General features: G+C 43.4%; 10 protein-coding genes across 13 annotated transcripts; 5 read left to right on the top strand and 5 right to left on the bottom strand.

Moving 5' to 3' along the window:
* Positions 1–2,214: 2,214 nt before the first annotated feature.
* AMACR (alpha-methylacyl-CoA racemase) lies at positions 2,215–14,281 on the bottom strand. The gene is made up of 5 exons (XM_063128169.1): positions 13,983–14,281; positions 10,928–11,071; positions 9,181–9,341; positions 7,540–7,726; positions 2,215–4,044 (listed from the first exon to the last, which is right to left on the bottom strand). The coding sequence occupies exons 1-5, from the start codon at positions 14,230–14,232 to the stop codon at positions 3,635–3,637; spliced, it is 1,152 nt and encodes a 383-aa protein (XP_062984239.1). The 5' UTR covers positions 14,233–14,281; the 3' UTR covers positions 2,215–3,634.
* A 10,412-nt stretch (positions 14,282–24,693) lies between these two features.
* On the bottom strand, positions 24,694–38,485 carry C1QTNF3 (C1q and TNF related 3). 2 transcript variants are annotated; one of them, XM_063128678.1, is made up of 6 exons: positions 38,318–38,485; positions 34,173–34,281; positions 30,039–30,193; positions 27,401–27,530; positions 26,929–27,028; positions 24,694–25,651 (listed from the first exon to the last, which is right to left on the bottom strand). In XM_063128678.1, exons 1-6 carry the CDS (start codon positions 38,402–38,404, stop codon positions 25,492–25,494), a joined length of 741 nt encoding a protein of 246 aa, XP_062984748.1. In that variant the 5' UTR covers positions 38,405–38,485; the 3' UTR covers positions 24,694–25,491. The 2 variants fall into 2 exon arrangements, with proteins under 2 accessions (XP_062984748.1, XP_062984749.1); XM_063128679.1 differs by lacking the exon at positions 38,318–38,485 and adding an exon at positions 38,179–38,265 and having other exon boundaries at positions 24,695–25,651.
* Positions 38,486–97,749: 59,264 nt separating this feature from the next.
* Positions 97,750–367,590, top strand: RAI14 (retinoic acid induced 14). Of its 2 annotated transcripts, XR_010025560.1 has the most exons (19): positions 108,957–108,975; positions 110,978–111,056; positions 175,761–175,891; positions 197,660–197,748; positions 199,191–199,255; positions 200,287–200,344; positions 202,008–202,078; positions 203,739–203,845; positions 206,763–206,941; positions 207,222–207,250; positions 209,856–209,945; positions 210,511–210,597; positions 211,505–211,565; positions 214,264–214,382; positions 215,191–216,729; positions 217,387–217,536; positions 221,229–221,294; positions 221,611–222,703; positions 367,580–367,590. XR_010025560.1 is itself a non-coding variant. In XM_063128159.1 (18 exons), the coding sequence occupies exons 2-18, from the start codon at positions 111,021–111,023 to the stop codon at positions 221,710–221,712; spliced, it is 2,979 nt and encodes a 992-aa protein (XP_062984229.1). In that variant the 5' UTR covers positions 97,750–97,768; positions 110,978–111,020; the 3' UTR covers positions 221,713–223,934. The 2 variants fall into 2 exon arrangements, 1 of the variants encoding a protein (XP_062984229.1); XM_063128159.1 differs by lacking the exons at positions 108,957–108,975; positions 367,580–367,590 and adding an exon at positions 97,750–97,768 and having other exon boundaries at positions 221,611–223,934.
* On the top strand, positions 230,799–245,055 carry TTC23L (tetratricopeptide repeat domain 23 like). The gene is made up of 9 exons (XM_063128795.1): positions 230,799–230,918; positions 233,762–233,885; positions 235,257–235,416; positions 237,849–237,974; positions 239,585–239,762; positions 241,094–241,202; positions 242,225–242,352; positions 243,807–243,956; positions 244,969–245,055. Exons 1-9 carry the CDS (start codon positions 230,799–230,801, stop codon positions 245,053–245,055), a joined length of 1,182 nt encoding a protein of 393 aa, XP_062984865.1.
* On the bottom strand, positions 245,595–252,644 carry RAD1 (RAD1 checkpoint DNA exonuclease). The gene is made up of 6 exons (XM_063128158.1): positions 252,507–252,644; positions 251,577–251,874; positions 250,613–250,721; positions 249,915–250,173; positions 247,941–248,039; positions 245,595–247,292 (listed from the first exon to the last, which is right to left on the bottom strand). The coding sequence occupies exons 2-6, from the start codon at positions 251,769–251,771 to the stop codon at positions 247,109–247,111; spliced, it is 846 nt and encodes a 281-aa protein (XP_062984228.1). The 5' UTR covers positions 251,772–251,874; positions 252,507–252,644; the 3' UTR covers positions 245,595–247,108.
* Positions 254,046–263,024, top strand: BRIX1 (biogenesis of ribosomes BRX1). Its single transcript, XM_063128677.1, has 10 exons — positions 254,046–254,226; positions 255,156–255,267; positions 256,143–256,186; positions 256,435–256,505; positions 258,229–258,278; positions 258,509–258,582; positions 258,681–258,731; positions 259,814–259,915; positions 261,462–261,590; positions 262,566–263,024. Exons 1-10 carry the CDS (start codon positions 254,062–254,064, stop codon positions 262,827–262,829), a joined length of 1,062 nt encoding a protein of 353 aa, XP_062984747.1. The 5' UTR covers positions 254,046–254,061; the 3' UTR covers positions 262,830–263,024.
* Positions 265,505–284,967, top strand: DNAJC21 (DnaJ heat shock protein family (Hsp40) member C21). The gene is made up of 12 exons (XM_063128155.1): positions 265,505–265,701; positions 269,257–269,350; positions 272,245–272,368; positions 273,862–273,984; positions 274,608–274,912; positions 277,049–277,203; positions 277,415–277,502; positions 277,730–277,888; positions 279,020–279,059; positions 281,058–281,245; positions 283,407–283,485; positions 284,594–284,967. Exons 1-12 carry the CDS (start codon positions 265,605–265,607, stop codon positions 284,762–284,764), a joined length of 1,623 nt encoding a protein of 540 aa, XP_062984225.1. The 5' UTR covers positions 265,505–265,604; the 3' UTR covers positions 284,765–284,967.
* Positions 285,147–311,082, bottom strand: AGXT2 (alanine--glyoxylate aminotransferase 2). The gene is made up of 14 exons (XM_063128157.1): positions 310,947–311,082; positions 307,358–307,443; positions 305,580–305,764; positions 301,662–301,785; positions 301,319–301,413; positions 298,865–298,958; positions 296,742–296,835; positions 295,442–295,542; positions 294,652–294,744; positions 291,904–292,036; positions 291,005–291,093; positions 289,435–289,584; positions 287,805–287,903; positions 285,147–286,334 (listed from the first exon to the last, which is right to left on the bottom strand). Exons 1-14 carry the CDS (start codon positions 311,038–311,040, stop codon positions 286,221–286,223), a joined length of 1,551 nt encoding a protein of 516 aa, XP_062984227.1. The 5' UTR covers positions 311,041–311,082; the 3' UTR covers positions 285,147–286,220.
* On the bottom strand, positions 321,247–418,100 carry PRLR (prolactin receptor). Of its 2 annotated transcripts, XM_063128161.1 has the most exons (14): positions 417,876–417,897; positions 417,043–417,140; positions 345,171–345,287; positions 341,984–342,116; positions 340,350–340,519; positions 339,690–339,856; positions 337,251–337,392; positions 336,021–336,150; positions 335,724–335,893; positions 334,057–334,223; positions 331,553–331,694; positions 326,690–326,789; positions 325,063–325,132; positions 321,247–323,037 (listed from the first exon to the last, which is right to left on the bottom strand). In XM_063128161.1, the coding sequence occupies exons 3-14, from the start codon at positions 345,238–345,240 to the stop codon at positions 322,042–322,044; spliced, it is 2,457 nt and encodes an 818-aa protein (XP_062984231.1). In that variant the 5' UTR covers positions 345,241–345,287; positions 417,043–417,140; positions 417,876–417,897; the 3' UTR covers positions 321,247–322,041. The 2 variants fall into 2 exon arrangements, with proteins under 2 accessions (XP_062984231.1, XP_062984230.1); XM_063128160.1 differs by lacking the exon at positions 417,043–417,140 and having other exon boundaries at positions 345,171–345,291; positions 417,876–418,100.
* A 62,817-nt stretch (positions 418,101–480,917) lies between these two features.
* LOC134400006 (sperm flagellar protein 2-like) lies at positions 480,918–510,179 on the top strand. Its single transcript, XM_063128163.1, has 10 exons — positions 480,918–481,033; positions 484,235–484,337; positions 487,675–487,927; positions 490,877–491,047; positions 493,766–493,906; positions 498,090–498,166; positions 500,144–500,330; positions 501,254–501,442; positions 505,177–505,364; positions 509,709–510,179. Exons 1-10 carry the CDS (start codon positions 480,976–480,978, stop codon positions 509,899–509,901), a joined length of 1,560 nt encoding a protein of 519 aa, XP_062984233.1. The 5' UTR covers positions 480,918–480,975; the 3' UTR covers positions 509,902–510,179.
* Positions 510,180–554,080: the final 43,901 nt, after the last annotated feature.

The following is a 554,080-nucleotide window of genomic DNA, read 5'->3' as shown; positions in this document are numbered from 1 at the left end:
ATAGTTTCATAGGCTTTTTTTACCCATTCAGCAAGCAGGCAGGACATTGGCAAATCTGTCATATTTCCGTGGATGCAGGAAATAATATCCTTTCTACTCCTGTTTCAGACAATAGTTTGCAGAAGAAAAATGGTGGGCAGATTTTTTGATGTCTGTGGAAGAAACAACAAAACATCTGCAATACTCCAGCATTTAATCCTGCTTTGTCAGTTTTCCTGTTGCCTGGGGCAGGCCTATCCAGGGGAATTTTAGGATGTTTTAAAAATCTATATTAAGTTCTTAATTTAGTTTTATGTATTTTATATTTACTGTTGTTCCCCACCTTGATCAAAATGGAGAAGTGGGTAAGAAATAAATTTTATCATATTATTTATTCCCCAGAAATATTCCAGTCTTTCCCTGGATTTTCAGCATTCATTTAAAGTCAGATGTCTCTGTCCCTTTTGCTTATGGAAACAAATAAATCTGTTTTCTTTTTCCAGTATTTTGGCCAATGAGTGCAAAAGAATTACACTTCTCTATGAATGATCCCATTTAGTTTTGTAGTTACTGCAATCACCTTTGAGCTAATACTCTCTGGCTATTATAAATTACTAGCCCAAAAAGTGTTAACAACCCTAGCTGGAGGCTTTACTTACCATTTAAGTATGATGGAAAGGCCAAAAAGAGAGACAAGAGTAGCCACAGAACTGGACTTGGATCTGGGAGACTTAGGGTCTGATTCCCATCTCAAGCAAGCAGTTATGGTGGGCTTTAGCCAAATCACCATCACACAATGCAGCTTCAATTTCTCAACTGTGAAGTGGAATAGCAACTTACTTTATAGTAGAGATGCAAAACCTAAGGCCCACTGGCCAAATCTGGCCCACCTGGGGTCCCAATCCCACCAGCTGATCATTTGGTGGTTTTCTGCTTTTGCATATTTTTTTCTTGTTCCAAAAGGTTGCAATACCCCTCCTAAGGCTTTGTTACTAGCAGTAAGAGTTGTATGCTTAAATCTGTTTCTATTTTGATCCAACCTCCTTTGTCTTTGGTTCCATCCCATTTTGCCTTCAGCTCCACTCATCACTGGAATACAGTCCCCGAAAGTTTCACTACAATTTATGCATAGATTTCTCTTTAATACTAGAACCCAGGGTCATCCCATGAAGTTCATTGTTGGGAGATTCAGGACAGATAAAAGGAAGGACGTCTTCACACAGCGCATAGTTAAACTATGGCATTCACTACAAGATGTGGTGATGGCCACTAATTTGGATGGCTTTAAAAGAGGGTTGGATAAATTTCTAGAGAAGGCTACCAATGGCTATTATTATTATTATTATTATTATTATTATTATTATTATTATTTATATAGCACCATCAATGTACATGGTGCTGTACAGAGTAAAACAGTAAATAGCAAGACCCTGCCGCATAGGCTTACATTCTAATAAAATCATAGTAAAGCAATAAGGAGGGGAAGAGGTCCTGATGGTTATATGCTACCTCCAGCATCTGAGGCAATGTATCTATGTACACCAGTTGCTGGGGAACATGGGTGGGAGGGCACTGTTGCACTCATGTCCTGCTTGTGGGTTTCCCCTTGACAACTCCTTGGCCACTGTGTGGACAGAATTCTGGACTAGGTGGACCCTTGGTCTGATCCAGCATGGCTCTTATGTTCTTATGAAATTTATTTTGGCTCTGAGGTTGAGAGAGATTTAACACTCTGCATTACAGAGCTGTTGTGAGGAGCCCCACAACAAAGACTGCAAGGCACACCTTGAAGATTAAGACTGCAATTCCATGCAGGTTTGCTTCAAAGTATGACTCGCTGAACTCAAGACTTAGCGTGCTTCCAAGATGCTATATAACTGATAACGAGTACTAGTTATTGAAGGGGACGAGATAGGAAGTGACACTCCTAGGGAAAGGCAACATGAGAAGCAGTTTGGCAAGTGAATGTTCAAATTTAGGGTCCTCTGAACTCGTGCTTCACACTGCCTATGCTTGCTGCTTTCTATTGAAATCCACAGATTTATATATATAAACTATTATATAAAAGGGATCATAAGCCTCCTCCAAAATGAGCCTGCACATAGCAGCTAAGGGAAGCAGCAGCAACTCCACTATATAAAGATGAATTCATCTGCAGTGATAGTCAAGGTTTAAATACAAGTGTTCATTATACCATAATAATCATCATCATATAATCCAGTTCCCAAAACACAGTGAAAATTAATGTTACACTTTTATTTGTAAGATTTAAAAAATGTATTAACACGTTTTATAAAAGCCACGTCTTCCGGTAATTACAATAAGAATTATAAACTCAAGAAATCCCGAAAATTAATTTGTGGAATATTCAATCCTATCAATTTAAAAAGGGCTTGCTTGTTTAGGCTGTAAGTCACAACAAATTTACACAAACTGCAAACACAAAATCAAAAGACCAAATTAACGAGAACACAAAATCTTCACTGGGATCATTAATTAAAACAATACAGAATAAAGTCATTTATTCAAATCTCAATCTAGCATGTGAACATCAATAATATTCTGTCATATGGCCAATGGTAATACAAAGGAAGTTACATTTTGCTTGGGGTAGGGAGAGGTGGGAGTGGCGGTGAGAAAATGGGTCAGCGCCCACATCCATTAACATCCAAGACTTGTTCTTGTACGCTCTGTTATAGGGAAATCAAACAAATGATATGAAATGCCCTGTTTCCTCTACTCCACACACACAATGTGTTAAAGATGTTAGGGATATTATAGTACCTTCCCTCTAGAATAAGTGGAAGTAAACAATGAAGGGTTGTATTTCATGTACACTCTGTTATAGGGCAATAAAACGAATACCGTATTTCTTCGATTGTAAGACGCCATCAATTGTAAGACGCACAGTAATTTCAGTACCATCAACCCGGAAAAAAAACCCTAAGATACACCCGCGATTCTAAGACGTACCCCATATTTAGAGATGTTTATATGGGGGAAAAAGTGTGTCTTAGAATCGAAGAAATAGGGTAATATGAAATGGACCTGTTTTCTCTATTCCACACAAACTATGTTTTAAAGATGATAGGGGATATTATAATACCTTCCCTCTAGAATAAGTATATTCTTCGCATTGTTTCTGAAAATACTTCCCGGGCGTGAGCTTTAAAGGGAGAATAGATCTGTTAAGAAATACGTCTTTCAACCATTTATTCACCGTGTTGTATTTTACATAGCAGGAGAATCTACTTCAATTTGCCATTAACAATTTATTTCATGTGTTGTAATACACAGACCAACCAATCCTCCACATGGGAGATCAGCAGCACAAGCTGCCTCTATATTAGCACTCGTGTTGTTCTCTGCACCAGCACAGCATAATGACCCACATGGATCAGTGCAGGTCTTGTCAGGCGAGTGCATTATTTCTTATGCCCTAAGTGCACGGCTCTCAAGATGCACTTGCAGAGAAGCCAACTTCTTCCAAGCGAAAATCGCTGAAGGATACTGGGGAATGTTCAACTCCAAGCCGTAGTTATGTCATTTTGACCATCCTCTGGAAAAGATACAAAATTTCCCCTTGCTAAGAATTCAACACCGATGGGGTAAAAATATGATTTGCCAGTGTCAGACTCTTGATTTGTAGAGTTTTCTACAAGTTAGCTTTTGGTGTATTGAATTCAATGACTTTAAGAGAGCAGAGCTCTGAAATCTCTTCCTTGGAAAAACCATACTCCAGGAGGATCTCTTTGGTATGCTCTCCTATGAATGGATCCCTTTTGGAAGAAGGGGTAGCTGGGGTCCTGGAAAAAAGAGGGGACGGCCTAGGGCTTATCTCCTCCTGATCATTCTTAAGAAAAGAACCACGTTCTTTGTTGTGTGGATAGGAGGCAACATCGTCAAAAGTCAAAACTGGTGTCACGCAGGCATCAGAGTCATCAAAGATTTCACACCATTCTTTTTGGCTTTTCTTTGAGAATACTTCTGCAAATAACTTCTTCATTTCAGGCCAGTCAGAGAAACTCATCTGATTGGGAAGTTTATCAGAATGCAGACCAAGACCTGAAGAAATTTAAAAAACAAATTGACCAATTTAATTCACCGACCTTTGCTAGAAAGTTGTATTTATTACTAGCAGCCTTTATATTACTAGCATAAAAGATAGTAGATTAAAAATTGACAACAGGAATGTCAAAAGAAGGTTGCATCCGTACATTGCTTGTTTACCTATAAACACACACAATGTGGTAATGCACAAACTTGCTTACACAGTCATGATTCAGAAGTCAGCATTGTGATACGACAGAAACGCTCTAATCGAAGAAGGAACTCCAGGTTGTTTCAGTCACATATCCTAGCTGGCCTCCTACAATGCATGTAGAGGATCTACCCTAATATGAATCCTCAGGATATATTTCCATATCTATTAATTTTAACCTTCCATCGAGCAAATAACAGGAAATTAAAGTAACAATATGTTTGCTGCGGATATATTTTATAGCGCATGAAATACTTTTATGAGAACTTAAATATAATAAATCTATTTTTAACTTTATATAAACCAACGTGTCTCATATGAAGCTATATAAATAGCATGATCCAACTATGCAACTATATGCAAAGATTACAGTGGAAGGAAACATGGCAGAATCTATTTCCGGGTTTGCTGTAAAGTGACATACTAAAAAGACACATGAAAAGAATTTAATATGACAAATTTATTGGCCAGTAACCACTGCACTGTTCCACAGTTATAATAAACATGAACAATTAAGGGGCACTAAACCTCTTACATTAATTTTTATTTCTTTTTATAGTGGCTTCACAGAGCTGAGGGAGGGAGGTGGGAAGATAATACCTGTGGCCAAAGAACATTTGAGGCGCAATACTATGCAAACTTAGACACGTGCTCAACCCTGTCCGCCTGTGTAATGGAGCCCATAATAATCATGCAAAGGAGCAGCATTATAACGCAGCATGACTTTCCCCTAATGTAGAGACTCTCTTTGAAAAGGATTTCTGCCCTGTCAAAGAATGGCTCCACTTCTACTGTTACTTTCTACTGTTAGTTTTACCAGACCCTGTGCTTGCTTACCCTACCCTGTACCTGTTGGCATTCTCTTCCCCTCCTTATTGTTTTACTATGATTTTATTAGATTGTAAGCCTATGCGGCAGGGTCTTGCTATTTACTGTTTTACTCTGTTCAGCACCATGTACACTGATGGTGCTATATAAATAAATAAATAATAAATAATAATAATAATAATAATAATAATAATAATAATAATAATAACAACTTGAATGGAATGGTAGAAGGTTTCCTGAAATCCCCCTAACCTCATTGTATTCTTCTCTACATTCTGGAAAACAACATAAATTACTTTGTAGAACCTAGCTTTCTTATGTCAAAACTAATTAACTCAAAGCTTTCTTTTGAAGGCAAAAAAGGCAAAAAGTACTCCGTATGTAATGGTAATTAGACCACTGTTTAGGCTTTTTGAATATTCTAAAGAAAAACAAAAAAAGGTAGACATAACCACAAGGTGGCCTGGAGCTTGACTGCTTAAATTACAGAACTATTAACTTTTTAAAGAGCAATCATTCTTTGGAAATACGTTTACCTAATAATTGCTTTATGCTTTAGCAGAGTAATTACTAGAGCAAATGACGTAATTAAATGCAAATATCCCTCCCCCATTCCAAGCATTGAATGCAAAAACTACCCCCCCAAAAAAAGGAAATAGAGCACAGATTATAAATTTCTGAGCACAGAGTTTTGTTAACTATGCCTTTGGACACTGCTAGCCCGTTTGTACACCCAAATCTTCCTCCTTTAAAGTTCTAATAGTTTTCCAAAAAAGGTTTTCATTTATAAGCAAACAATACTTTCCCACAGCATTTCATGCTGTACTATGCTTACAGCAGGGTCTCTGTTTAACTGCTGCGGCAATTTATTTATATATTTATAACATTTCTACAATGCCCAATAGCCAAAGCTCTCTGGGTGGTTCACAACAACTAAAACCATAAAATACAATACAAAAAGTTTAAAAGGTTAAAACTACAATATAAAATATAAATAATAACCAAAGAAAACATAGTTGCAGTGCAAAGATTTGAAATACAAGCTGAGTTCAGACAACATGATAGTCAACGGTGGGGTGGGGTAATAATCAACTCCACAGTTGTTTATCTAGGGGGTACTCCCCACACAACATGATAACAATCAACCGTGGCGTGGATTAGGATCAATGTTGAGCTGACAATTAGTCCACACCTAGTTGACTCACTCATCCCCTGCCCTTTCTCCCCACTCAGTCCTCCCACTAGTATCCCAACAGCCATTGTTTCCGAACATCTATCCCGCCAACTGGACTGGAGCGGCAGCCATCACTTTAGCCATTCTTCCCTTGCGACTCCATATCTGATGAAGTAACCAACGGTGGCCATGGAAATAAACAATGGTGCCCTCCACACAACACAATAACCAATGGTGGTTCAAATAATCAACTCTACACAGCATTGGTTATTTGCATTGGTTATTTCGGCCAAATAACCAACCATTGGTTAAAAAAACTCATTCCACACAACATGATAACCCATGGTGGGTTAAATAACCAACTATTTAAACCACCATTGGTTGTCGTGTTGTCTGAACCCAGTCACAGTTCCAAATTTTAAATAACAGAAATTTAAAGATTACAAAACCTAGGAAAATAAGAAGGTCTTCATCCAGCCACAACATAGGTACCAGGCAAACCTCTCATTCCATAATCAGGGTGCCACAACAGAAAAGTCCCTCTTCTCATTAGCTACCTACTTCACTCCCTTTGGTGGAGGCTCACAGAGAAGGACTGCTGAAAACTATCTTAGGGTCCAGGCAAATATATATGGAAGGAGACAGTCTTTCAGGTAACCTGGCCCCAAGCCATTTAGGGCTTTGAATGTTAATACTTACACTTTGAATTGGTCCTGGAAATAGATTGGCAACCAGTGCAGCTGGAAAAGTATTGCCATAATATGATCAAGTTGGCCAGTCCCTGTTAACACTCTTGCTGCCCTATTTTCGACTAGCTGAGGTTTCGGGTCTGTTTTCAAAGGCAACCCCATGTATAAAACTTTTCAGTAATTCAGACAATATGGTACACAGAGCAGTTCTGTTTTCTCTACACTCATAAGGTCTACAAATTGATTTTTTAAAAAGATTACCAGAGAAAGCTCCCATTTCTCTAGAGAATCTGGAAACTCAGCCAGAGCAGTCAAGCAGATAAGAAATATATCCAGGATTTGAATTTGAACTTATATCGCTGCAATAAATTAACTGGGTGGCGTTGGAAAAATCCCAGTCTCTCAAGCCTTAGTTTCTCCATCCGTAAAATGGGAGCAATATTTGCTTTTCAGCTAATGAAGAAAAAGATAAGCCAACTAATTTGTAGGTTAATGTAGCACACACATGTTACCAATAATATTTACATATCTATTTAAAATTGATGGTACCCAATGCTTTCTTTTTTTCTTTCTTTAAATCATTTCTGATGTTCTGTAGATTAATTTACCTTGAATGAACTGTGCATAGAACTGCGGCTCAAGGGCACCAACAGCCATGAATTTTCCATCCGAAGTCTTGTATGTTTCATAGAAAGGGGCCCCACTGTCCAGCAGGTTCTCCCCACGAGGTCTGTTCCAAAGGCCCAGGTTTTGAGATTTCCACAAAAAGGAGCTTAGGTATGCTACCCCTTCTACCTAAAATGCAAGATCATAGAATCATAGAATAGCAGAGTTGGAAGGGGTCTACAAGGCCATCGAGTCCAACCCCTTTCTCAATGCAGGAATCCACCCTAAAACATCCCTGACAGATGGTATATATCCCTGACAGATATAAACACACATGTAACATTATCTGCAAAAATGTTAATAGGAACATATTGACAAGGGAGAGGAGGAGGCTCATGTATGCCACCTTGGACTCCTTGGAGGAAAGGCAGGATATAAACGTAACAAAAAAATAAGGCATTTCTCTGAAAGATAATTCCTTCTAGTTACCGAGGTAATACCCTAAACTGACAACAACCTCTTTTTCCTTCCATCTTTTTTCTCCAATATCTTCCTGAAATTAAAATAGCTCGAACTTGTTTTTAACTCTGGCACATGAGTTTTTACATTGCTTGGTGGCATTAATTATGGTTGCTCTGGATAGTCCTGATATACAAAAAGATGTTTACTTCTTTGAATGTCACTAAGTTCTTGGCCTTACTGATAGCTTCAGCCACAATCCAATAACACATTGGGCCAGTTAACACGATAAAAGTAAGCTTATTTAAATTACGGCATTTGTGGAGCGCCATTTCCAAAATCACCGCCTGGTGATGTTGTCCGAACCTGTCATGTTGTCCGAACTGGGTTGGCATGGCTTGATGGAGGGGAAAACAACCTTCCAACATCTCATGGGCTGCTGCAGGTTCATTGCAGGATTGTTTCCCCCTCCAACATTTAACATGCCAATACTGGTACAAGTAAACATTTTTTTAACAATGACATTTTGGAAAGCCGATTATATCTAATGACAAGACAGTCTCCTTATAAATAAGTAGCACGATTTGTGCCTGCCCAGTTATATCCAATATAGTTCTGCATTAAGCTAATACGAGCATCAGCATATAGAATTATGATCAATATTTCTAGAATTATGGAAACTTTCATACCCTTTGCTGGGCTGAGAAATTAGTCAACTAAAACTAATGTGTAGCAAGTCCATGAAAAGTCAGTTTAGATGGAACTAGAATATTTTTAATCCAGAGTAAACTATAGCTAGAATGCAGAAGGCAACAATTTGGAGCATATATATATATATATATATATATATATATATGAACTTGACTTCAAAAGAACTTGATGTCAAGAGGCATCAAGAGATTTCCAAGTACCGACCCTGATCCAACCAAGGAAATCCAAATTAGCAGCTGACCTGACTGTTTGGCTCATCGGGTCCCAAAGAATCCGATGAATGCATCTGAAGGTGACTGCACACCCCCACCTGGGGCTGCAATTCACACAAAAAAGAGCACAAGTGGAAAAGGATCAAGACATCGCTTTTTAAGACTGATGGCATTAGGCTCAAAACTCCAAGTGCCCAGAGTTACAACTATCCTTTCATAGTGTGTCATTTTGCTTTTTTAAAACAAACAAACATATCTTACCATACTCGTATCAATGACTTGTCCTTTTCCAGATTTTGTACATTCATAGAGTGCCATAACGATGCCGATTGCACACATAACACCGCCACCAGCGAAGTCGGCCAGAAGATTGACAGGAGCATAAGGATTTTCATCTTTTCTGCCAAGTTTCGACAGCACCCCTGTATAGGTTAAGTACACATTTAAAGAAGACCCATGCAGTGTAATACTTATATTAATTTCCCTCATGCTGTTGCAAAATAAAAAATGTTGTATTCAGTAATGCAATCCATACCAATGTCTTCTGAACATAGGTATATATGTTCATCAAGGCTCTACCTGTTTCTCTTTAGTTATAAGACTGTTCAATCTATTCTACAGGGACAGAGGACTTGCAAATGAACAGTACGGTGGGATGGGAAAACAGATGAACAACACAGCTTCTACCCAAAAGAACTTATTTATTTATTTATTTATTACACTTATATACCGCCCCCATAGCCAGAGCTCTCTGGGCGGTTTACAGAAATTCTAAAATTGAGATAAAAACAAGTATACAAAATTTTAAAATTTTAAAACACAGAACATACACACATAAAGCGTTAAAAACCATTAAAAAACTAAACATGTGGGTGATTAAGATGTGCTGCCATATGCCTTGGCAAAGAGGAAAGTCTTAACCTGGCGCCGGAAAGATAGCAGCGTTGGCGCCAGGCGAGCCTCATCAGGGAGATCGTTCCATAGTCTGGGGGCCACCACCGAAAAAGCCCTGTTCCTCATTGCCACACTCTGAGCCTCTCTTGGAGTAGGCACCTGGAGGAGGACCTTAGATGTTGAACGTAGTGACCGGGTATATTCACGTCGGGAGAGGTGTTCCATCAGGTATTGTGGTCCCAAGCCATGTAAGACTTTATAGGTTAAAACCAGCACCTTGAATTGGGCTCGGAAACATATAGGCAGCCAGTGCAAGCGGACTAGAGCAGGTGTTATATGATCGAACCTTCTGGTTCCCGAAATCAATCTGGCCACTGCATTTTGCACGAGCTGCAGTTTCCGAACCATCTTCAAAGGCATCCCTACGTAGAGTGCATTGCAGTAATCTAACTTGGAGGTTACCAGAGCATGGACAACTTCTGAAGGATTCCTCTCACTGAAGCTTTTTTTGCTGATAAACAACTATAGTTTGCTTTCTAATTAACAGGCTTCAATCTCTTTTTCAATTAAAAGAATGTTACTGATCAGAAGTGCAATCCTATGCATGTTTACTTGGAAGTAAGTCCCAATGTGTTCAAAAAGGCTCACTCCCAGGAAACTGTGCATAGGATTACAGCCAAAACCAGACTTAGGAAGAATACTGATTATGTCAGTCATTACTGTGAACCACTGGATTTTGGAGCAAAGTCCAAAAGTCAGCCCTAACCAACAAAACTAAAGCAACACACTGAAATGCTATTATCAGGAGCTTTCAGCCTGGTTTATTTTCCAAACTGGCCAACTGCAGAAAATTTAGCAGAGATTAATTTTAATCAAGAACATTGGCATTTTCATACATAAATATTCATGTCTATACACACACCCCTGACAATTTTAAACTACATTAACCACAAATGTATTTCATGTTAGTTCATATTTATTATTATTTATTGCATTTTTATACCGCCCAATAGCCGAAGCTCCCTGGGCGGTTCACAAAAGCTAAAACACTATTATTATTATTATTATTATTATTACTATTATTATGAAAAAATGAGGTTATACAACAACATACCTGAGACTGACAAATAGTTAATATCATGACCTGCCAACTTGGCACATTTTCCAGAATGACCAAATCCAGTTAGTCTAGCATAGATGAGTTTGGGATTATCCTGAAGGAGTATATCTGGACCAAGGCCAAGTTTTTCCATGACTCCTGAATAGAGAGATAAAATAGTCAACCAAACTTACAAAAATAAGACTTAGACCCACAAATGAGAATTACTGGGCACTATCCAATACCACCACTGTGCTCTCACTCATCCCATTGCACCAGGGGAATCCACTGCTGTTGCAACAGGGAGTCGGCACTTTGTAAAGGAACCCCAGAAACCAGCAGAAATGCTCATTTCCAGATCAGAGCAAGACAGTGGAACTCCCTTCTGCAAGTTCCACTGACTTGCCATTTCAGAAATGAACGGAACTGTTTCTGCTCACTTTGGGTTGCTTTAAGAACCACTAGCTCCCTGTTGCAGTGAATCCCACTGGTATGCCAGTAACATATGATACTGCCCTATAAATTGTATTTAATACATAGTATGAATTTGCACATAGCTTGAATATGATGGAAGAACTGCCATCTGGCCAGGGTTTTTTGTTGTTGTTCTTTAATGCTGAAGTCCTAGCTTTGTTTAATGACTCATTCCATATAGCTATTTTTTGTTATTTTGTTCTGAAGTTTTGGGAAAGACAAACCAGAGCGACTTCAGATGCAGCACTGATGTAGAAACAGCAGGACGCACAAATGCTTGGTCCATCCTGTTTCTCTGCATATCCAAGTTGGAACATCCACATCTCTGCTTCCGTTGCTGAGAGACACACAAGCTCTTGATGTGAAGGAAGTTTGCGCATCTCCACAGGGGAAGAGATGCAAAGCTTCAACTTCAAACATAGCAAAGGAAGGTAGAGACAAGAAGCTAAAGGCATTTCTACTTCCTGTTACTTGGTCTCTATGTGGCTTTGGGCATCTCAAAGATGTGGCAGCACAGGTAGTGCAAGCCACGTTTCTCCATTCCATAGCCTTTCTATAAGTGAAATTCAATTCTAACGATGAAAAGTCAATTTACTTGCATGAAAAACTGCTTAAGACAACGGTCTACTCATACGAGCAATGTACAAGTCAGTGCAAATATTACTTTAAACATTGTAAATGAATGAAAATATAAATGTTGGAGTAAATAGTTCATGTAAGATTGTCCCTTTCCTATGAAAAACTTTAAAATCGTACATTGCTCCCCATGCATTTAAACCCTATACATATTGAGGGGCGGGGAGGCAGTGGTACAAGAATTCCTACTTTGCAGATTGTGACACAAAAAGCAGGTTTTTCCAGTTCTTCTAATTCATGTCAAATGTCCACTCTCAGACAACTCCTGTATGCACTAGGACGTGTGCAAAGGGCATATGTAGTTTCAGTGGGAGAAATGTCAGAGAAGCCTCCCCACACAAGCAGAGAAAAAACAATAGGCAGTTATCCTATCTGTAAATAGGTCAGAAGAACCCCCTCCTCTGCCTTTCCCCCAAATATATTACTCTACAGAGGGCAGCCCTCTATTTGAAGGTGTCCTCTATTTAAAGAGGTGTCCACTGGAAGTGAAAGAACCAGAAGGAGGGAGACTAGGAAGGGCCTTGAAATTGCCCCGCAGGTGGACACAAGAGCAGACTGGTCACAGTCATCCCATTATGGCCAGATGTATTTTCTATTTAAATTTCTAAATTTGCAGCTATACATATAACTCCGCATATACCAATGTTATGCAAATCTAGAGTGACCATGCAGAATGGAGGACAGGGCTCCTGTATCTTCAACAGTTGTATAGAGAAGGAAATTTCAGCAGGGGTCATTTGATGGCTGAAAGTGAGGAGGAGCTGAGGAGCCTGATGATGAAAGTGAAAGAAGAAAGTGCAAAAGCTGGGTTGCAGTTAAATCTCAAAAAAACCAAAATTATGGCAACCAGCTTGATTGATAACTGGCAAATAGAGGAAGAAAACGTGGAGGCAGTGACAGACTTCGTATTTCTGGGCGCAAAGATTACTGCAGACGCTGACTGCAGCCAGGAAATCAGAAGACGTTTACTTCTTGGGAGGAGAGCAATGACAAATCTTGATAAAATAGTTAAGAGCAGAGACATCACACGGACAACAAAGGTCCGCATAGTTAAAGCAATGGTATTCCCCATGGTAACCTATGGCTGCGAGAGCTGGACCATAAGGAAGGCTGAGCGAAGGAAGATAGATGCTTTTCAACTGTGGTGTTGGAGGAAAATTCTGAGAGTGCCATGGACTGCAAGAAGATCAAACCAGTCCATACTCCAGGAAATAAAGCCAGACTGCTCACTTGAGGGAATGATATTAAAGACAAAACTGAAGTACTTTGGCCACCTAATGAGAAGACAGGATACCCTGGAGAAGAGGCTGATGCTAGGGAAAGTGGAAGGCAAAAGGAAGAGGGGCCGACCAAGGGCAAGATGGATGGATGATATTCTGGAGGTGACAGACTCGACCTTGGGGGAGCTAGGGGTGGCGACGGCCGACAGAAAGCTCTGGCGTGGGCTGGTCCATGAAGTCACGAAGAGTCAGAAGCGACTGAACTAATAAACAACAACAACATTTGTATGCATGCAGCACCTGGTGAAATTCTCTATTCATCACAACAGTTAAATTTGCAGGAGCCCTGCCTTCTTTTATAACTGGTCACCCTAGGCAAATCCGTGTCCTCTTTTGTGATGCCTCCAATCTTCCATTACCTCCTTCCCACTCCCATTTAGGGTTGTCCTGCTAAACCCACCCCATTAAATGTCATCTCAAAACCAGATAGGTAACAACCCACCCCCCATCCCACGTCCTCAACAGCCTACCCCAACCTGGTGCCCTCCAGATGTTTTGGACTACAACTCCCTGAATTCCTGTCCATTAACCATGTTGGCTAGGGTTGATGGGAGTTGAAGTCCCCAAAACACCTGAAGGGCACCAGGTTCGGGGAGGGTCTCCCCCACCTCCGCAGTCGTCTTATCCCAATTCAGAGCAACGCCTCCTCCTTCTCTCCTCAGGCAGACACAAACAGGCACCTGGTCGGAAAGGCTCGATAAGTACGTCCGCCTTCTGGCAGAGTCTCCTCAGCGTCGCGGCGCCCCGAGGCTGTTTCAAATCCAGCGCCAGCGAGCGCTTCCCCCGGCCCTGCACGTCCGTGGTCATGGCCGTGCGGGGCGAGCGGTCGACCCGCACCACCTGCGCCCCGAAGTCGGCCAGAATCAGGCCGCAGAGCGGGGCCGGCGCCAGGCCCGCCATTTCCAGAACTCGCAGCCCGTGCAGCGCCATGGCTGCGGAGAAGGAAGCCGGAGCGGCCTAAGCGCGGAAGGAAAGGAAGGCCCCGGCGGCAGGCGGGCGCCGCCGCACCAACCAGCCGGGACAAACTTGGCGCCTCCTCCTAGGAGAGGGTGGGGTGAGCCGAGCTCGAGGCGGCGGTTCTAAAGGTCTGGCGGCCGAGCAGAGGCAGCTATGAGGGCCGGGCGCCTCGTACAGTGGTCACCCGAAAGAAAATCGAAAGGCGTCCTTGAGAAGGCCGGTGCCCGTAGTAATCAAGGCTACGGTCCTCATATGCACCAGTGGTTACCTGGGAGTAAGGCCCATTGTGCTCAGCGGGCCTTAACTTCCGAGGAAAAGAGCGCTGGGACACACTGTAAGGCCAGAGTAAGCCCCATTGAGCAAAGTGGAAATTGCTTCTGAGTAAATGTCCCGTGCAACAGTTCTTGTTTACTCAGAAATAAGGCCCAGCGTGTGCAATCACGTGTGCAAAAACAGCAAATTTGGGAGGGGGCACCTTAAAGACTAATACAACAACATTATTATTATTATTATTATTATTATTATTATTATTATTATTAATTTATTTATATAGCACCATCAATGTACATGGTGCTGTACAGAGTAAAACAGTAAATAGCAAGACCCTGCCGCATAGGCTTACATTCTAATAAAATCATAGTAAAGCAATAAGGAGGGGAAGAGAATGCAAACAGGCACTGGGTAGGGTAAACAGGCACAGGGTAGGGTAAAACTAACAGTATAACAGTATAACTAACAGCCTAAAGTCCGAGCAACATCAAGTTTTAAAAGCTTTAGGAAAAAGAAAAGTTTTTAGCTGAGCTTTAAAAGCTGCGATTGAACTTGTAGATCTCAAATGTTCTAGGAGAGCGTTCTTTCATGGACCAGAGTCCATTTTATGTATTTTGTCATTTATTATTGTTCCTGGCCTAGATCAGAATGGAGAGGTGGGTAAGAAATATTTATTATTGTTGTTGTTATTGTTGTTATTATTAATCTGATGACAAGGGGGCCTCTAGTAAGCTTCCAGTGGGGGATGGGCAGAAAGTAGATCTCCAGAGAGCTTCGGCAATGGGGTGGTATATAAATGCAATAAATAAATAAATCTTCAAAGGTTTCAGACTGCAGCTCACGACCTTTGGCCATGGTGGCAGGGACTTACAGGTTGAAGTCCAAAGCATCTGGTGATCTACAGACCCTGAACTAGAGTCTACTGAAAGCTTATGGCTTAATACATTTTAGTGCCACAAGACCCTACAGACCAATAAGACCATCCCCATCCTAGAAAAATATGTTCGTTGGGATTCATCTCATTCCCTAGTAAGGGTCCTTAGGATTGCATCTTCCTAGCACAATCCTATGCTGCTTTTCCTCTGTGTGGAGTGGAATGATATTGGAAGAAAAGTACCTAAGAGAGAATTTTATTTAAGCAGAGTGATAAAGTCTCTGGAAATAACATAGTTTAAATGTCTTCTTTTCCTGTGTAAATAAGTCATTCTGTTATATATGATCTGGGTTGTTCCAGGTGTGCTTAATTATTAACATAGTGAGGGTTTTGATTTTGCTCTGGCCCTTTTTTTGTGCTTATTTTGTTCACAACATTTGCTCTGATAATCTTAACAAACAGCTGGAGGTAAAAAAAAAATCTGTTCCCAAAAGAAAAATTCTTATGCAAGAGGAGAGAAATTTGATGAAGAAATTGCAGAGGGGTAGTAGCAGTTAGTTTACACAAGTGTTTGTCACTTTAAAGAGTGAGGCTGCAATCCTGCGAGTAAGTTACATTGAACTCAATGGGGCTTACTTAGCAGATGTGTACGATTACACTGTACCACACTTTTTGTGGCATAAGTTTTTAGGTGTCCCAGCTGTGATTGACAGCATCTGCCTCTTGAATTATACTCAGTGGCAAACCACGTGTGAAATGGCCCATTTTAGTTTAGTTAAGGATCTGTTGTCCCTATGTCTCTTTTATATAATTCTTCAGTATATTGTTTCAACGCCCTGTAAGATACTAATTTTAGGTTATATTTTCACTAACGTTTGCCAGAATAGCTTCGCTAACATTTGCGAGCCCAAAACAAATAGAAGTGGGTTCTTATAGTGAATGTGAAATAATGGTGTGAAGATTTGTTTAGCTAAGCCCTCAAGTAACTGGTGGAAAATAGAATTCTGATTTCTTTTATGGGTTTGGGCAAAAAGAAACAAAGATAGTGAACATGAAAATAAGGAGTGTGGGGTATTTTTGTCTTTCACATACTGTGTTTTGCTTCAACAAACTAGAACACTTGTATCTGATGGCCCAGTGGGCCCAATCAGTTGCTCCATGATATTTTGAAGTATTGGCATTAAAACCAATTTGCCTTTATAGTTTTAGACTCAAAGGCAGAGACTAGAGCATTTGCATATCTGGTGCTTCATTAGCTTTGAATTATTTTATTTACAGGTGCTCTCCTGCAGATGGCAGATTAGCATACGATTTCTTTGAAATATGTTTTTTTTCCCCTCCTCTCTTTTTAAAAAAAATTATTATTATTCATCTATTTACAATATTTATGTACCGCTCCCCATTCAAAATTTCGGAGCGGTGTACAAGATAAAATAAAATAAAAACAGATTAAAACACTTTAAAATAGATTTTAAAAGTAGCAAAATGTACAGTGAACCGTGGCTGGTCATTAAGGAAAGGCTTCCTGATAATGACGTTGTCAGGAGGCACCGAAAGGAATACAAAGTTGGCACCTGCCTGACCTCCAGAGGCAGGAAATTCCATGGGGGGGGGGCTATACTTTTTTACACTTTATAATCCATAGCACAAGGATAGTTGAGGAGCCATAGCTCAGTTGACCACATACTTTGCATGCGAAAGGTCCCAAGTGCAACTCCCGGCATCTCCAGGTAGGGCTAAGGGGGGGAAAAAAATCCTGCCTGAAACCCTGGAGAATGCTGCAAGTCAGTGTCAACAATATTGGGCTATAGGTTATTGATCTGACTCAGTACAAGGCAGCTTCCTAGGTTCCTATCACAATCGAAATGTAGCAGGAAATTAAATCATTTTTAAAGAAAACTTTAATAAGAAATTTGGTAAGCAGCTTAAGCAAATTATCAGTGTTTACACTTCTTTCTAAACTGGTTACTGGTCCTGTTATTAGGTGGAGTGAGGCAAACTACCTGAGATGGCAAATGTTTGAGTACCACTGAAGGGCAGCAAATTGTCCATTGTTACATATTTACCACTATGAGGGATGCTCTTGATTTTCTGCCTATGTTTACTAGCTATGACTCCATCAAGTTCGTTTGCCAAGGGGATACAAATGCTTTTGAAGAACATAACTCAGGTTCAAAGCTTTGACTAGGGATAATTCACAGGTAGTGGGAAACCATGGCCAATCCTGACTCCCAGGCTTGTTTTAACTTGTATGACATCAGTTTGCAAACATGTGTTTTTCAATTGTATACATTACATTTGCATGTGTACTTGTTAAATATTTTATATCTTAGGGTGACCATATGGATAGGAGGACAGGGCTCCTGTAACTTTAACAGTTGTATAGAAAAGGGAATTTTACCAGGGGCTGCATGCATATAAATGACACTTGCTGAAATTCCCTTTTCAATTCCCTCTGGAGAAAGGAATCCCTTTGTGCATGGGATGATCACACTATGCCAATCTGTTTATGGAGAAAAGGATTGCTCAGTGCTAGAGAAATATGGCAGAGGGACAGAGAGCTCCCTAAAAGCATGATAATTCAGGAACATGTGGACGGGAGGGGATTTTTTTTGAAACCTGAGGCCTTTAAAAGGGGGAACTGACAGCAGTTGACCAGTGTGGCATATATTATAACTGTTTAATCCTCTGCATACACAGTAATTCCATTAATTGCCTACAATACTATGTGGGCAACAGCAGAGAGACAAGCATCATGTGCCTATTAAAGTTCAAAGAGAATCTGAAGTTTATTATATCATTATTCTCTCAGATACACTGAATTTTGCCATAGTTACCTATTACCTTGCTTTTATACAGCTAATGGGTAATTTCCGTTATTTTCCTTCATCTATTTTCTTCATTCTTACATCTTACCTATCTGCTTTTTCTCAATATTCAGAAGAATAAGAATGCATGTTTTAGTGCATTTCACTTTTAACTTCTTATGCATTTCTGATTTAAAGCGGAATTCTGTGATTACGGGTTCACGTGGGATGGGATTTGGGGGGTTATTACAGGCATGGCAAGGAACTGCCATGCCTGTAATAACTCCCTGCTAAACTCTAGCCCCAGTTAATTAATTTTCAAAGGGAGTATTGGCCACACTGCCAGTTAGACACCAACTGCTCACTCAGCCCCTCAATGTTGCATCAGTGCAAAGGGCAGGATACTTAGTTTGCCCAGGTGTTCATATGCAACAAAACCTGTTCATCTCTAGGGCTTTGACAGTGCCGTTTGCATCTGGGAGCTTCCCTCCCAATGCAAATAGCAGGCACAAGGCGGGGGAGATTCTGCTTAGGGACTGAGGTGGAGGCCAAAGACCCTTCTCCTACATCACAGTCCGGATCTGAATTGAGACCCGATCTCCCCTTGCAGCTGCAATTTGCTTTTTTAAAAACAAAAACATCCACGTAATTACTAACTATATGAAACTTCTGTTTGTAATCCCATGTATCCCGGGATCTCAACACTAAAGGCAGGTAGCACCCAGTAGGTTTAATGGCTTGATTTTGAGATCCAGAAAGACCCTTGCTTAAAGCTCAGTTCACTGTCATTAACTAACTTAAGCAAGCTACTCTCTTCCAAATTTAGCCCTCCATGGCATAATAATTTTGGAAGAAAAATCTCAGCTCACTTTCTGTAAGATTGGTTATATTTATATCCCTTGCAAAATGGCCTCCATATGGCTCCCATGGAGCTCAGGCTTCCAGGTGGCCTACCATTTCGGCACTGCCAGACCCCCTAGCAATGGTTCATTGTAGCCTGTGAGCCATAAGTACATGTGGTGGCTCTGGAACTGTAGAACTGAAAGAAGCACAATTTGGTCTCTGCCACCAGCCAGAGGCCCAAGGGCCACCGAGAAGTTGCACCCGCCCTCTGAGGAAGAACATTATGGCAAGGGGGAGACCTCCATTGGCCAAAGAAGGAGGCGCTGCAGGGAGCTTGCTTCCCCTGTTCTTGCCAAAAAGAAAATTTGGCTACAACTGCCAGTTTCCCTGGAACGATGGAGCTGAAGGGAAGCACATTCTGGCCACATCCGTTGGCTGTGGTCAAAAAAGTGATGGGTCATGTGGGTTTGTGTATGTATTATTGCAATCCATTGTAAGCCAACTTGGGGATTGTTGGATTAAAAGGTAGGATATACAGCTCATAGATGAATAAATGATATGGAGCTGCCTCATACAAGGCTAGACCATTGTCTGTTCTGACTGGCAGCATCTTTGGGATGCTACCCTGTGCCTGCTTACCCTTCCCTGTACCTGTTGGCATTCTCTTCCCCTCCTTATTGTTTTACTATGATTTTATTAGATTGTAAGCCTATGCGGCAGAGTCTTGCTATTTACTGTTTTACTCTGTACAGCACCATGTACATTGATGGTGCTATATAAATAAATAATAATAATAATAATAATAATGGGAGAGAGCTTTCCAAGCTCAGTTACCCGAGGTGATGATGAAGAAGGTGACTTGGATTGAATCTGGGGCCTTCTGCATGCAAAATATGCAGTCAGGCACAAAACAATACCCAATAAACAAAATTTTGTAGGTTACAAAGACTCCACCAAAAGGTTTCCAGACACAGATCAGATACACATGTGTGCATGAATGATAATTCAAAGGAAACAACACACAACCATACAAGGCAAGAGGATGACCACCATGAGTGAGGACCCTGAATATTCTGTTTTCTACAGGACTTGGGGAACATTGTGTGGAATATAAGTATAGCTATTATGGATAGAATTGAGGAGAAATGTTTTTGGCTTTTGTTGAACAGTGAACCACCATGCTCCTGTGTCTGGGATGCACAGGAAATAAGATCCAGGATCTCACAGTGTTTTCCTGTTACTTGTCACACACATGGTTGTAAAAGAAATGGGATGTATGTATATTTCAACATATATTCATGCAACTTTTTAAAATGTGGTGAAAGCACATGTGGTGGAACCCTGACAAAAACTCAGAGAACAGACTTTTGAAAATGATGCCTGTGAAAAAGGGAAAGAACAGGAAGAGGTAGAGGTCAGGATTTCACTTGGAGGTATCCCATAGATAAGTAGAGCACATCCATCCTTAGTGAAACTGCAGCTGTCTCACTTTCATGTAAAAGAAACTGAAAAGCTGAGAGGTCTCACTGTTTTAAAGGAAGACTAGCTGATATACCTGCTGCTGCTGGGGAGCCCTAAGATATATGTCTGCGAGGGAATCATCCTAAAGTAGTAGGCCTGTTGCCCCTCAACCAGGGGATTGAAGGCTCACTACCCCAGCGTGTTAGTAGCCAATCAAACACACGAGGCTGGAGAATACACTTAATCCATTTACTTTCGATACTGCAGTATGGAGGTGCTCTCCTGTTCTACAAGATGGAGGCACCAAGAACAAGGGAATCTCACAGTATATATAGGCCCTGACTACAAGACGGTGTTAGTCTCTTTCTAACCCTTCTATTTGTCAGTTCTGGATTAGCAAGTTAAGTTACATTCAATTCTCAAGTTAAGGTGCACACTCTCAATGAGTCATAGGTTACATTCGATGCTCCATTGGTTGAAAGTTTTTCCCTTTGTCTGCTAGCACATGATGTCCACTATTAAGAAATGCGAATCATAGAATAGCAGAGTTGGAAGGGGCCTACAAGGCCATCGAGTCCAACCCCCTGCTCAATGCAGGAATCCACCCTAAAGCATCCCTGACAGATGGTTGTCCAGCTGCCTCTTGAATGCCTCTAGTGCGGGAGAGCCCACAACCTCCCTAGGTAACTGATTCCATTGTCGTACTGCTCTAACAGTCAGGAAGTTTTTCCTGATGTCCAGCTGGAATCTGGCTTCCTTTAACTTGAGTCCATTATTCCGTGTCCTGCACTCTGGGAGGATCGAGAAGAGATCCTGGCCCTCCTCTGTGTGACAACCTTTTAAGTATTTGAAGTGTGCTATCATGTCTCCCCTCCATCTTCTCTTCTCCATGCTAAACATGCCCAGTTCTTTCAGTCTCTCTTCATAGGGCTTTGAAGAGAGAGGGATGTAGCCACCCTTTGGCAGAGAAGCCATCTTTAAGCCTTGGCACAATACATTCATCAGAGAGATGAAATCTCTCCCTGGGTCTATCAGGCTGGTGCTAGTCCTGTGAGGTAACTTAAACAAATTAAATTGCCCAAGACATGCTGGGAGTTGTAGGTGTAAGCCTAGGTCCCTGAATAACGCTAATCTTTGAACACCATCTGAGGCGTGGTGGGAGACAACTGGAGAGCAGGCCTTCTTAGTTGTGGCACACTGCTTGTGGATTTCTTTTTCCCAAGCAGGCTTGCCCAGTGACTGTATTAATGGCTTCCCAGTGCCAAGTAATCCCACCTACCCCCAAGGCCTTTTAACTTGATGAGATTTTTTTATACTGCTTTTTTCCTGTTATAACTAAACCACAACATTCTGAGACAGATGCAGGAATTACTGGATAAAGTTTATGATTTTTATGTAAAATCCTGACTATACCATTGAAACTAGGGATGTGCTCCGCTTCTTCTCGAACCGGAGAAGCAGGAGCAGAGCGGGGGGGCTTCGCCTACCCTTAAGGCTGAAGCGAAGAGGATTGGGGGGCCGGCGGATCGAGGCGAAGAGGATCGCCTCAATCCGGAGCTTCGCCTGAAGGTAAGTGGGGGGGAGGGGGACTAATCTGGCGCTGCTGGCGCCACCATCCATGCGGCGGTGGCGGCAGCAGCACCAGGTAAGGGAGCAGGGAGGAGGGACGCTTACCTTCCTCCATCACCGGCTTCAATTGAGGCCCAGGTTGAAGCTGGAAGTGAAGGCCGAGGCCTCTTCCGGCTTCAACCAGGGCCTCAATTGAATCCCGCGACGGAGGAAAGTAAGGGGGCAGGGTGGGTGGGTGGTTTCTCTGGCGGCGGCGCTGGCGCCGCCGTCGATATAGTAATGGTGGCGAAGTCGGATCTCGCTCTGCAGAGCGGAGCGGAAGACGGGCGGAGCGGCGCGAAGAGGATCGGGCCCGATCCGGATTTTCCGGATCGGGCCACGAAGCGGATTGGGGGGTCCATGCACACCCCTAATTGAAACAGAAGAGTGAATAGAGGAATGACTGATAGCTGAGGCTAGAATGGAATGGTGGGTGTGGTTAGTGGCAGTTGGAGAAAGTCAGGTAGAAGGAGAACTAAGACAGTTAGTGAGAGTTCAGGAAAATGGAAGTTGGGTTAGGATTCAGAGATAGTGACCTGGTTTGCACATAGTGACCTGGTTTGCTAACATGCTTTATTTTAAATCAGCCACTGTACATGCCAGTACTACACCTCCCAGTATGCCTTTGACAGCTCTCAAGTACCCATGTCCTCTGAGAGGTGCTTCCCTCCTCTTGTAGCCGATGCTGCTCCTTGGTAAGAGTATTGAGTAGTAGCATCACAGAGCAGGGGAGGCAAGCGGCTGTCAGCGGACATGCCCACCTCTTTCCAAGTCCTGCTGGGGCTGCCTCAGCCCACGCTCCTCGCCCACCAAGCCTGTACTGAAGGGCCAGGCTGGGCTGGGCAGGGCATTTGTCCTCCTTTGCCAGGCCTGTTTCTGGGCATGCACAGAGTGCCTCCCCTCCCTCTAAGGGTGGCTGCACACTTGATTCCCCCAATTCTAAGAAAACAGTGATATCAAGATGCCTTTGAGCATGTTCAGACTTCAGCCTCTCAAAGTCACACTGTTGTATCTAGTTATAAATTTAAAACCACAACTGGTGGTCAGGAGGCATTGAAAATGGACACAGCCCATTTATATGGGTTGTTTCCTTTTATGTGGAATTGGGTTGACTGCTTGAGACCAACCTTAGGAGTCTGAGTTGTGAAAGGCAAGCAGCGACCACATGCCTACACACTCACAATGGCCGCCAGAGGCCAGTAAGTCTGGCGTCCCGCTCAAGGCATTCTGGGAGTAGGTTTTTTATTACATTCTTTTAAAATATTTTAAACCCAAAATTTTGTGTTTTTAGATTTTTCTGGTACATTGTAGAGCCAGATCTATAGTATGGCACGTCTAAATACACCTCGGATTCCTGCCTTTATTAGAGAAAGTCATGTAAGTGACATAGAACAAGCTGTATGATTATTGGACTTAACTTTTTTGTGTGTGTTACATTGCTTTCCAAATTTTTTTTTTTTTTTTTTGTACTTCAGTTCTCCAGAACTCTGTCGGAGAGTATGTGTTTCTCTGAATCAAATCTTGGCTTTTTCTAATCTTACAGGCTCTCCTTGAAAAATCCAGCTACTCATTCAGCTTTCTCAGTTGATTTTTTAAAATGCTACTAATAGTGCCCACAAGAGATTTATCCAAAGGGGCCTTTAATTTGTAAGTGTTCTATTTACAAAATAATCAAATACTTAAAACACATTCGTGACAACAAATACAAAAGAGTTCCATAATGTTAAGAGCTAGGGTCAGAATGCTACTAAGAATTAAGGACAGATGGATTCTATGACTTTCTAGAGCATGTCAACATTTTGCTAATATACTTTAAAAGTTTAATTCGTAAGTGTTCTATTTACAAAATAATCAAATATTTAAAACACATTCGTGACAACAAATACAAAAGAGTTCCATAATGTTAAGAGCTAGGGTCAGAATGCTACTAAGAATTAAGGACAGATGGATTCTATGACTTTCTAGAGCATGTCAACATTTTGCTAATATACTTTAAAAGTTTAAGCTCTTGATTGGTTAAACCTAAACAAGCCGACATTAAAAAAAATCCTCTCCATTCCACACCTCTGTTAAATCAAAGTTCTTGAATCTTCCAGGTTATACCTCATTTCACACAGGGCTAAGGCTGCAATCCTCTAACTCATCAGCAGGCCTCCAACAGGCTATAGGATTTCTGTAAATGGAGAGGAACTCCATTTGGAGAGCAGCTGCATTTGGAGAGGATTGCTATTATGCCCCTGGGAGTCCCGTCTCTGCTGGCTGTCTCTACTGCTCTACCAACACTGTTTCCGCAGCAGTAGGGGGTTGAGAGGGATTCTCTGAGGAAGATCACAGGAGACCTTGGATCTGCTGGATCCAAGCCCCCTTGTTCCTCCAAAGCTCCCCAGAAAGTATGGTAGCCCTTGAACTGGCTTAGTTATATTTCCTTCCATTAGTGGCAATTGGAGGAAAAACATTTTTTTAAGGGCTCAATGAGGAAAATGTGAAATGGAAAATCTCTACACGCCCTTCTACTCTGGGTGGTCTTGAGATCCAGCAGGGCTCAGGAAATGGCAGTTCTTCCACTGCATAATCACCCACCCACCCACCTACCCAATCCTTAAACTTACTCTGCCCAGTTCAACTTAACCTAGTTCTAGATTATTCTGAGAGTTAAAATCAAAACTTGATCAACTATTAATATAGAAAGGAAAAATCTAACGTTATTTTTCCTAAATGGAAGCTTTACGTACAGGCTAGCAATGAATTTAACCATTCAGAGCTTATGTTCTAAATTGTCTAGCCTATTCAAACGGTCATTATAAATCCATAATGAACACATGCATGAGGAAAAAACCTAATTAACATTTTAAAAAATGGTTGCTTTAACCCCGACCCTGGTTACACTCAGTTCAGTTCAGCAAAGCATATTTTCATCTGCATATTCCCATGCTGAATGTGGTGCTGTGGATGTACATCTGGATTTTTTTATGGATACAGGAGCTCCAAAGCACACATGAAGCTCCTAACACAATGATTTTCTCATAAATTTCAAAATAAGTCCATATGCCTGTCGATGCAACAAACACTTAAGAGGATGAAGCCACATAGAGATCTCTGGATTGGGGCAAGAGGCTGATCATACCATTGAATTCTCAAATAGGACTTCAATAACTCTACTCAAGAACTAGTGGTACGAGGGCTAGAGAAAAGTAATGTGATCCAAAAGAACATAAAAAGGCATATATAAATCCAGGCCTAACTTTTCTCACCACACTCCATAGATCACAATATACTGATGTCAATAAATGCCCTCCAGTCTTAGGATGTTAACACATTGTGCCAAAGAACAGAGAAAACAAATAGCAATATCTCCCTTAAAACATTGGTCTACTTGGTTTCAAAAAGAAGAAACCCTGCAAAAGTGGAGAAGCGTTGATGGTCTCCATGCAGTGCCCCATTGCCCATCCGCAGCCAAACTTCATCTCCTTTGGCAAGTTTAAGCACCGCACTGTTGCTTGATGAGTCCGTTTTTCCTTTTGATTCATAGCTAAGAATAAAGAGAGTACAAGAGATGAACAGCTTTCTACTCTTAATATGCTATCACCCTGTTATATTGAAGAAATGTTCCCTAATGGAAATAGAGGTCTGGCACTGCTGCTTGGGGATATACGATTCAAGGGGGGAAGTGGTGGGCTGGGGAAGCGTAAAGCACCACTTCTTTCCCTGCTGCTTCTCACTTGCAATTCACCCCCTCCAAAAGTGAAGCAGCAGGTTGGGTATTTGGCAGTGTGAGTATTGTTCCAGCCCCCAACCCCATTTAAGGTGCAATTCTATGAATGTCTAAACAGAAATGGGTCCTATAATTCCCTGCATGGTTGGGGAATGGTGTAGGTCTTTCTTCTGTTTAAACATGCAGAGATTGCTCTATGAAACACTTAAGTGCAAACTAGGGTTGTGTAATCCCTCCCCGAACCGCTTTGGATCCCGACCCGGACCTTCTGGATCGGGCCCGAACCGGTTCAGGTTGATCCGGACCTCCCCCGATCCACTCCAGATTGATATTCAGCCCCCATTTTGCCCCCCTTCCCCACTTACTTGCCTCCGCAGCCCTCTTCCCCCCTTACCTAGCTCCACCGTCCACTGCCGCATGTACTGCGGCAGCGGACAGCGGAGTCAGGTAAGCCCCCCCCCTTCTCCATGTACCTGGCTCCGTCGTAGTCTGGGCGGCGGCTTCAACTGCAGCCCAGGCCTCAACTGCGGCCCTGGGCTGCAGTTGAAGCCACCGCCCGGACCGCGACAGACCCAGGTAAGCCCCCCTCCCCCCTTACCTGGCTTTTCCGCCGTTGCTGCACGGACCGCAGCAGCGGATGGGGGAGCCATGTCAGCTCCCCTCCCCACTTACCTGGCTCTGAAGCTTTGGAACGGTCTGAATCGCTTCGGAACGGTCCGAACCGCTTTAGGCCAATCCAGACCTTCCCCGATCCGCTCCAGAACCGGGCTTCGGAAGTCCAGATCAGACCGCTCCACTTCGGATCCGGAGTGGAGCATACCCCTAGTTTTAGAGTGCTAGCAGTCTTATACCAGCTTTAGGCCATTCATCCATTGAATCCTATATTTTGTCAGTTGTGACTGACAGCAGCTCTCCATAGAGGCCTTTCTTATCACCTGCAACCTGATACTTTTTTCACCTAGAGATGCTAGGAACTGAACCTGGAACCATTTGCATCCTGAGCCCATGCTCTGCCCCTGTGCTGTGGTCCCTCTCCAAATCTTTAGAAAAGTGTGTAAATGTCCAAAAAAATCCACAAATACAAGTCAACGCACCTGTATAAGCTGAACACTGTATTGCCGTTGTGCATTAAGTAAACATACACTTCCTCCACATCCTCATGTTTCATCATATTGAAGGTGAAGAAATACACCCCTGGAAAATGATCATAGAATTAATTAAAATGTGCATACAAGACAGGTATATCTGTACGCCACCCTGAGATCCTAGTGATATAGGGCAGGATAAAAATGTTTTAAATAAATAATAAATAGGTAAGATGTGACCATTTTTGCTGAAGTTTCTGTAGGCCCTCTCTGCCCCCTTCCCTCCAATTTCCATCTTGAATCACAACAAAATTACACTGAAGGATTTCTCAAGAAACATGTAAAATGCAATTTACATGCTACTAAAATGCTGGTTTTTCCATTCTAGACAACGGAGAAAAGGCTTTAGAAAAGAAATCAAGGTGACCCTCCACCTTTGATCCAAAGTGAAGCACAATGCCAGCCCAACGCTTATACTTACCATTCACTGGAGCTCCAAATCGGCCAGTCATTACATCAAAAAAATTACCAATGTTGGTTTCAACACTACTGAAGATTATTCCACTGTTCTGATTGCTGAAGTGGGTTGCCATTGAAGCCATGAATGCAACCTATATAAAGACAGTTTGTGTTTAAACAGCAACTACCAAGCAGAACAAAGACAAATTGGAAGATATAGTTGAAGCTGATCCATTCCATATGAGCTTCTCCACTAGTTTGGTTTGGGATATATTTGCTTTCATTTCCTAGATGTACCTTTAGGACCTGGGCCAGCAATTGACAAACTCCAGTGACAAGAACCTCATTGATTTACATATGAACAGAGAACTATTCATGTGCAGAAAGTAAACTATATAGATGCATGCCTGAAAGGTAAACAGCTCAGTTTGAGATTATACTTGAGAGCCACTATAGAGACTGGGTCCTAGAATGGATAATGGGGAATGCAGTCCGGCCCCATGCAAGTTTATGTGGAAGAAAATCCTATCCTTCTAGCATGAATTACGGGAGCACTGGGGCACAGCAAATTGTAAAGCTCTGTTGAAAAAGCTGTTTCAAAGACATATCATTTAATCATCATCTGATACTAGAAATCTAATTTAGCCTGTAAGTTCAAAGCCGCCTCAGTATCTGATTCTAGCAATTCTGGCATGGCACCAGATCCTCCAGCTGTTTCTTTCTCCTAAGACCAGTGCAAAGGGTTTGCAGAGAGCATTGGGTACAACAAAACTTTTAAACCCTTTGACAGCCAGCTTGCTTTGTTCTTAGGGCTTCTCTACACAAGGCTTTTATCACGAGCTCATGATTGGTTACTTATGGAAGTTTGTGGGTCCTATATACATCATTGTCAACCTCCAGGGCCTCTCCCGTGTTTTATAAACTTTATCCTGGCTTTTTTAAGATCAAGGAAAATGCAGTAATAAATTTAAATCACACTCCAATGGCTGGTGAATTTCTGGAATCTGGAAATATCACAGCACTAGTGGGATAGAGTGGCTGTATAATGAAACATAGAATTTGCAGACAAAGAAAAACCCCAGAAAATAGGATACACGTGTAATGGAGCTGATCTTAATTCTGCAAAGAATCCAGAAGCAGAAGCTCCAGTAAAGGTGCAGGATAAAATCCTGGTATTGAGAAGCCCCAGACTTCAATATTGTACTTTCTTGTTCAATTCTATCTGCATCCAGAGCTTTAATCCCCCCTTCACCCCACCTCCAGCTGAGTGTTACTGCACTTCAGTGCTGGTATGTACATCTCCTCCAAGCTGTTATTTTAAAAAAAAACCTGAAACCGCAGCAATGCCTCATATACAAAGCCACCACCATTTTGGGGGTGGGAAATCAAGAACGCCTTTTTGCGTGTGAGAGGGTTGTGAGCTCAGTTCTGGTACTGAAAACAGATTTCTGGGCTGAACATAAAAGAAGAGCCTTGCTAACTCAAACCAAAGCATGATCTAGTCCAGCATTCTGTTCACACAGTTGCCAACCAGCTGGCTGTGGGAAGCCCAGAAGTAGGATATGCTCTTCTTTAATTTCAAGTATAGGAAAACCTGTCTGAGCCACTCTTACACTCAGGAGGACTGTGTTCGCAGTTTGGGGGTGCTCCTGGATCCGTCGCTCCAAATGACAGCCCAGATAGATGCGACGGCCAGGAGTGCCTACTATCAGCTTCGGCTGATATGCCAGCTGCGCCCCTTCTTAGAGTCAGAAGACCTAAAGACAGTAGTGCACGCGCTGTTAACCTCAAGGCTTGACTTCTGCAATGCGCTCTACATAGGGCTACCATTGTACCTAGTTCGGAAACTTCAACTAGTTCAAAGTATGGCAGCCAGGTTGGTCACCGGTACACCTAGGGGTGACCACATTACACCAACATTAAAATCACTCCACTGGCTGCCAGTTAGTTTCCGGGCAAAGTACAAAGTGTTGGTCATTACCTTTAAAGCCCTAAATGGTTTGGGTCCAGGTTACCTGCGGGATCGCCTTCTCCCATATAGTCCGCCCCGCACACTCAGGTCCTCTGGGGTGAACTTACTTCAGTCAGCTAAAACTAGGCTGACATCAGTTTCCCAGAGGACCTTTTCTTCTGTCACCCCCAGATTGTGGAACGGCCTGCCGGAGGAGATTCGTAAAATTAACTCTGTGTGTGATTTTAAGGCAGCTTTAAAGACTAGCCTTTTCCGGCAGGCCTATCCATCAATGTTAAATCATGATTTTTTAAGACGTAAAATCATGTTTTATGATTTATGATAAAATCATTCCTGTTCTAATGTTGTTCCCCGCCTCGATCCAAAGGGAGAGGCGGGTAAGAAATAAATTTTATTATTATTATTATTATTATTATTATTATTATTATTATTATTATTATTATCTGGCTCTAGTTGGTGAATTTGGGGACTCTACGAGAAAACAAGACAGATCTCTGGTCTGTTCATTCCTGGCCTAGTGAATAGGGTGTCCCTTGAGAATATGAAATTACCCTGTATTTTTAACTATGGATTTTCGTAATCATTTTCTATTCAAGCATATTATGGTATCTCAATTTATCAGTGATTTAGGTTAGGGGAACCCTTTCCCCCCCCATGATGAAAACAATGGGATTCTAAGGATTTTTACCTGAAGTTCTGGTGGGATGCCAGGGTAACCCTTCTCTCCTTTGGGTCCGTGGTGGCCCCGCTCTCCTCTCGGTCCCAAGTCCCCCTTGTCTCCTTTGTCACCTTTCAGTCCTTCAGTACCAGGTGCTCCATTATTTCCATTATTTCCATGGTTTCCTTAACATGATCAAGGGATGTTTTGCTCAATATAAAGATGCATTTAAAAGGCCTACCCCATCCAACTTCATTTACCAGCCTTCTGGCAAGAAGCTATTGTTTGAATGTAATCCTCCTCAGACCACATATTCATTTACACAACAGGGCCCACATCTAATTTATAAGAAGTGGGAAATTGGGCAGGGCACACACAAAAGCAACCATGGATGGAATGGCATCTTTTGTGGTCCAAGGGAAAGGGAATGTACAGCAGCAAGTGAAACAAATTTAATAGAAGTAACTCCAATACTATATAGCCCACCTTCTGTGCAGTAACTCCCATACCATATAACCCACCTTCTGTGAAGTAACATATAGCCTACCCATACCATATGTTCACCCTCTTTCAGCTTGAGGGCTCTCAGGGGCTGCATTCCAGTAGTAGTTGGGGCTCAAGGTACAAGGCAGTGAAACAAAAGGCAATCGAGGTGGGCTGAAGATACAAGCATATTTTATCTTAAAGCTCTTATTACCAATAACTAAGCCAGAGGAGGCTGGTGGCTCTGATTTTGGTGGGGTTGTGTTTCCATTCTGGGTTTGATTCAGAACCAGCCAGAATTCTAAAAGAGCTATCCGAGGTGCCTAGATGGGGGAGGGGGGTAAGGTCCAGCACCTCAGATAGCTCCTTTAGAGTTCTGGCTGGTTCTGACTAAGACCCAGAATGAAATTTATTTATTTATTTATTTATTTATTTATTGCATTTGTATACCGCCCCATAGCCAAAGCTTTCTGGGCGGTTCCCATAAGAAAAAAACACTTAAAAACAATATACAAGGATTAAAAACCACAAAAACAAGCACAATACACATACATTTAAAACCACAATAACAACTTTGAAAACGATGAGCCAAAAAAACAGACCCACGGGCATTACATATTGCTAAATGCCTGGGAGAAGAGAAAAGTCTTGACCTGGCGCCAAAAAGAGGACAATGTCGGCGCCAGGCGGGTCTCATCAGGGAGATTGTTCCACAGTTGGAGGGCCACCACAGAGAAGGCCCTCTCTTTTGTCGCCACCCTCCGAACTTCCCTTGGAGTAGGCACCTGGAGGAGGACCTTAGATGTTGAACATAGTGTTCAGGTAGGTTCATGTTGGGAAAGGAGTCCCGTCAGGTATTGTGGTCCCAAGCCATCTAAGGCTTTGTAGGTTAAAACCAGCACCTTGAATTGGGCTCGGAAACATACAGGCAGCCAATTACAGCCCCACTGAAATTGGAGCCACCAGCCTTCTCTGAGCTCAGTCTTAAGAGAGGCATTTCAACCTTTAAGAAAGGGGAAACATTTGAGCAATAGACAGGAAAACACCAGTGTTTGGAGGAATGGGATGTGGCCATCTGGGGAATCCTAAAGGGCCAGATTGGGACTAAAGGCACGCCAAATTTGGCCTGCAGTTCAATACCCCTGTTCTGTTTACAAGAAGTAAAATAATTTTCATGACCAAATATTAAACAATGGTGATGGGAGCAACTCTTATTTGGGAATGGGTGAATTACTTTGGTTCCAGTCTCAAAATATTCCAGATCTGCAGGATTATATGATATATCACATCACTAGGCCTTAGCCAAAGCCTAGCACACGGATGTAGGTTGATAATATCATTGACCTGCATTGGCACAGTAGACCTCAACCTGGGTGTAGTGAGATATTATCATGTGTGGGGAGGGGGTTGTCTTTCTGGATTTGTCCAAGAGACTTGGTAGCCCTGACAAAAGTCTGTGAGGGATAGACAAACACTTGCTGAAATTCAGTTTTCAACAGCATCCTTACACTCAGGAAATAAGTGTGCTATTACCAATGCAAGGATAAAAATATACTTATCCATGGCTGCTGAACAGATTATAATAGTGACTACAGTAAATTATTAGTTACAAACCTGAACCAAGTTATTAACCTTTAAATTAAATAACAGATGGGACATGTTTAGATTTGTTCTTCTCTTCAGCTGCGTGTTCTGTGATTCTTTTCATTGGCTTTTAAATTAATGCATTGCATAATCTAAGAACACTGCAACATTCTTTGTTAGATTGCCAAATCCCTCATGGCTTCTTTCAAAATAAAGAATTAGCATCATTATCATCATCATTATAATGAGTATTGCTATAACAGATCTTAATGAACATTTCTATGCATAAGACAACTCTTGTATCGCACTTTTATGAAATGGACGTTAGTTGGCTCATTCACATAATAAACACTATTCATCACTGTGGGCTTATGTCAAACGAACCATGCTATTTGTACATTTTTGCCATCCAAAGGTGCTTATATATGCGTTTTACACAGCTATGTCATATTTTTATTACTGGAAATTCTTAGTATTAGACTATTATATTAACAAAGAGCTAAAGAAAATCTGTGCTATATTGGTCAGGACATTGAAACCACTGCTACTGTCAATGGCTTGAAGGGCAAAGTGACACAAGAACAGCTTGACACACTGGAAGGAATTAGTTATCACCAGTGCTGGTTTTGGAGGGCCCTCGGGCAAGACACTCTCAAGGGGACGCCTCGCTCCGTGGAGTCTGCCTTCCACCACCATTCTCACCAGCTGCACTTCTTCCTCATCCTCTTCCTCATCATTGCTTCCACTTGTTTGCATGTCAGACAGCCAGAGAGAAAAGAGACCCTGGCATCTACTGCTCATCCTTCTCACCGCCACCTTTGTCTGGGACAGAGTGAGAGGTGGGTGAACAAGGACGTTGCAGTGGTGATGAGGAGGAGCTCTTGTGAACGTGACAGGTGCCCTAGTAGGCCCATCCTTGAAGCCAGCCCTGTTGCTTGCATGTTGTGCAAACACACCCTGTTACATAAGCAGAGCTCACAGGGCCAGATCTGCATACCTGTTCACGTGAAGGCACCGCATGCTACAGCTCTGTAATCCTCTTTCCCAGTATGCATCTGGTGCAGGGGAGTGAGGGAACGAACCAAGTGAATGGAGAAGGGAACCAACAGGATCAAGCCTACCTCCACACTGGACCATGAAGCTGCTATGGCCATTTAGGGCAGCAGCCCAAGTGTCTGGGAAGAGGTTGGGCAGGAGGAGCTGACTACAGCAGCCAAACACATCTTTCCCCTTAAGAAAAATGGCCTCAGAGGCCACCCTGTCCTACTAAGGGCCTTGCTAGACCTACCTGTTAATCCGGTGGGGAGTAGGGGCGAGGCCGCGCTGCAGCTAGCGCAGGCTGTCACCCCAGTCTATACGTGAGATGCGATGGGGTAAGGGAAAGCCCCGTCGCATCGGCCATTTTTTTTACAACTTAAAGGGGCCATGTGCACAGGAGCGCACCAACGATAAGGTAAGTCTTTTTTTTTTTAAGGGTTTCCAGCTACCCCCTGCCCCCGATTTCCCACACACACAATGTCTGATGCCCCCCTGTCTGCTCGCTCGCCCATCCGCCCCCCCCACTCACCATGTCCGCCCCACCCCCGCTCGCCATGTCCGCCCCGCCCCCGCTCGCCATGTCCGCCCCCGCTCGCTTGCTTGCCCATCTGTCCCCCCACTCGCCATGTTCACTCGCCCGCCCGCTCGCTCATCCACCCCCCACTCACCATGTCCAATGCTCCCTCCACCCTCCCTGGCCGCAGTCTCCCCACCCTGGCTCCGCTCTTCCCCCCATCTCTCCTGCCGGGTCTGCTCTTCCCCCCCCCGGCCCCCATCTCTCCCCCCCCAGCCCGATGGGCACAACACTCCTTTTCCCGGCTACTCGTGAGTAAGCTGCGTAGCCGGGAAAAGCCACGGAACCAGCTAGACTTTCCGCCCGGTGCTGTGGAAAAACCAGGCCACAAAGTTGATCCAGTTATCCTGAGTCAAGGGAGGGTTTAGCCTGGGCTGACCCCGGGATCCCCTGTGCGTTATCTGTACACACAGGGGTGAGCCCGGGTATCAGCCCAGGCTAAACCCTTGTCTAGCAATGGCCTAACTGGATTCTCACACTTTTACCTGGCATTCCAGCAGGGCCTGGAGGGCCTGGGAGGCCTTGACAACTTCGAAATCCAAAATCCCCCCGGCAGCCACATTCTGGTGGGCTTTGAGGTCCGCTCTGTGTCGTCTGTGAACACAATTCAAGAACAAAAACTGTTCATAACATATATCAACTGCTACACATAGTGAGTAATAAACTAATCTCTAGTTCAAGATCCTGCATTTACATAGTGACATCCATGCTATTCTGTTGTGTCAAATTAAAAGGTACCATAGACCTATCTTTCGAGGACCTAATAGCACTTCTTGTAGTCAGTCAACTGGAGATGAACATCTGTGGTTTCCTGAATGGCTTTCAATGGCCTGTCAGGATCTTGATCAGAAAGAAAGAAAGAAGCTTTAATTGTGCCAGAGAGACTGGCACTAGCCAGGCAAGTTTGCAAGTTAGCAAAACCTGCTTTATGGATGCTGGACTAGTTAGTGTTGCTTTGGGAGTGGAGATGCCTTTGTCCATGCTTGCATCGGCCACCTGTACATCTGTAAATAAACAATTACAAATTCTTTACAATTAAATAAAATGTACAAGTTGTATGCCTGTAAATAAACAATGACCCAATTAAAGTAATATTAACCAATTAGTCATATGAGTTTGGGTTGATTAATCAAGGGACCAATCAGTTACATTTCCACAAATTTGAGTATGAGTATTACTTCTGAAGAAAGAAGCATATTTCCTTTGTTTCTACATGATGCTCACATATAGCAGGCATCATCTTGGAAGAGACATTCCTTCTCTGTGTGTGCAAGAAGGGAGAATGCCTCTTTTAAGGCAATACTCATCATCATCAGTTTTTACTTGTGTTAAGAATTATATTACATATAAAATTTGCTACTCAAATTTAATCAGGTCACCCAATTAAAGATTTTGAAAATAGATTAGTCCGATTAATTGACAATTGACCATCTCTAGCATCATCTCATACACAAGGAAACTGACATTGTAAAACAGCCTTCCCCAACCTAATGCTCTCCAGATGTGTTGGACTAGAACTCCCAGCATCCACAGCCAGCCATGCTGGGAGTTATAGTCCAGTACATCTGGAGGGCACCAGGTATGGGAAGGAAATTTTTACTATTCAAAGAAGTGGGAAATACAAAATAATACGTTTGTTTTTACTGTTCCTCCCTTTAGATACCAATCTTCAATATCTAATGGTATCTTTAAAAAATAAATACAAATACACTCTTAGACAAATATCTGACACAAAATTAGATCCTCAGGGGAATGCTGTGTGACGTATATCTGGGATTGGGAATGTCAGGGTTCCGTCATAAATCAAAATAAATCTCATGAGACTGCAGAGAAGGATCCCATTGAGAAATCTTTGGCATTCACAGCAGATGGGGCAGCCATGAAATGTGAGTCATAAAACTGGATCTTAATGGGCATTTTCTATTTGGACATGGATAGGCAAGCAAAATACATGCTAATCATTCCACTACTGAGTGGTGCAACTGCATTTAAATTGCCACTTTTCTCAGCAAAATACTTTAGAATGGCAATTGGGAAAGAATGGAAGCCTTGCTTCTATTAAGAAAAGCACTGATTTAAACTAGTATTGCTGGACACAACTGATGCAAGGCACATGCATTTTGTCACCTAAATGCCTGCTTGCCCTTATCTACATTCATATCCATGGGTTGAGCAGCAGCCTCCGTTGTTAATGACTTGTCTATATTTGCTATCTGAAAATTCTTGTCATCCATTTATAATTAATATTTGTGCAGGCATTTCCCCTAATCAATATTGATAGTAAAAAAAAAAGTGTGGGGGAGAATGGGGGTGACCAATCACATATAATCTTAGCTTCTTGCTCTGTAAATTCTCTTGACAAGGGAGGGAAATAGTCTGAAAGAATGGAACACATGTAATTCATTTCTAATTAGTTATCTAATCTAGTTCTCTATTAGGGCCAAGCTACACAATACCTGTCAGTGTAGCCCTATACCCCCCCTTTAAAAAGAAAAAGAGGAACAGCTGCATCCTGAGGGGGCAAGTGGGAACAGAGAAGTGGTGGGTGAAGTGGTTAACTCTTTCCCTACCCTTCATTTCCCTGCTCTAAATAACACCCCCCATCAGCAACTTTTCCCCTGAAAAGGAGCAATCCTACTCCCTGGGAAGGTGGCTGAGGACCCAGATCATAGAATCATAGAATAGCAGAGTTGGAAGGGGCCTACAAGGCCATCGAGTCCTTTGGACCGACCAGCATACCACTTCCCTTTGCTGACCCACCCAGCATGTTCTGTGGTCAGTGAGTCCAAAACAGAGCTTCACACTTTGGATAGATCCTTTAGAGTTCTGACTGGTTCTGAATGAAACCCGGAGTGGATTCACCACCCCACTGACATCAGACCACCAGCCTCTGCTGCTGGAACTTGATGGTAACTGAGATCCACTAAATCCAGTAGGCTAGTCCATTCATGTGTACTGTTAAGTCTTTCATTTTTAGGCTGGCTTTTAATTTTAAGAGTTAAAAATAACATTACTAGGTAATCTGTGATGATATATATTAATCTCTACTATGTATTTATTTATTTATTTAAAATATTTATATCCCACCCTATATCACTAAGATCTCAGGGCAGCATACAGATAAAAACATGCAGTATAAAACAATAAATATACACAGTTAAAAGCAAATTAAACCATAATCAAGTTAACTAATATCATCGACTAGTTGGATGATATTTTTATTGCATCACTGCTGTTGCTTGATAGTTTTATTCTTATTGTTCTCTAATTGTTTTTCAAATTGAAAATTACATTATAACTTCTCCATATAAATAAACAATACTTTAAAGAAATACTCAATATCTGACTATCTAAAACAATATAATTTTATTCATACTTTTTCACATGGATCAGCTGCCCACTTGAAGTGGAGTCCATAGATTTAAATCCATATTTGTCACACAAATTATCTCACAATGCATTCCTATATGTGTCTACTCAGAATTAAGCTTACTCCCAGATAAGCATGTATAGGATTGCAACCTCAAAAGAATATCAGTTTAATAATAACATACCACAACTCTAGGCTGAGTTAAAGATGGAGTCAAGAGCCTATTAAATCATTATACACTAATTCAACAATATTCTTTGCTTTAAAAATCACTGGTCCAGAGGTAAAATCTTATAATATCTAATCAGAAGTAAGCTTCACTGAATTCAATAGGACTTATTCTCTAGTAAGTATGAATATAGGATTGCAGACTTGTTGGTATAAAACATGTATTATAAAATCCTGAAGCAGAGAGACCCATCTATCCCACTGAATTATACAATCTTTAATCCATCTCTGGCATTTTGCTTGATGAAGAGTTCTTTGTAACTCAACTATTTGCATACCACTTCCAGAACAGAATTTAGTCCAGTACAAGATAATACCTTTTCCACTTTGCATTTCTTAGAAGATTATGGCACAATCTACCTAAAGATAAGCAGGTGGGGTTTAGAAGTGCTTAACTTTGGCTGGATAGCACCTTTAGGCTGCTATCCTAATCACACTTAGTAGGCAGGGTCTTACTTCTAAGTAAACAGCTACAGGATTGGGCTTTTAGTGTACTAAAGATACCCTGTATGCAATAAAAGAGAATGCAATAAAAGAGAAAGGAAACTTCGAAACCTCTAATTACATGCAACCCCCACCCCACCTCCACCCCAACTTCTAAAAAATGACAAGTACCATTTCTTGTCTCTACCCATCCAGTCTTATGCTTTCTTAGTTCATGAAAGGAATCTGCAGATGTAACATAGTCACAGTACAAATATGCATCCTCAATAAACTACTTTTCTTCAAAGGAGCACTGCTGATTGTCTTATGCATGAAAACAATATCTAATGAACTTTCTAAATGTTGTCTTAGAAGATGAATTCAGAGTACCTGGACTCTGCCTGAGGTAGTCTGTGCTACATCATCTACCTCTGGTTTCAAGGCATTTGGGTCAGTAGAAGGTTTATTACCATCCTCATCCTCCTCAACCGTCCACTCAACAAGGCGACTCCGCTGTCTCAACAATTCCCTGCTGCTGGAACCTTTGTGGCCAGTCTGGTGACGACTTTGCAAGACTTTGGCCACTGGATTATTAGCTCTTCTGCTCACCTCCATGTATTCTTCTTGGCACAGGCAAAAGCGAAGAAACAGAAGCAACGCCAGGAGGCTCCAATTGAGGAAATCCTTGGGTGCCATATTACTCAACGCAGCAAGGTCTCGGGAGTTCAAGTGCCTTTTTACAAGGGAAAGATCAGCAGTTGCTGCGAAGTGGGCTTCCCAGGCAATTCCCCACTATTAAACCTGGCAACAAGACCAGGGTGACCGCAGCTTTATATGCTCTGCGCCATAAATTATCCTACGAAAATGTCAGGGTGGCAGGAACCTTCATCCCAAATCCGTCATGCTTTCTTAAACAACCCAGTCATTATTCACCACAACCCCCACTGCAGGGAAAATTGATTTCTATGCTGGAAATGGCCAGCGTAGTTCACTGACAGCTGTGGGGTTCCTGTTTGGGGGACACTGACAAATGTTACTCCCTTGTCTTTCTCTCTCTTTGGCATGTTTTTGTTTTAGTGTGAAGAAATGAGATGGAAATGAGGAACATGTGGCAAATGTTTTATGATTCTTCATTAGGCATGGGAAGGCTGGGAATTCAGCTCTTAAAAGGTGTTCTGGAGATTGGACACAGCCTTCTATTTGTTTGCCAAAACCACACACACACACACTTCCTTCTCACTCAGTTAACACACATGCATGGACTCTTTCCTTCTCTCTCTCTCTCTCTCTCTCTCTCTCACACACACACACACACACACACACACTTCCCTCTCACTCAGTTAACAAACATGCATGGACTCTTTCCTTCTCTCTCTCTCTCTCTCTCTCTCACACACACACACACGCACGCACACGCACACAATATGTGCACAGTCTGAAAAAATCAATGTACTGGCAATTAAAAACAAAAGCACAAGGGGGGATTTTTGCTCCCCATTTTGACTTGAAGGCTGTTTCTACACTTACGCACTTTAAAAAAGACAAATATTTGCTTGTGTGCCAGCCGGAGAAGAAGAAGACTGGGAAAACAGTCCGAAAACAGTCTGTTGAATTCAAGCTCATACTGAGACCCAGTTCTCAGTGCAAATGTTGAGCTTCCTGGTTAAATACCTCCTCCCCCTCCAAACACACTTCTAATTTCCCATGTTTTCTTAAATGCGGATGCCAAACCAAACTGGATTTTCCGGCCAAGTAAAGATAAGTGATCATGAATTCAAGAAGCATATTTCAGTCTTACAAAACGATCATGCCCCTATAAAATTATCCTGACATTGTAATCTGTAATTCTTTGAACCTACCCACAGATGAACATCTTGGATACTAAAAATACAAAAAACAGCCCTGTAGATATTTCCATCCTAATTCATTTTACTAAATAGAGCAGTTTCATGGGAAATCGACATACTTATATTAGGGATGTCATCTGCTTTGATTTTCTTTGGAGCTGAGCAACTGAGAAAATAACTACCATCATGTCCCAAATCAAATGCCCACATTTAAAAATAGATACAGAAAAGGAATTGCCTGGCAATGATAGTACACTGCCTACTCATAACTTTCTTGAATAATCTTCTACACATGAGCAACTGGACACAAGCATACACACAATCAAAAGTCCTCTGGGTGCTCTAGTGTGAAAGCGAGCTCACACACGTGTAGTTTGATGTGAGCAGGAAAGGTTTTGGTGAGCAGAGAAGCTGGGAAAGCCCATAGCTGTCAGAATCAGGCCTGGGCTCCCCGGTGTGGATCCTGAATCAGACTCGAAGGCTGAAGAAGACCAACCAAAACAGGAAGCAGGAGAGGAAATTCTCCAAGAATCTCCAGGAGTCCAGAAGGAATCTTCCCAGGAGCTTATCGAACAGGAGGCCCAGGCTCACAGATCATCTCCCCCTTTCTCCCCTCCCTGGGAAGTCAGTCTTTGTTGGAGGGAGGAGGAAGCATTGGAACTGACAGATCCTAGAGTCCGCCACAGGGTCTAGCAGGCAGAGTGGAGGGAGGTGGTCTGCTAGATTGACAAGTGGGCAGAAGTTACAGTTTGAAGACCCTCCCGGAAGGAGTGGTACAGTCGGGCATGGCGGGAAACTGTCCATTTAGTTGATAGGACTCCGAAACTCTCGCAGGCCTAATCTACAAGTAGGACATAGCACTATGAAAGCGGTATATGGCATGTGTCAATGGACCTCAACAGTTCTCAGTGCACTTCAATACCGCTATAAGGCAGTAGTGTGGCTCCTGCCTTTTATATATTGCCTTCATACTGCTTTCACAGTGCAAAATCCTGCTTGGTGTAGATTAGGCCGCAGTCTGCATTCCAGTAGTGGGCAGCACTGGGTGCAAAGGGAGTGTGGCCATAGGTGAAAATGGTGGGACCAACATACCAAAAATGTCAGCATATTTTATTTTAAAATGCTTACTGCAAGTAACAAAGCCAAAGCAGTGATGTTTCAACGTTTTAGCGTGGGGAAAAGCATGTAAAAGCCAGGAACCCACCCAACAATTGGCAGTGGTGAGAAAGGGGATACGGCCGGGGGAAGTGAGTGCAGCCAGGGGCAAGGGGTGTGGCCATCTGTGGAGCTCCATAGGGCTGGATTGGGACCCCATTTGGGCGAGGTTTGGTCAGTGGGCCTCTGATTTAGATGGGCTAAAAATCTGACTTATTCATTATTTCTGGGCGCGAACCTATGCATGTTTAGACATATAAAAAGTCCTACAACTTCTAGCATTCCCCAGGCAGCCATGCAAGGAAAGATTATGACATTTGGGGATGGGGTGAGGTTAGTTGAGAAAAAAAAGTGAGCAATGAATACAGAGGTTTAACAAATTATGCACGGTGTAGAGAAAGAGAATAGAGGGCTGTTTTTCTTCCTCTCTCAAAATACTGGAACACGGGGTCATCAAATGAAGCTGAATGGAGGGAGATTCAGGACAGACAAAAGGAATGACTACTTCATACAGTGCATAGCTAAACTCCGGACTTTGCTACCACATGATGGCCAGCAACTTACATGGGTTTAAAAGGGAATTAGACAAATTAATTGAGGATAAAGTCTATCCAGTGCTGGATTTAGGAACAAGCCAAGTAAGCCATGGCTTAGAGGCTCATATTATGAGGGACCTCTAAATACATTGGAGATAACTAAGATGTAAGATAACTGAGATGAAATCACTTTGGCTTAAATATATTGGATAGTTTGATGTGACTTACAGCAGAATTGCCTTATACAGAGAAAGCGCAGCAACACACCATTTAGTATTGGAGACAATAAGTGCCAACTAGAGCCAGTTTAAAAGAAATTCAAATCAACTTACTTTATTGGTGCTTTTCCACACATCTTCAGATAAGGTTATCTAACGTTAACTACAAGTACCCTTTCATTACCCATCCTATTATAATGTAATACTGTGTTTCTCTTTATTTTGATCGTATGGGGCCTCTGAATCTCAACATGGCTTAGGGCCTCAGCATGTCTTACCTGGCTCTTAGTCTCTCAGTGGGTACTAGTCAAGGTGGTTGTCTGCTACCTCCAGAATCAGAGGCACCTGACCATCAGTGAAAGAGGGCTCTGACCCTCATTTTGTGAGCTTCCCAGAAGCATCTGGTAGGCCTCTATAGGTAACAGGATGCTGCACCAGTTAGTTTTGGGGATTGATCCATTAGGCTCCTTTTATGTTTGTATGTTCTCATGGTATAATCATAGGTTTCATTTCTGCTTAAATAGTGAAAAGTAGTATTTACACAGTGCCAAAACAGACATTATCCTAAATCCTTCTCCAGCAGCTATGTCCTTTTTTATTTTTACTCTGAAGCAGGTGGAGAAAAAGCCTCGTACTCTCATGCCAGGGTCCCGATCTCGACTGCGAGCCCTGTCAGTAGAGGTTGGTGGCTCCTGTTTTCAGTGGGGCAATGAATCCGCTCTGAGTTTCAGACAGAACTCAATAGGAGCTCCGCACTTTGGATAGCTCCTTTTGAGTTCTGACTGAAACCTGGAGTGAATTCACCTCCCCACTGACGTCGGAGCCACCAGCCTCCACTGGGCCCTGTACCTCCTCTAGAGTAAAAAGAAAAGAAAAACAGACATAGCTACTCAATATGGATTTAAAGTAATGTCTGATTAGGACCACAGAAGTCTAGGGCTAGGGAGCTGTTGCCATCCCATTCCCCCCACCTTTCTTTAAACTAGAGACTGAATGTTCTTGGTAGCCAAAAGAGTTAAAATCTGGGACTCCTTAGAGACATGAATGATTCAGAGAAAACATGAATCCCCCCCTGGTACTTAATAAATTGATTCAGCAAATGCTGGGACAGCACTGCTGTTTTCAGCTGGTGGTAGAGATTTCAGAGCTTGCCAAATGCTGTTCTGGAGTTTCCTGTGGCATTAAAGCGCAAAATATTTCCAGATGAGTAATGTCCATTTATAGGACCCATATACTGGAAAGGGCAGGCATCAATGGTTTCGTGGTTTTGTTGCCTGAGCAAAAACTGAAATAAGCATAATTTTGACCTAAGGACTTTGATCTTCCCTGCCCTCTACTTATATTCACCGCTTCCAAACCTTCCCTAGGTACTTCCCTAAGCACAATCATTCCAATTATTTAAGCTTCTTTGACATTTTGATTCTATATTCATAAACAATCAGGAACTTTAAAGTTGATGCAGAGTCTTCCTTTGGCAGAGCTGATATGAGGACAGTTAAAATGGCCAAACATCATGTATTTATCTGCCCATTTATTTAGTGATTTTTCCTCAGATTCAAGTGTTGAGTATTTCATTGAATGAACAGGATATCTTGAACCAGGGGGGAATCTCTTTCTATTAAGCTGTCCTCCTGATCCTCAGGTTCTTTCTCCAGGGCTGGTACCAGCACCGGGCATCCTTGGGAAGACTGGGGGGGGCGGCTCAAGGATGCCTGTCCTCAAGGTCCCTTTACAAATTAATAATAATAATAATAATAATAATAATAATAATAATAATAATACCACCTACACATACCCATCCTCACATACTCATTCTGATCCATACACCGGTCCCACACTGAACTCGAAGAAAGAAACAGATTGAATATAAACCGAACTCACAAAACACTGCATGCTCCATCCCAACTCACGCATTGAAAGAATAACAATCAGCAGGAAAGAAAGAGGAAGTGATCTGCTGGACATTGACCCAATTCAAACAGATAAAATTTATTATTATTATTATTATTTATTTATATAGCACCATCAATGTACATGGTGCTGTACAGATTACACAGTAAATAGCAAGACCCTGCCACATAGGCTTACAATCTAATAAAGTTGTAGTAAACAGTAAGGAGGGAAAGAGAATGCAAACAGGCACAGGGAAGTGTAAACAGGCACCGGGTAAGGTGAGGCTACCAGTATAGAGTCAGAACAAACTCAATATTTAAAAGCTATAGGGAAAAGGAAAGTTTTTAGCTGAGTTTTAAAAGCTGTGATTGAGTTTGTAGTTCTCAAGTGTTCTGGAAGAGCATTCCAGGCGTAAGGGGCAGCAGAAGAAAAAGGACGAAGCCGAGTAAGGGAAGTGGAGGTCCTTGGGCAGGCGAGAAGCATGGCATCAGAGGAGCGGAGAGCACGAGCGGGGCAATAGTGTGAGATGAGAGAGGAGAGATAGGCAGGAGCTAGACCGTGAAAAGCTTTGAAGGTCAGCAGGAGAAGTTTATATTGGATTCTGGAGTGAATTGGAAGCCAATGAAGAGATTTCAGAAGTGATTTCAAAATCACTCAGAGAATTCTTTCACACTAAAAACCCCATTCGTAAAGCCGTAGTGAAAGCAGATAAAAATTACATCCCACTCAACCTAGCACTACAAAATGAAGACCAAACATGACCACTCACATTCACAGAGAAAAAAGAAAAATGGGCACAAAAAACACTATATGGGAAGCACTACAACATAATACACAACCCACAAATGAACAAAGAACAATCATACAAATGGCTTAGGAAGGGCGAGCTATTTTCAGAAACAGAAGGATACCTAATAGCCATACAGGATCAAGTCATAGCAACCATGAACTACCAAAAATACATCATAAAAGATAATAGTGTAACAAATTTATTTAGGAAATGTCATTAATCACAAGAAACACTAGACCATGTAACAGGAGGATGTAAAATTCTGGCAGGAATGGACTATATGGGCAGACACAATACAGCAGCAAAAATAATCCACCAACAACTGACCATCAAATTCAACCTCAACAAACAACCCACACCATGCTATACATACTCACCCGAAACCATCTTGGAAAATGCAGATCATAAAATATACTGGGACAGAACAATTCATATGGACAAGACAATACCTTGCAACAGACCAGACATAACAGTTATAGAAAAAAAGAAAAGAAAAACACACTTACCTCTTTGGCACAGCAATACCTAATAACAAAAATGTAGAAAAGGAAGAGGAAAATATACACCACTGGCCATGGAAGTTAAAGAACTATGGCAACAGGAAAAGGTTACAATTATTGCATTAATCACATCAGTCACCAGCATCACATGGATTTTTTTTTACAGAAAACCTTCAGAAACTGGGCCCACCAAAATACATCCACACCAATATCCAGAAAGTGGTCATACTAAAAACATGTTTAATAGTCAGGAAATCCCTGAATCAGTAAAAGACAGCATTACTAGGCAAAGCCTGTCATGTCCATCTAGAAAAACTGCCATGAGCAGGAAAAGAGAGATAATAACAATTGTGCCCCATGCGGTCTACGTTACAGAGGAGAACCTTCTATATGAAGGACTGCCAAAGGACTTCCCTCTATTTTGAAAGCATCCTTACTGGGACTTTGCTTCCTGTTTCCCTTGTACTATTGTAATAGGCTGCATTACTCCTCTCCTTGCTGCTACTATTTGTTTTAGGGACAGACACACTGTGGCCAAATCACAGCTACTGGATTTCTCCATTGATTTCTATGGGTTTTCACTTCCAGCCTGGGGGAGATTTAAAAATGGCTTCCAATGAAAACTCGGAAATTCTCTGTCAAGACAAGGAGATGCGTTACTCTAGACTTCCTGCCTCCCAAAAGGCATTTGCAGTGCTATAAAATATGCTCTTGATTCATATATGTTAGTTATTCTATAATTCATAACAGGGTATCAGAACAGAATTAATAAATCTGGGAAGGGGACTATAAAACCACTATGCAAACCTATGGGTACCATACCATAAGAACATAAGAAGAGCCATGCTGGATCAGACCAAGGGTCCATCTAGTCCAGCATTCCGTTCACACAGTGGCCAACCAGCCATCGGCCAGGGATGAACAAGCAGGACATGGTGCAACAGCACCCTCCTGCCCATGTTCCCCAGCAACTGGTGCACACAGGCTTACTGCCTCGAATACTGGAGATAGCACACAGCCATCAGGGCTAGTAGCCATTGATAGCCTTTGCCTCCAGGAATTTATCCAACCCCCTTTTGAAGCCACCCAGATTGGTGGCCATCACTACATCTTGTGGTAGTGAGTTCCATAATTTAACTATGTGCTGTGTGAAGAAGTCCTTCCTTTTATTTGTCTGGTATCTCCCACCAATCAGTTTCATGGGATGACCCCAGGTTCTAGTATTTTGAGAGCTGGAGAAAAATGTTTCCCTATTCTCCATACCATGCTATCATACCATCATACCAATGTTGCAAAAGTACAACTTTCTATCATTGCCTAGGCTCAGTCTTTTGCATCACTCAGCAATATTCTTATTCTTAACTTGATCATGTTCCCTGAATATTTCTCTGCATCATCAGTAAAATGCAGTTAGTCTTTCCATAAACATATGTTGGGATAACAGTCTCTTATTTGTGTCCTTTGGTGATGGGATTGTGGGAGAAGGAACTATAAAATTTGAAACCTCCTGATCAAATTGCACCAGATGTGTACAGCAATCTGAGACCAGATGATTTATTAGCTTCAGCCCAGCTAGTAGAGAAACAATAGCTTCATAGCTTTAGTTTAGCTTATTATAAAAATCAAATATAGTTTGATCAAGAGCTTTTGATTTTTAGTTTCCTCTTCCATCATCCCTGTCACTAGCGGTCAACCAATTCTCAAGTCTGGGTTTGCCAAATTTTTCTTTTTAACCATACCTGGCTCTGGTGTGCAGCAAATAAAACTCCAGTTAAAGGTATGGAAGGAGGGGAGAGAGAGAGAGAGAGAGAGAGAGAGAGAGAGAGAGAGAGAGAGAGAGTAAGAGAAGACAAGCCTATTCAAACCTAGCATTTCTGAAATCTTTAATCATGACATTCCTAAAATACAAAATCCCAAAGATTCCTGGTAAATAAAATATTCCTGTTAGTGACACTTTAAAAATGTTATGCTAAGATCTCTGATTTTGGAATTTAAAATATTTGTACAGAAAAACTCTTGCAGTATTTATTTTTTACTGACAGAATTTCAGCAAATAATTTAAAAACTCCAATTTCAATCTGAGCCACCTTTCCCCTGACACAGAGGTTGTCTAAATGCTCAGAAAGCCCTGGGGTGGGTGCATTGTGGCATGGCATCAATTATACAACGCAGCTGCAATCGCGTACCCACCCTGGGGCTTTCCACTGAAGCTGCGGAGAAAAAAAGTCAGGGACTAACCCTGACCTTTTTCTCTGGAGTGAGGTGAGGATGCACAAGACAGCCCCTCGCCTCACTCCAGAATCACAGCGGAGGCTTGGCCTGGTGGAAGGCGACCTGCAATTGGTTGCCTTCTACCAGGAAGAGGGTAGGGATGGCTCCAGTCCCTGAATGGCCGCCCAGAAACCCTGCACAGACAACAGCGGTGGTGGGAAGGAGGAGCAGTAAATGCCATTGCCTGCTTGCTTGCTTACTGACTCTCTTGCCTGTGAAGCAAGGAAGTGATTGCATTGATGAGAAAGAGGTTGAAGTGGAAGCAGGGCTGGCCCTACCATGAAGCGTTAGGAAGTGGCCACAGCCGGTGGTGGAGTATGGGAAGAGCAGCACTCTCTCCCTCCAATCTGTCTACCGCTTCTTGGTCCTGCTGGCTGCCTGCATGCAGGCAGCCTGGCAGGACCAAGAAGCAGCTGTTCGCTCGCCTGCAGACCTCCTGCCTTGCTTCCCACACATGTGCACATCCTGCTCATGCGCTTCCCAACCCAGCTGGCCTTGCCTGTCTGGCTGCCGTGCCAATTTTCTTGGCACGGATACATGTGACCACCGCGCCAGCAAACTTCTGGTAAGGTGCTTCCGCCTTCAGAAGCTGCACGATGCCTGAGCAAAGTTGGGCAAAGTATCGCGAGAAGTCCTGGAAGTTCCGGATCTCTCACAATACTTTGCCAGACACACAGGCACCGCGCGGCTCCTGTCGGCGGAAACACCTTAAGGGCAGCACGCTGACGATGTGGGCACACGTATCTGGGCCAGGAAAAGTAAGATAGCTAGCAGGCAGGCACACTGATTGGGAGGGAGAGAGGCAGTGGCGGTGACCTGCCTTGGGCCAGGCCAGCAGCTAATGATAATGATGATGAGAAGACAGACCCCACTGAGTGAAGGGGACCATCAGGGCCGGTGCCAGACTATTTTGCGCCCTAGGCAAGGTGAGCTACTTTCACCCCCCGCCCCCAAAAATGCCAACTTTGATTTTTAACAACAGATGTTTCCTGGAAAAAAATAAGAAGCACAAAACTTGAAACTGCTAAATTTATTTTAAAGTGCAAGAAATACGTCATGCCAATTATAGCAAACAAATTGGAAAGGAATGTCTATGGGTCTAAAAATGCATTATTTAATAGGAATATCACCTTCAAATCATCCCCCCTAACTCACACGCGCGTGCGCACACACGCACTCAGCATCACTCACTCCAAACTTACACACGCATGAACACATGCATTCACTCAAAGACCCCATGCACCCCATTCACCCATACTCTCTCTCTCTCTCTCTCCCTCTTCCGGGCGCCTTCCGGAAGTCCGAACGTGGAGCCGCCCCACCCCCACCCCAGCATCCCTGGCTTCACTTCGGCTGGGCGGGCGCGGAGCGCCATCTCGCCTGCCCAGGCCCAGCTGAAACCTTGGGCCGGGCCAGCTCACAGCCAACACGTGTGAGTGCTGAGCTGTGCCCGGCGCCCCTCTTAGCTTGGCGCTCTAGGCGGCTGCCTGAGTGGCCTCTATGGTAGCACCGGCCCTGGGGACCATTGAGAGTGTCTTCCCCCAGGGCCCTCAAAAACCTGGAGGCGGCACGGTGAGTACACACACACACAAGATCAGAAGAACAAACACACCTGCTTGAGAATCAGGCTGAAAGAGGGAGTCGGAGAGAGAGAAAGCTGAAGAGATCTGTGACTATTCAAAGTTTAGCCAAAGCCCAAAGCTCAATGAAAGAAAACTGCTCAGATTCAGAAAGCTATATTGAAACCATTCACTTAGAAAAGGGCTGCTTAATCCAAAGTTTAATCATATGATGCAACTGGAAACTTATTTCCTGTATTCAACAGTCGCTCGGCTATGTCGGACGGATACCTGGCCTTCCAAAAAGTAAATTTCCTCAGTTCCTATCCAAACCACAGATTATGGGACAAAGTCCAATGAGCAACACGAGAGCTCATTCTCAAAAGAAGCCTGAAATTCTTAAAAGAGCCAAAGTAAACTAGGCTGTAATGCTAGTAAATTAACTCTTTCTGTTGCATGAGTGTCAGGTTTCCCGGTCCTTCAAGCAAGCACACATTCTGGCCAACGGACACTGGGCACCCAAATCTTTATTGCAGGAAAGCTCATGGCAAATGCTTAATGGCTGCATGCTTCAGAAATCATATAGCTGATGTAGGGTGACCATATGGAAAGGAGGACAGGGCTCCTGTATCTTTAACAGTTGTATAGAAAAGAGAATCTCAGCAGGTGTCCTTTGTATGCATGCAGCATCTGGTGAAAGTCCCTCTTCATCACAACAGTTAAAGCTGCAAGAGCCCTGTCTTCTTTTGTATCTGGTCACTCTAGCTAAAGAGGGAAGGGCTCCTGCAGTTTTAACTGTTGTGATAAAGAGGAAATTTCACCAGGTGTTGCATGCACACAAAGGACACCTGCTGAAATTCCCCGTTTAAACATATGAAAAGGAGCCCTGTCCTCCTTTTCATATGGTCACCCTAGCTGATGGTCAGTAGCTGTGGGCTCTAAGAAATTCCAGAACAGCCTAAAGCGAATCACTATACCGTGACTGAGAGCCTGATCAACGTGGTTTCCCCGTTGCCATCTCCATGCCAGAATCACCCCAAAGGCACTGCAGAGCAATAAAACACATAAAATCAATATGTTAGTAAGAGTGATAAAAGACACAAAACCAGCAATAAAACAGCGATAACACCAATCATATCAGGAGAAGGCCAAGGTAAAATATTATGTTTTCAAGGCCTTCTTAAAATAGGGTGACCATATGAAAAGGAGGACAGGGATCCTGTATCTTTGTTGTATAGAAAAGGGAATTTCACCAGGTGTCATTTGTATGCATGCAGCACCTGGAGAAATTCCCTCTGCATCACAACATTTAAAGCTGCAGTAGTCCTGCCCTCTTTTCTATCTGGTCACTCTAAGTATAGCTCCTGCAGCTTTAACTGTATCATAACTCAACAGATCGAGGACTTCATGAGAAACATCCATACAGCAGCGCCAAAGAGTTGGGGAAGGTCTTGGCATTGGCTAGGGTGACCATATGAAAAGGAGGACAGGGCTCCTGTATCTTTAACAGTTGCATAGAAAAGGGAATTTCAGCAGGTGTCATTTGTAGATATGGGGAACCTGGTGAAATTCCCTCTTCATCACCACAGTTAAAGCTGCAGGAGCTATACTAGAGTGACCAGATTTAAAAGAGGGCAGGGCGCCTGCAGGCTTAACTGTTGTGATGAAGAGGAAATTTCACCAGGTTCTCCATATATACAAATGACACCTGCTGAAATTCCCTTTTCAATACAACTGTTAAAGATACAGGAGCCCTGTCCTCCTTTTCATATGGTCACCCTAGCATTGGTACAAGGGGATAAAACTGTCCCTTCATATATAGAGAGCCTCGTGTGGCGTAGAGCGGTAAAGCAGCAGTTTCTGCAGCTGAAACTCTCCCCACGGCCTGAGTTCGATCCCAGCAGAAGCTGGTTTCAGGCAGCCGGCTCGGGTCGACTCAGCCTTCCATCCTCCCGAGGTTGGTAAAATGAGTACCCAGCTAGGGTGACCATATGGAAAGGAGGACAGGGCTCCTGTATCTTTAACAGTTGCATAGAAAAGGGAATTTCAGCAGGTGTCATTTGTATATGGTGAAATTCCCTCTTCATCACAACAGTTAAAGCTGCAGGAGCTATACTAGAGTGACCAGATTTAAAAGAGGGCAGGGCACCTGCAGCTTTAACTGTTGCAATGAAGAGGAAATTTCGCCAGGTGAAATGACACCTGCTGAAATTCTCTTTTCAATACAACTGTTAAAGATACAGGAGACCTGTCCTCCTTTTCATATGGTCACCCTATACCCAGCTAGCTGGGGGAAAGGTAATAACGGCTGGGGAAGGCAATGGCAAACCACCCCGCTATAAAGCCTGCCAAGAAAACATCAGCGAAAGCTGGTGTCCCTCCAAGAGCCAGAAATGACTCAGTGCTTGCATGAGAGGTTCCTTTCCTTTTCTCACATATAGAACTAGGACTTTGCATTGGATGGACCAACACATCCATGCGGCAACTCATAGGGTCAGACTGTAGGCCTGGAGACTGTTTTCCTCTCCTCCAGCCCCATGAAAATATCCCTTCTCTAGGAAAATTACTTGCCACAAATTTGAACTAGGCTGGCTGCAGCAGCAGCAGCTGAGGAATGTGCATTGGGTGTCCGCTTTCTCGGTTGCCATCTGTTCGCAGACTGGTTGTGTTTAAAAGTTTGCTGGGAAAACATTAGTTTCAAACAGTATTCTTGCCATAGCATGGTCATTTTGCACATTAGATTAAAGTTATACTAATTTGTGTACTATTCCTTTCTGATCATAAGAATCCTATGGCCCCTACACAGAGACTGGGGGGGGGGGGGGGGGAGGACCATAGAATAGTTTATATTCCTGGATTTAAGTTCAGAGACAGAGCTCCAATCTCGGACCCAGGAGTCCAAGTTTTCCACTCCCTCCCACTTGCAGCTGGCCTGGAGAGCACCACGCCTGCTGCCTCTCTTGGGTCACAAAAGCCACCTTGGACGAAGGTAAAGGGGGTGTTCTTATCATGTAGCTCAGGTGAGCCTCTGGAAAGGAATTGCTATAAGGAGGTGCCACAACTGAGAAAGCCCTCTGACTTGTAGCCACTGGCCTAACTTCCTTCAGTAGGGCACCCAGAGGAGGGCCGCAAAAGATGACAGAAGGGTCGGAGGAGGAGGAGATGTTTCTTTGGAATGGGGTAGGGAACCCCAGCCCTGCCCTCTTGACCAGATACAGAAGAGGGCAGGGCTCCTGCAGCTTTAACCATTGTGATGAAGAGGGAATTTCACCTGGTGCTGCATGCCTACCAATGGCACCTCCTGAAATTCCCTTTTCTATGCAACTGTTAAAGATACAGGAGCCCTGTCCTTCCCATATGGTCACCCTATAGTGGACTGAAAGCGGTTCGACACCCTTGCTTTAGGTATTCCAGTCCCAAGCAATTTAGAGCTTTACAAGTCTATACCAGCACTTCGATTTGGGCTCTGAGAACAGATTAGAAGCTGGTGCTGCTCACGAAGCACTGATAATGACCAACCTCGTGTCAACAACCTCGGTGATGAAATAATTATGTTTACTGTGATTGAAAGCTTATGAACAAGCGCTTAGGAATCATTAAAGAGATTATATCACTAACTGAAATACACGTGTTCTCTTGCTTATGTTCAAATCTTAATGCAATGATATGTATTTGAATACAGAGCACAAATATAGTCAAACCAATCAAACTTTGAAAATTGACAGAGGTTACAGTTGTAAGTGGTCAGTTTTAACAAGCAGTTGCTAATGTTTGAAACATAGTTCAGTTTTAACATGCAATTGCTAATATTTCAGTCATATAGACAGTTGCTTATATTCAAATCTTGATATCAGTTGCTTGTATGCAAATCTTAATATATTTCAGTCATGTATACAGTTGCTTATATACAAATCTTTATGTCAGTTGCTTATATTCAAATCTTAATAAATGGTAACTCTAGATTGTGTACTCTGTTTCTGGTTAATCTTCATCAGTAGTGTGATATATGCAACAAAAACGTATTTCTAACTGTCCTCTCTTCGTTATCAGAATCACGGTGAGGGTCCCTCTCTTTCTTTCTGTTACTCATGAAGCACTGGCATCACATGATCGTTGCAACCAGTCCCGGATAGTGGTGTGCAAATGGAAACGTATCTCCTGAGGCTTATAGCAGTTGGGAGGGGGGGGGGATTTTCATCAGGCCGTAGCAGGAGAGGAAAAGGTTAAACACCCCTTTGCAGTCTTGCAGTCCTGATTGGGCACACTCAACTCCCACTCCTGCTATTTAGATATATCTATATAGAGATATAGATATGTCACCAAATTTGGATTGATGCATAATGTTTACCGTTTGGCCCGGTGATATCTCACTTTACCAATGACAGTGCAAGCAGTGTGTCCTGCAGTTAGCCATTAACTGGATCAGGCAGAATCTGAGGTCTTGATGATGTTCTAATCTGAATTGCCTTCATTGAGGTGTTTCCCTGGAGTAGGATGACCATATGGAAAGGAGGACACGGATCCTGTATCTTTAACAGTTGTATTGAAAAGGGAATTTCAGCAAGTGTCATTTATATGCTTGCAGTACCTGGTGAAATTCCCTCTTCATCACAACAGTTAAAGCTGCAGGAGCCCTGCCCTCTTTTGTATCTGGTCATGCTAGACAGGGCTCCTGCAGCTTTAACTGTTGTGATGAAGAAGGAATTTCACCAGGTGCTGCATGCATACCAATGACACCTGCTGAAATTCCCTTTTCTATACAACTCTTAAAGAATCAGGAGCCCTGTCCTCCTTTCCATGTGGTCACCCTAGGAAGGAGACATCAGACTTTTTGTTCCAAGCTAAATGTACGTCCTCTTAACAATACTTCCTGGAAACTGCTAATGTGCCTCTGTTAGCAGAACCACCTCCATTTTAACAGGAAACTGTAAAATCTCCATTGCACACCAAGCAAAATGTCATAATGCCCTGTATGAGAATGTCTCCTTGTGTGCGTCCTTGCATCCTTGATTACTAATATCATTACTCTTAGATACAGTTCATCGGGCCCTGGAGATTTAAACTCATTCAGGGAAATTAGGTGTTCTTTGACCATTTCTTTATCAATCTCAAACTGCAATCCTGCCTCCTCAACTTCACTTTTTCCAGAAAGGAGTCATAGACCCGCTTTTAGGAGAAGACCGAGGCAAAATAGGAATTTAGCACTTCAGCCTTTTCTTTGTTGTCTGTTATCAATTTGCCTTCCTCATTAAGCAGTTGAACCACCCACTGATGATCTATTTAGATGGCTCACTAGTTATCCAATATGGAGTAGTTAAAAGAGGGATTTCTTGCATTGTATTTTGTTCCATTGTAATGATTTTTGTTTATCCTTGCTTTTTGCCTTCCCTGTATTTTGTCTTTTGTGAAAAGCCTTGCAAAATCTGTACTCCACCAGCAAATGTATTTGTATTGTGAAGCCTTAGCCACAGATGATCTAAAAGAAGCTAGCAAGCTTAAGTTTTGAATTGCTTTAAAGGGGGGAAATGTTAGCAGAACCACCTCCATTTTTAACAGGAAACTGTAAAATCTCCATTGCACACCAAGCAAAATGTCATAATGCCCTGTATGAGAATGTCTCCTTGTGTGCGTCCTTGCATCCTTGATTACAAATATAAACAAGAGTCCTGGCTCCAGCTGTCTGTGTCGAAGTTAACTCTCTGTAACTTACTGTCAGGCCAAAGGTATTGTTTACAGGACTGTTTAGCATAATTAGCTATGCCTCAGTGTTATGTTCTGATTGGTTAATGCTGCTACTGGGCCCTGCCCCTTGAAAGCTTTAATACTGTACCATATTCCCTATGTCTTTTGTCTGATTGCTCCCTTTGAAGAGACCAGGCCTTGATTACTAATCAATAAAGCGCTTTTGAACCCTCTGTCGCTGGAATGGTGGAGTCGTGCTTAAGGGCTGTTTGGATCTCGTCCTTGGGTGAAAAGAACATTGATCTAACACCTCCATGAACGGAGACCATGGTTTCTAAAACAGAAGCAACTTTCAAGTGAATTGAAAATAAGGCAGGTGCTTTATTGTCTATAAGTTAACCGTTGAGGTAGCTGAAGATACTTCCACCTAGCGGTCAAAGGGAGAAATAAACCTTTTGTTGTAACTCAGGGAAATTGAGTAGAATATTCTGCAAGTCTATGAGGTTATTTTAATTTAAGCTCATACTGGAATTTGAAGTACCATATTTCTTTGATTGTAAAACACCATCGATTGTAAGACACACACTAATTTCAGTACCACCAACAGAAAAAAAAACCTAAAACACACCCACGATTCTAAGATGCACCCCGTTTTTAAAGATGTTTATATGGGGGGAAAGTGTGTCTTAGAATTGAAGAAATACGGTACTTGGGTTCAGTGGGCTCCAAAATGTTAGTATCATTGCACATTCATTATTTTGTGTCTTCTCCCCCTGTTCTAGCTTTGCCAATTGTATTTATTATTATTATTATTATTATTAATAATAATAATAATAATAATAATAATAACAACAAATTTATTTCTTACCCACCTCTCCTTTTAGATCGAGGTAGGGAACAACATTAGAACAGGAATCAATACATCTTAAAAAATCATGATTTAACATTGATCTGGATAGGCCTGCCGGAAAAGGCTAGTCTTTAAAGCTGCCCTAAAATCACACAAAGAGTTAATTTTACGAATCTCCTCCGGCAGGCTGTTCCACAATCTGGGGGCGACAGAAGAAAAGGTCCTCTGGGAAACTGATGTCAGCCTAGTTTTAGCTGACTGAAGTAAGTTCACCCCAGAGGACCTGAGTGTGCGGGGCGGACTATATGGGAGAAGGCGATCCCGCAGGTAACCTGGACCCAAACCATTTAGGGCTTTAAAGGTAATGACCAGCACTTTGTACTTTGCCCGGAAACTAATTGGCAGCCAGTGGAGTGATTTTAATGTTGGTGTAATGTGGTCACCCCTAGGTGTACCGGTGACCAACCTGGCTGCCATATTTTGAACTAGTTGAAGTTTCCGAGCTAGGTACAATGGTAGCCCTATGTAGAGCGCATTGCAGAAGTCAAGCCTTGAGGTTAACAGCGCGTGCACTACTGTCTTTAGGTCTTCTGACTCTAAGAAGGGGTGCAGCTGGCGTATCAGCCGAAGCTGATAGTAGGCACTCCTGGCCTACTATTAGAGCTGTATAAATTATGTGAGGAGCTCAGATTAAAAAGTATCTGAGTATGGGTTCCGGATTAATTGCATTTTTTCAGTTTTTTTTAAGTCATTGATTATTATTCACCCTGTTCATAACAAGATATAGAATAACAATTCTGCAACATAAAACAGTGTGGTAAAAGCAAGGAAAAAAAGAGAAAAAGTAACAACGTGACACAGGTCAGGACTCAATTGCTGTATTCTCAGCATTTGTATCTTCTTCATAACCATATCTTTAGCCAAATGTACAAACACCCTCTTGGATTTTAAATCCCTGTGGAACATGTTGTTGCAGGACAAACAACCATACCAGGTAGAGTAGAGCCTTCAGAAAGCTTGGAATGTGAGGTTCTTGGTATTGCAACAAGGGTGTTACAACTCCAAGTGTATCTCTTATCTTCATCTGTGATCATCAGATGAATCTCTTTAATAATGCCGACAACTGCAATAGCAATACACCACTAATTTGCAAGTGGTGTAACTGGCTGTAACCGTAACATTTTGAAAAACTACTTTAAATGGTCTTGGCTCGCCGCTCTGACCATGTTACTCCACTTCTGAAATCTCTTCATTGGCTTCCAATTCACTTCAGAATCCAATATAAACTTCTCCTGTTGACCTACAAAGCTTTTCACTGTCTAGCTCCTTCCTATCTTTCCTCTCTCATCTCACACTATTGCCCCGCTCGTGCTCTTCGCTCCTCTGATGCCATGTTTCTCACCTGCCCAAGGGTCTCCACTTCCCTTGCTCGGCTTCGTCCATTTTCTTCGACTGCCCCTTACGCCTGGAACGCTCTTCCAGAACATTTGAGAACTACAAGTTCAATCGCAGCTTTTAAAGCTCAGCTAAAAACTTTTCTTTTTCCTAAAGCTTTTAAAACTTGAATTGTTCTGACTTTTATACTGCCTGTTTGGTGCATTCTCTTACCCTCCTTATTGCTTTATTATGATTTTATTAGAATGTAAGCCTATGCGGCAGGGTCCTGCTATTTATTGTTTTACTCTGTACAGCACCATGTACATTAATGGTGCTATATAAATAAATAAATAAATAAATAAATAATAAGAAGAAGAATTTCACTTCTCATTCTGAACAAAGAAAACTGCTTAAGACATTTTCTCCAACCCCCCACCCCCGCCAGGCCCAAATCCCCCCGAACAAAATTAGGGAAACAATGTTTAAACCTCCCCACCCCTGGTTTACAATCTAAAGAGACCGAAGGAAAAAGGAATAGGAAGGGAAGGGGGGATTAGTTTTTTCAAGAGGGCTGGTGGAATGCCTGCTGGTGGTAATAGCTGAAGGGGGAGGAGTCTTCATGAGGAAGGCATTTGTGTTATAAAAATAGAATTAGGGTCGGCTGCATCCCTTTATTGACAATACTCCAGATCGCTTTTGTGCAGTACAAAATTACCAGAAAGCTACAGGTGCAGATCTTTTGGGGAGGGGGCATAGCAGAGCCCATGGTTTACATGCAGAAGGTGGTAGAGCCCATGGTTTACATGCACAAGGTCCCAGTTTCAATCCTGAACATCTCCAGGTAGGGCTAGGAAAGACAAGCATTTTACAGCATGCTCAACCCTGGCCTCTCATGGTTCTTTGGGGACATTTTGATGACGCAGCATTTCTCCCACACATCTCCTTCTCCTTCTCCTCTTTTTTTCCATCACAAAATAAGACTTCAATAATCCGTTGTTGTTGTGTGTGTTTGTCTATAACATTACTTGCCATTTCCTGCAGTGTGCAGGAGAAGCTCTGCGATAAAAACGCCCACTGAATGGGCCACACGGTCGTTGCTTTCTTCCACTTTCTTCCCCGTGTGAAGAAAGGGGAAGCTGCTCATCCCTATTGTAGGACAGAAGTAGGAGGCAAAGCGACAGAAGGGAAACACGATCCCCCCCCATCTGATGAGGCTTTAAGGATCCTGCCTGAAACTGCAAAGAACTGCTGTGATTCAGTGTCAACCGATGATCTGACTCAATATAAAGCAGTTTCCTATGTTCCTCTGGGTCCCCTCGCTCTCCATTTTGTATGAGGTGTCAGAACACCCTGCAAAGAAGGTGTCTCACAATGGATATTAAAAAAACAACAACATATTAGTAATTTGTGGAGCACATACTCATTGCACTGAGATCACTTTGTCTTGAGTCTGGCTTCACACATTCCATCACACTATGGAATCAGAAACCTGAGACATTCACTCTTCTGCAAACCTCACATTTAATGTAGCACCCGAGTCTGCTGAAAGTCTAGTGCTGTTTGGAGAAGGCCTACAACAGGTGTTCTTTAGAATAAAAGTGTTGGGAGATGCATAAGCAGAGAATAATAGAGCCCTCCTACCCTCCGGGTGCACTGCATGGAAGAGTGACTTGGGGATAGCATTGCTCTAACACCCCATACACTAGTGGAGCACAATGTTTCACCAGAAGAAACAAAAATGTTGTAGGTTTGGGGGCTTACAGAAGTTGCTACCACTGCAATGCTTGCAAACCACAGTACAAACAAGACCATAAAGGTGGCATGTACATAGAATAGTAGAGTTGGAAGGGCCCTATAAGGCCATCGAGTCCAACCCCCTGCTCATTGTAGGAATCCACCCTAAAGCATCCCTGACAGGTGGTTGTCCAGCTGCCTCTTGAAGGCCTCTAGTGTGGGAGAGCCCACAACCTCCCTAGGTAATTGGTTCCATTGTCATACTGCTCTAACAGTCAGGAAGTTTTTTCTGATGTCCAGCCGGAATCTGGCTTCCTGTAACTTGAGCCCATTATTCCGTGTCCTGCACTCTGGGAGGATCGAGAAGAGATCCTGGCCCTCCTCTGTGTGACAACCTTTTAAGTATTTGAAGAGTGCTATCATGTCTCCCCTCAATCTTCTCTTCTCCAGGCTAAACATGCCCAGTTCTTTCAGTCTCTCTTCATGGGGCTTTGTTTCCACATCATTAACTGCAAGTTTCGTTGGCTGTAATTTGGCTTGGGGTGTTGACGGAATCCTCCATGGGGTGGGGTGGGGTGGGGTGGGGTGGGGTGGAGCTCTCTGAGCTTTTACCACCTCCACCTCCCAGTCTTTGGCTCATTTCCCACAAGCTGGCCTGACTGGATCTGCGTCGAGTTGGGCCAATTTGCAGATTTTCCATACTTTTAAAAATATGCATAAATAGAAATCTGCATCAATTGAACCTACATATTGCATAATTTGTGCACATTTTGGCCATAATTTGCACAAATCATGAGAATTGTAGCCAAAATTTGTGCAAATTTCTATTTACACTTTAAAAAAAAAATAATGAAAGAAATCCCCAATTTCAGGAAAAACCCGCACCTCAGCTCACAGATGAAAGCCAAGTCAGAGACACTGCGGAAATCCAGCAATCCAAAAAAGGGCCAGATTTCCCAGTGGACATCCCTAAATTTGACGAGTTCAGCAAACTTCCTTTAGTAATTTTTCTGGTGCTTGTTCTTGTGTGTGACTATTGGATGAAGATATCCATGTAAATGTTGTCATTCCCACTGTTTCGGAAATGCATTGTGAGCTCCAAGTGTTTTCCATACCAAACACTGCATGTGAACCCTGTACTGGTTGTACATTGAAGCATCCACAGTTAGAGGGAGGCGTGCAATATTATGCTCTCTGTAGGTAGTTTCTTACTGTCCTTCGCTGCATGCTGAGTGGGTCGCAATCCACAGGGCTCCCTGGCTTTCCATCATTCGCCCTCCACCCATAATTCAACCCTTCTTAGTTTTCTGATGACAGAGCATTTGCCATATGAAAATATCTGTCCATACTCCAACCCAAATTCTGATGCCTTGATGTGAAATCACTTTCCTGGAATGCTCTGTCTCCTCCTAGTTACTTGTCCTCGCAATCTATCATTTGCTGAATGTACAGTCTGGCAAAATTTAGCATAATTATTGTGTCCAGCACATGAAAAAATGTAAGACTTGGTTCAATACTCTGCAAATGTAATTTCTGGTTTCCAGGCATTTCTGCCCCTATAAATCCTTTTGCTATATCAACTGTGGAAAGGTACATAATCTAAAAGTATACTGTTCTTCTACCCTTTCTCACAGTTTCTTTAGTTTCATCAAGCCTTTCGGATAATAGATGTATATCACCTCTCCCATGAGGTAGGGCTCCACCACACCAGCATTTTAACACACTCTCGACATGCCTGGTGTCCGGTTTCGCAGCGCAGCACATACATGATGTCATACCCATCCTGCTGTGATCGTGCCGTTTTCCCCTCCTCTTCCGTTTTACTTTTGTATGGGGAAAGTCTGATTCTTTTTGCCATGCGCAATAACATTGCTGTTCTGTTCCCGCGTAATTTCCTTTTCAGTGCTATTTCAGATCATCCCGATTTTTCTGCTGGGGTGTGTCTGTTGAAGGGCGTGTGTGTAGGGCGGTGTCGCTGAAGAAAACAGAGGGTGGAGTGGTTCTCCTCCAGTGCACCATTTCAATTTCCTTTCCTCATCATTTTCCTTGGGAATGCCTGCTGGATCATTGATACCGAGTTCGCTGAATTGGTCCATCATACTTTCGGTCCTCCAACTCGGTTTATAAGGATCCAGGGTGTGTTCTTTTTCTTCCCACCCCATTCTCCTAAATTTTACAGTGCAACAATGCTTCGTTGAAACGAAGATAGGTAGACCAGTCCATGGACATACGAAGGGGTGACTTTTCCTAATTCCATAATAATAATAATAATAATAATAATAATAATAATAATAATAATAATAATTTTATTTCTTACCCGCCTCTCCCTTTGGATCGAGGTGGGGAACAACATTAGAACAGGAATCAATACATCTTAAAAAATCATGATTTAACATTGATCTGGATAGGCCTGCCGGAAAAGGCTAGTCTTTAAAGCTGCCTTAAAATCACACATAGAGTTAATTTTACGAATCTCCTCCGGCAGGCCATTCCACAATCTGGGGGCGACAGAAGAAAAGGTCCTCTGGGAAACTGATGTCAGCCTAGTTTTAGCTGACTGAAGTAAGTTCACCCCAGAGGACCTGAGTGTGCGGGGTGGACTATATGGGAGAAGGCAATCCCGCAGGTAACCTGGACCCAAACCATTTAGGGCTTTAAAGGTAATGACCAACACTTTGTACTTTGCCCGGAAACTAATTGGCAGCCAGTGGAGTGGTTTTAATGTTGGTGTAATGTGGTCACCCCTAGGTGTACCGGTGACCAACCTGGCTGCCATATTTTGAACTAGTTAAAGTTTCCGAACTAGGTACAATGGTAGCCCTATGTAGAGCGCATTGCAGAAGTCAAGCCTTGAGGTTACCAGCGCGTGCACTACTGTCTGATATGCCAGGGGCGCAGCTGGCATATCAGCCGAAGCTGATAGTAGGCACTCCTGGCCGTTGCATCCATCTGGGCTGTCATTTGGAGTGACTGATCCAGGAGCACCCCCAAACTGCAAACACAGTCTTTTAGGGGGAGTGTAGCCCCATCCAGAACTGTCTGACACACATCCAAACCTAGGCCAGAGCCCTTGACAGCAAGCACCTCAGTTTTGTCTGGATTCAGCTTCAGTTTGTTTTTCCTCATCCAGCCCATTACCGCCTCCAAGCATTCATTCAGAGGAGACACACTATCCTTAGCTGACGCTATTATTGAAGGCATAGAGAAAATATCCTTAATCCTTTAGGTACACCATGTTGGATACTGAAACAGAGATTCCAGCAACAGAAGTCCAGCTCACAACCTCCCGCTCTGCACAGAGAGCCTTCCAGGAAAGAAAAATACTCACAGACACAAGATTTCTTCAGCAAAGAGTTTTACTGAGGTTTTCAGCATAAATCATACGTTCCAGTACAAGAATCTTCCAGCAATAAATAGTAACAACAACCACATCCATCACCTCATCAAACATCTTATACAATTGTACAGCTTTATATACATTTCATACAGAGTATGGTGACACAGTTCCATCACTCAATTATTCAATTACCCTTGACATTTACAGTCCAGCACTGATATGTAGCACCTGTGTGAAAACTCTGTGCCAAAGTCCAGTTTTTCTTCCAGGGCTTAAACCTCTGTGGGTAAATTTTCCAGCCCTGACACACCATTGCATCATTACACCGTTTCAGCCTACCAGAATTGCATTCAATTGCATTTGTGCAGAAATAAGAAAAATGAAACAAGGGAAAATAAGAATTAGGGCGGGGAAAGGAAGCCACATCCCACCTCCATCTCAAAGTCCCTCCCAGCCACAACAGCCAATGAACTGCAAGGGGAAAGGGAAGAGAGGAGACTGGACAATGTGTTAGTGATGTGAGCCCACACAGGTGAAAGGATGCACACCCACTGAAATGGCGCAACAACGCACACACGTGAAAGTGATCAGCGCTTGACGCGCTGTCAAAATGGAGGCGGATAGTGCGGGGACAACCCGGCGGGGGGGGGGGGGGAACCGTGGTGTGATAGAGCTCTACAAAGAGAAACTCCACATGCCCAGGATATTTCTTCTTTTTAAAAATACTAATTATAAAAAAACAGGGTTGGGGGAAAAGTTGTTTGCTTTGTTTTTTTTGTTCAAACCGATTAGGAATACAAAAACAATTGTAAAACGTGGCATGTTGGTGCAAGGAGGGGAGAAAATAGATGTTAGTTGTATGTTTCACAACTGAATTAATACAACATGACAGCTTAAAAGGGACACCAACGTAAGGCCATTAAGTCCAGGATCTAAAATGATCAAGGTGCACCACTGCGTGAATTGTTGCAGCATCTGTCGTTGTGGTCTTCTTACTCTGTCAATTGGTACCAAACAATTATCAACCTATCTGCCCACTCTTTAAGATCAGAAAAAGAGGCCCTTCTCATCTGTCCACCCGTGAGAGCGCTTAGGTGGGAGATCACATGTGAGAGGGCCTTCTTTGCAGTGGCCCCACACCTTTGGAACAAGTTGATATAGGAGGTCCTCCATGCCCCATCATTGCCAGCTTTTAAAAAGGCCTTGAAAAGATGTAATTTCACCTTGGGATTCTCTTATGGCTGTTGTTGTTGCTACTGGTTTTATTGTTGACTTTTATTCTTGTTTTTCTTGCAATTTTACTGTGTTTTATGTTTTTATCGCTTTTAATATTTTAACTGTTTTTAGGTATTTTACTGTTGTAAGCCGCCTTCAGAGGGCTTCTGCCCTAAAAGACAGCCAAGAAATATTTTAAATAAATATCTACCTACACATATCCTCAAAGAAAGGGGTACTTAAGCAGTGTTTGTGGCTACCTGTACGCAGAAAAGCAACTTTACACTTATTTCACATTTTTAAACTTTTCTACAGCCAAAGCAACATACACATTAAAATACAAACCTATAACATTAATATATTAAAACAAAACAAAAAACGCAACAGTCAAATCAGCAGCATTAAAACCAGGAAGGAAAATAATGAAGATAGCAGTAACACCTTACTCCATTTCTCCTGTTGAAATGAAAAGATCATTTTTATATTTTCCTTCCTGTAAAGATTGTTGCGTATGATACTGCTCAATCCAGGCCCCAAATCTGGCATTTTAAATTCAGCCAAAAGCTATATGCGTGGTATATAGGATGTACACTATTGTGCAAGTTGGAAGAATGAGAATGAAGGACAATTTTTTTTATGGCTTGAGAAATCTAGTAAACTACACTAGAGGGCAGTCGTATCTAAAATATCATTAGCAGGAGAAAGACATGTGAATCCGCTTCTGTGGAAAGGCAAATAAGTGGTGACTGCTGATACTAAGTACTTCTCTAACCAAGCTCTGTGCTGGGACATGTTAATAGTCTCTTGAAATATAATTATGGATAATTGCTCGGTAAATATGCAGTATAAATTGCAGTGTGAGATAGCAGTAATTGGTGCTAGAGCTTTCTTTCTCTATTATTTGTGGTCGCTGTAATCACTGCAGCGGTATAATCTTCCAAAATTAAGCCTAGCCTCTAAAAAAAAAAAAGCCCAGCCTGTAAATCTACTGCACTGAAATCTGCTGAGCCTGTTGCCTGACCCTGCGTATGTTTACTTGGATGTAAGTCCATGGCCTTAGCTAGACCTACCTGCTATCCTGAGATGGAGGAGGGAAGATCTCACGTTGTGTTTAACGCGAGATCCCTCCTCTGTTTACACGTGACACGTGACAACCTCAGCAGGAAAGGCATCACGTTCAGCATTTAAATTTTTTTTTAAAGGACCAGCAGGGCACAAACGCTCGTGCGCAAAAGGTAAGTGTTTTTTTTAATTTTTTTAACTTACTTTCCCCACTCCCCCCACCCTATCCCCCATGGATAGGGTGACCAACTGTCAGGATTTGCCCGGATTTGTCCTGGTTTTTGTTCTTTCCATGGTGTCAGGGGGGATTTTCTATAATTTTCAATAATGTCCTGGAATGACACACCTTCCTCTTTAAGGCTGCCATTAGCATGGCAGGAGGGAATGACATGCTTTCTTGAGGCACATCATTCCCCCACCCCGAGCTCCAATTGAGGTCTTAAAGGGGAAAGTGGGTCATTCGTGGACATTATAGAAAAGGCCCCAATTGGAGTGGATGGTGGCGGTGCAGAATGAAATCCTTTCCCCTCCTCCACTCCAATCGGGTTCTTTAAGGTGTCGGGGGAATAACGTACTTTCTGCAGGACTCAGAAAGCTGCTTCCCTACACACACACTAGGTGTTCTCTTTTTTGGTTTCCCAAATATGGTCACCCTACCCATGGAGATCCTGAGGAGCACTGCGCCCTGTGCGCGGCTCTCGGCGAGGAATCACGTGGAGCCAGGTCAACCCACAGCAACCGGCCACACGTTCCGCGGTCTTGGGCTCAGCCCAGGATCGCGGAAAAACCAGGGCAAAAGGGGAGGGCTATATCCCAGGGCAAGGGAAGGATCATCTCTCCCTGATCCCGGGATCCCCTGTGCATCATGTGGATGCACAGGGACGATCCTGGGGTTTGCCCAGCAATAAAGCCCTGACTAGCTATGGCCCATGTGAATTCAAGGGAATTTACTCCCAAGTAAGTGTGCTTGAGATTGCATTCTTAAAAAAAAATACTTTGAGCTGGTTACTGTTCTTATCTTACCAAGTAGAAATATGAGCAAACTATAAAATGTTTCTGCTTGATCTGGGTTTTTTTTTAATCGGCAATAAAGCAGAGAACTTTGGTAGTAGTAGTAGTAGTCATGGTGGTGGTAGAAGTAGGATTGGTTAGCAGTGTTATTATATTGCCAATTAACAAGAAGTTGTCTGGGTGGTATACAGAAAAATAATTTAAATTCTCAAATACTGTATAAAAACAGGCATAAAATTCAAATAAATCAAACAGTGTCAGTATAAAATCAACAACAGCTGTGCCCAATATCTAAAAAGCACTAAAACACATTTTTTGAACCTGAAAAACCTGGGGAAGTAAAAAGGTGTTCACTTGGCACTGAAAAAAACACAATGTAGGTGCCAGGTGTGCCTCTATGGGGATGAATTCCTCAACCGCTGAAAAGGCTCATCTCCACTCATCTCATTTGGTGGAGCGCCCTGGACAAAGATCTTTGAAGATGATCTTAGGTACAGGCAGGCATATATGGGAGGAGATAATCCTTCAGGTAACCTGGCCTCAAGCCATTGAAGGCTTTAAAGGTGCTTTGAAGGGGGCCTGAGATGAAGTGAGCTATGGTTTCTTTGGAGTAAGCTTCACTGAAATGAACGTGCTGTATGTTCAGAAAGCATGCACTTAAGACTGGGACCGAAGTTGCAGCCTGCTCCCGGAGAGGGAGGAAGCTCAAACAACCTCCATTATTCAAAGTGATCTTGAAACTTTAAAGTGATCTTGATAGGCTGGAGAGCTGGGCTGAAAACAACAGGATGAAATTTAATAGGGATAAATGCCAAGTTCTACATTTAGGGAATAGAAACCAAATGCACAGTTACAAGATGGGGGATACTTGGCTCAGCAATACTACAAACGAGAAGGATCTTGGCATTGTTGTAGATCGCAAGCTGAATATGAGCCAACAGTGCGATATGGCTGCAAGAAAGGCAAATGCTATTTTGGGCTGCATTAATAGAAGTATAGCTTCCAAATCATGTGAGGTATTGGTTCCTCTCTATTCGGCCCTGGTTAGGCCTCATCTAGAGTATTGCGTCCAGTTCTGGGCTCCACAATTCAAGAAGGACGCAGACAAGCTGGAGCGTGTTCAGAGGAGGGCAACCAGGATGATCAGAGGTCTAGAAACAAAGCCCTATGAAGAGAGACTGAAAGAACTGGGCATGTTTAGCCTGGAGAAGAGAAGATTGAGGGGAGACATGATAGCACTCTTCAAATACTTAAAAGGTTGTCACACAGAGGAGGGCCAGGATCTCTTCTCGATCCTCCCAGAGTGCAGGACAAAGAATAATGGGCTCAAGTTAAAGGAAGCCAGATTCCAGCTGGACATCAGGAAAAACTTCCTGACTGCTAGAGCAGTACGACAATGGAATCAGTTACCTAGGGAGGTTGTGGGCTCTCCCACACTAGAGGCCTTCAAGAGGCAGCTGGACAAGCATCTGTCAGGGATGCTTTAGGGTGGATTCCTGCATTGAGCAGGGGGTTGGACTCGATGGCCTTGTAGGCCCTTTCCAACTCTGCTATTCTATGATTCTATGATTCGATGATTGTTAGACGGGGCAGGGAGACAGTGAGTTACGGCACCCTGCTCAACCACAATGGCTGCCAGAAACAGAATGAGAAGCCAGAAGAAGGTATTTCACTTTCTGGATAGCAGGAGAAGCTTGCTGTGCAAAAATGAAATGTTGGGGCAGGCAAAACAGAGCTTAGCCACAAATTCTTGGCTGTGATATTGACAACAGTGTCAGTTCAGCCCAAGAGAGAAGGAGGAGTGAAGCAATGGGCCATGGGCACCGTAGCTCAGAGGAATATGTTGGCAGAGCTGGACAGAGAACTTGGGGTTTTGTTGTTGTTTGCTCGGACGGCCCTGGGTAGAGTTTCTTTTTAACTGAGCAGGTTCCTGGGCTTTAAACACCAACCTTAGACAGGTATTTAGCACATGGAATACATTACATCTCCATGCCAAGAAAGGTTTTACCTGCTGAACATCTGTGAGCTTCTCTACACACATGAAAAATCTCACAGCCTTACTGTGACGTTCATCCTCACGGTCTTCCCGCTATCACATTGCGTTTCTTTTACAAACAAACACATGAAGCACATTGAAAACTTCAAAGTCTACATTGTGTTTAATGAGACAGCTCCAGCTAGTGATGGAGAGATCCCGTGATATCCCAGATAATAGCGCATTATCTCCATTTTTTAAAAAAAACGAGATTCCCCAGGGATAGTGTGGGAAACATCCTGGATATTGGCAATATCGTATAATGGACCCACAAACTTCTGTGAGTGGCCAATTATGAGCATGCAATAAATTGCTTGTTTAGAGAAGCTCTGAGTGTCAGGCTGCTCTAAAAGTCACCGGAGTACAGTGAGTGAAAAAAGTGGCAATCCTAGCTTAGGGTTTTGAAAAGCCTGTATAGAGGGGCTTACTAGGAAAATAAAGGAGCTAGAAATGACAGCAAATTGTTTGCTAAAGAGAAACATGCTAATTCTTGTTATCTTTTTATTCCTGGCCTTTGTTGTTGTTTTTCCTGCAGTAAGAGGAATGAGTAGAAGAGAAAAGTGAAAGAAGATCTGATAGTGGGATCTATTTAAAGCATTTGTTCATTCTCGTTTAGCAGTGCCACTTCTAACACTAAAATAATCCATGGAGGATGACAAAAACAGTGCACCAGATGGTTTCGGGAATCACCATGGAGATAATCCAGTTAAATGGTATCCAAGAAGCATGCAAACGAGATCAAGAAGAATCCTGGAATGGCAAAACTGCATCCTAGAAGTAGCTCAGGGGAAATGTTTGGCCTGTCCCAAAATATGTCATGCGTTGACCCAGATGGCACAAAGAGCAAATAAGTGACCGTTTGTGAACATAGAACAAAGGGGCTGATGAGGCTATGTGGTATGTATGTATGTATTGCTTCTTCAGGCCTCTCTTTATGGGGTTTGGGTTATTTCCTTGAGCCCTCCAGAGCGCTATATCTACTCTGCAAAGAACATAAGAACATCAGAAGTGCCATGCTGGATCAGACCAAGGGTCCATCTAGTCCAGCATTCCGTTCACACAGTGGCCAACCAGCCACTGGCCAAGGATGAACAAGCAGGTCATGGTGCAACAGCACCCTCCCACCCCTGTTCCCCAGCAAATCGTGCACACAGGCTTACTGCCTTGAATACCGGAGATAGCACACAACCATCAGGGCTAGTAGCCATTGATAGCCTTTGCCTCCAGGAACTTATCCAACCCCCTTTTGAAGCCATCCAGATTGTTGGCCACCACTACATCTTGTGGTAGTGAGTTCCATAATTTAACTATGTGCCATGTGAAGAAGTACTTCCTTTTATTTGTCCTGTATCTCCCACCCTGCTCAACTGATGTACATTCTCAGGTGGAAAGTACCGCTTGCCATCTGCAGATTGGGACAGCATTGCAAAGGATGCAAGGGCGTTGCTAGGACCCATCCCCAATCTATTTCAAAGGACTGTGGATCTATTCCACAAAACCCTGCTTGTCATTGCTAATAGAAGGGTTTTTTCCCCAGCTAATTGCCATACTGTGGGCAATTTTCAATGGGGATTGCAACTGGGGAAGGACAAGTTAACTCTCTCCCCTCCACATGCTGCAACACACACACCAAATATTCCCCTGCCTGGCAATTAACCTTGTAGGGGGGATTCCACTGGTTTGAAATGCATAGTACAAATTAACTGAACAATTGATTTTATTTGGGACAATTTGGATGAGGATTTAATTGGTTGGCTTTGCCTCCTATGAAATTTCAATAAATCCTCATAATTATTCCTAAATTTGCAGGACCCCAAATCTTTTTTACGGGGAGGCAAGAACTTCCCTTCCTACTTGTAACAGCAGCAGCCTTGCAGTTAATGGGAAGCCTCTGCATGGAACAGGAATGGCTTGGATGGAAGGGAAGGAATCTGGATGTGCTTCTTCAGGCTTCTTTAGATTAAAAGGAAATTATGTTTGCTTACCAGCACTGTGTTTCCTACTTCTCTTCCACAATTGTAATGAGCTGAATTACACGGAAGGAGAGGACCGACCACGTGGTCTGTAAAACTTCATTGCTCATAAGTAATGAATGGGACAGCACCCTCAAATGGGTGTCTTGTAGCAGAACTCCCCTGCACACAGTTGGAAATCCTGAGAATTAGGATATCCAAGAGCATTTTTTTAAAAAATGAAATAACCTGAGGATGGAGTGGAAGACATGCTGGAGGTTCACGGTGTCATCTAAAAGACCTGTGAAAATTCACTCCTTATTTTGCTTGTGTGAAGAACCCTTCTCCTTTGCTCAAGACAGCCCCGGCCAGGACAAGACTCCGTTCTTTTTCCTAGGTGTAGAACTTGGCATTTATCCCTATTAAATTTCATTCTGTTGTTCTATCAAGATCACTTTGATCTTGCCTCCAGGGACACTCTCTGAGGAGCAGTTGACATCAGGAAGGTGGTCCTCTCCTTCCCAAAGCCCCACCTCTGATGAGCAGACAATGGAACGAAATAGAGATGGAATCTGTGAAACAGACAACATGCAAAACAGAGACAGAACAGATTTAGCAAAATCCAAACATCCTCATCCCTCTATGTTAAGGAAAAAACACTGCACCCTTACTGGGGTTTCTTGTTCTGGAGTCCTTCAGTGTTTACGACTGGCTCCTTTAGACAGCAGCCACGTGATTTTGAATTGAAAACTTCCCCTCTTGGTAATGCTGTTTTTTCAACGGAACTGCACCATCTAGTGGTGGAATTCTAGCGCTATGCTGGCTTTACACACTGGGGGAAATAAACTGCATTATCTCCAATTCTTTTAAAGCGAGATCATTAGGGAAAGCATGGCAGAGATCCTGAAGGTTGACAAGAACATTGTAGGGCTTCTTCCAAATAGCACTACACTTAGGGCTGACTCGGGTGTTACATTAGATGTGAGGATGACAGAAAAGTGAGTGCTTCAGATTTCTGATTCCGTAGTGTAACAGAACGTTTGAAGCAAGCCTCATGCTGAAGTGATCTCAGTGCAAGGAGCATGTGCTCCACTAATTACTAACATGTTGTTTTTTCATATCCATTGTGAGACATCTTCTTTGCGAGGTGTTCTGACACCTCATGCAAAATGGACAGAGAGGGGACACATAGGAAGCAGGTTTATACTGAGTTAGACTATTGGTCCATCTAGACCAGTATTGTTGACACTGACTGACAGCAGCTCTGCAGGGTTTCAGGCAGGATTCTTTCCTTGCTCGACTTGGAGAAGCTGAAGATTGAAAGTGGGACCTTCTGCATGCAAACCATGTGCTCTACCACTTAGCTATGGCCCCTCCCCAAAAGACCCACACATGTAGCCTTTGGTGATTTTATACTGCACAACACTGATCTGGAGTATTGCCAATGTAGAGATGCAGCTGATCCTAATTCTAGGTTGTTGTTTTTCCGGATTAATGCAGCCCAAATCTCAAATATATTTTCTTTGATCTTCAGGTTTATTTATTTATTTATTTATTTATTTATTTATTTATTTATTATATTTCTATACCACCCAATAGCCGGAGCTCTCTGGGCGGTTCACAAAAATTAAATTAGGTTGCATAGCAGAGAAGGAAACAGTCAAGAGAAACATTATGTAAATAAAAGCCCGCCTCTCAGTCCTATGTAAGAAATAAGAACCTTGCAATGCCTGAAATCAAGAAAATCCTTAATCAAGCTAATCAAGCTAATCAAGTAATTGTTGCAGTGAAGGAAATTGGTGGAAGAGTTTGCATAGTTGTTTAACACAGTAGTGGTAAATCAGAGCATTGTGAAAAGGGTTACATAGCAAACTGCTGTACAGGAAACAGAGGTTATAGTAATTAATGCATACTATTGCAGCTCTTGATTAAAGAGGTTGTTTTAAAACAACCCATGTCTGGATAACTTGCCTGGCTCGTACCAAGGACTGTAGAATAGCAAAAACACCCACCCACCAATATTTTCTGTTAACACTAACATGCAGAAATGTGTTTCCAAAATGGTTTCCTTTGCCAAGTGTGCGAGGTGGCGGGTATGTGTGTGCTGAGATGTATTTCACCTAACAGAAATTACTCTCTCCCAGCCAACAAGGTCTTGGATCACTTCCAGATGGACTCTGGGCTTTGAAGCAAAAATATCCCCATCGGGAGCACATTGTATATCATAAGGTATATAGCCAAAAGCGAATGGAAATGTAATTCAGAGCCCTGAGTGCACTCAAGTTCAAAGAAGGCGGTTTTGTGGGTTCTGTCCCTCGCTTCCCCTCCCCCCCACCCCGCTTGTTTATTTTCCATGAATGGAACCAATACAGTTTCGAGAACGGAAGGAAGCAATAACATGAAGATAGGTATTGATTTAGGAGACGGAGCATGGAAGCACTTTTGGAGAGAGACGCATTCATCAGCATTGGACGAGGATCTCAGCACACATGGAGGTTGCCTGCTCTGTAGGCAATGGGGCTGTGGTACATTTTGAAGTGCAGGCTCTCATCATGGAAGTCCCCATAGTCACACCCAGTGGAGGCTGGTGACTCTGATGTCAATGGGGCTTTCAATCCATTCCAGGTGTCAGTCAGAACTCCAAAGAAGCTATCCGAGGTGAGAAGCTCCTTTAGAGATTTCACTCGTTCTGACTGAAACCTGGAGTAGATTCCTCACCCCACTGACATTGGAGCCACCATCCTCCACTTGGCCACACCTCTACGCAGACTCCAAACAATTAGACAGCTCTGTTGACCCATATCAACGGACTAGTTCTAGAAGTTTTCATCTCCACCATAAGAAGGTCTTTTGTAAAGCTATTGGGCCTGTTCACGTGACATGCTAACCCATGGTTAGGCTGCTAACCCTTTTGCAGCAAATAGTGTGTTTAAACTGTGGTTATGTAGCCACCATAGTTAGGAGTGGTTGACATGACATACTAAGCTATAACGTTTAGCTCAAAACGGCATGTGCAGTTTCTCATTGTAGAGCAACATCACATCACGGTTTCCCCCCTAGATTGTCCCTGCACTATCCGCCTCCGTTTTGACAGTGCATCAAGTGCTGATCACTTTCATGTGTGTGCATTGTTGCGCAGTTTCAGCACTATTTCATCACATGCATCCTTTCACCTGTGCGGTCTCATCCTTTCTCCTTCCCCTTGCAGTTCATTGGTTGTTGTGGCTGGGAGGGACTTTGAGATGGACATGGGACATGGGTTCCTTCCCCCACCCTAATTCTTATTTTCCCATGTTTTTTTTTTAATTATTATTATTATTCCTGCACAAATACAATTGAATGCAATTCTAGTAGGCTGAAATGTTGTAATGATGCAATAGTGTACTTAAGGGATTAAGGGATTAGGGAAACAATTCTTTCCCTAGGATCTTTATAAACTGAGTTGGAGGACCAAAACTACAATGGACCGACTCAGCGAACTCCATACTAACGATCCAGCAGACATTCCCAAGGAGAATGATGAGGAAAGGAAATTGAAATGGTGCGCTGGAGGAGAACCACTCCGCCCTCTGCTTTCATCAGCGACACCGCCCTAACAGACACACCCCCAGCAAAAAAATCGGGACGATCTGAAATAGCATTGAAAAGGAAATTACATGGGAACAGAACAGCGATGTTACTGTGCATGGCAAAAACAACCAGACTTTTCCCATACAAAAATAAAACGGAAGAAGAGGGGGAAACGGAGCAATCACAGTGAGATCACAGCAAGATGGGTTTGACGTCATGTGAGTGCTGCGCTGCAAAACCGGACACCAGGCATGTCGAGAGTGCGTTGATGGAGTTCTAAGCCACCCTCTAATAATTTACATTGGAACAGGGATCGCTCAAAACAATATATCATTGCTGGGAAAATCGATTTCCCCAAAGCTACTGTGACAATTGTAGCTAAGCTCAGAGGGAACAGGGTATTCTGAGCGGGATGGCAGGTGAAGATATCATCCCTGCTAATCAAAAAGTCCCGGTGCTTCAACTCCTCTACAGCAACTGCCTGTGGCCCTGTTCATGCACTGGACAAAGTGGGCAAAATCAGCATGCAGTTTGGCAACAGGATCATGCCTGCCCAATCTGATTTTATTATTTGTTTGGTTGTTAAATGTATATATACCACTCAGCTGACAGATGCCCTCAGTTTATAATCAGAAAATCATAACAAATCATTAAAAAAACCCATTAAAACCCCCAAACAATACAATGACTACCAAAACAATATCCAAATATAAAAATAACCCAAACATCCAAAACAATGTTTTAAAATGTTAAAACTGTAAAAATATTTAAAAAGGGAACAGTGAAGTTAATAAGCAGAGCAACAAATTAGAAATTAAATGCCTGCTGAAAGTCTTAACCTAGAATATACGCCAGACAGAGCTCCCTGGAAAGGGCATTCCACAATTGTGTGTGTGTGGGGGGGGGGGACATTACAGAGAAGGCTCTTTCCCTGGGTACATGCCCCTGAATCCCACTTCACCTTGGCCATAATATGTAACTAACACATTCATATATTTGGAAATGAGGATGTGTCACCGTACTATGAGGAAATGAGGTTTGGTTCTTCCTATGGACAAAGGTACATTTTTTATTAAGCGTCCAACCAGCGGAAGATGCACAATAATTAGGCAGTTTACAACCTTGTCTCGTTTGTTTGTAAAGGAGCAGGTGCTGGATGTAATTGAAAATTGCAGGCTCTGTAAGCCGGCCAGCTTTTTCAGGAGAGTGTTCTGTCTTTGATAGGAAGGCAAATTTCCAGTGGAATTGCACTTTTAGTTCAATACCTGCCATGTAGTTTGGTGGAAGCACCTGGTTGTGCGTGAATCCACACTTAACAAAATGCAGAGGGGCCCACGGCTTCTTACAGCCCTCTGGAATGCCTTTGCTGTTTAAGTTTTTCAAATCAAATGGATTTGACAGAGTCTCCGGCCGCCGCATACCAAGCTAAAACTCCACAGTCTGTTTTCTTTGCCTTCGTTGCAAGTTTCTTGCAGACACGCTTCCAGTTTCCAATGTCACAGCGGAGCCAGCTGGCAACCTTAAAGTCAATGCCAGCAATGCCTGGGTCTTGTAGCAATGGAACCTCTTCTCGTCTTGTTTTAAACTGGATGGTTCTTTCCTCTGTATTACGAAGTTTCTAGGTCGCTACATACTCAACTATGGGCTACGCTAGATGTCATCTGGCAAATGTGTGATCCCAACCAGACATTTGCCAAGATAATGGAGGCGTAAATGGCACCAGGGGGCAGGTTTAAGCTCTCTCTGCTGCCATCACTGAATGGAAAATGTAGGGTGCAGGAGGGAATCTACACGTCGTTGTGAGGGCGCTTGCATGCGCCCCCAGTACGCCCCCAAAACGATGGTGTAGATTCCCTAGCCTACCTGCCCAGAAGAGACGGAGGAGGAGGCGGCTGGGGAATCCGGCCGCGTCCTTGCCGCCACCCGCCTCCCCGCCAGCCTCCTGCTGCCGGGGTAAGAGCGACCCAGGTCGGAGCGCTCGGCGGAAGCGGAAGCAGAGCTCTCCGACCCGGGTCGCTCTTACCCTGGCAGCAGGAGGGCAGCGGGGAGGCAGCGGCGGCAAGGACGCGGCCGGATTCCCCAGCCGCCTCCTCCGTCTCTTCTGGGCAGGTAGGCTAGGGAATCTACACCATCGTTTTGGGGGCGTACTGGGGGCGCATGCAAGCGCCCTCACAACGACGTGTAGATTCCCTCACTTACAGAGGAAGATTGGCAGGTTGAAGGAGGCGGTGCTCGGTTCCTGCCCCACCCACTGATTATTGCCTGCAATTGCCACCCCACCCCCTTGATGGGGCTTTTCCCCCAAGCCTGGCTCGCTTCTAGTTTTGAAGCAGAGTTGCTGGAGGGAATGCTTTATATATTTATTTATCTATGTTTTTGCCATCGATATTACAAAAGAGCAATAATATAAGAACAAAACATTAACAGCACGAAATGCACGCAGTCTATAGAAAGCAATATGTCAACTACATTGAATTCTGCTGAGAATCCCTGACAGTATGTGATTACATAAAATAATTTTTTTTAAAAAAAAAAACACCTTTAGGACAGGATTCCTTTCAAAAAGTGAGAATGATTAGTTTGTTTTCAGTGGATCCTGCATTTATATGTAAGTATGTAAAGAAGGGAAATCATATTTCCATAAATAAATCGTATTTAATTACCCCTCGAACTGGTTGGTTGCAATTTTTCCACTACAGCTATTTCTCAGATTTTTAAAAACCATCCATCTATTACCTACCATCTATTTGTTTTCCAGTATCCTGCTATTCCCATCTAGCTTTGAAGGTGTTCTCATGGGTAAAATGCACCCTGGTGGCCCCCTCCTCAACTAGTGGGCCCTAGTGGGTTTACTTGGAAGAGATGACAGCTAGTGGCACCACCAGGTGGCTGGAGGCCAACATTTCAATTTCCCATGATGCCTCTGAGCAATGTTACATCAGGGACATTGTGGGAAATTAAATGGCAGCTAGACTCAGCTGCCTGGTACTCCAAACATGTTTTAAAAGGCCCCCTAGGCCAGGAACCAGCATTGAGGACTTCCAGGGTGTTGGAGCCATGGCAGTTGCCCAGTGATAGCAGGAGATGATGCCGGCCTTGGAAAAAATATCTCCCATTAACTAGTGTTCTTGCCAGTAATGGCTGATGGAGAAATTCATCCACCAACCCTATTCCCTCTAAAAGCCCCTATTAGTACTGTTGCTGCTCTGTGGAAGGAGAGAGGAGTTTGCTTTGCCCCTTCACACTCTGAAGCAGTGTGTAGGCAACAACCTTCTAACGTGGCAGTGCAAATAGATCAGCTTTCCCCAATCTGGGGGCTGTCTATATGACTTCTCTGCCCTGCGGTGGCTGTGCAGTGGCACTGCGTCGGCTATACAATGCAGCTGGCAACTCGCAGCCATGGCGGGGCTTTTCCCCCAGAGCTGTGTGTTTAAAAAGTCGGGGACTTCCCCTGACTTTTTCCTTTAAAGTGAGGTGACCACGGTCCTTCCACCATGTGACCTTACTTCCGAGTCGAGGTGGGGCGTTCCAGGGCAGATGGCGACTGCTGATAGATCGTTGGAAGAGGGGCAGAGGGCAGGGGCCAGGCCTGACAAGCTGAAGGGTTGCTGGAAAGCCCTCACTCCCTGCTGCCAGGGGGATTTCCCACCCCCACCCCACAGCACTGATACTGCAGGGTTTTACTCTGAAGGAGTGGCAAAATGGCACCATGAAGACCACCCCCCGGTGCCTTCCAGGTGTTTTGGACCACAACTTCCATTAGCCATAGCCGGGAAGGAGGGCAATCAAGTAAAACATAGAGGAAGAATTTCACACACTGCCACCAGCCAGGTAATGGAGAGAGGTGGGGTTACACCTACCACACACTCCAAGCAATAAGACAAAAGCACGAAGCCAGTTCATACCTGCCAGGACTGCACTAGCAGCTCCAAAAACATGTTTATTTATTTGTCTCATCTTTCCTCCAAGGAGCTCAAAGCAGTACACCTGGCCTGCACCCCTTTTATCCTTATGTAACTCCATTCTTCCTACCAGCAGCCCTGTGGGTGGTAGAAACGATGGGACCTAAGTTCATACATGCTGACCCCAAACTAGCATGTGGTGCCTCCAGCCTTCCAGGACCCTTGTTCCATGAAACAGGGTGGGGGTGAAACCAGTGAGCAGCTTACTGGGATATAAAAAACAAGAACGTTGATTTCTTTAACAGGGAATGGGAAAAGTGAGGAGGAAGCAAAACAAACATTCAAATGAATCAACAATTTAAAGTAAGTCTCTAAACCAGCTTTCCCCAACCTGGTACCCTCCAGTTGGTTTTGGACTTCAGTTTCCATCAGCCCAAGCCAGCATAGGTTATGTTCTTAAATTCTGGGGGTTGTAGTTCAAAACATCTGGAGGGCACCATGTTGAAGGCCGACAGCCATCCCATGAGGGGTTTTAGAGTTGAGTTGACTAGCCCTCCACTTCCAATGTTCTTGTAGGGGTCCCTAACCTTTTTGGTGTCAGTAGGCGCATTTGGAATTTTCAGAGTGTTGTGGGTACTCTCACAAAATGGCTGCCATGGGGGCACCTTGCCTATCTATAAAATGGCTACCTTGGTGGGCTTAGCTGGTCACAGAACATTAATTTCCCAGAAGCCAAAACTGGTGAGATTAAAAGAAAAGTAACTTGCCTAAGAACAGAAAAGAAACATAAAAGAAAACCAACTCCACTACTAAGTACAAGGCAGAGGTGGGGATCTGAGCTCCAAAACACAACTCACCTTTAAACCTAAATGAAGAGGGTTTTCGGCAGCCAGCCTCCAAGTTAAAAATGTTTTTAAAAAATCTTAAGAAATAAAATAAAAAATCAGGAGGGGCAGGGACCCTGGCAGGCACCAAGACAGATGCCACATTGGAAAGCCCAGATCAAATAAATATTTAGGGTATTTGGGGGCATATTTGTGATTATCTTTCATCACCCGCTCTGGTAATCAGGCCAGCATTAAGATAACGTCAGAGTAGCATAACACACAAACCTCTTGGTTGACCTTATGAATCTCATGTTTCCTGTTTCACAGGTAGAATGCGCATTTGCAGAGTAGTCAGAGATTCATCTGAACATAATTATACTGACACCACCGCTGGCTGCTGAAATCTCTCTCCGCCCCCTCCCCGCCCCCAGAGGGGCCTTTAGTAGTGGAGTTGGTTTTCTTCACTGTTTCATTTGGGATAGATTCAATCTGATAGCACTGCCCGCATGCCTGTTGCCTTAGGAAACTTGGAAACATAGCAGAGAGCTCTGTGGGTCAGTTAACAGGATGTGCACAAGGCCAGCTTGACCGCACAAGCGTATCAAGCAATTGCTAGAGGTGTGATTGTTTTTGTAGGGGCAGAGCTCGCCCTTGGGTTCAAGGTGGCCCAGGGAAATGGAGGCAGAGTGTAATCTGTGAGATGCATCCCAGGCTTTGTGTGTGTGTGTGTGTGTGTGTGTGTGTGTGTGTGTGTGTGTATTCAGAGGCCGGGGGAGGTGGGGGACATAACTTCTGGTTGATGTGAAACAATGTGCAATTTAAAAGGTACACCCAGAATCCTTTGCAACAAGACCATGAGACTACAAGTTGGAGATTGCATGCTAGCAAACAATGCAGGGGAAACTGAGGTACAACTCTTGGCTGTCACCATTTTATTAGTATAGATGTGCTGGTACAGGCTTTCAAAGACCTTAGCTAGACCTATCTCATAGTCCACAACGGAGAAGGGAAGATCTCGCGTTGTGATTAATGCGACATCCCTCCTCCATTTACACGTGAGGCACAACAACCTCAGGACGAGAGGTGTTGCGCCCGCCACTTTTTTTTAAAAAAGAGAGGAAGGAGTGCACGAACGCTCGTGCGCTCAAGGTAAGGTTTTTAAAAAACATTTAATTACTTTTCCTGCTCCCCCCCACCCTATCCCCGATGGGCGCAGCTCCCAGCTCTGTGGCAACGGGCCACACGTTCCGCAGTCTCGGGGTCAGCCTGGGACCGCAGAAAAAGCAGGCCCAAAAGGTAGTGCGAGATCCTGGGGCAAAGGAGGGATCATCCCTCCCTGATCCCGGGATCCCCTGTGCGTCATGTGGATGCACAGGGACGATCCTGGGGTTCGCCCCGGGGTTTCGCCCAGTCTAGCTAAGGCCAAAGTTAAGCAGAGTTCCCCCACCAACCCCGGTTTTCAGTCTGCTCCCATTCCAGCTGTCTGACTACGGTGCTGCGATTTTTCCTCTCCAGATAGTCAGGATCTACACTACTGCTTTCAAACAATTTATAACAGTAGTGACAGCTGGTGAGGCCCAGGACACACTCCATGTACAGTTTTCAAACCGTTTTCAAAGTGCCATACCCTGCTTGGTGTAGATCTGGCATATAGTCTGCGTTCAGTCCTCCCAGGTAAATAAATTAATGCTGCTTCACAGCGTTGATGCTGCAGGGTTTGGGGGTGGGGAATCAGGATGCAAAGCAGCGTCATATAGACACAGCCTAGGAATTCGGGATGTGCTCCGCTTCTAATCGGACCGGCGAATTAGAAGCGGAGCGGGGGGCTTCGCCTGCCACTAAGGCGGAGGCGAAGAGGATTGGGGGGCCGGCGGAGCGTGGCGAAGAGAATCGAGGTGAAGGCGGATCCTTCGCCTCGATCCGGAGCTCCGCCGGAAAGGTAAGTGGGGTTTACCGGGCCCTGCCGCTGTCGCCCATGCGGCAACAGCGGCAGGGCCCGGTAAACACCCCCCCTCTCCCTTACCTGCATCCATCCGCGGTCCGTTGGCTTCTTCAATTGAGCCCGCGGTTCAACCAGGAAGTCTAGGCCACACTTGCGGCCCAGACTTCCTGGTTGAACCGCGGGCTCAATTGAAGAAGCCGACGGACCGTGGACGGAGGCAGGTAAGGCCTCCCTCCCCCTTGGTCCCTTACCGGGCTCTGCTGCCATCGCTGCACGGGTGGCGATGGCGGCAGGGCCCGGTAGACCTCCCGCCCTCCTCTCCTGGCCTTACCTGGTGCCACTCCCCTCCACTGCGGAGCTCCGATTCGGAGCCGGAGCTCCGCAGCAAAGAGGAGCGGAGTATGGGCGGAGCGGCGCGGAGCAGAGCGGGCCGATCCAAAATTTTCGGATCGGCCCGCGGCGCGGAGCGGGGGGTCCGTGCACACCCCTACTAGGAATTCATCTGAAGTGAAGTGAGTGATGTGATAAAAAACATCCAATAGCAACACTTAAACTGTTTATCTATTCTATGCAGCAAAGTGCTTGCAGCCTCATTTCCCCTGTAAGTAAAACAGGTATAATAGAGACCTGTCTCTCAACATTATTATGTAAAAGAGGTATTGTTCCATTCTACAAAGAGAAGAACCAACATTTGTAGTGACATATCCAGGAGCACATAATAAGCCCAGGACAAAGGGGCAGTTTGCATGCAGGTCTCCCAAATCCAAATCCAGATCTGTCCATTGGATAAAACAGAAAATAAGTTTGTGACAAGTGGGACCTGTGCCGGAAAGCCAACAACGAATGGCATTATAGCCAAGAAAGAGTAAGGGAGCCAGTTCAAGAAAGAGAGGGAAGAGAAAAGGCAGGCCCGGCCCTACCATTAGGCAGAGTGAAGCCGTTGCTTCGTCTGCAAGTTTCAAGAAGGGGACAGTTTGGCAGTTAGTTAATATATGAAATTTTAGGAACTGCAAGCCTTAGATCTCTAAAGCCTATCATGTGACTCTCTGCTCCTCCCCTTCTCCCCCTCCCCGTCTTCCTCCTTTGCTGGAAGCACATGGTTGTTTGTCCTCTCTCCTGCCTGTGTAATGGAACACAAAGAAATGGACTGAACAAACTCTGTTTTGAAGTCCTATGCTGTGCCTGCAGCTTATGTGCAAGTATACTTGTGCACCAAGCTGCTTTCTTTCTTCACTAAAAGAAAGGTGTGGGCTCTTTAACTATGTGTGCATGTGGGGCTGGTAAATACTCATTCTATTTTGCCCTTTTGATTTCACTCTGCTAACTGCCTTTCTAGCAAGAGGCAGCAATACCATATAAACTCATCAAATCCCACCTGCTGAGGTCCCCAATCCAGTCTGTGGAGCCTCCTGGGCTTCATCTAGAGGGTGACACTTTACTTCCAAGCCCTGTGCTCTTGGAGGAATCCCCTCCTAGAGGGAATCCTAAACCTACATACACTGGCAAAAAAATTACTCATGAATGACAACTTTTATCGACATCAACAAGGTAAACGTAATGTGAAATGTAGACTTTAAATATGTTGGAACTGTGAGAGGCAGAAGCTTTCTTGGGATTACTGAAGGATAAGTAATGTTCTTAGCCTTTAGGATAGAGCCAAATGTAATAGAATCTGTGCAAGGCTTCTAATATTTTACCTACAGATGATGACTGAGGTAAATGGAACAGGATTTTCCTGATTGATTGTTTATTAACTCCTCAGGGAAACTGTGTTTGCACCAAATAGGGAGAGACTTTTTCAAATTGCTTTTCCAGAATCCCAAAGAAGAATTTCTAAAGGCTTAGCGGCACTATTTTTATTTTATTTTTTTAAAAAAATACCCTTTAACAAACTGCAGTCAGGCAGTATACAAGAAAGCTTTCAAACCATCAATACAAAAAGAGCTTTTAAGGTAACTTCTAGGGATGTGTTAGCAATCTCTTGTAAATCTAGGAAAAATCCATCTTGCATTTTCCGCATTACCCAGCGATTTCAGTTTGAGTGATAATGGCATAATTCATCAGCGATGCAATGTTGGTCTGTATCTTATTGCTTATTTGAAGATCCGTCCAATCTAACCTCCACCACGCTCTACGAGCCGCTACATATGGCTTGCCTTAAATCTTGTTACATATAATAAATCATGTGCAGCCCACAAAGCTAATCACCATTCAGGATTCTGCATGACTGCCTGGATAAGTTGTTTTTTTAATTAGTATCTGGAATATTAATGAATCCCCAGGGCCTGACAAAAAGGTCAGGTTTTGCCTAGGTCAATGGTTACAACAAACTGTCTTATTCTAAATATACGATGGCTCATGATGTATGGAAAAATGTAAAATGCTGACTTTTAGGCCTGGTGTCATTATTTCCCCCCTCTGATCTGAAATTAAACCGTTTTGTGAAACACAATCTTCTGTGTATTGCTCAGAAGAATGTCCCGTAGTGATTGATGGGGTAGTCCCAGGAAAGTGTACGTAGGATTGCCGCCTAAATGGCTTGATTTGAAACCTAGTGCTCTAAAAGTCCACAAGCTTTTCCAGCTATAAAGCTCCATCACACAGGGGTTAACATGCTCCCTACCTTCACTTCTCAGCTGGTGTTTTTGTTCCTCAGTTACTTCCTCTTTTCAAAAGAGGAAGTACAAAACGAGCACGGGGGCCATTGAGTCCGCTGTTCTAATGGCGTTGCTTCTCGTGCACACAGCAGGAGAGAGCAGCAATTCCGAGTTTAAAAAAAAATTGGACTTAATGAGGGTTTTTTTTGTCACGCAAGGAAGGCCAGAAGGGATGAAAGGCACGCAGGAAGCAGATGACGTCATGTGAGGGACCTGAGCAAACTCTGTGAGTTCCCAGTAACGAGCGTGCTATTTATTTATTACATTTTTATACTGCCCAATAGCCGATGTTCTCTGGGCGGTTCACAAAAATTAAAACCATAATAAATTTACTCAGAGGTAAATTCCAATAAATTACTTCTTGAAGGAGGGGCTGAAGGTCAGTGGTAGTGTGCATGCAGAAGATCCTGAGTTCAAACCTCAGTATCTTCAGATTGGGGAAGACCCATTTCTGAAACCCTGGGGAGCCACTACTAGCCAAAGCAGAAAATGAATCAATGGTCTCTAACTCAGTATAAGGGAACTTTTTAAAGTTCATAGTAACTATATGTAGGGTTGTAGTCTTAAAGTGTTTCTACATTAAAGGGGAAAAAACCCACATTCTTCCCAGGCTTTCTTCTTCCAGAGTCTTTCTGGGCTTACAATGGGCTCTTTTAAACAGCGACCACATGATTTGGAATTGAAAACTTTCCCTCTCAGCTATGCTCTATTATGTTCAATGTAATATCGCCATCTAGTGGCTGTATTATAGCACAATTACGTCTTTACACACTGCGGATATCCTGAGATAATTTAAATTACTGCATTATCTCATCTTTTTTAAAGCAAGATTACAGGGGGAAGCATGGGAGACTTCCTGGAGGTTGACATCATTGTGTAAAGGATACGCAAACTTCCATAAGTGGCCAATCCCGCGGGTGTAATAAATCGCTCAGGTAGAGAAGCTCTTAAACTATTCGGCTTCATCCTTTTCAGATCCAAATCACACCTTTAATTTCAAACTGAAGCATGGGGCCTATTTAAAAAAGCTTTTTGGCCATATAAGTCCATTTTTCTCTCTTTTTTTAAATTTACCATACATGCCCATTTGACCAGATGCTAAAGTGGACAGAGCTTCTACATTCATAATATGTGCATAGAAAATATAATTTTGGGAGATTTGATTTGACATGCAGGAATTAAGAAGCTGCACTCACTACTTCTACATAACTATTACTGATAAAGGAACTCTATCCTCCATTGTATCTGGTCAGCATTGTTCTCTCTCAGTTTTTCCTCTATCTCACTATACACTTTTAAAAAAGAATCCAGAGAAAACAAACAACTCCCAGCATTCCTGACCAATGGCCATGCTGGCTGGGGCTGGTAGGAATTGAAGTCCAAAACATCTGGAGGGCACCACATTGGGGAAGGTTGAATACTGTAGATTTCTTCCAAGTTATAATTCAAGACACAAAGAAAGAGCAAAAGAAACAGCTGAGGTTGGTCCCAGAGGAATTGCCAGAGGAAGACAAAGGGAGGCAGTTTTAATCTACCATATTAACTAATTAATCACACCAATTAATTGATTAATGCTTTCTGCCTAACAAAGGAGATAGGCAATGTTGAATGGCTGCAAGATAGCTTACAGGGGAAGTGTAGGCAATGAAGTGAAGAGAGAGGCAGCCCAAAAACCTGAGGGTAGAGACTCACAGAAAGATGAAAGACAAAGAAAAGTGGAAGAGAAAGGTTGGAGCTACAAATACTGAGATGGGAAAAAGCATCATCTTTATTTTCAAGTGCTATGAAAACTCAGCACATTCCCCACCATCCAAAAATGAATCCACACATTACCACGGAAATATTACATTTGGATTAAGATAAATTTTAGTACAGGGCTTTTCTCTAGCATTATACTCCTCAGTTTGGCCTGGAAGTGACGTGAATTTTTGGAATAATTGAATTTAATTCATCTACTTGACATTAAAATGGATTCCTAAACTATTCAATTTATTATAGCCTCAGCGGCATGGGGGGCTGCCTTCAGAAGAGGGATTTTATGCATCAAATTTCCCTTTTAGTAGGGATTGTCCAGTATGATCCAGTTGCAATGTTGTGAATTCCTGGTCTAATCCCCTTTTTATGGGAGCCATCCTAGACTAGTAAAGGATGTTATTGATTGGAGCTGATCTGTGGAATGCAAGAGATAACAGCTTGTGCAGGAGAAGGGCTCTTTTCTGTCAACAGAGAAATGTAGCCTGTGCTTGTATGGTAAATAAATTAAATACAAACCTTGTACAACTCGTCAGCCACCAAGCAGAATGCAGCCCCACGAACCATGTACGGTGGCTCACCAGGAATCAACCAACCTACTGGTTTTGCTGACTGCCTGTGCCAGGGACTGCAAAAAATGGGATGGGTTGTGGGTGAAGCAGACCATTTTTAATGGCTGGTGTGTTACCAATTCTTCAAGTCGGTGTTAGGGCAACTGCCTTCAAAAAGCAATAATGCATTAAATCAAGGGGTGCCATTGTTGCTTTTGAACAGGGTGGGCCACGCATGAGCTGTGTGTAACTCATGGCCTTTTTATTTTATTTTTTGCAGCCTCCAATGCCCTGCAAGTCACCCTCACAGAATTGCCACTGGTTTTGGTGACTCAGTGGTGGCAGTTGCAAAAAAGAAAAAAGAAAAAGGTCACATTTCCACTTTAAAAGAAAGTGTGTGTGGAGACTGTGCGCCTTGTTTTAATGCAAATCCGTGCTCTCCCAGAGCATTGGAGAGTGCAATTTAGCATTAAAATGAGGCGCATTCTCCCCACACAGCTTGTTTTAAAGTGAAAATGAGGCCTCTTTTTTGCCACCACCACCGAATTGCTGCTGAATTTCAGAGGCAATTTGATGGCAGCTGTGATTTTGGAAGTGGGGGGTGCATTTATTTTAAACAATTTTTAAGCTGCCCTTTAAGGGTAGAACCCTCTCAAGCTATTGTACAGGATAAAACAAATATACAAAACTATGCAAAACCAATACAACAGAATATCAATCAATCAATATTCAATTAAAATGCTATAAAAGCCAAGTGACACTAATAAAACCTGCAGTCCACACACTATGGAAAGGCCAGCAAAAAGAAGTGTGTCTTCAGAGCCTTCCAGAAGCTCTTCAAACAGGAGCTTGACGGATCCCCAGTGGAAGCTGATGGCAGAGAGGCGAGGCGACCACTGAAAAGGCCCTTCCCCTTGTATTCACTAATCTAACCAGTGTGGTTAGAGCCAATATGGTGTAGAGGTTAGAGTGGTGGATTGGGAGTTGGGAGATCTGGGTTCCAGTCTCCATTTGGCCACGGAAGCTCACTGGGGGACTTTGTGCCAGTTACAGACTCTCAGCCCAACCTACCTCACAGGGTTGTTGTTGTGAGGATAAAATGGAAGGGAGGAGGATTATGTTCACTGCCTTGGGTTCCTTGGACGAAAAACATTGAGATATAAATGCAATCAATCAATCAATACCACCGATGTTGGTGGGCAAGTGAGAAGGGCGTTTGCTGATGATCTCAGAGACAAACTAACTCCGTAAAACTGGCCATCTGAGTTCCTTCACCTTAAATCAATATTAAGGCCAAACTAGATGTGATGTTATCATGTAAAGGCAACTAATCTGCGTATTTTTGTTATGTAAATAGTATCCACAGGGAAACCTGAGCAGCCTTTGGAATGTCTCAAGGAGAAGTATAACTATTTGGATGAATTTGCATGATCACGGAGGGAAAAGAGTCTTGGTGGCTTATTTTCCCTTCCCATGGTGCATGTCACGAGTCACCTAATTAGCATCTGAACTTGGGGAGGGTGGCCGGCTGGGGAGGTTTACAAACCACCTTGAAACCCTAGAACAAGCCACTGATCTCTTCCAGTCAATCTCTCCTTCCCACGGTTCTGATGAAAACCATCTCTCTGAAGCTGCTATTTGCATTTAAATGGAAGCTCCCCCAGGCACCAATTGAGGATTCCCTTGAAATGTAAATAGCAGCTTTGGAGGGCCAACCGAGGCAGAGCGAGAAAGCATTAAACTTCACGCAATTAACCTCACTAATTTTGCTCTCAAGGAGGGCTTAGGAACGGGCGAGACAATGTTGTTTGTGTCTCGGAATCGACTGTGATGGTGAATGTGAGCCAATTACACGTGCAGCCAAAGGATGTGTGTTCTAATACAGAGCTATTTATAATTTGCTATTTCCTGCCCACTATCAAATACTTTAAAAATCCAAGATGACATTTAAGTGTTTTTTGGGTTGCCAAGCTCAAAACATTGGAGGAAAATAATAATAACGAAGTATAACATGTCCTTAAGATCATTTTGACTTTCCATTGATTTTTGACTTTCCATTGATTGCAGAGCATCAGTGTCAACAGTGTTTAATAAATAAAAACAATGTCTTCTATTATTGAGTATTCAATAAATGTTCACCTTTAAAAAAATTCCCTGGATGTACACCCGAATGAAATGTGCTGCGCCCGCCTATGCGCAAGCCACTGCCCCCATTGCTAGGCATTGAGGAACTGCTTCTGATTGTTCCCTGTCATCTATGATAGCTCACCGATTGGCAATGACTTTCAAAACTATTTGTTATGTGATATTGTGCAGTCAATCAAGCTCTGTGTTGGAAACATAGTGGTGGCATCTATTCGTGTAGTTTGTTCGTCCCAAGGAGAACCTGGAGTTTTGCACATCACCACTCAATTCACATTGAAGCAATTCCGGTGATATTTAATTCTTAAGGTATAGCACAGATTTAGGTTTATTGTGTTTCTAGAATAGAGCATAATACTGTATTATACTTCCATGTGGGTCATTATGCTTTGAAACTAATTTAAGAATGAAATATCCATTGAAATAAGTATCACTATGAGATCAGCTATGAAAAAGGGGGTATTGGATTACTAAACCCACCCCCTTACAAGAGCTAGATGTAGAGCCTAGAGACTGATGCTATTTGGATGCTGGCCAATCATAAATCAATATTTCCCCCTTTCTGGCTGAACCATTTTAAAGTGATTGTCAATCATAACAGCAGTACAAATACCATAACATCAGTACAAACACATCCACTTCTGTTTCTATGACGGAATCTTATGGGAGGGAAAAGGGGGATTTGGTTATTATTCATCAGTCTCCTGAGTTCCATATCCATTCAAGGATACATTCCTAGCTTAAGTAGAAATTAGAAATTAAAAATAAAGTAGTGAAACTAAGTCCTCTTCCTCTTAATTAAAAATATATATAAAAGAGAAACACCTAAGTGTATCTCAGGTACGGATGTGTGAATCAACAAAATCTGAGCTTGTCGAGGTTCCTCAAATTCTACCATGAAGCTTGTTTTGACTTATGTCCATATCAGATTGAGAGCTCTATGGTTTTTTCCCCCCTTTTGCACGAATATAAGTATTTTTGTGCTTATTTTCCAAAATGTATGGATCAATTGTCAGAACCTATCCCTGCAGACAAACCATGGCTTGTTAACCAGCTACAAACTACAAATAGAACTCATAGTTTGTTGATTTATGAAATCTGGCTTGTTTAAATCATGGCTTGTTGTGATGTCTGAATTCAGAAACGTGCTTTTCCCTGGCTTGTTTGTTCAACTGTCCTCCTTGAAACAGAGGTGCCCAGCAAGAGCAGCCTGAAAATGAAGTAGTAAAATGGGCAGGAGAGGAAACAAAACAGAAATAGGGAAAACAAGCTGCAGTTTGCTCATCATGGTTAAAGCAACAAACCATGATTAGCACAAACAATTCATGGTTAAAGGCATGGTTAAAATAAAGTATGGCTTAGTGTTATGTGCAAACACAGCCCTTTGTGCTTGTAAAGGATATGTGTCTGATATAACAGGACTGTGTATATGAAGGGGGAGGTCTTTGTGAGTTAAACCCCTTGAGGGTGACTAGATGGCTTGTCAAGAGGAAAAACCTGCACTTCTTTTTTCCAATTAACTGAAAAGTCTTGGGTAGCTTGACGGGACCAGTTTCCTTTAAGTAGTGTACTATGTACTTAATTTCCAATCCTATGCATTTCCATCTCACTGCATTCAGTGGGGCCTACTCCTAAGTAAAAGTGCATAAGGTGCAGCCATAGGATATTTTTGTAATAACTATTTCTTTATAAATACAGAGGTTGAACAGGTAGCAAATAAGCAGGCACCAAGGCCGGTGATTCACACAGTCATCAGTCCCAGCGCTCTAGCAACATCCTTCTATCCTTTGAGACAGCATCTCAAAGGATACTAGAACCCACTGGGGTCAATGGCTACTAGCCCTGATGGTTGTGTGCTACCTCCAGTATTTGAGGCAGTAAGCCTGTGTGCACCAGTTGCTGGGGAACATGGGTGGGAGGGTGCTGTTGCACCATGTCCTGTTTTGTTGGTCCCTGGTTGACAGCTGGATCAGACCATCTAGTCCAGAGTGCTGGACTAGATGGTCTGATCCAGCATGACACTTGTTATGTTCTTATCTGCCAAACAGCTCCAAATATATCAAACTGCTTTCTCACTTTCTCAGGCCAAATGCAAAACTGCTATTTTTGCAATCTTGGAACACACATCTTTTTCGTTCAGATCAAAGTCCAAAACTGGCCTTTCAATCTCCTCTCAGGCAACTGGGTGTATTACATTCCAGGAGTTTATGATCACCGACTCCCTATCAGGACCCAGTGATCAGAATCTTATTGTTCACCATCAAGGGGCTGGAGATAGAGGGGGCTGGAGGGGACCAGTTTGCGTACAGAGTGCGATGGCTATACAAGCAGTCTCCTTTGGAAAAGGCTATTAAAAAGAACAGAACTGGAGCATATTCAGAGAACATGTATATATTAAAACAGGATCTGCAGGTGGATTTTGCTCCCATGGAGTGAGCCGGGCTTAATCCTGGTTCACAATGTAAATGACTGTTGTGCATACCAAAGAAATGAACATTGGTTCTGTTCTGAGTTTTGCCTCTCATGCTTCAGGTATTTCTCAGTTTTCTGTTCTTTAAAATCTGGCTTTTCCTGAGTTTGACCTGGAAAGCAAGTGAACAGAGCATAGTGAGTCTGCTTCCAGTGCGAGACCACCACTCAAATAATCTACATTTGTTTGGACTTTCATGTGATCATGTCCAACCATGGTGTTCCACAGAAAGTGGGTCCTTACCCTAAATTCTAGTTGAATCATATGTGAATGCCACTCTCCTGAATAGTTCCACAGGTAGTCAAGCTCACGGGCAGTCTTTATTAAGAAATCTTCAGGTATTAAGGGTGCAATTCTGTGCATGTTTAGTCAGAAAAGGTCCTACAACTCTCAACATTCCCCAGCCAGCCATGGGTGACTTTTTTCTGCTTAAACATGCAAAGGATTGCACCCTTACAGTGCAATCTTAATATGCCTGTCTATTCACAAGGAAATCCTGTTTGAGTTCCATGGGCTTACTCCCAGAACACTGGGTATAGGGTTGCAGTTTTGGGGTTCAAAATATGGATTGTCTCACAAGAGGAACACGTGCTGGACCAGTTGCAAAATGGAACATACATAAATACCCATCGCATGCTGAATGGAACATACCACCTCAGAGTAGAGAAAATACACGTCTGAGAATCTACGTGTAACATTATGCCTGTTTTACTTTGGGAGGTAAAACATGCATGGTATTTTTACCTTCCAAAGTGACGTGATTCACATGACATGACAACCCCCCGTGACATGGTTCACATGACATGACAACTCAGCATGGCTGAGCACCCATGGTGAGTTTTTGTGATGTCCGAACCTGACACTGTTTCTGCAGGGTGGCTTATTTTTCACGAACACACAGTTTTGGGAATGGCTAGAGAGCTGCCCGCTGAGTGTGGTGAACACCCCTTGCAATGTTGCTAGTGCCACCACTATCCTCCCTCATCCCTTGTTATCTGCGCTCCTAAAATCAAGAAGAAAGTGTCCTGAGCATATGCAAAAGTCTATGAAATTTGTGTCATTTCCCCCTCATCTTTATGGCTCCACCATGAAATTTGCATAGTTTTAGCCATCTGCCTCACCGCTCTGCCACGCAATTTGCACAATTCTCCTCTCAGCTTTACTGCTGTGCCATGAAATGCGACAGGAGAGACCGCCGGCTTCTCCACGCCATTGCCTGCTCCTCGGTGTGATCACCAGCTTCTCTGCGCCATCGGGGACGGAGCAGGCAGCTGCAGGGCACCTGCGGAACACACAGGCACCCCTCCAGGCTCAATGGAGTATCCTGGATTGTGGCGGCAGTGGATAATCATGCCCGGAGAAGGCCATCGTGCCGAGGAGCGGGTGATTGGTGCGAAGCTGGCGAACGTGCTGAGGTGCGTGCAGTGGTGGTGAGTACATGTATGCCCTCTGTCCTGGGCCCTAGCAAGCTCAGCCCTCCCAGGCACTGCATGCTGGGAGTTGTAGGCTGTATGGGGGGCTGGGGCTGTGTAAGGAAATGGCGGATCTGTCATAAAATGGTGGATCCGTTATAAAATGGCCTCTGTGATTCAGATTTCCAAATCTGAGGCTTGCACAGCCCTACTAATCATGGCTTAGCATGTCATCTGAACAGGGTCATAGTTGGCTGACAGCGGAGTGCAGCAGAGACAAAAAGAGTTTGGGTCTGTGAAATAGGATTCTATTGGTGCTGAAAACTGTCCGTTCAAAGGTGTTGTTTTTATGAGTTGGGGCTCAGGCTTCACCTCCGCCTTGTACTCATTCTTTGGAGCAGATTACTTCTGTTACGACTAGGCATGCCTCCCAAAGCAGCCGTTTTGAGGTGACGCCTACAACAGTTTCTCAAATTGCCAAACACACCAATGCCACCCCCCCCCAAAACACTTGCCTACCCCATCTGTACCCCAAGACACTGAGTGTGTAGGCAGTTGCTTCACTTCCCAACTCCCATCATTCCCCTGTCAACACAGCTATTGGCCATCGCTTTCTGTGTCAAGCTTCTCATGATCTCGTTGATCTCTGTTAGGAGACGTCAGCAGAATTTAAACCTGCAGCACCTCCTACTCAAACAGATTCCACCGAGGGTAATAATTTTGCAGCCAGAAATGGCATGGCAGTTTCTAAGGGAGCTTGGTTGCTATGGAGAAGGAGGAGGATTTGCTGCAACTGGAAGAGAGTCATGCAAGTTCGTTCTTGGGAAATTAACATTGGTCTGTCATGGCTCACGCAAAGGGTAATTTGGTATGTTGGCTTTACCCAGTCTTCCTCAACAGATTTGTGATGTGAGATCAGTGTTGTCCTTTCATCAATGTGGGGTAAGTAGGATAGTGGGTGGGAGTGATCATTCTTGTTTTTGTTCCCTTCCAGAGCAATCACCACCTTTGGTTGATTCTGATCTTGCCCCACCAGCTTTCTCAAGAAGTACTTTCCCATGCTGGCCCTGTTCAGAAGCCACCTTAAACCACGGCTTTAATCATGATGAATAAGCCTAATTCACCATGGTTAAAGCCATGGTTTAAGGTTGCTTCTGAACAGGGCCCATGTATTATAAAATGGGTTCAGAGCCACCTCTGTTTGTTATATCCCACCTTTCCTCCACGGCCAAAGCAGTATATGCATAAACCTCCTCTTTTCCATTTTATCCTCACAACAACCCTGTGAAGTAGATTAGGCTGAGAGTTAGGCCAGAACTGCACCAAGCAGAATATAACACTTTGAAAATGGTATATGGAATGTCTCATGGGACCCAACAGTTATCAATACCGTTATAAACCATTATAAAGCGGTAGCGTAGATCCAGCCTTAGTGACTGGCCCAAAGTCACTCAGTGGGCTTCTTGGCCGAGTGGGGACTAGAACCCGGGTCTCCTGAGTCCCAGACGGACACTATAATCATTACACCACACTAGATCCTCTACACACTGGATAGGCTAGCAGCTATCCATTAAAAAAAAGTGTAGACTTTCAGAATGTGTTCACCCACCATCTAGTTCTTTTTAGATACCTTAAATGTTAAAATATTTTTCCCCCGTCTTGAAAGAGATGGGTTATTATTAATGCTGTGCCGAAAATTTCTCCCACATTATTTTTGACAATTCACATTCAGTTTGATAGAAAGGAAATTGCTTTCAAAAAGAAAATTAAAGGAGAAGAAAATTCTCATTGGTACTTTTGCTTCCTTTACATAGGAGGTGACTGAAGAGTGTGTACGAGTGTCCTGTCTTTCATTGTAGAATCATTTGTCTGCACCTGTTTTAGAGACAAGATGTAAACACAGTCACCCCTCAGAAATTTAACATTTGGAAAGTCCTAGAGAAAGTGCTGAACCCTAAAGAATGACAACTAGAGCTGAGCCAAAATTTTTCAGAGGAATTTTTTTTTCTCATATAATTCCGGAGATCCCCCCCCCTTTCCCCCTACCCCCCACATAGAAGCCTTCCCTCTCACACTCTCAATGCCCTGGAACAATGCTAGGTAAAGGGTATTGTGGAAAATGCAAAATGGGGCAGGGGGCAGGCTGCCAATACACTTAAGAACATAAGAAGAGCCATGCTGGATCAGACCAAGGGCCCATCTAGTCCAGCACTGTGGCCCACCACCAGCTAGGGACCCACAAGCAACAGCAGCCTCCCACCCATGTTCCCCAGCACTTGCTGCTGTTGCCGCTATGCTATGACCCTTGCCAGTAGTGAGCTCTACCTGTGAGAAATTGTTGGAGAATTTCTCCTCCTGCTGGAGAAATTCAGTGAAATTCTCCTCCCAATTTCTCTGCCCGCAATTAGGGTGGAGAATTTCAAGAGGTCGTTTGTGCATTATTTTGAAAGGTCGTTTGTGCATCTAGTTATTATTTTTAATGCAGGACATGGTGATTCCCACCCCCACCCCAAAGTGTTTTCCATTTGCCTGCTTGCCAAAAGCTTGAAGTAGAGCTTCCTCATGGAGATCAAGGCTATCAATGGCTACTAGTCATGATGGTTACAAGCCAGGGGTGTAGAACCTCAATGCTGCAGGTCACCTGAGGAACCAATCCAGATAGCCACACCCCCTTCCTCTGAACCCACTCCCTTTCCTCCAACTATGGAAGGTTTGGTGGTTCCCCCTGACATTTCTGTGTGTGCCCTGTTTCCATTCTAAAAGCTTGGAATACCTCTCCCAAGGCTTAGTTAAAGGCAGGAAGACCTTGAAGCTAAAATATACAGGTATTTCTGGTACTTTGGCCCTGCCCTATTTTGATTTTGGCTCTGCTCATCAATGGAATGTGGCCCACAACACCTTCTCTGGAATTGGATTAGGTTCCTGGGCTGAAAGAGGTTCAAACACCCCTGTTTTATGCTAACTCCAGGATATGCCTCATCAACAGAAGGCGTTCCAGTGTCAATTCTCCCAAGGTCTCCATGATACGAGGAAAAGACTCCAAAAACTGCCAGTAGAGACAAACTGTTTCCATTTTGATGGAATTGGCACTCATATAACATGATAACCTCATTATCAATCATAACATCCTAAACAGTTCCAATACAAATTAGGGAAAAGGTTATAAAACCTAAGTTCCAAATATTTATTTTATTTATTATTTATTTATTACATTTTTATACCGCCCAATAGCCGAAGCTCTCTGGACAGTTCACAAAAAAGCATAACATCTTTGTGCATCCTCCCAGAGTGTCTGTTGCTTTTTAATTATCCAGGTTCCTATTATACTGTGTGAGACCATAGGTCCATCCAGCCCAATATTGTCAACACTGAGAGGGAATCTACACGTCGTACTGAAGGCGCTTGCGTGCGCCTCCAGTGCGCCCTCAAAACGATGGTGTAGACGGAGAAAGAAGAGGCGGAGGAAGAGGCGGAGGAGGAGGAGGCTGGGGAACCGGCCGCGTCCTTGCCGACGCCGACGCCTCCCCGCCAGCCTCCTGCTGCCGGGGTAAGAGCCACCCGGGTCAGAGAGCTCGGCTCTCCGACCTGGGTGGCTCTTACCCCGGCAGCAGGAGGCCGGCGGGGAGGCGGCGGCGGTGGCAAGGACGCGGCCGGTTCCCCAGCCGCCGCCTCCTCCGCCTCTTCCTCCGCCTCTTCTTTCTCCGTCTACACCATCATTTTGAGGGCGCACTGGAGGCGCACGCAGGCGCCTTCAGTACGACGTGTAGATTCCCTCTCAGTGTTGACAATATTGGGCTGGATGGACCTATGGTCTCACACAGTATAAGGCAGCTTCCAATCTGCCTAACTTTTGGCAAGTTCTCTGTTTCAGAATATCAACCGTGACTGCCAAACCTCATTTTCTTGAACTTCCAACTCTCTTGCTGGACTGGTTCAGGTGTCTTTATTTTAAACCAAAGAACGGCTTGTCTTGCTAATCCTTAGCTATTGTTCTTCTTCAGGGAACCTGCAAAGAAAGTTTACTTACAGGCCTGATGATTTCCCCCCATAGGTTCCATTGTTGCTGCGTAGTTCCAGTAAATGATTATTACAATTTTTTGTTTGTTGGCATTGTTTCATTAAAAACGCTACTCGTTAACATTTTGGGCATGAAAACTTCCCTCAAGTTCTTTGCAGCAAAGGAGCTGCAGAGGGTTTTGTTAATTTATATAGAGAACAGCTACCCGAAGGGTTTGCCCTGGGGTTGCTTCGCAGTAGTGGCACATAAACTACATGACGTAGCCGCCATTGTGAAGCCCTCCAGAGGCAAACCCTGGAAACTTCACTCCAAAAAAGTCAGGCATTTACCCTGACTTTTTTGGCAGCAGAACCCATGACACCCCCTGATTGGTCGCCATGGGCTGCCCTGCACCTCTAGAAAAGTAAAAAAATAAAATAAAACGAAGAGGGGGAGGAGAGGAACGGGGCCGTTCCTCCCCCACTTTTTAAATTTTCTAATCTCTATCTGCAAAGCTCCGCAGATATGTATAATACAAATAAAAATGCAGGGGGGGAGGAAAGGAACGAGGCAGCAGAGGAGGGCACGAGAGGGACTGGGAGAACCACTTCTCCTCCCTCTGGTTGCCTGTTCCTCCCCCATTTTTAAAATTTTCTAATCTTTATCTGTGGAGCTCCACAGATACATATAATAAAAATAAAAACCGAGGGGGGGGGTAGAAACGAGACAGCCAGAGGGAGAAGAAGTGGTTCTCCCAGTCCCTCTCACTAGATGGGCGATTTTGGCCATTTAATGGAGGGTTCAGGGAGGGGAAGGGAAGGAAGCTCAGTAATGCAGCTTTCTCAGGGTCTTCTCCCCTCTCTACCCCCTTTCCCCGTCTTCACGCTCTATTTCCAAGCATGGAGACATAGCCCCCGTGGAGAGAACTGCACCAGGTATGAGGGGGGTGGCAGCAGGGAGTGCAGTTTCTGGGCTCCGAGGTCAGAGTCTTGGTTCTGACTTCGGATCCCTGAAACTGAAACATCCTATGTCCCCCAGACACTGTCTAGGGGCATAGGATTGCTCCCTTAGTTTTATTTATTTATTTATTTATTTATTACATATTTATACTGCCCAACATCCTAGGCTCTCTGGGCAGTTTACAGCTAAAACCATAGTATAAAAACAATCTAGATTAAAACTTTAAAAGTCATATAAAGTTACAGTCCAGGGAAACCTTGTCTAAAAAGATATGTTTTTAGGAGGCATTTAAAAGATATTGCATTTTCCATCTCTCGAACCACATGAGGGAGGGTTTTCCAGAGGGTGGTTGCTGCTACAGAGAAGGTCCACTGTCGATGTTCTTCATGATGATAGTCTCTTCATCTTGGAATGATGAGCAAGGCCTCCTCTGATGATCATAAATGTTGCCTGGGTGTATACAGTATAAGGGAAGGCCTTCTGCCAGGTATCTGGGTCCCAAGTTATTTAGGGCTTTATAGGATAATAGCATGACCTTGGACATGGCTTGGTAGCTAACATTATTATTGTCTTGAATAATGGTTGTTGTGCAATATAGAGATTCCATATATAGATAAATGTGCTTCCCTTGATACCGCAATGTGGTTGTTGTAGTACAGTAATTGTGGTTACTCTAAACGCCACATGGGTGTCTGGAGGAAGTTCTCACTTCCTCTGATTAGTCTGTTGAATGATTTTCACAGCAGGCACACAATCTGAATGGCAGATTGGGGAGATATCTGGGCAAGTCCCAGGGGAGAAACTTCAGGACCTGTGGAATAAAACGTCATTGAGTCTAGGGTTTCCATGAAAAAACGTTAAGAATAAGGGATTGTCAGATCTGTGGAGTCTGAAATCAGGAGGAACATGCAATGTGTCTATACATATCTATCATGGTACATCAATATTAGCTGTAATTCCATAGAATAATCCTTGACATTTCTAATTCCTGCAAACAAACATTTAGGCTGTTATAGCCAGCACTGATTGCTTCTAGAGACCTTTGCAAGCAGGGAATGGGTTGGGGTGTCGAGGTTTACCACTGAATTACACCAAAAATGGAATTGAGAGACAGTTTTCCTGATCCTGGGTTCCTTGACAGATACCTGGTATGGGCATAATGTACACTAGTGTCAGAGAAGAAGTCTAGCATTTCTGGTAGATCTGGTGACTGAATGGTGGCAAAGCCTGGACATGAAGTCTTCTGAGCTAGGTGTACCTAGCATCTGAAAAACTTACATTATACCCCATTGAGCTTCTGAGTAAGCACGCTTACTTCTGAGCAAACCTGCATAAAAGTCTGGCCACAGGGCTATGCAACCTTAAGTAAGCCACATGGAACTTAATTGGAATATTTACTGTTTAAGATTGTTTAGCATAGTTGAAACATACTTGGCAATAATTCCCATTTAAATCTATAGGGCTTACTAATGAATAAACATGTTTAGGATTGGACTACAAAAATCCAGAAGACAATCTGGTGCCATTGAGGTTACTAAAATTACAATCCTTTGAATTGTATGGAATGACAACCACTGTTTTTTCTGGGTACCAGGTCTTCCTGCCCTGCCCCAGGGTGTGGATTTGTAATTTTAATGTAACCCTATGTAAACATACCTGGGAATAAGTTTTGGATTCATTGATCTTACTTCCAATTAGACATGCATAGGATAAGGTGATAATCTTATGCACACATATGGAACAAAGTAGCAGGATGAGGACCACCAAACAAAGTGGGACTTATCTCCAAGTATGTAGGAGGTGAAGGGTGTCTCTCCATTTCACAAACCAGGAGCACATCACTGTAATCTTTTCTTAATTACATTAGATGTCCATATACTTTCAGGTAAGTTTGTTGGCTCCCAACTGATCAGGTCCTACACAGTTATACTCTCATTTCTCAAAGCAGCAAGACAATGTAAGGGACACATCACATACATCCTTCTAAAGAAAATCAAACCATGACCTCTTGGAGGTTTAATATGCATTTGCATTTATTGCAACCTATTCCAATTACAAGACATCAGTCTGGAGTAAATAGTTCCAGATGACCTCGCAAGCCCTCTTCTGTGTGATGAATCAGTTTCGAGTTCACCGAAGGTAAAACCTGCTGGCCCTGGTGCTGTCAGGACAGGACTTGGGGGCAGAGGATCAGGGCTGGCTTACCACATTTTGAAGTTCAGTGAAGTTTTATGGGCGCGTTATCATCTTACGGGGCAGGGGCTGCGGTTTAAGACTTATGGCTTGGTGAGGCATGCTGGGAGTTGTAGTGCTTCCCCCCCCCCCCACCGGTTTCCTGGACAGGATTGCACCCTTAGGGCCTCCCCCCAGCGGCTTGCAGCCCCCAACTCGTTTCCGTCTACACTACAGAGACTTTCCGAAACTTGAGCCTCCGCCAACGCCGCCGGCAGGGGCGCTAGAGAGCAACGCCGAGGGAGCCCGCCAGCCCGCCGTGAAGCCCTGGCGCGCGCGGCAATTGGATCGGGCAGCGCCGCCACGTGACCGGCGGCCAGGACGCTGCGCTCCAGCCCCAGAGCCGGGCGCCGAGCCGTCCTCCTCGAGGCGGGGCAGCGGCCGGCGGCGCCTCTCGCCGTGCTCACGTGGGCTCGTGGTGATGTCACTCCCCCCTCCCTCCCTCCGAGTCTCCTCCCCCTTCCCCAAGCCGGAGCGCTTAGAAGGCTGAGGCGCTGCTCCTGCTGCGGAGCGTGAATGAAGCGGAGCAGCAACTTTTGCCCGCGCGCGTGTGGGGGAGCGCCGTGGTGGCTGCCCGGCCCGAGCCTCAGGCAGCAACAGGGCAAAGAGGCGACTCTGTGGGGTGAGTGGGTCCCGCTCGAACTTCTGCCTGTCCTCCTCGCCCCCCTGTTCCTTGGAAATGGCTCCCCCTCTATCCGCCCTCGCTCCGTCTGCGCTTCGCTCCTTTTGTTGCGCGGAGCCAGTGCAGGGTAACCCCGTGTGTGTGTGTGCGCGCGCGGGGAGTGGACAGTTGGACCCTTGACTGCCTGCCTGCGAAGGAGGGAGAGAGAAAGAAAGAGGCGGGCGATGAATGGGACCATTGTCTTGGCTGGCTTCGGAAAAGGTTTGGGGTGGTGGATGCAGTGGAAGGCGAGCGGGCTACATGTATTCAGTGGTAGTCCTACTTGGAGTAGACCCATTGAAGCGAATGAGGCATAGGTTAGTCATGAGTAACTTAGTATTAATGGAAGTTGAGTTAGTCATGACCAGCCGATGTGTCATTCATCTCAGGGGGACTACTCTAAGTAGGACCATCATTGGATGTTGTCCCATGTGTGTATTTGAAGAGGAAATAGGGGGCTTACGCTCATACTTTGAATGGTTTAAATTTTTGTGAACCGCCCAGAGAGCTTCGGCTATTGCACGGTATAGAAATGCAATAAAATAAATAAATAACAGGACAACCTTTCTCAACCCAGCACCCTCGAAATGTCTCGGACTCTAAACCCCATTATCGACAGGCAGTGTATGGTATCCAGCGCGTTTGGAGGACTCCGGGTTAGGAAGGATGGTGTTTGGGAGGAAGGATGTGGAGATTGGGGGGATGCAGGAAAAGGGGTTCGCTCCTCTCTGCTTTTTCCTTGTCCATTTGGTTCATAGAATAGTAGAGTTTGAAGGGGCCTTTAAGGCTATCGAGTCCAACCTCCTGATCAATGCAGGAATTCATGAAGTTTAAACAAATTGTAAGGCTATCGGTAATTCACTCTTTTTCTCTCTCTGCACACACATATCCACACACAGCTGGAAGGGGTTTTAAAGCTACTGTTTCCCCCTATCCTTCTTTACTACCTATTTAATAGTATTGTACCATCTGTGGGAGGTCTGCTTGTCTTTGCCAGCTTGAGAAAAAAAAGGGAAAGTTCCTCCAGGAAAGTAGCAGGGGACGCTGCAGGTTCTGACCCAAGGAAGAGAAAGAGAGTGCCTTTATATCTTTGGGTCCCGTGCCCCACTAAACAACCCGTAACCTTTCCTGCCGATGCAGTTTCCTTTGGGCTGCCTCCCCCAGTGAGTCAATGCAATACTTAGGGAAGACCTAACACCCCCACACCCCCACACACACATTGGCTGCCAAATCCCTTGTACTCTTTGCTGTGATCAAGACCCACCAGGGCTTTGGAAAGTTGACAGTTCTGCAGCTTATGTGTGACTCATAATCACTGGGCAAACCTGAAGAGCTGAAGAAACCAAAATCTTTGGGTTTATCTCCTCTGCCGAGGTAGCTCCAAAGCAGGATTTTGTTTTTTATGGAAGGAAAGATCCCATTGAAGGGATCTATTCAGCATAAGCTGGTGTATTTTTTCACTCCTCCCAAGGTGGGTTATCCTTCCAAGGTGCTTATGCCTAATTTCTTAATGTGGGTGAGTGATTAAACCCTTTTTTAAAAAAATGATATTTTACCCACGTGTACCATTTCTACACTGGGGAATTGGGAGCATAGTAGAAAGGTTCTACTAACTGTAGCAGAGAGAACAGCTATAATTGATGAAAAGCTATCCTTATACTCTAGCTTGCAAAATGCTATACTCTGGACTGTGCCAGTAAAGTGTAAGAATCTTTCTTCATTTTTTCTTACTCTGCTTACTCAGTGAGAAACATAAAACCACACATGTATAAGAAATGCAGGAAATGTACAGATATTGGAGGGAGGTGCTTTCCTCTCTGATATATATTTATAACACAAGTAGTAATTTCTGATTGTATGGTGACTTTACACCTCACTCTACATTGGACTTGGCTGATGGGAAGGGGTTTATTACTTGATTAAGACTAGTTCCACCAGTATTTCAGTGAACAATTCCACTCAAACATTGCACTGTGGACTGTTATGCTTGAACCTCAAGGGAGTCTCATTTCACAAACTACACAGCAACAACCCTGGGTTTGCTTCAGAGGGATTCACAGCAAATCTCTTTTCAAGCCTGAATGGTGCACATCTTATCAGACAGTGTTGTCACATTCCCACACTTACTGTACACTTAAACATGTGATGAGGAAGGAGGCCCATGAAACAGTTTATTGATTTATTATTACATTTATATCTTGTCTTTTTTCCTCTTGTGACGAATCCAAGACAACTTACATTTTCCTGTTCTTCCTCCCTATTTTATTCTCACAGAAGCCCTGTGAAGTAGGTTAGGTTGGGAGTCAGTGACTGGCCCAGAGTCATCCAGTGAGCTTTCTGGGTGAGTGGGGACTAGAACCCGGTTCTCCTCAGTCCCAGTCCAACACTGTAGCTACTACATGATACTGGCTCTGTGTGGAAGTCTTAGTATGTTGAATCCAACTGTTAACTGGGGTGTGAAAGTGCACCTTTCTCCCCCCACCTAGCTTTTTAGTAGAAATGCAGACAAGTTTCTGCAAAGACAGCCAGATTCTTGATGATTGCTGGGATACAAAGGAACAAGGATGCTTGATTCAGTGGTTTTCAACCATCCTTTCACCTTGCATTTTGGTGTTGAGCCAAAATGTGCATTTCATGGTTGGCAAATGTAGCAGTGAGGCTAAATGGGAATGTGCTTTGAAAAATGTTGTTAATAGCACAAAGCTTCTAATGGTAACTGTTGATCTTGGAACATGTGCACACGCACGACCCAACAACAGGGCTGAGTTCAGACAACACAATAGTCAACAGTGGGGTAACAATCAACTCAACAGTTGTTTATCTAGGGGTCACTCCCCACACAACATGATAATAATCAACCAAGGTGTGGATTAGGATCAGCATTGATTTGACTATTAGTCCATGTTGAGTTGACTCACTCATCCCCTGCCCTCTCTATCCCATTGCTGCCAAAAAATCTAACCTGCCAACTGGACTAGGGTGGCAACCACCGTTTTGACCACTCTTGCCATGCGAATCTATGGCTGACGAAATAACCAACGGTGGCCAAGGAAATAACCAATGTTACTCTGCACACAACACGATAACCAGTGGTGGTTTAAATAGCGAGCTCTGCACTGCGTTGGTTTTTCGGTGGTTATTTCAGCCACACTCGCTGCATGCAACATAATAACCCATGTTAGGTTAAATAATCAACGGCCACCATTGGTTATTGTGTCTGTAAACCAGTCTAGGTGTCTGTAAACTTTATCATTAAAAAGAAATATATTTCATTTTTGGGAGAAAGGGACACAATTACCTTTCCCCTGTATTTCATTTCCAGTTGCCATATTGGATTGCTTCTCAAGTCACTAGAATGTCTTAGTATGAAAACACCTTTGTAGATGGAGATGTTTTTAAAAGACAGACTTTTACAGAATATTAATACAAAATGACTGGGGATTGTAGTCCAGCCCATTAGAGGGCACTGTGTTGGGGAAGATCTCTTTTGAATCAAGCAAAAAGATGGATGGAAAGGCTGTGATCCACAGAATACAGAAACAGGCGCTTGGGGATTGCTCCCAAATGATTTATTTATTATTGTATTTATATCCTGCCTTTTTCCTCCAAGGAACCCAAAGTGGCGTACATAATCCGCCTCCTCTCCATTTTATCCTTGATTTTAATGATAATTGAGAAGACTGTTTTAAAACATGTTGTAAAAAAATTCAGGAGTATCCTCCATTAGAGATGGTTAAAACAGCTGTGATTATATATACCTTGTGCAGCTCTTTATATGTAGTGTAACTCTGGCACTTATTTCCATATAAATATGGAAGTTTATGCAGTATAATAATCACTTCTACTGTGAAGTATTGTTTACATTTTTGTTTAACAAAAAATAAAATGTATTAAAATAGCTGCAGTTATTTCTAGAGATACTTATTTGTCTCTCTTGGCACATTATTCATCAGACACTGTAGAAGATTAATCTTCTAGCTCATTATGATGATGGCTAATTAGCTTAAGGGAAGTCATGGGGGCTGTGGCATTTGGGCAGTATAGATTCCTTTTCTTTGTGCAGCCTGGCCCTGTATATGTTTACTTGGTGGTAAATCTCACTAAGTTTAGTCTTGGAATCCCACCAACCCAAAGATCTTCACCCGGCTGACATGGGTAGGCAACGCAATGACTCTTGCTCTGTTTGCTCACTTTGGGCTGTCATTTTTTTTCTTTCATTCTTCAATCTTTGAGGTTTTCTTTTCTTATCATCTGCTTTGTGGGTTATAATAAGGAATGAGTGGCCTTAAATGACTGCCCAAACTATGTACTTGGATGAACCTTGCAAGAATTAATCCCAGACTGAAACCAGGGTGAGCAACACGTGACCCACTGGGCTGAGTGTGGCCCCCACTGCCCCCTGTTGCAACCCAAAAGTCAGAAAAGAAAAGAACCAAGTGGTTTTCCACTTAAATTCAGCAGCAAACTGCTGTGCAGCCTTTCTGAGGACAAATTTAGCTTGAAAACAAGGCAAATTTGTCCTCAGTAAACCCAGCTATACCGTCCGCTATATTTATTTTGCTCTTGCAGGAGTTGGGAGAAATTGGTCACTTAGGTGCGTGAAGTTGCCCACCCCTGATTTAAACTAAGAGGATAGTTTTTTTCTTTTTTTAAGTTTTCTGAGAACTACTTTTTACAGCTTTGTAGATGGACTTAAAATTGAGCTCATTTTGGGGTTGCCACTGCCTCATATTCCAAGGAACCTTTTTGCTGGCATGGAGGCTATTCCCATTCTGATTAAACCATATTCCCTTTCTGGTTAAACCTATTCAGGCATTCATTACTCACGGTTCCAGCTGTGTGAGGAAGAGAGCATGGTCACATTCCTCCCACTCCAAAGAACCTCATAGCAATCTCTTAACTGCCTGAGATGCTTGAACACAGGAGAGTTTCTCTCTAGCACTGCAGCCTTCCTGAACATGGTGTCCTCCAGATGTGTTGGGCTGCAACTAATGGCCTTGTTGGCTGGGTGTTTTGGGAGTTGTAGTCCAGTCCATCTGAATAGAACCAGCTTGGGGAAGGCTGGCCTCTAGCATAGTGCAGGGCAGGAGGGAAGATCTTGTTGTTATAAGCTGATCTTGAATGAAGAAAAATATGCAGATACAGGGAATATTTGCTGTGTTGTGGGGTCCTTGATATGGCCATGTTTGGGACACAGACTTCTAGCTTTCTGTTCCTCTTTTTGTTACGCAGCAGTAGAATGGCCCAGAAATTAATATTTAGGGAGCAATCCTATGGCTCCTAAACCATGTCTGAGGGGCCATAGGATATTTTGGATTCCCAAATCCAAGATTGGAGCAAAGCTCCCCTCTCTTCCTTGCAGCTGGTGCGGAAAGATCTGTGCCAGCTGCTGCTCCAAGGTTGGGAATGCAACTTCTGAGAGGGGGGAAGGGGGTGTTTTGGTGGGTGGGAAAGGGAGGAGACTGGAGAAGTGGTGGTATCCTGGGGCCTCTCCAGCCTCCTTCCCCCGCCCTCTGAAGCACTTTTGCTAGACAGGCAAAAAAAGCCCATTTAACAAAAATATAAAGTGGGAGGAGAGGGAGGTGAATATTGTCTTCGCTGCTCCTCCCATTCTGCATAGCATGCTCGGAGGCCTCCAAGTTTGGGACTCAAAATCATCTAGGGTGCAGCTCACAGGATTCTGCCCTCAGTCTACTAACAAAGATATCCTCTTAAGATGAGATAATGAGAATATTCTAAAGTCACGCTTCATTAGCTTGGGCCAGAATAATAGAAACCCAAATAAAGTAGCAATCGATAATCCTAAACAAGTAAAAGGGAAAAGGCTTAAGAGGTCGTCCATGTCCCGCCCTTAGCTATGGCACAATCATTTATGTAAGTGAAAATGAGCAAGGGCTGGCTGACCCGTCACGTGTAGGCTTCAAGTATTCCAGCTGAGCTGTAGAGTTGGTAGAGGGTACTGCTTCTTTTGTTTGACTGGAGGTGGTTTGCGTGATAGATTTGACAAGGCTGGGTATTCAGGTTGGCAGTAGAGCCGTGCAAGAGATGAGCCTGTGGCTAATTGATGGAGCAACCCAGACTGTCAGCAGAACTTACATGTGAAGGTAAAAAAAAAACTGGGTTAGTGGCTCAGAAGGAACATTATCGTTTAATGAACTGAAAGGAGAGGCCATGTTGGAGGGATGGGGAAACGTTTTGAAGAATTCTTATGGTGACCTTTTACAAGAGGGGATTGTTGGCTTTTGCTTGTACAAGTGGAGTGAAATGACTCTCTTTGAAAGGTTTCTTTATCAGTGGTACATAGGAGAGATGCAGATGGTGTGTTCCTAGTTTCATAACAACCAAAGCAAATCTTGATACCAGATTATATTTACTATTGTGGGAGTAGCTGATATGTTCCAAAAAGGTAGTCTTGATCAATGGATATGCCAGGAAAGCCTGGCCTATTTCAGGGATAGGGAAGGGGCTAGAAGAAATGCTGCCATTCTCTAGTTCTGACAAGGGAAACCTGCTCTTATCTCCAATTACTGACATCAGGGGGCAGGGCTTTGGGGGAGGGGATTTCAGGTGGGAGGAGCCATCCCCTGGCATCATTCAGTCCCCAGGTTGTGGCAGCACAATGCCCTCTTCAAGAAGGGACTGCTGGATGACCCATACCCTGCCAGCAATTTTGAGATGTGTGGGGCAGAGGTTGTGACGGGCTTGCATTGTGTGTTTGACCTGCTTTCATAGAATCATAGAGTAGTAGAGATGGAAGGGAGCCTATAGGGCCGTCGAGTCCAACCCAGTGCTGATTGCAGGATCCACCTTAAAGCATTCCTGACAGATGGCTGTCCAGCAGCCTTTGAATGCCTTTAGGGTGGGAGAACCCACAACCTCCCTAGGTCGTTGGTTCCATTGTTGTACTGCTCTAACAGTCAGGAAGTTTTTCCTGATGTCCAGCCGGAATCTGGCTTCCTGTAACTTGAGCCCATTATTCTGTGTCCTCCACTTTGGGATGATCGAGAAGAGATCCATAGCCAATTTGGCTATGACAGACTTCTCCAAGCTGGCTGGGGATGATGGAAGCTTAGTGGGGAGGCTTTCCCATGGGAACCAGTTGTGACGATCTTCCTTTTTATGCTACCTTAAATTAATGGGATGGGTGATCCAAAGGAATGTGTGAACATCTCTCCGCCTCACTCCATCCTCTGGGTCCATGTGGCTCAATGAGTCTGTGCTGTATTCTTTTTAGACTTTCAAAACCTTAACAAGCCACTTACATGTGGAAATTCCCATTACAACCATTTCTCTGCTTCAAACCAGTCTACAAAACCCATGTGTATGTGCATGTCAGCTGTTTTATGCACACATCTGTTTCGCTGCAGACGGCATTGATGCTTTTTCCTACATGGGACTGTTTTCCATGGAAAGCAAATTGTAATGTTTGGAGTTGCCTTTGATAATCTGAGTTTAACCTTGTTAATGGACATTGGTGTATTTTGTGCATTTTAAAGGGAAATCACTTCCAAAATGCTTTTTAACAGAAGCAAATGACCAAACTGTTCACTTGAATTTGAATTGAACATATCAGTAGACTTGTATACATATTCTATTTACTCTTTTCTTTACCTTTGAAGCTGGAAAATAGCATGTACTTTATTAAATCATCCAATGGTCTAGTTATATTGGTATTGATTTTTTTTAAGTATCTAAGTCCACAGAAATACCTACTGATGAATTGCTGTGGATATCCCCATGTTTCATCATTCTTGAAATGTTCAGGATTATTTCATTTTCTTTGGCAAATGTGCATTTGCCCTGGTTCAGCACAGCTTAATACACTGATCTTTTCTCTATTAATACTGCCAGAATTGAATTCTTTAAGAATGTAATTCTCTAATGCATGTAGAGAGATCCATCCCTTATTGTTTTACAGGGGCTTCCTGCATTGTCTATAGCTGGAAGTTCATAGGAATTATGAGGCCCTAATTCTGGTCTTATGTTCTTGTTGTCTCTGCAGTGGGAAGATAACAGACAATGAGGTGTGTGTGTGTGCTTGGAAATCTGGTATTTCTTTAGTTCACTAGAAAAATGCCCACTATTTTGGCAGGCAAGTTCAGCTTCCTTGTTTTGGAAGTCCGGTAATTGGCTATGTTGGCTGACATGAGTTGCAATCCACATGTTTTGGAGGGCACTAGATTTGCTACTCCAGGCTTAAGCTAATAACTAGAGTTTCCCCTGTTCAGACATAATGAGGAACTCTGGTTAGTTTAAAACAGGAAGCTGATGCCTCTGATTTTCTGCAGGCCTCTGTGCCGGAGGATGAGGGGCATGTAAAACACGTGGTTTTAATGTTATATTTGAACTTTTTTAAAACTTGGAATAGCAAAACATAGCCACAGATTATTTCCTTAATAATGAAATCCACTGTTCGCTGTGTTTCTTGGTCTGTGTAGGGATGCTGGCTTATGTTGTCTATTTGTAGCCTCCAGGAAAAATGTTTCAGGGGGCTTCCAGATGGAGCACTATAACAGTTGCAAGGAATCGGGTTATTCCTTGCAACTGATATTCAAGATATTCCATGTTTTCTTTCTAAATGGTTTTTCCGTGGTAAGAAAATGGATGGAAGGAGCAGTGGGAGAATGTGGGAGGGTTCTGAGTAGAAGATGTCGTCATCTGGACCCCCTGTAAAATTCCATTAATGCGGTGGGAAATGGCTTGATGAAAGCCTTGCCTAGAAGCGCCCTCTGCTTTAATACTGTTTTGATCTTCCTGCTTCCCCAAGCTGCAAGACATTTCAGAGACGGCTGAGAAAGGCTCACTTGTCCTTGCAAGAAGGGAAAGCAAAAGAATCTTATGGTGACTCTTGCAATATCTGTTGATTTATAGATGAGTTGCCCAGGCAGTGCTAGTCGTTAAAGCAGCGTCTGTTCCCCGGAGCGTCAGCCTAGGAACTTCCCAAGGTTGGCTTATTTTTAATTTTTCTTTTCGTCCGAGGAGCTCAAGATGGTGTACATAATGGAATGAACGCGCGCACACATGCAGAGCTTGGTTCCTGAATCATTCTTCCCCCAATGGAACGAACGAGACTTCTGCACCCCCTCCCCCCCCCTCCCCGGCAGTCTCCCGTGTACCCTTCAGAGAAAATTTGGAGGGTTCATGGGGTGGGGGCAGCAGGGGAAGGAGAGGCTGGCTTCCTGCCAGCTAGCTCCAAAACTCAAGCTTCCACCTTTGCCCAGTTACAAAGCAGTCTTTCTTCCCTACTTGCCAGCCTCTGCTGAAGCTGGGTATAGTCTTGTGAACGATGGTTACGTAAAATATTGTCTGCTACTTTAACTCCTCCATCAGAAAAGTGTTCCCTCTCTGCTGTAGAAAGGGGAGCAGTTGAATCCCAACCGGAGCTGGGCACCACCTCCCACCAATTTCCAGAAGTGGCTGCTGTGGTCTTCAGTCCCACACTTGACCTGGACTAAGCTGCACTCCATCCGTTTACTCTGTGCTGTGGGCATGGACCATAAGGGAAGACACTGCTACCTCCGCGGAGACAAATTTTTGGTATCTGTCAAAATGCACTGCTCTCTTGCTGCTTTCTTTGCTGTGGTTTTGAGCAGAGTGTTTCCCCCTTCACCATCGGAGAGTAGCTCATGTGAGTCACTGCTGTTTTTGTCAGAACTGTCAGTGTAGAATACAGGTTTCTCCCCATGTGAATCATGACAAAATTGATTCTCCAGGAGAGCTGGAAAGATTCCTATTCAGGTTTGTTTTTTCTGCCTGGAGGTCACGCTGGGACATGATACTTCAAAAGATGTTCGTATCTCAAGTAAAAGGCTAGTTTTAATGTGGCCCTTCTCATCTGCCCACCTGTGAGAGAAGTTAGGTGGGTGACCATACATGAGAGGACCTTCTCTGCAGTGGCCCCACACCTCTGGAATAAGTTGCCATCAGCGGTCTGCCATATTCCAACATTGTAGGCTTTTAAGAAGGCCTTGAAAATATTTTCTCCTGATAAGATTGCTTTTGTTTCTGTTTTTATTGCTGGTTTTGTTGTTGGTTTAGTTTCTGTTTTTATTGCTGGTTTTATTGCATTCTTCCTGTTTTTATTGTGTTTTTATTGTTCTTAATATCATACTGGTTTTATGTGTTTTATTGCCGTACGCCGCCTTGGGAAGGCTTCTGCCCTGAAAGGAGGCCAAGAAATATTGTAAATAATAAATAATACATCATCTTTGTAAACACAGATATTGCTGGCCTGCTTTTCAACCCATCAGAGGGGGCTTGCAGGGGAGGGGCAGAACACTCCAGCCCTCCTCTGGCACCCTGCTGCGTTTTAGTGGTCAAGCACACGCTTTCCATGTGGAAGCTGCCAGGTTCAATCCTTGGTATATTTCCTTAGAAAGGATCTCAAATAGCAGGCTTGGGGAAAATCCCTGGCTGAATCACTATGGAGCCTCTGTCAGTCCCAGTAGACCAGTCTTCTCCAATCTGATGTCCTCCAAAGAGACTGGGCTACAACTCCGTTCTTCCACAGCTGGTGTAAGGCATCCTCCCTCCGTAGCATCCACCATGGAAACCAGGTGGGTTGCTGGAGGAGAAACAGAGCGCTCCATCCCTCCTCTGCTTCGTGCCTGCTCACTCACCTGCTTGCAATTCCTTGTCGCCTATGGCAACCAGGGAAGAGTTTAAATACAAAGCTGGGAGACATATGTGTTCATCCCTCCCCTAGCATCTAGAAGTGATGATTTCTGCAGAGTGAATGGGCCATCCACCACAGAGCCGCTTGCATTTCTACTCCTGTCATCTTGTATAGTCAGCTGCCAATCATTAAATGTAGGTGATGCAGCTATGTACCTGCAATGGTAAACTGGCCCTGAAAATTCAGACTACACTTGGATCTCTAGTCTTAAAACAGCCGAATCTGCTTGTAAATACTCATTTCTTGATGGATCAAACCCCAGAAAAGCACAAGACCAGTGTCTATATTTTTATGTTCTCTCCCTTAGAGGTCATTTCAAAGAAGAAAAAAAAGCTTACTGGGTATTTAGTTTCACTGAATTATCCTTGTTAGTTTTGCTATTCATGAATAAGGGTTTTCCTTGCCAAGTAGCACTTGACTGGTTTTGGTGTGTTTAACAATGCAGGATTTCATTTTCTTTTCATGGAAGAACAGGAATAACATCTCAGTAAAGGTATGCAAGGTTGTGCAACTGTTTGATTCTTTTGGCATACAGCTTTAGTCATATTACGTTTACATGCAGCTTGTGTGTGCATAACCCCTACTTCTGACTCTGCAAGTTGCTGTCTTTGCTTCAGGCTTACTGTTGTATATCCCTTAATGCCATGAAAGCTGGCAATATATTTAATATGCTACATTTTTTTTTTAAACTTAATGTAAAAGTGTGGACGTGAACACATGCATCATACAAGTAAGCTCATCAAAGACCTCGGATTGACTAGCTACCCATTCAGTTAATAGTTAGCGGCAAACCTGCACTATGTTATTCCCGGACATGTCTGCAAATTGAAATATGCTCTTGTGGCACAGTTCTTGCATTGCATTCCACATGCAGCCTTCCCCAACTTGTCATTGTTCAGGTGCATTGGACTAGAACACTCATCATGTTGTCTGGAGGTGATGGGATTTGTAGGCCATCACATCTGGAGAGCAGTTGTGGAATACCCACCCCAGACAGGCTCACCTCATGCCTATATTGTGATCTTTTTGGCTTCATTGTGAAGACTTTTATTTTCCCCAGACTTTTTAGTCCTTCATTATTATTATTATTATTATTATTTTAAAAAATGCAGTAGGATGCAATCCTATTGATTGTGCCCTTGCTGCTTGGAAGCCTCTGAACTCAGCGGTTTCTGAGATTTCTGTGCCCTGGCCAGGTTGAAGCCAACAAGGCAGGAGGAGCAACAGAGGTGGTCTTTGCCTCCCCTATTCTCTGCATTTGGTGATTATTGCTTGATGGGCTTTTTATTGTGTCCTTGTTTCACTCATCTCCACCCTTCCCCACCCACCAGAACATCCCCTTTCCTCCTCAGTTACCTAGGGAGGAATCAGTTACCTAGGGAGGTTGTGGGCTCTCCCACACTAGAGACATTCAAGAGGCAGCTGGACAACCATCTGTCAGGGATGCTTTAGGGTGGATTCCTGCATTGAGCAGGGGGTTGGACTCGATGGCCTTGTAGGCCCCTTCCAACTCTGCTATTCTATGATTCTATGATCCTCCTCAGAGGCTGCTTTTCCGATCTTGGAGAGGCAGCTGGCATGTCCCCCCCCCCCCCCCCCGCTGGCTGCAAGGAAGCAGGGTCTGGGGGTGAATCTCTGACCCCTACTTCCGAGGTCATAGAATCATAGAATAGTAGAGTTGGAAGGGGCCTATAAGGCCATCGAGTCCAACCCCATGCTCAATGCAGGAATCCACCCTAAAGCATCCCTGACAGATAGCTGTCCAGCTGCCTCTTGAATGCCTCTAGTGTGGGAGAGCCCACAACCTCCCTAGGTAACTGGTTCCATTGTTGTACTGTTCTAACAGTCAGGAAGTTTTTCCTGATGTCCAGCCAGAATCTGGCTTCCTATAACTTGAGCCCATTATTCCATGTCCTGCACTCTGGGATGATCGAGAAGAGATCCTGGCCCTCCTCTGTGTGACAACCTTTTAAGTATTTGAAGAGTGCTATCATGTCTCCCCTCAATCTTCTCTTCTCCATGCTGAACATGCCCAGTTCTTTCAGTCTCTCTTCATAGGGCTTTGTTTCCAGACCCCAAGTCGGGACACTGTCTTGGAACAATCCTATGGCCTCAGGGACTCTCTCCCAGAGACCACAGGATTGCTCTCTTAGTGCATTTTTAGATCTTTGCAGTGCTGCTGGGTTTTATCATGTTTTTACTTTGATTTTATTCTGTTTTAAACTTACTCAGTTTTACTATGTTATAATATTTTATGGTTCTAAGTTTTGTTTTGTGAACCGTCCAGAGAGCTTTGGCTTATTGGCAGTATAGATATGTAATAAATAAGTAAACCATAAATCAATCAATCAAATGTTTCAGGAATATTGGTGAAACAATAGCTTTTGTCCAAACTAACTATGTGCTCTAATTTAAGAGGGTGGGATAACTGCCTACTGAATTTAAGTGGAATGTAGATGGAAGCTTATATATTTCCTCCTTTCCTTTTTGTCTAGGTGTTGAAAACGTCTTAGGTTTGGAAGTTTGAATGGAATAAACATGAAGAGCTTGAAAGCAAAGTTCAGGAAAAGTGATGTAAGTATGCACAAGCTCAGTGTATTTGACTCATATCTGTTAGTCTTCATTGTGGAAACATTCCTTTACTCCCACCTTGATAATGCTGCAAGTTAATGAACTACGAGGGCGGCAATGGTAGCATTTGTAAAATGTGACTGGAGGGAATAAGAGGACTCGAAACTGTTTCTGTTCTAGAGCAGTATTATGATTATTATTTTTAACTGTACCAAATCATACGCTTTTGCTCAGACTGAATTTTGGTTCCTATTATGTTGACCTGGTCATTGCATGGATGAGACCCCATTGGGAGTCTCACGTAAGTTGCTCTGAGCTTTCTTAATGTAAGAGCAAGATAGAAGTGCTTTTAGAGCTACCCAGAAATTGCAAAATTGCCAGAACTCTCAAAGTTCGTTTGTTGCTCGGGGCTTTTTCAGTGCCCTTCCCATTGGAGGCCACTCCTGATGACCAGCTATCCCTGTTGCAGGGAGGTGGAAACAGCAACAATTAGTGCTCTCTCATAATGGGAGGTCTCACTTGATGGTCTTTTGGGAATTTCAGCCTCTGCTTATCTCTAACTCTTGCAGCAGATGGCTGGGCCCAGAGGAGTTAGGGAGTGTGTTAAAAGCCATAAAGACAGCCCAGTGCATTGTGGCCTTGCAGATGTTTCTGAGTATATCTGCCGGAGATCTGAAGTCATTCGCTGAGTCATGTGTGGGATGTAGATAGTGTCCAAATCCAGGCCTATCATCCAAGCCATTTAGGTGATTGCAAGTGATTCAATAGCATGTCTCAGCAATGTATTGGTTCCCCATTTTTATAATAGAAAGGATGACCTATGCTCACGGGATTCTTGCAAGGGTTGTGAAGAAATGTGCATTCCAAAAGACATGAGTACCAAAACACTTAAGTAAGTTTGACCTTCAGTCTGAGCATCTGCTTTGTGCCAACTCATTCAGATGAAACGTCACTGGGTGATGTTTCACAGCTGAGAAGAAGAGAAAGAGATGTGTCTGAAGGCCGATTTAGTGGCTGCACCCCCTTCCTCATTGCCCCCAAAACAAAGGGACATGTAGAAACTTCTGTACAGATGCTTGCCTCTTCCTTTATTTGGCATCCTTCCTTATCTAAACAACCTCTAGATCTGTGCATGGCTTTACACTATTACAAAAGGGAAGGAAAAACACCAATACCACAAATTGCACAAACAATCTTTATAGCTAGTAGCTTGATGGTGCTCCCCTTGGTTGGAGGGAAAGCCACAAACTACTAGCCATTGTTGGCTTCCTGGCTGATGGCTGGGCCATAGTGTCTTTTCTCTCACCCCTGTCTGAACTAGCATAGAAATGGGATGTTTAGTTGATTTGCAGTGTTTTGGTAAAGAAGCTTTAAAACAACAACAGATTACTTCTTCTCTGTCCCTGTGCCTGTAAAAATGGATTATCCCTAAATCAAAGGGATATTAGCTTAGAGGACATGGGGGCTGTAAAAAGAAAATAAATTAAGCATAGTTATGTCTTATAAAAAGCATATATGCCCTCCAGGATGCCTGTGTGATGCCACCTCCCTTACTGCTCCCCAATCCCTCCTCAAAACCCTTTTAGCCTGGAGAAGAGAAGATTGGAGAAGAGAAAGAGTTTGAGGGGAGACATGATAGCACTCTTCAAATACTTGAAAGGTTGTCACACAGAGGTGGGCCAAGATCTCTTCTCGATCATCCCAGAGTGGAGGACACAGAATAATGGGCGCAAGTTAAAGGAAGCCAGATTCCAGCTGGACATCAGGAAAAACTTCCTGACTGTTAGAGCAGTACGACAATGGAATCAGTTACCTAGGGAGGTTGTGGGCTCTCCCACACTAGAGGCATTCAAGAGGCAGCTGGACTACCATCTGTCAGGGATGCTTTAGGGTGGATTCCTGCATTGAGCAGGGGGTTGGACTCAATTCCAACTCTGCTATTCTATGATAATTCTGCTACGCCTTCGGCACACCTCCGTATAGTCCTCTTCTGCAGCTCAGCCTGTATCTTGACCTAAGTGCAGCTGAAACACCTGCTTATCGTTTCCCAATTACCCCTGCTGCCACATCCTTCCCTCCCCTTCCTCGATTGTAATTTTTCTCACCCTGGTATACTTTAGATGTGCAAGGCTGCAACCTCCAACATTCCAGGCCAGCATGCCTAGCACATCTGGATAGTACCGGGTTAGAGGAAGTCTGGGTGTTTTTGGTTTTTGCACTTGTCAGATTTTAGATTGTAAGCTCCTCAGGGAATCTGTCCTCTTGTACTTCATAAAGCACCATGTACGTCCTTCTGCCTTCAATCCTTGACCTTCTCAGTTAAAGAGGTTCTCTTAGATAGCGAGGCTAGGAAAGGAACATTTAACGCACAGTAGGACAGCCAACCCAAGTTCATTTCCAAATGAATCCTTGGCAGGGAGCTGCTGCAGCAATTGTGGCTCATTGAGAAGTAGAACTGCATGATGCCTCTCTTTTGTCTCATTCATCATGGCTATGTGTTACCTCAAGTATTAGAGGCAGTATCTCCCTGAATACCAGTTGCTGGGGAAGACAAGTGAGAGGGGCTGTTGCATTTAAGACCTGCTTGTTGGCTTCCTATGGACGGTTGGTTGGCCATTATCTATCGTGACTAGGCCTGTTCCCCTTAGGCTGAGGGAAGAAGTTTCAGGTGGTCAATCAGAATCAGATTCTGAAGCAGAAGAGACAGAACCAGAAACTTACCAGCCTAAAGGGGAAGTGGGGGAGGTGATTCTCATGGGCTCTTCACCAGCTGGGGATAAACCTTCACCAGACCTTATCACTGAAACATTAATAACACACAGTCTGTGGGAAATCAGTATTCTTCTGAGGGGGAGGGCACTTCAGGGCAAGCTGATCCTAGAGTCAGCTGCAGACTGAAACGGATGTAGCTAAAAGAAGGCTTCTTCAGAACCAGCCTCCTTGAATTTAAAATGTTCTGGGGAAAAGCTTTGCCTTTTTCTTGAAAGGACAATTGTCTCGCTTAGTTCACATAGTTTTGCCTAGAGGAAAGTTCCTAGAGGTTAGACTCTCTTCAGGTGGGCAGAGATGTTTATTGCCTGAATAAAGCTTTGTAGATTACGTGGCAGACCTCTTTATGGTCTCCCAGTAAGGCGGGAGGTTTTGGGAAACATGACAGCCATTGTGTGACTAGTATGGTGGACTACATAGGCCTTTGGTCTGATCCAGCATGACAGTTCTTAGTTTTTATAGATGAAGGTAAAAGCTGTCTGTCTAAATAACTTAAGGGAATAATGCATATACGTTGGGTGTGTGTGTGAATTAAATGCATCCTGCTAGGATCCAGAGCAGGGGTCCTGCTTGTGGGGACCTCCAGTGGTTCATATGACACGCTAAACCATAATGTTTAGCTCAAATTCTTAACCACCATGGCTTAGCATGTCATCTGAACAGGATCATTGTCCCCCTTTCCAGCTTCTAGCCTCGCTATTTCTCTCCTCCCCCAAACTGAACTCTTTAGCCAGGCCCCCACACCAGCCATTATTTGACTAGCCACATCCTCCTTGGGAACCATTTTGTGGTGTGCTCACAGCAGTTTCTCAAGTTCCCAAATGGGCCCATAGGTCCAAAAAGGTTCCCCCCTCTCCCCCGATCCAGAAACTAATTGAATGCAGTGCTGTCTAGCTGGTGTATTCTGTGGGTGCGGTGCGGTGGGGAGGGATTAATTTCAGGGAAGAAAACCTGGATTACAAATGAGGAAAGGCGGGAATGGGTATCATGTATAAATGATGGGATGGAAGTGGAATTCCAGATGGGTTCAGGCAGAGGTTTTTCCAGCTGATCAGAATAATACTCAAACTGCTTTTTCCTTGCATTCTTCCATTCACTGTAGTATCCCTCAGTGATATTACCTGAACGGTGACATTTTAAGACCAGGCCTATTCTTTGCACAACTATTTTTGACGTCATTCCAGAGAGCTGAGAATTAACATGATGTATGTTTCCTTCAAAGGGCTTTTGGATTATTAACCATAGTGGTATCTAATTAAGCAGGTTTCCCAGCAAGTCTAAACCATTCTCTCCATCTCTCTCTCTCTTTTAATACTTTGGGCATATTTCACTTTGCTTCTTTCGAAACATACTTCAGAGTTTGGTTAATGATGGGCAATTAGCTATCTTCGATTTCTTTAAAAAATGCTTTAAAATTACTCTGTAGCCTTGGAATGATGCCTGCAGAACATATTTGAGCCTGCTTTTGGCTACCTTCTGTCAGCCCCGCTGCTTTGGAGCCGCTGTGGAATGATTAACGTGATTCAGTTGCTATAATGCCTCATGTAGGCTTTGACAATAAGCTTGTTAATTCAAACCCTGCTAAACCTATTCTTGCCAGAAGCTCAGCTGGGGTGCTGTTGTGTGTTTGGGGTGATGGCCAGGGTCATTTCTATACTGCCCAATAGCCAAACCCATAACCTCCAACTGTTCCACTGTTGTACAGATCTTACGGTCAGGAAGATTTTCCTTATATTTAATCGGAATCTAGGTTGATGTAACTTATGCCCCATTATTTCAGGTCCTAATTTCTGTTGCCATGGAAAATAGTTTTTTTTAACACCATCTTCCCTGTGGCATCCTTTTATATGTACGTGATGTCTCCCCTCAGTCTTCTTTTCTCCAGACTGAGCATCCAAAGTTCTTTCAGCCTGTGCTCATAGGGTATGTCCTCAAGTCCCTGTATGATCTTTGTTGCCCTCCTCTGAACCTGTTCTTTTTTTTTTTTTTTTTTTAATTTTTATTCATTTTCAACACTATATAAACATAGATAAACATTTCCAAAATATAACTGAAACTAACACAATAAGAAAAAAAATACATCAAATATCTGCTGCATACATATTGAATAATTGTTGAGTACAAATATCAAAAACTATTACATATGCCTTATCACTCTACAACATCTTCATTCTTAACATAAATGTGCACCCCCCACCTCGGGATCATTCTTGAGTCCAAAATCTAATCATTTCTTCTGCTGGTGGTTTCCCACTTCCCTTAGTAAACACGAACACTAGGAACTGTTTCCAGATTCCTTCGAACTCATTTATTTTAGTTACGCCTTTTCTCCACTTAATATTACATGTCAGTTTATCATTAATGGCTATGTCCCATACTACTTTATACCATTCCTCAATAGAATATTCCCCTTGGATCTTCCAGTTCCTAGCTATCATCAATCGTGCTGCAACCAACAAACTCGATATCAGCTCTATAGTTCCTTTTCCACACTTTATATCTTCAAATAGTGACAGCAATGCTATTTTTGGTGTTTGTTCTATTTTCATTCCCACTATTTCTTCAATTTCTGAAAACACCATCTTCCATAATCTTTGTACATATTTGCATTGCCACCACATATGTAAATACGTTCCTTTTTCCCCACATCCTCTCCAACAATTTGCTGAATGTTGATCACTTATCTTATTCAATCTAACCGGGGTTAGGTACCACCTCCATAAAATTTTAAAATAATTCTCCTTTATTCTTACTGATAAACTTCTCAACACTCTTTGTTTCCATAGTCCCTCCCAGCTCTGTCGCCCTATTTGTATCTTCAAATCTGATTCCCAAATCATTTTCTCTGTATTCTCTCTAAACTCCTTCTCTAACAATATTTTATATATTTCACTCATTAATCCTTTTGAAACTATACTACTTCCTTTTCCTTTCTCCTTACTTACTACTAATTCTTCAAACCTCGTCATCTTTCTGCACATTCTATTATCTTTAATCCACTTTTTATTCCATTGCTCTAATTGACCATATTCTAGCCAAGATAGCTTCTTCTCCTTTAACAAATTTTCCATATCTTCTCTTGTTTTAATATCTCTTACCCAATCCTTTAATTTTATTTTATTTTTCTCTTTTAATATTTTACATAATCTACCCTTTAGATCCTCTGGGAAATTCTTTAACATTATTATCGGTGCTAAGGGAGAGTTGCTCGGAAGCAGCTTCCCTTTAAATTTACTCCAAATTTCCCATTGAGTCCTCAGGAGTGGATTATCTATACTTCCAACCCACTTTCTTCCTCCATCTTTAAAAAAAACATTCTCCAGATTCATCTCTACCTTACTTATAATTTTTTCTTCCATCCAATATAAATCTCCTACTCCCATAATTGCTTCTACAACATGTCTTAATCTATTTGCTACGTAGTATAATTTTATGTTTGGGAGACCCATTCCCCCCTTTTTTTGGCTTAGGTACCAATTATTTTTATTCACTCTTGCTCTCTTTTCTCCATTACAATATTTATTAATAATATTTTGCCAACTTTTTATCTCGGTTTCTGATATTTTTATAGGTAACATCCTAAATACAAAATTAATTTTAGCTAATATCTTCATTTTTATCAAAGCTATTCTCCCAAACCAAGATAAATTTAATCTTTTATATTTTTCCAATTTCTCTAGTACCTCCTTCTTTAACCTCGTTAAATTTTCCCTTTCTAAATTCTCTAGATTTTTTGTAATTTTAATTCCCAAATATTTAATCTCGTTCTTAACTTTCAATTCCATTCCCTTAACTTCCCAATCCTTTTCTTCCCTCTTAGTATAGTTAAACAACATCATCTCTGATTTAGACCAATTTATTTTTAACCCTGTAATTTCCTCAAATTCCCTCAACTGATATTTAATTCTTTCTAATTTTCTTAATGGATTCTTAATGGTCAATAAAGTATCATCCGCAAACATGTTTAGCTTTATTTCCCTTACCTCTCCAATTCCTTCTAATTCTTTATCCTCCCTTAGTGCCTTCGCCAAAACTTCCATAACCATTACAAAAAGGACCGGCGAGAGCGGACATCCTTGTCTTGTTCCTCTGGCTAGTCGTATCTTTTCAGTAAGTCCGTCATTTACCACCACTACCGCCGTATTTTGGGAATATAGCTGTTCTATTACATTTTTAAATTTATTTCCAAATCCCAATTTATCTATAATACTCTTTAGTGCCTGCCAGCTCACACAATCAAAAGCTTTAAAAATATCTAATGCCATAATACCTGCCTTAATATTTGCTTTTTTTATTACATTTATTATATTTAAAACTCTACCCACTAAATTATGCATATGTCTTCCTACCACAAACCCACATTGATCTGCTCCTATATATTCTGCCAAGAATTTATTTAATCGTTTGGCCATAATAGATGTAAAAATTTTAGCATCCTGATTTATTAAAGAAATAGGTCTATAAGAATCGGGATTAGTCAAATCTTTATCTGGTTTTGGGATCAGAATTATCACTGAATGTTCCCATGATTCAGGTATCTTCTCTCCTGATAATATCCTATTATAAAGTTCCATTAATTTTGGAACTAGACAATCTTTGAAGACCTTATAATATTCTGGACCCAAACCATCTGCTCCTGGTGATTTACCCACTTTTAACTTATCAATAACCTCTTCAACTTCTCTTTGAGTTATTACTGACTCCATTAACTCCTTATATTCTGATTTTATTTCCTTCTTTATAAACCTTCCAATATACTCCTCCACCTTTTCTTGTTGAATTTCTTTACCCTTGTACAATTCCTGATAAAATTCCTGAAAAATTTTTATTTTAGCTTTCATTGCATGACAATAATTCCCTCGGCTATCTTTCAACGTTTCTATCCCATTCCTCCCTTTTTCTTTTTGTGTGAGCTTGGCAAGCAACCTCGAGTTCTTATCACTATTTTCAAAATATTCCCTTTTCATATACATTAAATTCTTTTGAATCTCTTCTATATTTAAATTTTCTAATTGTTTCTTCTTAGCTTGTATTTCCACTAATTTATATTTATCTTTACTTCGCCAATATCTTTCCTCCAAGTTTTTAATTTCTATCTCTAACTTTTCCTGTTCTGCACGTTGTTGTCTTTTTAAACTACATGTTTCTCTAATACAGATTCCTCTTGCTACAGCCTTCATGGTGTCCCAAATGACTGACCCAGCTGTTCCTCCTTTTTCATTAATTTCCCATGACTCCGACAGTTCCTTCCGAATTTTATCTACTATTTTATTGTATTTCAATATCTTTGTGTTCAACTTCCATCTATATGCCTCTTTATAATCTTTCTTAACTGTAAATTCTAAACTTAACAAGGCATGATCAGTTACTTTTATTACCCCCATTTCCATTTTACAAATCCTCGTTGCAAAGTCTTTTGAAACAAATATATGATCTATCCTGGAGTATGTATGATGAACTGGGGAAAAATATGAGAATCCAGGCCTATTCCCGTTAAGTAAGCGCCACGAATCTAAATAATCATTTTCTTTTATTAATTTATTCAATATAGTCATATTGTTTCTCTTTTCAACATTAGTGGGATTTGACCTGTCTCTTTTATTATCCATAACCATATTAAAATCCCCCGCTAATATAACATACCCCTCCTTAAATTCTTCTATTTCTTTAAACAACTTTATAAAAAACTCTCTATGCCTCTCATTTGGGGCATAAACATTAATCAAAGTATAGACCTTTCCCTCAATTTTACCTTTTAACATAAGATATCTACCCTTATCATCCTTTTTTACCTCTTCTAATGTAAACCCACTTTTTTTTGAAATCAAAGTGGCCACTCCATTTTTTTTTGATGTCCCTAATGACTTTTCATAATAGGCTAGCCACTTTAATTTTATCATATTCGAATTCTCGGAGCCTTGGTGTGTCTCTTGGATCATTATAATATCTGATCCCTCTTTATTAAGCATTTGTTCTATTCTCTTCCTTTTCACGACTGCCCCTAAACCTTTAACATTGAGTGTTGATACCTTTATCTTTTTATCCATAATCACCCTTTTGAAATCTCTTCCGATCCCTTGTGCTCAGCAGTTCAAACTTGCTTACATAAAAACACAAACTCCATACATAAAACCCCCACCCTCCTACCCCAATCCCTCCTCCCCTACCTTCCCCCCCTCCCCACCCCCCCACTCTAATCCCCCCCCCATATCCCCGTGAGTCTAGTACTCCAGCCATCTACTTTAAAGGGGGAGGGGGGAGGCAGTGCTGTGCCTGGCCGGCAGATTTCTATATTAGCATTTTTATTTGCAATTATCTCCAAACCTAATTAACAATTCTCTTACTCTCCAGATGTCCCAGCCTCATTCCCTCCCCCACCCACTCCAGCCCCATCTGCTTCCCCATCCAGACCCAGCCTCTTCAGCAAATCTTTACCTTGATCCAATGAGGTTACTCTGTGTTCCCTCCTCCCATATGTAAATCTTAAAAAAAACCGGGTAACCCCATGCATAAGGAATTTCATTCTTCATTAATGTTTCCATTATTAGTTTAAGACTACTTCTCCAATTTAATGTACGTTGAGAAAGATCATTGTAAATTTACACTGGTTTGCCTTTATATTATATCTGATTCTTAAATCTCAATTCTTTCATAATTTGCTCTTTTTTATAATAATTACCAAATTTCACCAAAATGTCTCTTGCCCCTTTGTGGTTATGCCCCCCCACACGATGGACTCGATCCGGATCCAATCCGTCTATTGATATATCGGCATCAGCTCCTTGAACCAGTTCACGATGATTTCTCTAAGATCTTCTCCCTGCGACTCCTTTAGCTGCTTTATTCAAAAAGTAGATCTACTAGATTAATCTTCCGAGGCAATCGATCACAGTACCCATTCTTTAAATTGTATATTAGTTGATTTCTCAAAAGCCTCTTATTCCTTCTGGTCCAAGTCCGCTTTAGCCTCTATCTTTTTGATCTTATCCGAATTTTCCACCTTTTTTATCCGCTAAATACACAATTAATGTCTAAATTCACTCATATGCTGATCCATTTTTTTAAAAATATAACAATGTTATTTTCAGCTATAATGGGCCTGATCTCCATCAGCGAGGGAGGGTTACTACCACTTTCTCCTCCTTCAGTCATATTTTTTTCTTTATTTGGTATTGTATCCAAAGGGACTGGGTCTTTATCTTCCTCCTCTTGCTCAACTCCAGGGGCTGTCCTTTCCAGGAGGGAGAGGCATGCCGAATTATGATTTGAAAGTTCCTTTTTTATATATAATTTGAAGGTTTCTTATTTTTTTTTTCTTCTTTTTTTCTTTTTTCTTTTTTTTTTTCTTTTTCTTTTTTTGTATATTAAGCTTTGCCCAACTTTTGATCTTTCTTTTAATGTTAGGCATGGGACTCTTCTGGGTAGGGCATAAATCTTAGAGTGTAACTCGCTTCCTTAGCAACTTATGCTGGCTTCTCTGTTATATATCAAACACTTTTTCTTTCTTCATGAGGGGGGGGAATATCCAGTTCACAACAGCATTCACTAGAGGGGATCAGTTTAATCATTCGCAGCCTCTCAGCTTCCCACATCTCCCTCACCGAATGCCGAATGCAGCTTCTTCCACCTTCTCTCCCCCCCTTCTCACCACGCCAATAAATCCAATCAACAACTTCCACCTTACAAAGCCAGCATTTCAATCTTTCCCATGTGAGATAAGAATGAAAGGTTATAACACAAATCAATGTCCAGCAAGCATAAATTCCTTCTTTTTAAACTGCGTCAGTGTTACTTTCGGTTTCGATCGTGTTGCCGTTTATACAGACATTGTATTAAATATCAATCATCTCACCTCCCTTCTTCAAATCTCTCAGCTTTTCCAGCTCCTGTGACTTTTATAATCATTTTCTGTCGTTTGCTCAAAGATTTATGCCCATTAGAAGAGAGATAATTGCTTTTTCCGGCAAACGCCGCTTAGAGCCTCAGAAGAAACCCGCCATTGCTCAGGCGGCCAGCTCCGCCCCCCTGAACCTGTTCTAACTTGTTGATGTCCTTCTGGAAATGTGGTACCCAGAATCGTACATATCATACAGAATCGTAATATCTGAATCATATGAAATAGTATTATTTGTATTACACTTTTGTCCTGCCCTTCCTCCCAAGGGGCTCAGTGTAGCATACGAAATCGGCCCCAGTTCTTCACTTTATTCTTTCAATAGCCCTGTGAAGTAGGTTAGGCGAAGAGAGAGTGGCTTACTGAAGTCACTCCATAAGCTTTGCAACTGAGCAGGGAATTGAACCTGCCTGTCTCTGCTCCTAGTCCAAATCTGTAACCCAGTCTTTCCCTTCCTGGTGCCCTCCAGATATGTTGGACTGCAAGTCTAATGGCCTTGGTGGCTGGGATGATGGAAATTGCATCCCAACACATTTGGAGGGCACCACGTTGGGGAAGACTGCTCTAGCCACTACACCGTATTGAGTCTTGGCAAGTTTAGGTTATTGAGTAGCTACCTATCTACACTATTTATTTTTCTCCACTGCCTCTCTTTACCTTTGCCTACTGTTTCCCTTGAATCAGGAGGCTATGAAGCTAGGAGCAGCAATAGATCCCTGTGTTTGGCTTCCACTACCAAGGACTAATTCCTTCCCCAACCTGGTGCATCCAGATGTTTTAGAGTTGGACTTCCATCAGTCCCAACCAGCATGGCTCAGGCTGCCTTAGATCATGCTACTATGTCAGGCTGAGGTTGTGCCTTTGTTCTGCCTCTTTATAGGTCCAGTGGCTGTTCTGGAGAGGGTGGACAGACCCATGAACATGGCCTTGCATGGCAATAGCCAGTCCCTCTCCTGCCTTTTAACCAAGCTATGCATGCCTCTGGCTCAGTCCAGAATTGAGTCAGTTCTGCTTGTGGTTTGTCTTCTCTCATAGCTTAATGACATTTTGAGAGCTTTTATTGCTTACTTATTTACAATATTTATACCCCTCAATTATCGAACACAGATTCCAGAGCGGTGAACATAGGTATAAATGGTAAAAGAAAGAAGATTAAAAAAGCAAATTAAATTTGTTAAATTTAAAAACAAAGGCACCAGAAAAACAGTGTCCAGTTAGTTGAGGAATGCTTCTTGAAACAGAGTTGTTTTCAGGAGGCACCAGAAGCAGCTAGCGTTGGCACCTGCCTGGCCTCCAGGGGCAGGGAGTTCCACCGAGAAGGGACCACTACACTAAAGGCTCTTCTCCTGGTGAATTCAAATGGGCCATAGGTCCATGTGGAACCACCAGGAGCATGCCCTCCAATGACCTCAGTGAACGGGCAGGTTGGTAAGGGAGAAGGCCTTCTCTCAGGTATCCTGGTTCCAAGTTGTTTAGGGCTTTGTACACTAGCACCAAAGCCTTAAACCTGGCCTGGTAGCCAATAGGTAGCCAGTGCAATTCCCTCAGAAAAGGAACTATATGCTGAAAAGAGGCAGCTCCTGACAACAGCCGAGTTTTGAATGTGGACCTGCTATATTGCTATGTAGCTTGGGTGTGGGAACAGCCACTGCACTTCAAGACAAAGTAGCAACATACAAAGCCGTGTTAATGTAATTGAGGTACTAAGTGGTGTATTACTGCTGACCGGGCAAGATGTAGGTGTATTTTCTGCCTCTCATCTATAGCTTCATACTTACGCTGCCTTTTTAATACAGTAGCAGACTGCTTGTTCAGCACAGAGTGTTTCATCAGGTAAATGCATCTTGCAGCTTATTTTTATATGCCTTTGAAATTTATTTATTTATTTATTTAGAATATTTATATACCGCTCCCCATTGAAAAATTTTGGAGCGGTGTACAAGGTAAAATGAAAATAAAAACAGAATAAAAACGGTTAAAACAAAATTTAAAAGAAGCAATAACAGTAATCCAAGGCTGCATGTTAGAGAAAGTCTTCTTGGAATAAAGATGTAGCAAATGCCCAAGAAAAGTCACAGTACATTCTCTGCAATATTTTGTTGCAGGTCCCACTGGCTCTGTTCATAAAACCTAGACTTTAAAAGAGCCAATTCATACTTGAGCAAGCGACTGGACTATACATTTTCTGCCTGTGTTGGCACAGTCTGAATCCAAACGGTCGTGTTATTGGTACACTCCATTCCAAGCAGGAATTCGATATCCTGTTGCTTAGTCCATTTGACTAGAGTTGGAGAGCGGGGTAGAAGTTGCTAGCCATGCATCTGACGGTTGTACAGATTGGTCCGTTGAAATCTTGAGCTGAAAAACAGCTGCATTTGGCCCCCATCATTCTGATCTTTCTTGCAACTTAGGTTCTTTCCTTTGCAACGATGAGTTCTTGATGAAAATGTCCACCCAGTGTGTGCCCGCTGTAAAGAAGGCAAACTCCAGGTTAGGCATTATAAGAAAAGGAATTGAGAATAAAATGGCCAGTATCATACTGCCTTTATACAAATCTATGGTGCGACCACACTTAGAATACTGTGTACAGTTCTGGTCACCACACTTAAAAAAGGATATTATAGAGCTGGAAAAAGTACAGGAAAGCGCTGGAGCATCTCCCCTATGAGGGAAGGTTACATCAACTGGGATTGTTTAGCTTGGAAAAAAGGAGACTAAGGGGAGACATGATAGAGCTGTACACAATTATGCATGGTATGGAGAATGTGGATAGGGAGACATTTTTCTCCCTCTTTCAAAATACTAGAACCCGGGGTCATCCCATGAAGCTGATTGGTGGGAGATCGAGGATAAATAAAAGGAAGTACTTCTTCACACAGTGCATAGTTAAATTATGGAACTCACTACCGCAAGATGTAGTGATGGTCAGCAATTTGGATGGCTTTAAAAGGGGGGTGGATAAATTCCTGGAGGCAAAGGCTTTCAATAGCTACTAGCCCTGATGGTTGGGTGCTATCTCCAGTATTCGAGGCAGTAAGCCTGTGTGCACCAGTTGCTGGAGAACATGGGTGGGAGGGTGCTGTTGCACCATGTCCTGCTTGTTCATCCCTGGCCGATGGCTGGTTGGCCACTGTGTGAACAGAGTGCTGGACTAGATGGACCCTTGGTCTGATCCAGCAAGGCTCTTCTTATGTTCTTGGCATTTCTCCAATTAACCCTTGGATTCTTGTGTAGGAAAGAACATTTGAGTAAGAATCTGAAGGTATCATACCTGCCTTGTTGCTCATCACTGCCATGTTAAGAGATGGTGAGCAACCTCAGCATCATTCTAAGTTTCCTTGGAAAATGGAGGTAGTGGCTGGCTCTATCATACTACAGTTCAACTTTCCCTACCCTGTCGCCCTCCAGATGTGTTGGACTACAACTCCCAGCATTCTGGCTGGGGATGCTGGGAGTTGTAGTCCAACACATCTGGAAGGCGACTGGGTAGGGAAGGTTGAACTGTAGTTGAACCAGAGGACAATAAATCACCAATTTGGTTTGTGCCATGTACTGCTTCCTAATAATGGTGCATTAAGGAACCATACTGTGCTTGGGAGGGAAACAGTGCCAGGACAGTCTATATTTTTTTAAAAATATATTGCTAGTTGCATACCATATGCAGAAAAGAAAAAGTTGATTGTCTAACAAATGGAAAATCTGTTTCTGGAATGTAAATTTTAAATGGTTAGTTTTAATGGACAGGTGGAAAAAGGAGGAAAAACATTCTTTGTTGCGTAGGAGAAACAAATGCTTATTTTCTCCCCAGGCTGAACTTGTAAGTAGGAATCTGAAGGACAGCTTGCTCTGATCTTATCGACACCTCTTATAAAAGACTTCCTTTTAATCCAGCCAGAATAAATTCCTTTGTTTTTGTTTACAGAAGACCGGTCTTGATTTATTAAAATAGTTCCTGGGCCTTAAGGATTTCTGATTCCATGGAATCAAAATAGATTTGTAGTCCCAGAATAGCAGAGAAGAAACAGAGGAGGCCGATTGTGTTAAGAAACAAAGGCTATAAAATCCTGTTGGTGGAGGCAAAATGGGAACGAAAGAAGCCAAACACTAATCAGTTGGTTCATATTAGGTTAAAGCAAACTTAAACCTTGTTCATGCAGGCTAGTTGAAAAGAACAGCAGATGCTACTCAAGTTGACCATGCTGAGCGCTGACTATCTTAAGCCACACAAATTCTAAAAAGGCCTCTTTCTATAAAATTAATTTCTAATTTTAAAACTGCATAGTTGTCTCCCCTGATATATCTGATTGCTGTGAAAACTATAAATTTCTTAAAGCTCTCCTGCACTTTCTAAAATCCCTAGAAAATATGCACACACACACACACCTCGGCTGAATCAGACCATAAGTGTGTCTACTCCAGCAGCCTGCTTCCAAAAGTGGTCAGACAGCTGCCTCTGGGAAATACATAAACAAGGGTTGAAGATAGTAGCCATTAAATGGCATGATGCATTTGAACTTTGAGGTTCTAATCAAACTGGTACTCTCCAGATGTTTTGGACTGCAACTTCCGTAAGCCCCAACCAGCATGGCTAATGATCAGGTTTAATAGGAGTTGTAGTCCAAAACATCTGGAGGCCATCTGGTTGCCCACCACTGCTTCTACTCATGGCCATTGATAAACCTGTTCTTCTCCATGAATTTGTCTATTCCTCATCTAAAGCTGTCTGAGATAGTGGCCATCACCACATATTGATGTTGTATGTTGTGAAGAAGGCATTTCTCTGGTCTGCTGAATCTCCCCTTTTACTACTTGATAAGGCTGTTGCTGCCAGAAGCTAAGAGAAAACTTCAGTAGCAGGCTGTGTCCATCTTGCCCTGCTTGGCAATTTCTTGGTAGGGCATTGGGTTGGCTGTTGTGGCTGACAAAGGCCATATTCGTATGTAATGCTAAGTCCTCAGCTATTTGGTCAGCGACATATTTTGGTGCTGGAAAGACTGCACAGGGAAGATTCTCCTCAAGTGCCCTATGTAGCAGATGCAGCACCATGCGCAGGATGGGGTGGGGCAGGGAACTCACAGCAGGCTATGCTGACAGCCTCTGGGGACCACATGCCATTGGCTGGCTGCGAGTTGCCCACCCCTGTGCTAAGCCAAGACTTTTCTTTTAATCATGGTATGTTAAACAAGCCAGAGTCAGTGAGCAAAGGAGCCACAGCTTGTTTTGCCAGTTCCCAGTTGGTTTTCTCTCCAGCTGCTCTGCCTGAGATGGTGTCCTGAATACCCTCATGGTAGTAAAAGACTGATATGGCTTTACCAGTTCAATTGCAAATGGCCAATTCCAGAAACATGGTGGAGGAATCTCTTAGAGATCATCAGCCACTACTGGTACACTTCCTAGATCCAACCCAGGGAGGCTTGATTCCTGTGTCGGTTAACCCTTTTCTCCCATCACAAAAGGTAACTGAAAAGTGCCATCAGTGGCCACTGCACCCTGCTCCCCAATTTTAAGGCAATGGGGAGGAGGAGGATAAAGACTAGGGACGTGCTCCGCTTCTCTTCGGTTCAGAGAAGCAGGAGCGAGGCGGCCTAATTCGCCTCCGGAAAAGGCGGAGGCGAAGAGAGTCAGGGGGGCTGAGGTTCGAGGTGAAGAGGATTGCCTCAATCCGGCGCTTCGCCTGCAGGTAAGTGGGGGGGAGGGGGACTCATCTGGCGCTGCTGGCGCCGCCATCCATGCGGCGGTGGTGGCGCGGTGCCAGGTAACGGAGCAGGGAGGAGGGACGCTTACCTGCGTCCGTTGCGGGCTTCAGTTGAGGCCCCGGTTGAAGGCGGAAGTGAAGGCCGAGGCCTCTTCCGGCTTCAACCGGGGCCTCAATTGAAGCTCGTGATGGATGCAGGTAAGGGGGCAGGGTGTGTGTGTCTTATCTTGCGCCACCGCCGCTGTCCATGTAGTGACGGCGGTGAAGCCAGATCTCGCTCCACGGAGTGGAGCGGGAGATGGTCGGAGCGGCGCGAAGAGGATCGGGCCCGATCCGGATTTTCCGGATCGGGCCACGAAGCGGATTGGGGGGTCCGTGCACACCCCTAATAAAGACAGTGGATAGTAAACTGGTCACAATCATAATGCCTTGCCACCTTTAAAGCTCAAGTAAAGGAACCTGGGAGGAACGACTAAGAAGTTATTACAAAAGGAGCAAGTCCCTTGAATCCAAAGATGGATCCGTTTCAAAGCTCACCATTCAGCCATGAAACAAACACCATTGCCTTTGTTTGCACACAGCTGCAATGGGGGAAAGCCCTTTTAAGTGAAGTTAAGGCATGGAGCCGTTTACACACACCATACAGAAACAACATGATCCAAACTACTCGAGTCCTTAAATGTCAGTATAAAACTTGATTTGAGGGAAAGTATGAGCTCCACTCTTGAAGCAATCTATCTCTTCACACCAGAGCCCAACCAGATGATAAACATGCTTTTTAAAATTTCTAAAACTTTCCCCCAAAATTTTCTAAAACTACTTTTCTGTAGAATTATGTAGTATAGCAGGAGATTGCAATTAGTTTGTTGGACATGGGGCGCAATCCTATGCATGTTTATACAGAAAAACAGCCTACAATCAGCAGCATGTCCCAGCCAGGATTGCAGCCTAAATGTGATGATTTTAAGGCAGGGGTGGGCATCATGTGACCCTTGCCACCCCTCCACTGATGAGTGGAAAGTATAAGTACTGTTAGCACTATGGAGCACTAAAAGTGTCCAATTTACCTTGTTCTCAAGGTAAATTTGACCCTTTTAGTGCTCCACAGTGGTTTACCACCAAATTAGTTGAACAAAATCATCCCTCTCCTCATCTTGTGAAGCAGCATCAGCATCTGCATCCGATAATGGCAGTCCAGGGTGTTCTTGAGGAGAATATTCCATTGCATGTTGCCGAGGTTGTGCTTTGTACAACAAGCAATAGTGATGTTGGTAACAAGTTCTTCCCACATGTAAAGCAGCCTCCGCAGGGTATTAAGACTCCCGAAAGCTCTCTCTGCTGGCAGTCTTGCCCTACTACGTTAGTAATTAATGGTCCTTTCTCAGGCCATCCTTGGGATCTGATATGAAGACGTAAGCCAGGGTTGCAGATTGAATGCTTGGTCTCTCAGGATGTGAGAATGCATTGGAACACTGCTTCTGAAAACCAGCAGCCCGGTGGAAAAAGCTACCTGCCAATAGCTTATCTCCTAAGGGAAAAGTTGTGAAGATCGTGATGTCGTGGCTCCTCCTGGACACTCGGATGTAGATGTCCATGAACCCTCCCTGTGCATTTTCCACGGCTTGGGATACCATGCTGAAGAAACATTTTCAATTGTATCTTGGGCTGGACCCATCCATGCATTTGGCATTATGGTGGTAGCAACAGTCACATAGCCCCCTTTTTACAGGTGCTGCCGCACAGTGCCTTTGGAGGGCATGAATATTTGAATCGTAGGCCACAAGAATTCCACTCCCCTTGCCAAAGATGGTGTCGGAAACTCTGGTGTGGGCAAGGCAGTGCTGCTGCTGCATAAACTCCATGACAGTTCTCCTCCTCCAAACTGTCGATGCTCTCCATTGCGCTTTGCAAAATTGACCCCAAGGCAGCTCTTTATGATATATAAATGACAAGGCAGTCATTTATATATCATCACTCATCCTTAATCTTCCTCCAGGAATGCTCGATTGACATTTGTGTAGGAATGGCAGCTCTGCAAATCTGTAGGTGTGGGGTGAAGGATGGGGAGGTTTAGGCAATTATGAGATGTTTACTTGTGAGGAAGGAAAGGAGGCAGTCACTTGAAACTTGATCTAATTTGCCTGCCCGTTTTTGAAGCCCCCCCCACTTTCTCATTCACAAAATGGGAAGTATGGATTTACTGTGCAAGAACTTTCCAAAATCTTTTAAGTTTTTTAAAATGCAGGTTTAGTGTAACTTTAGTGTGCTTTTTATAGTTCTACTCCATAATCGCTGTTAAACAGCCTTCACTGGCCAGAGTAGATGAGAATTCTGGGAGTTACAGTTCAGCACACCTGGAGGCCACCAGTAAAGATGTAATCTTTACTTTGGTGATTATTATTATTATTAATTATTAGTTGGGACCATGAAATGGTGATTTTTCATGTCTTACTGCCATGATAATGCTCTCAAATGTTTGCAAAGGTCAACTGCTCCAATTGAAGCAGGGGAAAATCAGTTCCTCCCCTCAATCCTGCACAATTTCTAGATTGGGTTCCTCAAGTAACACACCCTGCCTTCCTTTTGGATTTGTCCGTTGTCCCCTAGATGACTTCCTCTTCAATTTATGTACCCAATTACCATTAACAAGTTGTTGTGATACATTAATTGGCAAAGCTTTGAAAGATTCATTTTGAGAAAGTAACAGCATCTACGCTTTACTATCACTTTTTTTTCAAGGTTTAGGGATGATTGAAATGAAGGCGGGAAAGAGACAGAAATAAAGTTTCAGAGACGCGTTAAAGTACTCTGCCACCTGTTAATGATAAAATCAGTAGTAGCCATTGTAAAACATGGTAAAATAAACCTAGTACTTTAGTGGATTTAATTCCCCCTCATGTACCATGTCTTTGTTAGTTACACAACTGTAAAATGCAACCATGCATTACAAAGATATCCCTCCCTTTGTGTGCATCCATTGCTGACTTACTTTGACATCCAAAAGAAAAGTAATAGATCTGCAAACCCTTTCTTTTGATCCTTATAATTTTTCAGGCCATTGGGCACATACTCCTTATAGGCCTTGTTCAGACAGCGCACTAAACCAGGATGGTTAAGTGTTTTGAGTTAAACACACTACGAATGCTCATTGTCTGGATGACCATTTTGTGGGAATCCATTATGTTATTATATTACATTGTTTGTTTCAGTGAGGCCTTTTAGCAAAAAAGTCCCCCAAGGCAGCTTACAAAATGGAATTCTAATACGAAATTGTTTCCAGGCTGTATTCAAGGTGCTGGTGCTGAACCTCCCTCCTATATTAGTCTCTTAGATGTGTGGAGGAGGCCTAAAATGGGAAAGTCTGGTAAGTGTTGACAAGAGATAGGGCCTTCTTCTTGGTAGCGCCCTGACTTTGGAATGCTCTCTTCCAATAGGATCACTCTACAAAAGAGGGCAGGGCTCCTGCAGCTTTAATTGTTGTGATGAAGAGGGAATTTCACCAGGTCCTGCATGTATACAAATGACACCTGATGAAATTCCCCTTTCTGTATAACTGTTAAAGATACAGGAGCCCTGTCTTCCTTTTCATATGGTCACCCTAACTTCCACCTATCTGTGACCACACAAATATACACTAATACAGATGCCCCAGGTTAACCAACGAGTCAGCCAGGCACATATCAAATCCACAAGTAAAGCAAAGTAATGAAGGTTGCCAACCAGCAAGCAAAAAACATACAGAATTAAAACACTGGACAGCAGTAAAATAAACACTTTAATCCAAACACATTAAAATAGACCAAGGATCTTTCTATCAGTTTTGTTTTTCCAAGGGCCGTCAGGCCTCCCAAAAAGGTCTCCTGCAGGTTAGATGGTGTTGTAGGCTCTCTGCAGTACTGTTGGCACGGCAACTAAGGCGGAGCAGCCCTGGCTGCTGCTCTTCCTGTGTGCTAAATTAATAATCTTGGAATTGCCCATTTCTGGTGCGATCTGCCACTTCCCTTTTGTAGACCTAGTAAGAGAAAAAAAAAAGTCTGGTTTTCGTTCTAAGTCGTATTTAGTCTTTGCTGTGTTTGAGGCCACTTGGTATGTGAACAATGTACTGAATCTATGATGGCCTGCAACCTTTGATTTGCTTAAAAGAATAGCGCTGCTGTTGAGTTTTGGGGGTTCTTAAAATGAAACGAGTAGGCAGCTGTTTCTGTAGGTGTTTTAAAATTAATTAAAATTCAACATTTTTGTAACCCCTTGTAAGGTTCCCCCCCCCCCAAAATTGCGAGTGAATCCATGTAAATAGGTGGTGGTGGTGATTAGACTTGGAATATGGAACCAGGTGAAGTATGGCGTCGGGACTCCAGGGCTTGAACCTGGAACTTAAGGGCCTGAAGCTTGGGTGTGACTTAGTAGTTGATCTGAGTTCATGTCTATCCAGGCCTTAAAGTCCTGTTCACAAAATAAGACCATGGTGTGCAGCAACAGCCCCTGCAATTGACAGGCTGAATAACACCTCTGGGTTGGTTGGTCAGGACCAGAATAAATTCATTGAACTGGCCTTCTGCCCTTGTTTGTTGACAGAGCCATACTTTCTCCTTGCATTTCAGGTAGTAAGCCGGGTTTAAGCTCCCACATCTGGCTGATTTGAGAGGCAACAGGTGTGGGGAGGCTGACTTAGGTGGTGCAAACTGCATGTGACATTCAGTCTTCTGTGTGTGTATATAGGGTCCTGCACTGCAGGTTATTTTATGTGTATGATGGAGAGGGAGAGACGCACTCACTCCTCCAGCACAAGATTGGATCTTTAACTGCCACTGATGGTTTTCCCTTCTCCCCATCCATATAAACTAGAGTTGTAAAATTGCCAGAAATTTTGAAGCCATGGAAAAAAAGTCCCCCCCCCTGTTTTTTTCCCGGTGAAAAACAGAAATTTTGGGATTTTTTTTAAAAAATTCAATATTACCACTTTTTACAGATTGAAAGTCTCTTTGTTACTTTAGGAACATAAAATGTAATTATGTACAAGTTGGTTTGGCATAAAATTATTACATTTGGTATATTAAAAGTCCAGTGTATTCAAACAAGTATTACAAATTGAATTTACTTTTTTAATTTTTTAATTTTGGGGGTAACAAATGGAGCTACAAGCTCCTGAACTGTAAGGAACCTCTTTGGTTTTGCCAGTTTATGAGAAGCAGGCAAAAAGCAATTAAAACAAACAAACAGAAGAAACCATCAACATTAGTAACAAAGAAAATTATTTATGTCTCCGCTAGTCCTCCACAGTGCCAAGCAGACATAAAGCACTCATTCCCATAAAAAGAAATGAGAAAAAGGCAGGGACCAAGATTCAATGAATATGCAAGAAATTCAATCAGACTCATTTTCTGAGCTATTGCTATCAATATAAGTTTCAGTCTCTGCTTCAATGGCAGTGGTGCCCCCTAGAGGCAAAAATGCATCTCTCTTGCATTTGAGAGTTGTAGTCTCAGTTTTCAACCTAGGACTTGCTTGTCCTCGGTGCACAGAAATTGTAATAATCTGATACCGTACATAGTTTTTAGAAATAATTTGGAGAAGTAAATATCTGAACATTTTATTCATCATGATAAAATAAAACATTCCATAATACATTTTTCTTCATTATTTTCAATTTTTTCAAATTTTCGAAAACAAAAACAAAAAAAGGCTTCGGGGGAAAACCCAGGAAAAAACCGTTCCCCCCCCCCCAAATTGTTCTGTTTTTTTCCCAGGCCTTCACATCTCTAATATATAAACCCGTTCCTACCTATTCAGACAGAATTCCTAGAGAGGTAGGGATGCATGGCAAGTAATCCCACTCTACCTACCCATCTTATGATGGTGGGCAGAAATGAGAGTACCATGAAATGCCAGAGGACACTTTATGCGCTAAAAATTATTCTTGCGCAACTGCCAGGGATATACAAATCTGCAAAACTCAAGTTCTCCAAAGTTCTCCAAATTATTTTGAACCTCATTCCAAATCGAGACTGTATCAGATTGCGAGAGGTTTTTACTTTTCGTTTTTTCGTGCATATTTTTTTTGAAATGTAACACATCAGTTATGCACATCGTTGAAATGTACACATCCTTCTCCCATTGTTTCAAGGGTATTTGTGTGCATTCCCCTTCCCAAAGTATGCATTTTTTTCATGTGCATTTTTCAAATGTATGCATGCAGTTGAATGCCTTGCTTTGGGTCTATGATCGCATTGCAAGCTGCAAAATGTATAGACTTTAACTGCAGAGTGCGTCTGAGTCCTTGTTCTGTCAGGAAGGTGCAAAGTCAGTAAACCCTGATGGAAAAAACAAATTTCTCATACCCCTAGCAACTGCATTTCACAAAGTGCCTCAATGTTTCTATAGCAGGGTTGGTGAGATTAGGACCCTTGTTGCCTTCTGACATAGAATTCTCTACATCAGGGCTGAAGAACAAGTGACCCTCTGGATGATGATGGGCTACAACTCCCATCAGCCCTAGCCAGCATGGCCAGTCATCAGGGCCAGGTGATGGGAGATGAGTCTCAACAATACCTGGAGGGCATCTCTGTGTTACATCTTGGTCAGCAACATAAGGCCCTGTGGTGTTAACCTGGCCTTTAGAGTTCTGCGTTAGAGCCTTGTGACATCTCATCCACAAATCCATCATTTAGGCAGAAATTCACAGGTTGAAAACAGCCCACAAATCTCAAATGTTGCCTGTCTTAGCTTGTAAAATATGTTCTGGATCTGAGCCTATGTCCACCAATTGCTTATCACTGTTAGCTTGAACGCCTGGAGATAGTGGAGCACCCACCGTGTGAATGTGGACTGCTTAGAGCAGTAGTTTTCAAACTGTGTTTTGTGGAAGTGCAGGGCTCCTCGGGAGCTTAACCTCAATAAGATGGTCTTCACATGGTTTCCGGGAAAAGACTATGCCCACCTCTGCCGATCTTCTCCTGCATGTGCCATGTTCTCCTTCTCCCCTTGTGCCATCTTCTTCGCATCCATCTCTGCCGATCTTCTCCTGCATGTGCCATGTTCTCCTTCTCCCCTTGTGCCATCTTCTTCGCATCCATCTGTGAATGCACCCTCTCCATTGGAATAATAGGCATTTTACAAGCAACAATAATATAATGTGTCACCCTTTAGAATAGTTCATTCTGGTTCTCATGATAAGTGGGCATTTCCTGCTGTCTTTCTACCCACCCCCACTCAAAAATGTATCACCTCCATGTTGTTGACATTTTGCTAACCAGCGGGTTTTCCTGTCCTACTTTTAGTACTTGTACAAACTACTTATCACTGTGTTTCTGCTAGGCCTGTCTCTTGCCTTTCTCCCTGCTAAACCAAGGGTGACATGCAGAATAAAAGGATGGCATTGCACCCTGCTGCTAGGCTACAATAGGTGTTGGGGGACAGGATTCAAGAGTCACATTCCTGCAAGAGTGGATGCTTGCTCCATCCTAGGAGAAAACACATTCATTACAACAGCCTTCCCCCACCTGGTGCCCTCCATATGTTTTGGACTGCAGCTCCCATCACCCCTGATCAGTTAGGACTGTTGGGAGCTGTAGTCCAAAACGTCTGGAGGGTACAGTGTTGGGGAAAGCTGCATTACAGTAATATATCCAGCAACTGCCAAGAAATAAAGTAAATTGGTGTATATCAGACTTTGTGAACCTGGTGCCCTGGGGATGCTTTGGGTTGCAACTCGCAGGATTCCTGACTGTTGGTCATGCTGGCTGGGGCAGCTGCAAGTTGAAGTCCAAAATATTGGTAGGGCACCAAGAGGGAATATATAGAACAGAGGTGACCAAGCCATGCAGCTCCCTGGCCTTTTCTGCAGCCTTTACCATCCAGAGTCATTACCGCCACATTTTGGTTAATTATTATAGAAATTTGTGCTCCCCCTGGAGTACATTTATGAAAACAAGATGCATGTTCCCCACGTGCCTTGTTTTAAAATAGAAATATGCCTTTTTGCCACTACTGAATTTTGGCAGCAATTCAGCGGTGTGGTTTTTACAGTGACCTTGTTTGGATGACACAACAGCCCTTCGTGGGTTAATTAACCCTCAGGGCTCCAGGGTGCTTGCCAGCTGTCATGATTCCAAGCCCTCCCACTGGAAAGTGAAACAAAGAGATTCGCTGTGCAAGCGACAAACCCTTTACTCAGTTAAAAAAACACCACCTCTTCACACCTGAAGGGACTGTGAATACTAGGAGCTATCCTCTAAGCTTAATTAGTCAAACAAAGCAAGGCAGTTGCCTATCAACTAAATGGATGGTTACCTGCCATGTGGGATAGGCTTTTAGCAGACTCCTCTTTCAGGGAGGGTTCTCATGATGCAGCTTCTGACATGCAGCTGGTCTGATGGACAGCCTCCCACCCCCTCTCAACTCCTCCCACTTGCCCCTGCAGCGTCCTCTGGGATCTGTCAGTTCCTGTCCTCCCTTCCCCTCTGACAGGGTGGAAGAGGAGCTCTGAAACTGGACCTCCTGTTTGATAAGCTCCTGGGAAGATTCCTCCTCTGCTTCCTGTCTTGGCTGGGCTTCTTGTACTTCAAGCTCCGAGTCTGACTTAGAATCTGAAAGCAAACTAGGGAGCCCGAGCCTCATCCTGACACCATCCGCCATTTGCTTGTCATGTTGTGCAGACATGGCTTGGGGAGGGTTGTTCAAGGGTTAAATAGCCTTCACATAACTCACGGTCTGTTTTAGGGTTATGTGAGGATTTTTAACTCTCAAATAACACCCAGCTGTGTGTGCATGACACAACAAGCCATAGCTTGTGGGGGTCACATATTCGTAATAGCAGACAGCATGTGCTGAAGGGCCCCAAGGGTTAATTAACCCATGATGGGCTATCGTGTTGTCCAAACTAACCCATTGGGTGAAGGTGTGGGTGTGGAGTCTGGAGTGGGTCATTGCCCCCTGAACCAATTGCTCACCCTAATATAAAACATCAAAAGTCTATAAAATATCTGATGCCTATAACTAATAAGGAATGGCTGCATCCAAATGCGAGATTAGAATAAAAACAGTTCTGGGTGAACTTTTGTTTAAATTTGTCTCTTCAGTTTTAATTTTAACTGGAATGACTCTTTAGCTTGTGTTGCTGAGTGTGTAGTTAGCATGCTTTGATTGTCAAGAGGTCATTACAGTTTTGTTTCCAGTGATGTTTAGCTTGGCTAACCACAATTAAAGCTTTCTGGCAGTTTTTAGCTGTTGAGCACTGAGTTTCAGCATGATTCTTCTTAATAAGAACATATTCAGAAAAAAGCCAGCTGATAGTTTGGTGCCATTTTCTGTTGTTGCCATAGTGATAATGCAGGACTTGTATACACACATGACCTCTTGAGTGTATTTATACTTGTACTTTTAATGGACAGTCTACATCGCATAAGAGCCAGTATGGTGTAGTGGTTAGAGTCTTGGGCCGGATCTACACTACTGCTTTAAAGCACTTTATAACAGTTATAAAGCGCTTTAACTGCTTTAAAGTGCTATAAAACTGTTATAAAGTGCTTTAAAGCAATAGTGTAGATCCGGCCCAGGTCTGCGATTCGAGAGACCCGGGTTCTAATCCCCACTCAGCCATGAAGCTCCCTGGGTAACTTTGGGCCAGTCACTGACTTTCAGCCTGACCTACTTCACAGGGTTGTTGTGAAGTTAAAATGAGGGGGATTATGTAAGCTACCTTGGGTTCCTTGCAAGAGGAAAAAAGGCAGGATATAAATTTGGTGGTGATAATGTTGATGATGATGAAAAGGAGTTGGTAGAGTAGAGACACAAACAGGGTGACTTGCCCACATTTGGCTCCAACCCTGCTAACTGTCTTGCTGGCTGGGAGTGATGGGAGTTGTAGAAGGCAACAGGTGTGGGGAGGCTGACTTAGGTGGTGCAAACTGTTTTTCAGTTTTGGTTAGCCCCATTGTCTCCTGTGGCATCTGTTTCTGTTTCAGCACCATTCTCTTCCTGATGGAGTCTTCTTCCTTCCTCCTGAATTAGTACTGGTATGAATGATTCCCAACTGAACAAGGATCATGTATTGCAGGGGTGGGCAAGTTGTGATCCTCCCGATGCATGACATTAGTCCTAGCCAGCATGATCAATGGTGACGGATCATGGGAGTTGTGACCCTCCAAATGTTTTGGCCTACAAGGTGCCCACCTCCGCTGTACCGAACGGAATGACATTGCTGAAAAGGCTTGCAAAAAACAATAACAAACCCACCACTGGCATGTCCAACCACTGTGTATCATAACCCTTCTCCCTGGGAGTCTGTGTCTCTTCTTTCTGGTCTGCTCACATCCAGCTTATTCTTGGCATTAAAGCGTTGTACTATAAGCAAAATAATATTTCTCAAGCTGCCATGTTGGTCGCCAGGGTTAAGCAGGAAGCCCCTACTCACGTCTCTGTGGGTGAATTTATACTAGCCAGGATCCCAGAAGGTACTTGGATCGCTCATGAGACTTGTGCTAGCCCAATCAAATGTTTGAGTCTGAGCTGCTGACTTCTATGCCATATTGCAGATTGCTTTTGAACCTCTACCCATCCCTTCCTATCGAAAGTAGTTTGCTGCGAGGCATGGGAATGCTGTTGGAGGAAAAAACAAGTCTAAAGCCCTCTTCAGCTTGCTGAACTAGTTTAATATTTCATTGAGCATTAGCCCGGTACGTTGCTCTATTCCCTTCCAGATAATGTGTAAGTTGTCTATTGCTGTCTTCTTGTTGGTGGGGCAGCAGGTCTCCAACCTAGATCTAGGTGTCAAGTCGCTATTGGCTACAGATCATATCTCAGTGGCAGAATATGTGCTTTGAGTGCAGAAGGTCCTAGGTTCAAACCCCAGCATCTCCTGTTAAAAGGACCAGATAGCAGCAGATGGGAAAGTCCTTTGCCCGGGACCCTGAAGAGTCATTGCTCAGCAGAGTAGACCAGACTTTCCCAGCCTAGCATCCTTCCCCACCCCACCCTACCCCGCAGCAAATGTATATAGGGTTATCCTCGCCGCATAATGCTTTCATGTATAAAATCCAATGCTGGTACACATTTAAAGTGCTTGGAAGCCAGTATGTTAATTGACACTTACCTGGGGGTGAGGTGGACGTTCTTTAAAGTTGTTGGATAGAAACTTTAGCAGAAGCTTAGAGTCCTAAAATTAATCCTCATTTTAGATGATCTAGAAGTCTCTAAGCACCATGTGGAAAGCCTAGAACCTGAATTATCCCAAGATGGTTAAGGATTTCTAGCCATTTGGAAGGATAATTTGAGAGTTAACTTGTCAATGAAATTTTGGCATTTCTCAATCCCGCCCCTCCCCCCCTTTCGGGTAACAGAAGAATGCAGTTGTTCCGCCATTATGTATTTTTCCTCTGCATACCAGGGAATTTCCATGCACGGAAACTTAGAATGGTTTCATATTGTGTCTCTGTGTGTGTTTCACCCTTACAATGAATCATGCTACTTGACCTTGCCATAACTTGCAGTTATCCTTGAAATATTAAATTGCTTTTTTCCTTTGACACTGTCTCAAAATTATTCCTTTTAGAACTGTAAATTCAAGGAGAGCTTCCTTAAAATAGAACAGCTGAATGTTCCTATCTCTCAAATGTTACTTAATGACAGCTTCAGTTTTGTAATAAGTTCCCAGATTTAACACCAGCTAAGCTGTTGGGATTTCCCTGCCCTGACTCCAAAGCAGAAGTTGAAACCAGTTCTTAACAGTTCCCATGTTTTATAAGAGATCGTCCAGAATGCTTTTCTCAGTTGTAATGCAATAGTATAACTGGGTTTAGTCGAAAAAGAAAGTCAGACTTAACAGTTCATGTGTGCTATTTGCCCTATTCTTAATTGCCTTGAGCTGGCTGTATGTGTGATTTATTTATTTAAAACATTTGTATCACGCTCTATATCACTAGGATCTCAGGGCGGCATACAGTTCTAAGAGTATTCCATGCAAAATTAAAAGCCTATCTGCTACCTGTCAGTTCTAAGAGTATTCCATGCAAAATTAAAACCTAAAAATTTTTTTAACTCTGGAGTGGACTGTTAAAAATGGCATGAATGTGTATTTGCATAATTCATATTGTAGTTTTTTTTTATTTTTGTGTTGCTGGAAAGGGCTTAGTTAATTGAGGTGTAAGGCAAAAAGCGTCAGATCTTGAGATTCTTTTTCTTAATTACAACTCCAGAACTGTCCATAGCTCACTACATATACTCCCGATTCAGCAGGTCTTTCCTATGCATTTTTATAATACTACCATTTGGAGGACTGGGAACTTGAACATTTCAGCCAAATCCTGTGAGAGCTTCCAGACATATGTGAGCACATGCAGTGTGTGTACGTTTTTATTCTTTGATTGAGCTTTTGTGCTGATGCTTCCACAAATCCTTAATATCGCAGATGGTTTTGTTCTGAGGGTAAGATTCTCAGTGCAGGGGATATCCCAGATGTACAGGGCATCTGCCTTGCCTTGTTTGTAAGCTTCCAGAAGCATCTTGCTTGGCATCTGTTAGAAACTGAATTTTGGTCTCGATGGACCTTGCAGAGCAATTTTTACGTTGTTAAGTTTTTAACTTCTTATGTTGACCTTTCCTTAAATGACCATTTTGGCTGTTCCCAGATTTTTCTGAGAGGGTACTTTCAGACAGTGAAATTGGTGCATATTTAGAGCAGAAATATCCATGGCCTCGTATCCTTCAAATGCAGGGGATTGGCTGATTTCCACCTTATGTAACTTCATGAAACACACAGGTTCACAAGATACAGGGATATAGGTACTTAAAAGATCTGGGGCCATGGCTAATAGACACACAATTGCATAAAACATGTATACTAATTTAAATTTGAAATTACTACTATTTAGATGTCACAGAATCCAAGCTAATAATTTTTTCCAGGTAACTTTTCCAATAATTTTTCATCCCACCCGCAGAACACACAAATCAGTTAATTTTCAGATTACTTCCAATTAATTTCCCACTGAAATGATCCAGATCCTGCTCAGAAACCAGTTTCTCTTCAGTTAACACCCATTCACTAATGGTCACATCATTACAATTGAGAGTTACTTCTCACCTTGCAAAATTCTGTGTGTGCCCAAAACAATTCAGTGGAAATGAAATTGCTTTTTTAATCCCCCCGCCCCCCATGATCAGAGCTGGGACGAACTTGCCAAATTAGTCTTTCCAGCCTGTGAAGGGGTAACCCCTAGACAACCCAAACCTATCTTTCTTTCTCAGATATACTTTCTGAATAATCTATAATCAAGCAGAAAGGAAGAGGGAAGGAATGTGGTTTGGCTGTATGCTGGGATTGCGGTGACCCTATCTCTGAAATGAATCGGGTCTCATATCACAAAACACATGTCTGCAGAAGCGCACGGCCTTGCTGCAGACAGGAAATGGCCTAGTCTGTGACCTCTTCTCTCGGGGAAAACCAAAGCTCCCATTAATTCCCCTCCCCACCCGAAGTAAATCTGCTCTCTTGGTTGAGAACAAAGTCTGTGAGATGCTGTAGACAGCGGAGCCCTTTCAAATGTTAGCATAAAGAACGGGGCAAGAAGACTTTAATAAAGAGGAGCAATATTCAGGAAGGCCCAAATTCCTGCTGTCACATATATTCAAGGTTGGATTGCAAATAGCAGTAGATCAAGAGCATCTCATTAGGATTTTTTTGAATACATCCTAATAACTATAGTAATGTTATCCACATAAGGCTGTCCCCTTTTTAATAAAAACAAGGATCTAGCATGCAGGGTCATTTAATTGATTAACAATAGCCATTCAGTGACCTGGTTTGTACGTAACACTAACCTATAGTTTATTTAATCCTTAGTTTGTTCCCCTACCTAGAGCTTGTTTTCTCAGTTCCTGGGTTGTTCTTTCCTTCCTCCTTTTCCCACTCCCTACCTGTATCCCAAATGCCTTTGCAGCACTATAGTACTGGTGTGAAGAACGGCTGGTTGTTGTTTTCACTGCTCTTCCCCTCCGCAGGACACAACCATGGGTGCATATCCAACCTGGATCCCACGGACACTGTGGCTTGTCCAGACCTGGTCTATGCATTCTCTTTCTGGGTTTGCAATAAACAAAGCATGGTTCTTTACACGACAGTGTTCACAAATCACAACATCCCAGAATTCAACAACCCATACTATGGGTTAGCATTATGTGTGAATAAGACCATTTGTGTAAAATCAGCATTAACTGCATTTAATGCAGTTTGGGAGAGAAGGGAACTCTTTGAGGAATGGATTCAAGGAAGAATGTTAATTGGCTTTTCGAAGTAACTGTGTGAGCAGACCAGTCCTCTAAAGGAGGAAGGAATGCTTTGGGCATATGTCCCTGATTAATTAGTAGAACATAGCATTAGCTAAACAAAGTATTAATCAGGATTTAGGATTAATCTCTATTTATAAAAAAGAGAAAAGCATTGCAGTTTCCTGAAGTAACGTTTATGCTGTGAGACCCCATGCTTAACATTTGCGTTTCATTTTTCTTTGCCCCACCTTTTTTTAAAGAACACAACTGGAACTCTTCTTAGAATAATCTCCTTGTGTGCACAGATTCTTCCAACACAAAGGGATTCTAAACCCTAAACCCTGGGAATTTGAAAAGCTGCTTAAGGACTTCCATGCCAAATCTGAGAAGGCTGCAAATTACGGGAATTGTGTGGCAGATTCTGATTTACAGGGTGTGCTTTAAATTAAAATATTTTGGTGCAGAGTGTCGGGATCCATTAATATATGGTCTGCGGTCAGATATCGTGAGTCTTGCTCAGGGTTTCCAAATATCACAAAAATAAACATAACCCTGGGGGAAAGAGATGCTTGAACACGGCGTTGAACTCTCCTTAAGCTGAAATGGAAATAGCTTCAAAGGGGCAACTGGAAAGTGAGTTTGTAGAACAAAAGTTTGAAAACCTGACTGTCTCTTTCAGAGCTCAAAGAAGGATTAAGGGTGGATCTGGCATTAGGGGAAAAAATAAACTTTTCCTGTTTAAGTGTTTTGTCTGTCTAGGGCTCCAGCGTCTGGATTCTGTTGTGTTAACTTGAGGCTTGTCTCCATAGATGCTGTGGACAGTTGTAGGACTAGCATGTGGGATGTATAACCAGTAAAGCCAGTTTATGCTGGCTGGGGATTATGGTAGTTCTAGTCCAACACGTCTGGGAGGCAGCTGTAAAGTCTCCTTTCCATCTTCAGTGCTGGGATATTACAGGTGAAAAGACACTTGAGGCACAATCCTAAGCATGTTTAGACAGAAGAAAGGCCTACAACTCCCAGCATGCTCCACCCATGCTGGGAATTTTAGGTATTTTTTCTGTCTAAACATGCATAGGATTAGCAATGGGGCAAAAAACTGCCTGGGCTTATGAGGAGACCAGATGTCCCCCCATCCAGCCCTCTTGTACCCCGACAGATGCGTCTGGCGGATTTTCGGCCCATGGCTGTGGCAGGACAAAGGGGGCACAGGTCTGGGTGGAACTCACTTCCATCCTTACCTGCGTGCCCCCTTTGTCGTTTCTCCTGTTGCATTAATGGCGTCTGGCCGCCATTTACACAGCAGGGAAAAATACACAATTTCCCCAGCCTTGGCTGGGGGAATCTGCGCACTTTCCCACGCCCCTCCCTTTCAGGCCGCGATTGGTGCAGGGGTTAGGGAGGGAAAATGCACTTTTGGGGGGCTCTGGGAAGTGTGCAATTCCCCCGGCATGCTAATAGCATACTGGGGGAATTGTTCACTTCTGGAGGCCTCAGATTTGCACATTGCTGAGCACTGGGCCGGGCTGGCCACCCGGAACATGGCCAGATGGGCAGTGCTTGGAGAACTCGCGGGGTGGGCACCTGTGAGTTCTTCATTGCCCACATAGGATTGCTTCCTTAGAGTCCCTCATAGGACTCTAATTTCGTGCTCAATATAGAAATGGGAATAGATGCACTGGGCCATTCTGTTGGCTTTTCCTTCAGATTATCTGAACTGCTGGCCATTAATTTTTATGTTAATAATAGTTCCCATTTATATAGTGTTCTGAAGCAGGGGTCCGCAATGTTTTTGGGACATTGGACACATTTGGAATTTAGAGAGTGTCATGGGTGCTCTCACAAAATGGCTTCCACGGGGGAGGACTTGCCCATTCATGAAACGTCTGTCGTGGTGGGTGTAGCCAATCATGAAGGAAGGAAGAAAAACTCTTGAGACTTAAAGAAAAATTACTTGATCAAGGAACAAAGCACAAGGCAGAAGTGGGATCTGAGCTTCAAAACACGAAACACTTTTTTGAACCCAAGTAAAGATGGCGCCGGAAGGCAACATTGGACTTTGCAGCATGCCAGCAGTAATTTTGCCAGAGTGTTCATGTTTCATCCCAATTTCAGGTACCAAAGTTGTAGAGCCTTATTCTCTGTTCTGCGACCAGAGCATCATCGATTACAGTGGCTCACACAGCTAAACTACATGAGGTTCTTTGTCCAGACCATACCTGACTATTTTCAGTCTGAGCTATCAAAACGGACAGGCAACACACATCCCATACGATCACCATACTTTTAACCAGGGGTGTGCAACTTGTGGCCTTCCAGATGTTTTTACCTACAACTCCCATCATTCCTCACCATTGGCTGTACTGGCCTGGTTTGATAAGATTTGTAGGACAGAATATTTGGAGGGTGAAAGGTGGGTAAACATCCAAGATGAACCAGAAAAAGGGGAGAAACGTCTTAGCAGCCTGAGACGTTTCTCCCCTTTCCCCAAAACATTTGGAGGGGTGGAAGTTTTCCACTCCTATTTTCAAGCACTGTCCTAGATGCAAGTTGTGTTGTGAGAATTGAAATAGTTAATATTTTGTCTTGGGACAAACTTAGGAGCATTTTTTGTCTAGTAACTGAAAGGAAAGGCGAAAAGGGAGCACCCACCATATGGAGATGTGGTCTCCAGAGTTCACTGGCCATGTCTAGATAATGCCGAGCAGCAGTGTTTACAAAAGTAAGTTCCATTTGTACAACCGTAATTATTAGCAAGAGCAAAGGGGCTCAAGTCTTGTAACCGAACACCTACAACAATAATTAACGTTGTCTGGCTGAGTTTCAATAGCATGTAATACTCTTGGGAGTCTGCAGTCAGGGTCAAATGCCTCCTTGATGACATCAGATCCTAAAATGTTTGAATATTGTTAACTGAAAAAGGCTGGGAGGAATAATGAGATGCTGAAAGAGTTAAAAGGAAAGCTTTGCAGAGATAGATCTTGGAGAAAAGACTTGAGGGAGGCAGCGAAAGTCTAGGCGATCTAAGGACAGTCCAATAATTGCTACATTTACTTTCAAATTTGTGGAAGGCTTTGGCAGAGAAATGCTGGACAGGATCCAGAGAATTGTGGAACTTGTTCCATGAGTCTGAAAGGCTTTAGATTAGGTTTTGTGTGTGGGTTTTTTTTTGTGTTTTTTGCTCTCAAATAGCCCCCCTATGCTGCATGGCAAACTGCTTTTTAAACTAGCTTTTGTGTGCATGTGTATCAGAAGCAGCAGGCTAAGACCCTGTTGCTCATAGGAAGAAAGATTTTTTTATATAAGAAACAAAGTCATAGAGTTGAATTTGTATGCAAAATGATTTTTTTGTTTTCACAGAAAACCATGCTTCTGAAGCAAAGACACCAATGAACAATTGCAATATTAACTCTGAGTTAAGCAGCTCACTGGACAAACAGGTTCAGTTTATTATAGCAGTATTGCATGCTGTTCCTTTTTTTATTAAAAATAAAGGTTACATGCAATCATAGGCATGTTTAGACAGAAAAAAATGTCCTACAACTCCCAGCATGCCCCAGACAGCATGGATCACACCCTTAAATTAATATTTGCAAAGTTAGATGTTTGCTTATTCAGATAGGCATCTTTGCAAGACAGAGGAGGGCAAGGAAGAGCTGTCATTAACTTTGCCTTTAAGCAACAAAAGGAAAGGAGATTTGTGCTGCACGAGGCTTCAGCCTTCATGCTTCTGCACATTGTTGGAGACTTCAGGCAAGCGTGATCTTTCAGCTCATGCCGGGGGACCGGGGATGTTGCAAGCGGCGTGCATCAGTCTGACTGTCTCCAGTCATCCCAGCTATCTGGTGCGACTTGGAACAGTCTCTTGTACAGCTAAAGGAAGACTTGGGGGATCCAGAGGGGGGCGAGGGCGGGGTTGTGCTGGGTACTGCAACAGAGCTCTGAATATATATTGTGGTCAGCTCTGTTCTTGAATTCCTGCTATGCAGGAATTTGCTCCTGGCAGGAAGTGAAAACCGATGGCATGGATTCCATTACACATATCCTAAAAACATTTGGTATGGTTCTAATAAGGAGCCCTTAGCTGTCCACATAACAGTGAAGGAACGCTGTTTTAGCCTTATCCTTCTCTGATATCCAGCGCAAACGTTTGGCCATAGAAATGAATTCCTTTCGTTAAAAGGCGTAAGTGTCTTGGCTGTAATCCAGAGATACGTGTGGCCAGCCGGGCTCCCTTGTCGCCTGTGTAAGGCAACGATTTGCAAGTGAAGGTTGTTCTGTAGCCAACAATCAGTACCCGGATGCTGGACTATGTCCCCTTATCTTTGCAAGTTAGTTGTTTGTGCATATGGAATTAAGTACATATGTGACCTCTTATGTAGAGCAACATTTGGCTCCTCGTGACCCAGTGACTTCTGGCTTATTGATTCTCGACTAGGGAATGAGAGGATTTATGCACACTGATGGGGATTTATGCTGCTTGTCCCCAAGAGCTTTTTAAATAGCATCTAGCAAATGTTTCTGAGTCTGGCTATATTCCCCAGTGTGCATAAATTCTCCCGTCCTCACTTCTACAAATACAACAGCTCTGGGGGATGAATAAATTAAGTTTTCCTCTTTTCTTTTTCACCCCCCCTCAGCTTGTTAGAATATAGAACAAGCCCTTCTCCTGCAATATGCTTTTAGCTATTGGGCAACATTCCTGTTTTAAATTGCAACCTTGCTTTGGGCTCCCCCCCGGCCCTACTCTCAAGGACACTCGGAGCTCATTCGTATGATCCTTTGGGCAATTGAGTGGTGTTTGCTTGAAAACATTAGTACATGTTGGCTCTAGGAGTGAGCCAGCTATGTATGTACATTGCCAGAAACAGGGCTTGACTTTTGGCAAGCTCCCTCAAAGATCCCTTTCAATCATTTGCAGTGTTGGGCCAACTCCCCCCCCCCTTTGTTATTATCGTGTTATATTTGCAGTTCTTACTGGTGAGCCACCCTGAGAACATTGTATTCTGAAAGGCGCCATGGATTATTTTTTAAATTTTATTTTACAAATGAATACAATTTGCATTAGTTGTAGTAATTCCAAACTACTCAAAACCATCACAGCAGGGTCATTGGCCTGCACATTTTCAAAAACAGCACCGGCCTCCTTGATCCTGACGAAGCAAGCAGTTCAAGGGGCAAAAGAAAGTTTGACTTTTGCTAGGCAGGTAAGCATAGGGCCATATAAAATACAGAGAAATAGTTTTCAAAACTGCCAGAGATTAGAAGTGGTGAATGTAGCCCACACATCTTAAAGTCCCAGACTTGAAGATAATGAAAGCCGATCTCGTATGATGGCACTCCATGTGGGTTAGTAGACTGTGATGTTTGTAAGCTTCTTCCATATACTCTAGCTTGGTCCCTTTTCTACACCACTAAGTGAATCTAGAGGGTCCATAGTTCAGTGGTAGAGCAACCGCCTTGCATACAGAAGGTCCTAAGTTCAATTCCCAGCATTTCCAGGTGGAGCTGGGAAAACTCCAGCCTGAAACCCTGGAAAGTCGCTGTCATACAGTGGCGACAGTTTTGAGCTAGATGGACTGACTCAATATAAAGCAGCTTCTGATGTTCCTAGAGTGGATTACAACATAGAGGAGCTGCAATGGTAATCAAATGATGTACATGAAACCGTGTCCTTGCTTGTGGATTTCACAGCAGTGTGTGGCTGCTGTGAAAATGCAAATTCTATGTTGGGAGTAATGATGATGATGATGATGATGATGATGATGATGATGTTTGTTTATTTCTTACCTGCCTCTCCCTCCGGCTAGAGGTAACATTGAATACAAAATTACTATAAAATACATAAAACTGATTAAAAACATACATAACCAATACATTATTAAAATCTTTTAAGGCATCTTAAAATTCCACTGGGTAGGCCTGCCAGAAGAGACCAGTCTTTATAGCTTTTTTAAATTTGGAAAGGCTGTTAAATTGGTGAATCTCTCCCGGCAGGCCATTCCACAGTCTGGGAGCGGCAGAAGAGAAGGTCCTCTGGGTAATGGTTGTCAGCCTAGTTTTGGCTGACTGGAATAAATTCTTCCCAGAGAACCTGAGTGTGCAGGGCAGACTGTATGGGAGAAGGCGATCCTGCAGGTAACCTGGACCCCAAATAACTAACACTTTATACTTTGCCCGGAAACTAATTGGCAGCCAGTGAAGTGATTTTAAAGAACATAAGAATAATGCTGCATCAGACTAAGGTTCCATCTGTGAAGGACAGGGGTGCAGACCTGTGCCTCTGAGCTGTTGCTATGTGCTTGTGAAATCTGCCCTCTATGTATGCTCTATTGTGTTTCAAATCTGCTGTGCCAGGCTCAGCCGGCCGGCCAAGGTCATCCCTGCCTTGAGCCAATGTAACTCCCACTCTAGCACCTGGAGGCTATCAGGGTGGTGGAGAAGCTAACTGAATTCAGCTGTGGGAAAAGAAGGTGGGCCTTGCCCCTGTGGGAAGGGGTAAGCAGAAGCCCGGGAAGGATGCTGGTTGGTTAACAAGGGTCATGAGGCTGGTGGTCCAACGTAGAGATAAAAAGCCCCATGAAGAAGATCCTCCATCTTCCTTGGTGGTGTGTGCGTATGTCAAGTGGGAAGATCAGGTCCGAGGCAACCAGGAGGGGGTTGCTCAGGGTTAGAGAGGTTTTTTGTGTTTTAAAGTGTGTGGGTATCCTGGAGAAGGCCAGCTGTTGTCTTGGCTGGGTGTGGGGATGTATGACTGTTTATTGGGGTAATGGCTAAGTGTTAGAGCTTTTCCTCACTTTCCTTCCTCACTCCCTTTTCCTCATCTCCCCTCCCCTTTCCCCTTTTAAGAGGCTTTTTACCGACCAAGACCTTACGTGTTAGTTTTAGTGATTGCAATAAATTTGCTTTGGTCCCTAAATGTGTATTTGTGTGTTATTCCCTGAACATCTGGCTCATCCCAGTTGTGGACAAGGCTAGGGAGGTGGGTTGCCTGGGAGTTCAGGATGTTTGGTCCAGGAGCCTACCTTGCAGGCTTGTCAGGCGGACCCTGACTTCCGTCACACCATCTAGTTCAGCACTCTGTACGCACTCTGAACCCACAAGCAGAACACAGGTGCATCATTAGAAAAGGAATTGAAAATAAAATTGCTAATATTATAATGCCTTTGTACAAATCAATAGTATGACCACACTTGGGATTATAGCCAATGTTATTCTAACTTGTCCCATTAATTTCAGTGGGTCTGCTCTAAGTGGGACTAAGATTGGATATAATCCTTGGAATATTGTGTACAGTTCTGGTTACTGCTCCTTCCCATTCTAAAGCTGGAAACGGTACAGCAAAGGGAAGCCCAAATGCAGCTCTCCTATGTGGAAAGGTTACAATGTTTGGAGTTCTTTACCTTAGAAAAAGGGTGAGTAAGAGGAGGTGGGAGGGACTTGATAGAGGTGTATACCATTATGCATGCGTGGAAGAAGTGGATAGGAAGGAGTTTTTCTCCCTCTCTCCTCATACTAGAACCTGGAGTCATGCCATGAAGCTGATTGGTGGAAGACTCGGGTCAGATTACACAGCACGTAGAGAAACTATGGAATTCACTTACACAAGGTGCAGTGATGATCATCAACCTGGACAGCTTTAAAGGGGGATTAGAAAAATTCATGGAGGATACGGCTGTTAATGTCTACTAGTCATGATGGCTATATATTCCCTCCAGTATCGGAGGCACTATGCCTCTGAGTACCAGTTTCTTGAAAACTCAAGCTATTAGGCCATGTCTTGCTTGTGAGCTTCCCTTGGGGCATCTGATTGGCCACTGTGGGAGCAGAATGATGGACTAGATACGCCTTTTTATCTGATCCTGGAGAACTCTTCTTGTGTTCTTCTGCAGTAGAAGGGACCTTTCAGGAATGGAATGATCGTGGCTTTGCTGACACCATTTTGTGTATATTTTATAGCCCCAGCTATGTGCAACTCTGCTGAGCAAGGAACAATTATTATAGAACAGAATTGAAATGGAACTAATAACTCCTTGTGCCTACTCTTGTTTGTTTCAACAACAACAACAACAAAAACCCTAAAGGAAATTCAGTATGACAGTTTATAGCAGCTGATTTAGGAGGGGAAATAGACTTGAGCAGAAATTTCTACAGCCTGGTGGAAGGAAGAGTGACTCCTAAGTCTGTAAGGATTTATAGGGCGGGATTGTCACTGCCATTCGTGAAAGTCTTCTTGGCAGAGCTGCTGCTTAAAAGCGTATTATTTAAACTCTATAATATATTTGGTCTGAAACACAATTCCCGGTTGCGTTCTGTGCACTTAGCCATCGGCTGTGATGCCTACCATTGGCTCCGTTTGCAAGTGCTTCCAGTGGTGTCATTTTGTATAATGTCAGGATGTATGCCGAGAGTTGATAAAGCTCCGTTAGGCTGGCTGTCATCCATCTTCCACTCAGATCTTCCTGTTTTGACATTAACTGCTTGGGAAAAACCTTCTTCAAAGGCACGCTTGTATGGCTCTAGAATCTCAAAGGAAAGTCAACGAAGCTGTTAATGAACTATCTGTTTCCCATAAAATGCTTGCAGTTATATCTGTAATTTCAGTTGTGTGCTGTTTGCAAAATGACTTGCTTCAAATGCTTTTGCCAGTTTATTGGTTCTGCTGGCAGACACCAGAATTGTGCAGAATACCAAGCTGTTTCTTGGATTTCCTTTTTTTATTAGCAAGCCTGAATAGGCAAAATCTTTAAAATAAAGACCAAAGGTTAGTGTTCTAGTATAGGAGTATCCACATCTAAAGCTCACTTAAACCTGTCTCCTACTTTACCCTCCCAAATTAATTGAATTCTGCATTTGTGCTGTAACCTAAGGGCTAATTAGTGAATTAGACCAAATTCGTGAGTGCAAGTGGCAATCACTTGTTTTGAAAACATTATATCAAAAGTTAGGCTTCCCTTTTTTATTTATTCCCTTTAAACTAGTGTTCAACCATAGCTTCTTTCTGAATGTATACTTGGTGACAAAATTGGGTGTATCGCTGAACAACATGTGAAATAGCCATATCTGTGACTAGTTCCTGATATCTGGCACATGATTTAAGCTAAAATGAACTTGAATCTTTACATTTGCTGTTAAAGCTGGTTAACTTCACATTACTTTTCAATATTTTGTCAAACAAAAAAGGCTCAACTGTTGAGTTTCAGGTGAAAAACTCAAGTTTTGCCATTGAAAATTGGACTTAATGAAATCGGTTTCATCTCTTAACTTTGCATCCAAACTCAGTAATTTTGAACTGATTCGGGATGTGAATATTTTTTCTAAAGCGATAATCCACACCCTTGTTCGCTTCAAGCCTCTACCAAATAGTCATTATCCTCCATTTATTTGGAATTCCCGTCTTCCATTCTTCGCCACCACCACAACAAAGGTTCAGCTGTATGTTACTTCTGGTAGCGGTAAATTTTACATGTATGTCAGTGTGAAACATTTCCTTCTGTTTAAGGCTGCAATTCTGTGCATGTTTAGACAGGGAAAAAGTCCTGTAGCTCCCAGCATTCCCCAGCCAGTATACATTCAGCAAGAGGCTGGAGAATGCTGGGAGTAGTAGGATTTTTTTCTGTCTAAACATGAATAGGATTGCGCCCTAAACCTTTTTCATATTTTACTTGAGACTAGTGGTCACAGGTGTGAGTAAATGGGCAAATGAGAACCCCTATGTATTATTTTCCTGATATACTTGATATACTTCGTTCATTGAGCAGAAGCAAGCAGCTAGGGAGGCATGTAGTGCCTTGCAGCTGTCTTCTCACCAGGGTGGATAAAAACCAATGATTTTTTTAAAAAAGTAAGGATTTTTTTTATTTAAATCGGATTTTTTTAATAAAATGCTTTTTGAGGAAAAATCTGTCTATAAATAGTCCAAGGGTTATTCATCATGAAATAAGGATTAGTTTTTAATTATGTAGCATGAGACTGTATATTGTTTTAACTTGTTCATGGTGTAATTTGTTTTTAACTGTGCATATTTATTGTTTGATACTGTATGCTTTTATCTGTATGCCGCTCTGAGATCTTAATGATATAGGGAGGGATATAAATATTTTAAATAAATAATAAATAAATTCATAATATTCATGCAATGTTTAAATATTTTGGTAAATGAATTCCATTAATCCATTCAGGTAATGATTATTTTTCTCCTTCCAATAAAGTACAACAGAAAAGTTGTCCAAATGTGATTAACCTATTAAACTGGAGATAGTTCACCTCACAATAATTTCATAATTATCTATCTATGATGTGTTTCCAATAGTATAACCAAATCAGTATTTTTTTGATATAACGGTAAAACTAAACTGAAAGTTGTTATTCTAAAAATGAAACCTTCGTCTGGTTGTAAATATTAAGATTATACCAGCAAGAACGAGTCTTTGGTAACTCTGAGTTGTGTAAAATATGTATTAAGCTTATAGTGAAGAAGAGTGCACTTTTGGGAGGGGAAGTCATATGATTAAATCGAGTCTTTCTGAGTAATTATTTAAATTGCGATTTAAATCATGATTTAAATCAAATTGATTTAAATCAAATCCACCCTGCTTCTCACCCGCTTCTGTACACACCACCACCTTCACAAGCCACTTCAACATGGAGTCTGTTTCGGGCAAGATCTCATAGAATCATAGAATAGCAGAGTTGGAAGGGGCCTACAAGGCCATCGAGTCCAACCCCCTGCTCAGTGCAGGAATTTACTTTGCTTCAGACCCAAAGCAGAGCCTGACTTCAGGTTTCCAAAGCATTGGCCCGTTTTTTGGGGTGCAAAAAGAGGCGCCCAGGATCCACCCCTCCTTTGACAACTGCCCTGATACCTTACAAAGTGGGTTCAAAGCTTCAGAACCATCACACTTTGCTTCAGATCCTCTCAGGGAAGACCTGCTCTGCTTTTGAGGAGGTCCGAATACCTCTGAAGCACCCTGTTTTGGTTCAGTATTGAAGTTTCATACAAAAGGGATGCTGCCTCCTGAGCCACTCTGTACACTGCTTTTCTTCCATTTCTTCTGAACCAGAGACGGGATGATTTTAGACTTGCCTGGGGTACTTAAAACTAGGAATGTTCACTGAGCTTTCAGCAGCTCCCCGCAACCCCGACTCCAGTTTGCCTACCTACGAGCTGACTTGATTTGATCTGTATAGAGTTGGGCCAGCTCCCCCTTTAAATTGCCATTTATGCAGATTTGGGGCATAATTTGTGCAAATTGCATCCGTAACATGCTCAGTATATTCCAATTTGGGACCAGGATACCTAGCAGACCGGCTTCCTTTATATGCACCAAAACGACAACTACGATCCTGCTGGCCATTCCGAGACAAAGGGAATGCCGCCATGAAGAACCTCAGTGGCGGGCCTTCTCTGTGGCGGCCTCCACCCTCCGGAGGACCCTCCCTCGTGCGGCTCAGGAGGCGGAAAACATGACACCTTTTAAACACCTCAAGACATATCTTTCAACACATTTCCCTGGTCTTTAATGTAGCTGGTTTTAAATTGCCTTTTTAACTTTTTATTGTTTTAAATTTATTCTTGTTATATTTTACGTTTTTTCATTGTGCACTGCCCAGAGATTCAGTGGATGGGCAGTATAAAAATGTAATTAATAAATAAAATAAATTAAACACATTATGACGGCAGTTTGTGCAAATTACAGCTGCAGTTTTCATAAATGTGATTTAAGGAGGTGGGGAAACCCCGAGAAAGTTCCTGGGTTTCAGAAAAAAGCTTGTGGCTCAAATCACAAATGCAAGCTGAGCCAGGACCTCCGGGAAAATCCAGCAAGCCTAAAAAGGGCCGGATTTCCTCGTGACAGACATCCCTACTTAAAACTACGATCCCCATTGTCCACTGATGTGTGCTAAATTGGTAAAGCATGAAGACGTTGCTCTCCTAACAGTTAAGGCATGACTCATCCATATATTCTGTGAATCTTAACATGCATGCTTAGAGGCATATGCAGAAAGGTAGGGATGTTCTAGTGAAGATATGACCAGGAACTTGGGACATTCTCCCAGTCATGCTAACTGTAAATACTTAATAGTTCCCTAATAAGTCATTCCGAACTCTTTTAAAATCTGTTTAGCCAGTATTTCAGAACAGCCAGCTTTACAGATGGCTTCAAAGAGTTCTGCTAATGTAGGAAAGAGTCCCTCTGAGCATGAGCAGAGGTGCATGGGGCTTTATAGAACGAGGCCACTCTCTTTCATTAGCCTCAAAAGCTTTAGGAAGCCCTGATGATGGTAGTACGGATTAGGCTAGGAGATGGTGGTTTGCCGAAGACAGTCTAATAAGTTGGGTCTGAGGTGTGATTTGAACTTGAAGCAGTGCAGATCTTGGTGTAATTCTGGGCTCTTTGGGGTGTTTACCACAAATACTCTTTTTTCATTACTGAAATGTTGCAGTTAACCTAGGTGGGGGTGCATTGTTGCTGTAGAATGTGAGGTGTCCCTTCTGCCATATTAATCTTGCAGGCATCTTTATTTCAGTGTGCAGCACACTGAGTTTTCTAAAGGAAGAGCCACAACAACCTTTGCGAGCCCAGCACCTTCTGTATGATGGACTCCAAGTCCCATAGTCCCCAGCCATGAGGATGATGGGTGTTATAGTCCAACACATCTGGGGTGGACAGCATGTTGGAGAAGGCTGAGCAAGAATCTAATGGAAAGCTTTTCCAGGCTAGAGATGTGTAATCAAAAGGAGAACATTAAATCCATCTGTTGCATATTGGTAGTGAGAGCTCAACATGTAACAGAGCCCATAATTGCAGCTTTTACACGCAAAATGAATACGTCAAACATTCCAAGTACAGAACTGAGATCCCTTGGATTCCTTGATGTTGTTGCTCTGCGTTCTTTATGGCACAGAATTAAGTTTGTTTGCATTTTGCTTTCTTGGAGCGGCTTTACTGGTAGGTGAGTGTGTATTCTGCACACCAGTTTGATACCACTCCCATAGTTTGTGCACATAACACTTTAACTTTATATCCCAGTGGCAGAAGCTTTGGACTTGATTTTTTTTACTGAGTTTTTGAGGACCAGAATCCCAACCATAAAATATTGAGTGTTAGGCTGCACAGAGTGTGTGCATTGCTCCCCTGACTCTCTTTTCAGATGTGCAACTTTGTTTGCTCTACGTCTGTTTTCTTTATAGTCCTGCACTACTGAAGTGTAGCCTTCCCAACCAAGCACAGCTGGGGGCCTGGGATGTTGACAGTAGCCCAAGGCAGCCCTCTCCTTGCTTTTGGATGTCTCCCCCCCCCCCCGCGCCTACCAGTGAACCTGCTCTTTATTGCTTCCTGCTGTCTTCCTTATTGTTTTTACTGAAAGGCTCCATCTACACTCTGTTTCCTCCACACACACAAAATTAGGACTTTGTTGCACCTTCTGCAGCATGGCCTAACCTGGTGCCTTCCTGATATCTTGGTCTTCAAATCCCATCAGCCCCAGCCAGCATGGCCAATGGTCGGGAATGCTGGGAGTTGCATTCCAAATATCTAGATGGTGCCAGTTTGAGGAACAGTGCTGCGAAGAAGACAGAGTTATCTGGGTCTGCCAACGTCTGCATTCCTGAAATCTACCATGATGAGCCAATGCAGTACAGTGGGCAGAATGCAGAATTTGGATGTGTGGAAACCCAGCTTCAGTTCTTCCACTCAACCATAATATGTGTCTGGCAACTGTAGGCAAGTTGTAATAAGACTATCCTACTTCAAAAGACAGTGCTTAGATGAAAACAAGAACACTCATGTTCAGCAACCTGAGTGGATGGAGACAGGGCAGAATAAGGAATACAATGGTGAAATCAACTGTGACCCTATTCAGACGACACGCTAAGCTGTGGTGGGTAAGCATTTTGAGCTAAACATGGTGGCTACTTAACCATGATTTAAACATGCTCACTAACCATTTGCTGCAAAAGGATTAGCAGCCTAACCATGGCCCAGTACTAGCACTATCCTTTCCTATCCCCTGGTGGTAATTGTGACTAGCACCCACAACATTGACATGACCTCCAAAGTCTGACATGCCAAGTGTGCCCATTTAGATAGGCCAAACAGAACAGTCCCTACTCAGGAGTATGAAGTGGTGCAAATTGAATTCTGACAATGGGAATGTAGAGAAACCAGCTGGGGAATATCTTGATCTCCTTGGACATTCCATCTCTGACCTCGAGGTCACTATGCTTTAAACAAAAAAAGATTCAAGAGATGGTTAGGGACGGAAGCTGCGTTACTGGAATTCATTAACAAATTTGAATGCTATAGACTCAGCCACATGTTCTTCTCTTCCCTTCCCCTCCTCCTCCCCCCCACCTCTTATATTTTAGTTTTGGATGGAGTATCAAGCTGGACTGAACTAGGGAGAGACGGTTGAGATGGGCAGGGATTGTAGATTTAGTATTGTCTTGTTGGTTTTAAAAAGCAATAAAGACTTGAATAGAATTGTACACTGAATTGTACACTGTGGTTGCATTTGAACATAATGCTAAGACATGGTTTATGTTAACCATGGATTGTTGCTTTACACATAATTGTCTTGCAGATGAGCAAATTGCAGCTTGTTTTCTCTATTTCTGGCAGTGTCATCCAAACCCAGGTGGCAGGGGTTGTCGGATGAGGAAACAGGGCTCAAATAACCCTACAACAGACCTATTTGTGGTTTATAGCTGGTTTGTTTATGGGAATGGGTTCAGAACCAACAAACCACATTTCAACATAGCTTAGCGTGATGTGTGAACCAGGCCACTGTCTTCAGGCTGTATTCTCACTCCAGGTAACTATCTCCACTTGGTGCTTAGAACAATAGGCTGAATCCAGGCTTGTCATTCTTAAAGTGGACCCACTGGAATCAGTGGGGCTTAAGCTGGTCATGCTCTAAGCAAAAGGATCTTGTATTGCTTAGATGTCTGCACATTGGCCTCGGGAGCATGTGTCGCTGCCAGGCCTTTACGTGGATGGAACTCGAACTTGATCAAGTTGGGCAATTCATCACCAAAGTAAGTCACTAAGCCAGTGATGTGGACTCTCCACCTGTGGGCTGGGTTTGGCCTGCTAAATTTGTGTGTGAAGGCTTCCAGTGATATCCTTCCCCCTTGGAGAGGGAGACATGAGAGCAGCTCCCAGCTGAGCCACTGGCTCAGTCTGAAGGCAAGGGGGCAGTGAAGGCAGCTCTGTGTACGTGTTGGTGACTAAGCTTTCCCCTCTGCACTGCCTGCCTTCCACTGCTGCCTCCAGGTACTTGCTGCCTCTCCAGCTATGGAGGGCCAGGCCTTCCAATACTAGGGCCTGGGCACCTGACAAGCATGAAGTGGTCCTAAGTATTTTAAGGCGGCCTCTTTGCTGCATCACACTAACAAGGCTGTGTTGCTTCACTCTCTGCTGAGGGGCAGCACAGCTTCTGCCACCTTGACGGGGCTGAAAAGTGCATAAAATGCTTGATGTGGGAGCATTACGCCACCTGCCTTCTAGGCACACCCTTTCGCCCTGTAATAAGGTCTAGCTCCCCAGGATTCCAAGGGGCAGTTTCCACACCCCTGTCCACCATTGTTGAATTTGCTGCTGAAATTTGGTTGCAAAAAGAGGCCTGGTTTTTCTTTAAAACAAAGACAAATGAGACTTTTTTGGTTGCCACTGCCATGCTGCCAAATTTTGGTGGCAAGCTCTTACTTATTTTCCTTACAACAAGGGGCGGGGGGAAATTGGCCCTTTTTTCATTGAATTTCAGCAACAAATTTGGTGACCGCACAGACCCACAAACAGGACAGGGAGGTGCATGCGGGCCATGTATTGACCAACCCATTTTAGATATTCGAGTAGTAGTTCACCAGTTCATAGGGATAGTCCGTTGCTGTGGAATCTCGGTCTCAATAGGTTCCTAGTGAGCACCTGGTTAAGGTCATATTTACGGGCTGAGCCACAGGGCTTTTCCTAGGGTGACTATATGAAAAGGAGGACAGGGCTCCTGTATCTTTAACAGTTGCATAGAAAAGGGAATTTCAGCAGGTATCATTTGTATATATGGGGAACCTGGTGAAATTCTGTCTTAATCACAACAGCTAAAGCTGCAGGAGCTATACTAGAGTGACCAGATTTAAAAGAGGGCAGGGCACCTGCAGCTTTAACTGTTGTGATGAAGAGGAAATTTCACCAGGTTCGCCATATATACAAATGACACCTGCTGAAATTTCTTTTTCAATACAACTGTTAAGGATACAGGAGCCCTGTCCTCCTTTTTATATGGTCACCCTACTTTTCCTGAAATCTGGGAACTTTGTTAATTTTTTTTAAAATTATATAAATGCATATGTGTGCAAATAACAATTTGCAATTTGCGCACATTTCTGTTTACGTAAATAAAAAAACCCAGAAAAATCTGCAAGGTGGTCCAACTTGATTGAGTCGAGTCTGCTCATGGAGAAATGAGCTGAAGTCCAGAGGGCCAAGCTGATGAAAACTGGCTAAGGTCCACCCCCTGGACAGATTCCTCCGACATCCCTCCCAGTTCATAAGAAATCTGTATGATGGGATTAGCAGAGAATACTTGTGTATTTGCACTTTGAAAGGCGTTTGGTTGTGACTAGAGTACATCTGTGTACATATTGAGCCAGGGAGGACCTCGGAGCATGTGAATTGGCTCATGCTTACATTCCTCATCGTTTCAACATTTTAATTACTACCTTGGTCCAACGGAATAAGAAAATGAAGAGGTGAGATGAGCTTCAATTTGAAGAAATTAAATTTCTGGAAGCAGTCTTCAGACCCTTGCTGTGAATCCTCCCACATCATCTTTTTTTGGAACATTACCAGGGGGAGGGGGCGAAAAATTTCTACCTATCGAAGAGTTGTTCTGTGCGAGTAGAAGGCTTGCTTTGCGTAATCTTTACACAAATTGAGATCTCGTCTCCTTTGCTGTGTGATATTTTGGAGAGAGTTGCTCTCCCTAATATGGGCAGTCTGCTGCATAAAGGCAACAGAATTGGCCAATGTTGCATAAGACACCGAGTAATTCATTTGTGGTACTTGCGTTTCATGCAGAATTCTTTTATTTTTAAGTTCAATTTTTTCAAAAGCAAATTTATATTCCAAGAACAGTTTGCAAAATGTTTATTTTGGATTTAGGATGTCTTTAAAGTGCGGTATGCCTATTTCTGCAATACCTTTTTAAAAATAGCTAGGCATCTGACTTCCAGGAATACTTGTCCGTGTCACATATATTTGACGCCTTTCTTGTCTCTTGAGGCCATACTACATTGCATATTTTATGATTACAAGGCAGCATTTTAATGGATCTCCGCCATGTGATTGAGTCATCTGCTCCATCTCCTGGTTTTGGGAGGATTACGCGTGGATCTTCCAAAGGTTATGAAACTTTAAAAAAAAGATTCTAACCATTTGTATTGGTGAGAACATGTAATTGATTTTAAGCTAAGTACTACAGAAAATAGTGACATTATTTCAGGTGAAATACGGGGAAATTCTAAACTGACATGGGGTTCATGACTCTTTGTAAGAATGGCGTGGGGCGGGGGCCCTTCCGATATGAGGCAATGACAGACAGCTGAAAGCTATTTCAGGGTCTTACCTTTTTCCTTAAAACAAAGCAAAAAATTTCTCCCCCCCCCCCCAATAGAAGTGTACTTTAATAAGTAATTTTGAGTGGGAAGCACTAAATTAGTCACTGCCTTCCCATCTGCTTCTGGAAACAATTCAAATTAGTTACTCACTCGCTGGCTGGCTTGCTGCAGAATCAAAGCCCCAAACAAAAGGCCTGGCTTGGAAGATACATTGTGTACAAGCAACCTAGACATAGGTTTTCTGTAAATCATAGCTGTTGAATCCCAATCCTGCGGGCCAAACGTGGCCCAATCTGGATCCCAATCTGGCCTTGCAGGGTTCCCCAGATGGCCTTGCCCATTTCCCCAGTGGCCGGTTGCTTAGTGGTTTCCTGGCTTTTATGCATTCCCTCCCCACACACACACACTCTTAAGAGGTTATTATTATTTATTATTATTATTATTATTATTATTATTATTATTATTATTATTATATTTATTTGTATTCCACCTTTTGCCCAATACTGGGCCTCAAGGCGGTATTACAAAGTTTAAAACATACATTTTAAAACATAGGAAAAGAAAAGTAAAAATAAATAAAAAATAAAATACACAACACCCCCAAAGGAGCCTGCCTCTTAAGCTCCCAGTCCCCAAAAGATGTTGCAGCTGGGGGTGAGATGGTTCTGTGCTGGGAGCCTGAGTCTGCTAGGAGGCAGGTTGAAAGGGGGTTGTACTCGATGGCCTTATAGGCCCCTTCCAACTCTACTATTCTATGATTCCCCAAGGCTTAGTTACCAGCCCTAAGAACTTTAAGCTAGTATTTTTGGCCCCACTCCTTTTTGTCTTTAACCCCACACACTGTTGGAACGTGGCCCCTTGAGAGCTTCCCTGAAATTGAATTCAGCCCCAGGGCAGAAAAAGGTTCAATGCCCCTATTGTAAATTATGACAGGAGCATGATATTGGTGTCTATGTTAAGGGTCGGCATAATCATAAGATTTCATTCCCCCAGGTGCAAAGTAGCCTGCATACCTCTGCGTTCCTGAAATCTTCTTCTTGTCACTTTCCCTGCTTCCATTCCAACTCTTTTCCCATTCCTTTTGCTTTCTTCCAATGTCAAAGTCAAGATTGCAAAAGTTCCCAGGGGTGGGACCTCTTCCCAAGCCTGTATCTTTGAGGGGAGGGCCTACAGCTCAGTGATAGAACATGTGCTTTTTTTTTTCATCCACAATGTCATAGAACCATAGAATAGGAGAGTTGGAAGGGGCCCATACAGCCATCGAGTCCAACCCCCTGCTCAATGCAGGAATCCACCCTAAAGCACACCTGAGAGATGGCTGTCCAGTTGCCTCGTGAATGCCACTATAGTGTGGGAGAGCCCACAACCTCCTGAGGTCATTGGTTTCACTGTCGTACTGCTCTAACAGTTGGGAAGTTTTTCCTGGTGTCCAGCTGGAATCTGGCTTCTTGTAACTTGAGCCCATTGTTCCGTGTCCTGCACTCTGGGATGATCGAGAAGAGATCTTGGCCTTCCTTTGTGTGACAACCTTTCAAGTACTTCAGTAGTGCTATCAGGTCCTCCCTTAGTCTAAAGACTGAAAGAACTGGGCCAAACATGCCCAGTTCTTTCAGTCTCTCCTCATAGGGCTTTGTTTCCAGACCCCTGATCATCCTCATTGCCCTCCTCTAAACCACCTCCAGCTTGTCTGCATCCTTCTTGAAGTGAGGTGCCCAGAACTGGACACAGTGCTCAAGATGATGCCTAACCAGTGCCAAATAGAGGAGAACCAGAACTTCACGTGATGTCAAACATTTCAACCCCCGGTGACTCAAATTGGTCCTTGGTAGGTCGCAGGGCTGGGGAACATTCAAAACCTTGGGCAGCTAGTGTCACTCAAGGTAGACCAGCCTTTCCCAACTCTGTACCTTCCATATGTGTTGGGACTGCAACTCCCATCATTCTTAGCCAGAATGGCCAGGAATGGTGGAGATTGCAATCCAACACATTTGGAGGGCACCAGGTTGGAGAAGGCTAGAGGAGACGACGCTAAGCTGATACAGTGGTTCAGACAGTTTCCTATGTTTATATACTGTTGCTTATGTTATATAAAAGCCTCCATGTTAACAGATGGTGCTATATAAGCAGTTAAATTTATTGCCATTGGTGCTGGGGCGGGGGCTGACTAATGGAGAAAAGTCAATAGGTGCAACAGGATTTATTTACAAATTGATCCTCAGATTTCCTAGTGCATTTTGAACATCTGTGGTCTTCAGGGGAAGCAACCCAACATCTACTCTGTAATAAAACAGAAGGAACCAGGATTTTTGGTCTCAACAATTAATCAAACATGGAGAGAACAGGGGGCTTCCCCCTTCCCTTTCGCTAGTTTACTTTATTTGGTTCCAGCTTTGCTGGAGGCTGAAATATTCCAGAGTGCTGGTTTTCAGTGAGTAGGTGGTGAGTGGTTACCCTGAAGAAGAACAGAGATGTTCAGACCTGTGTTGAGGGAAATGGCCATGCTGGCTGGAGAGGATGGGAAGGTGTAGTCTTCGCATCTGGTTGGGAAAGGCTGTTGTAAGAAAAATCTGTTGCACCCGTTGGCATTTCAGTTTACCCACCTCCCATTTTTTCAGGCCAGTGGCGTTAAACCTCTTTCAGCCCTGAATTCAATTTCAGAGAAGATTTTGGGGGGCCGCATTCCAGTGGTTGGTGTAGCTGAAGGCAAGGGGAGCAGGACCAAAATACCAAAAATACCAGCACATTGTAGCTTAAAGCTCTTACTGCCAACAACCATGGTCTACTCTACACCAACTAGGATATTACACTATGAAAGCAGTATATAAAAGGCAGGAGCCACACTACTGCTTTGAAGTACACTGACAACTGTTGGGGCCCATTGATATACATACCATATACCGCTTTTATACTGCTATACCCTGCTTGGTGTGGCTCCTTTTATATACCGCTTTCATACTGCTTTTATAGGGCAATATTCTGCTTGGTGTAGATTAGGCCCATGCCTTACGAGAGGCATTTCAAACAAAGGAGGCATTTCAAAGGGGAAAGGGGGTGGGGCCAGGGAAGTGGGAGTGGCCATTTGGGGAACACAGGTAGGCCTAATAAGCCCCCCCACACACACACATTGGGCCTGAGATTCTGCATCATTGCTTCAGGATGTGTGGTGTGACCCTCTTTCCCTTTGCCCAGACAGTTTCTACATCCCCAAACTATTAGTGGTGTGTTGCCATTGTGCTAATCTAGGCAGGGTAGGAAAGCAGCCCTGCTTGTGGAAGGGATATTTGAGATGTTTGGTTAGAAGAAGGCAGGTAATCAGAGCTGAACCTCATGAACTTGGAAACTTGAATATGTACAAAGTGGTTTTTCACAAATAAGTCTTTCACCCCTACCTAGGGTACAGGCCCACCATCTCTCTCTCTCTCTCTCTCTCTCTCTCTCTCTCTCTCTCTCTCTCTGTGTCTATTTTGGAGGAGAGGGAAAGAAGGACACAGACTGATATTAGGAAGGGAAGGAAAACGCATACAAGGAGGAGAAGAGCAAGATGGACAAATGTTGGGGAAATTTAAGTGCCTCCAGATCAGAGGTTGGAGTAAATGGGGGCAGCTGAAAAGTTTGAAGGCTATGGCTGCCAAACGTTGTTTGAGAGAAGGGCTGCTTTTCATTTCAAGGAGTACCTGAAGTGTCTCATCTGGTGGTGTTAGTGCTGGTGCTCTCCTGGAAGAACTGCAGTTTACTTAGCACAATCCCAAACTCATGTTTGTCTCATAATGCAAGAGTGGGGGGAAGATTTACAGGGGAGACTTGACAGGTAGACAGTAGATGGCCAGCTCATTCGCCTCTGCACACTTCCTGCACCCCATTTTCAGCGTGTTGTTTTTCCCAACAAAGTTTCAAAACCAGAAATAAACCCAGCTGGGGCAGGTATAGGGATAAGTCGAGGGTGGGGGGTGCACTTATAGGCGAGAGAGAGACTGTAGGGTTAAGGAGCTGTCTCCCACCTCATTTGATTTGCAAATGTATGATTGATGAAGTAGCATGGAGTTCTGCCCTACAGGAGTCTATAGCATTTCAATCCTGGTTGCATCTTTGGGTGTGGTGTGGGGAAATCTCCTTTCTTTTAACATGAGAGACAGGAAGATTGTTCTGCCCTTTCCATTCCTTTCATTTTATTGACAGGGTTCACATGTAACGACAACACAGAGTGTGGGTTGAGTATGGGCTGTTGTTGAATTGTGGGTTGTCATTATGTGTGAACCCTGCACTATGGTTTAATTATGGGTTGTTAACCACAGACAACTCAAAAAGAGGAGACATGGTTTGTTGTTGGGTTGTAAACTCTGGGTTGTTTGTGATTAACAACCAATAGATAAACTCTAGTGCAGGGTTTACATGGAATGACAACCCATACTTAACCTATTTTTTGAGTTGGTGTTATGTGCAAACTAGGCCATTGTTTCAAACAGTTGCTCAGTGTAGAAAGAGACAAAGAACTGTGAAATTGTTAATCCAAAATAGTATTTTGTGTGTCTTGTTGTTCTTATTCTGCTTGAACAAATTATGGGTGGAGAACTTATTGCCTCCTTATGAGGAAACGGCTTTGATTTTGTAGCAGTGTGTGTCCCCCACCCACCCTTTGGCTCTTAAATCTCTTCTTTGTCAACCTATAATACTCTTGAACTAGTAGCATTGCTTCTGCATCTTAGATGCAGATAATATTATCGTGGCTTGTATGTGTGCTTTAAGGAAATGTCTTGTGGACTCCTTATTAAATTGCTCTAGAAACTTGGATGGGAGTTTGTCAACTAATAGGTAATTCAACAATAATTTCCAGTAGCTTCTGGGAATGGCTTTTTCTTGCTGCTGAATGATGAGGCGGAGTAAATACGCCCAAATTCCAGAGAATTGCTCATACTTGGCTGAGCCGTACACAGAGGCCTTTTGTTTTTGGTATCAAAAAGCCAAATTATACTTTTTAGGATAACTTTTGAAATCCCACAAATTAGGATTACTTTTAAGGGCTTCTTCAGATGCCTGAAGATGCACAATGCCATCCACTGATGCAAAGCCATACGGGGAAAAGAGCATCCTGGCGATCTGCCTTGGAGATGAAAGGGACAGTGCTAGAAAATGATGTCAACAATATTGTTAGAGGTGTGAAAAGAGTAATGTTTGAACATGCATAATGTGCCTTGTTGCAATTACATTGCACAAATGTGGAAGATGTCCAAACTGATCTAATGATTCCTTGGGAAATGGCCTAGGTTGATAATCCTTTTTATATTGTGTGAGAAAAAGAGAGGCAATATTTTAAACCTGAGCAAGGACATACATTGTTTTTGTCCACTGCCTTTGTGTTCAGGAGCTGAGATATAGGCAAAGAACACTTGAATCCCTTCTGTCTTCCCTTCACAACTGGGGAGCAGCAAAGGTGTTTCTTCTTGTATGCATTTCAGTTGCTGATTCCTATGCACATGAGTCAAAATTAGAGATGTAAAATTTCCAGAAATTTTGAAGCCAAGGAAAAACAATGGGGGTTTTCCTGGGGGGGGGGGGGTCGGGGGGGGAAACAGAAATTTTTGGGAAAAGTGAAATAATGTAACTTTAGGAACATAAAATGTTATTACGTCCCAAGTTGGTTTGGCATAAAATTATTACATTTTGTATATTAAAAGTATAGTGTATTCAAACAATTATTACAACTTGAATTTACTTTTTTAATTATTATTATTTACGTTTTTGGTAATAAATGGAGCTACCAGCTCCTGAACTGTTAGGAACACCTGAACTGTAAGGAACCTCTTTGGTTTTGCCAGTTTAAGAGGAGCAGGCAAAAAAAAACACCCAATCAACATTAGTAACAAAGAAACTCCACAGTCCTCCACAATGTCAAACGGACATAAAGCACCCATTCCCATAAAAAGAACTGAGAAAAAGGGGGGACCAAGATTCAATAAATATGCATGAAATTTAATCAGACTCATTTTCTGAGTTATAGCTATTTATTTATTTATTTATTACATTTATATACCACCCCATAGCCGAAGCTCTCTGGGCGGTTTACAAAAGTTATCACTATCAGTTTCAGTCTCTGCTTCAATGGCAGTGCCCCCTAGAGGCAGAAATGCATGTTGCTCTTGCATTTGAGAGTTGTAGTATCAGTTTGCAACCTAGGACTTGCTTGTCCCTGGTGCACAGAAATTGTAATAATCTGATACTGTACATAGTTTTTTTTAGAAATTATTTAGAGAAGTAAATATACGAACACCTTGTCTTACACATTTTATTCATCATGCTAAAATAAAACATACCATAACCCATTTTCTTCATATATATTTTTCATTTTTTCTAATTTTTCAGAAAACAACAACAAAAAGGTTTCGGAAAACCCCGGAAAAAAACGTTTTATTCCAAATTTTTCTGGTTTTTTTCCCCCAGGCCTTCACATCTCTACTCAAAATACAGGCGAATGTGGTATATAAGAGGAAAAATCTGCCACAGCCTCTGTTGCGGTCAATCTATGTTAGAGGTGGCTAAAGTGTCGTGGGAGGCTGCCTTATGCAAGTTCAGGTGATTTGTCTGTCTTACTGGCATTAGCTCTTCAAGGTCTCAGACTGAGTTCTTCCCCATGGTGCTAACCTAATCATTGAAGTTGAGATCTTCAGCAGCCAAAGTGTATAATAAGTGGGAGCGTGGGATCAAGAACTATGCTGGGCCCCAATTGGGAAGCCCATAAAAGTGCTGGCAGAGCCCTCAGATCATCATCAGCTGCCTATTCCTAACACAGTCCATCAGTCTATCTCTGTGCTGTGTTTCTGCAATTGTTGTTTATTCGTTCAGTCGCTTCCAACTCTTCGTGACTTCATGGACCAGCCCACGCCAGAGCTTTCTGTCGGCTGTCGCCAGCCCCAGCTCCCCCAAGGTCAAGTCTGTCACCTCCAGAATAACATCCATCCATCTTGCCCTTGGTCGGCCCCTCTTCCTTTTGCCTTCCACTTTCCCTAGCAATAGGATGGACTTAAGGTGTTTGGAAGTAGAGTATAAATTGGGTGAACCACATGAACAAATATATTGTCCTATGTCTTGAATGTTGTTTGCTAAAAAAATAGATTGTTAAATGACATCACACATAAAGGGATGGTTGGTTCAGATATAACATCAAGCCATTGTTTGTACTAACGTAATTTACACTCAAAATCATGATATAATACAGTGGCCTGCAAGGGCAGTGTAACACTTTGAATCAGGGGTTGGACTAGATGATCTCCAAGACCCCTTACAATTAAATAATTCTGTGGTTTGTCAATTCAGATGTAGCATCAACCCACAGTTTGCCCAAACTATGGTTTGCAAATGAGCTTCGAACTACGGCTTCACATTCTGATTTGGCAGCCACTCACAACCCATGTCTGGGCATCATGACAAACTGTGCTCTAAGTTTAAATCTGAACAATCTCAATGTGAAGGATACTTGTTTTAGATTCCATTTGGACATAAATTCTCCCATGTAGGATAGTGTGGTCATAACTAGTAGCAACTAAGCCTTGCTTCAACATTTGTGTAGGGTTTGCTTTTGGACTTAGAGTAGGTCATGTGAGGGTTTGTTTGATTTTAAAGAGGTTGAAATGTTTAAATTGATGCTTCTCCCAGATGTTTTGTATCTCTTGTTCACATATCTTTAGTCCATTGACATTATGGTACAGCAGTGGTCCTTTTGCAATGGAAGAATATTGTATTTTGTATTTGGTTGTTTTTATGCTCTTCATGATTTTAATTTTTGTGAACCGCCCAGAGAGCTTTGGCTATTGGGTGGTATAAAAATGTAATAATAAATAAATAAAATAAGATATTCAGTCAAATTCGTAATATAATCTGAATGTTGGCTACTTCTGCCAAGCCTAGTTGTGCAGTCAGCAAACCACTTAAGCTAAGCATTCCCATTCTGAAGTCCGGAAAGGGATGGAGAAGCAGGCATGCTAAAGAGCAAATATTTGTGGTTTTGAAGATCTTTCCCAGTGGATTTGGATGGCTTAAACCTCAACTTTTATTGAGCCAAGTACCAACGCTTTGCTACAGCAATTGCCTGGCATCATTTGTTTTTAATGCTACTTTGGAAACTGAGCGCCTTGCTTTAGGTCCTATTAAGAGACTGAGGGCGTTGCTAGACCTACCGGGTGTTCCGTCGTTGAGGAGCGGTGAAAGCGGCTTTTCCCGTTCAGCCGTGACGCCTCATGATCCACACCTGCCTTCGATTTATGGCGGAAGTTTGCGCCGGTTGTGCTGCTGCCGCCGCGAGCACGGTTGCGCAGCCACACCGGCCTGATTGCCGCGGCTTTTTTTTTCGCTCGCTGCACGGTTTGCGCACGTCCGAAAGACCGCAAACTTGCGCAGCCGTCAGCGATGCCGCCGCCGGCCCTGGCGGCGGCAGCGGCGGCAGTGCCAGTGCCAGCTGAAGTGCTGCTGGTGCTGTTGAGGGTCAACATTGATGCGCTCACTTCCTGATGGGGGTCGTGGCGGGTGTCATATGACCCGAGGTCAATCGTCTGCATGGCCACTCTGTGCCTACATCTCCCATCATGCCTCTGAGGTGTCGGCGGCGATGACCGCCTCTGTGCCCTGTGCCCCATCCCAAGGAGCCAACCCACATCTGGCCGTAGCCATGGCAGCAGCCCACAAACAGCTCTGCCCTCTGCCAGCCTGGTACCCACACTAACAGGCAGCGTACAGCACCGCCATTATGCGGCCACGGTAGCTGCCCACCGCAAGGAGTCACCAGCCACTTTTGCGGTCCTCCGTTCCTGCGCAAACTGTCACTGGGGAAATAAAAAAAAAAAGCCGCTCCGCCGCGCTGCCCCAGCTGGCGGACTGCGCGCAAATGGCGGAGGCGGCTTGACCGAAGCCGCTGACCACTCCCCCTTAGCACGCCTTTTCCTGACCAGTGCCGACCGCAGTGACCTCACATCCTCCCACACGTACTCCGAATTACCGCGGGACAGCAGGAAAAGGCGCACTACAACTCACTTTTTTAAAGTCGGGAGAAAGAGGCTTCACCGCGGGATAACGGCGGATCCTCGTGAACGTCATCTGGAAGCCTCGACGTGGCTGCGGAAGGTAACGCGCGCTAGAGCCTCGTCTAGTAACGCCCTGAGTTGTGTGAGAATCAAAACATGTTATCATTGAGAGGGTTGAGATTTTGCTTTGGGCACTGCAAATACATGGTCATTATTTGAGGAGGTGGGGAAATGGAGCACGTACAGAGTAACATTTAGCAATGACAAATGACGAATTTTAAGTTCTCAAAACAACAACTTGAGAACCTCTTTTCGTGGTCGTGGCACGCTTCCAGTTTTGCAACGTTTCCTGTACAGCCGCACAAATTGTACTTGCGCCAGCTTTAAGCAGCGTTTACTGCATTAAGCAGATTGTGGCATAATCAGTGTGTTCTGTATTCCAAGGCTTTGGAGAGAGAGAAACATATCAGGGGGAGCACAGATTATAGAAAAGAGAGTTCTAAGAGAAGAGTAGCCAATACAAAACCTATACTATAAATAGTGTGTGTGTGTGTTTTAGAGAGAGAGAGAGAGAGAAGGTGTTAAGACAAACAAAAGAACTTCTGACTAACTGAGATAGATGGGTTGCATGTGGTAACTGTAATTGCTCTTGTCCTCTCTTGAGAAGTACAAGAGATAAATCACTGGTCATTTTATTGCTGACTTGCAGGTTTGCTGAACAATGAGAGGCAGCCTGACGTGCTGCCAACCCGCTAGCCTCACGCTGCCAGTGATTTAGACTCCAGTTTCCGTTCCTACGTTAGTGCTGCCCTTCCTGCTTTCGTTCATAAATGTGTATGTGTGAGAGTGTGGAGGGCGGGAGTTGACAGATTTAAGGGGAGAAAAGTGTTTCTCGTAGTTTTCAATTGCAAATCCCTGGGGAAGTCTGTTTTCCTTTTAAGGGGGAGTGGCTCTGAATTTTAAAACTACAATTGTTCTACGAGTGCAGTCTTAATGGGTAAAAAATTAAAAATTTGTGACTTTTGAGCTTGGCTGCAAGCCCCAGCCAACATGGCCAATTACAGCGATTCTGGGAGCTGTAGACCAAAACATCTGGAGGGCACCAGGTTGCCTATTCCTGGTATAATTATTAATCTGGCTGTTTTGTTTTATTTCTTCAGATGAGTATAACAACTGAGGCTTAAAATGGGGGGGGGATAGGATTTTCAGAGCAACCACTAAATGCTGAGATAGGAGTAAAGATCTGTTTTCATATATATAAATACATGTAAATAATTTTTTTGGCTTTTTCTACAACTGGAACAGTTTGGTTTTTTTCTAGTCTCCCCACACTCAATTTTGTTGACGACAGTCAATTATTTATAGAAAGTCTTGACCTTTTCCAGGCAGTAAAGTTGATGTCTGTGGCACCTTTTAAATATGCAGTTTAAGCTTTTAAAATTGTTTGAACTAACAAACAAATAAAAACCCCAGCAACAGTTTGAGTAGAACTTGGAGTGCATGCTGCTTTTTTAAAGGAAGTGTTTGTTTTGGGACAATCCCGCTTCCATAATTCATCTTTTGAGGAGATTTTCCTTTATAAACACATTCCTTTCACTCTCCCCTTTAGGATAGAACAGAGTATGACATCTCCAGTGTCCAGTTTAAGGCAAATCTTGCAGCAGGTGTTGATTGACACGAGTCTTGTATGGTCAACTTTTATTTATTTTTATTTATTGTATTTATTAACCACTTCATAAAACTAGTCGTCTAGGCCAGTGGGGTCTTCAACTGGTGGGTCATGACCCCAAAAGTGGGTTGCAGGATCAGTGAAGCTGGGTCATGGCAAAGCTCTTGCTGCCATGTTGGGGAATTGTGAAAGTGGATACCATGTTGCAGGTTGGTGGTCCAAGGTGGGTCTTGGTCTGGACCAATTGAAGACACTGGTCTAGGTGTTGCACCAACAGTTAAAAAATAAATCAATGGGAAATCACACTAAATAATTGAAAACCAGCACAGCATAAAACCCCAGTACAAAATACAAAGCTAAAGTGAACTATCAGGAACTAAAACAACACACGGGATTAAAGTAATAGATAAAAAGTATTTTAACTTTGTAATGACTAGGAGAATAAACAAGCAAAAAGTCTTGGCTTGGTGCTGAAAAGAAAACATTGACCCTGCTTAGACAACACACTAAGCCATGGTTAGGCTGCTACTCCTTTCGCAGTAAATGGTTAGTGTGCATGTTTAAATCGTGGTTATGTAGCCAACCATGCTTAGGAACGGTTCACACAACATGCTAAGCCATAATGGTTAGCTCAGAAATGCTTAACCACTGTGGATTAGCATGTCGTCCGAACGGGGTCACTGTAGGCACCAGGTGAGCTTCCCTTCAGAGAGTATTCCAGTGGCAGAAGCGGTGAGGGCACTACTGAAAAAGCCGTCTCTCTTGTCCCCTCTCTCCAAACCTCGGAATGTGGGGGCACTCTTATTCTGTATATATAGAAGGAGGGATGTAATTTGAATCAACCAATGGGACATATTTCTGGGGGACTTTAAAATGTGCTTAACTGTGGCTGTATCATGCCCTTTATTTGCAAGGCTTAATTCCACTTGCGGAATTGTCTAATATTGGGGCGGCCTGTCTACTCTTGGGTAGGGGTGTTTCTTGCAGAGACTTGACTGACAGGTTGCTGGTGGGTAATAAATTAGCATTGCCACTAGCTTAATTAAATGTTAATGCACTTTTGCTATCAGCAATCTACAATGCCGTGTAAGTGCTAATTGGTGTGACGGTGCTACCTGCACTGTTTACTCTCATCCAGGTCAGTGGGGATTGATTTGAATCAAGACTATTCAAATCACTGGGAGGCAAGGCTTTATTTTCAAAGCAATGATTTTTAATCATGCCACCATCATTTGTTTTCTAGAGAAGTGTGCTTTTTTGGTCTCTTAAAACCACCATCAAGTCATTTTCAGATTACAGTTTAGCAGAACCTGTCTCAAGAAGATACTTTTTGCCAGTCTCTGTAATGTCCCTGGCTTTCAACAAGTTCTGGAATCTGCTTTGTTCTGCCTTGTTTGCAATGGATTGGGTAGAATTCAGATTTGAATTAAGAAATATGCCTGTGTAAGATTATTTAAACTTTTCTATAATCCTGATAGAAACATAGGAAGCTGCCTAATACTGAGTCAGTCCATCTAGACCGGTATTGTTGACACTGACTGGCAGAAGCTCTCCAGTGTTCAGGCAGGGTTTTTTTTCAGCCCTACCTGCAACTCTGTGGCTGAGTCACAGTCTCTTCCTTTTCTCGAAAGGAGCTCAAGGAAGCATACATAGTTCCTCTCCCCCCTCCTGCATTTATCCTTACAACTACTTGTAAGATAGGTCACATGACCTCAATCTAATTCAACCTTCCCCAATCTGGTGCCTTCCAGATGTATTGGAATACCACTCCCATCACCCCCAACTATAATGGCCATTGGAAGGTTGATCTAACCTAAGGCCACTCAGTCAGCATTGTGGCTGAGCAGGGATTTTCACTTGGGGTCTCCCTGCTCAAAGTCCAAAAGATTAGCTGTGACAACGCCTTTAAAAAAATACAATGAGATGGTTTGGTGGTCCTCTAGTAACTTCCTCTTTAACTACTTCTGTGTGAGAAGGATTGCAGAATTTGTCTCCTCCAAGCCTCAGCTGTGCCTTTTAAGAAGGGGATGAAAACTCAACAGGCAAGTTGTGCTTCATGGCATATGTGCTTTAAGCCACCTTTTCAGTGGGGTATGCAGCCATAATTCAATGATAGAGCAAATGGCTGGCCTGCAGAAGTTTCCAGGTTCAGTCCCTGGCATCTCTGGGAGAGGTTGGCAAAGACACTTTCCTGCAACCCTGGAGAGCAGCTTAGATAGTACCAAGCTAAATGGACCCGTGGCCTGACTCAGTGTAAAAGAGCTTCCTATGTAACAACAACAACAAAAAAGCCCCCAGAAACATACAATTTTAATGTGGGGGTTACTTCTACAAAGGATGTTACAATTTGCATAATTCATTTTGAAAGGAATAAAATGCTGGTGTTAAAGAATTTCTGTATTGTGTTTCACTGCTGTTTTGGGGTAGCATTGCAACATTGTAAAGACAGATGCTACTACCATAGGAAAAGATAAACAGTTGACTTGTAACGTTAACTGTAGAATGCCAGAATGAGAGCATGTAAATGTAAGCACCTGCAAATTTGATTTGAGTACTTTCAGAAGGCCACTTGCCTTGTGCCAGGCATTGGAGGAATTCAAAATCAGAGTGAAAGAGACTCTTTCTGCTTCTGACTACTTCTGAAGACGGGCACTGAGTAAGATGGGATGGGCAGTTGTAGATCTGGATCTACTGGTAGATCCCTGGGTGATTTGCAGTAGATCAACAAGGGCGTTTGTGATGCCCTGCCGACCTGTGTCATCTTGGCTTCACCTGAGATGCCCACAAGCTACCTGACAGGACTATCCACGCCACTAGCACTCAGGACCACTTCAATCCCCCCTGTGCTGATGACGTGTGTGAGGTTTTTGGCCTATTGCTGTTGCTCCTTTCTCGCCTTTATTCTTTAGACCCCACAGCCCAGCAACCTAGCCCTCAGTTTCCCATTCCGCTGCCACCATTAATTGATCTCTCCTCATTCACTCCTCCACTGACCACACCAGTTGTTTTAATTTATTTGAATTTATTAACGTAAGTAAGTGCGTGTACATAAACTTATTGGTTTCCTCAGTTCAAATGTGTATGGTTACAAGGTTCCTAAGTGTATTGGTTTCTGTCAGTTCTTTCTTACAAGGTTCCACTATCTTTATTCTCATATAATCATCCACTTCTCTCTACCCCACTTCTACCCTTCACTTCACAGAATCATCAACCACTCCCTCTGTCTTTCTCTTTCATATTATACCATACCCCTTACTTAACTGTCTGTATCTAAAGCTACATTTCTCCAGCTCCTCCCACTCTCACACAGCCAATCCAAGCACTCCCCCACCACTATCCAGTCAGCACTTAGGCAATGAACCCCCCCTTCTAGTTTCATACTCAACCTGTGCATAGAAATTGTAAGTACCTTGAGGCCTACTTACTTCCTGGAACTTTATACATAATATAAACCATTAACTTTGCATATATTTACATTTACGGCATATAAGGCAGCAGAACATCATAGCGTTGTTTATCAATAAAAGCAGCCACCCCCACCCTTCCAACTATGGTGCTGAAATGAAGACATCTTGGGTTAAGTAAGACTAGAACTGTGAACCTTGCTCATTTCTCAAAACATATTCCTGGGCTCTGAATTTTGTAATTCTAAATGTGTGTTTTTTACATCAGGTTCCGGTTGGTGGATCTTGGGCTTCTATTTAAAAAACAAACACCAAAGCAGGTCCCACAAGCCTGAAATCTGTCCACCCCAATGCACCAGGCATGGAACCGCTCAGATGGTGGAAAAATACTTCTCATCATCTATAAAGCTCATCATGAACTAAGAGGTTGTCTCCTCTTTCCCTTAAATCCTCTGCATGTGTCACACTTGACACAGGACAGTGGAAACATGGACTGCTGGTGATAAAGGAAGAGACAGGATGCCAGATGACCTTTCTGTTCTCTCTTTTGCACCTATTCTATGGAATGGAGCAAAGGCTGAAAGGCCAGCATAATTGATTCTGCCCACTGCCTTAAGAACATAGGGGACACAGGAAGCTGCCTATACTGAGTCAGACCATTAGTCCATCTAGCCCAGTGTTGTCAACACTGACTGGCAGCAACTCTCCAGAGTTTCAGGCAGGATTCTGTGATTGCCCTACCTGGAGAAGTCGGGGATTGAACTGGAGACCTTCTGCACATAAAGCATGTGTGAACCATGCGAGAGCAAAGGTCTGTCTCATTGCCCCTTCTTCTGTGTGAATGCTGACAGACGGCTCTCTGCTTACAGGGGACGAGCAATTGGAGCAAAGAGTCAGATCAGACTTCAGCAGCTGGGCCACGGGAGTGTGTTCCAAGTTCTATTTTTCATATTCAGTTTTTGGCTTGGATTTTTAAGCCAAGATGCGAGCTTGGCTTACAGCTGCAATGCAAGCGTGCAGCTCATTAGTACTGAAGATAACTCCCTTCTGGGCTAAGGCTAGTCCAGACTGTCAAAAAGCATTGTCTCACTTGGTGCCATGATGGTTGGAAATATCAGTGTAAATATTTATGGATTCTATGCGCATGAGAAATTTACTTTACCTTCTGTTTACAGCAAACCATACTGGAATGAAGGCACCAAAGCACTTGCTATTTATTTATTTATTTATTTTAAAAGGTTGAGTTTCGATGGGCTTTCTGTTTGTTTTTGGTGAAGTGAAGACACTTTCAAGTTAACATCCCCACCATTAATTTTTCCATTCAGACCAGCTTCTTATAGGCCAGAGTGCATGTGCATTCTCTTTCGTAACTGTATTTTGCAGCCCATTGATTATGGACTGTGCTGTGTGAGGCAAAACAGCAACAAGACTGATAGGATTTGGTCCGTAACTTGGTTTCTTGAGTTGTGGCATTACACTACTCCAACACCCAATGCAAATTCTAGAGGGAATTGTTTCATCAGTGTGTTATAGACCTGTAGCACCTTAATGGTCTAAAAATATACTCTGGTAGAGCCTTTTATGGGCCAGTTCCCATTTTCAGATTCATGAAGCAATTTCCCTCATTAGTTACGTCACAAGGTGTCACGCCTCCCTCTGGAAGATGCCTCTTCAGAGGATGAACTGGTGCCGAACATTTTGGAGGAGCCTGCCTGTGTTGGAGGACCTTGAGGCAGATCAAGAGGATCCTGGGCTCTTGGAGGGGATGGCCATCAGCACTTCCCCTCAAGACCTAGTTCCCTCCTCTCAGACTCAGAGGAAAATGCCGAGTGTCCACCAAGCACCAGGGAGCACAGGCATCTAATGACTCAAGCTCAGCCAGCTGCCAGACGCAAAAGTGCCTGTCTAAAGAATTAGGACTCCTCATGAGTAAAGCAGGCCCATTCCTCAAGTGGCACTGATGGCCTACAGCTGAGCCCTGGGTGGGGCTCAGGATTAAAAGGCTTTGGCTCTAAACACAGAGTGCTGGAACAATGTCTGTGCACCAACTTGCTGCCTTGTATACTATATCCCCCCAAATCTACCCCTTCTCTGGAACGTTCTGTGTTTGAATGGCTTATTGATCTTGCCTTTGTTACTGAACTTGAATAATTCCCTGGACCTCTGTCCCTACATCACCACAAACAGGACACTTAAGAACATAGGAAGCTGCCTTATACTGAGTCAGACCATTGGTCTATGTAGCTAGCCCAGTATTGTTGACTCTGACTGGCAGCAGCTCAGGCTGGAGTCCTTTCCTACCTGGAGAAGCCAGGGATCAAACCTGGGACCTTCTGCAGAAGCTACTGGGCCATTTTCCCCCTAACGTTCTGCTTTTCTTCTCCTGCAGGCCAATGAGTGGAATAAGAACGACGATCGCCTGCTGCAGGCTGTGGAGAATGGAGATGTGGAGAAAGTAGCATCCCTGCTGGGTAAAAAGGGAGCCAGCGCCACCAAACATGACAGCGAGGGCAAGACTGCGTAAGTAGTTAATCTAAAATGGCAAAAATCCTATGTGCAGTAAACATCTCATGTTGTGAGTTCGCACTTCACGCCCTTAGGAGATCTGCAGCTCATTGCAACGCCTGATTCATTTCCAGACACGTCTTCTTTTTTATCATGTTGCTTTAAATTGTTGCTGGGATAGGCCCCCTATCTTGTATCAGGCACAAATACTTTAAATCAAGCCTTGAAAGCACATTTTCTGCAGGCTGTTTGACCGTGTCGGTTTGGAAGTAGTCACCTCCGATTTGCGTCGGGTGGTCCGCATTGCCCCCTCTGCCAGACCACCCCTCAGGGGCCGCATCCTTCCTGTGCTGAAATTGCTTCACCAACATTCCCACCACAGTTGCAGCAACACCCCCTGCAATTTGGGGGTACCCTGCACAACTTATTTCTTACAAAAAGTGGGTGGGTGGGTGTTGCTGCTGCAGCAAATTCCATGGTAGGGGCCACGAAAGTGGCTGCATGCAGCCCACCCTGACTTATTTACATGTCCTGAACAGAGAATGCTAGTATAGGGTGACCATATAAAAAGGAGGACAGGGCTCCTGTATCTAACAGTAATGTAGAAAAGGGAATTGCAGCAGGTGTCAATTGAAGTGGGTGAAATTCCCTCTTCATCACAACAGTTAAAGCTACACTAGCTATAGTAGAGTGGCCAGATACAAAAGAGGGTAGTGCTTCTGCAGCTTTAACTGTGTTGATGAAGAGAGAGTTTCACCCACTTCAATTGACACCTGCTGAAATTCCCTTTTCTACATTACAGTTAAAGGTACAGGAGCCCTGTCCTCCTTTTCATATGGTCACCCTATGCTAGTATCAGTGCAGCAAACACCCCAGCCACGCTAAAATGTGATTATTATGTGGTGCATGTATGAGAAATCACGTGCAACACCCGTGCATTGTGAATCATTGGATTAATTGCCTGCACCGATGTAATTGGAAGGCTATCAACTGTGCTATAGGACAATGCATCGGCACAGTTTGTTCAGAATAAGCAGCTGTGTATGGCAGGTGTGTAATGCAATAGAGTGTGTTGAAACTATTATGAGACAGAACACTTCTTTTCAAAGGGTTTTTGTAGAAAGAAAAGACATAGCATCTGTCAGCAATGTAGAACTTTGGGATAGGAGGTCGTGGTTTCTCCTGCTAACCCAGTGTAGATAAGAGAACCTTGATCTCCTAATCTTTTTAGGAGTTTGCAAGTGTTCATGCTCTGCCTCCCTCATTCCACACAATTTCCCCCCTTCCCTTCTGTGGTTTGATTTGTCACGGTATAAATTTAGGTCTGCATTGGAGCTAACCATGGTTAATCTTCAACCAGAATGTTTTAAGAAAAGGGTTACAAAGCCCACTTCAAGCCCTGGTTAGGGCAATCTCTGTTGGCATTAGTCGTGGCTAGTGACAATGCCGATGTAACACTCTGGTTAAAGCCAACTAGGGAAAGGAAGGGGAATTCACACCAGGAGTGTCAGTGAGTCTGCTTCATGTCCCCGGCGTAATAACTTGTGAGGAAATCAGTACAGACGTAACCCTGTTGGTCTTCTATGGGCCAAATGACACTTAACGTTTGCAGGCTAGTGTCTTTAAATGTAGGTCTTCTCCAGTAGCTTATAAAGTGATGGGGTGTAATTGAAAGTGCAAAATGAGGTACTCAAGCAATGTTGGGGGTCTGCATCTTTCCCCCAAAGTGCATCCTACCAAGATTACTTTTCCTCCCTAGGGCTGGGAAGACCTAGGGCTCCCTAGGTCTTCCCAGCTGGGCAGAGAGCTGTCAGGGTGGGGTGGGGTGGGGAGAATGGTGGGACAAGAGACGAGTCAGTGTCCTTTGGCAGCCCTCCCCTTTGTGCATAAATTCCCACCCACCCCTTTAACGATCGGGGCAGATCCACCATTAGACACACTTCTCTCGCCATACGTAGTGTGACCCTATCGTACTGTCTGTGTTGAATAATGCAGTAAAGGATCATTCTGCCTTTTACGAAATGTCCTACGTGAATGTAGATCTCAAAACATCATCAATATTGGTGTACGCTTCTTTTTCCAGTTTGACAGCTGATGCCTCGTGAAGAGTTTATGTCTTGCTTTTTTAAAAAAAAGAAAGAAAGAAAAAGCAGTGCAAGATTTTTGGCATTTAATCTTATAGCTGTAGAATGAATCGATTTACTGGACAGTTGAAAAATGGCTTACTGCTTCGCATCCCCTGAGAAAACAAAAAGGCTTTTAAATTGCAGGCAGATGGGGAGAGGGAGGAAGCAGACGCAGTGAGGGTGAAAGGCTGCTGGGCAGTTTTTGGCTAACTATGAAACTGAAAAGCAACACACAGCCTTGCGGCTTTGTTTACTCTTGGCTTTTTGCTTGGTCTGGCTGTTTGGCAGCGTTGCTTCAGTTTCTGTTTGGATGAAGCAAAGGCTCATCTGTAGCACTAGAATGGCTCCAATAGGATATTCTCCACATCTCAAGAACATAAGAGCCATGCTGGATCTGACCAAGGGTCCATCTAGTCCAGCACTCTGTTCACACAGTGGCTAACCTGCTGTCAACCAGGAACCCACAAGCAGGACACGGTGCAACAGCACCCTCCCACCCATGTTCCCCAGCAACTGGTGCACACAGGCTTACTGCCTTGAATACTGGAGATAGTACAGAACCATCAGGGCTAGTAGCCACTGATAGTCTTCGCCTCTAGGAATTTATCCAATCCCCTTTTAAAGCCATCCAAATTGGTGGCCATTGCTACATCTTATGGTAGTGGGTTCCATTGTTTAACTATGCACTATGTGAAGAAGTCCTTCCTTTTATTTCTCCTGGATCTCCCACCAATCAGCTTCATGCGATGACCCCCGGGTTCCAGTATTTTGAGAGAGGGAGAAAAATGTCTCCCTATCCACATTCTCCAAACCATGCATCTTAATATGGCATTAAAGGAACTGCATGCTTTTTCACAGGTTTTCCCAAAAAAACTGAAGGGGGGGGAGGAGGAAAGAATTGGAGTGAGTTCCTAAGATAGCCTTCCCCAACTTGGTTTCCTTCCAGGTGCTTTGGACTACAACTTCCATCATTCCCATCCAGCATGCCAAACAGTTTGAGGAAGACTATTCAAAGACAGTTAAGAGTCCAATCCTATGCCTGTTCAGGCAGAAAGAAGTTGTGCAACTCCCAGCATTCCCCAGCCTGCATGGACTGTTTCCTGTCTAAAGAAGCATAGGATTGCACACTAAAGCACATAAAAGTTAAGCTTTCCTGGGTATTTAGTGCACATTTCTTGCCTTAGAGCAGAGGTGCATGTCCCACAGCTGCTCCCGTTGTGGGCCGTGAAGCCAGCAGTACCCTCGCCCATTTTTCCCTGCTGCCCAGCTTTTCCCCAACTCCCCAGTTTCTTCTGCAGGCTCCGCCCTCTCTTCTGGCAGATCACAAGCTGAATATGAGCCAACAGTGCGATATGGCTGCAAGAAAGGCCAATGCTATTTTGGGCTGCATTAATAGAAGTATAGCTTCCAAATCGCGTGAGGTACTGGTTCCTCTCTATTCGGCCCTGGTTAGGCCTCATCTAGAGTATTGCGTCCGGTTCTGGGCTCCACAATTCAAGAAGGACGCAGACAAGCTGGAACGTGTTCAGAGGAGGGCAACCAGGATGATCAGGGGTCTGGAAACGAAGCCCTATGAAGAGAGACTGAAAGAACTGGGCATGTTTAGCCTGGAGAAGAGAAGATTGAGGGGAGACATGAGAGCACTCTTTAAATACTTAAAAGGTTGTCACACAGAGGAGGGCCAGGATCTCTTCTCGATCCTCCCAGAGTGCAGGACACGGAATAACGGGCTCAAGTTACAAGAAGCCAGATTCCAGCTGGACATCAGGAAAAACTTCCTGACTTTTAGAGCAGTACACCAATGGAATCAGTTACCTAGGGAGGTTGTGGGCTCTCCCACACTAGAAGGCATTCAAGAGGCAGCTGGACAACCATCTGTCAGGGACGCTTTAGGGTGGATTCCTGCCTTGAGCAGGGGGTTGGACTCGATGGCCTTGTAGGCCTCTTCCAACTCTGCGATTCTATGAAAGCTCTTTTCTCCGATCAGCTGCTGATCAGGACTGATCAGGCTACACCTCTCCCTCCCCCATGCCACGTTCTTGGTCCTGCTCAACTCCTGCCCCCGGCAGCAGTGATTAAAACACTTAAAATGTGCATGTTCGTTATTACATGTAATTATATCACATCTAATTTAGCCCTGGGCCATGCCTAATTTCCAGTTAATAACAGGGAAGGCAACACAGCAGAGGGGGAGTGGACTTAGGATCTCAAGGCTTGAAAACAGTACGCGGCAAATGATGCAAGAGAGTTGGCAGACTTCCGAGAAACCATTGTCAGAGCAGTCGGGTGGGTTAGATAGAGCTCATTCATTCATTATCTGGAGCGGTGTATAAGCTGCCGTCTCTGTGGCTGCTCCCAATAGCAGCGGAGGTGTTAGCATGGTAGGTGATCCTAACTAATGATAGGCCTGTACGGACATTTGCACACTCACCTGCGCAATTACCATCGTAAGAGGGGTAGAGTGGAGCCACACCCATTGGGCCCAAGCCACACTCCTCACAGGCCTCTCCATCCACACGTTGGAAGCAAAGTTCTGAAGTGGGGAGGCTTCTCTATGGGCCCGTTCAGAAGACACCTTAATTCATGGCTTTAACCACAGTGAATAAGGCCTTTTGATTTATTCACCATGGTTAAAGCCGTAGTTTAAAGTATCTTCTGAACACAGCACAGCTTTCTGGCTTAATCACTGTGGTTAAAACCATGGTTTAAGGTGTCTTCTGAACAGGGCCAGTGTGGGTGTGATCCCCTCGCGAGTTAGAACCGTATGCAACAGGATTCTAGATCATGTGAGGAATCTATATATGAAGAGCAGGCTGCCTCCTTATTTATTTATTGCATTTATATCCTGCCTTTTTTCCTCCAAGGAACCTGGCGGCATACATAATCCTCCTTCTCTCCATTTTATCCTCACAACAACCACCCTGTGAGGTAGGTTAGGCTGAGAGTCTGTGAGCTTCCATGGCTGAGTGGAGACTAGAACCCGGATCTCCTGACTCCCAGTCCAACACTAGCCACTACACCACACTGCTTCAGGCCTTTCCCCTCCCACATGTGGAGGGAGGGAGAGCCAGGTGCCGATGTAACAGAGGGCCCAGGGGGCTCTCCTATGGCTTAGTTACTGGCAGTAAGAGCTTTAAGCTAAAAGTTGCTTGTATTTTTGGAGTTTGGGTTTCTGCCCCTTTTGCCCTCCCCCCTTTGCCTTCAGCCCCATCCACCAATGGAATACGGCCACCTGAGAGCTTCTCTGAAATTAAGTTCGACTGTTGGGCTGAAAGAGGTTCAACATCCTTGCCATATAGGTCTCATGTGATCAGAAGTTGTAAATGTTGAGCCATTCTGGGTAACACACACACACACACACACACACACACACACACACACACAACACACACACAGCTTGGTGGCTCTTCTACATATTATGCAGAATGGGATGGTAGAATTATGGTCCGTAGCACTTCAGACCTTAGGAGTTTGGGGTTCTTTGTTTCTTAATATTCACCCACATTTAAAACTCTATGCATGTAATAAAGTTGCATATTGGAGAGAACAATTTAGCATAGTCCTGAAGTAGGATAATCCCTGATTATCCTGCTTTTCGACATGCAGGGTGCTTTTTATAAGGAAAGGATATAACATAAAATCGTGATTCCCCTGCAAGCTGTTTGAAATAGTAAGGTCCAGAATTTTACTGCCTGCCTTCTGCATAAGGTATATATCAGCTCTTAGGCCAAAGTGACACATGCAGCAGAATGAGGTGGCACATTGGACTGTACCACTACAGAGTGTATTGAAGGATGACATTTTTTTAATGGTACCATTATTTTAAAAATACATGTTCTCCCTACAAGGAGAAAATTAGAACATTGGGGGTGAGGGTCTGAAACTTGGCCTTCTCCTAGTTTTCTGCTTGCAAGGTTGTTTAAAAAACAACATAGAATTTTTTTAAAAAAAGATTCCCCACTTGCAATCTGATGTAGTGCAGTCCATTCTACCTATATGTGTAGTTCTAGTCTTAGCCACTGGCAGTTGTGGCTTTAGACCTTGTGGATTGGAAAATTGTGATTTTAGAATATAGTTCTGCATAGTTCTATTGACCTACGATCTCTGGCTCCTGAATCCTGTATGGTACTAGGGTACGTGGGTGTTATACTTTGGAAGTCTAAGAGTAAAGATGAATTCTGCTGCACAGTGCAAGGTCTTTGATATACAGCCTTAGTATTGTACAGTCTCCTTTTAGGATGTAGCGGTGGATGAAGGATTTATTGATCCCATAATTGACTGTCTTCCTGATGTGCATGTGTTTACATAATTAGTCTGGAGGTAACAAATAGGCCAAAAGAGATCAACAGGGTATGTTATGTAACTGACTTGTCCCTTAGAAACAAACATTTTTATAGGGATGTGACGGGCGATTGAAAAGTGTAACCATGCCTCTTTTCCTGAGAACATTTCCTGATGATAAAAATGGACTTCATCCTTTATTTATTTATTTATTTATTTATTTATTTATTTATTTAATACATTTCTATACCGCCCAATAGCCAGAGCTCTCTGGGCGGTTCACAAAAATTAAAACTATTCAAAGTATAAAACAACAGTATAAAACCATAATATAAAATACAATATAAAAGCTCAACCACTAACTGCCTCTTACTATCATGGTCCCTATATATGACATGGAATGAGCTGAAAATAGGAGCAGGAAGCCATTTCCTCTGTTATTTATTTCCTTTTCATGTAAGGATATTTTCTGTGCAGTCCTTCTCATCATACATTCATTCATTCATTCAGAGCATTTTTATTTATTCTGCTCTTCAGTCAGAGAGATCCCAGAGTGGCTTAGACGAACCAATAATCAGACTAAAATTATTTAGACCCGTCTAAAAAGACACAAGACTAAAGGAAAGGGATTAGGAGGGAGGAGGAAAAAAGCATGTTGGTGATGCGAATTGAACTCAGTTTTGTATTTAATTTATTGTCTTTCTGGGCTGACCTGCTACTCCTCTTTACTTTCTTCTCTTCTGCGGTTTCTCTTCTTTTGAATTCAAGCTTAATCTGTTTCTTCTGCCATCCCCTCAGGATAAAATGTTTCCTCAGAAGCCCTTGTGGTGGCAGTTGGGGTGGGTGCGGGAGCTAGGTGGTGGCAGTTCACCAAGATGCATTTGCTTCTCCTGAACATCTGTCTCAGAGTCATCAGTTCCTGGGCTACTTGGAACAATTAGGATGAGAACTGTTAATACCCTGTGCAAGCTGGCAGTGTTCCTGGCCCAACTCAGATGTTCCTGGTGTGGCTGGGTTGCTGCTTTCCCCTGGCTGGATTCCACACAAACGTTGCCATTCCCTGTGGCTGAATCCTGTCATCCTGTGTTGGTAACATCTGGATGATGGAATCAGGCAGAACATGATTCAGAGGCAGTAAGCCTATATACACCGGTTGCTGGGGAACATGGGTGGGAGGGTGCTGTGGCACCATGCCCTGCTTGTGGGTCCCTGGTTGGCCACTGTGTGAACAGAGTGCTGGACTAGAAGGATCCTTGGTCAGATCTAGGATCTCTCTTCTTACATTCTTACACCCTTTCCCTGTGATTCTGTGACCCAAAGTTTACCAATGCAGCCACTGGAAAGCAGTCGCCATTCTTCACTGGCGATGTAGAAACTGGAGTCCTAATTGCTTGTTCTGGGTTTTTAAGCAGGCCTAATAACCACCCAGAACGAAGCTTCTCCCTCATCTTCCAAGCAAGCAGCAGCTAAATAGTTTAACGAACCTTTGTGGATACGTTAGAAAGGCCTCCCTGGCTTGTTACAAAAGCATTTGTAGATCATTGCAGCCAACTTCCACGGCTTTCTAAACAAATGCGGTAGGTTGCCTGGAGGGGTTTGACTTTATAGGAATTGGATCCTTTTTGTGTCACTGGAAAGGGAGGTGCGGGTGGTTCGTGTGAGGTTAGAACAAGATACACCTTGGAAAGGCATGATAATTACTATTAAAATGTATGAGGCGTGCAGAAGTTGGTCTCTTTGATATATGACATGGTTAACTACCTGGAAAAAGCAGGTAAGATAAATTGGCAGGAGACAGAGGGGGTGGAGTAGGACTTCACTTTTCAGGCTACAAAATAAAGTGTCTGTAGCTCAATGGTAGAGGTCCCAGATTCAGTCTCTGGTATCTCCAGGTAGCACTGAAAAAACGTTTGCTTGCCTTGGAGAACCACTGCTGCCAGTCAGAGTTGATAATACTGGGCTAGATGGAACAATCAATGCTCTGGCTCGGTATAAATCCATTTCCCATGTTTCTATGTGCTTAGTACTAGGCAGGTGTAGTTGGACACCAGTTTAATACAGAGGGAGGAAGGCAGACTTTTCCAAAGTATTGGATAGTTTGGGGAAGGGCCACAGGTCCTTGGCAGAACTCATACTTTGCATGCATAGAAGTGCAGCAGCAAGTGATACTGCTGGTGTCATGTCCCTTTGGTAGACCAGCTTTTCCCAATCGGGTCCCCTCTGGATGTTTTGGGTGACGATTGCCCCAGCCAGCATGCCTGATGTTCAGGGAAGGTGGGACTTGTAGTCCAACACATCTGGAGGGCACCAGGTTTGGAAGGCTGGTGTTGACAATACTCAGCTTGATGGACCAGAGCCCTTACTCAGTATGGGCAGTTCTATATAGCTTAGCAGTAGGAGGCAAACAAGGGGGAAAGTTTAGCGGGTTGAAGGGCTGCCACTATGGATAAGTTTCCTGCAGCCTTTCCCAAATTGGGGACCTCCAGATGTTTTGGACTTCAACTCCCATGAACTCTAAAATATTTGGAGGGCTCCAGTTTGGAGCCCGCTCTCTTACATTGAGGCCTTTTAAAGAGTGAAATAAGTTGCTTTGGAAATGGGAAGGGGACAGATTGTGCAACTGATCCAGTTGAATGAACATGCTCTTGGCATTTGGACCTCGCCCTAATGTGATTTTCCCTTTTCTATTTCAATTCACAAGAAGTAGAATTAGGCTAACTTTCCCACTGGCATCTTGCTTGTGTTAGCTGCTACTCCTTTCCCACATGTTTATACCAGGATAGGTAAAGAGAGCCATTCTCTGTGGTCCGGTTGAGCTAAACATATGTTTTGCTAATGCCTGATAGTTGCCTCCTTTTAGGAGGAGGTCATACTATGGATAAACTTTGTATTGGAACAGTCTTTAATATTGAATGATGTACAGGTCCTCTTAAACTATTTACTGGTTTCTTGGAAGTTAATGTATGATCCGCACAAGTGGATTTTTCGAGCCCTTATGACAGTCAAAAGACTGATATTACAACAATAGAAAGATAAATGTTCACCTCCCGTAATGCAAAGGACTGAGGACTTAACGCTATCAACTTTTGAATGGGTGGTATATAGGCGCCACTCGCAAGTGGATAAATATATGGATATTTGATATGCCTTTCTAGAAATTTACACATAATCTCCTTTCCCCCCTTTTTAGAATGTTGCACTTGATTGAATATTGGTATTTGTATGCATTTAATGCCTTCTTTTTGTTTTTGTTTTTCATGACTTGTTTTCTGTTTAGTTTTGTTAAATTCACAATAAAAAAAGATTAATAATAAAGAGCTACCCACTGTGGTTGCTGTGCAGACTTTTCCCCAGGGTGCAACCCATCAATGATGAGTACGACCCAGCCCAACCTTCGACTGTAAGGGATTCCCACCCTTCCAATTATTCTGGGCTAACCAAGTTCAGTTTTGAAAATGGTGGCTTCCATTCTGACCACATGTAGTAACTCCTTTTTTGGGTTGTGCGTGTAAATAATTATTCTGTAGCTGTCACATGTGGTGCTTCCAGACAAAACTTTTCTTGTGCAATCCCCCGGCTTCATTCATAGATTTTTTACGGGGGAAAGCAGGGGTCCAGACTTCTCCTTCTTCCATTTGTAACCTTCCCGTGTTTCCCCACCATTTCTTCCATCTTTTTCTTTCTTTCTTACCGGAAAAAAATCATTAAGGAAGAAAAGACGGAATAACTGCACAAAGCCTTTTCAGGCTTCTGTTTGGTAGAACCCTCGGATTAGCTATAAAAAGCTTCATTTGATTGAGATTCCTGTCAATAACATTTGTGGTTGCTATTCTATTGAAGCATGTTCTGCTTTGAGTGCAGCAGAGCTAGTAGCTAGAGGGAAGACACTGAACCAAATATATGAAGAAACAAGAAATAGTTTTCCCCTACAAAAGAATTGTTTGCAATCAACATTGCAGAAGAGAAGTAAAATTGAAACGGGCTGCTGCTCTTTGTTGACCAAGACCGCAGGTTCTGGAATGCCAGATTTTATGCATATGAAATTTCCTGCGGGTAAATTGCCTGAGCTGAACTTAAAGTAAAACCTTAATTTTTTGCAAGAGCCTTTGTCCCTTCTGTGCCTGTGTGGTATACAGTTTAGAATGGGCCTGTTCAGACAACACGCTAAGCCATGGTTAGGCCGCTAACCCTTTTGCATCAAATGGTTAGTGACTGTGTTTAAACCATGGTTATGTAGCCACCATGGTTAGGAATGGTTCACACGATATACTAAGTCATGGTTCACATGACACACTAAGCCATAATGTTTAGGTCAAAATGGTTAACCACCATTGTCTGAACAGGATTATTGTCAGGCAAGGATTGGAAAGCTCTGGGTTCAAATCCCCACTTGGAAAAGTTTTTTGGGCTAATCAGTATCTCTCAGCCTGACCTATCTTAAAATAAAATGGTGGTGGGGAAGAACAGTGTATTGTGCCTTCAATTCCTTGGAGGAAAGGTGGCATCGAAAAGTACATGATGTTTGATCATGATGATCATGATCCAATCCCAGTCAGTGGTGTACTTAGTCAGTCTCAGGCCTAATACAGCCATTACTCTCAATTTGTGTCTAGTGCCTGGCTCTTAAAAGCCCCCTAGCCCCAAACCACAGTCCTGATTCAGATCAGCCACCCTTTTCCTACTTTAGAGTAAAAACCGGAGGGAGGGACATAAATTATGTTTGTTTTAGTCGTTATACCTAGTTACCTGCCAGAAGTAAGAATTTCCTTCAGATTACTGTGCAAGTAAGCTTTGTAAAAGCTAGCTCTTAATTATTAGGTTTTGTAATATTAGGTCACAACTGACTAAAATAGGTATGTGTGGGCAGATGAGCTATTAACCTTTGCCAAATTAATCATCTCTCATATGGAGGAGAAGGCTATCAATGACCACTAGTCGTGATGACTATATGCCCCCTCTAGTACTAATGGCAGTAAGCCTATGTACACTGGTTGCTGGGGGACATGGGTGGGAGGGTGCTGTTGGACTCCTCTCCTGCTTGTAGGTTTCCTGTGGGCAGCTGGTTGACCACTGTGTGAACAGAATGCTGGCCTAGATGGACCCTTGGTCTGATCCACCATGGCTCTGTCATGAGGGGTCCACCAACCAACATTGGCTGCTTTCATTAGTCCATATTATCTGTGGTTGCTCCTTCCCCAAGACTGATATGCCCAAAGGATGTGGGGTGGGGAAGGCCCAGTTCATCAATTTATCTTGAACTTTGATGGCACCAGGAAGCTGTGAGAATCTCTCAAACCACTTCCGAGTCTCACCAAAGCCTGAGAGATTGGCCCCAGACTACCTCCCAGCCCCCCAGTCCCAGAGGAAAGATTCTGATTGCTTCTGGATGTCTCCCAAACCTAATACCAAGTAAGTTTGATCCTTCCAAGTTCTCTAAAATAAATAAAGAGCTGGTGGAGCAGTGGTGGTGGTGGGTCTGATATGCTAGGTATCCAGAGGGCAGGCTGTCTCCAGAAACCTATTTCGTGACTTGCATTTGTAGAGCTCTGCCTAAGATTTCAAACTTAACCTTTGTAACAGTTGCTCTGGTGACTGATCCTTGCAATTAGAGCTAAACCCTGAAACACCCTAGAAGGTGTTTTTCTTGCATCATTCTACTCTTTGTTCCATCAAATGTTTCATTACAAGTTCAAACCACTTGATGAGCAAATCTAAAGCTGCAAAGACAATGGCATCAGAGCTGTCCTTTTTGAGCTACAAGTTCTTGGTCAAATGAAGAGTCGGTAGATTTGATCTCTCAATAGTAAAAAAAAAAACTTGTTGGAAGAGAAAGCCAAGTTTCTTCCTCACCTAAGGCAAGTTAAGACTAGAAGTTCATGCCCTAATCTTGTCAGAATGGTTTTCTTTTAAAAACCTCACACCCAACAGCAGTTGAATCTATAATGAAGTTGTGTTACGCATGAAGCTGATTAATTTGTTATGCTCCCTTCTTTATACTGAACTTTACAGCTGATGTATGAGTTGGCAACACAGTTAAAAGCTCATTCAAAGGACAGAAAATTAAATGACATTCCATCTCTTTAAGTCCCTTTTTCTCCATCTTGAAGGATCTCTAGAAGAATGAGAAAATAGTTAAATCATACTTTTTTAAAAGCACAAACCAAAAGTTTGTTTGAAAGATGTGGTTGCTAAATACTCACATTTGGCCTCTATAGAGCTGCCTTCCCCGAACTGCCACGCTCCAGACAGGTTGGACTACAATTTCTATCATTCCCAGCAAACATAGCAATTAGTCATGCTGGCTGGAGAAGATTTGTCGGGCACCAGTTTGGGGAAGACAAACTGGGCATTTATCTTTGAAAGAATTGTGGTTAAAGCAGCACCTGAAGTCTTAATCCAGCCTCACAGATCTTTTTATCTGGTTTATAGTCCCCAGTCTCAATGATGCCCTGATTCATGCAGCTCATACATGTTCTCCCATATGAGCCAAGGGAAATTCAAACGCTCATCTACCCTCCCTCCATGAAGAGCAGCATAGGATCTCCCCATTCACCATTGTGCCTCACTCCTTTTTGCCTGTCCCTTGGTTCACACAGGTCACAATCAGTAGAGGCCCGTAATGAGGGTAAGGGTTTGACTAACTTTCAGTTGCTGTTTGCCTTTGGGTGGAGAGGGTCAAAGAGCTCTTTCCCCATGTCTTGGCTCCTGTGAGAAGGATGGAGTGAGAAGAGCCAACGTCTCCAGCCCTTCAAAACATGACCCTTCTTTTTAGGGTCTCAAAGTTATTGCCTTGGGATGGGAGAATCGGCGAGGCTCAAACTCATTGAGGTCCAAATTCGCTCCCACTTTCAATTGCTCTCTGATTTTCATTTCATTTGAATGGGGAAAGTGTGCATTTTGGAACACATTTTTTGAAAGTGTGTGTCCAAATGCACACTTCCCTCCATAGACTAAAGCGTGAAAATGGGTAATTTTAGAAAGTGTGCACAACTTTGCAGGGGGCGGGACGGGGGGAATCTCCAAAAATTGTGTTCGTGTTCACGTTCAGTTGTGCGAATGGGGCAAATATGGATAAAAATCAAAGCAAAATGAAATTCTTATGCATCCCTATTATTGTCCTATCCAAAAGGACTAATCATACACCAGCACCATCAACTGGGCATCATGGAAAATGCAGCTCCAGATGCAAGTTGGAAACTAGTACAGATGAATTGCTTAGGTTCCAATTCGATTGGCATGGCAGGGGGAACTTGTGTTCCTAAACCACCTGAAGAAGCAACAGAATATGAAGAAGGATTTTTCTTTCTTTCTTCTAGTTTTTTAACTGGGACTGCAAGTGACGACGCTGAAAGCCACCACACCCATCCGGGATAAGGTCCAGCATTCGAAGCCAAATGCAACAATCTGCTTTAAATCCTGTGCTTGCTGTAAAAGAGTTAATTTCTGGGATGGGGAAATCGCTGAGCCCTAGGAAGGTGATGCTGATTTCTAGGAATTTTAATCTAGAGCAGCCTTTCTGAACCAATGGATCCTCCAGATGTGTTGGACACGATCATGCTCTGTCTGGTGGATGATAGGAGTTGTAATTCAATGCATCTGGAGAGTGCCGGGTTGAGGAAAGCTGTTCTAGAGCCTCTCAAAATACTGGAGGAGGGATTGGTTCTCTTTTCGTTAATGGTGTCTGCTTCTGTTTGATGTTGGCACGTGAGTGTCTGCCATGCCGTCCAGTTCTCATGAAGGTAGTCGAGAGTAATATGAAGCTTCCAATTTCACACTCTTGCCGCTCTCTTTGTAGATCAAAGTAACAAAACCACTGCGGTGTCGGTGCTGATGTTGTATTCCAACTTCTTGAGACAGGCTTTGTGTTTAATATTTTTCTGCTCCTTGACAAACCAGCTCGCAATAAGCTGAGCTCAAATAAATTGTGAAACAGAGGCTACTTGACATGCAAGATATGCAAGACCTTTGGAGTGCTCCCCCCAGTCCTTAGGCTTACCAGTCTCCTTTTGCAAAGATGGGATGCCCTACCTGCGCTGGTTAACAATTCCCAAATACGGGAGAGCATTCTGGTTAGCTAGATTTAATGTTCTTTCTTCATGGCTGATATAATAGAATCCCCACTGCTCAACAGATGCTGTCCTTGTAATAATACCGAGGTGGAAACCATATCACACGTGTTACTGTTCTGTATATTTTATCAAAGGGCTAGGAATGATCTTCTGAACCCCATTTTACAATCTTTTCCTCTTCACCCTACTGAATGCCTAATGACCTTATTACTTCAGAACTCAGACAAGACAATCACTGAGCAAGTGGCCAAATTTTTGAACTTGGCCATTTCTATAAGTTCCTCCATGACTACTTGTCTTTTTAATAGCTAAATGTATGCTCACTCCTTTTGTACGTAACTTTTGGTGTGCTGGAATGGTCTATTGACTGCAGTAAAATTTGTGTAAGAATAAGCTGACCTTAAGGCTACTTCAGTTCCTCCGATTTCTTAAAATATTTTGAAATTCTGAAGGGTGTTTCCACTTCAGTTCTGCACTGAGATTCAAGAGGGTAAAATGTTGGATGCAAAGGGAAAGAGCATCTCTTAAATGGTTTAAAAACCTGATCAATTGTATGTACATCATAGCTGCTAGGGTGGATGTGGCCTGTCACAAAACATTCATTTCCCAGAAGGAAAACTGGTGAGACTAAAAGAAAAGGAACTTATCCAAGAACCTTAAGTACAAGGCAGAGGTCTGAGTTCCAAAATACAATACCACTTTTTTGAACCGAAGGTGGTGCTGGAGGGAAGCGCTTTTCTTTGCAGGATGGTGTGGCATTACACCCCACAAGTCAGTTCCCAAATGTATGTCTGAAGTTTGTAAGTCTGTGGTTTTTAGAATGTTGGCCTGAGTGGATGGAGTTAGAATGTCTGGGGAGTGGGAGGAGTGGTATATAAGGGAATGACTGAGGGGATTGAGAGACTTTTTAGGTACCCTTAGAGTCTCTAGCACTCTCTGTGTGCTAGCTCTCTGTGTTTAGAGTACTTGGGTCTGGAGAATTTGAGGTTCAATGTAGAGAGTGGTGTCTTTGGAGTGTGGTGTGCACATAGTTGATGTATATTAAACAATACGGATAATAAAGAAATCGCTTGTTGACCCTCATGTGAACGTGTGAACCGTCGCCAGTGAAAGCATTGAATTGAATGAAGTTCTTTCTATAGTGGTTAAGCTGTGATGACTCATCCACATCTGCGAGGCAACACACGTTGCTGTGGTCAACGGATGACGAACCTGCATGTGCAAAGTGGTCCGACGAGACATTTTTTAAATTCAGCCCATCTGCTGAAATGGCTGGGGCAGTGTAGTTTTCATCATGGCCTGGACTGCAACTAGAATGTGTTTGGCTGAGTTGGAAGCTGTCAGATCAGACAAGTTCTGGAGCTTGGGAAAAAGTGGAAGGGTTGCGTTATTCTCTCCTTTCCCCCAAACTCCGGTGAAAGCCCACAGGCATATAAAACAGGGCCAGGTCCACACGCAGCTGAAGAAGGGAGGAGGCCTTGATAGATGTGGTTGAAGGAGCGATAAGGAACTTGAAGAAATGCCTGTGAGTTTTCTCTAGGCTTATCACCATTGTTGGAGAGGCCTTAACTGCATGTGCCACATCCTTATTTCCACAATCTTGTCTGCTTGTTTAAAGGTATTTGTCTATTGGGAAGCTATAAATCATTGAGCTGTTGGCAAGTGAATCATGCTTCTTTGAAGGAGACTGAACATATACACCATGAAAGGGGGAGCAAGGAAGGGGGCAGCTTCAGAGAGGGATGTTTTCACTCTGAACAAGCCTCTGGACGATGTGCAAGAGTTCAGAATGTACTCCAAACAATGCTGTTGCAAAGATATACATCTGAAGCGGTACCCAGACTAAAACAGTGCTGTACTTCTGGCTCTGAATGGCCGTCTTTGGCCTGGGGGTCAGTAGAGATTATTGCACCCAAATGATCCTTGTAGCCGTGGGACCGTAGGCTTTGCCCCCATGTCAGAGCTGGGCTATAATACTTGCTCCGTTCCAGGATTTCAAAGAGAAGCTTAGCTGTTGCCTTTCAGCCACTGCTGTTGATAGAGACCAGCCTCCACTCCACAATTCAAGCAAAATGCAGAACAGCTGCCACAAATAGAGCTGGTATGAGGGCAGTGGAAATGATCCAATGGCGCACCCCCACTAGCACTATCGACGTTGCGCTAGCGCAGTAGTCTTCAACTGGTCCAGACCCGAGACCTACCTCGGACCCCCAACCTACAACGTGGGACCCACTTTCACAGTTGCCCAGCATGGTGGCAACAGCTTTGCCATGACCCATCTGGACCGATCTTGCAACCCACTTTTGGGTCGTGACCCACTGGTTGAAGACCACTGCACTAGTGTAAGCTAATTCTTGCTCAGCATTTCTGGCACTACTGGAAAAGGTGGCAATCTGCTCCCAAATTTCTAGTTATATTGCACAAGTATTGGTTTATGCTAGTGCAACATCAAGAGCACTGGCACTGGGATGTCGTTGGATCTTACCCAGTGCTTCCAGTCCTCCATAGTTAAAACATCTCATCTCTTTTGGTAAAAGATGGTGCCGGTTTATTTGGTTTCACTTATTCGGTTTGTAGATGGTTCCATAGTATGGCTGTATATACCTCTGATACCACTCTTAGAATTTGTTACGGGGTCTAAAAACCTATATACTCCTCCTTAGTTGTTCAATGTAATCTTTAATATATATCCATGTTCAGGCCTTTGTATCATGCTATGACTCCCCCTCTCTTCCCAAGCATCTCTGAAAGGCACAGGCAAGGAGAGAAGGAATTGTGTGACTTGGGAGTTTTTTTGTAGCAGGTCAGACTGTTTCTCCATCTCCCCTAGTATTGCTTACTCTGACCAGCAGCAGTTCTCTAATAACTTGAGCGGAAGTCTTTCTTTTTACTAGATACCTACACATTTTACGAGAGATGCCAAGGATTGAACCAGAGGCCTTCTACATACAAACGACTAAGCTATGCTGGAACCAGCCTGTCTTACCAACTTGCCCGGTCACCGAGATCACGAGAGGGCATGCTCCTGGTGGTTCTACAGAGACATATAGCTCTGCTAGAGTCCACCAGGTGAAGAGCCTTTAATGTGGTAGCCCCTTTTCTTTGGAATTCCCTGCCTCTGGAGGTCAGGTGGGCGCAATCACTGTCCTGCTTCCAGCTCCTCCTGAAAACAACTCTTTTCCAGGAAGCATTCCTCAACTGGCCAACCACCATTTTTATTGGTGTTCTGTTTAAATTGAAGAATTTTAATATGCTGCTGTTATCTTTTTACTGTTTTATTCCTATGTTCACGGCTCCGGAATCTATTTCAGATATGGAGCCGCATATTGGTATTGTAAATAAGTAAATAAAACCAGTGATCTTGTTAAGCCGCCCTCCAGATTACTCTCCAGAAAGTGTGTGTGACACTTGGGCAACTGTATCCTGTAACACAAAGCAGTGGTTGCAGCGTCCACACATAAACCGGGGTTGCAATCAGGCCCGTGGGCCACATCTAGCCTGATTGCAGTCCCAATCGGGCCCTCCGGGATTCAGTCGCAATAAGTTTTGGTTTTTTAGTTTTGGTTTTTCACTTCAGCACCAGCCACCACTGAAATGAGGCCCACAATAGCTTCTCTGAAATTGGATTCGGTCCTCAAACTGAAAGAGGTTTGACGCCCCTGAACAGTATCTTCTGGAAAGATTGCAGATTGAAATAAGTCCTCTGACAATAGATTTCTCTGTTTTTTATCTCCCTCTCCTTCTGGCAATCTTGCATTGTGGACAAATCTCATTCTCCGCCTCCCCCCCCCCCGATCTCCAAATTATTGGTGGGGGTGGGGAACTGATGTTTTTACATAGCTTTCATTTTAAGAATGTTTCTGTTTGTCTCTAAATGAAAATCAAACCATTACAGTGAAGTGTGTTACACTTGGCATGGTTTCTTATCCAAACAAAGAAATTGGCCATACAATATAATGTCCTTTGCTTTAGCCAAGTTGTTATTATACAAGTGTTTTAATTATGGCAAATACTGTTGAACTATAAACTCCCCCAGAAATGTGGTTCACACGTTTCTACCCCCCAAAATATATCTTTTATTTTTAGTTTAATAAAATAAACTAAAATTTGATTTGATTGTGTGTGAATGTTTGCATCATGCAATCTCCTAGCAAAGTTAGGAACTGGACTTTTGGCTCGAATACGGTCTCTCTCCTGCCTATCTACATTTTAAGGGTTTAGGGAACAAACTGTTTCTGAAGTTTAATTCATCAGTGCCATGGTAAGCAAGTTTTAGGTCTTAGTTATGCATAAATAAGTTTCCCGTCCAAAACTGCATTCTTTCAGTGGGCTCTGATGCATTTTCATAAATTTGGTTTGCCTTAGGCACAGATAACAAAGCCCTATGAAGAGAGGTTGAAAGAACTGGGCATGTTTAGCCTGGAGAAGAGAAGATTGAAGGGAGACATGATAGCACTCTTCAAATACTTGAAAGGTTGTCACACAGAGGAGGGCCAGGATCTCTTCTCGATCCTCCCAGAGTGCAGGACACGGAATAATGGGCTCAAGTTACAGGAAGCCAGATTCTGGCTGGACATCAGGAAAAACTTCCTGGCTGTTAGAGCAGTATGACAATGGAACCAGTTACCTAGGGAGGTCGTGGGCTCTCCCACACTAGAGGCATTCAAGAGGCAGCTGGACAACCATCTGTCAGGGATGCTTTAGGGTGGATTCCTGCCTTGAGCAGGGGGTTGGACTCGATGGCCTTGTAGGCCCCTTCCAACTCTACTATTCTATGATTCTATGATCTATTTAAAACACTTAGTTTGCTCATTATCTATGGCATTGGCAGCTGTCTGGGACCCAGCCAGTGCTGCTTTGAAGGCTCTTTCTCAGAAATCCCGCTTTGCTACACTGTGTGCACCTGGGATTGAACTGAATGTTGCACACATAGAGCTGTCACCGAAAATCCTATCTCCATGATGAACCTGTCCCCTGTAATGTGTAGGATCACTTACACCAGACTTCGCAAGTTGATGCCCACCAAATGTTTTGGACTTCAATTCCCATCAGTCTCAGCCTGTCTGATGGTCTGGAGTCCTGGGACTTGTAGTCCAAAACATCTGGAGGGCACGGTTAGGGAAAGGTGACTTACACCATATTTGTTGTCATCACATGTTTCTTTGCACCTGACACAGGCGGGGAAATGTATGTCATGGCGATAGGGACACAAATAACCCTACACTGTAGCTCATGGATTAGGGTTTATTGCAATGAGAAGTTTTAGTTTGTATCTCTTAATTCCCTTGGGAAGTCTTTGACCCAAAAAGTGGCAGAGAAATAGTAATATTACTTGTATCCTGTTGTCACGGCATGTAGTTCCTCACTCCTGTTGGGGACAAAGAAACATATGTGTGATATATTAACAACAGCACATTATGAGGAATGGGGAGACTTGACAGTGGGGTACCATTTTGAACAGCAGTCCTATTATGAGTGCAATGTATGTTACCATCCACAACAGGAAGATGCAGCCAAATGCAACACCCTAGTGAGTGTCTCTCTATATTTTCATACCAGAAGGTGCTGCAGAAAATTGCATGTTCCTCTCTCTCTCTGTGTGTTTGTGTGTGTGTGTATCATGTGTACATTTATTTATTTATTTATAATACTCATATACCACTTAATATAAGAAAATCTTTCAGTGGTTTAAAAATATATATAATTTAATATAAAAACAATATTAAAATGACAAATAATTTAAAAACTTTACAGTAAGACGGAGCAGTATCATGGTCCATTATGGACTGCAGAAGGTGTTTGAATCTTGCCACAGTTTCTGCGTCTTGAGCCACACGTGGGAGAGTGTTCTAGAGGATGGGGGCCACTACGGAGAAAGCCCACTTTCATGATATTACCAGGCGACTTTCTGTTGGTCGCAGAATGACCAATAAGGCCTACTCTGAACCTCAGGGCTCGACTGGGTGTGTATAGTTTGCCAGGTTTATAAATATCTAGTGTGTGTGTGTGTCTCACAGCAGTCTCTCATCCAGTTGGCCTTAGCAATGCTAAAGGAGCAAGAGATGCAAAACCATTCACTGCCCTTGCTTTTTTTTTTAAGTGTTATGTTATTTTGGGGAGGAGCCGTAGCATCTGCTTTGCATTCAGAAGGTCCTGGGTTCAATCCCCGGGATCTCCAGGTAGGGAAGGAAAAAACTTCCTGAAACCCTGGAGAGCCATTGCTGCCAGTCAGTGTTGACAATACTGGGCTAAATGGACCAATGGTCTGACTCAGTATAAGGCAGCTTCCTATGTTCCTAAGACACAGGCTTTCTACTCGGCCATAAACTCAGTAGGTGGCCTTATTTGAGCCTCTACCTCTGTCCGGCTTTAGCTCTCCAACTTCAGTGTGGAGGTAATGACTGACCCTACTGTGCAGGTTCTATTATTTGTATTTATTTATAAAACTTCTAGCCCACCTTTACACTCCCCCAAGGAGCACTCAAAGCAACTTAGCATATTTAAAAACAATACATGTGTTGTCGTGAGGGTTACTATACTAAGACTGTGTATGTGAAGCACTTTAAACACTCAAAAGTGCTATAGAAATGCTGCTTGTTGTGATTGGGAACCAGCAGGGCTGGAATCAAGAGCACCTGCTGGGGGCCCACTGAGAAGCCCCCCCCCCCCGAGTTCCTCCTCTTCTTTGCCATTCCAACCAGCTGCCTCTCGCTCTGGCCCAGACAACAGTGGTGGCAAGTAGGAGGAGCAGGAGATGCCACCGCCTGCTTGCTCACTGGTTCTCTTCCTATCAAGCAAGCATATGGTGGCTATGTTGAGCAAGCACATGGTGGCTATGATGAGAAAGAATGAGAAGGAAGAGCAGCTGGTGAGAAGGTCGACTCGCTAAGGGAGGGGAGCCATTGAGGATGCCTTGCCCAAGTGCCCCGGAAAACCTGGAGCTAGCACTGGGGGCGAGTGTTCCCACTCAGTCCCAAAGCTCATTGGGTGACTTCAGCCATCCATACTATGTCTCAAACCAAAGTAGAGGTGAAGGATCTGTGCCCTTCCAGATGTTGTTGGATTCTAACTTCGAGCTGCTACAGGTTCCCCACCCACGCCCTAACCTACCTCACAGGGCACTTGTGAGCACACCGCCTTGAGTTCCTAGTAATTAAATAACAACAACAACCTCTCCAAGGCATACTTAATTGACTGTGACCTACCAGTAACCACCTTGTTGCTTACAGTGGACGAATATCAGCTGAACTGAAGATGTGCCATTTCTGGTACCACCAGATGAGTTGTAATCGTTTCCTCTCTTTCAGTTTCCACCTGGCCGCCTCCAAAGGGCATGGAGAATGCCTCCGGATTATGATGACGCATGGTGTGGATGTAACAGCACAGGATGGGACAGGTACTCAAAACTGTGTGTGTGTGTTTGTTCTCCTTTGGCCTTTTTTTTTTTTGTGCTAAATAGCTGAGCTGACTTTTTCATACTTGGCTTAAATGTGAAAAGGCAGCCTTGCCCAATCCAGCACTGGTCAGGTGTGTTGAACTACAAGTCCCGTTATCCCCTGCCAGCAGCACCATTTCCCCTGCTGTCTGGGCTGATTGTACTGTACAATCAGCTGATTGTACAGTACTGTTGTACTGTAACACAGCTGGAGAGTGCTGGATTGGGGAAGGCTGCCTAATACCGACTCATTTTTAAAATGTTTTTAGGATTTATTTTTTTTAGGATGTTTTTAATATACATTGTTTTTAACAATGTATATTATATTTTAATTGAGTATTATTTATTTGATCGTTTATTGTTGTTCCCCGCCTCAATCAAAATGGAGAGGCGGGTAAGAAATTATTATTACTATTTATTATTCTGTCTTGACCGGGGCTTTGTATTTATACAAAGAATGAGCTCCCCAGAGAGGTCCGCCTGGCGCCTACACTGTACTCCTTTCGTCGCCAGCTGAAGACCTTTTTATTCTCTCAGTATTTTAACACTTAATTTTAACTTAAATTTAAATTTTACTGTTTTAACTCTGTATTTTAATCTTATATCAATTTTGCTGCGTGGTTTTATCCTGGTTGTGCTTTTTATACTGTATTTTGTATTTGTGCTTTTAACCTGTTGGTTGTTTTATTATGGTTTTAATTTTTGTGAACCGCCCAGAGAGCTTCGGCTGTTGGGCGGTATAAAAATGTAATAAATAAATAAATATTAGCAGCTGCCACTCAGTGCCTCAGGTTGTGGTGTCTCTCCAACCCAGTTAACCCACTGTACATGGGAGCTTAGGCATGCAAACTATGTGTACTACCACTAAGCTATGGTGCCCCCCTTTTCGTGGCAGGTATTTTGTGTGTGTTGGATTCGCAGCTAGCCAAAACGCACTTACTGATCTCAGGGACTGAGATCAGAATATTAAATCGTTAACCAGTCAGCACTCCTTCAATTTTGAAAACTGAGTGCAAAGTTTCGCTGACAAATTCTAGCCTGCTGATTGGTCCGGGCAAAACAAAAGCACTGAATCCTATCTCACTGCAGATGTGTGGGGTTTTGAAGAGGCAAGGACTTAAGCCAAGTGCACGATGACTTTTCCAGATATCTTTTGCTCAGCATTAACTGGATTTGTGTTTAACTATGGCGGGTGGAGGGAGGGAAAAGGTAAATAACAACGTACCCATTGTTGAATTGCATCAGTCCTCTTAATGGAGAAGAGCCACGACCTCCTTCAAGCCTGGAGAGCCACAACCTCCCTTAGGAAATCTCCTTGCTCAGTGCTTCAGATTCTAGTTTCATTTTTAATAGTGCATCTCATCATACTCAAGAGTATCTGAAATCATTTCCTGTTTACATAGGGCACAGTGCTTTACACCTTGCAGCCAAGAACAGCCACCCTGATTGCGTCAAGAGGCTCCTTCAGGTGAAGTATATAGATTTTTCTCTTCACTAGCACTTTTGATTTCCTAATAAACGCTAGCATACTTTGAAGTCCTCCTTTTTAAGGCTGCCACTTAAGGGGAGTTAACAGTCTGCAACAGAATTCTTAATATTTAGCAACTTCTTTGGATCGTTAAACCATGTTTTGCTACATTGCTTTCTGCTTAGTGTCATATTATTGCACTGCTTGTTCCACAACTTGCTTCTTTGTCTTAGGATCCAGTGGATAATGGTCAAATATGGCAGTATATATTATATGTGCAGAGAATGTAAAGCAGGGGTTGAGACCGTACAACCATCCTGATGTTGTTGGAGTACAACTCCCATCACCTCTGACCTTTGCCCATGCTGGCTGGAGCCAATGGGACATCTGGGAGGCCGTACATTCCCCTCCCCTGGTGTAAACTCTTGATCTGCAAGATCTGAGGGATTGCTTTGGTGTGAGTCTAACAAGTTACAAGAGCTGCAGTTGCCAAAATAAACTCTTACGTTTGTTGTGGATGGTGCTTAAATCTGCCAGCTAAAAATAGGTCTTGCCCGATCTTTGTCTGCAGCTGCATTTGGTAGCCTGTATTAAATGACAAATTGAGCCATACGTTTCTGTGTGCACTCAAATACCTCTTGCAATTTAGCTGTGGGAATAGTTTCATCGATTCCTCCCTTCTCTTTTTTGGAAATCAGTATGTATTAATTTTACAGAAAGACCTTTTGATTTCCTTACAAACTTTTCATTACCTTTTCATGCAGTTACTTACAACTCTGTTATGTACCGCATGTGCTTCAACTTTAACAATCAAGGACAAACTGTCCCAGCCAGCCCTTGCATATCAAGGGGCTCTGAACACCCAAGGTTGCAAAATGGAGTAGGGCTGGGTCGAAGAACCTTTGTTTTTGTTTTGCTCCAGGTTTCTAGACAGCTCTAGTACTCCTACAAAAGCAGTTCTCCAAAAATGGTAACTAACTTCAAAATGCTTTGTGTTCCATATCTTGCTTGTTTTCTCTCCCATTCTACAGTCTAAATGTCCACCAGAGAGCACAGATAACTCTGGGAAAACAGCTTTACACTATGCAGGTAATGTATCTGTCTCCCTCTTTCCACACTCTTGAAGGCTCACACATGACCCATGTCTTCTATCTTCACGCTTACTAGATGCTGGTGACAAATAAGAGGATGGGTGTCTCTCTTGTCATGCCCTGTTTCCCAAGAGCATCTGGTTGGTCACTGATGAAGACAGAAGAACTAGCTCTGCCTTCCAGGCCTAATCTGCACCAAGCAGGATATTGCACTATGAAAGCGGTATATAAAAGGCAAGAGCCACACTGCTGCTTTATAGCAGTATTGAAGTGCACTGACAACTGTTGGGGCCCATTGACACATATCCTATACCATTTCATACCTCTTTCATAGTGCTATATTGTGCTTGGTGTGGCTCCTGCCTTTTATATACCGCTTTCACAGTGCAATATCCTGCTTGGTATAGATTAGGCCTCGGATAGACCTTTGGCTTAGTCTAGCAAGGCAATTCTTGTGTAGGGCAGAGCTGAATGCTACAATGCAGCCACCAGGCAGGCTTGCATATAATGAGAAGCCACTGTGGGGTTTCTGGTTGCAGCAGCCACCGCCATTTTGAATATTTGAGCGGCTCTGGGAAGTGCGTCGTAGCTTCTCATTGCATGCAAACTTGGCAAGGGTGAGTTGTTGCAATGGCTGGCAAGCTACCTGCAATAGGTTCTGGGTGGCTTGTTAACCACCCAACCACCCCACCCTCACCAGGTTTGCACATAATGAGAAGCTGTGAAAGTATCAAGGATTGCCAACCTAGTGCCTGTGAGCACCACTGCAGTGATCATGTGAACCAGGTGATTTTTTTTTCATATTTACATAGTAAAGGAGCCTGTATGAAAAAAATGCAGTTCAGTGGTGTGTGCTTCGTTAGTGTCCCATGGGAAGGTGATATTCTCATTCTTTACAAAATGTCTCATTAAGCTCCATTGGACTTCATTGAATGATTTACATGTGGCTGTTCAGTAATCATATAGCAAAGTAACAGTGATGTAAACAGCAGCAAAGTTCCATCTGCAATTTCCCCATTTGCTGCCCAGTTGCCATCTTGCCCTAAGTTTATTATATAGGCAGGGCAGAAATACAGTCCTGTTTTAATAGTACAGCAAGGTTGGGAAATCTCTCTGGTTGTACAGATTCTACAGGTATTTTTAACAACCTTGCAGTACTTTTAAAGCATGAACAAATGTGTTATCCTTACAATGGTCTCTGCTTGGCCTGCATAGGAGGGCCAAGCCGCTGTAAAGTTCCTGAAACTGTGGAACTTTGCTGAGGTTTTTGTGCAAAATGGCTGCGGCAGAAGTTTCCACTGCCGCCCACCACCATTTTGCACACACAAAAAATCCTGACTCCCTTCCCTTTCCTCCCATCCAGCTCCCCTCTCCTCCTCCTTTCTTGCTGCCATGTGGCAGCAAGGACAAGAGGATGGGCCAAGTCAAGCCAGCTGGCGGATCGTCAGGTCTCGGGGAGCTGAGCCAGCGAAAGTTCACCGAGCTCCACCCCCCAAATAGATTCCTCGCGACATCCCTAGTTATAGCATAGTCCACAAAAGCGTAAGCCTTAACAAATCCCTTTGTCTTTGAGGTGCTGCAATAGACGGATAAAGCTTGCCCCTCTGGAAGGTGCTTTTAAAAGAGCGTTCTAATTCTGCATTTCTTTCTTTCTTTTTAAGCTGCATGTGGCTGCCTTCAAGCGGCTCAACTCCTGTGCGAACACAAGTGTCCCATTAATGTCAAAGACGTGGTATGTAATTATCATCTCATGGTTAACTTTTGTGTCCTGTAAAGCTGTTGACAACTTTTCAGTCCATGAAGCCTCATTTTAAAATCACCAAGCAATTCTGTTCAGGACTGAGTTCCTTCCCCCTTGCCCTCACTTTTTAGGGAGAGCAACGAATGAGTTTTCTAGCTTGACCACCACGTGTCTCCCATTTAGTGCAAAGAGAGGCCTGGGTCTATAAACGTGTAGTTAACATGAGCCAAAGAATCACATGGCCCCATGCATATATTTATAAATTCTTGTTTCCCTTTTCGACATGAATGTGTCAACCAGAAAATATGCAACAGATAAAATGGCAGATTCACTTCTCATATAAAGTACCCACCAGCCTTTGTATTAATCTCTGGTTCTGCACCAGCACTTGAAATGCAGAAGGCAGGAGTGCCAAATTGTTAAGCTTATTATCACGTTTGCACTGCAGAAGCAGCTGCACAAGGAGAAGGCGTGATGCTGGGCTGCCAGCTACTGTTCAGAAGGATCCGTGTCTGATGCCACTAGCTATCTCATCTCTTCTAGGGTATGGGCATGATTGTCCCTCATTTCAAAGCATCTCCATTTCTTCGACATTCGCCCCCTGGTTCAGGTCTAACTGTTTTATCTGTTTGTTGAAAGCATTTTTATCCTGCTTTTCAGCTGAAAAAGGTGTTGAGCAGCTAACGTAAGATCAATAAAAGCAAGACAGTCTCTTCCCGTCGGCTTACAATCTAAAAGACCCAACACAAAAGGAAAAATGATGGGGAGGGAAGAGGAAAACAAGAAAACAGGCACGTTGTAAAAGTTACAAAATTCTTAGAACGACCGGCCAGAAAGGAAACAGTTTAGGGAGAAGAAGAACACATCCATTAAGAATTGTAGGTCTTTGTGCATAAAGGCTCAAATCAGTTCTCCTTTAGGAGAGACTGAAAGAACTGGGCATGTTTAGCCTTGAGAAGAGAAGACTGAGGGGAGACATGATAGCACTTTGTCACACAGAGGAGGGCCAGGATCTCTTTTCGATCATCCCAGAGTGCAAGACACGGAATAACAGGCTCAAGTTACAGGAAGCCAGATTCCGGCTGGACATCAGAAAAAACTTCCTGACTGTTGAAGTGGTACAACAATGGAACCAATAACCAAGGGAGGCCATGGGCTCTCCCACACTAGAGGCCTTCAAGATGCAGCTGGACAGCCTCCTGTCTGGTATGCTTCAAGGTGGATTCCTGCATTGAGCAGGGGGTTGGACTTGATGGCCTTATAGGCCCCTTCCACCTCTACTATTCTATGATTTTGGGCCCTGATTATCCCTTAATCAGTAACTGAGAGCTTTGTTTGGTTGACCTTTTTAAATCATGCACTTCAGGCAGACCAGAGGAGCTGAGTGCAGTAGAAAGTTGCTTAGGTGTGATGCTGAGCCTGTGAGTAAATAGAGCCTAATATGAAACAGGGCTAATACATAGGTTTTTACATGCATTACTCCACGGCTAGATATGGTCTCTTGTTCCTTCCACAGCAGGATTTTGTGCACCCATTATAGGACATTGCACTTTACCTTCCCTGGTTTGCTGAGAGCACCTCTGAAATTAATCCTTTTCAGCATCCTAAGTTTAGCTGAATAACTGATGATGTTGAATCTTTCCTCCCCCAGGATGGGAACATACCTTTGTTACTTGCAGTACAAAATGGCCACACTGAATTGTGCAAATACCTTCTGGAGCACGGCGCAGACATCAATTCTAGAGACAAAAACAGAAGGTACGACTAAGCTAACTCTGTAGCCTCAGAGTTCTTCTTCAGCATTAACCTGAAGGCTCCAGATCTTATTTAGAATCTTCCTTTGCTAGTGAAGTGTTGAAGTCAAAGCTCAAGACAAATTGTATAGATCGGGAGTGGGGAATCTCAGGCCTGTGGCCATAGACCCTTTCCTCTGGTTTGCTAATCGATTCGTGGCTTTCCAATCTTTGCATATGTTTTCCCCGTTCTGAAAGGTTGAAATGCCTCTCCTAAGCCTTAGGCCTTAGCTAGACCTAAGGATTATCCTGGGATAATCCCAGGGTTGTCCCTGCCTGCTCCTGTGATATCCTGTGTGTCATTTACATGAACAGGATGACCCTGGGACAATGCCGGGATAAACCTTAGGTCTAGCTAAGGCCTCAGTTAGCGGCAGTAAGAGCTGCAAACTAAAATAGGCTGGTATTTTGGCCCTGTCATTTTTGCCTTTGGCTCTGGATACTTCTGGATTGCAGCCCTTGAGAAGCTTCTTCAAGCTGGAATTGCACCCTTGGGCTGAAAGGTGTGTCCCATATCTGGTATAGCTGAACATAAGAAGAGCCATGCTGGATCAGACAAAGGGTCCATCTACTCCAGCATTCTTGTTCACATGGTGGCTAGGAACCCACAAGCAGGACACCAATGCAACAGCACCCTCCCACCCATGTTCCCCAGCAACTGGTATATATAGGCTTACTCCCTCTGGCTTACTGCCTTTGATACTGGAAGTAGCACATAGCCAACAGAAATTCATGGGAACTTCATTAACTTGCAAAGGCACACATTCTAATTGCTTCCAGAACTTTGTAGAAGTTAAGTTTCCATAATTAAGTTTCCATAATTAAACTAAGTGAGCAAGAAGAGCTTTTCCCCCTTTGATGTTTACTTCATGCTGTGACTATATTTTATTCCCACTCCTCAAACTACTTTACACCAGCCTTCTCCAGCCTGATGACATCCAGATGGTTTGGACTACAACTTCCAGCACTCCCCATCCAGCTGTTGGGAGATGCTGGGAGTTGTAGTACCAGGTCAGGGAAGGCTGTCTTACACTGTGATTTAAATATGATTGCACTGGCATTAAGTTTTTGGGTTATATTTATTAGCTTGAAACTACACAAAAAGCTACACATGAGATGACACATCTTGTTGTTTTAGTCACTGTTTTCTCAAAGAATTTCAAAGAAGCAGTTTTATAGTGTTTGACATCCAAGGCAGAATTTAATAAGCTGTGCATTTTTGGTGTCTTCAGTCTTGTCAATCACTCATGACACTTCTTCCCATTAGAGTCGGGGTACACCTGAGTTTCATAATGCCAAATCATATTGGCACAAGCCTTTGCCAAGAAGCTGTTGTGTCAAAGAATAACTGGGTTCAAGTAGACTTCTGTGCAGGTAGAGGTTACATGTGGTTGGCCTGGGATCTTGTCCACCAGGCAGATCTATCCACCCGTGAGCCTGCTGTGTGCTAACTTGTGGATTGTACAGAGGGCTATGCATGGGGACCTGAACTGCACATTTTTAAGCTACACAAAAAACAGGAAACAGCCACACAACTTGGGCCTACATGCTTTGGTCTTTATGCACATGGGGCCTATTCCAACATCTCGTCCACCATATTGCAGGCTGGATATGGAAGACGTGTTCCCAGGATCATGTTCCCCCACAACTTAAAGCCTTTGCCCTCATAGGAGTGCATCTGAACTGTGCCAGTGAGAGGCAGAAGAATACAAATACTTCTAAGGATAAAACGGTTTCATGTGACATCGATTTTTTACAAGGGAGTGGTGGTTAAACTGGAATCCCTTTATCCTCACAGCTCTACTGCTTGAGCTACAGCCCTTTACAGGCTGAGGTTGCTCCAGTCCAGGAGTGAGCAACATGCAGGCTGCATGCAGCCCCTGTTGACACCGCCGTGTCTACTTTATAAAAAGGTGGAGGAGAAGAAGGTCATGTGTTCTTGCCGAAATATGGCGGCAAACAGCTATGGAGGCTTAGAATCGACAAATTTAGCTTGTTTAGCCATGGGAGTGTGGTCCACAGGAGGAAATTGCCCCCCCCCCCAACTCCCTAGGGTTGCCCACCCCTGCTCTCGTCAGTGTTGTGGCATAGAAATAAGCCTGTCCATTTCTTCTGATCATTATCTCTGGGGCATTAGAAAACCTTTACACGAGGCATAAATAGTTCCACCTAGGGTATGCTTATTGAGTGGCTCTGTTGCTGTGATGTCCCTCTGCAGATCACATTCTAGTGGAATTAGAAATTGTCATCAAAAACATTGTTATTGCTGGCATCATGACGACCGTTGCTTTCAGCAGGGACAGAAGCATGTCATTTAGGCCAGATCTGTACCTTGTGTCAAATCGTTACGATCTCATCAAGGTAACGCAATATCCCTCTTGTGCATTTGGACCTCCAAGCACACACAATGACATCTGTTGTGTTATTTTGGATAATGTGGAATAAAAAGCAGAAAATACCACTACGAAAGCGGTATATGGCATGTGTAATGTGCCCCAACAGTTATCAGTGCACTTCAACACTGCTATAAAGCAGTCATGTAGATCTAGCCTTAGTCACAGCAATGTGTGACTGTTGTCCTGAATGCATTGGGCTATCTAGTCTTCTGCAGTTGGTTGAACCTGGAGGTATGTGTCCTGTAGGACAGGGGGTACTTACTTAAGGCCCGTTGTGGGGTGGGAGTGGGAACAAAAATGGCCTTCCTGGGGTTCCAATCCAGCCCTCCAGAGTTCCCCTGATGGCCATACCCCTTCAGTCCTGGGGACAAAACAGCCCTACTGTAGGAGAACAAATGAGTCTTGAACCCAGAACCTTCAGGGGTGTTGCTGCCTTGCTACTCACATGCTCGTTGTTCTTCCTGCCTGTCTGCCTACTCTCTCTAGAACGGCTCTGATGCTGGCATGCGAAGCTGGGAATCTCGGAGCTGTGGAAATACTGGTCCGAAAAGGTGCAGACATAAACTTGGCAGATGCGCTTGGACACAATGCCCTGCATTACTCCACGCTCTCTGAAAATACAGGAATTCAGAATCTCCTTCAGTCAAAAATTGTTCAAGATGCTGGTATGCCTATGCTTCTTAAATGCTTCTTAATATGCAAGCGGAACTGTAGCAGATCGTGGAGTGTAGACATGCATAGGATTGGGTTGTATGGCTGAGACCCTGATATTTACTGAAGCTGTGATCCGAAGTATGCTTATTTGCATCTAAATTATGTTGAAATCCATGGGACTGAGTTGGAAACAGGATCGTGGGTTTAAGATCGCAGAGTAAATCTGTTAAGTAGAGAGATGACACCTCACTTTGTCAATATAAAATGCAGTGTTTTCTTTCTCTTCTGCAGATGCCAAGTCACCAACCAAGCCAAAGCAGGTAAAAAAAGAAGAAGCAAACCATATTTTATTAACTTAATAAAAATTAGCATTATGCTTTTGGAAAAAGAAACATGCTGAGGTGTTATTATCATGGTGGAGAAACACTTTTGAGTTTGCCAGAGTTTTCATTAGCATATGCAGGTTTATTCAACTCTCGCCTGGCTCCCCAAAACCTGGTAACAGCTTATTGTGGCAGCAGTGGGATGGCTGGGGATGCCTCCCACTCCTCCCATTTCCAGCCCAAATGTTACCATTCCCACACCTGTTGTAGAGACTGAGGGCACAATTAGATCTGATATAGAACATCCATAAATGGGATTTCCTTCCAGTTTTTTTTAAATTAGTAGCTTGTCAAGAGCACCAAATAAGATTGGGGCTGCACCATTTTCCTGATTAAAATCTCCGATCCAAAAGTGCTTTGCCCGCAGGGGTAAACATGGTACCTGTGTGTTTTCTCCCAATGGACAAATAGCTTCAAATGGCACATTTTTTAAAAAAATTGGAAAGCACTCAGCAGAAGCCTTCTGCCTTCTTCTCCCAGCGCTGTAGTCCTGAGCCATTTTGTCCCCTAACCAATCTGTGCAGCTGCTATTAATTAACCTTGTTTTTAAAACCTGGGAAATCCTGATTATGAATCTCGTGCGCAACAGATACGTCACATTGCATTGAAAGTGTATTTGACTATAGCCGGCAAGATAGGTAGCGTCTATGACCAGATCAGAGTTGAAGAACAAAACTTTTTGATTGAGATGAGACTACACCAATCGCATGGCTTTTAAGGGGATATTTTCTAATGGTAGAAAACCTACAGAGGAGCTGAGTTGCTATCAGCCCAATTAATAATGTACTGTTTGAGGATCCAAGGATTTCTTAAGTTATAGTCACAATCCTGCAAATATGGGGCAGTTGCTCATTTGCTTTCCTACACAGGAATATTGTGCAATTTCATGATGTGCATCCCTTCTGCGTTCAGATATTGGAGTAAGGCTGCCTTACATCCAATTAGAGAACTCTGTCCTTTTTTGATTAAACTCTCAAGAACCACTTAACCAAACTCTGCCAACAATTTAGTATTCAACACGTTTTGGTACAAAGATGTAACTTTTTGCTGTTCTGCAGAATAAACACAGCACATGGACTTTGGGATGTAGAATCAAAGGTTTTTTCCCCTCCTGTTACCCAGAAGTAGAACCAATGGCAGATAAGGGTGTTAAACATGGCTGGCTGACTTGAGAAGAAAAGTTCTGTCCTGGCTGCATTTGGATGCAATGCTAAGTTATAAGTTTAGTGAGCATCAGGCTCTTGAGCTTCTCCCCTCCCCTCTCTTCTTCTGGCATGGCTGCAACTGAAGTTCAGAAGCTTTTGCTTCTATTTTTAATGAACAGCAGTTACTTCTGCGCAGACAAACCGCGGTTAGTCTTAACTAAGTTTTAGGAAAACAAACCCACTTCAGACCATGATTTCTGATCCTTGCTTATTTTCCAAGCCTAAATCATAGTTAAGATTAACCACAGTTTCTGGCTTGGGCATAACAAGTAACTGTAATTGATTGAAAATGGAAGCAAAACTTCTGATTCTGTGGCTGTACTGGAGTAGACTAAGCACATGAGCCTGAAGTTCATTTACGACACTCTAAACCAAGATGAGGAACATGTGATGCTCTGGATGATGTTGGACTCAAATTGCTATGCTGGCTAGGACTGATGGGAGTTGCAGTCCAACAACATTTGGAGAGTCTCATGTTCCCATCCCTGCTCTAAGTCATGTTTTATCATTAGTGTAGAATTGTGTCCTCCGAACCAGTCAGTGTGACATCAGAAGACCTGAAATAGCGGATCAGGGTTTATAGGGTTTCGAGACTTGCTTGGCCAAGCATTAGAGCTTGCCAAAAGTGATGCAGCTCCTTCTGAGGTCATGTACAGCTTCCAAACTTGGAGGATGAGGAGGACTTGCGGTGATGTTAATATGAGCAGCCAATTGCTCATATTACTTCTTTGTTATGATGGCTTCCTTTGCCCCTATTCTGTGGATTTCAACAGTTATAGAAATCTGTGGATGATCCAGACACCAAGCAGGCAGAACAGAGGTAGAAGAGGAGGAAGGTGGGTGGGTGGGTGGGTGCACAGGTAACTTCACGTTTGTGGAGGGTCTAGATGTTGATTATTTTGCAAAAATAAGTTGGTGGGCAGGCTCTGAAAAATCAAGAAAATAACCCTGGAAAAGAAGTGAAGAAAATAGTGTCTCTTTCTGACTGTCGTGAGAAAATTTGGCACTGAACAGGATGAATAACAGACTGCTTTTGAGGCTGTGAATATCAGTGCATTTGAGATCACGGTTCAATAGGAAAACGCGTGCTTTTGTTCACTGCCTCCCATATTCTGAAGCATGACTTGCAAAAGGAGGCAGGATGAGCTCATGGTTAAGCATGTGTAATATCACCGCACAGCAGTGCTTTGAATGAGACGAGGCATGAATGGTTGTTGAAACTTCTCTTGTACCTTTAAAGAAAGAACGAACGAAAGAAAGAAAAAAAGGATAACTTGTAACGCAGACCTTACTAACAAACTAACAGACCTCCCTTTTCTGGCCTGTGAAACTTCCAGCATGAACAAGTCTCTAGATTAAGTTCAGAAAGAAGTGGAACTCCAAAAAAACGCAAAGCCCCGCCACCACCTCCAATCAGTCCTATCCAGGTAAAGAGCCAAGTCCAACTTGAACACGTTGCTATGTATAGATGGGGAGGGGCGGTGGAGGAATGTCCCGTCGGGAATAGATCTAGTTAAATTTGCTTTGTGCAGATCCTTTTCTTAACGCGTGTGTCTCATGTATCATGAGTGAATTCTCATAAGGATAGAAATAGGGCGGCCGGTTGTTTTTTTAAAAAAGCAACCCGACAACAACCCATCTTGGTTGGCACTTCGCAGGAGGGCTGTTGGGAACACGACCAGCTCCTAAGTTTAGAGCAGTGCAGCTTATAACGGCCCCGCTTTCATCTGATGCTGACAGTGCTGCCTTTCAACCATCGGCTTAAGATTCCTGGGCATGCGTAACACAGCTTTGCACATGGGAACACGCAACATCTTAACAAGAAGTTTAATATTTAAACTGAGCCGTGACTTGGGGGATAGTTTGACTGCATGCCTGCTGCCTGCTAAAGACGACGGCTGTGTGGTCTTGCTTGCATCGAACTAGCGGGAAACGATGGCTTCTGCTGGCAAGGGGCATTTTGTGTCCCTAAAATGCATTCGTCTTTTCCAGCTTAGTGACTTTTCCTCCCCGCGCTCTGCCACTTCCACCCCGGTGTCTGGGAAAGGCCGGCCGTTTTTTGCCGAACAGGGATCCAAGGTAACAACACAATTTTCGGTCTTGCTTCGAATTAAATATGGACGCTGTCTGTTTGAAGGGGGTTGCGTGGTGTGGTGAGAAAAAAGTTTCATCACCCTAGGTAGTGGGGTGAAGGTTTACAATTGGGGTCCACAAGCTCTCTAAAGAGATGCTCGGGCTAAAATAGGCAAAACTGGGCAATTCCAAGCTGTAGCAGCTTCTGCAATGTTGCCTACATGTAACGTTAAATGCATCGTCAACAGGTGCGGAGGGTGATAGGTTTGGGGGTCCCAGCATGTCGGGGGGGAGGGCTTAACCCTTTCCTCCTGAGCTGGTCTTGACAAGAAAAAAATCCTATCCCTGAAATTGCTATCATTTTAAAAGACAGTCACAAAACTCCCGGTGACATGTTTAATGTTAGATTTAGTTAGGCCCTTAGTTTTGCTAAAATCAAAATACATCTCAGTTGTTTTAATTGGTTGCTTTTGAGGCTATTTTAGTTCTGGAGTAGCATATTATTGTAATAGGGAATGAAAATAAGACGGCTTTTTCTCTGTATTTTTTGTGTCTTGTAACTTACCTTACACTTCCTTCAGTATTTTAAAAGGGAGCCTTTTCGTGGTGATTTTACCATTTATTTATTAAAAGTATTTTCATCCTGACTTTCTATATAGGATACCCAAGGAGGTTTTAAAAAACTGAGGACTAAATAATAATTTAAAAGTTTACATTTGATATACATTAAGTAATCAATTAATCAAACAGATGCCTGTTAACTATTTAATAAGCTGAAAAATCTTCAGTTGGAAGACAGCCTAGCTAAAGTATATCTGCTATTCTTCAAAGGAATATTTTGATTTGAAAGTATTTGTGCTTAATTGGCATGCCGGATGGGATTTAAACAAACATTTGTGTATTTGTGTTTCAGCATGAAGAGATCAGTGCCATTCAGTCTGATTGCAAGGATGGTCTGAGTGATAGTACTGCAGGTAAGGTTTAGGAAAGCTGTTTATAGGATGGTACTTCAATGTCCTCTCTTGTTTCCCTGGGAGAGGATATCCTGCATTTTCAAAGTTTAACGCAGAAAGAGCTGTGCATAGTGAATTCTCGTGTATGAGCGTAGTAGCTAAAAGCATTTGACATCACACTGGGGAGACTTCTGTTCAAATCCTCACTTAGCCTTATTCCCAAGTTTTCCTAAATCAGCTATAGATGTATTATTATCTTTTAGAAATGGATAAATACTTGATGTATTTATTTATTTATTTATTACATTTATATCCTGCCTTTTCCTCTGAGGAGCCCAAGGTGTTGTACATGATCCTCCTCGGCCTCCTCCCCATTTTATCCTCACAATAACCCTGTGAGGTAGGTTAGGCTGAAAGTCATGAGTCAGTGAGCTTTATGGCTGAATGGGGAATAGAACCCAGTCCAACACTCACCACTATACTACAGTGGCTCCCATATGTAGTCTTATCCTTGACCAAAGTAGTAGTAGTGATATTATAAAAATTGTTGCTGTTGTTGTTGTTGTTATTGTTATTATTATTATTACACCACTGGCTATGAAAGTTAAAGAACTATGGCAACAGGAAAAAGTTACAATTATTCCGTTAGTCACATCAGTCACTGTCATCACATCCAAAAAATTTTACAGAAAACTTTTAGAAACTAGGCCTCCAGAAACATCCGCACTATACTTAAAACATGCTCAATAGCCAGGAAGTGTCTGAATCAGTAAAAGACGGCATGACTTGGCAAAGCCCGTCACGTTCATCTAGAAAAAACGCCACAAGCGAGAAAAGAGAGATAACAGCGATAACAACAACAACAAGAAGTTACCTGAAAACAACAGAATGAAATTTAATAGGGATAAATGCCAAGTTCTACATTTAGGGAATAGAAACCAAATGCACAGTTACAAGATGGGGGACACTTGGCTCAGCAATACTACAAACGAGAAAGATCTTGGAATTGTTGTAGATCACAAGCTGAATATGAGCCAACAGTGTGATATGGCTGCAAGAAAGGCAAATGCTATTTTGGGCTGCATTAATAGAAGTATAGCTTCCAAATGATGTGAGGTACTGGTTCCTCTCTATTTGGCCCTGGTTAGGCCTCATCTAGAGTATTGTGTCCAGTTCTGGGCTCCACAATTCAAGAAGGACGCAGACAAGCTGGAGCGTGTTCAGAAGAGGGCAACCAGGATGATCAGAGGTCTAGAAACGAAGCCCTATGAAGAGAGACTGAAAGAACTGGGCATGTTTAGCCTGGAGAAGAGAAGATTGAGGGGAGACATGAGAGCACTCTTCAAATACTTAAAAGGTTGTCACACAGAGGAGGGCCAGGATCTCTTCTCGATCCTCCCAGAGTGCAGGACACGGAATAACGGGCTCAAGTTAAAGGAAGCCAGATTCCGGCTGGACATCAGGAAAAACTTCCTAACTGTTAGAGCAGTGCGACGGTGGAATCAGTTACCTAGGGAGGTTGTGGGCTCTCCCACACTAGAGGCCTTCAAGAGGCAGCTGGACAAGCATCTGTCGGGGATGCTTTAGGGTGGGTTCCTACATTGAGCAGGGGGTTGGACTCGATGGCCTTGTAGGCCCCTTCCAACTCTGCTATTCTATGATTCTATGATTCTAAGTGCCTTGTGGCACAACAGAGTCTTGCTGAGCTTTCATAGATAGGAGCATCCACCAGGTGTATGAGGTGTCAGGGAGGGCAGTGGGTGAGAAGTAAAATGAAGAGAAAACCACCTTTCCAAGGTTAAGATGGAACTCCATGTGAATCTTTTCCCTAGAGATAGAAAAAGAATCAATACACACTCCATTGACATCCTTATTGGCACTTCTGGTCTAAAACTGAACAGCTGTGAGCCCACAGAGCAGGAGTAGTCAACTTTGGGGACTCTAGGGCCAATTTCAGTGCCCTGGGGGCTGCACTCTCCCCCCACCACTGCAGCATTTTGGTGCTGGGAAGAACAAAACAATTGCCATTTTGCTGATGGATTACAGTGGCAGACTTCAATGGTGGCCTAAAAAGGACAAATTTAGCTTTAAACGGAGGCTCCAAAGCTAAATTTGGCTCTTTTAGGCCACCGTCATTGTTTGCTGCTGTAATTTGGTGGCAAGCTACTGATGGTTTTGCTGCTGCTAGCACGGCGGAAAATTCGTCAGCAGGGGAGCCGTGCTTAAGGCAGGGTCGGTGGGTGCCTGCAGGCAGAAGGGCCACCTGTTGCCCACCCCTGCCATACAGAAATATGATCAATTATGGCTTTCAATTTTACCACACGTGGGGATGGTCTATCGCGCTGTATTTTTCTGAGTGTGGTCTCTTAATGAGATGCGTGGATTTTGATTTCATACAGCTAAATGCAGTACCTTCCAAAATCAAAGAGATGTTAGTCTAACACAGCCTTAACTGACCTGGTGTTATCCATCTGCACAGCATGCTGGGTAGGGATGATGGGACTTGTAGTCCAGCCCATCTGTAGGGGCATCATGTTGGTCTAATGTATAAGGTAAAGATGCATGCTATTTTGCCGGAAGAGGCTAGCCAGTGAAGGGCTTGCCTTTTCTTTTTCTTTTCTTGATTTGCTTAACATGAGTTGGCTGGAAGCAATAAATACATTGAAGGCTAGAAGCAATAAATAATCTCATTCTTTCTCTTTCCCTTCCGTTTTAAAAGGTGCTGATAGCCTGTTGGATGTAAGTTCAGAAACAGACCAGCAAGATCTGCTTTTACTGTTGCAAACAAAAATTGCTTCTCTGACCTTGCATAATAAGAAACTGCAAGAAAAATTACAGGTATGTAGGTTTTATTTATTTATTTGTTACATTTATATCCCGCCTTTTTTCCTCTTGCAGGTAACCCAAGGTGGTTTATGTGATCCTCCTCCTTTATCCCCACAAAAAAACCCTGTGAGGTAGGTTAGGTTGAGAGACACTGAATGGCCCAAAGTCCCCCTGTGAACTTCATCGCCGAGTGGGGACTCGAACCCAGATCTCCCGAGTCCCAGCCCAAAATCTCTTCAGCACAGTGGGTGTACTAGAACTGTCCACAGCACAAAAGCATGGTGGTATTTCTTCACACTGTGCATAGTTAAAACTTCTTGCAGCACATAGTTAAACTATGGAATTTGCTACCACAAGATCTAGTGATGGCCACCAATTTACATGGCTTTAAAAAGCGGTTGGCTAAATTCCTGGAGGAGAAGGCAATCAATGGTTATTAGTCCAGATGGCTATGTGCTACCTCCTGTAGCAGAGGCAGTAAGCCTATGTATACCAGTTGCTGGGGAACATGGATAGGAGGGTGCTGTTGCACTTGTGTCCTGTTTGTGGATTTTCCTGGTCTACAGCTAGTTGGCCCCTGTTCTATAAAAATAGAACACTGGACTTGGTCTGGACCCAGCGATGCAATTTTGATTACTTTTATGTTCTAATATTGTGGAGTAATGTCTTTTCGTGTGTGTTTTGATGACTAAATCCTCAGGGTGGGGGAATAACTAGCTTCTAGTCCTTGTCACTTGCTTGAGAGAAGGGGGAGGAAATTCATTTTATCCCATTAGAATCAGATGTGCTTGTTTAATACTGCCATCTGCTGTCTCTGCAGGCGAGAGCACTCAAAATTGAAGACATGGACACCACGCTGGACTCTTCTCGTTCCACCCACCTGGAGTTTGATCACTCGACAGACAGGCTCAGCGAGAGCTCAACAGCAGCACCTCAGGGGGTCAGCTCGTCTTCCCTGAGTTTAGCCCAGGCTCAGGAAGAGGCAAGCAACAATGAAGTGAAAATTAAACAGCTGCAAGACAACCTAAAGGAAGTGCAAAAGAGACTGGACAGTTCGGAAGCGAAGAGGCGGCACTTGGAGACCCAGCTCCAGTCTGGAGCGGTAGAAACGGGTCCCTTGTTAAACAGCTCGGAGATTTCGGAGAATGGCTCTGACCTCAGCCAGAAACTGAAAGAAACCCAGAGCAAGTACGAAGAAGCGATGAAGGAGGTTCTGCACGTCCAGAGGCAAATGAAGCTGGGCCTGGTCGATTCAGAAGGCAAAGAAGCTGACCTGCAGGAGCTCAGAGCAACGTGTCAGGAGGTGGAACTGCTGAAAGAAGAGCTGAGGCGAGCCCAAGAAGACAGCGAGAAGCTGAGAGCCAGAGTGAGGGAATTAGAGGAAAAGCTAGGGGAGAGAGAGAGAAACGCGGCCAGCACGATGTCGGCGGAAGAATGTGAGGAGATGAAGAGTTCTTACTGCTTGGTTATTGAGAATATCAACCAAGAGAAGGCTCTGCTGATTGAGAGGTACAAGGAGGGACAGGAGGAGATTAAAAAACTCCAAGACAAGCTGAAGGGTCAGATGGAGTCAGGGCAAAGTGAGGAGACAGCAGAGGTGAGAGATGCAAAGAACAGGATGATAGATGAGCTAAACAGGCAGGTCAGTGAGCTTTCTCGGCTGTACAAAGAAGCCCAGGCAGAGCTGGAAGACTGCAGGAGGAATATCGTTCCAGAGAATGCCAATTCAGGGTGCATACCTCTGGAGGAACATGAGAGGCTGATGGAGGTCACTGCCTTACAGAGAGAGCAAGCGGAGGGTGCGTTGTCGGAAATGAAGGCTCAGTACACAAAGGTGTTCAGTGAAGCCACACGACTCCAAAGCCTGGTTGATGCCCAGAAGAAGAACTCCGTCTCCATCTCTGAGCATCTCCAGGTGGTCACTGCTCTCAGGGCCTCGGTGAAGGAAATGGAAGAAGAAATAGCCGAGCTCAAAGAGCAGCTTCTTCACAAGGAAAGTGAGGTGCGGCGTCTGCAGAAGGAACTGTTAGAAGAAGAAGCGGCCGTGTGTGAAGCCATGGTGCCCAGAGCGTTGTACGAAGAGCTCCGTTCCACGTCGGAAGGTGAAGTCAACTCCTTGTCGTCCCGGCTGAAAGACTTGGAGAAAGAGAGGGGGAATTTGTCTGCAGATCTTGCACAGTTGAGGAAGGAAATCTCGCAAATGAAGGGGGAGAAAGAGAGCCTCCGGGTGCTCCTCGAGGCCAAGGAGCAAGAAATCAAAGGACTGCTTCGTCAGTACCATCAAGCCCAAGAAGAACTGCTTGAAATGAAAAAAGCTTCTGAGAGTTCCTCAAAAATGGAAGAGGACAAAGATAAAAAGGTTGGTAGATCTAATGCCTCAAAACAGGGATGGCTGAGGAGTGTCCTGTGGTCTAGAACTGGTCCCCGAAGCAAATTCATGCAAGGGCTGATTAAGCAGTTCACTTTGGTGTGCCAGAAACCGAGTTAACTGTGCTACTTTGCTAGCTGCCATTGGAGCAACCTGCCGCAGGCGAAGATGTTGAGCCAGACTCGATTCCCAGAGCTGTTTTTGTCACAGAAACACACAGCTGCCAGCATAAGTGTAGAAGCCGTTTCCCACATCCCGACACGCAGCACCCTTGAATGAACTTGTAGTTGCTGTTTCAAGGAGTTTGAAGAACTAGGCCAGCCCTCCCCAAACCTGGTGAAAAATTGGCTTGCAAACCATTGAGTTTGAAGCTTGTGAAACCATGGGTTGCACTAGCTGGGACTAAGCATTGTGAATGCATCAAGAAAACCATGGTTGAGGATGCTTTTGCACCCTTACAGCCTCTCTGCTTGCCAGCAGGTCTCATTGGTGTCTCCCTATAGTCACTTGTTGGTGGCTTCACTCTGTGTTTGGGATCGTTACCAGGGTTAAGGCAGCAAACCGCACTTAAGGGTAACATCTGCAATGGTCCTTCTACCTTGTAATGAAATGTCTCCCACCCACCCACCCTTCTTTTTCCCTATCCAGATCACAGACATGTCTAAGGAAGTTATCAAATTAAAGGAAGCACTGAACAGTCTCTCCCAGCTTTCTTACTCAACTGGTACACCCAAAAGGCAAAGCCAGCAGCTGGAGCTGCTGCAACAACAAGTCAAACAGCTACAAAACCAGCTGGCTGTAAGTTTATAGGTTGCTTAACTGTGTGAATTAACAGCTGAAGGTAGCTTCTAGTTTAGGGCTGAGGTCTTCTGTATGGTGAAAATGGGTACAGAAATACTCTCTTGAGTGCTCCACAGGCAAGTGTCTGTGAGAATGCCTCAGGGAATTGGGGGGATGATCCCACTAAGGGGGTATCTTCCCCAACCTGGCACCTTCCAGAAGTTTTTGACTACAATTCCCATCATCCCTAATCATTGGTCATGCTTCTTGGTGCTGATGGGTACTGCATTCCAAAACATCTGGAGGCCGCCATGTTGGAGAAAGCTGATACAGCTCTAATCGTCCATGAATTTGTGGGGCCTTGGTGTAGTGGAGCAATGGCGTTTCCTTTCCCTTCCACCGTGCTGGTCTTGTCATGTGCTTCCGTGATGGTCAGTGCTGGTTCTAGGCTTTTGAGAGCCCTTGGAGAAGACACCCTCAATGTTCCCGCTACTCCGCCTCTTTCCCGTCATTCCTTCTGCTTGCTTGAGAAGCAGAGAAGTAGGCAGTGCCATCTGCTGCTCCTCATCGCCCCCTTTATCTGGGCCAGAGCGAGAGGTGGGTGAACGAAGACGTTGCAATGGGGAAGAGGAAGAGCAAGTCCAAAGGGCCCTTGTCAGTAGGCCTCTGCCAGGGTGGGGGCCCATTGGCAGCGGCCCGACCAGGCCTACTTTTGATGATGGCCCTGATGCTGGGTTGGATGGCTGCCCAACTCAAGTGAACTCCCCACCCACCAACTTCTTGAGGGGAAAGAATGGCATAAGCCAGACATTAACATGGTCACAGCTAGGACTTGACAGGCTTACGTATGATTTATTTATTTATTTATTTATTATTGCATTTATATCCCGCCTTTTTTTCCTCCATAATTCTCCTCTTCTCCATTTTATCCTCACAACAGCAACCCTGTGAGGTAGGCTGGGCTGAGAGTCTGTGACTGGCCCAAAGTGCCCCAGTGGGTTTCTATGGCTGAGTGGGGACTAGAACCCGAATCTCCCGACTCCCAGTCCAACACTTTAGCCACTACACCATATGACGACATGTACGTTGTAGAAGGAGAGGGTTTGCTGCTCCTCTGCCACGCAAAGGCCCTGGTAACTTATGAACTGGGACAGAGTAATCCAGGAGGAGTATTGTCCCTGCTGCCTTGACAGTTGTCACGATAGCATCTGCCATCTCTACGGCACAGCAGAGAGTTGCACCATGTTTGTCTCCAGTAGAATGGAAACCCTACTTTGCGCATGCAAAATAGCAAGTGACCTTGGTTACTGTGCCATTCATGGGGCGCCCCCAAGCATCTTGCAGCTGGCTATGGCATCTGCTGTTACTTGATAGGCTTTCAGAGTTGGGTTCCCTCCTTGGGGTCTTAATGCTTGCCATTTTCCACCCTTACTTTGCCCTGGTTCTACATGCTGTAAAGATAAAGCTTAAATGGGAATTAAATGAGCCAGCTGGAGTGATGAAGGGACCAGAAGGCCAGCTAGTCAAACCTCTTTTTGGAGAGCTGCGCTGTGTGTAAAATTACTGAATGCACAACATAAGGAACGCCTGGAATGCATCTGCTTATCTTCCCCATGGAGGTCGGTCTATAGACCAGCCTTCCCCAACCTAATGCCCTCCAGGTGTGTTAGACTGTAGCTCCCAGCCAGGCTGGACTATAGAGTCCAGGCCTGCAGTGTGCCCCATGTTGGAAAGCCAGATATGCTACAGGTAATTGCTGGCCAAACAGTTCATTCCAGTGGACTCGCAAATGGGTAGTCCGTTGCTCTGCTAATAGCACCTCTGTTATGCTTTGTTTTCTAAAGTTGGTATACGTTTGAAGATGCTTGTTCCACATTATGCTTGTAACGATAATTTTAAAAAGAATACTATGATTTGTTGAATGTGAGATTGCCAGTAGTGCTAATCAGTATTGGGGAGTGGAATATAGTCCATATACCCACTAATGCTGCACTGACCAGAGTTGAGTGAGTGGATAAAACGTTCTGCCAATTGCACTAATGAATGCAGAAGCTGTTGGTGATAATGTGGTCTGGCTGAGCGCCCTTGAGGGCAGGGAGGCTGTCTTGCACTATATTCTGAAAAACTGGCTGCATATCAATAGTAGCTCATACCCACATTGCAAAGGGAACTTTTTGTCTTTTGCTTTATATTTGAAATCAGTTTGGGAGCTTGCATGTAGAATTTTTGCACTTCTAGATACCTGAAATGATAGAGAGGTTACAGCAATCCTGGTTGGATGCTGCAGTGTTTCGTATGTGAGGCTAACTTTGAAAATGGTTTAGAAACTCCAGGTAGTCCGAATAGTGCTTCTAGGCTACTAACTGGGACCTGTTGATACAATCATGTAACGCCAGGGCTTCGTCAGCTGCACTAGCTTCCAGGCTGTTTCCAGACGCAACTCAAAGTATTGGTGTTCGGGCTCTCTGTTTAGGGCCAGAGTACCTAAAGAAATGTCTCCTCCCATATGTATTTTCCAGATGCTTTAGCCACCTTTGGAGGTCCTCCTCTGGGTGCCCCCACCAAATTAATTTAGGCAGTCGCTACAAGAGAGGGCCTTCTTGGTTATAGCACCCTGCTTATAGATTTCCCTTTCCAAGGAGGCTTGCCTAGTGCCATCCCTATTATCTTTTTGGCACCACACAAAGATACTCCCTTTAGATAGTTTAGTTTTGCCCATAGTGTGTTGAAATGACTGGTTTAAAATATTTTATATTGCATTTTTTTATCCTGATGGTTGTTTCTATTGTGCAGTGTTGTGTTCTTTTACCAAGTAACCCACCCAGAAAACTTTTGTTATTGGGCAGATTAAAAATATAATAAATAGCAATGTAAGTTGAGTGCTAGTCCACAGTAGGTCCAGTGTGGATAACTGCAGTGGAGTGCAACATCCTTGCACAGCAGTCAAGCCAAGTTCCTTGAGGTTCCCATACGCTCCACTTGCATAGCAGCAAGTAGTGAATTCTGGAGTATTCTGAGGCTGTGTGGCCACTGGCTGCTTTAGGACTGAGGTCCTATCCCAGGTTTATCTAATGCAACACAGTAGGAGTCTTTCACTGCTGATGTCATTCATCTTTCTCCACTGCACTGCTCTCCAATTCCGTAGATTAGAGACAAAAATCACAGCAAGAGGAGGGTTTCACTGTACTAGAGAGACAATGTGGTGTAGTGGTTAGAGTGTTGGACTAAGATTTGGAAGACCGAGATTCAAATCCCCACTCAGCTATGACGTTAACAGGCTCATGTTGGGCCAGTCACTCCTTCTGTCAACCTAACCTACCTCACAAGTTTGTTGGGAAGGTAAAATAGGATGGGTGAGCAGGGACCTTGTATACGACCTTGAACATCTGGGAGGAAAAATAGAATATAACATAACAGAGTGGAACAGACCAAATTCCACATTACAATACCATTTTGCATGAAGGGGTGGCTTTATAGGTGCAATATAATGTTTCTTTGGTCCATAATATTTGTGACTTTGAGCATACTTGACACAAGTGGTGCCATGTAGATTCTTAAACTATGTAGATTCTGAACTGTGGATCGAAGCTGCGTTCTGGATTACAGCAGCCAGTATCTCCTTGCTGTAAAACTAAACACACATCCCTTTAAAATGCTATGATGGATTATGTATATGTCCACTCCTTCACTAGCCATCTCTTTTTTAATAGGAAACAAAGAAGCAACACCAGGATATTGTATCTGTTTACAGGACACATCTGCTCTATGCTGTGCAGGTAACTTCTCTGACTTGGATAAAAAGTCGCCATTGGAGTCAATGTTGCCTAACTATTCGGGAAAGCCTCTTGAATTGATTGAAAATGCATTTAATCGGTTAAGCAACCAATTAAAGGTTTCAGCCCTAAACATTTTATGGGCTAATGAAAGCGTTTTGTCAAAAAATTTTTTAATGAGAATAGTATTTAAAATACAGTTTGCGAAAAGGGGTACATTTTTTAATATAAATTTGCCTTTCAAAAGAATAGGAATTTTAGCTTACTGGTTCTTGTTCAGGTGTTACTAATATTTGGTATTTCTTCCATTTCTTTCTAGGGCCAAATGGATGAAGATGTCCAGAAAGTGCTTAAACAGATTCTAACAATGTGCAAAAGTCAGTCGCAGAAAAAAAATGAAACCCTTTTCGTTGATCCTTGATGTTGCTGCTATGGAGTTTGAGACTCGCCTTAAAAATGAGATTTGATTGGCAACCCCGCATATAGGGAACTGTCGCAGATCTCACCCACGTTTCTTCATTTCTATGTCTTATGAGCTAATGCATCGTCATGTCTTCCCTTGCCCAGTCAAAGTCCTTGAGTGCTATTTTTGTGTCGTAGACACAAATGCACAATTCTGCAGAAATTAAAGTTTAAATCAGGGGTGTCCTAAGTCTGACATACAGTATTAGAAAGTGGCTCAGTGCTTCCTTTGGTTATAAAGAGATGGTGTAACCCATGGAAGTCCTAGCATCCATTGCTGCATTTTTTATTTGAATAGCTGCACCACTCGGAAGTGGGAGCAGAGATGAATTATCCAGTCCCCAGTTATTAAGGGGGGAAAAGCAACCTTCTCTTATGTTTTAAGTCTCTCAGAGGTCAGGTATAATGGTAGATGCAATGTCTGATTCTAAAACTTTTTGGCCTTGTTAACTGAAAGGAGAAAAAAGCCAACTTCACTAGGCACGGCCACTACTTGGCTAAAGCCAGCTGCAGTATGTGTGTGTGTTTTTTAAAACTATATATATTTACCAAGTCATGTACGGACTACAAGAACATCAGACCAGTGATATGTACTAACTAGATAATGTAAAGTGTAGCCATGTACTAATGCAGGTCAATGAATTTTGAACACAGCTAACTCTGCTACAACCTCAGTTTCTTTATCAAGCAGTAGGTCAAGCTTTCTATGCAAATCCTTGCAGTGCTCTTGGCCACGGAGCTCAGGAGGAAGAAACCCAGTGTTCTGAATGACAAACAAGGGATCCGAATGAACTCAAGATGTTTACAGTGAGCACTGTTGTCTCACGGTTCCGAACCTCACTTTTGTAAAAGATCTTCTCTACAATATATTTTTTACTGGCCCTCAAATTTACAAATGTTTTTGTAACTAAAGCCATTTACTATGTAGTATTTCTTCTTTTATTTCATTTGTTTAATTTTTTTTGCAGTAGACTTCAATAACAAACAGTTTTGACAGTTGCTTTTTTCTGTCTTTCTTGATTAGCCCAGATCTCTGGTTGCAAAATGCAATGGAAGTCTCTCGTTCCCATTTTAAAAAGGCTGTGTTGAAACACAACTGCCCTTACGTCGTTGAATAAGAGAGGATGACTTACATGTTCATCCTACTTTTTCTTTTTTGCCAAACATTGTAACAACTAAAGCATAGATAAACCTTGTGTTTTGTTTCTAAGGGCTGTTTGCTACATTAAATTTATGTGATATAGGAATGATCCTACAAACCGCTTCTGTGCCTAAAAGTCATTTAGCAGGAACAGCTAATACTTGTAACTCCAAATGTGAGCTATGCCCATTTCACCTGCTGGTTTTATAGCAGATTTACACTCTTAACTCCTTTTGAAAGTACTATTTCGAACTAGTGTAATCACTACAGTGTCTCCCAAAGTCATGGGAATTGTAGCATTCAGAAGGTGGTGTGAATTCTTTTGTTTGAGAACTTCACACAATGAAACTAGAATTCCCAAGATTCTATTGCTGAGCACCATGGTAGTTTTCAAGATCAGTTTAAACTTCTAGCATAGACATGGCGTTTGCAGGAGCACTCCTGTATTTCAAAAAACTAATGGGGGAAACTACCTTTGAGAACCAGGGAGCCTCTCTTAAAGCCTTTAAATCAAATTGGAAATACCATAGATGCACGACACCAGCTGTCTGGATGTCAGAAAACCACAGAAGCCTAAACATCTTAACATTGTACCTAAAGGGAATAACTATTTGAGTGGTGTGTGTGGGTATGTGTGTGTGTGTGTTCAATGTATGGCATAGTTCTGCTGCAGAGATTCTCAGAGCTCTAAAATAAGTGAAGTCTATAGACAGTTAGTTTCTCAATGCCTCAGGGCTACCAAATTCACCATGCGCCAAATAGCAACCCATCCTCTTACAATGGCCAAACTTAAATTGATTTATGAGCATACAGTCTCCTGGGCCATGGGGTTTTGTTTAGTTTTGTTTACTAATGCCTATTCGTTTTGGACAATGTTTCATAATTCCAACACTTTTTTTAAAAAAAATGCTCCAAAGAAATGTGAAAATTTTGCTGTGGCACTTACAAAAACAAACAAAAATAACAAATCTAAAGTATGCCAATAAATGCTGCCAAGTATAAAACTTGAGGAACCATTTTGTAGGTTGCCTGACAAAAACCTTAGCTTTTTACCTTGTTTTGTTATGTGTATTTATTACAATTATCATTGTGAAACATTGGAAATTGTACACTATAGCATAGTGATTGTCCTTGTATGTAATTTTACAAAAAGTTTCCTTATTCAGCAAATAAACATTTTCTTTTCTTTCTTTTTTAAAAATCTGCCTTTTTATTTTTGAGGGTTTTTTGTTTAATATTTTTGCATTGGGAATCCAAAGGGAAAACTCCTCTAGGAAGATGAATCTGCTGAGTTATTAAGATGATTCCTAGAGGAACTTCTTCGTGTCCTTCCTCAAACCCCTTTAGAAGTAGGCTGGATACCAGCACATGGCATACTTGGCCAAATGCCGGGGTCCCAGAAGTGCTGATAGCCAAGCTTGTGGAAACTGGGGAGTGTTGATCTCCCACAAATGCTCCAGGCACGTGTGGCATGCCTTAACTAGCCAGCACCTCCATCTTAATTACACATGCTATGCTTCCAATGTACACTCACTAGGGGCAGCATAATTAAGATGGTTGCAAGGTAAATTCAGCCACACAACTCGGGATTCAGTGCTACTAAGAACATAAGAAGTACCATGCTGGATCAGAATGATGATGATGATGATGATGATGATGATGATGATATTTATTTGTATCCCGCCTTTTGCCCAATGCTGGGCCTCAAGGCGGCCTTACAAAGTTTAAAATATACATGGGGGGGGGGGAGGGAAACAAAACCATAAACAATTAAAAAATACACAACAAAATTATAAGACATTAACATAGATGGAGGGCTAGATTATTCTCCAAAGGCCTGCTTGAACAAAAAAGTTTTAGCCTGCTTCCGAACGCCCATCAAGAAGGGAGCCAGCCTAGCTTCCCCAGGAAGAGAGTTCCAGAGCACCGGAGCAACCACCGAGAAGGCCCTCTCCCATGTTCCCACCAAGCGTGCCTGTGAAGTAGGTGGGACTGAAAGAAGGGCCTCTCCAGAAGATCTCAAAGCACGGGCAGGCTCATAAGGGAGAATACGTTCTTTCAAATAACCTGGACCCGAACCATATAGAGCTTTATAGGTCATAACCAGCACTTTGAATGAGGGTCCATCAACTAGCTGTCAGCCGGGGGAAACAAAGCAGGACACAGTGCAACAGCACCCTCCCACCCATGCTCCCCAGCAGCTGGTGCATATAGGCTTACTGCCTCGGATACTGGAGGTAGCACATTGCCATCACGACTAGTAGCCATTGATAGCCTTCTCCAGGAATTTATCCACACACACCCTTTTAAAGCCATCCAAATTGATGGCCATCACCACACCTTGTGGTAGTGAATTCCATGCGCTGTGTGAAGAAGTACTTCCTTTTATTTGTCCTGAATCTCCCAGCTTCATCATGCATAATTTTGTATACCTCCATCATGTCTCCCCTTAGCCTCTTTTTCCCCCAAGCTAAACAATCCCAGCTGTTGTAACCTTCCCTCATACGGGAGATGCTCTAGCCCCTTCACCATTTTAGTTGCCCTTTTCTGCACTTTTCCCAGCAATATAATATCTTTTTTTAGGTGTGGTAACCAGAACTGTACACAGAGTATTAAGTGTGGTTGCACCATAGATTTGTATAAAGGCAATATGATACTGGCAGTTTTATTCTCACTTTTCTAATAATGCTTAACATGGAGTTTGACGCCTTTACAGCTGCTGCACGTTGGGTTTACATCAGTGGTGAGCAGTGCTCTGGGTCCACATGCCTGCACTCTTAATTACACCAGCACAAACCTCCGTTAGCAGCAGCTGCCCAGGGCCCCCCAAAATCTGGAGCTGGGCCTGTTCAGAGGTGGCAACCTGAGATAGGGCCTCCCCAGTTTTTGGTACCTGACTCTAGAATGCTGCCCCCTAGGGAGGGTTATTGGACACTGACTTGTAGACCGAGATGCTGTTAACATAGCTTTACACACTTTGACTACTCTGTTTTATTGTATTGCTGTGCTTTTAACTATTGCTAGCTGCTGATGCTCTGAGGGTCTTTGGAAAGAAGGAGAGGAGAGGAAATGTCCAAAAAAGATAAATGAGAGCCCAGGGTTGGGGGTGGGGCACAGCTTGATTCACCTGAATCTAAAAAACATTAGAGGGTTTGGTCACCCAAGTAGGCTGAATAATAACTCAGGTGCAAGGAAAGAAGAATGAATGGGAGAGGGCTATATGTTTTTAAAGCACATTTGTTTTGCAGAGCAAATGTAAATAACCTAGCACTGGAAACTGCAGTATCTTTCCCTGATCTTAAAACCAACAACACACACATAGAAAAAAGGGACACTCGTTATCCTTTATTTTGTCATCTTAAACAACTGCCTTCTGCTGTTAGTTATTTTTACTGGTCTGGAGGCTGTGCATTCACTCACCGTACCACTCAAGTGTAGGAGTGCTGTCAGCCCTTTTGTGTGAGGGAAGAGGCTAAGCTACCCCACTTTCCACCCCCATCCCTGGGATTGTGTTGTCATCTTGTGGACATCTCCCTCTCCCCTTTAATTGTTGTTGAAAGAGGTATCTTCCCTTTCCAGAAGGAGTGGTCCTCCTGATTTAAAGCACATGCACGCAAACCACTTGCTTTGTTTTCTCCCACACCCCATATATTGTGTGATGGGAATGGGAGTGTCAGGCATTGGTTCTGTGCAAAACCTGAATCCCAGTAAGACCCAGCCAGTGTGCTAGAGTAGTGAATAGAACAATGGTGTCCAATCTTGTTGGGTCAGTGGACACATTCGGAATTTTGAAAGTGTCAGGGGCACACTCACAAAATGGCTGCCCCTGGTGAGTGTGGCCCATCACAAAACACCCATTTCCCAGAAGGCAAACGGGTGAGACTAAAAAGAAAAGTAACTTGTCCAAAGTAACTAACTACAAGGCAGGGGTGGGGGTATGAGCTCCAAAATACAAAACCATGCATTTGAACTCCAATAAAGATGGCACTGGAGGGCAGTACTATGCTTTGCAATATGGCAACTTCCCAGTTAAAAGTCCTTTTTAAAAAAAAGGTTCATAAATTAAAATCATGAGGGGCAGGGAACCTGATCGATGCTCGGCAATGTGGTACCGAGAGGCACCACATTGAAGACGCCAGGGTTGGACCGTCAGATAAAGACCGTATGCCTCACTAGGGCTAGATGTACACTACCACTTTACAGTATAGTAGTATTGAAGTGCACTGATAACTGTTGGGGCACATTCCATATACCGCTTTCAGAATGTTGTTTTTTTATTCCACATTACCCAAAATATTGATTGATTACATTTATACCCCGCCTTCCCCCCCTCAAGACAGTGTACATAACCCTCTCCATATTATCCTCACAACAACAACCCTGTGAGGTAGGTTGGCTAAGTGTCTGTGATTGGCCCAAAGTGACCCAGTGAGCTTCCATGGCCGAGTGGGGACTAGAACCCAGATCTCCTGACACATCCCAACACTCTAACCACTACATCACACTGGCTCTCAGTGTGTCCCACAAAGTATAAATGCACAAAAGTGATATAGCATTACCATGATGGGATTGTAAAGATTTAACACAAGGTGTAGATCTGGTGTTATGTCACTCACAAATCTCACTGGGTCAATTTGGAGCCTTGCTCTCTCTGCCTGACTTGCTTCACAAGGTCCTTGTGAGGATAACGTGGAGCTGGGTTTTGGGAGCAGGGCCCCACATGCCAATCAGAGCTCGGTGGATTTATTTATTTTTGTATTTTTGTTGTAATGATCTCTCCAATTATTTTTGTTCTGCTTATCCATCGCTAGGCCTCAGAGCCAGCTCCATTCGTGGGACTTCCTGTTCTGGTTAGAAAGAAAAATAGCTTTAAAGTTTGAAGAGCGTCTCTGTCACCCGGGGCAACTAGGGCAACGCACTGTCACCATGGCTGTAGCGTGGGGGTGAGCCCTTGATTTAAAACAAAACAAACAAACAAATACCACAAAACAATCATTATGGGAAAGGAGCTGAGGTCTCCGAACAAGAGAGGAGCGAAGTGCCTTTTGCAATCTGCAGTAGGATGGCGTATGTTTCCAGAGAGCAAAACCAAATGGGGGGGAAAGGCCTTTTTCATTGAGTTTCCTGGCCTGAGGCCTTGTGCTGAGGTAAAACGTGGTTCCGATTTCTTTTCTGTCATGAACCAGAAATATTTTTAGGTTTATATATATTTTTCTTTTTCCCAACTTAAATTCTCAAGGCCAGTGTTTTGTATTTAGTTAGGTATGTTTTGAGGAAGGGGGGGGGGGAAATAAGCGAACAGAGTCCATGCTGAGCTACTAAAGGGGAAAAAAAACTATTGGTTTGAGGGTGGGCAGGGGTGAGAAATAATTGTTCTTAATATCACAACAGGCTGCCAGGTTGTTGTTGTTGTTGTGTTGTTGTTTTTTAACTTTACCCCAGCTATTATTATTTTTTTTAACTTTACCACAACGAATTCCGTTGTTTAAAATTCAATTGTGCGGAGTCTATTTCACATTGCAGGTCCTTAATGCAGGAATGAGGAGGGTATTGGGTTTGCTAGCTAGGGCTGATGGGAATTGTAGTCCAACAACATCTGGGGTGAAGGTCACATGTTCCCCATCCCTGTTTTTATGTGAAAAGCTCCAGCAATTTTCACTATGCCACTGCAGGCTGCAAAGGAAGGGGATGGTTACGATAGACCTCGTAAACTTCATAGCGTGGGGGGGGGGGAGATTATGCAACTTTTATTGCTGATAGGAGAGAGGCTGTGTTGACAAGATGAAAAGGCTCATATTGGCAGGAAAAGCAGTGTTAGGTTTAATGCTGTGCCTCTATGAGTAGGAGCAAACTGAGCAAAAGAAAAAAAATGTGCTTGAGGATGTACAGACTTAAATTGATTTAACAGTCATCCCCTCCCTGCAAATATCCTGGAAACTGGAGATTTCTAACAGAACTGTCAGACCCATTACCGAAGGACAATAGCCAGAATTCTTCGGGGGGCTGTGGCAATCCAAGTGGTTCATATTTGTAGTGTAGAAAAGGCATATCTACATGGCAGCTTTGCATGCAGGTCCCTTAGCTGATTCCAGATCCATGCATACAATAGAGTGCTGTTCACATGAACTCCCCTGCTAGATATTCTGCACCTAATTAAAGTTGGGAGTGCATGAAAAGTAACCAGGGGGGTACCATAGGTTTCTGTCTTGGGGCCAGTATTATTCAACATTTTTAATTAATGATGGGATTGATGAGTTTCTTATCAAATTTGCAGATGACACAAAACTAGGAGGTCTGGCCAACCCCCCTGATGACAGAATGAGACTGCAGTCTGATTTGGATAGGTTGGAAGATGGGCTGAGAGGAACGCAATGTTCTTTAACAGGGAAAAATGTAAGATATATTTAGGGAGGAAAAATGTAGAGTACACGTACAAGATGGGGGATTCATGGCTTGGAAGCACTAAATCGGAGAAGGATTTTGTTATGGTCGTTCACAGCAATCTGAACATGAGTCAGCAGTGTGAGATAGCCGCTAGACGGGCTAATGCAGTTCTGGGCTGCATTAGAAATTGTATCGAAGACGTGTGAAGTCCTTATTCCTCTCTGCTCAGCACTTGTGAGATCCCATCAGGAGTATTGTGTATGATTCTGGGCACCACATTTCCAGAAGGACATCGACAGGTTAGAACACGTTCAGAGGAGAGCAATAAAGATGATACAGGGACTTGCGGACATACCTTATGAAGATAAGCTGAAGGAACTTGGGATGTTCAGTCTGGAGAAAAGAAGACTGAGGGGAGACATGTTAGTAGTGTTCAGGTACATAAAAGGGGGCCACAGGGAAGATGGTCAAGAACTATTTTCCACGGCCACAGAAGTAACAGTTACCTAAATTCCGGTTAAATATAAGGAAACGCTTCCTGACGGTAAGATCTGTACAACAGTGGAACGGTCTACCTCTGGAGATTGTGGGTTCTCTATCTCTGGAGGATTTTAACAAGAGGCTGGACACAGCCACCTCTCATGGATGGTTTAATTGATTTTCTTGCACATTGCAGAGGGTTGGACTAGATGATCCTTGTGGTCCCTTCCAACTCAACAATTCTATGATTCTATACCCATTAGTAAGACAGAGCAGCTTACAGAATGATCACTCTAGATGACCCAAGCAAGCAAGCCAAGCCATCTCTTGCAGGAATGGCATAAACTGCCAGTTTCAGTGGCCAAATTAGCTTTGAATAGGAATTCTCTCATGAACCCAAAAATATAGTATCAGTGTAAGCTCTTGAAGAGCAACCACACCAGTGCTCCACACACAGGAAAATGCTATTGGGTGTAACTCCCAGGTGGAAACAGTAATGCATACTACCATTAATTGAGGTTTGACTGTAGCTTTCAGGCTAATTTCAAAAGCCCTCTACAAAGGATCATTTCAGACCCCAAGATATCTGGGACGGTGGTAGAAATAAAAAGAAAAGGGATGGCCCCACACACTTGTGGTTCAGGTTCTGCCCAGTTTGGGCTCTGGCCCCACCCACCACTGGTACATGACTCCCAACAGATTACTCTCAAGGCAATACAAGCTTCAACATAAAAAAATACGTCCCCACTCCTGCCTTAATATTGTCCAACGAAGCTGTCTTTACAACCTGGCTCAGCAGCTAGTTTTGACAGAGACCCCTTCGGAAAGGTGATGATGCATATGGCAGGATAAGGACCACCCCTCTGACTCTGACCTACTAGTAAGCCCCATTATCTCAGCCATTCCCAGCTTTTGCCTCTAAAGTGATAACCACAGGTCCAGGCAGCACCCCCTTGGGGTAGATACGGCCTATGGGCTGCCAGTCACTGACTCCCATTTTATGATGTTTAAGACTCAAAGAAAAAGCTCTATCTGAGTCCATGGATGAAACGAACAGTGATGATGAAGAAAAAGAAATGACAGCCCTGCTGTTTACCACACCAGCAGCTAAGTTAACGCAAGCACAGAAAAGGGCAGACAGTTTTGCTAAAGAAAAAGAGGTAATGTTACCTGTTAGTTTCTTTTCATGCTTTTACAGTTGTGGATGTTGATGGATTCATATAGCTTTAATAGTGATGCACGAGTGCTTTTTCTAATGTGGATGCTATGCATAATTTCTGATATGGATGCTATGCGTAATCCTGAAGGATCAGACCGGGACCCCTGGAAGGCTGGATTTGGCCCACGAACCTGAGGTTCTGCACCCGTGACCATTTAGGGATTTAAAGGTGAAATCCAACACTTTGAATTGAGCTCAGGAAATAACTGGCAACCAGTGCAGGTCCATCAGTATTCGTATCAAAGACATCTGAAGTCCTTATTCCTCTCTACTTCACACTAGTGAGGCCACACCAGGAATATTGTATATGATTCTTGGCACCACATTTCCAGAAGGACATCGACAGGTTAGAACAGATTCAGAGGAGGGCAACAGAGATGATACAGGGACTTGAGGACATACTCTATGAAGACAGGCTGAAGGAACTTCAGTTTGGAGAAAAGAAGACTGAGGGGAGCCATGTTAGCAGTGTTCAGGTACATAAAAAGATGCCACAGGGAAGATGGTCAAGAACTATTTTCCATGGCTACAGAAAGCAGGACCCAAAATAATGGGTATAAGTTACATCAACCTAGATTCCAATTAAATATAAGGAAAAACTTCCTGACAGTAAGATCTGTACAACAGTGGAACAGTCTACCTCCGGAGATTGTGGGTTCTCCATCTTTGGAGGTTTTTAAGAAGAGGCTGAACAGCCAACTCTCATGGGTGGTTTAATTTGTTTTCCTGCACATTGCAGAGGGTTGGACGATGATCCTTGTGGTCCCTTCCAACGCTATGATTCTGTGGGGGGAGTGGATTTATTCAAACTCTTTTTGTCCGTCTTTTTGACCAAAAAAGTCTTCTAGAGCAGCTTACCATCAATCAGCAAAAAAGGCAGCCCTTGCTCGCAGGTTTACAATCTAGAAAGACATGACACACAAGGAAAAAGGGATGGGGAGAGAAGAAGAAAAATTAAGTGGGCTGTCAGTAGGGCTGGTGGAATGGCCCTGCTTCCCTACTCGTCTCCCAGGCGAGTGGCAGTCCAACTGGAGCAGGCACCAACATCTCCTTTGCCTGTTCCTGTCTCCCTTGCTCCTCATGCAGTCTCTAGGATAGTTAGTGCAAATCTGCACATGTCCCCTGCTCCTCCCTTTTCCCTCGAGTGCGTGGAACATGCTTCACCACATGGGTGGCAGGCAGCATTCCTGAAGCACTGTGCAGATTGCATGCATCAGCCGTGCCTCCATGCGCTATCAACTGACCCAAAGTTGATAGTTAAACTGACCCAAAGATTTGCCCGGGTGCAGTTCTGACCTTGGTTTTAGTACACAGGCAGAAAGGAATGCCATTGTCTTATAATCAGTGCCTGGAAAGTCTTTTGATAAAGGCTCTCACCAAAGACTCCCGAACAAACTTAGTAGACATGGAATAAGAGGAGAGGTCCTCTTATGGATCTGTAACTGGCTAAATAACAGAAAACAGAAAGCAGCAAGTAGGAATAAATGGTCAGTTCTCCTGATGGAGGGAAGTAAATAGTGGGGTCCCAAAGGGATCAGTATTGGGACCAATTCTTTTCAACTTGTTCATAAATGATCTGGAATTAGGAGCGAGTAGTGAAGTGGCCAAGTTTGCTGATGATACGAAATTATTTAAGGTTGTTAAAACACAAAGGGATTTTGACGAGCTCCAAAGTGATCTCTCCAAGCTGGTAGAGTGGGCGTCCAAATGTCAGATGCGGTTCAATGTAAGCAAGTGTAACGTGATGCACATTGGAGGGGGGAAAAAAACCCAACTTCAAGTATAACCTAATGGGATCTGAGCTGGCGGTGACCGAACAAGAAAGAGATCTTGGGACTGTGGTGGACAGCTCAATGAAAATGTCCACCCAGTGTGCTGCCGTTATAAAGAAAGCAAACTCCATGTTAGGCATTATTGGACAGGGAATTGAGAATAAAACTGCCAGTATCATACTACCTTTTTCCAATCTATGGTGTGACCACACTTAGAATACTGGTCACCACACCTAAAAAAAGATATTATAGAGCTGGAAAAAGTGCAGGAAAGGGCAACTAAAATGTTTAAGGGCCTGGAGCATCTCCCCTATGAGGGAAGGTTACAACAACTGGGATTGTTTAGCTTGGAAAAAAGGAGGCTAAGGGGAGACATGATAGAAGTGTACAAAATTATGTGTACAAAAGAATGTGGATATGGAGACATTTTTCTCCCTCTCCCAAAATACTGAAACCCTGGGTCATCCCCTGAAGTTGATTGGTGGGAGATTCAGGACAAATAAAAGAAAGTATTTCTTCACACAACACATAGTTAAATTGTGGAATTCACTACCAGAAGATGTAGTGATGACCACCAATTTGGATGGCTTTAAAAGGGGGTTGGATAAATTCCTGGGGGAGAAGGCTATCAATGGCTACTAGCTCTGATAGTTATGTGGTACCTCCAGTATTCAAGGCAGTACACCTGTGCGCACCAGTTGCTGGGGAACATGGGTGGGAGGGTGCTGTTGCACCATGTCCTGCTTTGTTGGTCCCTGGTTGACAGCTGGTTGGCCACTGTGGGAACAGAGTGCTGGACTAGATGGACCCTTGGTCTGATCCAGCATGGCATTTCTTATGTTCTTATGAAAAATGCCAGCCACAGCCTCTGTTCCAACTTAAGAGTTCCCCTGTCTTAAAATGTAGCTGATGGTGCTGGTGAGGGAGGCAGAAAGCAGCTCAGTTGCATATTTCCTTTTTCACAACAAATCTACCATGTGCATCTTCATTTTTATTTATTCTTTTCTTCCAGGGACGTAACACCTGCAGGGAACTGATTCAATGTATAGCTCTCACTAGAATTATCTATGGAAATGGGCACTGGCGATTGGCAAAAGCACTCGCCAATCTTGCTCACAGCTACATTACACTTCAAGGTAAAGTTATCTCTGTTGGTCCCCTCAGGACAAAGGAAACAGAAATATACTTCAATGCTACCTTCAGCTACACCTGCCAAAGAGAGTAGTCCCTGCTAGGTATTTTACCCACTCTGCCGCTGCTGACATGGCAGCCAGGTAACCTCTTTTACAGAGGACAGTCCTCTGTTTTGAGGAGCTGTCAGAGGGCTGGCATCTATTTTTGGGTGATGATTGTCCTCTTTTTTAGCACTCCATAAATGGCCACCCTATATCACCATGGTTCCCTGCATTTTTGTTGATGTGTCTTAACTAGTGTTGCCACTTTTCTTCTTCTTCCTGGGAGCTCTTCTGCACCTTTAACAGAAAGGAATTCACCAGGTAATGCTTGTAGCAGCAGAACACTGACATGGTGATAATGGAATTTTACCTGTTGAATCTGTCACATTGTGGCTACTGACAGAGGTGTCTTTTTAGTAGTGGCAAACCTAATCATCAAAGGAGCATGGAATACCTCCAAAGGCTGCTACCTGTCTAGGGTTAGTATTGAGTGAGACGTGTCAGGGAAATGGGAAAATTACTATTAGTGTATGTGTCACATGGGGTTTGCCTCTTCAAAGGTTTGCGCTTTCCCTGTGGCATATATAATCCATTTTAGCTTTTCGCTGGGCAAGAATAATGTAGGAGAGATCCAATCACACATTAAGAATGAAGTGTGTGTGTGTGTGTGTGTGTGTGTGTGTCACATCATTTGGGAAAGGAGAAAAAAACTGGGGACATGCTGCCATCTAGTGACCATTTAATGCTTTCATAATGGACTGCAAAAAGGAATAGCTGTGTTGATTTGTCCCAGCAAAAGCAACAAAGATACTTAAATAGATTCATTAGATTAAGGTAAATCATGTTTGCTTACTGGTGCTTTGCTTCCTGCTGCTCTTCTGCAATTGTAATGAGCTGAATTACATGGGAGGAGAGGGGTGACCACGTAGTCTGTAATTGAAAATTTCCCTGCTTCTATATCTGGTCAAGAAGGCAGGGTTCCTGCAGCTTTAAGTGTTGTGATGAAGATGGAATTTCACCAGGTGCTGTATGCAATCAAATGACACCTGCTGAAATTACTTTTTCTATGCAACTGTTACAGGTACAGGAGCCCTGTCCTCCTTTCCATATGGTCATCCAAATTTTAGCCCCACCTTTTTTGCTTTTAGCCCTGCCCACCACTGGAATTCACCTCCCTAAAAGGTTCTCTGAAAGGGATTTCAGCCCTGGGCTGAAAGAAGTTCTGTACCCCTGCTTTACAAGAACATATGGTTGAAAGGTTTGTATAGAGCTAGTGCGGGCTGGCACACAGTCTTTTTAAAGTTTCTAAAGTCATCTTATTCATTTTCTCAGGTCTTCCTGTTCAGGCTATACACCATGCCAACTCAGCAAAGCATATCATCTTCACAGGAGAAGGTATCCCTCCAGCCTACTCAGAAGGAAGAGGAGAGATTCTCAGCACTCTTCTGACCATCTTCTATACCTTGGGCATAGCAAATGTGATGCAGAAGAAATATCCTTGCAGCGCAGTGACCACAGCGGTAGATTTGGATATAAGAAACCCAAACAAGTCTTGAGCTCAGTTATGAAGATCAGCGGGTGGCTTTTGGAACCAGTCAGTGAACCTCACAAGGTTGCTGTGAGGCTAAAATGCTTCTAAAAGTTCCAGGGATATAAATATGACTTGCAATGTCAGAAAATAAACTCAAATCTCTTAAAAATTTGAACATTACACAGTGTAGTTTGTTTTCTTCAAGTTGTAGAGCAGCCTTCCCCAGCCTGGTGCCCTCTAGATGTATTGGATTACAACTCTCATGATCCCCAGGCAATATGCTATTGGTGAGATAGTCAACACATCTGAAGGGCACCAGATGGGGGAAGGTTCTTATATGTCATCACCCAATCCAGCAAGGGAGATCTGTGCGTGGATACAGACTTCCATACATGGATGCTTTCGTGGTATCATGATCCATACATAGGGCCAGTCTTATCATCAGGGAGCAAATTTTTTATGTCATGAAAGTGCAACAAATCATTAGTTATTTATTTGGCTATTATTATATTTTTACTGCCAGGTATGTTGGTGGGATTTTCTGCCTCATGTGCCAAAATAACTTTGAATACTATACTGCTATGCATCCTGATTTGGGTACATGAGGGCTGGGCGTCATTTGATACTCTGCTTCAGGCAGCAAAATGTCATGGACCAGCCCTGACCATGCATGCAGTAAATGTGGATCACCAGGTGGGTTGTATACATCTGGCCTCTGGGCTATAGGTAGGGGCGCCTGATGTTGATTCAGGAACTAAGTGTGTATGTGACCAACAGGGGAATGTTCGGCTAGACCAGGGAGGTTGAGACTCTTTCAGCCTGAGGGAAAAATCCAATTTTGGGAAGCTCTCTGCCTGGGGTTCTATTCCATTGGTGGGCACAGCCAAAGGCAAAGGCAGCAAGGCCAAAATTACCAGCATATTTTAACTTAAAGCTCTTACTGCCAGGAAAGGGGTGGGGGCCAGGGGAAGTGAGGCCCTGCCAAAGGAAGTGAGGCAGGGGGCTACCGGGAGGAGGGCCTTTGCTGCTGTGGCACTACAGTTGTGGAATGAGCTCCGTAGAGAGGTTTGCCTGGCACTTACATTGTACTCCTTTCGGTGCCAGGTGAAGACCTTTTTATTGTGAACCGCCCAGAGAGCTTCGGCTATTGGGCGGTATAAAAATGTAATAAATAAATAAAAATAAATAAATAAATAAATTTTCTCAGTATTTTAGCATTTTACCATCCTAGTCTTTTAGCTCTGCTGTTTTAAATCTGTATTTTTAAATCTCTGTATTGCTGCTCGGCTTTATTCTGGTTATACTTTTATATTGTGGTTTTATATTATTGTTTAAGCTTCCATATTTTAGAGTTTATGCTGTATCTCATGGTTTTAATTTTTGTGAACCAACCAGAGAGCATAGGCTATTAGGCGGTATAGAAATGAAATAAATAAATAAAGTGGGTGGGGCCATCTGGGGAACCCAAGGTAGGCTGGATATGGTCCCAGGTGGAGCAGATTTGGACCATGGAGCTGAGGTTCAACATCCCCGGGGTAGGGGATGTACAGATTTTGTTAAATCCATTCCATTTGCATTGATGTAATTGGAATTTTTTTAGGACTGTACAAGAACTTCACTCCACTTGCACTAATGCGCACTAGTGCAAATCTCCCCCTCAAAGTAAAAAAAAAAAAAGGTCTGCATGACTCAGAAAAAGCTGGTCAGCTGTATAATCCACAGGTTGGATTCATAGAAATCCGAACTCATTTGAATCAGTTGCAGATTTTTCTGCCTTGGCTAGAAGTTCCGAACAAGCACATTTTGTGTAGCTCCCATTATTTCAATGGTACTTGTGCAGACTTTCACCATGGACTGCATGCCCCATGTTAAATATTAGGAGTGGGTGCCATTTGGATGTTCCACATCAGGTATCAACGTGCCTGGGACCTGCCCTGTAGAAATCTAAAGAGAAAATTCTTAGTAACTTCACAGAACTAAATTACTCTCAAGGGGTTCTTTGCTCAAATCCATGACAGTGAAACCAGTCCGCATCTCTAATGTCCATGCAGCCACACAAGTACTGCTTCTGGATTTATTGAATTGTGCTGCCGTTGACCCCAGAGTCTAGTAATTGCCTAATCCAATGGACAGGCAGAAAAGTGCTTAAGGGTTGAATTAAGACAGACCGGGGGGGGGGGGGGTAGGAGCCCATAATTCTCATTATGTTCCAGCCAGCCATGCTGGCTGGGGTGTGCTGGGAGTAGTAGGTCTTTTTTTCTATCTAACCATGCATAGGATTGCGCCTTAAGGCTGGGCAAAGTAACTGATGCTCCAGATGAATACTGCAAGGTAGGTTGTTATTTAAAATATATAATCTATTAGCTTTACTAGTTTTTCCTTGATTTTTCAACTGGCAAAGAATCCTACTGCAATCTGCAGAAGGCTGAAAAGATTATGGAAGAACTGCGGAGGCCAGATTGGAGAGGGACTCCTGAACTTAAAGTATCTGAGAGAGACCTTACTGCAGCATTGGGCAGGTAAACTGAAAACCAGTCGCCTGATCCTGAGTTAACTAAGGCCCTGAGTTACATATGTAAAGGATTAGGATGTATATTTAGGATGCAATCCTATACTTGCCTGAGAGTAAGGAGCATTGAACACAGTGGGAATTACTTCTGAGTAGATTAGTATGGGATTGCACTCCTGCACCCTGCAGTGCAGAGATCTCAAGTCCTGGGACTCTTCTATATTCCTTGACAGTGCATTGTATGGATGAGTAATTACAGTGCATATGACTTTCTGTAATCAAAACAGGCAGCACCATGTAAAATTGGTGGAGTTGCACCATGTAAAATTGGTGGAGGTTGTCACATAGAGGAGGGCCAGGATCTCTTCTTGGTCATCCCAGAGCACAGGACGCAGAATAATGGGCTCTAGTTACAGGAAGCCAGATTCTGACTGAACATCAGAAAAAACGTTACGACAATGCAACCAATGACCTAGGCAGAATGTGGGCTCTCCCACAAGGCATTTAAGAGGCAGCTAGACAGCCATCTGTTAGGTATGCTTAATTCCTGCATTGAGCAGGGGGTTGGACTTGATGGTCTTACAGGCCCCTTCCAACTCTACTATTCTATGATTCTATGATTCTATGGATTCTGAGCTAACTAGGGAAGCGCCCTAGAGAGCTTCGGCTATTGGGCGGTATAAAAGTGTAATAAATAAATAAATAAGCCCAGGTGTCTGTGGTGTCCAGGAGTGCATTCTACCAGCTTAGGCTGGTATGCCAGGTGTGACCCTGTTTGAAGTGGATGGACCTTGACTCAGTTATCCACGCACTAGTAACATCCAGGCTGGACTACTGTAATGCACTGTATGCGGGGCTGCCTTTGAAGATAGTTCGGAAAGTTCAGCTGGTACAGAATGTGGCCGCCTGAGTAGGGGCGAAGTGATTTGATCACATAACACCTATACTGCGCCAGCTGCACTGGTTACTGGTGTGTTTCCGAGAAGTGCTGGTTTTGACCTTTAAAGCTCTAAATGGTTTGGGACCAAGTTACTTCAAGGATTGCCTTCACTCCTATCAGTCTGACCGCACTTTAAGATCAGACAAGCCCTTCTTATTTTCCCACCCATGAGAACAATTGGGTGGGTGATCACATGGGAGACGGCCTTCACTGCAGTGGCCCCACAGCAGTAGAATAAACTCCCATCGTAGGTCCACCAGGCATCATCCTTGCAGGCTTAAGAAGGCCTTGAAAATATTTTATTTTACTTTGGCCTTCTTATGATATGAATACTATTGTTGTTCTGATTAGTTTTATTGTTGGTTTTATTGGTTTTAATCACTATTTTATTGTGATTTTATTTTTATTGCTTTTAATATTTTAAGTTTTTATGTATTTTATTGTTGTAAGCTGCCTTAAGGGTGGACAAGAAATTTTTTAAATAAATAAAATTGTTACATCAGTTTTACATTTTTATCAGCAGCTTCTTTGAATTTTTTCTGCTTTCATTGTAATTTTGTGGGGGGGTATTTTAATTTGTTGTACAAACTCCAGTGTCTTTTGATGTGGGGTGGTTAATAAATTCTATTATAAATAAATATGAACTGAAAATCTGATTGCAAATGGTTCTTTCCTTCTAGGGCCGGTCTGCAGAAAAACAAGCTAGATTTGGCAGCCAAGCATTTTGAGAAGGCAATTGATATTATAATTTCATCTGAAGGAGAGAAGGCTCCAGAACTGATAAATCTTTATCTGGACCTAGCTCAAGCTGAACAAATGAAGAAAAATCATGAGAAATCCATAGGATATTTATTACAGGTAAAGAACCTCATAAAAATACCAGCACAGCATGAGAACTGACTTTGTCTTAATATAGCTGGTAATTGTCCTGTGTGTTAATCCAACTAGTTGCCTGGGAGGAAGATGCATTAAACTCAATGGGACTTAATTTTGAGACTGGACATGTGTAGGATTGCACAGTAAGAATTACAATGGCATCCTCGTTGTCATATATTTATAATAAGAAAGCAAGCTTCCTGACCTTAAAGCTGCAAAAATAGGCAAGGAAGAATCCAGTCATTGCTGGTGATATTTCAAAAGCTGTGAAGGGGTGGTGGGGTGAGTCCATGTGCTACCTCCAGTATCCGAGGCAGTAAGCCTATGTATATGCACCAGTTGCTGGGGAACATGGGCGGGAGGGTACTGTTGCACTCATGTCCTGCTTGTGAGTTTCCCGTGGGCAGCTGGTTGACTACTGTGTGAACGGAAATCTGGACAAGATGGACCCTTGGTCTCATCCAGCAGGCCTCTTCTTATGTTCTCAAGGTGCAGATGATTCATTTGATAATTTTTACTTCCCTCTATATGGAATAGTTCTCCCACTGTGATATGATGATTGTTCTATTTTTCTTCTTTATCATCCAGTTTGAACAGCAACTGAGTATTTGCCATGTCTGAATGTTGCATGAATGAATGTTGTCCTCCAAAATGCTACTACGGGTCCTTCTCACCTTTCATTTTAACACATGCTTTGGTATCCTTGGTCCTTACATTACCATAGACTAACAAAGCTTTGTTCTGGGAGAGAGTGGTCAAGTGCCAACAATCCTTATCTGGGTTAATCAATCATCAGGCCAAAATCGATCAAGTACTTGAATCATAACTAGACATTTTACATTCTGGGCCATCCAAGAAGTTGATTTCCAGGTTGGGTTTTCAAAATGTATTTTGTTGTTTTGTTTGGTTTGCAATAGATAACAGGCCACTTCCATCTAACCTGCACTTTCTCTATGCATTTGCAAACTGGGTAAGGGCTTACTGTGGGCTCCTGCCCTAGCTTTGCTGTTGGGAGAGATACTTAAGAACATAGGAAGCTGCCTTATACTGAGTCAGTCCATTGGTCCATCTAGCCCAGTATTGGCGACACTGACTGGTAATGGATCTCCAGGGTCTCAGGCAAGATTCTTTTCCTTGCCCTGCCTGGAGATGCCAGAGACTCGCATGCAAAGCAGGTGTTCTATCACACCAACAAGACTATATGTTCTTGGGGAATGGACTGACAGATATTTCAGAGAGCAACTGAAAATGTTCATGCAGACAGTAGATCTGCAAAGCACTGTGAACTGTCAATATCCATCTCTTCCTAATAGGCCCATTCCATTTCACTCTCTCTGCATACGAAATTCAGTGCTGAAGCCGCATCAACAGCCTTGTTACTGGGTAAGGCCTATGCTGCAACTGGAGAAGAAAAGCATGCTGGTAAGTAGGTAGAAAGGCACTGGAGCAAATAGTTTATTGCGTTCCCTTGCAAAGTATCATTGGATTGGATAAGTTTATCTGATCATGTAGGGCCCACCCACCTCAATATTTCTGCCATTGAACTGAGTAGTCTGACATTCCACTGTGTGGTAGAGTCCTTGTGACAGAGGTAGAGTCCAGGACTCAGTTGCTTTCCAATACATGCATGGATGCAAATAACTGAAGCCAGACTTCCCCACCATAAATGTAAAGGAGAGGGGCTTAGCCCAGCCTTTCCCAAGCTGATATCCTCCAAATGTTCTGGACTACATTATCCCATGCCTGTGGATGGAGATGATGAGAGTTGCAGTCCAACACTTCTAGAGAGCACCAGGTTGGGGAAGGCTGCTGTAACCCCTCTTTTTTACATTTACGGAGGGATGGCACTCTGTTAAACAAGGACTGGTGGTCCAGCTCTGAACCAAAATCTGTCATTGGCCCTCATCATGGTGCCATCAGAGTAGGACTTTGGGGCTGATATCCAGGGCCCCCACTCAGGAGAATAAACAGGTGGGCCTCCAAACACAGCAGGGCTGACTTGCCACTTTTTAAAGCAATACACACTGCTATCTAAAGCAGGGAAGGGCATACGGCCATTAAATCCAGAATCTAAAATGACCTACCTGCCCCACTGTTTCTATCTAGCCTACCTCTTCTTTGACTGGCAGTGACTCCCTAAGTCAATCTTAGGCAGAGGTCTTTCCCAGGTCTGCCACTTGAACTGAATTAACAGGAGGTGCCAGGAATTTAGCCTGGCTCCATCTACATGCAAAAGTGTACTCTGCCATGGAGCTTTGTCTCCTCTTGTATTTGTGAGCTGTTTTACATATGTTAAATGGGAGGACGCGGAGCTAGAATCCGCTGTTTCGGAAAAGCGAAATAACTCATCTGGATCTTAAATGGGCTTATTCTTCCGGATGTATGATTCAGCATGATGCAAATTACACATTTAATGCACAACATGCATTGCACTCATTTTCTAGAGGCTGCTGAAATGTATCTCAGTGAAAGTGTCTCGGCCTACAGAATGGCACTGGGGATGGACCATTCCAAGACAATTAATGCTCTGGAAGACTTCACTAAATGGCTTGGACGAGTGGGGAAAAGGAAGGTAACAGCAGCTCCAATGGGATGTAGACTGAGGACTTTTAGCCGTGCAAAAGAGTGTTAGGGAGCTGAACCCACAGCCAGCATTGTTGATCAGCTTGCAGGAGTGGGGTGCCAATGGGAGATGTTTGCAGAGTCCAATTGTAGCATGGGGCTCAATTGGAGGGGGGGCTGCAGCTGGAGAGAGGAGGGTTAAGCCCCCCCTCCCCCAATGCTATGACCCCCCTTCTAAAATCAACTTCCCATTGGAGGTCACTTTTGGGTTTAGCCCCAGGATGATGACTCTTAATGAAATGTTGCCCTTATGAGAAGGGTTCTCAACTCGTTATCTTGTGCCTCCTGCATTCTCACTTCCAAACTGCCTTTTGCTCCCTTAAGGCTGCAATCAGGGATTGCACCAGGGATGTTGAAGCTCTTTCAGCTCGAGGGTTGAATTCAATTCAACCAAAATACCAAGATATTACATCTTAAAACTCTGATTGCCTTAACTAAGCTTTAGGAGAAGTATTTCAACCTTTTAAATTATGCGCTGGGGGAGACTGTGCAAAAGCTTGGAAACTAAGAAATGATTGGTTTCAGGGGAAAGGGGAACAGTCCTCTGGGGAACCCCAGGCTGGCTGGATTTGCCCCACACAAACCTGATGTTCAACACCCTTGCTATATACACTCACTTAGGACTACATTCCATTACTTCCAAATAGATATGAATAGGATTGTGCTGTCAGTAAGTTAACAATTTGTCCTTCTGCCCTTTTGGACGATAATGAACAAACTTATTCTAGGATATTTATGCGGTGGCAAGGTTCAGTCTGCTATAGTTGTTATTGGACAGATTAAAAATATAATAAATAGTATTATTTTGGATAGAAACAAACAAGAGGAGAATATAAGGCAGGTAGTGTTAGCTACTGTGTAATGTTTAATGGTTTACTATTGTCATGGCAACTTGATTTCACAAATCTAATATTTAATTCAACACTACACAGTATGAGGTCCTTATGTCTTTACAGATCAGAGATGATCTATAATAAAACCCAAGGCATACCTCATAAGAAAATATAACTAAAGGTGTGATTCTATGTTTAGACAGAAAAAAAGCCCTACAACTCCCAGCATTTCCCAGCCAGCATAGCGTTTGTAGGACTTTTTTCTGTCTAAATGTGCATAGGATGCACCCTTACTACATTTCTGACTCTGAGATCCAGCAGTATCTACATCAACAGTGCTAATCCCTTTAAATTTCTGCAGAAACAGCTGCCTGTCATTTGAGAGAACAAAGACAGTTTCTCCTTTTAAAAAAGTAATTTAATAAATATAAGAACAAAACATTGGCATATATTTTGAGGGGATACCAAATTTCAGGGTTGTAGTGAACAGAGCTTCACCCACGGATAAGCAAGACATTATTTTTGAACTAGGTAAGTTAATACATTTAAAATGTTTTTTCTTCTTTTGTAGCAAGCCTATGCTTTACTCAAAGAGTCATTTACATCTCAGCAAGATCCCTGCAGTGATTTTAGCGAACAGGCAGTTGAAAGGTTGTATATTATGGGTTGCATCTGCCTAGCAGAGGAGAAGACAAAGGAGGCTTATCAGTTGCTCAGTAAGGTAATTATCATGTCATTGTGCCATCACCCTGAAAATTTAAAAGAAGGCAGCTTTTTTTAGAGGTGGAAACAGGATTCATCCGTTTTTTAGGTATAGGACTTGTTTGAGCGTAGCAATTTAAATTACATACTAAGCCCTTATGTGGGAATCGGCTCTGTGAACTGAGCGATTTTGGCTAGTGACCTGTGCAGGGGACAAATGTCCTCCACCCCCAGCACCATAGATTTGGGATCAGACAGTGTTGGAACTGGTAAACTGGCCTCCAGTTGAACAGCTGGTTTAGAGCTGTGTTCATTTCCCTCTTTAAGCATCTACGTTTGCCACATATTGCCAGATTTTGTTGTGGAGAATAGGAGGAACTGGAACTGATGGCTGGAAGCTGTAGAGAAGCAGCTTTTGACTGCTTATTAGGAGAAACTTCCTAACAGTGAGGGCAGTTTGGCAGTGGAATACACAGTCCCAGGAGGCGATGGGTTCTCCTTTACTGGAGGTACTTAAGCCAGAGACTGGATGGGCCATCTGTCAGAAGTTCTGCAGCAGAACCCTGTAGTGCAGATCCTGAATTTAGCAGGGTGTTTGGATGATATCCAAGATCCCTTCGAACTCTATGAATTCTGTAAAGCAGTGGTGGGAGACCTTCCAGATATTCATGAACTATTACTTCCATCAACCTTCACCATTGATCAGGTTGGCTATGGATAATGGGAATTGGAATCTAACAAACTGGAAGGCCACAGGTTCTCCAACTCTGCTGTAAGGTGCCAGGACTCAGACTTGGGTTCTAAGGATAGACTCACCCCATGATCTGCTGTCTCACCAGGGTCCGAAGAAGAAACTACCAAAAACCCAGTGAGCATAGGAAGAGAGCCTCTTAACTACAATAGGTCAGAGGAGGTTAATGCTGAAGACAGATTCCCCCCACCCTGCATCCACTTACGTTGATAGGATACAAACTTGACCTTTACATTGGGATGTGCATAATTACCATCTCTTCTGTTTTACATCTATGCAGTGTGTGGAGATCCAGGTTGCTATTTATGGGTCTCGTCATAGGAAATGTAAAAAGATACAAGAGCTCCTGGACATGCTGAAGACGTAAGCTTTATCGTTTTAAAAGAGTTGGGATGTGTTATCTGCGAGGAGGAAAATCGCAGGCAATGGGGGCTGGCCAGGTTTGGTTTATCAAAGAGCCCACCACCAATCAGGAAGCTATGCTGGGTACCTGGCTAGGTCTGGAAGATTCATTATCAGTCAAGTTAATCCCTTCTCAGACCTTCCAGGGTGGTTGGCTGGAGAGGCAGCATCTTCAGCCAATTCACACTTAAGCCAGTTCAGCCAAGAATCATATGTGTATATGTCCTTCTGTTCACATTGCCAATGCTGATGCAAATTCCCCTCTGCAGGCCCTGTATGATAGCAAAGCATATGGCAAACCACAACACCTTGTGCAGGAGACAAGTGTTTTGGAATATAGGAGATTAAGGACCAACTCAGCTCCTGGTGCAAAACTGATATAGAAAGCATGATGGCCCAATTCATGCTCACTTATACGAACAAAATCCCAGATGATATGCTTTTGGTGATCAGCTCTGTTCCTAATTCAGATCAGGCTAAACTGTTCTGATCTGTGAAGTATCCAGCCAAGGGATGATCTTAGAAAATCTAAATTCAAACAGTTCTGCATTCACATGAGAGAACTAGCTCTCCATTTTATTAGCATGGGTTGTTTTGTTTCCCCCCACAATGAGATTTCTGTGGAAGTGGTTGATAAATATCTTGCCTTGTGAACTTAGATTTCTGAGCCCCACCCACCGAACTATGTTGGACTGATCCAGCACCAGTCTAATCACACTCATAATAACATCCAATTGGAGCTCAACAATACGTGCAAAGCAGAAGCATGGTTCTTTGTAAAAAATAATTCATTTTCCCCAGCTTAGCTGGCATGACTCACAATTTGAGAAGTTCTGTATTGCCAAACGAAGACATAAATCTGAAAATTAGACTATTTTTTGCTTGGTACCACTTCCTTAATAACAATCAAAGTAGAATAATATAAATAAGTAACTTACCACTATTTATTTAGAATGCTGTTGATGTTTAGCTTTATATAAGTGCTCAGATCATTTTTAGCCTAACTATGAAAACTGTTGGGTAAAACCTTTTGCTTTCTTTTCTGCAGGATTCCTACTCTATGTGAAAGTACCAGATGTGTAAAACAAGAGAGAGAGGCAATTCTAAATTCCTCAATCCCAGATCTCTGGGCAAATGCTCATCTAGTGACTGGTACAAGAAAAGGCCAATAACATCTTGTTCAGATTCCTACTCAGCAAAGTATTTATAGCATTAATTTCTATTGCAATTTGTTTTTACAGCTAGAAAGATGCCTATTAAATAGTAGGAATGTTTGAAATCTTCAGCACAGCCCAATGGCACGGGGAACATCAAAGATGCAAATAGGGGTAAAGCAGAGAAAGAGCATTTGGGCTACTGGCAGCAGCAGCTGCTGTCACAGGGAACCTTAATTGTGCGAAGAGAGATGCTTTTCCCAATTGCTTCCTTATATGGAATGGACATTCAGGGACCCTGTCCCAGGAAAATGGTCACAAGTCCCCCACAGACAGTTTATTACCTCCCTGTAGCTGAAACTCTCTCAACTGCCCACAGCAATGAAGCAGTTCAGAAGGAGGTGAAGGGCAGACTTGCAGATGCCTGGGACATGTAGAGATATCATTTCACAGATAATCAAATGAGAGATTGTGACATGCTAAAAGCTACCAGTCATGGATTATATGTGGATGAGAGAATCAATGGGGGACTATGAATGTATAGTCATATACTGAATACTGAGATAGAATTATTTTAAAAAGTGGAAAAATAATATCAAATAAATTTTCTCCAATTCACAAAACTGTAAACCATCCAGTCATGATGCTTGCTAGTCTCAGCAAAACGTCAAGATTGAGTTCTCCGTCTCAATAGGCTTTGTCTCTATTAGATTTTCTTCCTCTGGGTGAGGAAGTCAGGAAACTTCTTCTGTTTCTCCCCAACTGGTCTTCTGGGCTCTTATTCCAGAAAACTTTCATCTATAATTGACAATCCCAGGTTGCTTTTCGTAAAAGGGGGAAATGACAACAGTCTGCATTTCATAGCTATATTTCTGCTTCGGTAATGTCCTCATCGGGGCAACAGTAATACTCCACGAAGCAGATCTGTCCATCTTCGTTTCTGATCATGTATTGCAATGAGAGAAAGCCTCGGTTATCTGTTCGAATAGAGACTTTGCAAGATAAAGCTAGTGCTTTCGTAGATGGCTTGAGTAATGATATCTTGTATCTGTAGAAAAGGAAATATGAACACTTGTAATAAGTCATATATAACGATGGCTAAAACAGCTTATTGCCAATTATTAGATTCAAACATATCAACAAAAAGTGAAGCTACAGAAACCGTATTAGACATAATATTTGGAATATCATGTTTTCCCCTTGCACTGCATCATCAACTCAATGACTCTCACCCGATCCAAGGAACATAAGAGCCATGCTGGATCAGACCAAGGGTCCATCTAGTCCAGCACTCTGTTCACACAGTGGCCCACAAGCAGGACATGAGTGCAACAGCACCCTCCCGTCTATGCTCCCCAGCAACTGGGAGAAAAAAAGCCTTGAGGGCCCAATTTTAACAGCAAGCTCAAGTGACAATGACAATCATGTATTAGAGAAGATATCTATATTGATTCCAGAAACTCCCCCATAAGTGATCGAACACAGCCTCCAGTAAACAGTACACCTTTCCAGCAAAGTACATGCAGCTAAGTTAATGCAAATAAGCCACCATCATGCAAGAGAGCTTCGGCTATTGGGCGGTATAAAAATGCAATAAACAAATAAGAGCAGTTTGAACCCAAATGTTAAAAACAGGTCCAGTCAGATCGAATGGCTGTTGGGTTACTAAGGAAATACACAAACTGGTCCAGCTCACCTGTTTGTCTGGGTTTCGTTACAGTGAAAAGCTTCAATTAGGTCCGAATCTTTGGGGTAGTCTAGATGTGTACTTCCAGCATTCCCAAAAGTAGATAATCTAAAAAAGAGAAATGCACTAGATTTGCACAAGGAGCTTTGTATAGCGGTGGCAAACCAAAAAATTGAAACAGTAGATGCTGTGACAGAAGTTACCAAATCTTAACTACTTTCTATTTCATATAAACCAATTCCTCTTAAGGTTTATCACTTCATGTATCTGCTGCAAGTACCCTTGTTATTGGAATACGTTGCTTAGCATCAAAAGGTCTGAAGCTTTGTGGGCATCTGTTGTTGTGCCTGCATGACAAGGGCAATGAAGAAGTAGAATTACTTGAAAAACTTAGAGATTGCAAGGGAGTGTGCAACCCAGTCCTACCCAGTTATTTCAGAAATAAGTCCCACTGTGGACAGTGGAGCTTACCAAATGTTTGAGTATTTCAGAATTGGCTTGAGAAAATACACATAGATGGGGTGTTGTAAGACTGCAATCCTAAGCACAGTCGCCAGGGAACGAAACCCACTGAATTCACTAGGCTTACTTCTACGTACACTTGTTCAAGGTTATGTTGAACAAGTGATTTTGGCCATTACATTATTCTGTCATTCTCAATGGATTTCAGAGAGCTGCTTGCCCTGGAAAGAAAAGCACACACGTAATTATTTTTAGTGGATAAAAGATGCAAGGACAAGAATATGAACATTTAGTTGTAACTTTATCTCGTATAATTATAATAATGTTGAAGTCTTATCTGCTCAACAGAGGAGTTCTGTTGCAAGAGATGCTATTTGATGGCATTTCACCCATAACTTTTTCTTGATGACATCTGCTGGGCAAGGTATTAAATATGTAGCAAACCACTGTCTCCTCAGCAGAATTGTTCGCAGTTCACACACACTCCTCTTGTTATAGCCACATAGATGAACACGCAAATTATAGTATACACGAGATGAAGTGGCACACATATTCATGCCTGTAATGTCTGCAGCTGCGATACAATCGCAGTAACACTGCTCCAACGTAAGAGGCTAGCCTCACAGTTAAGTTCATGGTGGACGCCAAACCTGAACACAAGCCTCCTTGATCAAAGTCCAATTCTCTATTCATAGGACCATCCATGGATCTCAAAAGAAGAGTCAAGCTGGATCAAACCAAATGCGTATCTAGTCCAGCGTTGTGTTTGCACAGTATTTATTTATTTAGAGTATTTTTAACCCGCACCTCAGCCAAAAAGACTCCCAGAGCGGCTTACAATTGATCAGTAAAGAAGACAGTCCCTGCTCTCAGGCTTACATTCTAAAAAAAGACATGACACACAAGGAAAAGGGGATGGGGAGGGAAGAGGGAGAAAATAAAAAGAAATTAAGGAGACCGTTCAGGCTGGTGGGAAGGACCTGCTCCACCCTCTCATCTCCCAATGGAGGGGCAGACCAGCAACTCCTTCTTCCTTCCCCACAGGGTCAAGATGACAGTTAACCCGGTGGTGGTGGGTCCAACTGAAGCAGGCTCTGATGGTCTCTGCCTGCTCCTGTCTGCCTCGCTTCTTCTTCCCCCAGGATAAGATGCCCAGTATATGCTCTATACTGTCAGACCTTTGGTCTATTTAGCTCAGTATTGTCCAGTTTGACTGGCAGTGGCTCTCCAAAGCCCCAGGCAACAGCTCTGTTCCCTTCTTTTTAGGCTGCAATCCTATACACACTTACCTGTAAGTAAGTCCCACTGAACTCTATGGGACTTATATCTGAGTAGATATGCAGAAAAGAGCTCTGTTGGATGCCAGGAATTGAACCAAAGGGATTGCATATATAAAGCATATGCTTTGCCACTGAGCGATGACCCAGCCCCAAAATGGATATATTTATGCCTGAGCTTTCTCTGTTCCAAATCATGGTTACAATATTTCAAGTCATGAAATAGGAAAATTATTTCTAGTACCTGAAATAAGGCTTATCTGGAGACATTATGATCTGCAGCACCTCGCTGGTCATGTCCAGTTCGGAAAATGCCTCCCGAAGCCCCTCCGATTGAAGGATAATTTTGTTCACAACGTTTGTGCTGCAGAAATCAAAATCAAAGATTTCTTCGGGTTCCTGCGTCTTGATTTTACAAACAGTTACCACACCCCCTTCCTCCAGGAAAAGTGTCAAAGGATGCCCATAACCCTTATAGCACATCCGAAGGGCTGTCTGAGTTCCTGAGGGAACAAAAGAAAGGAGAGGTCATCTACACTAATACTGCAATTCTAACCATGTATACTCACACTGACCATAATGGGACTTCTAAGAAAATAAGCGTAGGAGTGTGCTGCAAAACTGCCCAGAGCTCACTCCTGATCAGCCCATTTAATATATGCTGGGAAGGAAGTATCAAGCATCTTATTTTAAAATGTGCATGTCAAAGAGGCATTCCTGATTGAACCACCTATTTTTGAAATATTCACACAAATCCTTCTTTCTTTGTAGCACACAACACACAAGGTTGAATAACACAAAACTGCGTGATTTTGTATTTTATCTGCATGTCGCCCTGAGATCCCAGTGATATAGGGCGGATACAAATGTTTTAATAAATAATAAATAAATAATAAACTGCATCTGGCCTATAACCCATCAAAACATGCATGCAGGTAATACCTGGCAAAGAACTTGTACTGAAGATGGTCAAGCAGTCTAAAAAGACAGACAGATTGATTCTGAACATCACAGATTCTTCCTGTACCACAAACTCTTGGAAAATCCCTGCCTGTAAGTAGAAAGAAGAAACTGGAAGGCAAAAAGTTGAAACAATGGCTCCCTCACAAGACTACAATCCCCACCTTGAAACTGGAGGAAGCCATAGCAATGAAAATAACAATAGATATGTCCTTGGAATGCAACTCTGTTTGACCAGGCAAAAATCAAGGGAGAGAATAGAGCTTTACGAAACAAGTAGCAAGGAGCAGGTGGGGAATGTTAACTTGAAGCAGAAGATGCTGTGACAGTTATGAAGTGCTGAAGAAGTAAACTTCATTTCTTCACATTGTGATATTTATTACATTTGGGGCATTGGGTGGGATCAAGATTTAGTCATACATGGAACAGCCCCATTGAAATCAATGGGACAAGTAAGTCCTGACTAACTTAAGCCCTGCTGATTTCAATCTAACCTACTTCATAGGGTTGTTGTGTGGAAAAAACATGGATGAGACAGAAGAGAACCACATATGTTGGCTTGAGCTCTTTGTAGGAAAAGTGGAATATAAATGTACATTGCAGGACCAGGGCAACTGCCTGTATATGTCCAAAACATTTTCTCTTTTGCATTCCCACAAATATATTTCTTAGTTGTACCAAGTATCAACTTTCCCACAGCTGGAATTGCATTAGGAAACAAAGCTTAGGAAACAAAGATCATCCAGCTGCAGTGCTGGTTTAAAGGTTCACTGCACTGTGGAAAACCCAAGATGGATACCACAGCAGGATGCTTTTGGTTTGCCAGTATGCTGCCATCTCCTACAGGAACTTCATGGGTTTTCTCACAGGTTTATTTGATTCCTTCAGCTGACCCGAACCCAAGTCTCTCAGTATGACAAAAGGAAATAAAATGTTGCCAGCTAACCTGAATAAAAGCATTCGCCTGCATACACTTTGCATTTTCCACGGTAACCTTGAGTCCATTTGTAGTAACAAAGCAGGTAGCGTGGTCTTTGAAATGAATGGCTTTCAGGATATTGGAGAGGTTTCGGACATTGTCAAGTGTTGCTACCAAAATATTCTGCTCCTCGCCTGCTTCAGCTTGGGTTGAGAGGGGCATGGCTTTGATCCGTCACCCCACAGTCCCTTCTCCAAAGGCAGAAACAAGGGGTCCAGCAATTCCCAAAGGAAACCTTTATATGTCCAATTACATTTAACTGGAACTGAAATAAATTAATGCAACATCAATATCATTAAGTAGCAATTATATGGGTGGGTGAGTAGGTATTATACTGATTTTTTAAAATGTAGAATCACAATACATTTGAAGAACACTACCCCCACACAACCCCCACAAGACATTTTTATTCATAGAGATACAGCTTTAATTAAGGTAGCAAACTTAAATTAGGTAACAGTACAGTCCTTTATTATTCTTGGCTGAAGCCCAGGCTGAGGAACACAACTGACATTTTCTTGGTAGAAGAACCATGCTATTCTACCTGACACATCTTTTCTCCACCCTGCTAAATTTCTTTGCCAATACTAAGTTGCACTGTTGCTCCAGACAAAAGTGATTGATGGCCCTTAGGATGCGATTATTAATATAACGCAAGGCAACACTGGTAATCTCATTTTCCTCTTTATCTTCCCCACCCATTTCACAATCACAAAGCTCGCGAGCACGCGCTTTTAAGAGAACTGTGACAGACTGAAATTCAACAGGAGCAGCTTCCCCCACAACGCATTAACAGACCGAGTACAGCAACACCTGTTGAATTACCACCCTGTTATTTAACAGTTAAAGGCACACGAACTTCGCCAGGAGAAACCAAAGCGGCAGCTCTGCGCATACCTCAGCCTGGGAAACGGTCTCACCCCGCCAGAAAACAGCCTGTCGTCTATAAGTACATAACACCGATTGCTTTACGACACGTCGTAACAGATATTTCTCTCCTCCATCAACCAGGTTATCTCCAGTATCCACTGCGGGAAAAGCTAGTAACAGACAAACCCAACTTTCGGTAAAAAATAAAATAAAAAATGGAACCCGCAATTGACCATGACTTCCTCTATAGCTGCAGAGTGGCGTCACTCTATATCTTAACATCTCTATGGCAACCTTCAATTTTTCCAGGGGTAGAACATGGAGATAGGAAATACTTCAGAATTCCTCCTTTTATTATAGAGGTATGAAAGTTCTCAGCTCTTTAGACCCTCTATTCTTTTCTCCGTCCTACCCGCGCTTGGAACTGAAAGCTACCCATAAAAATGAACGGAGAAACCCAGGATTTTAGCATAGCAGTGTGTCCAGCCAGAAACAAAAGGCAACATAAAAGTCAGGAAAGTTCGTGTTCTTTCTAAGTCCGATCTTATTTCGTATGAAAAATAATGTAATTAATTTTTAAGGCTTTTTTTTTTAAAAAAAATATATATATCTGCTTGCCAATCCATATTAGTCTCATACTGCAAGTTGGGGAAGGAAGAACCACGGCTGAATATATTAATACTGCAGGTTAGAGGTGGGGCCGAAGTTGGTTTGGATTTTCAGCCACGAATCGCCCCCCTCAAAAGACCCCTCGGGTCGAATTAAATTGCTCTTTCAGGATCCCTCCAGCCCAAATCCAGAGCTTAATTGCGTGCAGAAGCCTTGCGCTCCACTGATTGGTATTCGGCCCCTTACGCTTTTAAAGGCACAATCCTATCCATGCTTAGACCGGAAAAAAAGTTTGACAACTCTCAGCACGGCTGACTGGCAAATCCTGGGAGTTGTAGGACTCCCCCACCCCCGGGCTAAACGTACATAGGATTGAGCCCTAAATATTTAAAAACTAAAGCAAACAAAAACAAAACCACACGCAGTTTTTTCACACCGAATAGGACCTGATTTAGAGAGAACACGAGATCCTTGCTTGACTGCTACTTTTTGTTTCTGATTGGATACGCTGCTGTCACTCCTTTGCTAAAATTCTCAATTTCTACTTTCCCCCCTATTATTATTTATTATTATTTATTACATATTTATAGTGCCCAACAGCCTAAGCACTCTGAACAGTTTACAACTATGGGCAGCCTTCCATAGGAATAATAACAATAATAGCATCAACAGTCTTAGTTGGTTTTGCTGCGAAAGGTTAACGATGCTATTCCTCTGAAATCATCGTAGGAATAACTCTTTGCAACAAAAATAACAGAGTATTGTGAGAAAGACGAAAACATTTATTTAGAGAGGAAGCGCCAGAAGCTCACCCCTAACCCGGAAGTGAATACTCTTCCGCTAGTAACCAACCAGGAAATGTGTGTCTAGAAACCCGAAGGGAGACTCTTTGGCGGCTCTGCAAGTCCTAGAGGGGCCAAATTGGTAACGTGACTTCCGTTTGCCGGGAGCGGCGGGGCTTTGACGGAGTAACATGGCGGCGGCTAAGAGGCAACGTGGAGCCGGCAAAGGAGCCCTTGCGGGACCGAAGAGAAAACGTGTTAAGAAAGGTCCGGAGAGAAAGGAGGAGAAGGAAGATCCGTCCTCTGTAGCCAATGCGGGCCAGGACGAGCATTATATACCTCCCCCGGTGTCGCAGGTGGGCTCGCTGGGAAAGGGGCTTCTGAGCATGTGCAAAGTGTTCCTTGGACTACAGAGTTCTTATAACGGGCGCCCCTCTTGCAGACCATACCTAAGCATGTTGAGTCGCGAAGGAGTTCTGTGGGGCATACTCTTGGGATGTGGTGTAGTGGCTAGAGTGTTGGACTGGGAAGTCCCGGATTCAAATCCCCATTTAGCAGTGAAGCCCACTGGGTGATTTGGGGCCAGTCACTGATTCTCAGCCTAACCTACCTCACAGGGTTGTTATGGGGATAAAATGGATAAGAGGAGGATCATGTAAACAGCCTTGGGCTCTTTGGAGGAAAGGCAGGATATGAATATAACAAATAGTCAGTAGTTAGTTCTGTAATCTCTAGTCAGGGCTGATTCAAGACGTTTTGTGGTCTGAGGGCACCCAGGATGGGCACACAAACACACCATACAGAAGCAAACTGGACTGGTACCGTATTTCTTTGATTGTAAGATGCCATCGATTGTAAGATGCACACTAATTTCAGTACCACCAACAGAAAAAAAAACCCCTAAGATGCACCCGCGATTCTAAGACGCACCCCATTTTTAGAGATGTTTATATGGGGGGGGGAAGTGTGTCTTAGAATCGAAGAAATAGGGTAATTGACTATTACTTCAACACTGGTGATAGGACAGAGTTTTTATCTATAGAAACTGGGGAGGGGTCATACTCCATACTGATGATTTGAGGCCTCGTGTATCCTTCAATAATTGTGCTTTTGTCTTTGTAATTGGTGGTTTTCTGGAGAACAGTCTGTTTTAAGCTGGCTTCTTGTTAGGGTATCTGTGCCATTGTTCCCATTGTACAGATGAAAATCTGAAAGTGAGAAATGCCCTTGCTATGAAAAGTCTGATTCTTTTTACACCCTTCACAATAACTGTTCTGTCTTTCAGGGCAAATGGCAAAACAAAGAGAGAGTGCTCATTTTCTCTTCCAGAGGAATAAATTTTAGGACAAGACATTTGATGAAAGACTTGCGAATGCTAATGCCCCATTCTAAAGCAGGTATTTGCTGACAGTATTTGTTTAATTCCAGTCTTTTAGTTAGCTCATTATTATTTCTATTCACAGGGGCCTATGCAAAAATGGCTAGTTTTGTAAAAAGGTTTTGAAATATAGATCAAAGCTGACTGAATTAACTGATGGTTATGGAAATAGAAATATTACTGTCTTCTAGTTGTGAAAACTGGCTTATTTTTTCTACTTTGTCTTAAAAGATACAATAAACACATATTGGAACAGGCCCTTTTCCACCTGTGCAGGTGTGCAGTTCTTCTGTCCGACCTCGTTATTGGGGCCTCATGTGAAATTGCCTTTAAAAAGCAGTATTTGCATTAGACTGGCAGTGGGCAACATTCAGCCCCTGCCACAACATCAAGTTAAGGGTGGGTGGGGGGAATTTAACAGAAAAAAATGGCATTTGTAGCTGATACAGTGACAAACGGGTAGCAGCTTGTGCATTTGCTTTAGTTTAGCTCTATAGATGCCTTTTTTTCCCCAACGCCCTGCGAATTGTAGCCCATGAAGAAGTCCAGGGGGCGAAAATGCCCCCTGGGCTTCCCACAGTTATCTGCCTCTTCATTATACACCTGCTGATACGCAAGATTAGTGCTTTGTGAAGAATGCTCTGTACATATAATCCCAGCAGCTGGATTGGGAAGAGGGGACCATGTGTGCAGTTAGTATTCATTTATGCATCACCATTTGTTTGCACATAGAGTATCCCAGCTATGGATACATGCAAAGAATCGTTGCATCAGAGCAATTCACTTGAATATGTATAGTATTTAATAGAATCTTCAATAAGATTTGAAAAATCCATAACAGTAAGTATAGTTATTAAATAGTTCAATGTTGGTATGTTTTTATTTGTGTTCCAGACACCAAAATGGACAGGAAGGATAAGCTGTTCATCATTAACGAGGTACGTTATGACAATTCAGCTCTTTTAAAGCCTAACCCAAAGCTTTCTACTGCAACCTGAAATAACCACTTCCTCAAAATGTAGCAAAAAGAAATGTTTGTGTTGCCTCAAACAGTGTTTGTGAACTACATCGCTTCTCATAGACTCCCATTATACTCTGGAGATGAAGAAAAACCAGCTTTGTATTTCTTCTGAGAAAAAATAAAGTATTTCAGAGTCAGTAACTTTGTCTTCTTTGCTTCATTCAGGTCTGTGAAATGAAAAACAGCAATAAGTGCATATTTTTTGAAGCAAAAAAGAAGCAGGATCTTTATATGTGGTGAGAAAAAGTGCTTAAATTGGAGGAATTCTTCCAGTGTGTTCGAATTTCTGACATCTCTTTGGATAAGTACAAAGTGGGGAGAAATGCCCTAGTCATTTGTTGGGTATCTGTTCTTGAGTGGTAGTAATAACATTACTTAAGCCTATCAGAAAAGACGGGGGGAGATTATTAGGGAAAGAATTAAAAAATGTCATCATTCACTTACATCATGAGCTGTCAACTTCTGGGCCTGCTGTTACTTTTCTGGCTCCCTTTGCCTGAGTCATGTTAGATCAGCTTTCTTCAATCTGGTGCCTCCCACCCCACCCCACCCCCCCCGGGGCCGATTTTTGAACTCCAACTCCCATCAGCTCCAACTAGCATGGGCAGTAGCCAGGAAAACTGGGAGTTGTAGTCCAAAATATCTGGAGGGAACCAAGTTGGGGAAGGCTGAGTGAGATGTTCGAAGTGCTGTTTCTTACTTGGCAACTGACTGTCATTTTCCACTTGGAGAAAGTTGTCTTCTGTGTTCTGGCCATAAGTATCCTTTGCTGTAATAAGCTTTTTGCAGAGGCAAAAGTTCAGACATGAGCAGAAATCTGTTTACTCTTGTGCCAGCCTTGCAAAACATTTTAGGGGTAATCGGTCATCCTCTACCTCACACACTGCATTCCATGCTCCATTGCCAGTCCTGCCTTCATATTCTCAGCCACTGTGTCCTCTAGCGCTATGTTGTTTTGCACAGTACAATGCTAATAGTGGCAGGTTTTTACATTTACCTGATGACACTGTGTCTCTGTGAAATAGGGCTGCATTTTGGAGGCTTTGGCTGTGCTTTTTCTTCCTTCCTTCAGGGCAAGGGCAGAAAGCACGCTGTCTTGGAAGCCCTGACAGAACAGCAGCAGCATTATAAAAGCTGCAGGTTGTGTTTTTCCATGCCAGCTTTAGACCTCCAAGATATAACTCTGGAAATATGAGAACTGTTGTAACAGCTGTTTTAAGGCAGTATACAGGGCTGTTGCTGCTCGCTTATTAAGAGAAACTCCGTAAGAGCCATTAGCACCTTTCAGAATGCAGCCCTGTTTAAAACACATCTGGGATCTGAAAAGATAAGGTGGGTCTGTCAACTTCTCCTGCAGGAAGCTCCACCCACCCAGGAAGGAATCAGGAACTGCTCCAAGAGTAACCTTCAAGACCCGTTTCCCTTCTTTACGCAGAAATTAGGTTCCCAGGCAGCTTTTAAGAGGGGAACAGGTTTCTGAAAACTGCTCACTGGACTGATCTTTTCTTGGAGGAGTGGGGGTGGGTGGGTGGGAGGAAACGGTATGTTTTCCCAGCACAGCCACCCCGAGGTTAAAAGGTCTGGATCCTGAAGGCAATGGGTTTGGAGCTGTTTCTCTCCCCCACCCCTTTCTGGAAGAAGATCTGGGAATCTGGCCAGTGTGAAGCCTTCAGAATATGGCATTGTGGAGCCTGTTTGTTGGTCTGGGACTGCCTCCGGCTATATAATCTAATAAACTTGCAAAGGCTAGCTAGGTTGGGGCTTGAGCAGTTCCTACTCAGCCAGGCAGGCGCTCGCTTGCAACACTTTCAGGCCATTCTTGGTGGATAGGAAACCTTTTGTTTGTGACTCTCCATTATTTTTTATTAGACCCAACCAGCTCAATGTATGGGCCAGTTAGTAACTTCAAGAAAATGATGGATTTATTTTTTTTCTAATGATCTCTCTCATCTGTTTCAGGCTTTCAAATGTACCCCATGGGCCATCAGCCAAGTTTTTAGTACAAAATAGTAAGTCCAGTTATTTGACCAAGTGCTTTCTATTGCTGTCAACTTTTTAAACTAACTTTTCAAAGACCTGTTATAATTGTACTTAATAGTGGCGAGATGTTGCTATTACCAAGTGTAATTAGATGCTGCACTGCTCTGTGTATATTGCAATATTTTAAAAGTTCTTTTGATTACCCATTTGGCTGAACAATAAAATTTTAATGTCACACGATCGTTTAATATCATTGCAGTTCATACACTGGCTGAGCTGAAGATGACTGGAAACTGTTTGAGAGGCTCCCGACCACTTCTGTCTTTTGATGCAGTGAGTATAGATTTGCAAGTTACTGGACTACCTTCCATTAACTTATTGTCAGTAATGTTGATGCTTTCCCCCAATTTCTAAAAGATTTTCTCTCGCAGGCTTTTGACCAGGACCCCCATTATGCTTTGCTGAAAGAGCTGTTTATTCAGGTCAGTATGTGGCTGGCGGTTCTTATAATTTACCTTTTTTGTTACAAAATGTTGTGGTGATAGCAGCTTTTGGGGTCTTCAAATTACTGTTGCACAAACATACTTTAAAAAAATGTACAGTCTCAACTCTTGAATCAGCATAAGTTTCCATGCTAGTGCTGAGGTCAAAGAGGTTGAGATGGTGTGTGCGAAGACTTTTTTGTTCCAAGGATAGTTTGATGCTGGCAGCGGGGTTATGCAGCAGACTTTTTTCAGTGCGCATGTGCTGCTTTGTAAGCCTCAGTGCTGCTTTTTCAGCAGAAAACAGCAGGATTTGGTGTGTTTCTTCCTCTGCAGAGGAATGCCACTGCTACCAAGTTGGTAGCACTGAGCTGGTCATGTTTACTATAAACCTCAGTTCCTAGTCCCACCAAGATGTCCTGATCGTGCATCAACATTTCTTTTTCCTTTCTTTCTTTTGTCTTGGTCTCCCCCCCCCCCCCGCGCTAAAATTGTATTAACCAAGTTTTCCGTAACAGCTGTTTAAACCCCAATTGTTAGGGACCTGTTCTGTTTTTCTGTTATATATTTTTTAAAAATGAAAAAATCATGAATCAAGCTGAACTACAGGGTAAACAGTGATACCTGTCTTTTCAAGATTGGCTCCTTAGCTGATTATAGTGACAGAAAGATGGAGGTTTAGGACTTGAGAAGAGTCCAGTTGACCTTGCTGGGTCCAGGCTTTACCTTCACTTCTACCATCAAAACAAAAAGTTTCCAATTCAAGTCTGGGCTACAATTGATACCAACACTTGCCTTTTCAATGCTGTTGCACTATGATGTAAGCATTGGTGGTGCCAAGGATAAAGCCATGCTCTTGCAGAAACCAAGAACGGCCAAGCCATAGATTACATTGAGCTTGCAGAGGTGTACCCTGCTTTTGAAAGCAGAGAATGTGGCAGCCCGAGTTTGTAAACTACTTAGCAGCTATAAAGAGAATTAAAAAAAAAGAAATGTGGGCTAAGTACTGCCCATCCATGGATTGTGCTAAATCGTTTGGACCCCTTGATTGCTCAAAAGTTTTCATTTCTCTTTCCTATCAGATCTTTAGTACTCCACAATATCATCCCAAAAGCCAGCCTTTTGTAGACCACGTCTTCACATTCTCCATAGCAGACCACAGGATTTGGTTTCGAAATTACCAGGTCAGTTGCTTTCCCTCTAAGATGTAGTTGACAACCATGACTTGCGCCTCCTGGGATCCATATGCAGCATTCTAAACTCGAGGTTATGAATATTGGCTTGAACTGATTTTGTCTGGCTCAGATTTACTTGCTGGGCTTTGGGGTTGGTTTTTTTTTTTAAAAAAAATCCTCCTCCCCACGTAAAGCTGATGTGGTGATAGAACAAAAAGGCCAGGTTTGCTTGTGTGACAGTGTTGTTAGAACATGTTGTGTGGGGAGTACCTCCTAAAAACTCAACCATTGAATGGAGTTTTCACACTGTGTTGACTAACATGTTGTCTGAACTGAGCCTGTGTCTGCATTTAGCTATAATGATAAACTATGGTTTATTGTTACGGGAACAATCGTAGATGACCCTTGGGCTCTCCTGCTCCTCACCTCTTCTGTGTGGCTGCAAGGAAGAGGTTGGAAGCCTTTATTTCTTTAGACTAACCCACAGTTTTGTTGTTTTGTCCGAACCCAGACAAACTGTTGTTAGTCTTAACTATGGTTTACCGAAACAAGCCATCAAACCTTGGTTTGTGAAGCTGGCTTGCTTTAATAAACCGTAATTAAACTTAAATGCAGTTTAGGGTTCTGACATAATGGTTAATTGTGGCTGATCAAAAACAAAAGGGGAAGATTACCATCTCTCCCTCATGGTTGTGCTGGAGTACAAGAAGGGAAGATGAGGAACGTGTGAGTTGGAGGCGGAGGCTCAGAAAGGCATGTTTCCGTAACAGCACACCGTAGTTTATCATTGTATCTGAACATAGTCACTGAGTTGCGACAAAGGCAACATAAAGATATTCAAGTTGAGTTCAGTGAGTTAGTAGAGATTTACACAAAAAGGCACTGCAATAAAAATTGAATGTAAAAATCTCCTGGAAGCAGATAATCTGGCCCTGAACTATAGAAGCCATGCAGAACTTGTGCCTATTGATGACCAGCACACCATGTTTAGGTCATTCAGTACTAAGTCATATCTGAACACTTTGAGTGTACTACACAAAGTGTCTTAAGGCATCATAAGTGATGATCCAGAGGGAGAGGTGGGTAAGAAATAAATACATTATCATCATCATCATCATTATCATCATCCCTGGTCCCCCCTCCCCCACAACAGAATTCTGAGGACCGATTTGGCATTGAAGAATTATTGCTAGTCCATGTAATGGAGCAGGGGAAAGAAAAGAAAAGAAAGACATGAGTCATATCTGGTAAATAGACCAGAGAGTATTTGGGGTGTGTGTGTGAGGACTTCCAATGTTACGTAGCCCTTAAACTGTTATATTGTCGAGCGAAACGGAATCCTGAATGAGTGTAAAGTATGTTAAGTCAGCTTGTAGGTGCTTCAGCAGTGGTGCACATGTATGGTAGAAAAGGGGCATAAAGTATGCAAATTAAATGTTTGAAAATGTCCAAGACCCTATCTGGGATATTTAATATAGAATTCTACATACCCCACCAGTATGTTAGGTATCTTGCACTGAAATATCAAATAATAAATGTTCCCACTGTCTTGCAGATCATAGAAGAAGATGCAGCCCTTGTAGAAATTGGGCCTCGCTTTGTTTTAAACCTCATCAAGATCTTCCAGGGCAGCTTTGGAGGACCAACCCTGTATGAAAATCCTCATTACCAATCTCCAAATATGGTAATCCTATCTCTTTGGTTTTAGCCTACATATTAGATTGGCTGATGTCTGTGCCTACTGCGATTGTGCCACCTTCAAATGGATAGTTATTTGGATGTTTGTCCACTTTTGCTGAAGCCCATGTATAACTGCTAGAAAGCTGTATGTATTTCACACAAATCAATATTATTATTATTATTACTATTTTTTATTTTTTTAAAAAAAAAATTAATTGTTTAACAATACACTAATACAATACTACAATATTCACAACACAAGACAACAACAAAACAAAAAAATACATCATACAATCTTAATTATCCTTATAACATTTCTAATTAATATTTTACAACATTACATAACATAAAGTCCCACCCACCCCGGGATCTATTTCTGTTTCCAAAATCTCATTGATTCTTCTGGAGGTTGTCTTCCACTTCCCCTAGATAATACATATTCTAGGAACTGATTCCAATTTCCCTCAAAATCATGTTTTTGTTATCCCTTTTATTATTTTTATATTACATGTCAATTTATCATTTATAGCAATATCCCAAATCTCTTTATACGAGTCCTCAACATGATAATCTCCTTGCACCTTCCAGTTCCTAGATATAATCAACCTTGCTGCTGTCAGCAAATTCGTTATCAGTTCTTTTGTTTATTATTATTTCTTACACACCTCTCCATTTTGATAGAGGCGGGGATCATCAGTAAATCTAAAATACATAAAACTGAATTAAGAACATAATATACATGGTTAAAACATCCTAAAAACATTTTAAAAACATCCTAAAATTCCCCTGGATAGGCCTGCCGGAATACATGTATGTATATTAAGAAAGTGTGTGGGGGGGAAATAATGTATTTTGGGTGCCCATGGGCTCCATGTTGAGGACCTGTTCACTGGAACCATTGGACGTGCCCGCAGGTGTAATATTGGGGATCCCTGACGCAAAAACTAAGTTACAAATTATTTTATCCTTCTGGTTTCAGCACCGGCGGGCAGTAAGATTGGCCACAGCTGCTAAATTCAGAGAAAAGCAACAAATGAAAGAGCTACAGAAGCTGAGGAAAAAGGAAGAGAAGCCACTTATTCCTGACGATCCCACAGAAAGCGTATTTGAAACGCCGGCTGAAGAAAAGCCAATGGAGATAGAACTGGTGAAACCAGAGCCAAAAATTAACTTGAAAAAGAAAACAAAAATGCACCAGCGTGAGAGGAAGTTGAAGAAAAAACTTGGTGGAATTGCGGCATAGAATATTGAAGTGGGGATGGGTGGGTTTGAAAAACTAACCAGGACTTGAGAATGTGGGCGTTTAATCAGTTTTTTCCTACACTTTTTTGGTAAACGAATTTGCGTATAGTAATCTTTTAAACTGTTATGGGCTGGTCTTGTAATATTTTCCAAATAACATTTTTAGTGGTGCCCCTCATTAAATGTGTTAACATGGCTTCTAAAATGCTTATTAACTTTAAAAAGAAAACTCAGGGATATACATAGCATGACTTTAGAGAAGGCCAACGATTGTAGTAGCAGTATTTCTGTGCTAGTTCAACAAGAACAGCCCACAGGAACAAACCAATCATTCACTGGCCCAGCCATAACAGCACGTCAGCAAAACACTGAATAGCACAAAGAGAAAGCGAATGCCTAACAGTTTAGAAAAACCTAATTAATGTTTAAGAAAGCCTATGACAAAGGACTTAAAACTTCCATTTTTGTTTACATGATTTTTAATGTTGCTGTAAGAAAATCCAGCAGCTAGCAGAGCAGGTAGAAATTCTCCCTGCACTTTCCCTATTCTAGTTGTCAGTCCATTATAAGTTCTGCTCATTGTCCTGGAGGACAGGGTGTGTCCCTTTTCTCATGCTGTGAGGCAGCCCTTCATTTTTCCACACTTGTGCTAAGGTGTGCACATGTATTCAAAATGAAATTCTGCTGCAAAAAAAGCTGAATTCTGCATCCTGTCTAAATTAAGCATGTGCATTTTCCTATTTTGGAATAATTCTGCTGCATTTAGTCTTGACGTCCCACCCACGGACCACCAGAAACCATCTAGCACCTTTTTCTGCCTTGTTGGATTTGATCAGGCATTATTTATACACTTCCAAGCACATGTAGCGCTTACAGCTGCATAAACAGACTTTTTTTAAAAAAAGGAAGGTGACATTCTCAATATGCTAAATTCAACATAGTAATTTGTGTACTTATATGGAATTTTAAAACAGGTGTATTACTGGTTGCTCCGTCTGAGGAGGATGTTAAAGTTTCCTGTAGCTCCATGATTGAGCAGCGTAATCCTAACCATGTTTATTCAGAAGCATGCCCTACCTTTCAGTGGGAATTGCTAGTTAAGTATTTTAGGCCTGCAACCCTAAAACCAAATTCTACGTGTTTTTTTAGAAGTCCCTGTAGCTTTAAAGAAACTTCTTTCCCAAGTCAATGGGCCTGGATTGCAAGATTATCTTATAAAATGCTTTACCCACTTGATGCATGTCACTAATCGCAAAACTAGTAATCTGTTTAAGCAGATACATAACCATTTAGGCCAGGTCCAGCCCTTATGTGCAGACTTCTGCTCACTGCGCCACTTCACACATTTTGTGCTTTGGGTAAATCCTTCAAATGGGAGCCTGGCATCTCAGTTTGAAATACATTAAGAACTGATGGTTGCATAGTGTGTTGTTTGCTATACTATGACATATTCTGACAGAGCGGAATATATGATCAGCTTCCACTTAAAGGTATTGTCCATGGGGTGGGGGCATTATGTCAGAAGATATGAACACAAACTATTGTATTTTGTTCTGCAGTGGCTGCTTCACATGTGCAAGTTAAATCCAACAGTCTGAAGGGGAAAACTGAATTTGCCCCCAAAGTCACTGCTTTTGAGTGGTGCTTCTGTTTCATTCATTGTTGAACATTGGACTCTAAAGGCTGGTATGACATTTGCACTGATCTGCATTTTCTGAAGCTGCATGAACTTTAAAATGTGGAATGGCAGCATTAGCATCTTGGCTTAATATGTATCAGGACAGAGACGAATTCAGCCATTTCCAGGTTGCACATAACAGGAATTCAAAGAGTGGACTTCAACTAAAGTATAAGTGTGTACAATATATATTTATTAAAATATATGTAGCTTTTCTATTAAAATATATTACTGCCAGTCAGTTTAACAATCTGAACAAAAAAACATAGCAACTCTCAACAGTCTGTTCTATTATTTCATGCCAAAGAAAAAGACCCTGATAACATGGAACGAAAATCGTTGTTTCTACTTCAGGGATAAGCAACCTGGTGCCCTCCAGATGTTTCCCACTACAGCTCCCATAACTCCTAGCCAGTATGGCCAATGGGCATGGATTCTGAGAGTTGCTCACCCTGCTCTATTTATATACGCCGCCCACATAACGAGCAAATAAACTTACACCCTTCTGCGCGGTTGTCACTATCTTTCCATATAGATATAGCCAGTTTATATTTTATTGCCAGAAGGTTTATCTCGCCAAACGAAGCCCACCGACCATTTCGTTTCCCCCCGTTATTATTAACACTCAATATTAACAGACTGTCGAAGCTGCGTTCTCGTATCACTGCACATTTCTAGGCCGTAGCAGCTACAGGGTCGCCGACTCGGCTGCCTTAGAACTTTCAACTCCGCCCGCGGTCCATCGTGTTAATGGACCCCCGCTGCTTCGGAACGTTCGCGCCCCGAAGTTCTGAGCCATCAAAGGGCCCCCCGCTGCTCATCGTTCCGCGCTTCCTTCCATCCCAGCGCCGCCTCGTAACACTCGGATTCCCGCCCCTGCTCGCCCCGCCAGCTCCACCTCCCAAGCCGGCAGTGGGAAGTGGCTCGGCCTCTCGTATGGCTCCTCGTCTTCTTCCGGTCCCTCCCCTCCTCTCGCCGGCTGCTGTTGCGGGTGTCCCGGACACGCGGGTGGTGGTGCCGCCGGCCGGGGAGGAAAAGCAAGGCTGCGACTCGCGTCCTTATACTCAGTGGCGCTGAGTGCCGCGGGCCCCGAGGAAGATGAGGTGCCACTACGAAGTGCTGGCGGTGAAACGCGACGCCTCCGACGACGAGCTGAAGCGAGCCTACCGGCGGTTGGCGCTACGGTGGCATCCAGGTACGTCCGGCCAGCCGGGCCTGACTCTTCCGTGGGGCTGAGGGTCCTTCTCCCGCACCTTCCCGTGAGACTCGCCTATATTCTCTACCAGGCTTCTCCGACCTGATGTCCCCCAGGTGTGTCGGACTACAGCTCCCAGCACCACCCAGCCGGCTGGCTGAGGGATACTGGGAATTGTAGTCCAACACACTTGGGGGGGGGCATCAGGTTGGAAAAAGCTGCTCTGGCCGCAATCCGTAGAGAAAGAGTGTGGCTGGCTTGCCTTCCTCTTACCCGAAGCTCCTTTTCTTTCTTCTTTCCTTTCCTTAGCTCAGTTTGAGTTGCAGTCCTATAGACAGTTCTTTGGGTATAAGCCCAGTTAGAAGCAAGGATACTTACGTTTGGGTAGATGTGCTGCCGGTTTAATTGGTAACTTTATCTGGCTTTTCTATTAAAATAATCAAAACAGCTTACAATTAAAAACAAGACATACACTACGAAGCACAACAGCGACATTATATACTTGGTTTCACATTAATGGTAACAGTAAACACACAATAAAACAGCAGCACAGTTGTTATAAAACAACAGATCACTTCTCCAAAGCCAGCTTAAATAGAAATGTTTTACAGTCCTGCAAAAAACAGAAAGGGAAGGAACCAGGTGGATCAACACTGGGAGGTAGTTCCACGCTTGTGGCACCCCCACCGAGAAGGCCATGCCAGCTGTATCTACCCCTCCACCCTCTCCTTCCTATAGTCATAACCTTTTGGTATCTTCCTCCACCCAGTAATGTTTTGGTAGTTATTATTCTGTTTTATTGCTTTGTTTTATTATTGCGTAGTGGTTTCTATTATTATCCTTATTGTTACTACTTTACTGCAAGGCTTTGAATATTCTGAAAGACAGTGGGGTATCCATGTTGATAGTCGACAAATAATACAAATTAAAGTCTGTCTTTCCTACTTCAGCTCTCATGTTTCAGGAAATGGCAGGTTAAAGTTCTTTGCCCACTCGGCAGGAGAATAAGGAAGAAAAGGCAGGAACAAATTTAATCACTTGATAGGTTGAGCCTCAAGGCAGGTCATAGTGCTTTGACTCTATACAAATGTATACTTCAATCCTATGCATATCTACTCGAAAGTAATCCTTACTGAGTTCAATAGGATTTACTTCCAGGTAAATGTGTATATAGGATTGCAGCTTAAGTCAAAGCAAAGTATGGTAATTTACCTGGCTTGTGGATCAGAACCGATACCCAGGTGTTGCGGACACTGTGCGTATAATGTTCAACTAGATTTCACAAACCTCGTGGCATCCATCTAAAGCAGCCTCTTTGTGTGGTTCAACCTCTTTAAGTTGACGTCCACCACATCTGGCGGGCACTAGGTTGGGGAAAGCTGGCTTAAAACAAAATAAAAACAGTAATATATTTCCAGAGGTGTAACTGTGTTACTCCATTGCAGTAAAAAGTACAGAGAATCCTGTGGCATCTTCAAACTAATGAATTTTATTATGGCATTGGTTTTTAGTCCAACTATAAGAGAGAGGATGTGTGCTTGTATTCAGTAGTCTTACGTCATTCATCCAAACTTCAGAAGGGTGTCTACATACTTTGGAAATGAATTGTTTTAATGAGGTCATAATAATTGGCTGGCAGCAAAATGTACATTGCGATGTCAGATGCTCAGTAACCATATTTTTTTTATGAGCAACCTTGATCACCTTCTGTCAATTGTTTTTAACCTTTGTAAACCGCCCAGAGAGCTTCGGCTATGGGGCGGTATATTTATTTATTTGTTTTATTTATTACATTTTTATACTGCCCCATAGCTGAAGCTCTCTGGGTGGTTCACAAAAATATGATATAAATGTAATAAACAAACAAATAATGCAATCCTATACATGCCTACTCAGATGTAAGCCCTGTTGAGTTCAGTAGAGCTTACTCCAAGGTAAGTTGGTACAGGATTGCAACCTAAAAGTATTAATAGTAATGTTTGGAAGACTGATCAGCTACGTTACTTAAATGTCAAAATTACTCTGTGGCTGTTAATCATTCTTCTGTCACACTGTTTTGTGATAAAATGTTTGTATTGTGACTATCACTATACTTGGTGGCATGCAAAAATCACTTACGTGGGCCCTGCCTGCTGTCTTAAAAATGAATCAGGTTGACCGTTCTCCTACCAGTTTCTGTATGTGCCCCTTTTTGTGAAATTATCGAGTAAGCCACACAAGGTAGATAATAAGCACACAGAAGTTTCTATAATTTTGTGGGGTGAGTGTCCGCCTGTTAGGATCTGCCATCAGCCAGAACACATTCTTAATCTGAATTTGAGTGAGTGGTTTTTTTTCCCTTTTCCTTTTATTTGAATATAGATTGTTATGTTCTATATACTAAGCATGGGTACTTTGGGAGCCCTGGGGGGCATTCCCCTGCCACCCCCTTGTGGATTGTCCCCTCCCCCTCCCCCCCCCCATCAGCAGCAGCAGCACCCAAAAGCATCTGGACCAGCTACAGAGTGGCAAAAGAATCTTGTTTGCAAGCTAATTTTGACCCTTTTGATGCCCCATAGGCAGTCTGGATGTCTTTTGGGGGGCAGGGCAGTTATAACACATGTATGGGGTGGACAGAGGCAACAGGGGGAGCATTTTGCCCGGCCTTGCTATATATTAATAGTGAACTCATTCTCAAACTATGGATGCCTGTGTAGCCAAAATAGCACCGTCCTTACACAGGTATCAGTAGGCTCAGGAGGGCCACACCCTGAACAACAGTACAATTAGGGACTGAGCATGCTCAGATGGAATGCCTTGTAGCTGTTGGAAGAGGGAAAATAAAACTGCGGGAGGGTGGAATAGAGGGGATGGAATGAGTGGGGAGGTATCCTGGAAAAGTACGTGCCTGAACGTGAGCAGTGTAAGCTGCAACATTTTGTCATCTTTATGTCTTGGGCATAATCTACACCAAGCAGGATATTGCGCTATGAAAGCGATATATAAAAGGCGGGAGCCACACCAAGCAGGATATAGCACTATGAAAGTGGTGTATGGTCTGTGTCAATGGGCCCCAACAGTTGTCAGTGCCCTACAAAGCAGCAGTGTGGCTCCTGCCTTTTATATATCATTTTCATACCACTTACATAGTGCAATATCCTGCTTGGTGTAGATTAGGCCTTGGGCTTTAGCATCCTTCCTTGGAAGTCCATTCTGTTGAAGTCCATTCAGTTGGTTTATTTCCAAATCTACACAATTGTTATTGAAGCCCAATTTCCTTCAGTGGGATAAACATGAATAGAGTTGTTTGTAAATTTGAGCCTTAAGGTGTAATCCTATGCATGTTTAGACAAAAATAAGTCCTGCAACTCCCAGCATCTCTTCAGACAGCTGTGCTGTTTGGGGCATGCTGGGAATTGTAGGGCTTTTTTTCCTGTTAAAGATGCGTGGGGTTGTGTCCTTAGCCAAATTTTCGTTGTCTTTGGTGACCTGCAACTCCTTCTAGAAGCCGTGGCGGTGATGCTGTCGTCTTTGACCTGAATGTGATGCTTAAATTCTGCTGCTGTGCCTTTTCAGACAAGAACCTAGAGAACGCCGACGAAGCAGCAGAGCAGTTCAAGCTGATCCAAGCTGCGTATGATGTGCTGAGCGATCCTCAAGAGAGAGCATGGTGAGCGTTTGGAGAGGCAGGACAAGATCTCTTGTCCTGCACCTTTGAAAAAAGCCGGACTCCCATTGAACAATCATGCTTAGCATTTCTGCAGTGCTTTAGAGCGTTCATAGAATCATCGAATAGCAGAGTTGGAAGGGGCCTACAAGGCCATTGAGTCCAACCCCCTGCTCAATGCAGGAATCCGCCCTAAAGCATCCCCGACAGATGCTTGTCCAGCTGCCTCTTGAATGCCTCTAGTGTGGGAGAGCCCACAACCTCCCACAGCAGATAGATTATCTCAGTGATCTTTACACAACACTCCTGTGAGGTAGGCCAGAGATGTTGCAGGAATGGGTTGTGGCTACTGCTTCCAGACAGACCACCAGGAAGTTCATGGCCTTGCTAAAGACCAAGGCCTAATCTACACCAAGCAGGATATTGCACTATGCAAGTGGTATGAAAGCGGTATATAAAAGGCAGGAGCCACATTGCTGCTTTGTAGCGGTATTGAAGGGCACTGACAACTGTTTGGGCCCATTGACACAGACCATGTACCACTTTCATAGTGCTATATTCTTCACATTTATATACCGCTGTCTACAGAGATGTCAAACCCTCAATATAATAACAATACAATAATACGAACATCGATCAGCAGTAAAGCTGTGATCTTCTGCTGTGTGCTGTACTTTGGGGAAAGCCTGTGTGAAGAGATTAGGTATGTGATCAAGCACAGACATTTCACAGCCACCCCCTCCCCTTGATCCGTGGGGGAAGGGCAAAGAAGAAGAGGTAATCACCTGGGGCTGCTAGGCCAGCCACTGACTGGGTCCGGATTAGGGGTGTGAACGGACCCCCCGCTCCGCCCATACTCCGCTCCTCTTCGCCGCGGAGCTCCGGCTCCGAATCGGAGCTCCGCAGTGGAGGGGAGTGGCGCCAGGTAAGGCCAGGAGAGGAGGGCGGGAGGTTTACCGGGCCCTGCCACCATCGCCGCCCGTGCGACGATGACGGCAGAGCCCGGTAAGGGACCAAGGGGGAGGGGGGCCTTACCTGCCTCCGTCCGCGGTCTGTCGGCGTCTTCAATTGAGCCCGCGGTTCAACCAGGAAGTCTGGGCAGCAAGCGGCCCAGACTTCCTGGCTGAACCGCGGGCTCAATTGAAGAAGCCGACGGACCGCAGACGGAGGCAGGTAAGGGAGAGGAGGGCGGGGGGGGGTACCGGGCCCTGCCGCTGTCGCCGCATGGGCGACAGCGACAGCGGCAGGGCCCGGTAAACCCCACTTACCTTTCCGGCGGAGCTCCGGATCGAGGCGAAGGATCCGCCTTCACCTCGATCCTCTTCGCCTCCGCCTTAAGGGCAGGCGAAGCCCCCCGCTCCGCTTCTAATTCGCCGGTCCGATTAGAAGCGGAGCACATCCCTAGTCTGGATGATCGCGGTGCGGGAAGAAGCCATCATGGCTTCTCCTCCAGCCCTTTTACATGCTGTGGGCATGACCGACCGCCATTTTCATTACTCCCCACGCTGCAGCGTGGGTTGCCGTGTTGTTTGAACCCAGCGTGCTGCAAAGTGCGGATAGCTTCGTAGCCACTTGACAATCCACAAGATGCAGCAGAAGTTGCAGGTGGGTACGATGCTGCCACCACCCATGCCCTGTTCGGACAACACGCCGGCCTGCACTGCAAGTGGCAGATGAGCAGGAGCGGGAGGAAAAGCCGCCGTGTCCCGTCTGTCCCCTGCCACGATTGTCTGAACGCGCTCAATATCTGCCTCACAGGGCTGTTGTGTAAATAACAGAGAATAGAATAGTCTATATGTGGGTCGTGGGAGGAGCAAAGATGAGATAAAGCACTGCAGAGCTCACGCCATACCAGAAAAGTTGCACCCGCTCCTGTTTGCAGGTGCAGTCTGAGTCAGCCGTGCCACGCTAGTGCTCTGGCGGCCGAGAAACGTGTATTTCCCTTCCCCCTTTGATCTGAAATGAGCAGTCAACTGGTGGCAGTCCAAGAGGAGGACGGTATGATCCAAGATCTGGGACAAGCGCACCAACAAATTCCGATGTTTCGTTTTTCTTCACGCTCTCTGGCCCAAGGACATGAATGTATCTGAATGCGATATTGGAGCAGGGGGGCATTTTCCCAGAGGCCGTCCCACTGAGGAGGTAGGGCTATGCCATGAAAAGTAGCCTAGATACACCTCCTCAGCCACCCCAGAAACCACTTTACCTGGCTTAACTAGTACCCAGGGAGAGCAAAACAGCGGTGACACAGTGCCCTATGAAGAGAGACTGAAAGAACTGGGCATGTTTAGCCTGGAGAAGAGAAGATTGAGGGGGAGACATGATAGCACTCTTCAAATGCTTAAAAGGTTGTCACATAGAGGAGGGCCAAGATCTCTTCTTGATCCTCCCAGAGTGCAGGACGTGGAATAATGGGCTCAAGTTACAGGAAGCCAAATTCCGGATGAACATCAGGAAAAACTTCCTGACTGTTAGAGCAGTACGACAATGGAATCAGTTACCTAGGGAGGTTGTGGGCTCTCCCACACTAGAGGCCTTCAAGAGGCAGCTGTACAGCCATCTGTCAGGGATGCTTTAGGGTGGATTCCTGCATTGAGCAGGGGGTTGGGCTCGATGGCCTTGTGGGCCCCTTCCAACTCTACTATTCTATGATTCTTTGACTTCCAGTATCAGAGGCGGTCTGCTTCTCAGTACCAGTTGCTGGGGAACATGAGCAGGAGGTTGCTCTTGTTCTCATGTCTGGCTTGTGGGCTTCCCGGTGGGGCATTTGGCTGGCCACTGTGCCAATGGAATCCTTGAAGAAGCCTCTGGCCTGATCTAGCACGGCCGCTCTTGACTTTTTATTTATCTTTTCCTTTTGCGCTGTAAAGCGTCATGGTGTCAAACTTCTGTTTAAGGTATGACAATCACCGGGAAGCTCTGCTGAAAGGAGGGGTCGACGGAGAGTATCAAGACGACAGCCTGGATCTTCTCCACTACTTCACAGTCACCTGTTACTCTGGCTATGGAGACGATGGAAAGGTAACTCAAAGTGTAACTTTCCCCCAAAAGAGAAGAGCACAACAAGAACTAGACATTGACCAGTGGAGCCTGCAACAAAATCTTGCAATGTCAGCCAGGCTTTGTCTTTTGCAGAATACTCCATATTGTTCCATTCCTCCTCTCTCCTTGGTTTTTCTCCAAAAGTCAGTTTTCTGCACCCACTGGGCGTGCTCAGACCTCATTGAGCTGTTTTGGATTCCCACTCCCTTTATTTATTTTTCTCTGAAGTTTTTGTTGGGAGGGGTTGTGGTGTTACACCCCACAAGTCAGTTCCCTAATGTATGTCTAGGTTTTGTAAGTCTATTGTGTTTAGAATGTTGACCTGAGTGGGTGGAGTTAGAATATCTTAGGAGGAGGGAGGGGGATATATAAGGGAATGACTGAGGTGATGGTGGGTGGGTGTTTTTAAAGTACTTTGGTTCGAGGGGAGAATTAGAGGATCAGGGTAAAGAGGGTTGTCTTTTGAGTGTAGTGTGCAGATAGACAGTTGGTGTATATTAAACAATCCTGATAATAAAGAAAGTTCAAGAGTGAAGGTGTGAGAGAAAGGAAAGCATGTATGAGAAGAGAGAAAGGGTTGGATGAGAGGTTTTAACAAGGGTCTGAAAGGTTTTATTATGAAACAAAGTTTGTGAACATTGAAATAAACTTTTATTCACTTTGTTTTACTACCACAAAAATCCCATGTGTCTCCTTGGCATTTATCATCTGCAGTTATATACATATAACACCCGTTCTGACATTAATTCACCATCAGCACATATAATTCACAGCGCATTATTTTATTCCTGAAATGATTCCTGTTTAACCCCTTCCTCCACATAGTTTGTAGGAAGGTGGCGTTTGTCCCTCACCTCAGGCTCATAAAGTGGTGGCGCTTAGCTTGAGCAGGGAGTGTCCGCGGACAGGCCTGTGGTAAAGAGCCTGTGTCGTGGCACAGGGGTATTTCTACATATGCTAGGGTTAGCCCAAGCCCGCTGATACTTTCGTCTTGTGCGTTGATGGTACCATTTTGACTATAGAAGTATCCGTGCTTAGAGAATCAGTTCACTATTAATGTATGGGATAGAACTTGCAAGGAGGGCTCCCCCAAAAGACATCTAGAATATGCTTATAAACTGCAAATCGCCAGGGGCGAGTAAAGATTGCCCCTGGGTGACCAAGCACAAACATGTTTGCAAAATGGATGGGGTTGGTTGGTTTCTTTTCGTTTGCTTTCTTTTCGGCACCCAGTATTCCCCTAATGAGTAAAATAAGCATCAGCAGCAAAAAGATAACGCCGTTAGTGGTCAGGCAAGTAGCTAATTGGAACCCTCGCATTGCGTGTCCAGATTTCAGAACCCCCAAGCTGTTCTTCCGGAGTGTGTGTGTGTGTGTGTGTGAGGTTGCTTCACTCCCTTGCCTTCTTTGATTGGCCTGCATAGGTCATGGGGCCTTGCTTTCTCTCAGGATGATGACATGGTCTGTTTCAGGGATTCTACGCGGTGTATCGGCACGTCTTTGAAATGATTGCGAAGGAAGAAATGGAAGCCATGCCAGAGGAGGATGGCGAAGAATTTCCAACTTTTGGAGACTCTCAGAGTGACTACGACACCGTAAGTAACTGATTTGCCGTCCACCGAAAACTCCCATGAAAAGCCATGAAAGAACTCTGTTTAAACTGGGATTGGTATGGGTGGATGTACAGAGGGAAATGAGAGGGAGAAGAGGGCCGTTCCACCAGCCCTGGGAAAAGAATTAATTTTTGGCCCTCTTCCTTCCCCATCCCTCTTTCCTTGCGTGTCGTGTCTGTTTAGAGTGTAAGACTGTGGCCAGGGACGGTCTTGTTCAGTTGAGTGTATGGGAGGGAGATTCCAGTCCAAACCCCTGTTTAGCATGAAGCCTACTGGGTGATCTTAGGCCGTTCACTATCTTCCAATGTAGCCACCTTGCAGGATCGTCTTGGAGATAAGCGGAAACATAGACTGCCACCGATAGAATGGTTCTGTCCCAAACTGCTTTTAAACCACAAAACAAAATAGGTTTCAGGGAAATTGAGTATACAAAAATTCTCCAAATATATTACAAATTTTAACGTAATATTTCTTACAAAATTTAAAACAATGGATTAGCAGTCCTAAAGTTTACCATACGTACATATTTACAAAAACATTAATCTTATAGGTTCTTCTAATTTCCTGTACACGTTGTTATTCCCTCTTCCTCTCTTCCCAATTAGGTAGTCCACTGCTTTTATGCCTGCTGGCAGAGCTTCTGCACTCGGAAGAATTTTGCTTGGAAAGAAGAGTACGACACACGGCAGGCCTCGAACCGCTGGGAGAAACGGGCGATGGAAAAGGAGAACAAGAAAACCCGGGACAAAGCGCGGAAGGAACGGAACGAGATGGTCCGCGAACTGGTGGCCTTCATCCGGAAGAGGGACAAGCGTGTGCAGGCCCACCGGAAGCTCCTGGAAGAGCAGAACGCCGAGAAAGCAAAGAAGGCGGAAGAACTCCGGAGGCAGCAAAAGCTGAAACAAGCCAAGTATGTCAATCTTACGAGCCGCGTGGAGCTTCATTCTGCCACTTGGGGGTTATTGCAATCATCTAATAATGTTCTTCTTTCTGATTGCAAACAACCTAACAGTTATAGACAAAATAGAAAAAAACGCACGTACCTCATCGACATAGCAGTACCTGATGACAAAAAAATTGTGGAAAAGACAGAAAAATATATACCACTGGCCATGGATTTTAAAGAACTATGGCAACAGGAAAAAGTTACAATTATTCCATTAGTCACATCAGTCACTGGCATATCAGAAAACTATACCGAACACCTTCAGAAACGGGGCTTAACAAAATACATCCGCACCAACATCCAGAAAGCAGTCATACTTAAAACATGCTCAATTGTCAGGAAATTCCTGAATTTGTAAAAGACAGCATGACTTGGCAAAGCCCATCATGTTCGTCTAGGAAAACCAACATGAGCGAGAAAAGAGAGATGATGTTGATGATGACGATAATAATAATATAGCCCACAGTTTGCTGCCCTTTCATTCATGACATCCAAAATCAGCTGCTTGAGGCAGCCGCCTCACTCTGCCTCATAATAGCGCCGGCCCTGCTTATAAACAGGAAGAGCATATGCTTGTCGAGGCTTGGTGAGCAGTGGAAGAGTAATAACAGCTCCAGATTTTTAGATGGTTTTCCAAGATCCTGATCATAATTTTTAACGCATGCAGTCAAATGAGAATGAAGGGTTGAGAGTCCAGGTCTGCTGAAAGATTAATGTGCTGAGATTAAAACTTTTCCACCTGGCATCCAGCACCTTCGTCCAAATTCTGTACAGACTGGAAGTGTCAATTTAGCTGTGGTGTTCTGGTTCACAGCACCTTTTCAGCTCGACGTCCTCTGTCCTAAACCCATTGTCAGTCCCGATTTGTACATGGCTTCTAGTCCTGATGGCCATGTGCTACCTCCAGTATCTGAGGCAGTAAGCCTGTGTGCACCAGTTGCTGGGAACATGGGTGGGAGGGTGCTGTTTGTGGGTCCCTGGTCGACAGCTGGTCGGCCACTGTGTGATCAGAGTGTTGGCCTGGATGGACCCTTGGTCTGATCCAGCATCAGGGCTCTTCTTATGTATGTGAAAACAAATAGGTCAAAAGCTTAGTTCAAACAAACAACAGACAAAATGGTAAAACTGTTCCAGGGCCGTAGTGCAGGGGGCTTGTTCCTCCATGGGAAAAATAAATACCCAATGTGTCAAAACTCGAAACGGCTGGGCTAGAGCCAACATCTAATTTTCTGTTTGCAGCCAGATTGTGTGCGTGCATGAAGGAGCCCACAGTGATACAATTTCAACCACCTGTAGCCTGTACTGTTCAGGAGCAGGGTTTACCGCTTTGTGAGAATCGGGCAATCCTTCATCATGAAGTCGTTTGATAGAATCATAGAATAGCAGAGTTGGAAGGGGCCTACAAGGCCATCGAATCCAACCCCCTGCTCAATGCAGGAATCCACCCTAAAGCATCCCTGACAGATGGTTGTCCGGCTGCCTCTTGAAAGCCTCCAGTGTGGGAGAGCCCACAACCTCCCTAGGTAACTGGTTCCATTGTTGGGACTGCTCTAACAGTCAGGAAGTTTTTCCTGATGTCCATCCGGAATCTGGCTTCTTGTAACTTGAGCCCATTATTCCGTGTCCTGCACTCTGGGAGGATCGAGAAGAGATCCTGGCCCTCCTCTGTGTGACAACCTTTTAAGTATTTGAAGAGTGCTATCATGTCTCCCCTCAATCTTCTCTTCTCCAAGCTAAACATGCCCAGTTCTTTCAGTCTCTCTTCACAGGGCTTTGTTTCCAGACCCCTGATCATCCTCGTTACTCTCCTCTGAACCCCCTCCAGCTTGTCTGCATCCTTCTTGAATTGTGCCCAGAACTGGACACAGTGCTCAAGTTGAAGCCTAACCCGTGCCGAGTAGAGGGGAACCAGAACCTCGTGCGATTTGGAAGCTGTACCTCTATTAATGACAGCAAAGCCCGGAATGAAAAGCCAACCTTGCCGTTTGCTCTTTCCTTCCTAAGCCAACCTTGCCGTTTGCTCTTTCCTTCCAAAGCCAACCTTGCCGTTTGCTCTTTCCTTCCAAAGCCAACCTTGCCGTTTGCTCTTTCCTTCCAAAGGCTGGCCGAGCAGTACAAGGAGCAGAGCTGGATCACCATGTCCGACCTGGAGCGAGAGCTGCAGCAGATGGAAGCACAGTACGAGAAGGAGTTTGGCGACGGATCCGACGTCGAAGAGGGCGCGGAGGAACAAGAGTTGAAAGAAAGGCCAGATGGTAAGGGGCGGATCCGGCAGCATTTATTCCCAAGTCACTGTGCAAGCTGAGGCTGCAATTCTAAGCGTGGTTATTTTGGAATGGACCCTGTCGGTGTTCCACGACGGGACTTAGCCCTGAGTTAACAAGCCTAGGATGAAGCCGTAAGTCTCTGAACTGGTGTGATTTCAGGCTGCTCCATTTTGTAATTTTTATTTTTGGTCTTTTCCAGATAAATTAAGTGAAGAGGGCGGCGATGCTGACTTTTATGATGATCTCTATTGCCCTGCTTGTGATAAATCCTTTAAGACCGAGAAAGCGTGAGTTTTTCTCTTTTCCCCTCCTTGGCCACGAAAGGAAACTCCTTCGAGCGGGCGCTTTGCCGTCCGTCTTGCGCACGCGAAGTTGAAGGGCGTTAAGTCCCACTGATTTGAAAGGGGCCGATTCCCAAGTGAGCAGGAGCAAAACCCCAGCCGTCATTGTCGTAGATGCAGCCGCGCTCAGGGCCGGTTGCTCTCGGTGACGTCTCTTTGGCCTCTCTCTGCAGCATGAAGAACCACGAAAAATCCAAGAAGCACCGAGAGTTGGTCGCCCTGTTACGGCAACAGCTACAGGAAGAGGAGGAGGAATTTTCTCTCGCTGCGGTTGACGCGAATGAATTGGATACTAAAGAGGAAGAGGAGGCAGAAGAAATGCCCAAACAAAAGTATTTATTACAATATTCTTTTTATTTTATTTTTATTGTGAAGGGGGGTGGCAGGGCGGGAAGAAAAGAACAAACATTACATGCATAGGATACACCATTCCTAAAAAAAAGGGAGAGAGTTATATGCATAGGTTGCAAGAAAAGCAGACCAAATATTCACGTATTTATCCTCTCACAAGTGTCATCTATATTAGTATCTAGGCTTTGCAAAATTAAAGACAGCTCTGCCTAATCTTTTGCAGCACTTGAGAGATGGGTGATGTTTCATGTGACAGCACCCTACCCCTAACAAAAACAAAGAGGATTTGCCAATTTTTCTGCTGTTTTAGTAAAGTTGATAGGGCGGGGGCAGGAACAAAATAACTGAGATACATGTGTTCTGCACCCTTTGAGATCTCTTTAGTATTGTCCATTGGCTTCGGCTGATTGAAATGAGACCTTGCTAGCCATAAAGTCCGCTGCTTAGATGTTATGGAATGTTTATTAACATTCCAACTGCTCAGCACCATTGGAATACAGGGCCTAGAGACAGAGGGCTGTGCGTTGATGACTGGAGGCGATTCAGCAGATAAGAGATTAGACCAAGGACCATGGACTTTGCCCATTCATAAAACGGCTGCCATAGTGGCCCGTTCCTTTGCTGGCAAACTGGTGAGACTAAAAGAAAAGTAACTTGGACAAAGATCTAAAGGCAGAGTTGGGCTCTGAGCTCGAGAAGGCAAACACAGCCTTATTGAACTCAAGTGAAGATGGCACTGGAGATTGCCGGCCTCCCTGTTAAAAATGTGTTTTAATTTTTAAAAATCTCAAGAAAGAAAATAAATAGCAGGAGGGGCTGGGAAACTGGTGGGTGTCAAGAGAGAAAACTGTAAACTGCCCAGAGAGCCCTGGCTATGGGAGCGGTATATAAGTGCAATAAATAAATAATAAATAAATATCCGTGGATGCGTTGTTGGTGCTAACAGGAGCCACATTGTGGACCTCAGAAGTGGGGAATTTTGCCTGAAGTTCAACACCCTTGGTGTAAACAGGGGAATCAGCCCTAAGGGGATTTCAAGCATAGTGTCGCATTTTCAAGGCAATATCTGGATGAGCGGTATTGACCTCTTAATCTCATTTTTGTCACTGCAGGCTCTCCAAGAAACAGAAGAAGAAACAAAAAACAGTGGTGGTAGGTGTTTTTTTCATGTCAAATGTCTCTTTGCATCTTTTCGTGTCCTAGCCTGCCAAAGCAACGGCCGCGTTCGCTCCAAAACGACACTTTCTGTTTGAATTCGGTGCGGGCTGCTGGTGATATCCCAGCTGCACCCTAGAGGCCTTCGCGCCTGTTGTAGTCAGCCCAGGGTGGGCACCCGAGGCGAACCTCCATGAGAGATTGACCGTTCTACCTATTTTATATTTATTTAATGATTTAAAATATGTCTTGGCCGCCTTTCAGGGCAGAAACCCTCACAAGGCGGCTTACAACAATAAAATACATAGAAACTGTTTAAAACATTAAAAGCAATAAAACATACAGAGTAAAATAGCAGTTATTACAACAATAAAAGCTAACAATAAAATAATCCAGAACAGCAATGGCGATAGCAGCAAAACAATACTCGTATCATGAGATAAATGTTTGAAGGCCTTCTTGAAAGCCTGAAAGGGTGGTCCATGGCGGACCTCCGATGCGAGATTGTTCCACAGGTGTGGGGCCGCTGCAGAGAAGGCCCCCTCCCGTGTATTCACCCACCTAATTGCTCTCACAGGTGGGCAAATGGGATGCAACATCTCCATCAGCCGAGATCCACTGTAACACTGGCGCAAGTCCCCTACTAGCTTGGAGATGACACACAGTGCCCATTGGCTGTGCTCATGCTAAGCAGGAGTGGTGTAGTGGCTAAAGTGTTGGACTGAGAGTCGGGAGATCCGGGTTCTAATCCCCACTCGGCCATGGAAACTGGCCCAGAACCTGCGCTACAAACGTAGGCTGGTTTCATGCCATATCAGTTGCTAGGGCTTCAGTGTGCTCCCTCCTGGCTCAAACCATGGGAAGGGCCAGCTCATGAAGACGGCAAGCAGCCATTTTTTAAAAGGCCAGCTGACTCTATGGGGCTCTGCTTGGCTCTGAGCTGCCGGTGGGGGATAGCCTTGGAGGCCTCTTCAACTTGTTTAATAATAGAAGCCAAAGGAAATATGAAGGGAGCTTCCCTTTTCCTCGGAGGAAGGCAGGACTATGGGCTCATGCTATGTTAAATCTGCGTGGATTCTAACTTCTATTTTAAGCATGTCGGGCCTAATCTGGATTGGGACCACTGCACACAGGTGGTGGGTGGGTGAAACTTCTAACCCAGCTAATTCCTCCCCCTATGCCCACCATGTGGGGGATAAAGAAAGAAAAAACCCTCAATTTTTCTTTCTTTAGCCCCTGCAGTGGAGGTGAATTTAAAGGAGAAAGCAGCTGGGTGGGCAGCTTCCCCCCTCCAGCCCCACTGTGTATGGTGGTCCCGATAGAGATTGGGGCCCCAGACACTTGCACTGTAGCTTTTTTGTTTTTAAAAAAGTTTGGATTGGTTACTTAACGTACCGTGGAGTTGAGCCCTAAAACAAGTAGTCATCTTAACTTGGAGTTATTGCACTCACATCAGTGACCAGTAGGGGGCAGACAAGGACAGGACAAACAGAACCAGCCCTCCGTAACTGGAGAAGTCCTTCCGATCTCCTTGCTTTGCCGCTCAGTCCAAAGAAAGGAGACTCACACCTCTGTGCCTGCCCAGGTTCTAGATTTATGGGCTTGGGCGGCCCCTAAAGGCTGACTCTGCTGCCCATGTGAGGAGAGCAGAGGCTCAGAGAGGGGCTGTTCACTCAGACAGGCTGGGGTGGTTTTGGAGTCGAGAAGGCCGCCTGCGTGGGCTACGGCTCTGACGCTGCCCCATTACAATGGCTTCTTGCAAAGGATTCTGGGAATTGCACTTTGGCATCCCCAGCGACTGCTGAACCGCTTTACGACAACAGTGTAGAGCAACTAGCTGGGGTTGATGGGAGTTGAAGTCTGGAGGGCACCGGGTTGGGCAAAGCTGCTCTAGATCTTGCAAATTGACCTTGCCGACCTTTTGTGCCTGTGGCAGGTAGATCTGTGCGACTGGCCCTCATGGTTCCTGTAAAGGCCCTCTTATTCTTCACACAGGCACAGGAAGACTCTTTCCATGACGGAAGTACAGGGCAGCAAGTTGACGAGACAAGACAGGCTGGCAGTGACCAACAGGACGGTGCGACTCAAGAACCAGACGACGTCAGCAAAAGCCCCAGTCCAGAAGATGCAGGTGCTGGAGAAACTGTAGAACCCACCGTGGAATCCAAAATAGAGGCGAAAAGGTAAACACAGAATTTTGTGAAGATACTGAAAGCAGCAGCTGCTCATGCAATTTAAACCCTTGGTGCAATGTGATCATTTCCGAAAACAAAGTTCTGCACATGATTTTTTAAAAATCCAGCCATTTTTCATAGAATCATAGAATAGTAGAGTTAGAAGGGGCCTGTAAGGCCATCAAGTCCAACCCCCTCTGCTCAATGCAGGAATCCACCTTAAAGCATCCCTGACAGATGGTTCACATCTGTAGATTTTTGTCCCCTGATTAATCTGGGGGCTCCTCTTGGTGATGCCCTTAGTGCAGGATAAGCCGTATACTCAAATGCTGGCAGCTATCTGAGCCATGAGGAAACTTGACATGCTCACGCTACGTTAAAGGTATTTTAAGGATCCGGGATGGGAAATTCAGCAAGTACTCAGGGTGGCTGAGTTTGGTCTCCCCACAGTTTTGAGTTATGAGCAAAGAACTTTGGAAACGGCAACACTTTAGGCAGTAACCCAAAGGGGAGCTGTGGCATCACTCACTACCCTCAGTGACGTTATTCACAACTCCTCTTTCACGGCCACCACCCTCGTCTTTTCTTCTTCTTTTTTTAAATGAGGGAAATTTAAACCTTGTTACTTATTTTTGTGTGTGAGTGTGGGTGTATATTACCAGTCTACAGCAACAACTAAGACTGAGAAAGCGTGGTTAAAATAACAAAACAATATTGAAAAGTTTATGAAGAAAAAGATATTTAATTACAACCTATGTTTAATGTTATTAAAATAAATATATCTCCCTCTACCTCCCAGGGAAAACTAGCCATCCTCCCCCCAAAAAACCCTATAGCTCTGATTCTCTTATCCTACCCCAATGAAAGCCTGTCTTTCTCTCCCCTCTTTTATCCTCTCTCTCACACTGCTCCAAATGAAACAACCAATCAGACGACAACATACAAAAAGCTCAGCATTCTAACTCCACCCCCACTTACAGAATTATGCCTGGTGTAGAGAATGTGGATCGGGAGACATTTCTCTCTCTCATAATATTAGAAACCTTGAGTCATTTCATGAAGCTGATTGGTGGGAGATTCAGGACAAATCAAAGGAAGTATAGTATTTCTTCGATTGTAAGATGCCATCGATTGTAAGACGCACACTAATTTCAGTACCACCAACAGAAAAAAACAACAACCCTAAGACACACCCGCGATTCTAAGACGCACCCCGTTTTTAGAGATGTTTATATGGGAAAAAAAGTGCATCTTAGAATCGAAGAAATACGGTACTTCTTCACACAGCGCATAGTGATGGCTGCCAATTGGGATGGCTTTAAAAGCAGGTTGGAGGAGAAGGCTATCAATGGCTGCTAGTCCAGATGGGAATGGGCTACTTCAGTATCAGAGCCAGTATGCTATGTACACCAGTTGGGGGGGTGTGCTATTGCACCTGCGTCCTGCTTGTGAGTTCCTGGTTGACAGCTGGTTGGCCACTGTGACCAGAGTGCTGGACTAGATGGACCCTTGGTCTGATCCAGCATAGTGGCTCTTCTTACGTTTTTACGTTCCTGAACCAAATATTCAAAATTATACATATAAACAACAGAATAAAATACCATTTTGTCACAGGCACTTACAGCCCTGATTTTTTTTTTGCGCCCCACGGATTCCATTTCATGCGCACCCCACGCGCACTTGCGGAACACAGATTTAGGGTTTCTGGGGGCAACCAGAAATGAGTAGACCCCCTAGTTTCTGGAACAGGACAGCCAGCGGAACTCACAGACAGGAGCTCCACAGACCTGTCCCAATCTAGAAATGAGGGTTTCTGCTTGTTTTGGGGCTTCCTTTAGGAAGCGCTAAACCTCCCTTGTATAAGCAGTGGGGGCTGCTTGTGTAACGGGATTGGCTGGATCCACTGTTTTAGGAAGGGAACTGGTGGGGGCCGAAGCGCCCCGTTGGATACGCCCCATAGCAGTTATTAACCCAGGTATTTTTCGGCTCCTGAGCTTCCTAAAATAATGAATGAGCCACAAGGGGCACGATCCGGCCAAACTGAACTGCTTCTAACCCCTTTTGATTTTGCTTAAATTTCTCCCACTGGAATCAGTGGGACTTAAAAAGGGGCCGAATAGTTCTGAGTTGGAGAGGCCCACGAATAAGCGACTTCCTTTTTTCTTTTTAGCAATCCTAAAGCTAAGGGGAAGAAAACGAAAGATCCAAAGAAAACCTCTGCGAAAGGTTCTTCAGAGCATCAAACCACGGTATGGCGAAAGGATTTGGATGGACCGCTTTCTGAGAATGCATTGGGCATCCGCTCTTTCAATGTTCTGAGGTTGCCCCAGGTTCCCTCAACAGCCCATCAGAGAGGCAGCCCTTTCTGCTTCAGCTGTGAGGGGGAGGGGGCAGAACACAGATTCTCTCCAGCACCGTCTCTGTCAGCATCTCTAGTGTGGGGGGCTGGTTCTTGGGGGCTGGATCGGGCCCGGAGACTGAAGCAGAAGCAGAAGTACACCAGCCAAGACAAGAAGCGGGGGAGGAGATACTCCAAGACTCTTCAGGGGTCAAGGAGGAATCTTACCAGGAACTTATCAGACAGGACACCTGGCCTCAGAGATCCTCCCCCACCACCACGCCTGGGAACCCAGTCTCTGACTCAGGGGGAGGGAACATCAGAGTTGACAGATCCCAGAGTCTGCCTCAGGGTCAAGCAGCTAGAGTTGAGAGGAGATGGGAGGTGGTCCACTAGGGTAGCCACTCACCTGAGATGGCAACTCTCAAAAGAACCTCCCTGAAGGAGGGATTCAGTAAAAGCCTGTTGGCACTTTGGGGGAACCCTCCATTTTAGTTGGTAGGCAACTGCCTTGCTTTGTTAGGCTAATTAAGCTTAGAGGATGGCTCCTAATCTTCACACTCCCTTCAGGTGTGAGGAGAAGCTTATTTAGTGATGGAAGCTTTGTGGGTGGCACGGCAAACCTTATTGTCTCACATCTTGGTGGGAGGGCTTGGAAACACAACAGTTTCCAACCTTGGATTTGGGAGTTCAAAATATGGTATGCGCCCCGCTCCCGCAGATGTCATCTAGGGGCAGGCCGCAGGCGTGCTCTTCCCAGCACTTCTGTCCAGTCACTAAGACTTAGGAGAGGCGTTTCAAACTTTTAGAATGGGGAACAAACCCCACAAAAGACAGGACCCCCCCTCCCCAGCTCCAATAAATTGGTGGGGGGGGGGAATGGGGTGCGGTCAACTGGGTCGGCCAGATTTGGCCCGCAGGTGGGCCAGAGGTTAAATTTCTCCCTCTGGAAGTTTGCTTTAATACTAATCAAAGGTGTGCGTTCTTTTTTCCTTCTTGTGCCGCCTTCCGGCTACCAGCAAGAAGCCCCGCTCCAGTGCGTTACCTGTAATTGTGAATTTCAGTCACGGAATAAACTCTTTGAACACTTGAAAGCTACGGGTCACGCGAAAGCAGTGCAAGCACCAGCCATTAACGGCCCCGTGAACAGCAGCAGCAGAAGTAAAAAAGAAAAACGAAGGAACAGATAGGACTTGTGGAACGTGCGAGAGAACGGCCGGGCGTGAGTGGCTGAGAAAGGTCCCCCGCTCTCCCAAAGAGACACAGGATTTGGACCATGAATTAAGCTGCGATGGGAACTCCTGGGTCCAGCAACAGTCGCCACTGTGGCAAAGCGTTTAAAAGTTGTACACTACCGGATATTCATGTGTGTGTGTGTGTATTTTATTTTATTTTTTAAAAAAGAGAAATTGGCCCTCCCCCAACGGCCTGCGTTGTACCTGTTCACTTCTCTGGCACTAAACTCCTGCAGCCCCCATCCCCACCCCCGAAGAAAGCACATGTTACTCACGAGGAGGATCTGGCTCCTGCTTAGACTTGTAAAAACAACCATATACAGAAAGAAGAAATAAATTATTTTGCTGTACACCACTGTTTTATTTTGGGAGCTTGCTGAATGCTATCTCCTGCTTCGTTTATTTCAAAAGATTTTAAACCCGCCATTGAGGGCGCGCTGTTACCTCCCAAGGCAGCTTACAATATTAGAAAAACATGGACATAGATATTGCAATTGAATATATGTAAATGCACGCAGCAGCAGCAGCAGCAGCAGCGAATGATTTTTAAGCATCAAATGCAGACTGGGCCAAAGGAGTCTCTGGTTTTTTTAAAAAAAGCCAGCTGTGATGAAACCATACGTGTCCCCGGGGATTGAATTCCAAAGGTGTTGAGGCACCACTAAGGGCTTCATAGGATAGTAGAGTTGGAAGTGGCCTACAAGGCCATTGAGTCCAACCCCCTGCTCATTGCAGGAATCAGTACCCAGCAACCAGGGCCAGAGAGTAAAGGTTGGCCTTCACCCAAGTATGCTGATACTGCCACCTTGTGCATTGGTGGTACGGTTTTGCCTCCATAAGTATGATCAAGTAACTAATGCCTGAACCTCAGAAATACTCTACAGCTATAATAGATGCACTTCTACCATTGGCTCTTTCCCTCTGGCACAGAATCTATGTTGTAGCCAAGGCTTTTCATAGCTTCACCCCGACACACACACTTTTTTGAGAAAAAGTTAAAATCCTATTTGGTGGGGAAACAGGCAGCTCTTTCACATCCCCAAGCAAAACAGCCCGTTTTCCTTTTAGAAATTGTCGCGTGAACTCTCCTCAGCTGCTGCAGGCTAGGACACCACAGAGGCCTCCTGTGTTTTCCTAGACAATTCCACATCCAGCAAGGGAAATATATGCCAAGAAGTACTGCTTTTTACATATAGCTCTTGCCAGAGCAAAAATGGACACGGGCCAATTAGATGCTTCCAGCTGTTTAGAGAAAGGCAGGACCCTGCGTGGCAACGGCATGCCCAGTAGTGTCTCGCCCGGCAAGCCTGTCGAACAGTTCTAATTTGCCAGCTGCAGCGTTTTAATCACAGGAATAGACGTCCTTTGGCAAGAAGCTCAGGTACCGCTCCAGCACAGCGCACTGGGAACACTATTTTGCACTTGCTTTTCTTTCCATATGTCTTGTTAAAGCTGCAGAAAAGACTCCCACGGCAAAGTCTGCATCTTGCTTCGTGATGCACAGTGGAGGTTTAATTCTAAATGTCTAAAGACAGAGAAAGCCACGTTAGAAGTGGAAAAATAAGTAAAGTGCTCATGAAACAATCTAGTCCTGAGTCTTACAGGCTTGACCCCATGCCCTCAACTGAGGAGCTTCAAAGGGATCTCTCCAAGCTGGGAGAGTGGGCATCCAAATGGCAGATGCTGTTCAGTGTAAGCATAAGGTGATGCACATTGAGGCAAAAAAAACCAAAACCCACCCAACTTCAAGTATAACCTGAGGTGTACAAAATTATGCATGGTGTGGAGAATGTGAGTACGGAGACATTTTTCTCCCTCTCTCAAAATATTAGAACCCAATGGGGTCATCCCATAATAATAATAATAATAAATTAATTAATTTGTTACCCGCCTCTCCCTCTGGATCGAGGCGGGGTACAACACAAAAATACCATAAAATACATACAACTAATTCAAATGTTGAAAACCAGTGCATCATTAAAAGCAGCACACCATTAAAAAAGGCATCTTAAAATTCAATTCCCTTCAATTCCCATGAAGCTGATTGGTGGGAGTTTGAGGACGGATGAAAGGAAGGACGTCTTCAGGCAGTGCATAGTTAAATGCATTCACTACCACAAGATGTGGTGATGGCCACTATGGATGGCTTTAAAAGCGTATGGATGGCTTTAAAAGCAGGTTGGATAAATTCCTGGAAGAAAAGGCTATCAATGGCTACTAGTCCAGATGGCTAAGTGCAACCTCCAGTATTAAGAGGCAGTAAGCTTGTATGCACTAGTTGCTGGGAACTTCAAATACTTAACAGTTTGTTACACAGAGGAGGGCCAGGATCTCTTCTCGATCCTCCCAGAGTGCAGGACACGGAATAACAGGCTCAAGTTAAAGGAAGCCATTTTCCAGCTGGACATCAAAAAAAACCTCACTGTTAGAGCAGTACGACGATGGAATCAGTTACCTAGGGAGGTTGTGGGCTCTCCCACACTAGAGGCCTTCAAGAGGCAACTGGACAACCATCTGTCAGGGATGCTGTAGGGTGTATTCCTGCATTGAGCAGGGGGTTGGACTTGATGGCCTTGTAGCCCCCTTCCAACTTTGCTATTCCATGATTCTATGAACATGGGTGGGAGGGGTGCTATTGCACCATGTCCTGCTTGTGCGTTTCCCATGGGCAGCTGGTTGGGCACTGTGTGAACAGAGTGCTGGACTAGATGGACCCTCGGTCCGATCCAGCATGGCTCTTCTTACGTTCTTGTGCTTTTAACCACTACTGGGTTTCTTGTGTTCAAAGCTTCAGTGAAAACATGAATGGCCCAAGTCTCAGAACAGAGAGAAAGGAAAAGGTTTTTGCAATGGGTGGCACATTTCTTTAGTACTGTAGATCAAAACATCTGGCAGGCCACAAGTTACCCGCCCCTATTCTATGCGATTAATAATACGTCGGTGTTGCAACTGAATATATTACAGGCTTCATGAGTCTAACAAAACCGTTGCGCACCTGGAAATGTATTCCTCCCTTTCCAATTAGCACTCCCATGTCTTTGCAGTCTTCCATGATCTCATTCATCTCTTCGACTGGAAGTGGCTGACGAGTTTCCTGTGAAGAAAGATGAGGCTTTAATTTCTTCCCCCTCTCTCGATTCTTTTGACTCCAAGCACATGAAAGAAACTAATAAGATACAGATGGAAACAAAGCCTTTGATCACCAGCACTGTGGTGCTGGACGGATAAAAGCATCTTTACCCCAATCCTTTGTGGTGTTCCAGAAAGCCACAGCTTTGGACAGAAGAGCCTTGACCAGCATTGGACGCATCCTGAGCAACCAGCACCAGCACAGACCCAGCTCCTCTGCTCTGCCACAAAAGGGCTGTGCAAGGCCTGGCTGCTCAACAGCCTTGCAACAACACCACTGCAAAAAGAACGAGCCTCCAGCCGTATTCCTGGTTCCCTGAAAGCAAGGGCTCAGGATTGCAGGCTATGCTACCAGTGGACAGACGCTACCAAAATGCAGGTGTGGGTTTAGGCTGTGTTCAGTCCTTACAGGTGGGACCCAGCATCTCTCTTCTGTGCACCGAAAGGCTCCGTTCACAGAAGATGCCTGCCCCGTAATAGAGCACATCCCATTCAACAGGGTACCCCAACCTGGATGTAGCATTTCAGGCGGGGCAGGAGGCTGGAGGGAAATACCATGGGGGGGGGGGAGAGAGTTGGAAAGTCTGCTTCCATCAGCACAGCAGCAGGTATCCTGCTCCATCCAGGATCCTCTCCTCTGCTCTGGACGAGGGCTCAGGCAACATGGGACAGGCGGCTGGATCACAACTTGAGATCTGAGTTAATTTCAGGACCACGGACAGCAGTCCTGGAGACGGAGTACTGGCCAGCAACTGCAGCGCTGGACTAGGAGCAATAGGCAGGATGTTTGAAATACGCCCTTCGGGTTGTATCCAATGGTCCTTCCACGAGCACAAACATCCAGCCCCTGGTGGAAACCCTGCTTTTATTCTTGTGCCAGGACCAAATCCAATACTTGGATTCTGCTTGCACAAGCTGTTGAACAAGCCGTTCTGCAAATCTTTGCTCAAGCCATTGCACAGACTGTTCTGCAAATTGTTTCACAAGGCACCGCACGACCCGTGACTTCATTAGACGAGGTGTTGGATGCGCTAATTGTGCTGGTTCTGATAACGGCTGCGCAACTGCTAGCACTACAGCACCAACTCTTGTAACTTTTCTGGTAGCATAGTGTTGGAGATCACCCAGAACTAGCCCACCGAGTGCAAGCAACACCTAGTCAAATGAAGACATCACGAATTCTGAAGCACCCTTGTAAAACAATTTGCCATACAGCTTGTGCAAGGCCTGGCACAATTTCCTGTGCAACGATTCCTACGATGTGAACTTGCACAATTGCTGGTGCAGCGGCTTGCACAATGGCTTGCACAAGCAGAAGCGAAGTGTTGGATGTGACACTTGCACAAGGATAAAAGCAAGGCTTCTGCCACCAGTAGAAGCTTTGCCCTGATGGAAGGACACCCTTGAATGCAATCTTTGTTTTGCAGCAGTGCCAGAGTGGCTAAAACTGACCTATAGGCCAAGGCTGCTTATGCCACGATACATATATTCCTGACCTTATTCTTGACCATCTCTACGCCAATGATAAGCCCTTTGCCACGGACGTCTCCGACGATTTCAAACTTATCCCGCAACTTGGCAAGTTCTAAGAGCATGTGGGTCCCCACGTCCTCGCTGTTTTTCTGCAAGCCGTCTTCTGCTATTGTCTGAGCACACACAAAACACAGGCAGGAAACCATCACGTCCTCTGAAATAGCACTAATCAGGCACATTGAACTTTAAATGAAATGCAGAACACATGAATTTAAACCGTTACGGCATTACTGCTATTCATGTTGGAATCCTGGAATGGATCCTGTTTTGTATTTTCCACTATTTTTACGGTTACCCAGGGACCTGGCAGAAGTGAGGATTCAGCAGAACACTTAAAGGTCAACGATGCAGCTGGACTCTAATTGTATAATTGAATTATTGCCTGGGACTGTATTTGCGTTAATTGGTCAATTAGTGATTGCATCAGTTGTACAGGATTTATTATAAAAGTAGCTCTGTTTTGTAAGGTACCTCCCCTTATCTCATGTTACCCCAACTCGATGTATGCTGTGTAATTTTGAACGTCTGTGAGTATATTTGTATATAAGTGCCAATTGCTAAATTTATTTATATCTGTCAGTAAAGGATTACTTTTAAACTTTACCAAGAAATCCTTTGTCTCATTGTGTTTGACTGTTATAGCTGAGCCGCTGCTTACTATTGCTGACAAATATTAGTTCAAGCCTGTACGGTCCAGACAGGTTAATGAGTTTCAGAACTAACACTCTGAACATCCTGAACTAATAATTTCCCAACAATTTAATGTTTATTTTAGTAGGAATGACGGAAACATTTGCTATAGAGAACATAGAGAACAGGGGCAGGGAACGTGCAGCCCTCTAGATGTTGCCAGACTACAACTCCCATCAGCCCTAGCCAGCATAGGCAGTAGTGAGGGATGATTGGAGTTGCATCTTGTGTAGGTGCCTCAGGACACCAGTAATCATAGCAGAGGGCTGGGGTGGAACAAAAAAATCAGCAGTGATTGCTAGGGATGTCTGTCACTTGGAAAGCTGGGGGCTTTTTTGGGCTCAACAGAGCTCCACAGCGTGTACATTTGCCATTTGCATTTGCCAGCCAAGTTGCAGGCTTCTCCCCCAAACACCGGGAACTTTTTGGCGCATTTTGTGAATGAGTGGGTTGAGCTGAAATTTGCTCAAATCGCCCCCCCAATTTGTGCAAATTCAGCTGCAATTTGCACAAATTGCTTCTAAATTTGTGCAAATTCAGCTGTAATTTGCACAAATTGCAGAACCTGCAAAAAGAAAAAAGAAAAAGCACTCAAAATGCTTGGAAAAACTGCAAACTGCCCCCGACTTGCTGCAGATTGAGTTGGGTGCCAAAGTAGGAACAGGAACAAAGCCTGGGGGGTGGGGGGGTGGGGGGTGGGGGCAAACCTAGGAAAAGTCATCAAACTCCACCCCCAAGTGTATTTCTACATCATTCCTAGTGACTGCAGTTTTAGAGGGAGAAGGCAAACAGCTGCTCATAAATAATCTCATATGAAGAAGTAGGATGCCATAATTTCCTTACATCCAGAACTGCAGACCCAACCGCACAGGCCACAGCGTTCCCTCCAAATGTGTTGAAGTGGATGGCTTGAGCCAAGGCCCCGGCGATCTCTAAAACCAAAGTAGGTTAGTGTTAAAAACCAAAGTACTAAATCGAATCATTAAAGACAGTAGCCAGGACTAGGTCCTAGAATCTAGGACTGGGGCAAAACATTGCCTGTGGGCCACATGAGGCCTTGCCCCCCCCCCACACACACACACGCCACCCCATGCAGTTCCTGCTGCACCATCAAATTTGGCAGAGACCAAAAAACAACAACAACCCAAAACCACTGGATTTTTTCCCAAACAAAATGGCAGCATTAGCATTACAAAGCGCCCAAAGTGTCAAATTTAGCTTGTTCTGAAGTTAAGTTTGACCCTTTTAGTGGTCCATAGCAGCTATTGAGCACTAAACAGGTCAAATTTAGTGTCAGAACAAGCTAAGTGGACCGTTTTATTGCTCCAAAGCATCAGTGCTGCCATTTTGTTTTTTAAAAACAATCAGATTGTTTTCAGATGCCCTGGGGACTGAGCCGTGATCCACGGAGTGTGGTCCATGAGGGGCAGGGGGACCAGTAGGGCAAAAAACACCCCATTCAGTTGCCCCCCCCTTCCTAGATGAAGCACAAAATGAGGCACCGTCGCCCCACAACAAAAATGGGACTGTAAAGGTGTATAGGATTGCAGCCCACTATCCAACCACTCGCCATCACTCCTCAGTGGCCATTCACCGGGATCCAGATGGCCAAAATCAAGAACGGTGTCTGAGCATCTCTCAGGCCATCAAGAATAAGGAGGTTGCGACGTGTCTTCTTAATATGGGAGATGAAGCTCCACACCTCCAGCATAAAACATTTTAAGTACGAAAACCACTTGTACCTGCTTTCGCGACAACAGCTGCCATGGGAAAGCCATTGCCAATTCCCTTTGCTGTGGTAACGATGTCAGGAACCACGTCATGTCCTTGAAATCCCCAGAAATGGCTGCCTGTTCGGCCAAACCCTGTCTGGACCTGCAGCAAACAGGCAGGAAAACAACTGCTTTTAGAGTTTAGGGCGACTTCACACAGGACAGATCCCCTAGACAGGCACAGGGCCGGCGCCAGGAACCAGCAAACTGCCAGGGCACATGGCCCTGAGAAGGGCCCCTCCTTGCCGACCCCTAAGACCCACCACTGCCACCACCTGGCGAGCCCTGTCAGCAGGAGGCGCCAAATGCCTGTCTCTGATGGGGGTCCTTGTGGAGACTGAAGAGGTGCCCCAGGAGATCGCCTGTGCCGCAGACAATCTCCCAGGACACCTCTCCTCAGGAGCAGCTGCCTGAGCTAACAGAGGATGGACAACTGCTCCGGATGAGAGGTGTCCTGGGAGATCGCCTGTGGCACCAGTGATCTCCTAGGACAGCTCTCCAGTCTCCACAAGGCCTGGCTCTGAGGAAGGACCCCATCAGAGACAGGAATTTCACAGCGGGTGGCAGCAAGAGGCTGGGGTTGGTGGCGGCAGCACAGCTGGGTGAAGGGGGCGGGTGAAGGGGGGAGGGAGGTGTGTGAACGGGTGGGAGGTTGGGGAAGTGAGGCGAGCAGAGGGATACGGAGGGAGGGAAATGGGCAGGAGGAGAGGTGGCAGGAGGGGGCTGTTAGGCGGCAGCACAAGCAGGGAGAGGCGGAGGCAGATCATTTTAGTTATTTATTTATTTGCATTCTATAATGCCCAAAAGCTGAAGTTTTCTGGGCACTTCACAAAAAAATTTATGCCCCCAACATACAACATGATAAAACATAATATAAACACTTTAAATGTCTAAAATGGGAGGGGGGAACAGAGTAATAAAAACAGCAGCAGGATGTAGACTTAAAAATACAATAATACATTTAAAACACAAAATGGAAAGACTAAAAAGCCTGGGGAAATAAAACTAAAATCTTCGCCTGGCGCTCAAAAGACCACAGCGTAGGTGCCCTGTGAGTCTCTCTGGGGAGGGCAGTTTGCAAATGGGTGCCACCACTGAAAAGGCTCTCCCCTTAGTAGCCACCCACCTTACCTCACTTGGTGGGGGCACCCAGAGGTGGGCCTATGAAGATGACCTTAGGGTGCAGGCAGGTATAGATAGAAGGAGACAATTTTCAGATAACCTGATCCCAAGTCATTTAGGGTAGGGCATCAAAGGTTAATACCAACACTTTGAATTGGGTCCAGGAATGGACTGGAGGCCAGTGCAGATCACGGAACACTGGTATAATATGATCATATCAATTAGTCCCTGTTGGCAATCTCACTGCCCCATTTTGAATCAGTTTCTGGATCATTTTCAAAGGCAGCCCCATGTATAATGCACTGCAGTGATCCAAACGAGAGGTTATCAGAGCATGGATAACTGTCACATCTCTGTCCAGCTGAGTTATATTTAGTATATACTGCTAGTTTTACCCTACCCTGTGCCTGTTTGGTGCATTCTCTTCCCCTCCTTATTGTTTTATTATGATTTTATTAGAATGTAAGCCTATGCGGCAGGGTCTTGCTATTTACTGTTTTACTCTGTACAGCACCATGTACATTGATGGTGCTAAATAAATAAATAAATAAATAAATAAATAAATAAATAAATAATATATCAGCCTAAGCTGGTAAAAGATGCTCTGCACCACCGAATCCACCAGGGCCTCTAGTGACAGTTCTAGGTCCAAGAGCACCCCCCAAACTACAAACCCGATCCCTTAGGGGGAGTGCAACCCCCTCTAGAACACCACTTAGTCAGATGAACCACCCACTAACAGTACCTCAATCTTGTCTGAATTGAGTCTTAGTTTATTGCATCTCATCCAGCCCATTACCACATCCGGGCACTGATTCAGAACCACCCCTTGCATCACCTGGATTTGATGAAATGGACAGATAGAGCCAGGTGTCATCCACATATTGGTGACACCTCAGCCCACATCTCCAGATAATCTCCCCCAGGTGTTTCATGGAGATGTTGAACAGCATGGGAGATAAAATGGAGCCCTGTGCAATCCTATCATAACTGCTAAAGCACAGAACAATAATCCCTCTTCACCACCTTCTGGTATTGGCCGGGTCATCCAACTAGAAGCAGAACCACTGCAACACAATGTGTTCAGGCAGCATGCTAAGCCACGGTGCTTAAGCATTTTGAGCTAAACATTATGGCTTAGCATGTCATGTGAACCATTCCTAACTATGGTGGCTACATAACCACGGTTTAAAATGCTCACTAAACATTTCCTGCAAATGGGTTAGTGGCCTAATCATGGCTTAGCATGTCGTTTGAACAGGCCCAGTACCTCCGACAGCCAGCTTAGGCAGCCTATCCTGAAGGATACCATGGTCAATGGTATCAAATCCAGGGTCTCACCCCCACCCCCAGTCATTATTTCTGTGCAGGACATCTTGTGTACCGGGTGTGTACATTGTGACACATGATGTGTGCACAAAGGCATTTCGCTCCGTGTTGGAGAAAGGGCTGCATTGCACACATGGAAACTCCTGCACCCATATGAGGCTTGCCCCATTCATTCAGTGTCCAAAAGCATAAGGAAATGTCTATGGATCGGAGCAGGCATCTCAATGCGCACACTTTTCGGCCAGGGACTTATGCTCAGATACTCACTTCATCTGCAATGCACACGCCTCCTTTTTCACGCACCAGCTGATAAGCCTCCTTCAGGAATCCCTTGGGATACTGCACTGCGCCATTGACACCCTGCCAAAAGTATACATTAAAAAAGGCATTGGACGGACCCAACGGCGCCCTTATCATAGCAGAAAGTGCTTCGATTAGCGCAAGTCAGGGACTCAATTTTTACTGATTTCCCTTAACTACTGCAGCCCTCTGCACCGTGTTTCCTTCTGTTCAGCTCCAGAGGAGCAGATTTTCAGGGGTGTGTGTCAGGGAGGATCAGCAAATCGGTTGCCCTGACTTGTAGAAGCAGAACTACTTTCTACTAAATCAAGGCCAGCTCTGGATACAATCCATTCTATTCAGCACAATGTAGAAGGCCTATCCAGTGGAATTTTAGGATGTTTTTAAAATGTTTTTAGGATGTTTTAACAATGTATATTATGTTTTAATTCAGTCTTATGTATTTTATATTTACTGATGTTCCCCACCTCGATCAAAATGGAGAGGCGGGTAAGAAATAACAACTTCTTCTTCTTCTTCTTCTTCTTCTTCTTCTTCTTCTTCTTCTTCTTCTTCTTATTATTATTATTATTATTATTATAGAATATGAGGGGCGTACCTAGGTTTTGGCCATAATTTATCTGAATCGCTTCCCTTTACTTTCAGTTGTGCAAAGTATCACAGTTTTGGGGGGTCCTTGGCCAAGGCCAGGCAAATGATGAACTAGTCAACACTATAAAAGAACCCTGAAGAATTTGCCCAAACGAAAATCGCTTACTTGAATTGGCTCAGCAATAAATCCAGCAATTGCCTTTGGAACGCAAGTTCTGAAAGTATCTTTGAGCTGCTCAATGTACTGGTCCTTTGCCTGGCAAGCGCCTGTATTGAAAACAAAGAAAACAACATGTTCAAATGGGATAAGAACCAAGGATGCTAACACTGGAGAAATAAATATCCACCTTGCACCTGGGAAGCTGGCAGGATGCACACTTTCAGACCCGGCAAACACACATCAGCCATTTCCCCCTCTTTCCCCTACTTGCATCTTTAAAACAGCCGTGGAAAAATACCTTCAGAAGCAACAGACATTGCAATTGTAATCACATCACAGATAAGTGAGCTTGTTACCACACCCAATTAGTCATTTTATGTTTCTCCCATATGTGATTTGCAGCAGCAAAATAAGGCCACGATCCTACACACTCTGGGAGTAAACAGACAAGATTGCATTGCCTGCCACTCCTTTTGAGCTTTCCCTACTCATTTTTAGAAGCTGACTGTCCATTACCAAAAGTTGTCAATGCCCGTTTTTCTCAGCCAAAAATGCTTGAACGCATACCCATACTCTGGCACACGTAGGTACAGGTTTTCAGTTCCAGGTGACATTGAGATGGTAGGAAAAAGGAAATTATTATCAGCTCAAAGATACTTTCAGAACTTGTGTTCCAAAGGCAATCGCCGGATTTATTACTGAGCCAATTCAAGTAAGTGATTTTCCTTCGGGCAAATTCTTCAGGGTTCTTTGACAGTGTTGACTAGTTCATCATTTGCCTGGCCTTGGCCAAGAACCCCCAAAATCCTGGATCCAGCACTATGATACTTTGCACAAGTGAAAGTAAAGGGAAGCGATTCAGATAAATTATGGCCAAGATCATATTCTTAGTATTGGCGTTGCTGGAAATTGTCCCGTATGGTTTTTCGTATCTACTTCTAGCATTTCAATGCTTTGGTTATTCTGTTCTCATGCCCCTTGATGTCCATATACGATTTATTCTGTAACTTTGTGTCTTGTCCTTTCGGCAATAACCCAGCAGTTCATGGCTACTCTTTCATTATTGGTTGAATAACTGGTTGAACAATGTTGCCCACACCTGCAATAAGGGCAGTGCTGAGTGTTGTACCATGTTCAAACTCTAGCGTCCTTCAGTTAGAGGGCATCATGCATCAATGCTGGGGGGAAAATCTTGGTGAACCACTAGCTGAACTAATAGACTTGTTCTGTACATGGGGGCTGTATAACGTTCACATGCACCAGGCACTTGGGAGTTTACAGCAACATTTTTTCTCATGAAACCAACCTGGAGAACAGGTGCATTTTCGGATAGTTTGCACTGGGGAATCTCGACAATGGCTCCCTCCCCAGGGGCCAGAAAAAACATCAGGCAACATGGTCTGAAAAGTACAACAGAGATCCAGAGATTTCAGAAGTTGCTGGAACACGACATGTTTAATGTTTAGCGTGAATTTGCCAGAATCTTTTAAACTAAATTCACAATGGGAGGACAGAACTGGGATGGGATGGGTGTGGGTGGGAATAAAATCCTACACTTCATCCTGAGTTCATCATCCATTTGAAAACAGTATGATTTAAAAAGAAAATGCATAAATGGTGTAAAGATTGACTGAACTGATGGTTGCTGTCCTTTATCATGCCTTTACATTCTCAGTTTTGCAGCTAATTAAAAGATGGATCAAGAGTGCATAACTCAGAAATTAGGACCTTTTTGCAAAGGTTTCAACACATCAGGGCAAGGCGGTGGTCAAATGGCTCACAGTGGGTTGTTGAAAATATACCACTGTGTTTTATATATCTACTTACAACAGCGGCAGCAATTAAGTCAGTCCCTATACCGAAGGGATGTTAGAATAGCCAGCAGCAGGAGAAACAGAAAATAAGCCCAGGGTCATGGGAAAGGAGAAAACCATGGTGGAAAGTGCCATCTGTGAGACAGAACAAATAACAGAAACAAGGACACTGATGCCAACTTAGTATCGTTTTGAGAGGCACCAGAATTTCAGCAGACTGGAGATAATTCCGCTACAATCATTTCTTCTCTAACAGCCCAAATTTCCATCTGGTGTATGAACTGAACGTTGGGAATACATCCTTTTTTTTTTTTAACACAAATTATTTTTCGCAGAGTGAACAACAGAACATTCACTAATAGCCCTCTGTCTGGCGATAAAAAGGTAAGCGGCATTTATAATTTCCAGAGAGTTATCCATATTAGTCTATTGCAGTAAAAAACAACTAAGAATCTTGTGGCACCTTAAAGACCGTCATATTTATCCTGGATTATGCCAGAGTAAATTTGTTGGTCTTTAAGCTACCATGAGACTCTCTGTATTTATAACCAACCGAAGTTTGTTAAATCCTGGGTTGTTGAGAATGAAGTTCTAGTTCTCACTGCCTGACTGCTCCTGCTCCTAAACAACCAAGGGATTCTCTGGCCATGGCCTATATCCTGGGACCGTCCCGGGGTAGTCCCTGGCTGATCCCTGGATCCCCTGTGTGTCATTTAGATGAACAGGGATGACCCCCAGGATATAGGACTGGTCTAGCCATGGCCATAGTCCTTTAGTTGTTTAACATGACATCTGAACCTGGAACTGTACATTGCTGGGGAAGGAACAATGAAGGCTTGAACAAACCACGGGTTACAAGTCCAGTCTGTTCCTCCAACAACCTCCAATTCTGGGTTCAGATGTCAGTGTAAATAACAGAGACAGAGGCCCTTTCTACACCTAGGGTTATCCCAGGAAAATGGAGAGATTGTCCCTGCCTGCTCCCAGGATCCCAAGTGTGGCATTTGGATGCACAAGGATGATCCTGGGATACAGGGCTGGTGTAGACATGCCCAGAGTGTCCCTGGGTTGCTTAGCTAAGCAGGAATGGGCAGGAGCCAACATGCTTGCTCCCGCTTGTTCATGACAACTCGGGGTTTAAACAAACCTGAGTAGTTATGACGTGCGAACCAGGCCAGAGTCTTCAATTGAAAGTTGAGCTACCCTCTCATTTTGCATGATAAAGATTTTGGCATACCCAATAGTTTGCACGTAACATCGGTATGATTTTTATTTTTATTTTTTTTAAAAGTTCACTTTCTCTGTTACGAAAAACACTGCATAGAAGTGTCTAGTATTTGAATTTAGAAAAATCAGGCAAATAAGATGTTCATTACGCAACAGATATTTCACAAAGAATGCAGCAGCAGCCTGAGACTCAGGAGACCTGGGTTCTAGTCCCTGCTCAGGCGTGAAGCTTACTAGGTGACTTTGGGCCAGTCACTGAATTTCAGCCTAACCTACGTCACGGGGTTGTTGTGAGGATAAAATGGAAAGAAGGGAGATCATGTACCTTACCTTGGGCGACTTGGGGGGAAAGCGGCATGTAAACGTAACAAACAAACAAGAAACTCACCGTTTGACAGCCAAATCCATTAGCAATGCCATGCTTGTAACTTGCAATGGAGGTCAAGCCCATTATGGAAGGGCCGGACCCGTGGTAACTGCCTCTGCAGAAAGAACACGACACTGTTTTCAAGACCTTCCTATTCATCCTCCCTGCTAATGTTACAAATCAGAATTTTATTTGGAGCTGCAAGGGTCCACAACATAAGGAAAGCCTAAAGGAACGCCTCCTCCCATATGTACCTGCCCGAACCCTAAGATCATCTTCAGGGGTCCTTCTCCGTGAGTCCCTGCCAGAGGAAGTGAGGCAGGTGGCTACCACATGGAGGGCCTTCTCTGCTGTGGCACCCCGGTAGTGGAATGAGCTCCCTAGAGAGGTTCGCATGGCACCTCCGTTGTACTCTTTTCAACACCAGGTGGAGACCATTTTATTTTCCCAGTATTTTAACATTTTACCATCTTAGTCTTTTAACTTTCCTGTTTTAAATCTGTATTTTAAATCTCTGCATTGCTGCTCGGTTTTATTCTGGTTGTACTTTTCTATTGTGGTTTAAGCTTTATATTTTATGCTGCACCTTACAGTTTTAATTCGGCTACTGAGTGGTATAGAAATCATAAATAAGGGGGGAAAGCAAGCACTTGAACTTTATTAGGTCCTGATAATTCTATTGTTTAATGTTTTTAACTTGCTGTTAAACTGTTTGAAATTCTGTTTTATATTATGTTTTATCATGTTGTGGACCACCAAGACAGCTTTTGCTATTGAGCTGTATAGAAATGTAATCAATGAATGAACTGCGCAAAAGTCACCCTCAGAATCCAGTGTTCAAAGCAAGCCCTAAGTAATGGAATATTTTTTTCCAGGTTGTGTATTCCCAACAACTCAACTTCACCAAACTAGCATCAACCTGAGAATATAACATCCAGTCATCTGGATAAAGAACTTGATTTTTGTTCGAACAGCCATGCCCGAAGAAGAGATCTATGCAGCTCAAAAGCTCACGTCCAGGAGTTTGACCATTAATTGGTCCAGCAAAAGATCACCTCATTCAGCAACAGCAGGGGTGGGCAGCTTGTGGACCTCCAGATGTTTTGGCCTCAGGGTGGCCATTGTCCCTTCATACAGACAACAGCTCTCTATTTGGCAAAAGCAGGCCAGAGGCCTGTCCTCTATTTTGAAGGCAGCCTGTGTTTGAAGGGCTGCCCAGGCCAATTCCAGTTTAAAGATCAAGAACTATCAGAAACGAGAGCTGGGCCTTGGAATTGCCCATCAAGAGCACCTGGACAGCAGACTGAGCAAGGCACACAGGTCACCTGGTCATAAACTTCCACACTATAGTGAGATGCACTATATTTTTTATTTAAATTATAATTATTTCTACATTTGTATCTCTCTCTATAAATTAGCACATGCGATTTTTATCCAGCTCGGTGTCCTTTTGTCCTCTTTTTGGTGAAGCACGTCCTCTTTTTTGGCGATTCACACGTGGTCATCCTCTTTGGCTTGCAACTCCCATGATCCCTCAGCATTGGCTGTGCTGGCAAAGGCTTATGGGAAGTGGGGCCCAAAACATTTGGAGAGCCACAAGTTGACCACCTCTGCCTTACAGGGAGACTATCAGATCAGGAATAGTCATTATTGATAGGCTCTAGACCTTACCTGTCAATTCTGTTTCACCCTCAGTTTCTGTTTAACTCTTAAGACTGGGGTCACGCAAGCCAGGTTATGGGTTGAATATGTGTTGAGTGTGGGTTGTCGTTGAACCATGGGTTGTTGCTGTATTGTGGGTTGTTGCTGAATTGTGGCTTGTTGCGTTGTGTGAACCCATCTGTGCTAACAAACCAGTGTTAACTATGAACAACCCACGAAGAGAATCCACAGTTTGTTGTTGGATTGTGAACTGTGGGTTGTTCACGGTTAACAAACTATGATTTGTTAGCATGGCTGGGTTCACGTAATACAACAACCCACAATTCAACAACAGTTCACGGTTCAATGACATGCTTGGATATATATGTGTGTGTGTGTATGTGTGTGCTGTCAATAGAAATGTAATAAATGAAATGAAATGAAATCTGCACTCAACCCATACCCTGGCTTGTTGTGTTGTGTGAACCAGGTCTAAGGCACATAGTAAGAAATGCATTTGCAATAAGTATTTCATATGGCAGAAAGCTTCTAGCTCCCATTAGTGGATCAGCAATCGGCATAGCAAAGAAATAGATTATTGCTGAGCAGCATAACCATATGTTCTGAAAAAATTGATGGGAATACACAGATGATATTTAGTTTCAGTGGAATTAAAAGAACTTTGCACCAGATCAGCAGAGGAAGGTGGCAGAGCAGAATGCTTGGAAATAAATATCTCCGAGCTAGTTATGGAACAAGGGTCATCAAGTAATCCTTTCATGCAACATCGAAGCCGCTGAGGAAAACAAATCATACTGCACAGGACATAACTACCTCAAAGAAATGAAGTCAAAGTTGCGTGTAAAAACTCTTGCCATCAACATTGCCAGGTCATTGGCTTCTGAACCACTATTGGTTAGGAAAACTACCTGAAACGAAAATTGTAATCAAAATGCAGTGTTAGAGAGAAGCCTGAAGTAACCACATATCTCATTTTGATACGCAGTTTCCAATCCAACAAAGTGCAAGCACAAAGACCTACGTCAACCATCCCTTCTGAAATTTAATGTTTGCATTTTAAAAATGGAATTGCATCTCTGAATGACTGTTCTAGCTCTCAGATTATTACAACTCACAAATTTTAAACTGAAGTTTTCCAAGGTAGAAATCGGCATACCTTTAAGGGATCTGGGAACAGCAATGTCAATTTCTCTGCATATTCATGGATTGTTGGGTGCAGATAGATATTGCTTGTGTGCCACAAGCGGCCGAGCTGTTTCTGGGCAGCCGCTGTTACTTTCCTGGATGTGTTAGAAAAAGTAGTAATAAAGCCAATTTACAGGAATATCACTCCCTCCATTACTGAACTCAGTATCCCCCATGCCGACAGGAATGGAGCCGAAACAGAGCCACAGTGAGAAACCAAAGGAACTCCGACTTCCGAAGTACAAAAAGAATCTTTTCTAAAACCAGCAAAATGTGGCAAAAAAAACCCAGCCCAACCCCACTACAATTGTAACTATTTCTACATTCACACGTATACAGCCCAATTATGCAAATTGGTGCTCTTTTCTCCTCCTTTTTGAGGGTGATGCATTACATGGTCACCCTAGAGCCTCTTGTCTGTTTAATACAAATTTAACAAAAGCACCCTTCATACAAAATACATCTTAAGCAACTATAACAAAAGCAGAAGCTACTGTGCTGTGTGATAAGGACATAAGAACTGAGTGCTGGATCAGTCCAAGGGTCCATCTAGTCCAGCACTCAGTTCACAGTGGCCAACCAGTTGTCAACTAGGGACCAACAAAGCAGGACACGGGAGCAACAACGCACTGCCACCTACCGGTGGCACCAACTGGTATATATAAATTTACTGCCCCTGGTATTGGAGGTTGCACTTAGCCATCACAACTAGTCGCCACTGGTAGCTTTCTCCTCCAGGAATTTATCCAGCCCCCTTTTAATGCCATCCATAAATTGGTGGCCATCACCACATCTGGTTGTAGGGAATTCCATAGTTTAACTATGCGCTGTGTGAAGAAGTCCTTCCTTTTATCTGTCCTGAATCTCCCACAATCAGCTTCATGGGAAGACCCGGGTTCTAGTATTATGGGAGAGGGAGAAAAATGTCTCCCTATCCACATTCTCCACACCATGCAACATTTTGTACACCTCTATCAGGGGCGTTGCTAGACGTACCGGGTGTTCCGTCGTTGAGGAGCGGTGAAAGCGGCTTTTCCCGTTCAGCCGTGACGCCTCATCATCCACACCTGCCTTCGATTTGTGGCGGAAGTTTGCGCCGGTTGTGCTGCTGCCGCCGCGAGAACGGTTGCGCAGCCACACCGGCCTGATTGCCGCGGCTTTTTTTTTCGCTCGCTGCACGGTTTGCGCACGTCCGAAAGACCGCAAACTTGCGCAGCCGTCAGCGATGCCGCCGCCGGCCCTGGCGGCGGCAGCGGCGGCAGTGCCAGTGCCAGCCGAAGTGCTGCTGGTGCTGTTGAGGGTCAACATTGATGCGCTCACTTCCTGATGGGGGTCGTGGCGGGTGTCATATGACCCGAGGTCAATCGTCTGCATGGCCACTCTGTGCCTACATCTCCCATCATGCCTCTGAGGTGTCGGCGGCGATGATCGCCTCTGTGCCCTCTGCCCCATCCCAAGGAGCCAACCCACATCTGGCCGTAGCCATGGCAGCAGCCCACAAACAGCTCTGCCCTCTGCCAGCCTGGTACCCACACTAACAGGCAGCGTACAGCACCGCCATTATGCGGCCACGGTAGCTGCCCACCGCAAGGAGTCACCAGCCACTTTTCCGGTCCTCCGTTCCTGCGCAAACTGTCACTGGGGAAATAAAAAAAAAAAGCCGCTCCGCCGCGCTGCCCCAGCTGGCGGACTGCGCGCAAATGGCGGAGGCGGCTTGACCGAAGCCGCTGACCACTCCCCCTTAGCACGCCTTTTCCTGACCAGTGCCGACCGCAGTGACCTCACATCCTCCCACACGTACTCCGAATTACCGCGGGACAGCAGGAAAAGGCGTCCTAAAACTCACTTTTTTAAAGTCGGGAGAAAGAGGCTTCACCGCGGGATAACGGCGGATCCTCGTGAACGTCATCTGGAAGCCTCGACGTGACTGCGGAAGGTAACGCGCGCTAGAGCCTCGTCTAGTAACGCCCCAGGTCTCCCCTTAGCCTCCTTTTGCTCAAGCTGAACAATCCCAGCTGTTGTAACCTTCCCTCGTAGGGGAGATGTTCCAGTGATGGTATCGATGTGCTCACTTCAGGGTGAGCCTTGGGCCTAAACACATATTTCTGGAACCATTACAGAACATTCAGAAGCTAATGGAGCAGCAAGGCCTCAGCTTAAACTTATGCTTTCTAAATCCTGAAAAACAGCACATGGTTTTTCAGTGGAATGTCATATGGGGATTCCCAGAATATTTGTACCAGCCAAGGGCAAGTACTTACTCCCAGTAGATGGGCATTGACAAAATAAATTACTGTGAGTAATGCACCTAAGGAACAGTGATATGTAGTTATTCCACGATTATATGTGAAAAAATCATTCTGACCTGGATATGCATATTGGGTACCACACCTGAGGGAAGGCTTCTTACGAACGTTCTGTTCTAGTCTGACCACATCTGAAGGAAGGTGTGCACACAGCTCACCTGGTTATGAACTTTGCTACAAGGGCGAGATGCACTGCATTTCTATTTAAACTACAGTAATTCTTTCAAATTTGCATAAAGTAGCAGGTGAGTGAGCCCTTGATTCAGGGTCTGGTTCCTGAGTTCACCTTTCAGTTCCATGACCTGATGTAGCTAGTGAGATGTTTCTTTACGTAACAGCGTCTGCAAGAATGTTAGGATCTCCCAAAGTCTCTAATTGCACTCTTGTCACCTGGACCAAGCCTCAAGAGACCACCTGTGACATCAGAGTAGATCAGCCAATGATAGCAAGAAGGGATATTATTTATTTAATTGATTTAAAACATTCTTTGGCCTCCTTTCAAGGCAGAATCCTTCCCAAGGTGGCTTACAATAAAATACATAAAATCAATATTAAACAAAATAAAATATTAAAAGCAATAAAAACATAAACACAATAAAATAGCAATTAAAAACAATAAAAGCCAACAACAAAACCAGCAAGAACAAGAATCACAATAGCAGTAACAACAGTGCTCATACCATGAGAAGGCCACAGTAAAATAAAATGTTTTCAAGGCCTTCTTAAAAGCCTGCAAGGACGGTGCATGGTGGACCTCCGATGGGAGTTTGTTCCAAATGTGTGAGGCCACTGCAGAGAAGGCCCTCTCCTGTGTATTCACCCACCTAATTGCTCTCACAGGTGGACAAATGGGATGCAACATCTCCATCAGCCGAGATCCACTGTAACACTGGTACAAGTCCCCTACTAGCTTGGAGATGACACACAGTGCCCATTGGCTGTGATCATGCTAAGCAGGAGTGGTGTAGTGGCTAAAGTGTTGGACTGGGAGTCGGGAGATCCAGGTTCTAGTCCCCATTCGGCCATGGAAACCCACTGGGTGACTTTGGGCCAGTCACAGACGCTCAGCCCAACCTACCTCACAGGTTGAGGATAAAATGAAGAGGAGGTGGAGGATTATGTACGCCGCCTTAGGTTCCTTGGAGGAAAAAAGGTGGGATATAAATGCAAGAATAAATAAATAAACTTGTGGCCCTACAGACATTCTGGACTACAGCACTCGGCATTGGCTTTGCTGATTAGAGCTGATGGGAGTTGTGGTGCTCCACATGTTTTGGCCTACAAGTTGTCCATGTCATGTTAAACTTTTGATATTAGCTAGGGTGACCATATGAAAAGGAGGACAGGGCTCCTGTATCTTTAGTAGTTATATGGAAAAGGGGATTTCAGCAAATACAAAAGATGGCAGGGCTCCTGCAGCTTTAAATGTTGTGATAAAGAGGGAATTTCACCAGGTGCTGCATGCATAGAAATGACACCTGCTGACATTCCCTTTTCTACACAACTGTTAAAGATATAGGAGCCCTGCTCTCGTTTCCATGTGGTCACCCTATTTTGGCCGGAGGGATGAACCACATACTTACGGGTGGCAGTGACCCAGGCCGACAGTGGCAATTCCAGCAAAGAGATCAAGGTACCTCCGTCCTTCAAAGTCAAACAGCCACTGCATGTGACCCTGACAGATCAGCAGTGGTTTCTTGTAATAAGTGAAGAGTGCTGGGGCAATGTTCTGTTTGCGAATCTTCAGCATATGCTCATAGGGATAGGACTGCAGGCAGGAAATTAAAAACAAGATATATTTGTGGTTTTATTTCCATTCTAAAGATGTGACCCGCCCTCCCACCCCACCCCACCCCACCCCACCTACACACCTATCATAGCCGCATAGCTAACAGATTGTATAGGGCACCATGAGCTAAGGTAGCTTTGACTTTTGCATGCTGTGACAAACCTCTAACCCTGCAAGGTAGGACAGACTGCAAGAAGTAGCATCACCACCACTCACATGTGTTCTTAAAATGAACCCTATCCTGCTCCTGTTAGGAGACAGGCTTATATGTTGTCTTCTTTTTTGAGAGAGAGAGAAATATAGGTCCCTTTTTTTCCAGAGCTTCCTTTAAACTCCTTCATAGCCAGGCTAGCATGTTTGCCAAGCAGTCCAGTGCACGGATAAGGGCCACTTCTCAGACTGAGCAAGAAAACCAAAAATTGGGCTCCCGGGAAAATTCTGCTTCAAAATAAGATGTGTGGTCCTTGCATGCTGAGTTTTCAAGGGGGAAAAATTCAGGGATTTTTGCCACCACAGCAGCAAATTCAGCAAAGGGACAGAGGGCTGGTGGTATAAAAATGGGAATGCAGGGGCCTGCAGGCTGCATGTTGCCCAGCTGTTTCAAAAATTAAAGAAACATCAAACTAGTACTCAACTCTCAGAACTGTAAGAGGAATTCACCAAAGAGGTGGGGGGCTACGATGAGGCTCACCTGGACTCTGAGCTTGGCTTTTTGCTAACGAGGAGGACACAAAGGAAAATCTGAAAGACCGAAAGTATTGCTATGGTGCTGGACAATGCCCAGGAAGGGAGATTCAAACTGACCAATCAATAGCCTGGTCATGCATCCTCCAGGTGATCTCTGCAGGACCTCATTTACACAAGCTGAGTTGGCCTGGAAGGGTTGTGAAACTGTAGGTTAGTGTCTACAGCTGCCTGGTTAAGATATTTCAAGAAAAGGCAGGAAGGCAGGCCAGCAGGTGGGGAGAAGACATGTGGATTCATTACACCTGTTCGTCTAGGCTGAGTAGGAAGCATCTAGCACCTAAATAGCAAACTGCCCCCACTGAGCAATGGAGCCACGCTACAGAAATGCATTGGTTTGGATCCAGACTCAGGCTGTTGCATTTAGTTCCCATTGATTTCAATAGGATTCAACTGCAAATAACTTATGGCACAACCCCACTGAGTTCAATGGGACTTACTCCCAGGCAAGTGTCTATAGGATTGCAGCCTGTGTTTTGATCCAACTCGTTTCTACGCATTGTGCCCAGAACTTTCCTGGGGACTAGTAACACTAGGGTGAACCTGGTGAAATTCCCTCTTCATCACAACAGTTAAAGCTGCAGGGGCTATACTAGAGTGACCAGCTTTAAAAGAGGGCAGGGCACCTGCAGCTTTTACTGTTGTGATGAAGAGGGAATTTCACCAGGTTCTCTATATATACAAATGACACCTGCTGAAATTTCCTTTTCAATACAACTGTTAAAGATACAGGAGCCCTGTCCTCCTTTTCATATGGTCACCCTAAGTAACACAGGAAAACACTAAAAAACGGCTTATCTACACAGAACTAGCAACTCACCCACGTACCTCATATTTTTCAGGTAAAAAGTCACAGGGAGGCATTTTTGATTGCCAGCAGAAAGAGTTTCTCGGCTCCTGCTGACTATATACCTCTAATTGGAGGGAGGGAAATAAAAATGATTAGAATGATCAAAACTTTTGAAAGGATTTGTGGCGTTACACCCCACAAGTCAGTTCCCAAATGTATGTCTGCAGTTTGTAAGTCTGTGGTGAATTTAGAATGTTGGCCTGATGTTAGAATGTCTTGGGAGGGGGAGGAGTGATATATAAGGGAATGACTGAGGGGATTGTGAGAGGCTTTTTAGGTACTCTTAGAGTCTTTAGTGCTCTCTGTGTTTAGAGTACTTAAGTTCTGGGCAATTTGAGGTTCAGTGTAGAGAGTGGTGTCTTTGGAGTGTGGTGTGCACATAATTGATGTATATTAATCAATACAGATAATAAAGAAAGCTCAAGAGTGATTGTGTGAGAGAAAGGAAAGCTTTCACTCATGTGAATGAGTGAAAGGATTGGATGAAAGGTTTCAAAAAGGTTTTTAAATGTTTTATTTGAAACAAAGCTTGTGAACGTTTAAAAATAAATTTTATTTTGTTTTAACTACCACAAAAATCCCATGTGTCTGTTTGGCATTTATCATCTGAAGTTTACACATTTAGCACCCACTCTGACAATAATTCACCTCAGCACATATAACTCACAGTGTATTACTTTATATATTGAAATCCTTCTCCATTTAACCCCTTTCTCCACATAGTTTGGAGGAAGGTGGTTTTTATCCCTTGTTTCAGGTGTATCAAGCGGCGGTGCTTGGCTTGAGCAGGGAGTAGCCGCGGCCAGGCTTGGTGTTCAGCGCCTGTGTTGTGGCAGGATTTTCCAGCATTCTCGCTTGCCTGGTGAGCTTCCATGCACATAGGAGACAGACCATGGGAATGCGGCAGGGCTGGTGTGTTCTCCCTCTTCATGTGTTTGAGCAAGTCCAGCAGGCTCTTGTCATAGAATCATAGAATAGCAGAGTTGGAAGGGGCCTACAAGGCCATCGAGTCCAACCCCCTGCTCAATGCAGGAATCCACCCTAAAGCAACCCTGACAGATCAGTGGGCCACTGCTGGGTATGAGCCCTCAGGAAGCACCCAACCATGCCTACCCTTGACACCAGCCCTGAACACAGCTGCCCGTTAATTTTGTGCCAACTCTGGAGCAAGGTGACAGATTGGCTCTCCCACCCTAGAGGCCTTCAAGAGGCAGCTGGACAGCCATCTATCTGTGAGGGATGCTTTAGGGCGGATTCCTGCATAGAGCTGGGGGCTGGACTCGGTGGCTTTATAGGCCCCTTCCAACTCTATTATTCTATGATTCTATGATCTTCAGGGGAAAGCCCTGGGATGGGTCCAGAATGGCTGCTGTGTCCCCTCGTCAAGACAAGGCCCTGATCTACAACTCCTCACCACTGGCTATGCTGGAAAGGGGGACGTCTATTCAATGCCACTTTACCTACTGATTCTCCCCACAGCATCGCTGCTACAAAGTGGCATTGATAGGGTTACATGGCAGGAGTGACCATGGGCTGTCCAGCCAGGAAGAATCGCAGTGCCATTGTCAGATGGCAGCAATGTGCAGCAAATATCGAGGGAATGAAAACTGCGAAAACTTTTTTTGGTTTGTTTTCTGGCAACTCTGCAACACAGTAGCTTTCAAAGCCTGGCGCCGCTACAGTTCATTGAATTTATGTGTTACGCATCGTAACTGTTCTTATACCCATACTGCACTGGGATATGCCCCTAACTATGTCCACTCTCTTAATCCGAACTGAAGCCACCATCAACAGACGAACAAGCAACTGTGGTGACATCAGAGCAATGTAAAAAGTGGCGGTAAAATGACACATCGAAAAAGTGAAGCTTCGCAGCGAATAGCACGACACGGCTGCGAGTTGGTGGCTGCGTCGTATAAACAGCAGGGTGCAACTGTGCAGCCACAACTGGTTATATAGAGTGTACAGATAAGTCTCAGGGCTGATGGGAGATGTAAGCCAAAACGTCGGGAGGATCTGAAGTTGCCACCCCTGCCATACAGGATTGCAGCATTGAGAAGACTTTTGTATGCAGCAGTCAAGAAGTATTGATCCGTGGGTGGGGGGAATAGACACGAAGCCTAGTTTATGTGTCCGTCCAAACCCCACCCCCACTCCATGTAGTGGAGATTCTAATCCAGAAGCACGGGTTGGTTCAGGCCAAATGTTCACCGAATTCAGCATCTCCTTTCCCACGCTGCACTGTCACGTGTTTCAAGGAAGCAGGGAATCTGATGCCCAGAGGCACCAGCTTCCAAGCCTGATGTTTTTGCTGTTCTCCCACCCCACCCCCTTCTAAGTTTAGTATGAGATATATACTTCTTCTGAACATGGACATGTGATTTAGCCATCATGGTTACTCTAGCAGTCGAAGAAAAGACCTATCTATCCTCCATTAATATGTCCAATTCCCTCTTAAGGGTGCAACTCTTATAATGAAGAGGGGGCACTCTTCTTCTGCACATTTAGACAGAAACCTGCATAGGATTGCACCCTATGTCTCACTGAATACAGCCCCATTTATTTCTGAGTAAACAATACACAGGATTCGGCTTGCATAACACACACCTAAACCAAAGATGTGCTTATCTCAGACCTCTGGGATCTCCAACTGGAGTCAGATGCAACAGCCGGCTCGGGGCAAATAATACCTTAGTAGGGCGCAATCCTATTCATGTTTAGAGAGAGAAAAGTTCTTCAAGTCCCAAGATTCCCCAGCTAGCCATGCTGGCTAGGAAATTCTGGGACTTGTAGGACTTCCCACCCCCACCCCACTGACATTGGAGCCCCCAGCCTCCACTGCGTCTACCCCTGATCTAAGCCAGTAACCTTCACTTTCCATCTTGTGACAGGGAGTTCCATCAGTTAATGATCCTGCCTTTTGTGTGTTCAATCCGGTGCCTTGCATGGGAAGCGCAATGCAACCAAGAGCAGTTCGTGGCTATTCTGGATTAAAGAAAGGAAACAAGAAGAAAATCCTAGATTCATGACCACAGCATTCCCCTTTTTCAGACGACCCCCTCGCCGCGAATGAACGCGAGGAGCAGAGGAGGGTCAGGATCGGCCCCACTAACTCCGCCCCTGTACTCCCGCGAGGTCTTTCACCCCGCATCCATCGGTTGTCTGAAAAGGGCTTCGGGTGGCGTAAACTTGATGCTGTATTTAAATAATGGTTGGGTTTCTTGCGCGCGGGGCTGGTGGTGTCTTTTTCCACTCGCGTGGAGAGGAGGGAAGCGACGCCACATCCATCGTTGCTTCGTCGTTCTCTCGCCAGGAAAGGCGGGGGTGGGGGGAGACACCCTCTCTTTACTTTTCCCCGTTGGGCGAGCTACACAGAAGAATGCACTCTGCACACTCTCAGAGGGACACTCTTCGCATTCCTTAGGGTAAATGCTTTCAATCCGAGTGCTAAAAAAAAATCTTCCAGATTCCGGCTGGTGAGCTGCCCAGGCGCAAACTCTTTGTCTGGGTGGTCGCCAGTGCCTGAGGCGGGCAGCGCCTTCTGTCTACCCCCCACCCCCCGTTTACCTCTCCTAAAGGGGAGCCTCGCCGCGCTGGGTCTGTTCCCGGCCAGGAGTCGGGGCAGGCGGCTGAGAAGGAGCCCCACTTCTCGCTGAGCCATGATTTCCACCACCCGCGTAGCAGCAGAAAGGCAAAAGAAAGTCGTGGACTTTAAGACCCACGCGGGCCACCAATGGGGGGCCGAGCTGGAGTCACCGCCTCCCCTCAGGCCGCTCCGTTAGCTTCGCGTTGCTGCCACCCCACCCTCCGACTGCCTGGCCCTCAGTTGGACCAGCTGCCCATTGGAGTCCCAGCATGTGGAGGCTGGTGGCTCCGATTTCCGTGGGGCAATGAATCCATTCTGGATTTCAGTACCAGACAGAACTCTAAAGGAGTTATCCAAGATGCTGAACTGTATCCCCAAAATGGACCCAGCAACTTGATAAAAGTTGCAATGCTCCTAGACTGGAACACATGTATTTGTAGGGCACAGAAACTGGAAGCTCTGAAAAAAAATAGTCATAAAAGAGTAGTAGTTTGGGAAAAAACACAATATTGAGGACGAAATAGCATCTGCATGTGTGTGTGTTTTATGTGACCTGGATATTAGATTACTGGTACAAAATGCTGGGACGGTGTAAAAGCCGGAACGGAACGGAACAGGCCGGAACAGCCCCATTATATTAAAAAGCCATACCAAAAACAGTGGCATGTGTTAGCAACAATTGAGAACAATATTTTAGGACTAAAACCATACCAATATTATATCACTATTAACCCCAAAACTCCCAAAACGACGCCCGGAACAGAATGGGATGGCCGGAACGGCCACTAGGGAACGAGCGATACCAACCAAACTCAACAGTCATGCATAACTAAATGGCAGGGATGCAATAAGCCACAAAAGTTGCCCCGAAACCACGTTCAGATACCCGTTCCGGGCAAAAACACGTATTGCGCAAAACGGGCCGTAACGGCAGCTTCCCAATGAGGAAAGTCAACCAAACTCACCAGATGCACATAACTAGGTGGGACAAAAATAGAAAGCTCCAAAAGTTGCCCCGAAACCACGTTCAGATACCCGTTCCGGGCAAAAACGTGTATTGCGCAAAATGGGCCATAACGGCAGCTTCCCAATGAGGTAAGTGAACCAAACTCACCAGAGGCACTTGACAAGGTGGGGCAAATATAGAAAGCTCCAAAAGTTGCCCCGAAACCACGTTCAGATACCCGTTCCTGGCAAAAACGCGTATTGTGCAAAAACGGCCGTAACAACAGCTTCCCAATGAGATAAGTGAACCAAACTCACCAGATGCACTTGACAAGGTGGGGCAAATATAGAAAGCTCCAAAAGTTGCCCCAAAACCACGTTCAGATACCCGTTCCAGGCAAAAACGCGTATTGCGCAAAACGGCCGTAACGGCAGCTTCCCAATGAGATAAGTGAGCCAAACTCACCATATGCACATGACAAGGTGGGACAAATAAAGAAAACTCCAAAAGTTGCCTCAAAACCACGTTCAGATACCCGTTCCGGGCAAAAACGCGTATTGCACAAAAACGGCCGTAACGGCAGCTTCCCAATGAGGTAAGTGAACCAAACTCACCAGACGCACTTGACAAGGTGGGGCAAATATAGAAAGCTCCAAAAGTTGCCCCGAAACCACGTTCAGATACCCGTTCCGGGCAAAAACGCGTATTGCGCAAAATGGGCCGTAACGGCAGCTTCCCACTGAAGTAAGTGAACCAAACTCACCAGATTCACATAACTAGGTGGGGCAAATATAGAAAGCTCCAAAAGTTGCCCCGAAACCACATTCAGATACCCGTTCCGGGCAAAAACGCGTATTGCGCAAAATGGGCCGTAACGGCAGCTTCCCACTGAAGTAAGTGAACCAAACTCACCAGATTCACATAACTAGGTGGGGCAAATATAGAAAGCTCCAAAAGTTGCCCCGAAACCACATTCAGATACCCGTTCCGGGCAAAAACGCGTATTGCGCAAAACGGGCCGTAACGGCAGCTTCCCAATGAGGTAAGTGAACCAAACTCACCAGATGCACATGACAAGGTGAGACAAATATAGAAAGCTCCAAAAGGTGCCCCTAAACCACGTTCAGATACCCGTTCCGGGCAAAAACGCGTATTGCGCAAAATGGGCCGTAACGGCAGCTTCCCAATGAGGAAAGTCAACCAAACTCACCAGATGCACATGACAAGGTGGGACAAATATAGAAAGCTCCAAAAGTTGCCCCGAAACCACATTCAGATACCCGTTCCGGGCAAAAACGCGTATTGCGCAAAAACGGCCGTAACGGCAGCTTCCCAATGAGGTAAGTCAACCAAACTCACCAGATGCACATGACAAGGTGGGACAAATATAGAAAGCTCCAAAAGTTGCCTCAAAACCACGTTCAGATACCCGTTCCGGGCAAAAACGCGTATTGCGCAAAAACGGCCGTAACGGCAGCTTCCCAATGAGGTAAGTCAACCAAACTCACCAGATGCACATGACAAGGTGGGACAAATATAGAAAGCTCCAAAAGTTGCCCCGAAACCACGTTCAGATACCCATTCCGGGCAAAAACGCGTATTGTGCAAAAACGGCCGTAACGGCAGCTTCCCAATGAGATAAGTGAGCCAAACTCACCAGATGCACATGACAAGGTGGGACAAATATAGAAAGCTCCAAAAGTTGCCCCAAAACCACGTTCAGATACCCGTTCCGGGCAAAAATGCGTATTGCGCAAAACGGGCCGTAACGGCAGCTTCCCAATGAGGTAAGTCAACCAAACTCACCATACGCACATTAATAGGTGGGACGCGTTTTTGCCCGGAACGGGTATCTGAACGTGGTTTCGGGGCAACTTTTGGAGCTTTCTATATTTGCCCCACCTAGTTATGTGAATCTGGTGAGTTTGGTTCACTTACTTCAGTGGGAAGCTGCCGTTACGGCCCATTTTGCGCAATACGCGTTTTTGCCCGGAACGGGTATCTGAACGTGGTTTCGGGGCAACTTTTGGAGCTTTCTATATTTGCCCCACCTTGTCAAGTGCATCTGGTGAGTTTGGTTCACTTACCTCATTGGGAAGCTGCCGTTACGGCCCATTTTGCGCAATACACTTTTTTGCCCGGAACGGGTATCTGAACGTGGTTTGGGGGCAACTTTTGGAGCTTTCTATATTTGTCCCACATAGTTATGTGCATCTGGTGAGTTTGGTTGACTTTCCTCATTGGGAAGCTGCCGTTACGGCCCGTTTTGCGCAATATGCGTTTTTGCCCGGAACGGGTATCTGAACGTGGTTTCGGGGCAACTTTTGTGTCTTATTGCGTCCCTGCCATGGAGGTATGCATGACTGGTGAGTTTGGTTGATATCGCTTGTTCAGTAGTGGCCGTTCCGGCCATCCCATTCTGTTCCGGACGTCGTTTTGGGAGTTTTGGGGTTAATAGTGATATAATATTGGTATGGTTTTAGTCCTAAAATATTGTTCTCAAGTGTTGCTAACACATGCCACTGTTTTTGGTATGGTTTTTTTAATATAATGGGGCTGTTCCGGCCTGTTCCGTTCCGTTCCGGCTTTTACACCGTCCCCAAAATGCTCATGTAGCTGAGAGAAGAAAGTTAAGGGGGGGAAGGATTCCCTGAGTTAACTGTGTCTAGTGCCAACAGGTACAGGTTGATCCCAAAAAACATCACCATTGCCAAGAAAGCATAGTCCAATTCCTGAGCCCTGATGATTGAGCAAAAGGGAGGGCAGGATGCCAAAGGCACTGATAAGTCAGCTGTCCCACAGCACAGGCAATCTCAAAGGCCACCTCACCCAGAATGCCTCACTACGAGGAAGGACCCCTCAGAGTGAAGTGTTTGTTCTGCTGCTGTCAGGCCTGCTGTCTGGAAAGCCAGGCTGGCCACTTTTCTGCCACAGAATGTCTGGTGTATCAGGGAAGCAGATGGTGGAGCTTCCCAGAGCCCTGTCCTGCCTCATGCCTAGCAGGTGGTGCTCCAAAGAGCCTTGCCAGACATTTCCCAGCAGGAAAGTGACCACCATAGCAGTCTTCCTTAATCTGGCGTCCTCCAGATGCTTTGGATGGGGGGAGGGAAATGGATCCATGGTGCAAAAACACAGATCCGAGGCATGGATCCTCATGCATTTTACAAGCAGAATACCCCAAAACACCATTACATCACAACGCCCATATGCTTTCACAGTTGGAAGCATGAAAATCATGGATCTACTATTTATTGGTGCCAGCACAGCATAAAAACGTGGATCCAAAGCGTGGATCCTCATGATTTACACGGAAAATCCCCCAAAGCACCATCAAATTTCATGGCACTTCTGCCTCCATGGAATGAACCATAAATATCATGGATCTGGCATACGTGAGGGATTTTCTGTATAAAAATGATGAGGATCCATGAGGATCCATGCCTCAGATCTATGGTTTCCACCATGCTTGCGCCAACAAGTGACAAGGCTGTGTTTTTCATGGTTCAGACCATGGAGGCAGATGGGATCTGGAATTTGATTATGGTTTAGGGGGTGTTCCCTTTAAAAATCATGTAAAATCATGAGATTCCATGCCTCGGATCCATATTTTTACACCATAGCAGCACCTATGAATTCCTGATCCATGATTTTTATGGTTCAGTCCATGGAGGCAAATGTGCCCTGTGATTAGATTGTAGTTTGCGGTATTTTGCTTGTAAGAACCATGAGAATCCATACCTCAGATCTACGGATTTTGCGCCTTGACGGTACCGAGTGATAAATCCATGCTTTTCATAGTTGTGTCTGTGAAAACAGTTATGCTCTGTGATGTGATGGTGATTTGGGGTATTTTCTTTTAAAAATCATGAGGATCTCTGTCTTGGATCCATGCTTTTATGCTGTGAAGGCACCCATGAGTGGTGGATCCAGATTTTTATGGTTCAGTCCATGGAGGCAGATGTGCTCTGTGATATGACCGTGATTTGGGGGTTGAGCCCTTTAAAAATCATATGAAATTGTGAGGATCCATTTTTTTTATTTCATGGATCTGACTTTTACCCAGTCTCTTTGTTTGGGAAGAGGAAGATGCCACCCTTGAATCCTGGACATGGATGAGGATGTAGGGTCTTCCACATCTTCAACACTGCTTTCTTTCCTGTGTCCTCATTCATTTTCTTTACGGTAATTCCAGAACAATGACTTGGCTGCGCCATTGTCAAAGTCCAGATTCAAAACAATCCTCTAAAGGCGGGGGGGGGGGGCAACTTGAGGCCCTCCAGATGTTTTGGCCCTCACCATGGGAATTGTAGCTAAAACAACTAGAGGGCCACAAGTTGTCCACCCCAGCTCTAGAGGAAGACCAAAGATAGGCCAAGTATAATCGTCAAGAAATGACGAAAGAGTTCTGTAATTGTTGTGTGGGATCGTATTGATTGGTTTGCAGGAAGAGGAGGAAGCTTGTGAGTGAATGGGCTAAAAAGCATACATTGCCTCCTTGCCATATAATTTAGGGCACAATTCTATGCATGCTTAGACAGAAAAAAGTCCTATAACTCCCAGCATGGGACATGCTGGGATGTAGGACTTTTTCTTCTGTCTAAACATGCAGAGGATTGTACCCTTACTAACAGAAAAACAAAACTTCCACATTTTGCTCAAGAAATAGTTTAATATATTTTGTTGGATGACAACAGAAAAGCCCCACACACCTCAACTAACAAAAAAGAAAAAGGCAGTGAAAATAATGGACACGTCTGTGAGAGAAAGGTACATGACATAGTAACAATGTTGATTAGGAAGGTGAAACCAGTGGTAGACATTATTTAAAATAGCAATAACTTAACCAACTCAAACTTACTTTTCCCCACTTAACTTTCGACTAAACATTTTCCCCAGACACAGTTAACGAACAATAAAAGATTCCTGAGCTTTTAATTTTATACCAGTATTGTCCAAACAATATATTAAATGCAGATTATTTTTAAACCTCTGTCCTATATCATTTAGCCCATAAAACTGGGGATCAAGAAATTCACAAAAATGAAAGTAAAACTCTATGTGATCTGGAATACTTCTAATGTTGTGAAATAGAAATCAGATCTATTACTAAACAAAAAATGCCTCAATTAAACCAACCATTGTAAAACTGAGTAGACTAGTGGAGTGTAAGTTTGAACAAACGGCCAGAATTATGTCTCTTTCTTCAGATAAAATAGATGGCTAAAGTGCGTGTGATTCTGTACATTTAAATGGATTAATAAATGTGGCTTTTTAGACAATACCTTAAGCAATATTCTGCTAAGAAACCAACTATAATTTGTGTGTGTGTGTTGCAAGAAATTCTAGGCAAACATAAGACTTTAACTTCCATCCATAATATTTACTGCTCACTTTAACTAGAAGTAGTATTTAATATAATAAAGGTGCAACTGAAATGCAAAAGTGAGCAAGAAAAAGCTACAAAACATGCAGTCAGATTCCAGATGCACATGACAGGATATTTCTTAGCAATAAATATCATCAAACAGGATTGGCAGGCTGCTGATAATTGTAGAAATGTACAACACTTTTTGCAATGCTGGAATGAGGTGGGGTGGCGGAGAATTAGAATGCCAGCCAGAAATATATAACATCAGAACTCAGGGTTTTCCATTTCCTACTAAATGAAGATAAACTGAATCAAAACCCACACAGACCCTGTTCAGACGAAACACTACACCATAGTGTTTAGCCACCATAGTGGCTAAACAGTTTGAGCTGAACGTTACGGCTTAGCATGTTTTATGAACTATGACTTAGCGTGTTGTGTGAACCATTCATAACTATGGTGATTACATAATCACGGTTTAAACACTTTCACTAACCATGTTCTGTAAAAAAAAGCGAGCAGCCTAACTATGACTTAGCATGTGGTCTGAACAGGCCCACAATAACAAAATGGCTTTTAGGCTGGCTAAGGGATTATAGGAATTTCACTTCAACAAATCTGGAGGACACCAGGTTGGGGAACTCCTGGTCTAAACAGGCTGTGATCAACCTATTATTATTATTATTATTATTATTATTATTATTATTATTATTATTATTATTATTTCTTAGTTGCCTTTCTCCTAAAAAAAGACTTGGCGACCTACAACAGAATTATTAAAACATACAAAATATAAAATAGCTGAAAACAATTTGAAATAAAAATACCAAGCATAATAAAGTACAGCTCACCAACCAGTCTTACAGGGTCATCGATAAGCTTTGGAATGCAAAACAAAAGAATTGCCAATAACTTAACAAGCCTGTGAATGCTTGTGAACTATCTTTTGCTTGATGCTTACCCATTCTTCAGACCTGTAATAATGCCTGCTGATTAAATTTCTTTCCTAGTAAATATCATAAGAACTTAAGAAGTGCCATGCTGGTTCAGACCAAGGGTCCATCTAGTCCAGCACTCTGTTCACACAGTGGCCAACCAGCCATCGGCCAGGGATGAACAAGCTGGACATGGTGCAACAGCACCCTCCCAACCATGTTCCCCAGCAACTGGTGCACACAGGATTATTGCCTCGAATACTGGAGATAGCACACAACCACCAGGGCTAGTATCCATTGATAGCCTTTGCCTCCAGGAATTTATCCAACCTCCTTTTAAAGCCATCCAGATTGGTGGCCATCACTACATCTTGTGGTAGTGAGTTCCATAATTTAACTTTACGCTGTGTGAAGAAGTACTTCCTTTTATTTGTCCTGGATCTTCCACCAATCAGTTTCATAGGATGACCCTGGGTTCTAGTATTTTGAGAGACGGAGAAAAATGTCTCCCTATCCACATTTTACATACCATGCATAATTTTGTACACCTCTGTCATGTCTCCCCTTAGCCTCCTTTTTTCCAAGCTAAACAATCCCAGTTGATGTAACCTTCCCTCATAGGGGAGATGGAAAGATTCTTTGTGAAGCCTGCTTTGTACTTTGATCATTTTCATGTGACGCTAAAAAGCGCCTTTGCAAACATCCTACCTGGATTTGGGAGGATGGGGGGAAGCAGAGGTTCCTGATTCCATGGAGAAAGCCCTCCATGCATTTGGACCTTATAATACAGTCTTCCCTAACTTGGCACCCTCCAGATGTGTTGGACTACAACCCCCATCACCTCAGTCAATCTGGCTGGGAATAATGGGATTTGTATTCCAACACAGGCAGTTATAATACATTTAATGGAAGTAATGAATACACATTCCCCCTCCCCCTCCATGTATTTGAATAATGTCTGAAAAGGGGGAAAACCTATGCAAATAGGTCATCAATGATATACGGAAACTATTTACTTGCTAAAATACGCCTCTGTCCCTCAGCCATATATCAAAGCAATTTGTGAAAGAATTTGTGCTTCTTTCAAAATAATGGGCAATTTGTCATTGACATATCATTCGGCTTTTAGAGGGGAAAGAAAACATGAGGTAGTATGATTTGTCTGGAGAAAAACAACAACAAATTCATGCCATCACACTTGCCTGATCGTAACACAATTTTATGGCTTTACGGCAGACATTTCGTCAGCTGGGTTAGGCTACTTTGGTTTTCCTGCACAACACTCACACGTTACCTCTGTTCAGTGAAAAGTGACCACTTTCAACCACATTTGCTAGTCAGATGTAAGTCCCGCTGAATTCCATGGGATTTACTTTGCAGAATGTTTTAGAAGCCACTACAGAAAAGGCTGCAAATTGTTTTTTAATAAGTGGTCGTTACTGAGAATTACTGACACATATAAATGACACTAAAACACTGTTGCGCACAGGTAGTTTAGCTGCACAAAGCGTGTCAACAAATTGAAGGTAGATTATCTTACTTCAAGTTCAACATGAGTCTGCTGGGATTGCAGACTACAGAGGGAATAAAAAGCACAGTTTAAAAACAACAACCAATTCTTCCTTGAATATTATATCACACCATAAATAACACATAACAAATCTTATTTAATATAATTTCTAATTTGATGGGGGGATCCCAATCACCATACCATAAAACTAAGCCCAAAATTATTGTTTAAATTCCAGGGAATTACATAGAAAACATTCGTGCATGACATCTTATACCGGTAGGTTTCCCCTAGATATAAAATAAATGGCCAGTTTTATTGGAAACTGTAAGAGCACAAACTTGTCTGTTAGTAATACAGCAGAAAAAAAGAAGAGTTCTGTAAAAGATTTAGTTCAAAGGGAGGTACTTCTTTGCAAAATATTAATGAATTGTATAAACACGTTGGTCTGTTTCAAGGGGACCTTTAATGGTGACAATCGAAAGTCTTCCATTTTATACATGGACCGTAATTTTAAAATAATTGTAAAAATAATTTTACAATATATATTTGTAAGATATAAAATGTATACTTGTAAGATAATTTTTAAAAATCCTAACACTTACTGCACCTTTTAATAACTTTTCTTAAGGTTCACTGATGTAAACTCTTGTGTTAACTCGGAGCATTGGGACGACAGCCCCTTGAAAACATCCTAAGAACATCCCCTCTAAGATGGCGGAAAAGACCAAGGACCTCAAAAAACATAGTTGAGTAGAAATTCAACATTATCCCTATAGCAATGAAGTTTCATTATAAGAAGTGTATCTTCCTCTCATTATTCTACCTGCTTCCTGAGGCAGAAAAGAGGCAATAAAATGTTTGGTTAAGTAAATAGCTCTGGGAAAATAAAAAATAGTTTATTTTTAATAATAGAAAATAGTCTGCAAAAATACACAGGGTTTGTATTAAAGTAGACTTTTTAATTATGTACAATAAGGCAGTATTTGAAAGTGAGTCCTGCTGTGGGGTAATTTAGATCATTAGAGGTGTGGACACATTGTGATGTTTTCTGTCCCCCAAATGCTGGAATCCCAAAACTACTTACTTGTAAATAATCCCACTGGTATCAATGGTTTTTGTTTAAAGTTAATTTGAGGAGACTGCACAGAAATAATTTATCACACCAAAACAAAGCAGGAAAACATGTAAAGAAGATTTTACTCTCTGGCTAAGAAATGTCATCAATATATTAACTTTGATATAAGATTTTTGGTATAAGATTTTTTTAGCATCCATAAAACGAGGGCTTCTCCTTTTTTTAAATAGGAACAAAAAACAGAAAAATATCATAGAAAAAATATGAGTCTTTCAAATATGTTAAAATATACTGTAGGACATGAAATAAATTTGCAATTTTTCACTGGACACATGACACTGCTTGAATAACAACGGAATATTCATGCAACCTGTTACAGTTTTATTTTCCAATGATATGTTTATTTTTTGTTGACTCTGTTATATTTGGCTGGTTTTACTTGGGTGACCAAATGATGGCCCAGACCAGGCCCAGTATGGTGGTCACCAGAAAGCTCATGTTGAAGCCTGCTCAAATATGGAGCCAGCCCTGGCACAGATGCCACAAGAAGCAGCATCTATGGGAGTTTATGGTGCTCTGGAAAGGAGTGCTCCTGGGCCCAGCCTCAGCACACAGTGAGGCCTGCTTTCCCGCCTATCTCTCCTGCACTGTGAACTGTTCCCTGGCTTGGTAAACCAGAAGAAAAGTCCAGGCAAAGCCTGGTGGATTCTACATATGCTGAATCTCTCCCACTGGCATGGCCACTAGCTCATATTTTAGACTTGTATTTGTGGCACATTACAGGTTGGTTGGACATTACTTGTGTAGAGTTCAAAAATCTGATTATAATATGATTTTTCAAAGTATTTTAGAAGGCCAACCTATATCTCTTAACCAGCAACATTTGACCATGATCCAAAGTTTCATTTTATTACATCACTACACAGATCCCTTTTTAACAACACATGTCAGAAGTGGGTGTTGGTTTTGTGAGTGTTCGTTGTTTCTTGTTTTTTAAAAACTACAAAGTGTACTTTTAATTCCCGGCAAGTCACTCTTTACAAAAATAGCTCTAAAAATCACAGACATACACAAAAAATGATCTGCAATCAGCTATCAGCATGTCCTTAAATGACCGAATATAAAGCATAAAAAGGTGTGAGCTACAACTGAGTTCAATCAGATATTTGAGCAATTCTTGTGCTACGAGTGCTTATTTTACTTGTAATGTTATCTGTAGAAGGACAGTTGACCTTTCAGTCAATTAAAGGTGGGCATAAATTTATTTGGATCCAGGTAATCTAATCCACCAGTCTGTATTTTGCAAGCGCTTGGAGCTGTGAGACAGTTGCTCAGTTTTTTCTCTGCTTGGCTCTGCTGACAGCTTTGGATGGGTTCATTTGGTAGTTCCTGAAAGGAAGGCAAACCCTCCATTTTGGGATCTGGGAATAATACCAGAATACGGTTGGATACAACTGTTGAAACCTTGGTGTATTCATTTGGATCTCCGTACACAAGATGCTTTTCAGTTTTGCCAAGACTTTCTTTCTGTTTTGGTAATACAGCCAGCGCCCCATCATGGTTGATTTTGTGAACTTCTACATAATCCATTGGCTTTAAAGAGAAGAAAGGTGACTTCTCCGGAGGTAGTAACCACAATGACCCTTGGTCACAGTGAGCTTTTAAGTGTAAATTTGCTGCATCTTCTAATTTGTCTGGTTTCCCTTTGCTAATAGTCTCAGTGGGTTCTTCACTACCCATCAAAATAGGTGACGCTTTGACGTTCATGGCACTGAGTGCTGTTTTACATCCACCCACAGTGTCATGACAGGAAGTCTGACTATTAGCTTGTTGAACTCCAGGCCATGTGGATGGCCTAGGTCCACCACTGCTAAACCAGGGACACTGTCCTTCAAGGTCTATGTTTGGTGTTTCCCGCATGCTTTTTCTACCAGTGTCCCTTTGGACCTCATTGGGATCTGGTACTTCCAATCCGAAGGGTGGATTTCTGGCTTCCTTGCGTTTCTCTGACAATAGAGAAGGACTCTCACAGCTTCCTCTCCCTGAGTCACTGTCTGTTTCCTGGTGTGCCGACTTTACATTTTTATTGGGATTACTCTTTTCATGATTTGGCATTAGTTGCTGGTCTTCACTGTCATCTATTTCCAAAAATTCTACCAGCAGCTCCTCATAATCTGAAGTTGGAGGGAAACCTTGGCAATCAAGAGCACTCAGTAATTCTTCCGTTTTCCCTGCCTGAAGTGATGAAACACACACAGAAAAACAATGGTATTATGCCAGGGATGATCATAATATTTGTAGTACCTACCTGATGACATTTGACAATGCAACAGAGATAGATGTAGGCACTAAAATGGTGCAGTGAATAATAACCACAACCACAACAACTTACCTTACAATAAGAATTACAACTAGTTAATACATGTGAAGCACTTTGAACGTTTGCTATACCAATGACAAAATGTTGCAGTGTGGAGTGCTGTTGTTCAGGATGCCAGCCATGCTCTTTTCTAGGATATTCCATTCCATTCTGTGCCCCCCATGGTTGTTCAACACCCACACACCCACACACACACAACAGTCAGCATTCCATGCCCTATGAGCATACTCAGGCCTAATCTACACCAAGCAGGATATTACGCTATGAAAGCGGTATATAAAAGGCAGGAGCCACACTGCTGCTTTATAACGGTATTGAAGGGCACTAACAACTGTTGGGGCCCATTGACACGTACCATATACCACTTTTATAGTGCTATATCCTGCTTGGTGTGTGGCTCCTGCCTTTTATATACCACTTTCATAGTGCAATATCCTGCTTGGTGTAGATGAGGCCTCAGTTGTCACTGAGTTGTTTTAGGCTCACCTCCACCCTCAGCACTGTTATGTAGGGTTTCCCCCCCTCTAAATTCTTTTGGGATACTTCTGAAAATCTTCAGGTTTCCCCAAACCTGCTGATACCTCCCTCTTGTTGGATATCACCATTTTGGCTACATAAATAAGCATCCACACTCAGCAAATTTTGCTGTTAGTGTATCCTAGAGTTTGTATATAGTAGATTAAAGCATATTTCATTTATTTTAAAAAATTATAGCATGACATTCAGCTCACAAAGGGCAATAACAACAACAACAAATAATTTAAGACAGAAACACAATACCATCACAACAAAATATTCAGTTTATAAAACAAAACATATCAAAGCATTACTGAAGAATGGAGAGATTCTAACTAGACATCCCTAAGCAAGTCTTGTAGAACTCAACATTCTTAACTATTCTCCTTGAAAGAGAACAAGCTTCACAGGCCTCCCAGAAAGGGGGCAGGGGGGCGGGAGAGAAGCCTCAAAGGTGCCACAACTGAAAAGGTCCTGTTCCTCACAGAACAGGGAACAGGGTTGGACTTAATGGCTTATGTATCATACAGGTGAGGACTCTCCCTGAGATCTTCCCAAAGCAAAAAGGAGCAACACATGTCTTTTCTACCTGAGGCTTTTAACCTGCACTTTTACTGAGGCTCCTGCTCCCAGATTCTGAGTGGCTCCTTCACACGTTTTTTTGGGGGGAGGGGATTTTCTTTCTCTGCCTTTCTATATGTTTTCTTTCACAACCACTGTGATATATTGGAATTGTGCAAATACAGAAGAGTCTCATTCTGCCATTTCTGAACAATAGCACACTTTCCCCCATCTAAAAAAAGCTGGGGAAATGGTTGCAAAGCATGGGAGAGGCCTGGAGGATGACAACATCGTGTAAAGGACCTGCAATCTACCGGGACCGAGCAATCACAAGCACACAATAAAAGCCTCGTTTAGAAACATTCAAAGCCTCAAACTGGGGCTATGATATAATATAACATGTGATATGCCCAGTGCATTTCATTAACTGTCTTACATAGGGACAAAATGATTTGTATCTAACTTATCCTGATGGAAACAGCTTAGAAAAGCTCCCTTGAGGGATGTTGCTAACCTCAGAGAGAATGTTGCCAATTCTTCAAGTTGACCTGTTTAGCTGTTTTCAACAGGATAAGATAAATAAATACCCTTGAGGTATCACATGCAAGCAATAAACAAACAAACAAATGATTCATGAGGACAAGTTTAGCTTTTGTCTCCATTTTTTGCTTTTTGGTGCGGATTGCTTTTATCCTGAGAATGCACCACATGCGCATTATTCTTTTTTATTATCATATACAGAAATTTCAATTTTCTGATTGCTATTCCTTATATAGTCAGGGAAGTGCATTCTGAAGACTTACCTCTAGTAGCTGAGCGTCAAAGCCTTTTATCTTTGGCCCTGGAACAGGGGGCAGAAAACGGGCCACCATGCTGAAAAGAGAATGGGAGACAGAAAAAAGAAGAAGTGAATGCAAGCTTTTGTTTTCGCAAGTGGTTCCCTTCCGTCAGAGATGAGGAAAGGGGTTAAATTGCTAGTCCCTTCTCTGATCTCTCATCTCAGAGATCAGAGCTAAAGAAGAAATTCCCTTGCTACTGCTAGCAAGGGAAACATCATCATCATTAAAATTTATATGCCGCCCCATAGCCGAAGCTTTATACAATGGGTCTGCAATTTCTTTGGTGGCAGATTCTGGTGGCCTGTGGCCCGTACGTTTTGCACCCATGCTAAACAGGGAGGGCTCACAGATATGGGTGGATCCTCAGCCATCTGCACATGGAAAACTGTACACAGGAGGAGGAGTTGTTACTTCACCCTCCCTTTATCCTTCCAATAAAGTGCTTTCACACTTCTACATATGGTGTCCTGTCAGGGCTGGCCTGAGACATTTTGCTGCCTCAGGTGAAGGGCAAGATGGCTCTCCCTCCCCATTCCATGTATAGAAACCAACTGAAGTGATAGTTAAATCTTACTTCAGCTCAGGTGATGAGATAGTGTTCTCCACAATAGCCTAATTTAGGGGGCTCAGGATGGGCTGTGTGGCAAACCCAGCTCTGTCTTCTTAACAAGAGTGGGGAATGGATGGGGTCTGCCCTCCAGCATCTGCTGCCTGAAGCAGTTGCTTCACCCTGCCTAACGGTTGGACCGGCCCTACCTCTTTCCCTTTAGTAGGTGGCTTTACTTTTCATAGGTATAGTCCCTGAGTTCACAGAGTGACTGGATGGAAATCCTGGGTTGTTGCCAGGCGAGGATTGGTTGACAAAAAGTCCTCTGCTTATCTTATCAGCCCCAAGTTCTCAGTCCAGGTGTTTGTTTTTCAATGCTGAATGGTCTGTAGGGAGTTCTCTATCCCTCAAATCACACTAGTATTGTACATTCTTAACACACACAAAAATAAATTCTTAGAAAGAGCTTGGGGGACAAAGTTCTGTGGGATAAAAACAGGTTTCAAGGTGGAGGTAGACAGCAATGCCCTGGGAACTATCTCATCTTGGGACAGAGCAAAAGCTGTCTATTGAGCTAAAAAACCACCCCAACCATCTGAGGAAGGAGGGGTGGTGGTGAAAGTAGCCTTGGTGTTTGTGTTTCGGCAACTCACCTGAGGTCAAAAACAAAAGAAACCAATGGTCTAGGTTAGCTTTGTTCTGGTTGGTTGGCAACTTTAAGTATAATTAGGGACCTGGCCAACTAGAGAAGGCCTTATCGTTCTGGCCTTGGCCAGCTAGGCATTTGGTGGTTTATGATCAAAGGTAATCTTATTATTTATAGGATAAATTAGGATTAGGGGCAACAGTTATGGGCAGGCAGTGGGACATTAGCCAAAGGGTACCTCCCTTTTCATCCCTCCATGAAATATATTGTATATATTCCCCTTCTCCCCTCCCTAATATATATGACAGAGAAACAAGTCAACATTTTTTTCTGAGAGTGAGCTAACCAATTTATTTACTTTTAGGCATCTGGCAACATGATCAAAAGTAGCAACTTACTTAGTTCTTTTCAAAGCCAAGGTCCAGATCATGATCAAACCAATGGCAAATGATAAAAAAGCCACAAAGATCCAAACAAGTATATCCTTCGGTCTGATCTCTAGGAGAGAAAATGAGGAGGGCTTGAATCTTATTGCAGGAACATTTCGTTTCATTACATCGCTTAGCTCCCAAAAGCTTAGGTGGCATCCCATCCATTTTATCTCTACCACAACCCTGTGAGGTGGGTTAGACTGAGATGCAGTGACAGGCCCAGCCAGCTTCATGGTGAGATCTGAGCCAGGGGGGTGTATCAAGTGGAACCTGGTGGCTCCGATGTCAGTGGGGTGGTGAATCCCCTCCAGATTTCAGTTAGGACCAATCAGAACTTGAAAGAAGCTTGGATAGCTCCTTTAGAGTTCTGAGTGGTTCTGAGTGAAACCTGGAGTGGATTCACCACCCCACTGACATCGGAGCCAGCAGCCTCCACTGAGTGTATCCAATGGGTTTATCCAATGTTAGTCTAACTTAAGTTCCATTCATTTTGATTGGTCTCCATTAAGTATTTTTTATTGTGAATATTAACAAAACAGGGGGGAAAAAATCATGAAAAAGAAAACATTACATATATAGCAATATTATCATTTCCACCCATTAGGTATACCATTCATTTTTTAAAAAGGGAGAGAATTATGCATAGGTTTCAAGAAAAGCAGACCATATAGCCATGTACAGTATTTATTCATTTGCAAGTTGCGCCTATGTAACACCTGTTCAAATGTTGATAATGTTGTTAAATCCTCAACCCACTGCATTATGGGAGGTGACCATTTGTCCTTCCAATGTGATAATATAAGTCTTTTAACTGTCATAAGGGCTCTGAAAATCCATTTACACTGACCACGGCCCTTTCTACACTTAAGGGTTATCCCAGGAAAATGGAGGGATCGTCCCTGCCTGGAGAGTTAAAAGGCAGTACTTCACACAGCCAATAGTTAAACTATGGAATTCATTACCACAAGATGTGGTAATGGCAGCCACTTTGGATGGGTTTGGATAAATTCCTGGAGAGAAGGCTATCAGTGGCTACTAATCCTAATGGCTATGTGCTATTTATTTATTTATTTATTTATTTATTATTACATTTTTATACCATCCAATAGCCCAAGCTCTCTATAAACCAACTGGTTTATATGTGCTATATAAACCAGTTGCTGGGGAACATGAGTGGCAGGATGGTGTTGCACTGTGTCCTGCTTGTGGGGCCCTGGTTGACAGAAGGACTATGCAGCATCTCAGCTGAATCTCCGTAACCAAGTCGAGGTGGGCTGATTCGGCCCGCTTTGCCTTGGTTCCGAGGCATTTCTAAGTCAGCCCGAGGCGCCCTGAAGCTGGTTGGCTCCGAAGCTTCAGGGCACCTCGGGCCGCTTCGGAGTGGCACTGGGCCGCTTCAAATGCTTACCTGCTCCTCCTCACTCCTGCCGCCATCAACGCCAATGACAAGAAGAACTGGGCTGTGATTTTAAGATATCGCGGCGGCTCTGATTGGCACCTCTTTGGCCTTAGAGGTACTAATCAGAGTCCCCGCGATATCTTAAAATTGTGGCCTGGTTCTTCTCGTCATCATCATTGATGGCAGCAGGAGCGAGGTGGCAGCAATGGTAGCAGGTGAGCAGGAAGAGCAGTGAAAGGGTGCTACACAGCCGGCACCCAGAAAAGGCTGAGTCGCCTCAGAGTCGCCTCAGCTTCGGCACCGAGGTGAGGCAGCCAACCCCCGAAGCACCCTGAGGCGAACAAGGAGAAAAGATAGAAGACAACAGAGGAAACCAATGTGGCTCTACAAAAAGCTTAGAGATGACCTGAAAACAAAAAGGGATACATATAGGAAGTGGAAGGAAGGCCAGGCTACAAAAGAAGAGTACAGACAAGTGGCGCAGAAGTGCCGAAATGGCGTCAGGAAGGCTAAAGCTGTGAATGAGCTGAGATTAGTGAGGGATGCTAAAAACAATAAAAAGGCTTTCTTCAGATATGTGAGTAGTAAAAGACAGAGGAAAGAAATGGTGGTTCAACTGCTTAATGAGGATGGCAAATTGATAACAGATGACAAAGAAAAGGCTGAAGTGCTCAATTCCTACTTTGCCTCAGTCTTCTCCCAAAAGCGGGTCTATGACCCCCCTGGAAAAAGTGAAGCAGAAGTTGAGGGGGCAGGATTACAGTTTGAGATTGATAAACAAATGGTCAAAGAACACCTAATTTCCTTGAATGAGTTCAAATCTCTAGGGCCTGATGAACTGCATCCAAGAGTAATGAAGGAGCTAGCGGAAGAACTCTCAGAACCTTTGTCTATTATCTTTGCAAAATCATGGAAGACGGGTGAGGTGCCGGATGACTGGAGGAGGGCTAACGTTGTCCCTATCTTCAAAAAGGGAAAAAAGGAGGAACCTGGGAACTACAGACCAGTCAGTCTGACATCCATCCCTGGGAAAATTCTGGAGCAGATTATAAAGAAGTCAATCTGTAAACACCTTGAAATCAATGCGGTGATCACTAGAAGCCAACATGGATTTGTCAAGAACAAGTCCTGTCAGACAAATTTGATCTCATTTTTTGATAAGGTAACCTCCCTTGTGGACCGTGGGAATGCTGTGGATGTCATATATCTTGACTTCAGCAAAGCTTTTGACAAAGTACCACATGACATTCTGATTAATAAACTAGCTAAAAGTGGGCTAGATGGAACAACTATTAGGTGGATTCACAGTTGGCTACAGAATCGGACTCAAAGAGTACTTATCAATAGAACCTTCTCAAACTGGGGAGAGGCAACGAGTGGGGTGCCGCAGGGCTCAGTCCTGGGCCCAGTGCTCTTCAACATTTTTATTAATGATTTGGACCAGGAGGTGCAGGGAACGCTGATCAAATTTGCAGATGACACAAAATTGGGTGGGATAGCTAATACCCTGGAAGACAGAAACAAACTTCAAGCCTGGAGTGCTGGGCTGAAAACAAAAGGATGAAATTTAATAGGGATAAATGCTAAGTTCTACATTTAGGAAATAGAAACCAAAGGCACAGTTACAAGATGGGGGATACTTGGCTCAGCAATACTACAAACGAGAAGGATCTTGGAATTGTTGTAGATTGCAAGCTGAATATGAGCCAACAGTGCGATATGGCTGCAAGAAAGGCAAATGCTATTTTGGGCTGCATGAATAGAAGTATAGCTTCCAAATCACGTGAGGTACTGGTTCCTCTCTATTCGGCCCTGGTTAGGCCTCATCTAGAGTATTGCGTCCGGTTCTGGGCTCCACAATTCAAGAAGGACGCAGACAAGCTGGAGCGTGTTCAGAGGAGGGCAACCAGGATGATCAGGGGTCTGGAAACAAAGCCCTTTGAAGAGAGACTGAAAGAACTGGGCATGTTTAGCCTGGAGAAGAGAAGATTGAGGGGAGACATGAGAGCACTCTTCAAATACTTAAAAGGTTGTCACACAGAGGAGGGACAGGATCTCTTTTCGATTCTCCCAGAGTGCAGGACACGGAATAACGGGCTCAAGTTAAAGGAAGCCAGATTCCAGCTGGACATCAGGAAAAACTTCCTGACTGTTAGAGCAGTACGACAATGGAATCAGTTACCTAGGGAGGTTGTGGGCTCTCCCACACTAGAGGCATTCAAGAGGCAGCTGGACAACCACCTGTCAGGGATGCTTTAGGGTGGATTCCTGCATTGAGCAGGGGGTTGGACTCGATGGCCTTGTAGGCCCCTTCCAACTCTGCTATTCTATGATTCTATGAATTGGGGCTGTTTCGGGGGCTCCAAAATGGCCTCCAAGGTGAATCGGGGGGGGTTGTGCCCAGCTAGTTGGCCATTGTGTGAACAGAGTGCTGGACTAGATAGACCCTTGGACTGATCCAGCATGGCTCTTCGTATGTTCTTGAACTTACATGAGCGTGCATTGTATACTCTGTTGTTGGGTATAAACATGGTCTGAGAAACTGCTCTTAATGTTTCCTTGGAAATCATTTACCCCAAACCTTTTAGCATCTTTTTGGCTTTCCTCTGTGTGAATACTAATTTTATTTTATCTCTCTCCAAATGCAGTCAGTGATTAAAGATAGAGATGGTTAATATCCACTAGCGATAGGAATGCTAAACCCCTTTTAAATCAGTAAGGGTGCAATCCTATGCATATTTAGACATTTAAAAAGTCCTACAACTCCCAGCATGCCCCAGCTATCCATGCTGTCTGGGGCATCCATGGAATTGTAGCACTTTTTTCTGTCTTAACATACATAGGATTACGCCCTAACCTGATGTGTTACGATGTTCTCAGTGAAGTTATAGTACTACTGCCTCTTGATATAAGTTCTTAGTTCTGTGTCTCCCAATGGCTGTTCTGTTCTACTGTTAAATTGTATTATTATTATTATTATTATTATTATTATTATTATTATTATTATTATTATTAATAATAATGAGGGTTCTTTGTTTTGTTTTTAATACACATTTCAGTGTTTTCATCATCATCATCATCATCATCATCATCATCATCATCATCATGAATTTATTTCTTACCCGCCTCTCCATTTTGATCGAGGTGGGGAACAACAATAAATGATAAAATACATAAAACTGAATTAAAACATAATATACATTGTTAAAAAACATCCTAGAAAACATCCTAAAACATTCTAAAAACATCTTAAAATTCCACTGGATAGGCCAGTTTCATTATAACTGGATACAGTTTCATTGTAACTGTAATGGAAAAGCAGGACATAAATATATTATTATTATTAATAATAATAATCTAAATTAAACTTATTTGTCGTTTCATATTGTTGGTGTTAAATAATAAACATCCGATCAATCTTTTGACCTCACCTTTTTGGAGCTTAATATAACTTTCAGGGCTCCATTCACTCCAAGTTCCAAGGTCTGCTCTGCAGCGAACCTGTGCAACGTATTTTGCTCCTGGATTTACACTGAACATCTTATATGTTTTTCTCTGCCCAACAAATATTCTCTGCAAATATATATAACGAACACATAAACCATAAACATGAGGGGTACTTTTTAACAGCATCAAAACCAACATATACTTGTGCTTTTGACTAGAAAGGAAATGAAGAAGCTATATAATATTATACATACAGTGTGGAGAAAATGGGGAGAGATAATTAGGGGATTTCCCCCCACTTTCTCGTTACAGTGGAATTTGGAGGTCAGGCATTGACAGGGGCAGCCCAGAATATTTTGCTGTCAGAGCCAAAGATGGCACCTCCTGACATTGCATGTACAAAAGCCAACTGGCCTAGCTGATCTTTTTTCAACATGGATGATGGGACAGTATCCTCTACTGCTCTGAAGCCTGCAGGCTAGGAGTGCAGAGCAGGCCACATGGCCCACATCTCTCCTCCGAGACCTTGCTGCCGCCTCCCAGCATTACCACCTGAGGTGGCTGCTTCACTTTGCCTAATGGTAGGGCTGGCCCTGTCAATTGACAATAGGCTGACAGCAGTTTAAGATGCCACGAACCTGTTATTCCAGGGGTTTGGCCCATAGATTGCTTTACAAGGGATTAAACAAATTACTGTTAGGTCTGCCAATGGTCATGATGACTAAAAGGGCCTTTTATATACAGGGGTGATATGCTACTGTATGTGAAACTATGCTACTGAATTGTGCCATGGCAAAAAGCAGGGGAGGGTTACTTAGGGATGGGAGAACCAGGGATGATCCAAACTTCACTTCAAAGCTTCTAGTTTGCTATCTGTTTTTTCCGCTTCATTCAAACGGGAGAAGTCTGCATTTCGAATGGGAGAAATGCACAGTTCTGCATGCGCCTTTCAAGAGTGTGCTTTTTTCCTCCATTGACTAAAGCATAACAATACAATTTTTAAAAAGTGTGCATTTTTTAAGGTGTGCATTTTTTTCAACACCAATGCACATTCACGAACTTGCTAACATTTTCGGAGAATATGCAGGCCCGTTCGCATTGGGGTTGCAAACGGGGGCATTTTGGGGATATATTGTGTACTGAAATGAAATTCTACTACATTCTTAGGGCTGCTGTGTCTATGCTTAGCCTATGGGATTCCCAGAAGAAGCACCTGAGTGGCCCCAATGGGAAATCAGGATGTGTGCTAGGTGGACCATTGCTCTGATCCAACAGGGCTAATGTTAATCTATGGAGAGTCCTTGCCACTCTGCTGCAAATCACCCAGAGATCTCCCCAAAGGTCCTGATCTACCTTTTTCCTGCCCCTAATCCATGCTTGCGGCTTTATCTCTTTAAGAGATTGGAAACAAATGTCTGGTCTTATATCCCCTGCCCAATATCAGCATGGAATGTGTGCCTCTAAATCCTTAAGAGTGTATCGTTTTATGACATGTGGTTATTAACTCTACAAGAGACTTTTGCAGTTTAAGGGAGACTTTTGTGGGTTAAGCTTTTATTGGGAAATCACCCTGCCTTATTTGCGGAATATTATGGGAGTCCAGACATCGTCTCTCACTTGTAACCCAGCTGTAACTATCTTTTTTCTTTTTTGTTCAGAAAAAAATCTATTAAGGAGGAAAAGACAGAATAGAATTTTATTCTCCCAGCATTTTAACAGTCTATAAATAAATTTTAACTTGGTGTTTTAAATTTGTAATTTTGCATTGCTGCTGTTTTTATCTGATTGAGCTTTTATATTGTATTTTATATTATGGTTTTATACTGTTGTTTTATATTTTGAATGGTTTTAATTTTTGTGAACTGCCCAGAGAGCTCCGGCTATTGGACGGTATAGAAATATAATAAATAAATAAATAAATAAATAGCTGCTCAATGTCTAACAGCTGTCAGTCTGGGGGATTCTATGTCCACAGGATACAAACATAATAAATAGACAGTCAGATGTCGAATCTTTGTTCTATGAAGAATTCTTAAAGGCATATGGATATTATGGGCTGTATCCGATGGTCTGATTTTGCAAACTCAAATAGTGCTAGCGGATGTCTGCTGAATCTTTCCATTGCATTACGCTAGCACAATTGATTGTGCAAGCAGTTGTGCAAACTAGTGCACAAGCATAATGCACAACTACTTGTGCAGCCACGCTTGTGCAAATGTAACTTTAGTGGGATTCTTCTCTTGCACGTAGTACAGAACCTAGTCTAGGAACGTTTTGTTAGCGCAAATGACTTAGAAAGTTATTTCTGCTAAAAGAATGACACAGTTGGCTACTGCCCTGTATGGTTCACAGTTAAATTCTTTGTTATACAGTGTGGTGGGACAAAGGGCTGTCTATGTTCTTTTTTGTGTAATGACCACGTTTTCCAATATAAATCTATAACAGCAACACAGAACAATTAGCTACCAAGAGCTATCTTTCTGCTTACTTCCCACTCTTGTCCTTCTTCAGGTTTTATTTGTAGCTCATACTCAAGTGTTAGCCAACCAGATCTGACGTCACCCAGGGAAGGGGCATCCCAGTTCAACAACAGGTATTCCCCATATACTTTTTTCTCAAATTCCAGAGACAGGTTTTCCGGTGAATGTGGCTGAACTGAAAAATGAAGGGTCAGAGTTTCATGCCCTTTAACATTGCAAGTAGAGGCATCCTTTAAACGTCTCACACAAAGGTTAACTATTGAAGCTTTTCTCCCCCACACCCTCACCCCACCAGGGCTGGAATCACGGGTAGGCAGGATTGGGCATCTTCCAAGGGCCAACGCACCAGCAGAGGCCCACTCACTGACAAGAGCTCGCCAGTGTTGCTCCTCTTCACCACTGTAACCTGGGGCTGTATCGGACTGCTTATTAGCTACCCAGCCACATAAAGGTTATGATACTGTCATATAAAGCCCTAAACAACTTGGGACCAGGATACCTAGCAGACCACCTTCCCTCATATATACCAAAGCTGACACTTAAGATCATCAGAGGAGGCCTTGCTGGTCATTCCAAAACGAAAGGAATGTCACCATGAAAAACCCTGGCGATGGGCCTTCTCTGTGGTGGCACCCACTCTCTGGAAAACCCTCCCTTGCATTGTTCAGGAGGCAGGAAATGTGACACCTTTTAAATGCCTCCTGAAAAACACACCTTTTCACCCAGGCTTTCTCTGGGCTGTAAGTAAACTAATCATGCCGCCCCATTTTGCCGCTCCTTGAATTGTTTTTACAGTCGTTGTTTTAATGTGTTTTTAATATTTTTTTTATTATATTCAGCAGTATATAAATCCTACAAATAAATAAAATAAATACTAAAGAAATTAATAAATCAGGGAGAACTGGATCATACGGGGATTGAAGGCTGGAATACTTTTTGCCTGGCAGTATGTAAAGCCAGGCCCCGCTCTTATGAAAGTGCAGGGCAGCAATGGTTTTGTGGGTCCGTCCACCACAGTCGATTGCTGAGGCAGGCATGGAAACTAGGCCAGGCCTGAACAGCATGACCCACCAAACTAAATGATGCTCACTAGATACATATTCTGGTGTACCAGAAGCTTGCCAAGAATGAAAGGAAACCCCAAATAGCACGTGAAAAAAATCCAAGGGCAAGGGGTGGAAACGGAGATATGTCTAGGAAATATTTATTAGTATATGCCGACGCGTTTTGCACTTATGAAGTCTTTCTTCAGGGCAATTCAAGTAAGAGTTTCAATTTTCTCCAGAGCAAAATGATCTCCTATGTATGGTGAGTTACATAGGAGATCATTTTGCTCTGGAGAAAATTGAAACTCTTACTTGAATTGCCCTGAAGAAGGACTTCATAAGTCCGAAACGTGTTGGCATATACTAATAAGTATTTCCTAGGCATATCTCCGTTTCCACTCCTTGCCCTTGGCTTTTTTTCACATACCAGTTGCTTGGCAAACCCACCCACCCGTCGCTATTGCAGTTCCAGGCAAGCAGCAAGAACAGAAGGTACATCAAGACCCATAGCTGGCTGCTGTCACACATGGTGGTGCATTAGCTGCATACAGAACAGCAGGCCAGAGCTCTTAAGAACTTCAGATTATTCTGCCAGAGTTTTCCTGTTTCGTAACATTTGCACCGCATACCTATATTTGCCACATCCACGTAATATGGCTCAGAGACGCTACTCCCCATCTCGTTAGTTGCCCTTATGGTAAAATTATACGTTGTCCAAAGTTTCGTATGCCATTTATCAAAATAACAGGAGCTGGGTCCTGCTGTTGTATAATCTGGGCACTCATGGTATTTCTTTTCTCTGAGAATAATAATAATAAAAAAAGGAAATACAATTCAAACATACTATTGCTTAGAAATTATGACGTTAACCCTGTGGTGCAGAATGGCGCCACAGTCAAGCCCCAACATCATCTATAACTTCTTACCCCTCCTTGTTATACAGCAGAGTATAATTGATAGGCAGACCTCCGTCAGAACCAGGCTGCCACCAGCAAGCAAAGGTTTCTTTCTCAGGAGAGCGGCATCTTATTATCTCTGGCTTTCCTGGAAGTTGGCCTGAATAGAAAAAAAAATAGTTTACTAAGCCAGTATGGAGTAGTGGTTAGGTTTGTCAAACTAGGACCAAGGTCATAGAATCACAGAATAGTAGAGTTGGAAGGGGCCTATAAGGCCATCGAGTCCAACCCCCTGCTCAATGCAGGTTCTGGGGTTCAAATCACTGCTCAGACATGAGGCTTGCTAGGTGGCCTTGGACTCTCTCAACCTAACCTGCCTCACAGGGTTGTTGTGATGATAAAACAGAGGTGAAGGGAAGAGCCAAAAACTGTTGATCTGAGCATCTTGGAGGAAGGATGGGATAAAAATAGTAATGCTAATTTGGAAGTCATCTCTTCCTAGTCTTTATGACCGAAAGCTTGGATGTTAGTTTACATTAAAACAACCACAACCACGATATGCCTCAGCGATATGTGACACAATTATTTTCACGTGTAGTTTGACCCTCAGTTGGCAGCAGCGGTGGGTGGGTGGGTGGAGAATGAAAGAGAGCTAGGGGAAGACTGCAGCAGAAGCGTGGCAGGCAAGCATGTCTTCTTGCTTCTTCTCTGCCAAACTGTCCTTCTTCAAAGCTGATTTGCCTATACAAAACAGCCACCGGGAGTTCTATTATACATAGTTGTGTGCAATGTGCAATTTGGACCTCAGTCATTGGGCATTTGCTGTCTTTCAGCCATGGCTGGCATCTAGGGTAGATATGGTGGGGCACTTGGCAGGGGCCCACTGACAAGAGCCTCCTGGAGTCGCTCTTCCTCTTGCCTGCTTGGCCTCCTGCCTCTCGCTCTGCCCAGACAAGGGTGGTGGTGGTGAGAGGGAGAAGCATCAGATGCCCCGGCCTACTTGCTCAGCGGTTCTCTACCTCTCACGCAAGCAAGCAGTAGCAAAGACGGGAAAGAGGAGGAGACGGAACAGCAGCAGGTGACAACGGAGTTTACAAAGTAGACTCATTGAGGGAGAGGGCCCATGGAGGGCGTCTTGCCCAAGGGGCCTCAAAAATCGGGAGCTGCCACCGCCACGCACCTTTCCCATGCTGGTTCCTCAGTCCTTTCAAAAAGGAAAACAAACAAACAAACAAACAAACAAACAAGTGGTCGACTCACCATTGTGGAGTTGGATGTAAGTTTCCGGGCTCCATTTGCTCCTTTCTCCGTGGTTTGTTAAAGAGCGAACTTGAACTGTATATTTCACTCCTGGTTTCAACTGAGACGTTTTATATTGCGTTTGCTCTCCAACAAAATAAGTCTGGGAAGGAAGACAGACACAATAGAAGACAATGAGAATGGGAGGGCGGCTGGGTTTTCAACAGACGGCATCCAAGAGATGCCTCTGCAATAGTTAGGAACTTCTGGGGCATTTGGCACTGCGGCCTCATCTCGCCGTTCTAGGTGTCCTCCTCATGCTTTTAGATACGGAGAGCAGGGTAGGTATGGTTGTAAATGAATGGATAAAACACATGAACCTAAGAGCAAGCGTGCATGACATGTGGCCCACCAAGCCAGGCAGCCCACAAGCCACACCTTGGCACCTCACTCTCCATTTTGCAGTCTCAGGCAGGCAGAACACACACACACACACACACACACACACACACACACACACACACACACACACGAGATTTACTGGTGGGGCTTGTTACATAGGGTGACCATATGGAAAGGAGGACAGGGCTCCTGTATCTTTAACAGTTGTATCGAAAAGGGAATTTCAGCAGGTGTCATTTGTATATATGGGGAACCTGGGGAAATTTCCTCTTCATCACAACAGTTAAAGCTGCAGGCGCCCTGCCCTCTTTTAAACCTGGTCACAGTATAACTGCAGTATAGCTCCTGAAGCTTTAACTGTTGTGATGAAGAGGAAATTTCACCAGGTGCGATATGCATACAACTAACACCTGCTGAAATTCCCTTTTCTATGCAACTGTTAAAGATACAGGAGCCCTGCCCTCCTTTTCATATGGTTTGTTTGACTTTGGGCCCACAAGCTGTGCTCGCCCATTTTAAGAACCTAGCTGGCCCCTCTCATTTAAAGAGTCATTTCCGTGGACATTTTATACAGGAGAAATGCAAATGTGCTCCATTTTCTGATGATTGCTCCTTACTATTTCCAGAACGTACATTTGTATCTGTCTCACAGCTGAGCCAAACAATATGTTTCTTTTCCCACTGTACAATGAAATGACGTTTATTAACTTCAGTGCCCCTGCAGATATTTTATTTGCTCCTACAGGGAGAAAGGCCTATTTACTTGGAGTTCTTAGAAACAGTTACATTTCCCCCTTTCAGCGTTCTTAGTCTCACGGATTTTCTTATTTTGCTAACACAACAAATGTATCTTGTGGTGCTCATTAATCTAAATGGTTCTCCCAAGGAAGCTACCGAATGAAAGGCATACAGGGAGAACTTTTTTTTGCTATTGGGCAGGCTAAAAATGTGATAAATAAATCATACACAAGAAGGAGGTCTCTTTTTCCATAGCCTTCCCTGGGATAAATGTATTAATCATAACGATTCAAGGCAAATCTTTTTTTTATTATTTATACTGTGTTTGAGTCACTTCCAGTGGAGAGTCTGATTTTGGCGGGGATGTGAATCCAACCTAGATTTCAGACAGAACTCTAAAGAAGCTATTCAAGGTGCTGAACCCATTTTGGAGATAGAATTCATCATCTTGGATCATTCCTTTAGCTTTCTGGCTGGTTCTGATTGAAACCCAGAATGGACTCACAGACCCACTGAAATTTGAGCCACCAGCCTCTGCTGGTCACTTCATTGTGCTGTCAGGGAAATCAAATTCATTTATTTTCTTTGATCCTTGCTAGAAACAGAATGCCATTCAATTCTGTTTAATTTTTCTTCCGTTACAGTCTCCATATTTACTAGGAAAGCTGACTTAGACCAAATTAAACCTGAAGCCCCTTTAATGGATTAGCATCGGCAGGCCAGAGCTGGAAGCTACAGGGCTAATTGCCAGTACCCGGTATTAGGAGTTAAAAGGCACAGAGCAGGCCAGGGAACACGCTGGAAGCAATGCGCACACCTCAATCTTTGGCCCATCCAGCTCTCTGTGTGCCTGGACTCCCTGCTGAACCAAGAACCCCGGTAACCGTGACCCCAGTTCTGCCTGCCTCCAGAAGCCCTGCTCAGCGACTCCAGAGGACTGCATCATTCAACTCTGCCAGCATCCCAGCTAACTGAGAAATCCAGCTGCAGTTTCTCTGCCTAGGCCTCCACACTTGATAACAACAGCCATAAATCTTTGCTTGGAGCCGGCAAATGCGGACAGTGCCCTCCAGATGTGCTGGCTGGGGGATACTGGGAGTTGTAGTCCAACACATTTGGAAGTCACAATATTGGGGAAGGCAGAACTACAACCTGTCACTTTTAAAAAGTTCTGCTTTGACAATGGCAGACTAGCGCGAGCTGCTGAGATTCAGCACCTCCTTTGTAAATAAGGGAATGGTAGGAGCACCAACCTTTCTATCCCATATTTTTAAAGCTCTTATTAAAGGAAGAGCTTGAATAAGCCTGCAACTTGCTTACCTCCCATTCTTCCCCTCCTGCAGGCTTTAGTCGCAATTCATAATTATATGTTTGCCGGCTTGTTGCATCATCACCCAATGGAGGCGGAGACCATTTTGCCCGCACATACATTATCCCATCCAACTGTTTGACTTCCAGAGATAGATCCATGGGTGAGTCTGGCTGAACTATACAGAAAAACGTTCAGAAATCAGTATTTTCATTTCTTTTGTGAAGGATCCCTTCTTTTAGGATGTTGTAAGTGAACAAATAAAATCAACAAGACGATATAAACAGCTGCTGTACAATGATTTAGACCAATAGATTATCTAGGCCAGTATTGTCCATCTTAACTGGCAATAACTGAGGTCTTTCCCAGTTCTGTGACTTGGCAGCCTCATTAGCTGAAAATTTCAGGAACTGAACCGGGGTCTTTAAGCTTAGGAAGCACATGTCCCCAACACCAAGCACTGGCTCTGACTCAGGAAATCTCTGAGTCCAATTTTAACCTGAACTCGTGACTAGCTTGCTTGCTGATTTTCCAAATGTCTTTGGCTTCCACTATCTAGGTTTCGACAACATTAAAGAAAATCATGGTGCAGATACATTTCCCAGTCTCCTCCAGGTGTCATTTTACAGTAGGATGGAAGGGTGGGTTTGCATTTGGTTTTCTGCCCTTACCTAAGTTTCGCAAGTCCACATACTGAGGATCAGAGCTATTGCTGCCCATGTCATTGGTGGCCTTAACCGTGATGTTGTATGTCGTCTGAAGCTTGGTGAACCTTTGATCAAAATAACAGGAATTGGGGCCTGCAGATATGTAGTCTGGGCATTCATGGGCCAGTTTTTCTCTGAAATAAAATGATATTAAAACAGAGACCTGTTAGTACACTTGTCAGAACAAATAACCACATACTTAAATGCTTACTAGTCAACTTAGAGAGCAATCCTATGGGGGCGAGATGGGGAGGGGGCGATAGGATTGTTCAGTTTACTGAATTCAAGGTTGGAGCCAGGGAAGCTTTCTGACTTTGAGCTCAGAGCCAGTAAACTGTGCTCCTCTCCTCCTCATAGCTCACATGAGAGAACCATGCTGACTATCTCTCTGTGCTCAGAAATTTGAGTGGGGAGACAGGGGGGGGGGAGGAATCCCAAGGGAGGGAGGAGACTATGCATCTTCCTATGCTTGCCTCCAGCCTCCTTCTCTCCCACTCCAAAGCACTGTGGCTAGATGGGCAAAATCACCCATCTAGCAAAAATGCAGGGGGAACGGAACGTGGAGGCGAGGATTGCCTCCGTGCTCCTCCTCACCCTGCATTAGGATACTTGGCAGCTTCCAAATTTAGAGGCTGCTGACTATCAACAGCACCCTTAAATACAATAAATACACCATTGCAAATGCATGACATAGAAGCAGGTCTGCCTGAAAACAGTGGTGATTCATTCCATAAAAAGAGGCCTACTGGATCAAAACATACACTAGAGGCCTTCAAGAGGCAGCTGGACAACCATCTGTCAGGGATGCTTTAGGGTGGATTCCTGCATTGAGCAGGGGGTTGGACTCGATGGCCTTGTAGGCCCCTTCCAACTCTGCTATTCTATGATTCTATGAAATGCCCATCTTGAAGAAAGTCCACAAAGGCAATATTGTCCTTCCCTGCGGTTACAACCCAGCAATTGGGCCTTAGTGGCCTTAGTTTTGCAGCCAGTTTTTATTTATTTATTTTTCTATTTGTATGATTTTTAAAATTACTATTATTGACAGTAAGCTGCCTTGGACTTTTTTTTCTGAAGAACGATGGGATAAAAAAAATGTTTATACAAAAAACAGCTCTGCTGAACACAGAGGTTCTATTTAGCGATTATGGCTAATAGCTATTGGTAAATTGATTCTCCTCCATAGTGAAATAACTCGTATGTCTTTAAAAGGGAATTAGACAAATTCATGAAGGAGAAGGCTTTCAATGACTACTAGCCATGATGGCTATATTTTATCTTCAGTACTGGAGCCAGTATACCTCTAAATACCAGTTGCTGGGGAACATGAACAGGAGGGTGCTATGGTGCTCGTGGCCTTTCCATTAGGGCAACTGGAAAATGTTACATGAAAACAGGCTTTATCTGCAGCTCTGGGCAAACAGAGGGACTGGAACTTTAATCAAAAACATCTTGGGCATGAGGCGTGGGATGAGGGAGCGTATGATTACTTATTCTTCCACTTTGTAGCTGTGAATAATTTGGATGAGGCGTTATCTTCCTCTTCCGAATTTGTGCAAGGAAGAACAAACCACACATTTCTTCCCAGTTTTTCTTACCCTTCTGTGTTGTACAGTAGAGTGTAATTTGTAGGAAGCCCCCCGTCAGAATCAGGTTTCCATCGGCAAGTAAACGTTTCATTTCCTGAGGACCGGCAACTTATTATTGTAGGCTTTCCAGGAGGTGACTGACCTGAGGAATTGCAATAACAAATTCAATGACTGTCACAGTGACTCTTTAGCTGACTGGATCAGGGCCTGGGTTGTGGGTTTGAATCAGCTTTCGATGGCAGGGAGGGTCATCATCTTTTATTTGTACCCCACTTTTCCTGCCAAAAGGAAACTCAAAATGACTAACATTGAGGCCCAAATACCTAAAGGACTCGAATACCATCAGTGAGATTTTGTGCAGATTTTATACTGTTAGTTTTACCCTACCCTGTGCCTGCTTACCCTACCCTGTGCCTGTTTGCATTCTCTTTCCCTCCTTATTGTTTACTACAACTTTATTAGATTGTAAGCCTATGCGGCAGGGTCTTGCTATTTACTGTGTATAATCTGTACAGCACCATGTACATTGATGGTGCTATATAAATAAATAAATAAATAAATAAATAAATAAATAATAATAATAATAGTGAGAGATATAAATTATGTATCCACAAACAAGAGGCCTTCGCTGTGGTGGCACCTCGGCTCTGGAATTCCCTTCCAAAGGAGATTCAATAGGTGCCAAGTTTGTTTCTTTTTGGCACCAAGTTAAAACATTTCTTTTGGCTCAAGTATTTTAATATTTGTATTATTAATATGTAATATTTAAATTATTTTAAACTGAATTGTTTGTTCTTTGGTTTGAAAAATTGTTGATTAATTTACTTTTTAGGGTGTAATACAATATTTTTAAATATTAGATTTGTTGCCTTTTTTTGTATTGTGTACATCCTGAGGACAAAGGGCACTTTATAAATTAAATTCTTCTTCACCATCCTCCTCCTCCTCCTCCTCTTCCAAAGCTGAATACCAAAATACTGTCAAGCAATATGAAAAGGTAAATAGAAATGCTACAATAAAGCTATACAGTTTCAAATACAATACATAAGAAAACAAACAAACAATTCAGTTCAAAAACTAAATTTAAAACCAATAAACAAGGAGATAACATGTAGATTAGCAAAATAACAACAACAACAACACATATATGCTTATACCCTTACTCCAGAAGCCAATATAATGAACTGTTGGGATAGACTGTAAAGGGGACAATTCCATACTAAAGCCAGCAAAAGGTAGCAGAAGAACAAGGTACGCCTCAAGTAACACAATAATAGCAAAGGTTAAAATGTGATTCAACATTTTACCAAAATAAAATAAAATAAAATCCTTCACGTAAAACATTTCAGCTCATTTGCAAGTTGAGAGGCAGAAAAAGATGGGGTTAACATCATGTAACTTTGCAGTCCAGCCAGGAACACATTCACGAGGCACCAATAATGCACGTCATGTGCTTTCAGATAAGGGAAGCACCCCACATGCGTTACGGGTGTTGCTATGCAATAACACAGGTTTATTTATGGAATTTTATGGGGGGTCCAGGCTAGGGATGTCAAAGACATCCACAACAGAATCAAATGAGTTTGGATTTTTATGACTCCAACCTGTGGATTTTGCAGTGAACCAGCTTTTCCTGAGTTGCACTGTTTCTGCAGATTTGTGGTCTTTTTTCTTTACTTTCCAGAATTTTTTTGCAAATTTGGTCATAGAAAAATACATTATAAAAAAACCCACCACCAATTGCTGGTCGCCTTCCATCAGGACTGGAAACCACCACCACAGAATTAGATCAAATGGCAGAAGAGCCAGGGTGACCTCGCTCCCACTGGAAAAATCATTGTAAGTCCCTGACCTTTTTTCTGTGCAGTTTTGTGGGAAAGCTCCGTGGTGGCTGCAGATCTGCGACTGTGTCATATAACTGACGCATAAGCCACTGTGGGGCTTTGGGCATGTATAGACACAGCCCTCAGACAGAGAGGATATCCCATGGCACTACGGGTTTCCCTTAACATCTGATGGGGAACGAGAATCTCTTGAACTGTTAATCCTGTGAAGTGAATCCTCATCTTATGTTTATATTTATTTATTTATTTATTACATTTATATACCGCCCCATAGCCGAAGCTCTCTGGGCGGTTTACAAAGCTCTCTGGGCGGTTTACAATATGTTCAGCTCATATCTGTGAATAAACTTTCTATCACATAAATGCCATAACTCTCCAGTGACATGAATCTCGGGTAAGCACTAGAACCACTGAAACTTCTCAGCGCTCAGAAGTGGGGTGTACATGCGTAACAATACTTACCCTTAAAGACAGCCTAAAAGACCCATCATTTTAAATAAATAAATAATCTTTGCTCCAGAATTATTGTTTAGGCAAATATAATTTATTCATTAATTGATGAATCAACTAAAATTCCTACGATTAATTGACTAAGGGTGCAACCTTATGCATATTTAGACAGAAAAAAGGTCCTATAATTCCCAGCATTCTCTACCCATACTGCCTAGAGAATGCTGGGAGTTATAGGGCTTTTTTCTGCCTAAATATGATTAGGATTGGGTCCGAAGATTTCTTTGAGCTTCATCTCACGTACCTGCTTCCCTCGGATTATCCCCGTAGCGCTAAGCTTTTGCCGTTGTTGTTTTTGCTACCAGGCGACAGCGATCCTTTGCATACCAGGAAGTGAGTTTAAGGGGGGAAATGTAAAATTTTTTTTTTATAAAAAAACAATGGGTGACCCAATTCAATTTAAATTTGGTATGCCTAAAGCTCTCCCTAATATTACTGTGCCAATTTTGGTGTCTTTATCTTTAAAGCTTACGCATTATGTAAGCATTTCTTTAAAATCCTGCTCCTGCACCCCAGTGGCGGCTCAGAAGAGACGTTCAAAAAGTAGGGGCTAAATACGGCAAATCTTTTGGCTTTATTGCACAATTAAGGCAGAATGCCTGGGAGTACTTCACAATCAAAGCAGATTATAAGGTGGAAAACTTCTGAGTCCTTTGTATGCAATTCGCAGTGATTGCACAGTATAATGCTGGTGTGATAAAGCTCTTTAATTCGGACTTTGTCAAGACATATTCAAAATATCTGTGTAGGTTCTAGTGGTAGGTATTGGTTTAACAGATTCCTGAATATCACCAGAGATCTAAACAACATGATTTCAAGATTTTAATTTCCAAAGCACTCACCATTCACAAGCGATGTGTTGAGAGAAAGCAGCAGAATAAATACATCTGATGTTGACAAATGCAGTCTCATCTTGGTCTCCCCCTTTTTCCGCCTCCACCTCCAGGAATGAATGAAAGCTCACTGGGAAACAAAGGGATGTGGAATGGTTATGAAAAGTTCTTGATCTCCTGTTTCCAGAGCTTTGGGTTAATGAATCCTTTTCTCATACATCCCCAAACGGAACCATATGCTTCACAATCCTCATTTAAACAGAGCGGCTGGCTCTGGTGGATAAAGACAAACATGTATTTGTTGTGAACTCTTTGGAGAAGAGGCAGGTAATCAATATTTCAAAATATTGAAATCTAAATACAAGTTAGAAGATTCTGCTTGATACAATCAAATATAGCTGGAGTTTAGGAAAACCCAGGGCTGAATTATAGAGGCAGAATAAATACCCAGCACACTGTTGCATTTTCCCATTTAGAATCCAGTCTAATCCGTTTTCTTTTAGGAAGGCAAAACAAAAAGCAAGCATGCAAATTAGTTTTAAGCTGCAAACCTATACACACTTACCTGGGAATAAGTCCCATTGAGTGAAATTGGGGCTTACACATGAGTAGACACATTCAGAATTGCACCGTTAGCCGTTAACACTTCTAAACTGGCTATGACTCATACAAATAGAAACCAAGGGCCCCTGTCTTTGGAGCTGTAGCATGGCTCTGAAATGTAATGAGTGAAGGCTAGGCTGGCTATGTGGAGAGCAGACGATAACCGTTTGCCACTTTACAGAAATCAAGGCAGATGTCAAGGAAGCTATAACGCCAAGGAAGCTAGAAAAAGCAATATGACTTCCTTTAAAAAGTGGAAGTCTTGCCCAAATGAGGAGGTGTGCAAACTCTGGCAAACAAATGTAAGTTGATGATAAGGATATGAAGGAGGAGGAGGAGGAGGAGGAGGGGGGGGAAGGGAATTTGAGAAGTCTACAGCTAAAAACATTGAGACCAAATGAAAACATCTCTAAAAACATCAGAAGCAGGAAACCAGTTAGGGAGGCAGTTGGACCCATTAGATCATAAAGGAGAGCGCGGAAGAGATTACTGAGAAGAAGATTGCGGCACAGATCCTTTGTGTTTGTCTTCCGTGCAGAAAATGTTGGACAGGTACTCACAGCAGAACAGATATTTCCCTGAAAGCTGTCTAAAGACTACAGAGAAATCCCCCCCCCGCGCTCTCATAAAAGTAGCATTCAGGGACACCTGGTGGCAGTCGGAGCCAAACTAATGAGATGAATCATAAGAATCAAAGAAGATATCTTTGAGATCATCTAGTCCACCCCCTTCTCAATGCAGGGTGCACAGTGCAGTTACAGGAACCCTGTCAGATTCTAACCTCTGCATAAATACCTCCAAGCGAAGGAAAATCCACCATTTCCCAAGGCAGTCTATTCCACATAGTGATCTGATCTCCTATTTCATTACATTTTTTAAAAACAGAAATGTAACAAACGGTGACCCACTTTGGGACTCTTTTAACCCTCTCTTCTAGGCCATTTTCCTGATGAAAAGAATCTCCTCTGAAGCTACTACTGGGCCCATTAGACTTCATTCAGATAACCCCTGAATGAGGAGTGCACCCACATGTACTAAACAGTTTTTTGTGCTCGGTGTATGTGCGCCTTCTACCGGTTATTGCCAGTGATGTTACAGGCACCATCTGATAGTTGCTGCTAACATTTATACCATCACATTCCACACAATATTTGCAACAGATGCAGTGGCTGGGAGACAATTCTCATTTTTCAAGAGACTAATTACCGAAATTTGACTGCTGGGAGGAAATATGGGTCTCCCTGCAGTAGCCCATCTCCTGGAGAGAAGATGCCTAGATTCCATGCCACAAAAAATGGATGCTCAAAAGAGTTACAACTGTGCATGGGAAAGACAGCCAGAAGAGTTGGAACACAGTCACCTCCTCCGCAGCTTCTGCTCCTTTCCATCCACTGTCTTCTCCCCTACCGCCACCATGTACCAACATTTCAACTGGCACAGAAGACAGGATCGCTGATTTGTAGGGTGCAAGGGTTACTAAGCAATGCCTGGAAGCAGAGGTGTTGTTCCATTTCAACTTTGGTCAGTAGGGTCAGTATTCATATACTTAGAATAATAGAATTTTAGCATTGGAAGGGATCCTAGAGTTTGCTTCGCCCAAACCCCTACTTCAGGCAGGATTTACAATGCCGAGTGCAGCTACACCATCCCTGGGAAAGGGCGGTCCAGTCTCTGCTTAGATACGTGCATTGCAGGAGAGCCCATGACCTCCGGAGGTCATCTATTCCACTGTCAAATTGCTCTGACTATTAGGAAATCTCTCCTTCTAATCAGGTATGAGTGGTCCCCCTCCTCGTTCCATGGGCAGCTCTTGATGGTGACAGCAGTGGCAGCTCTAGGTTTTTGAGGAACTTTGAGCAAGACACCCCCAATGGGCTCATCCTTCAGTGAGGCTACCTTCTCAACACCCTTGTCTCCAGCTGCTCTTGCCCCTCATCCTCTCTCTCTCTCTCTCTCTCTCTCTCTCTCTCTCTCTCTCTCATCCTTGCCACCACTTGCTTGCTTGACAGCCAGACAGTAAGCAAGTAGGCCATGGCATCTCCTCCTACCCAACTTTCTTGCAGGGGAGAAAACCCCTCCAATTGAAGGCGGCCTGTCTGTTTATGGTCTGAAGAAAAACACGGGGGTTTTCTCCCCGCAAGAAAGTTTCTTGAGGATGAATATCCTATAATTGACGGTTTAACCTGATATGGCGTTTGTTCTGAGGAAGCTTGAGCAGCGAAAACGGAAAGTTTATTGCAAAATCCTGTCAACAACTTACAACGCTGGAAAGAATAAAATATAATAAGAACAAACCTTATTTATAATATATCCGTGAACATATGTTTATGTACTGTTGTATTGCCAAATGTGTTTAACAGACTAAAGTGTGTTAGTGTGTCTTTGTTGGACTATATTGTAGACTTGCATTGTCTTATAGTAGGAATAGCATTCCAATTATTGGTTTATTGTATTATAGTACCCAACACCACTATTGTCTAACAACTATGGGATACATCAGCTTTTCTGTAATTTTTGTATAATAATAAATGGGTTTCTTGTTAATCATCCATCTCCTCCTACCCACCTCCATTGTCTGGATCAAAGCCACAAGCAGGTTGCAATGATGAAGGGGAGGAACATCTCCAGAAGTTTCTTATTAGTGGGCCCCTGCTAAGTTGTGGACCCCTCAGCAAGTGCTCAACTGTGCCTACCTTGGACGCCAGCCCTGGGTGACAGCACTCTAGGCAATGCTGGGCAATTAGGTCTAGCGATCCTTTAAATTTCCCCAAATGTCCTAGAGCAACATCAAGGGTGTGACTACACCTAAGGGTATAGAAGGAGGGAGTGGGGAGGATCACGGACTTACCTGCTTCCGTGATCCTTCCCCAGGGTCTGGGCACGTGATGTCCCGGAAGGGAAGAGGGATGTCTCAGGCGCCATTTTATTTTATTTTTAGAAAAGGAGCTGTGTGCACGCAGCGAAAAAGATTAGTTAAAAAATGTCCCCCCGCCATCCCTGGTATGGCAAAATTGCTCCTCCCACCCCTGAATGGCATAGAGCCCTCCCCCTCGAACAGCTCTGTGCCTGGCCCCACTACTCATGGGGAGGAAGGGAGAAGCCGGGATGGGTGCCCACACTGCCCGTGGTCCTCGATATGGTCCTGGGACCGTGGGCAAAATTAGGATAACCAAGGTCTCGGTTATACCGGGGAAATGGAGGGGTCATCCCTGCTTGCCCCCGGGATCCCCTGTGCGTCATTTGGACACACAGGGATGATCTAGGGAAGACCCCAGGGGGAATGGCTGGTGTAGCATTGTGAGAAATGAAAAGAGTGGCTAGAACCAGCCAACTGGTGCAGTGTGGAGTGCTGGATTGGGGGGGGGAGATTAAGGGGAGGGGCTCAAGAGTCGGCCTTGCTAAGATGCTGTGGGTTTGACTCTGTCCCTGCTCTTAATTCTTAGCTGAAATTGACTTCCCTGCCATTTCCACCCATTTGTTCTAGCTCTGCCCTCCAGAGCAACAGAGAACAACCCTGATCCACCTTCTGCACGACAGCCCTTCAGATATTTGGAGACACTTATTATATTTCTCCTTAATTTCTCTTCTCCAAGCTGAACATATTCATCTCTTTCAACCATCCCTCTTCTATGTGGAAACAACAGGTAGGCTAGAGGGTCCCCAAAGCTGGGAAATTGGGCACGGCCCATACAATCTGGGGCATTCAGGGGCGGCACTTGCACAGCCAGGGGTGAATGTACTGTACAATGTGTGACACCTCCCTCTGAGCTGACACAGCCGTTTTCAACTTATCATCCTGTAGGGGTTTCCTTGTATGCATATGATTGCTTCAGCTAAGCAAAGCTTTCCCTTTTATGTTTAATTAAAAGAAAGGGGTCCTGAGAGTCGAAAATTACTTCCCCATCCCTGCAGGGAAGCCTCGCCTCCTGATTCATTCCTTTTAATTTGAATCTGGCCAAACTGACAACACAGACAAGGTAATATAATAATGAGATAAATGGTTTGCAGGATGCTACTTTGAATCATGTATCTATCCGCTTTCAGCCACTAATAACCTCCCTGTGACATTGCTATTCTTCAAAATAGCACTTTCCCATATTACTTTCCCCTTTATTTGGGCACTTAGGGTCTTGTGCTTTCATTTGCTAATTGCCTCTTTTCTTTCAGATTCGCTTCTATGTTCCTGAACATTTTATTAGTCAATTTCTGAATCTCTTTGGGTGCTTCCAGGTGAGACTTTCAATTGCACTTCCTCATTCACAGAATTTTAGGGTGGGAAGGATCCCAGAATCACCTCCTAACAGTTGTCCCATAATTGCACCAGCCAAGATGTCTCTCCAGCCATTCCCTACTTTGTCAATCCACTTTCCTCTCATCCCTCAAGTATCTAGACATCCTCTCTTTGAAGGGCTGTCCTGTCCAATGCCACTTTTAAGAAAAAGAACAATAAGAACTATTGTCCATCAATGGTACCTGGGCAGAGGGTTGAACAGCCACCTAGATGCAGTCTTCTGCCCTCTGCAGAGATGTACTTAGGGATGGGAGAATGAGCCATGGTTGAGCTCATCAAGGTTCACTGGTTTCCACCTTGGTGCTTGTCTTGTTCCCAAATGCAAGCATCTTTCTTTTTTCTTCTGAATGTGAAAACTGCACATTTTCAACATGAAAAATGCACACTTTTCCAAGCATGCACCCCAAATGTGTGCTTCCTTCTACAGGCTAAAGCATGAAAATGCAGTTTTGACTGGTGGTGCACATGTCTGCAAATGCACATTTTTGGAAGTGAGCACTTGCGCATGTGCACATTCTTGAAGGTGAATGCAAGTTTGGGAAATTTGCAAACATTTCTAAAGAATTATACTCCTGTTCATGTTTGGAAACGGGACATGTTTGCATGATTTGCAAACAGGACTGAAATTCTTGTACATCCCTAGATGTATTGTAATAGTATTTAAATTATAATACTTATTTTTTAATTTGCATCTTTACATATATATGCACATTTTATCCAAATCATTCCTTTTTTAAAAGATCTTTTTTAGTAATGTATTTCCTCTTTTTGGTGATCCATGTGGCCACTCTAGTAGGACTTTTCCTGCTAAGTCTGGGGCTTCCAGTTGGATGACCCCTGGTGCTACCAGTCAGGAGACACTGTACAGCTATTTCATCTTTTCCTCCTTATTCGTGTGTGTGTGTGTGTGTGTGTGTAAAGAAAAAAAGGATGTACAAAACACCAGGAAAATACAGAAGGGTTACTTCAATTTAATAAATGTATCAACCAATTTCTGCTCAAAATCATTATGTTCCCCACCCTAAGTTGCACATTTTCTTCTTGATGCCTCTTAATAATCTTTGAAACAATTCCCCACCACCACCAAAAATATCTGCTTTGACATTTCTCACCATTACTAGCAGAAGCAGCAGCCATAGGAAGTAAAGCTACATGTACCACACACAGCAGTGGTAGTACTCTCAGCCTGGCTACATTAAAGGAGACACCCATCTCTCACTATCAACTGATCCAGTAAAGGCATGGATCAATTTACAGAATAAAGGTGGGAATCACCTCACGGTAGCATTCCTCTAACAATACAGTAAGACTCAGACACTTCATAAGGCAATACAGACCAGGACAACATGGAGCATCTTTGCTGGTCCCAGGCACCTCATCTTCCCAATCTGGATTTGGGACTGAAAGAACCAGGAAACATGTGGGTGCATGGAGGTAAATTGTAAGCAAGCACAATTTGTGACATTGCCCAACATCATGCCTGATCACAGGACACATCAGATAAGGCATCATCTGTAGCTCCCAATTTCCTGGCTTTGTAGAGTTTGGACCAACGTGAGATAGCCTTAGCTTCTGGTCTTTTAAACCAGCAGAAGGTGGGGTGGGGTTGATGACTGAATTTCCTTGGGTTTTGGAAAGCAATGTACTTGCTTTTAAATTTGCTACTCTCAGCATGGTATTTGTGTTGTGCATGCCTGCTCCAACTATCCCTATAGTTCCCTGTGAGACCCACCCAGGGGAGGTCAGTAAATTTAACCTGAAGGAGGCTGCTTGGGAATCCATCAAGTTCAGCTGAGAGAGGTTGCTATAGAATGTGGACCTGCAAGGAGTTGTGAGGCCAGGTTTCTGGCGGATGCAGCCAGGCAACTGAATGGTCTGCTAGGCTCTATGAGCTGTTAGGGTCTCTGTTTAGTAGCCTTCAAGAGCACCTGCCTCACAAAGCAAATGGGCAGTAACATTCTGGAAGTCTGTGTATGTGTATATACATAGGCAACCCCCTCAGTGTGACCAGACTCTAGCACTTCTGTTTACTGGTCTGCACTCCTACCCATTCCTCTTCTTCCTCTGCTCACCACTTTCCCGTTAACTGTTTGTGTTACTAAGGTCCCTTTTTGGGTTCAAGTGCTGGGAACAGAGGACTTGGAATGAAGCTGTAGAACTGAATGGGAGTAATCTTTGTGTCATAAGCAGGCCTGTCTTTCCTTGAGGGCAGAGAGGTTTGCTGCCTGAGGTGCTCAGCCTGGTTTTTGCCTCCCTTTTGGGAGAAGAGTCCTCTTTTCTCATTTTGAACATGTTTCCCTTTGGCTTTGAGACTAGCTTGGTGTAGTTTTGATCCTCTATTTTATTTGAATTTTCATTTTGAAATAGTTTCTTCACTCTCTACCTGGATTAATTTTTCCTACCTGGGCTTTGCTGAGTTCTACACCGTGTATTCTAGGAGAGGTCTCTTTCAACCTTCCTCTGGGTCCATGAAAGCCTGGGCTTCAGATCTCTCCTTGGGATAGGTAGCTATAACTTCCTTTTAATTCCCCCCACCCCAACCCTGCTCCCTTCCTTTTCTCTAAAGGTTTGGACCATACTGCTATGACGTCAAAAGCTTTGGATACTTCATTTAACTAGCTTGGACTGGTGGAAGTTTATGTAGAAGTAAACAACATTTCAAACTGCTACAGGGCCTACTTGTGCCTACTACCATGAGGGCTACTAACATTAAAAAAAAAGGCCCTAGCAACAGTTAAACTGTAGTGTGGGAGAGTATAAGGTTGAAGCGTAAAGTAGGGTGACCATATGGAAAGGAGGACAGGGCTTCTGTATCTTTAACAGTTGAATAGAAAACGGAATTTCAGCCGGTGCCATTTGTATGCATGCAGCTCCTGGTGAAATTTCCTCTTCATTGCAACAGTTAAAGCTGCAGCAGCATTGCCCTCTTTTGTATCTGGTCAAGAGGGCAGAGCCCCTGCAGCTTTAACTGTTGTGATGAAGAGGGAATTTCACCAGGTGCTGCATGCCATACAAATGACACTGGCTGAAATTTCCATTTCTCACTAGAATAGGGGCAGGAACACCACAGGGAGCACCTTTTATTTGCACAAAATGTGTTTGATGCAACTTTTAATGAGGTTAATTAGAGCACAGTTTCAAAGCAGCCATTAACTTTTTTCACATTCTGTTCAGCACTAAAATACACTTCCACTTCCGAGGAACTGGAAGAACCATCTAAATGTCTACTTCCTGACTCTCCAGATGTTTCTGATAATTTTCTTTGTGAAATGTTGCATCTGGAAAAAAAAATCGCTAAGGCTGCAATCCTATACACACTTGCCAGGGAGTGAGCTTTATTTAACTTGGTGGGAATTACTTCTGGTTAAACATATGTAGAATTGTACTGCCAATGTCCTTTTGGAAAAGAACACAAACCACTTATTTTTCAACGAAGCGTGCAAAGCTTCGTTTTAGCGAGTGAGAACTTGCAAGCAAAACCGAGATAAGGTATGATTTTGCAATAAAACTTTAAAGTGAATTGGTCTTTTTATAAAATGCTTGCAGTTCCATTGGACCATTAGATTTTTAATAATAATAAAAATAACCAAAAGCTTTATAAGGATGACACCTTTTTAACCTACCCTGTGCCTGCTTACCCTACCCTGTACCTGTTTGCATTCTCTTCCCCTCCTTATTGTTTTACTATGATTTTATTAGATTGTAAGCCTATGCGGCAGGGTCTTGCTATTTACTGTTTTACTCTGTACAGCACCATGTACACTGATGGTGCTATATAAATAAATAATAATAATAATAATAATAATAATAATAATAATAATAATAATAATTAAGGATCAACCAGAAACACTTAAAAAAGTGTCAGCAAACTTTGTAGAACTTTTCTTCAGGCTGGATATTATGTTAAAAAAATAGTAGAAAAACGAAAAACAGGGAGGGGGGTTGGGCCCAGAAGAAGAACCCCCTGGTGCAATGTCAGACATGTAGAAAATATGATTTCAGAATTAAAATGGAAACATTCTTTAATGCTGCATCATATTGTATGTTTGGAATGGGATTGTGGTATGTGAGTCTTGTGTTATAAATTTTTACTTGGCCCCCCAAATTGATGCTTGGACCTTTCTGGGAAGTGGAGAGCAAATAGTGCCCACATGAAAGGCAGCATATAAAAACAACAACAACCTGCAACAACTGGACGGACACCGTCTAAAGATTTTTGCAGAAGGGTGGTCATGTGTTCTATTTACAGAGGACAGTCCTCTACTTGAAGGGCTGTCCAAGGACAGTTCTCTGTTCCAAAGATGTCCTCTGTTTGAAGAGATCTCCAATTTAAATATAAAGTCAGCACTTGGACAGAGGACATAGTTTATCTGGTCACAATCTTTCCTAACATGTTGAGATATTGTGCATTTATGTTTAAATTATAGCAATTCTTTCTAAATTTGAATATTTCTATATAAATCAGCACAGGCAAATTTGATGCAAAGCTATGTCCTCTTTTTTGGTGGCACGTAAGGGGCTACTGAAGCGTCTGAGTAATCATGCTTAGGATCTGGCTGAAAATCTGAATTTTCCTTAAGATGACTGGAAATCATATACAACTGAGAAGCCAAAGATCTATGTCAAATGGTTTACACCTGTTCTGCCCCTTACCCAAAGAAAACGAAGTTTATCTTTCAAAAATTTTTTTTTTCATTAGGAATGTAGCAAAAGTCACAAATATGGAAGACAAATGCTGTTGCCAAGATGGCTAATTATGAAGAAAGAGGAAATATAACACCAAAAAGGAGGATATAGGATGGCGTTAATTTGCATAAAATTTGCATATGCTACTATAAATGTATAGATGCAAACTTAGAAAGTATTATTATACTTTAGATAGAAATACATTACATCTCACCATTAGCGAATGGTGCGCTCCCGCGCCCACCAAGCTCTGCCCACTCGGCCCTCTTTCGGCTGAGCTAGCCTGGCAAGCATGCAGCATTGTGTGTGTCTGAGGCTTCCAGAATGTATGTAATTCCCACAGCACACTATTAGCATGTCAGGGGAATCACGCAATTTCTGGAGGCCTCAGACATGCGCTTTCCCTCCCTCTCCCCCGCACCATTGGGGGCCTGACACGGGCCTCCTAACGCAAGTGTTAAGAGGCCTGTTCAGCCCCAGTGGATGAGGTTGGAGGGTGAGGTGTAGGAGAGTGCATTTTCCGGGCCTCTGGAAAGTGTGCAGATTCCCCTGGCCATGCTAATGGTGTGGCTGGGGAAATCTGCGTGCTTTCCAGAGGCCGGGAAAGTGTAGTTTCCTGCACCTCTCCCCCTCCCTTGCCCTTTCAGGCCCCAATGGGTGTGTGCAGGGGGGAGCACACTTGGGCCAAGGAACACCAAGACCCCCATCAGCAGGGCAGGAAGGCCATTGGCAGGGTGGGGAAGATTAGTGCAATTTCCCCAAGGCTGGGGAAATTGTGCATTTCACCTGCATCCAACTGGAGAAGCAGCCCCATTGTCCCCTAAGAGACCATGGGGAGAAAATCCATCAGGCGTGCTTGCCGGGGCTTGAGAGGGGCGAGCCCTGGGAATCTATCAAGCTGGCACACCCCAGCGAATTTTTGCCCTCCCCCCTTCTTACCATACTGTGGAAGTCTCTGCCCAGGTGATCTGTGTACCCACTTGTTCAGCCTTCTATCCAGGTGCTATCAGTGGCTAATAGTTCTTATGGCTCATGATCTATAAAGCGGAATTGCACATGACAGCCCTTCAAATAGAGGACTACCCTCTGTAAAAGAGGACACCTGGCCATCCTAGCTATCGTCCTCCTCTGCCAATACTTCCCCCTCAGTAAGAGCCGGAGAGTCTTTGTAACTTGGTTATGAAGCACTTGTGGAAAGGATTCAACAGGGGGAGCTAGGCCCTTTCAGAAAGCAAGGAATGAATTTCTGTCCATTCTTACAGGAGCTAATAGGACACAATGGAAAGCAATCACCTGGGTGCAGTGTGTTCATTAAAGAACGCATTGCTCTTCTTTGAAATGATATCTCTGGGTAAGATTTTTGTTTTATTTTTTCTAAACAAAATTACTTTCAGTATCTTTTTTCTACTCAATATACCATTTGACGGGGCTTCGGAAATCGGCATTGTTTTCTTTAAGGTTTTTTTTTTATTATTTTTTTATCCCACCACAGTTATTTGTGCAGTTATTTCAGTGTGCTAAAAGGCCTGACAACTTTCACCTTAGTGGATGCTGCGTGGCTGTGATAAGGATCTGTGGACAAGAACGGTCAGGAATGTTTCCTGCGTGAGTGGTGCTGAAATGAGTGGTAGTTGGGAAATTCCACACCTGGCCGTGCTCTTGCTCAAGGCCCATTCCTGTCAAAACAGCTTATACGGGAAGCCACTCTAGATTAGCACTATGGGCAAATCCATGTTACAGACATTTAGCAATCAACCAATGGAGGCTGGTGGGTCTGATGTCAGTAGAGGGTGAATCTGCTCTAGGGGCATATCTACACCAGGGGAGGATCTTGCGATATGCTGATCGGGAGATCCTCCCCCTGGGTTCACACCTAGCGTGCAACGTCCAGGGAGGAATGTTTCCTGCATAAGTGGTGCTGAAATGGGCAATTCTACACCTGGCCATGCTGTTGCTCAAGGCCCATTCCTGTTAAAACAGCTCACATGGGAAGACATGGGAAGATATGCTGATTGCAAGATCCTCCTCCTGGGTTCACACACGGCGCGCGACGTCCAGGGAGGAAGCAAGACGTCGCGTCCACCAGCAATAAAGTTAAAAAAAAAAGCCCTGATCCCACTCCCCACCCACCCCCGGTGGCCCTGGAATCTCCTGAGCCTGGCACCTTCCCTCAGATGACCCCTGCTATTTGCGGGGAAGAGGGAAGAAGACGGGATGGGCGGCTACACCACTTGCGGTCCTTGGGATCATCCCGGGACTGCGGGAAAATATGTATGGCAATATCCTGGGGAAATGGAGGGATCCTCCCTCCCTGCTTCTGGGACCCCCTGTGCGTCAATAAGGGACGATACCCGGGATATCGCCTGGTGTAGACATGCCCCTAGGTTTCAGTCACAACCAGTCAGAACTCTAAAGTACTTTGGACAGCTCCTTTAGCGTTCTGATTATTTCTGACTGAAACCTGGGCAGGATTTACGCTACTGCTTTAACATGGTTTATAACAGTAGTGCAACTGTTGGGGCCCAGGACCCACTGCATATACAGTGTTCAAACAGTTTTATTTATTTATTTATTTATTACATTTCTATACCGCCCAATAGCCGGAGCTCCCTGGGCGGTTCACAAAAATTAAAACCATTCAAAGTATAAAACAACAGTATAAAACCTCAACCAGATAAAAACAGCAGCAATGCAAAATTACAAATTTAAAACACCAAGTTAAAATTTATTTATAGACTGTTAAAATGCTGGGAGAATAAAAAGGTCTTCACCTGGCGTCTAATAGCATATAATGTAGGTGCCAAGCGAACCTCCTTAGGGAGCTCATTCCACAGCCGGGGTGCCACAGCAGAGAAGGCCCTCCTCCTGACAGCCACCTGCCTCACTTCCTTTGGCAGGGGCTCGCAGAGAAGGACCCCTGAAGGTGACCTTAGGGTCTGGGCAGGTACATATGGGAGGAGGCGTTCCTTCAGATAGCCTGGCCCCAAGCCATTTAGGGCTTTAAATGTTAATACCAGCACTTTGAATTGGGTCCGGACCTGGACTGGCAGCCAATGAAGCTGGAAAAGGACTGGCATGATGTGGTCTCGTCGGCCAGTCCCTGTCAGTAACTGTGCTGCCCTGTTTTGTACCAGCTGAAGCTTCCGGACCGTTTTCAAAGGCAGCCCCACGTATAACGCATTGCAGTAATCCAAATGAGAGGTTATCAGAGCATGGATAACTGTAGCTAGGCTATCTCTGTCCAGATAAGGGCACAGTTGGTATATCAGCCTAAGCTGATAAAAGGTGCTTTTTCAAAATGTCACATCCTGCTTGGTGTAGATCTGGCCCTGGAGTGGATTCAGCTCCCCACTGCAATCAGATTCATCAGCTGCCAGTGCAATCAACCCCTCTTCCTAGGGAACCTTGGTGGTGGGTGGGGCACACTAGCCAATTCTCAGCACCTCACCAGATGAAAACTCCCATGATTCCAGTGCCATATAGACCAATAAAGGTGTGTAGAAAAAATACGGCCTGAGTTGTTTGTGCGTTTAGTTCAAAGCAAGAGAAGGTCTCTGGAGTGGGGGGAAAGATGACTAGAGCTGGAATCTTAAACACAAAACATACTTTCCTAGGACTAACGTTGCAATCCTAAAGATCACGATTGGACTTAGATTGGACTTACTTTTAGAACGCAACAGGGGTTACGTTTTGGATAAGGTTTGCACTATTAGTTTCAAGGAGATTAACAGAACCGACTTCTGGATACACATGCATAGGATTTATGCTATGGACGAGAATAAGAAGAGGGCAGATTTTGGTTGAATATTAGGAGAAACTTCTCGATGGTGCTGGCAATTCAATAATGGAACCAGTTACCTAGAGTGATGATGGATTCTCCCACGCTGGAGGTCTTCAAGCAGGTTGGACAGCCACTGCTGCTAGGGTTGCTTTATTTCTGGATTCACTGCCTCAAAGAGAGGGTTGGACAAGTTGGCCTACAAGGCCCCATTCCAATTTTATGATTCTAAGGTGATCTTGGCATGCATCCTTAAAGCACTATGCTACGGACGTCAGTGGTGCCATACTTATTGCTAATTCTTTGGTTTATATGTACAAGTCTTCATTGTATAAGGATCGCACCCTACAAATATATGACCAAGGCAATATTCTGCAATTCTGTAAGGTTTTTTCCCCCCCTTCCCATTACACTAAGGGCACAATCCTATGCATATTTAGACAGAAAAAAAAACACCTACAACTCTCAACATTTGCCAGTCAGCTATGCTGGCTGAGGAATGCTGGGAGTTGTGGGAATTTTTCTGTCTGAACATGCATGGGATTGCACCCTAGGACATATAAAAGCAACCCACTTACAGAATGTATAGATGAATGGTCATGTTCTTCTTTGTAATGGAGGCTTGCCAAATCAGATGTTTGTCGCGTTCAGAGGCTGTTCCCTCTGGCATTTGCACGTGCTGGCAAGCTGACACGAAACGCTCACATCAGTGAGACTTCTTTTATTGCGGAAATCCCATGGTAGACAAGCTTAATGGTTACAGAGTCTCCAAAACACACTTAAAGCTGAACGATGGTTAGAAAGCTTTAGGGTCTTTTTCTGAAATAATCCTTAAGGCAAACACTCGGAGAGTCACCACTTTGAGCTTCTCCAGATGCCGCATATGCTGGCACCTCAAAGGAACATGGCCAATCTCCTAAAACAAGTCCCAGGAAAGGTTGCTCTGAGCAACCTTTGAGATCTGTCACGCTCTTGTCAATCTCAGCCTACCATGAGCTGACCCTGTTACCACAACTTCTGGAAAGGTTAAGCCTCAGGCTCAGGCGTCCCATCCTTCCGCTAAGGAGCGGGAACTCTCGGTCACCTGAATCTGGGCACAAACACAGAATCTACAGCATATGAGACTATGAAAAGCCTCACTACTTTTCAGGGCACAATTCTTAGGTATCCAAAGTCCAAATAGCAAAGCATCCATGTGCAGAGTGCTTTCAAAGTCCCAAGCGGAGATGGAATCCAAAGTAGGAAGGAGGTCAGGCATTGCAGCTTTGCACCAGCATTTAAGGCTTATTCAAAGCCACTTGATAGACAGGTCATCTGACCTGTAAACTATGCCCACGTGCCAAGAGGGTGGGATGTTACAACCCACTTCGAAGAGCGCCCCCCACCTTTTCCAAAACACTCTGAAGTTCCCAGAGAACCAGCAGCTTCAAGGCCGAGGCAGGGAGTGAACAAGCTACTCCCATGGGAACTTCTTACAGAGATAAGCTTGCAGAGACATCTGGCATTGTCAAACCATTTCCTAATAAATCTACCAACTAGGTACAACGCCAGCCTTGCACCTATACCTGACAATGATTACCTAGAAAGAAGAAAAGAAATCTCTCTCTCTCTCTCTCTTTCTCTCTATCTAAGAGAAATAACTCTTTTTAAAAAATATAGATCAGAGAGGAAACTCCACTGGCTTAGAGCTTCATTGACCTGCGCCATAAAATAATTTGACCTTTATAGGAATAGGAAGCATCCTATACTAATTTAACTGGGAGTATGTTCCATTGAACTCAGTGGGGTTTACTCCTGAGAAGACATCTCAGTAGATATATACTGCATTGCACTGTTTTTTTTAATGGGAGAGTAGAAAACTCTAAGATAGAAGAAACTGGAATTTCTGTGTATAATCTAATTACCTGAATTTGTGAAAGGACCTAGTAGGCACAGAAAGATCATAACTCATGACCTACTGACGGAAGATGGTGAAGATTTGTAAATCTCTTTTACACATTAGAAATTATTATACTTAGTTAGATATGCTCTATTATAAACACATTTATAAATCAGCAACGTAAATCTAGAACATAGAATTGTTTCATGCATGAAAATGGGTGCTCATGTGGAAAATTCTGAGAGTTACTAGTGTAAACTCCATGCCCATACAACTAGAAGTCTGAGAAAACAAAACAAAAATTGGCTTAATCAGTTTGATGCACAAACAAACCGGCAAAGATGAAAATAATAATAAATGTGTTCTTTTTAAAAATAAAATTTAGCATTTCTTTAAGTTTCAGGGTGAAAACATGTGATGTCAGATCAGCTGCTGTTTTGGCGCGGAGGAAATAAGCCAGCACTGAACCATAGAGTAATAGGAGACTGTTTAGTGCTGAGCAAATAAACATATTGTTTTGCTATTAAAACTCGAGCTTTGAATTGTTTTGAAGTTTCAAAATTTTCTGGACATCTGCACTGCTCAAGCTTCAGTTTACAAGAATTGAGCAAAATCGGTCTGTAGATCTCTAATAATAACTGATACACTAACATATTCTTACATAGATTTGTCTGGAAAAGCAAAATATAAATTCTTAGATCAATAAATAACAATAAATAAATAAATAAATAAATAAATAAATAAATCACACCATCTACCTGCTGCTCTAGCCATGACTACTAAAGTCATGGCTAGACCAGGCCTATATCCCAAGATCGTCCCAAGATCATTCCTGTACATCCAAATGACACACAGGGGATACTGGGAGTAGGCAGGGATGACCCCTCCATTTGCCTGGGATAATCCTTAGGGCTAGCTAAGGCCTAAGTTCTCATTCAAGGTATGAACTAAGGCAGAGAGATATAAATGGGGTGGGGCAGATGTGCAACATCTGTTTCTTTGTGGCTTCTGTCCTTTGGAAGACGCTCCCCAAAGAAGCTCACCTGGCCTATCTCTGTTATAATTTAGGCACCAAAGACTTACTAATAGTCTTTTTAGAATGTATTTTGTTTGTTTGCTGAACTGTATGCATGTTTGAGATTATATCATTTCGAATTTTGTAAATCGCTTTGGAAGGCTATGCACCTGAAAAGCGGCATAAAAATGCTGAATGTAAATAGAGAGGTGGAGGAATCTACACTAGTCAAGTTAGAACGTGTCTTACCGTTTTTAAGTGTGCGTTTGGTAGTATTTCGCCACATGACGTTCAGTTTGTGACGTTTTGTCTGTTCTCTGGTTTTTATTTTGAACTTCTCTGAAATAAGTTGTTTTATTTGGTATGATGTGACCGATTTCATCGTATTAAATGGGTTTCCTGTAGTTCTTAATTAGCCAATTGCATTCCTGGGGGGCATATTTATGTAATTTCCATGCCCAAAGTTGGAGCTGTTTTTTTCTTTCAAGCCTCTTTTTTACAGACATTTTTTAGTTTCACTTTTGGGAGGCTGCTTGCTGGTTTGTTTGCCGGTGGAGAATTCTCGGAGAGAAGAGGAAGTGGGAGGGGAAATTGGCAGATGGGGGAAAAAAGAACAAATGGATTTCTTTTCTTAGTGTGGCCAAAAGGAATGCATTCCCATGGAAAGAGAAAAGTAAGTAAACGTTAAACATTAAAAGCTAAAAACTGCTACGTTTTAAATCGTTCAAAAACAAAACGTTCAATGACTGTAAAATCAATGTTTCATATACTAGTGTAGATCCCCTCCTAGTGTGGTTCAGTGGCTAAAGTGTTGGACTGGAATATGGGAGATCCAGCTTATAGTCGCTCCTTAGCCCTGAAGCTCACTGGGTGATTTTGGGCCAGTCACAGAGCTTCTTAAAATGGCATGCTTGTTACTGGCCAGTCATGGATGTTCACGGATCATTCTGATGATGCCGTCAACCTCGTGTGCATCTCCCGCTCCATTTTCCCATTCTAGCACTAAAAATAAAACCTCAGAAAACCTGACTCTTGTGGGATAAATCGATATTTATCAGATTTTCCTGCCATGTGCAGGCATAGTTATGCTATAAAATGCCCACTAGAGGGCACTGCATTCAACTTCATTGAGGCTGTACAAGCCACGTGGTCAATGCTCTCTTCTTCATGTAATTACAGGTCGTTGCAGAAGTGGAAGAGATGCAGGAATCAGAGCCACGGTAAGGGAACGGGATTTCTCCCCATTTGACGGAGCTCACATACATTTGGGCTAACCTACCTCAAAGGTTTATTGTGAGGATCAAATGGAGAAGAGGACCATGTATGCTGCCTTGGGATCCTTGCAAGAGGAGAAAAGATGGGATATAAATGTAAAAATGTGGATAGGGAGACACTTTTCTCCCTCTCTCAAAATACTAGAACCCGGGGTCATCCCATGAAGCTGATTGGTGGGAGATCCAGGACAAAAAAAAAGGAAGTACTTCTTCACACAGTGCATAGTTAAATTATGGAACTCACTCCCACAAGATGTAGTCTCCCACCAGTGGAGAGAGTGGTGGTCTCCCACCACCAAACTCCCACCAGTTTGGATGACTTTAGAAGGGGGGTGGATAAATTCCTGGAGGCGAAGGCTACCAATGGCTACTAGCCCTGAGGGTTGTGTGCTATCTCCAGCATTTGAGGCAGCAAGCCTGTGTGCACCAGTGGCTGGGGAACATGGGTGGGAGGGTGCTGTTGCACCATGTCCTGTTTGTTGGTCCCTGGCCGATGGCTGGTTGGCCACTGTGTGAACAGAGTGCTGGACTAGATGGACCCTTGCTCTGATCCAGCATGGCACTTCTTACGTTGTTATAATATAATATAGTATAAATAAATAAGCAAGTGTCTGGTGCAGTATGCTCTCTGGTTCTCTGGAGGGCACACCAAAAGGCCTAGTGTGACAAAGGGATTAGGAAGCCTTCAGGACTGCTACAAAATCTCTGTCGCCCTTGAGACAGGCGCTATGCTAGTGAATAACAACAATTACTTGTAGCTTGGCAATTCGTTTTTCTCACAGTGCTCTGGAAATGACAGTCATGAGCTAGCCTCTTTCTTCTTCTTCTTCTTCTTCTTCTTCTTCTTCTTCTTATTATTATTATTATTATTATTATTATTTTAGCACCATCAATGTACATGGTGCTGTACATAGTAAAAGAATAAAACAGGGGCAACCTGCCACATAGGCTTACGTTCTAATAAAATCATAATAAAACAATAAGAGAAGGAAGAGAATGCACCAAACAGGGGGACAATAAAACTAACGGTGTAAAAGGATGAACAGAGTCAAGTTCTAAAAGCTGTAGAAAAAAGAAAAGTTTTCAATCGAGCTTTAAAATCAGTAATTGAATTTGTGTTCCACAAATGCTCTGGAAATGAATTCCAGGCATAAGGGGGAGCGATAGAAAATGGACGAAGCCGAGCAAGAGAAGTAGAGACCCTTGGGCAGGCGAGAAACATGGCATCAGAGGAGCGAAGAGCACGAGCGGGGCAGTAATGTGAGATGAGAGAAAAAAGTCAGGAAGGAGCTAGACTGTGGCAAGCTTTGAAAGTCAACAGAAGAAGCTTATATTGGATTCTGAGGTGAATTGGAAGCCAATGAAAAGATTTCAGAAGGGATGAGCCAAGAAGATGACCTTAGCAGCAGAGTGATGAATAGAAACCAATGAACTGATGTGAGAAGAAGGAAGGCCAGTCAGAAGAAGGTTACAATAGTCCAGCCAAGAAATAACCAATGCATGAACTTGACAGAAGAGAAAGACAAAAACGATCTGATCCGGGCAATATTATATAAGAAAAAACGTCAGGATTTAGCTACTGCCTCAATGTGAGGAGTAAAGGAGAGTGAGGAGTCAAATATAAAACCAAGACTACAAGCTTCCTCAACTGGAGTAAGTGTAACTTTATTGACAGTAATGGAGAATGAGAGATATGGAGAATGAGAGATAAGGAGGTTTGGGAGGAAAAACAAGCAATTCTGTCTTTGCCATATTAAGTTTCAAACGACGATGAAGCAACCAAGCTGAGATACCTGAAAGACATGCCGAGATATGATCCTGAACATCAGGAGAAAGTTCCTCTGTCCTGTTCCCCTTCAAGGAAAAACCTTTGCTTGCTTCCCAGTCCAATGAGAAACCAGTCTGAGGTTCAGTGGCTATAGAGAAAGGGGAACATGTTTGCCCACAGAATGGCTGCCCCTTGTGAACTGTCAGCTGTTAAATTAGAATATCCTTAGAATTAAAAGAAAATGAGAATTTGCAAGTGCTCTGAACACAACATATAAAGTGCCAGGCGGTGAGTGCAAGTAACTAGGTCTCACTGTGTTTCGCACCTCTGCAATAAAGCTGATGGGAGTGATAAGAAATCCAGCCTTTTTTCCTGGAAGGGATTTCACCACAGAACAGGGCTGGTTGATAGAACTACCATGTGCGTACCTCTTTTGCACATGTAGTCAGTCCCCTTGCGCTCATAGTAGATGCAATAAAACGGAATATGATAAACTCTGTTTGTGTTAAGGGAAATCAGGGGCTTGAGCAATCTAGATTAATGCAGCCAGAGCTAAAAAGTCATCTGATATGGCGTCAAGGGGGAAAATGCATATTGAGTGTGAAATCCTACGCATGTTTAGACAGGAAAAATGTCTGAACTTGCCAACATAGTCATCCTGTTCTTTCTGCTCATGTGGCACCTATAAAATTTGCATCACACTTCCAATGTTGATGTGTTCACTCTCAGAGCAGCACTGTGTAGCCTGTCACTATTATTCCACAACACACTGGCCCCATTCAGATGACACCATTAACCATGCTGCTTAACCGCAAAATGGTTAACAGCATGATTAATGGCGGTTAACAGTGTTGTCTGACTCATGTTTTTCCTAATCATGTACACTTGTTAACCACATTGTGGTCAGCCTCACTAACCACGTTATGCTGCATGATTAGCAACACTAACCATGGCTAAAAGTGTCATCTGCCATTCACCTGTGGTTAATGGGACTAAATCATAGAGTTCCTAGTGTAGAGTGGGCCTCATAGGGCTTTTTTTCCAGACCCCTGATCATCCTTGTTGCTCTCCTCTGAACTCCCTCCAGCTTGTCTGCATCCTTCTCGACTTCACTTCGAGAAGAAATAAAGCTTTTGAAAAGAATAGCCTTGGAAAAAGAGAATGACTGTAACAGTTTGAGGACACGATCCTATGAATGACTGTAACAGTTTGAGGACACAATCCTATGCATTTGATAGAAAAAAAGTTCTACAACTCCCAGCATTTTCTAGCCAGCCATGCTATAAACATTTACTTGGGAGTAAGCCCTATAGAACTCTATGGAGCTTACTTCTGAGTAGACACAAATAGGATTCTACTATTCGTGTCACATTAAGTGCAAAGACTTGTTCACCTTGTAATGCTTAGTCCACAGTTTTTAAATTTGTGTTCTATTATGGAGCAATTAAGGACAGAAGGCTGCCACACCATGTTCCAACCCTGAAATATCTGGCAAAATGCAGAGTACACCAACAACAAATATACATGCAGATACACATCTTCTAAGTTCCTGATTGCTATGGTTATGAATCAAAGCAGTGCTCTTAACAGGAATTTGAAACAGCACAATTCAAGACAAATGGGCAAGGCATGGGCTGTGATGCAACCTGACCTCCACTTTGGGTAAAGCTGTCCTCATTGACCCACAAACTTCATCCCTGATATTCTCTAGATAAAAGAGACTCAGCATGCCCAATTGGTTCTCTTTACCCAAACAGGAGAAGTACTCAGGAAATATGTTCACTATTGGTAGCACAGAAAGATTAACAAGGCATGGGCTTTTATATTTTAAAAACAAACAAATGAATATTGATTTAATACAAGAGATGTTATATCTTATAATTAATCACTCAGCTCTTAATCTTACCCTGCCTACTCTACCCCTTCTAACTCCAACTAATTAGATGTAGCTTCATCAATTTCTAAGGCCCTGTCTTCCTAACTGTCTGCTCTCCCCTTATATAAATTCAGTCTACATGTGCACACGCACACACACACACACACACCTCTATCACCTTTCACTCACTCTCTACTGTACAATTAACCCTAACTAACCTGGGTTCTATTTAACACAGAAACACATATAAACATTAATACAAACTCAACATGGCAAGCATTGTGATATTGTCACAATGGTCCTCTTTACTTTTCCTAGCTCTTTGTTCCTTCCCATGTATCCATTCTGCTCAGTGGTATCCCCATGACTCTCTCTTGTACTCTCTGTTATTGCATTATTTTGGAACAAAGGACAGAATATACCTAACCTTGGTGGCACAAGCTCAGCTGCAACAATTTACACAAACTCATATTTTCAACGTGTGCCTTCCCATCTCCTGTTCTCCTTGGGATACACTTGCATAATTTAGCTGTGTAACCTCGACTTGCAGCAAACAGTTCCATAGATGGCCAGCTACTGAGGCCAGATATTTAAAAAGTCATTTTTACACAATGGCCTTTTGCCATGTCCAGTCTCATAAACATTGGATTAGAAGGACGGAGAAGGGGATGGAAGGAAAAAGAAGAAGAAAGGCTGTGAAAAGACCAGGGATCTTATGCAAGCACAAACATGCTTGGTAGTTAGTAAAAGCAAGGCAGAGCTAATTAGAGGTGAAGCATATTGCTTTTTGCCCAAACATTCTCTCCCTTAAGTGGATGTCTCTATGAAAGCCTCTCTGTTTTGTTTGTTTCTTATCCATCCAAGCAAATCAGGCAATTCTTCAAGGGCAGGGGAGCTGTTCATTAAAAGTACTGAACTAAGTCCTTGCCAAACCACTTCAGGTGAAGGTTTTGCCTCTACCCATATCAGGCTGCCCACACTTTAAAGTCAGCAACAGAAGCCCTTCTCACTTACCCACATTTGAGGGCAGTTAGGTGGACAAGTTAGGAGAGGGCCTTTTCTGCAGTGGCACCTCACCTCTGGAATGGGTTGCCATTGGGCATCTACCAGGCCCCATCCCTGCAGGCTTTTAGGAAGGCCCAGTAAAATTATTTATTTACTCTGCCCTTCCCCCTGATTATGTTTTATTAGACTGTTCTGGGTTGTAGCTGCAATTGTGTTGTAGATTTTTAGTACTGTCTAGGCCAGATTTTTTTGCAGGAGTTTGTTATTTTTATGTTTGCTGTTTTTACAAATGTTACTTATTGCTGTATCTCTTCTTCTTCTTCTTCTTCTTCTTCTTTTTATGGATGTAAGCTGCCTTGGGAGAGCTACTGTCCTGAAATGCAGCCTAGAAATATTTTAATGAGTTAATTAATCAATTAATTAAAAATCTTTATGTAGGGTTCCCAGTGCCAGGCTCAGACTTTGAGAGGGGTCATAAAGGTTGGATGAAAGGGAAAGATTTGCCTGCGTTGTTTCTTCCATTTCTGTTGCACTTTTTTTTTTACTAGTTTCTAGACAAACTAGATGTTACCAAGAAAGAGAAGGGTTCCCATCATTGGGTTGGATCCAGATTTAAACTGGAGCAATGGTACTGATAGAGGTGGACTTCCTCCTCCAACCTTTCCCATGGGAGCCCTCCAGCCTCCTGAAAATGCTGCATGGAGAGTCAGAAGACTCTGTTGAATGGGGTGCGCTGTTGTGTGAGGGGGATGCCCCCAAATCAGGTGGAAGGACCTTCTGTTGGCAGAGCCTCTTTAATCGCAGAAGTTCCCTTCCTCTCATGGAAGGCACATTGCAGATCCATCCAACCCCTTCTCTTCCCTTTGTGGTATTAATGCAGGGTCTAGGGAATATTTACAGCAGAGAATCAATTGGTGGGAGGTGCCTAACTGACACTCCGCCCACCTATTCTCTTGTGGGATGCTTAACCCACTCCCCCACACATCAATTTCCTTGTGTGATACTTAACCAACCCTCCACCTGTCAGTTCTCTTGGTGTGATGCTCCCTCCACAGGTTGCTTTAAAAGGGGCTTGTTTGAGCCTACCAGGACAAAACCTAGCTTAGAAGGTTGTAGCGATTGATTAGTGAGTGCCAGAGCAGTTAAGGAGCCCTCCTTTTTGCTCACTAATCATTCCCTGTAGGTGCCCCACTGCCCACACATTCTGCGTTATGACAGCAAATGTGGGGTTGGGATGATGCCGTCATCATCCAGCTGAGCCCTCTCTTTTCAAAATGTATTGCAGAGGCATAAGGAGAGTTTGCAATCCTGTTGAAGTTGCAATCTGTTGCACATGACTAATGGCTCCAGATGAGGAACCCAGAGCTATGACTTGAGCTCAACAAGAACTGGGCGTGCATTACAATGCTCACGTGACTACTTCCTTTACTGGAGCAGGGTGAACAAGTTCCGAGAAGGGTGAGCAAGTTCTAAAAGTTAGCAGCTCAAGAAGATGGTCATGGTTGGTCACCCAATAAGACCTAAGAAGACCCAAGGAGAAAATGGCTGGCAGTGCACTGGGAGGAATCCAAGTTCCCAAATTTGCAGTTTAAGCAGATTTGGTTTGCCTTTTCAATATGTTTAGGTACAACAACCAATCACACTGCATTGCTTTTCTTGCAGCACTAGGTGTCCTTGACTCGCTTCATTTACAGCCCAGGACTTATTACTGGGACTTTTGCTCTTTGAACTCAAATCCCAACCCAGCAACTCTTCTAAGTGGACTTTGGTCAAGACAATGTTTGTCAAAGTTTTATAAACTTTGCCATAGCGACTACTGAAGCTGGAGTTGAAGGAACCTGGAATTGGCTCTCCTTTCAAGTTATGGGTTCAAATAAAACTCAAGAATGTAGTCAAAGGCCACAATAAACAAGCCATTTACATTGGATTGGTTTAATTGAGCAGCCTAACGCTAAATATTTGGATGTTACAGGTGCCTATAAAATTAGGACATCATCTGAGAGTCACACGTGATGCTCATGTAGTCACATGAACTTTGTCCTTGACATTTTTGCTTTGTTTTGAAAATACAGCAGGCGGCGGGGGGGGGGGGGGGAGGCTTCTCAATTCCTTCCCATAAAGCAGCTTTTCTGCTAAAATGGCTCCCTTCCGAAGCTGTTGGTAATATGTCTTTTCCCCTATGGAGGAAAACAGCTTCAGGGGTGCTGGATATTTTTTGAAGAAGAGCTGCTTTAGAGGAAAGAGTTAAGATACCTTTCATCCAGCATTGAATGTCTGCTTCAGATTGCAACCTCAGCTGTTGCGTTTTTGAAAAGAAAAGGAGAAATTACACATGACTGTGCATCACAGGGCACACCTTTTTGAAGAATTCACTATGCTTAATTATGGGGCACTCCTTAAACTATGCAATGCAGCCGCAAAATGTCATGGGCAATATCTTCTTACCATCATGTTTTCTTGGAGTAGTATTTGTGGATCCATTACATGCAGCCTTCCCCAACTTGATGCTTTCCAGATGGGTTGGACTACAACTTCCATCATGTCTAGCTAGCAAAGCTGATGATGGGAGTTGTAGTCCAACCCATCTGGTAGATGCCAGGCTGGGGGATGCTGTGCTGGAGCAACAAAGTTATTTAAGTCAAAGGTGTCCATTTCTCATCTAAGTCCCTTAGAATATGAGTTCAGTCTGTGTACAGATCTAGGCAGATGCCAGAACATAAGCCTATAAAAGGCAAAGTTGCTAAATCATGAAATGAAAACTGGGCAGGATGCATCCAGGAAAGCAGGTTGGAGGTGCGGATTCAATTTTTATAATAAAAATGACTTTTATATTGAGTGAGTTCATCCGTCTGTGTACGGTCTGGTTTAAAGAACCTATATTCTGCTTTCTATGACAGGCATCCCTACCACAACTCCACACCATCTTTATTATTTAGTGAAATAATAACTGTTTTGACATCTGCCTGAAGTTTTATTTTATTTATTTCAGACTGGGAGAGAAATGCTTTTGTGGATTAAGCATAATGGCTGTGTTGGGACAGTAATGATAAACTTCAGTTTATTGTTATGGAATTGAGCTGCAGTGAGATGTGGCCTTGTTCACTCCCCCCTCACCTCTCTTCCTCCATCATAGTGTCCAGAGTGCTGTCTGTTCTTATTGGATGGGTTTAGGTTAGTACAGCTCAAGGACATGAACAAAATGCTTGGATGGGTATGCAACCACCTGCAGGTTGGATCCTTGCCCTCTGCGGCTGGTGAAATCTAGCAGGAAAGGGGCAGATGGGGATGATAAATGCTTCTTTACAAGAGGAATTAATCTCAAAGTAGAGTTGTATGAGAAATTCGTTTCAGTTCATTTTTTAATCAGGATTTATTTAGTTCACCTCTTCCGGACCAACCACAGATTTGGATGTAAGTTGCAGTCGAAGTCCATACATTTCTGAGCTTGCAATGTGATTCACAGATACCCCCTTTCCAGATGTGTTTGTCAGGATGCATATATTTGAAAAATATGCATGAAAAATGTACAGTTTTGAAACACATGCACAAATATGCTGAAAGCAACAGAGAACAAAGCGTGCATTTCAAAGAAACACACAACTGATGTGTTCGTTTGGGAAAATATGCAGGGAAATTAGCACATATTTTCATACACAAACAAACAAAAAGAGCTTTGCAATTTGATATGGACTCAAGTTGGAAAGAGCTTTGAGATGGAATTCAGAGAACTTCAGCGAGCTTGAATGTTGCTGATTCGCACATCCCCATGAAAGAGGTGGCAGTAAGACCTCCCCTAAGGAGCTCCCATCACCACTCTGACTCTCAGATCTCCTTTTATAGCACCTTAGGATCCACACAAGCCCCTCCCACCTTTCACTTACTTTCTAGCCTGCAATTAACTCTATCCTACCAAGGTTATACTTATCAACATCAGCTTATACATTACAAAAACAGACATATGTTACACCCCTCTCTTATTTTGTTCCTGGAAGCGTTCTGACTGCTAAAAAATAGTTCAAGAAAACCTTATGTTATAAGAACCAATTAACTTTAGAAAAAGAATTTGGGGAAGGCATCACTCCAACTCTCAGGTTCTGTCTGATTTGGATAAAAATCCAGGAAGTATGCTTGTTTTATTCTCCTCACTTGCTCTCTGTCCCTCAGTTGACCCGAGGACTCCTGCTGACATTAGCAATGCATTAGTCATTGCAATGTGGCTCAATCCCACGCTGTTAGGTAATACAACAATTCTACAGTCATGTGTGAAAAGCCCACACCATAGCTCCTTCTCAACCGAGCATTGCTTTAGGGATGCTCCAGAAATTGGGATACACTGGAAAGAGGACTATGTGACTTCCCACATGTTTTCCGGTTTCCCTGAACCATGTTGGAAAGAGCCATCTTGCAGTAGCTCCCGTGCTACTAAAGATAATGTTAGAAGTGGTGATATGCGGCAGAGATATAGCAAATGTTACAGTTATAGAACCCTTCTTTGGGTTAGGAGTGAGGCATGGTTGGCCACTGACAGGAGCCCCCTGGAGTTGCTCCTCTTCACTTTGGCAACCTGCTTGTTCACCCGTCTTTTGCTCTGGCCCGGGCAACAGAACAAAGGGGCTGCTTTTGAAAACGGTCCAGAAACTTCAACTGGTACAAAACAGGGCAGCACGTTTACTAACAGGGACTGGCCAACGAGACCACATCATGCCAGTCCTACAACTTCATTGGCTGCCAGTCCTGGTCCGGGTCCGATTCAAAGTGCTGGTACTAACATTTAAAGCCCTAAATGGCTTGGGGCCAGGCTACCTGAAGGAATGCCTCCTCCCGTATGTACCTGCCCAGACCCTAAGGTCAGCCAAAGGAAGTGAGGCAGGCGGCTACCAGGAGGAGGGCCTTCTCTGCTGTGGCACCCCAGCTGTGGAAAGAGGTCCTGGCACCTACACTATACTCTTTTAGATGCCAAATGAAAACCTTTTTATTCTCTCAGTATTTTAACAGTCTATAAATCAATTTTAACTTGGCTGTTTAAAATTTGTATTTAAAATTTGTATTTCTGCACTGCTGCTGATTTTATCCTGGTTGTGTTTTTGTATTGTATTTCATATCATGTTTTTATACTGTTGTTTTATACTTTGAATGGTTTTAATTTTTGTGAACCGCCCAGAGAGCTTCGGCTATTGGGCGGTATAGTATAGAAATGCAAGAAATAAATTAAATAAACAGCAGCTGTGAGAAGGAGGAGCAGTAGATGGCACTGCCCCCACTGGCTCTATGAAGCAAGCAAATGGTGATGCTGAGGAAGAGGATGAGGAGCAGAAGCAGCTATTGACCATGGTGGTGGAAGATAGACTCACTGAAAGAAGGGAGTTATTGAAGGTGTCTCGCCCAAAGGCCCTTGAAAACCTGGAGCTGGTTCTAAGCCGTTGTCTGATAACGTGGCTCCGTTTCCAAGCATACAGTATATGAAAGGTAAGAGGCATTCAAAAATAAACTTCCCTCCCTTTGAATTGATTTAGTTCCTTTCATTTTCCTCCCCAAGCAGGGTAACAAACAATTCAACTGCAGATCCTATCTTGTGTTGCATTTAGTCATACTGAGAAAATGTTATTATGAGATGGAAACGGCTCACAATAACATAACTACAGGCAAACTTTGTACTTGGCCCAGCTCTTGATTTAATAACCTGTTTCCTTACGTAGGCCAGAATGCCTGAAATCTGATTTTGGATCTGATGCAATTCTCTGGAGCAGAGCAATATTACCTGATTTTCATGTTCAGACTCTGTTTAGCAAGTTTAGGCATTTCCTGATCAAAGGTTAAGGAACTTACTGATCGAATCATTCCATTTTCGCAGTGCCTAAGGACTTAAACATGCATGCTTGCTAGAGTCTAGACTGCTACTGTCAATGCTTCATTCCCCAAATCCAAATCAGAGTCAAGTGTGTGACCATAAACAGGTAACGAACCTCCTCTACAGTCAAACATTCCATACCATTTTCAGCTTGTCTTGCTCTCTGCTGGAATGCTAACCCAGGTTATGAGGCATATTTCATGCTCCAGATTTTGAATGTTAGCCACAAACAGCGGTGTTGTCGAGTCAGGGTTCACAGGGACAGAGCCCCAGGAAGTTTTGATCAGCACGGATCATCTGCCACTCCCCTCAGACTTCCCAGTTCCCTCCAAGCTTTGCTGCAATCCTCACCATAGCTGGAGGAGCGGGAAATGAATTTCCCCAGCAACAATATATTGTTGTGAGCTATTCCTGCTGCCAGGCAAAAGTATGTTGGGATGGTCTGGTCTTGAATGGGCAATTAAGACCCATTAGCTTTCCTAGAGACCGGTTCCTAGCGGAGATGAAAATGACTAGAACTGATTTGTTGACATGGTTCAACAAAAGTAACAGAACCTTTGGACTGTCTTTGAGTGTGTGGCTATGAGGGAATGTCATGGGGAGCCTCATTATGATGCTGCCTTGGTAGGTGATTCCCTCAAAACCTTACAGCAGCCTTCCTCAACCTGGGGCGCTCCAGATGTGTTGGACTACAACTCCCAGAATGCCCCAGCCAACTCGGCTGGGGCATTCTGGGAGGTGCAGTCCAACACATCTGGAGCGCCCCAGGTTGAGGAAGGCTGCCTTACAGGATTGCAGCGGCAAAGCAAAAATGATAAAGCTAGATGGCAGGAGGGAGTGTGGGGCACCCGGCCAGGAAAATCCGCAGCAGTGCTGGCCATTCTGCTTGTCAAGCCTATCTGCCCTGTATTCCTGCACTTATCTGATCTGCCCAGAGCTAAGCCACCAGACACAAGAAACAACATGGTGACTTTGGAGCAAAGGGAAAAGTCACGGAAAATCGACATTTTGAAACCGTGCAGTGTCAGGGTGAAAAGCCTGATGTGGCTGCGAGTTGACGGCTGTGTCATATAAACAATGCAGCTCCACTGCGCAACCACTACAGTGTATAGAATCATAGAATAGTGCAGTTGGAAGGGGCCTATAAGGACATCAAGTCCAACCCCCTCCTCAATGCAGGAATCCACCACAAAGCATACCTGACAGATGGTTGTCCAGCTGCCTCTTGAAGGCCTCTAGTGTGGGAGAGCCCACTACCTCCCCAAGTACTTGGTTCCATTGTCATACTGCTCTAACAGTCAGGAAGTTTTTCCTCGATGTTCAACTGGAATCTGGCTTCCTGCAACTTAAGCTCATTGTTCCGTGTCCTGCACTCTGGAATGATCGAGAAGAGATCCTGGCCCTCCTCTGTGTGACAACATTTCAAGTACTTGAAAAGTGCTATCATGTCTCCCCTCAGTCTTCTCTTCTCCAGGCTAAACATGCCCAGACGCTCCCATGATGAGTTTCTGCACTCCAAAATTCACCAGTATACCACTGTCCAATTTTTAGACTTTTCTTATGGTTGGTGTCTCTTGGAAGGTGCATGTGTCAAATTTAAGCTTTGTGTGTAGCTTCCCAGTACCATAACCATTTGAGGATATCCTCTGAGCCCTCAATTCGAGAAGTGATGTCCCTTCAGTCGTTTCTTGTTCCTGTGTAAGCTGAGTTCACTGCACAATTGAGGACCCTGATGATGCAGTCTTTAAGATAATGTGAAGAACCTATACAAGTACAACAGACTCTCTTCTGCAGATGTTTGCCCTCCAATGTGGGAAGGGCAGTAGGGCTGGTGGGAGGGATGCAATGGAGGGCGGGTGAAGAGATTTATTTATGTATTTAAAATATGTCTTTAAGTCTGTTCCTCCTGCACCACTCTAATATGTAGTTCTACCCTTAGACGTAATCTTCCATGGCGTACAATGGAACTTGCTCCCCAGTAAGGTGCTTAGAATTTCAACCTTCGCTAGCTGTCTTCTAATTGAACGTTGTTGACTCAAGCGTAACTTTGCCAGTGATTTCTTGTAAACACGGTAGCTAGTCTCTGGGGGCCTTCTTAAAAGACATGGCAAAGCTCAACACAGAACACAAACAGACGTGCTGATTAATGTATTATCAGGATTTGCAGTGCATGTTGAACAGTTATCATGCCTCCGGGGATCTTCCCAATGGAGGAGTTTATCAAGAAAAAAGCCTATCATGATCCTGTTACAGCAAAGTGTGGACAGAAAAGGGGTAGGGAGAACCTTTTCTAAACACCTCTTGGCTAGAAATAGGAGGGGGGGGGGAAGCAGAAGCCGAACCCATGGCATTTTAAACATCTCAAATGGATTTATTGTTTCTGAAGGATGTTCCTTGTGTTCCCATATTGCAGCTGCTTATAAACTGATGGCGTATTATGTTGTTTTTGTTATGATTATAACGTGATGCAAACTGCCTTCCGAGAACATTGTGCCCCATCTTTAAAATAAATAAAAGAGGCAGAGACGTCAACTATTGCATTGACCTAAAGGCCAAATTAGACAAGATGCCATCCAAACCCTTTTTTAAAAAGTATACAGTATAGGAGATCCAGAATGAGATCGTGGCATGGGGGTTGGGGGGGGCATCACTTCTTTGCGCCCCCCCCCCCCATTCCTGCTATCCGTATTGGAAGAAAAAATTCCATTGTCAGACATCTTTTCTTCCAATGCAAATATGAGGCACAGGGCTCTCAAACCAGATTGGGATCATACGGTGTTGTTGTTTTTTAAACCTCCCAGCACCCAGGCCAATGTCTAGACTGTTCTGCACACCTTCTATTTCCATTAAAGAAAACATTCACACAATTGCTGATTATGGTGATACTTTCTGAAGACGGGATGGACCAACCTATCCATTTTTCAATTTTGTCCGATTTCCTCAGCAGCTTGTGATTTTTAAGGTCTACACAAAAATTTCTGTACATGTTCACACGCATTTCTCAGAATATCTGCATTTTGTACACTATTTCCATCAACATTATACACATTTGCTGCAAGCAATACTCCGTAATATAATGTCCCGGGCAAATTACGCACTTTCTGGAGTGCCGGAAAGCGGGCTTTCCACAGCCTCTGGAAAGTGCACTATTCCCCAGGCCATGCCATTAGCTGCCGCCATTAGAGTAGAAGGGGAAAATAAGCTATTTCCCCACCCTTGGGGAAATCACACTTCTCCCCCTCTGCCGATGGGCACCTTAAAGCCTCTGTCAATAGGGCCTTTAAGGCTGCCACTGGTGTGTGTGTGTGTGTGTGTGAGAGAGAGAGAGAAACAGGCCACCATCTACACGGGAGGGGGGAAAGATAAACAGGCCACCATTGACGCAGTGGGGAAAAGGACAAAGGATGTGTGTCAGGGTGGACCTGCGCCTGATTGCTCTTGAAGGCTTGAAAGCTGTCAGGTGCAGACCTGTTGTAGCACTGGGCAGGTGCGCCTGGGCCCCTGAGGGCTGGATGCAGGGGTGTCTATTGCCCTCGCGGGCCCAGGTGGATTTTTGTTCCAATGTTAGCTCTTATTCCCTGTCACGGCTCCTGGCTCACTTCTGACAGCTACCTATAGCACAGTCTCATCACTGTCTTCCAAGCTGCCATCTCCAGTCACACTATACATTCAAAGCAATATTGTGAAAGTTCATTATTTAACAAAGGAACCAAACCAAACAGTTTTCAAGTGCTGCCTGATAACACCATGTGTTTGGGGTTTTTTTGAGCCCCCCCCCCCCCAATTTTGACTAGTCGAAGGATTACAATGCATAAATTGCCAAGTCAGCAAGGGTAAGCAAATATCCTGGGTTTTACTTCAGATTCCCTCACTTGTGGGAACAAGCCCTGCCGACAGAAAGTACTGCCAAAATTGCAAACTAAATAAACCGGTTGAGGAAATTAAAAGAAAAAAAAATCTTTCTAATTTCTTTTGATTCTGGCCCAGACAACAGTGCAGGGTCAGACTAAGACATGCTGAGGCTCTGAGCCATGTCAAGATTCAGAGGCCCCATACCATAAAAATAAGAGAAAAGAGTGCATTACATTATAATAGAAAGGGTAATGGAAGGATATTACCCAAAGTCAGAGGGTGCTCTTGTTAAACAGTGTTAGGCTCCTCTGAAGATGTGTATAAGAGCTCTAATAAAGTAAGTTGATGGTAACTGTTTTAAACTGGCTCTAGTCTTCACATATTGTCTCCAATACTAAATGCATTGTTGCCACACTTTCTCCATATAAAGCAACTCTGCTGTAAGTCACACCAGACTTTCCGACATATTTAAGTCAAAGCAATTTCAATTATAATACGTCTTAGTTATCTCCATCATATTTAGAAGCCCATCATAATTTGAAGCCCTAAGCCATGGCCTGCTTGCCTTGTTCCTAAATCCAGCACTGCAAGAGTGGTGGTGAGAAGGAGAAGCAGTAGATGCCACTGCCTACTTGCTTACTAACTCTCTGCCAATGAAGCAAGCAAGTGGTGTCAATGATGAGAAATTGGAGGAGCAGCAGCAGCACATGATAATGGCAGAAAGAAGGTAGACCCATTGAGGGTGTCTTGCCCAAGGGCCCTCAAAAGCCAGGTATCCCGGGATGTGGAATCTTTCAGGCTACTCTCCTAATAGCATCTTGAAAGTAAAAACATTAATGATGCAATCCCATGCACATTTACCTGGGAGTATGTCCTGCTGAACTCAATGCATAGGATCAGGCTCTTGCGGTGCAGTCGTATGCAAGTTTAAACAGCCTGTCTAGGGGATGCTGGGAATTGTAGGACTTTACTCTGTCTAAACGTGCATACGATTTAGTGGCGGCGCCAAGTGGGGGCAAGCACCCCCCAAAACAAGGAGCTTGCCATCCCAGTTGCCACCCCAGTTGCTGGCAGAGCTAGCTTTACCAGGAGGGCTCACCCAGACAAGGCAGCCTCGGCAAGGCATGGCAAGGGTTAACAGCGAAGTCAAGAAAAGCTGTTTTTCATGAGTGTATTTTTAGGTTACGTGCTATTAAGTATGAAACACTGGGCCACTGAATTTTTCTCTTTCCTGAACGTCAGGAAATGAGCCCAGCAGTAATGTGTGGACAAATGACTGTTGATCACACAGCACAGAGACGGCATGTTCATATATTACTTCAAATGCAATATTCTGCAGAGGATTGCTTTCATCTCAAATATTCAACAGCCAATCACAATTGTGTCAAATTCCTGACCTAGCACGTTCACGTGTTTGTACTTTTTCAATACACACGATCGCCAGTCATAACATCGTTTTTAAATTATTCTAAAATAACGCATAATTGTTGTAATTTTTTTGTTTCTGGCTCAGATTATTTTTGATTTTTGTTATTTCGACATGATTGTTGTCAGCTGCCTTAGACAACTCTAGGCTGAAAGGCAGGTTAGAATTTATTTCAAATACATTAAAACAAATAAAGTAACATGGACTACAGTAATCATGCCAGTCGCTTATGTAGCACCCTGCCTTTGATCCTTCTGTTGGCCTTTGATTGCACTAACTTGCTTCCTGATTCCAATTCTAAAGACAGGCCATGCCTGACGCTTAGCAATTCGCTTTCATAATCTTTTGCTAGCAAATAGGAGTGTGGTGGGGGCGTGGCGAGCTATTCAATTCAATACATGGGAGGCATCAGTTGTACCCAGTAACCTCAGGTTATACAGCTGCTAAGCAATAATATATTAACAGGCCATCTCTAGGCAAAAATGACGCATGATTCAGCTGTTCCCAAAAGACACAAAAGGTTTTCCCTAAATCAAAACAGGTGGAATGGAAACCAAAGGTTATTTCATCCATCTCAGTGTGCACCACATTCTGTTTTACAAAGGAGAATCCTTAGAGAAAAAATGAAGTCTCTGATCAATTAAATTAGAGCTTCCCACCAAGCAGACTACTGCAAAGACTAAAGTTGTTCAGTGCCAGAAAGGTCTTCCAGATACTCCAGGATAACCTGAAACGGTTACAGTGCATTCCGTCCAATGGTTGTTTCACCTTGCTTGCACCCTTTGCTCATTCGCACTGAAACAACTGGGCACGTTTAGCCTGAAGAAGAGAAGATTGAGGGGAGACATGATAGCACTCTTCAAATACTTAAAAGGTTGTCACACAGAGGAGGGCCAGGATCTCTTCTCGATCCTCCCAGAGTGCAGGACACAGAATAACGGGCTGAAGTTACGGGAAGCCAGATTCCGGCTGGACATCAGGAAAAACTTCCTGTTAGAGCAGTACGACAATGGAAGGTTGTGGGCTCTCCCACACTAGAGGCATTCAAGAGGCAGCTGGACAACCATCTGTCAAGTATGCTTTAGGGTGGATTCCTGCATTGAGCAGGGGGTTGGACTCGATGGCCTCATAGGCCCCTTCCAACTCTACTATTCTAAGATTCTATGAAATCATACACATTAGAACATAGGAAGCTGCCTTGTACTGAATCAGACTTTTGGTCCATTGAGCCCAGTATTGTCAACACTGACTGGCAGCAGCTCTTCAGGGTTTCAAGCATGAGCTTTTTCCTGCCCTACCTTGAGACGCTGGAGATCAAACTCGGGACCCCCTGCATGCAAAGCATCTGCTCTCCCACTGAGCCACGGCCCCTCTCCCACCGGCTCTTCCATCCATAGATTTTGCTTTAGTAATGTAGGCCAGCATACCGTGTTATTTACTAAGCTAAACACATTTCACCGACTATTTATGATGGCCAAAAGAGGGTTGAAAAGGCACAGGAAAGATGGAACCACAGAAACTCTCTTATTAGAACAGAATGAGCCATTAGGCTACGACTTATTCAGCAAAAAATCTTGTTTTGGGTCTACTGGACTCCACAACGCCTTTTTTTAAACAAGGGCGTGTCTAATTTGCATAATTGTTGGAGACGTAACACACCTAATGCTTCTTTTATTCATATGTTTTTGCAATGCCCAATAGTTGCCTCCTTTTGGGAAGAGGTCATTATATGGATAAATTTTGTATTGGAACAGTCTTTAATATTGGATGCATGACCTCTTCAACTATTTACTGGTTTCTTGGAAGTTAACAAATTGTCAGCTCAAATGGATTTTCTGAGCCCTTATGACAGCCAAAAGACTGATATTATTATGTTGGAAAGATAAGTGTTCACCTCCCATAATGTAATAGACTGAGGATTTAACAATGCTATCAGCATTTGAACAGGTGGTATATTGGTGCCACTATATTTGGTCTTTTATTGAAACTTAGGCATAATTTCCCACTTTTTAAAAGTATTTTGTACTTGATGGAATATTGATATTTCTATTAATGTAATTTTCTGCTCTTTTTCATTTTTCTTTTCAAGATTTGTTTTATATTTTGTTTTGTTGAATTCACAATAAAATGGAATAAAGGGGGTGGGGAGAATGAGCCATTACACTCCCAATAAACTAAGTCGGGGGGGGGGGATGACTTCAGAAAATCCAAGCAAGAGGGTTGAAAAACCAATGAGTAGGGCACAATCAAGCAAAAACGCATGTATGGCTCTACCAAAAAGTAACACATATGCTGTCTGATACATGGAATTTCATAGGGCCACCATCAGTACTCTCTGCATCCTCAGACAGTTGCCGGGGCCTGAGTAGGGCCCACCAATTGAATGAACGCTTGCAGTGGGACTGCAACTTCCACTTCACCTGAGGGTAGCAGAGTAGATTTGAGGGCTCAGCACAGGTCATATTACATATATAGTTCTTGCCTCACCTTGCTGTCCACTGCTTGGCATCTGCTGCCTGAGGCAATTGCTTCACTTTGCCTAATAGTAGGGCCGGCCCTAATAAAAATGTAATAGTTTGGGAGTTGTGAGGCCACTGAGAGGACCGTTGGATGTCCATAGTGCAGATGTACATTTTTGTTCTGCCCCACACTGTAATCTCTGGTCATGCAAGTTGTGCACATTTTCAGCATTTCCATGGAGCTAAATATAGGTAGGGTGACCATATGGAAAGGAGGACAGGGCTCCTGTAACTTTAACAGTTGTACTGAAAAGGGAATTTCAGCAGGTGTCATTTTTATGCATGCAGCACCTGGTGGAATTCCATCTTCATCACAACATTTAAAGCTGCAGGAGCCCTGCCCTCTTTTGTATTTGATCACACTAGGCAGGGCTCCTGCAGCTTTCACTGTTGTGATGAGGGACTTTCACCAGGTGCTGCATGCATACAAATGACACCTGCTGAAATTCCCTTTTCTATATAACTGTTTAAAATACAGGAGCTCTGTCCTCCTTTCCATATGGTCACCCTAAATATAGGCTACTGCTATAAATGTATGGCTATTAGATCCATCACAGCCTAGAATGTAACTGGAGCCCAAGTAACACATATAGTTCAACTTGGCTATAGTTCTGCAAATCCCTTTTAAAAGGATTTATCCTTTTTTCACCACATTGAAAGATGAACATATATGCACATAAAATGATTCAATTAAAAATAGAGAGGGGGAAAGAATAGAGAAATACGAATCACTACCAGTTCCCTCAAAGTAAACCTCAGCATTTCAAGATCATTGTAAAAAAGTCTTCTTTTTTGCTAAACAGACTGTTTACATTCCTCCATTCCGGGCCCTCCTGACAATAAAGCTGCAATATAATCTCTAAGACTCCAAAGTACACAGGGATGCAGCAGTACTAACCTGGGATAAAGAAACAAGCCAAAGAAAGCCTAATTTTCTGAGACGAATTTGAAAATACCATTCTAAGCAAGCCTTGAAAAGCCATTAGTAAAGAATCACATTGTAGAATGGATTTAAACACCAAACAGGGATTCTGGCAGCATGCAGGAGTAACAAAGATAAGATCACTTCATGTTCCGCTTCATATTGTGTATGCACAGTGGGTTTGCTGCTTCTTTTTTTCAAAGAAAATAATCCTTCTGGGACGAGGGAATAACCCCTTCGGTCCAAGAAATGCAGGAAGCAATTTCCAATTACCATGGGTAATTGCCAGTTACTGTGAACTGCTTCTTATAAGTTAAGACTGTAAGGACAAGCTGTTGAGGAGTTTGGTCAGATTTGCCTTGCTGGAGCAGACCGTGGTACTTCTAGTGTTTCCAATAGGAGCCAGAAGCTTACAAAAAACAGACATAATTCAAACATGGCCCCACTTTGTCATCACGCTACTCCATATTTGAGCGAATGAGCTGAGGTAAGCCATGGGCTCGTGCACTGTCTCTCCCCTGTCCTCCTCCAGAGCAACTAGGAGGAGAAGTTCAGAAAGTTTCAATAATATTTTCAATTAAACACAGTTTGACATGCCATCCAAACCCGACAAACTGTGATTAATCCTAATTATGATTTGTTGAAACAAGCCAACTTCAAACTGTGGTTTATGCTTATTTCAATAAACCATAGATAAGACTAACCACAGGGTTTGGATAGGACACTAAATTGTGATCAATCTGAATGCTTTCCATTGGTCCATGGTAGGGGAAGAGAGAGAAGTGGAGAGTGTGCTAGCTTAATTCCTATTACATAAATCATGGTTAAGCATCACATTCAGATCCAGCCTTTAACTTAGAGTGGGAACTTCCTCCTCATACCTTCTCACAAGCCACTATAATAGTACACTTTTAAAAAACCATCTTATTGATTGATTGATTGATTGATTGATTGCATTTCTATACCACCCAATAGCTGAAGTTCCCTGGGCAGTTCACAAAAATTCAAACCAGTGTCATGTTTTCCCCAAAATATTGCCTGGAAAAGAGGCAGTGAAATTTTCAGTTAGGGCTTTGACTGTAGCAATTATCTCCTTTTCTTAACACGAGAAGAGCCGTGCTGGATCAGACGAAGGGTCCATCTAGTCCAGTATTCTGTTCACACAGTGGCCAACCAGCTGCCCACGAGAAACCCATGAGCAGGACATGAATGCAACAGCACCCTCCCGCCCATGTTTCTCAGCAACTGGTGTACTGCCTCTGATACTGGAGGTAGCATTTAGCCATCAAAACTAGTGGCCATCAATAGCCTAATCTTCCACCTCTTTTGTGGGAGGTGCTTTGAGTCTATTTATTTATTTTGTTTATTTATTTATTACATTTTTATACCGCCCAATAGCCGAAGCTCTCTGGGCGGTTCACAAAACTTAAAACCATCATAAAACAACCAACAAGTTAAAAACACAAATACAAAATACAATATAAAAAGCACAACCAGGATAAAACCACGCAGCAAAATTGATATAAGGTTAAAATACAGAGTTAAAACAGTATAATTTAAATTTAAGTTAAAATTAAATGTTAAAATACTGAGTGAATAAAAAGGTCTTCAGCTGGCGACGAAAAGAGTACAGTGTAGGCGCCAGGCGGACCTCTCTGGGGAGCTCATTCCACAATCGGGGTGCCACAGCGGAGAAAGCCCTCCTCCTAGTAGACACCTGCCTCACTTTCTTTGGCAGGGGCTCATGGAGAAGGGCCCCTGTAGATGATCTTAAGGTCCGGGTAGGTACATATGGGAGGAGGCTAAATATAATTACCTAACAATTAAATAGTTAAATCTAAATAAGTGATATTAACCATTTAAAAATCATTTTAAACTATCTTTCTACATGCATTCAAGTTTAAATTTCTCATTATGCATCGTTATATATTAGAACTGAACTGAAATAACTCACTATTTGGGGAAAATATTTACTGCCGTAATGAAAATTCCCATCTGCTTTCTCTTTAAATTTTTAGTTATGTTTTAAAAACCCAATAAATTATGTGTAAAATATTAAGAAAACATTGCGCCTAAAACAAAGGGTGCTTCCAAACAGAAGCCTTCCATCACTAACTATCGAAAGGGATTCTGCAGATATTTCATCTTTTCCTCCTTAATGATTTTTTCTAATACGAAAAAAGGTAGAAGAAATGGTGGGAAAACAGGGGAGGATTGAAGATGACATGGTCAGGATCGCCTGTAAAATTCCATGAGTGAGACAAGCTGATTGAACAATAAATGGTTTGCCTGAAAGCAACCAAGGAAACATCTAAGTATCAAATTGTATTTGCTCCTTAATCATCTGTAATTTTCCAATAAAATGTATTTCAAACCCAAATTAAGTTAGTGGTAAAGTGCTGGGGGGTGGCTGAATCATATGTTTACATTCTCCAGGTTTGGTAGGGTGACTGTATGAAAAGGAGGACAGGGCTCCTGTATCTTTAACTGTTGTTTAAAAAACAGGGTGACCATATGAGAAGGAGGATAGGGCTCATGTATAAGAACATCAGAACATAAGTGCCATGATGAATCAGACCAAGGGTCCATCTAGTCCAGCACTCTGTTCACACAGCAGCCAACCAGCCATTGGCCAGGGATGAGCAAGCAGGACATGGTGCAACAGCACCCTCCCACCCATGTTCCCCAGCAACTGGTGCACAAGGCTTATTGCCTCAAATACTGAAGATAGCACACAACCATCAGGGCTAGTAGCCGTTGATAGCCTTTGCCTCCAGGAACTTATCCAACCCCCTTTTAAAGCCATCCAAATAGGTGGCCATCACCACATCCTGTGGTAGTGAGTTCCATAACTTAACTATGCGCTGTGTGAAGAAGTACTTCCACTTATTTGTCCTGGAACTCCTACCAATCAGTATCTTTAATAGTTGTATTGAAAAGCGAATTTCAGCAGGTGTCATTTTTATGCATGAAGCACCTGGTGAAATTCCTTCTTCATCACAAGCCCTGTCCTCTTTTGTATCTGGCCCCTCTATACCAGAGTGACCAGATTGTATGTTATCTGGTGATACGTTACCTGAGGATATGGTTATATTATCAGAGGGGTGTGGCTCAGTGCTAGAGCACCCACTTTGACATGCAGAAAGTCCCAAATTCGATTCCCTGCCTCCTGAAACCCTGGAGAGCCAGTGCAGCCAGTCCATACTGACAATACTGGGCTAGATGGACCAATGATCTGACTCAGTAAAAGGCAGCTTCCCTTCGTTCCTATCTTTGCGTGTGCAACAGGAAAGGAACTCTCACACATGCATTGGGGTGGCAAGGGGAGGGATAGAAAGCACAGGAAAAAACACGGACTTTGCTGTGGTACATTAATATGGAAATCCACTCTGAGTGTAATCTAACAATGTATGCATATAAAAGATGAGGACAAAAGAAGTCATTTGAGTTTGGGGAAACAACCATAACCAATTAAACCAATCAATGGGACTTGTACTCATCAGGCTGACAAATTGTATGTTGAATGCACCCCCACATTAAAATAATAATTAAAAAAGTCTCTACATAGGGTGACCTTTGTGCCTAGTCCAGAAACTTCAATTAGTTCAAAATATGGCAGCCAGGCTGGTCACCGGTACACCTAGGAGTGACCACATTACACCAGTTTTAAAAACTCTTTAATGGCTACCAATTAGTTTCCGGGCAAAGTATAAAGTGCTGGTTATCACCTTTAAAGCCCAACATGGTTTGGGTCCAGGATACCTGCTGGATCGCCTTCTCCCATACAATCCGCCCCGCACACTCAGGTCCTCTGGGAAGAATCTACTTCAGTCAGTCAAAGTTAGGCTGACGGGTATTACCCAGAGGACCTTCTCTTCTGCTGCTCCCAGACTGTGGAATGGCCTGCCAGAGGAATCTCATCAACTTGACAGTCTATTAGCATTCAAGAAAGCTATCAAGACTGATCTCTTCCGGCACGCCTACCTAGGGGAATTTTAGGATGTTTTTAGAATGTTTTTAGGAAGTTTTAACAATGTATATTATGTTCTTAATTCAATTTTATGTATTTTATATTTACTGTTGTTCCCTGCCTTGGTCAGAATGGAGAGGCGAGTAAGAAATAATAATAATAATAATAATAATAATAATCATAATCATAATCATAATCATAATCATAATCATAATCATAATCATAATAATAATAATAATAATAATACCTTCTTTACACAGTACACCAGTATGGTAGGCAAAATAGCAGATCAGACTTCTCCTAGCATTCTACAGTCAGGGATGGTAACAAGGGTGGATTCACAGCATTCTGAAGTGGTACAGTCCCAGAAGAGCTGTGGGATGGTCCCATGGGTCTCCTGAACCCTTAATTACAACTCATCACCACAGATGCTGCTGTGGGAATCATCAAGAGCTTTGCAGCCTCCATTAATAAAAGATCCTCAACGCAACAATAAAAATAAAAGTTACATTCATCAAAAATTGATCCTTCGCTTGTACAATATCGGGGATTAAGGCTATTGTTATGAAGAAATACAACCAAATTACATCCAGCCCGGGGATGAAAAGAATGATTGCCCAGTACATCCATTTCTGCTTACTAGTGTGAAAGGCATTAAAGTTATTCTGATTGCTGTACAAAAGTTTTCTACCAATGTTGACTTGGCAAAATGACAAAATGGGGAGGAAACCCCCTCCCCAGAGCTGAGTAAACTGGTGCAGTATAAGGGTGCTTCCACACAGAGGAAGCATTGGGTGCTTCCAGATGGAAAGGTCCTAGCACTATCAGAAAGTATTCTGCAGCTATTCTGTCTTTTCTTTCTTAATGGATTTTCCCCGGTAAGAAAAAAATGGAAGAAGTGCTGGAAAAATATGCGAGAATTACAACCCGTGGATATCATTGACTTCTGCACCCCTCCATAACACTCTGTAAATGAAATAGAGTAATTGCACGCGAAAAGCTTCATCTGGAAGCACCCATTGTGCAGCCATTCCAGTTATTTTCTCCTTAATGGATTTTTCGTGGAAAGATGGGAGAAGGAGAAGCTGTTGTGATAACAAGTGGAAGATAATGTTATCTGGTTTCCCTGTAAAATTCTGTGAATGGCGCAGAGTGATTGCATGAATAAAGCCTTGTATGGCAGCATCCCAAGATAGTCAACTATTTATCTTTCAGAACATTCATTTTAAATGTCTTAATAGACCACTTTATCTGGGGTTTGTTGTTTTTTGATCTTTAAAAGGGAGTATCTTACAAGGGGAGCAGTATCTTTTCCCCGTAGGTGGAAAGGCAGGTGGGAGAGTGGTTGATTTTGAGATGACAAAAAGCTGAAGGGGGGAGTAATAGCCAGTTCCTTCTTTTACACTTTCTTGACATCAACAGAGGCTGATTTTCATAATTTCCATTCGGAGAAAGATACACTTGCAATGGCATGGCATGTCTTTTTCGTCTCCAGCACACAACAAAAGAGCATTTACAATTCAACAAGAGGTTCAACTCCATCACCTTTGGCTCAAACTGGGACAATGACATTGGTTTTAATCACACAACATTCATTAATCAACTCACCAATGCAAGGAAGGCTTGTGTTATCACACAATGACCCTGTTCAGATGACACCCTAAGCCGTTTTGAGCTAAACATTGATACACTAACATGGTGGTCAAGCATTTTGAGCTAAACATTGTTGTGTGAACCACTCCTAACCATAGTTGCTACATAACCACGATTTAAGCACACTCACTAATCATTTGCTGTAAAAGCATTAATGGCCTAACCATGGCTTAGCGTGTTGTCTGAACAGGCCCAGTAACTGCTTTGTGAATGGCTACTGATGATCAGGTAATTCTCAAGGTCTGTACTTTCTGCATTTCGTTTCCCATAAATTTGTTAGTCTTTAAGATGCCACAAGACGCTTTATTGCTTTTGATTCTGTTAGTATGACAGGCATCTACTTGATGTAAGTCTTTCTTCTCCTGGACACACTGACAAGTGAAAAAATGCCCCCAATTTCATTCACCTCTCTTTTGTCTTTCCCCCACTTTCCTCCTCACTAGGTGCAAAACTACCTGGATGGAGATAGCCTAGCCACCGTAACTTACGCCCTGCACAATGTGTTGTATTGCCTTTTAAAAATGTCAGAAAACTGCATCACATTAGTCCAACATGCCAGTGGCAGGATTGTTAAGGGGGACAGTAGGATTCAGTCTCCAGGGCTTCAACAGCTGCATTCAGGGCTGGAGCAAAAAAATTTGCTACCTGAGGCAAAAGACAAGATGGCACCTTCCCCCATTCCATGTACAAAAATCAATTGGACTTGCAGTTGTGTCTTCTTTCAACACAGTGTCCTCCACTGCACCTGAGGTCTTATCAAAAGCGTGCAAGGACAAATCATTACCTCACACCATTACTAGCATCCTACTCTAGTAAGGTATGTGTGGATCTGCCAGACTTTGAGATAGATCATTGTGCTGTCTAGCCCACTACTATCTGGCAGCAAACTGCAAAACTTCAATGCTTTTTATATCAGCACACTCACATTTGTGTCACCGATTACAACTGATTTTCACTAGTGCTATCAAGGGAACTAGGGCAGAAAAAGGAAGATGCCATCGCCTGCTTTGCACATGCACCCTTTTCAAGGTGGGGAGCACTACCTGGAGAAGGAAAACAACGACAACAGCAGCAGCAGCAGCAGCAGCAACGACAGGAATTTGTTGTTATTCCAAAATAGGAGACATGCAAAACATCCTAATTAAGAGTTTTGATTTGGTCTGGAAGAAAATAATGGGAGAAAGCAAAATTACACTGCAAAAGCCTCCAAATCAGTGACTAGTTTAAGAACAATTCTTTATCCAGCTCATCCACTAATGCACATCTCATGGATGTGCTTTAACAAATAAGGCACAAGACAAGATTCTGCTTTTCATAATCAGTGCATTTGTCATTTTCTGCTCTCCAAGCAGGTGCATTCTAGCCATATTCATTTAACTGACAAAGTAGAAAAACATATAGTAACCCAAGCTTCTCCAGATGTTGCTTTGCATCATGAGAATGGGTTGGATCTAACGTTGCACCAGCAGACTTCCCTGGTGCAAAAGGATGTTCCTGTTCTTTCCTCCCCACTGTAGCCCCTCACATGTGCCCCAAATCTGCTCTGGAGGATCCCCCAATCCTCCATAGGACTGTAGAAGATCTGGGGAAAGGGAAATCCATTCCACTAGCAATTTCCATTCTGCTAGTGGATGACCTGCATTGGATCCAATCCAGAGTTCTTTAAGATCTTGCCTAAGAAATTTATAATTGGTAAAATTAGAGATGGACCCATATACTAGAGGTCCTCAATCTGATCCCATTGGGTCCCAATCCAGACATCCAATTAGTGGGCTGGGATGATGATGATGATGATGATGCACCTCCCATCCCATCAGATGCATAGAATCCATTTATTGCGCAATCCCATACATGTCTTCTCATAAGACACATGAGCTCAGCAGGGCTTACTCCCAAGCTGCAATCCAAAACACATTTAAAAGGGAGTAAGTCTCACTGGACTCAGTAGAGCTTATTTCTAAGTAAATATGCTTTAGATCCTGCCATACACCTTTCAGCTATTGCCCTGTCCTCCTTCAGTACTCATTTCACAGCTTTGTCCTCCAACTGACTCCCTAGTGAATTTACTGCTGCCAATGTATGTGTGTTGCTTGTTTTTATGCCTCTGCCAATTTGCCCTTCAAAGTCCTTCTTCGTTTGTCTTATTGCCAACTTGGTGTGGATAGAGTTTGTGCTCTTTCTTATTTTCCTCACTTATGCAAATTTTCCACTTTTTAGAAGGATGCTTGCTTACCTTTTATAGCTTCCTTGACATACTTCTAGAGGGCTACCGTGAAAAAGATGTGAAGGTCTGAGGGGCAGAAGTCTCAGAAATGCAGATAAAAGTCTAATATCTTCAGTGTTGTACGCCCTGGTGTTTATTATAATGGGCAAGAAAGGAAACTTTGTACGCCCTTTGCTGACATTGCAACATTGGAATCTGAAGTTGCTGATAATATGTGTAGCATCAGAGAGGTCTACAGATTGAGAACTTCTGTACATGAGTGATTTATTGCACTTTCATGACTGGCTACTCATGGAAGTTAGCAGGTCCTTTACATGACACTGTCAACTTCCAGGATGTCTCCCACGCTTTCCCCCGTAATCTCGCTTTTTTAAAAAAACCTGAGGTAATATTCAATATGCAATATTCAAAATAATCACAGGATCAATTCTGCCATTAGTTGGGGCTGTTTCATTGAACTTTATGGAACATTGCCCAGAGGGGAAGTTTTCAATTACAAAGCACATGGTCGCCATCTAAAGACGCCGGTAGTGAACATGGAAAGACCTGAGAAAAAGAAGCCTGGTAAGACTGCCGTTTTTTCCCCTTAATGTAGAGATGCCCTAAGTGAGAAGGATTCTATTAAAAAATAGTTTGCCCTGTATAAACTATTTTTTAATAGAATTAAAAAATTCTATTAAATTTAACACTGTAACACTGGCAGCCACCAGTGACACAGGCTGTTCAAAACAGGAAGCTGAAGTTTATCCAAGACACATGCTCAACTTCTGCGCTTGTTTCTGTAACCTTGATTTCATCAGCCTGGCTCTACCCACGAAAGGTTTTGGGTGTCAAAGGATCTCCGCTTTAATACCTTTGTGGAAAGCAGTATATACATTTTAATAATAAATAAATCATCTGCTCAACTCAAGCTAGTAACAAATTTTAAAATGCGGAGGTTTAGCTGGATTGTACCCAGTATTTAAAAATGAAATAAAATAATAACAAGATTTAAAAATATATCTATGAAATGTATTTTTAAAAGATATTTAACAATGCAAACCTATGCATGTCTACTAAGAAGTACACTCTATTGAGTTCAATGAGGCTTGCTCTCAGGTAAGTGTTTCTTTGGAAGGACATCCTTCTGTGTACAGTGGGGCTTACTCTTATATCAGTGTGCACAGAATCACAGCTTGCGTGTTGCTAAGTTACCCCCAATTTCTGCTTTATTGCTGACTTGTTGTGGTGCTGCAGCTTTGACAGACTTTTAATCTGGTTTCTTTGCATTGCCTTGTTAATCAATAATTTCAGTAAAGCCACAGTGACTCAAAAGATTCTGTTGTGTGTATTTTGCTATGGTGCCCAAGAGTTATTTTTAAGACATATGATATGTGGTTGGATACTTTATTCCATGGCTTCTGCTTCTTTGATTTTGTTCTGACTTTATACTGTTAGTTTTACCCTGCCCAGTGCCTGTTTACCCTACCCTGGGCCTGTTTGCATTCTCTTCCCCTCCTTATTGTTTTATTATGATTTTATTAGAATGTAAGCCTATGCGGCAGGGTCTTGCTATTTACTGTTTTACTCTGTACAGCACCATGTACATTGATGGTGCTATATAAATAAATAAATAAATAAATAAAAATAATAATAATAATAATGATGGCTTTTTGCAGGGTTAATGTAAGCCAAGAGGGGAATTTCCGGAATTAGAAGTCCATAAACGAAGTCCTAATACTGCTAGGGTGACCATATGGAAAGGAGGACAGGGCTCCTGTTTCTTTAACAGTTGTATAGAAAAGGGAATTTCAGCAGGTGTCATTGGTACGCATGCAGCACCTGGTGAAATTCCCTCTTCATCACAGCATTTAAAGCTGCAGGAGCCCTGCCCTCTTTCGTGTGACCAGATACATTTGTATCTGCTCAAGAGGGCAGGGCTCTTGCAGCTTTAACTGTTGTGATGAAGAGGGAATTTCAGCAGGTGCTGCATGCCTACAAATGACATCTGCTGAAATACTCTTTTCTATACAACTGTTAAAGATGTAAGAGCCCTGTCCTCCTTTTCATATGGTTACCCTAAATACTCTGTCATGTCCTAACCTGATGTTGCAGTGTGTGTGTGTGTGTGTGTGTGTGTGTGTGTGTGTGTGTGTGTGTGTGGAGGGTGAGTGAGTGAGTGAGTGAGGCCCCATTCATACGCCCGGGGGGGGGGTAGGTAGGAGGGGAACGGGTAGGAGGTAGATCTCCAGATGTGCGGGATTTCCTTCCAGAAGCCCCTGCCAGAATGGTCAGTGGTCAGATTGCTGAGAACTGAAGTCCCAAACATCCAGAGATCTACTTTCTGCCCACCCCTGGCTTAAAGGACCCCTGGGAAGAATACATTTAAATGTAGCTGGTGCAGCATAGTGGTTCATAACTATGGTTCATAACTGATTCATAACTATGAATCAGAAAGTCCCTAGTTCAAATTTTACCTGGGGATGATGGAAATTGTAGTCAGATTCGTCTGGATGACACCGAGTTGGGGAAGGCTAAACGAAACTATGTAAGCAACTGTTGAGAACAGAAAACATGGTGATGAAAGAAGATTGGTCAAGGATAATTAGGCTTCTTAGGGTGCAATCCTATGCATGTTTAGGCAGAAATAAGTCCAGCAACTCACTGTTCAGGATGCTGTTTGTTCTCTAACAGTGCTCCTCAGATTCCTGCAAATCTCACATAGGTTGGTCAGTTGCATATGACCAAAAATGAGGAAATGCATTATCATTATCATCAACATCATCATCATCATCGAAAGAGGAGACAGATTTGCATAATTTGTACATATTAGTGTATCTTTATAGATGCAAATTTGGAAAAATACTAGCAAATAGAAATACAGTATGTCCCTGGTCAGATGACATGTTAAGCCATGGTAGCTAAGCATTTTGAGCTAAACATTGTGGCTTAGCATATCATGTGAATCATAACTTAGCGTGTTGTGTGAACCATTCCTAACCATGGTGGGTACATCAAAGTGGCTTAAACATGCTCACTAACCATTTGCTGCAAAAGGGTTAGTGGCCTCACCATGGCTTGGCATCACCTCACCACAGTGGGGATGAATATTAACAGCCTTTCTGGAAGCAACTCCACAACTTTGGTATTAATTTGTTTAAGGGACGTGTCCTCTTGTACCACCAAAAGGGTTGCTATTTTTTTTATGACCTCAGTGCAAATCAGGGGGGAAATCTTGTTATCCTCCTGAGAGAAGGAATTCTACAAAATGGTATTTTGCCATTATATTACTTTTTAACTTTTACATGTTTTATATTAACTTTGCTGGTCCGTGACCAGAATGAATGAATGAATGAATAATGGGAATGACTATGACTTGATGATGTGTGTGCCTGCTCTTTCTGCTGTCCAGGTGCCGAGTGTTGACAGCCATCTTCAAGACCCCTGCTCAGCTTCCTTTCTCTTTAAACAGACCTTGGATTGGACAGCCCTTCAAATAGGGGATACTTTCCACAGTGGACAGTCCTGTATAAAGCCACCTTAAATTCTTAAGAGGGGCGCAGATACAGGGAAATCAGGGTAGAATCCAATTAAGGTTCTACTTAGAGCAGACCCACTGAAATTAATGGTACTTAAGTTAATCATGTCTAACCTAAGTCTCATTCATTTCAATGGGTCTATAAGTAAGACTTTTGTTGGATTCTATCCCATGTTTCCATTAATATCCTCCATCATAATTTACAATTTAGCTTCATTGTTTTATTCCTGCTATTGGGGTTGCAGCCTTGGCTGCCCCACTCTGAATATTTGGGCCCTTATAAAGTGTACCTTTCTCCACCCTGTACTTGGCTTCTGCTTTTATTTAAGCAAAGGACAACATATGTGCCTCTTGAAGTACCATAAGCATGACCTCAAGCTACAAGCTACAGGCATATTGCAGAGTGAAAGGCTTTGCTCTCTTAATTCAGTGCAGTTTAAAGTTTTTGGTCTTCATTGCCACTATCATGAGAGAGAAAGTTCACATTGAGGACACTGCTGCAAATAATCTAGGAAGATCACTTAAATAAAGATGTATTTAATAAAGTCTTTTAAAGGATGAGTGATAGGTTTACGTTAGTTCGTCAAGAGAAAGCAGTATATTCCCTTAACATCATAGCAGTGCTGGTCCTACCATTAGGTAGAGTGAGGCAGTGACCTCAGACAGCTGATTATGGGTGCCATGAAAGGGCAACAAATTGTTGGTCATGTATGATGTTGTTGTTGTAGTTGCTGCTGAGGGGGTTTTACGGCCAGAGAAGGAAGAGGCATTTCTGGGATTTTCAGACTCATTGTCAAAATAATTTGACTGGCCTTGGGTACTATGCACCTTGACTTTGTGGGGTGGGGACCTACTTCCTCAGGAGCAAACTGGCTTGGACTGGCCCTGGTATCCTATAAGTTGTCTTATAATATCCCAACGGTGATATTTTGCCTTACAGGTTTAATTAGCTCCTTTTTTAGTTTGTCACTTAATTTCATAAATATTCATTGGTAAAAAATAAGCTTATAGCCCTAGAGGATTTACACCTGCATAGGTGGGTTTCAGATATTTGCCTAGGGTGAAGGTCTGTTTGCTAAAGCAAACAATAAAACATGGAATTGCTCCAGCTTCTAGCAACTTGGCCTAGGAAGGGAACAGGCAGATTATAAAAATATGTTCCTCTGAGTGACACACTGAACTAAGCTAATCTACACTGCCCTCTCTCAATTTATTACATTGACAAAATTTGCTGCATTAGCGAGCAGTGGAAGGGTCTGTCAGTTAACCCTTCTGAAGCAGGGAACATGCCAGTCATAATTGGTGTGCTTCCAACTCCTTAGTATTTATGTTCAGTAGATTAGGACTTTGAACACACTGTGCCTTCTGTGCACCTGGGCACCATATTGTTTAGTGCCTTTTATCAGCTTACTATGTCATGTGTCTTAGCAGCAGCCTTTATTTTTTCAACTGCTTGTGCAGGATAACCAATTCACAATCTCAACTATTTGTAACCAGGAGATAACAGTGTTTTTCAACCTAATTATGCCTTGAAGGGCCAGATGGATGCACATGTTAAATTTTCCTTGATAATGAAGGAAAAGGAAATTTTCCATGGCATGAGGGGGGAAACCCTCACAATTTAACCCTTTAATCATTTGGCATTAAAGAATTCCTGATTCTTGCATTAATGGTTTCTAGAAAGAACTGTTTAGGGTTTTGGTTTTAAGAGCTGCTTGAAATCCCTGGCATTACAGCCTAGATAGAGAATACCTGTGGGACTACATTTCTGTAATTCTGTGTTCAGCACAGCACAGGTTCAACGTAATGCATCATTAATGTATGGAATTCTTTGCCACAAAATGTGGTAATGGGCATGAAGATGGAGCTTTAAATAGAGATTAGGCACATTTATGGAGGTGAGGCCTATCAACAGCTATCAGACGGGATAGCTAAATGCAGCCTTCACAGATATGGCACTGTAACTATGAAGTGCCAGAGACAAAGCAGGGGTCTACTGCCTTCAGGCCCTTCTTACGAGGTTCCAGATCAGTGGTGGGGAACCTATGGCTTTCCAGATGTTGTTGGATTCCAGTCTCCACCATTCCCTGCCAGCATGGGCAATGGTCAGGGTTGATGAGGGCCACCCCTATTCTAGAGGTATATGGCTGGACTAAATGGATACAGGACTGATACAGCAAGGCCATTGCTATACCCTTTGTCTGTTTAAGGCATTTTGCTGCCTGAGGCAAAGGGCAAGATGGCCTCCTCCCATTCCAGAAGCGGACCAGACTGGCAGCTGAAACTTACTTCAATGCTGGTGATAGGGCTAAGCTGACCATATGGAAAGGAGGACAGGGCTCCTGTATCTTTAACTGTCGTAGAGAAAACGGAATTTCAGCAGGTGACATTTGTATGCATGCAGGACCTGGTGAGATTCCTTCTTCATCACAACAGTGAAAGCTGCAGGAACCCTGTCCTGTTTTGTATCTCATCACTCTAAGATAGCTCCTACAGCTTTAACTGTTGTGAGGAAGAGGGACTTTCACCAGGTGCTACATACATACCAATGACACTTGCTGAAATTCCCTTTTCTACACAATTGTTAAAAGATATAGATGCCCTGTCCTCCTTTTCATATGGTCACCCTAGATAGGGCAGTATCCTCTATCACACCTGATGGAAGCAGTCTAACTTAGGACGTACAGGACTGGCTCTGTGGACACAGCTCTCTCCTCCATCTTGCCGCTGCCCCACTCCTAGCACCTGCCACCTGAGGTGGCTTCCTCACTATGCCCAATGATCTAGAGAGAATGCAATGCCATAAGTTCTCAGGCCGGCTTTGTTACTTTGTAAAACTACTTGTCCCTTTTACTTAATATGTTTCTTCTACGGAGGTCTGAGAAATTTGTTTCAGTTTGTTTTTGATCAGGATTTAACCAATTCACACCTTCTGGACTGAACAGGGACTCGGAGGCAATCTGTAGTCAAAATCTGACCATTTTTGTGTTTGCGGTGTGATTTGCAGATCCAAAAAACGCATTCAACAGCACTGGTACATTTGAAAAATCATACTTTAGACAAATGTGCACAAATTCACTTTGATCTATGAGAAAAGAATGCATACATTTCAAAGATGCGCCCAACTGATGCGTATATTTGAAAAAAGATGCGCAAAATACGCATGGATTTTCATGTGGAAAGAGAAAAACACTCACAAGCTGATACAGACTTTGAAATGGAAACTGGAGAACTCTGGGAGCTTGATTCCCCCCCCCCCCCCGATTCATGCATCCCTAGTTTCTTCTGACCTCGAACCAAAGGCTTGGGGCAGATGATAGATTTTAAGAAATGAAAGTGGTTTGAGCAAGACATCAATTTTCAATAGTATACACACAATTTCTTTCATTCTACTGTTACTGTGGTCAAACAGGCTGTGCAGGTTTTGAGGGGTGGGGTAGGAAACCATGCAAAACCTGTTTACCAGAGGCAAAAGTAGAGAGAATGTAGACCCTGGAAGCAGCAAACTTCCTTTAAATCCACCATCCACTCTCTGAAATTATTATCTGAGCGACCAAAGTGCAACACTGTACAGAAACTAACGCAATATGTCTGGGGCAGGACGGGTGGGGGAGATAGGAGTCTTAGTACTTTTAAAAGACTTCCAGTGTGCTTTTTAGAGGAATCTTGGCTCATTTTCAAACACCCAGGTGCCAAGCAATGATATTTACAATATGTTTATAAGAATGAATTGCCTTTTTTTCCTTTTTATTTTTAAAGAGGGCTTATAAAAATTAATATTGAATCCAATTGTTTCAAAGGTTGCCAAGTCAAAACACTGAAAGGTGGATTGGAATGACAATTATGTTTTGTGGAAATGAAAATAAAACCGGCTGTGTGGGTTTTATGTAATATAGTGTGAAGCTACTTCATGGCATTAAAAAGCACTGTTCTGTGTAGTGTTTTCCAAAAGCTGAGTTAGTACTTATAGCTAACCAGTTGGTGCTGGTGTTGCAAATGTCACATAGAATAATATTACTTGGAACTGCAGGACAATTTGTTTCCTGTTCCTTGTCACTGAAGTCTTACTTATAGTGTAACTATTTACAGAATGTGGCACAAGCACAGCAGTCCTGTTCAGATGACACGCTAAGCCATGGTGGTTAAGCATTTTGAACTAATCGCTATGGCTTAGCATGTCATGTGAACCATGACTTAGCGTGTCGTGTGGCCCATTCCTAATCATGATGGCTACATAACCACTGTTTAAACACGCTCACTAACCATTTGCTCCAAAAGGGTTAACAGCCTAACCATAGCTTATTGTGTTGCCAGAGCCTTCTCAATGGCTCCATTCAGAAGACACCTTAAACCATGGCTTTAACCATGATGGTTAAACCAGAAAGGCCTTATTCATTGTGGTTAAAGCTGTGGTTTAACGTGTCTTCTGAACACGGCCTGGCTTTCTGACTTAACCACCATGGTTAAAGCCATGGTTAAAGGTGTCTTCTGACCGGGCCCAGTATGTCTCAAAGGCACCGCTCACCCATGGTCTTTGCTTTTTGTCCTAACTAGAGCTTTGACTCCCAAGTTAAACTACTGCCAATCACAGATATATGTGGTTCTGAGAGTTATGACTTAAGAACTTTCTCCCAAGTGCTTTAGGAAGAAGGCATACCCATTTAGGATTCATTGTGTTCTTTAAATATTCCTCTGGCATGCAAAACTCCCTGCATGTGGAAAGCTAGCATGTCAGGCAGAAGGACTCTAGCCTAGCCTCAGTGCCATCTATCTATCATCTATCTTCTATGTTGGGGAAACTTCCAGTTTTAAGTCCCACCATGTGAACTGGCATCACAAATGTGTTAAGAATGGTTCTGGACCACTGAGTTTGGAGTTGCTTAAATTCATCTGTGATGTTTGTGTTATTCACAGTTCTTACTACTTTGACTGCAATCCTAAGCACACTTATACTAGGGAGTAAGTTCCATTCAGCTAAATTGGCCTTACTTCTGAATAAACACTAGCTAAGTGTAAAATCTAGCTAAGATTGCACTATTAGCTAGACTGCTCCTGCTCAGAAGCAACAGCACACTAAAACTTGCTGTGCGGCTGTCCGTTGCCGCATGTCCCTAGTTTTCCTCCTCCCCAATCAGCAGCCATATTCTATGGCTAACTGTGATTTCTGTGTTAGGTGGCAGGCACAGGGCCAACATAAAGCTGCAACAGTGCCTCTCTGACAGGTCTGCTGCCCTCACTAAGCCTCAAAAACCTGGCATGTCATCTACTATCTTGACAAAATGAAAAAATGCTAATCATCACACAACTGCTAAAATGTTAAATTATATCAAAGCAACTGGGGTAGTAAACAAACATTTTATATAAAACAAACATTTTTATATATTTGTTTTATATAACCATCTGTCAGGTATGCTTTAGGGTGGATTGCTGCATTGAGCAGGGGGTTGGACTTGATGGCCTTAAAGGCCCCTTCCAACTCTACTATTCTATGATATAAAAATTTATATGAAATGTTTGTTCACCACCCCAGTTGCTTTGATATTATTTAACATTTTAGCAGTTGTGTGCTGATTAGCATTTTTCCATTATGTTAATTCCAACTGATGCCTTCTGCATTGTTGTATCTACCATCTTGACAACAAGTTTACTTTTTCTGTTCTGGAAAGAATGCATCACATAATTGAACATTACATTGAAAGCAATGGCAAGCACAGCCTGAACATTGGAAATAGAGAGAATGGTGATCTTTGATGCCTACTTTGCACCTGTGTTCAGGTTGCACCCAGGGTAGGAACACAGGGAACTGCCTTATACTGAGTCAAACCACTGGTCCATCTAGCCCTGTATTGTCAACACTGACTGGCAGCAGTGGCTCTCCAGGGTTTCAGGCAGAATTTAATTGACTGCCCCATTGCAGTCAATTAAATCTAAATGTTGGCTTCCATGAGTTCCAGATCATTCACTTGCACAAGTAGTTTGTACCTACACATACACTCCCATCATTCTCTGCCTATTTAGATAAATAGGCCATTGAAGCTATTTACCTGGCCTAAACAAGAAACACAGATATCCTATTGTCTGGGGGGGGGGGAATTATCTCTTATTTTAATTTTAGCTTATCTTTCCAAACTCTATCATTTAAAAAAGAAATTAGAACCACATGGAAAGTCAGTCTCCTGGAAAACATATGATTTGAATAGTCACTTGATTTTTTGCATGCAGATTGAGAACAATTTCCCCAGTGTTCTCAAAGCCAAACAAAGCCGCATGATGCATCCAGTGGGGAAGTGAAGCCGCTATGGGTTTCAGTCAGAACTCTAAAGGAGCTATCCAAGCTCCTATAGAGTTCTGTCTGGTTCTGACTGAAAGCTGTAGCAGATTCACCACCCCATTGACATCGGAGCCACTGGTATCTTTAACAGTTGCATTGAAAGGGGAATTTCAGCAGGTGTCATTTATATGCATGCAGCACCTGGTGAAATTCCCTCTTCATTACAACAGTTAAAGCGGTAGAAGTTATACTAGGGTAACCAGATATATAAAAAAGTGCAAGGCTCCTGCAGCTTTAACTGTTGTGACGAAGAGGGGATTTCACTGGGTACTGCAAGCATACAAATTATACCTGCTGAAATTCCTTTTTCTGTACAACGGTTAAAGATATAGGAGCCCTGTCCTCCTTTCCACATGGTCACCCTACCACTGCATGTATCAAAACTAGCAGTTTAAAGGCAAAACAAGTTCTGAGTAAATTAAGAAGCATGTAGATAAACAAGATAGGTGAGTGGGCCCAGTCAGAGGACAGGGCTGGCCTCTCTTAAGGCAACAAGCTGTTCATATGGAAGATGAGCCATACTCAGTTCTGAGACTTTATAGGTGAAGGTAAAGCTCTTACTGTCTTCTAGAGTCACTTGTCAGCTCTTGACTTAGTAGCTTCTGGCTTGCAGGGTTGGTGGTGCCAAAATTAGGGTGACCCTGTGTCCTACTTTACAGAGGGAAGCCCTCTATTTAAAGACACCCATTATTTGAAGGACTGTCCAATCCAAGCCCTGTTTAATAATAAAGAACCAGAAGAAGGGAGAACAATGGCCTTGAAGTTGTCCATCAACAGTGAATGTTCTATCTCTGCTCTCTCACTACAGGCTGACACCATTTTGTTTTTGTAACAACAACTACTTTATTCTGTCTTCCAGTACTTTCTTTACCACAGTGTGTAGTGCTCTTTATTGACCCCTCTGGTAGCCTGAGAGAATGCAACCTTGACTATTTCTATATATTACAGGAAGCACCTGGACAGCAGACTGCACATGTTACGAGGTTCCCAGCTTTCCCCACTATGGTGAGATGCAACTGTATTTCTATTTAAATTCTAGTAATTATTTCCAAACATAGTGATAAATATATGCAGATTTTATGCAATCTGTACCCTCTTTTTGGTGATGCACTCACTCCCCCTTTTTTGGCCATGCGTACGTGGCCATCCTAGCTGAAGCATAGCAGACAACAGGCCAACAGCTGTCATGTTATGCTGTGTTTTAATGCTACAACGGTGGAGAACTCAATCTTTAAAGAATTGTTTTAAATGAAACACATATTTTAGAAAAGTAATTTTAACAGCACAATTCTATGCATCATTATTCAGAAGCAAGTCCTGTTGTGGTCAATGGGATGTACTCCCAGATAAGTATGCATAGGATTGTGGCCTAAATGATAAAAAATGGCACAGACATGTAGGTAGGTAGGGTGTGTGTGTGGGGGGGTGTTTCGAAACTTGTTATCACTGGTCATGCATGATGTCATAGGCATAATCCAATAGGTCCTTATTGTCAGGTATAAGTCTCATGCAAGGCCAGGAAGGCCTTGCAGGGTTGTAGGGAGATTTAATTAGAACTAGTTTGGAATGTCTGTGCAAGCTTGTCTCTGTCAGAGTTCTCACGGGAGTAGATCACTCACTCCCTGTCTCAGCCTTGAAGCTGTTAGACATCTGTGGGAAACTGATAGAGTGTTTTAGAAAGGTGGTGGGCCCTTATTGAAGGAGTCACTCAGATTGTAGCATCATCTTGGCGGGCTGAGAAGTGCCACCCTGTTTGGACAAGAGCATGAGTTATGGGCTGAGCCCGTCTGTTAAATGATTTTGAACAGACCTATGCCTTCCTTTATAAGCTGGAGCAAAGGTGAAGAGCTTTTGCTAGGAACATCTTTTGACTCATAGCCCAATATCCCTCACTGTTTGGATCCATCATAGTTTGGGACTTTGAAAGCATTCTGCACATGGATTCTCTTCTATTTGGACTCTGGATTTCTAAGAACTGTGCCATGAAAAGTACTGTGAGGCTTTTCATAGACTTGAGGTCACATTTGTTGTGGATTGTGTGTTTGTGGTCAGCTCAGTGTACAGCAGGCTGGGATTGACCGTTGGACTTTTCCTCTGCCAGACTCAAGTGGCAGGGAGTTCCCAGTGCTAAAGTACATGCACGGGAGTTCTTGTGCCTGAGATTTTTACCCACCCCGTGAACTTGTTTAGGCTTTGGCCCTGTTCCCTGAGTTACCAACATGTGGCGTGTTTGGACTAGCTCCCTTGGGATGGTTTGTTAAGCCTTTCTAAAATTCCCGATTATGATTGCCTGAAAGATCATATCAGGAATATTTCCTTTCCCTTGGTTGGGTTTGGAACTCGTTTTTGGAACTGTTGAGATGGCAACCACGAAACCAGGTTGTTAAAGCATTTTGACTGTGCATTATCTTGGAGCCTAAAGCTTTCTGACCATCAATCAGCTTTAAGTATTTTAGAAGTATGTAACCATTAAGCTTTTCACCATGAGATTTCCCTGAATAAAAGAAGTCTCACTGATCAGGTGTCCCATGTCAGTTTGCCAGCACATGTGAATGTCGGAGGAAATGGGAATCCATGGCACCTACAGGGCTGGTGCCAGACTATTTTGCGCCCTAGCCAAGGCGAACTACTTGCACACACACACACACACCAAATTGCCAACTTCGATTCAGCTGTTCAAGAAGAGTTTCTGAACTATTATATTTTCCTTTTATTATATTTTTTCTTAAAACAGCTAATTTGTATAAAACTGTGACCCTTAAAGGGCAGTACTGCGCCCCTCTGATGTCTACACCCTAGGCAGCTGCCTAGCTGGCCTAATGGTAGCATCGGCCCTGGGCACCTATAGCGCTAGTGAAACCATGTACTACACTCACAAACAGAATTCAAGCAACATGTGGGGGAAAGGACAGGATTCTTATGCAACATTCTATTGCATTTTGAATGCTAGGGGGAAAAATGCAATTTTCCTATAACTGAAGCAGTTTCTCAAGGGAAGATGTCTAGATCCCACACTATACCCGGGTAATCATTGTCCATTCCTTGCTCAAAGTCAATCAACTTGAAAGGTCTTTAGGTGCAATCAAAGCACACATACGAGGATGCAAGTTCTACTGAACTCAGCAGGACTTCATTCTGAGTCAAGATGACAAAGATCAGCTACATAACTCTCTTTCTGTGTTTGGCTAGAACAGCTCTGCACTGCTAGTCTTAATGCTTACATGCAGTGTTGTGTCAAAATCTTCCTGTAACATATCTGCAGATGTTTCCACCTTGCCAGAAGACGGGATCACGTGTTCGGAACATTGACCTGGAAAACCGGATATGTAATTTTCACACTAGCAGAATTTGCTGAACAGTTAACAGGTTTGTTTGCATTTCACTCACATCCTAGTATCTTTCCATCATTCCCCAATCAAAGCACTTTAAATTCTGATATAAAAAATACAGAATGGAGGATTCCTAATTTATCATTTCTAGTACAGAAACAAGAACAGTAATTCAAAATTATGCAACCCAGGAAGAAAGGCAGATAAACAAGATTTCAAAAGCATCCCTAAATATGCAGCACAAGATTGACCCAGCACAGGGGTTCTGTTTTCCTCTGATGAGCCTCATGATAATGTATAATGTGATACCTACATAAGTGAAATTACCCAGCTATAAAAAAAATAAACTTTCATTTCTCTCACTCTCTTTTCTTTCACTGCACTTTCTCAAGAAACACACTGATAAAGTTCAAGCAAACTGTTCAAACTCACAAACACTGAGGGGAGGGGATAGTGTTCTGATTAATCTCCTAATTCAAATTAACTCTAATTATGCTGGCTGTGGATGATGGGAGTTGTAGTCCAACAGAGCCAGAGGTCGGAGAAGGCATTGAATTTTCTTTCTTGGCCTCCCTGAAAACTGGTCTGGATGGAGAGCTAAGGTTTACACGAGAAGCAGAAGTTGGCCTGAGTGGACATAGCAGCTCTCTATGGTTTAACCACGGTAGTTAAGCCAGAAAGCTGGGCCATGTTCAGAAGACATCTTAAACCATGGCTTTAACCATGGTGAACCCAGAAGACATCTTAAACCACAGCTTTAACTGTGGTTAAAGCCGTGGTTTAGGGTGTCCTCTGAACAGAGCCGACCTTTCTGGCTTAACTACCATGGTTAAAGCCATGGTTTAAGGTGTCTTCTGAACAGGGCCAATATCTCAGTCTTCAAATGAGATAACACATTGTGTTGTTGTGAGTGTGCCTTTTCATTACATTCCCTCACACCTACCCTTAATCAGCCTTTAATTGGTGTAAAAAAATCAGAAATCCAAATCACTTCAGGACAGCCAAGCATGTAAAGAAGCTGCCAGAACACTTGATCCACAAACCAGTTAAAACTAGCAGCCCAAAGCAGAAAATAGTTGGGAGACGCATAAACAGCCTCCCAACTTTTTTTAATTTGAAAAAAGCATTAGAGGTTATTTCTGAGAAGAAGAGAATGGGGGGGAGGGCAGGGGGCAGGAGGAAATGGGTAGTTAGCCTTTCAAGTGGAGGCTGGTGGCTTGGATGTCAGAGAGGCTGAATCCACTCCGGGTTTCAGTCAGAACTAGTCTGTCTGAAACCCGCACCTTGGATAGCTCCATCATCATCATCATTATCATCATCATCATCATTATTGCATTTATATCCCGCCATTTTTTCCTCCAATGAACCCAAGGCGGTGTACCTCCTCCTCCTCCTCCTCCTCCTCCTCCTCCTCCTCTCCATTTTATCCTCACAACAACAACCCTGTGAGGTGGGTTGGGCTGAGAGTTTGTGACTGGCCCAAAGTCACCCAGTGGGTTTCCATGGCCGAGTGGGGACTAGAACTTGGATTTCCCAACTCCTACTCCAACACTTTAGCCACTACACCACACTGGCTCTCTTTAGAACTCTGACTGGTTCTGACTGAAACCCGGAGTGGATTCACCACCCCACTGATATCAGAGCCACCAGCCTTCACTGTCCTTTTCCCTTCCCATCATTTCCTCAGGAGCAGCTCTTCCACCTGCATTGTGGAAAAACAGGGTTCCCTCCCCTGCTGCTTTTTATCCCCTCATACCTGCTTTTTCAGTTAAAAAAACTAATCTGGGAGACTGTGTAGAATATGTGCCTTCCACGTATCACCTAGTTTTGCTCAGAGCATTTGGATTCTAAGATGATTTGGCCTGGCTTGTAGGTCTGGCTGTCCCAAAACTAGTGATAATCACCTGAAGTCAATGGAAGAACACTGGCTGAAATTCAAGTCCTCAGAACCAGTCTGTCTGGTTTGTGAACTGGGTTAAAAGTCTCCTTCGTCATCAGCAGAAATAAATTGGTGTTGACAGTGTTTATTTAAAACAAAAGATTGCTTTATGGAGCTCCAAATGGAGAATGGAAAGCCTCCGGCAGCATTTTCGTGCAAACAGGAATTCAATGTTTTTGTCCTTTAAAAGTATTAGACATACTGATAGGGAAAGAGACCAATATGACCCAGCATAATGCCAGCAATGAAGCTGTCTTTGACTCTCTGCAAATGTTCATACTGAGATTATGTAATGGAATGTGTTCCAAAATTAGGCATGATCATGGAATCATAGAACAGTAGAGTTGGAAGGGGCCTATACTGTGTTATCTGTACAGCACCATGTACATCGATGGTGCTATATAAATAAATAATAATAATAATAATAATAATAATAATAATAATAATAACCCCCTGCTCAATGCAGGAATCTACCTCAAAGCATCCCTGACAGATGGCTGTCTAGCTGCCTCTTGAATGCCTCTAGTGTGGGAGAGCCCACAACCTCCCAAGGTCATTGATTCCATTGTTGTACTGCTCTAACAGTCAGGAAGTTTTCCCTCGATGTTCAACTGGAATCTGGCTTCCTGTAACTTAAGCCCATTGTTCCGTATCCTGCACTCTGGAATGATCGAGAAGAGATCCTGGCCCTCCTCTGTGTGGCAACCTTTCAAATACTTGAAGAGTGCTATCATGTCTTCTCTTCTCCAGGCTAAACATGGGCAGTTCTTTCAGTCTCTCTTCATAGGACTTTGTTTCCACATCCCTGATCATCCTTGTTGCCCTCCTCTGAAACCCCTCTAGCTTCTCTGCATCCTTCTTGAAGTGTGGTGCCAAGAACTGGATGCAGTACTCTCAAGCTTAGGCCTAACCAGTGCAGAATAGAGGGGGAACAATACCTTGGGCGATTTGAAAGCTATACTTCTATTAATGGGAAAGCATAAGAACACAAGAAGAGCCCTGCTGGATCAGACCAAGGGACCATCTAGTCCAGCACTCTGTTCACATAGTGGCCAACCAGCTGTCGAGTAGGAAACAACAAAGCAGGACATGGTGCAACAGCACCCTCCCACCCATGTACCCCAGCAACTGGTGCACACAGGCTTGCTGCCTCGAATACTGGCCACTGATAGATTTCTCTTCCAGGAATTTATCCAACCACCTTTTAAAGCCATCCAAATTGGTGGCCATCACTACACCCTGTGGTAGTGAGTTCCATAATTTAACTATGCACTGTGTGAAGAAGTCCTTCCTTTTATTTGTCCTGGATCTCCCACCAATCAGCTTCATGGGATGACCCTGGGTTCTAGTATTTTGAGAGAGGGAGAAAAATGTCTCCTATCCACACTCTCCACATCATGCATAATTTTGTACACCTCTATCATGTCTCCCCTTAACCTGCTGTCGCTCCGCCAAATCTTGGTCATCTCCTTTCATTTCCTCTGTAGTTATCACCATACTCCATTGAAAGAAATTAGAGCTAAGACTTTTCTCTCCCAAACATTTTGCAATGTGAGTAAGAATTCTTGTGGAAGACATGCTCTATCTCAGAATAGCCCAGGTTGTGTAAAATGTAAAAGACTGTGGGCTTTGGGGATCAAGTTTCTTCTTTTATCTAGGACCCTGAGTCATTTCCATCTTCTGCATTACACCCTTTCAGATATTTCAAGATTTCTCTCATGTCTCTCTTCAACCTTCTCTTCTCTTTTCTAAGCTAAACTTAGGGCATGTCTAGACTAGTCCTTATCCTGGGGATCATCCTGGGATCATCCCTGTGCGTCCACATGACACACAGGGGATCCCGGGGGCAGAGAGGGATGATTCCTCCATTTCCACGGGATAAATGGGACAGCTTTTAGCCCGATTCTTCCTGCAATCTCAGGATCGTTCCGAGACCGCGGGAGGTATGAGCACCCATCCCAGCTTCATCCCGCCTCCTTTCGAGTAAATGCGAGGAGGCGGGAACTGGGCATGGGGCACAGGGCTCTTCAGATGCACCATGCCCATCAGTGAAGGAGAGGGATCACTATATATATCTTACTGTTTCATTGGAGTGCACATGCGCTCATCTGTCTGTAAAAAAAAATGGTGGGCACAACATCCCTCCCTCCCTCCTCCTGGGATGCCACATGCACTTTTGAACAAAGGGGAGGATCTCACTTTCAGAATATCATGAGATCCTCCCTGCTCCCTCCCTGGTCTAGACATGCCCTTACCCAGCTCTTTCAACAGCTCCTCATACGACTTGGTTTCTGAACATCTCACCATCCTGAACCTCCTCCAATTTATCAATGTCTTTCTTAAAACGGGGCACCCAGAACTGTACACAGTACTCCAAATGCAGCCTGACTAACATGGAATAGAGTGCAACGATTATTTCCCACGATCACTGTTCTTCTGTTAATGCAGCACAAGATTGCATTAGCTTTCTTAGTTTCCACATTGCACTGTTGGTTCATATTCAGTTTGCGATCCACTAAGACACGTAGGTCCTTTTCACATGTACTGCTGCCAAGGCAAGTCTCCCCTATCCTATACTCGTGTCTTTGTTTTTTGGTACGTAAATGCAAGACTTTACATTTATCCCTGATGATTCTCATCTTGTTTGATTTGGCCCAGTGTTCTAACCTGTCTACATCCTGTCTGAATCTTGATCCTGTCTTCTGGGGTGTTGGCTATCCCTCGTAGCTTCATAGCATCTGCAAACTTGATAAGCAATTCCTCTACACCCTCGTCCAAATCATTTATAAAAATGTTGAACAACACCAGGCCTAGGACAGAGCCTTCTGGCACTCCACTCAAGACCCCCCTCCAAGAAGATGATGTGCCATTAATCAGCACTTGTTGAGTACATTTACTCAACCAACTGTGCATCCACCTAACTGCACTTTTGTCCAACCCACTTTCTACCATCTTGTCAACAAGGATGTAATGGAAAACCTTGTAAAATGCCTTACTGAAATCAAGATATATTATGTCCTACGACTCTGTGAAAAAGGGAGATAAACGCTAGATCTACGCTATTGCTTTATAGTGGCTTTGAAGTGCACTTATAACTGTTAGAGCACAATCCACATTCCATGTACTGCTTTCATAGTGTTATTTCCTGTTTTTTATTCCACATTCATAATGATTTGACACAAGGTGTAGATCTGGCCAAGGTTTGTCTGGCATGACTTATTCCTGATGACACCCCATGCTGATTCCTAGTAATCCATGCATTGTTTTCTAGATGCTCACAGACTGATAGTTCCTGGATCTACCTTTTTCTCCTTCTTGAAGATGGGGACATTTGCCCACCTCCAATCTTCTGGCAGCCCACCTGTTTTCCAGGAGTTCTCAAAGATTACAGACAGTGGCTAAGAAATAGTGTGAGCAAGCTCCTTTAGCACCTTTGGAGATCATTCGTTCTCCTCCTTGAGAATTGAACTCGTTTAAAGCAGCTAAGTGCTCTCTAACCATGTCCTGGCTTATCCTGGACTGCAAATTGTTCTGTATATCATTTCTTCTACTTTCCCCAGATTGAATACAACTCTCCTTTTGTAAGAGAAAATTGAGGCAAAATAGGAGTTGAGTAGTTGAATTCAGTGGAGGCGGAATACAGTGGCTCCACTTTTAGAATCAAGGTCTGGAGCACCTTGAATGGCTCCTTTAGAGTTCTGACTGGTTCTGTCTGAAACCCAGAGTGGATTCACCACCCCACTGACGTTGGAGCTACCAGCCTCCATTGGTTGTATTAAACAATTGGTAGGCAGAAATCTTTCCCTGCAAATCATGCAGGGTTCTATCAGTGGATTCAGCTCTACCTGCTGTTCATCTGTGCTCTACATCCCTAAGAGAATGGCTTATCCCTGTGTCTGGTCATATCTAAGGGCTGCTTCTCACAGTACCCTTTTCCTGCATCAAATGCGTTTCCACGAAAGAAGCAGCACAGAGATCATGATGTGTGACAGGAATACATGTGTGCAGTTCAGTGGATGTGCATAGAATGTATACACACAGCTACCCAGTGTGTGTACATCTGTGGGTGGATGGGTGGATGCCTGCAGCGAAATACACACCAAAGCAGATATGACTTCTGCTGTGAGTTTCATGCCCTTCCTTCCATGTAGGAAACATCTGATGTGCAAAGGAAATTTCTAAAATGAAGAACAGTGGGATGAAAGTGTTGAACATTATGAGGAACATAAATGTTTCTTCTGTCCTTCTGAATATATTTAAAATAAATTTCCAGTTAGAAGCCAGTCATCCTGTTCACACGTAATGTTAAACCACACTTTAGCATTACATGGACGAGCCACAGTGAGCCTTGTGCCTAGCACACACACCCCTCCCTCACCTCCTCCTGAGTGGTCACAAGGAAGAGACTGGAAGCTTTTGTTTCCGTTTTAGATTAACAACAGTTTAGGATTATGCCTTCTGAACCCTAAACTGTAGTGAAGCTTTACTATAGTTAGTGTGTGTGTGTGAACCAGCTTCATAATTTGAAGCTGGCTTGCTTCTACTAACCATAGCGAAAACTAACCACAGTTGTCAGGGTCTGAGTATCACAACAAACTGCGGTTAGTCTAAAATGGAAGCAAGGGCTTCTTCTCATGGGCATGCTGGAATTGGAAGGAGGAGGGGGAGTGTGTGAGCTCAAAGCTTACTGTGGCATGCCTTCCTAACGCTAGACCATGGTTTAGTTACATGCAAATGCAGCTAATATAGAGGCAGGATCTACACTACTGCTTATAATGGTTTATACGGGTTATGACAACTGTTCACGCCCAGGACACATTACATATACCGTTTTCATAACGATTTAAAAGTGTTATATCCTGCTTGGTGTAGATTGGCCTGTGGAAAGCAACTTCACATCCCATTCCCCCCAACCTAGCCAGAAAGCTCAAGGCATCTAAAGTTTTCGATACTGCACACATGTTGCAGCCAATATAATCCAGAGCCAACTTTAGGACTCCTGTTTTCCTCTTGCATAGAGCTTGTTTAGCTCCAAGGCATGTTATGGAAGAGAACTCTTTCTCCCACTCATTTAACCTCCCAGCAGCTCAGCTGCTCTTCGAGAAAGAAAAAAATACAATCAAATCCAATTGACTTTAATAGTTAGCCATGGAGCCTCAAAAACAAAAGCCTGGCTTCTGTTTAATGAGTGTGAAAACCAGACGCTGCCATGTTAAACGGGTTTCCGCTGGAACTTCAGCTAGGGAATTGTTATCTAAATACAACGCACTCATATATTATAGAAAAACCCTGTAGGGAAGCCTTCCCCAACTGTATCCAAAATGTCTGGAAGGCACAAGATTAGGGAAGGCTGCTGCTGGAGGGATGTGTCTTCTTGACCCTCCTAGTCAGTAGTGTTAGCAGTGAGGTGAAGCAGCAGAGCAATTCCTTTGTCAATCAATGACTTCAGATAACATACAAACTGATGGGGCGGTAAGAAATGCTGATGCCAGGTCAGCCAGAACCAGAGCAAGCTGTCTTCAATCCCTACACTGGCCTCATTCCAGCAAAACCCCGTTTTCAAAGGCACATTCATCCATCTGTGAAAAATGAACATAAATTGCCCTGATGAACATGAAGGGCTTACATGCTGGAAAGCACTGTTTGCTGAACAAACAGTTGGACATGAGCACCTGGGCCATGAAGTCAAATAAGTACCTTAAAAAAAAAAAGCACCACACTTAGGGCGCAGTCTTAGGAGTTGCGCTCCTGTTAGATGAAAGCCTCCAAAGTCAGAAGATTCCGAGTATCCGGTGCCCTGCTGGGTGGCAGAAATGACAGATGTGATTTCCGCCACTACATCTTCCTGCTGGGGCTTTTCGCCCCCCTCTAGACAGGTGTCTGAGCCTGTCTAGTGGAAACACGCTGGAGGGATAGGGCAAGAGCTGGGGAGACCATAGGATTCTTCATAACCTGGCCACTGGTCTCCTTTCCCCACCCACTGGAACACCCCCTTTCAGACTTCTCTCTGAGACCACTTTTGCAACCTCGTAATGCAGGCACCACAACTGATAGGCAACTGCCTTGCTTCGTTAGGCGAATTAAGCTTAGAAGACTGCTCCTAGCATTCACAAGTGTGAAACCTAAATGGGGACAACTGAAATGCACTTCAGGTAAAATGCTTCTTTTCACAAGTTATACCAAAAATCCAAGACAAGCGGAACATTATTGGAAATCCACCAACACTATGCAAAGTATATTTGAAACTGCCTTTCTGTCTCTTAACACAGGCACACCAGCTGCTGGAGAGAGGCTCAAAAGTGCTTCAAAGTAGTACATGTGAAATCTGCCTAAATTTAAGCAAGTGGGAGTCTTGGCTACAAAATGAAACACAGATATGAATTTCTCCAGAAGTATGGGTAGGCTTTCAAAAGATAATCACTGTCAAAAACTGGGAAAGTGCCATTCAAAGAATTTCTCTCTCACACATGTACACACCATCTCTCTCTCACTCAGGTCACTGAACAAACTCCAACTTTGTAATCCAACATAAGAAAATGATATCACATCTTACAAGTTAATGAAGTGACGAGTTCTCTTCGCCTAGTCTCCTTCCCCAGAACACTGTTTACAATTTGTCAGAAAATGGAATCATACTTCGATATTTCCAAGTGCCAGCTCTACGTCTGCCAAGTCGAGACTTGTGCCACAGGGATTTCAAGCCCATGCACATGCCAAACCGAAAACGTAGAACTGATATCTTCCCTTCCCAAGCTCCAAATATGATGATGACGCCACCCACCAGTGGTTAGTCCACTCAACCTGCCCTCTTTTAATATCTCCCCTCGTTCTTCAGCATCTATACTTTACTAATTGCAATATCTGCAGCCACTAATCTTCACATGAACTCATTTTCAGAGGGTGTGTTGAACCACAGATGGGATGCCCATGGCACAATTCGATATCAATTTGATCAAGCATCGGTGCCAGCATTAAACACACGGTAAGCGACGGTGCTCATTGAGCGCTCACATGCCAGATATTGCTCACTGCTTAGACTTGTTTGCATTCTGGAGGCAGTCCGCTCACCTGCCCTGGGACAAGGGAGTGCTCAGAAGTGGAGGACCCTTCTCTCAAGACATGGCTGAGAGAGTCTCGTGTTCGGCAAGTAGGAGGCTAGCATGGGGAGATTGGATGAGGAGAATGTTATACAAGGAAAGTAAAGGCTGATTCACACATCTGTGATATACTCATCAGGAGGCAGTATCATATTGCTCAATATTAATGCAGCACAATGGCTGTCACATGAACCAGGAAATGCTTGGTTCGGTTCTATCCTCTGCCATGTTGCCTTAGGTAAGAGGCTTATCTTTCAGTCTCAGTGCTGATCCACCCCACCTGTAATATGGGCTAATAATTCTGACCTACCTTATCAAGCTGTTATAAGGATTATTGAAATAATGAGTGTAAAACACGGAGGACATTCTGAAGTCTTACAAATCCTAATTATTATCATTATCCTCTCATTGACTGACTCAGGGTGGAATACGTGAACTACCTCCACTGAAAAACATTGTGTTTGAGGCAATATGAAAGGTCTGTTTGTGGCATTTGATCCATTTGTTTCTCTCGGTTGTTATAGCCCACCTTTTAGGGAAAAAAGATGACCCAATGCAATGCAGCTCTTTCACACATGCAAGTAATCACTCTACCTTAAAGCCATCAAGTAGCTTACATATTGATGACGATGCTCAATGACTGAGAGAGGGTTGTTGCTGAACCATGGGTTGGTGTGTTGTCTGAATCCAGGACATTATCCAAAGGGTATTTTGTTAAGCATGCAGTGTGGCTTGTTAATCACCCTGAACAACCCAGCAACAAACCATGGGTTCTCAAGGTGGCTTGTTGGAGAAAAATAAGCCAACTGCATGGTTAACAAGCCACCCTGTGAAAAAATGTCCTAGGTTCAGACAACATGTTAACACACAGTTCAACCAACAACCCACTGAGCGTGTGTTAGCCTGTTGTGTGATCAGCCCCAACGTGTGAACCCTCCTTAAGCAGCCCACAGTTGATCCATCTTTCGCAAAATGAACATGGTCCTCTGATCTTTGGGTTGCTGCTGGGAATAATAATAATAATAATAATAATAATAATAATAATAATAATAATAATAGTAGTTACCCCGCCTCTCCCTCTGGATCGAGGCGGGGTACAACACAAATGAAAACACCATAAAATACATATAACTAATTAAAACATTTAATGTATATGCTCTCTCTCTCTTCAGATAGTGTTAAGGGCTGAACTGGACATGATGTTCCTAATGTCTTTAGATCCTGTGTGGCTCATTTTTTAAAATGGTCCTCTGATCTTTTGGTGTGTGGGAGGGACCTGACTGCAACCACAGAATGAAGGATGTTCTAACCCTTTTCCCCATCATGGTCCTAATCCACTGTGCCCCCCACTCCATGCCTGTTATTAAGGGGAAGGGAAGGAAAGGAACCTCTCGTGCAAGCACTGAGTCATTTCTGACTCTTGGAGGGACGCCAGCTTTCGCTGACGTTTTCTTGGCAGGCTTTTTTATAGTGGGGTGGTTTGCGGTTGCCTTCCCCAGCCGTGATTACCTTTCCCCCAGCTAGCTGGGTACTCATTTTACCGACCTCGGGAGGATGGAAGGCTGAGTCGACCCGAGCCGGCTGCCTGAAACCAGCTTCTGCTGGGATCGAACTCAGGCCGTGGGGAGAGTTTCAGCTGCAGAAACTGCTGCTTTACCGCTCTGTGCCACAAGAGGCTCATGTTATTAAGGGGAACCCACCCACCCCAAATTATGAAAGTGCTAAAGAGAAGATAATAACTCACGTCTAATTTGGCCCTTCCTCAGCATTCATACAGCAAGTGGCTAACTGAGGTGAAATGTATATCCCCATCCATGTTCTAGTTCAAAGTGTCACAGGATTAAAAAATAAACCAACCCCTTTTTGAAATACAATAAAAGCAGGATTATTTATTTGAAATATTTATGTCCCAACTTCCCTCCAGTTATCTCAAGGCAGCTGATAACTAGGATAAAACCATAATTGATGGATTGGCCATTAATGTTTAGCCAGTATATTTATATGATAGAGACTAGTACGGCTGTGAGGGAACCGTTGCCATGGCTCTTCAAATGAAATCATGTGCATAGAAACCCAGGCAAATATGATCATAACCCCCCAGGTGAACACAAATAAAGGAGATGTTTCTGGAATATGCACTGATTTCCCGCCTCTTCTTGGGATATTTCAACTGAGGCAGTATAAGACAATGGAGTACAGCAAGACAGTGCAGTTCATATAGCTTCCACAATTGTACCCACCATCCCCATGAACTACAAGGCCTGAAGTCCCAGAACAGATGGACTGTGCTGATCCTGTATGCTATTGATTGATTGATTGATTGATTGCATTTATATACCGCCCCATAGCCAAAGCTCTCTGGGTGGTTTACAAAAGTTAAAAACAGTAAACATTAAAAGCAAATATACAAAGTTTAAAAACATAAAAAACATAAAAACAACAGTATCCTTATAAAAACAGCTATTCTGGGGTCCATTAAAAACAAAAAAACTCAGCATATGTTGTTAAATGCTGTTAAATGTCTGGGAGAAGAGAAAGGTCTTAACCTGGCGCCGAAACAATAACAATGTTGGCGCCAGGTGAGCCTCGTCGGGGAGATCATTCCAGAATTGGGGGGCCACCACTGAAAAGGCCCTCTCCCTTGTTGCCATCCTCCGAGCTTCCCTCAGAGTAGGCACTCGGAGGAGGACCTTAGATGGAGAGCACAGTGAATGGGTAGGTTCATGTCGGGAGACACTTTCTGTCAGGTATTGAGGTCCCAAGCCGTGTAAGGCTTTATAGGTCAAAAAACAGCACCTTGAATTGGGCTTGGAAACGTATAGGCAGCTAATTGATTGCATCAAGGGCCCTTTCATACATTACACAGTAACAAACCTGGGTTTGTCTTCAAGTGGACAGGAAACTGCAGCCACAATTCTGTGTCTCTGATGAGGGTGTACCTGAATGATATACATATGTTCCAGCACCGGTTTGATAAGCCCAAGCTAAACACTGGGACCAGCAGGCAGGGGCATCAGCATTCAATCTTTCCCTTACCTGCCATCCCCCCCCCCCCCCGCAGCCCTCTTCCCCAGCTGGTTCTCCTCACATTGTGGCAAACACACACCTGGGGACACCGAATGATGGGAGTCACAATTTGCAGCACTGTGCTGATGTTCTCTCAAGGGATTTTTTCTACAGGTGACACTTCAGCCGGGTTCTGTGCCTACTGATTTATAAGGGGACTATAAAATCAGATACACATTGACTTGAACACGCATCCAATATTTCCTCTGCATTTTATCCCACAATAACAACAACAACAACACCCACAGCTGGCACAAAACAGCTTAATATACTTACAACAACAACAACTTCTTTTATTGGCAACCAGACTCCATACCACAAGCTACTGGAAAGTGAGCAACATATAGAATCCATGTTGGATTACATTTCATTATTTGCAACATTTCTGTCCAGCTTTTCAACCATAACAGTGCTCTGAGCAGTTCAAAGCAGATTAAGAGGTTAATCGAAACTGGGTTTTTCTACTCACAGCAAAAGAATCCAATCGCATAAACTTGCAGAAAGAAACATCAAACTGGAAATCATTCCGCTGGGGAAAATATTAGGAATGGAGAGGCTGTAGCTAATTAAGCAGATTAATTACCTCCCTTCTAAAATCTCAAGGCACTGAAGCCTGGAGATTTCTAGTCCACACAATCACACCCTCCCCCACACATGCAAACTGTACGTAACACATCCCTTATTTAGAGTAAGTCATTCATCTTTCATTGTAACAATGTGCTCAGAGTATGCTTTAGAAGGAAAACTACACTGGGTGCACTTTATATGTGGTACTATCCTTCCAAATGCTACAGAGAAAAGGTGTGTGTGTCCCAATGCATGTACCTGAGTGAAAACAGACATGCACATATTCTTCACACCTGAAAGCGAAACAACCCCTCTTCTCCTTTACATACATGAAGCAACGTTAAGATGGAAAGAGCTGCAAGCTATACAAGTTTTGTTTGAAGTTGCCAACAAAATATAACCTACAGCAAAATCTGAAAGACGTTTGTGGGTTCTTTCTTTCATGAAGCATATTTAGGAACAGGAAGCCAAAAGAAACAAGCAAAAAATCTCAGATAATTTTTTTCATATTCCTAGCATTTGCCTTCTCAGTAGTTAGTTTACCATTTTTGCAGCCTTATTCTCATTTTTAAAAAACCCATCTTCAGAAGTATGTTAATTTATTTATATATTTACAACATTGGTATGCCACATATAAAATAAAGTTCTCTGGGCGGCTTTAACAACAGTGAAATCTGTAGGAGCCCTGCCCTCTTGACCAGACACAAAAGAGGACAGGGCTCCTGCAGCTTTAACTGGTGTGATGAAGAGGGAATTTCACAACGTTCTGCATATATACAAATGGCACCTGCTGAAATTCCCCTTTTTATGCAATCTTTATACAATAGCCCTGTCCTCCTTTCCATGTGGTCACCCTATGCCTGCCTGCCTGTATTTAATTTCTTTGCCACCCTTCATTAAAACTCTTAGCGTGCTATTCAGTAAAATGACTGAAACAATATACAAATATGTAAAATAAAATGGCAGAAACAGCGTGAAAATCATAGAAATGCAACAGAAAGGCTACAGCCATAATCAAACTTGCAGTTGGCTAACATATGACATAAAAGCTATTTGTCTGGCTCCAAATTGAAATCAAAGCTAGTGTCAGGTAAGCTTCCCTGGGGAAGGTATTCCATAGATGGGGGAGCAGCATGAACAAAGAAGGCCCCCTGCAGCCCCCTCCCTCCTAACTCCAGATGGCAAGGAAACATGGAGGGTCTTTGAGATGACAACGAAGTTTGGGCAGGCTCATGCGGGAGAAGGCTGTCCTTAGCTCTAAATTTAGCTTTGGAAGAAACTTGGTATCAGGAAGATCTGGTATCAGGAAGGTAGATTCAGCAGGTTGAACCGGCAGGGTCAGCATCAAGGGTAGGCATGGTTGGGCACCTTCCAAGGGCCCACATTCCAGCAGGGACCAGCTGACATGAGCCCCTTGGAGTTGCTCCTCCTTTTCAGGATTGTAACCTGCTTCTTCACCTGCCCCTTGCTCTGGTCCAGTCGATGGTAGTGGTGAGAAGGAAGAGCAGGAGATGCCGCTACCTGCTTGCCCGTGGGCTATTTGCCTGTCAAACAAGCCAGTGTGGTGTAGTGGCTACAGCGTCAGACTGGGAGCCGGGAGATCCAGGTTCTAGTCCCCACTCAGCCTTGGAAACCCACTGGGTGACTTCGGGCCAGTCACAGACTCTCAGCCCAACCCACCTCACAGGGATGTTGTTGTGAGGATAAAGCGGAGAGGAGGAGGATTATTTTATGCCATCTTGTGTTCTTTGTAGGAAAAAGCGCAGGATATAAATGCAATAATAAATAAATAAAATAAGTGGTAGCGAAGAGGAGGAGGAGGAGGAAAAGCAGCTCGTGACAACAGTAGTGAGAAGGCAGGCTCACTCAGGGAAGGGGCCCAAGGAGAGTGTCCTGCCCCAGGGCTCTTCAAAACCCAGAGCCAGCTCTGTCTACAGGCACTGCATTTTTTTTTTAATTTAAAAAAATGCCTTCTAAATGATCTGAGGAAGTCCATACAGCCTCATCAATTATTATGTGAACAATCCAAGCAACAGGTCTTTGCTTTCAGATATTTTTAGCACTTCACCGGAAAGCCAACCAACTGGTAACAATCACCTACTGTGCTCTTTTCTAACTAAGGCTGTGATATTTTTTTTATGAACACACAAAGAGCATTTCTTGATCTGCTAGTAAAGTGGCAGTCCACACAAGGCTATACTAGATGTAAATTAAAAAGGCCATCCCTTATCCACATGTAAAGACAGATGTTAGAATAGATTTACAAGCACAGTACTCACTCTTGAGGAGCAACGAAGTCCGTCTTGGTCCATGTCGGTTCGGAAAGGCTCCCTGAATAAGAAAATTAAAACCCAGTGTTGCTAAGACTGTTTCAAATCAATTCAGTAAATCCAGACAGAAAGTGAGACCCAGGGGAAATGCAGGAGAAGGAACACAGCTGCAGGCAGAAGGGAAAATCCGTACGGTTTGGAGCTTACAGCTGACATTCAGTCTGTCGGCTCGGCGGGAATCAGAGCTCCTATGTACTCGAACGCTCTCTCCATTGGAGGAGGAGCCAGGATTGCAACATTCATGTTCCTTGCTGCAGGCAAAATGAGGATTTTCTTCACGATGCAAAAGGTCCTAAGACTGACAGCTTTACAAGGCTACAGAGGTAGACATTATACGAATGTAGCAACAAAGGCATATTTTTAACCCTCAGATTTACATTCTCAAGTCACATGTGTTTACATTCAAGTGCAGACGGGAAACTTGTGTGTGCTTTTACAGTCATGGTGATACAAAGGGGTTACATATCTCCTAATGCACTGCAAAAGGTCAAGTACATTTTATGTTGTGACAGCGATTTGGGTGCTCTGTTGACATAGATGCAAAAGCAGGGGAGAGAGAGAGAGAACGAACTGGAATTTGTCTGACTGATCGGCTCAACAAACTCTATCAGTGAAAGAAAATCCACAAGTGTCAACACTGGAATTCAATTTTGCTAGTTTAATCACTTACGTTTGATTCACACATACCCAAGCTGTGTCTCATCTAGCCCTTGCAGACATGGTTGCACCTAAAAAAATTATATATTAGCAAAAATCCTCTACACCTTCCCCAACCTGATGCCTTTCAATTGTGTTGGACTGGAAGCTTTTCTACACAAGGCATTTATTGTGCACTTGTAATTTATTGTACGCTCATGATTTTTTTAAAAAAAAACGACATCATGATCCTCCAGTTTTGCTTCAGGTTTTTTTTTTTTTCAGAACACTTTCCCAGATTTTTTTTTTTTTTAGAATGGGGAAAATGAGGTATTATTTCTGAAAATGCTGTTTCTACTTGTGTATTTGAGCTACTCTGGTATAGCTCAGCTCCACCTAGAGGTTGTATAGCAGAAAAGCAGGAAAGAAAACCTCTATGTGTAGAGCTCAGTTCTCACTTCTGCAACAAAACTGAAAGTACATACAGCAATAAATAGCCTCATGTAGAGAAGTTCTACGACTCCCAGAATTCCCCATCCATGGCTGGTTGGGGGATTCTGGGAGTTGTAGTCCAACACATCTGGAAGGCATCAGGTTGGTGAAAGCTGCCTTACACATCCAACTGTACTCATGGAGGGCTCTCTTCCTGGAATCAGGAACTCTTAAAAATCAGAAGCTCCAATCGTGTGGTGGCAACTCTCTATGCATACATTTGAACTTCACATGGTACATAGTTAAACTATGGAATTCGCTAACACAAGATGTAGTCACAGCAACCAATTTGAATGGCTTTAAAAGGGGGTTGGATAAATTCCTGGAGGACAAGGCTATCAATGGCTACTAGCCCTGATGGTTGTGTACTATCTCCAGTATTCGAGGCAGTAAACCTGTGCACACCATCTGCTAGGGAACATGGCTGGGAGGGTGCTGTACCACCATGTCCTGCCTTGTGGATCCCTGGCCAATGGCTGGTTGGCCACTGTGTTAACAGAGTGCTGGACTAGATGGACCCTTGGTCTGATCCAGCACGGCACTTCTGATTTTCATTATTATTATTATTATTATTATTATTATTATTATTATTAATATAGCACCATCAATGTACATGGTGCTGTACAGAGTAAAACAGTAAATAGCAAGACTCTGCCGCATAGGCTTACAATCTAATAAAATCATAGTAAAACAATAAGGAGGGGAAGAGAAGGCAAACAGGCACAGGGTAGGGTAAGCAGGCACAGGGTAGGGTAAAACTAACAGTATAAGGTCTGCACAACATCAAGTTTTAAAAGCTTTAGGAAAAAGAAAAGTTTTTAGTTGAGCTTTAAAAGGTATCAATGGCTACTAGTCCTGATAGCTATGTGCTACCTCCTGTAGCAGAGGCAGTATGTACACCAGTTGCTTAGAACTTGGTCGAGAGGGTGCTGTTGCCCTGCTTGTGGGTTCCTAGTTGGCCACTGTGTGAACAGAATGCTGGACTAGATGGACCCTTGGTCTGATCTAGCATGGCCTTCCTTATGTTCTTAGGAGCTTGTTTTGGTCCTATTACCAGTGGGGTACTGGATCCGAGGCTTTCAGGGATGCAAAACCAGCACTTCTTTATTAGCAGGGAGAATCCTCTGTTCCTTCTGAACTTGGCCACAGTCCTCACAGTAGTTGGGGGGAAACGTATTTTCCCACAAAAATGTATTGCTCCCTGTTGCAAAACAAAGCGGTTGGTGGCGGCTTGATTTTGAATGGGAAATTAAGTCCCATTCACTTCACCGAAGACCTGGTCCTGGTGGAGACAGAAACTGCTAGAGCTGGTTTGTTGCTATGGATCAACACAGCTGCCTAACTTTTGGGGATTCTCCTTGGGGGGGGGGGTCGTGGCTATGGGGACTCATGATGAGCCCCCACACTTTCTGAATTCACCACTATACCACTGCTTATAACAAACGCAGGTCAGGCACACACTGCAGTCTTGCCCCACGCCCCGCCCTGCCCCACACCCCTGTGTATGTCCATATAGTTTCTTAAAAGGGCTGTAACTGTATGCCAAACATATTCACCTGATAACGGGCCAAGAGAAGAACCCAGTCAATTGGGGTTTAGGGGTTAGCTTAATGGGGCTAAATTTGAGTTCTTTATTTATAACATTTATACACTGCAGAATAGAATATAATCTGTCTGCACTTCACAACATTAAAATACAATATTAAAAACACAGCATAAAAACACTTCCAACTCCAACAAAGGAGCAGTAAAATGGAGCAGTAAAATGGAATGGCATAATCAGTTTACTAATGGCCCAGGGAAAGCCTGGGTGGACAAGGAGGGGACTTGCCAGGTTGGCACCACGTCCCTTGAAAACCACGCACTTTCCCTTCCCTGGGGTGGCATCGGGTAATCCTGAGGCCGAGGAGGGAGCATGGGGTTTGGGGGCTGCCATCTGCGGACCAGAGTTGCCCCCGCCCACTTCCTGGTGGAAGGAGACCAATCCAGGTTGCCTTCCACCAGGCACTGCCCAGCCATGCCTCCGCTGCGACTCCGGAGCGAGACCTTGGGGCTGTCTTGACACAACAACAGTAAAATAATAAAAGAGCTGCAAAGTTGCTCTTTGCATTGAAGTGAGAGAGTGAAATACAATCACTAGACCACGGGGTTACACTACTGGAAATTCAAATCCTGCCTCATACTAGAATTTCATCCACTTTGGCCTGGCAGATACTTCCTGGCTCTGCTCTGATCCTTCAGATTCTGATATGTCTTCACCTGCCATGGTGCTGTCCTTCTAGCCCACCTTGGAAGCAGGGAGGTGGGAATTTGTTGAAATCCAAAGTTGGCAACTATAGATAGTTTTGCGGCCTCTACTACCCTAGCCTGGGTCAGTGGTGAACACTAATAGATTGGGCCAGTTTGTACAATTACCGCAGCCCACTGTGGCTTGTGGAGGATGCTGGCAGCCATTTTCAATATTCAAACCATAGCAGGCGGGCGCTATGGCTTATTGTGACATAGAATCATAGAATAGCAGAGTTGGAAGGGGCCTAAGGCCATCAAGTCCAACCCCTGCCCAATGCAAGAATCCACCTTAAAGCATCCCTGACAGAAGATGGCTGTCCAGCTGCCTCTTGAATGCCTCTGGTGTGGGAGAGCCCATGACCTCTCTAGGTCATTGGACACAATACTCAAGATGAGGCCTAACTAGTGCCATATAGAGGGGAACCAGTACTTTGTGTGATTTGGAAGCTATACTATTAATGCATCCCAAAATAGCATTTCCTTTTTTTACAGCCAGATCACACTGTTGGCTCATATCCAGCTTGTAATCTACAATAATTCCAAGATTCTTCTCACTTGTAGTATTCTACTCTTGGGTGTAGAACTTGGCATTTATCCCTATTAAATTTCGTTCTGTTGTTTTCAGCCCCAGCGCTCCAGCCTATCAAGGCCACTTTGTAGTTCGCTTCTGAATGTGGCGAAGGTGGATTGCTGGCACAGTTAACAAAACACCCAGAACCCATGGTCTGTTTTAGGTTTGTAGGTGGTGTGTTAACCACGCCAACGATCGATCCTCACTGGATTCAGACATCATGTTAAGCTACAGCAACTGCCCACCATGGCTTGAATATTCACAACTGCCACCAGGATGGGACGCAACCCACCATGGCTTAAATAAATAAGCTATGGTGGACTGCAGTGATTGTGCGAAATGGGTCAGTAGCTGACAAATTTTACAGTATTCCCACTAAGGAATTCCATCCCCCCACCAAGCCTGGTATTTAATTTAAAAAAAAAACATGACTTGATTGGTAATCACACCAATAACTTCACATGAACCTCCCAGAGAGTTTCAGCTATTGGGCGGTATAAAAATGTAATAAATAAATAAATAAATAAATACATGTAGATGGGCCCTGAGTAAAATCTGTCCCCCAAAACATCAAGCCCCACTTATTTTTTTCTGGAAAAGAGCACAGGAATTCTGCCTAACTCTTCTTCTCTCTGACTTCTGTCTGAGGAGGATAAGGGAGATACACTTGTCTGATTGCGGAACATTTTCTTTGTAGACACAGACGTAGCCTTGAAATAAATCAGTTACCGTGATCCTGTTTTACTGCTCTCTGCACATGTTTGCATTACACTAGAAAATCCCTTAGCAAATAGCTGTCTGATCTGATGGAAAGATGAAGAAAACAAGTTGTATAATAACTGTGGTATTCCTACTGGACATTATTATTATTAGTTAGATAATGACTAAAGACATTGGTCTTTGTTTTCTTTTGTTACGAATATATTAAAAAAAGGCAATCACTGGCTCTTTTCCCAGCACTAAAGGAGTCTGTTTTCTCCAATAATCTGGGAAGAGTTTCAAAAAATAATTTGTTCCCAGCACTAGGCTTAGAAGAGTCTGATGGGCCATTTTACAATGGTTTCATCAATATAGATGTTTAGAGTACAGGCATGGCTTGAGGGCACACCAAGAAAGAGGACATAGATTTACCTAAAATTTAGATATGGTAATTCATATGTATAGGATGCAATTTTTAAAAGTAATTATTATAATTGACATACACGAAGACAACATTTAAGATCTTCTGAGGAAGTCTTGCTGGTCATTCCAAAATGAACAGAATGTCACTATGAAGAGCCTTCTTTGTAATGGTACCCACCCAGCCCTCATGCAGTTCAGGAGGTGTAAAATGTAACGTCCTTTGAACGCCTCCTGAAAACACATCTTTTCACACAGGCTTTTCCTGGGCTGTAACTGCTGCTGGGTTTATTTTGGTTTTACATGGTATTTTTAAACTTTTAAAGCTTTAGATTATGTCTTCATCTGCTGTATTTTATGGTTTTATTTGTGAACTGCCCAGAGAGCCTCAGCTATTGGGCAGTATAAAAATGTAATAAATAAATAAATGAAAATAATTTAAACAGAAAAAAATTACATCCAACCAGAATGGGGACGACTGCGACCAGGTGGGCTGTGTGTCCAGGTGCTAACAGTTGATGGGCTACTTCAAGATCCAACTCTCCCTTCTTAGTGTTCTTTATCCTTAAAATGGACTTGGACTGGACAGTCCTTCAAATAGAGTCTGGCTTCAAATCGGGGACTTCCCTTCAGCAGCCTTTCAAATCGAGGATTGTCCTCCGTAAAATAGGACACATGGACAAGCAAGTTCTTCATGGTTATCTAATCCCTATTAAAAATAATCTAAACCACAAGAGTCACCTCATCCATTGTTATGGTTCAACCCTTTGTTAAGAATAACCACTTTAAGGTTACACTGAAACATTCCATTTTCCAAATATCTAAGGGCTTTGCTAGACCTACCTTAAAATCCAGGCGTGTGGAGGGGTAAGCCCACATTGCAACTAATGCAGGCTGCCACTCTAATCCACATGTCAGACGCAACGGGCTAAAGGAAAGCCCTGCTGCGTCCGCCATTTTTTATTTTTAAAGGGCCAGGTGAGCAGGAGCGCACGAGTGCCAAAGGTAAGTTTTTTTAAAAAAAAGGTTTCCCTGCTCCCCCTGCCCCCAATCTCCCCCCCCGGCTGCAATCTCCCCCCTTGGCTGCGATCTCTCCCCCTGCCCCGTGCACGGCTTCTCCCAGCTACGTTCGAGTAAGCCGCGTAGCTGGGAAAAGCTGCGAAACAGGCTAGACCTTCCGCGGTCCCGGGCTCAACCCGGGACTGTGGAAATACCAGGCCAAAAGTGGAGCCCGTTAACCCGGGGCAAGGGAGGGTTGACCCCTGCCTGACCCCCCCCCCCCCCGTGCGTCATCTGGATACAGAGGGGCAAGCCCAGGTATCAGCCCCGGCTAAACCCTGGACTAGCAAAGCCCTAAGGCTGGGAAAACATTCTCCTCCACACTATAGTACTTTTCTTGACCGTAAGTCTGCTATGTGTGGTATGGTTACCTAAGAGTCATGGACACGGGATATTTCCTCTGATACATATTCTTTCATTCATTTTCATATTCCATTTATTTTTCTTCTCTCATTCATTCACACATTTATTTGCTGCATTCTAATGAATCCTCTCTTACCATGAACAAGTTGTTAATATCTATGGATTATATAGGGTATCTTTATGGTGATTCTTGAGTTCTTTACAGATATCCTTTTGATCACCATTTCTTCCTTTTCAGTGCTGACCCCCACAATTGATCTCTCCAAAGAAGCCCACCTTGCACCAACATTGTTATCTTTTCATTACCAGGTTATTTATTTATTTATTGCATTTTTATACCGCCCAATAGCCAAAGCTCTCTGGGTGGTTTACAAAAATTAAAAACATGAAAACCATTCAAAATATAAAACAACAGTATAAAAGCATAGTATAAAATGCAATATAAAAACACAACCAGGATAAAACTGAGCAGCAATGCTGAAATTAATTCAGATTTAAAATACAAATTTAAAACAGCAAAGTTAACAATAAGTTGATAGACTGTTAAACTACTGAGAAAATAAAAAAGGTCTTCACCTGGCGTCTACAAGAGTATAATGTAGGTGCCAGACGAACCTCTCTAGGGAGCTCATTCCACAGCCGGTTAAGATCTATCTCTTTTCTTAGACATATGTGGCAACATATGATGAGTTTTTAATCGGTCCTGGATTTGTCTTATGGTTATGTCTGATTGTTCAAAGTTGATTTTAGATCTATGTTGTCTTCCTGTATACGATTTCTTTGTGTGTTTTATGTCAATGGTTTTTAAACTTTGTATATTGGTTTTTAATGTTTTATTCTTTGTAAACCACCCAGAGAGCCTTGGCTATGGGGGGGGGGGGGCATAAAAATGGAAATCATCATCATCATCATCATCCAAAACAATCTTGGAAAATGCAGATTATGAAACATACTAGCACAGAACAATTCATATGGACAAAACAATACCCTGCAACCAACCAGACATAACACTTACCTCATTGATATAGCAATACCTAACAACAAAATGTTGTGGAAGAGGAAAAGAGAGAAAAATATACACCACTGGCTATGGAAGTTAAAGAACTATGTCAACAGGGAAAGATCACAATTATTCTATTAGTCACATCAGTCACCAACATCACATCCAAAAAAACTATACAGAAAACCTTCAAAAACTGGGCCTACCAAAATACATCCACACCAACATCCAGAAAGCAGTCATGCTTAAAACATGCCCAATAGTCAGGAAATTCCTGAAACAGGAAAAGACAGCATGTCTTGGCAAAGCTCGTCATCATGTCCATCTAGAAAAAATGCCATGAGTGAGAAAAGAGAGATAATAATAATACTTTTCCTTTGTGCTTAGTGATGGAGAGTGGGACAAGCAGTGTACGTACACTGCCACACTGGCTGCTTCTACTATGGGAGTTGCCACCTGTCTAGATGATCCACAACCTGGTGACAGTGATTGAGTTGTGTCTTTTTAAGCAGGGAAAGAGTGATAACGGTGGGGAAGAGTCAACTTTATGCGAAGGCATTGAAGCTTTGAATTGGTCTAATCCGTCAGACCTTACTGGAGTTCATCTTTCAAAATTCTAAGTAACGCTGTTGCACAGTGAGCCAGCAACCAACATTCTTTATCCTCCTGGTGAAAACATGTACCCCTTCGGTTCTTTAATGAGGTCATCTTCCCAGATGACAATTGCCGTTGATTAATGTAGTGAGAAGGCTCTTACATTTTTCCACGGAATAGCTCAAAAATATAAAAACAAAAAGGGACAAGAAAAGAAGCAACAAGGATAAAAATATTCCAGAGAAGAAGACATTGTTCCTTGGGTAGAGATGGGGGTGGGTGGGGTGGAGGTTTTTTTTTAGGTTTTTTGTGTTCATTTTTTAAATGTGCTTCTGCATTCATCTGCTTTTTTTAGACAGCAAGTTTACTAGGATACATCTCTTCTAAAGCCCTAGAATGTGGAGATAAAGTAATTTCCTGCCTCAGCTTTAATTTGAAGCAGGTTATAGAGAGTCATTTTTGTCCATAACATGTTTTAGATGTTATTTTCTATCAGTCCTGTAGCATTCTGTGGTCATGACCTTAAACAAACAAACAAAATCAGGGATACATAATCTGCACGATCTGCTGATAAACATTTTGCACACATTTTATTTACATTTATATCCTGGCGTTGCAGTTTTGAAATATTTGTTCAAAATCTAAATTTTGTTTTGCAAAGTCTATTATGTACACAGGACTGTGAGCTAGTTCATAATGTGAAATGATATTGGCTCAATTTTTTTCTATTCATCCATCATACACACACACACACACACACACACACACACGCAAGGTAAACTTTTATTCTCTAATAGACAGACAGACAGACAGACACACAGACATATACACATCACCTATTACAAGACGTGCCAGGCAAACTTTTATTCTCCACTAGACAGACAGACACACACACACACATCACCTCTAACAAGACATGCCAGGCTTGTGTTCTCCAGGAGATCAATCACAGACTTTCAACTTTGTGGGGTCTAGGTGAACCATTCTAGGCAGGAAGTTCCTGAATCTAGCTTTGGCACAGAAAAGACTCTCTCCTAAGTCCCAGCCAGTCTTGCTTAATCTACTGGTGGTCATGAAGCAGTTTCCCCAAATAGGTCTTAATAAGCAGTTGATACGGGAGAAGATGGCCTTTTAGATACCCTGGACCCAAGCTATCTAGGGTAGAGCCCCCTCCCTCCTGCTACCAACTGTCTCTGCAGAGGCCACCAGTGAGGGAGGAAGCAGCAACCAGGCACCTCTCCACCATGCCTGGGTCCAGCTCCAGCTGAGAGCCCCCTCCCTCCTGCTACCAACTGTCTCTGCAGAGGCCACCAGTGAGGGAGGAAGCAGCAACCAGGCACCTCTCCACCGTGCCTGGGTCCAGCTCCAGCTGAGAGCCCCCTCCCTCCTGCTACCAACTGTCTCTGCAGAGGCCACCAGTGAGGGAGGAAGCAGCAACCAGGCACCTCTCCACCATGCCTGGGTCCAGCTCCAGCTGAGAGCCCCCTCCCTCCTGCTACCAACTGTAACTGCAGAGGCCACCAGAGAGGGAGGAAGCAGCAGCCAGGCACCTCTCCACCGTGCCTGGGTCCAGCTCCAGCTGAGAGCCCCCTCCCTCCTGCTGTCACCTGTAACTGCTGAACTTTCCAACTAAGATTGTAGTGCCTGAGTTTGCTTTCCTTTTCCCCCTCCTCCTCCTCCCTCCCAATCCCCTTTCCTTTTGTGTCATGTCTTTTAGATTGTAAGCCTGTGGGCAGGGACTGTCAAGAAATACTTTTGTAAGCCGCCATGAGAGCTTTTTTTGGCTGAATGGCGGCATAAAAATCCTTAAATAAATAAATAAATAAATAAATAACCTGGACCTTGAATTGGGTGCCTAAGCATGGACTGGAAGCCAGTGCAAATGTTGTATTGAGGCATCACATACCTCCGTGATCTGGCTCCCATCAGCACTCTAGCTACTGATTTTATTGGGGTTTATTTATTTATTTGTCACATTTATATCCCACCTTTCCCCCCAAAGAGCCCAAGAGGCATACATGATTGTTCTCCTCTCCCTTGTATCCTCACAACATTCCTGTAATGTAGGTTAGGCTAAGAGTCAGAGCTTTTCTACACAAGGCATTTATTTTGCACTTGTGATTCCTTATGGTTGTTTATGGGTTCCTTAGACACTGCTGTGATCCTCCAGTTTCACTTCTGTTTTTAAGAGCACCTTCCAGGTTAGGGTAAAATGGAGTATCATTTCTGAAAGTGAAAGAAAAGGTATTTTGTGCAATTGTGATATTCTCCTATAGCACAGTGCCATCTAGAGGTTATTAGCTGAAAATCAGGAAAGGAAAGGCTCTTTGGGTAGAGCGTGGATCTCATTTCTGCTCAGATCCATGCTCTACCTAAACATACAGTGATAAACAGCCTTGTGTAGAAATGCTCTTAGTGAATGGCCCAAAGTCATCCAGTGAGCTTCATGGCAGAGTGCAGATTTGAACCCGGGCCTCCCTAGTCCAACACTCTAAACACTACACCATACTGGAGGAGATGCCATGTGAGACAATTGTTCACTTTTGTTATTGCTGCCAGTAATTACTGGACTTTGGGTGCCTCAAAATGATTTTGCAAACTTCTTTCTTTTCTTTCATTTTCTCAATCCTTTCTTCCGTTTTGACAGTACTTGTCAAAGTACTGCCGACCATTTCTGGCAATCAGTATTGTGGTATTAAGCCAATTGTCTCTTGTCTGGGCCTGAATGGGCTTCTTATTACATTTCCTACCCTCTCGCTTGAATGATTTGGAACATTGCCAGCAGACTGCCTTTAAATTTCACTTTGATGATGACCAACTCTGAGAATTGGCAGTACATGTCCTGTGCTTTCCATTTCCATCTTGTGTATCATAGCCTTAATGGAACCATGTCTCTCTTCAACATCAGGATATCTTAAAATGACAATGGTTGCACTGCAACGGGACCAATAAAACAGAACATTTCCTGAGATGTCTTGTGCACCTAGGGCCGATCTACACCAAGCAGGATAAAACACTTTAAAAACAGTATGAAAACAGTATTTGTAATGTGTCCTGGGCCTGAACAGTTGTCGTAACCATTATAAGCAGTAGATCCTGCCCTAGAACCTTTTCAACTGGCTTGGGAATTGTTAGGCTGTATTGTAGGGCGACAGATGTTGTATGAGTAAAGTACTTATTTTAGCAGATGCTGAGAAATGCTGCTAACCTTGTTACTGCCTTATCCATCTGTCGTCAGAATATGGCATAATGATGTGGTTCATGAGGATTATTGTTGTGACCTACTTCTTTGAGTTCTTGGTTCACAAGAACTGGGCTTCTGGGTTATAGGTCTCTGATGGAACGATGCAGAACTTAGACTGTTCTTAAAGAGGCTGAATTCTTCAACACCTTTGTAGGAAAGCTCATCACCATGAAGGTAGTGTGATAAAGCCCCAGTTGAGGATAAAGTTCTCTACTGAAGGTGCATTCCTATGCATGCTTAGACAGAGGCGGGGAAAGTCCTACAACCTGAAGCATGCCCTAGTCAGTTGGCTGGGGAATGCTGGGAGTTGTAGTACTTTTTCTGGGAATGGTGGGAGATTCTTCTGGGAGTGCTGGAAGTTGCAGCACTTTTTTCTGGGAATGGTGGGATATTTTTTCTGGGAACGCTAGGAGATTTTTTTTCTGGGAATGTTGAGAGTTGTAGGACTTTTTTTCTGTCTAAACATGCATAGAATTGTGCCCTGAATTAGCATCTTTGTATTCCTAAAGAGAGCCAAATATTTCCTAGGTTTGACATTGGACTAGGGAGAGCTAGTTCATCACAGGGGTGAAGCTTTTATTATAGCTGGTCCAACTTTATTTATTTATTTATTTATTTATTTCATTTCTATACCGCCCAATAGCCGGAGCTCTCTGGGCGGTTCACAAAAATTAAAACCATTCAAAGTATAAAACAACAGAATAAAACCATAATATAAAATACAATATAAAAGCTCAACCAGATAACTTTTAGTCATTATCCCCAGCAGTCCCTTACGAAAGAATGCTTGTCTGGCTGCCTCATCCACCTCACCAATAGGATGCTTGCCTTTCCTCCTTCCCCGTTTATATCTCCTTCTCTTTGGCTTGAGCTCACTAAGTGTAACAGCCACCCCAACCTGCATTTCCTCCAATGAAGGCTGGTGACTCCTATTTCAGTGGGGTGGTGAATTCGGTCTGAGTTTCAGTCAGAACTAGTCAGAACTCTAAAGGAGCTATCCAAGGTGCTGAATCCATTTTGGTGGCAAGGTTCAGCACCTTGGAGAACTCCTCTAGAGTTCTGGCTAAAACCCAAAACTGATTCTCTGCCCCACTAAAACAGGAGCCACCAGCCTTCACTGACCCTCCTCCTGGAATCCCATAATTGTCTCCAGAAGAAGGAGGAAGGCTAGAAGAGTTCCCACTTGGGGCCAGTCTCCCACAGGTGGCCACTCACATGGCCACTCAAAGAGGACCAAGAAGGAAGATTTCCATTAAACATCCATAACATTGTTTTTTTATTATTACATTTATAACCCACCTTTTCGTCCAAAGAGCCTTAGGCGGCGTAACATGATCCTCCTCTCCATTTTATCCTCACAACAACCCTGTGAGGTAGGTGCGGTTGAGAGTCAGTGAGTGGCCCAAAGTCACCCACTGCTCCCTAGTCCCTATACTTTACAGGTATTGATGCAAAGTTATAATTTAAATAGAAGTACAATATATCTTCCCACAGTGGGTAAGACTGTGACCAAGTGACTTGTGTGCCAGCTCAGGCTGCTGTTGAAGCACTTAGTGTTGGTGGGCAACTTCAAGACCCTTCCTGGTGTCCCTGTTTATGGTTCTTTCTCTTTAAAGAAGACTTGGACTGGACAGCCCTTCAAGTACAGGATGGTCCTCTTTAACGTAGGGCACATGTTGACCCTAGTCACTATAAAGACAGACTTTAAGGACAAGAAATTTTCTGCTCACTCTGATTTGTCTAATGTGCCTACTCCACCCTACCTCCTCATATGACCTCAAAAGAAAGAAATCATAGGCATGCACAAGGGGTGTGCTGGCTGTGCCCAGGCACACCCTAATGTCTCAAGCAGTAAATGATGAATTGAGGGGGCCATTGAGGAGGATCCAGATGCAGCGGAAATGGTCCTCCGGCTGCTTTGCTGTTGCTGATCCCGACAGTGCGCCATTGCACCCAGCAGCAGGAGTGAAAAGGAATCACTCTGCTGGAAGCTTCTCTGCCAGGAGCCATGCTTCAAAGAGGCCAGGAGGAGGGCTCCCAAAGGCTAATATCACCTCATAAGCCCCCTCCTCCAGCCAGTGTCACCACAAAGCCCTACCTACAATGGTCCTCCCACAGTCAGGCAAGCCAACATGGAGTAGGCCTCAGTGTCTACAGTGGTTAATAAATAAATGAATTTTTAAAATGTGCTTTATGATTAAGTATTCAATAAATGTTCACCTTTAAAAAAAGAAATCCCAGGGTGCAGACCCTAATGAAATGTGCTGTGCACGTTTATGAAAGAAATGGACAAACTGTCGTATGTGCAAGACAGCTCTGCAAAATGCCTTGTATCTTCCAATGAAGAATTAAACCGCTTAAATTAATTTGTAACAAGTTTTCACCGTGAGTCGTAATAATTAAAATTGTGCATTAAAAATGCACAGAAGCTGGCATTTTGAGCACAGAACAACGTTTCTGATCTTCAAGGTTCTTCAAGGTATAGAAAGAGTTCTTGGTATTATTATTTTTTAAAAAAACACAGAATGGAAACATGCTCAACTGGGAAACTGTCGTGGAGAATAATCACCATGGTTAGGATGTGATTTTTTATTTTTATGTTTCTGGACGCCTGCATAATTTGGCAGACTAGACACAGTGGCACATGTAAAGTGCTTTCACTCTTCGCAGCAGGGTACCAAATGAGTGCTCAAGAACACCAATTACTCATATCTGGAAGATAGAAACAATGATCAAACAACATGCCTCTAGTAATTACACACCCACACACAAGTTCTGGATTCTCTGAGCAAGATCATGCCTTTTGTTATAATGCCCAAAAGCTATGTCAATAAACTTAATTAAAGTCGTTAAAAGTATTTTGTAAAAGAAACAGCAAAAAAGCAAAACCTATTTAAAAAAACAATAACGAACTTCCAGAATTTATATACACATGAATATACCAAGCATTTCTGATGTACGATTTCTCATTTCATTCAATGGGATCTTCATGCACAATAAGGAAAAAGCAACAGAGTAGGGCAACATAAAAAGTACTAGGGATGTATACTGAATTCAGCCAAATCCTGAGTTGAATCGGGCTACTTCAGAGAGATTCGTTCCCTCTTCAAGGTGAAGCATGATTCGCTCAGAAGTGACCAGAACTAGGGGTGACCCTATGGAAAGGAGGACAGGGCTCCTGTATCTTTACAAGTTGTATAAGAAAGGGAACTTCAGCAGGTGTCATTTGTAGGCATACAGCACCTGGTGAAATTCCCTCTTCAGCACAACAGTTAAAGCTGCAGGAGCCCTGCCCTCTTTTGTATCTGGTCAAGAGAGCAGAGGTCCTAAAATTATATTAATTATTTTTTCTTATTCTTATATAACAGCTGTTTAAACATAAATTGTTAGGAGATTGATCACTTCTTGGTTACAATTTAAAATTATATATAACTGTGGAACAATCTCCCTGGCGCCGACATTGTCATCTTCGCTGCACCAGGTCAAGACTTTTCTCTTCTCCCAGGCATTTAGCAATATGTAATGACCATGGGTCTGGGGTTTTTAGCTCGTTTTTAAAGTTGTTATAGTGGTTTTAAATGTATGTGTATTTTGCTTGTTTTTGTGGTTTTTAATCTTTGTATATTGTTTTTAAGTGTTTTTATCTTATGTGAACCGCCCAGAGAGCTTCAGCTATAGGGCAGTATACAAATGCAATAAATAATAATAATAATAATAATAATAATAATAATAATAATAATAAAAAATCCTGTTAAAGATACAGGAGCCCTGTCCTCCTTTACCCTACCAGAACCAAATGGTGCAGGGAGGCAGTCACTGCATTTGCAAAATAAAACAAAAAGCAACTTTGCACAAACACCCTGCACCTATCTGTCTGATATTTCGCAGGCTGTATTTCCACAGAAGGAGCACCAACCCTGCAAGTTTCAGCTAATCCTGCCAAAATAATTAAAATGTTATAGCCACGTCCCTTTTTGAAAAGAAATCAAGATTTAAAGGAGAATCAACAGGGTTATACTGCTCCAGTCTCTCTCCCAAGGAAGATCACCTCACAGGGCAATGAAGGTGGTTTCAGTCTCAGAATCAGAACTGAACCCCAATGGAAATGGATTCAGAAAATCAGTCTCTGTCAAGATTCGATTGGCCACTTTTCGCTGGAGTACCTCACTCGGAAGAGGATGTTTACTGCCTGTATTTAGTCATTAAGATCGTCTGATTCCAACCAAGGTTTCTGCAGGTCTGGTCACACAACTGCCTCCTTTAAGGCGCCTGGGACCACACCCACTCTTAAAGAGGAATTTACTACCTCCTGGATCCAGCTGGCTGTCCCTTCCCTGCTTGTTGTTATAAGCTCCAATTTCCTTTTAAGGTGAAAAGCACATTACTAGGGCTTCCACAGCAGGCTCTTCTTCTCCATGCATAGGCTCTCAGCCAACAGCGCAAAGCAAAATATATTCCATCAAGGCAATTTCCAGATTTGATGCTACTCCTATGCATACCTGCTTGGAAGAAAGTCCCATGGAGCTTACAAGGAAGTACTCCCAACCTCCATAGGCCCAGACTGAAAATCATTATGGTAAAGAAACGTGGCAATGTGTGTTTTCAACTGCCCGAGAAAACAACAATTGGAAACCACAGATATTATCTTGGGCTCCAATCCTAAACACACTTACTAGGGAATAAACCCAACTGAATACAGTGAGACTTACTTCTGAGTAAATTTGCAATGCAATACGTTGTGCTGTAAGTATATTTTACCATAAGTTTTAACATAGGCCTTTGCTAGACCATGGGTTAACCCGGGGTGAACCCTGGGCTTGCCCCTGTGCATCCAGATGACGCACAGGGGATCCCGGGCTCAGGCAGGGGTCAACTTTCCCTTGCCCCGGGGTAACGGGCTTCAGTTGTAGCCCAGTATTTTCCACAGACCGCGAGCGAGTAGACCGTTCCGCTGCTTTTTCTGGCTACTACAATTACTCGTGAGTAGCCGGGAAAAGCGGCAGACGGGGCGCAGCATTCCTAAGGAGTGTTCCTGTGCAGCGGCCCCTTTAAACAACAACAACAAAAATGGTGGACGTGACGGGGATTTCCTGCAGCCCGTCACTTCTGACGTCTGGATTGGAGCGACGGCCCGCGCTACTTGTACGACGGGCTCGCCCCTCCTCCCACACGGATTCCCAGGTAGGTCTAGCAAAGGCCTTAGAATCCACTTATATACTTATTTGTTTTAGCAAAACAAGTGGATTACATCCCAACCCCGAATAAAGAGAGGAAGGAAAATATTTTTGTCTTTTTATTGTCTGCTTGTGCTTGATTTTTATCTTCTAAATCTGTGTGGTTGTTACATTTTTCATAAGCACACATAAAGATTACATTTGGATAAGCAAAGATGTGGCACAGCTTGCAAATGGGAGAGGAAAACGGATTAAATCACAGACCAACATTTATTTCAGGTTATGTGGGAGTGACAGTAGATAATATAAAGTTCATAAACGTTATGATTCGCCAGGATTCTCACGCTATGTTGCTCACTGAGTGGTAAATTTGTGCATGGAGCAAGTCTCTAAATGCATTATGGAAGGACACTTAAGGTTCCCCCATGCAGCAGTTTCCAAAAATCCGCCCATGAAAACAGAGGCTAGGTTTGAGCTGCTTTCTTGAGGGTTGAACAATTGGCTTGAGTCACTCCCCTCAGCTTTTTGCCAGCTTTCTGTAATGCCATAGAAACTATTCCACATCATTTCACAATCACATCCCATCGCTCCTAAGGCATTCTGGGATGTGCAGCCAGCAGGAAGCTGTGAAAAACCCACACCACTTCCTACAGGCTTCACTTCCCAGAATTCTCTCACTCAGCATGTGCAGAATATCTACTATATACATGCTGGAGCTCGCACACACAGGATAGCAGTACATATCAAAACGATCTAGGTGTTCTACTGGATCATAATTGGAATATAAGCCAGCAATGTAATGTGGCAGCTAAGAAAACTAATCTTATCTCAGGTTGCATTAACAGAAGTATAATTGTCCAGATCATAAAAAATAGTAACAGTTCTACTATATTCTGCACTGGTCAGACCACATCTGACCACAATGTAAGAAGGAACATGATAAACTAGAGCATGTCCAGAAGATGCTGGCGGGAATGGCGAGGGGTCTGGAAGTTAAGTCCAATGGTTGAAAGAGCTGGTTTAGCCTGTAGAAAAGATTATTAAAGGGAGACATGGGGCTTTTCTATAGGAGGTATTCATCATCCACTTGTCATTCCCTATTCACAGTTATTTACGAGTTCTTTAGACAACATCATGTCTCTCCAGTTTTGCTTCTATGTCTAATTAGCACTTTCCGTGAGCTTTTTTAGAGCAGGGAAAATGCAGCATTTAATTATGAAAGTGAAAGAAACAATTTTCTCTTGCGTACATGTGCTATTCTGCTATCCCACAGTGCCACCTAGAGGTTATGCAACAAAAAGCAGGAGAGGAACCCATGTTGTGCTTGGATCTCAATTCTGTGACGAAACCAAAAGTAGATACAGTGGATTAACAGCTAATTAACAGCTCTGTATAGAAAAGTTTGTGATAGCTGTATTTAAACATCTAAAGGACTGTCATGCAGAAAATGGAGGAGACTGGCTTTCTGTTATTCCAATGGGCAGGACAAGACTAGAATGAATGGGTGGTAATTTTAGTGAAGATTTCAGGTAAACATTAGAAGAACCTTCCTAATGATAAGAGCTGTTTGACAGTGGAACAGTCTACCTTGGGAGGTGGTGGCCATCTGTAGTGGGCTTTCCTTTGCTGGAGGTATTCAGCAGATGCTAGGTGGCCATCTGTCAGGAATGCTGTAGTTGCAAGATTCCCACACTGAATAGGGGATTAAGAACCATGTAAGAGCCCTGCTGGATCAGACCAAGGGTTCATCTAGTCCAGAGTTCTGTTCACACAGTGGCCAACAAGCAGGACATGACTGCAACAGCACTCACCTACCCAATTGGTGTACGTAGGCTTACTGCCTCTGACACTGGAGGTGGCATATAGCCATCAGGACTAGTAGCCTTCTCCTCCAGGAATTTGTCTGATTCCCTTTGAAAGCCATCCATATTGGTGGCCAACACTACATCTTGCAGAAATGAATTCCATAGTTTAACTATGCCCTGTGTGAAGAGGTCCTCCTTTTTATGTGTCCTGAATCTCCCACCAATCAGCTTCCTGGGATGACCCCAGGTTCTAGTATTATGGGAGATGAGAAAATGTCTCCCTATCCACTTTCTCCTCCTCATGCATAATACTAAACACCTCTATCATGTCTCCCCTTACCCTGCTTTTCCCCAAGCCAAACAATCCCATCTTATTATAGATTTGATTGTCTCTATGATACTATACACACAGATTTCTAGACCATAGTGGGTGTCTTCAGCTGATGCCATAGAAAGCACTCTCCAACATGGATGATAAAGGCAATCTTTAAAACGTTATTTCAGCTGATTTACTCCTCCCTCCATTCATTCAGGCAAATCTCATTGGCCACAACAGACCAGCAAATCTGTTGCGTCTAATTTTGCCCTGGGGGTGAGGAAGAAAATAAAAGTGTACTTCAGTTCTGCTTTTGGTTTGGATTCCATCATCTCTCTCGCCAGTCACAGATTGTTTGTTGATACACAGCGCTTTGGTAGTCTCCACTCGTAGTCTCCAGAAACCACTTAGAAAAGAGAGCCGCCATCCAGCCCCACACTTGTCAAATGTTAATGGACCATTAAGCATCCTTGACAAAGCTGAACTAGGATGTTTATTTTTTTCCATCACCGCTCAAAGGAGCTCACATCTGTTTTCCAAAAGTAATTTCATTTTTACTTTAGTTCCATTCCTCGTGGCCCATGGGCTGCTCCCTTTGTGTAGAGATTGAGTGAGGAGTTTTGTTTGGTTTGGGGAGGTTTAACATTTGCAAATTTCTTCGTAATCGGGATGGAAAGAAATTGTAATGCTAAAAAAAAATAATCTGAATGCAGGAGAAAGAGAAAAGGATGGATCTGTCTATTCAGGTAAAGGTTTTGAGCGCTCAGCCCTTAAAGATCTGGAGTTGAACCTCTGTGTATTCAGCCATGCTTGTGGTCCTGAATTAGGGCTGTACCTCTTTTTCCCCTGGCAAGTTCCTCATTTTTAACAGCACAACTACACGGCAGGCAGGTGCAACATGGTCCTCTTCGTGTTGGGATAGTCACTAGATGGCGCTGGACTTACTTGTATGATGGGCGCGGCCAGGAGTTTCCTTCTGCTGCTCTGTTCCTGTTTAAGAGAGACAACAACGCTCTCGTCTAGCCTCCTGACTGTTGTATTCTCAGCCTTCCACGACAGTACCCATGATGGAGACTACCGGTGTGAACAACAGGCCCTGGGTTGTTTTTCCTTTTGTGGTTGTGTCTTCTGCCCCACCCTCCCAGTATCCAGATCATATGTGAACTGTCCAGAGGGCTCCGGCTATTGGGCGGTATAGAAATGCGATAGATAAATAAATAAATAAATAAATAAATAAATAAGTTGTTTTTACAGAAAGGTACAGTGAAGCATTGACACCTAGCTCGTTCACTGCTGAGTGCAAATCTACATGACAAAAACGCAAAACAACAGGCCTACAGCCAAACACCTGGCTGGTTATTTTAGATCAGCACATGAGCTCCAAGCTTCCTTGCCTCTTCAGCTCCCGATTATGCACACGGCAGTGGCCGGCAGTGACGCTGTTCGCTGGCAGGCATGCCCCATTGCCACAGAAGTACCATCAAGGAAGAAGGGAAAGCATGTGCCCCCTCTGGCAACCATTGAAAGGTGGCACAGTTCGCATTTTACCAATATAAACAAACAGACCCAGCTTTGCATATATCAGAATCGCCCTTAGTTTGATAACGGGAAATTCTTCAAGAAAACCTACACAGCTGTTAGAGTTGGACACATTGTGCCAACCCAGTCTGAGTGAAGCCATGCCCGCTGGCACCCCTAGGCATGGGCCCTGCCATGGTACACTCCTACAGCCCCCTGAGGAAAGCATCTATCTATTTCCATTCCCACAAGGGGGCAGCTGCCCCCTCAACAGGGCAGGGGGGGACAAGCGTATAACTCTGTCTCACAACCTACTAATCTCCCCTGGCTTCAAACTGTATAGATGCTGGTTAGGAAAGTTGGCCCCAAGTCGCTGGACCTGTTACTACAGGCGTCAACCACATGTACACATTTAAATTAATTAAAACTAATTAATTTATTTTAAAAATAAAATAACACAGAGGTGCACATTACTTGGATCCTCTATGTATGCATGCCAAGTTTCAGGGGTCTAGGAGGCTGCCTTCAAGGCGCCAGGTGGCCCCCACTTTTTAAAAAATAAATAAATCCATGCTTTTGCTGCTGTGGGGTGGTGTCAGGTAATCCCAATGCAGGAGGTAGCATGTGGATTTTTCTGGCAGCTAATGGGCTCTCCGGGTCCACCCCCTGCACCTTGCCTGGGTTCCAGCGACCAATCGCATGTCACCTTCTGCCCTGGGAATGCCCCCCAGCATTACAATGGAGCATGGACAAATGGCGGAAGAGCTGTAGTCAACTTGCTCCAGCAGGAAAAGTCTGGGTAAGTTCCCGACTTTTCTTGTGCAGTGTCACGGGAAAGGCCTGCATTGGCTGCGAGGTGACTGCTGTGTCATATAACCAGTGCAGCACCACTGCGCAGCCACAGCAGGGCTTCTAACCCACATAGACAGCCCCTAGGTTTCATCGTCTTAGCATATGGTGTTGACAGACAGTCAGACGGACATGCATCCTCTCTTTTACTATCCTCTATCCAGCCAGCCAGCCAGCCAGCCATCTGAAACAGCATTTAAAGGTAGTCTCCTATCCAGCTTTAGCATGCTATGCAATGCACTTGTAGGGTGTTGACTGAGCTGACCTTGTGTTTCCACTGCTGTTTCCTGACGGTCATCGGTATCCAGGATTGACCCTAGGCTTCAGGGAGCTCCCAACAGAGACCACTCCGGTGGTCCTGCTGTACTCGTTACCGGACAGCTGGGGCTCAGCCACCATTTAAATTTCCCACAATGCCCCAAAGTAGCATCGCTCTGCGGTATTGTCAGAAATTGAAATGGTGGCTCAAAGCCAACCACCCAGCGCAACAGTCCCAGGGCAAAAGTCAGTCCAGTGGTAGGCCCTACCAGAGCATTGGGGCCATGGCAGCTGCCCAAGGATGCCATGTGCTGATGCTGCTATCCTTACACTTTTCTCTCTAGGCTGACACCCACCAATGGACCACTTCACCTGCCATTGCTGCACATACATTTAACTCAGCCAATGTCAGATGCTTTTCTATGAATCAGAAGAGTTTGACAAAATGACAGTTAGAGGTCCTCCTACCTCTCTGTGATTGGCAGGCAACCAAACCAATCAACCACTATTTCATCAGCATCATAGCTTTTTTTAGCACCTCACACTTAGCACCTTCCCCAATCTGGTGCCCTATGGATGCGCAGGACAACAACTCCCATAATCCACATACAGCATGGTAATGGCCATGCTGTCTAAGGATTATGGGAGTTGCAGTCCAACACATAGGTAGGGGAAGGCTGTTAAATATTACCTCCCATTTTCAGTGAGCGTTCAATGATATTCCTTGATGTTGATGTTTGTGTACATACACAAAGAAATATTTGAATATTTGGGGGAACTATAAATACACAATTCCATACAGTCACTGCAATTTTACGATTTCACAGACATTGTTATCTTTCCCTGAACTTCTACCACCTGTCTCAGGTAACTTTTAAAGTAAGTCATACTACTTACGGCCTGTGGCTGAACCACCTGATGGATCAAATGACGTAAACGCCTATGAAAAGAAGATAGAGTTAGGAGGGGGGAAATTAAAGTGCTAAATACAATATACATAATCAGGGTATGAAATGAATGACTGTGGATTATTCTATTTTATTTTCTGAAAGCATTTATACATTTCAGTTCCTTTTGAAAAATAACCTACTTCCATTTTCTATTAAGAAATCTGCAAGGGGAAGATTTTTTTTTTAAACATAATTTCCTCATTGAACAGTGTATATATAATTTCCTTTGGAAGGTGCATAAATTGAAACATTTGGCAGGCCAGTTTAATTATGGAACCTCTACAGTTGAAGAAAAGCAATGATAGATTCTTCATTATGGTAACCATCATACATTATTTAGCCAGTATATGCAATTACATGTTCCGTAGTTCTTTTTCTTCAAGAAAAGCTCTTTGGATGAGATTGGACAGAGGTTGTTGATGAAACGTTGTTGCCAGAGATTTTGCCACCAGGCCTTTAGGTTTTTCCCATCAACCTGAATTTCCTTTTCCACCCTTTATGAATTCTCTCTTGTGGATCAGACGTATGTCAAAACTAAAGATTTTAGCACTGAGCAATGAAGGGGGGGGGGGGAAACCCTACATCCCAATCCAGAAACAGTTCTGGGTAGATTAGGCAAGCTAAATGCACACACCCACACTGCAATAAGGAGAGGGAGGGGGAAAATCTGGAGAGACCAGCCTGGGTCTTTCCAAATGTTTTAGCTGACAGCTTCCAGGATTCCAGACCATTGGCCATGCTGGCTGTGGCTGATTGGAATTGTAGTCCAAAACAACTGGTTGCCTACCCCTGCCATAATCATATTCAGTGGTATACAACATAACACATATCCATCATTTCATAGGTTCCTAATGATCAAGAAGAGTTTCTGCTCATCTAATCCAATATTAGATACTATGGGCTTGTTCAGAGGACATGTTAAGCCATGGTTAGACTGCTAACCCTTTTGCAGCAATTTGCGATTTGTGCCAAAATGCAGGCATAAATGGTCCTTGATGCCTGTATTTTTACACAAACGGCGCTGTTTATGGCTGCGTTTTTGCGCAAATCATGAGTTCCGTAAATATTCCCAGCTGCAAATTTGCGCAAATTGTAGCTCATGGACAAAAATAAAACCAAACTAAACCATGCCAGTTCTCGCCGGGTGCCCATGGACCAACTGGCGGCTCACCCCGCATGTACGCTGGAGTCAGGAATCGGCATGAGTTTGGCAAGCAGAGCATGAACAGGACTTGGGGGACTTTGCCCATCCCTTTGATTGATCCCAAAAGATGGGGAAACAGATGCAATCAAGCACACCTCCAATGTGACCTGTGAGTGAAAGCCTGTGTGAGACATATAAGTGGTACTATATAACTATATAGTTACTATATAATGTCCACTATATAACTGGTTTGCCTCCTATCTAGCGGGTCGCTCTTTCAGCGTGTTGGCTAATGGCAGCTCGTCTTCTTCTTTTCCCCTTTCAGTAGGGGTTCCGCAAGGCTCGGTGCTTGGCCCGTTGTTGTTTTCTTTATACATGTTGCCCTTGGGTAATCTTATTCAATCTCATGGCCTCCAATATCATCTGTATGCCGATGATACACAATTATATCTCTCATCTCCGGATCTTTCTCCTGATGTTCACGATCGTATCTCGGCATGTCTTTCAGATATCTCAGTTTGGTTGCTTCATCGTCGTTTGAAACTTAATATGGCAAAGACTGAATTGCTTGTTTTTCCTCCTAAACCTTCTCCTCATCTCTCATTCTCTCTTACTGTCAATGATGTTACACTTACTCCAGTCAAGGAAGCTCGTAGTCTTGGCTTTATATTTGATTCCTCGTTCTCTTTTATTCCTCATATTGAGACAGTAGCTAAATCCTGTCATTTTTTCCTGTATAATATTGCCAGGATTCAATCATTTTTGTCTGTCTCTTCTGCCAAGACACTTGTTCATGCATTGGTTATTTCTCGGTTGGACTACTGCAACCTTCTTCTCACTGGCCTTCCTTCTTCTCACATCAGTTCGTTAGTTTCTGTTCACCACTCTGCTGCTAAGATCATCTTCTTGGCTCGCCGCTCTGACCATGTTACTCCACTTCTGAAATCTCTTCATTGGCTTCCAATTCACTCCAGAATCCAATATAAACTTCTCCTGTTGACCTACAAAGCTTTTCACTGTCTAGCTCCTTCCTATCTTTCCTCTCTCATCTCACACTATTGCCCCGCTCGTGCTCTTCGCTCCTCTAATGCCATGTTTCTCACCTGCCCAAGGGTCTCTACTTCCCTTGCTCGGCTTCGTCCATTTTCTTCTGCTGCCCCTTACGCCTGGAACGCTCTTCCAGAACATTTGAGAACTACAAGTTCAATCGCAGCTTTTAAAGCTCAGCTAAAAACTTTTCTTTTTTCTAAAGCTTTTAAAACTTGATTTTGTTCTGACTTTTATACTGTTAGTTTTACTCTACCCTGTGCCTGTTTGGTGCATTCTCTTCCCCTTCTTATTGTTTTATTATGATTTTATTAGAATGTAAGCCTATGCGGCAGGGTTTTGCTATTTTATTGTTTTACTCTGTACAGCACCATGTACATTGATGGTGCTATATAAATAATAATAATAATAATAATAATAATAATAATAATAATAATACTTTCACATCCGTCTCTAAGCACTGAAATTGGAGCACATCCATATCTGATGTGCCTGCCATTGTGCTCATTCAGCTGTGATCTCGTGCATGCTTACTGGGGAGGAAACTGCATTGAACACAGTGGTGTGGTAATAATTTTGGTGTGCAGGTGCTCAGCATCACAGCCCCAGCAGCCCCTGGCCCCAAGGAGAGTCCAAAAATGGAACCAGTGGTGTTGGAACCATATCAACAAACCAGTTCTAGTAGTTTTCATCTGAGATCTTTTGTAAAGCAAATGGGTCAATTGCTCTTTCAAGAACAACCCACCTGCAAAATGCTTTGCATTACAACAGAAAAGAATATATTGTTGCTGGGGAAATGTATTTTTCCCCCAGCTACTGTTAGGATTGCAGCTAAGCTCAGAGGAAACAAGGAATTCTGCGCTGAGTGGCAGATGACACCGGTGTCCCTGCAAATAAAAAAGTGTTGGCAGTGTGTCCCTGAGAGCTCTGGATCTACTACACCAATGACTGAACAGAGTGGGACTTACTTCTGAATAATCCTGTATGGGAACTCACTGCTAGACTGGCTTTGAACATTTGGGAAAGCAGAGAAACAGGATGCATTCATGTCTCCTGCTTCCGTGCTTCTGTGTAATGTCAGAAATTGGACTTCTGTGTTGCCCTCTGCAATGAGATGAGAAAATTCAATGTTCCCTTCATTTTCTCCATGGCCACCTGCCCTTTTCACATCATTCACATTTGTCGCACTTTTATCTGAAAGACTTTCACGCAGAAGACAGAACAGGCCAGTTTTCTATTTATTTTATTTATTTATTTATTTTATTTAAGGATTTTTATGCCGCCATTCAGCCAAAAAAGGCTCTCACGGCGGCTTACAAAAGTATTTCTTGACAGTCCCTGCCCACAGGCTTACAATCTAAAAGACATGACACAAAAGGAAAGGGGATTGGGAGGGAGGAGGGGGAAAAGGAAAGCAAATTCAGGCACTACAATCTTAGTTGGAAAGTTCAGCAGTTATTGCTCCAGAGGCCAGGACTAGAATCGACAGGTAGAAATTGAAAGGGAGAAGATTTTGGCAAAACATTAGGAGAAACATCCTGATGGAAAGAGCTGTTTGACAGTGAAATAGATGGACTTGGGAAATGGTGGGCTCTCCTTTTCTGGAAGTATTTAAGCAGATTGAACAGCGGATTATACTAGATGATCTCCAGGATCCCTTCTGATTCTGAAATTCTAGGATTCTAAGAGATGGACTCTATGTCCTCTTCTTGCTTTTATGAGAATCTCAGTGTTGGGTTAGATGTGAAAGTTTCACTCTGAACATTATGGAGGCGGCCAAGAAACAGGAAGCATTTGCCACAGCCATTTCCTGGTTCCTAGTGTCAAGGATGCTAAGCCCTCCTGTTGAGTAGTGAGGGGACAGAGACTGCTGTGCAACCGACAAACACTATTAGCAACTATTAGCACCTCTTCACCTCTGAAGCAACTACAAAAGCTAAGAACTGTTCTCTAGGCCTACTTAGCAAAGTAAATCTGTTGGCAAGAGAGCTACTGAAAGCAAGGCAGTTGCCTTTCAGCTACGGATGGTTGTCCTACAGGTGTTCTTCTGAGCTCCTGCGTTCAGGGAAGATCCTCCTGACCCAACCTCTGATGGGCATCCAATCTGGTGCGATGCCTCCCACATCCTCCCCTGAATTCCACCCACTTAACTTGGAGGCAAGCTCTGGCATCTATCAATCCTGAAGCTCCCTCCACCTTCGATGGAGGCTGGGTTCCCACAGGGAGGGGTGAATATGGTCTCTGAACCTCCCCCCCCCTTGATAAGCCCCTGAGAAGGTTCTTTGTGGGCTCCTGGGGAACTTTGGGGGATTTCCTCCCCCACACTCTGTTTCTGCTGGCCTTCTTCTAACTCCACCTCCAAATCTGAATCAGAGTCCGAAACCAATACAGAGGGGCTGGGCTCAATCCTGACACCTACTTCTTCAAACATATGAGGTCTCTGATATCCTCACAACAGAAACACTTGCTGTAATGATGTCATCTGAATGGTTCAGCCTTTCCCTCTAATTAAACCATAGCATTCAAAATACGGGCTGGTGGCCCTATGACCAAGCAGCCCTATAACCAAGCATCACAGGGAATCAACTGCAGAGAAAATAATGATTAGGCATAGCTCCTTGCAATTCTCTCTTTCTTTTTTGTTCCATGTTGGTAATGAGCCTGGAACAAACATGATTAGATGTGAAGCCTCACTCAAAGTATGACTCACCCACTACTAAAAGGTGATAAAACTTAAAGGTGTTTAAATATATATATAATAAGGCACTTCAAAAGCAGCCTAAAAGATGTGCTTTAGGCCATTTCCTCTCAAGGAACCAGCTGTTATCAACACAAGGTGATAAAAATAAATTAAAAAATAAAGTCATCCTACAGTGAGAATGAAACTCTCCACTAAACAATTCCGGGAACATTCATAAAAGCAAAGTGAGCAAATGAGAGGCCATCCGTGTGGCCCAAACAGATCCTCTGAAAAGCGGAGATGGGTGCTGGAAAGTAAAGAGAACCTGAACAATGTAATCAGTTTGTGGGCTGGGGTTAGTCTGAATGATCTCTCAAAGACCCTGTGAGTCTGTGACTATGAAAAGAGGCCACTTAGAATGAGATAGCCAGTTGGACATGCTTAGCCATTCCCTACTTTTACGGAGATTAGTGAGTGGCAGCTGTCCTCAGAGATGGCTATAGATAGACTGGTCTGGAAGGGCGCTTAACTTTCTTTCTTCTCCTCCCTAAAGTCTTAATTCTGAGATCTGGGAGAACAATATAAGCAAGCTACAAATTTTCCCCCATTTCCCCATATTTTCTTGTGTGAGATTTCAACAAAAGAGAAACAATATTTATATACACAGAGAGATCTGTATCTATCCATATCAATGAATACATACGAAATGCATATATTTGAAAATATCTACCAAAGTGGTCATGGTTGGTCATAAAACACTCGTTTCCCAGAAGGCAAACTGGTGAGGCTTAAAGAAAAGTAACCTCTCCATGAACCTAAGGTAGAGGTGACATCTGAGCTCCAAAACACAATACCGCTCTTTTGGGTCCAGCTAAAAATGGTGTTGGAGGGCAGCAATTTACTTTGGAGCATATCAAACTCTCATTAAAAAAAACAACAACACCTTAATAAATAAATAAAAAATCATAACAATATGTATGACAATATGATGCCACCATTTTGCCTATATGAACTCAAATTGCCTGTTGCTGAGCTCCTTCAAGACGGGGGGAAATCGCGTTCCCTAACTGTTGGTTCTGGAGCTGCATCTCTTCCACTTCTGTAACGAGCTCCAATTACACAGAGGGAGAGAGAATGGGAAGAGAAGCAACCGCATGGTTCCTACCGCTTCAATGAAGTTTAATGGGACAGCGCCCACTAGTGGGCATTTTATAGCAGAACTTCTCCTGCACATGGCAGGAAATGGTGACGTATATCAGAAGAGTCGGCTTTTCTGAGCCTTTTTTTAAATTGCTAAAAACAGGAAATGGAGCGGGAGGCGTGCAGGAGTCTCTGCATCGTCAAAATGACCCGCAAAGAACCATGAGTGGCCAGTCACCAGCGTGCTATAAAAGAAACTCATTGCCTCAGGAAGAAGCCCCTACTTCTTTGCTTTTAAAATGTTGCTGCTGAAACTGCAGAGTGAGGAAAGAAGGAGCTGTGAACTGCTGGTAAACAACACCCAAAACAGGTAAATGAGGGGAGGGGGCTATGAGGTTAGGGTGGCCATATTTTGGAAACCAAAAAGGAGGGCAACATGGTCGCCCCCAAGGCGGCGTGTCCAGTACCAACGGGGGCGTTACAGGTATGAGTGACCCAAACATAGCCTTGGTCACATGTCTGATTTTACAGCACACATTTAAGACAAATCTGTTCTACGTAACATCTTAATGTTAAAATCACTGAAATAAAGAACAAGTGAGAGATTCAATTTATCTGAAATTAACTTCACTCACTCCTACTTTTGTAGGTTTGGCTGTACTTTGAAGCTTTTGCTATACTCTGTGTGTTACATTCTCCCCTTCCCTCAAATATCTTTTCTGACTGTATCTTTACTCATTGCAAGCTGCTGCTGTTGTTAACAGGGTTTGCTACTGGCCCCAGATCTGTTTCAAATTTGGTATGGCTAAAGCTCTACCTAAAAGCTATCATGGTGCCAACTTTCAGCTCTTTATCTTTAAAAATGACAATTTAAAAAATAATAATTTTAAAACCTCAATTTTTAAAAAAAAATCCTAAAAAATCAATGGATGAACGGATCTGTTTCAAATTTGGTATGACTAAAGCCCTTCCTAAGAGCTACCATTGTGCCAAGTTTCATGTCTTTATCTTAAAAAATGACAGAGTTATAAGCATTTTTGTTAATTCCCATTAGAGCTGCTCTTTGGAAAAAAATCCGGATTTTCCCTCCCCCTCCCGCCATCAAAAGCCCGGGCAAATCCAGGCAAATCTGGTCATATGGTCACCCTATATGAGGTTTTGTTATCTGAAACCTTTGCCCCCACATTTTTGTAGGTGAAAATGTTGCACAGCCCCCATAAAATCTCATGCTAAAGCCTTATGTGTAGCAGGTGTTGTTGTTTTTTAAATCCAAATTAGCAAAATCCTTGTGATTTTGGGAATCATGTAAAAAGGGAGGCATTCTCTGGCACTCAGATGCTAAATACATTTACTTAGAACCACAGTGATTTCAAAAAAATATACTGCCAACTAAATGTGGTTAGGATCTGAGCCCAAATGTAGCAGAAGGGTGTTGAAGAGAATGCATAACATTCTCTTGCATGCATTAACTTATATGCCAAGCAGGATGGGAAGCTGCAAACACAATTTTCTTGGCATTTGTAGGTGCTCCAAATATATATATATATATATAAAAAAGGGGGGGGGAGAGAGAATTATCTCAGAAAGAGAATATACATGCAATTACAAAAAGCAGATGAGGCCTTCCACTAATTGTGATTTTAGGCAATTTGAGCTGACTACATCTAGAGTATAAAACAAACGAGAGCCAATTGTTTTTGTACTGTCAGCAAACAAGGCAGGCGCCCTTCTAGTTTAATAACCATGAAGCCTGTCACCGCCATTGTTCAGAAAGGGGTTGGTTGAGCACCTAAAAATGCCCATTTCACAATCTGAGATACAATTGGGAAACCCAAATCTTAAAGTGTAACAACAGTCAATCCCAGTTCATCAGACAAAATGTACCTCTGGGCAGTATCTAAGTGAGGCTGCTGTGTTCCTGTTGCACCAGTAGGACTGACTGGCTGTATAACGGGGAGTTAGCAGTTCAAAAAGTAACCCGATCAGGACAGGTCAGTAAAACTCCCTTCTGTGAGTTCTACTGACCTGCCTTGTTCTGGAAATTTATTTATTTATTTATTTATTTATTTAAAATATTTATATCCTGCCCTATATCACTAAGATCTCAGGGCGGCATACAGATAAAAACATACATTATAAAACAATAAATATACACAGTTAAAAACAAATTAAACCATGATCCAAGTTAAAACAAGATATAATTTAAAACTCCTTTTAGGTTGCTTTTAGAACTGCTAACTCCCCATTGCGCTAGCAGTTGTTCCTGCTGGCACATGGTCACAATAGGATACTGCCCTTGGTTTTTAAAATTGTACACTGAACTTTAGTCAACCTGATTTCCTATGCAAATGTTCCGAAAGGTGGTTTAGTTTGTGAGTGGTTTGCAAATGCAAATGACACATGGCCAAAATCAGAACTACAGGATCTAACAAAGAGACGACTTGTTAGACATGTATAATACCGGTATCAAGGCCACTGTGTCTAAGTTCTATACAATAACTAGCACACTACTGGAATTAACTAAATGCAGCTTAGTAAGAATCATGGGTATTTATTTGATGGTGCTTATGCTGATTAACCTGGAACTGTTTTGGTCCTTTTCTAAATGTTCACTTTACATTCTAAATTACAGGTATGAGTGACCACTTACTCTCATATCAATATAGTCTTTCACGCCTTCCTTCTGTTCATCTTATACACACAGGAGGAATTAAGTGCAGATATTTGTTGCGGGACAGAACAGAGCACTGTTCTGATAATGCAGGTATGCATTGCAATGAGAAAAAACATTGCGTTTTACATGCTGCACTGGGTAGGGTATATGAAAAGGAGGACAGGGCTCCTGTATCTTTAACAGTTGTATTGAAAAGGGAATTTCAGCAGGTGTCATTTGTATATATGGAAAACCTGGTGAAATTTCCTCTTCATCACAACAGTTAAAGCTGCAGGTGCCCTGCCCTCTTTTAAATCTGGTCACAGTATAGCTGCAGTATACCTCCTGCAGCTTTAAGTGTTGTGATGAAGAGGAAATTTCACCAGGTGCGACATGCATACAAATGACACCTGCTGAAATTCCCTTTTCTATGCAACTGTTAAAGATACAGGAGCCCTGTCCTCCTTTTCATATGGTCACCCAAGCACTGGAAGTCTGAAAGATTGAAAGACACTGCCAAGAACCGCGATTGCTAAGGGGCTAGTTAGTGTACATTTAGTGTACAAATTCAGATATCAGACAGTCATCCTGGTAACCTGTAATGTGGGAGGTGCCCCTTAAATTAGAAAGGGGAAGAAACTCCATGGAAACCAGTTTCATAAGAACACCAACTTATTCTGTCCCAAGATCATTACTGCAAGGGCATGTGTAGTTTGAGTTAAAATTAACTGAGAGTAACTAATAAGCAGTTAAAAACAAAATCACTATGGATACGACCTGGGCAATCTTAAGTACTTTCCCGCCTTCTCCATTTCAATGACACCTAATTCCCGTATGGAAATCAGTTTGGAAATCCTTAACTCTGGCTGTCTCACGCCAAGTATGTTCACATCATAATTACCATGTGACTGAGTGATTTTACAGTTTTTGCGTTGATGTGCATCCAACCCTAACACCCTCTATATTAAACACATTCTTAATATTGAAGAGATACATTATGGTAGGATCATGTAAAATCTGCTTGGGATTTATCTATAGATAAATTTCTGCTGTCTCCAGATACAAACAGGTGAGAGTGGACAAGTCTGGTAGTCTGTACTATGTCAGATCTTGCTATGTCACTAACAGTTTTAGGGAAACCTGTGGCACTCTGCCAGTGTGATCAACACTACATGAAGTACAAAGAAAGCAAGCCACGAACACACATTTTCAAAAGTTTGACATGCCCCATCATGAGGGAGCATGTTTCTTTCGCTTTTGGAAACAAGGAGGAAAACAGAAGAGTACAGGCAAGTGACGTCAGTGCTTAGGCACTATGTAGAACATGAAAAGCTCCCATTCCCAGTGCCTCAGCAAAACACACATTTCTCTCCTATGCTTATTAGCTGCTCTGGCACTTTTCACCCCCCAAAATAAAATAAACTTATATCAACAGAGGGTGCTCTATGCTCTGAGCACAAGTTAATATTGAAGGACAGGCTTTCACAAAGGAAAACGGGGACTAGTTGACTCCATCGCATTTCTGTGCTCTTACACTGTTATTTTTTTCTCGCTGTGATATCTTAACTACATTGCAATGCAGCTAAGGTGATTATGACTAATTTTACTTCCCTTTGGTAAAGTTCTTACAACATGGGCTTCAAAAGTCTAGATTTGGAATTTAAACGTCAGCACCATCAGGACACCTTTTCCCATCATTACGAGTAATCCCATTTAATGAAAGCATACAGTTCACCTTTAATTTTCCTGACAATGACTCATCATTTTATAACACTGTTTTACTTACAAAACAAAGTGTGCCACTTAGTCCATCTCATCTGGAAAAGGAGTCAGCAGTTTGAATAATCTGCCTCCAGCATTTCATAGAGGTGGGTACACAATGCGAGGGTGTTTGTCTAGTCTGCACATAGCTTCCTTCCTGCAGAGGGATACCTGCACAGTGCAGACCAGATAGACTGTCTTGGTCTCTGATAAGGTCACCGAGGCTTAGCTAGAATATAGCAATGCTTAATCCTCATTGGTCTCTCCTGCTGAGCACAAGGCTGTTTCCTTGACAACACAGTTGCAGTTGCTACGGCATCCTTGGCCACATGTGATGTCAAGGTTTGACGTCAATGTCAAAAGACAACAACCCTACAACTTTATGACTATTTCCTACAGGCTGTGTCTGTATATGTAAAGATTTTTTTACCTATTAGTATTTTTTTCTTTCAGTTCTGGAAATTCTTTGGGTCTTATTTGCATGCGAAATACTTTACAAATATATTAGAAAATGTAGGCCACAGGAATACACATCAAAGTAATTTCAACATCCAGTAGTATGCACAGTTGCTCAGAAGAACCATTTACATCAAAGGGACTTATTTTCAAATAAATGTTCACAGGATTGCAGCTTGGAAATATTGAGTGATGGCCAAACGAGGTGTGACACAATATACAGGCAGCTCTACTGATGATGACAGTGGTGTGAAGATGACAGTGGTGTGTCTCTAATGTCTAACAGGATTTACTTCATGTCATGACATTCAGCGCTCCTCCACCTTCTCTTACATATCATTCACTCCCAAGGAGGAGGGCGGGAAAACATGAAGTGCTGAGACATCACGGCATGAGATGTGCCCTACTAAACAAGATTACTAGAAGTAGAGGCTAGACATGTGACTTCCAGTTTTGGCAGCAGCTCTACATTTACCATCACATGACCCTTAACTACACCAATCTCACAACACAATGACTGGCAAAGGGTGCTTCCAAACACAGGGTTTCTATTGCTAACTATCGAAAGGCATTGTGCAGCCATTCTGTCTTTTCTTCCTTAGCAATATTTTTTGGGTAAGAAACACAGGAAGGTAACAAATGGAAGACATCATCTAGACATCCCATGAATGAGGCAGTGCAACTACATAATAAAAACTGTGGGAGCACCTGTAACTTTGGTGGCTGCATTCAGGCTCTGGAACTCCATGTCTAGCCCCTTCTCTGATGACACTCCATCAGCAGGTGAAGACATTTTCACCCAGGGGCTGTCTTGATGGTGCCAGGTTGGTGCTGTCCACCACCAAACCAGGCACTCTCACTGGTGCATGGCGGCAACTTGTCTTAACAAGGGGAGGCAGAGTGGCTCACTGCACCCTCCCCTGGCTTCCAGTGACCAATAGGAAGTTGCCTTCCACCCGGGAACACCCCCAGAGTGACTCCAAGTGAGGACAGATCGGATGAAGAGCTGGGTGGACGTACTCTTTAGCTGCGTATCTTCACCTCTTTGCCTTGGGGTGGCTTTGAATCTGCGGCTGCATCATCTAGCTGACACAGCACAGATTTGGAGCCACCCCTGGGCAAAGATGTCGTCAAGACAACCCCCAGATAAGTGACTTGTTTGGCAACTGTAAATATGTCATAATTCACAGAATTGGCTGCTATTTTTATGGATTTTTTAAAATGTGCCTTATCTGCCTTGTTTTAATGTTTTTGATTATTTTCTATTTTACCTTGAATTTTGCTACTGTTAGCTGCCTTGAGCACCATTTAATGGAGAAGTGGGATGCACATATAACAAATAAATAATGACCCTAACTTATACTGAGATCAAGGAATATACATCTTGCATCTAAACAAAAATGTGCTAAATTGGTTACTGAGAGAAATGTTTTGTAGTAACAGAGATTTCTGCTACACTTTCTTCCTCATGTTACTTCTCAAAAATATGACTCTGAGGGCTTTGCTAGACCTACCGGCTAATCTGTGCGGGAGGAGCGGTGAGCCCATGCTACAAGTAGCACGGGCTGTCACGCCTTGCTAGACGTGGACATGACGGGGAAAAGCAAAGCCCCATCGCTTCCGCCATTTTTTTATTTTTTAAAGGGGTTGGATGCAGGAACGCTCCTGCTTAGGTAAGGCCCTTTTTAAAAAACAAAAAAACCACCAACCCTTCTCCCCGCTCCCCACCCTGGCAATGAGTCCCCCCCCTTTCCCGCCAGCTTCGTTTCCATCCCATCCCTGCCAGCTCCATCGCCCGCCCACCCCACCAGCTCCGTCGCCCGCCCGCCAGCCCCCTTCCCTCCTGCCTCCGATCTTCCCCCCCTCCCGCCGGCTTCGTTTCCCCCCCACACCTCCCCCAGCCTCCGCCACTTGTCCTGGCTACTCGCGAGTAAGCGCGGTAGCTGGGGAAAGCGGTGGAATGAGCTAGATGCCCGCAGTCTCGGCCGTGGGTAATACTGGGCCAAAAGAGGTTCCGATTAGCCCGGTCCGAAGGAGGTTTCAGCCTGGGCTGACCCTGGGATCCCCTGTGCGTCATCTGGATGCACAGAGGTGAGCCCAGGGTCAGCCCGGACTGAAACCTCCATCTAGCAAGGCCCTGAGTGTAATTAGGCTCTGTTAGTATTCAGATTTATTTAGCAACTGGAAAGGTCATAGAGAACAAGACAATGTAATCTAGAGCACAAAAATAAATCATAACATGACAAAGGTAAGGTAATAATTACAGTCAGTTCGCATTGAAGATCCTGTTAAGATCAATATTATGTTCATAAAATTATGTTCATAAAAGATGCAGCCGAAACTCTCCCCACGGCCTGAGTTCGATCCCAGCGGAAGCTGGTTCTCAGGCAGCCGGCTCAGGTCGACTCAGCCTTCCATCCTTCCGAGGTTGGTAAAATGAGTACCCAGCTAGCTGGGAGAAAGGTAACTGCGACTGGGGAAGGCAACGGCAAACCACCCAGCTACAAAGTCTGCCAAGAAAACATCAGTGAAAACAGGTATCCCTCTAGGAGTCAGCAATGATGCTTGCGAGAGAGGTTCCTTTCCATTGTACTAGAACAAGCTTTAACCAATGACATTGATTGGCAGGAATCATCAGCTGCCACTGATGGCCACTAACATAGAAAAAATATAAATATGGTGGAAGGGCAAGCTGGATTGGAAATGTGAAGTGGGAGATGGAGCTTTTGCCCTTCACTCCCATGGTCCTGATAGGAATTTGCCCCCACTCCTCCTGGCCTGCTATTAGGGTTACGGTGAAGAAGACCACTGTCTGTAACCCTGGAGAGTGGCTGACAGTCAGTGTAGACAATACCAAGCTAGATGGACCAATGGTCTGATCCAGTGTAAAAAAGCTTCCTATGTTCTTCCTGAGCTGGACTTTGAGAGGAATTTTGGGGAGTCTTACATGCAATCTTTTACATGCAATCTTGTACATATCTACTCAGAAGTAGGTCCCATTGTGTTCAATGGGACTTACTCCTAGGTAAGTGTGTATAGGGTTGCAGCCTTAAAAACCCACCTTGAAGAAGAGTTGATCCTTACAAAACCTCAAATTCTTTCCCAGTTCAGTATGGTTCCAGGATTATATTATCACAACATGCTTTGCATCTTCCATATCTTCCATTGATTGCATAGTCTTAAACGCCATCAAAACCAAGCCCTTGAAGTTTTCATATCTGCAGCTTCCCCCCTCTTATTCCAAATTTAATTTCATTATTTTAATTATACTTCATTACAGGAGCTTTCAAAGCTAAAGGTATAAAATTAGTGATTGGCAGTCCCTTTATCCTTTTTAATTAACACTATTGGAAAGACAGTCAGAGTGCTGTGTGTATATTGTGTATAATAGCTTTTATTTTGTCAAAACTGCTTTATTTAATAATATTCAACTACTGCATACAAATTAATAAATGTTCTCAGAAGAGTTACGCAGAGAGCATTTCAGCTGTTGAAGGATGTCAGCTAGAAACCTGAAGGAGTAAGCTTCAATTTACTTCCGATTGATTGATTGATATTTTGGGTCAGCTTACAACATGTCACATGTTGCAAAATACTAAAGCCTTGTAGAAGGAAAAGTCCCAAATTGATAGCAGTAAAAATAAAAGAGAAGTATTCTAGAAAGATTTCAAGCCAGCTAAGGTTAGTCATGACTAAGGCTAATTTAAAACAATTGTGTAAGATCTCATCCAGGGCACCATGCAAAATGTCTGAGTGATTGGGTGAGTCAGGATGCTGAATGGCTTCAGGGGTGCTGTAGGGTACCAGGATTCTACCCTGGACAAGCGGTCCTCCAACATCCAGGACAGACTGCCTCTTGATGCACAAGATGCAGAAAATGACATCAGCCTGAATACTGGATGGCCAAGATTCAGCTGACACAGTCTCTGCAATCTTTAGGGGTCCCCGCAATTTAGTCGTTCCCCCCTCCACCCTTTTCTATACTCATCATCATAGCAACAACCAATGAAAAATGTTAATCATGTGACAGCCCTTGGTTTTTTCTGTCAATGTCCTCCTACATCTGTTTTCGAATTAGTCTGGGGCTTGACCTACTTTTTCCTATGTCCCTCAACAACCATTGCTAATTAACTTTTAGTATGTATCAAACACAGTCATTTATCTGTATCATTAAAGAGAAGTCAACATGAACGCCCACAGCACTCTGTTCTCCAAATATAGAAATATCTGAAGGTAGTCTATTATTCTTTTTCTTTTTCTTGAGACATCAAGACTCTCTATACTCCTCATAGATCTTCCTGCATAAAAAGAAACCATTTGGATGATTGAAACATCTTGAGGAAATCAAATATTTATTCTTTTTCATCTACTTACTGGGGGGAAAGTTAAAAGTTAGAATTAGGAGTGTATAGATGAGGTAAAACGCACAGCTCCAGTATATTAAATATATTATTAGACATTAATTAAAAACAAGATGAATACATTATTAAAAAGGAAGGTTGAGGTATTGAAGAAAGAAGACAGTGATCAACACTGTCAGAAGGCTGAGAGGCCCTACTCATTAAAATCATAAATGATCAAAAGAAAAGCAGTCTGTCAGGTACTCAAGCCAAAGTGCTGGCAAGTACCTACTAACTAGAGCAGGCGTAGACAGCCTGGTGCCCTCCAGATAGTTTGGACTACAACTCACATCCATCCAGTCAGCATGTTTAGTGATAAAGCAGCCTTTCCTAGCCTAGTTCTCTCCAAATATGAGTGTTGTAACCCAACCCATCTGGAGAGTGCCAGATGGGGAAGGCTGTGGTAAAGGATTGGGGGAGTTGTAGTCCTGAACATCTGGTGCTCACCTGGTTGCCTCCCCTTGACCTAAGAGTGAGTTAGCACATGGATAGGCCTAAGCCTATGCAGTGGGGTGGCTTCCCTAGCAACACAGTTGTCCTGAGAGAAAGAATGTAGTAGAACTGGGAGTATTTTAGTCAGTAGTGACTCAGGAAATTACTAGAGATTAACTAATTTCCAAGACCAAAAGGATTCTGGGATTTGGTGCTAATGTAGCTGCTGGGATCTCTGGACTTCTGTCCCATGTGGTGAACCACTGAACTGCAAGTGGCAGCATCTCAGCCATGGGCTGTCTCCACCCACTCAGGCTGGAGAGGAAGGCCTCCTGATTCAGTTGAGCCTCACTTAAGCAACAAAGTCTTCCTGAGCACTGGCATGTTGCTGTATCCTTGGCTGTTCTTTGGTTTTAGCTTGCCCCTCAATCCTCCCTCCTGCGATGTCTTCTCATTCTGACATGCCCTTTGGTTCTGACTTCTAGCTTGCTCCTCAACCCTGTCTTGAAAGTATTTATCATATTTACTTGTTGCATTTATGTTCTGGCTCTTCCTCCAAGGAGTCCAAGGCAGCTTACAGGTTCTTCCTCCTTTCCATTTATCCTCTCAACAACCCTGTGAGGTGGGTTAGGCTGAGAGTCAGTGACTGGTCCAAAGTCACCCACTGAACTTCACGGCAAAATAGGGACTAGAACTTAGGTCTCCCCAGTCCTAATCCAGCACTCTAACCACTACACCACACTGGCTTTCTTGAATTGCAGAAAACAGCAGTTCCCCCACACTGGAAGTGCCTGCTCAGGAGAAGCCATCTAGGTAGTTCAAGGATGGTTACACAGTTCTCCTTGCTTAACTGCCAGTGCTGGAAAAGCCCATCAGATGCAACAGACAATCTTGATAAATGAGAAAATTAGCCATTGTCTTCAATGGGATGTGAAGTGTTCCTTTGGCACTTAACTTGGAAACACAGCCCAACCATTCTATACCCGAAACATATTCATAACAGTAATTTAAATAAAGTGACCCCATCAATCATGGCTGCAAATAACTTATTAGTCCCTCTCATGCCTTGGATATAAACTCCCAGGATCAGCAATGAAACCAACTTACATCCATTCATGCCTCTTGTACCTTTTCCACACAAAAGACCAGAGTGCATTCCTCCCACTCTTTTCTCATCCATGTGCATGTTGCTTGTGTTCTCTATAACAGGTTTTCCCGAGTTTTGACCCGCCAAATTCAACACACCCCAACACCATGTATGGCAAGTCCACTTGTAACCCTCTTGTTTTGGTCCACAGCACCCTTCCACCCTAGCCAGCATAGCCAGAGGTAAGAAGAGATCATGGGAGGTGAAGACCAAAACATCTGGAAGGCCACAAGTTACTCACCCTTGCGCTAAATTAAGCTTATGGTTTTGCAGAAATGGAAGTGGGGTTGTCAGCCATGATTGATGGATTGTGTGTGGCTTGATGGGTAAGTTGTGCAGGCCTGCTCTATGTGTTATTTAAAAATAATAGAGATTGTTAGGCCTTCAGCACGATGAGGATGATTTTCTTATCTACTTCCCCCGTTTTGCTTTCTTTTTCCTATATTTCTGAAAATGTAACTAACCCATCTAATCACGACTGCTACCTCTGTGAGATGCTGTGGGCCTACGGAAATATTCTTGGTTGTTCTGACAGTATCATAAGGCCATCTGTTTAAGCTATATCGTCCATAATGGATTGGATCCAGGATCTGCCTTCTGCAAGAAGGGGGGTTCTGCTTGTGGAATGTCCCTCTGCCAATTTTTTGAGGATTGCCCTCCCACCCAGTTCACCCCATTCAGCAGGGTCTCCTGAATGTCTGTGAGTATTTTCAGGGGGATGGAGGGTCTGCCATGGGAAGGAATGGGCAAGGAAATCCACTACCGCCAGTGCACTTGATCCAGCATAAATCTGGATCCAACTCAATATGTAAAATCCTAATGTACTCATCATACAATGCTCAATATTTTTGTCTGTTATTATCATTTAGGGTGGAAGCCTATCGCCTCTAGACATTGTCTGAGGGGGCATAGGATATTGGGGATTCACCTCTAAGGCCGTAGACAGAGCTACAACCTCAGAAGGGAAAATCTCCTGTCTGGAACTCACACCTGCCCCCTCCCAGCTGCCACAGAAAGCTCTGTGATGACTCCTCTTCCAAGTTTGGTGTCACAACCTCAGGTTAGGACTATGCTGCTGGTCTGGGAGGAGAGACCAGGATAAGAATATAAGAACCTAAGAAGAGCAATGCTGGATCAGACCAAGGGTCCATCTAGTCCAGCACTCTGTTCACACAGTGGCCAAACAGCTGTTGACCAGGGACCCACAAGCAGGACACGGTGCAACAGCACCCTCCCACCCATGTTCCCCAGCAACTGATGCATATAGGCTCACTGATACTGAGCCTATATGCATAGGCTCTGATACTGGAGGTAGCACATAGCCATCAAGACTAGCAGCCATTGATATCCTTCTCCTCCAGGAATTTATCCAACCCTCTTTTAAAGCCATCCAAATTGGTGGCCATCACTACATCGTGTGTTAGTGAATTCCATAGTTTAACTATGCACTGTTATTTTATTATTACTCTTATTTATTTATATAGCACCATCAGTGTACATGGTGCTGTACAAAGTAAAACAATAAAATAGCAAAACCCTGCCGCATAGGCTTACATTCTTCACTGTGTGAAGAAGCACTTCCTTAGTTAAACTATGGAATTCACTACCATAAGATGTACACTGCATCCTCTAGCCTTTCCAGTGCTGGGCCTGCTCCCACAAGCACAACTCCACAAGATTGGCTTAGAGGCCGGTCTAGCAGAAAAATAATAATAGGAGAATGAAGAGGTGAAATCACTCCTCTCTCCCTGCTGGCAGCAACCTGGCAGGGCATAGGATACTTGGAAACCTGTGAGATCAGAGTTTTCTATCTAGTGGGCAGCAAGCCAATAGGTTGCACCCTTAAAGTATTAATAACAAAAAAGATGCAAAAATGCGCCTTTTAGTCAAAGACATTTTAGTCAAAAATGTCTTTGACTAAAAGGCGGTGTTGAAATCCTTTCAATAAATAATAAACAAACCATACAGGCCTTAGTAGACTGGCATTTAATAAAATCTCAGCTTGGTCATCTATTTGCTTGTGTAGAATGAATCGGTATTTCACAATGGGAAAGTTTACCTCAAGAATTCGGAGCTGGGAGGTCACCAAGCATTAACTGGACAATTTGTTCTTGAGCGAGTTCTGAGATCCTCGACTCTTAGAATTTTCAAAGACTTCAAAGAAAAACTCCTTTCTTTTCAATAGTTAATGAAATGGCTTCTAGCCACACCTGTGTCTGACACAGATGTTTACCCATCCAAGCTCACCACTTGACAATGTTAAAAGGTGACACGGAAGTTTAAAAGAGAAGAAAACATATTTCTGCCTGGGGTGGGGAAGAACTGGACTTTTCACAATCCTGATTTAAGTGTGTCTATAACCAAAAGCTCAACAAAAGAGATTGATACATCCTGCAAAGGGTCTCTGAGGACAAGCTTGGTCCCCAGCGTAAACACAGGGCGGAAGTGTGAGATTCCTTTGACAAGCACGAACAGGAAGATCCTGTGCACAATGCATCTTACGGGGAAAAATGTTAAAAGCAAACAGTTGGAGAAACATAATAGAAATATCATCAGTTTAAAAATATATATGCAGGGCTAGTAATGAGATCCATAAAAAGCTTAGGGTGATTTTATTTTTATTTTTAAAAAAGTCCTCATATGCAACGTGCCCTGCCCCCAAATCTTCAGCAGTACAGATGTGATGTATGTCTGCCTCTCATAGTGTCAGGCTTACCAATATCCACATTTTTGCTGTATGATCATGGCTTGTTGCTTCCAACACATGAACAATCAATGAGAATTCTGAATCAAATTGGGTGGCAATTGTAGAATAAAAAAAAAATGATAGTTGAATAAATAGATGATAAAATATCCAAACCATGATTTGGGCTTTGCATAGTAAGTTTTTTATTTTACTTGATCTTTCAAGCTCCAGATTTCTAGCCTTGGTGTGTATAGAATTGCTTTGAAATCCTTAACACCTTCAGCCTACTTGGCCTCACCTGAGGAGGCGCATCATGTTTACTAGGGGTTTGCAGACCCCCCCCCCGCTCTGCTTCACTTACAGATCCGCCATTTTCGGAGCGGGCCGCTCTGCCCCACCCTCACTCCACCTGTGCCCACTCCGCTCCGCTCGGAGCTCCGGATCCGGATCGGAGCTCCGGACCGAGGACGGAGGCAGGTAAGGGAGAGGAGGGCGGGGGGGTTACCGGGCCCTGCCGCCATCGCCGCCCATGCGGCGACGGCGGCAGAGCCCGGTAAGGGACCAACGGGGAGGGGGGGCCTTACCTGCCTCCGTCCGCGGTCCGTCGCCGTCTTCAATTGAGCCCGTGGTTCCAGCAGGAAGTCTGGGCCGTGCGGTATATATTTTCAATAAAACAAACAAATAAAGTCAAGAATGATGGGAGTTGTAATCCAGCAATATCTGCAGTGCCATTGGTTCCTTACCCCTGTCTAAAGGAGATAAAGAGAGCACTGCATGGCTCCTCCCTGCTTGCCTTACCTTGTGGCTGTTTTGCAATAAACTTCCATTGGAAGAGAGGAGGCCAAGAAAAGGCCAGAGCAGCTCACTAGCCGAAGTTGGTGAAAACGTCACCAGCCCCTTGTTTAATTGCAAGTATTTTCCTACCCAGCATGACCCTAAGAACATAAAAGGAGTTGTTCAGGATCAGACCAGAACCCTACAAATTCCAGCATTCTACAGTGGCAACCAGAAGCCCAGGGTAAGCCAACAAGCATGATAGGACTGCCACAGCACTCCCCCACTCAGTATACAGAGGCATACAATATATAGCCATCGTGGCCCATAGCAATTGATAGCCTTCTCCTCTATGAATTTATGTAATCCCATTTTAAAGCTGTCCAAGATGGTGGTAGTCACTATATCTGTGGTGAATTTCACAGTTTAACAATGTGCTGTGTGAAGCAGTGCTATGTGAAGCAATGCTTTCCTTGGACGGCAAACAGAATAAACCCTCTTGTACAATAAACAGAATATTCCTCCAAGTATTGAGAGAACCTTCCTTAGTAGCCATCAGGGCTGATGCAACCTTTTCTGCAAGAAGCAGACGGAGTGGACCAATTTTCACACATTTCAAAAATCCATTCCTCCAATTTGAAATTCTGCAATGTACAAATTCAAACTGTTTCATTCATTTCGTTTTTCATCCGGCAGTGGCGTTGTGGTGGATAATGGTGGCTGGCTAGAAACAGGAGTTCCACTACTGGTATTACTTGTGGCAGTAGTGAAAGTTTGTAGAAAAAGAAAGAAAACAGAAAAGGCTGCCACTGCCACTACCAATAAATCCCTGCCCCCAAACATAAGTAAAGTTCTTTCTTAGAATAGACCCACTGAAATCAATGGGATGGCTGTGACTAACGTAAGTTCCACTGATTTCAGTGGGTCTACTCTAAGCATGACTAAGGGGGTGTCTTGACGCCGACGCTTTGCCGCTCGTTTCCTCAAAACCCCACAGCATTGCAGCAGCGCGGTAGGAACGGCAAATCTCAAAGGCAGGAGGGAACACAGGCTTTCTGACTGAAAAGGCTGCAGTGCCAGCTGCCATTGAGCCCATCAAGCCCCGCCCCCTGCCTGTTTTCCCCATGCTCCCTGCAATTGACCCTGGGCCTTGATCCACCCCCAGAATGTCCCCAGCCTCAATCCGAAGCAAGGTCACCATCAACAGACGGAACAAAGAAGGTGGTGACCTTGGAGCAAAGGGGAAAGTCATGGTAAGTCAGCAACTTTTAAAAAGCACAGTTTCAGGGGGAAAGCCTGTGGTGGCTGCAAGACTGTGGCTGCGCCATATAAAAAACGCAGCGCGAACTCGCAACCACCATGGGCTAAACAGGGCGTTTGGACAAGCCCTAAGTCTGGATCCAATGCAGTAACTGATAGAATCAGATCAGAGCTAAGTTGGGGAGTTTGAAAGAATATGGGAAATCTTAGACATAACCGAGTAATCTTAAAATAGGATGCATTTGGAAGGGGGGGGGGGAAATGCCCATACTCTACATGTTCGTAGACTTAAGTCAGGTGTGAAATCAAATATGAACCCCCTCGAATGCCTGCTACAATTAGTATGTCGAACCTGAATAACAAGCACAGCATTATGGAGCAACAGCAAAGAATGTGTGACTAGCTAACCCATAATCTGTACTGATATTGCAAGAGGGCAGGATTAACGAATGCAACCATTCCAGTTCTCCCCTTTGTTTTTCTGTTTCTTAATAGTCCTAGAGTAAAAGAAGATATAATATGCAGTTGGTCTGAAACACCTGGAAAAGGATGGGACAAATCTTAATGATTACTACTGAAATTTATGCAACCTCCTTATAAGAACATAAGAACAACATAAGAAGAGGTCTTTGAAGGAGGATAACGATGACTACAAAAGGTGGATATAGATGGCCACATTGTTTTCCAGCGTTTGTCCTTCCATTGTGGTCAATTATATTGGCATGGAAAGTAACCACATCTTAACTCCAACTTCCCACATTCCCATTATAGATGTTACCTGTAGATGTGAAAAGCAGCATGCCATGTTGACAAACATGCCACTAAGGCAGTTACCTGAATGCATATAGAGAGCAATATATTCCCTTTCTTGAAAGCAACTTCTGGGTTGGAAAAGGAAGCACTTTGCTTTCAATTCTGAGCTTAGAAGGAATGGAACTGGGAGAGAATTATGGGATCAGTCTGGGTGTATTGTGTTTCCTGAATCAGTGGCCTGCCCAAGCATTTTTTGGGGGGGAGTGTGTGTCCTGGATAGGGTTGGGCCCCAGGGAAAGCAGCCTGTCAATTGGGTTCTCGAGTAGGCTCTGGTATAAGGAAGCTATAGTTGGCAAGGCAAGGGTCACATTTGGTCGGCAGTTACACTGGGTAAGCAAGAGCACAGCAAGGCAGAGACTAATTGTACCATGGATAACGCTCTGCAGGAACTGCTAGGCTGGGTTAAATCATAGAATAGTAGAGGTGGAAGGGGCCTAGAAGGCCAATCGAGTCCAACCCCCTGCTCAATGCAGGAATCCACCCTAAAGCATGCCTGACAGATGGCTGCCCAGCTGCTTCTTGAATGCCACCAGTGTAGGACAGCCTACAACCTCCCTAGGTAACTGGTTCCATTGTCGTACTGCTCTAACAGTCAGGAAGTTTTTCCCGATGTCCAGCCGGAATCTGACTTCCTGTAACTTGAGCCCATTATTCCGTGTCCTGCACTCTGGGAGGATCAAGAAGAGATCCTGGTCCTCCCCTGTGTGACAACCTTTTAAGTATTTGAAGAGTGCTATCATGTCTCCCCTCAATCTTCTCTTCTCCAGGCTAAACATGCCCAGTTCTTTCAGTCTCTCCTCATAGGGCTTTGTTTCCAGACCCCTAATCATCTTGTTTGCCCTCCTCTGAACACGATCCAGCTTGTCTGTGTCCTTCTTGAAGTGTGGTGTCCAGAACTGGACGCAATACTCAAGATGACGCCTAACCAGGGCTGAATAGAGAGGAACCAGCACCTCATGCGATTTGGAAGCTATACTTCTATTAATGCAGCCCAAAATAGCATTTGCCCTTCTTGCAGCCACATCAGACTGTTGGCTCATATTCAGCTTGTGATCGACAACAATTCCAAGATCCTTCTCGTTTGTAGTATTGTAACTGTGCATTTGGTTTCTATTTCCTAGATGAAGAACTTGGCATTTATCCCTATTAAATTTCATTCTGTTGTTTTCAGCCCAGCACTCCAGCCTATCAAGATCACTTTGAAGTCTTCCAGGGTATTAGCTATCCCACCCAATTTTGTGTCATCGGCAAATTTGATAAGTTTGATAAGCATTCCCTCCTCATCCAAATCATTAATAAAAATGTTGAAGAGCACTGGGCCCAGGACTGAGCCCTGCATTATCCCACTCGTTACCTCCCCCCAGTTTGAGAAGGTACCGTTGATAAGCACTCTTTGAGTCCGAATCTGTAGCCAACTGTGAAATCAAATCCTCATAGAAGGAGCTGTTGTTCCAGCAAGGGACTAGCAGCAGTAAGTTTAAATAGGCCTGTCAGCTCAGGTCCCTCAGAAGTGCCATTCTTGGAGGCTGAGACTGATGGGAGGAATGTGGGTCCTTGGGTCTGTGGGTTCTCAAGGGTCTTCCCTGAAGAGTGGTGTCCATTGTCTCATTGGGCTCAGAATCCTCTTTGGGGTGATGCTGAGCCTCCAAGGCCTGGGCCCATGACTGATGATGGTCTTGAGGTAAATGTCTGCAGATTCCCCTTGAAATAGAGGCAGTGATCAGATCCTCTTCCAAGGAGGAGGTGGTCACATCCATTTGTGGGTTGGGCCTGACAGGATGGTAACGCGGCATGACACTTTTGAACTGGGTAAAATGGATGACTTTAGTATTTATTACTAACTATCCCATTTGCGAGATTAGGGAAAAGGTGTTCTGATTCTCACATTAGTCAGGGAAATGTGGATCAGGCCAATTCACTTTGAAATGCAGACCAAGCACCCCAGTCACCCCTGCTCTCCATCCCTCTTCCCATATGTCAAACTTGATGGGTCTCAATGACCTTTACTGAAAAGTCTTTAGTTCCTCTTCTATTGTGTTGCTTTTCTTCATGTTCCTAGATACAAATACTGCCTCAATTCAATACTTCTTTTCAGAAACCTGCTAGTGGAAGAACTCTACATGGTAGTACATTCATTTGTTATTTACTCTTGGGAAAGGATTGGCTGCAAGTTTAAGGCAATGCCTCCTGCCATTATCTACAGCAGAATCATCCAAGGCATAAATTACTTGAGATGTCACCGCTCCTCTGGGCGAATGTTCTACAACTCTTTCAGATAACAGTGTCAAAAAACTTGAATAGTTAAATAAATACTAGTGACAACATGGAACAGAAAGCATCCATCCCTTGGGAGTAGATTTAGCAAAAAGCACTGAGTGTCAGGATGAGGAATATCTTGTAATCTTTAGAAACCAGACAGAGAAAAAGATTGTTACTTACAAGCTGACAAAAACAACTGCTCAGTGATGGGAACATTAATGCAATGATAGCCAACATTTGGTCCACAAGTAATTTTATCTGTCTCCTAGGGAGATTGCCAATTTTTAATCAAGGGATCTTAAAACAAAACCCTGCCCATGGTTTCATTGTTAAAAAGAAAATGGGAAATTGCTTTCTAAAGCTACAGGAGATATTCTTTGGACTGTAACGTTATATGTCTTTTTTATAATGCCAAGGTCATGTTCAAGTTTATGTGCTCCATAACTGTGATGTTCTTATTACCAGACAAATATGAATTTTAGACTATGAATACCTATTCAGAGGTCAGGCTGTGCGGTGTTTACGTTCTGTGATAAGAATGTTTTATAAAGGTTATCTTCCAAAAAAAGGATGGATGCCAACTTTTTATGAAGAAACCAATGGTTTGTCTGGGATATAACACTTCTGAGGCACAGAGAGCCTCTAATTACAGTAATTCTAGCAGCTATCCCACGATTCCTCAACAGACATGCCCTCATACTGGACTGAAAGACTGGATTCTCCCATATCAGCCTGCCTAGATTTTATGATCTTCCAGGGAACCCTTTCCCTCAGTCCCATCACTGTCAGAAACATGTTTGGTGGGAACACCAAAGAGGGCCTTCTCGGTGGCTACTCCCAATTTCTTGTTTTAATCTGTAGTTGCGAAGGTTCGCATCTACAGATTAAAAAAATTAAAAAAACAGGGGGGAGAGGAATGAGGCAGCCAGAGGGAGGAGAAACAGCTGCCCTGTTCCTCCCCCATCCCCGGTGCTTGGCCCGCTGGCAACAGCAACTCTGCATTAGGGCTCCTTCCCGTGCAGATGGAGTGCCAACGTGGGAGCCTGAGGCACCGCCATGAAGATGGGGCCTTGGAGACGCACCACTCTTTCTACATTTCTCCTCAGCTTAAATGGAGAGGGGGCTGAAATGCTCTATTGAAGCATAAAATCAAAGCTATTGTTGACTTGCAGGAAAGGTCTTTAGCCAAGTTGATGACAGCTCACGAAGGTGAAAGGTCTTAAAAGGGAGATGTCTTTGGCATGTGACTCTTACCACAGGAAATGCGTTCAGCTCCCATCCAAGGGTGAACATTACATAATCCCATTCATTCTCTCAATTTAGTGAGAGGCTGACCTGCCCAGGCATCCAAAGTCTAGAATTATAGTTAGATAGATATCACCAGCAGCTTTTTTACCCAGTCTATAATCAACATTTTATTCTTTATATTATTGTGACATTTAATTGTCTTAGTCAGAGGTCTGAGGTTTTAGGCAGACTTATTTAATCAGAAAATATAATGAGAGACACAAAGGAAGAACAGGTACTTATGTAATTTGAAGGTACTTTTCACAGGAGTATGACAGTGGTTTTTGATTCTGTGGGTTTGCAATGTGAATATCAAGTCCACTTTGGCTGGAATGCTTATTTGCATTATATTTGCCTTTCTTCTCATTTTTCTCCACAGTGACAATGACCATGCATTCATCTAAACAACTGCAGTGGCAACACCAGAAAAAATGGAGGGGGGGTGTACAAAGGGGGAAAAGTGCATTTCAGCGGTGGGGGAGTGAGTGAGTTTGGACTCAAATGTTAGATTTCTGAAAGGGAAATATCAGTATATTTCCCGGAGAGGGTTGCCTGGCACCTTTCTTGTGATCTTTTCAGCGCCAGATAAAGACCTTTTTACTCTCCCAGATGTTGTATTCCATCAGTTTTTGTCGTTTTAAATGTGTTACTGTATTTTTAGATCTTTACACTGCTGCTAGCTTTTACTTTGGTTTTCTATTGTAGATTTAAACATTTAAAGGTTTTATATTACAGCTTATCTTGTTGTTGTATTTGTATGTTGCTCTCTGGAACAGCTGCACACCCTCTTTTTCACTCTGAGGGGATCCTTAGAGCAAAAGAGAGGACGGGCGGCAGCTCTCAGCCACCCGCCCTCCGGCCCACGGTGAAAATCCTCTCAGCACAAGTCAGAGGGCGGTCAGGCTTTCTTGAAAGCCATGTTGGGTGCTTCTTCTCCCTGCACGATGCAGCAGTGGTGGCAAAGGGAAGAAAAGGCGCAATAGGCTAAGGGGAAGGGGTGGGGTTAGGGGCGCAATATGATAAAGGGAAAGTGATGGGGGTGGGGACGCGGTGGCGGGAAGGGAGTGGGGTGTGTGATGAGGTAAATGGAAGGGGAAGGGAGATGGGGCACAACGCAGCGTGTGCGGCCAGACAGCTTGCACTGGGATTGTCTCTGGCCTCATGCTGTACATAGTTTAGTTAGAACTCACAAGAGTTCTGATGAAGGGGAAAAGGGAGGGAAGGAAGGAGAGCACTTTGCACAGAAAAGGAGCACTTGCACAAAGCAGTCGGTCTCCAGGACCCTTCTAGAGTGGGGGTTGAGGTGTCACGACCTCGGAGATAAGCACTGACTTCGACAGAGGCTGAAGGGCTAGGGGTACCATCCACGGAGCCACTAGACCTGAACCCTATCTTTGGTTCAGAGACCTATAAATCTGAGATCCCTGACTCTGGATCCCCAGGGACTGCAGTGACCCAAGCCCAGCGCCATCACGGTGGTGGCATACCCACCTCCAGGGCCTCACACTCCACTGAGCTGGTGTGTCAATGCAAGCAATATGCTTGGCATGACCTCATGGCGTGAAGCTGGAGCACTGGCTCCGGGCTAGAGGGCTCCCCTTTAAAGGCTCTACTCTTCAGCAAGAGTGGGAGGAGCCTGAGAGGTTGGACAAGATGCTTTTGGTAGGCCTCCCCTCCCAGAGTGTTGAACCCACCTCCTCCTCACCACCACTGCCCATTCCCTTGCCTCTCTTTCTGGGCCCAATCTCTGCAGCACTTCACACAAAGCAAGAACAAAAGGTGAAGGGGATACAGCTCCTCTCCCTGGTTGCTCACTTGGGGAGACCAGGTTGCTCTCTTGGAGGAAAATACAGTTCCTCTCCCTGGTTACTGGACCAGACCAGAAACAATAGGAAGGAGGAATAAGAAGAGTGGAGATAGGAGGCTTCAAGTAGTGGGCCCCCTTGTGGTGCATGGGCCTTGGCCGGTGCCCACTATGCCGACCTCAAACACTGGCCCTGGAAGCAGGCAAAGTTATAGGTCTAGAGTTGCCATCACATTTCATCTATCATGATTTTTTGTGACCCACATCCCTCCTTGAGAGGAACATCCAAGGAATTCTGAATGAAGCAAATCAAGTTTTATTAAGACTAGTGACCTCGTAGGTGGGTGTGGGTGTGCTGCGTATCCCTATACAAGGTATTTAAATTCCCAAGTTTGTTCTTTTATAGGTTTTGCTGGATTATAATGCATGGACTTGTTTTTAGAATGCAGAAACAATCTCTCTACATCAAGAAGAAAATCTAAGTGCAAATAAGGTCAGCCTAACAAAAGACTCTCTCCTGCTGCTTCCAAACTAAAGCCTCAACTGTAACATTTCTGAGAACCCTTGAATCAAGTAAAACTTCCTACAGAAAACATAAGAGAGGCAATTTGAGACACTTTCACCATTGTAATTTTCATAAATGTCAAAAATTGCCAAGAAGAGGGAAATCTGTGGGCAGCTGAGCAAAGCAACACAGCAACCGAGTGAATTAACGTAGTAAAGTGGAAAGAAAAGAACACAGCTATGTGTTTGAAGCTCACTAACAATGCATTTCTAATACCTTTTGTTATGTTTTACTGTCTTTAAACCCTGACAGAGGCAGATTAAAGGTTTACGGGCATTTTTTTTTATATACACCGAGGCTTAAAGTAGCTCTTGCTTAAAGTAGCTCTTGCTTTGTTTGGCTTCCTAACATGAAAAATGAAATCTGCATTCAGTCAAAATGCTCATTTTCATTATAAATGCCTCTTCATTTTCATTTCTGTGTGCAGGATCACATCGAATTTATTATTGTTTATTTATCTACTTATAATACTATTATACTGCGTAATATGCTAAATCACTAAGAGGTTCACATAAAAATACAAGATAACAAGATATTATTATTATTATTATTTATATGTAAATACCGCCCCATAGCCGAAGCTCTCTGGGCAGTTTACAAAGATTAAAACATTGAGCATTAAATGATTAAAAACAGTTGAATGGCAAAAGTGAATAAGTACTAACCATTGTGAACATTTACCAGAGATCGTGATGAATTATGTGCACAAACAAGCAACATAAACAGGGAATTTTGCATATTGCCCTGGTCATCTTCTCCACTCGGGCAATACACACACCTGCAACATCCACATTCACCTTGTATATTCCACCACCATTTGAAAGTTATGCATATGGACTGTATACAATTTCTTCTTCAACTTGCCAGTTTGCCTACATTCTCCATATGCAAATTGGCTAGTATTTATGCACATTCTCCATTCAGCTTGCATTAACGGTAACAGCTGCTTCTATTCCATTACTAAGGCTGCACTCCTGTGCACACTGACCTGGGAGTAAGTCCCATTGACTTTAATGGGGGTGACTTCTGAGTAGGCATGCACAGGATCGCACCGGACATCTCATTGCTGATACTGCTTTGTTCTGCTTCAAGGGGACATGAAATTGGCACAGAGTGAATGATGAATTACAGCTGTCAAAATATTGATGAAATTATTCACTGCCTGTGAAGCAAAACGTTTTGCTTCTAGAGGAACATATGGGCTTTCAAGCTACCAAGACTGCTTTTGTGCCAAAGCGTGGGTATTCCTTGGCTCAAAGCTGCAATTATGAAAATAGCAAGACTTTGTAATTGTAATTTTAAAAGGGATGCACCCTAGGGAAAACACATTGTGAAGTTCATAGAGTAACACACGTAGGAAATGCATGAAAGTTGTCTTGTACTACTCCTTTCACTGACACAATGATAAGCATCATAAACATGAGCACAGAGACTCCCATTTATGTGGTGCTCCATAAAGAAGCTAATCTTGGGGTCTCCACACCTCCTGGTTTTTATTTGAGAATGTGAGTAAGAAGGACATGTTTGTCCCTCTCTCATAATACTAGAACACAATGGGGTCTTCCTATGAAGCTGATTGGTGACAGATTTAGGACAGATCAAAGGAAGGACTTCTTCACATAGCACATGGGATTCGCTACCACAAGATGTAGTTATGGCCATCAATTTGAATGGCTTGAAAAGGTGGTTAGACAAATTCCTGGAGGAGAAGACTATCAATGGCTGATAGCTATATGCTACTTCCAGTATCAGTCAGTATGCCTATGTACCCCAGTTGCTGGGGAACATGGGCAGGTGGGTGCTGTTGCACTCATGTCTTGCTTTTGGGTCCCCCATCGATAGCTTGTTGCAATGGTGGACTAGATGGACCTTTGGTCTGCTCCGGCATGGCTCTTCTCATGTTCTTATGTTATTTTATTTTTAAATAATTATTATTATTATTATTATTATTATTATTATTATTATTATGTAACTAGGAAGCTAGCATACTGCAAAGCAAAGTATCAGCCTGCAATGCCATCTGTATGCAAAAGGAAGAAGTGGGCCTTGAAGTTGCCCATCAACAGCAGTTGAACAGCAAATTTAGCAAGGCAAACAGCTCATCTGGTCACAGTTTTCCACACAATCATGAATGTACTGTATTTCTATTTAAATGATAATAGCCATTTCAAAATTTACATCCATACATATAAATTAGCACATTCACATTTTATACAAATCTGCAATTCACAAGTGGCTACCTTATTTGTCATAATATTTTCCGAGCTCCCCAGGTGAACTGATTCCTGCTGGCTACAGTTTCCCCATTCAACTACAGACAACTTGCCACAACTGTTGTCATCCCCTTTCGGTAACCATGCTCAGTGGCTCATGGGACAGCAGTTGAACGACCCGCCATACAGTTTCTATCAGCCCCCCGCCTTGCCATTTGCAATCGCATGACTTAAATGAGGTCCTCCTTTGTAGTCCTTCTCAATTGCTAAAAGCAGGGCCTTTATAGTGCTTGCACCGAAGCTGTGGAATGACCTTCCCTCTGGCTAAGGTGCAAAACTGCAACTCTTCTGTTGCGGTCTGGAATGTTTGCAAGATGCACTTACCCAGGCGGCTTTTGTGGTAGGTGGCTCCTCTGTGCTGGGTGATTTACGACTGGGTGGCTGCTACTATTTATTTCATTGTATTGTAAAGTACTTTATTGCTCTTTTTATTTTATTGTTATTAACTGTTACTGTATCATTTGTAAGTTGCTTTAAGCTTCCAGGAAAGTGCGCTATCAAGGTAATAAATAAATAAATATTAAGAGAAAGCACCTCTTCTCCCAGCAAAACGTATTTATTAGTTACGTTTATATCCCACCTCACCTCCATGGTTACATACATGATCCTTCCCCTCCTCTCCATTTTATCCTGACAACAATCCTGTGAGGTAGGTTAGACTGAGAATCAGTGACTGGCCCAAAGTCACCCAGAGGGCTTCATGGCTGTGTGGGGACTGGAACCTGGTTTTCCCCTCTTCTAGTCCAACCACTACACTAAACTGGCTATATAGGCCTTTGTAAGACAATACTCGTAATGAAGTTCAGTAGGTCAATAACACGTTGGGTACATAAGCATCTTTTCAGAGTTCTTTTCAAAATTTCATCATTTCGGTAGGCAGTTCTTAGCCTTAGGAATGTTGGTTGCCCACAATGCATTGCATATAACTTGAGAACAAATGCAAAGTCCTCCCACAGGTCCTAATCAGCCCATCAGAATTGTGACTAAGAGTAGAAAAGCCATTCATGCAAAATAATGAGTTTGGAAGAAAAGGAAAAAAATCCAAACATTGTCTCTGTGACTAATGATGTCTGTGTCTGTTCCAAAAAGGCACAGTAATTACAGTCGCTAATAGAAAAAGCCATTATTTTACAAAGCATTCAATTTTTCTGACATGAAAATGACAGAGATCTGGCATTGCATTACTAATCTGTTAGGAGCACAACAACTGGGGAGCAGAAGACAATGTATCTTTATGACCTGCTTGGGTAACATTTACGATTTATAAATGTTCAGATATGTGACTGCTGCTGAGAAAAACAGTTTTTAAATGCAGCCATTAAAAAAAAATCCTAAATGCATAACCATCATGTTCTTTAGGTTCTGATGGAGTCATGACAAGAAGGCGCTTGGAAGTAAACTGAACTCGCCTGATTATAATCTGGCACTCAATAATGACACCTATATCCTGGGATTGTCCTGGGATCATCCCTGTGCATCTAAATGACACACAGGGGATCCCAGGAGCAGGCAGGGATGACCCTTCCATTTGCCTGGGATAATCCTTAGGTCTAGCTAAGGCCTTAGTTACATCAACACTGGATTATTGCAATGCGCTCTACATGAGACTTCCTTTGAAGCTGGTCCAGAAGACAGCAGTAGGATGTTACAGGTGTATGGGATTATGGTACACTTATCCTGCAACATCTGCATTAATTTCCATTTGCTTCTGGGCACACTTCAAAGGGTTGGGGGATTAAATGGCTTGGGTCTAGGATACCTGAGGGATCACCTCATTCCATACCATGCTGCCCACTTGCTAAAATTAAAAGTTCAGTGCTCCATTGAGGGCAGAGAAAACATCTATGCAACAATACATAGGCCTTCTCAGTGGCTGCACCAGTGAAACACCTTGTCTCATGCTCTGGCTATCTTTCATTGCTTGGTAAAAGATTTTGTCTGCTAACTATCTGCGATATTATGAAAAAAGGTATGTTTTCTCTGTGGCCTCTATTGTATTTTTACGTGGTACTTCTATTGCATATTTAATGTGTTTTCTATAGCTTATGACAGTGTGGTTTTACATTTTTTATGCTGCCCTGAGTAGTGCATAAGGGGTCTCCAACCTTTTTGGGCCCATAGACACCTTTCAAAATCTGATAAACTGTCATGGGCACCACCACAATATGGCTGCTGTGGGGGCCTGCCTAGTCATAAAGGAAGTCCCCAAGAAGCTGAGAACAAGGCAGAAGTTTATTTTGAGCTCAAATACGAAATTACATATTCAACCCCACATAGGATAACACAATTCCCATTTCAGACCCTACTCCAACCCCATGCAGGTACAAACACAGAAGCAAAACTGTCCTCACTCTGCAGAGTACAGAGAGAAGCAAAACTACCCTGCAAAACAAACACATAAAACAACCCCCCAACACACACACAACCCAAGGCAAAACACCCCAGGTAATTGCTTCACCCCAGGCTGCTCCTCTCCTCCTCGAGGAACCCACACTGCCCCCACCCCTGGCTTCAACTTTACCAAACAACAAGTCCTTTTCCTTTCTTTCCTTAAAAAAAACCTTTTAGCTGGGCATACTAGAAAGCAGAGCCCCGGCCTCCGTCTTGCCTGCCTACTTCCTCCACTGACAATTGCCACGCGGCCCATGTGGTGCGAGGAAGACACATAGGCCAGGGGGATCTGGAATTAGGTGGGAGATTACCTCCCCTTCAAACCTGAGCTCATCATGGGCTGAATGATATATCAGGGGGAAGGGCCTCATCCCTGACTTCATCCAGTCTCCAGCCAAAGTGCTTACCTTTGCATGGGCAACTTTGCCTGCCCTGTACCTTCCCCCATTGGGCGAAATTTGGGCCACAGGCTGGAGTTTCTCAATCCCTGACAAAGGCACTAAAAGGGTAGGTTAGAAATCTCTAAATAAAATACACAATATTGATTACTGAAAGGAAAAAGAAAAACCAATCTGTCTATCTGCTCTATTAATCTTTCAGTGAACTGGTGACTTTTCCTCTGCCGTAGGCTTCCGACCTCAAACAGTAGTTCTGGGATACAAGTGGAAACTTGCAAAAGTTTACTGGGCAGATTGCAAGGTTGTTTTGTAATAGTTTTTGTTGTAGAAAGGTGGGTAGAACAAATCTTGTGAAATATGTGCTTACATTGGTTAGTGCTCCCTGCCACCCCAAGGAGTAAAAAAAAAATGTTCCTGATTACATAGTCCAGTTTTGTTGTGAAGAGAGAGTATTAGATGTGGGATTTTTCTGCAATATCTATTTATTTACAATATTCAGATAATGCAAGTAGAAAACAAGCAGGCATTCTGGCCAGGGTTGTCACTCCTAAAGCAGCAACAGCACTCCTTCTTGCAAAGCAAAAATAATCCCTTGAAGCTCCAAAAGACTGCTTTGGTGCTATATGGCCACCTCCAAAATTCAAAACAGTTTCACTCTGCCTAAATTCAAAACTGACCTCCTTTCCCCCTCAAATCCAGGCCAAGCCCATTTTAGCTCCCCACTAGGTATGTGGGCATGACATTCTGCTGTCCTGAATCAGCCGTTAATTTATCATTCAATGTTTGGGACCAGACCAAGCCAAACTTAGGGTTCACTTAAGGTTGACCATATGACAAGGAGGACAGGGCCTCTGCAGCTTTAACTGTTGTGATGAAGAGGGAATTTCACCAGGTGCTGTATGCATACAAATGACACCTGCTGAAATTCCCTTTTCAATACACCTGTTAAAGATACAGGAGCCCTGTCCTCCTTTCCATACAGTCACCCTACTAGAATCAAGGAGAAGTTTCTACAAAGAATACAGCCATATTTTAGAGAGACAGAATTGGGTTTTCTTTTCAAATTAATCATAAAATAGATGCTCTCCAGCTCTTTGTAACAGCTGTGCTTTTCTGCAAGGACCGGGAGAAATGCAAATATGTTTCTATATATTTTTACGCTCATCCCCCACTGGATGCTTATTGGCATTCTGCAATACTTGCATCTATTACAAATTTACAGATAACACAGAGGTGGAGGGACAGCATAAATGTGAAGTGAACCAAAGTGAAGTGCACCGCATCACATAGCCAAAGAGACGCAACTAGTACACCAAAATGCTGTTAGGTTACAGCAGGGGCATTGAACCACTTTCTTCCCAAGGGAGAAAGTCAATTTCAGAGAACTTATTATTCTAGTGGTGGGTGGGGTTAAAGTATGGTGACCATATGGAAAGGAGGACAGGGCTCATGAATGAATAAGTTTATTACGGTATAACAACCAGCACTCCAGGGCTCATGTATCTTTAACAGTTGCCTAGAAAAGGGAATCTCAGCAGGTGTCATCTGTATGCACGCAGCCTGGTGAAGTTCCCTCTTCATCACAACAGTTCAAGTTGCAGGAGCTAAACTAGAGTGACCAGATCTAAAAGAGGGCAGGGCTCCTGCAGCTTTAACTGTTGTGATGAAGAGAGAATTTCACCAGGTGTTGCGTGCTTACAAATGACACCTGCTGATATTCCCTTTTCTCTACAACTGTTAAAGTTACAGGGGTCAAAATTATAAAAAACAAAAACAAAAAAGCCCCCCGCATATTTTAGCTCAAAGCTCTTCTTACCAATAAAGAAACCCTAAGAGAGGCATTATAAACATTGAAAAGGGGTGGACACACACACAAGCCAGGAAACCACCAAATGATCTACTGCCACGGGAAAGGGGTATGACCATTTGGAGACCCTGAAAGGCTGGCTTTGGCCCACGGACCTGAGGTTCAACAGCCTGGCTTACAGAGTCCAGAAATGCATACCCTCTTGCTGCATCCTTGTAAACTGCAGTCTATACTTTGTTCCCTTTCACAGGCACCTAAGCTATATAATTGATTATATTATTGTTAGCTAGGAGCTGGGGGAAGGTCTGTTTTTTGCTATCAAGAATAACCGCTTAATAATTTGCTCCCGTGGAGACAGGTCACCTGAATATTCCAGGCAGTCTTTCGTCAAGCTCAAGACTCTGGCCAGGTGTTGTCACAGGACAAAGCCAGAGTAATAGTGATATTCACAGAAATCTGGGGGCAAAACTTACTACGTTAACTTGAGGAGTATGCACATATGGGAATATTCTACATGCGCTGGGAAATATACACAGAGCTTCTCTACATTTTTTAAAAAAACTCGACTGCATTACCGGGACTTTCTGCTTCTGCTCTTTTTGTGGGTTTATGATTGGCACCATTACATGGGCGTTCATGTGGTTTGAATTGAATAATTCCTCTCTCTGCATAGTCCACTCACTTTTATGAAACAATGTCATCTAGTGGGAGAATTATAGCACAATGCTGAGTTTGCACACTGGGAGATCCCGCTATTTCCCAGATATCGCCACATTATCTCGTGTGTGTGTGTGTGTGTGTGTGTGTGTGTGTGTGTGTGTTTAAAGCAAGATTTCCAGGGGATGGTGCAGGAGACATCCTGGACATTGATGTTGTGTAATAGACCTACAAACTTCCGTGAGTGACCAATCATAAGCTTGAAATAAATCACTCATTTAGAGAAGCTCTCAGTCTCCAACTGGGTTCACACAACATGCTAACCCACACTTAAGTGTGGGTTGTTGTTGAACCATGGGGAGTTGTTATCGTAGGGTGACCATATGAAAAGGACAGTGCTCCTGTATCTTTAACAGTTGTGTAGAAAATGGAATTTCAGCATCCTTTGTATGCATGCAATACCTGGTGAAATTCCCTCTCCATCACAACAGTTAAAACTGCAGGAGCCCTGCCCTGTTTTGTATCTGGTCAAGAGGGCAGGGCTCCTGCAGTTTTAACTTTAACTGAAGAGGGAATTTCACCTGCTGAGATTCCCTTTTCTATACAACTGTTAAAGATACATGAGCCCTGTCCTCCTTTCCATATGGTCAGCCTTGTGTTGTCTCAATGCAGTTTTCCGCAGGGTGGGCTGTTAAACGTTCAGTATGGCTTCTTTTTCTCAAACAAGCCACCTGGAGAACCAATGGGTTGTTGTTGGGTTGTTCAAGGTGGTTAATAAGCCATGCTGCATGATTAACAAGCCACCCTGCAGAAAACGTGCTGCATTCCGCCAACATGATAACACACAGTTCAACAACAACCCAAACTCAAGCAATAAGTGAGGCTTAGCATGTTGTGTATACCCAGCCTCCAAGTGACTAATGCCCATGAAGGGTCAGGCTCCAGTAAGCTCTCCAGCCTCGGGCATGTGCAACCTGTGCCATCTCTGATCCAAGTCCAAACGTTTAAAGCCTAATTCAGTAAAAGCTGTAATAAATGCAATATATAATCATTATTATCTAGTCCTCCTCCCGACCTACCAATTAAAATTTGCAAGATTGAAGTTATCTTGGGATTTTTTCCGAAGCAGAAAAATCTGGGCTTCATCCTGTTCAGTGTTCTAAGCTGGGAAAGCCATTAGCAGCTCCCTCAAAAAATCCCCCGCATCAGGTCCAGGGCATTTGGAGTTTATACCTGACTTGCTCCATCCCCAACAGAGTTTACTGAATTAGTCACTCTTCATTCCTAGCTTCCAGAGCTACATGTTTATGGACTCTATGACTCATATTAGTTATTAGACAACGTTTAGACAGAAAATCAGCACATCGTATTGAATATCATCAGGCCTTCTTAAAACTCAATATAGTACATTAGGCTACAATAGCATGATTCACCCTCATCTGTTAGTCCAATATATCAAATCTGGTAAAAGAGACAATTTATCCTTGTGATGTTGTCCTGCCCCTCCTTTCCATGTGATTATGGCATAATTAATACTTATATGCTCCTAGAACCAATTTTATTTGAACTAGACAATCCGATACCTGGAAAATGATTGTGTAAGCGATACTCTCTGAGAAATATTCCTGCTTGCCAGACAACTTTCATCTTGATAGGGATGGGTGAGAATTTCATTTGGTTCAGTTTTTTTTAAAAAAATAAGGACATATTAAAAAATCACAAGTTTCTGCATAAATGGGCCAATGTAGAATTTTAGATTTTAAAAAGTTGAAGATGAGAGAAACTGAAGCTGAAACTGACAGATTTGTCCATCTAGGTAGAGGGCTTTGAGTGCTCAGTTCTTAAAAGGCTGGGGTTGAAACCCTGTGTATTTAATTGTGTTGGTAGTGCTGAGTTAGGGTTGCCATCTCTTTTTTCCTGACAGGCTCCTCATCTTGAACAAGACTTTCTCTCCATGCTAGGAAAAGTTGTAGCTATTCAATTTGACTCGTGCAGAATTTCATTTGATTCACTTTTGATAACTATTTACTAAATGGGAGTTTAGTATTGGCACATACACTCAGGAACCTGAGCAAATTACTATTCACCATTACACTGACTTTGCTTGAACTCCCTTGGCAGTTTCAAATGTAAACACTGTTACATCCTATACCTTTCTTTGTTTCATCATTGTCCAGGATTCTTAGAGGAGGACCCATGCAGCCCAGTTCTATCCTTACTCAGAAGCGAGTCCCACTGAATTCAACAGGCCTTTCCAAGTACATAGACGTTGTGCCTTTGGATATGAACTGCAAATACTAGGACACTTCTGTTTTATTGGCTTTATGTTCAACTCAGGTGAAACAGTAGATTTTTTTTAAAAAAAAAACTCATCAGTTGTATATCCCATCCTTCCTCGAAGGCATGTATAAATTGGGTTTGTACCATTTTCTCCTTTGGAACAATTCTGTGAGATGGGTTAGGCTGACAAGAGTGCTCAAGGTCACCCAGTGAGCATCTGGGATGAGCAAGGATTCAAAACCCGGGTCTCTCCAGCTCACACAGCACTCTAGACCCCACATCTCATTCACTCCTGACCATCATTATATTTTGTGTGTACAGCTCAATGCTAGGCATGTTTACTCAGAAGTAGTCCTACTGTATTGAATGGCCCTGACATGTAGGTATGTGTCATCAGATTGCACCATTACTTTATTTAAAATATTATTTATTTATTTTTGCATTTATCCCTGCCTTTTTCCCTCTGAGGAACCCAAGGCGGAGTACATAATTGTCCTCCTCTCCATTTTATCCTCACAACAACAACAACCCTGTGAGGTAGGTTGGGCTGAGAGTGTGTGACTGGCCCAAAATCACCCAGTGTGTTTCCATGGCTGAGTGGGGACTAGAAACCAGAACTCCCAGTCTGACACTTTAGCCACTACACCACACTGGCTCTCTATACAGTTAGTTTTTAAGGTTAAGGTTAACTGTGGTTTTTTCAACCTACAATTAACCCATAGTATCTAGGCTTGTACATCACTAATCAATCTATGATCAGGCTGATCAGAGGTTGGTTCTGCAAAGCGAAAGTGGCACGCACTGTAGCAAATCGTGTCTTAATTTGTCACTGTTGTAACAGATGCGACATCTAGATCAAATTATCTCCAAGGAGGCTTACAACTGATTAAATTAATGCAGGAAACACAGCAATGGATCCAGCTTCTGGCTCATGGCTCAGTGATGGGGCAGCTAATAAAGAGACGCTGAAGTCTCTCTGCTGTTTTATTGATTTATGATTTCATTATATTGCTTTAATTGTACCCCAACTTGACAATTGATACGATTGAAAATCAGGCTTAAAATACTCTAAATAAACACGATGCTAAAGCTAGCTCAGTGACGGAGCAGCCTAAGAGAAACAGTGGAATATGATGCTGAAACCTCTCAACAGCAATCTGGAGTTTATGCTGCTGCTGGTGGTGGTAAAGTTCTCTGTTTACACATATAAATGCAGTGACGTAAACTCTTGCAAGGGAGCTGGAACTGGCCATGAAAGTGATTTATTATTGGTAGCCAGTTCTTTTACAACCAAATTCTCAGAGAAGCTTCACAACACAGTGAAAATACAATAGATGTATATCACCACAAACATGTTATTTTATTTATTTAGTTAACTATTTAAATATATTGAGCTCTCACACCTTTCAACCCTTGGGTTTCCCAGAGCAGCATTAAAAACACAGCCTTTATTAAACTTAAAGCAGCAAGCTCAAATACAATAAAAATCAGCCAGTGCTAAAACTCATAAACCTTAAAAGCCTGCCTGGAGCTAGGGGTGGGAGGAGTTTTGAGTTGCCTGCAAAAAGAAATTTAAAAAGTAACCTGATCTTAGGCTGATCTTAGATGTTTCCTGATCAATTGTCAGTGACAAACTACTTTTGCAGCCGCATAGTGTGTGAAGCAGCCCCAAAACTGGTTCTAAATTAGACATGTCTGGCTGTTACCACTTCACACAAATAGGGCAAAGTTAATTGCTGTTATGATCTACTACTTTCATGCACATAACACCCTCTAATTGAAATCAACAGGGCTTAGAAGTGAGTCATGTTAGCTTATTCATGCCCAAGCAATGTGCCTTTATTTCCACAGGCCACAAAGGCCTAGTTCACACACATAACACTAAGCCATGATGTGGTTTATTGAAATTTGGCTTCACATTGATCCAGCTTGCATATCATGGTGGCAAATTGTGAGTTATTTAATGCGCTGCTTTTGAACTAATTCTGGTTTATATAAACAACCTCTGATTGGCATGATGTGCAAACCTGGACTGAAGGCAGAAAAAACGGGTGGGAGAGAAATAAGAAAACAAGCTGTGTTTTGCTTGTCTGCAAGACAATTCATAGCTAACGCAACAAACCATGGTTAACAAAAACCATGGCTTAGCATTATGTGCGAACTCAGCCAATGGCTCTATCTGTCCCTTGCTTATCCTCCTTTTGTTTGCTGTAAGTCAAATTCTGAACTCTGCTGGCCACAAGAAACAGGAGAGGATAACCAAGCAGAAGCTGATGGAGGTGCATTTAAAGGTACAGGGTGGCACTGACTCCAGGTGAAGACCTGGTAACCCCAATCCAATTAATTAGCCCTTGCTACCACACCTGTAGAACAAAACTCTACGAACTAAAATCCCAAACAGTTAATGGATTCAAATTTCTCCCACCTCACCCATTTCTCCGATTTGCGCATGCGCTGATCCACCACGCTCCTCCACTGGAGAATGTTTGCATTCGTCTCTCAGGGCTTTTTCTAGCGTCGCTATCGGCGCAGGCGCACACCGTTGCACTCGCCTGGCCGGACGGGCAGTCCTCCGCCGCTTTCCCGCCTGCGCCTGCGCGAGCGGATTGGTCGTCATGGTGACGGGACGCGGAGCGAGGCTCGAGCCGGTCTCGAGCGCTGTTGGAAAGGGGGCGCGGAGCCGGGGCTGCTCGCGGCCATGACTGACATTCTGTGCGATTGGCTGAACCGGGAAGTGAAGCTCTCTCGGGCCGTGGGTGAGTCCGGGCAGAGGCAGGCGATGGAAAGGAAAGGGAGTATTGCTTTGGAAGCGGCGGGGGGCGCAAGCCGGGGTCTTCCCCTTCCCCCCGCAAGCAGGTACCTTAAGGAGGAGCGGGGATTCTCTTTAATTTTAGGTTGCCTGGAAAAGAGAGTGTCCTCTGCCCTGGATATCAAAAAGTGTATTGAAAGAGGAATGGCACTTTGCATGTGCTCAGAGGCTAGGGTGGTTCACTATAAATCACCAAAAATAGAGAACATGCACCACCAAAAATGGACAACTGGCGTTTTATACCCAAATGTTTCATTTATTTATTTATTTATTTATTTATTACATTTCTATACCGCCCAACAGCCGGAGCTCTCTGGGCGGTTCACAAAAATTAAAAACGTAAGAAGTACCATGCTGGATCAGACCAAGGGTCTATCTAGTCTAGCACTCTGTTCGCATAGTGGCCAACCAGCTGTTGACCACGGACTAACAAAGCAGGACATGGTGCAACAGCACCTTCTCTCTCTCTCTCTTTGTATATATGTGTGTGTGTGTGTATATATATATATAATCTAGACATTTGAATTTTTAAAACTATAAATTTATAAACTGGATGCACTACTGGTGGTCATTTGTTCTGCTTTGGAGTGCTGTATACGCACATCATATCACCTGCATATCGGTTGAATAATTATTATAATTTAAATAGAAATTACAGTACATTTTGCCATACTGTTGTCCAGATGCTAACTGTAGATATGAAGCAGTTTGTAGGTTCTGCTTTTTTAAACTGGAATTGGACAGGACAGCCCTTGGGATGTAGGATTCCTTCAAACAGAGGACTGTCCTCTGTAAAAGAGGATACATGGCCACCCTATCAAAGGCACTGTTGATTGAAAGTACGCACTTTTCAGGATTAGTTCCAGTACTGAAAAATAGATGCCAGCAGCAAGATTTGTCTTTCTGTATATCTTTGCACAACCAGCCGTGAGATATTGACACATGGGGTAGGTATTCTGTGCTGATGAAAATAATGTTCATCCAAGCAGCAAAGTAATTATTGCTGACACTAATAACTATGTTTGCAACAATTTAAAATCAGAATTCAGATGTTTGCAACAATTTAAAATCAGAATTCCATAAAATACCATAAAGACATTCAAAATACAATAAAGTAAAATACTAAAAATAACTAATAATTATGTTGAAGTGTTGATGATGTGTCTAAATAGGATTGGTGTTTGTTTATTTTTCGGTGGAGTAGGCAGTAATGTTATATAGTCAGTCAATATTAATAACTAATACAGGAGGATAATGAGGGACATTTTGGGGAAATTAAATCAATTAAATCAATTTTGTTGTTTTTTCTAAATTCCGGGACTCCAGAATGAGAAGTAAAATTGGTCTAACTATGGTACATTCAGAGACAAAGCACTTTGAAATGGGGAACATTAGGCTTTTTACTAATATGAAATGGCAGAAATACTGTGTGGAGAGCAGTAAGTGAGCAACTTCTCTTGGAGTTGTAGCATCGAACCTGGAATACAGAAGTGTATTACACCTGAACTGTAAGGAACCTCTTTGGTTTTGCCAGTTTATGAGGAGCAGGCAAAAAACAATAAAACAACAACAACAGAAGAAACCATCAACATTAGTAACAAAGGAAATTATTTATAACTCCGCTAGTCTTCCACAGTGTCAAGCAAACATAAAGCACCCATTCCCATAAAAAGAACTGAGAAAAATCAGACTCATTTCCTGAGCTATAGCTATCACTCTCAGTTTCAGTCCCTGCTTCAATGGCAGTGGTGCCCCCTAGAGGCAGAAATGCATCTCGCTCTTGCATTTGAGAGTTGTTGTCTCAGCTTGCAACCTAGGATTTGCTTGTCCTCAGTGCATAGAAATTGTAATAATCTGATACTGTACATAATTTTTAGAAATCATTTGGAGAAGTAAATATCTGAACACCTCTTAAACATTTTATTCATCATGCTAAAATAAAACATTCCATAATCCATTTTTTCTTCATTTTTTTTTCATTATTTCCGATTTTTCGGGAAAAAAACAAAAAAGGCTTCAGGAAAAACAGGGGAGAACAGTTTTTTTTCTTGAATTTTTCCAGGCCTTCACATCTCTACTGCCTTTGAAAAATGTTTGGAAACTTCACCTGGTCCAGAATGCTGTGGCCAGATTCTTGTCCTGGCCCAGTTTCAGGGAGGACATAACTCCCTTGCTACAACTGCCTCACTGCCTTCCAGTATGTTTGAAAATGCTGGTCATGGCTTTAAAAGCCCTATATAGTTTGGGACCAGATTACGTGAAAGATCGCCTTCTTCCATATAAGCCCACCTGGGTTTTAAGGAGAGGGCCTTTCTTCAGTACTGCTGCCTTCAGAGGCACATTTGGTGGCAACATGAGAAAGGACTCTGTTAGTGGCTGTTCCCAAGCTGTGGAACTCCCTGCTAAGGGAAAGAGAAACTCTCAGTTATCCTTCTGCCAGCAGTCAAGTATGATATGATGATGATGATTTATTACATTTCTATACTGCTTCATAGCCAAAGCTCTCTGGGCCATTTACATCAGATTAAAACAATTAAAAATGATACACAAAATTTAAAACCATACATCTAAAACAACTATAATCTGTCAGCTGAACCTAAAAAAATATCCGGGATCGGTTAAGCTCATCACATATTGCTAAAGGACTGGGAAAAGAGAAAAGTCTTGACCTTTGCCGAAAAGATAGCAATGTTGGCGCTAGGTGGGCCTTATCGGGGAGATTATTTCATAATTGGGGGGGGCACCACAGAGAAGGCCCTCTCCCTTGTTGCTGTCTTCCGAGCCTCCCTTGGAGTAGGCACCTGGAGGAGGAGATGTTTTTATTCAAGCAGATGTTTTATGTGTAAGCAGGTTTGATGCTGTTCTGTTACTGTGTTTTTAATTGTGTATGAATGAATTTGTTACTGTTTTAATCAAATTTTATTTATCTATTATCTTAAGCCACCATTTTTGGGATAGAAAGGCAAGGTACCAATCAAATAAATAAATGTACCACCACTGCATGGGAAGTTGCTCCCACACCTCAGTGGTGACATGTGAATCAGAACAAGCAGAGATAAAGAATCTTTCAAATTCCACGAGCCACAGTTTAAAAAACGAATAAACCCAACTTTTTCCTTTTCCTTTTCCTTTTAAAAAATTCAATCAGATCCGGAGTCCTTCTCCAGAGAATTTTCTTCAGGTTACCTCATTGGAGAACTTCTAAACAAGTTTGAACTTCAGGATGACTTTGATCAGTTTTCGCAAAGCAGGTTAGTAACCTTGGAACTGGTCTAACCGTATGCATAGTGCATGTCCAATATATAGTAGTTAATATTAGGGATATGCTCCGCTTCTAATCGGACCGGCGAATTAGAAGCGGAGTGGGGGGCTTCGCCTGCCCTTAAGGCGGAGGCAAAGAGCATTGGGGGGCCGGCGGAGCGTGGCGAAGAGGATCGAGGTGAAGGCGAATCCTTCGCCTTGATCTGGAGCTCCGCCAGAAAGGTAAGTGGGGTTTACCGGGCCCTGTCGCTGTCGCTGTTGCCCATGCGGCGACAGCTGCAGGGCCCGGTAACCCCCCCCCGTCCTCCTCTCCCTTACCTGCCTCCGTCCGCAGTCTGTCGGCGTCTTCAGTTGAGCCCGCGATTCAACCAGGAAGTCTGGGCCGTGTGGCCCAGACTTCCTGGTTGAACCACGAGCTCAATTGAAGACGCCGACGGACTGCGGATGGAGGCAGGTAAGGCCCCCCTCCCCCTTGGTCCCTTACCGGGCTCTGCCGCCGTCGCCGCACGGGCGGCGATGGCAGCAGGGCCCGGTAAACCTCCCGCCCTCCTCTCCCGGCCTTACCTGGCACCACTCCCCTTCACTGCGGAGCTCCAATTCGGAGCCGGAGCTCCGCGGCGAAGAGGAGCGGAGTATGGGCGGCGCGGAGCGGAGCGGGCCGATCCGTGCACACCCCTAGTTAATATACAGTAGGTTCAAGTGGCAGCTCTAGGACTCGGGGTCAGGATACCATCAGTGGGGCACCCACTCCTTACCCCTGTTGCCACTATCCCATTACTTGCCCTCTCCCTCTAGGACCAGGGTGCAGCGACATTGAAAGGGAGAGTGCAGGCAGAGCAGAGGTTGCTGTTCTTTCTCCTTCTTCCTCTCAGCGCTTGATTCCTGGGGAGCACAAGTGAGCAGGCAGCAGCAGCAAAGAGGAGCAGCAGCAGCCAGGGTCATTGGGGATAAGGCAGGGGACTCAACAGCAGGAGCTTAAGAACGTAAGAAGAGCTGCGCTGGATCAGACCAAGGGTTCATCTAGTCCAGCACTCTGTTCACACAGGAGCCAAACAGCTGTCGACCAGGAACCCACAAGTAGGACCCAGGTGCAACAGCACCCTCCCATCCATGTTCCCCAGCAACTGGTATGTATATAGACTTACTGCCTCTGATACTGGAGGTAGCACATAGCCAACAGGATTAGTAGCCATTGATGGCTATATGCTACCTCCAGTATCAGAGGCAGTAAGCCTATATTCACCAGTTGCTGGGGAACATGGGTGGAGGGTGCTTGGCGGTGCCTATTCCTGGCACCAGTCCCTAGAGGTTGAAAGGGCACTTTTTATTTCACCAGCTTTAGTTTGCTTAAATGGCAATTTCCAAGACATAGCGGGCTGGTTCATGAATCATGTGAAAATGTGCTCGAGCAGGAAGAAGCTGCTGTGAGCCTTGGGCTTACATGCTCTCCACTCCCCTCTCATTATCCTGCATGGGCAGGAGGGGGACTTTGGCAGCTTCCCCCACCCCGACCCTACTTACGTTGAATCTCAGCTTATCATGTTGTCCAGACTTGGGGTCATGGCATAACAAACTCTGGTCAGGTTTAGAACAAGCCAGCTTCAAAACATGGTTTCTGAAACTGGGTTGTTGAATTAGCCAGAGCTTGTTATAGATCATGATCCCTGCTCCAGATGACCCAGCAAGCTGACTTTAAGAGAAACTAAAAGCTGCTGAAGTCCTTCAGGTCATGTAGGAGGAGGAGGAGCAGCAGAAAATTGATAGGACATGAGCTTGAGGCAGGTCCTTCCTGCTGTTGCATGTCTCACTAAACCATACTTTAATGTGACATGCAAACTGGGCTACATCTTGCTAGAAGTTGAAGTTCTTCCTAACTGTTTTAGTTCTGCTGACTTTCCTAGGCAACCATGCATGTCTCACTACAAATGAGAGAGGAGGTTTGTCATTGCCACAATGGTGGCCCATGTGCAACCATATGGTGGACCTGCTACCTGGAGCAGCCCAGGATAGGCGCGGATTGAGAGACTAGCTCTGGTGCCGATAAAAATGATTAAAATCTTTAATAATTCTTGTCTGTGTCTGGAATGCTTGACGTTTCGGAACTCTTTGATTAGAGGCAGTTCAGCAGAAAGCTTAGAAAGGAAAAAGGCTCCAGAAAATATTTAAAATATAAGAATAAGGTTTTCAGCGTCAGCTCCTGAAGAAGGATTATTTCTAATCCAAAACGTCGAGCATTCCAGACACAGACAAGACTTATTAAAGATTTTAATCATTTTTATCGGCACCAGAGCTAGTCTCTCAATCCGCGCCTACACAGTGGTGCCTTCTTACCGTGCCAACTACACGCAGTCCAGGATAGCCATCGTATATGTTTAGAGGGATGTAAAATGGTGACTTCCATGTTGCCAGTCTGGACAAGACAGCCTGTCAGAACCCTGCTGGATTCACAAAGGGATTGAGAGGGATTTTATAACTCCCAAGTCAGAACCCAAGCTCCTGAGTTCAGTCTCTGGTATCTATAGCGGAAAGAATCTTGGATAACAGGGCTAGGGAAGTCCTCTCTACTTGAGTTCTTGGAGAACTGTGGCCAAACAGAGTATATAATATTGTGCTAGATGGACCAGTCATCTAATTCAATATAAAGCCACATAAGATGCTCATAGGGAAGGTGGTATTAGGCTTTAAAATTTTGGGTTGGATCCAGACTACATTAGTCAGGATTAGTTTCACCGAAAGCAATGGGACAAGTTAGTCACGACGACCATAAGTCCCATTTATTTATTTAAAACATTTCCTGTCCGCCTCTCAAGACAGAAGCCCTTGCAAGGCGGCTTACAACAATAAAATACATAAAGCCAGTTAAAATATTAAAAGCAATGAAAGCATAAACACAATAAAATAGCAATTAAAAACAACAAAAGCCAACAATAAAACCAGCAACAACAATGGCAATAGCAGCAGTAGCAGTGCTCGTATCATGAGAAGGCCAGGGTAAAATAAAAGGTTTCCAAGGCCTTCTTAAAAGCCTGCAAGGATGGTGCATGGCGGACCTCTGACGGGAGCCATGGCAGAGACTTGATTTCAATAGGACTAAATCCTGACTAACTTAGCTTGTATCCGATCCATTGGTTATGGTCACCCCAATATTTTGATCTGTTCATTCCTGATATTAATTTTGCTTAGCTCTATTGCTCACCCCCACTCCCCAAATGAACGTATTTATTGAAGGTTGCTAGGCTTGGAGGTCAGTTTTTGGGAAGACTTCCACATTTTAATTAGGAAGAGCCTCCTGTAATGACACATTTTCTCTGCCGTGTGCACCTACAGGGTTTCCAATGCAAAACTTAATAACTTTTCTCGCATGGAGCCCACACTTCAACTTCTGGGCGTGCAGTTTGACCCAAACGTAGCCCGAAACATCATGACAGAGCAGCATGGAGCTGCTACCAAACTCATCTACCAGTTGTACGTGGCTCTAGAGAAAAAGAAAAAAGCGGGACTCACTGGAGTTGCCATGGATGCCATGAGACCCTCAGCTCATGCGAAGCTCAGAAGCTTGGAAACGGAGATGTATCGAGAGGTGAGCGTGTCTCTGCACAGACGTCATTCTTTCTGTAGGCAAAGTGTAGCATATGAACATCTGTTGTTCTTGGAGAGGTTTCTGTTGAGCCTACTGCACCTCTGTAGGGGTAGCCTACAACTCCCACCAGCTGTAGCCAGCATAGCCAGTGGTGAAGGATGATGGGAGTTGAAGGCCAAAACACCTGGAGGGCCACAAGTTGTCCTCCCCTGTTGTAAAGGATGCCCGGAGTTAATTGCTCATTAATTCTTCACTTCTCTATTGCACCCAATGTCTGTTTGTAATCTGCTGAGAGAGCATTGGCTATTTGGGGGATAGAAATTATAATAAATAAAATGAACATCTGCCTCTCTCTGTAGATTTTGGGATTAAAAGGACGAGCCTTCTCTGGATGCTCCCATGTTCCACAGGCAGGCAGGTGGCTGCAAGGATCCGGGGCTTTGCCCCACTTGTAGGACTGCTCAACTAAGGAGGCCCCTCACGTGGCCACTTTTCAGCAGTAGGCTAAGACCGTATATAGACAAGTCTTTGAATATGCTTCTCTCTTTAGTTACTGTCGAGGTGTGTTGAAACGGTTGTAATGCCGTTGTCTTTAAATACTACGAAGTGCTTTGAGAGGCTCTGAAGTGCCTTGCGGGCTCTGAAACACAAACCCTAGTTTTGGTTTTAAATGGGGCTTGCAAATGTTTTCTGAAGGCCAACAAAAGCAACCGGCGGCACACCATGGCGGGCAAGCAGCCTTATGAAGGGATTGGCTTAGGCACAGAGGCTCCGTTGCACACATGAAGCTCCCCTGGCTAGCTGCGTGGGATGCCCTTGGGATATGCTGCGCAGGACTCTCTATAGGAGTGAATGACTACCACAGGTGTTGATCCTCCACAGGATGTGTCACTGCCTTAAATGCTCTCGGGCAGCCTTCCTCAACCTGGGGCGCTCCAGATGTGTTGGACTACAACTCCCAGAATGCCCCAGCCAGCTCTGCTGGCTGGGGCATTCTGGGAGATGCAGTCCAGCACATCTGGAGCGCCCCAGGTTGAGGAAGGCTGCTCTAGGGGTTTCCCTAAGTTGTCTCTTTCTCATACTGGTTCACTGGAGTAATAGGCATTTTAATTATTGCTTGATCTCTTTGGTTTGCCTTCTCCCAGCAGGTGTCTGTATAGTCCTCTATGCTTTCTGTCTTGATGCACGTAGCTTATACTTACTGTCCATCTCAGAAAGCTGGAACTGGGCAAAAGGCCCAGAAGACTAAATAAGGAGATCAGTGCTGTAAATCCTTTAGAACAGATGTTCCCTCATCTCATATACATCGTCACTCCCCCTAAGCTGACTGTACACCCTCCATCAGGGCAAGAATAACTTTAAATTAGCTACGTATTGCTGGCCCAAATTCACAGTGAGGTTGTTGGCATTCTTTTCACATGTAAGCCCTTTCTTCATTTTGCTTCGTCATATGTTTCACTTTGGTTGAATTAATGGCTATTTGATGCAGCAGTTGTGCTGCTGCGTCAAATAACCATTAAATAAAGTTCTACAGCACATTGATGGATCCTGGAACATTGAGCTCCTTCAGATGGGGAAATTGTGTTCCCTTACCATTGCTCTGTTTCCTGCTTCTCTTCTGCTTCTGCAAGGAGCTGTAATTACACAAGGAAGAGAGCAGTGACTATGTGGCTTGTACAGCCTCAATGCAGTTGAATGGGACAGCGCCCTCTTGTGGGCATTTTATAGCGCAACTCCTCCTGCATACTGCAGGAAATATCGATAAATACCAATGTTTTTCAGAAGAGTCGGGTTTTCTGAGCCTTTCTTTAAATCACCAAAACTGGTAAATGGAGCGGGAGACGTGCAGGAGGATCACTGCGTCATCAAAATGACCCGCGAACATCCATAAGTGTCCAGTCATGAGCATGCTATAAAACACTAGTTTAAAGGAGCTCATTGACAAAGCTATTTATTTATTTCAGTAGTCTTATGCCACTTTTCAGAGCAAAGGCAGCTCACAACCCATATCATAAAAAACAAATAATATAGAATAACAGGTAGGATTTTCAACTATAACAGCGGCAGAACTGTAAAGAGAAGTTCAGCTCTAAAAGACAGTCCAGATAAAACCCATGGAACAATATGTGATTTAAAATGGAGGACACGGGAGCCTGTGCGTGGTGGCAGGCATCCATGCATGTGTCCATAAAGTTGTTGAACCTCTTTCAGCCTGTGGGCCAAAATAAAATTCAGAGATGCTCTCGGCCAGGGGGCAGAGTTGAATGAAGAACCATGTGTGCAGATAGGCTCAGTGCACCTTGTTCCTAACTCAGCCCAGCAGCTGGGCCCCTGTGCATGTTTAACCTTAGTTACACATCAGCTATCAATAGGGATGGGGATGGATAGACTCCCTCCATTTTGCCTCTCCCTGTCAAACAACTGATTGCAGTTATTACGGATTATCTGACCGGCATGCTGGATGCACATGTGGATGAATTAAGATTTGTATCTAGGCTGGGAAACTTTGGAGTGGTGAATCTCAGAACAACACCAACACCGAAGACAGAACTAGGTGGCTAAAAAATAAAAATCAAGTTACATTTGTCCCTTTGAAGCATCTGTTGCAGTTTCCCACCAATTTTGGGGGGGAGGTGTGTGTGGGGCACACACTAGAGGCCAGGGGGTGCATGCAGCTGGTGTGCCGTGTGTTTCCCTCCCCGATCTAGGATAATGCTTTGCATTCAGAATGTCCCAGGTTCAATCCCTGTTATTTCCAGTTCAAAGGAACAGGGAGCAAGTGATGGCAAGGACTTCTCCTTGTCTGAGGTCCTGGAGATCCGCCACCAGTTTGCATCAACAATACTGGGCTAGATGAATTAATGGTCCGACCCAGTATAAAGTAGCTTCTGATATTCCTTCCAGTGCAGTATGTGCATTCAAATATTTTGGGAAATCTTCTAATTTCAGCGCCTTAAAGCCCTCATGCCGCGTCAGGCTGACCTGTCACTCCAGCAGATTTCAGACAGTTTTCAAAACAAAGCCAAGAACCTGGAAAATCAAATGGCTAATATGCAATTTGAGAAGCAACAGCAAGCAAAGAAACTCCAGGAGGAAAAAAGAGTTCAAGACATGGAAAAGGTGCCAAGCTGGGTTTTTTTCTTTCTACCCTAAAGAAAGTGTTTATGCATTGTTTTATGTCTAGGGCCATAGCTAGACGGGACGATATCCCAAGGCAATCCCCGGGATTGTCCCTGTGCGTCCACATGACGCACAGGGGATCCCGGGAGCAGGGAGGGATGATCCCTCCCTCTCTCCCTGGGATATCGCCCTACCATTTCAGCCATGCTTTTTCTATGGTCTAGGGATGATCCAGGGGGTTCATGCAAGCTCAGAGAGCAGGGAAAGGGGGCAGTTCTGTGGGAGCGGGGGGAAGGGAGGAGACCGGGGCATCCGGCTTATGTAGAATCTTCCAGCCATCCCAGCCTCCTTCCTTCCCACTCCACAAAGCTCCAGCTAGATGGGCAAAATTGCCTGTCTAGCAAGAATGCAAAGACTACAATCATGTTTGTGCTCCTCCCACCCTGCATAGAATGCCTGTCAGCTTCCAAGTCCAGAGGTTGACAGGCATCTGGATAGGATTGTGCTCTTAATCTCTGTGTGGTTCTTCAGTAACAAATTGGATAAATGTAAATCTTCTTTAAGGGATCTCTTTGTTTTTTTGGTTATACTGTGATTATGGTTAGGGCTGGATCCAGGTTTGAGGGGACCATCGGCAAATTGCCTCTGGTGGGCGGCTCCCTCCTACATAGGTGGGCTGCACTGGGCTTAGCTGTTGACAGCAAGCAGCACTGGGCAGCTTGGAGTCATCATTTAAATTTCCTATCATGTCCCAGAGCAACACTTTAATTGAGAGATGGTTAGAAAATTTTAAATGGTGGCTTCCAGCTGCCCAGCGCAGGGGACCCACGCCAGTTGTCAGCGTAGGAGTGGGCTTCTGCTTCGGCACCAGCCACTGCCTGAGGATGCTGCATGCGGATATCAGGTCTGAAAGTAGTAGGGATGTGATGGATGCGTTGGCTCCATCTTTCTTCCAGCAGCAAGCTCCTCCCACACCACATGGCAGGTTGGTCTAGTATAGTGCGTGAATAGCTCTTGACAAAAAGGAAGCAGGCCTACATGTTACACGTGCTTAAGGAAGCCTGTGGTCCATTGAGAAGGACCGTTTGCTGAGGGTGCTCTTTGCAAATGCCACACTGGACTTGCTCTTTGCATAATAGATAAAAATGAGACTTTAGAATAATGGGAAATTAAAGTTTCTTTATGCATTATTTGTGAGTTTTACAAACAGAACCTAAAGAAACTTTAATTTCTCATTGTTCTAAAGTCTCATTTTTAACTATTATGCAGAGAGCAAGTCCAGTTTGGCATTTGCAAAAGTATAACCGCAAAATAAAGAGATCCCTTAAAGAATGTTTATATTTATCCAATTTATTATTTATTGCATTTATATCCTGCCTTTTTTCCTCCAAGGAACCCAGGGTGGCATACATAATCCTCCTCTCCATTTTATCCTCTCAACAACCACCACCCTGTGAGGTGGGTTGGGCTGAGAGTCTTATGACTGGCCCAAAGTCACCCAGTGGGTTTCCATGGCTGAATGGGGACTAGAACCCAGATCTCCTGACTCCCCGTCCAACACTTTAGCCACTACATCACACAATTTGTCACTGAAGAACCACTCAGAGATTAAAAGCACAATCCTATCTGGATGCCCATCAACCTCTGGACTTGGAAGCTGACAGGCATCCCATGCAGGGCAGGAGGAGCGTAAATGTGATTTATTTATTTATTTATTTATTACATTTATATCCCACCTTTTTTCCTTGAAGGAATCCAAAATGCCGTACATAATCCTCCTTTCCATTTCTATCCTTACAACAATAGCCCTGTGAGGTAGGTTTGGCTGAGAGTCTGTGACTGGCCCAGTGCGCTTCCATGGGCAAGTGGGGACCTAGAGCCTGGATCTCCCAACTCCCAGTCTAACACTAGCCATTACACCACACTGGCATCTTTGCATTCCTCTCGTCCTGCATTTTCGCAAGCCGTGCAATTTATAATGTATTATATTTATGTATGTATAAATGTATGTATGTATGCCTGGAGAAGAGAAGATTGAGGGGAGACATGATAGCACTCTTCAAATACTTAAAAGGTTGTCACACAGAGGACAGCCAGGATCTCTTCTCGATCCTCCCAGAGTGCAGGTCACGGAATAACGGGCTCAAGTTAAAGGAAGCCAGATTCCAGCTGGACATCAGGAAAAACTTCCTGACTGTTAGAGCAGTAGGACAATGGAATCAGTTACCTAGGGAGGTTGTGGGCTCTCCCACACTAGAGGCATTCAAGAGGCAGCTGGACTACCATCTGTCAGGGATGCTTTAGGGTAGATTCCTGCATTGAGCAGGGGGTTGGACTCAATGGCCTTGTAGGCCCCTTCCAACTCTGCTATTCTATGATTCTATGTATTCAAGCTGTTTTTATTCTGCTCTTCAGTGCAAAGGGCTCCCATGGCTGCTTACAAGAATCAATCATTAGTCAACCCCTGCCTTCAAGCTAAAAAAACACACAACACAAGGAAAGCAATTGGGAGGGAGGTGGAAGAAAGCAGGATGGTGAGAGTTGACTCAGTTGCCCAGGTGGATGGAGTGTAAGCCCAGGCTTTACTCCTCGGATTTTATGATGTGATTGTAAAGGTTGGGAAGGAAGCGACTTTAAAGTGGTATCACTTTGTATGTAACTAGCATTAACTGTGTAGGGAGTTATAAATCGCTCATTGCACTTTTGTTGGATCCTTAGAAAATCGTAGAAAAGCGAAGGCAAAATGAAATCATGGCTAAGATTCAAGCAGCAATTATCCAGATTCCAAAACCAATGCCGCAGCATACGGTCAAGGCGATTGAAGACCAAAAACTGCTGAAAAAGAAAAGGGAAGCAGAGGTAAGTTCTGATGTTGTACAATTGATCATTTTTTGGTGGGAAAAATAATAATCATAAATGGTAGGATGCGCTACGCTTCCATTGATCTGACATCCCAAACTAAAGGCAGTCAATTGGAGGCAATGACTGTTTTATGCGATGCAGGAAAAAGGGTGTTTGTGGTATTATCCACTGTGTATCCACAGCGGCAGCCTTTCCCAGTGTAGTGCCCTGCAGATATTTGGGACTTCAACTCCCATCAGCCCCAGCCAGCAGGGCGAATGGTGAAGAATACTGAGAGCTGTAATTCAGAACATCTTAAGAACATAAGAGCCATGCTGGATCAGACCAAGGGTCCGTCTAGTCCAGCACTCTGTTCCCACAGTGGCCAACCAGCTGTCGACCAGGGACCAACAAAGCAGGACATGGTGCAACAGCACCTTGGGGCACCAGGTTGGGAAAGACTGAACGATGATATAACTCATGTGTTTGAAGACGATGTGCCTGTCTGCATAAATGGAATTAGAATTCTTATAGGCTCTACAAGGCAGAGCAGGGGCGGGTGGGTGAGTGGGACAGCTGCAGCCTTGTCAAGTCTACTTGGGGGGGGGGGGGTTTCCACCAACCAGAGCCAACTGAAAAACACATACATGTAGGACACAATTCTTTGCATGGTTAGACAGAAAAAAAGTCCTACAGCTTCCAGCACTCTTCCAGCCAGCCATGCTGCCTGAGGCAAGCTGGGAATTGTAGGACCTTTTTTTCTGTCTAAACATGCATAGGATTGAAGGATACAGCATGGTTGTATCCATGTAACAGAAGGCTCATCTACACCAAGCAGGATATTCCAGTATGAAAGTAGTATATAAAAGGCAGGAGCCACACTACTGCTTTATAGCGGTATTGGAGTGCACTGACAACTGTTGGGGCCCATGACACATCTACACCAAGCAAGATGTAACACTATGAAAGCGGTATACGGGTCCCAACAGTTGTCAGTGCACTTCACAATACTACTATAAAGTAGTAGTGTGGCTCCTGCCTTTAATATACTGCTTTCATAGTGGAATATCCTGCTTGGTGTAGATGATAAGAATGAAAGAACGCTGTCCCTCAGAGCACATTCTGAGATGGCAATTTTGTTTTCCGATACCAGAACTGAACTGAGTCCACAGCTCTCTCACACAAAAGTCTGCTCGTGTTTTCCCCAATCAAGCTCTCCTCACTAGCAGCCTAATTCAGGTGGGGAAACCAATCATGTTGTTGTTGCTAGGTTGTTAAACAGTTGGGAATCAGAAACCCTTGCCAATGTACAGCAGATCACCCAGAGATCTACCAGTAGCTCCCAAACTACCATCTGCCCACTCCTGATGTAGAGTACCGTCTACAGGCTGTGCTGCAAACGTAGTGAAGCAGATGACACGGGGCGCAATCCTGCTGTCTAAGTATCTCTTCCCCTGGTTAAGTTGTGATGGCCAAAGCTGTCTATTTCTAATATGTGCCCACTTTTGCTTGATTAAACCCATAACTCCATTCTGGTTCCACATTACTCCTTAAATTTGATTGTGATCATGTTTTTATTGCTTTTAAGATTTTGTGTATTTTATTGTTGTAAGCCACCTTGTGAGGGCCTCTGCTCTGAAAGGCGGCCAAGAAATGTTTTAAATCAGCCTTCCTCAACCTGGGGCACTCCAGATGTGTTGGACTGCATCTCCCAGAATGCCCCAGCCAGCGGCTGGGGCATTCTGGGAGTTGTAGTCCAACACATCTGGAGCGCCCCAGGTTGAGGAAGGCTGTTTTAAATAAATTAAATAAATTTCTTTTTCAAAATGCTCTCAAAATACGTATTTGAATATGTATTTTTCTTAAAATATATTATCTGAATGTGTATTTTGATACATTTTAATCTGCCAAGTGCTGCATTGCGACAGAGAAGTACAAAATCCAGTGGATAGCTAAATTCTAATCGGGTAGATAGCTAAATTTGGATCTGCACCTTTGTCTGAGAGGTGGCGATCAGGTGACTTTGTATAGAAATTTGTAGAGGATTGCTTTCTACAAACACCCATACTGGTAAGAAAAAAAAAATGAAGGGGAACACGCACGGTTGGTGAGCCACCAAGGTAGATACAGCCCAGTGTATCCCAGGCATGACGCGTGCAAAGGAATGAGCTTTAGAGAGGCTGCACATATACTAGCAACATAGAAGGGGCTAAACGGTTTGGGTTGTTTTAGCATGACTCTTTTAAAATGCAGTTTTTAGCATGACACTTCAAAAATGTCGTAGACAGAGGGCGCCAGCCTGAAGATTGAGCATAAGGACGCCTGGAGAGGGAAGCAAAAAGATAGGAGAGACCTTGGCGCTAGAGGAGAACTCCATTATTTAATTTATTTAATGTATTTATTACATTTATATACTGCCCCATAGCCGAAGATCTCTGGGCGGTTTACAAAGATTAAAAGACTGAACGTTATTATTATTATTATTATTATTATTATTATTATTATTATTATGTATTTATATAGCGCCATCAATGTACATGGTGCTGTACAGAGTAGAACAATAAAATAGCAATACCCTGCCGCATTTATTACATTCTAATAAAATCATAATAAAACAATAAGGAGGGGAAGAGAATGCACCAAACAGGCACAGGGTAGAGTAAAACTAACAGTATAAAAGTCGGAACAAAATCAAGTTTTAAAAGTTTTAGGAAAAAGAAAAGTTTTTAGCTGAGCTTTAAAAGCTGCGATTGAACGTTAAAATTAATATACAAAATTTAACACCATAAAAACAGCTAGCATTTACACAATTTTTAAACTCTCAGCCAGGCCAAAGACAGTTCTGTAGTCAGTTAAAAACTCAACATATGCTGTTAAATGCGTGGGAGAATAGAAAAGTCTTGACCTGGCGCCAAAAAGATAACAGTGTTGGCGCCAGGGGCCTCATCGGGGAGAGCGTTCCATAATTGGGGGGCCACCACAGAGGAGGCCCTCTCCCATGTTGCCGCCCTCTGAGCTTCCCTCGGAGTAGGCACCCAGAGGAGGACCTTAGATGTTGAGCGTAGTGTACGGGTAGGTTCATGTCGGGAGAGGCATTCCGTCAGGTTTTGTGATCCCGAGCTGTGTAAGGCTTTATAGGTTAAAACCAGCACCTTGAATCGGGCTCAGAAATGTACAGGCAGCCAATGCAAGCGGGCCAGAATCGGTCTTATATGTTCGAACCTTCTGGTCCCTGTTATCAAGCCTCAAGGCCATAAACCAGCAGGGGTAGCAGGAAGGAGGTGCCACAGCTGGAGAGGGGTGAAGCCTGACCTCTGGGACTGTGCCAGATGGAGTAGAGAGGTGAATATGGAGGGAGATGAGAGCTTTGAGGGTATAAAGCTGGCAGGGCCCCACCCTGGCCTTGGTCTTGTCTTTCCATAAGTTCGGGATGGAGGTGTCCATGGCTGTCAAGATCCTACTTGGAATTAGTAGATAGCCTAGCTAGGTTTTATTGTTTTAAAGTTACTGGGTTTCCTATGTTGTGCATGTTTGCATGTGTGCTTTACTTTCTTATTCTTCCCACAAACCCTGCCCTTCCTTGTAACCTCAACTGCTTGTGCTGCTACCTTCTTGCTACTTGGGTCAGTGCTAAATCCAGAGCTACTGTGCCCGGATTCTGGTGTCCTTCCCGGAAGCTTCTGGTGTCCGGAGGCCTCAGGAGGGTGGTGGCAGTGGAGACAGAGGAGCTCAACCAGTGACACCCGTTGGACTTCCCTTACAATGCAAACCCAGGAGGCCTACTAAAACCCTGCTTGGGCCTATGTTTGGTTTGGTGGGCCAAATTGCACAGGCCTACTTTGTTTCTTTCTTAAGCAGGAGTCTTGACCCAGCAAATGTCCTGAACTGTGCAGGTGCCGTGTTGCGGATTTGTGCCACCGGCTACTTGAAACTTCTTGTTAATGACATTGTGGGATCTTGCAGTGAAGATCCCATTGTGGGATCTTGCAATGACATTGCAATGACATTGTGGGATCTTGCAAGCCTTTCCCAGTCTGGTGCTCTTCAGATGTGCTGGGGCTACAGTTCCCAGAACCCCAGTCAGCTGTGCTGGTTCTGGGAGCAACAGTCCTGCAGAACTGGAGGATACCAGGTTGGGAAAGGTTATGGTAAGGTACTGAGCAAACCTCAGGCAGTTCAAATATACTTCCTTTTTTCCTAGAACACATACACAGAAATTCAGAAGTTTGAAAAGCAGATGAGGAAAGAGACTATCATGCCCGCCAAACTCACTGAGAGGTAATGTTTGGATGAAGTAACCTCCGGGTAAACTTCATGTTCTTTCTGTGCCGTGTGGACATGCAAACAAGTAAGGGTCTTGCAGTCTTAAAGTTGCTAGTCATCCACTTAATAAGCAGTTCTTCCAGGCCAGCAAGCGGGCAGATAAGACGTGCTTGTAATATTGTAGCCACATAAACAGCTGTTTGCTGGATAGTCTTCCCTGTTTTTATTTTTCACTGCAAGTAGCTTGTCACGCTTGCTGCTCTAAAACTTGGAAATTATATCCATGCTTTTCCTCATGCAGTTGGAGTCATGTATCCAGTTTATGAATATTAGCAATTTATTCCTGCTCCAGCATGTCTGGGGATTTCCCTAAAACATCTGCAAGAATTCAGCTCTAATTTCAAGCAGAACGAAGCCCTATTCATAACCCTGATTATGCAGGGTTCTAAATTATGCAGGGAAGCTACTTGAGTAACCAAGGCTCTGTGTTGTGGACGTTACACCCAGTGCAGCCTCCAGATTTTTGAGGTCCCTTAGGCAAGACACTCTGAATGGGTCCGTTCCCTCAATGAGTCTACCTTCTCATCACCATTGTCACCAGCTGCCCTTGCTCCTCATCGTTTTTCTCATTGTTTATTTTATTTATTACATTTTTATCCATCCCATTAGCCGAGGCTCTCTGGGCAGTGCACGATTAAAACCATAAAATACGACGGGCCTGTACAGATGACACTTCAGGCCCTGTGGTTAGCAAAACTGGTTCTCTGGGGTTAGCACTAGCCACAAGCCGTGCTGTCGCACGCAACACTTGAAGCCATGATTAGAGCTGCTAACCCTGCAGCAGGCAGTCCAGCTGTGGTTAGTGAGTGAGCAGGATTTAGCAGAACGCGTCGCACAAGACACCTTAAACCCTGCTGCTTAACCAAAAGCCTTAACCAGCAGGTTTTAAGGTGTCTTCGGAATAAGCCCAACAAGTATCAGATAAATTTAAAATGTTAAAAGATTTTTTTAAAAAAGGGCAATATAAAACCAATGTAGTTAAAACCCAGGGAAAGTCTGTGTGAAAAGGTATGTTTTCAGGAGGCGTTTATTGCTACCACTTGCTGCTTGTCAAGCAGAGAGCCAGTGGGCAAGTAGTCAGTGGCCTTTCCTGCTCCTCCTTCTCACCACCACTGTGGTCTGGGCCAGAACGAGAGGCAGGTGAACAAGCAGGTTGCAAAGGTGAAGAGGAGGTTAAAGCCATGGTTTAAAGCGGCTGCGTTCAGAAGACCTCTTCAACCATGGCTTTAACCACGGTGATTAAGCCAGAGAGTCAGGCTGTGTTCAGAAGATACCTTCAACCATGGCTTTATGGTGAATAAACCAAAAAGCCTCATTCACCGTGGTTAAAGCCATGGTTTAAAGTGGCCGCATTCAGAAGACATCTTCAACCATGGCTTTAACCACAGTGATTAAGCCAGAGAGTCAGGCTGTGTTCAGAAGACACCTTCAACCATGGCTTTATGGTGAATAAACCAAAAAGCCTCATTCACCGTGGTTAAAGCCATGGTTTAAAGTGGCTGTGTTCAGAAGACACCTTCAACCATGGCTTTATGGTGAATAAACCAAAAAGCCTCATTCACCGTGGTTAAAGCCATGGTTTAAAGCGGCTGTGTTCAGAAGACACCTTCAACCATGGCTTTATGGTGAATAAACCAAAAAGCCTCATTCACCGTGGTTAAAGCCATGGTTTAAAGTGGCTGCGTTCAGAAGACATCTTCAACCATGGCTTTAACCACGGTGGTTAAGTCAAAGAGCCAGGCTGTGTTCAGAAGTCACCTTTAACTGTGGTGAATAAAGCAAAAAAGCCTCATTCACCATGGTTAAAGCCATGGTTTAAAGTGTCTTCTGAACAAGGCCAACAACAATGTGATGGAACGGACAGGCAGCAGCTCCTTTTCTCTTGTATTAAAAAAAAAAATTAACACCTGATGTCCCAAATTGTTTTCTTAGCATGATGCAGGTGGTCATACAAGCTAGAACCCCAGCCATCACTGAGCTATTGAACACCTACTCGGATGATGAATACATCAGGAAAATTCAGAAACGGCTCGAGGAGGACACCTTTGCTCGTGAACAACGGGAGAAAAGGCGCCGGAAGATGCTGAGAGAGCAATTAATAGCCCATGAAGCACAAGAAGTGAGTTGGTCATGTTGCCTTCTGAGTTTTAGATGATGCATTGGCGACACTGCAGTGAATTAGCAATTTGTACTAAGATACAGCCCCCTCCCCCAAAAACCTCAATCAGTTGCTGTATGGCTCATAAGGGGGGGACACAAAAAATCCACAGTAAGACATACCTTTATTAGAACTAGCTAAAACAGTAAGCAAGTTCTTTAGAAGTCTTTGTTAGGCTTGATGTAAAGCAAAATACTAGAGAGAAAAGGACCGCATGATGTTAAAGCTACAAAGCCTGCAGTTGTAACCAGGCAAGAGCGGTGGATCCAGTTCCGGTGGGGTGAAGATTCCCTTCTGGGTTTTAGTTACAACCAGCCAGGCAGCTAAAGAAGCTGTCCAAGATGCTGGACCCATTTTGGAGATGAGGTTCAGCACCTTGGATAGCTCCTTTAGACTTCAGGTTGGTAGTAACTAAAACCCAGAATGGACTCTCTCCCCCACCGAAACTGGATCTACCAGCCTCTCCTGGTTGTAACAATTTTAAGATGAAGTGTGGGAGGAGTTGTGCCCTTGCTAGGTGCTAAACAGGTTTAAGATTGTGCTGAGATCTGCTAAGACAAAGAAGCAATCATTGCTGATTCCCCAGTGGGTTTTTAAAAAACTTAAAATCTAGCAGCAATTCACATTTCCTTGTCCCAGCTGCTCTGGAGGCAGCCTGAGACATGTTTAGAACCCAGCAGAGGCTAATCTAATATGCAGTGGAATCCTGGGTACCTTTATTTGGAAGTAAATCCCATTAAGTTCAATGGCGCCTACTCCTGTGAAAGTGTGTTTAGGCCCTGCTGTGGATTTTCGGTTTGTACTGGTTGTTCCACTTTTTTTACATAGCAAAGGCTGGAAATAATTGAGCCGTACTACCCAAAGGCTTTTTAATTTTATTTTAGGAGGCCTATAGGGAAGAACAGCTCATCAACCGGCTGATGCGACAGTCCCAGCAGGAGCGGAGGATTGCTGTACAACTTATGCACGTGCGGCACGAGAAAGAAGTGATGTGGCAGAACAGGATTTACAGAGAAAAACAGTTTGAGGAAAGGCGCCTGAAAGAATTCCAAGAAGCTCTTGACAGAGAGGCGGTAAATATTCATACATACATACATACATATATATTTCTTTTGTCTCTTATCATTACAAATGGAATTCATTTATTCTTACCCGAGTTTGTCTTCAAGGAGCTTTTGGGCTGTATGGTGAAATGGCTTCAACTCATTACCAAACATGCCCCATGTAGTCAGCAGAATAGAGCAAACTTAAAATGTTCAGAGCATCTTGCTGTTGGAAGGAATACAAAAGTCTGCCCCCACATAGGATCTTTCATATGTCAGTTTCCCTCTACAGGGAATTTTACACGGCTCTCCAGAATGTTATCTTCTTGACCTGTTGCCAGAATGGGAGGATGCAAAGCCAGAACAAAGAATTACAGCAACTTGTAGCCAAAACATCTGGAGGGCCACAGCTCCCATGATCCCTTGTCATTGGGTACGCTGGGTAGGACTGATGGGAATTGTAGGGCAAAGCATCTGGAGAACCACACGTTGCCCACCTGTCTTCTACAGAATTGAATTTTTATACTCTAGTGGTGTGTGTGTGTTTTCTCCTTTTGAGACTGTGTTTTTGTGAACTTCCCGATGAATACACAACACCGTCTTTCTTTTTCAGTTATATATTTAAGGGCTTCGTTTTCTTTTTGCACTGAGCCCGAGCTATCTGTCATAGCAGACACGTCCACTAAGGTGGTACATGGAGAGGGGTTGATTGCATTCTAGTGCAGGTTGCGTGTGCTGAAAATGCTGTGCAGTGTGACTCCATCCATCCTGTGCTACCATGTGGAGTCCTGCTCCTTAAGAAGGGCTATCTGGAAATCACGGTTAATTTGCAGGTTGCATCTGCCAATGTGTCTGTCTCGGCTTCCCACTCACCATTGTGCAGACAGGTCTCTGGGCCTGTTCAGAAGTCACCTTAAACCCTGCTGGTTAAGGCTTTTAGTTAAGCAGCAGGGTTTAAGGTGTCTTTTGTGATGCATTTTGCTAAGCTCTTCTCACTCACTAACCACAGCCAGACCGTCTGCAGCAGGGTTACCAGCTCTGTCCATGGGGCTTGTAGCTAGCGCTAACCCCAGAGTACCACAGGAAAGAACAAACTACCTGTAAAGAAGATATTACCAGGTGGCTTGAGGAAGTGAGCCAAGCTATATGTTGTAGGGGAAGGCAAAGATTTCGTTATATATCGTGAGTCCCAGTTGTGGTGGCATTCTACACTGCAATTCTAGTCTGTGGTCTGTAGCTACTGGAGCTGAACATTGCCCTTGAAGATTTCATTATCCAGAAAATTTGTATGAAAGTATATAAAGATCTACCCAGTGGGCTGCAGTCAACAGTGTCTCATTTCTCCACAATCAGTTTGTCTAGTGCAGTGGTTCCCAAAGTGGGAGGTACTGCCCCCTTGGTGTGGGTGGGATTGCATAGGGGGGCGTTAAGAGGCAAGGGGGCGGCAGGGGGGTGCTAAGAGGCAAGGAGGTGGCAGGGGGGCGCTCGAGGTGGTCTTTTCCGAGAAGCACCTCTCCAGAAGGTCTTAAAACCCAGGGACATTTTTATGGGAGAAGGTAGTTTGGTCCCAAGCCGTAAAGGGGAAGAATCCACACATGTATTAATATCGTTTAAGAAGAGTCCTTTTAACGGTGAATTGAAATGTTTCAAAAGCACCAAAACCCTAATGAAGAGACATACCCTACTTGGTGTGCCCCGCCATGCCAGCTGCAAAACAGAGGCGTTGGCTCTCTTTTCCCTCCCTCCCTCGGCAAGCCTACGGCGGGTGCTTTGGATTTTGAATAAATATTAAATTAATTGTTACTGTTTTGAATTTTATTGTTATTATCTTCCTTAGTGGGTCGTTGAAAACCGCTATTCTGAATAATGATTTTTATAGTGTAGGGTAGGGGGGCACTGGGTATGAGTTTGTGGAACCGAGGGGGCGGTGACCTGAAAAAGTTTGGGAACCACTGGTCTAGTGTAACTAATGGGCTGCAACCTCCCACAAGCGGCCGTAGTACAATCGCTGTTACCAGCCAAATTGTTCTTCTGAAAGCATACATGCGCTTCAGGACCACTAGAGGCCACAATTGCGCTGTAACCATGGTGTACCACGGATGATCTCAGAAGGCTCTGCGGTAGGGAGGAGGCACCGTTAAAGGCCATGGTGTCTCTTCTGGAAAGAAGCTTTACCATCTAGGAGAAAAATGAGCAGTGAAAAAAGAATGACCTAATAAAGAGATAGGACACGGGTAAGGGAAATCGTGGTCCACACAGCAGGTGTTTTAAAGAATAAGGTTACCGGACTCAGAATTCAAGGGGCACAGGAATGCTTATTTAGTTAAACAAAACGTTTCTGCCGCAAAGTTGAGGTAATAACTTCAGATTTGTCATCCAGGATCTCCCTAATGAAGGTATATAATTGTGCAAAATTTCAAACCAATCCAATAAAAATTGTAACAGGTACAGCAAGTTAAAAACAGGCTGAAAATTTACACATCTACTCTTTCTCTGGAACTCCTTACCACAAGATGTAGTGATGGCCACCAATCTGGATGGCTTTAAAAGGGAGTTGGATAAATTCCTGGAGGAGAAGGCTATCAATGGCTACTAGCCCTGATGGTTATGTGCTATCTCCAGTATTTGAGGCAGTAAAACTGTGTGCACCAGTTGCTGGGGAACATGGGTGGGAGAGTGCTGTTGCACCATGTCCTGCTTTGTTGGTCCCTGGCCGATGGCTGGTTGGCCACTGTTTGAACAGAGGGCTGGACTAGATGGACCCTTGGTCTGATCCAGCATGGCGCTTTTTATGTTCTTAGTACCTTTCTCCATGCGTAGAGATAGGAGAGCAAGAGGTCTGTGGAGGAAGAGACCCAGTCTCTTTCTCCATACTAGATCACTTGGTGTGTGTTTTTCTCCATCCCCGTCCTAAAGGATCAGATGCATCGTTTGAGGGATGCTCTTGAATCCATCCTTGTCAAAGCACAGATGGTCTTGGTAGCTCAGAGCTCCTTTTATCAGTTTAAGCTAATACGCCAATTATGATGGAATCTGTACAGAGATAGCCATGTGCCAGTTATTCATGCTCTGGCACAAGGTGCTTTAGATGTGAGGCTGTCTTTGAAAATGATCTAGAAACTTTACCTAATCCAGAACAGGGCTACAGAGGGTACTGGCCAGAGAAGTTTGCCCAGTGCCTACACTGTGGTCATTTCAGCACCATGTGAAGACTGTTCTCCCCCCCCACCCCTGGCGTTTTAGGAACTATGATAATGCTTTTAGATATTCACAGGGTTTTTTTTAATCCTTGCTGCTGGTTTTATATTGGGCTTTACATATTGCATTGTTTTTATCCCTGCTGGTAGTTTTATCTTGATTATCTCATGGGTTGTTTTGCAAGCATTGTTTTATCGTTAACATGTTTTTTAGGTTTTTAAGTTATCGTATACTGCCCAGGGAACTTTAGTTACTGGGTGTCTAAAAATCTAATACATAGAAAAATAAATGAATACGCCATCTGAGCCTTGCTCTCCACTATCATCATAGGCAATTGTGTGTGTTGTGAAAGAGATTTAGACAGACAGACAGACATACACAGTGTCATAAATTCACTGATTGGCCTTCAGAGTAGAGACTAGTGCAGTACTGGCCTCTAGTGGTCAGACTGTGTTACCGCCCTTCCACCTTCTTTCCTCTATACTTTAATTTTGTTTCAGTATTAATCTGTTTGTCTAGTTAATTCTATGAATATGACCGTTAACATTATTTTTATCTCCTTTTAGGCTCTTGCAGAACAAGAGAAAATTGAGCTTGAGGAACAGGCCCTTAAAGAAAAACAGCTGCATGAGAAACTTGCTGCCGAAAGAGCAGAGGCTCGCTATAGGAAGCATTATGGAATTTGTTGGGAAGTGGTTGAACAAATTATTGACTTAGTGAACAAAATAGGAGAATATAGAACACTGACAAACAAGTAAGTTGTTTTCTTGTTGTGTGTGCCCTACCCCGCCTAAACCGGGGGAAGTAATTGTTGATATTAATGCCAAAAACGCATGAACAGATTCTTTTTCAATGGGATTTTCAGAACTGGAGAGAAGGAAACAGCAAAGCAGCTGGAAGGTGGAAGAAACAGTAATGAATAGGGTTGTCACGAGCGTCTGGCTGGGTCCGGGAGGCCGACTCATTCACGGGGTGAAGAGGCGGAAATAAACAGCCACATGCAAAAAAAGAGCATGCATAAGAAAAGTTAAAAATGTATCCAATGTTCTCCATTAAGTAAAAAACCAGCAGGCACCTTTTAGCCAGCCGTACTTCCTGAAATGCCTGTGGGAGGACACCGTGGCTTAACGTATCCCTATGAACAGGCCAGCTAGCAAAGGAGCTAAGAAGTGCCATGGAGACTGCCTTGAAAGTGTAAGAGAGAGAGAGAGAGAGAAAAGTTTAAAGGAATAACACATTCAAGCCAGCCACGTTGTAATGTTATTAAGGTACAAAATCAAGCCTTGAGAACCCAATAATAATAATAATAATAATAATAATAATAATAATAATAACAACAACAACAACAACAACAACAACAATAAATTTACTTCTTACCCGCCTCTCTATTTAGATCGAGGTAGGGAACAGCAGTAAGTATAAAATACTGATTAAAAACATAGTATACTTTGTTAAAACATCCTAAAAAACATCCTAACAGCATAAAATTCCACTGGATATTGCACCCTTGCATCTTTTGCAAAGATTTCTCTGTAGTTCTTACCCCCCGCCCCACTTCCGCCACCATGAAAATGGCAGAAACATATATTCTGCTTTCACAGGTGGGTAAACCATTTCCTGAAATAGGGATGGGGGTGGGATGGCACACTGTGAGCACAGCTGCCTCTGTTAGGGAATCAGCTGTGCCCTTAGTTAGGAATGCACCAAATATAGGGTGACCATATGAAAAGGAGGACAGGGCTCCTGTATCTTTAACAGTAATATAGAAAAGGGAATTTCAGCAGATGTCAATAGAAAAGGGTGAAATTCCCTCTTCATCACAACAGTTAAAGCTGCAGAAGCCCTGCCCTCTTTTGTACCTGGCCACTCTACTATAGCTAGTGTAGCTTTAACTGCTGTGATGAAGAGGGAATTTCACCCTCTTCAATTGACACCTGCTGAAATTCCCTTTTCCACTTTACTGTTAAAGATACAGGAGCCCTGTCCTCCTTTTCATATGGTCACCCTACCAAATAGGGATGGTAGTAAGCAAGTATGATATTTTGAGCAAATGATTGAACGAATGGATTGCATTGCACTGTTAAACTGCCCAATAAGCCAAGTTCTCTGGATGGTGTATAATACATTAAAAACATACAAACAATGAATAAAAACACTACATAATTAAACCAAAATAAAGCCAGCAGCAAAGAGTAAAAACACTATAGCACAGGAAACAAAAGTAAAAACCAGCAACCAAGTAAAAAAACAGCAGACAAAATAAAAAACAGCAGACATAAGAGCCATACTGGATCAGACCGAGGGTCCATCTAGTCCAACATTCTGTTCATACACTGGCTGACCAGCTGTCAACAGGAAACTCATAAGCAGGACATGAGTGCAACAGCATCCTCCTGCCCATGTTCCCCAGCAACTGGTGTACATAGGCATACTGCCTCTGATACTGGAAGTACCATATAACCATCAGCACTAGTAACCATTGATGGCATTATCCTCTCTGTATTTGTCTAATCCCCTTTTAAAGCCATCCAAATTGGTGGCCATCACTACATCTTGTGAAAGTAAATTCCATAGTTTATTCACTGGGTGAAGAAGTACTTCCTTTGATCTGTCCAGAATCTCCCACCAATCAGCTTCATGCAATGATCCCAGGTTCTAGTATTGAAGGAGAGGGAGAAAAAAGTCATTTTTCTTTTTCTTTCATTGCACAGTAAAAGCGCAATGATCTAAAAATACTAAAATAGCTTGGAAAATAAAAAGGTTTTCACTTGGCACCAAAAAGACCATAACGTAAGCGTCAAGCGAGCCTTCCTGGGGAGGGTATTCCAAGATGGTGTGCCACCACTGAAAAGATCCTCTCTCTTGTAGACACCCACCTTGGCTCATTTGTCAGGGTCCCTGGAAGATAAACATTACATACAAGTGAAATGTTTCCAAGCAGCTGTTTGCTAAGGCCTTGGTTATATTATTAGTCTCTCACTTTTAACAGACTTTTTTGGGGGGGAATTTCCATACATTTAATTGTGCAAGCTGAAATCAATATATTTTAGCTCTGTAACTTTATGTGACTTTTCCTTTCTTTATTATCGAATTCATGTTCCTAATACTTTTAATTAAAAGCAAAGAAGAAATCAGTGTATTTTACTAGCTGCATGGCAGCTTCAGCCACATGTATATAAATAAACTATGACTATGACATCACCTTTTCTTGTTAAACACAAACCTGAACATTTGGGTGGATGTGGTTGCCATACAAAATGCTCTTGCAAAAAGCAAAAGCAAAATGAAGTTGCAGAACTCGTGCATACTTGAGTTCCAGTAGTATGCAGTGATGGCTTAATACTGCAATGTAGGTATATTATAGTTGGTGCTTGGAATGTATTTCTTTTATCCAAGTAGATAATATAATGGTGATGATTTTGTACAACTGCCATGTCTCAAAACCTGTAGGCTGAGGCAGGATCTGTAATAGTAAATTCCTGTTGACTCTTTATGCTCAAGTGAGCCACATTTCGTTCATTGGGACTTTTCCCCCAGGTGTGCATTGATGGTGCTATATAAATAAATAAATAAATAAATAAATAAATAAATATAATATAATAATAATAATAATAATAATAATAATAATAATAATAATATACTTCCAACCCTGATTCAAGGTGCTGGTTTTAACCTATAAAGCCTTACACGGCTTGGGACTGCAATACCTGATGGAACGCCTCTCCCAACCTGAACATACTCTAACACTACAACCAGCATTTGGGGAAGGGGGCTCTGAGTGCCTCCGAGGGAGATTTGGAGGGTGGCAATAAGGGAGAGGGTCTTTCCTGTGGTGTCCCCCTCCCTGTTTATAGAATGAGCTCCCCACTTGGGTCCACCTGGCACCAACACTGTCATGAGCAGCAACAGTTTTGGGAAGGGGGGGGTGCACCAGCCGTGGAGTTCTGGATCATAACGGGAGAGCCAAAAAAATCGTGGCAAAAGCAGTCAGTGATATTCCTGAATAACTGAGGGGTCATCCCTAGTTCACCGCAGGAGTAGGTGAACGTCATGTGGTGTGATAGGGATGACCTTGATATTATTCCGGAATAAACGGCTGGTGTAGATTAGGCCTTAGAATCATAGAATAGTAGAGTTGGAGGGGACCTAAAAGGCCATCGAGTCCAACCCCCTGCTCAATGCAGGAATCCACCTTAAAGCATCCCTGACAAATGGTTGTCCAGCTGCATCTTGAAGGCTTCTAGTGTGTGATAGCCCACCACTTCCCTAGGTAACTTGTTCCATTGTTGTACTGCTCTAACAGTCAGGAATGTTTTTCGTGATGTACAGCTGGAATCTGGCTTCCTGTAACTTGAGCCCATTATTCCGTTTACTGCACTCTGGGATGATTGAGAAGAGATCCTGGTCCTCCTCTGTGTGACAAACTTTCAAGTATTTGAAGAGTGCATCACCTGATTTCCCCATCCCCCCATCACATGAAGATTCTGTCCAGCACTGTTGATTTGAAATGCCTCTAGTTCCTCCCTTCAGCAAATGGCCACAAGTGGCACAGTTTATAAAGAAATAGGTATTTGGCCAACAGGACTCCTCTCTGTTGGCTGATGGTTCCCTAGTCTCTGCCTGCTTTTTAGCCAGTGTGTTTTCCCAGGTAGTGAAGCTTTTCCTTTTTAAAAGAAATGCAAGTAGGGCCTATCAGAGAAAGGTATGTAGTATTGAAAGAAGCCTGATGGCAGGCAAGACGCAGAATTCACTGGCTGGCTCCCCAGAGCGACTGGTCTTGCTAGTGAAGAATCTGTCCATATTGGGTTTTTCTCCAGACTCTTTTTAACATTTCTTGTAGTTCAGAACATAATGGCTACTTCTTTTTTACATAATAAAAAACCCCAATGGCCATTCCTGGAGAGAGGAAACTATTGTGGCCTGGCCTGGTAATCCACGGAACAGTGGATTACTTCTATCTGAAGAACATGTTGAATTCTATTCTCTCCCTAGTAGCTTCTTTATATTGCTTGTTGGATGTTGCTGTTGATCCATATCGTTCTTAAAAAGTATGTTTCAGTCGTTCTAAGCCTAGTTTTGTTTTGCTTTATTTCCACAGCTTAATCCCAGTAAAGTTGATGCGTGACTGGAAGGAGCTGTTCTTGAAAGGGAAACCAATTTATGAGCAAGCGGAGATCGATCCTTTGCCAGCCAAGCCGACCTCAGAACAATTAGTAGAACTGGACAAAATGAATTTGCTAGATGAAAAAGATTATGATGAATATAAGGTACTCCCAACTGACATGGCCTAGTGGAAGAACATGCAGCTCATAGAACCATTGCTCATGACTGCCACCTTTTCCCTGTGGTGCATAGATTTCATATAACCATTTATATTAGTTTAAAACACATTTTCGCATGGTAAAATGTACTCCTGCTCTGTTTTGCTGGGACTAGATGAAGCCTTGATTCATTGCCAGTTTGGAAAGTTGTGCTATCCTGAACCATTTTATTATTTGGCCCAAACAATGCCGTAGCATCAATTTGCAAAAAATCACCAAGGTTGCATTAAAAGAGTACATAGCTATTAATAAGCTGACGTTAAAACTGTAGTACATTCCACTGTGTTAGAAAATGTAACATAAAGGACTCCATAAAACCTAAATGCAAAATAAACACTACATCTGTCACAAAGTGAGTAGTCTTGTTTCATACAACATAAATGGTATCTGATAAAAAGCAGCTGGTGGATTCAATTTTTTTTTAAAGTCAAATTCTTGGTATTTTGAGATCTTATTTCAGTATCGTGCCTTTTATATAAGGCAATTCTGAGAAATTGCTGTTATTATCAACCCCGTGTAGGAATCTTAAGAAGTTAAATTCTAGCTAAGTCTCTTCCCCCTCCCATTCAGTTTTCAAAAGAAGACTATCATTAACTAATTGAACTCTGAATATTTGTCTCTTCTGATACATGGCTTTTATTTATTTATTTATTTATTATTACATTTATATCCTGCCTTTTTTCCTCTAGGTGGTGTTCATAATCTTCATTTTATCCTTACAACAACAACCCTGTGAGGTAGGTTGGGCTGAGAGTCTGTGACTGGCCCAGAGTCACCCAGTGGGTTTTCATGGCTGGGTGAGGACTAGAACCCAGATCTCCCGACTCCCAGTCCAACACTTTAGCCACTACACCACACTGGCTCTCTTTATGTAGCTGCTTTCTAAATTTCATTATTATCAGTGTAACTCGTTTTGGGTGGGAAGGGGGGAAGATCTCTGTGTTGGGTCTGGATCTTTTCTACTAGCCTATTTGAATCTATGAAAGTACCTTCTTCGCAAATAGCTTTTTAAAATCTTGTTTGGGAAATGAATACCACATTTTTTATGTTCTCTTTGTACCCACATCCTGAAGCAATTTGTTACATTTTATTTTGCACCATCTTTGTTAGAAGTTGCTGTGGGGGATGTCTCAATACAAAACAATTTAGTTTTTGTTCATTTTATGTTTTCATCTCTGCCAGTGAAAGTTGTATACTTTTTCATATGGCATTTGATACAGATGTCATATGTAGGAATGGAGGAATCTGTTAATTTCAGTTTTTCTCCGTTTCTAATTTTTCCAACCTTAAATTTGGTTCATCTCAAACTTTGAGAATTTCTTCAGTCTTAAGTCCAGTTTATCCTGAACTTTGAGATTTTTAAAAAATTTGCATGAAAATTCAGAAACATTTTGGTGTACGTTTTTCCTAATAAAAGCATTTTTTACTGGAGAAATGGATTGAAAAATTCAGAGGAGTATAAATTTGAAGGGGAAACTTAGTTTTGGCTTGCATAGTGTTTCAAAAGTGCACAATTAGGTAAATTCGCATAAAACTGCAATCTGAGCGAATTTCTCCTCCATCCTTAATATATTTGAACAGGGATTTCTTTGAAAGGGCAAAAGCTATTCTGTTCATTAACACTGGTGTTTGTCTCACTGGCTTGAATCTAGGCTTAGTCATGCTTAGAGACTACCCACTGAAATCAATGACCCATTGTCCCATTAATTTTAATAGGTCTACTCATAAGTATGGCTAAGTCAGGATTCAACCAGTAGTGGTACTATTGCAGTAGAGTTGGTTGTCATTAAATTGACCCAGTGAAATCAGTGGGTCCATTATTTGGTGGAACTGAGCTGCAGATATCAGCTCAACCCATATGTTACCAGTGCATCATGGCTACTGCTTTCCCCAGAGCTGAAATCCATCTAACACTGGCCTTATTTTAATGAAGTAATCAGCAGATCATCTAAGCAGGAACCAGATCAGTGCTGCCCAAACCAACAAGGTGTGGTTAGGTCAACATTACCGATGCAGGCAGCATGGGATCAAGCCAGGTGGAAGTGGCAAATGCATCACAGAGGTAACATATGAATTAATTGAGTCTTTGCATGGAATCTCTCTGCATGTAGAATCAGGATTTCGTGACTAAGAATAAGCAACATACTAACGAATTTCCTTGAGATAAACTACTGATTTTTAAGTGTTTCCACTTTGTTTTCTCAGTGTAGTGCTATACCACCTTTTATGCTATGAAGATGCAACTGCCTGATTAGTGGATCTCCATTTCTGGCCAACAATTACTGAGATATAATGCACACATGGAGTTGCATCCAGCAGTGTCATTCTGCCAGGGCAAATGAGGTTCATACAATCATAGAACCATAGAATAGGAGAGTTGGAAGGGGCCTACAAGGCCAATGAGTTCAACCCCCTGCTCATCTGCCTTAAAGCATCCCTGACAGATGGCTGTCCAGGTGCCTCTTGAACACCTCTAGTGTGGGAGAGCCCACCACCTCCCTAGGTAATTGGTTCCATTGTCATACTGCTGTAACAGTCAGGAAGTTTTTCCTGATGTCCAGCTGGAATCTGGCTCCTTGTAATCCATTATTCCGTGTCCTGATCTCTCAGATGAACGAGAAGAAGCCCTGGTCCTCCTCTGTGTGACAACCTTTCAAGTGCTTAAAGAGTGCTATCATATCTCTCCTCAGCCTTCTCTTCTCAAGGCTAAACATGCCCAGTTCTTTCAGTTTCTCTTCATAGGGCTTTGTTTCCAGAACCCTGATCATCCTCGTTGCCCTCCTTTGAACAGGCTCCAGCTTGTCTGTGTCCTTGAAGTGTATTTGTGCTAGCAGAAACCAAGTTCCAAACTATGTACAAGGGGAGAATTCAACTGACGTTCTGCTTGCACAACTGCTTGCAGGTCTTTGGTTTTCAAAGTGGTCTGCTTGTGCAACAGGAAATGGCAGTGGAGGTCTTCTAGCGCAACAATTCCTTCTGCTGATAGTATGTTGGATTTGGGCCAGAGAGTGGGAGGATATTCTTGTTGGGTTCAGTGCAGGGAAGAGGTTAAGGAGAGCCCATGTGGAATGGCTTCATCCACTGATGAGACCAGGGAGTTCCATGTCCATATTTGGAATCCTGTAAGTGCTATGACTAGATCTGATTAGACAAAGATACTCCTGGTAGGAGATCCAGGACAACTAAAAAGAAGTACTTCTTCACACAGCACATAGTTAAATTATGGAACTTACTACCACAAGATGTAGTGATGGCCACCAATTTGGATGGCTTTAAAAGGGGGTTGGATAAATTCCTGGATGCGAAGGCTATCAATGGCTACTAGCCCTGATAGTTGGGTGCTATCTCCAGTATTCAAGGCAGTAAGCCTGTGTGCACCAGTTGCTGGGGAACATGGGTGGGAGGGTGCTGTTGTACCATGTCCTCCTTTGTTGGTCCCTGGCCAATGGCTGATTGGCCACTGTATGAACAGAGGGCTGGACTAGATGGATTCTTGGTCTGATCCAGCATGGCTCTTCTTATGTTCTTAACCACAATTTGGACCCGGCCACCCATGGAACAGCTGAAAGAAATTCATCTGCCCTATGATTATAAAGATGGAGTTGTGTGGATATCTGTTGTGCTGCCATCTCTTTATTTTTTATATTTAGTCCTGTCAATTAATCACTTCAGTTTTATTTTATTACCAAGGCTTTGCTGCACTTTCACAGTAATTCCTTAAACCATCTGCCTTTTAAAGGATGCAGAATTAGCTGTACTTTCTTGCATGCAATTAGTGGCCTTGGGTGGGAACATGCATAAAATGGGACCAGATAAGCATTGAAATGAGTATCTGTGCCCAGGTTTGCATCATCTGTAGCGATGCTTCTGAAATCTTTCTTGTCTGAGTGTTCCAATATTTTTTCCAAATCAGAAGTGATGCATTAGGAATCCTACATTGTTGTGTTCTTGGTTTTTTTTTTAAAAAAAAAATGCTTTGCATGCAGCTTTCACTTCCTTCAGCACGTTATCTCTTCCCCCACTTTACGGGACGAATGCGCATGTGTGCATTGATTAAACACTGCAAAGAGCAATCTCAGTGTAATTGCATGATCAGTGTATAGTATTCTTTTTGTTTCTTTGTTTGATGTTTTGCCAATGCACAGGAGTATATCTGCACATCAGTAAAACACTGCATGAAAAGAATATTGATGCATACAGTAGTGTCAAGTTTGTTTACCTGAAGCATTACCAACATGCAAATATGCATTGGCAACACTGGGGGAGAAAGACTGGAAATGAAATTTGCATGTGCCAATTCTGGAACTGGTTTTAGAAGCTTTCCCAGTTCAACCGGAATTCAGGAGGTGTAGAGAAGAAACCCATGAAGCAATAAAGGAATGGAAGTGAGAGAATCCACCTATCCCCAAAGCTATGCAGGCGATGTCTGATGCTGATGTGTAGCATTTGTTTAATACAAGCAAATTTGGTTATTATTACCCTTGTTTTATTAAACATAAGTAGCCTGAGCTCTCCGTTCGTTTTTTAAATATAGAATCATAGAATAGTAGAGTTGGAAGGGGCCTCTCAGGTCCTCCTCCAAGTGCCTACTCTGAGGGAAGCTCAGAGGATGGCAACAAGGGCGAGGGCCTTTTCAGTGGTGGCCCCCCCAATTATGGAATGATCTCTTTGATGAGGCTCACCTGGCGCCAACATGGTTATCTTTTCTCCCAGGAATTTAACAGCATTTAACAATGCTAAATTAGTTTGTTTTTTAACGGACCCCAGAACTTTCATTTTTTAATGGATACCATTGATTTTTATACTGTTGTTTTATGTTTTTGATAGTTTTAAATTTTGTATACTTTTTAATGTTCACTGTTTTTAACTTTTGTAAACCGCCCAGAGAGCTTCGGCTATGGGGCAGTAAATAAATGTAATAAAATAAATAAATAAAGCCATAGAGTCCAACCCCCTGCTCAATGCAGGAATCTACCTCAAAGCATCCCTGACAGATGGCTGTCCAGCTGCCTCTTTAATGCCTCTAGTGTGGAAGAGCCCACGACCTATAGACATAGTTTGACTATGTCTTTTTTAAAACTACTAAGTACTATTGTGGCCAGAGAAGTGCTGTAGGCAGTGGAAGAACTAGGGTTAAGCGCAAATGGTCTCCTCAGGTTCTCCACCCTATTTGTGGGCAGAGAAATGTGGGTGGGTGGGGGGACCGTTTCACCAAATTTATTTATTACATTTGTATACTGCCCATCAGCCGAGGCTCTCTGGGCAGCGCACAATTAAAACCATAAAATACAACAAGTGCAGATAAATTTTAAATGTTCCAAGTTTTGAAAGGCAAAGTTAAATTCCAGGGAAAGCCTGTGTGAAAAGGTACATTTTCAGGAGGTATTTAGAAGATGTTATGTTCTCCGCCTCCCGAACCGCACGTGGGACGGTTTTCCAAAGGGCGGGTGCTGCTACAGAGAAGGCCCATCGCTGAGGTAGCTTCATGGCGACATTCCCTTCATTTCGGAATGGCCAGCAGGACCTCCTCTGAGGATCGTAACTGTTGTCCGGGTGCATATAAGGGAAAGCAATCTGCTAAGTATGCTGCCCCCAAGTTGTTTAGGGCTTCATAGGATAACAACATAACCTTCTATGTGGCTCGGTAGCCAGCAGTTCTAGGGAAAGTGCAGCAGTTCAGTTCTAGGAGAAGTAGAAATTCTCCAGCAGTTTCTCACGAATGTGGCTCACCCTTAGCTGCTTCTTTTCCTAAGGGACACTTTTGATGCTGCTATCAGTGCCAACATCCTCCACAATGCCCTGGACCTACCATTGTTCCAGGGCTCTGTTGGGGAAAATGGCGGTCACCACAAAAACTGGTGGAGAATATTAAGAGGAAATCCTGCAAAGTGTCCTTCTTTTAATAAGGGTTTGAGGAGGAGGGTGGGATCAGAAATTTTCTGAGAAAAATGTCTTCTGAGAAATTTCAGCTCAGCTCTGGAGCTCATGCTTTTTGCCTACACAAGGTCCCAGATTCAACCCATGGCAACTCTAGGTACAGCTGGAATAGTCTCCCATCTGAAGCCTCAGACTGCTCCCTGCCAGTCAGCCTAGACTAGACCAATGGTCTGACTCAGTAGAATCCAACTTCCTATGTTCTTTGTCCTCTGTGCTCTACAACGCAGAACACATTCATAGCCCTTATCAAAAATAGTGTCCTGCTCACACAAAAATGTGGTTTTGCGCCATTTGTGATCTTGATCCCACAGATTCCATATTTAAAAATAGACTTGTGGTGTCACTGCGTTCCCCTACAGCCAGTTCTCAATGGTCAAAAGTGAGAAGAAACTGCCAATTAAATATGGCATCTAATTGATCTTAATTAAAGAATGTTATGATCAGATCTTAAATTGCTATTTTAACCTTTTTATTTTAGTGCAGCTATTTCAAGTTTTTTAAAATTGTATCTGTAACTTTATATTTGGTCCTATCTTTTTCTTTGAAAGCAACTTTTGTTACTTTTCACCCACTTTTCAAATGTGAACCGCCCAGAGAGCTTCGGCTATTGGGCGGTATAAAAATGTAATAAATAAATAATAAATAAATAAATAAATAAATTTTCTTTAACAATAGTAGTAGTAATAGGTTGGACACAGGCTCAGGTTCCCATTGAAATCAAGGCTGGTTCTACACCTGCCTTTTATCCCGGGATTGTCCCGGGATCATCCCTGTGCATCCAAATGACACACAGGGGATCCCAGGAGCAGGCAGGGACAATGCCTCCGTTTTCCTGGGATAATCCTTAGATGTAGAAAGGGCCCAAGTTCCAGCTAATTAAGCCTGGATCCGGTAGTTTCTAATGAACCTGAGTGAGGTGCTATCCTGTGCTGTTTTTATTCACTGTTTCAACTCTAGGATATATATTTTTAAAATCTCCTTATACCAACCTTGTAAATAACCCCTCAAACATTACTAGCCTGCAAAACCGTTTACCACCTGCTGGACCACGAGTTGCATTTCTGTGTGCGGCATGGGGGAAGGGATGTCCCACCTCTAGCAGTCTTCTTGATTTCTATAATGGCAGCAGAGGAGAGGCACTCTATCCCTCTCCCCAGTGATGTTGCTAGGCCTGGGTTCAAATCTATTTTCTGCAGGCTGAGGTCTTTTACCTAGAGCCCTGAATATCAGTCGGTGCCATCTGAACATTTTTTCCTCAGCTTAATTGCCAGGCAAAGGACAGTTTTCCAGTGAGATCGCAGCGGGAGGGGGGAGGATTTTCATTGGTGCCAATGGAAGCTTTGTTTCTGAGCTTAATTGCGGGATGAGGTTGAAAGGGCTCATGAAAAAACTTCTCAACCACTCTTTTTTTGTCCATTTTTTCGCACCTGTTCACAGCCATTGCAAATTAATTGTAATTGAAATTAATTGTAATTGAGGAGGAGGTGCTGATTTAGGATGAACTGGAGGGTAGAGTGCTTATTAAACTTTTAAAAATATTGTATTTGGTATGATTTGGATAGGAAATGAATTGACTGGCTGTGGCGCCTGGGAAATGTAAATGAATCGTGGTCATTATTTCTGAATTTGCATATGTATAGATTTAAATTAGCATATGTAAATATTATGCAGATGGATGTCGTATGGGCCTGGACCCTGAATCTTTTCAGTGCCTTGCAATACCCACCCTGCCTCCACCCCCGCGCCAATCTTCTGCCTGCATGGAATTCCATGTTGGACCCAGGAGCAGCCTACGGGGCAGCAGGTTGCTGCTGCTATAAGCTTCAGGATGGAGGTGGCTGATCTTGACCCTGCAACAAAAGCATGGGGGTTCCGTTGCCTGGGCCCACCCTCTGCCCAGACAGATGGCAACCAATCAGGGGTCGCCATCCTCCCATCCACAACTCCGGAGCGAGGATAGGCGGCTGATGCGCCTTACTCACCTCACTCCAGAGAAAAAAGTCAGGGTAAGTCCCCAAGGTTTTGTCTTCACAGCTTCACAGGAAAGCCCCGGGGTGGGTGCAAGGTGGTGCTGCGTCATATAATCAACGCAGCACCGCCGCCTGCCCACTCCTGGACTTTCTCTTTAGACAGCCCCTCAGACCAATTGTAGTGGCCCAAGATAGCTTTGCCTTTTTCTCATTTTCTCTGGAGAGCCAGTGTGGTGTAGTGGTTAGAAAGTTGGACTGGGATTTGGGAGATTCATGTTCTACCCTCCACTCAGCCATGAAGCTCACTTGGGTGACTTTGGGTCACGGACTCTTAGCCTAACTTACCTCACAGGGTTGTTGCGAGGATAAAGTGGAGAGGAGGAAAACTGTGTAAGCCACCTTTGGTTCCTTGCAAGAGGAAGAAAGGGGATATAAATGTAATAAATTAAATTAGGAGTATTGGGGATTCGCTTTGGGGGGCATTATGCAGTTCATGGTACTTCTATTTGTTCTGTTGACCTCGAGATGTATTTATGCCAGTTCCTGAAGCTTAGGCAGCTGCAGTATCTAATCCCCAATTGAAATTGCAGTTTTTCCTTCCAGAGATTTTCCGGTACCTTTGGTGAGGTTCATTCAGGACCGTTGCATAGTGATTAGAGTGTTGGACTGGGGCACAGGACATCTGGGTTCTGTTCCCCACTCGGACATGAAGCTCACCGGGTAACTTTGGGCCAGTCACTGACTCTCAGTCTTACCTACCTCACAGGGTTGTTGTGCGGTTAAAATGGAGAGGAGGAAGATTATCTGTATGCCCCCCTTGGGCTCCTTGTGGGAGAGGTGTGCACAGTGACTGAGCACAGCCCACCCTGCTGCTTTGCCTCTTTGTATGGCAGATGCAAGTAGATATGGGCTGTTCACAGGTTATAGAGTTTCATGAAAGAAAGGCTGATGATGACATGCGGAGGGGGGAAACTATGCCACATTGTAGGATATTTCCCCCCTCAAGTGCTGCTTCCCACACTTCCATTTGTGTACTTAAGCATAAACCAGGAACAGTGGGGTGGGAGTGAGGGGTTCTGCACAAATACACCCTTGCCTGGAAAATGATCAAGAGCACTTGTTCCAATATCAGCCTCTTTCGCCAATAGCTCATCGGCTCTTTTTCCAGTCCTAACCAAGATGATATGAGGCAAGTTCACGGATCCATCAATTGTCTAAAAGTTTGCCTTGAATTGCTTTGAGAAAGTAAGTGGCTTTCTCAGTAATGTAAGTTCTAACTTTGTGCGCAGAAGAAACCTAATAATAATAATAATAATAATAATAATAATAATAATAATAATAAAAAATGTCTTACTTGCCTCTCCGATTGGATCGAAGCGGAGGACAACAATTAGCATAAAATACATAAAATACTGATTAAAAACATGGTACACACTGTTTAAAAACATACTAAAAGCATCCTAAAAACAAAATATCCTAAAATTCTGTTGGATAGGCCAGTACTGTATGGCATGATAAAGGCCTGATTCGAATGATTGTTCAAGGCTTCATAAACCATGTTTTATAAAACTGAATGGATGTTGCAGCCAAGTGCTGCCCTCCTCTCATCCCTCTGCTGCATACTGGCGTGGGCATGAAAATCCCAGCTTGTTCCCAGCCAGAATTCCCTGTTACATGATCCTGGCTTATTTTCGTGGTTTGTTAATTGATATGAGGCCCGTGATTCCCTGTTTAGATAGGAATGAAAACTCTAGCTTAATAGAAGCCAGGAACTTTGCATCAAAGCTGGCACACAAGCAAGTGGGGAGAAGAGGGGTGTGGAGAGGAATGCTTGACCCTGGTTTATGAAGCTGGTTCACACATATTGTTTCTGATCCTCCAAAGCAAGATTTGGAGGAAAATAGGCTTGTGCTCACTCCTTTCCTCCTCATCCTCTCCTGTGTTGTGCACTCAGAATCAATTAGATACTTCCTGATTTAGGAAAACCATAGTTAGTCTTTTCACTTCAACTATCAAACTATGGTTTGTACTTGCCCATTAAACTATGATTGGAAACCACAGTTTGAAGCTGGTTTCCAAACCTGGCTTGTAGGGAAAACGCAAATCATAGTTGGGTGTTTCAGATGTATCAGCAAACTGTGGTTTGCCTGAGCTAGAATGTCACTACCTGAGAGAGGACATGAGCACATTACTTTCGGCCATTCTCAATGAGGTGGACACACAATTTAATGAAATTCCCCATCTAAAGGAACTGAAAAATGAGATAACTACAGTATATTTTCTTACCCCCAGTTAATACAAGACTGTGTTCTCCATTTATAGTGTAACTCTGTCCAAGTGGCTGCACCCAGCTAACTGTTGTGCTGGGTCCCACCATGCTCCCACAAACTGTCAAGAGAAAAAAGCATCTCTGGTTAAAATCCTTGGGTCCACCTGGTGATCTGCTTTACAAGAATCTCTTTTGACATGGAGCAGCTTCTCAGTTGTATTAAAAGCAGGCACCTTTGTGCACTCTGAATGTGTGTATCAGGCAAAATTTGTTATTCTGAGATGACAACGTTTTATGCCGAAGGCTGAAAGTCATCAAATTCAAAACCAGACTAGTAAAAACTGTCAGTCTCCACCAAATACATTTACTACCTTGCTAGCTTCACTACTGTAAGAAACTCAATTGGAAAATGTGAGATACAATATGTTATATAAGGTCAAGTTACTCCAAAGTTCTCTTCAAAGTTTTTTTGTGGAAAATACCATTATGGGGCTGGTAAACATATTTGTCCAGGTTATTTCTTGGATGAGTAGAATTCTATGTGACTGCATAAACATAACTACTTACAATTTTGGAAGCCATTTTGATAGTGCAGTGCATCTGACTCCAGAATCTTGGAGAATTCACATGTCCCATGAATTCAAGCCAGACCAGAGTTTGTGGATCCAGAAAGTAGGCCAGGGAAGCATAATGGGATTGTATCATTGCCTATTGCACTGAGACTAAATGTTCTGCTAATTACACACACACACACACACCAGGACAGAATCAATATGCAAAGAAAGCTCATATGCATGCTACCAGCTTGGAGACCTTTTGCATGTCCTAAAAATGATTATCTTGGGGACGCAGAGAGACACTCAGCTGTGACAGCTTTATTCGCTGATGAGACGTGTGAGCTTTCTTTGCATTTTTATTCTGCATCCATTTTTTAACAATAAACTGTCTCCTTTCACAAGTGATCTAGTTTCATCTAGTTAATCCAAAGAATCTGCTTTGACGGAGACCTGACAGAATCAGGGCCTCTAGATCAATACACTCCTTTTCTCCCTTTCCAACTTCTCTTACATGGTCACAGTTGCAATTTTGTAAGGGAAGCTTTAAACAGCAACTGGGAGAAGATGAAGGAGGGAAAATCCATGATCGAATCTCTTCCATGCTTGTAGCTTTGTCTACCGGTCCAGAGGAGGAGAACTACAGCATCCGATGGCGCCTCAGATGCTATCTAGGGCATTAAATAATCTAGGGCATTAAATAATGTTTAATCATGGAGAGAGCAATGCAATAGCCGCTATTGCATTGCTCTCTCCATGATTAAACATTATTTATTTTGTTGAATCTGTTTGATAGATGTATGTTTATAACAATAAAGGTACTTTCAGTTATAGTCAGGGCTTTCTGATCATTACCACTGAAGTCAACAGCAAGCTTGCTAGTGATCATAGCAAGAGCAGAATCGGGCAAATGATTCCTGTTATTAAAACAGACTTCCTGGTGTGTGGTGTAGTAGGACCAGTTCTTTTGCTTCAAATAAATAATCTGTACACATGGGCAAAAATGTTCGGATATAAAGAAAAAATGGACTGTAGAGTTAGGTTAGATAATAAATGACCCTTGGAAAAGGTGGGCCGAATCTACACCATGCAGGACATTGCACTATGAAAGCGGTACGAAACCAGTATATAAAATTTAAGGTCTACACTACTGCTTTGTAGCGGTATTGTTGGGGCCCATTGACACATACCATATGCCACTTTCATAGTGCTATATCCTAGGGTGACCATATGAAAAAGAGGACAGGGCTCCAGTATCTTTAACAGTTGTATTGAAAAAATAATTTCTGCAGGTGTCATTTGTATATATGGGGAACCTGGTGAAATTTCCTCTTCATCACACCAGTTAAAGCTGCAGGTGCCCTGCATGACACCTGCTGAAATTCCCTTTTATTATTATTATTATTAAAGATACAGGAGTCCTGTCCTCCTTTTCATATGGTCATCCTACATATCCTGCTCGGTGTGGCTCCTGCGTTTTATATACCACTTTCATAGGGCTACTACATAAGAGCCAGGTGTCTATAGAGCTGGAAAATACTGCCACGATCACAGTTTTAGCAGCCGGAGGCTCAATTACACATGTTGCAGAAGTTCTGTGATTGAATTTCCTGGTTTTTCTTTCTTTCAAAGTGGCTTGGGGGTGCCATTGGGGGAAGCAATGCTGGGAAAGGAGGGATTTAATCCTGTCCACATTCTAAATCTATTATCCCCGCTGAAGAAAAAAGACAGGTGTGATCACAGATCTCCCATGTAAAATGTAGTTTGGGCCCAAGTGAGCACAGACTTAATGATTTTCTCCAATCCCTATAATATTTGTATATCTGTAACTAACATCTATAAGCCACCATGACAATACATGTTTAAAGCCCGCTCTAAAGCACTTGCAGACTGAACCTGCATGCATTTGCTGTATGTCAATCCCATCCGGTTCTGTGAGACTTAACCATGTAAACATCCATCCAATTGTAATTATAATTTGGTATCTTTCGACAGCAGCACTGGTGGAAAATATTCACAGTTTCATTTTGTGATTTGTCTTGCTGCAGACTATGACGGAAGAATGGTACCCACCTGAAGAGATCAGAGCAAATAAACCTCCACCCAATAACACTATACTGGGTCATGTGGTCCACAGAATGATGGAAATCATCTATCCCCCGGAGCCTGAACCACCTCCGCCTGTATTTTCTCCATTTCCTATCAAGGGATGCATTTTGGGCAAACTCTACAGTGGAAAAACCAAATGCTTAAAGTTCTTGGAAGAAGGTAGGGCTGGTTTTTCCCCCTTTTTCTTTCTTTTTTTCCTCATTTTGCTCTGTCTCTTTTCTCTCTTTCTCTCTGTGTGTGCTCTTTTTAGAAAATGATTGCGGCCAACCAATTTAATAGAAAACATTAATGAACTGCAGCATATTTTTTATTTAAGCATAATCCAGAGAAACTTAAATACACTTAGGTTGCGATCCTATGGTTCCTAGAAGGGTGTCCCAGGGGTCACAGGAGAGTTGGGATCTGCCTCCTTCAAGGTTGGAGACAGACCTCAATGGAAGAGTTTGGAGTTCCAGTATCAAAGGGGGATGGCGAATCAGAGGTATGGCATGGCTGGCTCTGGATATGCTGTATCCAAAGCTTTCCGGCCCTCTGTCACTCCCACAACGCAGGGGAAAATTAGGCTAGCCTTGGAGTTGCTCTACATCTTTCATTCCGTTTGTGAGAACTTATTTAAAAATTGAGGGGGGAAAGGGAGGAAATGAGTGGCAAATGTCACTTCTCCTTCTTTTCTGCCCTACTGGCAAGAGCTTGGCAGGCCTTAGGAGTACCCTGATGTCAGAGCACTCCGAATAAACAACTAGATGGCTCTGCCTGGAACTGTTGAAAAGAATAGGACTAAACCATTGAATTGGTAAATGAAACCACTGTATACGAAGCGATTAGTACTCCTAATATCCTTATTTATTTATTACATTTATATCCTACCTTTCTTCCATTGTGGAACTCAAAGTAGTTCTACATGTGGTTCTCAGGTGGTCTCCCCCCCGCCCCGAGCACTGACCAGACCCAGACCTGCTTAGCTTCAGCAAGGTGGCTGCTTCATGTGCCTTCAGACTATGCCCTGGGACCAATATTATTATAGTGCATTACCCCAACAATCACTTTTGAGTGCTTGGGGATCCATCTTTAAAGTTACAAAGTCATATGGCATATGTGAACATACGAATCTGCCCTACACTGTGTCGGATCTGATCTAATTTTGGTTAGTATTTCCTGTTCTGACAGGTAACAGCTCTCCAAGGTCTCCAGAAGGAGTCTTTCCTAGCCCTAACAGACCCTTAGGACTCACCAGAATAACAGACCCTTAGGATACAGCTCATCAGGAACCTCTCCATGGCAACTAAAGGGGGTGCTCCCTAAGAGAATCTCTGTACTGTTTTTCAGAAAACTACCTAGTCAGCATTCATGTTTTAACATTCACTAGGGTCCTCTTACGTTGTCCTAAAATATAAGCCTATAACACCCTGGTTCTCTGTGTCAGCTTGCAATATCCAGGTGTTGTCTGTTGATGCATTGATCTCAGAGGCTATCAAAGCCTTCCACGAGGACGAAATGGGAAACGAAACCAGTCTGACTACAACCAAAGTGAAAGACCCTTCTTTGAATCAAATTGATGTAAGTCTTTTTAAAAACGATTTGGTGTGGAATGATGAACTGCAGCCTAATCCAGTCAGTGGTTCCAAAGGACCGTTTGCTGGACCTGTGCAACTGGCTGAAGCAAATGGTGTTCTGTGACCTGTTTGCGCTGTTGGCCTTGATAATTGGTAGTCCCCCCACAGTCTCCCCACATACATACAAATTAATATGGGGTGCAAGCCTCTATTGAGCTATATCCATGCTGCCCATATTCTTGTGCAAAACCTATTCATATCAGTAGGGATTGTGCAGGAGAATGTCATGGTCAGTTGTGCTCCATGCACCAGATCTGCCTGCATTCTACTGCATAACTAAGGGAACATAAGAACAGAAGAAGTGCCCTGATGCTGGATCAGACCAAGGGTCCATCTAGTCCAGCACTCTGTTCACACAGTGGCCAACCAGCCATCGGCCAGGGATGAACAAGCAGGACATGGTGCAACAGCACCCTCCCATCCATGTTCCCCAGCAACTGGTGCACACAGGCTTATTGCCTTGAATTCTGGAGATAGCACACAACCAACAGGGCTAGTAGCCATTGTTAGCCTTTGCCTCCAGGAATTTATACAACCCCTTTTGAAGCCATCCAGATTGGTGGCCATCACTACATCTTGTGGTAGTGAGTTCCATAACTTAACTATGCGCTGTGTGAAGAAGTACTTCCTTTTATTTGTCCTGGATCTCTCACCAATCAGCTTCATGGGATGACCCCATTGGGTTCTAGTATTTTGAGAGAGGGAGAAAAATGTCTCCCTGTCCTCATTCTCCATACCTTGCATCATTTTGTACACCTCTATCATGTCTCCCCTTAGCCTCCTCTTTTCCAAGCTAAACAATCCCAGTTAATGTAACCTTCCCTCTTTGAGGAGATGCTCCAGCCCCTTAATCATTTTAGTTGCTCTTTTCTGCACTTTTTCCAGCTCTATAATATCCTTTTTAGGTGTGATGACCAGAACTGTACACAGTATTCTAAGCGTGGTCGCACCATCATTTTGTATAAAGGCAGCATGATACTGGCCGTTTTATTCTCAATTCCTTTTCTTATAACGCCTAATATGGAGTTTGCCTTCTTTACAGTGGGTGGATATTTTCATCAAGCTGTCCACCACAATCCCAATATCTCTTTCTTGTTTGGTCACTGCCACCTCAGATCCCATTAGATTATACTTGAAGTTGTTTTTGCCCCAACGTGCTTACACACACTTGCTTACATTGAACCGCATCTGCCATTTGAACCCTGCACTCCACCCAGGAGAATTTCACAGGAATGTTCTTTTCCTTTAAAAATGTTTTCAAAAGCAACTTATCTTCTGTAAGACTGAATGAGTATAGTCAAAAGAACGTGGACGAAAGTTTTGACAAATCACTGTTGAAAACTGATTGCTGGACAAGGTAGCTTTTGCCTGATCTGGCAGGACTCTTCTAGTGCTCTTAGAGTACTGTATAAAATTCACTGCTCTTTCTTCTAAAATTATATTTCCAAATCTAATCCTGTTTCACATTAGGAAAGTAAATTGCTAATGATTTGCTTATTTTGTTTGTTTGTTTGTTGGATCGAACAGTTCCTGAAACAAGTTTCTAGAGCTTCACTGATGGCATTAAAAAATTATGACACAAGAGAAGTGAACATCAACATAATACCTGCAGAGGAGCCCAAAGGTAACGATAAAATATTTTTTAAAAAAAATCTACTTAAGGATTTTAATACTAACCAAACCTGTTCTAATACCAAATGGCAAATACACAACTCCCTTATCTTGCAACCTGTTTCCATTTCTGGACTAGCTCTTCCTTTTTACAGAGGTTTTCAGACAAGTTCAGTTTTATTCCTTTCTCCCCTTAAGGAGTCCTGCCCTTTATCTTTATCTCCATTGCAATCTTTTATTGGTTATGTACCATAGTAATGTATAGTTGGACAATACCTTTGCTAGGATCAAAAAAGTGTTTGCAAGCTTTTGGGCTCTCCAGAACTTTTCATCAGGCTACATGGTACAAAAAGTGATGAAGAATTCTGGAGAACTTGAAAGCTTGCACAAATATTTGTACAAGTGCATATGAAGCAACTTCTTTCATATTATGAAGAACCATAAAGAAAATTCCCAATTAACCAATGAATTCCACCCTTATTTTTTGCCAGTAAAGGAAATCTGATATGATATAGTCAATAAAATATATTAGGTTGGTTCCACATGATCCTTGGGCAATATTGTAATTTGTAGCTCACAAACAGTGTTCAGCCTTGATGCTATGTAGACAAAATAGTGCCTCCTAATCCGTACTCTGTGTGTGTGTGTGTGTATGTGTGTTTTAGAGAATAGGTTATAGCAATTTTTTCTGACCTCATGTAACAAAGATATTGTGGTATATGGAGTATTTCCCTCCCACCCCTCTTCTCTCCACTCACTTGGTTCTCTCGGCCCCTTGACAGTTCTTTTAAAATGGCAAGACATGCACTGAAATATCTCCAATGAGCAACCTGAAAAAGATGAATTATGCAAAAAGCCAGGCTCAACAGCTTGTAGCTGGAACTAAGAGCAAGGCTTTATTGTGCAAAGTCCAGTCCTATCACAGTTCCTTTGGGCTTTACTTCTAAGTAAGGATTCTTAGGGTTACATTTTATTTATTTATTTATTTATTTTATTACATTTATATACTGCCCCACAGCTGAAGCTCTCTGGGCGGTTTACAACAATTAAGAATAGTAAACATTAAAAGTATGCAAAATTTAAAAACCATCAAAAACATAAAAAAAAGTATAAAAACAACAACAGTCTCCATTTAAAAACAACAATTCTGGGGTCCATTAAAAACAAACTTAACGTTATTAAATGCTGCTTAAAATGCCTGGGAGAAGAGAAAGGTCTTGACCTGGCGCCGAAAAGATAACAACATTGGCGCCAGGCGAGCCTCATTGGGAAGATCATTCCACAGTCGGGGGGCAACCACTGAGAAGGTCCTCTCCCTTGTTGCCATCCTCCGAGCTTCCCTCGGAGTAGGCACTCGGAGGAGGACCTTAGATGTTGAGCGCAGCATACGGGTAGGTTCATGTCGGGAGAGGCATTCCATCAGGTATTGCGGTCCCGAGCCATGTAGGGCTTTTAAATGGATGCATTTTAAATGGATTGTTACTTGTTTGAAGGCACTTGAGGGATAACTGTTACTGCTTTAAGAGGCTGGCAGTGCAATTCATGGCTCAGGACCACAAGACCTGAAAGAACGCCTCTCCCGACCTGAACATACCCGAACACTACGATCAACATCTGCCCCCCCCCAGTGCCACCTTTGAGGGAGGCTCAGAGGATGGCTACAAAGGAGAGGTACAACACTGCCATCTTTTCAGCGCCAGGTTAAGGCTGCCCTCTACTCCCTAACATTTATTTATTTATTTATTTATTTAAGGATTTTTATGCCGCCATTCAGCCAAAAAAGGCTCTCACGGCGGCTTACAAAAGTATTTCTTGACAGTCCCTGCCCACAGGCTTACAATCTAAAAGACATGACACAAAAGGAAAGGGGATTGGGAGGGAGGAGGAGGAGGGGGGAAGGAAAGCAAACTCAGGCACTACAATCTTAGTTGGAAAGTTCAGCAGTTACAGTTGGTGGCAGGAGGGAGGGGGCTCTCAGCTGGAGCTGGACCCAGGCACGGTGGAGAGGTGCCTGGCTGCTGCTTCATATAATGAGGCATTTATGCCAGCCAGCTAAACAGGTCCAGTATTCTGTTGAAACTGTTTTCAGCTGTCTAAATTGTTTTACATTTTGTATATTTATATTTTATGCTGTATTTTATTAGCTGATGAAGTGTTGTAAACCGTCCAAAGAGCTTCAGCTTATTCAGAGGTATAGAAATGAAATGAAATGAATAAATAAATAATCCTATGCATGTTTGCTGAAAAGCAAGTCACATTTTCAGGGGTGGGTGGGCTTAGAGCTTTTGACACAAAAGTATTAATCTGCAGTATCTACTTTTGCTTTAATGCCAGGTGACAAGAAGGAGAGAAGTGGGTCTGTCACTTTCTCTCTCCTTCAGAGCTGAGGTCAGCACTTGGCATCCTCAGTGCTCTGACAGGGCTCGCTGCTGCAGTCTGCCGTGGGTCAGAAAGCAACGGTCTCGCCACCATTTAAATTTTCTGCAATGCCCCCAACATGATGTCATCCCAGGCATTGTGGGAAATGTAAATAGCACTCACTTGGTGACTAACCCCAGTCACTCGGTGCTGCTGCCCACCACCCCTGCCTGGAAAGCCCACCACGAGCCATCAGTAGAGGAGAGGTCTAGCAGATGGCACTGTGCCCAGGACTGCCTCACAACTGGAGCCGCCCCTGCTCTTCTTCTACCTTTTGAGCTGATCCACCATGTGAACTATGAAACGATAGTCAATAGTTGAACATGCCTAACAGGAATCTGCTTGCTGTGGGCCTCTTATCAGAGAAGCCTCATAAAACCCTCAGGGAGGACTGAATGACCAGGCTGAGAGCCAGTGTGACGTAGTGGCTAAAGTGTTGGACTGGGAATTGGGTTCTAGCCCCCTCTCGGCCATGGAAACCCACTAGGTGACTTTGGGCCAGTCACAGACTCTCAGCCCAACCCACGTCACAGGGTTGTTGTGAGGATAAAATAGAGAGGAGGGTTATGTACACTGCCTTGGGTTCCTTGGAGAAAAAAGGTAGGATGTAAGTGCAGTAAATAAATAAATAAATAAGTGTCTGTTCTCCCCCAACTCTGCTCAAATCTTGCATATTTGCCTAGAATCCTGACAGAGGGCTTCTCAGTGGGCCCACCTCAGGAAGGGAAAGATGCCTCCTACCCTTGGGGTGGGGAAAGTGCTCTCCCTTAGCATGCTGGCAAGGGGATTTAACAATAACATGCAAGAAGGCAAAGCAAAAAGTACCAGGAGGCGGGAAAGCATATCTAGCCATACAGCATTTCATTCCTGGTTGCGTGGCTTGGATTCCTTGCATTCACGGTATGACTGTGGAGCTGTCCAGCAGGGGAAGATCCCTGAAAGAGCGGGAAGCTGTTCGACTAAATAGCTGGAATGTGCACACAGAACCAGGAGCGCGGCAGAATGAAATGCTGCACCAGCAAGAGCAAATTGGGTACCAAGTGAAGGCTTTTATATCTCAGGATGTTTGCTGGGCTCGACTGACACCCCTTGGGGGCTCATCTAGACCAATGAGCCTTCCGGGACGGGGGGTGGGGAGGATCTCGGGCTTTCCAGCTTCCAGGATCCTCCCCCACCATCCAAACACCAGCACGACGTCCTGGAAGTAAGGAGGGATGTTGCAACTGCAATTTTTTTTGGGGGGGGGGCGAATAGAGATGGGAACACAGTTGCACTCCACTGAAAGTAAGTTAAAAACAACAACACACTCTTGAAACTGCTCCACCCCTCACCCCCCGATGGCCATGGACTGCCCCCGTGCAGCTCCGTGCCTGTTTCGAGAGCCCCGCTACTTGCGGGGAAGAAGGAATGACCTGTGATTGCGTGCCACACTGGCCACGGTCCTCGGGGGTGTTTCAGGACTGCGGGAATACCAGGGGAATCCTCGGTCCCAGCAATCCTGGGGAAAGCCTCAGATTGTCCCAGGAACCCCTGCGCATCATTTGGACACACAGGGACAACCTAGAGACGACCCTGGGATATATGCATGGTGTAGATATGTCCTTGGTCCCTGAACATGTTGAGCCTGGGATGTGTGTGTGTGTGTTTGGTCCTCCTGTCCAAAGTTCTGGCTCTGCGCTCATCCTGACAGGAAGGTGGCAGGACACAACTCCAGGAAGGAATGAGACTGTATGGGAAGAGTCTGCATCAACGGTGTAGAACATCACTGTGCAACAGGAGTAAAAGTAGAAAGGAACTTCGGTTTGAAGGGAGAGTTTAAAATTGGTAGGGCAGGCTTTAAGGCATCATATAAGGGAAAGAATCCTGAGAAGAAGAGGAGAGGTCTGCCAAGCCAATCACACACTTCACTCAGCGTGGGGAGAGGAGAGGGTGGGAATTCTGCTTATTTTAAAAATATATATTTATTCATTTACAAAAGTATCTAAGGCAGGAATGGGTAACTTTGGCAGATCCTGGGGGTATTTTTGCTCCCTTTGGAAACCGCCCCCACCCCAAGCTACACTCCTGCTGCCGCCTCCACTGCCACATCCCTGAATTTGGTGGCGGCAGCGAAACAAATAAATAAAAATCAGCAGATGGCTACAGCAGGATAAAGCAGCCAAATTTAGCTTGCTGCCTACCCTGATCTAAGATGACATACAGGAAACATAATAAAATTTATAATAATAAATAATCATCCCAAAGCATAACAAAGGAGTAGCAGCAAAATCACTAAATAGCAAAATCCTTGAAATGACGGAAACAGTAAAAACCAGGAACCAGCAGTAATCATTGAACAGTTTTAACCTGGTGCCTAAAAATCATGAGAAAACACCCCAAGGAACTGTCTGAGGTACCTCTAAGAAGGCCCTTTAGCAGCACATTTTTTCAAGGTCCTAAAGTGCTTAGAGCACATCAAAAACCATTTTAAATAGCACAAAATTCTAGACCTTTATAGTATGTGAGAACAGCAAATACACGTCATCTTAAAAAGCGTGCATAGAATGCAAACCACACACACACACACACATATACATCGCAACACCGCATTAATTGCTGTGGGGGAAGGATCATGTAGAACTAGATTTACTTCTTATCATGTATTTTTAAGATCTTGGCTGAATTAGGTGGTGAAATTGATGGGACCTTTCTTTGACTGCAAACTTCTGAGGATGGTGAATACTTGTGTGGTGCAAATACTGTTATTTATTTATTTATATAGCACCAACAATGTACTTGGTGCTGTACGAAATATACAAATAAAACAGTGATATCCTGCCTAGAGGCTTACAATCTAAAATCACATTAAAACATATGAAGGGGGGAAGGGGTTCACAAAACAGAAATAAGAGAATAATCATAGTAATACGAATAGTCTATGCGTAACAGTATTAATATCACTGCTGAATGTAGTGCTGTTTTAACCATTCCTAGAAGAACTCCAAACAACAGCCTCCATTCAGATGAGTGACCAAGAGGAGACGGATGACCAAAAGGATGAATTAACCAAAGTAGGCAATTGGGGTTTAACTTCCCTAAGGTTGAACACAACAAAAATATGAGAGTTGAAGTTGGTACAATAGAAGCATCATTGTACACACTTTTTTTTATGTGTGTGTGTGTCTCACTACCAGCCTTCCTGTTGGTTCTGCATGAACCTGCAGTCCATTTTGGTGTCTACTCAAAGAGCCAGTGTGGTGTAGTGGCTAAAGTGATGGACTGGGAGCTGGGAGATCTGGGTTCTAGTCCCCTCTCGACCATGGAAACCCACTGGGTGACTTTGGGCCAGTCACAGATTCTCAGCCCGACCTACTGCACAGGGTTGGTGAGGATAAAATGGAGAGGAGGACGATTATGTATGCCACCTTGGGTTCCTTGAGGGAAAAAAGGCGGGATATAAATGCAATCATCATCATCACGACCATCATCTTTGATCAAATATTTTAAATATTTGAGGGGCTGTCATCTTTTGATCCCAGCCTTCATGATTCATTCCGTGTATCTTCTAGACCAGGAGCAGAGCTCAGCTGCAGACAGCCGTTGACTGGAGGCAGGTGTCAGGACCATGCCAGGGTCTGAGCTGCAGGATCAGAACCTGAGAACAACCTGTCAGATAATAAAGACTAATATTGCCCAGGCAAAGTCCCAGCCTGGAGAGGTAGCCTTTATAGCAAGGGTGATGAACCCCTTTCTGTCCGAGGGCCAAATTCCACTGGAGAAAGTGTCCAGGACTGCATTCCAGTGATGGGTGGAGGTAAAAGTGGCAGGGCTGACATACCTGCACATTGTAGCTTAAAGCTCTTATTGCCTTAGGAGAGAGATATAGAATATAGGTGAGGATGCACAAAAGCCAGGAGACTGCCAGATGATCAGAGGGAAGGAAGCAGGGCAGGGGAAAAGGCGTGGCCCTTTGGGGAACCCCAGAGGGTCAGATCAGGAGCCCCAGCAGTCTGGAAGTTATTTCCCTTTGCTTTATAGCCCTTTCTATTGAGGAGAGTCAATGGCTAGCCTGGGAGAAGGTAGGGCCATCCACTCCAGTACGTAGCACCAAGGAGAGCTTTCCTCCCTTTGCAAATAGCATGTGTGGAGCTGGAGGCAATTTCCAAAGAGGACTGTGGCAGGAGCAAAGGGTGAAAGCCATCCTCCCTGCACACCATGGTCCTGGTTCACTTTGCTCCCCCCATTGTGATTCCAAGATGTGTGACAATAGAGAGGTCTGCCGTGCCATCCGCAAAGCTTTATTCAGGAAATAGGCTTCTCTTCACACCTGAAGGGGGTGTGAAGGCGAGGAGCTATCCTCTAAACTTAATTAGCCTAACAGAGCAAGGCAGTCGCCTCTCAACTAAACGGACAGTTTCCCACTGTGCCCAACAGCTTTTTACTGAATCCCTCCTTCAGGGAGGTTCTTTGAGTTGCCATCTCAGGCGAGTGGCTCGCAGACCACCTCCTGGAGCGCCTTGGAGAATCTCCTGCCCCGCTTCCTGTCTTGATGGGTGTACATCTCTTTCATCTTCAGTGTCATGTCTTACCCTACTGCCCCTGTTTTGGGAGAAGGTGTTTCAGGTAATCAATCAGAATCAGATTCGGACCTAGAGGAGGAGGCGCCAGACACCAGCTAGCCTGTACCAGTGGGGGAGGAAGCTGCCACAGGCGATTCACAAGCTGGAAGTCAGCCCTCTCCAGAACTTATCTCCTCAAGGCCAAATCCTATACACTCAGTGGGAAGTGAGGTTTCTTCCGGGGGGAAGGGGGGAGCATCCCGACAAACTAGCTGATGCTAGGGTCAGCCGGAAGCTGAAATGCACGGCGCGAAAAGAAGGCGTGAGAAAGTCCAAGAGATTACGCCAGAACCTGCCACCGCACCAGGCACTCTGAAGTTACGGGTGTTTGAGAAGTAGCTTCTTATTCTTCTTGGTCAGACAATTGTCTCGCTTAGTTTGCATAGTTTTGCCTAGGGGAAAGTTTCCTAGCGATTAGACTCTCTTCAGGTAGAAGAGATGTTTGCTGCTTAATACAAGCTTTGTGGATTAGCTAGCAGGCCTCTGAGAAACATGACATTCAGCCTCCCAGTCCAATTGAGGCTCCGAAAGCTTTCCCTCACACTAGGGAGAATGGGCCTGGTCTTGACACCCCTCTTTGTTAAAGAAGAATCAGGCACACAAGGACAGACCATGTGAACAATATCGCATGCTGTAATGACCCTTAGTTCTTTAGGAATGACCTCAGTGACAGTAGGCTGGTCTACCTTAGCCGAATATCTTGCTATTTGTTGAAGTTAGAACTTTAAAGAGGAATGTATGCCTATTTAATCAAATTTCTCCACACTTACTAAGTTTTCTCCTCCCTTTTTAAATTTCTCTTATGAATTCCACAGCATTCTATTCGTGCTCAGCTTGGTGCAGCGGCAGAGTCATTGTTAAAGAAAGGAAAAAGCGTCCCAGACGCATTACTGATTGGCATCCTGGTGGAAGCTATTAGGTATGAGATAGCAGAGTCTGCATAACTATATTTGCATGTGATTCAGTGTCTCCAGTGCTAGGGTCAGCTTTGGCCATCATTACTCATGATGAAGGGTAAATTATTCTGATAATAGTCTCCCATAAAAAATAATTGAAGCTCCTTAGAGGGGCAAGAGCTATTCATCACAGCAGGCAAGTGCAGCCTTATTTGCCAGGCACATGGAGATCACAAATTGTTGCAGATGATGCTCACAGGATGACTCATTTCTGCCCATTCCTCTTAAATGGAAAGGCAGGAGAATGCATCCATATGAAATTCTACTCTCTCTCTCTCTCTCTCTCTCTCTCTCTCTCTCTCTCTCTATATATATATATATATATATATAGGCATGCAGTACTTGGTGTACGTAACAAGAAACTTTTGTAACACGGTTATTCTTAATTTTCTCTTTGGTCAAGACTTATCTGTTCAGACAATTTGTGCGAGGACTAAAAGATAATAGATGCAACAGCCAATCATATCCGGACTTGTTTGGGTTGTTGTGGGTTTTGCAGCTTCTATGTAGAGCAAGGGTGCACAGCGTCCTTCAGCCCGAGGGCCGGATTACATTTCAGAGATGCTCTCGGGGGCTACATTTAAGTGGTGGGTGGAGCCAAAGGCAGAGAAGGGGTGGAGCCAAAAGACAAAACCAAAAGACATTAGCATATTTTAGCTTAAAATTCTTACTACTAAGCCTTTGGGAGAAACATTTCAACTCTTTAGAATAGAGGGGGAAATGCAGAAAAACCCAGAAACCACCAATGATCGGTGGTTGGAGGAAAGGGCATGGGACCAAGGAGAAGGGTTTGGCCTTCTGGGGAACCCAGGAGAGCCAAATCAGGACTCCCAGAAGGCCAGATTTAGCTCCTGAAGCTGACGTTCAGTGCCCCTGCTGCTGTAGAGCCTTTCTTATGGGAACTCTCTAAGCCCTGACTTAGGTTCTTTCTCACCCATGAAAGCCAATGTGACCCTCCAGCCAAACATTGTGGCCCACAGGTGTGTGACAGTGCCACTGTATTTGCAGTCTCTGGTTGGTATCCAAAGCAGGATGTTTACTGAGCATCTGGTCAGCTTTGTAGAGCACACAGTGTACAGTTACTAAGACCTTTAATCTCTCCTTTAAAAGATAAAAAGGGCCTGTATGCTGAAGTTATGCCAGTATGCATGGAGTTTCTTCAGTGGTTAATGTTCTGTGCCCTTGGCAGCATCATTTCTTGCGTTTTCTATTGCAGGAGATGCTTCTGAAGAAACTCCATGCATGTTGGCATGACTTCAGCGCATAGACACATTCCCCTTCCCCACCACCCGCAGAAGAACAGTCTACATCTTTCCCCAGAAGAGCAGTCTAGAGCTAAGGGGTGAAGTAGATGTTAATGGCAGCAGGGTCTTGTGATGGGCTGCCACACAACCAAATTCCAGCAGCAAGCTGAAATGTTTGCAGTAGAAGGCAGGTAGTGGTGGCCGCAAAAAAGGCCAGGGAGAGCCGCATGCAGCCCACGGACTGCATGATACTCACCCTTGGGCTAGATGGACAGATAAATTGGCCTGTTATAAGGCAGCTTCCTATGCATGAGATTGCTGAATGAGTACAACTGTTGCTATCTATCTGTACCTAAGTCATTCAAGAGGCTGTCCTGGGTGGGGAGCACAGCTTACATCATGGCAGAAACCCGACAGAGAAATGTGACATTGATGAGTCAAAAGAGAGAGAGAGAGAGAGCCAGTTAGATACGTAATGTTTTGTTTCTAGAGCAGAAATTGTTTCAGAATCCCATGCAGCAGAGAATCCATGGAGAATCCAAGAACCCCAGAGGAAACTGATATGTGTGCTAGAAGTACAATGCTTAGTGATTCCTCCAAATGTGTGTGTGTGTGTTGTTGCTCTCTTTTTTTTATTTAGTCGATTGCCACCAGAAAAGGGCTGGATCATGGATGGATTTCCAATGACGCTGAATCAGGCCAAACTCCTGGAAAAGGCGTTGACAGGGCGAGATCCGGACCAGGCAGAAGCAAAAGGGAATATCTTGAAAAAACACACCTTGGTTGATGATCCAACCACTCCAAAAGAGCCGCCTGTGCACCAGCCTGGTCTTGACGTTGCCATTTTGTTAGATGTTTCGAACTTCGTTGTGCTGAACCGGGTGGCAAGCGAGAGGTGTAAGTTTGCAGCAAAGAAGCAATGCTTGCCGATGGATTCACACGGCCATGCGAATTGCAACAATTGCACAACCGTCCAAAAACTTTAAAGGAGTGGGATGCCCAGTATGTTCTAAGGATCATATGTATCGGTGGAACCTGTAAGAAAATGTTGCAGTGTAACTTCACTGCCTAAGAGCAGTGCTCTGGTTCAGGGTGCCAACCAGTCAGCCATGCACACCTCCAGGAGACTCTTATTTCATCCTTCTCACCCAGTTTTCCATTTTTTCTTTCCAACTAACACTCAGCATTCCATAGCTAATGGGCATACTCAGTCCTTATTGGGCCATTATTTGGAGGGGCAGGATTACTCCCTTCTGTTGCCTTCTTAAAGTATTCAATGTACTTCTGGAAACCTTGGGGTTCCCTTAAGATAGGGATGTCAGAGAAATCTGCAATGGAATCAAATGACTTCGGGTTTCTATAAATCCAGCATGCAATTTCTGCAGCGGACTGGCTTTCCCTGAGCCACACAGATTCTGCAGACTTGTGGATTGGTTTGTTTGACTTTGTGGAATTTTATGCAAATTTAGTCATAGAAAAATATGTAAAAACAAACAAACCACTGGCTGAAAATGTGCATTTTCTCCATAGGCTAAAGTGTGAGAATGCACATTTTGGGGGGGTTTGTTCTCCACGTGGGGAATGCAAAGAGGAGCAAAGTTGTTCCTTGGCTAAAACACCAGTTGGAGTTTCTCCAAGCAGTACTTTGACCAGGGATCCAATGACATTAGAGCCCCCTACCCCCCCCCCGTGATCCCTGATGCCTCTGGAAGGGGCCTGTCTCCTGATGTCATCCGGCCTGTGGGGTGGGGAGGTGTCCAGGGAGCAGTCCCAAACCCTGCCTTAAGCCCTGTATCTAAAACTACTCAGATGTTCAGCCTAGACACTTAAAAAAAAATCATGTTAATATTTTTCACCCAACAGCTAACGCCTATCAAAGCGGGCAAGAAAGAGGCGATCAAACTTCAGAAGTCCAACAAAGAAAAAAAGTAGATTCGGTGAGAAGCCAGATGCAGCACAGGTGAGTTACAATCTGAATGGCCTTTGGTCTGATCCAGTGGGGCTCTTATGTTCTTAGCAGGGATGCCGCGAGCGCCCAACTGGGTCTAGGAGTCTGGAGCCCCCCCCCTGCCCATATCCAGCCCCCCTGGACCCAGCTGGGCGCTCCTGACATGAGCGCCCAGTGGATCTCTGCCTGAGCACTTGCAAGGCCCCGGCGAGCACTCAGCCACCACATGCACACTGAGCTCACACACTTCCCCTTCCTGTGTCAAGTGGTGGCTGCCATTGATGCAGGAAGGGAAACGGTATGATTTTGGCAGTTGGGCAGCTGCTAAGCACTCACCAGGCCAACCGGAGCCTCAGAAGAGGCTTGTGCAACCTGGTAAGAGGAGTGGGCAGCGGCGCAACAAGCACCCACCAAGGCAAGCACAGGCGAGTTCGCCTACCCCTAGTTCTTAGCATTTTTAGTAGCATTTTCAAGCAGTTCTTTCTATTTGGATTGTGAATACCCTTTCGATATCTCCTGTGTGCATGTTCTGATTTCACAGAATTGTAGGTTTCCTGGACACATGGCCCAAACTAGAAACCTGGTTTTCTGAGCAGCAACAAATACTAGTGAAAGTCAATGCAGAGACGGAGGAAGGTCTTATGTGTCAAAAGGTGAAAGAAGTTTTAATGGAACACATCGTTGAAGCGGAAAAGAAAAGTAGGTGATCCTGTTCAGCTGTTTCAGCCGCAAACATTTACATTAAAAAATGTCAATCTGGCTGAAATTTTCCAGAGCATCAAAAAAATAAATATACCACACTGCCAATATATGATCAATTCCCCCTAGTACTTCTTTACTTTACCTTTCCAGGGTTTTTGGATACAGTTTGGTCATAATTTAATTGAAGGCTCCCCCAGATAAGGGCCCAAACCTGCTTTCATTGTCAGTCCAAGAACATATAAGATGGCTTTAAAGACTAGCCTTTTCCAGCAGTCCTACCCAGATGAATGTGAAATCAAGAATTTTTAAGATGTGTTGATTTGTTGTACTAATGTTGTTCCCCGCCTCGATCCAAAGGGAGAGGTGGGTAAGAAATAAATTTATTATTATATTATTACTATTATATTATTTTATTATTTAAATGAAACTATTTTAGAAACTGTTCAAATTCTGCTACTCCTTTGCAACAAAGATATGAAGGTCTTATATAGGGTACCTTATGAAAAGGAGGACAGGGCTCCTGTATCTTTAGCAGTTGTTTAGAAAAGGGTATCTCAGCAGGTGTCATTTGTATACATGTAGCACTTGGTGAAATTCCCTCTTCATACTAGAGTGAGTAGATATGAAAGAGGGCAGGGCTCTTGCAGCTTTAAGCTAGGAAACTGAACGATCCTATGCCCCTCCCAGACTCAGTCTTGGGTGCATAGGATTGCCCCCTAAGTCTCTTAATGTTTTAGTTTGTCTTGTTACTATAATAAATTGATTTCTTTATTAACTTTGTTTTATACTTTGAATGGTTTTAATTTTTGTGAACCGCCCAGAGAGCTCCGGCTATTGGGCGGTATAGAAATGTAATAAATAAATAAATAAATAACTTGAAACTTACTACGTCTTTGATCCTTTGTTAACATTTAAGAAAGTTCTTAAGAAAATACCAGTACTGCAGGTATTTTTCTTTCTTTCTATTCAGTCTTAATAAATTGTGTGTGTTGGATGTTTTCTGGAGGAAGGAGAAATAACATGAATGCTTGCACAGAGATGTTTTGGGTGAATTTCACTCTGATTTGTGTAACATAGTTGTTGTCTGTGATGGATCATTTTCAGGTTGTCTACTGGCAACATGGTAGAAATGTATAAATACATGGGATTGATTTTTATGTGTGTTTTGCTACTGTTTTTTATAATGAAGGAAAAGAAAAGGAAAAGAGAGAAGCTGAACTACTGTGGGAGAACTACCTCCTCTCTTTGCCGCCAGAGGAGGTGCCTGCAGTGACAGCAGATAAGGTGGAGGAAACGGTGCCCTCTCCCACCATAGAAGTACAGGAACCACCAGAACCTGCAGCAGATGTCAAAGCACCTAAAGGTTGGTAAGGCCTAAATATCTTGTAAAACCGATTTTGCCTTGAATTCAATAATGAGGTAGAGATTGCCACTTATTTCTTTACGGTCACTTTTGTAGAAGGTGCACACACACACAGACACAGAAGAGTATTTTTGCTAGCCTTCTCAAAGCTCTTTTGACTAGAGTTGTCAGAGAAAATTGATCTAACAAAACTGCAACAGAACAAATGAGTTCAGTTTTTTATGAACCCGACCCATGGATTCCTCAGCAGTTCGGCTTTTCCCCTCAGGCAGATTCCACAGACTCGTGGACCGTTTTTCTAAGCTGCTGGAATTTTGCGCAAATTCCATTGTAGAAAAATATAGAAAAATAAAAAAAACTGACAAAAGGCCATGCATTTCCCCCACTGGCTAATGTGTGAAAATGCACATTTTGATGGGATTTGGGCATTTGGGGGGAAATTGCGTTTTCAAAAATTTGCAATTGCTCAAATTCGGAGAATAAAAAAATCTGATTCCTTCGATGGGTGGACAATGGAACAAAAGGCATCTGACAGTCCATGAAACATAGATAGAATGGAGTTTACAGAACCCCTACAAACTCTTCAGCTTTTTGCCCTGAGAGAGAACCCCTGTTCAGTTCAAATTTCAGTCTAGGTGAAATCCAGGGGGCAGCCCAAAGATGAGCAAACCCCCTTTGAGAAATTCCAGAACTCCTATCAAAACGCTTTTCAACTTGAAGATAATTTTGAGGCTTCTCCCTTGGCAAAACACTCTAATGATAAGCCCCTATATTAGCTTCAAGTTTTGAGGCAGATGAAATTTTGGTGGCATTGCTACTTGTGCAGACTTTATTTTATTTCACTTGTACTGACTTTGTAGACCGCTGACTTTTTAACATATTCACAGAACTTTTGCAAAGGATTCTGAAGTTTATTAAAGAAACTGCTTCTTATAAATAAATACAACAAAACCCTACTCTGGCCCTCTTGCATTGGCTGCCTGTACGTTTCCGAGCCCAATTCAAGGTGCTGGTTTTAACCTATAAACCTTACATGGCTTAGGACCACAATACCAGACGGAACGCCTCTCCCAACATGAACCTACCTGTACACTATGCTCAACATCTAAGGTCCTCCTCTGGGTGCCTACTCTGAGGGAAGCTTGGAGGGTGGCAACAAGGGAGAGGGCCTTCTCTGTGGTGGCCCCCCGTAGCTTCCATGCTCTGGCAGCCTCCTGACGTTGCTCCCTCAGTCTCTGTAACTGGCGTTCAGCAGGGGCTGGAGGAGCCTCATGATCCCCTTCATCGCAAGATCTTCACCCCTCCGTCCCGCTAGACCTGTATGTCTGGCTAAGGCCCCAGACTCTTCAAATTTCTGAGGGGGAGGAGAGGAGGGGAAATTGCAGCTGAGACAGCTCACAAACACCTTCTGAGCTTGTTTGGTCCGTTGTCTGTAGGAACACTGAGAAATGTAAGCTTTTAAAAATTCCTTATGATAAATGAATCAGGAGGATATAAAGAACTGTGCTTTCCAGAGTCAGCAACGCAGGCTCTAAAGGTGGCTCAAAAGTCTTCACTGCAGAGTGAGGGACTCTGGTGAAGAAGTTTTTTATTCCTCCTGGTCAATTAGCAAAGATGTTTAAAATCCCTGACACTTTCAGTCTCAGCTTATTTCCCCCCTGTTGCTCTCTTGCAATTTGTTAAGTTTGTAAAAGTGTGCAAGGGAGAGGGAACCTGGCAGATGGAAGGTCTGTTGCTGAGCATTACAAGCCAAGACAAAAATCAAAAAGGGATGGAGCTCAGTTTATAATGGCTAGAACTTTTCTGAACTTTGGAAGGGTTAATTTCCAAAACCTTCTCCCATTCTTCTCCATTGCTACATAGAAGTACAACTCAACATTTACACGACCCAGACAATGTAAATTAAAATGTTTAACTCAGCCTTCTCCAGTCTCCAGATGTGTTGGTCTGCAGCTCCCAGCAAGCTCTAGCCAACATCTGGAGGGCACCAGGATGTGGAAGTCTGGTTTAACTGATACGTATTGAATTCCCCTACAGAGTCCACTTCAGCAGAGCCACGTGTTAGAGGGAAAAAGGGAAAGAAAGATGAAGCAGCCAAAGGAAAAGAAGCAGGAAGTAAACCAGGTAAAATATAATTTCATTTCATTTTTAGTACAGTTTTCCTGATAACCACAAAAGATTATAGCTTTCTCTTTCATCTTCCTACTTTATTTTGAAAACAGCATTGGAAAGGGAAATATAATTAGTTGACAAAGGGATGCAAAGGCATTTTTTATAAATTTTGCTTAAATTGTTTTTACATTTCCAGCGAAAATGAAAAAATCTACATTATTTGTACAACTGGGATCCAGTAGCCCCTTAGGAGGCTCAGTAACATACACACACCCCTCCTCATTCATGATGCCTGTCCAGGGCTTCAAAAAAGGAATGGGTGTCATCAGGTTTTTTTGTGTGTGTTTTAAAAAGTAGTAATGTAGGGGTGATGATCTAGATTGGGTCCCTGGAATTTTATGGTTTAATGGCATGGCTTGCTGCACACTTGGTTTCATGGGAGAATGCACAGTCAATATTTTTTTAAATAGAATTTCTCACAGCAAAGGCCTATATTTTTGTTTTCTTTTAGCAAGTCCATTAAAATAAAAATAGGATACACTATGTAGGACACTTGGTTGATGGATAATATACTGAAACAATACTGCTGCCCATTGATCAAGAGCATTTATTTATTATTTATTTATTTATTACATTTTTATACCGCCCAATAGCCGAAGCTCTCTGGGCGGTTCACAAAAATTAAAACCACAAAAAACATCCAACAGGTTAAAAAACACAATTACGAAATACAGTATAAAAAGCGCAACCAGAATAAAACCACACAGCAAAGTTGATTATAAGATTAAAATACAGAGTTAAAACAGTAAAATTTAAATTTAAGTTAAAATTAAGTGTTAAAATACTGAGCGAATAAAAAGGTCTTCAGCTGGCGACGAAAGCAGTACAGTGTAGGCGCCAGGCGGAGAAAACAACTAATGTTCGTAGCTCACAGCCTATTAAGATGTTCCTAGGTAAAATACTTTCCCAGATATTATTATACTAATGATGTATTCATATTTAAGGCACTCCACGAGGAAAAGAAAAGGCGAAATCTGGGACCCCTTCTCCTGAGATCGTATTGACTCCTGCTCCTGTAGAACCGCCTCCAATTAAACCAGGATCAAGTGAATGGGTTTACATTGATGAACCACTTCCCCAAGTATGGCAGTCCAAAGTCCAGCATTGCATTATCATCTTTCTCCCTTCCTCCCCCCCCTTTCTATTCTGAGCTCTTCATTTTGCTTGCCTCCCAATGACATCTTGACCATGAAACAGTTAAGGTTTTTGCCAATCAGGCAACTGGCCACGCCAGTTCTTGAGACAGGACTACGTTTGCATCTAGAGAAAGGCGCAGCGTCATATGTACTGCAACCATCCCTATAAATCAGTGCAATCCAGAGGTTCATCAGACGAGCATTTTATCGCACGCTCGCTACTGCCCACTTACAGATGTGTGCACGTACTTTAGGCGACGACGTCCGCCACCCTCGTGCTTCTCGTCCTTATGCTCATTTTTCCGTTTCAAAACAGACCCCTTTTAATCCAACTTTTTTTTTTTATTGGAATATGCCACGATCTCCCGCTGTGTGCAGGAATAATCATATTCTGTGATTCTATGAATTGGGCACAGGAGGGGAAGAAGAGCTGAGGCTGTAGCGCAGGGGTGTCAAACGTCTTTCACCCCTAGAGCCAAATTAAGTTTGGGAGAAGCTCTCGGGGGGGGGGGGCGAATTCTAGTGGTGGGTGGGGCCACAGAGGATGAGACCAGAAACACCAAACCTAGCAGCATATTTTAGCTTAAAGCTCTTGCTGCCAATAACTAGGGTGACCATATGGAAAGTTGGACAGTGCTCCTGAATTTTTCGCAGTTGCATAGAAAAGGGAATCTCGGTAGGTGCTATTTGTATGCATGCAGCGCCTGGTGAAATTCCCTCTTCATTGCAACAGTTAAAGCTGAAGGAGCCCTGCCCTCTTTTGCATCTGGTCACTCTAGTTTAGCTCCTGCAGCTTTAACTGTTGAGTTGGAGGGAATTTCACTAGCTGCTGCATGCCTACAAGTAACCTGCTGAAATTCCCTTTTCTATGCAACTGTTAAAGATACAGGAGCCCTGTCTTCCTTTCCACATGGTCACCCAACCAGTAACTAAGCCTTGGGCGATCCATTTCCAACCTTCTGGAATAAGGTAAAAAATGGCACAAAAGCTGGAAAGTCACCAAATGATTGGTGGACAAGGAAAGGGGTGGGGCTGGGGGAGGAGGGCGGGGCCATCTGGTGAACCCTGGAGGGCTGGGTTTGGCCCTTGGGCCTAAAGTTCGACACTCCAGCCAGAGCAAGAAAGAAAAGTCTTACGAGTGAAGTTATGGTTGTTAAGAATATGGGCTTTGAGGAGGAATTTGAAAATGCAAAAAAGTAAGAGGGTTTTGTATGAATTATAGAATCATAGAATAGTAGAGTTGGAAGGGGCCTATAAGGCCATCAAGTCCAACCCCCTGCTCAATGCAGGAATCCACCTTAATTTGAATCCCAGTCTTATTCCAAGAAATTCAGACATGTGTCCTCAACAACAACCCTGTGAGGTAGGTTAGGACGAAAGTTAGTCATTGGCCCTAGGTCACCCTATTTTGCAGTTGTGCTGAGTGAGGATTTGAACCCAGGTCTCCCCAGTCCAAGTGCAACACGCGCTACCTATTTTAGTATGCTTTTAGGATGTTTTAACAATGTATACTATGTTTGTTTGTTTTTTTATAATAATTTTATTTTTCTACAATACTTAAACATACACATTACATCCTCTCATAAAGAAAAACAACAACATACTATATAATATTGAAACGTTGAATACATAATATCTTATCTAAATACATAATCAAAATTAACATAGAAGTGCACCCCCCACCTCGGGATCTCATTCCTGATTCCAGAATCTCATACTTTCTTCTGCTGGTGGTTTCCCACTTCCTTTAGAAAACACAAATATTTGGAACTGTTTCCAAATTCCTTCAAAATCATTTGATTTAGCCATACCTCTTCTCCATTTAATATTACTTGTCAATTTATCATTAATAGCTATATCCCATACTTCTTTATACCATTCTTCAATAGAATATTCCCCTTGAATCTTCCAGTTCCTAGCTACAATCAATCTTGCTGCAGTCAGCAAATTCGTTATCAGTTCCTTAATTTCCTTTTTACATTTAAAATCTTCTTCAAATAGTGACAGCAATGCAACTTTTGGTGTTCGTTCTATCTTCATTTCCACAATTTTTTCAATCTCCAAAAACACCATCTTCCACAATTTTTGAACATAGTTACATTTCCACCACATATGTAAATACGTTCCTTTAACCCCACAACCTCTCCAACAATTTTCTGATTGCTGATTGTTTATCTTATTCAATCTAACCGGAGTTAGGTACCACCTCCATACAATTTTAAAATAATTCTCTTTTATTCTTACTGACATATTTCTCAACGCTCTTTGTTTCCATAATCCCTCCCAACCCTGTTGTCCTATTTGTACCTTCAAATCTGTCTCCCAAACCATTTTACCCGAATTATCCACCATCCCTTTCTCCACCAATATTCTATATATTTCACTCATCAACCCTTTTAACACTGTTCTTTTCTCCCTTTCATTTTCTTTCTTAACTATTAGTTCCTCAAACTTCGTTAATTCTCTACAATCTCCATTATCTCTTACCCACTTTTTAGTCCACTGTTCTAATTGCCTATAATTTAACCAAGTTAATTTTTTATCCTTAAGAACCTCTTCCATATCCTCTCTTGTGTTCATTCCTCTTAACCATTCCCTTAATTTCATTTTATTTTTTTCTATTAAAACTTTACTTAATCTACTCTTTAATTCCTCCAGGAAATTCTTCAACATTATTACCGGTGACAAAGGAGAGCTGCTTGGAAGCAGCTCCCCTTTATATTTACTCCAAATTTCCCAGTGAGACCTCAGAAGCGGGTTATTTATACTTTCCACCCATTTTTTTTTCTTCCATAAAAAATACATTTTCCAAATTAGTCTCTATATTACTTGTAGTTTTATCTTCCATCCAATCTAATTCCCCTAATCCTATAATTGCCTCCACAATATGTCTTAATCTATTAGCTACATAGTATAATTTAATATTTGGGAGACCCAATCCTCCCTTTTTTTGGCTCAAATACCATTTACTTTTATTTACCCTCGCTTTCTTATGACCATTACAATAATTATTTATAATCCTTTGCCAACTTTTTAACTCTAATTCTGGGATTTTTATTGGTAGCATCCTAAACACAAAATCAATCTTTGCTAAAATCTTCATTTTTATTAATGCTATTCTTCCAAACCAAGATAAATTTAACCTTTTATATTTCTCCAATTTTGCTAAAATCTCTTTTTTAACACATTAAAATTCTCTTTCTCTAGACTCTCTAACTTCTGCGTAATTTTTATTCCCAAATATCTAATCTGATTCTTAACTCTCAATTCTCTTCCCTTTTCTTCCCAATCCTTCTCTTCCTTTTTAGTATAATTAAACAACATCATTTCTCATTTAGACCAATTTATTCTTAACCCCGTGATATCCTCAAATTCTCTCAATTGCTGTTTAATTCTCCCCATCTTCTCTACTGGATTTTTTACCATCAACAACGTGTCATCTGCAAACATATTCAATTTAATTTCTTTCATACTACCTATTCCTTCAATCTCCTCATCTTCTCATATTGCATTCGCCAATATTTCCATTACCATTACAAATAGGACTGGTGAGAGCGGACATCCTTGCCTTGTCCCTCTGGCTAGTCGTATCTTATCTGTCACACCATCATTCACTACCACTACGGCTGTATTTTGAGAGTATAACTGTTCTATTATAGCTTTAAATTTATTTCCAAACCCCATTTTATTTAAAACCATCTTTAAAGCTTGCCAGCTCAAACAATCAAAAGCCTTAAAAATATCCAGTGCCAGAATTCCCGCTTTAACCCTAGACTTATTTATCACCTGTATTACATTTAATACTCTTCCCACTAAATTAGACATCTGTCTACCTACTACAAATCCACATTGGTCCTCCCCTATATATTCCTCTATAAATTTATTCAACCACCTTGCTAAAATAGTTTAAAAAATCTTAGCATCTTGGTTTATTAATGAAATAGGTCTATATGAATCAGGGACAGTCAAATCTTTATCTGGTTTTGGTATTAAAATTATTAATGAATGTTTCCATGATTCTGGTGTTCTTTCCCCTTCCAATATGGAATTATACAAATTCAATAATTTTGGTACTAAAATCCTTTTTAAAACCTTATAATATTCTGGGCCTAGACCATCTACCCCCGGTGATTTACCCAGCTTCAAATTCTCAATTACTTCTTCTACTTCTCCTTGAGTTATTACCTTTTCCATTAACTCTTTATGCTCTATTTTTATTCTCTTCTTTATATACTTTTCTATATAATCTTCCAACTTTTGTTTTTGAGTATCCTTTCCCTTATACAGTTCTTGATAAAACTCCTGAAAAATCTTAACTTTATCCTTCATTGTATGACAATACTTCCCTTGTTTATCCTTCAGAATCCCTATCCCATTCCTGGCTTTTTCTTTTTGTGTGAGTCTGGCAAGCAATCTAGAATTTCTATTACTGTTTTCAAAATACTCCCTTTTCATATATATATTAAAAAAAATTGAACCTCCTCTAAATTTAAATTTTCTAATTGTTTTTTCTTTGCTTGTATTTCTATTAATTTACACTTATTTTTAAATTGCCAATAATCTTTCTCCATTTTCTTAATCTCTTCCTCCAATTGTTCCTGCTCTGCTACTTGTTGCCTCCTTAAATTACACATTTCTCTAATACATATCCCTCTTGATACTGCCTTCATGGTATCCCAAACTACTGCCCTTGACGTTCCTCCCTTCTCATTAATTTCCCAAGACTCTGTCAATTCTCTTTGCATTTTTTCTACCACCTTATTATACTTCAAAAGTTTTGTGTTTAGTTTCCACCTAAACGCTTCTTTATAATTCTTTTTAACTGTAAACTCTAAACTTAGCAATGCATGGTCTGTTACCTTTATTACCCCTATTTCCATTTTACATACCTTACTTGCAAACTCTTTTGAAACCATTATATAATCTATTCTAGAGTATGTCTGATGAACTGAGGAGTAGTAAGAAAATCCCGAATTCGATCCATTCAGTAAACGCCAACAATCTACATAATCTTTTTCTTTTACTAGTTTATTTAATATAGTAATATTATTTCTTTTTTCCACATTTGTGGGGTTTGATCTATCTACTCTATTATCCATTACCATATTAAAATCCCCAGCTAAAATAAGATATCCTTCCCTAAACTCCTCTATTTCATTAAATAAATCCATAAAAAACTCTCTGTGTCTCTCATTAGGGGCATAAACATTAACTAATGTATATTGTTCACTTTCAATTTGCCCCTTTATCATAAGATATCTACCATTATCATCCTTTTTTACAGTTTTCAATATGAATCCACTTTTTTTTTAAATCAAAATTGCTACTCCATTTTTTTTCGACGTCCCTAATGACTTTTCATAATAAACTGACCACTTTGTCCGAATTTCATTTACGCCGTCAAGTTTTTGGTGTGTTTCTTGCAACATAATTATATCAGATCTTTCTTTATTTAACATTTGTTCTGTTCTCCTCCTTTTCACGACTGCCCCCAGACCTTTAACATTAAGTGTTGATACTTTAATTTTCTTATTCATATTCACCCTTTTGATTTTCCTTCCGATCCCGTGTGCTCTGCAACTCATAAACATACACAACAACAACAAAAATAAACCCTGAACCCCCTCCAACTCCCTCCCTCCCACCCTATTAATCCCCCCAACCCCCCTTCCCCCCCACTGCCTTCCCCCCCCCCATATCCCCGTGAGTCTACCATTCCGGCCATTATCTAACTTAGGGGAGGGGGGGAGGCGGAGCCCCGCCCTAGCGGCAAGATCTCTATACTTAACTGCTTAACATATTATTATCTCATAAACCATTCCCCATTTTACCCCGTCCCAGACGCCCCCGGTTTGGCTCCATTCCCAGCTCCAGCTCCAAGACTTGCATCCTTAAATAACCCCAAACTCTTCAGCAGCTCCTTGCCCTGCTCCAACGAGGTTACTCTGTGTTGGCCCCAGCATAGGAAAACTTTAGAAAAACAGGGTAACCCCAAGCATATCTCACTGTATTTCTTGTTAGCGTTTCAGTTATTTGCTTAACGCTGCGTCTCCATTGGAGTGTTTGCTGACAAAGATCGTTGAATACTTGCACTGCTTTGCCTTTATATTTAATCATGACCATAGACCTCAATTTCTTCATCACTTGCTCTTTTTTGTAGTAACTGCCAAATCTCACAAGAATGTCTCTGGTTGATCCTCTATAATTTGCTCCTCCCACTCTATGGATCCTTTTGATATCACAGTCTTTTATATCCAAATCTGGCATCATATCTTTGAACCACTTCAAAACTATTTTTCTCAACTCCTCTGCTGGTTCTTCAACAAATTGTTTAATTCGTACATTACAACGACGATCCTGATCTTGAAGCTGGATCAACTTTAGATCTTGATCTTGAAATTTCACCTCACAACTTTTTTCAAAGACATCCTGTTTTTTCACAAGTGCTTTTACTTCCACATCCAGCTTCTTTATATCTCTGTCATTCTGCGCGATCTTATCTGCAAGCACCCCCATCCTTGCTGCTGTGTTTTTTTCATTAACATCCATCTTCTTGCTCAATGTTGCAGTGCTGTCCAGAATCAGCTTCTTCAATTCTTCCAATACAGTTGAAATTGGCACCGTGCCAGATCCCTCAGCCCTCTCGACAGATCCGTTACTTTCGCTTCCACTACTTTGTGAGACTTTTTCTGCAGACACTTTCTCAAGACCGGCCAAATTATGATTAGAAGGATGAACTCTTTGCCAAGAAACCTTCCCCGGGTTTTTTTTTTTTTTCAATTTTCTAACGTTCGGCATGGATCTATTTTTAACTCTCAGTCAATGTCCCGTTTACAGTCCACACCGTCCCTCTTCCTACGCAGATAAACTTTCTTCTTCGGTGCTTTTTTTTTTAAAGGGTGAATTTACTGCCAATTAAACCTTTCTCTCAGATTAGGAGTATATAAATCACCGCTTTATCAGACTAGAAGACAGGAGAGCTCAACATTCCAAAGTTAGTTTCGTTTTCTTGCTCCCCCCTCCTTCCGTCTGTTTACAGCCAAAGAACAGGCTGCTTTCCTCCCTCCTTATTCTGAGTCTGCTTCCGAAAAACAGAATTTTCACCCTCTCTTAGCAATCGTAATCATCTTCCTTCATTTTCATTAACGACCCATGCCTTTTAAAATGAGATAATTAGCTTTTCATATCCCCCCCGATCGGGAGCTCTTAAGGAGAAACCTTACCCGCCATGGCGTCTGGCTCCGCCCCCGTATACTATGTTTTTAATCAGTATTTTATATATTTTATACTTACTGTTGTTCCCTGCCTTGATCCAAACGGAGAGGCGGGTAAGACATAATTTTTATTATTATTATTATTATTATTATTATTATTATTATTATTATTAATGTCAGCAAGGGCGGGGCGGAAGGCTCAGGAGTTGAAGTGAGAGAAGGAAACAAAGAGAGGATAGAATATGGTCTAATAGCTTCATTTATCCCCCTTCCTGCTCCCTTTCCCCCAGCGTCTTAGATAGGCAGCCTAATTGGTTGATCCCTGACATCCGTGTCTTTTAAAAAAACTTCACAGGAAGTGCCTGAATTTTTAGTTCCGTATTGGGAAACGGTGGAGAAAACATACGTGAACAACATCAAAGCCACACTTCGATGCCTCAGAGCTGAACAGCACGTGATCATCCATTACCTGTCCCACGCAAGGTAAGTGAGTGGGATCTTAGGACTCAAGGACTCTCCGCAAGGCTGCTGCTGCCATCTTCCGTTGACCAACCCATGAGCTTCTTTTCATTTCACTGCTCGCAGAAACATTTTCAAGGAATACTTGAAACGCCCAGACCACAAGCAGGAGTTTGTGACTCAGTGGCAAGCCGATTATAACTCGGTGGCTGACGACCTCTGGGACGACGATGAAACGAAAGAAGAACTGCACCAAAGAGTTACTGTAAGTGACAGCTCAAAGGGGTGGATGAGTTATCGAGTTCCCTCAAACAAATGAGGTGGAGGGAGAATCGCATCTATAGGCTGAAACTCTGAAACAAGTACCTCTTAAGTAAACCCGTTGAAGGGAAGCACGGTTCCTCCTGCCTTAGGAGGAACAGTGCAACCTTCCAGTAGGAAGTCGGCCTATTTGAGCTTGGAGTGGGCAACATGGTGCCCATGGATATCTTTCTTGGCATCTGTCAAGGTGCCCTAGCCCCTCACGTGTTTTTTCATTAACATAATTTTCTTGCTGGCAGCTGGGATTGCTGTGAAATAGATTTCTGTCATGCTGAAAACTGTGGGCTCAAGGAGTTGTTTCGTGCGTAGGGACTCAGTCCTTTGAGCAGGTTACTTGTCCTTTGTGACTTGCCATACCGGCCATGGCAGCCATTTTGTGGGGGTGCCCAGGATGGTTTCTCGAACTGTGGGCTCAAGGAGTTGTTTCATGCGTAGGGACTCAGTCTTTTGAGCAGGTTACTTGTCCTATGGGACTTGCCATACCTGCCATGGCAGCCATTTTGTGGGGATGCCCAGGACAGTTTCTCAAACTGGGCTCAAGGAGTTGTTTTGTGCGTAGGGACTCAGTCTTTTGAGCAGGTTACTTGTCCTTTGTGACTTGCCATACCTGCCATGGCAGCCATTTTGTGGAGGTGCCCAGGATGGTTTCGCAAACTGTGGGCTCAAGGAGTTGTTTCGTGCGTAGGGACTCGGTCTTTTGAGCAGGTTACTTGTCCTGTGGGACTTGCCATACCTGTCATGGCAGCCATTTTGTAGGGATGCCCAGGACGGTTTCTCAAACTGTGGGCTGAAGGAGTAGTTTCGTGCGTAGGGACTCAGACCGCACTCAGTCTTTTGAGCAGGTTACTTGTCCTTTGTGACTTGCCATACTGGCCATGGCAGCCATTTTGTGTGGGTGCCCAGGACAGTTTCTCAAATTACCAAATGTGCTCACAGACTTGAATAAAGTTTCATATCCCTGGTCTAGATACTTAGCAAATTCTCATTAAGATGATGCACAGTCTGTCCCACAAACACATTTCATTTATGCTAATCATAAATGGCTAATCGATATCAGGAAGGCCCCAAAAGGAAATGTTCAGGGAATTCTGGGAGATATACACATACACCCCAGGGACGGTGGAGCAAATTTGCACAAAAAGCTGCTCCAGGGTTCAAACCTGCTTGAAGTCCCCTAACTACAAAGCCCATCACCTTAATCATAGATATTTATTGTCTGGCTACTGTTAATCAGCAACAAAAGTTAAATCACTTTCCACATGCTCAGAGGCCATCTTCTTGCTGCTTCACAATTGCAAGGGTCAAGCCTTGCATTAAAAGGGTGGATTTGGGGCAGAAGCCAATGAACTCTGGTTTACCATGAGCCCCTCAAAGAAGCCTGGATGGTTCTAAGGGATTATCGAGAATTGTAACCCAAGTCCTATTGCTCACCTGATGATAAGGATGGGTGAATCTGCCAATTTCAATAGGTGCAACAGTTCCCAGCATGAAGAGGACAGTGTTGCAGCTGTCTGCCATTTGACTGTTAAAGATGAGGAGACTGTCAGAAAAAAAGAGGTGGCAACCCCAATTCAGCACCATAAATTAAGGATGAGTGAATCCATCAGGTTCACTTTCTCCCACAATTCAATTTTCTTTTAACAAGCATCATCAGACGAGAGGAATTCGCTTTTCCTTACTGTCGCTTTCCCCCCACTTCTGTCCCACAATACTTCCTCTTTCTTCACATAGGAGAAGAAAGAGGAAGTAAACAAAACTGTATTCTCATTCATCCCTACCAGAAATATATAGGGCTTCCAACTCAGGCTTTTAAGAGCTAAGCTCTATATCTGGATGAGTGAATCTGTTAGTTTTGCTTTCTCCCACATTCATTATTTGAGAGCCAGTGTGCTGTAGTGGCTAGGGTGTTGGACTAGGTGTTGGGAGATCCAAGTTCTAGTCCCCACTCGGCCATGGAAACCCACTGGATGACTTTGGGCCAGTCACATACTCTCAGCCCAGCCTATCTTGCAGGGTTGTTGTTGTGAGGATAAAATGGAGAGGAGGAGGATTATGTACGCTGCATTGGGTTCCTTGGAGGAAAAAAGGTGGGATATAAATGAAATAAATAAATAAAAATCTCAAGTTCTTTCCAAACTGTTTATAAAGAAATGTGTGAATTTGGGGGGGAGTTCTTTCCAAAAACACAGCCAAACCAAATTTTCACCCACCCCTGCCTAATGGATTCTGTGTACATAGGGCTGCTTCAAAACCCAGACCGTTTTTACTTGGTTGCTTCATTTGCTGGCAAAGTGCCCCTAAATCAACCAATGCATCACGTAGTATCTTGTCAGAGCAAGAATCTAACTTAAAACCAAGAAGAAAGAGAAAATCCACCCTGCAACATGGCAGGCAGACCCAAACCTTATCTCTGAAGGCGCACAGCTAATGTGGCTGCTGACCACAACACCTGCTGAAGTTACTGGAGATGGGAAACGTATGGTCTCCTCCTCTTCAGCAGCTTCTCTTGCAGCTTGGTGAGTCAGGTGATCGGGCGATGGAAGAGCGAGTGACCTAAAAGGAGCAAAAACCTGAAGCTTGGTTTCTTTGGGCGGAATAATCTTTTCCACGTTGTGGTGGAAGGCGCCTGTTTTCTTCTCAGCTCATCATAAAACACTGAGATGAGAGCGCTAAAGCTAGAAGTCACATCCATCAATATCTGAATGGGAAAATGAATTGTACAAATGTGTTTAGATGTCTAACTTACAGGCTGTGTTCATGTACACGATAATAATGTCAGTCGAAACTGGTCTATTTTGATTGTTTATTAGGAAAGTTAAGCACATTCACCTTCTGATTTAGGACACATTTTCAATCTATTGTAACATTGTCATAAAAATGGCCCAGTTTGCATTTCATAGAATCATAGAGTAGTAGAGTTGGAAGGGGCCTATAAGGCCATTGAGTCCATGATAACACTTTTTTTAAAAAAGGAGTATTGGGAACAAACGAGGATGCTGTTCTGACATTCCCACTGCAAACAGGAGTGGTTAAAGGACCAGGAACACCTCGTCTCTGGGTTGCTTGCCATGAAGTGCAAACCTGGAACTCTAGCTTGCCTCTACCGTGACAAGCCAGGGTGGAAACCCAGAGATGAAGTGTATCTGGGTTGTTTAGCCAATCACAGCAGGAATGAATAAGCAGCATGAACTAGCATGCTTACTAGTTCGGGCTTGTTTGCAATAGAATTATCATTTAATATCTGTGGTGCTCTTCGGTCCAGATTGCATAGGCTGATCTATGGGATGAATGGTCCAGGAGCCGGTGAAAGCACCCAACTGTACACTGTTTTGACTGTAACTTGTTAAAAATTGCCGTCTCATTCGTCTTCCATTTTGAATGTTTTCTGGTGATGGAAGATGCTTTTCTGGTACTGGAGATGCGTTAGTAGGAGGCGCTCATAGAATTTCTCATATAATGTCCACCTCACACAATGGCTTTTAGATGTTCTGAGCTCCCTTGTGGCTCCGTTGCAACTTCTGCATCCGTGAGACGGTGCAGGCAGCTATTGTCGGA

Source organism: Elgaria multicarinata, chromosome 6, assembly GCF_023053635.1.
Source record: "Elgaria multicarinata webbii isolate HBS135686 ecotype San Diego chromosome 6, rElgMul1.1.pri, whole genome shotgun sequence".
NCBI classification, from domain to species: Eukaryota; Metazoa; Chordata; class Lepidosauria; order Squamata; family Anguidae; genus Elgaria; species Elgaria multicarinata.
Note: the sequence above shows the minus strand (reverse complement) of the source record. Positions and strands in the feature narration are given on the sequence as shown.

Excerpts from the sequence above, each read along its gene's own strand:
- C1QTNF3 (XM_063128678.1), bottom strand. The coding sequence starts at position 38,404 with ATGGCACCCAAGGATTTCCTCAATTGGAGCCTCCTGGCGTTGCTTCTG. Across the intron at positions 27,531-30,038 it reads GCATCCCACCAGAACTTCAG|GTTGCATTCATGGCTTCAAT; the intron begins GTAAAAATCCTT and ends GTCTTTATATAG. Across the intron at positions 25,652-26,928 it reads ACAGTGTTCAGCTTATACAG|CTATGAATCAAAAGGAAAAA; the intron begins GTGCGTTGACTT and ends CTTTATTCTTAG.
- RAD1 (XM_063128158.1), bottom strand. The coding sequence starts at position 251,771 with ATGCCCCTCTCAACCCAAGCTGAAGCAGGCGAGGAGCAGAATATTTTG. Across the intron at positions 250,722-251,576 it reads AGGCGAATGCTTTTATTCAG|GCAGGGATTTTCCAAGAGTT; the intron begins GTTAGCTGGCAA and ends TTCTACTTACAG. Across the intron at positions 248,040-249,914 it reads CCAGATAAGCCTTATTTCAG|ATTATCTACTTTTGGGAATG; the intron begins GTACTAGAAATA and ends TCTCTTTTTTAG.
- DNAJC21 (XM_063128155.1), top strand. The coding sequence starts at position 265,605 with ATGAGGTGCCACTACGAAGTGCTGGCGGTGAAACGCGACGCCTCCGAC. Across the intron at positions 274,913-277,048 it reads CAAAAGCTGAAACAAGCCAA|GCTGGCCGAGCAGTACAAGG; the intron begins GTATGTCAATCT and ends TTCCTTCCAAAG. Across the intron at positions 281,246-283,406 it reads TCCAAAATAGAGGCGAAAAG|CAATCCTAAAGCTAAGGGGA; the intron begins GTAAACACAGAA and ends TTTTCTTTTTAG.
- TTC23L (XM_063128795.1), top strand. The coding sequence starts at position 230,799 with ATGGATGAAACGAACAGTGATGATGAAGAAAAAGAAATGACAGCCCTG. Across the intron at positions 235,417-237,848 it reads GCAAATGTGATGCAGAAGAA|TGGCAAAGAATCCTACTGCA; the intron begins ATATCCTTGCAG and ends TGATTTTTCAAC. Across the intron at positions 242,353-243,806 it reads GACGAGTGGGGAAAAGGAAG|CAAGCCTATGCTTTACTCAA; the intron begins GTAACAGCAGCT and ends CTTCTTTTGTAG.
- PRLR (XM_063128160.1), bottom strand. The coding sequence starts at position 345,240 with ATGAGACTGCATTTGTCAACATCAGATGTATTTATTCTGCTGCTTTCT. Across the intron at positions 340,520-341,983 it reads CTACTGTACAACACAGAAGG|AGAAAAACTGGCCCATGAAT; the intron begins GTAAGAAAAACT and ends ATTTTATTTCAG. Across the intron at positions 331,695-334,056 it reads AAGAAGGACAAGAGTGGGAA|AGAATATTTGTTGGGCAGAG; the intron begins GTAAGCAGAAAG and ends ATATATTTGCAG.
- LOC134400006 (XM_063128163.1), top strand. The coding sequence starts at position 480,976 with ATGACTGACATTCTGTGCGATTGGCTGAACCGGGAAGTGAAGCTCTCT. Across the intron at positions 487,928-490,876 it reads AAACGGAGATGTATCGAGAG|CGCCTTAAAGCCCTCATGCC; the intron begins GTGAGCGTGTCT and ends TTCTAATTTCAG. Across the intron at positions 505,365-509,708 it reads TATAGAACACTGACAAACAA|CTTAATCCCAGTAAAGTTGA; the intron begins GTAAGTTGTTTT and ends TTATTTCCACAG.
- AMACR (XM_063128169.1), bottom strand. The coding sequence starts at position 14,232 with ATGGCGCTGCACGGGCTGCGAGTTCTGGAAATGGCGGGCCTGGCGCCG. Across the intron at positions 11,072-13,982 it reads TATCGAGCCTTTCCGACCAG|GAGTCATGGAAAAACTTGGC; the intron begins GTGCCTGTTTGT and ends CTCTCTATTCAG. Across the intron at positions 9,342-10,927 it reads TAACTATTTGTCAGTCTCAG|GGGTGCTGTCGAAACTTGGC; the intron begins GTATGTTGTTGT and ends TAACCTATACAG.
- RAI14 (XM_063128159.1), top strand. The coding sequence starts at position 111,021 with ATGAAGAGCTTGAAAGCAAAGTTCAGGAAAAGTGAT. Across the intron at positions 206,942-207,221 it reads AAAAATTGTTCAAGATGCTG|ATGCCAAGTCACCAACCAAG; the intron begins GTATGCCTATGC and ends TCTCTTCTGCAG. Across the intron at positions 209,946-210,510 it reads CTCCAATCAGTCCTATCCAG|CTTAGTGACTTTTCCTCCCC; the intron begins GTAAAGAGCCAA and ends CGTCTTTTCCAG.
- BRIX1 (XM_063128677.1), top strand. The coding sequence starts at position 254,062 with ATGGCGGCGGCTAAGAGGCAACGTGGAGCCGGCAAAGGAGCCCTTGCG. Across the intron at positions 254,227-255,155 it reads TACCTCCCCCGGTGTCGCAG|GGCAAATGGCAAAACAAAGA; the intron begins GTGGGCTCGCTG and ends TCTGTCTTTCAG. Across the intron at positions 259,916-261,461 it reads TTTGGTTTCGAAATTACCAG|ATCATAGAAGAAGATGCAGC; the intron begins GTCAGTTGCTTT and ends ACTGTCTTGCAG.
- AGXT2 (XM_063128157.1), bottom strand. The coding sequence starts at position 311,040 with ATGGCTCAGCGAGAAGTGGGGCTCCTTCTCAGCCGCCTGCCCCGACTC. Across the intron at positions 301,786-305,579 it reads GGCCTGGGTCACTGCCACCC|GAAAGTAACAGCGGCTGCCC; the intron begins GTAAGTATGTGG and ends TAACACATCCAG. Across the intron at positions 298,959-301,318 it reads TTTGACTTCATTTCTTTGAG|AGGCAGTTACCACGGGTCCG; the intron begins GTAGTTATGTCC and ends TTCTTTCTGCAG.